General features: G+C 42.9%; 2 protein-coding genes and 1 long non-coding RNA gene across 7 annotated transcripts; 1 reads left to right on the top strand and 2 right to left on the bottom strand.

Moving 5' to 3' along the window:
- The first annotated feature begins 16,147 nt into the window (after positions 1-16,147).
- Positions 16,148-86,516, top strand: COQ8A (coenzyme Q8A). Of its 3 annotated transcripts, none has more exons than XM_045010043.1 (15): positions 16,148-16,281; positions 33,844-34,039; positions 37,029-37,439; positions 38,719-38,785; positions 48,416-48,490; positions 64,236-64,358; positions 70,340-70,425; positions 71,793-71,933; positions 75,317-75,398; positions 77,337-77,430; positions 78,735-78,876; positions 81,534-81,641; positions 82,989-83,054; positions 84,270-84,356; positions 85,090-86,516. In XM_045010043.1, exons 2-15 carry the CDS (start codon positions 33,863-33,865, stop codon positions 85,381-85,383), a joined length of 1,953 nt encoding a protein of 650 aa, XP_044865978.1. In that variant the 5' UTR covers positions 16,148-16,281; positions 33,844-33,862; the 3' UTR covers positions 85,384-86,516. The 3 variants fall into 3 exon arrangements, with proteins under 3 accessions (XP_044865978.1, XP_044865979.1, XP_044865977.1); XM_045010044.1 differs by lacking the exon at positions 16,148-16,281 and adding an exon at positions 16,797-16,819; XM_045010042.1 differs by lacking the exon at positions 16,148-16,281 and adding an exon at positions 16,808-16,839.
- Positions 86,517-94,018: 7,502 nt separating this feature from the next.
- On the bottom strand, positions 94,019-446,928 carry CDC42BPA (CDC42 binding protein kinase alpha). 3 transcript variants are annotated; one of them, XM_045009047.1, is made up of 39 exons: positions 446,477-446,928; positions 345,342-345,433; positions 332,332-332,415; positions 320,412-320,507; positions 307,864-308,012; positions 234,275-234,368; positions 233,176-233,376; positions 232,329-232,577; positions 223,496-223,575; positions 220,920-221,086; positions 216,752-216,874; positions 206,886-207,019; positions 202,849-203,091; positions 202,456-202,566; positions 197,936-198,183; positions 181,152-181,257; positions 178,670-178,794; positions 166,695-166,800; positions 165,889-166,037; positions 163,702-163,793; positions 159,261-159,337; positions 152,442-152,480; positions 145,770-145,889; positions 144,942-145,022; positions 142,399-142,504; positions 139,846-139,982; positions 138,980-139,119; positions 138,169-138,250; positions 133,560-133,776; positions 124,805-124,867; positions 123,278-123,871; positions 121,081-121,178; positions 119,638-119,722; positions 114,225-114,348; positions 112,692-112,809; positions 104,232-104,414; positions 97,972-98,089; positions 97,150-97,307; positions 94,019-95,711 (listed from the first exon to the last, which is right to left on the bottom strand). In XM_045009047.1, the coding sequence occupies exons 1-39, from the start codon at positions 446,652-446,654 to the stop codon at positions 95,580-95,582; spliced, it is 5,499 nt and encodes a 1,832-aa protein (XP_044864982.1). In that variant the 5' UTR covers positions 446,655-446,928; the 3' UTR covers positions 94,019-95,579. The 3 variants fall into 3 exon arrangements, with proteins under 3 accessions (XP_044864982.1, XP_044864980.1, XP_044864981.1); XM_045009045.1 differs by lacking the exon at positions 104,232-104,414 and having other exon boundaries at positions 446,477-446,926; XM_045009046.1 differs by lacking the exons at positions 104,232-104,414; positions 152,442-152,480 and having other exon boundaries at positions 446,477-446,926.
- Positions 446,929-467,553: 20,625 nt separating this feature from the next.
- Positions 467,554-468,794, bottom strand: LOC123367628. Its single transcript, XR_006578569.1, has 3 exons — positions 468,672-468,794; positions 468,049-468,101; positions 467,554-467,851 (listed from the first exon to the last, which is right to left on the bottom strand). It is a non-coding gene; the product is annotated as an uncharacterized LOC123367628 (long non-coding RNA).
- Positions 468,795-486,764: the final 17,970 nt, after the last annotated feature.

The raw sequence follows: 486,764 nt of genomic DNA, 5'->3' as shown, positions 1-486,764 counted from the left end.
GCCGGCCAGAGGATTCAGGGGGCCTGGGGCAAAGCAATTTCGGGGGCCCCTTCCTTTTTAAAAAAAAGTTACAATACTATATTTTTTTACATTTCCAAATACATGATACTAACCAGTGAAATACATTCAAAAATTAATTTTTAATTTGAAAATACACAATACATTATTTAAAAACATTAAATGCTTGAATGGCATGTATACATTTGCAGTTACATAACGGGCTGTCGCTGGGTGATGGTTGGTGCCAATGGGCTGTCGCTGCCTGGGGGTGGCACTGCTGTTGCCCAAGGCTGGGCAGGGAGCTGGGGGGTGTCCGGCCCAGAGGGGCTGGGCTCAGAGCTGGGGGGTCAGGGCTGTGTCAGGGGGGGTCAGGGTGGGGTCTGGCTCAGAGGAGCTGGGCTCGGAGCGGTGGGGGAGGGGGAGGGGGTCCGGATCAGAGGTGCTTGCCATGCTGCTTACTCTCCCCTCTCCCGGATCCTCAGCGTGCTGCATCCAGAAGTGGCCTGGGACAGAGCTAAAGCGGTGTGGTTCCACGGAACTTGAGCTCCTGCCACTTGGCTGCAGCTCGCAGCCCCGCCCCCTTACCACATGGCTCCAAGTGGGAGGAGCTCAGGCCCCAGCGGAGCCATGCCGCTTTAGTCCTGTCCAGGGCCGCTCCTGGACATGGCGCGCTGAGGTGCCGGGGGATGGGGGAAGGCAGAGGCAGGGGGAGCCTCTGACGTTCTCGTGGGGGCCTGGGGCAAATTGCCCCACTTGCCACCCCCCTGGGTGGCCCTGGTTATATCAGCTGAGGAGCTAGCCTTGAATGAGCACCTCTGCATAAAATGTAATGTAATTAAAAGGCAACTTTTAACCAACCTTTTAGTTGCGCTGACAATATTATCCTCGAGGGGTGGTGGTGGAGTATATTGTGTGTCTACCCTAGAGTGGGTTTAACTGCGCAAAAGTTTATATATAAACTTACTATAAACATGTGTACAACTTTTAAAATGACCTTGAGTGATTCTTACATAGTATGAAGTTCTCTGATGTACACATGTGTTGCACAAAAGTGAAACTTTGCTCATGATATTAGTGTGGTGCAGAAAACATGAAAAGGGAAAGGAGAATGGCTAACCTGAGCTTTTTCTAAAGACTCGAAGGAGAATTTGTAAGCTGCAGCACAGTGCCCAGTGTGTGAAACCTTTTACCTATGCACTTGACAGGTAAATCAGTCCTGTGACCCAAAACTTAATATTTTTAGGTAAGTGGTGTGGTTTTTTGTGTGTTGATTCAGTAAAGCACATGCTTATGTGCTTTAACACCCAACAAAATCAGTGGGACTTCAGCATATGTTTAAGTGCTTTGCTGAATTGGGATTTTAGTGACCTTGCTAGTCAAGACATGGACTGTCTCCTACTCTGTGTACAGCGCATGTCACACTGGAGCCCTGCTCTGAGTAGGTCTCTGGCTGCTGCTGTGCTATAAATAACTAATATCAGTAGGAGGGAAAGGGACTCTACCAGGCACGGCACAGAGACCAAGATTCTGTATCTTAACTGTGATAACATTCTTAAAGACCAACTTTTTAAAACGAAGCCAAATGTGGGTGTATGTGGCATAACTGAACAGGGTTTGGCCCATTCTCTGCTGAACAAGTTAATCATCCACCCCCTCCCAAAAAAGCAGCCAATTCTGTTTCTTAGAAATATCTGCAGATGATTTAATGTGGTGCTGTCTTACAGTCCTACGTACAGTCCCTGGATGATGATGATGATGATAAAACCAGTCACATTTTCAGTTGCAGTTTCCTCCTCTTTCACCTCAGTTTGAGAATTTTCAGGAGGCACTTGCTGTTTAAACTTGACATTACTACTCTTTCACCATAATTGTACCTGGGACTATATGTATCTATAGATGGCCAGATCTATGCTGCAAGGAGCTTACAAGCTTAAGGTCCTGATCCTGCAAGCTGCTATGTAACTGGTTCTCTCAGTTTGTGTTGAGCCTTCAGGGAATGCCTTGCAGGGTCTGAGCCTTCATTAGATTTACTTCAGGGGAGCCATGCCACTTATATTAGCTGAGGATAATGGTATCTAAGAGGAAAGACTGTTACCTTTCAGACAGATGCTGTATGCCTGGAAGAGACCAAGGAAACACTAAAGCAAGTGTAGATACTGGATAATTGTACATTGGAGGCAGAATGAAAGTGAAGGATGTGGTGTGTGTATCTCATGTAGTGAGAGTAGCAGAAAGTGGGTTTTGGGTAAGGGAAAGGGATGGGAAAGGAGCATGGGAGGAGACTGGTCTAGCTAGTCTATTAGGACTTTAAGCACTCAGTTACCTAGGGCCTGGCTTTCAGAGGTGCCCAGCACCAACAGCTGCAGTAAATGGGGAGCTGCAGGTGTTCTGCCCTTTGCCTCCTTGCTAGTTAGTATGAGGTGCTGTAATGCTGGCTGTAGGCTGAGTAGAGAGGAAAGACTATGACAAATGTAGTGACTGGTACTGACTAGTCCTGTATGTTCCCATGGATGTGATGAGGAATCCTCAGCACTAATTGATCCCATTGCATGAGATGCCTTAAAAGGGATCACTGGTTGTATTTTCAAGCTATGAGGCAGAGGGGAGCGACACCTGTTTTGAACGTGCCATATCTCAGCTATTCCTATGGAAGATTCCTGTTTCCTGACCTCCAGAAGGGAGTGGGGTAGGGTTGGGGGAGGGTGGGCATCTCTTTCTATTCTGCCTCCATTGTGGATCGGGGCATTCTGGTCACCTCTGCTTCCTTCCCCACCTAGCAGAGACTGGAGGGTCTGTCAAGGGGAAAACTGCTGGTGAAAGTGGTTGTTGAGACTCCAGCAGCTTCACTGGCGGATGTTGACGGGTCTTCTGCTTGTTACTTGGAGCATTTCCGCATCATTCAAAAGAGGGCTGGAGGTCTGAGTCTATAGACCTGTCACCTTTTACCACTTCCTGCTGTTGGCCTCAGGGCCAATGTTGCACTAAAATCAGGTTTGTGATGCTGTGTGTCCATGTATAATATACCGTAAGTAGCAGCAAAGCCATAAATGAAGCTGGCATTAAAGGATGTGTACGGTGCTGCTGTGCCACCTCTTAGCTAAGTCTCTGCAGGTGCTTTATGACCATGCATTAATTTAAGCCCCTGACAACACATACGAGCTCAATGCTGTTAGCCCCATTTTCAGATGCGGAAACTGGGGCACAAAGGGTGTAAGATATTTGCTCATTGTTGCAGTGTGTCACTGGCAAGGCCAGAGAGAGAAGCCAGCAGGCTTGACTCCCACTCCCCTGCTTGAACCACTAGTCATCCAGTCTCCCTTCACCACCTTCTTCTCCGTCTTTGTCTTCGTCTTCTTTACTACTACAGGTTAATTTGACCATATAATCCCTTAACTACTCGTTCACTAAAGTAAAAAGTCTATAGCTCAAAACAAAGCTCCCAGTTAGTTCTGTCTTACAGGTCATGGGGTTGAGAAGAGTAAGTTAAAGGCACAGACTATTCTTAATGTTCTTTTTGCTTCTAATTTCATCTACATTTTAAATTAAATTTGGGTGAATTTTCTTGATTTCCTGTTTTCTTCACTTTCTGGACTTAAACAGCTATTGGAGTTGGAGATACCCCATGACCACCACCAGAGGGCAGCGTGTCTATAGCAAATAGTACCAACCATTTTGCAAGATCATTTGTAGGGCCCTACCAAATTCAGTCCATTTTGATCAATTTCAAGGTCATAGGATTTTTAAATTATAAATTTCACCTTTTCAGCTATTTAAATATGAAATTTCTGTGTTGTAACTATAGGGGTCCTCACCTAAAAGGAAAGTGGTGGTTTGTGTGTGTGCCAGGTTATTGTAGGGGGATCTGGGTATTGCTCCCCTTACTTCTGTGCTGCTGCTGGTGGCAGCACTGCCTTCAGAGCTGGACAGCTAGAGAGCGGTGGCTGTTGGTTGCAAGCCCAGCTCTGAATACCAGCACAGCAGGATGGCATGGTATGATATTGTTACCCTTACTTCTATGCTGTTGCCTTCAGAGCTGGGCCCTCGGCCAGCAGCTGCCATACTCCGGCCACCCTGCTCTGAAGGCAGCACAGAAGTATGGATGGCAATACCATGATCTCATCCCCGCTCCTCCTCCCCCCCCCCACAATAACTTTGTGACCCCTCTTTTGGGTCTGGACCCCCAGTTTGAGAAACGCTGGTCTCCCACATGAAATCTGTTTACTGTAAGGTAAAAGCACACAAAAGACCAGATTTCAGGGGCCGGAGGGAGACCAAATTCACGGTCCAGGACATGTTTTTCACAGCTGTGAATTTGGTAGGGCCCTAATCATTTGGCTCTCTCTTCGTACAACCCTTTTTTCCCCTCCTGCTGAAGCTAAAGCCTTTTTAACCTACCCTGTTGCAACAAGATTGCAGGCAAACTTTGGTTTCCAAACATCGCCCGAGTTTTGGCACAGCTGGGGACAGATTTCAAGCTGATTCTGGTGGAAGCTGATTCTGGTGAGCTGATTCTGGTGGAAGCTGTTTAAAACATGCAGCCAGCCACAAGTCTGGCTGCGTGTGCTGGGGTATTACACAGATGTAATTTTTGATTTGTGGGTGTGGTTTGCTTTTCTTCTTAAGCAAAACAAAGCTTGAAAGCCCTATTCTAGGGCTTTGCATGGCCCTGCCAACTCCCACTGTAAGTTAAAGCAGCCTCAAGTTTTCTAATGTGCATTCTGCTTTCCAGGGGACCGTAGGTTTGGGGAAGCAAAACAGTAGCCCCAGTGCTTTGTGCTCTGTTCACACCCTCTGCCTGTCCCCTCTTCCTTTCCCCAATATGCCCCAGAGGCAGGTGTTGGGGACAGCCCTTATACCAGCTGTAGATGGGCCACGAGCCCCCCTGTGCTTTTGTGGCTCCTTTATGGAGTGGTGAAAGGGGCCTTTTGTAACTGCGCCGAGGCCCAGTGTGTGTCAATGAGGAAGAGAGGGTATTTCAGTGTAATAGAGAATTTTTTTACATGTATTAGATGTAGGAGGTTTTGTGTCCTTATCAAAATTTTCACCCAAATAACTCCCATTACTGTAGTACCAAAACACCTCACAATCCTTTAATGTCGGTATCCTCCCCCGAAACCTGTGAGATAGGATAAGAGTATTGCCCTCATTCTTCAGAGACTTCCTAAGTAACTTGCCCAAGGTCATGCCGGAAATCCATGTCAGAGCAGGGACTAGAACCGATGTCTCAGGCCAAGGCCTTGAAGGCTAGGTTATACTTCCTCTCAGGCCTCATCCTTTACTATGGCCTTACTGGCATGCATCTCATACTGTGCCCTAAGTCAAGCTGCTGTGCATGCTCTGGGTACTCAAGGAGTTAACCAACTCTAAGCAGGGGGTTGTTTAACTGTTTTGGCTGGTGCAAGTAAGGGCACAGTTTGTCTGCATGGTTGAAGATGTTGATGCTCAGCACTATTTATGGTATATTTTAAAAAAGATATAAATAAACAGAGGCTTTGAAATGGTGGCAGCTGGAGTCCTTTATAGCTGAGGTAGGTACAGGGCCAAGCAGCTGCCATGGAAGCTTCCCAAAATGGGGAGATGCATGTGTCAACTGCAGCCTGGACTAAGTGGCAGCTCCCAAGGCCATCTCAGGGTTAGACTAGTACAGAAATAGTGTAACGTGCATGATCCCAGTCTTCCAGGGATGAGCAAAATGAGTGAGCCACAGCTCAGAAGGAGGCACAGCAGGAATAGCCTCTGCCTAGTTGCTATCAGATAAAACAGATCCCTATGCTCAGGACCGGATTCTTGACTCACATCAGTGTAAATAAGGAGTAACTCCACGGTTGTTCCTAATTTAAATAGAGTAAAACCATTGGCATTGGAACAATTTGTATAGTGGGGGTGCTGAAAGCCATTGAACAAAGCTGTAAATCCTGTTTATGATGGAAACCACTTCAAGCCTGGGGGTGCTGCAGCACCAGAATCACCTCTAGTTCCAGCACCCCTGAGTAAAACCACTGCATGTGAGAGAGGAATCAGGTCATGTCCTTTAACCTATCCCACATCATCCTCAACTCTTCCAAGGCTAAACTCAAACCTGCTGCAGCTCCCATTGAAGTGAAGGGGACTTGCATCTCTTTACAGAAGGGTCTAATTTTATTACCCACAAAATATCAAATTGGTGTAAATAACACACAGGGGCACCAGATAATTGTGAGTTAACAAGATTTTTGCCACTTATCCCTCCCCATAGTTCATGCCAGTATTTGTCTGTGGATCAGGAAAGTACCATACGGCCTTTTCGTACTGAATTTATTTTATTCACATTTAAATAATAAAAATCTTTCCAAGGCTCAAGGTGCCCTGAGATCAAATTAGCAGCACAATGAAATCACAGCAGCATTCATATAATTTCAAACAGGAACTCAGCCAGCTACTCATAGAGAGTCACTTCCAGCCTTTCATCATGCTGGAAAGCATGCCCCAGCTCTCTCCAAAAACCCTATCAAACATGGCTTTTGCAGTGTGCCTGGAAGATTGACAAATTTGGGCTACTTTGAACTCAAAATAATTAGTAACCAAGAATTATGGATTGTGTGATTTTTTTTTTTATTTAAAAAAAAAAAAGCCCCATGATTTGTCATGGTGTGATTCTGGGGGGTGGGTATGTGAATGAGATGGCAAACACACCAAACAGTTTCAGAGAACGTTTAGTGCTGCCAAGTCAAACTCTGGGTCATACAGAAAACGAAGGAGAGCAGAAGTGCTCAGCAGCCATGCTCTGGCCACACAAAGCCACAGAGCAGTGGACTCCCAGTGAGATCTTCATTTCCCTGACTGGAAAGAATTCAAGGCTTTAAGAGGGAAAAGGAAAAAAAAACCCCTAAAGGCCTATAAAGGTCAGTTCTGAAGTGACAGCTTCTTTATCCAGATCTGCTCACTGTTTATGATGGAAACCACAGTTCAGTATCAGAGGGGTAGCCGTGTTAGTCTGGTTCTGTAGAAGCAGCAAAGAATCCTGTGGCACCTTATAGACTAACAGATGTTTTTGCAGCATGAGCTTTGCATCCGAAGAAGTGGGTATTCACCCACGAAAGCTCATGCTGCAAAAACATCTGTTAGTCTATAAGGTGCCACAGGATTCTTTGCTGCATTCACAGTTCAATGAACTTAGAGAAGGTTGGGGAAATAAAGGTTATTTAGGGCATGAAACAATGCCAAGACACTTGACTTTTTAAACTGTTTCCAGGAGTTTTGCCATTTCCTGCATGACCATCCTGTGATTTCTCTAAAAGCAATGCCATGATGAGTGAGTCTCCTTCCTGGGAGGCTTACGCTGCCCAGGGTTTGAGAGCAGATTTGACCTTTTTATATAGATTAATCTTGAGCAGCCCTATGTGTGGGTTTGTAGTGTGGACAGTGCAGAAATGAATTAGCCTGCAATGTGTAGCCATGGGCTGTCTTTTGAGAGAAGTGAGTGCAAGGTAGCACCTTGAGCCATTGGAGGCTTGACACCCAAGATGATCTTTCAAGGTCCCTTCCAGTCCCACAATTATATGATTCTATGGAATAGTCTGGGATCCATAAGGAGGGTGAAATCTACACCATTTACAGGTAGTTCCTCATACATTGGACCTGGAGGGCAGAGTCTTTTCCAGAAAAGCAACTAGGGAGAGTTTTACAGTTATACTAATAACTTACACTTCCCTACTGCCTTTCATCCGAGGCTCTCAAAGCACATTATGCACTTTAAAGGATCAAGCCTCATTAACAGCAGAGTGAGGCAGAGGATCTGATAAGTTAAATGGTTTGCTCAAGGTCTCAGGGTGAGTCTGTGGCAGAACCCAGATATGCTGACTCTCGTGCTTGTATCTTAACCTCAGGACCAGTCATTCTTTTGCAGGGTCCTTAGTTTACTGTTGAACTCTTTTTTGTCTGACCGATGTGTGTCTGAGCTCAGCCAGAGAGGGCTAGTTGTGCCACTAATTGGTTTTATCTGCACAAATACAAACATGGAGGTAGAGCCCAATAGCTGAATTAAACAGCCTTCCCTGACTGACCATCCACTTCCAAACAGCAGTAAAAGGGCCTTGTATAGCTCAAATGTGCAGATATTTCCCATCCCCAAAGGACTGGCTACTGGTAATGGGCCAATCACTGGCACTGAGTTGAATTCTCCCCAAACTGCAAACTCCCCCCCCCCCAAAAAAAAACAACTAGTGACTTGCACCTAGAACACATCCATTTGAATTTAAACAATCCAGCACTTCAGTCTGTTAGAGGGACAGAAGCTCATTTCCAACCCCCTCAGTTGCTTCTGCTGCTAGTATCATGAGAGAATCACAGACGTTCACTATCAGGGCAGCCTGCTTACAAAGAGCAACCTTCAGCAATGTGGAAGAAAACATATTCTCTTGTGAGTAATACTTTCAGACGGGAGTAATGCATCCCCAGTGCCTCTCACCCTCCAGCAGGACTAAGTTAGACTGAATCTCTGGGATTGGTAGTAAACTACTGAGAGCCAGTGCAGCTGGGATCTAACCAGCCCCTGATTTCTAAGAAGCTGGATCCAGTAGGACTCTCCCGCTTTTTCTTGTTATTGATAACTGTGATCTTCCCTCTCAACAAGCCTGACACAGAGTCAGAATGTAAGACCTCCCCTTGCTTGTATGTAACTTGGCACAATGGGTCTTCTTCAGAATGCATCAATGTGGATGCCACTGTTAATGTGCGTGCATCTCATGCACAAGGCCAGAGGAGTTTTTTTGCCGAGCAGTGTCTGTTGGGACCATGCAAGCTCCCTGTGCTTCCTTGTGTTCTCATATGGGGGTATAAAGGACAGGGCAGACATCACCTTCCCTCTGACCTCCCACGGAGCCACTTAAATTAGCCAGTGGGAGACACTGACACCAGCGGTGTGTGCTGTGCTAAGCCCCACCCCCTCTCGGAGATAGGTACCTAAATCCAGGCTGAAGCCTGCCTCTGCTTAGCACTCCATGAGTAGGAACCAGCTGCCTGAGACATTTCTTGTGGGAATGAGTTAGGTGCTGTAGGATAAGTATAAAATTAAAGAGTTAAAGTTAAAGTTTAGTTAAGGAAATATATATGTGTTGTAAAGAAAGATCCCGACTAGCAAGTAGAAGGAAGGCCTTGAAAATAATGAGTTATAAGGCCAGAAGATATAAAGGAGGGAGGATATCTGGTTCAAAATATAACTAATTGGATAAGGGGAAGTTTCTAAAAAGAAGGCGTCTGACCAATAGGGGTGATGGTTTTAAATCAAACAGTGAATCTGTCTTAAAATGAGCTGACACAGCCCTTCCAACCCACACACCACTGGCAAAGCTTGTGTGAACCCAGGTGCAATGGGAAACGGTTGCACAGCTAAAAGGAGGGGAGTAAAGGCCTTGGGAAGAAGGGAGATTGTAAACCTTGTCTGGATTAAGACTGGAAATAAGGGTGAATTGTCTCATTGATTGCTGAAGTCAGTAATTGGCAATGGCATCACTTGTTAGTTAAAAGGTATAAAAAATAAACTCTTAAAGGGCTCACTGCTAATATCTGTCTGACCACTTTGGAGCAGACCAATATGGCTCTGAGCATCCCTGGGTTTTGCCCATTTGTAAATATCTTGATTAAAATGATTATAAATGTTTTGTTACTTTTTGGATGTAGTGAGTTGCTTATTAGTTAGACTTTTTAAGGCATGTTTAGAGTAACTGCATAAAGAAGTACCATTTGGCTTTGGATTTAATAAATGAATTTATAATTTCCCATAATTTCAAATATTAATAATTCCAACTAGCACCTGCCTTGATCCCATACAAAACAGCCAGGGGGTAGGGAGCCTGAGGAGGTAGCAGGGGTCAGGGATGCCAAAATACAAGTTTGACCAGGATGCCATTTTCCCTAAGGCCACTGAGCAATGGGATATTCTGATGTATTCTCCCACAGTCGCTCCTGTTGAAACTGTTCCACTGTGGATAAATAATGAAAGAGTGATTGGAGCAGGGGGACAGGATGCAGGATCTCCCACCGCCCATCCTAATTCCTGGACTACAGAGTCCTTTTCTTACACACACACACACTCTCCCTCTGGCTCCATGATTGTTTTACTCCTGGAGGAATTCTGTGCCACTGTGCATGTGCGGAATTCATGTTTCCCTGCAGAATTTTGTTTTTCTCTGCAGAAAATACATTCTGCAGTTACGCCTTTCACCCACCAGGGACTGCTGTGGCTCCAGAACAGAAGGCAGCTGCTCCCAGGTGGGAACAGTTAACTGTGGATAGGGAAGAGAAAAGGCTGCATTCCTCACAGCACCCTGACTGCAGAGCTAGGTGAAGAGGTATGGGATATGGGGGGGGGAGACAGATTGGGGCACATGGGGCTGCTGGGGGGTCACAAACTGGGGTTTGGAAGGGCTAGTGTGGGGGACAGACTGAGGCAGGGGCTGAATGGGAATGTGGGTGCAGGGCCACATGGGGATGGGGAAAGGGGTGACTGAGTGGGAGTGCAGGCCAGAAGGAGGGGTGGCTGAATGAGGGTGCAGGGAAACATGCAGATGGGGGAGAGAAGTGAATGAGGGGGGTGCAGGGACACGTGGGGACAGGGGCCGATGTTTCTGACTGAATGACAGGCTAAGGGTCTGCATGGGGGAGGCTTCCCAACTGCCTAACAGTCCCTCAGTGCCCCCCGCCCCTGAGTGGTGCAAGTAGAAATCATTTCTTGCCAGTACTGCACTCATGGGGGGGCACATGACCCTTCATGTGACTCCTCCCCCACCCTAGCCCAGAGCCCCCATACTCTCCCTATCCCCTCCAACAACCCCCCTTACCTGTCTAAAATTTTACAACTGCATCTGTTGAACAGATGCAGTTGTAAAATGATGCCTTGGGCCCCTGGTGCCACCTGTATTTCCAGGTGTCATTGAGGATCCAGCAGCACGCCACATTGAAAACTTCTTAAATGAAAGAAGGATAGGAAGGACAATCACCCCACTTTCTCTTAACACACAGTCAGCGCTTTCCTTATGTCCAAACTAAGCTTCTGCCAGCTTACCTTTTATCTAAGTATTGCTCTCCGCCAGGAAAAGCAAAGCAAAGATGGAAAGGCAAAGCAAAGATGTTGCGCCATCTGGCTTTGATGGAAAAGAGACATAGAACTGTGTGTGTCATGTACATCTTGATAGAACTACAGCCCAAATTGTTTTATTATTTTCCTCAATCATGACATACAGGAAGGGCAATCAAAATCAGCCAGGCAGAAAGTGCATGAGAACTGCCTCTGGACAGATAAGCAATTGATCAATATCACATTCTCTGATCTCTTGGGGCCAAATCCTATCCCCATTGAGATCAAAAGGAGATTTGCTATTGAGTTCAATAGGAATAGGCTTTGACATTTGGAGATGAAAGAACAAAACCATTCAAGCAAGGACTATGTTGCTTATACCACAATTATCAAAGCCTGATGACTCATTTGAGAAATTCAGCAGGCATCTGATCTTTGCTGATTTCTCCCTTGCAATGGACAATCAATGAAGCTAGAGCAGTCTCTGTACCATAGCCAACTCATAAATCCATCTGCAAAGGATCAAGGAAATATGAAGGCTCCAGATTACCTTAAAGTCTGCAGTCCCTTGGTTAGAATGCTCTCATTAGTATATGTTCATAGTCCAGAAGCTGGATCAGGAAAGAGGCAAAATGGAGATGTTTCCAGGCCAGGGCCTTTTCACTTCTGCCAAGTGCCAAGTAGAGGGAAATCTGTTCTCACTGTGAAAGATGGTGTTTGGAGTCACATGGGCAAGTTATATGTCCATCACCCCCAACCATATTGTAGTTAGAACATCTGCAAAAAGTCCATTAGGTGTAGACAGGTGTCTTCCAGGGTCCATTGTGAGCTAAGTTTTCCTGAGTGGGCCATTCAATTTGACTTTCCCCTTCATGTGCTGGCTAAATACCTTGTGGGTGTTACCACAGGAGCAAACATATAGTAACATAGCTAATATTCATAACTTCAGATACCAAGATGAATACACATGCATAAAAATAGTATAATCATAAGTACCAGCTATTTCATGTACATGACTATTCCCAAAAGAAATTCTAAAAAATCACACACCACATACCTGAGACCCTATGTGCCAGCACAACTGGAGTTTTGTTATCTGTTATGTAACCACAGAGATGAAGCCAGTGACATGACTCTGTTTAGCCTAAAAGGGCAAGATTAACTTTTAGCTGTTCAGGTGTGACTGCACCTTTAGTCAGTGAGGGCACACTGGCTGGCACACATTCAGGTTAAAGGACTTCAATGTGGACTTTTTAATGTTCATAAACCTGGCATGTGCTGAGCTTTTTAGGTTCACAAATCTGTGAACCTCTGCCACTTTGAGATTTTTTTTATTATTATTAATTTATTTTTGCTGGTCAGAATATGGGAGGGTATCCTCTCTGCCCTCTGCTCATGAGATTATGTATGTGTCTTGTAGCACTCTTCTGAAAACCAGTTGGAAGGATTTTTTTTTTCCAGTAAGAGTGGACTGATTCTTTTCTCTTAAAAGGCATGTACTTTTTTCAGGCATACACTGATTAACACAGAAAACAATTGGGGCTGTTAAACTTTCTTCAAATTCCATAGAAAATTAAGTTCAGCTATGTTTTCCAATACAGTGATGAAATGGGTATTTGTATATACAAATATCACCATGCTTAACTACTCACTTTCCCCCCAAATATATAGTATTTCAGTCTGTTTATCTGGAATATGGGAGTTGGGTGAGGAGCCATTTCAGCATATGTATAACTTATTAAAAGATAAATTTTAAGTAGAACTGTATCCTAAACTGCATTATGGTATTGTACCCAAACATTGCATTTCAATGGGAGATTCGACTTCCTTTAGAGGAACAGAACAGACACATAAGAATGGCCGTACTGGGTCATTTCTGGGAAGGAGCCTGGGAGTGAACCTGAAGGGTTGTTAGGTGTAGGTGGGAAAAGTATGGAACAGTGGGTTTTTTATTTGTCAAAACCACACAATCTAATAACACTATTTTCAATTATGTTGGTAAATACCTGTCAGCAAGTAGGTCTGTAACAATACAGACAACCAAAAAGATTCAAATGGTTTTTTAACAAATGGATTCTTTACTAGGCATATTAATACAGAACGTTGAGTCATAATTCATTTTTTAATTACAATACAGAAATTTATTTCCTACACCCCTCAGAAGCAGTGCAAAGGCTTGGGCAAGGAATCTTGGGTAATACAAGAGCTGAGGGAGAGGGAAATACATTGACAAAAAAAATCTGTACAACACCTAATACAAAGGGGATCCAATGTTGAATGGATTGAACATTCATCTGATTGAAAATGTCATGTTTGCCTACTCCGTTTTAGAGCCACAACTATTTAGATATAGTCCATACATAGCGTAGTATAAAAAGTCAAGAGGGAGTCTTCCTCACTGGATCGTCTCACCTCTATGGTGGTAGTTCAAATCCAGCCCCTCCTGGTACTGACTGAAACTTGTTATTCCATGCACATGATGTGTTAAATGTTTTATAGGTCTCCGTTCAGTTCCTAGTGGACAAAGCACACCAATATAACTGGCAGTCTGAGCATGTATTAACTGGATATGTAAACTGATTTATTCTTAATAAACTCAGAGACAATATGCAACCCTTATAAAATGCTTTACATGTTCTAAAGATTATCCAGTTAATCCTCACACCACCACCACTACCAAGTAGATTTATAAATATAATCCCTAGTTTAAAGATGGGGAGACTGAGGCAAAGAGGCCAAGAGTCTCAAAGCTATTTAGGCACTCAACTCCCATTGAAATCAATGGGAGCAAGTCTCCAAAATACCTTTGAAGAGCTGGGCTAGAGAAACTAATGCCAACATTTTCTAATATAAATGCCTACATTTAAATAGATGCCTACATGTGGATGAAGGTAATTTACAGAGATGCTGAGCACCTCATCTCCCACTGATTTAAATTCAGGTATTAATATGTAGATTGAGGGGCTTATCTTTAAGATTGCTGACAAATGGTGGATAAAAATCAATTACACTTCTATCCCAATATAATGCTGTCCTCGGGACCAAAAAATCTTACTGTGTTATAGGTGAAACTGCGTTATATTGAACTTGGTTTGATCCAGCAGAGTGCGCAGCCCCCCCCCCCGGAATGCTGCTTTACCGTGTTATATCCGAATTCATGTTATATCGGGGCAGAGGTGTATTTTTAAATTTTTAAATATTTAAAATTATTTTTTAATTTAAATCTCTTTTTTAAAATAAACCCATTGAAAGTGATTTAAATTAAAAATACTAAGCAATTTTTGCTGCCAGAGCATGAAGAATGTATTTATTTATTTTTGTTGTTAACTCTCCTCAGCAACTTTGAAACACCAGTTACTGGAGCCAGCGCTTTGGAAATATAGTGTGTGGGGGTTCTATTTGCAACATATATATACACACACACCTTGACATTGTTAATTATGTTATATTTTAAACATTAACTTTTTAAAAATTGCTATTTACAGTAATGCAGTCAATAGCAACCTTCTTGGTACAGATGGCACCACAAAATTATAGTGCTCCTATAGCTTAGTGTTTGCTTGGACAATGGTTGGTACATAGCTCCTTCTGCAGCTTCTCCATTGAAATTCAGTCTGTTAGTTGGCATGTGTCATGTGTGCCTGTTTGTTTAATAAATTGTTAGCCTCCAGGCCCATGTAATGTGTATAGCCAAAATGTTGCAATTCCATGCCCTTCCCTTCCTTTCTGACAGTTTTGCCAAAATAATTACCTTATTCTGTCCTAGATTATTAACAAAGTAACACTCTCAAAACAAGTATCAAAGGTAGCCCTGTTAGTCTGTATCCACAAAAACAAGGAGTCTGGTGGTACCTTAAAGACTAACAGATTTATTTGGGCATAAGCTTTCGTGGGTAAAAAACCTCACTTTTTCAGATGCTCTCAAAACAAGACAGGCAGAGCAATTAAATAACATCCATGTCTCCCTTGGCCGACAGTTACACTCCCCATCCAGAGTATGTGGACAGCCCCACTTTTATGCCCGCTGTAGTGACATCCCTAACATTGCCATTTCTTCTCCATTCCCAGTTACTCCTTGGTACATCATGCCTCAATTCCCAATGTCATCCACATGCAATGACATCTCCCTATCACTTCTATTCTTCTAGCACTGCTTTTTACCCCCTCTCCCCTATTCACTCCTCAGCCTTTTTTCCCTCTCCCAAGAGTGGACCAATTGTACGTGCAAATCTCAGCTGTTTGTACTTGATATTACCACAGGCACTATATGAAGGTGTAAGATGAACACATGTATAAGCTAGGCGTGGTCTACACTAGAAAAAGATAAGCATTGTTCAGCACCTAGCTCCACTCCTGCTTCCAGAAGTGACACTGCTGTCTCACTCTCGCTGCACTGATCTACAATAACAGAATCTCCCCCATTTAAATCCACCCACAGGCTCTAGCTACATTTCAGCATGTTCCAGGGACCGGCTGACCAGCGCCCTGTCCTCTCGACCTGCTCGGGGGGGTAAAAACACCAGCAGCCGGGCTACACGAGAGCGCTTGCTCCCAGCGGGGGGATGAGGGGGGGAGCTCCCGTGCGTTACTGCTGGCGGTGGGAGATCGGCTCCCCAGCTCGCCTACACACGTAGCCGGAAATGCAGAGCCCGGGGGGCGGAGCGGGAGCAGCACCGTCTGGCAGCAGCCCCCGGCTCCCCCTGTCCGGCCCCACGCCTGTGGCACGGGCAGGCCGTGGTGAGAGCGGGAGCCCCGCGCACACGGCAGCAGCTCGCGGCTGTGCAGAGGGGTTGAGGAACTGGGGGGGGGTGGGGGAGGGCTGCGGGCGCCACACGCGGCAAGTTCCTCAGGCGGCAGCTCTGCAGCCTCCTGCCCACTGCCCGAGAGGCCCGCAGCAGGGCGGGGGTTCAGCCAGCACTGCCTCCCCATTGGCTGGGGCTGCCCCCGTCCCTTCCTCCCATTGGAGGAAACGCGGAGCGCACGGGCCCAGCACGCTCCGCTCGCCATGGCCGCGGCCGCCTCGCGCTCCGCCCCAGGCCGATGCGCCAGGGGCGGAGGAGGCGGCCGCAGCGCGGCCAATGGGCGCGAGGGATGGGGGCGGGGCCCAGGGGGGGGCTGAGCCCGGCCAGGAGCCGCCAAGTTGGTAAACAAGGCCCGCGCCTCGTGGTGCGGCTGGGCGGGCGGGCGCGCGCGCGGCGGAGTCGGACGTGGCGTTGTGCGGGGGGCAAGTAAGCGAACGTCGCCCCTTCCCTCCGGGGCGGCCCGCGGGCGGTGGGGGGGGAGGAGTTGTGCCCCACCCCGGTCAGCTCGGCGGGGGGTTTCCGCGGGGGGCTGGGGGGCGGGCTGCGTAGGCCCGTCCCTGTGGGGGCGCCCGGGCCGTGCCCGCTCAGCGCGGGGCTGCTCCCCCCTTCCTCCTCCGGGCGGCCCGCCGGCTGCTGCAGCCGCAGGGGCGCCCTTCACGCCGCTCTCCCCGCCCTCCCGCCGCGGGCCGCCGCCGCCGCCTCCCATCGGCTCTGTCCCTTCGTGCTGCGGCTTCGCAGCGTCCTGGGCCCGCGGCGGCGGGTACGTGGCTGCGGGGCGGCTCGTTCTGTCGGTCTCTGTGCCAGGTGCACCCCCGGCAGGCGGGAGCCTCTGCGGGGAAATCCGGCGTGCGGAGCCGTGGCCGGGAGGGTAAAAGCAGCAAAGCGCCGTCAAGACCGAAACGGTGGCACCATCGCGAGGCTGCAAACAGCAGACACCAGAAAAGGGGGGAGGGACCCACAGCCGGTAATGTACATCCCTAGTCCGTGAGTCTTAACATTGTGCCGAATGTAAGTGGGAACATGGCCTAGCTCCGCAAACAGTCACGGTGGGAAACCGTGAATTCCTCCAGTTTCACAGAATATCCTCCTGCAGACATGAGAGATTCCCCCCCCCCTTCGCTTTGCAGTGGGTCTGCGCCCTTTCCAGTCCTCACTTCCCTGTGCCCCCTGTACAATTCAGTGTGTGGTGTGTGTGTGGGGGGGCCTTTGAATGTCCTGGGGGTCTGATCCTACAGGTCTCTGACCTCTGTTCCCGATGCTGAGCACCCTCAAATCCCATTGACTTCAGTGCTTTTTGAGGACACACAAGGTCTTGTTCTTAGACTAGATGGTTGTATTGACTGTGTTTTAGTGTAGAAAGAAACTTTGCCTTACTGGGGCCCTAATAAAGTACGACTAGTGCCATGAATGGTGTTTTGAAGCCTTTGTGTGGTAGCTACTTGGCCAATTTTGACTTGCTTTTGGGGTTATCCAACGTGGTACCAGTGGCCCTGGGGCTGGTAGTCTGCAGTGGTGTTATGTCAGTTACAGATTCCTAATGGAAATAGGAGATCTAAGGGTTAAACTTTTTTTTCTTTTGGGTATGGATCCAAGTAGAAGCAAACAGATTCTGATATTGCCTTATGGAAACACTTGGAAAAATAAAACAAACACCAATCAATGATAGTTCAGAGCTCTTCATTTTAGAAGGGCGATGATTAAAGAACTGGGTTAATGTGCTGCATTAGCAATATATATATCACTTTCCTCTTTATTAGGTAGAGGCTGAGAATTATAACCATAAACAGTGTTTAAAGCTATCATTTTTGACTGATTGCTAGTGGTAAAAAGGGGCACACTTGGATATTGAACCTTAATGCATGATGTTGCTTAACAGGTAATGTTTGCAATTCAAAATTTGCTCAATATTTGGCTTTTTGTATGATACATTCTTTATTTACACACACACACAAACACACGCTTTATATTTTTATTTATATATATATATATATATATACACACACACATTTTTTATTTATATGTATACACACACACACCATCAAATTGTATTAATAACTAGTTTATAAGGTTAATCTTTGTGTTTTGGGCCCTATCTGTGAGGTGCTGACTTCAGTTGCATGTGTTCAGCAGGGTTGGGTGATTATCTTATTGTAAAGATCCCAGTGAAAAATGGCTTTTTTTTCCTATGGGAGTTGGGAATGGTTGCCCAATTAAAAGAAGCTTAGATATTCAGCCTGAATTCCTAACATCTTGTTTATGGGGAAAGAGGAGAATCTGCTATCACTTCACATAGTATATGTTCTGGCACATTACCTTTGTCACCACTATAGAAACTTGAACTTCCATCTCCTGCTGCATAAGTGTAGCAGGGAGCCTTAGAAACCAGCCTATTTGAGGGTCCTGATAACTTGATGGAGGAACTTATCCCTTCTCTGAATGATTCAGTGTAAGAAGTTGCAAAGAGATGTAAAAAATTAATTACTTTGTACTGATGTCTGTTAGTTGATTTAATGTGACTTGAGACCAAAATGTGAATGAAAACTTAGGCCATTCAGTATCTATAAAACTTTCAAGAAAAATAAACTTATATTTCATATAGGGATCTGTTCGCTTGTGTTACAAAAATAGGCAGGAACTAGACCTACACTGATTTTCTTCTGATAACCTTTTGAAAAGTGTTTTGGATATAGACTGTTTGCACTGTTTTTTGTATCCATGTTAGTCCAGAATATTAGAGAGACAGGATGGTTGAGGTAATATCTTTTATTGGACCAACTTCTGTTGGTGAAAGAGAGAAGCATTTGAGCTTACCCACAGGGGTGGTGGTCAGGGCAGAAATTTGGATGTAGACTGATTTTGTTTGCTCAGTGTTTAGTTGAACTATAAACATTCTGATAAATGGATTGAAGTGCTGGCTATATTCACAATAGTTATTGACAGTCTATTCCAGGGGTTGGCAACCTTTCAGAAGTGGTGTGCCGAGTCTTCATTTATTCACCCTAATTTAAAGTTTTGCGTGCCAGTAATACATTTTAACGTTTTGAGGTCTCTTTTTATGATATATAACTAAACTGTTGTATGTAAAGTAAATAAGGTTTTTAAAATGTTTAAGAAGCTTCATTTAAAATTAAATTAAAATGCAGAGCCCCCCGTACCAGTGGCCAGGACCTGGGCAGTGAGAGTGCCACTGAAAATCAGCTCACGTGCCGCCTTTGGCGCGCATGCCATAGGTTGCCTACCCCTGGTCTATTCTAAACTGCTGAAATCTATGCTGCTGAGGCTGTGTATACACTTAAAATGCTATGGTGACAGCTGCTGTTGCGTTTCAGTGTAGATACTCACTACAGTGGTGGGAGGGGTTCTCCTATCACTATTGTTAATCCACTTCCCTTAGCTGCTGTGGCTAGCACTGCCTACACCAGCGTTTAGTTGTCTTAACTATGCCATTCTCAGAGGTGAGGCTTTTTCACATCCTTGAGTGACATAGCTGGATCGACTTAACCTTTCGGTGTAGACTAGCCTGTAGTAACAAGTATATTTCTTTTGGTATCTCAACATGATATTAATATACATCCTGTTTCAATCAAGTACAGCAAGGGGATGGTAGAGGAACTATTCTCTCAACATTCAGGGACCTGTGTTGAACCAGAAAGTGAAAGTAGCTATAAACTAGGAGAAACTGACTAGTAAAGGGTCCAAGCTGAGAGAAATGTGGAAAGATTCTAAATATTCTTTTGTTTTAATAATTAAAACTGTTAATAGTCAAATAAGAACTTGAAGTTTTTAGTGATTTTTTACTTGATAGTCTGAGGGTCCTTAAGTCTGCTGCCTTTCAATAGCAGCCTTTTGGAAAGTGTTTTGTACTCTTAGGTTCTGTTAACTTTGCTGGAATGCAGTTCTTGTTCAGTATTTTACAGTGCCCAGCAACGAGCATTGGATTAGGTTTTAAGTATTGAATCCGAGAACTCAAAATTATTACTTTGGCATAGCATGGTGCTTGAGTACCATTGACTTCAGGGTGAAAGAATTGTCAGGTAGACTAGAAATATCCTGAGATGGAAAAGTTGATGACAAAGTGGTGTTTGTCTCAGTATAAACAAAATATGGTGGTGTTTCCTGAGTTTCTTTGATACAGCAGGTTCTTTGTCTGCTGCTGTTTCTGAGAAGATTGATGGAAGGAACAGTTTAACTGAAAGTGATGTGGTTACCATTGTGTGATTTGAATTACTATCAGAGCAGACAACTCAAATTTCTTTTAATATGTCACAGATGCTGTGTTTTTCTTTTACACTGCGTGTTTACCAGCAGTGACTTTTGTAACCTTGAAAGCTCAGATAAAACCTGATTGTAGTAATTCATAGTACATTGTCCTCAGATATGCAGGAGAAAAATGGCTGACCTTCAAGGGGCAAGTGGCAAGCAGTTTCTGCTTTGTTAAAATAGTGTGATAAGGACAAGAAAAGGTCAAAAGAAAAGGAGAGTTCCTTTTATGTTTACCCTTTGACCACTTTGTTTTGTTACTTTGTATTATGAGTCTGAGAGCTTGCAAAATATGTACACTATTCTGGTATTAATACATAGCACTGAAGCTCTCTGTCTCTCTGTTTTGTTACTGCCAAGAAGAACTGTATGTATGTACAATCAGCACAGAGAAGCTGGAAGTCTATGCAATGCAGTAGTGAGTGTTTCATTTGCAGTATTTAAAAGCAGACTAAAAATAGCTGAGTTTGAATGTGTGCAATGTGAGGAGAATTTTTTTAGGCTTGCAGTCCTCCAAAATAACCCTCCTAAAGGCAGGTGGCAGTCTGTTTTTTCTTATCTTTTATTGGACCAATTTCTGTTGGTGAGAGAGACAAGCTTTTGAGCTTTCTTTCACCAACAGAAATTGGTCCAGTAAAAGATATTACAGTACCTCAGCAGCAGTTTCACAAGGTAGGTATCTGGATCTCCTCAGATGTGTTGTCTTCTCCCATCCCTTACCTGGATCTCCTACCTGTGGCTCTCGCATGCTCTAATGAGGCCTGATCCAGTATTCCTAACTTTCATACAGCTTTCTATTGTCTTCAGTGTGGCAGATCCCAGCACACTGTGACAGAGTACCTGTACACATAATGATCAGGGCTGTGAGAAGGTTAGAAGAAAAAAATTGCAGTAAGAAAGAGAGCTTAGAGCAAAATGAGAATTTCTTTATATCTTTTGTTTTTAAGGAACTCTCTGGAAATAAAGACTTTCCACAAGAGACAATCATCTGAATTAATCATATGTTTTATGCATACGGGCAAAGCTTATGTTGATTGTGGGTGCATAGAAGGGAGCAGGCACAATTACAAACTCAAACTTTTTGAATATTTTAGAATTCCAAGACAGGAGTTTTTCAGTCTCGGCAAATGAGCAGTGATATTCTGTGCTGTGTTTCTTGGAGGCGCAGTATACAACTTGTGGCTCAGGGAAAGAGGCATTGGAACACAAAGGTAGCTTTGTGCCATTTTGGCAACCTCTGTATTCTGGGCTGCTCCTGGGGCCAAAATAGTTCCTGGTGTAATGTAAACAGCCCTGGGTTATTCTAAATTAAAGCAGTCCATCCTAGGCTACCTACGGACAGTGACACTGACCAGAAGTCCTGTAGCCCTATCTGCTGTAGACCTAACTGTTGCACTGGAGCTTGTGAAGGGGCCTTCATACTTGATGCCTGCCCTGGGGGAGTTCTCCCCCGGCCACTACAGTGGTTTTACAGCATACTTGGGCTATAGCAGAGGGGAGGTTCCCTCACAAGATCTTTAATGCTCAGGGAATGTGGGTTACATATGTGCAGTTGAAGACTGGAGACTTGTTTCCAAGTGACTAAGTGAAGAAAAAGGATGGTTGTGAAGATTCTCTTGGAATCGGATGGTAGTATCTACATTGGTTGAGCATGGAATACTTTGCTCTGTTGTGCGCATGTTTGCGGTGAGGGAAGATAGGTTTAAGCATGTATGCTTAGCATCAGATTACAGTTCCTTGTGGAGGAAAGAGACCCTCCAGTCCTAATGAGGCAGGAATTATAATCCATATCTTGATGGCTTTTTGAAGTGCTTTGGAGGGGGAGGTGATAGTAGGGAACAGTTAAAAACAACCCAGGGCAACTAGACTATTAAATACACCTCTACCCCGATATAACGTGACCTAATATAACACGAATTCAGATATAATGCGGTAAAGAAGTGCTCGGGGGTGGGGGAGGCTGCGCACTCCAGCAGATCAAAGCAAGTTCGATATAATGTGGTTTCACCTATAATGCGGTAAGATTTTTTTTGGGTCCTGAGGACAGCGTTATATCGGGGTAGAGGTGTATATAGCTATAGGAGATAGCTATGGAGACCCAGAGATACTAGTAAATACTCTGTCAGAAGAGACTGGTTTAATTCTTTCTATCTCCAGCAGTCTTGCCCATGCTGTGCTTTCAGTGCAACTTGTGCTCCTAAATCACTTAGATTCTCTTGAAAATCCAGCTGTAAAAGTGCGTCCCCCTCAGTTCCCCCATAATTTACTATGCTGTATACAGCCATGGATCTTGTGGTTTGGGGGATGGAGTTAGTTATTGTATTATGAGTCTGAGAGCTTACGAAATATGTAAACTATTCTGGCATTAATACATAACACTGAAGCTCTCTGTCTTTTTTGGCTAGCAAATTGACCTGTTCTGTGGTTCATTTTTTGCTCTATGGGTGGGTTATTACTGTACGTTCAGAGGCATATTATCATTAATCACATCACAGAGGAAAAGCTCCTATTTTTCTCAGCAATCTATTGATTGTCTCATGTTACAGGGTATTTATTTCTTGGGTCTGAAGGACTCTAGGCTTGCTTCTGAAGTGTGTGTATAACTTATTAGTTTATAATCCCCATCCAGTACTCTGTGTGCTTTCACAACGTTAAAACTCCCCCAAAAGAGAGCTGATTATAGAATAATACACTGCCTCCAAAAGTCAATTACCAGCTAATTAAGGAAAAATCCCTTTGTTACAGGCTGTATCCCACAACTTGGAGTTTGAATGGCCCTTCTGAGCTCTTTGCTGCATGTTTGGAATTTAGTGCTCTGTAGATATGCAATTTTCTGTGTTTGCTGAAGATAGGGAACTGAACTTTGATAGACCCTAAGTAGAACAGTAGTTGGTAAAGAGATTTTTGTGGCAGGATGGAACTAATTTGCAAGGGATTGTTAAGCAATTTTTATGAGAGAGGTTTGTGCTCTTAGTTTTATTTGAAACGGAGCTCCTGGGCTCAGTAAACAGATCTTTCTCTTGAAACTGTCTTTCATTTGGAATTGTTCCATTTTTGTTTCAATCAGCAGTGGTTTATAAAAGGGATATGTTATTTTGGGCTGTAAATTGCAAGAGCTTACCGGACGCCGCCGGAACCGTGACGTTTTCCAAGGCTCGGGCCTCTCTCTCAGGGCACCCTATTGTTCTCTTAAATTCTAGGATGCATAACTGACTAATGTAGAATAAAATCTTCATTTTTGTATAACTTTGCCTTAAATGTTACTGAAGGGACATAACTTGAAATCTGGTCAGTGTCAGAAAATGGGATAAATAGTTTCAGGTGCTACTCCTGGGTCCCCCTTCAAATCTACATGGTTTTGCAGTGATACTCTCCAATTTTTTGAATGTATTCTCTTCCTTGTTGCTGCATGAAAGAGCCAAAAAAACAAGGGGAACTGATGAAACACACATGTTTGCAAGACCGAGTGTACCTTTAATCATGTTAACTTTAATCATGTGAGTAGTCCCACTGAACTCATTCAGTAAAGTTAGACGTATATGTTTACAGAATTGGAGCTTTAGCTTCCTTTACAGCAGCAAGTGTGAAAGACTATATATTTCAGCGAGTGCTAAGTTCACAAACTGAAGAAATAGGAAAAAATGTTGGGTTTTTTCCTAATCTTTGGTGCTCCCTACAACAGTAGTAGGTGCCTAGGTACTACAGTGACAGGATGGGGCCATATAACTACCTAGATAGAAAGACTTTTAGACCAGAGTGTTTGTTTTTTTTAAATTGGCAGTGCCTGTTTAAAATGATAAACCACTTCAATGTGCTAGAAATTATAGTTACTGGGTAGGGAACTAGACAGTTGATACACAATAATCCTTTCTAAGACTTATAGGGATAGACTAATTGCTTGAGAAATTAAATTATTGGCCTCGCTATGCAATAGCACAACAGAGCCTGTGGCATGTTCTCAGCAGAATTGCTATTTCATGATTGTGTTAAGGACTGCTTTCTTGGTGGTGGTGGTGGTTCATTTTCTAGATAAACAAAGTTTTGGGGTGGGGGGGGGAAGGAGGCAGCATGACTTCCTCAAATGTGTGGTTAAGTTCTGGCTGTTGAAATAGGAAACAGTAGAAATGGTCTTGTTGATAAACATACAATTACAGTACAATAACTCCTCGCTTAACGTTGTAGTTATGTTCCTGAAAAATGTGACTTTAAGCGAAATGATGTTAAGTGAATCCAGTTTCCCCCCCTAAGAATTAATGTAAATGGAAGGGGTTACGTTCCAGGGAAATTTTTTTTCACCAGACAAAAAACTATATATTATATAGATATACACACAGTATATGTTTTAAACAAACAATTTTAATACTGTTCACAGCTATGATCATTGTGAAGCTTTGTTGAGGTGGTGAAGTTAGAGGGTGGAAGAGGGAGGGATATATTCCAGGGAATGCTTTACTGCTAAACAATGAACTAGCACTTGGCTGAGCCCTTAAGGGTTAACATGTTGTTAATGTAGCCTCTCTCACAAGGCAGCACGAACATGAGGGAGGGGAAACAGCATAGCAGACAAACAGACACACACTGCCCCATTAAGTAAGCTGACCCACTCTTAAGTGCATTGTCTTCTTAAGTGGATCAGGAAGTTGAGACAGCAGCTGCTGCCCCAAGCTCTCTCTGTCTCTCTCCATCCGTCCCCCCTCCTTGCTCTGTATGGAGCAAGGGGGAGGGAGACACCCTAACATTAGCCCACCCTCACGCTGGGAGCAGCTCCAAGGCAGAGGGCAGGAGCAGCACATGGCAGTGGGGGGAGGGACAGCTGAACTGCTGATGGATAGCCTGGAACTTAGGGGAGCAGGGAGATGATGGGGGGGCTGCCGGTCCACCCTGGTTCCAAGCCCCCACCAGCTAGCTGCAACGGGCTGCTCTTCCTGCAAGCAGTGGGCAAAGCAAGTGGCTGCCAAACAACGTTAGAAGGGAGCATTGCACAACTTTAAATGAGCATGTTCCCTAATTGATCAGCAACGTAACAACGTTAACCAGGATGACTTTGAGGAGTTACTGTATATGAGGCCAGTTGGAAGGTGAGGTCAGTCCTCCTTAATGGAAGGAATCAACGCTTGAGGCATGACTGGTCCAGATTTCAGGTGCTGGGGTCCTGCTACTGCAGGGCCCAACTGATGTGTGAGCTTCGTGCAACTTGTTTTATGGATTCCTAGAGAAACTGAGAATAGCATCAAATTTTATCTTTGCAAAATAGTCTATTTTAAAATCTTGACTAGAATGATAGAAGCACAGAACTGTTCATGTGTCTTCCCAGTGCGAAACTTTGAACTCGGGAGACAAATGTTTGTGATGCATGGGCCAAATTCTGTGTTGATTTACACACCTGCTGTCCCACCAAAATCAAATAAATTACACCAGTGGAACTGAGAGTAGAATTTGGGCTGTAGAAGTTGCATTAGCAGGGTACCTGCAGTGTTTCAGGATGTACTGAGTGCAGCAAGTGGCCTATAATGCAGTCTCACATTAGTATCTTAATTGATGCAAGTGAATTATTTCTAGATCCCTGACCGGGGTAGAAAGAGGTTTAATCAATTCCAGGCACGTGGACCATGACTAAGGTTTTGCATTTCTCCAGACAATGTCTGACCTAATCAGAATGAAGTAAATAAAACCATCAGTCTAGAACATTCATTTTGCACTGATGTATCTGTGCCTAAAATAAGGTAGACAGCACACCCGCTCAGATTGTCCAAAGCCAGCATCAGACTTTTTTTTAAACACTTATATTGTATTTCAAACCATGTATGGGGAAAACTGCTTGTGCAGGCTTCCTAATCAGCCAGTACTAGTCAAAATGAGCACTAATCTTGAAAATTTTGGGAAGAAGATTGAGTGCTGGCTGTATTTGATGTTGCTTCAGTTTTAAATGTCACTGGTAAATTTGTGCAAGGATGTTTACAAAAATGTTCTCTGAGACTCTACAGGTTAATTAAATTGTATGTCAGGGCCACCCTGCAAATATACCATGACTCCTAAAATAGAATTGACTTGTTGGCTATACAACCAGTCAGTTCTTTAAACAAACCTTGTTGTTGGGGGTTTTAGTCTATTATGTAAAATCCTGCTCTTTTATTGACTGATTTGATTCCTTTCTTGAAGAGGAAATGGCCACTCCCCCTTAAATGTTACTGTTTGTTGTGCTCCCTGCTCAGCTGAGATTTGGGTGAGTCTGGACACAAGAAAGCCTGTTAATGAGAACACACTTCTAATGAGGGCCTGGTGTTCTGCTGTGGGGGCATGGGAAGGGAGTAGGGGGGCAAAACTTGAAGAGGCTGTAAATGAAACTGCTACTAGTGTAGTATGTAAGCGTGGACATGGGATCAAATGTACAAGGGGAAGTAGAAATAATCTTGATGAAAAGCGCTCTATAAGAGCTTGGTATTCTTCATTTCCAGACTGTAGCCCGCTGCACTTACTTCATGGTCACACACGGAGTTTATTGATAAAACTACTGCCTGTGCATTGTCTCTGTTAGCACTTTTCTCTAAAATACCTACTGCTGCCACCACTAGTGGAGTTCCAAAGCTGGTTGCCATTGGGGAGACTATCATAGATTAGCTTCCAGCATCCCTAGTCTCTTCTTGTTTGGATTAGATAACAGTGGCTGCAATGATGGTAAGTTTGGAAAAAAACTGTAATATAGACCCAGGTCTGGTCTACATTTAAAAAATTATGGTGACATAGCTACTGTGCTCAGGGGTGTGAAAAATTGACACCCCTGAGCTCCAGAGCAGTGCTGCCCTAATCCCCTGTGTAGATGGAGCTAGGTTGACAGAATGCTACTGTCACTTGTGGAGGTGGAGTTTCTACAGTGACAGAAAAATCTCTTCTGTTGCTGTAGTGCTATCTCTACACTACAGGGCTGCAGTGGCATAGCTACATGGCCATAGTTATGCTGCTTTAGTGCCTGTAATGTGGACGTGGTCCCAGTCTGTCAAGTCTTTCACAAGCATTGACTATCGGTATCTAGTAGAAGAACCACATAGGGGTCAGAAGTTGACCAGTTGATTCATTCTTTTTTTATTTAATTGTGGAGCGGCTGGTATAAATGCAAGAATCTAAATTGTATCTGATAATGGCTCTTGTCCAGTGGTTATACAGCTGGACTTTGATCCTATGCCTCACCATACACTCTGAGGGAGTGCCTTGTTATAACTGCACACTTCTTGTGTGGTACTTGCCTTAAATCTTCATTAAAATGTTGCAACAACTCCTCCGAAGAAACAGTTAAAATATATTTTGGCTCCCTGCATGTTCCTAATAGCATGCCGTGTTCTGCTATATTCCTTGATTTAGCTTGCAAAGTTTCAGCTGGGTTTGAAATTCTGTGCAGTAGCAGGAGAGCAGATTACTCACTGGTGTGCTATGTAGCTTAAAAACAAAAAAACCCTACCATGTTCACCTTGTTTATATACCCTAGAGTGACTTGATTCCAGCCTCATCAACAGCATTCTGCCTTCCCCGATATTAAGAGCTGTGGGACTCTTTCCAGAGATACATTAAGCTGTAAAAGGTTAACTAACTCAAACACTGTTGCCCTGTCTATACTAGGAAAATAACCCATGGTTGATGTCTGTCAGCCAGCCACAGATCCTATTCTAGCCAGGCTCATAAACCTGCTACCATAAAAACAGGCCCAGTTTGTCAATACTTTAGATGCAAAGTGTAGTAGTGTCTGCCTGCCTGTCCTGACAATGGCATAGGCAGGGTACAATGTGGTTTTAAATGGCTTCTGAAAAGCTGAGGCTGAAGCCACTCCTTAAGAAAGTTTTACATTGAGCATTTGCTAGCACAGTCTTTTTAGTAGTGTAGGTGGAGTCCTAGTGGAACAGAGTCCTTGTAGAACAAAACCTGCTTGCTGCAGTGGGTGTTCACAAAAGTTTGGTCCCTCTACTCAGTAACAGCCAAACCCTCTTCAACCCAGTGTGGCAACTATGATGTGCTTCCCCCCCCCCCCTTTTCAGTTTAACAACTTCTGTCTGTTCTCTTCCTGGGTCCCTCACTTGCTCTTATTAAAATAAATAATCTTTGTTTCTTTTCTTCCTGATTACCTGTTGTTCCTTTTTTATTGTTGTTCTCATCCATGCTTTCCTCTACTTGCCCTGATAGCCTCATTGACTTCTGCTTTCCACATCCCTTCCAGAATAAGAGTTTTATGTGCTCTCCTGAGCACTGAGCTTGTTTGAGACTCACTTCTGTCAGCCTTCACTCGTTGGTGGCCTTCTTAGCACTGATGTTCTTCCCTCTTCATGCACCTCAGTTGTGACCGGATTTTGATCAAGTTAGAATGTAAGCTCTCCAGGGCATTATTATGGGTCTTAGTCTTTCCCTCCCCCCCCAACCAAAAAAAAAAAAAAGCATACCAGGAATACTCTGTATTCCCTGTGTACAGTTAAGCAAGCAAACTTATTTCCAATTTAGCCATGTGTGGATAAGCCCTTTTCCTTCATATGATCTACTTTTTGATGTTTGTAATGGGATTTAGTCTAGTAGGAGATTTGGAGCCCTCTTTCAAATCTTGCTTCATAGTGGACTCTGGAGCTATTTAGTGTGGTGGCTTCTGATTAGATACCCTACAAATATTGTACAGGAAAGTGTAACACTGATTATTTTAAACACTTTTGTCACATTCCTCCCCACCTCTTTGTAAAAGTGATCTCACCATGTCTCTTTAGCTGAATGAAGGAGTACCTGATTGTATTCCTTGCTTCCAGTAAATTGCCCTTCTGCAGCTCAGGACAAGGGTACATCACTGAGGCCTTTGAATTTTCAAATGGCAGACAGTGCACTTAGGGGTGGTAGGGTTAAATTTCTTGCAGGCACAAGTGGATGTAATCCCATAGAAATCAGTGGTGGTTTGTCAGCAGCAAATTTGGCCCACTATCTCTTTTCCAGCTAAAACTAACAAAGGGGAACTGGTCATATTTACTCATTGATATATTTAGCTGTGGAGGATGAGGGCACATTGAGCAATATATGATTTCCATTTGTAACTTTAACTTCTCTGTTAATTTCAAAATTAATAAGTCTTCCAAAATAAGTTGTCTTATCACCCACATTGTTTTATGGTATGGTAACAGAACCATTTCATGAACTCCTCTTCCTCTCACCCAGATAGTTTTCTTTAAACTTGTATTAGAAGGACACCATGTTAAAAATCAATCTCTTATTTTCCCTGACTCCATTGGTTTTGCTCTGGTAGCTGTAACTGCACCATCTCTTTCATTGCTCCAAGTGTGTAAAAATATGAAGTGTGTGTGTTCAACAGTGATCTTTGCCTGCATTACTGCAAACATGAGATTAAACCCTAACTACTTCATTATGGTGAATTTGTATACTTAGCATTATTGTCTAAGTTGAAATACTATACTGCCTACTTTTTTCCCCTCAGTCTGATTTGCAGGGATAATGCTGCAGATACTTCTTTAAGTTAAGACCTAGCAAAAACTTCCGGTGTTTAAGGGTGAAAAAACCCTTCCGTTGATAGATGTAGTAAACCTCTTTCCTTAGCTTACAAGTTAGTTTTTAAGTTTAAAAATACAGAAAGCAACTTTGCATTAATAATAAGAGGCTTTAAACTCTTCAAAGCAGTGAAATTCAGAAATCAAAGTTTTATTTGGTCTCTTTTTTGCTATTCTGAAGCCTATAGATACATCATACAAAGTGACCCCTGCAAAAAAGTGGCATGTGGAGCCTTAATTCTAATTCTCCTATATTGGTTTCATTGTGCCACAAGTACACTGTCAGCACCAATGTTTCTGGCTGTGTGATTTATGCTGTAGTTAGAGCATGGCCCACATAATTATATTTCTTTGTTACTTTGAACTAGAGATAGCTACCCTTAGTCCTAGGCATTGATTATTCTGCTATGTTAAACAAATACTCCTGTAACTTGAGTTACAGAAACAGTTAGGTTTCCCTGGAATTCAGCTATCTTAGTGCAAGGAAACACATGCCACTTCTATGTGATTGATAAATGGAGCTGGCTTATAAGAAGGGTCTTTGCATTTGCTCAGAAAATAACTGGATTCAGTCATTAATGGCTTGTAGTAGGGCATAATACCATACGTGCTGTTGTCTGAGTTTATAGCACTTGAATGTACTAACCGTTTATAATCATTGTGCATATATATATATATATATATATACACGTGTTGACAGAACACACTCTAAAAATGAAAACGTGCCTTTGCAGTTACCCAGGAAACAGTTTAAATACACGGTAACTCTGGCAGTGCCCAATGAAGGCTTCAGCCAGAAGTGTTAAGGACGTTATCTGGAGGCCAGTATAGGGAATTCTCCTCCAACTGGGGATCAAGCCTTAGAAGGCATCCTGTGCCCAAGTGTCTGCCTCTATGTTCTCTATCAGAGTGGGTGGGTGAGCCAGGACTGTATAGGAGACATTTCAGAGTCCTGAAAACTGTTGTGGAGGACCATTTGTACAGTGAAGTAGCTGGAGACGAAAGTGAAATAAACTGAAAACACTGTTTTGCCTGTAACTGCAAACCTGCTTGGCACAACACACAGAGAGTAGTGAGTGTCCTGTTTATGTTGCACTCATGGCTCTTCCAATATGAGGAACAATTATGCTCAGAAGAAAGCACTTTTGGCTTATTTATTTGTATTACTGTAGCGCAGAGGTGGGCAAACTATGGGGGGTTGGATAGGGAGTGGGGTCCTGGGGGGCAGTTAGGGGACAGGGAGCAGAGGGTGGTTGGATGGGGCGGAGGTTCTGGATGGTGAGTGGGTCAGGGGACAGGGAAGGGCGGGGTTAGATAGGGGGTGGAGTCCCAGGGGGGGCGGTTAGGAGTGTGGATAGGGGTTGGGGTAGTCAGGGGACAGGGAACAGGAGAGGGTCGGATAGAGAGTGGGATCCCGAGGTGCAGTTAGGGATGCAGGTGTGGATAGGGGTTGGGGCAGTCAGGGGACAGGGAGCGGGAGGGGGGTTGGAGTGGGGCCGGGGTCCCCCTACACTTTGTTTCCTATCATTTAATCAATTACCGATCCATGAGAGGGCCTTCCCTTTTATCCCATGACAGTTTTTTGCTTAAGAGCCTTTGGTGAGGGACTTGTTAAAGGCTTTCTGAAAATCTTAAGTACACTATATCCACTGGATCCCCCTTGTCAACATGCTTGTTGACCCCCTCAAAGAATTCTAGTAGATTGGTGAGGCATGATTTCCCTTTACAAAAACTATGTTGACTCTTCCCCAACAAATTGTGTTCGTTTACGTGTCTGACATTTTGTTCTTTACTATAGTTTCAACCAGATTTTCTGGTAATGAAGTCAGGCTTACCGACCTGTAATTGCCGGGATCACCTCTGGAGCCCTTTTTAAAAATAGGTGTCACATTAGCTATTCTCCAGTCATTTGGTACAGAAGCTGATTTAAATGATAGGTTACAAATTACAGTTAGTAGTTCTAAAATTTCACATTTGAGTTCCTTCAGAACTCTTGGGTGAATACCATCTGGTCCTGGTGACGTATTACTGTTTATCATTTTGTTCCAAAACCTCCTCTAATGACACCTCAATCTGGGAGAGTTCCTCAGATTTGTCACCTAAAAAGAAGTGAGTGGAAACTTTGTCCATGAGCATGGTTGCGGAGCCTGCTGGCCCCTACTTAGGAATGGGGAGGAAAACAGCAGAATGGTTAAGTGCACTAGTATTTTTCAGGAGGGGGGGAAAGAGAGGCAGGAATGCTGCTCTTCGTATGGGTGGGAAGAGAAGGGAAACAGAGCAGTGCAACCATACCTCTCATTTAAGAAAAGGGAGCAGCAGAGTGACCCACAAGGAAAGTTGGAGCTGGGAGGCTTGGGTACCTCTTTCATGGCCAGGAGGTGGTGCAGCAACAAAACTCTGAAAGGAGGAAGGGACTCCTAGAACTCACTTGTTGTGGATGGTTGGAGGAGGACAGCTGAGAACAAGTCTAACTTTGTGTGTATGTGAGAGCCGAGAATTGACCCAGTGGGGTGCATGTGGTGCAACAGGGGCTAGCAATACTATTTTTGGCGGGACAGAATTAACTAACTAGAGTGCAGTGTCAGGGTTTACTTACTGGTTGGGGAGTGAAGATGTGTCCATGTACGTTAATTGGGCATGGGTGTGGTGGGTATGCAAATGAGAGAGCATGGCAGTTACAGGTACTCTTCACTCAGACTAGCAGCAGGTAGATATTAAGGAAATCTTTCAAACCTTGATAATCAGATGTCAAACACATACACTGATGCTTTTGTGCATAGAGTAGGAAGGGAAGTGGGACCATATGCCTAAGTTTGTTGGCTTTACCTAACTCTGCCTTCTCTAGAACAGTTCTGTATTGAGCTGAAGGTATGCAAGTCCTGAAATAGTGTCCTTTGTGCACATTTGTAGGAACGGGGCTTCTTTTTGGCTGGCATTCAGATTGGCTATTGGATCTCTAAGTGGAGATTCCTAAAATAAGCCCTCCAAAGGGGATGGAGGGCAATTTATTCCTGAGGGAATTATGCACCAAAATATTAAAAATTATGTACCAAAAATAATGCACACAATATTTTAAAATTCTGCAAAATTCTACAAATTTTGTGTGTCAGTAAATAAATGTGGCTCCAGCATGGCAGTGGGGAGCACAGGCCGCTGACTGCGTTGAGGTGGGAGATCACCCTGAAGCCCCCACCACTCCCAGTACAGCGACTTGGCAGTGAGACTGCACCTGACCCTCACACAGTGCAAGGGCTGGGCCTGCCCCTCTATGCCAGGTGCACCAGGTGTGGCGGGCAGGCTCAGCCCAGCATGATCCAAGTATGGAGGGCTCAGTGTGGGGGGGATCCATGTGTGGGATGAGAGGTGTCTGGGTGGCTCAGTAAGAGATCTGGATGCACAGGAGCTCATTGGGGGTTCTGGGTGCAAGTGCAGTGGGTCTCTGCAGGGGATCCAGGTGAAGGTGGTTGTGGCTCAGCAGAGGAGGTCTGGGTGCTGGGGGAATGGGCCTTCGAGTGGGGGTTTGGGTGTGGGGGGCTCATCAGAGGGGCCCAGGTGTAGGGAGATGGGGCTTGTCAGGATGAGGGTTTGATGGGCCTGCTTAACAGGGGAGCCCCAGCTGCTGCTGAGAGGATGCCGCATACCGGGATCCTGCTTTCTCTCCCCCCCCCCCATGATTTCCCCTATCTCCTTTTCTTAAGCATCCCATTCCCCTCACTTCCACATTCCCCTCCCCCTGCCTTATTCTACCCTCTTCCTTTCCTACTGCCTTTTCCCCCACCCCCTCACCCCTCCTTCCCTCATTTCCCCCTCCCCCACCCAGCCCCACCACGGGCACTCACTGTTGCACGGAAAGGCACAGAGAAGGGGAGCACAACTGGCATTGGGATCTAGGAGGTGGCATCCAGCTGCAGATTCAGCAGAGCCCAGAGGCAGCCTCCTTCAGCTGGGCAGTCTGTGCTTGCAGAAATGGGGGGTGTGTGTGTGGCACGTAACCCCATGCGCCCCCCATGCCTTGCCTGTGTTTTTTTGGGGGCAATTCCTCCTCAACACTGTGCCCATAGTCACTTCCCCTCCCCCACACGGCTTCCCTTTGCTTCCCTGACATTTTCTGCAGGGAAGCACAGGACTCTCATGAGAAGTTTGATAAGAGAGAGTCTTCAGCTGCTTACTGTTGCTGTATTCCATGATTCTCTATTGTGTTTTTCAGCGCTGAAAGGGGGTCAGTCATGGCAGGTGATGCCATCATGCTGATCAGAGGCTTGGCTAAGCTCAGTAAGGCCATCATAGAGACCCAAGTAGGACAGCTGCGGCAAGGAGTTGTTGGTGGCGATGCAGCTATCATTGCAAGGACCTTTCAGACCACTGTTGAAGAGCAATTCAGTGCTGCCGTGGGAAAGATGCAGGTAAGGAAGACTTTGTATGCGTTTGCCATTTCCCAGGGCTAAGGCTTCTCTCTCTCATAGGTTGTAGATTACTCGTCTGTGAAAGGGGTTGTCTGTCTAAGAGGTAATGGGTGGGTCTCTGAACATAGTACTCCTGAGAGCATTCTGTGCCAAAAATATTAAAACTTCTGCACACAGTATTTTAAAATTCTGCAAATTTTATTTGTCAAATAAATGTAGAGGCTCCAACATGACATTGGGTAGCACAGGCCACTGGCTGCACAGAGGTGGGAGATCACTGTGTGGTGGGTTTGACTTGGCCCTGGATGCTGTGCAGGCGATGAGGAAGTCCCATCCTCTCCAGCCCTGACTAGCAGCTGAGCCTGGCACAGGGTAGGAGCCACCAGCTGGGTCTTCCCTAGTCCTGACTCCTGCTCCACAGTGATTTACTTTTCTGCTGGCTGCCCTGGGCACCCAAAACATACTGCTGTGGAGGGTTGCATGACCACTCTTGTGGCTTCCCTTTGCTTCCCCATCAAAATCATTTTTCTGCTGGGGAGGAAAGAAAGGGGACATAAATTCTGCACAGAATTCCCCTAGGAGTTACATAGGGTCCTTCCAGCTACTGCAGGATGCTGAGACCATAGACAAGGTCTGCTGGTTTTATAAGGCATGGATTGTTAATGCTGAACCATGGAAAATTCAGGTAATAGCTCCTAGAATATTGAAGAAAATTATCTTATCATTGTCAAAATAGTGGGTGGGGGATCTATTTTTTTTAACCTCATTCTTCAGTATTCTTGAAATACAGCAGCTTTGAGTGACTCGCGCACAACCAAACCAGAGTTCTTGGGTACCTGTCTTTCATTGGGTAAATGGAATGGGCACACATCTTCCTGTTTCTGTGCACAGGTGAAGGGATTGGCATATGGATGAGTCATGCACTCTGAAGTGCTTTGAGAGCAATGCTCTCGTGAGCAGGCAAGCTGCTGAAATGCAAGCACAAAAGGACAGCATGGTGTGTTCCAAGTGCAATGACATACCTGGGAGGCCTACTGTTCATGGCTGCTTTTTTGTTTTCCCCAGGAGAGAGTCATGAAATGGGGCTGAGGATTTAAGGTTTAGAGGACTCTTTGTGTTTTCATACCACAGTCTCAGGAAAATGAATGGGAGATCTTGTTCTCCAGTAGGATAAATATCCTACTGGAGTTTTTTGTCCCTTCAGATAACTTATTTATATTGTGGTAATGTCTGGGAATCCCAGTTATGGACCAAAAGCTTTCTTGTCAAAAGTTAAGGTCTGACTAAGATTGAAAAGGGAAGGTCAGCAGCTTAGATATCTATAAACTTTGGTTGCTAGTGATTACCTCTCTCATTTGGCTGTGAGAATGGACTTGTATAAGGTGAATTTTTTCTACCTTTTCACTTAGCCGGTTCTTGTTTCCTCTGTGGAATTCTGCTGCTTTGCAACTCTTCTGCCATACCCATTGGCGCAGGTAGTATTTTCTGAAGAACTCAGGGCCAGATTTTCAAGTGTTCAGTGCCCACAATTGGGCTGGAATTTCAAAGGATTCATTTTCCCATATAGGAACCTAAATAAAGGCCAGATTTTCAAAAGTGCTCAGGAGTTCCTATTGTGATTCTTATGGCCAGACTTACAAAAGTGCTCCACGCCCAGGGTGTTGAAGTCTCTTGAAAGTCTGACGCTTAGTGCCCTGGGAGGACATGAGTCTTTAAATCAAAACTTTCATGTCTTTCTAAAAGAGATGCTATAGCTGAAACACAAGTAATGGGTTTGATGCTGTAATTACTGGATGAGATTCTATGGCCTGCATTATATAGGACACCTGGCTACATGATCATTCATAATAATGGAAAAAAGAACCTTCTGCAGTAAATGAAACTGTCTCCATCCCTTGCATTCCTTGCCGAATATTAAGAATTATCTTAAATCTTAAATGGTCAAGTATGACAAGAAGAAATTTGCCCACTTCATACCCTGGTGGGAGGTGGCTGCTTCTGCCGCACTGATTAAAGATTTTTTCCTCCCTCAGTAATGTTGGTGCTGGGAATTACACGAGACCTGCCTGCATAACAGGAAGGGCTGTGTCCTGCATTTCTTCCTCAAATAGGGGAAAAATAATTAGTATTTGGGAAAGAGCCTAGGATGCTGCTGTCTGCCTGACTGTATAAGAATTAAAACTTGAATTTGGTTACAGTTCTCAGCAACAGGGTCAATTTATGGCTGAGGCAGGTAACTGTAGTCCCAGGGGCACTAGATAGTTCATTGAGTTAATGCGCTGTTTCTTGCTTTGATGCTGTCAATCACTTTGCGACATTCACAGATATCTGGAATAGCAAGGCAGGTATCACAAGTCAAGACCCAAGTGTGTTGGCAGATCTAGGTTGGAAAAGTTTGCCCGGCAACACCTCACATTGAGCTTAGCTGTGAGGTCACACCCTTGCTTTAAGGACAAAATAATCATGCTCACAGTGAAATGTACAAATACTACAATAAATTGCTGGCTGGTTAAAGAAATACTATTTTCTGTTATTCATGGGATCAGCCATGTGGGGCTGAGCTAAATTGCTCTACAATTAGACATTCAATTAGCACTTCTGAAAGAGTTTAAGGTGTAAAAATACCTAAACCATGAATAATGGGGAAGAGTGCAAGAAGTATGAAAACTGAAGTCTTGAGTGATGGAAGGATGTGTGAGGGGATACCGGGGGCGGGCAGGTGGGAAATAGATCATTTCTGTCATCAGATCTGTTGCACCCATTGCTGTAGTAGCTAAGTACTGTGTTCCATATAAATGGTCTCCAGAATTCTTGTACCTTCCTGTGTACCCAGACTGTGTGTGTGATGTGGGATTGACTGGATATACCTCGGAGTACCTCCCCTTAAAATCAGTACGACCTAGTTACACACACATTTGAGAGGATCTTTGAGTGTCCTGTGGGGTTTTTTAAATTTCTGGTTTCCGACCCATTCCAATGTTACTTGCAGGATCTGGGTAAACAGCAAGAAAACTTAACTGATCTCAGTGAGGATTTTGGGAGCGATTACAATTTCTCGGGGCCAGAGTCATCAAATGCTACAAAGGACTACTCATCTCCAGGCCAGCCTAACAAAGGTAACGGTACAGAGGGTCCAGCTTACACCTACGCCACAAACGGACCTTTTAGAAATGTCAGCGAGATTGGAGATGCAAGCCCAGGGCAGATTCCCTTCTCTGCCAAAGTGAATGCAAAGCTATTTGGAGGCTTTAGGGACCCTGGAAATCCTTTTGCTGCTGCTTTTGGGCAAAACAGGGCTTTTCATCAGGACCATTCCTCTGTCAGTGGGCTAACAGCTGAAGATATTGATAAAGCCAGGCAGGCCAAAACCGATCCGGAACACAAACCTCACAAACAAATGGTATGTATTTATTAATTTCCTGTCCTCTGCTTTAGCCACACAATCACCCTTCCTCACCCTCTCCTCCTGCTTCTCCTCCTCCAAATTTGGCTTATTGCTACGTGGGTGGTATGGGGACGGTGTCTTTTTTTTAAATTTTAGTCTATGCAATGTTGTTCTGTCACACCCTGCGTGTCCCCCCCACCCCCGTCCCCAATTCATCTTCTGTGAGAGGATGGTTAAAATGTGTACATGAAATTATAATTGTTCTCTATTAACAGGTGCTCACCTGTCACTCCCCATGCTGGGCCCTCGTGTGCCACTGCATGCTTAGGATAATTAAGGGTCTATATTTACTCTTGGCTTGCAGACTGAGACATGGAGCAGGTGCAGACAGCTGTAGGCTTTGGCAGTGCAAGGAATGTCCTCTGAAATAATCCATTCTGGTCTGGAGGGGACTGCGCTAGCTTGACGGCAATCTCAGTAGGGGTGTGAAAGATTGAGTGGGCAGTGTATGCTGAATTCCTCTGAACTGAGAGAGTGATCCGTCCAGGTCAGGGTGGCCCCCACTATTAGGATAGCATATGGGAAGCTTGAACTTCCACCCCAGAGTATAAGCATACCTAAGAGTGGCATAATCTTGCAAATGCTGACTGGGTTACCATGCCCTCATGTGAAAGAGGGAGGAGAGACTATAGTGGAATGACAGAGTGCACAGTGAAAAGATCTGTCATCATTGGTCTGTGTCTCTCCTTCTCCAAACCCCACTCCAGATGTTACCAGGGTTCACAGTTCATTTAACCCACTGGGCTGCTTCTAGTAAACCCACTTGTGCTTGTACTGCACCTGTAACTGGAGGGGTAGTCTGTAGTGCTATGAATCTGGTAACTTTCAAGAGCATTAATTTCACTAATGCAAGGTGTGTGTCCCGTAGATCAAAGGGCTGCCAAGTTAGCTATAGACATGGGCTACTTAGACGTAAACACAAACCTTTTTATCCCTCTTGCTTCCTCTCCATGGCTCCCCTGGTATTTGCCACTGGAGATGTTTAATGTTTGCTTTGGTTTACAGTTTGCATGGTATGCTGTGTTCACTTGGAAAAACATGAGCTTCTAGAGGCTACAGGGATCGGTGCCCTAGAAATACCTAGGGTGGGATTTGTGGGATGCTGATTTCTAGCATGATGTAGGTCTTCAAGCATCAAATAGGTTTATGTTCTTATTTTCTTTGGTAGCATCAACCTCTCCTAGCTGAGTTTCACTGTGGATTTTTTCTTTTTTTGTTTCTTCCAATCATACAGCTAAGTGAACGGGCCCGAGAGCGGAAGGTGCCAGTCACACGACTTGGGAGACTCGCTAACTTTGGAGGTGAGGTGAGGGGTGTGAGGGAGGGAGCTGGCACTTGTGCATGTATTTGTATTAGTCAATGGCCATGATAATACTCTGTTCCTTCACCTTTGTTTTTTGTTCAGTTACCTGTTATCCAATAAAAATGCCTCTGCTCCTGCAGACTTGCATCCTATTTTTTGAGGGAATTCTTCCTCTGGTTACTTCAACAGCATGAAGTACTACAGTAGCTTGCTTTAGTTTGAACTGATCCATACTGTTCACTTGAGTAGTGGTCAGATGTTATGAAATGTATGATTCTGGTGAAGGGTGGGGAGCTTACCTGCAGAACAGACATGGATGATGGATTTAACTCATTAATAAACCATGTTCTAATTGGAAGATATGTAGGGCCTGATCCTACAAGCTTTCCTTGTGAAGAGTTCTCACTTAAATCAGTGGGATTTCTGATTATGAATGGCTTGCAGGATTGGGCTCATATTGAAAGAGTAGGTGCTTTTTAAGATAAACATCTTTATAGCAGTAATAATAGCTGGCACTTGCATAATACGTTGCATCTGGAGATTTCAAAGGGCATAACAAATGTTAATGAAACTGCACAGTATCCTCCCTGTGAGATAAGGGAAGTATTATACCCAGATTACAAATGGGAAAATGCTCATGGAAGTGCATGACTCTCAGTCCCCTATCATTAACTTGCAGCCTAGTTTTTTTATTTTGTATAGATGTGATCATATTGTTTATAGGTAAATGCAGCATAATTACATTGTGAATTTTCTCTCAAGTAGTGTTTTTAGAACCTCTCACACCTATTAGGACTTCACAAAATCGGCTTGAAACACACACACAATCTAGACATCCCCAAATCATTAATACCATGTTCAGACCTGCCGGTGCACAGGAGTAGTCCCTTGGCTTACTTGTATTGGACGTGTGTGTGTGTGTATTATGCATGCTGGAAAAAGCTGGAAAGGAACAGTTCCTTGCAGTGTAGCTTTGCTTAGGATAAGCAACACTTAAATTACAGGATGCGGGGAGAAGACTCCTAACACCTGCAGGGAATCTGAACTCTGCATTTCAGTGCAGGGTTCCTTACCCACCTCATTCTGCTCTGCTGCATAAAGAAGACAATGCATCATGATCCACTGCTTGGAGTAACAACAGCATCTCTTTTAAAACAATTTTTTTTGAAGCTCTGAGAGCTTACAGGCCTCAGACCTGAAGCACTGACATTAGTGCTTCCTGCACCCTAACCCATGTTTTGAAGAAAGCATGTTGCATTACTGCTGGCTGTTCATATTTTCCATGTAACCAGATTTATCCTGGCTTCCTGCTGACAGCTGCTTGATGTGAAATGGCAACTGTCCATGCTGTTTGTCTCTGGACTTTCAGTACTGTGGGTATACAGCTCCAGGTCTCTGCATTCAAGACTGTGGCATGAGGAATGGCTGACTCATGCTTCAGGCTGGAAAGTTACCCTTAGTGGGTGGGGAGGAGAGAAGTGAAACTTCTTTAATATTATTTAAAAAAAAAAAAAATGGGGCAGGGAATACATTGTTTACAATCAGGGTCACTTGGAAAACATACCACTCCTCCATACATCACTCTCCTTTCTGAGGTGCTAGAAATTGAGGTCAAGAACAGCTGGGCTGTTGCTTTCAGCCTGTTCTTCTTGGTTCCTGGTTTGCTTTTTTGGGTCTTGGTGAAGGAACAGAGAGGGTTTTGTTCAGTTTCACCACCACCATGGGTTCTTCCTTGATAGTGTCAGGAACTGATAAGCCTTTTCTGCAACAATAAGAAGTATGATCTGTGATCTTGTTAGCTTCTAAGAGGTGGGTTAATTCTTGTTAGCTTCTAAGCAGCAGGTGGGTTGATTCAATAGGCAAAGTCTCGCCTTTGGTGGCTGGGTTGGCTAATGTTTGAAGGAGTCTTTCTCCTCTGAAGGAAGGAGGAGGTAACACAGAATCAGGGGAATGATGGATCATCTGGAGTAAGAGGGAAAGCTCTTTAATTAAGAGACCTGGGTCTTGGCTGGCTTGAGAGAGAGAACTAACTTAGGAATACTTTAAGCAAGTGTGGGGTCTGTATGTGTGGAGATTTGGCTCCATTTACAGTTAAAGGCAGCTTCTGTACATTATTTACTCTAAGTTTAGAACTGTTTTTGGCCTGCACGTGTACTTAATAATAAAAACAGTATACTGCAAATCCATACCTGGTAACTCCAGACAGTGGTTTTACTTCACTTGTTTTAATCTGAGGTGAATGCCTTCTTCTTAAATCTTTACAATACATTTTAAAACTCAGGTGCTGTGTATACTGCCTGTGGGAGATTCCTTGAGCTGCTCTGCAACAGTAATCACAGTAACTTCAAAGCTCAGGGCCTGGTTATTGGAGGTGCTGAATGCTTGCCGTTTCCATTGAAACTGTGGTGAGCTGAAGAATGGTTCTGAATGGCTATTACTCTCCTTTGAGGAGAGGGCAGAAAAAGTCTTACATGGCCTTCATCACTAGTACTGGATACCCCACAAGTCGTGTGGATGTCATTTCCTGCCTCACAGGAGACGTATTACTCCCGTTTTTATATGCAAGGAGCTAAGGCACAGGGCACATTAAGTGACTTGTGCAAAGTTGCAGAGGAAGTCTGTGACTGAGATAGAAATTGAACTCTGCTCTGAGTCCTAGACCTGTCCATTAGACTAGCTTTTCTCTCAAAGAAGGCAGAGTAAGCATGAAGCAAAGCAGATGGCCCACTTCAGAGCTCAGACTAGTAGATCTGCTGAAGAGTTCCTGTAGCTACATAGTGTTCTCCCCTCACATTTCCTTTCAGCTTGCACTCTCAATACAAGATGTGCTGGAGACAAGAAGACTGCACCTAGGATAATCTAAAAAAGAGGTACCAGTTACACTGCCAGTGGTTGGGAAATGGCTGTAGAAAGGAGTCTAAGGGCTTGGCTACACTGGCGCTTTACAGCGCTGCAACTTTTTTTTGCTCAGGGGTGTGAAAAAACACCCCCCCGAGCGCAGCAAGTTATAGCGCTGCAAAGCGCCAGTGTAAACGCTGCTCCAGCGCTGGGAGCGCGGCTCCCAGTGCTGTAAGCTAATCCCCATGGGGAGGTGGAGTATGTGCAGCCCTGGGAGAGCTCTCCCAGCGCTGGCGCTGCAACCACACTCACACTTCAAAGCGCTGCCGTGGGAGCGCTCTCACGGCAGTGCTATGCAGCTCTAAGTGTAGCCATACCCTGAGATATGCTACAGAACAGAGGCAGGGCAAGAGAGACAAAATGTTGAACAGTGAAGGGGAACCCCTAGGGTGACCATACCTCACAGGTTAATGGGAATTAACAGCACATCCTCTTCCAGCTGCCTTATTGGCGCCCTCATGCTGAAACGGGAATGCTTGAGGTTTCAGTAACGGAGGGTGTTAAGTATGTGGTCTGTTGCTGGGAACTTGCCTGGAATCACAGTCTTCCTGGAAGCAGAGGTGTAGACTGCCTTGAAGCTTGAGGAATCTTTCCTGCAGTGTGTGCATAGAACACTATGAACTAATTGGAATTTAATGCTGACTAGAAGTAAATTCCTTCCCTGAACTTCGGTCTCTCCTTGCATGTATTATACATGCTTGGTTCTGCTGAGCTTAGTGTTTTATTGAGGCTATTAAATGCTAGAAACTGCCAGTGGAGTCATTCTAGCTGTAATTGGTTTTTGAGCAACTCACCACAAAGTACAGGTGCTGTTCTTTTATCGTATTAAAATATTTTCAGGACTGTTGGTTACTTTGTTTACATTTTTGGGGGGCGAGTTTAGTGCTCAGGAAACTATGGAATCGATGCCAATGGCTAGATTTGTGTTGTGCAAAGCTGTCGCACGCAGATGGTCAATCTGTCCTGCACTTCAGCACACTGTATAATGCTTGCCGTGTCCAACATGACCATACCCAGAGCACATGCTGCTAGAGGGGAAAATACCTTTTACCTTCAGAGCTTGGCAAGCTGTGCAGAGCGGTAGCAAACTGTTCCGCATCCATCAGCTTTGTTATGTCAGTTGCTCAGTGAGCGCATTCCTTTTGAACGGACCTGCTTTCAGGGTGGCTCATGTTTTCATTTCAGTTTGTAGCATAATGGGAACTAGCAGGCACCTGGCAAATGTCTAAAACAATACACTGGTGGAAAAGAAAGCTGTAGGCTGTAGCCTTGAAATTACTCATATGCCTGGGTAAAACATAGTTGACAGTTACACTTTATATTTTGACACCAGCAGACTTCCCCTGCCCCCTCCAGGGGTGCTGAGCAGCTTCATCTCCTGTTGACTTCTCTGGGAGCTCTGGATGCTCAGCACCTCTGAAAATCAGCCTGGAAGCGTATGGATTTTGTTATAGAAGGCTCCCAACTATTCAGAGGTAAACAGGTAGTGTAGGCCTAAAACCACAGCCTTTGGGATGGGTGGGTATGTAGAAGAAGTTTGGAAAAACAAATATTAATGGATTTTCTTGAAATTCGTGTCTTGTTGGGTCTAATCAATCCTTTGCAGTATTTGTAGGCTTGGCAGGATTCAATTTTTATTTAAGTTTTTTTTATTTTTTAATATTTACAGTTGCTGGAAATTAAGTGGGGTGTGCACCTGGAGCTCCCTGCATGGTCAAGGGGCCCAAGACACCTGGGGTGCAAGATGCAGGTCTGGGCATGGCAAAGCAGAGACCCCCAGCCAGGGATGCAAGGAGGAGCATGAGAGCCATGCCTGGGTGCTGCTGAACAGTTCCTGCTAAGGGATGGCTCCCACGCTCCTGGCTGCTGAGTGAGTGAGCAGGGACTTCATGGTAGAGCTGCAGAGGGCTCTCTGTATTTGGCTGGTGACATCAGATCCCTGCAGGCACAAGGGATAGGCAAAGGGGGGAAGGGCAGCCTACGCTCTTGACATGGCAGAGCAGAATCCTAGGGCCATGAGGAGGAGGACATAGCCATTCAGCACCGAGGTGGCCTCCCCTGCGGCGGGTGCTTTGTCCTCACTGTCCTGGCTGGGGGGGTCTCTGCTCTGCTGGGCCAGGACCATAGCCGTGCACCTGCAGGGATCCAGTGTCACTGGCCTTGCAGAAGCTCACAGAGCCCATTGCTGTCCAGCTGTCACAGGAATGAGGGAGTGTGCCATGACAGCAAGGCCAGTGACACCTGATCCCTTCAGGAGCAAGGAGGGGAGGCTGCACTCCCACCAACTGTTACTGATTAATATCTTTTTGTCGATTTCCGTCTTGTCAGCTGAGCTAGATGTTAACCCCACATCTATCTATTTAGATCAAATCCTGCCAAGCCTAAATATTTGCAATATTTGCTTGGTCACCTTCCCCTTAACCCTTCTTGTGAACTATCTTTTTATTGTGTGAGCTGAGAAATACCCTAAAGAGCCCATAAACAATGAATGCTAAATGAGTTTAGTGGAAAAGGAAATGTAGTGTTTTTAAAATAAAGTTCAAACTAGTCCCTAGTATAATTCTGTTGCAGTCAATCGAGTTACACACCAGCGATGAATTAGGCCTATGCTCTTAATTTTTTAATTTTGCAACTTTACAGTAAATAACACAGGAAGGGGAATAGAGAGAGACCTGAAACTGTGAAAACTCAAAGATGAAAAAAAAAGTGCTCTGTGTAAGCCCTAAGGACCAGTGAAATGCACCAATTCTTGAGGAGGGGACTGCCTGATGTGTTCTTCTTGGGAATAAAAGCCTTTAAGTTATTTAAAATATTTTTACTAGCTTGTTGTCTGGCTTGTTTGCTTTTTCTTGATGAATGGAGTGGGTTTGCAGTACAGTCAGTTACTGTCTTTGCAGTCTTTGTTGCTGTATAGCAACAATCAAAGCAGCGGGATCCCACCCACCCCAAGGGCACTTTCTTCCCTCCCCCGCTGTGTTTAGACCAGTTTTGTATATTGTCTTATTCCTTGTTACAGTTCCAAATAGTTCATTTTATCAGCAGACCTGCTGTGGGGTTGTTGCACTGAATTTCAGTATAATGCTCACAGGACAAGAACTCAGATTCAGACCACCACAGTGATGCTGATAGCCTTTAAGTCTTTAGGGGCTGGAGTATAAAAACAGCCAAGGCTTAAGCTTGCCTAAGCCTAGTGTTGTTTTTTTCCTTTTTTCTTCTCCTGTTTCGAGCAGTTGTTGGCTGACACTTGTTACTCGTTTTCTGCTAGAAAATCCCACAGAATTTTCCAATTTAAGAAGTGCTACTTTTAACAAACTCCTTTTTAATTCCTTGCTCTATACAGTGTAAATCCTTGCAGCCTCTTCACAGGGTGAATTGTTGCGTTGTAGTTTTAAAATTTGGATTAGAAACTCTTTTTAGGCTGAGGGCTGAAGAGCACTAGGCCAGATTCTGATCTCAGTTGTAATATTGTAAAGCAAAAATTCTTCTGTGTGTGCTAGAATTGCTCCTGATTAACACTGGTAACTGAGATAGAATCTGGTCCCTAGTCTTTCATTTGACTGGGGCACTGTAGAGACCGATTAGACTAGAGCCAAACTAGTTCAGAATTGCAGTAACAATAAAACAGAGCTCTGAACGGGAGTGTTACCAACAGATCTGGTGCTGAATGAGCTATATATTGGAGCTTGATATCAGCACTCATTCACAACCTAGAAAATTGCCTTTCGGTGAGGAGACTCTGCTCTCTTTAAATGTTCCTGTCTGATTCTTTTTGCTTGCTACTGTTAGTTCTGTAATATAGTGCTTGCTATTGTATGTGCGTCACCTAGAGATGGAGAAATTTTTCTAGGAAGGGTTTTATAATCAGAAAATGCTGATTCATCAAGAAAGTTTTTCAGGTCCACATTGGGAAGGAGGCCATAGCCAATAGCTCCTTCCTGTCTTGGACCTCAGAAACCTTCCCAATGAATAGGCATTTTCTGATTTAAAAAAAAACCTTTCCTAGAAAAATTCTTCCATTTGTAGCTGGGAGACCCAGGTTTGAGTGTATGCTCTGTCTGATTCAGAGGTGTCTTTTGTTTGTAGTTTCTCTTGTGGAAAAACTTTGAAAGGTCTCCCATCTTGTTCCAGTATGGAATGAAAACAAATTCTGAAACCACCATTTTTCATGAAATAGAATTCTTGTTTTCTGCCCATCACTAGCGCCTGCACTCTACTGGATGGAGTCTGACATGTTTGAGTGTCTTCGTGTCCTTCAGTGGCTCTAACCCAGTGTTCCCTCTAATTTTTCCCATACATGTGCGGAATTAATTTTATGTGCACCAGTATGGAGGTAATGTGTGAAACATCACCTCCATATTGGTGCACATAATAAAATTCCTGTGGCGGGGGTGGGTCTAAGGGGTTTGGAGTGTGGGAGGGGGCTCAGGGCTCCAGGCTGGGGGTGCTCTTGGGTGGGGCCAGCGATGAGGAGTTTGGGGTTCAGGAGGGTGCTCCGGGGCTACAGCTGGGGGAGAGGACTCCCACCAGCTCTCCCTGGAGCAGCACCTGGGCTGAGGGGGAGAGGTGCCGTTCTGAGGCTGGGGCCCGCCTCTTCCCTGGCTGTGGCAGGTCTGGCCCGGGGCTGGGTTGCGGGCGAGGGAGTGGAAGGCGTGCCCCTCCCCCAGCTGTGGCAGGTCCCAGCCAGGCGGGTTCCCTGAGCACCTGCGCGGCCACACAGCTTACAGGGAACTTAGGCTCTAACCTTTATTGTCAGGTTGTACCCGGTAAGGTATAGGTTTGGTTGTGGGAGCAAAACAGCCTTGGTTATTCCCTGCTATCAACTGCTGAGGCTATATAGCTACACAATTATTCAGCATGAGCAAGGTTATTGGTCCTGTAACTAATTATCTGAGAGGTTTATTACTATTGATAGCTTCAAAATCCTTACCTTTTAAAAAACATGTTGAGGTCCTCTAAAAGATGCTATTAAGTAAAGAGTTTTATTATTTAACTTGTATGTTTCATATATTGTCAAATCTCAATACAAGAGGTTGAAAGTTCAGTTTGAAAGTGAACTGCCTTATCAGAATAAAATATGTAAACAGAAATGAAATCAGTCAAAGAAAAATAGTCACTGCTGGTTAATGTTTAATAATAAGCCACTGTAACATCACTGGAGCTGCTTGTGGCAATGCCTAACCTTGCACTGGGTATTTAGGTTGTGGAGAAATTAATGTCTGAGATAAAAGTGGAGCTATGTTCGGAGTGGAGAGTACATATGCTATCAGTTAAAATCTTACGGGGAGTTAGAATTAATTGGGAGGAAGGAGAGAGACCCATTATGCCAAGAGTGTCAGTTGGTTTGGGCCACGCTTGTTAAACTGGCACCACAGAACTCTTCTTGTTTTTGATACACAAATACCTCCCATCTCCAAGCACAACCATATTAGTTGTCTTTGTGTGTCTGTATATATGTTGCCAGGCTGTTCTGTATCAGTGCATTATGGGATGCTATCCCAGGGTGCTCAGCAGGGGCTACAGTCCTTGGAGGACATGCATATGGAACATATGCTAGCAGTATGTGGGGCAGTGCATTCTGGGATATCCTGATTTGCAGAGCTGAGATGTAGGGATGGCTGGCTTGGTTACTTTAATACCACTGGGGTCCTGACTTAACCAGGAAATTAAATATTACAGCCTGAAAGAATGAAGGAAGGAAGCCAGCCTATACCCCTAGCAAAGGTAGTGTGTGGTTATCATCGTAGCTCTTTTATTCCCACTTAGCTTTTATGGGGGGAGCACTGATTTAAGTGCTGCACAAGCTGAGGAGACAGTTACATTGCAGGTGGCATTCATCGACTCCAAGGCCCAGAAGGGACTGCTCTAATCATCTCAGCCTGACTTCCTACATCAGTGGTTTTCAAACTTTTTCTGGTGACCCAGATGAAGAAAATTGTTGATGTCTGTGGTGGTTTGACCCAGAGCCTTACATTCATTTCATGACCCAGTACTGGGTTGCAACCTGCAGTTTGAAAATCACTGTCCTATATAACATAGGCCAGACCTTGTTGTTAAACCACGTTGATGGCTTGGGCACAATTGGCATTTAGACCCAACAGTGTTGCTAGCTGCTTATGAGTGTGATTAGTGGTTTTATTGTGTAGATTTGGCTTAAGCCTCTGCCTCTACTATTGAAACTTCTCTAGCAACCTCTGCATCTGAACATGTTTGCAATTTCCTTGACAAGTGTGAACGGGAGGATTTTTCTTTCCTGAGAACGGTGCTATCAAAAGCAGTATTGTAACCTACCTTCCCAAATAGACTTCTTCCAGGGTGACTTTTTAAAGCTTTGCTACAACTGGAGTGTGGAACCCTACTGCTTCACTCTTTTGCAGCATGCTTGTGAGCTGAGTATTTTAGAACTTTTTCGTCAATAATAATATAGCCTTGACATGCCAGAGTGAATTAAGAGATCTAGGAGAAGGGTGGGTTAGTGTTGAATTGTTAGCTTATACTATCATAAAAGCCAGACTCTTCTAATCAAGTTACTTTGTACATTTATAAATGCTAAAATCTTGTCTCCCCTATTTGTAGGAAAAGCTGATATTTCTGCAGTCCATGCAGTCAGGGCTGATTTCAAAAGAGCTACCTCTCAGTATCCTCTGAATGTATCAAATGGCTTAAGCATACACAGATGGCATGTTTGTGCTCATTCAACACTGACTTGTTTGTTTTTCCTCTTGTTTTAAAGGACTAGCTGTTGGTCTTGGCATTGGGGCCTTGGCAGAAGTTGCAAAGAAGAGCCTTAGACATGAAGAACGCAATGGTGAGCTCTCTGGTGTGCTTGTTTTGAACAGAAAACCTAATTGCTTTCTCTTTTAGGCATTCTCTATTGTGTAGAAGAATAAAATCCTGTGAGGTCTCCAAAGGTTGTGATTGTGATGCAGTATGTTAGGAGTGGAGTGGTTTTTTCACCCAGTTTCTTTTGGTTGAGTTAATTTCTTTTTAACCTCATAAGGCTCGTCTAAATACAGTTGTACTGCTTTACCAACTTACCTTGTATGGACACAGCTCTATGGGTGTAAAGGCGCTTCAACTGATATAGCTCATTCCATAAGGAAAGGGGAGTAAGCTCTACTGGTCTAACTATTCAGGTCTAAAAAAACCAAAAACAAACCCCACACTCCTGACTGAAATACTTATACCAGTACAAAAACTGAGAGTAGATCAGGCCTTAATATCTGAAACCTTGTGGTGTTAGTGGTTGAAGTAATAAAGACTTGCTTGACCTTCAGCAATATTCTACCTATTTGATACTCAGGTGATGACTGCTATGAAAAACCCATGGGGAAAATAATTTATTCAGACACTAAATTGGCATTTCACTTCTTTCAGTATCTTTCTCTTGACTATTCTGTAGACATGCACAAAGAAAAGGCTATGTGCCATACATGCAGGTTTATACCAGACTTTGCATTTGTCTTCCTTGTCTCATCCCCCAATTTAAGAAAAGGGATGCTGTCTGGGTATGTCTCCTTTGCCCACTGGCGTTGGTCTGAATTAACATGTTTACTGCTTTTCTGCACCTATATTCTAGTTGGGAGAGTTCCAACCCCACATAATGATAGGGAGCAGCTAGTGCAATCATTTGTACTGAGGCGTGGAAGATAGATATGAACACGATCTTTTTTCCTACTCTGGAAAAAAGCAGCTTACTCGGGGTTTGTGCCTGGGTAGATGTTCTTGTTCTGATTCCTATCCACAAAAGCTTGGATCAGATGCAGGATCACTTTCCATGAAGTTTCTGCCTGCCACCCAATATCCCTGCTGTTATATTTGACTTGACACAACAGGGGTCTTGGTACCATGCAGGTTAACAGAGAGTTGATGGTGTAGCCAGTGTTGGAGCTGAGCATCTTTCTGACTCTTGCCCTTTGGTTCTGACCACCATCCTTGAAATCCTGGCTTTTGTAAACGGAGGCTCAGTATTCCTAAAAGGAAATGGGAGTCTGCTTAGATATAGAATGCTGACGAAGTTGTGGCGGGCACTTCTGTCTCTGGGCCGCCCCCCACCCCCCACAGATCTCTGTGTTCATCAGGACCTCCTGCGTAGGGTAGCATGCAACATGAACCTGCAGGCCAAGGAGATGGTGGAATCAGAGGACCTGGTGGTGGACGTTTTGGCCCCAGAAGATCCGTCGAGGGTGGCCCTGCCCCTCATCAAGACCATCCAGACCAATGCCAAAACCATCTGGCAGACCCCGGCCTCCATTCCCCCTATGGCTGAGGGGTTCGAACATAAATACTTTGTCCCCTCACAGGGGTACGACTATTTGTTCATGCACCTGCAGCCATACTCGCTGGTGGTTGCGGCTGTGAATGAGAAAGAGAGGCACGGGCAGCTGGCCCAAGTGCCCAAGTCGAAGGATGCCAAGCAGCTGGACTTGTTTGCCCGCAAGGTGCATTTCATGGGTGGACTCCAGCTCCGGATTTCCAATCAGCAGGCACTCCTGAGCCACTACAACTTTAACTCCTGGAACTCCATGCTGAAGTTCAAGGAGCTTGTGCCTCCTGAGTCAAGGGAGGAGTTTGGGGCCTTTGTTGACGAGGGCAAGATGGTGGCACGGACCTCTTTACAGGCCTCACTGGATGCTGCAGACTCAACTGCGTGTACCTTGTTCTCGGGGATTGCCTCTGGCCTGCACCTGGAGGTTCAGCAGATGCTGCAGGACCTGCCCTTTGACGGGGAGGGCCTGTTCGTGGAGCAGACTGACTCTAGGCTGTATTGCCTTAAGGACTCGAGGGCAACCATGAAGTCCCTGGGTATGCACACCCCAGTGGAAGCACTTCAAGCCCCAATAGCCGCAGCAGCACTCCTACCCTCCTTGGCTGCAGCAGGACTTTTACAGGTGGCAGAGGCGGAATGGCAGGAGGAAGCCCTCCAGCCCCCCCATCTGGACAAGGCCAGGGCCCGACCAAGCCATAGTCGGGATCCAAACAGGCCTTTTGAAGGAACGCCTGAGGACAGCGTACCAGACTTATCCTTCCCCGCCCTTTTTGAATAGTTTATCCCACTTTCACCATGCATGGCCCCAAAATAACTTCGGACTGCTGGGTCCTTCGCATGGTAGAAGTGAGATACTCCCTCCAATTCATTGCTTCCCACCCCCCTTCCCATCCCTCTTCAGGGACCCTTCTCACGTGCAATTCAGGAGGTTCAGGTGCTCCACACCCTGGGGGTGGTAGAGGAGGTCCCATTGGAACTAAGGGGCAAGGGCTTTTACTCCCGATATTTCCTAAGGCCAAAGGGGTCCTCTTGCCCATTCTGGATCTGCGCGGGCTCAACAAGTTCATGGTAAAGTTCTGTGTGGTCTCCCTGGGCACCCTTATACCTTCCCTGAATCCTGGAGACGGTATGCCGCCCTCGACATAGAATCATAAAATATCAGGGTCGGAAGGGACCTCAGGAGGTCATCTAGTCCAACCCCTTGCTCAAAGCAGGACCAGTTCCCAACTAAATCATGCCATGAAGGACGTGTACTTCCACATAGTGATTCGTCTGGTGCACAGGTGCTTCCTGCACTTTGTGGTCAACCGTCAACATTACCAGTTTACAGCCCTTCCATTCAGCCTTTCCAGCCCCTCGAGTGTTCACCAAGTGTATGTCGGTCGTGGCTGCCTTCCTCCATCGACGGCGGGTGCAGGTGTATCCCTACTTCGACTGGTTGCTTCAGGGCCGCACCAGAGAGCAGGTGCAATTCCATCTCTGCCTGGTCAGATATACGTTCCAACGGCTGGGTCTCCTCCTCAATCTTGCGAAGTTGACCCTGGAACCAACCCAGAGGATAGAGTTCATCAGGGCGGACCTGGACTCAGTTCAGGCGCGGGCCCTCCTACCAAACTCCCATTTCCAACCTATCGGGAGCATCATTAGAGGCCTTCAGCGATTCCCAACCTCAACAGCAAGGGGATGCTTGAGTCTCCTTGTCCACTTGACTTTGTGTACGTACATGACCTGGCACACCAGGCTCCGGCTCCAGCCACTACAAGCATGGCACACCTTGGTCTACCGCTTGGGGTGCGACAGTCTAAATTTGGTGGTCACTGTCCTGGAGCAGGTCCTCACCTCCCTCCGCTGGTGGCTTAACCCCTGAGTGGTGTGCGAGGGAGTCCCCTTCCACAGCCCCCAGCCTTCCTTGTCCCTGGTCATGGATGCGTCAGCTATGGGGTGGGGCGCACATCTGGGGAACCTTCAGACTCAGGGCATGTGGTCTCAGTCCGAGCTATCCCTCCATATCAATGTCAGGGAGCTGATGGTGGTGTGCCTTGCTTGTCAGGCCTTCCAGGTGCAACTGCGCAGTCGTTGTGTGGCGGTTCTCATGGACAACACCACAGCCATGTTCTACATCAGTAAGCAAGGGGGAGCCCGTTCCTTCCCTCTCTGCCAGGAAGCCATTCAGATGTGGGAATTCTGCATATCCCACTCCATTCATCTGGTTGCATCCTTTCTTTCTGGGCTCCAGAACGCACTGGCGGACCACCTCAGCAGGTACTTCCACTCGCACTCGCACAAGTGGTCTCTCTGACTGGATGCCATCCACCCCATCTTCCAAAGGTGGGGGTTTCCCCAGGTCAACCTGTTTGCCACCTGCAGCAACAGGAAGTGCCCAGTGTTCTGCTTCTTCCAGGGTCACAGTCCGGGCTTCCTGCTTCCCTGGACGGGTCGCTTGCTCTACGCCTTTCCTCCATTCCCTCATGTGCACAAAGTCCTGCTCAAGATCCTCAGGGACGGGGTGAGGGTCATTCTGGTAGCTCCAGCGTGGCCTCGCCAGCATTGGTAAACCACGCTGTTAGAGCTGTCGGTGGACATTTCAGTCACATTGCCTCTCCTTCCTGACTTGATCACTCGGCACCATGGCTGCCTCTGTCATCCCGACCTGTGGTCCCTCCACCTCATGGCTTGGAAGCTGCATGGTTGAACCCCGTCTGTGTTCAGACCCAGTCAGGCAGGTCCTGCTGGACAGCAGGAAGCCCTCTACCAGAGCCACGTATCTGGTGAAGTAGAAACAGTTTTCGTGTTGGTGTGACCATTGTTGCGCATGCCCCCTCCAGGCGCTGGTACCCCTCATTTTGGAGTACCTCTTGCATCTGAAACAGCAAGGCCTGGCGGTGTCCTCCGTGTGGGTTCACCTCGCTGCCATCTCGGCCTTCCACCCGGGCGCGTCTGGCCGCTCTGTCTTCGCTAACCCTATGGTTGATCACTTTCTCAAAGACGTGGACCGTCTCTATCCTCAGGTCCGGCAGCCTATCCCTACATGGGACCTTAACCTGGTCCTTTCGAGGTTTATGGGGGCCACCATTCGAACTGCTGGCCACATGCTCCCTCCTGTATCTTTCCTGGAAGACAGCTTTCCTGGTTGCCATTACATTGGTGAGATGCATCTCTGAGCTGAAGGCCCTCACCTCGGAGCCGCCCTATACGGCCTTCCACAAAGATAAGGTACAACTCAGGCCGGGTGCGGCCTTTCTCCCCAAGGTGGTTTCGGCTTTTCACACTGGCCAGGACATTTTCCTGCCTGTCTTTTACCCAAAACCTCATGCTGGTCCCCGGGAACAGCGACTGCATTCCCTCGATGTCTGTAGAGCCCTAACTTTCTACATCGAGCGCACTAAGACGTTCAGGAAATCAACCCAGCTCTTCATTGCGGTGGTGGACTGGATGAAGGGCCTCCCAGTCTCCTCTCAAAGAATTGCTTCCTGAATCACGTCCTGCATCCGCACTTGCTATGAGCTGGCAGGAGTGCCAACCCCAGTTCTTACCGCACAGTCCACTAGGGCCCAGGCCTCGTCAGCGGCGTTACTGGCCCAGGTACCGATCCAAGAGATCTGCAGGGTAGCGACTTGGTCTTTGGTGCATACCTTCGCTGCGCCACTCCAGGGGGCTCCACAGCCGACTCAACGGATGCTGCTAGGGGAAATCTTTCTGATGGCCATGCACGTGGTGTGCATACACCTAATTGGAATGGATATAAGCAACACATCTCAAAGAACAACAGTTACAAAGGTGAGTAACTGTTTTTTAAGAGTTTACAATCTGGAAGACAAGATGCAACAAGTGGGGCGCAATGAGTGGAAGAAACAGGGGAGAGGTTGAGGATTACAGTGATAGGAAATCATAGTTATGTAGCTTTGCACTGTAGCTAGTCCTATATGGATTCAGTTCAGTTAAATATTGGATATCCCTATTGATCAGGTGGTAGCTTTTGGTGGGCATTGTGGCAATGGTGGATCTTGAGGGATTTGGAGGACAGGATAGTGGCATTATGGATTAGTTTGGGGAGGATGCATTCTGTGCACCAAGGCACTTGTAGGAAGTGGAGGGGTGGTAGATGGAGGCTGCTATTGCTAGCAGATAATTTGATCTGGGGAGGGGACAGGAAGAGTGATGCAATAAGAAACTGAGAGCAAATGAGTAGATGGGGATTAAGCTGTAAAGGTTCTTGAAGATGGCAAACAAGAAGCTTATATTTGTGTGGTGCAGAGGGAGCCAGGGCAGAGATTGAAAGAAGCAATAACCTGGTCAGAACAGGCCAGGATGAGGTTAGCAGTAATATTTTTTGAACTGAGTGGGGCAAAGTGAGTGTGAGTAAGTCAGAGATAAGGTTTCAGTAAAAATTGGAAACGAGGACCAGGGTCCATGCTAGTGTTATGGGCAGTGAAGAGGCCAGATATTTAAAGGTGTACCAGAGGAAGATCATGAGATTTAGAAATGGCCTCGGTGTGCACATCTGGAGAGAGGATGGTATCAAAGATTATTAGATCAGAACTCAGTGCCTCCCCACAGCCCTTCTGAAGGCTTGTTTATATGGATCCTCCATATGTTCTAAATGAGCATCCTGTAGTATGATACTGTCTCAGGGAGTTGAATCTCTTCATCCCCAACCTCAGCACTGTCTGTCTCTTAAAGTGGTAGAATTGGAAACTAAACATCTGATCACATGGGGCAGGGAGGTGAGGGGAAGGCTTCCACAACCAGGTTTGATTTGTTTGTTCCTGTGCGGCACTGGCAGTTTCAATAAGGTAGACTTCTTATCAAGGGCAGTTGGCTGCAGGCTGTCACATGGAAACCACCCACATCCTAGCTGGATTCTGCATGGCTCTAGAAGGAATTATTTTGTACAGGGATCTACAAACTAATGCAGCAGCCTGATGGCCTCTAAGCAGTTAAACAAATTCATATTCCTTATCTGATTTTGTGGCATGTTTAAGGAGTTTAAAGAAGGTCAGAGATCCATGGTAACAAAACTCCTTGGACTTCTCTCCCAGTTCTTCCATTTTAATATTAAAAATATAAGAGAAATGTCATGTTCTTGTTTTGCCATAAATAGCTCTTCTGTTTGCCTTACCTTGGTGTCTGGCTAACCATCTATCATTGAGGTGAAGGTTACAGAGTAAGTTAGATAAGGAAAATGCTTCTAACCATTGCAGGCTTTGTGCAGTGGGTCACCCCTGGGGTCATATCGTAAGCTAACTCCCACAATATCTGATCCTTACCTGACCCAAAGGTGGATCGGATGCAGAGACTGTCAGAAAGGAGAGGTGGTGGGGGGAGATGAGGACAGGGTTTCCAGGCCGTTTTATTCTGGGTCCATTGTTTAAGTTCCCTTGCTCAGTCTAATTGAGATGCTTTGAAACTCCCCATGAGCATGGCCAGGATTGTCACTGTGTGAGGATAGATACCAATTCTACCATGTGCCTTGTTAGGAGACCACTGATATTCTTCTATTGTAGTCTCTCCCTTTCTAAGCTTAATGAGACAACATGGAACTCCACTCTATTGCCTCCAAAGTTTTCGTAACCTCCCTCTCAAGCAGCCCATGAAGTTAGTCACAAGTAGAGTCCAGGTTCAGATGATTGACTCCCTTGTCATTGTATTTTACTCTCATGTTGGAGGGGGGAGGGCAAAAAAAGTCATTTTATTTGTTAGGCTGCTGCTTCTGCTTTTCCTTCCAGAGCCTGGCTGTTACTCAGGTTGAGAGGCAGTTTGCTTTCTCTGTGCAGTGAGGGGTTGTGAAATTGATAACATGCAGGTGCAGCGTGAGAGACTTCTGATTGCAGTGCACACAGAGCAATAGCAATTACTTGCATCTTGCACAACTGCAGCCATGATAAACATGGGATCATTTCAGACCCTGAATCTTTTCCAGCTAGTGCCTGATTCCAGTGTTATTGATGATCATATGCTACATGGATACCTTTTTTTGAAGTGTTCAGATAACCACAGTGATGGGGGGTGAGAGGGCTTGTAAGCACAGACATAAGGAGTTTCTGCAGTAACATTTCCCCAGAACCACATCTAAGAAACCAAGACCAAATAGTTGCCCATGGAGCTGTGGCCATTTCTTGTGATGCATTCAGTTGTCTCTACTTTGGCTTTTAAACAGACTTGATCACTTCTTAAATCTCTTTCAGATATTGCCATTACTGGTTAGGAAGGGGAGGGTTTTTTTGCAAACCACACCCTCCTGAACCAAAGGGAGGAAACTGTAAACAGGTGGAATCCATCCTCAGGATGTGCAGTGTTTGTGCTAGCACCTGGAGGAATTCCACTGAAGCCAGGGCATGGCTAACTGCAGCTTAGTCTCCACAGAGACATCACTGATGTAAATTGCCTAGGAGCTGCACGTTAATCAGCACGCACCCTAGCCATATCCCCTGGCTGGCAAGTGCCGCTGATCTTTGGCTCCGTTATCGGGCCGCAAGCCATGAGGTAGAGCAGGTGTCATGAACTACTTTGTCTTTTGGCCTTGTACCAGCACATCACAGGGTGAATCAAGTACAAAGTGTACTAAATGCTTCACATAGCCTAGATGCTGGGGCATTCAGCACCTAATGGTCTGGTTTGGGGGTGGGTGGGAAGGATGGGGGTGGAGCAGTGACTTTCATCACCGTTTCAGGTGGCTCAGTCTAGGCTTTGTCCATCATGACAAGATTCTCTTGTATCTGAGACTCTTGGCAACTCCTTCTTTCTGGAAAACCTGCACAAGCTTTTGAAGCTTGTATGAATTGGTGTGGAGGGAAATGTATCTCTTATAGCAGGAGAGGCTGCATATAGACACATCAATATGGCACACCATGCTGTGCTGTTACAAAGGCCTGGATTTCTCCTCCACTCCAGTACTGCTATGCTATCAGTGTGTTGGGTACAGTGGACAACCTCTCACTACTATATTGTTCTTACTGTGATTGACTGTAGTGACATCAGTATGATGCTGTAAATGCTTCTTTCCCAGTGTAAATCCCTTTCTGTCCTGCTAGGAGGCACTTACTGCTCTGCCTGGCATACACAATATGTTCTGACCTCCTACTTAACCCACTCTCTGCTGGTTTCCTCTTAAGCATCTTAACTGGTAGAATAAGCACAGGAGATGAAGCCACAGTGCTCCTACTTCAGAGGCTTTTATTTGAAGTGCATATTTAAATCTGTGAGGGCTGTTTTTTTCTTTTTTTTTATTTTAATATCCCTCAATATTGCTATGCTGGTTGGACCTACGAGGATGTTGAGTGTTGAGATTGAATCCCTGTCTAGTCAGCTGATGCTACAGTGTGATGATGGGCCAGTCTCTTGGAGACAGAGTGGACAGGCTATAGCAAATTTCCTGATAGTATGGTGTTCACTTTCCATCTGTGGTCATCTGTAAATCTCTCATTGCATCCTCTCCTGCTTTCCTTTCTATATAAAGTTTTTTTAAAAAGCAAACAAAAAACACGACAAATCAAAAACCAAAGCCTCATGCAAAGTCCTGAGAGTCCATGCTCTGTGGAAGCAACATCTGTCTTCCAAGGGTTAATTTTTGGTTGTTCTGACCTACATTGCACACCAGCACTATCTGGAATATATGTGAACAAACTTGGCTTGGCTTGCAGAATCCTTGAAGGCTTTTGCTTGCAGCACTCAACACCTTATCTGTCAAGTTGCTCTTATCTGCTGTGAGATGGAGACTATCTCCAGCTTTAACTGAGGAGGGATTGCACTGCTGTTTGTTTATATTTTTCTCCTTGCCAGGTACCTGCTAGCTGGGCACTTGCCAAAGTGAAAACATAAACACTGCAGAATTATGAAACTTGCTGGAGATAATGAGCTTTGAACCTGTTCCTTAAAATGAGAAGGGGAAGGGATTTTTTTTTAAGAGAAATTGATACATTTCTGCAGCATGAAGAAACTGCCCTTGAGATTTTTTTTTACAAAACTCTGCTTGGATTACTTGTAAATTCTAAATGGACTGTCCATAGCCTGCTCTGTAGTTCGAGCCAAGTACTGATAGTTGTGAGGGTGTCTTAAGCAGGCCTTAATGGAAAATGCAGTGATAGAATAAGGTGGCGATACTTAGTGATTAGGGCATTTGGACCAGGCATCCGAAGATCTGGGTTTTACTCTTGGCTCTTCCATAGATCTGCTGTGTGACTTTCAGGAAGTCCTTTCACCTTTCACAGTGCGCAGTGAAATGGGACCTCAATCCTGGTTGTGACTCTAGGCACAACTATATAATATAAATGATCAGAAAAGTGACTCTAAAATGTCTCCATACCTGTTTTCTTGGATTCCAGGTCAGAGGCCAGTACTGCTTGGGCTAAAGATCTTGCCACCCGCCAGTCTGTTTCCTTTTTTTATGTTCATATCTGGCTATGTTCCCACCACTAGTAACCCTGTTCATTTACTCCATGTGTTTGGGTCACACATGATCTCTGCCCCCATTCTGATAGGTTGAGAACCACTGTACTAAATCAATTTGCCATTGTGGGCCTCATCCAGTACTACTTGTATCGCCCAGAGGATATCCCATAGGCTGCAACTCTGTGCTGATTGGGACGCAAGTGGCCTGCAGTCCGCAAGTTGAGAATATGGATTTAGGAGCTGTGCTAACCTCTTTAGCTGAGCTGTACTCTATATTTTTTCACACCCTTCTCTGTTCTTGGTTTCTTAGCCCTTCTTCCCTGTTCCATCTCTCACATATTCCTCAATCCCTTTCTTTCTGTGTGTGTGTGTGTGTGTGTTGTAGGTTAGGATGTGTAGGGCCTGGGGACTCAGCAAAGGAGTCACTTTTCCCCTCAAACTGTGAACGTGCGCTGACAAAGGCACTATCTGCCTCCTGATGCCCATACTGATGCTCTCCACTGCTGAAACGCTAGTTATAGCAGTAGACAGTGAGGGACTCCAGGCTTTAATGCTGCAATCCTTTTAACTTTAAGGGGACCACTTTATAAATAAAATCTTGGCTCTTCTAAAAATGGAATAACGTTATTTCCAGTATGGAGCATGGATGAGTTTCACTGTCTTTGTCAAGATAGCAAATTAAAAATAGCCCCTTGGGTCACCACTGACCTTCGCAGCAGTCTCACTATCGCTGCACAGTGTGTGTATTATTTAGAATGTGTATTTAAAGCACAAGGCTGACATAGGTGTTGGAACAAAGTTTTCAGGAATAAAAAAAAATGAAACCCCACCTCCAGACAAATACCCTCTATTGCTGGCAAAGGAGACCTTATCTTCAAGGTCAATTTTAACTTTATTAATGGCTTAATATTACAATGGTGCCTTCATTGTACTAGGTGTTGGGCAAACAAAGAGCCTGTTGTGGCTCTCTGCCTAAAAGGCTAGCAATCAGTTTTTCTCAGGTAGAGTCAGTGGTGAGCTGAATTTTGTCTCTAGAAATGCCGCCCTCCTTAAAATGGAGGGAATGATAGCATAGCTAAGTTCTAGGCTGTGTCCCCATGTCCCAAAGCTGATGCAAAGCAGACAGTCCTCAAAAACAACAACCCCAAAACATTCTGTGCAGTGACTTGCTCTGGGGGAACAGTCTGATTTTAAAACTGGATAACAATTTAATTATAAGGAAAAAATCAGCAGAGATTGTTTGGGGTGCGTCAAGACTGAGAGCAGTTATGCAGCTGAGACCAACTTAAATTTGGAGGAGGCTGGGCCAATTCTGGTGTTGGAATGGTGGTTTTAGAATTCTTGAACATGCTCTCATGGCTTGCATAGAGAAGCTTAGCAGTCAACTTCTGGAGGAGTTGTGTGGTCTAGTGGTTGGAGTACAAGGCTGGGAGTGTGGACCTCGGACTCCATGTTGTCTTCCTGTCTCTGCCCCAGAGTTTCCTCTGCATTTTCCCATCTATGAAACAAGGGTGAAGATGCTCACAATCTTTGACATGCTTTGAGATCTAGAGATGAAAAGCTGTGTATAAGAGTAAAGGATTATTTCTGTCATTGAGAAGAGCTAACTACCTCTACCATTTTGCTTATGTATGAACTGAACTGGCTTGAGGGGTGTATTCCATGAAATTTATTCAGTCATCCCTTTAAGTCTATTTTTTTTCCTTTTATTGTGTCAATGATTCCCTTTCACCTACTGTTCACATAAACTATCTCCCTTTTTCAAGTCACCTTCTGGGCTGTGTCCTTTTTTAGCACAGTGCATAAACAGGCAACACTTCATTGCTAATGACAAGGCTGACTTGTGTTCAGGTTAGTGTTTGTGTGGTTTTTTTTTGTTGGGGAAAAACATGCCAGGAGGAAATGATGGAGTGTTATTGTTGGGGATTTTTCTTTCCCTGATAAGGTTGTTTTTAAGCTACTAGGGTTTATTAGCTTCTTGGAACCACCTTAATCATTAACTGTTTTCTTAGCTTGCTGTATGCAGAAGGGGTGTGTGTGTATGTATGATAGGAAACGGTGAGATTCAAACAGACACAAGGATGATTCAGTTTTCATGGCTCAATTGTATTTTGAGCCATTTGTGTGCTGGATTATTTACCTTCCTACCCTCATGGCTGATGATTTAGAAGAGCTTTCTGGCAGGGACAGTCAAAAGCCAGTGATCTTTGGGAGGTGAAGGGAAGGGGGAGATATTTCAAATTTGTTTGAAAGCAGATTTTAAAAAACTTGAAAACTAATCTAAATCCTATTGGATTGGGCAGGTCCAGAAGACCCTGCTGTCTTTCAGAAGAGACTCCTTGAAACCAGGATCCCGAGCAATGTTCGCTTCTAACTCTTCCTGTGCATGCGACAAATGACTGCATGAGCCCCAATTTAAACCTGAGCCTGGTTTCTGCCCCTCCCCCACTCTATTCTCTTTCCTGTTCAATCTGCTTCTCTAGTCGCTCCTCTTTCATTCCATGTCCTCCACACATGTACCCTCCCACACTCTTACTCTGTCGGGGCAGGGGGCTGAAGAAGTCCTCGCCTCCTTAGGTGGCAACACCAGAAACAGCCAATGGAAGTGGGGGCTGCAGAGTCCAGAAGAGGGCAGTGTGCCAGGCACCTTCAATGAGCATGTTGCCTGCCAACATTATGCATGGCGTAAGGGGAATTCTGATCCTGACCACTTGTACCTTTTGTCTTCAGAAGCCACTCTTTGTGGGCCTTAGGCATGTTGACCAGGGCTATGTGAAGGAAAGTAGCTGACTCTGATTGTGCAAGTGCCTGTGCATTTGGATAGCAGGTGCAGGTTTGTGACCCAGTTCTAGCTTCTTCTAAACTGGACACTCCAGTGAAAAAGTTCATACCAAACCACGTTAACTCAGTAGAGTTCATTATGGAACAGCCAAACGTGTATGGATCTCACCTCTCCTCCAGCCAGCCTAGGTTCCCTCCTCCATCTAGTTACCTTTGCTCAGCACTGGGGGAGAAGCCTCTCACCTGCTCTCATTACATAGTACCCTGAGTACATTGTACTCCATTTTGGCTTCAGCAGCTGGTAAGTCTGTTTTCTCCCTCTTCTCTCCCACCAGTGTTCTCATGTAATCCCTTCCTGTCCAAAATTGGTGTGGTGGTGTGTTCACATTCCATGTGCAGTCAGTGTTATCTAAACAAACAACTCATCCCCAGGGAGAAGAGGCAGTGATATGCACAGAGCTTTTTAGCTCTGTGCACAGCCCTACGTTACAAACTTGACCTGCAGTACTTCACTATAACATACCTGCCTGTGGCTTGGTTGTAGGAGATTTGAGTGGTAGGTTACCCTTTGATCCTTGTTGGCACAGTCCATCACACTGATAGGTGGCAGTGCTCTCAGGGAAGTAGACAAGTTTGGCTGGCTGGAGCCATTGCTGACCCTGTGTTCCCAGTCTTGATGTCTTAGACAGAGCTGCTCCTTCTTAGCATCTTTTGGCCTCTGGAAGGAAACTTGGGGATTGTGACTTGAGCCTTTAAGCCACTATCTCCCCCTCCTCCTCCTCCCCCACCCTTTAAAGGAGGCGTGTTCTTATGGTTTGTAGCAACTAGTTGTAACGAACTGAAGGCTTGTCACAGGTGCCTGTAGGAACCAGCAGTTGAGCCTGTCCAGTAGCAGGTTTTGCCTGCACTGTGGGGGAAGTGAATCATGTTGACATTGGGCCTAATCCCACATGCTTTAATACTGGTGTAATTGTGAGAGTAAGACCAGCAGTATTTGGCTTATCTGTTGAGGAATGGGTCTTAAATTCAGACAGAACAGTGAGGTCTTAACCAGCTTGAGCTGTTGCACTGTTTAAAAAGCACAGTAGAAGTGACAGAAATTAAAACTTGAGTCCCCAGTTAGGAGATGGCTAAGCTGGCCCCCACAAGTAAATGGGTAAAGGAACTGGCACCATAGTGGCCGGAAGACATTCCTCTTCCTACATCATTCTGTTGTCCAGCAGCCCAAGAATGGAGGAATACATCTCCAGTAGAATTAAAATGCATGTTGTAGAGTGAATCAAATGAATTCAAGAATTTTGGAGTCTTAAAATAAAAAGCAGCTTGGGTTGAAAAGTAGGTGGAACTGAAACATCCTGCATAGTCACAAATACCTGGAATGATAGCAGGCAGCTGACTAAGGAATCCTTTGCAGTGAACATCACTGAGTGAGTGACCACAATAACAGCATCTTAACCAAACCCCACAGAGATGCAGTTTTTCTTAGCTGAAAAGAAGTTAAAGCTGCAAGCATGTACATATTGTCATCCCTTGCAAATTACTTGGTCTGTCCCCACCCTATATGATCTTGTTCTACTGTTGTATCTGATGCATAATTGGATCAGTTTGCACAGGCATTTTGTTCTAACCTGGTCTAAATCCTAAATGAAGAGAAAAGGTTGACAGTCTCTGCTGTTCACTAGTCCTAGTGGATGCCAGCTGTGTCTCTGCTCTGTTACAGGATGGCAATATCAGGGGGAGGTGTGCTGGTGAGGGTGCAGGTGAATTGGCACAGTTTTGTGGTGTGGCCTTTGCCTGTCTCATAAAGCACCACTGGACTTTTAACAAGGCCCATATTTGCCTTTGCGCACTTGTACCCTGTGATGTTTTGGGATCACCCAGACCAGTAAGGGGTTCTGTCATTGCCTGCCTTGTAACTTTGGGTGCCTTAATGCTGTGCTGCTGTGGCTCAGCCCTGACTCCAGTAGCCACCCTACAAGTACAAGGTCTCACCCTGGCTTCCGCCAGCTCAGTTACTCCTTGCAGGCTGCCCCCAATAGTCCTTTCAGTCCCAAGTCTCCACAAATCCATCTACCCCAAGCTCTTAACTACCAGACACTTGGACTTTTCCCCTCTGGTTTGTCACCCCTGAAGGTGTGAAAACAACTTTTGGTGGTTGTTTCATTTTGCCATGCACACTCCATGCAGTTTGCACACTGGAGACCTGCTGGGGGTAAAAATAAAGTTTTATTTAAAAGAAAAATCACAGGTTCAAAGATTAAATAATGAGGGAGAGCATATGCAAGTTACACAGAAAAGAAACATAAAGATGCAACCTCAGGCTTTACACTTTCATATTAAACAAATTCTCTTTTTGAATATAAATTACCTATTGGCATGCAGGGAAACTGTTCAAAGACCTTTGTAGAGGGAATCGGGAACAGTTCTCTGCTTAGAAGCTGCTCCTCAGTTTCTGGATACAAAATCTCACAAGCCTGTTCTTTTAAAATAATTTTTTTGTCTTGGCATGGTGACTCCTGGTTATTCAGAGGGGAATTCCATTTTGTCTTTTTCTTTCCATCAACACTAGTGGTTAACCATTATCTTTTTCTGGGCTGGACGATGGAGGAGTACTTGAAGTTGGTTTCATGTAAACAACTGGCTGGGGCTTAGGTTACACTTCCCTGCCTGATTCCTTCACCACCTTGTTGTGAGATAGTTGCACCACAGTTAGTTACAGTTTCCTTTATATATTTACATGCATACATTCATAACCATAACTGTATAACCTCATAATGACCAGCAAGCTCAAAGCATTACAGGCTTTCATAAAAGACTGTACTTGACATATTTTGTTACACAATACAACCAGTTGATACAATTGCTTACTTTTGGGGGTTCAGACCCCCTGTTCTCCCCTCGGGGTGTCTGGACCCTGACTGTCACACATGCCTCAAAGCTGCCTCTCTGAGGAGTTCTGGGAATGGCCTTATGCTGAGGATAAATGGGTATGTTGATTTCTTGAGAGAAGGGGGTGTAGGGTAAAATAGGATGATGTGGTGGGGTGAGGTCATTGTTGGCACAGTCCATCTCACTGGGATCCATAAAGCATTTTAATCTCTCTTCCCGTCCTCAGGAAATAAAGCAGTTATGGATTCCAGCCCCTTCCTGTCAGAGGCCAATGCAGAAAGAATTGTGAGAACTCTGTGCAAAGTGCGGGGAGCTGCACTGAAGCTAGGACAGATGTTGAGCATTCAAGGTAAGTAACAGGTCTCTGGTGTTTCTCAGCTTTTATTTAGTGAACTCACCTGGGGCAATCCACTTACTGTAGTGAGGGCAGAAAGGATGTGAAGTCATTGCTAATAAGAGAGACTGGACATCGAGATCGATTAACGAGCCAGCAGCACAGCAAACTGTCCTCAGTCAGTCAAATGGCTTCCTGTGAATGGTGACAGGTTAACGGAGCGGTTTCCTCGTAGGGGAATGAAGATTACAAAATTGCACAATTGACTCTGATTAGTTCAGTTCCCTGTGGTTTCCTGAAGTGGCAGGGAATGTGGGTGTTGGACCCTTCTCTGTACACACATCCATCCTCCTCCTACAATGTTTATATTGTAAACGTGCATTGAGTCCCATATAGGCTGCCAAACTCCAGTAACTACCTGAAGCCTAGTTAGACCTTCTGCAATTGGCCTGAAATAAGATGGCCCTATACCATGAGGCTGAGTGAAGGCAAAAATCAAATCCTGAAACTTAACACAAGTGTTACAGACTGAGTTTGGTCAAATTGAACAAGTAAAACCTACTCGCCAGACGGAGAAGATAGGTGAGACCACAGTCCTGCAATCAACACAAGCCTTTAAAGTCTGCCTCTAAACCCTTGTTCTGTGCAAATGTACAGATTGTGCTATCAGTGCAGTGATGGTTTGTGTAGTTCTGCCTGGCTTGTTCACATGATTCACTGGCCTGTGAACTCTCCTGGTGGTGAGAGACTGTGCCGATGGTGACCCCAAACCTAGTTGGGTGTAGTAGGGAAATCTGAATTCCCATCTTGGCAAGAGTGATTGAAAAGTGAACGTTCCTCCACCTGGCTAATGTGGTGTCTGGGAAACGGACTTCATTTTGCTGCAGGGGTGAGTGAGACCTCATTTAACTTCTCTTCATGTACCAAATGCCTGGTGCCCTCCTCCAAACCCTTTATTTTGCTCTGTATCTTCCTGCATATTCACATGTACATCTGCTATATTGAAGCTGGGTAGTTCTGGGTGACTGGATTGGTAATGAAGCCACAGAGATTTTCACCATGAGATCAGTTTCTTGGAACATATTCTGTTCAAAATCTGTCTCAGAGCAGTGCTGACAAGCCAAAGGGGGTAAGAGTCTTTTGATTGTTTCTAGAAGAACAGTATCCATAGGGTTAAAATGTGGAAAAGTGGGAACTGGATTGGTGGGACAATAGAACCTTTCATTTTCTGTTTACCAGTCAGTTTAGATTGTAGACTGTGCTCAGATCACCTCTGAGGGATCTACTTGGGGAGAAGATTTGATAGCAGTGGGTTCTTCATTTTTTGGGCAGACAAAGGCATAATTACATCTGTGGCTGGAGGTTAAAGGTAGACAAATTCAAACTACCAATAAGCTCTACATTTTAAGTGCAGGTAATTAAACATTGGAAGAGTTTTTCCTAGGGAATCAGACAGTTCTGTCACTTGATGTCTTATTTGGACAGATCCACAGTTGTAGCAGCTTTGGTTTAAATTGACAGCAGTCCCTAAAATGCTTATCTTGCTATCTTAATATCAGTTTTAAAAATATCAGTAGTAATGTTCCTTTTAAATGTATTTTAACTGGTATTTACTCCCTCTATGCTGTAAAGACAGTGCCAGAAGCTGAATGAGTGGTGCCTGTATGTCAGTTCTCAGTAGTGACAAAACAAAGCTCAGAAAAAATTAAACAGATGATTCAATTTAAACCTCTAGAATCTTCCCCAAGGGGAAAGGCTTTGAGTTAACTGAAATGAATCAGTTAAAATCAGCTGGAAACAAAATTCAGGATGTCCTTTTGATTGAATAAACTGGAGAGATACTGATTGCTCCTAATATGGAGCCACTCGGCTGGTCAGTTTTATGCTGCAGCTTGAACTTTGCCGATGTTGACTTGCAAGGTTAGTATATGGAGATATACCTATCTCATAGAACTGGAAGGGACCCTGAAAGGTCATCGAGTCCAGCCCTCTGCCTTCGCTAGCAGGACCAAGTACTGATTTTTGCCCCAGATCCCTAAGTGGCCCCCTCAAGGATTGAATTCACAACCAGTGCTCAAACCACGGAGCTATCCCTCCCCAAAAGAGAGCTAGATACTTTGCATAACTAGTAATATAGCAAGACCAAGGTCACTTCCCCAAAGAGCTCCCAATCTATAGAGCCAAAACAACAAAAAGATGATGGGCAATTCCAGAGTGCTGAATTACATGTTGTGTTTGTATTAAATAGCTGACTTGCTTGAGAAAGAATTAGTGTTAGGAGAGATTTGAACAGAAAGGGTAATGGCTTGGGGAAGGTTCTGGGGAACAAGGCTTCCTGCAGTCAGAGAAGGGAGCCCTGTGCTGCAGTGTCCTTGCATCTTTCAGGCAGTGGCCTGAAGAGGAGCTCTGTGTAGCTCAAAAGCTTGTCTCTCACCAACAGAAGTTGGTCCAATAAAAGCTATGATCTCACCTACCTTGTCTCTCTACAGGTTCCTTCTCAGTTGGGCTTTTCTAGTACATGAATGAGCCATAAGCTTGTACAAAACCGCTGGAGGCTTTTTGAAAAACAAACAAAAGGTTGAAGACATTGCTAACAAAGCCAGCTGAGAGGTGGCGGTTCCTCCTGGGCTTTTCCTTTGCCTGACCTTTACCTTCCAGAAATGCCAGGGGAGATTTTAAAGGGCCTCTGAACAGTGCACAGGCTGACAGGGGAGAGAAGTGGTGCTAAACAGAATCTATTTTTATAGAGTGGCTCATTCTGAGCTCTTATCTGCAGCAGTTGATTGTTTTTTGCAGGCTGCTATCTGTTTTCAGTTGCCTCACCCTCAGGAAACCCACTACCTTGCTTCTGTGGTTTGTTGCCCAACAAAGCCAGATGTGTGGAGAGGTGCCAGGATGGAAGTGGAGTAAGGAATGGTATCTTCCTCCTCAATCTCTGCTCTAGTGCATTTTTCAGGAAGAACTCTTTAGCCCTTCACCTTGTGCAGCCCGTGATCCAAATGTCCAGAGTTGAGTGAGCCTTGATTCAGTGCATAGTCCTGAAGCCAGATTACTTGCTGGAGGGGATACGCTTAAAATACTTTGTATGTTAGAATGAGTTGCAATGGTCAAATGCTTAGTCGTTGGTCTGTGTACGCTCTGAAATCATGGGGACAAGAGAGAACAGGTGCTGACTTCCAGATCTGAGGAGCAGAAGCATTTTGGATTTTCTTTCTCTTTCCTGCCTTCTAATATAAGAGTTAAACATTTACTAGTTGACTTAATTATTATCTTTAATACTTGTAGGCAGTGTAGTTGTAGCCATATCTGTTGCAGCTTGTCTCACCAACAGAAGCTGGTCCAATAAAAGACTACCTTGTCGTCTTTCTAATATTTATAGACCTTCAGGTATTTTAATGGTAGGTTTTCAACCCCTCACTTCTTGTATGGAGTGGTTGCTATATTGTTACTCTGGGGGAAGATAGAGTTACAGCTGACAGTGGTAGCAAAATGTAGGTGCCACCATCCTGTGATGGATTTGATTCTTGGGTTGGCTGCTGAGCCATCAGAACTAGTGCAATTCCTGCCACCTTGTGGTCTGGCAAGGTCACAGGTATGGGCTACTCTGCCTTTTTTCCTTGTCTCCCCCCCACCCCCCAAGGAAAGCATTGGGTATCCCCAGGAGAATAGCTTGCATTTGGTGTGTCTTGGTATACAGTTGTTTAAATCTCCTGGCCCTGGTTTTAGAAGTTGGCTGAGTTAGCAGGAGCTGTTAGATTGGGGTGCGTGTGCACATGTATTAATGAGCACCTTGGGACCATATTAATCACAAGCACAAGTGCATGCATTGAAGTCAGTGAGATTGGAGCTGCTTCTGCCAAGGGTGACTTTGTCTTCCAGCCTGTATTGCTGGACTTTACAATTGTGTTGTTTAGCTTCTGGACAATCTCATCAGTTCACCACTTAGCGGCTTAGCCTTTTTCAGCAGCACATTTGTTGACATTGTAACATGTTTTTTTCCCTGCAGTATTGCTGACTTCACTGCTGGCACTGTGGAGGGCAACAAAATGATTAGGGGGCTGGAGCACATGACCTATGAGGAGAGGCTGAGGGAACTGGGATTGTTTAGTCTGCAGAAGAGAAGAATGAGGGGGGATTTGATAGCTGCTTTCAACTACCTGAAAGGGGGTTCCAAAGAGGATGGATCTAGACTGTTCTCAGTGGTAGCAGATGACAGAACAAGGAGTAATGGTCTCAAGTTGCAGTGGGGGAGGTTTAGGTTGGATATTAGGAAAAACTTTTTCCTTAGGAGGGTGGTGAAGCACTGGAATGGGTTACTTAGGGAGGTAGTGGAATCTCCTTCCTTAGAGGTTTTTAAGCTCAGGCTTGACATAGCCCTGGCTGGGATGATTTAGTTGGGAATTGGTCCTGCTTTGAGCAGGGGGTTGGACTAGATGACCTCCTGAGGTCCCTTCCAACCCTGATAGTCTGTGATTCTATTCTATGATTGCTCTGCAGCCATATCTGAGCTGGCATCTTCGTTGGCTGGTTCAGATAGCACCATGCTGCTACCACAAGACAGTGGCTGTCAAGCAACCTCAACTAGAACATATTTATTGACAAATGTACAAATTTTTTTGCATTTCTTGGGCATAAGTAATGATTATAAAACTAATGAACTAGAAGTACCTGTTGCATGTCCAGCTCGCTCCAGTCATACAGCTGCTGGGAACAGTGTCAGTTGTATGATGAACCACTGTCCTCTTACTGCACAGACATCTCAGGAGATGCAGGGATTATTTGGTACAGCATCTGATAGAGAAAGTGTGCTAGTGTCTTATCTCTGAAGTACCTCTCTTTCCCCAAGAGAGTGCACGCTAAGTGACAGAGATAGAATCTCATTTTCTCAGCCAAAATTTGGTGCTTGGGGTGTGACTGGGTATTAATCTTTAGTATCACACAATCCTGTAGAGAAGTCCCAATCAGCCAGAATTAAGATTGTACACATTGTGGTATAGTGACTGTATCTGTATACAAATGTTGTGCTAATTTTGGACATGTGGGGGACAGACCTGTGCAGTACATTGTGTGTTTTATGTTAAATGCCATTTCATTGTTTTGGATTTATCCCTATCACAATTCTTAGTGAGGTGCAGCACCACAAATAATTCCTCCCTGCATTCTTGTAGCAGCAGGATTGCCATAGAACATGCTGATGTTCCATCAGAATCTTGGTGAACAAAGCAGACTAACATTGGAAAACGAATAGTAGAATATAGTGTGTGCCAAGAGATTTTATTCTTACAAGTGTTTATGCTTTAGTTTGTGACTGTGATGGGGGAGGGTGTGTGGAAAAATACAGTACTGATCAGTTTCTTTGTTGCAGCCATGTTCATAGAATCATAGAATATCAGGGGGTTGGAAAGGACCTCAGGAGGTCATCTAGTCCAACCCCCTCCTCAAAGCAGGACCAATCCCCAGACAGATTTTTGCCCCAGATCCCTAAATGGCCCCCTCAAGGATTGAACTCACAACCCGGGTTTAGCAGGCCAATGCTCAGACCACTGAGCTATCCCTCTCCAACGTTGCAGCACAGTCATGGTCACTCTGTTCTGGTCTGGAGTGATGGGGACAAAATGCATGCTGTGTTGTCACAGCTCTTCTGTCCCCAACCATCCTTTGCTCCTGCCACTTCTCTTGCCCCTGGATTTGTGCAGGTGTCTTTTCTACTGGTTACCCAACTTCCCAAATGTAATGCTCCATGTGGGGGAGTCTAGAATGGTAATTTTTTCAGCGTTGGGAAGAATTTTGAATCATAATGCTGACAATATAATCTTGGACTTGGCTTCTATACCTAGCAGTACACCTGAAGAGTTGTAATTGACAAGAGAGGGCTTTGGGGTACAGAGACCTAGTGGGTCCATATGCATATTAGTCATTAGAAGCATGTTTATAAGTGAGAGTTTCTGAGAGTGTAGTTTGCTCTTTCTAACCAGCTTGTACTTTTCTCCTGGCAGATAACGCCTTCATCAACCCTCATCTCCAGAAGATTTTTGAGCGTGTACGTCAGAGTGCAGACTTCATGCCAATAAAGCAAATGATGGTGAGGAATATTCTGTCCTACTTAACGGGGAGAGGGTGTAGGAGTATGAATAAACACACCCTGTGACTTGCCCCAGGTGAAGGCAAGGGTTGGTATTTTTAGAGTACTCTTTCAGTAAATATTTTGACTTTTATAAGACATGGGTGCAGCTAGTGGAGCTGAAAGGTTTTACAAAACTTGATTAAGCGAGCCTTTATTTTCCAGTAACTTAAACCCATCCACGGGACATTCAATACTGTGCTGAGTATTCTCTGTATTAGTGTGGGGATGCCCCCCCCCCCCCCGCCAAGCTAGGGTGGCGTAACGGGGGCTGTTTATGTACATTACATTTTCCATTTGTTATGCTTTTTTTTCTTTGCTTCTTTTTCCAGCCTCTCCTAAGCAGGAGTGGGTTAAATTGCCAAAAGCATCTAAGTCCCATTTTCAAAAGTGACTCAGACACTTAGCAGGTTTCAGAGTAGCAGCCGTGTTAAAATAAATTTGTTAGTCTTTAAGGTGCCACAAGTACTCCTGTTCTTTTTTCAGACACTTAAGTGTCTCAGCCCCATGGAAAGTCAGTGGTTGAAAGTTGAGAATGTCAATATGGCAAACTGAAGATTTTAGCTTATAACTTTTCAAGGTGAAGTTTCACCCACTTTCAAGCAGGGTTAAAATGAAGTAAATGAGTTTTTTGCCATCCTTTTTTTTTTTTTTTAAACTATAAAGAACAGTAAAGGGGATTGAGGCAGATTAACCCATGAGAATAGTTTCTTCCCCATAAGATTCTGACCCAAGTAAGATTCCACACGTGTTTGGAGTGGAAAGTGAAATAACAGGTTGACAGTGTATCAGAATGCTGTTAAGAGCAGATTACAAGTACTTTTCTATATCCTGCACCTCCCTAGAGCAATTTTCTGCCATGTGCCTGCGTTGCTTTTGTTCAGACTGGCAGCATGGTAGAAAAGATGGATGATGATGATGAAGAGGGAATATCCCCTTGCCCTCTTCTCCGCCTCCCCCCTCTTTTTCTGGAAGATGGTGAAAAACAAGAAGATAAAAGGCCTTGATACCCTGATAACCAACTCCTTCTGTAGCTGTGTGTTTTGTTTTAAGATCTTGGCCCTCTACTGCATTGCATGTCTCTGTAGATTGAGCAAGACTGTGCCTCTTTGGTTTGAGCCAGAATTTTACTGAATTTATTTGGGGATAGGCTGTGTCATGTCTCTGGCTAGATTTGCAGTGGCTACAGAGGAAAGATGATCTAGAAAGCACAGGGGCTTTCAGACTCTGAGGCTCTCTGGATCTTGCCAGGCATCTCAGAGGAACCAGGTGGTTTCCATCGGCTCAGATCCTAGCTTTCCTTTATCCTGATTTTTTTGTGTCACTAGAAAACTTTGAACGACGACCTCGGTCCCAACTGGAGGGATAAACTGGAGTTCTTTGAAGAGCGTCCCTTTGCTGCGGCTTCCATTGGCCAGGTTCACCTGGCACGCTTGAAGAATGGTAAAGAAGTTGCTATGAAGATCCAGGTGGGTTTGCAGTTTCTCTTGGCTCTAAGATGGGCACCATGAACTCCTGTTTAGGCCCTAAATCCCCTCCAGCTCCATTTCCCTCTACAGACATATCATATTTACTATAGAAAGAGGGGTTTGAAGTGTTATATGAATAACATACATGCCCAGGGTTGTGCTAATTAGGTGCAAGCACTTTTGTGTCACTGTGTGAGTGCAGGATTTATGTTGTCCACATATTTCTTTGCTTCCCCACAGAAAAAATGACTTCTGAGGGGAGGCAAAGGGAAGCCGCAAGAGCGGTCGCTTTCTCCTCCCCGGCAGCACAAAGCAGCCAGCGGAGATGTAAATCAGTGTGCTGGGTGGGTGTGCAAGTGACTGAATATGAGAGACTGTCCCTCTGGCTTGCTATTGCAGTGCACCTGGTGTGGAGGGACTCTGTCCCCTCAGGCAGAGCATAATGTAGTAGCCTGCCTGCTTAGTTGTTCCCATTGGGAACATTTCACTAACAACATTCTTAGTGAATTCCTGCAGGAGCATAAAACAGGTGTAAAAGTTTTAAGGCTCCTTTACATTGCCAGAGTGGTATAAAGGAGCCTTATTGTAAATGACAGTATGGCCATATAAATGCTTATGGTGCTTTAGTGATTAGAACTGGTCTAAATTTTTGGACTGAAAATTTTTCCTATCAAAATGTGGTTCCGTAGCTGTTTACTATTGACCTTCCTGAAGATGGTCAGTAGCCAATATAAATTGAGTTTGATTCCCCAGCCGTCAGTTGCCTCTAATATAATACTGAGCATATGGCTGTGTATATTTGTTGACTAATAACTAGAAATAAAGGGTCAATACTAGCTACATTACTATTAGACAAAGAGGGGTTGGGGATTTCCTCAAATGCTCCCCACTCCCATTCTCCATCCATTGTATTGTAGTTTAAATAAATTACCAAAATAATTGAAACTGGCATGATTGTTTTGGTGTTTTGACTAATAAAATATGCAGAATTTTGCAGAATTTAAATTTTTTGGTGCAGAATTCCCCCCGGAGTAAAGCACAGAGTATTGGAAGGACAGGTTCCAGGGTTTAAACCAGTCTCTAGCTATTAGGGATTAGGATGAGATCTTCATAAGGGACAGACTAGCTCACTTCAGTCTGTTGTGGGGTGTTTTTGCACCTTCCTCTGAGGAATGTGGTTCTGGCTGTTGTCAGACAGAATACTGGATTAGTGGACCGTGGGTCTGATCTGGAATGATGGTTCGTATATTCCTAATAGTATATAGGACAGTTGAAGAATAGATCAGAATTCACCTTTAGGTGACATTCCCCATGAAAAGAGTCCTCCCGACTAGTGCCCAGTGGCTGTTTTAAAAATCTTTGGCTTGTTGTGGCAGCCTGGTTGTGAGTCAGGTTTGAAATGGCAGGCCCTCAGCCACGTCGCAGATCTCATGCATTTGAACAGTGTCTGTCAGAACAATACATGACATTGTTTACCTATGCACAATAAAACGGTCAGTAATTAAAACAGTCAACGGGCAACACAAACTGTGTACGTTCAAACTAGTTTCAACTTTAACACAGATTTGGTGCTTCTAATATAAACGAAGTCTGTCGTTGGAAGTGCTGCCTTTCAGTGTCGTACATTTGTAATCTAGATCAGTGGTTTTCAAACTTTGGGTTGCAACCCAGTACTGGGTTGCGGAATGCAAGGCACTGGGTTGCACCCAGAGACCCTGGTGGTTGGCCAGTAAAAAGTAGTAGTTCCTACCTATTTTGACACCGTGCTGTGCCCCGGAAGGGGCCAGCAGCAGGTCCAGCTCCTAAGCATGGGGGCCATGGGGCTCCGCATGCTCCCCCGAGCACTGGCTCCGCACTCCTGTTGGCCAGTTCCCAGCCCATGGGAGCTGGGGGGTGTGGTGCCTGCAGGCGAGAGCCATGTGGAACTGCTTTGGCACCTCCGCCTAGGAGCCGGACCTGCCTTGGGCACAGCACCAGGACAGGCATGAAACCTGCCTCTGCACCCCAGCTGTGCCACTGACGGCCGGAGGTAAGCCTACGCCCCAATCCCCTGCCACAGCCCTGAGCCCCTACAAACCCAGAGTCCCCTCCTGCACCACAAACCCCTCATCCCTGACCCCACCCCAGAGCCTGCACCCCCAGCCCAGAGCCGTGACTCCTCCCACACCCCAACCCCTTGCCCCAGCCCAGAGCCCCCTCCCACACCCCAACCGGCCCCACCCCTGCACCACTTATTCCCGGCCCCACCCTTGCACCACTGCCTGAGGCTACCTCTTACACGCCAAACCCCTCATCCCCAGCCAGAACCCTCATCCCCCCCACACCCTCTGCCCTAGCCTCTCCCACACCCCGCAGCCAGAGCCCTCAACCCCCTGCCCAGCCTTGAGCCCCCCCCACCCCAAACCCCTCATCCCCAGCTCTGTTGGGTCATAGGCATCAATAATTTTCTTCAACTGGGTCGCCAGAAAAAAAGTTTGAAAACCACTGATCTAGATGAGCTAAATGTCCTGTTGATACAGATCTTAAGCCATGTGTGCAGGTCTTGATGCTTCCCTCTGATCTATGTCTTCACCTGGGTTGGTCGTTTGTGGGCTCCTTTTGTAAGCAGGAGATATTTTGTGGATACTGGCTGGCTTAGACGATTGGTGATCTGACCTAGAGCCTTTCATTTCTAGGGCATCTGTTTGAATTCAGGCCAAGTTAATAGTGATGGAAGGTTACCATCATGGTGTCATTTCAACTCTCAGTTGACAGGTGTTCAAATCACAAAAACAGTGTAGAATTGGCTCCCTTCTTGACAGTCCTGTGTAGAGAAGTGAAATATTGAACAGGTGAGGAAACTGATCCAATCTCTTGCCAGTTCAGGGTTGGAGCACGTCGGCACGCAGGGCAGGTTATGTTACCCTGCTGCTCTCCATGCAGTTCTGTTCTGTGGATAAACAACGGGCTTCAGTCTCCAGGGCAGTCAATCTGCTGTGTCTCAGCAGTGATAGTGAAGTGAGAGTCTGGTATCTCATGGGCATTTATTTCTCTTGGGATCCCTATGTTAGAAAGTCATAATCGGTCATTTTACTTGTAGGGAGATTAGGGTAGAATCTAACATCTCTCTGAGGTTTGTTCTGTTGCCCATCGTCATATATCTGAGCACCTTCCAGGTAATAGATATACATAACGAGGTCCATAGTGGACAACTTAATCACTGAGTCTTCTCTCTTCTGGTGTTTATAGGAAGCTCTGCTTGGGTATATTTTTGAGGTGGGAGGTATTGGTGGCTATTGTAAGTGATATTCTGGTTATGGTAGAGAATCCTGCAGTAGCTTAAAGGTGCCCTAATCCTGGAATGGTCTGTTTTCACTGATGTCCTTGCCCTTCTTCCCCTGCAGTACCCTGGTGTAGCCCAGAGCATCAATAGCGATGTTAGCAATCTGATGACTGTCCTGAGCATGAGCAACGTTCTCCCGGAAGGTAAAGTAACCGGCGTGCTGGCTGAAGCCTTCCAGGGTAGAAACATCCTGCAGGGTCCCGTGAGGCAAGGTTGGGAGGAGGAGGGATGGTTCAGGCACCTACTAGTACCTCTCCTTGGTTACGTAGCCACCTCCTTAACAATCAGCGTCGCCTCTCCCCACCACCTGTTCAGTGCTGCACCATCATAAACATAATGGATCGTGGGCCTCTCCAGACCCATGTCTCCTCGTTGTGGTTGGCACAGCTAAGATCTTAGTCATGCAGGCCTACGGTTTAGAGCCCTGCAATCTGACCCAAACTCAGTGGGACCCAACTACAAATGCCCGGTCTGGGTCAGGTGGGAAAAGAACCAGGAGTTTTTGGGCTTGGGTTGGCTCTTCTCCTCCTGTTCGTGGGGAGGTGTCGTAGTGCGAATGCAGTGCAGCAGAAGGCGGTGGGTATCAGGAGCAGAGCATGCATCTGCTGTTGCTCTGACCTCACAAACTGGAGGTAGTGGCAGTGACTCAGATTCACAAGGGAAGGGTTGAGTTGGATTGAAAAACGACTCAATCTGATTGAGTCCGTGGCGTGGCTAAAAACTAGGTCTGAGCAGACCTCTAGGATAGTAACCCAAAAAAAGACTCAGCTGACCTTCATGTCACTTTCTTCCAGCATCTTAAACGGATTGTGAGTGGGAACAAACTCTTCATTTAAGGGGGTGACCTTCCTAGGTCCCTTATGCCAAAAACAGGCCCTGTGGAGCCCTTCGGAAACCTAGTGCTCCCACAATCAGAGCCTTAGCCACAGAGGCAGATCATGTAAAAGAGAACATTCCATCAAGCGCTTTCTGGGTGGGGTATGGCATGTGGTACTCTTAGTCTCTGGATGCAGATTTTTCATTCTCCAGAGAAACTGCTGATCTAGACTAGGCAGCAGCAGCAGCACCTGGGAGGAGGACTCCATGTGGAAATGCTGCATGCTCCAGAAGAGAGCGCCGCACGCCCATGTGCAACAAGCATGAGTCATTTCACTAGCATAAGCACAGGGAACTCTCCCTCTGCCCAGCTTTCCTGGTGTGGAATCTCTGCCTGATGGGTCTGTTTTGCCATTAATGCTTCAATAATCATATCTATTTGGCTGGGGAGCCCCATGTAGAAACCGTCCCGTGTGTGGGTCAGGGGTGGGATGTGTGATCAATAGGGAGTGTACAAGGCCACCCCTTTCTCTGCCTGTTTGTGCAGAGGGGACCTGCTGGGACTCTTGCCTGAGAGAACTTGCTTCTGGTGACTTCCTGTGCCGGTGTGTGCACAGCGTGGACATTGGCTTATGGAGTGTCTCTTTAATGCCTATTATTTGCCATCACAAATCCCAGTGTTCAGCAAAATCCATTCTCTTCTTCGTGTCCTGCAACTGTACTCATTCCCTGCTCTCTCCAGCTATGGAGGTGAAGATGGCAGGGAAGAAAACAACCATGGTCAGACCCTTCCCCTGACCTGAAATACAAATGTGTAATCCCCGACAAGGGCATATGTATTTCTCCTCCCCCCCCCCCCACCATTGCAGTAGTTGGAGACCTGGGTGGGATTCTGTACATGCTGCTACTAAGTGTATAGGAAAGGGTTGCTGCTGAGTGAGAGGAATTATCCCATTGAGCACCTGGGGAATGGGATCCTGCATATGTGGCCCCCAGTACAATCCCAGCCCTCGCTGGCCTGGTGAACACAAGTTGCTTTTTCTGATCAGAGACTGAGGAATGAGAGTGAACCAAACTTGGTCACTGTGATTAAGCATGGAATCAGAAATGTGAGCCACCTGGGGAGGCTGCGTTGCCTTGGCTCCAAGCTGTTTGCCTTGCAAGTTCTCTTCTCCGCCAGTGGCTTGCTCCTTGTTGAACCACTAAGCATTTCCTACGCCTGATACTGCCTAAAGATCTTCTTCCTTCTGCAATTCTGTTTCTAGGTCTGTTTCATGAGCACATGATTGAAGTTTTGAGCAGAGAATTGGCCATGGAGTGTGATTACAAGAGAGAAGCTGCCTGTGCTAAGAAATTCAAGTGCGTTCACAGTGGTGCCCTCTGACGCTTCTCCCCTGGGTGCATGATATTGGGAGGAGGGACCCCATTATTTAACTCTGGTGCTAGGGCTTCTGCAGTGACCTTGACTCCCAGAAGTTCTTGGGTGTGCATGCCACGGGGGCAGGCGATGTGTGGGCATGGGGCGGGGGAAGGGTAGTTCTTTAGAACTGCAGGAGTGTAATATGCTCCCAGTCATGCCCAGTGGAGCTCCTTGCTTCTGGAGCTGGTTTTGTTGGTTGGACACCCAGTGGTGCCCAGCTAGGAGCAAGGCAGCAGCTGCTGCTCTCTCTCATCCAGGGCACAATTGATGAAACTGCCTGTTTGGCCACCTGGGGAGGGGTCCTGCCAGCTGTTGAGGCAGGACTGAATTGCTCTTTTGCCTGCTGGGCACTCTTGGCCTGGTGGTAGGAGTGCGCGCGTATTCTTTGGTGGCACTGTAAATGCCTCCCTTCAGACTTCTCAGCCCATTCAGGTGATTGATGCTCAGAGCACAGCTCTGCTTCCCTTGTCTCCACCTGCCCCGCTGTGGAGTGCACTCACTGTGAGCGCAGCCTGGCTGTTTTATGTGGGGGAAAGATGGGAGACAAGCTCCTCTTCCCCTTGGTCCCCTGCTGCTGGCTGGCTCTGCCATGTACGCTGCACTTGCCAAGGGGGCCGTCTGGGCTCCTTGGGGCAGAGGTAACTAAGGTTAGAAAGCTTGTGCCCTCATGACAATGTCATCTGGTTCTTTCTAAAAATTGCCCCTGCATTCCCTGCTCTCTTTAGTCCCTGTGCCTAGTTGGTGCCCCTGCAGGGGGGCACCATCTCCAGGCACCCTGCGGCGCTACACATGTGCTCTCCTGTTGGGGGGAAGTTCCTAGTAGCAAGATGCTTCCATCCCCAGTGGCAGCAGGTGTCACCCTTACTGCCTTCACTGCCAGCCTTGATTCTGCATGCAGTCTGAACTCTGTCAGGCAGAGGAAAGGGAACTTGGTGTGTCCCCCATTTCCAGGGAGCTCCGAGCATTTCTAGTAACCACAGTCCTGGCTGGGATTAGATGGAGTCTCCCTTCAGAGCCATCAGTGGCTTGAACCAGCTGGAGTAGTTTCTGCTGCTGAATGTGAGGGATTCCTCTCTCCCTATCTCACATTGCAGGAGCTGGGGACCCCAGGCGGTGCCAGTGCAGGGCATTTGTGTGACCTGTAGGCAGCTGGTCTCTGCTTGTAAGGAGACTTTGTATTTGTGACAGTGGAGAAGTGACTGCCTCCTTTGGAATCTCCTAACCCTTTCCTTGCTGTCCCCAGGGAGCTGTTGAAGGATCACCCTTTCTTTTACGTGCCTGATGTAGTGGATGAGTTGTGCAGCCAGCATGTCCTGACCACGGATCTGGTGTCTGGGTTCCCGCTGGACCAAGCAGAAGGATTGAGCCAGGAAATCCGGAATGAGGTATTACCCCTCACTGCTGTGGCTGGGTGTGCAATGAGGGAGCCGTGTTTGCTTGGTCACTGTCTTGGAGCCTTTGTTTGTGACAGTGACTTGATCACTACAAATTGCAAGGTGGAGGGAGAGCTGCTAGGGCAGGGGAACACTGATGACTCTTTCTGTGGTCTCTTGAGAGAGGCAACTCTGGATTATAATTGTTGGGCTTTTATGGATTGTAACAGTGGTTCTGGCAAGTTCTGTGATTGAGTTTAGACCTTGTAAGCATGCATTATTACCAAGAATGGTCATTCTCTCTGGGCTGGGGAGAGTAAATGGCAGTGGAGCTTTGATTGTCCAAGGAGATATCTGTGAGCATGTCCTGGACCCCCAGCTCTTTTAGACTTTCTGTTGTGCTGTGTATCACTATACAGTTGAAGCAGCATGCTGTATTGCTACCCTAATAAGAGGCAGCCCCTCGTCTCTACCTCTCAAGGGGCAGAGCTGACCTTGGGAGAGGTTCCCATCTTGTTGAGAGGGGCTCTTTGCTTTCAGTTGCTCTCTTGAAACAAGAGCACAGAAATGTGTGTCTTCCCATTGCATTAGCAGTCAAATATAACTTCCCCTGCTGGATTGGCTTGTGTAGCACAAGGGTATTGCAAAAGTACCTCTCAGTAAACAAGCAGAAGGGAGGGGAAGTGAGGGATGTGAAGGCATCAGTGCTGAATATAGCAAGGGATAGAGAGTTACAGCAGGGCAGGCAGCTCTGGCTGCTGCTCAGTTAGCAGAAATAACTGCCCTGGTATTTGGATTGAGTTGTTTATGGGCTGGTGTGAGCTATCAGCTGTTGGCAGGTCACTGAGGAAGTGCACAGAGTATGTTCCCATAGATAAACAGATCCCAGCAACACACTGTACTTGGAGCTGTGCCAGATCCAGTTGCCTATGACCTCTGGGCTGTTTGGTCGTTCTTGAACTTGTCATTCGTGATAATGTGGCTGCTTGTGTGTTTGGTGATGGTTTTTTAATAGCCCACCTGACAACAAAGCATTTCCCACTTACAAAGGGAGATGATGTGGGGTCTGTCCCTTACTCTGCACAGTGTCTAAGTGGCTGACTTTTAGTGACTCTATCCCATGTCCTCCTGGCCCAAATGTGACTGACTTGCACCAGTTTTGGCTCGTGTTCAGTGTTGCAGTGTTACCCTTGGATGGGGTGTTTAAAACCAGTTGCCTTCTATCCAACACTGGACAATTGCTGGGTGGAAGCTAAAGATTTTCAGAATGAGCAGGTGATGACCCAGCCATTGGGACTAGAGGCAGTTCTCTGTTAAACAGGCTCTGACACAACTGCCTCTTTATTAAAAACAAAACAAAACAAAAAAAAACAAACTGTAGCATTTGAGAGCAAGACCCCTTCTATAGGTTTTTTTGAGCAATCGTATAGGAAACTTTATATTGCAGCATTCTACGTAAGGTTCATAACGCTGATCGATAGTCTTGTTCTCTATTACTTCCTTAGGTTTTTAAGGATAACTTCTCTAGAGTCCTGTTACATTTCTCTAGAACTTTGTTGATTTCATCCTGACTAAGCTCTACAGGATTCTTTCACAAGGGTGAATTATAATTGCTGCTTCACTGGCCTCCCCAGTCTCTGCACTGTTGGAGCTCCTTGCATTGTGAAGAGCTCCCCTTGCTGACACCAGGGAGAGACTTACTGTGAGAGACCATAAATCCTGTAAAAGCTGGGCAGGCCAGCAGAACTGAAAGGGACTGTGTATTCAAGTACCTGCAGTGATGCGCTCCTGCTCTCTCTCTCTGGCGCCCCCCTTCCATTTGATGCCCCCTGGAGGCTGCAACTGCAGTCTGCAACTACCACTTAGCAAACTTCCTTCTAATAAGCAAGGAAAGCATGTATAGATATTGTGTGTGCTGCGTCTTGAGCAAGAGGAGTGTATCTCACCACATGGGGACTGGCACGGGGCTGATGCTAACCTCCAGATCGCCAGCAAATCCATGTCTTACAGTTGGCACTAGTGTAGAATTTGCATCGAGGTTCTCTGATTCCAGCAGTTAGCAAGGGATCACCACACCTGTGGAAGACGAGGCCTTCCTTTCATTGTCTCCTATGGAGCTGTTGTGACTGGGAGCAACTAGGTGGGGGATAAATGCTCATGCTGAATTTTCCATAACTTTATTAAAACCTTCACTTTCTAGGAAAAAACAGGGGCCTAAGTAGACAACAGGGGCCTAGTCATGTGTTGGGCATGTATGTGTGCACATGCCACCTTTGGCTCTGAAAGCACAGTCATCAGCATTTGAGGGAGATGAGAAATTGCCATGAGGAGTGAGTGGTAATGGGGCCTCTATTGTCTTGTCAGCTGTCCAGCTGCTAGTGTTAAATGAGACGTGTAGCATGTGGTTCTGCAGCAGCTTCCTGCACAGAACTCCCACTGGTGGCTTTGAGGTCAGTGGGTGTTCTGTGCCGGGGGAGAATAGGTCAGATGTATCTCAGCACCAGTAGAGGCAGTGGTACCACACTGTTACTCCCTCAGCACCTGGCCAGCATGTTGATGTAGTTCCTGTGTGCTTAAATCTGGGGCGGGTGGTGTGTCTAACACTTTGATAGCTGTGACTTGCTGCTTTCCTCACCCATTTTCTCTCTTCCCTCATTGTGCTTCCAAAGATCTGCTCCAACATCCTGATTCTGTGCCTGCGGGAGCTGTTTGAGTTCAGGTTCATGCAGACTGATCCAAACTGGTCTAACTTCTTCTATGACCCACAGCTGCACAAGGTAAGCCCAGCAACCAGCTGGTCCTATAATAGGCAGGATTTTTTGTTTGACACTCTCCCAAAGCTAAATAGTCTTTTATTGCGCCTCTTTTATAGAACCTTCTATTTCAGACCCAAGGTAGGCAGGGGCTGTGGTGCCATAGTGGGTTATCTATCAAAGAGGGGTGTGAGGTCTTCACAACACTGCAGTCTGTTGGGAGAACAAGTAGGCTTATTTCAGTGACCTCTAGAGAGCAGAGACCCTGGCCTTTGGGTATATTGTGTGAAGCAATGTTGTACCATGCTCCTCAGTAGCATTATGCTTATGCTGGAGTCTAAGGCTTTCTAGTGGGAAGAGGGAGTAAGATCTTAGGTACCCCAGTTCCATTGACCACTGTCTCCTGAAAGTGAAACTTCCAGTCACTGTAGGCAGAGGTGCCAGTAGAACCAACTGTCTTGCCAGCACCCTCAGAAGACCTTTGCATGGGCAGGGCACCAGCTTGTACATGTCCTCCAGCTTCATTACAAACAAGGAAGCATAATGGGAAATATCAAATGATGTCTCATTTTGCTTCCTCAAAGGGCTGAGAATGAACATTGGTGCTGTCCAGCCATGCTGATTGAATCGGCCTCTTTCTTTATTCCTCATCAACTGATAGTGGGGGGAGAATGGGTCCCTTTTACCCTGGCTGCCCATCTGCTCTGCCCTGTATCCAAGACCAGTCTAAGACTCTGGGTCTGTTCTGACTTTATTGAAATCTGTCCTTGAAAAATCTCAACCATGCGTATTCTCTACCATAAGAACAGTTAAGATATTATTGAGTAAGGGACACCTCAGTCAAATGCTTGCCATTTGTACTATGCTAAACATATTGATGTCTAGTGAGGTGATCCTGTATGGTCAGAATTTCTTTCCTCGCGCTCCAGGGGACTGGCTGCTGCATATATTTGTGCCGTTGTCAGGTAGGTTTGGAAATGGCATTGGTCCTAGGGGATGTCTAGGAAATCTTGGGCTTGAAGCAAGGTTCTTTGCTGATGTGCTCCAGAGCAGAACCCATTGGTGTGGGAGCTACAAACCCATCAGATATCATAGATAGTGCCTCCTCTGCTGTCTGAGCATATGTATGTGCCTAGGAATGACTCTCTAATGTGTCATATACTATGAAGTATGTTAATGGGTTTAATGTTGCCAGTCCTAACCAGTAAGGAGGGAGTTAAGTGGAAATTCAGATGCTTTGGAAGGACCTCCAGCCCCAGGTGACTTGTGACAATTGAGCTAAATGAAACCACTGCTGTAGGCTTCCCACGCCTGGCTGCGCTCTTTTGCAGTGGTTTCTACTGTAATGCAGAAGGGTTTATCCATATCCAGGTGGCCCTGCTGGACTTCGGTGCAAGTCGTGGGTTTGGCGAGGACTTCACTGACCTCTACATTGAGGTGAGGACTCCTGCTGCACATGCTGCCTTGCTACGCTAGGGAGAACCGTGCCACTTGCACAGCCCTGCTTAACTCGGGTCTCAAGATCTTGCATGTTTGAAGCGCACTTCTGTTTGCAGCTGAATCTACTCCTGGGAGGAAAACCGGCCTGGGGCGTGTTGAAGGAGATCATGCCACAGCTTTGCCCCCTTCTCCTAGATTCACTTGTATCCCTCACAAACCTGCTCCCAGGGTATCCCAGTTACCCTGTTGTAAGTTTACATCACAGACAAGGAGACCTGAGGCTGCCGCTCTATAAAGATCCGACTCCTGCCCTGGGTTTCCCCTGTAACGCCACTCTACTGGGGTGTCCTTGAGAGTGGAATTTGGCCCCACATGTCTCAGTGAGGAAATAACACCTCCCCCATCCCTATTACTTTGTGCTCCCTCCACTCTTAGAGTCTCGTCTCGCCCCAATGAAGCACGGGGAACCTACAATTGACTACTGCAGACTAGTGTGGCTGCAGTTAAGCTGCTGTCCTGCTATGTAATAGTTATGTGATAAGGACTTGGCTGCCACAGTGACTTCTCTCCTGAAGTTCCAGTCTCTTTCATTGACTCAACATGTATAAACCCTACTGCAGCGAATTGAAATATTGCTCTCTGAGCAGTGGTGCTTATCTTAACAGCCGTGGTACCTTTCTGCCTGCTGGGAATTCAGCGATATGGTTGAAATGCATGGATGTGGAGCATTTCATACTCTGCTCATTTCCTGTAATTTCAGCCTGCTTATAAATTGGGTGATAAAGCCAATTAATATCACTAAGCCACTTTAATTACATGTCCATTCCTTTATCAGAGTACTGAATTCTGTACTTCATAAAATAAGTCCAAATACCTGGGGCTTGCCATCTCTCCAAAAACTGCTGGTGCCCCAAGCAAATTTGGTTCTTGAGTTCCACAGGAAGCAGGGCCACTTGTTTTGTGGGCCACTGAGCCCAGTCCTGCTAGGAAAGGCTTTTTTGCAGCAGATGCATTTATGCAACTAATTCTGAAACTGGTCATTTTCCAGATTGGTGCCATGCAATCCGCAAAGCTGTTGGGGGAGGGGCAAGGAAGAGCGTGAACCTAATCAGGCTGCTTGATAGCAAATGCTGCTGCAATTGCTTAGTAGCATAAAGGCGTGTTGGATGCAAGACTCCTATCTCCTTGTTTGATGGTGTTCTTCCTATTCAGGTAATAAAGTCGGCTGCAGATCAGGACAGAGAGACAGTTTTGAGGAAGTCGATAGAAATGAAATTCCTTACTGGTTATGAAGTCAAGGTATGGAATGGAATCCTCCCTGTTTATTGCTGGCTGGCTGCAGAGCTCTTTAAGTGCCTTGGGTCTGATGTTCTGTGGATCCTGTAATAGGGAGAAGCTAGTGACAATCCGTGAAAGCTGCACTGTTGGGGTTGGCAGCGGGAAGGAAAGGATACAGGATTTCTGTGACACAGCTAAGTCAGCCTCTCTTCAAATCGAGCTAGAAATTAGAAAAACCACAGCACTGGCTGTAGCCAGGATGTATTTTATCCAAGCTTCTCCCTTCACTTTCTTTGCTGCAGCAAAGTCACCTTCGTGTTTTATATCTATGCAGCACGGGCTTTGATGAGAGCCCTACACACATGCCCAAAGCAGAGTAAGAATCTGTATCCCTTTCCCCAGGGCATGAATGCCCCTGTAAATATTGTCCTTAGTGCACAACTCTCATTCCTCCTGGTGACTCCCTCCCATTATCCCAGCTGAATCCTCTGTGTTGCATAGTCTCTTGAATTCTCGTAACTCAATGGCCAAAAGTCTCCTGTGAGACCCTAATACAGCTGTAAGTGAGCCACTGTTGAGTTTCTCTGGGTCTCTGGGCTGGAGACTGGACTTTACCTCGGGCAGGGCACCACCTTTCACTTGCCTATGGCTGAGCGCTAGCCCCCTGGTCTTTTCTCTTTTCCTCCATGTGTTAAAAGCAGCTGGTACTGGAGTCATCCTTGTGTGTTATTGACTCCTCTTTGTTTTTGGGCAGGAGATGGAAAATGCCCACTTAGAAGCTGTTCTCATCCTGGGAGAGGCTTTTGCGTCTGAGGAGCCATTTGACTTCGGCACCCAGAGCACCACAGAAAAGATCCATGGTTTGATCCCGGTCATGCTGAAGCATCGACTTGTCCCTCCGCCAGAGGAGACCTACTCGCTCCACCGGAAGATGGGGGGCTCTTTCCTCATATGCTCCAAACTGAAGGCCAAAATCGCCTGCAAAAACATGTTCCAGGAGGCCTATAGCAAATACTGGAGCAAGAGGGCCAAGGAGCAGGAGCAGTAGTGAAGATGAACTAATAAGTGTCTCATTCTTAAGGCCCAATCCTACTGTATCTAGCAAAGAGCAATGTTGTCTGTCTCACATTCTCATCTCGAGATGTAGCAGCCTGTGTGCTGGAAGTTCAATGTTTGTTTCACAAGGACAAAGTCTTTCTTTAACACAGCGTCTGTCCTAGACTCTGCCATTAGACTCCCATGGCTTACAGGAATTGTCTTCCTGAGGTGGTGGGGCTTAGTCCGCTGTGTTCTTCCACACTGTTCAAAGCACCAACCAGCTATCTCTAGTGCATTTTTAACATTGATGGTGACTGCATACTGTGGCTGGGTTTTTATCATGTGTTGGGCAGGGTTGAGAGGAGAGTTAGAGAGAACAAAACCAGGACTAGTTTATATTGAAACCTGATTATAATTCTTTGTTTAAAATCATTAAAAAAAAAAAAAGACTCCCCTTCACCCCTTTCTTTTTGCTAAGGTGGAATTTGAATGGTTTTCATACTGTGAATTGTAGAATAACATACCTGGTAACCTAGAACAGACCTCTGTCTTGTAAGATGAATGGTGGCCATCAGAGAAGCCTGGATTTTTACTGACAGGGATATCATGTAAGATGTGTACACATAGGATGAAATTTTATGCCTTCTGCCTCCCTTTTTGTCTTCTGCTTGCAGGCTAAAGCTATCTGATGCAGGGGGTGCCAAAATTTATATTTAAACATATCCACAGAGAACTCCTGCTCAGAAAGTCAGTTGTTTTTTAATTTTGAGTTGAATGTATAAACAAAGGAGCTGTGCATAAGCACAAATAGTGGGAATCTTCCCTTAGCTGGTATGTATCAGCTCCCCTGATGGCCAAAGCCCTGACACTTCTTGGCTTGTTAGAGTCCCAGCAAAGAAACTAGTCTCTTTGCCTTCCTGTGCCCTCCAATGCAGAGTTTGAGGGAAGGGGGAAACATTCTCTGGGATTCTCTTATCCTCTTATGGGCATTTCAAGCTTTTGCTGAAATGTGTATTACATGTTTATAGCCAAACGCACAGTTTTAAAGAATTGGAGTCAGACTAGCAAACTTAACTTGTTAGGGTTTTGTACAATTCTTGTATCTGTATGACTTAATGATTTCAATAAAAAAGTGCTTGTGCAGAGGGCTTCTGCCTGCAGTTACTCCATCTCCTCTGCTTCCCATGACCAGGGATAGCAAGAGGTAACATGCAGTCAGATAGAGACTCTTTTGCAGTATGAATAGAAGAAATGGGGCCTGAAGGAGAAGGGTCAGAGAACCTCTTCCAGTATTTCTTTCATTCTTTCCTGGAAGGCAAATGTCACTTTTTGCAAAAGAATCACTTCTATCAGTGCCTATTTCAGTTTCCATGGCCTGGGAATAGATTTGAATGTCACTTCATTATGAGCCTCTTGGAGTGGACACATTCCATCCTTCCTCCCCAAACACATGGAGGAAAAACTTCCCCTTGCATTAATGCTTTAACTAAAGTCAGTGATGCAGTTCTACTGTGTCTGGATGGTACTGGGGGCTGAAAGGGAATTACTTCCCAGCAGGATCAAATGGAGTAGGCTCAACAGCTGTCAGGATGGGAAAAGGCAGTGGGTGAATGTGTATTTTAGACTTTTAATACACTCAGCTGACTGTTAAGCAGAATTTAGCATGGCTGCTAGTACTTTACAGGCACTAAGCAAAGAATTCGTAAACATGAAGATGGAATATGCCGAGTCCCTCAGTTTTGCACTTATCCAGCCTTCTGTAATCCTGGTAAGTGTACAAAGTTGACCTCTCCTGCAGACTATAAAAAAAAAAAATAGTGTGTAGGAATTAAACTCCTATTTGTGTCTATTTTAACCTTTTTTTCCAAGCTCATGGACAAAACATGGAACTTGCTTCACAAGACAGTTATAGCCTGCTTGATTTTAAAAAGTGATAAACCAGCAAGTTTAGAGGACATGCTAGAAAAGTGTAAATCTTACTGATTCTATTGTCTACTGGCCAGTGCAATAATCTTCCTGTACACAGACCAATAGTGATTAGCCCCTGCACACTGATATAAACAAGACAGGCTTTTACTCTAGTTCTGTAGCATGCAGTACTTTTTCTTTCGTCACTGATGGCAGCAGCCCTATGTACAGAACAGATGTTCCTACCACAGTCTTCTGTACCCCTCATCTCCAAAACTCTCTTCTTGACTATCTGAATTTACTGTGTTGCTATGCTTCTGGTTTGCTGAAGTGTCAGTTGTAGGTGGTAATGTGTGGAGAGGGGGAGAATTTTTAATTACTGAAGGCTTTAAAGCTCATGGAAGTCGAGACCTGGCTCTTCTAATATCAGTGGAAGTGGAAGTGAAATATTTAGATGTTGAAGGCTTATGTTAGCATTAAAAAGTGGACAAGGAACTAGGCCCAGGTGACCTTGTAGAGGAGACTGTTTACAGCAACATGCAAGCAATACAGCGAGAGCTAATGCATTCAGATTATGTGGTGAATTGGCTCAAAAGTCATAACCTGGTTATAGGGGTTTTTAACATATTGGTAGGTAGCATTCAGAATGGAGAGTTTGATCAGATTCTTGTACTTGTGACTGTAACTAGGGACCTATTGTCTATTACTACATGTAATGCTGGAGGTGCTCACATCTAGCTTAGAGCAAAGACAATGTCTCCTGTGGGATACCTGGGCTAGGATAAGGCCAGTGGGTTTGTTAGAAGAGAATGCAGGATTCACCTTAAGGATAAATTCCAGTAGAAGTGAAGCATGGCTTTGTGGGAGCACTGATGATCAGAGCTCAGGCTCTAGCCCTCCTGACCTCATATATAGGCTCAAAGCAAGGCTTTGTAACTACTCAAGTCCCACAGTGCCATCCTGGGATTATATATCTTGAGGCTATTGTAGCACAAAGCACTGGAAAACCCTCTTGACATAAGGGTGACCTAGTGTTCATGCCTCAATATCACATAGTACCCTGTCTTCAAGCCCTGGCCAGAAGAAAGTATTTTATACTGACGTGGAATTTGTATTGGTGCCTCTCACTGTAGTTTAGCTAGCAAAGGTGCTCAAAATATGGGAATTGGGTCAAGGATGTGAAAGCGTCTGCTCTTGAGCAGACAGTTTGCAACCTCTGAGAACTTCTTCTCCAGGAAACAGCACCTCTGTTTCTTGGCTATAAACTTGAGACGGTTGAGATTTGCTCTCCCTTTAAAGACAGCTTTCAGGGAGACGAGTGGAGGCCAAACCAGCAAGGTCAGGCCTTGCCTGTGGCGCCTGTGGCACCTGAAGTCCAGCCTGTCTGTTCAGATGCCACCATCAGCTCAAGCCAGGACATGGGTGTTTAGTAGCAGGGGTTCCCCAGTGCTGAAGAGCCAAGCAGCTAGCATGAAGTCAAAGCACATTGCTCCTGCTCTTTTTGCTTTTCCATTGCCCAGTTCCCTTAAATCTGTATAGCCCTTCACCCTACTGTAGGACACCCACAGCTGTGGGGGAAGGGGGAACTATAGTTTGTGCCAGGATATTGGGGAAAAAGAGACTCTTTCAGACAGAGGACCATTAGCCAAGAGTGAAGACTAGACAGGGAATACATGAAGCTAAGCCTACAGGATCAAACCCACACAGGTTATGGAATGGCCCACTGGCCACAACTTGTTCTGATTAGGGTAGAACTTGACCAAGGAAGGCTGTGGGTGGCAGAGCTCTGAAATGAAATTCAATAAAGACAAATACAAAGTACTACACTTAGGAAGGAAAAATTAAATGCATCACTACAGAATGGGGACTAGCTGACTAGCTGGTGGTACTGCTGAAAGGATTGGGGATTATTAAAGTGGATAACAAATTGCACAGGAGTCAATGTGATGTGCAAAAGGCAAATATTCTAGAGTGTAGTTTTAGGAATGTTGTATGTAAGATATGGGAGATAATTGTCCCACCTACGTGGCACTGATGAGGCCTCAGCTGAAGGACTACATCCAGTTCCAGGTGCCATTCTTTAGGAAAGATGTGGACAAATTGGAGCAAGGTTAGAAGGGAACAACAAAAATGATAAAGGGTTTAGAAAGCCTGACCTATGAGGAAAAGTTAAAAAACTTGGGTATGTTTAGTCTTGAGAAAAGAGTGAGGAGGTAAGACATCAACTATAAAGAGGACAGTGATCAATTGTTCCCCATGTCTGCTGAAAATAGGACAGGAAGTAATGGGCTTAATTTTCAGCAAGGGAGACTTAGCTATTATGAAAAATGTTCTCATTACACAGGTAGTTAAGGTTGGGAATGGGGATGCCACAACCATCTTTGGAAGCCTATAATTGGAGGCTAAGAACAGGTTGAAGAAACACCTGTCAGGGATGGTCTAGGTTTATGTGGTCATGCCTCAGAACAGTGTCATGGACTTGATGAATTCCTGAGGTCCCTTTGTGCCCTACAGAGGCTTTAGCCACCTCACTAATGAACTGTGTGCAGGTGATGTCATTTCTGGGAGACACCCAGTAGGTGCAGGTTTACTTAATCCATCCCAGGACTTCGCTGGGGGCATAGATCAGCGTGTCAGTACCTGCCCTAGGCCAGGGAAGCTAATGATCCAACAAGTGGACCAAATTCAATGATGAATCCTGGTCATGTGCCACCTGAGGTACCATTGTGTATATGGACAAGGACTGGACTCTGAGGCTACTGGCAAGATAGGAATATAAGTGTTTAGTCACCAACCTCCACTAGGAACAGATTAGAGCCAACAGGCTCTCGGTGAAGATGCTGGACTCTGAGGATTGGCCCAAGGGCATAATGCCAACTTAGTTGCATAGGGATATGGAGTTCAGCATCCTTGAGGAAAAAGGACAGACCTGGTGGGCTGCATGCCAAATTTGCAGCTTTGTTTGAGATGAAGCTCGAGAAGAGGCAAATGCCCCATAGTACATGCAGCTCAGAAAAATACAACCCCCTCTCCCTGTTTCCAGGAGCCTGCCAGTTGCCCCACTGTGACTGTCCCGGACATCTCACTGAAAAGCAAGGAAGTTGGTGACTGATTACTGATGAAAAGAGGTTTAATTGCAGTGGAATATACTGAACTAATCAAAAAGCTCAGGGGAGCTGTAGCTGATGCCATTCAATATACTGAAGTGCAAGGTGGCCAAAGTTCAACAGAACTGAACTCTAGCAGTGAGTGTGAATGTCTTAAGGAGGCTGGTGGCAGCTGTAAAAGGATCTTCATCTGTGTATGTCAATATCACTTAAAGGGCAGGTTTACCTGATGATTATACTCATCAGGAATACAAGATTCCTCCCCTTTTCATTCCCTCTTCCAAAAGATGGGGGAAAAAACCACAAAATATCAGTATTTCTAACAGTTCCCTGTTTTTATTGCAGTACATCAAAGTAGGTTAATATTAAGTGTTACCAACATAAAATATTGGTGTCAAGTCATTTATTACATTGTTGACTGTTCCACCTTAAATATTTCTGTGCAAAAGAATCTACATCATTCTGTAGCAGAGAATCTCTTACAATGTCCCCTACCACAGTGAGGGCATAAAACAAAATAAAATAGTGAGAAGAGGCAAAAAGCAATATCTTTTCCCCACACACACACTTGTCAGCTCTTATACTCTAAAACAAAAAGTGATTACATCTATGCCATGCAAAACTGTACAATAATATTACAATGAAAAACCTAAAAAATATTTTTTTTAAAAATAAATGATATGAAACTGTCATACATTTAAAAAAAGCAGGTATAATTGCTCTGAAATATCAAGAGTGGTTTTATTTGTGGATTTCTTCATGAATGAAGTTGGTCTTTTTGTTTTAAACTGTGGCTGGAAAGAAAGAAGAAACAAGTTGTGGAATTGCCTCACTGCACAACAAGGTGTTGGAGATCTACAGCAGATTGGCTCTTTGGGAGCTTTTTTTCTCAGATGGGATTTGAGTACACAAGTCCATTTAATCTTCTAGAGCTATACTCGTGCCTACAGCTGTGGGGTGAGATTCATGTCAGCACAGATCATCTGTACCAGGCTCCTGTGTAGCAGGCCTGCACAAAGTCTACATACCACTGAAGCCTTATCCTTAGAACTTGTGTAGCGGGCTTATGTACCACTTAAGGGTGAATATCAGCCTAGTGAACAACTTAAAAATTTTCAAATTTTATGAACATGGTTGAAAGAAAAAAAGCTTCCAACACCCTAGAAATATCTGGAATTTTAGGAACCTCTTATCTACCATTCAGTGGCTAGGCCTGCTCTCTTTTTAGTCTAACCCATCCAAGCTTCTTGATGTACAAAATGTATATTATCAGGGTGCACCCATTTGTCAAAAATTCTTCTGACTGCAGTGTATCATTCTGGAAGTCTGACACTGTTCTAGGAAGAATGTTTTGGTTAAGCCCAAGGTTGTAGTTGTAATTAACTACATCCACCAAGTACATTATCTGTGCTTTTGGTTTGTCTGTAGAGAACACTGCATCCCTCTGCTCTGTTGTTTCATAAACCATATATCTGAGTGCAACATATGTTTGTAATTTTATCAAAATCAAGATTATTGCTCTTAACAGCACAAGTCAGAACTGCAAAACTGTTGAATAATAAAAATCCACATTTATAACAAACAAGCCAGCCAGTAAGAGACTGAAATGGAGAGAAAAGCTGCCTCAGTGATAGAACTATATTTTAAAACTAGCAAATGCAATGGGTTTAGACTTGGTATGTGAAACAAAGTGCTAAAGCTTGGTTTGGGAATTATGAAATGTGGGACGTGTGATATTTTTTGGGAGCTTAAATTGATTTCCCGCATCTTTTTTCATTCTGGAGGCTATGGTCCTCAGGGATATGCTTAAATCTATTTAGAGTCTTTCAGTGACTGAAGCAAAGGTATTTGCTTAAGCAGAGTATGTCCTGATAAATGAAGAATGGTTTCAGTCTTAGCAAAAAAAAATATATATATATAGTGTACACAGAACATATGCTAATATATTAGTCAAAATTCAATGGGAGAGTATACATTGCCTGGATAAATGCAACCATATATAACTGGAAACTTTAAACAATGCCTAGTAGCAAACACCAAACCTTACAAGCCAACTGCCTCTGAGATATCAGACAAGAGTCTTACAGTTAAAATGACCAAGTTATTTTTCTTATCCCAGTGAGAATCTAAAAAGCACACCTGCAACAGCCATGTTTTGTAATGTGTTCACAACAAAAATTTCAAGTGGCCTACACTTATATGGACCCATCAGAACCGATTCCTTATATAACTATAATTCCTAAAATGCTTTTTACTTTCAAATAATGTATGTGGACATTTGGTTTTCAACTGAGAAAACAATTGCTATTTCTCCCTCTTTTTAAAAGGCCTGATTTGTGTAAAATGTACAATACCAGACAAAATATAGTCATCTTGAAAAGGACACTGCCAAGGGCTAGAGGCCAACATAAGTACTGTATTTAACAGGCTAGGCCGCACAGGATGGGTCTCACCTTCTGGAATTCAGCTCTGTAAAGTGACAAATCTATGCTCCATCTGAAAATGTACATTTACACAGGTTCATATTCACCATAAGAGGAGAATAAGCAAATGTACTGGTTTGTTTAGGGTTAGTTTAAAAGTAAGCTGGATCTTGGTTCTTTGGTTCCATTTTCAAATGGAGCAGAGATGAAGCAAAAGGAAAACACAGTTTGATTCCAGCTAAACTGACCCTCCCATGTGAGATTATCTCACAGGTTTTTGCTAGCAGCCTCAAATCCTCCCTTTAACAGGTTAACATCAAAATATGATTAACATTTAAATACAACATACAGTAAATACAAAACTAGTCTGCAACACTTTGAGGCCATGGTGGGCTACACCAGGAGGAGGAGAAGGATGCAATTGTAGGAAGAGAAGCCTTTGGTGCACATGGAACAATATACAACCTTTAAGGAAAAGGTGACTATGGCCTTTAAATAATGCCAGTCCCTCTGACATGTCTATGTGTGTCTCCTGCAAAGACATGAAACGCTACTATGCTGGGAAGGGTCTCAGTGTTTGCCTGTTTGGTACAGATTTTACTATTCAATGCCAAGTTTATTTGTGACAACGAAACTCATGGCACCAACATGATACCAAACAGGACAGGCAGGATTTTGACATGATACTTTATAGAAATGTTTGTATTCCCCCTCCTCCCTGTCCCAAAAAACCAACCAAGCAACCAACCTTTGAATGACGGGTTTGTGTGTGGACAATCCACTCCATGCAGAATAAAACAGAACTAGCACCTAGGAGACCCTGCATGGTTACACAGTAAAGGCAATGATCTGTGTCTCATCACTGTGTTTTGGTTGTGCCTGTAAATTAACCTAATTTGTCTAAACCCTACTTCAACTTACCCATAAGTTCCTTCAGTGAAGGGAACCTGGAAAATTCCCACTCATTTCAGCATCTACTAATGTGAATGGAACATGTTACATTGCTGACTGTAAGCACTTGGAATGATTTGATAGGAGCCATAAAAAAATGCCAAATCATAGGAAAACCAGCTTTCTAAATACAAAAAGCCCTTTATATGCTTGAGCGGGGTCGTGGCATAAAGCTAGCAATGATCCCACTGGAAAAGGAATGGACGATCTTCCTGCTTGACATCGGTTTGCTTTTTAATCTTGCCTCCTCTTTATTCCCTTGATTTAAATGTCAGGCTCTTTGCTGAAAGAGAGGCCTGCATCTTCTGCTGATCCTGTCCTCTGGTGGTGTGATTTCTGCCTGCAACTTGCATCGCTGTTGGAATCAAACAGCAGGGTATTGTATAGAAAAAAATTGAAACCACAGTCCAAAATGGCGGGGGAGGGAAATCATTAACCTCATCAGCGTGGCAGCTCTGAGCTACCAGGTGTCTTAAACTGCCACAGCATGAACAGTATTAGGTCAGCGTCTTCAAGGTTCTTCGCTATGCTACAGCAACAACATATTCCACAGAGGCTCTTTTTGGGCTAACAGGACTCACATTTGATTGATGTAGATTGTATGCTAACATTTGATAATCAACGTAACAGCTTTCTGGTTAACATATGGCCGAGGAGGCTCGGAAGGCCATTTCCTTCATCATTAAACCAGGTCAGTCACTGACCTTTAGAAATGGTATCACCTATGATTTCTTCCGCACTGTCCCATTATTGTCGTAGGGTGTATAATGTACCCGCAGAGATCCATGAGTGCCAAAGGTGTCAAGCTGCACGAGTGCCCACCCCACTGGAAACCATGACAACAACATGGTTGAATGTTGCTCTTTGTTGTAGATGAGAGAGTGGTTCACTTTCAAATCAATGTTATTCTTGCAGATGACAGGCAGGGGCATCTTCAAAATGAGGCTTACAGCTTTAGTTCTGCTACTGACAAGAGGAATAAAGGTCACTGAACACACTGGGGGGGATTTCTCCTAAAACAGTGAAGTGCCACCCAAAGGTAACATTCCTGCTCCTGGATATTATATATATATATATATATGCCAGGCCTCCAATGTGTGTGTTACTTAGCATGAAAACGGGAACACCACAAATCTTTTTAAATTAAAGGTTCTCTTAAATAGGCATCCATCTTCTTCTGCATACACGATGCTTTTTCTCCTTGAATATATACATACGTATTTAATTCTTAAATTTGTGTATTTATTTAAACTCTCTACTGTAGTAAAATATGCATCGTTTTAATAAGGATTTGCTGGCGACAATCAGATTGACATTCAAACATGGTGGCTAGCTGAAAGCTTTCATGTGCCTCTGATGGACTGATTGCTCCCCACCAGGAGTGGGGTCTCTGTGCTACTCTTGTACAAGATAATTAGCTCTTGTATGGAAACAATCCACCTGATTTATTCTTTTAATTGATATTGTTCTGGTCTATTTAAGCTACTTTTTTTTTCCAAGTTGGTGGGGTAAATTTATCTGTAATAATGGAAGCAGCTGTAGCCACATGAAATGAAACCAGTACTAATACAAATCTATGGCATCTGTTGTTTACCAACACCCTAGGTTTGCTTGTTTGCCGCTGCTAAATCTGGGGAGGCCGAGGCAGCACTGAACAGCGCTAGAGAAGGCAAACCTTTTATCTTCTTCCCTCCCTTCCCCTCAGACCATTTTCAGAGGGAGTGGTAAGGGCGATGAGAGTGAGAACTGGGTTGAGTGAAGGGGGAGCCATGGGGAGAATAAGCCGCAGTGATGTTGGATCTGAATGCTGAAGCAGTTCATGAGTCCCAACTCACGTGGTCAGAGCTCTCCAGGGAGAGACTCTTGGTCTTGTGAGGAGAAACTGGGCTGGGAGGACTACTTAGGTTGGAACTGTTAGAAGCTGTAGAATGCCTTGGAGAATCAGAATCCTGCAGCCCAAAAAATGCAGAAGAACATCAATAAGCAATAACACAACAGGAGTAAATCAGTCAGATCAAAGGGGACATACATTTGACCAGGAGTGGGCAGAGCTAAAGGTCTGCATACATTTCCCCCTAAGTTTTCTATCCAATAACACTCTTTGCTCAATATTTGCTTTTCTGTGCATTTGAGCGAGTGCACACAAGGCATAAGTAATGATGGTACACAGAAGACGCATCTGCCCTTATTACAGACAAATGATGGGTCTATTGCCTCACTGAAGTTTGCAACACTGGGTTGCTTCTGGACCCCCAGCTGCTCTTGGACTCCCATATATTAGTGGTGGCTGGAGACACTTTGTTTCACTCCTGGGTTTGGTTAAGAAGTCTCCTTTCTGATGTGGGCCTGGTCACAGTTATCTGCCCCTCTGTAACCTTCAAAGTGAATGCTGACGCAAAGCACTCTACATGGACTACCCTTGAGATCATGTCGAAGCTTCAGTTAGTGTAGAATGCACCTGCCCACTCTGTAGTCTGAGCTAGCACTTAGTTCGCTTTCATCTACAACTGAAAGCGTTGATTTTGATCTCTCAAAGCCCCCATCTCTCCCTACATAATGCAGAGAGTGAGATTGGCTGAGGCATTTTTGCAGCCATCTTCAGTTTGAACCAGCAGGAGCATGTTGTTCCTTGTGAAGGGCTCCTGACACTGGAATTTTCTCTCTCTGTTAGTCTGACCTTTACGCTCATCTATTTACTCAGGATTCTGCCTGAGGAGCATGAAGGGGGGATGCAGTGAGGTGGTAGCTCAGAGGGGTATTATTTGTATATGCTTCTAGAGACGTAGTGAACGGCGTGTTTTATAAATGGTGTAACGGATGAAACAATAATTAATTTCTCATCTCCCTTTCAATATTTTGGTGGAATGCAGATAAAACTTGTCTGAAGAGAGAGGATTATTTTTTGAATTTTTATATATTAACTGGTTAATTCTAGGCATTCAATGAACACAAAACCAATGCGTCTTTTTTATGACTTATCTGCTTATGGCCTAAAGCTTTCTTGCTGCCAAAAGACAAAAGGAGTACTGTTCCTTTTAGCTACAAAAGGTCAGTATCAAGTCTGTGCAGTTACTTTATCACGCTACTACATTCATGAGCCTTATTGATTCCAGGGTACTGAGTATACCGCCTCAATGCATTTTCTGCACATCTGCCCAGATGTTTAAAGTTGACTAAAATTCTGATTAAAATCTTGTCAACAAGTCTCAAAAGACAAACAATAGAACATTTTATTTTGAACAATGATTTCTAAGCTTCCTAGGGCCAAATCCTGCTCTGTTGCACCAGTGTTATTCCAGATTTACCCCAGCAAAACTGAGACTAGAATTTGGGCCCTATTCAGTAGCCCCAGTTTGCAGTTTTCTTCCCTTCGCTCTTGTTACTCACCTCTCGTTCGTAGTCCCTTGTCGGCACGTCGCTGCCTTGGTCTAAACCACCAGAGGACAGTGAACCATCTGATGGCGATGCCATGGGCTGACGCTTGGCTCCATAGCTCCCTCCTGAGAATTCCCGCCGCAAAGCACTGCCGTTCTGTGCCGATGATCCTAAAAGGTGTGTGTGAATAAAACTGTATCATGGATGTGTGTGCAAGACACTAAGAAGTTGGCTAGCTGTTACTTTGTTTAGTTTTGCTTTCCTACAGAACCTCCTTCTACATAATCTTACTTCCCTGTTTTCCATGTACTCTGGATTACATGGTGGATGTGCTCATGCACTGGAACCCTGCAATATCTAGGCAGGATGGTGGGAGTAAAATTTAACCCTTCCATTTCAGCAGCCAAATTTCCAGTGCTGTTACATGCACAGAAGGCTCCAATTAATTAACTCTAACAACAAAGTTAAAAAAAACCCAAACATTGGGGTGAATGGACAATTTGCCATTGACTTCAATGGCAGCAGGATGAAGCCTTTAAGTAGCAGTCAAGAAATCACAGTATTGAGGAATACAGTACTAATTCTGAGATCATTCTAATACCATCAAGATATACATGTTTTAAGAAACAGCAAATACCATGTGGGATTTTCAGACGTTCTCAGCATTAGTTTAATTGATAAAACATTCCCATTGGCTTCAGTGGGAACAGAGCTGGGCCACTGCTGAGCAACTCTGAAAATCCTGCTCAACAAGCACAGCTGTAATGTTCCTGTATGGGGCAGCGTTAGGTTATAACGTTTCTGCACAGGGCTTGTGGCAAGACAGACACTCACTTGCTGCTAACCCGCTACTGGCGCTCATCGATCGCCCTGGTTCTGTGCGGGATTTTGTGATCGATGGGATACTGACAGAGCCACTGAACATGGTCCGACTTTCCTGAGGCCGAAGATTCTGCAGTGCAGGGGGATACAAAGAGAGAAATGTTTGTGTTCATTAGTTCATTTACTACTGAGTCAGCAGTGGATGCTATAGGGCGGAGATACCAAGTTAAACAAACAAAAAAACCCAACCCTAAATTCTCTCACCTTCCCTAATTTTCTGGGTGATAGGTCAGCAAATTTGCAGGATACTATTTTGCAACTAAGTGCAGAGACTGGAAGAACACACAGCATGAAAGTGAAGTTTTGAATTACATGGACATATGCAGACAACTGAAAGAACATTCTAATACAGGGGTTAGCAACCTTTCAGAAGTGGTGTGCCGAGTCTTCATTTATTCACTCTAATATAAGGTTTCACATGCCAGTAATACATTTTAACGTTTTCAGAAGGTCTTTCTATAAGTCTATAATATATAACTAAACTATTGTTGTATGTAAAGTAAATAAGGGTTTTAAAATGTTTAAGAAGCTTCATTTAAAGTTAAATTAAAATGCAGAGCCCCCGGACCGGTGGCCAGGACCCAGGCAGTGTGAGTGCCACTGAAAATCAGCTCACATGCCGCCTTTGGCATGCGTGCCATAGATTGCCTACCCCTGTTCTAATAGAATCAAAATTTTCTTGCTGATGTTGACAAGGAGCCTGACAACTGGTACCAATTTAGATAATATAGTCATTTAAAAAAAGATGCATAATATAATGCATTGTTTCTAGCTATATCTTTCCAAGTAGTATTTTATTGAAATGTATCTCTTTGATGCCATAATTGTGGCTTGTATATATTTTGTATGACACTATTATCTAATCAGCCCCTGATGCCACAGTGTATTTCTTGCAGTTATACAGACATATTAGGCCAAACCGTGCTTTCAATTATGCTCAAGTAACTCTGCCAGTTTCAGTGGAGTTACTCCAGGACTTCATGGGAATAGTTAAGAGCAAACTTTGGCTTTCTGTTTTCAGATTATATTGCACAGACAAAAATATTTTAGTCTGAATTCTAATCAGATGCTTTTGGTTTTCTGTAAGTATTTTCATTTATTGTCATCCCAAATTAGGGCTCATTCTACTGTTTCCAATGTGATTGCCTGTCTCTGGAGCTTTAGCTAAACATAAGCATGTACTTATCTTGCTCCTCAGGTGGTTTGTATATAGAACTCATTGGCATTAATGGGAATTAGGTACATCAAACCTCTTCACACAGAGGTGGAAAAACAGCCCCCTTGTAAAAAAAAAACCAAAAAAAACCCAAAAAAACCAACCGACCCCAGACCCAAACAATTTATAGCACTGAGCAGTTCATAGCACTCATTCCATTTTGTCCTTAAAATCCACCCTCTTCTTATATTTCTTTTTTTAAAATCACTAATACCCATGAAATCTTCATTATACTAAGATAATGCAGTTAAGTATGAAAGAAAATTCACAACTGCAGCTGCCTTCTGAAGCAAGATTATTACTGAAACTTAAAAATGCAATAAAAAGTTTGAAATTGGCTCTGCCCAACCCTCCTATGGGGATTTTCTCAAAGAGACTCAGACATGTAGCAATTTGTTAGTGAAATATCCTGCACCACAAAAAATAAGCAGCTCAGCCAGATCCACACCATGTTTATGGCAAGGAAAAGCCCTAACCCAGACGCTCCATTGCTGTCATGCCATTTCCATTTTTTTTTTATAAACAGTTTGCAGACTCCGTAACCCTTCCCCTCGTGCACAAAATCATGTTCCCAATACGTAACTTGTAACGCTTTGATTATTAGATTTTAAAACCAATTCTCTCACCTATACTATATTCATTTCTACCATTACTACATAAGAGATACCTTAGCTGCAAGGTATCTCAAATCTACCTATAGGAAGAAAACATGAGGAAGAAGTCAGCATTCCATTGCCACTTTCAACCCCCATAGCGAGAGATGTTAAAAAGATCTGAACACACATCTAGTACCAGACCATTTTATTAAACAATACTTTTTCCTTTTATAGAAGAATCATATTAAATTACGGTTTCTTATTGTCTAATAGCATGTCAGTAATAATACAGGCATATCAAATCAGTATTTAAATTCAGTGTACAGGGGAAAATGTGAGCTTGACCTATTTCATACAGTCTGCATCACATCACTCTTTGTAGCTCTTATCAGTTGATAAACAGGCGTATAAAACACATCTCCATATCTGTACACTTATGTCTCCTCCAATAGATGGTAAGAATATGTACAATAATTTAAAGTATCCATTTCTCTAGGTAGGTTACAGCTAAAAAGAAGGTTTCTAGATAATGAATGGATTAAAGTTAGCAATGCAGTTAGAACATGTAAAGTGCTAAGAATTATTGTTTGTTACTTTCCTTTTGTTACTGCCATTGTTTTTAATGCTGCACTTACAATCAATCCTTCTGAGTTAATAAGAGATGCCCCCTCTTCATTCTCACATGTGGAGAGAACAATTCATTTTTAATTTGCAATAAGCAAACAAGAATTGTGAATTTCTTTCCAAGATCTCTCTCAGCTACCAACATAAGAGAACCTGAGATGCTAGGGATGGAAAAGTCCTATAGATTATCCAGTCTGTCTCCCTGCCAATGTTGGATTGTTCCCAACAGTACTTTAGCAAATACCTGCAGGTTTTAAAAAGTGCCTTTCAAATAATTCCCAAGAATATATTGTCCTGCATTGTTTGTATGCTCTTTTTTCAGAAAGCAGTGAACAAATGAAATATATTTGACAACAACCGTATCTCACTCTCAGAACATGAAATGGGATATCTAGTGCTTGTTCCTGTGCCGTCTGGACGCACATGGTAGGCAATTTTGATATAGTTTACAACAACATGAGCATATGGATAGTACAGCAACAGTAAAGACTGCACAGAATGGTAAGGGATTAAGTACTCAAGGGTGTTCGGCTCTTGAGGTATTCTGAGATACACTAGGGAAGGCCAAACACAGCATCTTGAGTTGTTATATGTTGAGATTAATACATTGGAAATGCAAAAAGGGGCTTTTATGCTTGTCAGATGAGAAACATGTGGTTCTTCAAAGAGAATTGGTACGTTTAATGATAAGGTGGCTAACCTCCTTAACAGAAACTAAGCAACCGCAATCAACGAAGCGGGTGGGGTTGGGAACAAAATGTTGTTACTTGGAAAGAACACATTCAACCATTAAAGATGGCAGGCACAAAACGTGAGCACCATTGTTTTCCCTTATATCTGTTTGGAAAGTCCGTGTAATCCTTATATACGTGTATCCCTTCAGAGCAAATGTTTCACCGTTCTTCTAAAAAAAAAATATCAATGCCAGTAAAGAACAGAAACACCAGTAACAAAACAGCATGCACACAACACAGACAAAGAATCCACATAAGAGAACAAACAGCATTTAAAAGCAGTGGTTATAAAATAGCAAAGAGCAGCAAGTCATTAAGAAAAAATAACCCTGAGACAGCCATTTAAACACACACACACAGATCAAACAATTCAAATCCCAGCATATAAAATCCATCACCAGCACTGAACCAAGCAAAAATAAAGAGTGAATAGAAGATATGCCTTTGAAGAGGAAATAATTGCAGAGACCTGGTTGCGGAGCAGTCTGAGTTCATTGTAGTGATGGAGGGTGAAAGTCCCTTAGTTCAGTGCATCAGAATGCAGATCATGATCTCAGTCAGAGAATGAAACAGACGTGAGGAGGGTTGCTACTCTGCACAGATACAATGGTTGGTAGATCTGCATAATGGTGGATCTACGGGCTTTGCTCCTGCTCCTCTACCATGTTGCCACCAATCTACCCCTACCTGCATGTGGCCTTCCTTAATTCACCTCTTTACACAATGAAACTACACCAGTTCTGCTGCACATGGGCCTTCCAGAGCCATGGGTGATTGGGTGAAATTTGTCTCTATAAGCGATTTCCATTGTATTTTCTAAGCAGCCTCCTACTGGGATTTATATTTATTTATCACTAAACAAACCTTGTCTTACTATTTCCCACTGTATGGGGTTATTTTGGTCATATGAAATCACAAAGCAATATATGAGAGCCCATGTGTGCTACAAACCCATTTTTTAATTCAGATTGTTGAGTCCATCCTGTTCTGGTTCTTATAGTGCGCCCATTGCTTTGTACTAGTAATAGTGTCCTTAGGCTAAGTGGAACCCCCCCCCCAAACATCTGTCCTCCAGCCACGGCAAAGCAGAGAAGATGCATTCCTTCATACAAGCCAAGCATCTTCTGCTCTAAGGAGCTTGAGCTGAGCCTCACACAGACGGCTCCTGAGTCACTGATGTCACTCCAGTTTTATACTAGTGTAACATCACTGATTTCAATCTAACTGCAATGTTAGTACTGTGGGTGCTCTATTTTTACCAGGATTTTACAAAGCAAGGGCCCAATCAAGCAGCCCTCAGTGATTTCAGTGCGGTCACTCACAAGAGTAAGGAAGGGATGTAGGATTGGGTCCTGAAATACACCTGCATGTTTTAAGTACAGAAAATAACGTGTGCACCAAGGGGGATAGTCATTGATGCAAAGTGGGACTTCAGTGGGGCATAAGCCTTGCGTTGGCCTTTGCACAAAACATGAATTTTAACCCTACTTAATAAGGATGACGTTGTTTTGTTGTTATTTTTGCAATAAGTTGGGTATTCTTCTCACATACTCCACACAATTCGCCACAAGTTTAAACAGATTGAACAAACCAGAGGCAGACAACCACATATAGACCATCTTCTCCAAAATGCTGTTGCTTCATTTTTGTTTATTTTGTGGTTGTGAGGGTCAGGACTTTTCTGACAGTGACAACTGACCATGTATTCAGTCCACGGGATTTAATTGTGCATGGCTGCCCTCTTATGATTCCCCAGAACTTTCCTGATGACAACCTGGACTCCGTATTGCAGTTTCCTCCCCTTTTATGTGAAACGAGTAACTTTCCCTCAGGGGTCCAAATTCTTGTGAGTATTGTACATAGGCACAGACCTGAAAACCCTATCCAGCAACAGGAGCCTGTTACCCAAACCTGCAGAAACACTGCTTTATAAGCCCTCTGCAAAAGAAGCAGTGAAAGGGCATTCCAAGCAGTCTAGCAGTCAAGGTTTTGCATATAGGTGCATAAAGGGCCTGAATCCAGAGCCCACTGCAGTCAACAAGAGTCTTTTCTTGGAGTTCAGTGAGCTTGAATCAGACCCATACAACCCTCATCAAGCAATGGCAGCTATGTACAATCTCCCTTGCAGATTATTCCTGGTCCTACTGGAGATAATCTGGCAGGGCAGTTATGACAGAACTGTAGGCCAGAACACGGTGCACAGTAACAATATGTTTTGCAATGTATGTTTGTGAGCATTTTAATATTATTCATTGTTTGTATTACTATAGAGCCCTGGATTCCCAGTGATGGACCATGGACCTCTCAGTGCTCGGCACTATGCAAACACAGTACAAAGTGGCTGTTGCTACCCTAAAGATTTTACCATCCAAGTCAAAGTGTCTATTCATGGCCTCTTGTCCTTCCTCAGTCTCTGCTTAAATATAGTTATAGGATTTGCTTTCTCCATAATGAAGCTCACACTATTTTTGTTTTTTTCCTTAGTCACTCCCTTTGTCTATTATCTTGTTGTAGGTTTGTCTAATTTAGACTGTAAACTCTTCAGGGCACAAAATGAGTCTCTCTTTTAACTCTTGTAAAGGACCATACAAAGTTCTTGCACTACAGAAAAGTTTATTTTTAATAAACAGCTCAAAAGTTTGGCTCAACATAGGTATATCTGAGCCCTTTTCCAGCCCAAACCTATCAAGAATACAGAATATCTTTCCATTGCTGACTGCTAGAGTATGAAGACTGTGGAATATAAAGCTCCATAATTTAATCTTCCACACCCTTTTTAGTAATTTAAAAAAGAACATTATTTTCATAGGAAAAAGGTCCAATAATTTTGCTCTGTAATTTTTTAAGCTATGAAAAATTGTTTCTTCATATGTCACCAACACTCGAAAACATCAGGATGGAATGAAAATACAAAACAGCTGGGGGAGAGTTAAGAGGTGAAAGAAACCATTCACAAAGTTTTGTTTCTCCCATGTTATTAGCTAGGCAAAAGGAAAACCACACAGTGTTAGTACAGCGAACACCCAACTCAGCCGTTCATACCCTCAGAGTCACAAAGGCTGGTGTACCAGCGACAGAACGCAGAGATGGGGAGTATGCAGGGTTTATGGAATCATAAAAGAGGAATTTTTCAGCTGAATTAACAGTCATGTGATAGATGTGCTCGAAGTTGCTCGGAGAGGAGATCAGACTGAAGTGATGAGGGGATGGATATGGAAAACACGGCTATCAAAGACAACAGAGAGAAAAAGATAATGAGGGATGGTTTCACTGGTTATACAGGAGGCAAAATTACTGACAAACACCATCTGCAGGGATCAGCATAATTTGAAAGACCGGATCAAATTCACTGTAGGTATCCTGCTTGCAAGAAAATAGGCAGATCCTTAGATTACCCTCCCCACCCCCCCTTATCATTTTCTTTACATTGTATCCCATGTCCCTGTGACCCTTGCTACAGCCATAAACTTTAAACAAATCAAACTTGTAACTCATTGGGAATGGATTCTAATATTTATTATTATTTAATACTTCAAACAGCACCATAGATGTGCCTGGTGCTTTACAGACAAAGGAAAAGCATCAGATCCCTGCCTTGAGGAGCTTACAATCTAAGTCAGACATAACACAAACAAGGGAAGGTGAACAAAGATGAGATGGTAAGGGAGGGAAGATTTGGGGGTATGACAGTGAAAAAGCTTAAGACCTACTTCTTGTTATGTAGACATTTTGAGGATTTCATTTAAAACAACAGTCAACATAGGGATATATTATATTTATAGTTTCAGGAACAAAGTGTGTCAACAGGGCAGGAATGGAGGTGAGCATGGGAAGGGGAACTGGTTAGTTTCGGGCTAGTGGGGTGAAATTTACCTGGTGTAGAAGGACAGGGCATGGCCTATGCCTCAATAAAGACCCAAATAAGACCTATTGGATTTTAGGTCCTGTACTGTCTCTCTCTGCAGCAGAGAATTACACTGTCAGTGCATGAGGCAGAAAGATACTCAGAAATGCAAGTATTTTTATAGGTCAACTCAGCATTGTTGGGTGCTTTGCTCCCAAATTGTAAAATATAGACAAAGGAAAAAAGTGAATTAAATCTGCAAATGCGACAAAACCAATTTCTATGTAGTCTCCAAAGAATGTGCTGACACAGGTGCTTTTGTGATTCGAAGACATCTATATCTAGGAGATATATTTGAATATTTTTAACTTTCATTTTCCCTCCATCTACAGAATCATTCCATATGTACATATTCAGCCGGTCATTCTGCTTTGGGCTGGAATGGCCAATGGCCACTGGAAAACCAGATCAGTTTTTCCTAATCTTCAGCCCTTTCTGTTTCCCTTGTCGAACCAATCTCACCAACTTTTGAAAAAAAGAACCTGAGCAATGTTAGGATTTAAAAAATAAAATGCGATGCAAGATACCTGCAAATCAATCAGGTGACTTGTCTGCTAAACCTAAGGCACTACATTTTACCCAAGGAATTTATGGAAGTTTAGGAAAACATTAAGTGATAGCCCAATATATATTATCTCCAGTATCAAACAATAGTTATTATTGTTGTCTACTGTTCCCTTAATCTGAGCTGGTAAAATCCCAACAATTTACTTTTTAGCATTTTTGTGTTGTGAAGCATTGCACATCAATAAAGCATCAATTACTGATTTACAGCATTTGGTGTATAACGTATACTAATTGCTATTAATACGGTTAGCAGAATCTAGGATATTAGTACTATCATCAGTGTAAGGGAAGCCACTTTTCTGATAATGGTCCCAAGTGGAAAGCAGAGATTGCTGAGCCATCTGCACAAAATAGTGTACTTGCTGCAGAATGAAGGTATGTTTTAAATAGCCAATAAGGAAGGGAAGCTTGGAAGCAGACAACAGGCCCACAGCAGACCATAAAAATGTTTAGCCAGCATGCATTAATGTGGAAATGCCAGGATACAGCAGCACTTTTGAAAACCAATCCTTCCTCCAAGGATCATAGTATGTCTTCAAATGCAGGGTTCCCACTGGCTTTACGTAATACTAAAAGTACATAATAATAATTCTTCCGAATGCCTCTGCATGTAAAATTCTACATGTTTCAGTAAATCTGGTTGGTTACTGAAATATAATGAATTATGCATCATGAAGTCAGATTTAAGTATAATGAATACAAGTTCAAATATAATGGCTGTCAAGAATAGTCCTGTAAGGAAAATATCAGGCATGCAGAGTATGAATGTAAGATCAGTCCTGCATATGCGATGGACACAGGTAGTTGGTATGTGCTGCAGTAAATGTAATTCCAGAATTCGGATCTTCACTACAAGGGAGCATCCATGATAAAGTGGCTTCAAGAGTCAAGAGGGCAGAAGGGAGGCCAGAAAATGTACTGAATTGCCAGGACAAAAGTTCACGTGTTTTTAATTGGTGACAGGCTGCTAGGGGAAAAAAGTGTAAATACGTAAGTCTGGGGATACTAATAGGAATGATTCTAAATTACACAAATCAAGACAGTGATCCTGAACTAAGTACATATAACATATATAATTACAGCGCTATTAGTGGCAGATAAGAACTTTTGTTCTTTTAAGAAAGTGAACCCGCTTACCACAAAGAGACTCAAACTAATCATTCAAATATAATGGAAGTATAGTTGTTAAAAACTTTACAGTTTTATTGCCTTTTGTATTTTCACCATCACGGCCCCAATCCTACACCAAGCTCTGTGCAGACAGAGCCTGTCTGGGTATGTCTACACTGCAGCTGGCAGTGAGCCTTCCAGCTTGGGCAGACAGACTCACACTAAAATTGGGAGTGTGGATGTTCTGGCTTAGGCTGGAGCTCAGGCTCTGAAGCCTAGAGGACTGGGTGGGCTAGAGAGCCTAAATTTCTGCTCAAGCCGGAATGTCCACACTGCTAATTTTAACATGCTAGTGCAAGCCCTGTAGTGCGAGTCTGTTGACCCAGGCCAGAGACTCGCTCCCAGCTACAGCGTAGACATACCCATTGAGATCAATGGGGCTACGTGCAGATGCCTGGGTAAATCCACAGCGAGTACAGTGTAGCATTGTGTTAAAAGGCAGCAATTTACTCCAATCACATCCAACAGTTCGATTTACTCCTTAAACAGTCAACTTTTCAAAAACAGATGCCTGAACTGTGCTCACGAAGAGCATATAAGCACCCACAAACCTGGAAACTGTACACACAAAGCAAGGACATCTTTATGAACATATTGTTACAGGCAAATTCAAAAATATATGCTGTGCAGCTGTATGTCCATGTGCTGGAATCTATTTTGAAGAATGTGTCCCACAGTTTGGAACAACTAAAAACTCTCAATTTACTAATTATTATTTTATAACTTTGAAGGTTTTGAAATTAAAATCTTAAAATTGTAATTCAATTTTAAATTAGTGCTGTACAAGACATATTTACAGACAGTCCCTGCTCAGAGAAGTTTGTACGCCAAAAGGAACACACAGATAAGACACAGAAGAGGGATTAGTGTACAAAATTAAGCCTGTTTTCTCTTTTTCCTCCCTGCTCCTCAATTTTTTAAAAGGGCATTTTATTGCTCATGAAAAAATGGGTACAGCTTGGGCATAGACAGTACAGGATTTCCTCACACACTGCCCTGCCAATGTGCCTCAGCCTGGATCTGGAGGATCAACTTTAGGAGTTTAAGCTCTATAGTTCATCCAGTCTTTGGCCTTGCCCCTGAGAATTTCAGTTAGTGCCAACTGTGATAGTGGATGTGTTTGTTGTAGGGACAGTTCTCCACTAGAAACTCAACCCGTTTGACAATGGTCACCAAGGAGATGTTAGACAATAGTTATTTTACATTACTACCATCTTGAGCTAGATCTAAACTGTAGACCCAGAGATAAAAGTCTCCATATCTCATAGTCAAACCCCTCCCATCATTCCTATGATTAAATATCTATTCTGCATCAGGATCTACTGGCAAGAACCCTTCTGTTTGTGCAGCATCCCATTGACTTAAATGAAATCTCATACTGGGTGTATGGGTCCATGCTAGCAGCTCCTCATGTAGGACTGGGGTAGCTAAGGATTCACTCACATGAATAAGGGTGGAAAATTGAGCCCTTTTTTTCTTTGTATTTTCAACCTTTGTTTTTTTTAACATTTTTGCATTATAACATTTAAAGGACGCATTGTTTACTTTAAATATAAAACTGTACAAATGCAATTCTTTGACTTTTCTCAAATAAAAAGAAAAGAAAAGAGCTGGTAAAAATAGTCTGACAAATGTATTTTAGCTGTGACATGATTAACCTGCACAGTTTGCACCCCCGGGTGGTAGAAACCTAGAAATGTAAAAAGTATTGAGCGTGTCCTTGTCTAGTTCTGCTTTAAAAAGGAGTTCAAAAAATAAAATGTGCCAATCTTTTCCATATTTCTTGGAAATAATTTTCATGAACACTTTATTTTCTAAGGCAGAAAATGCAATCTGAGCACCATGAATAAAAAAATCACAAATCAGAATTATTACCCACTCAGGTATACACTGCTATTTAAATTTTCATAACAAGCCACGAGCTTGTGAAATAATTTAAAGGCATTTATTTCCTTTCCTTCAAAGAGGAACTGTCATACAGGAAAAGCACAGAGATGTATCAGACTAACACTCTAAGTCGCTTCACCTTTCTCTTTATTTTTGTACCTCGTGTTCTAGTCCTTAAAAGTATTCTGTGTTTAGATAATGGCTTGCCCACTCCCAGCCCATCTTCTATTCCCAACTGATCCTTGAGTGAAGTCATCATAAATTACATTTGATTTGTAACATCACATTCAGTTGTATGGTAACAGAGTGTAATGCCAGAAACATGGTATTTGGACTTCAGTGTAGCAAGGGAAACAGCTGCCTGGAGAAAAATCCTTATCCAGGTACAAATTCTGAAAGTACGCAAAGGGAGTGCAGAGAATTACTGTCTAGGTTTACAGTGCTCTTACTACAGATGTCTCCTTTTCCTTTTTGCTTCAGTGTGAACAAAACAGACTAATAAAGGTCTGTCTGGTCCAGTCCCGTGTCCCTCTCAAGAGGAAGCTGTAGAAGAACCCCATGTAGCATTTCTTAGGGGAAATTTTCTTCCTGACCCCAGGGGATTAACACGGTGATTGACATAACTCGTCATTTTTATCCTAAGTCGTGTAGCACTGCAGGCACAACTGTAATAACGGATGTCAAATCCAATTTAACCTCAGTAATATATCCTAACATTGAGGTCCATATGTTAACCTCTAGCAGTGAGTTCTTAAGGCTAACTTCAGTACTAAACTGCAGTAGTGAAGAAGTCCTACACTGTATCTAAATTTAATGTCCTTTAATCCACTCTAAGTACAAAGTGGAAATCACACATTTTCTCCAAAATTTCATATTCCCAGGTGAGAATTAGAAAACGAATCCTACCTCTAAATAGGAGACCATTTAATTAAAATAACGCCTGTTTAATCAGAACGAGTTTAGAGCTAAATGTCTTTTAGAACTGGGGACACTGAGGAAAAACAATGGTGCTCCCAAAATGTTAACACTGGATTAATGTATTTTTATAAACTAGCTCAGAAAGGGACACTTCACACTTCCACTCAGTTCAGTTTTGCTCCTAGGAGTGGGGCTAGGTCCACAGTCTTTGCACCTATTGGCTCCCATACTCACCCTCAGTGGAAGGGAGCATAACAGTATTGCTTTTTGACCCACCTCCAGGAGAAGCAGATACTCCGTCCTCTAGGAAAGTCATCCTTTTTTAAACGTTCCAGCTGAAAGTGGAGAAGTCAAAAGAAACGTTCTCCCGTGTATAGCTTTAACGCTAAACCCTTCACCTCCAAAAATTATTACCTTCTTTTAAAGTAACTGAAGTTGGGATCCAAAACCAGCCCTTTTCCAGCAGTTCTTTATTAGTGAGATAAACGCTGGCTGTTTGCCAAGTTCCCATACATCTGCCTCAGGCACTTCACTATCTGTCTTGTTCTTATTTGACTAATAATTACCTTTTTGTTGTTTATTGCCTATTCTCACTACACATGCTGTCAATACCATGATTCTCAGAGTGCTCCATTACTGGTTAGAGAGTGTTCATTCTCTGCACATATACTTTCCTCAGGTGATGACTGCCAAAGTAGGTAATGTTCAATAGGCAGGGCTTTATGATAATGTGCAATGTCAAAGTACCATCAGCTGCAAAACTGAGGTAAAACAAACATTCTGAAGTCAGAAATTATGCCCCAAACCCTAAGTAGTGCAATACCATTGCACACATCCTTTTTTTGCCTTACCATTATCCTCTCCACTTTTTCTCAAGGACCATTAATGGCTGCAAACATTTTCTACTGCCTTCTGCCCATAAACTTTAGTTAGAAGTGATGATCATGCCCATTGTATTTTTGATAAATGCCTACAAGTTACATGAACAAATCCTTATTCAGGCCAAAGCCCTTCAAAACTCATTCACTTCAGTGGGTGTTTAATTATTTAAAAAAAAATGGTAGTTTTCACACAAGAGGCTCTGTTTCAGTGATGCGAGTAGACACAGCAGCCTGGCTGGAGACAGTGGAAAATGGGAACTTCAGCATGGATAAAACCTGGGCCCAAAACACAGTAAAACTGATATGGTTCCACTATACACGGGGAGCAGGCTGCAGGAGAGACCAAGCAGGGGGCTCTACATATGGCAATGAAACACTGGAGTTAGAAGAATGGCCATTCCATGCGTGAGTCAGAACCAGGCACCACAGATACTACTGCTATTCTGAGTGTCAAAGCTGCTGCGTGGCCTTTGGCGGGGGAACCCATCTCTCCTTATTTCCACAGAGAACCCAAGTCCAAACCCTATTAATTTGGACTGTGAGCAGGGGTTGTTGTTTTCCCTCATAATGTGTGCTATATGAACAGCTCATTTGAGTGACTGCGCATACATTAATGGTGGCTCATGCCTTTCTTGACAGGTGAGGCACAAATGACAAAATCGTTATTTCCACCTGTAGCGACACGACGACTCACCGGTGGCACCTCCTGCTGCTTATCCTGGGAATTAGCGCTCTTTCCAGCTCCAGAGCGCCCTCTGCAGGCTGGTGTCTCGCCTTTCGCTGGGCCCGAGTCCCTCCTGGACCTTGGTGCCCCTTTCAGGCCAGGGTGCTGCCCCCTGGCAGTACCTCCACAAAACTGGGTCTCCCTTCCCCAGGGAACCCCCACCCTCTATCACCACCTCGCTTCAGTCTATGGCCACTGCCAGTCCTCAACTAGCCCCCGTTCCCTGGGGCAGACTGCAGTGTACGTGTCACTCATCACCTGCTGCCTCTGCCTGCCCTCTGCAACCCCAATACCTTCTTTGGCTTTTAACAAGGCCTGCAGCCTGGGGGGTTTCTAGGCTGGAGCTCCCCAGCTTCTTGGGCCTTCCCCCCAGCCCTGCTCAGCTCCCAGCAGCCAGGCCCATCCCTCTCAACAGCTAGAGAGAGAGACTGTCTCTGGCTTCTGGCCCTAGCCCTCTTATAAGGGCCAACTGGGTCCTCATTAAACCAGTGTCAGCCTGATTGGGGCATGGCCCCCAGCTAAGACTGCTTTCCCCAATCAGCCCCGCTTTTCCTTCCCTGCCACAGCCCTCTCCCTGGGCTGTTTTAAGCCTTTTAAGGCAGGAGCGGGTGACCACCCCGCTACACCACCTCTGCCCAATGTTTAATGTAATAGCTATTGAAAACTTACCTTATTTATAGTGAAGAAACAGCAGGTGGACCCAGGGGCTGGAGCAGGGGTGGAGCATGAAGCAGGCCTGGGGCACAGCATTGGATACATGCATGAGCCCCACCAAAAGGGGGAGAGAGCTGGGGAGGTGCAGGGCACAGGCCCCATCCCTACCTACTCCCTACAAACCCTCAGCAGCCCAGCCTTAACTGCATCACCTCACCAAGCTGTGGGTACCACAGCAATGCCTTCAGAAAGTGACTCCTGGGCATGGTAAGTTGCTACGATAACAAGGCAGCTTCTTGAGGCACAATTAGCTAGTCCAAGCCTTGAGCCTCATGCAGCACTTTCTTCAAACTTTCTGGTGTTGCATTTCACTACTGGAGAGAGTGAGTCGTGACATTTAAATCAAATCACAATTTGTTCTTAAAACTGCATATGTTGATCAAATTACATAAAAAAGAATATGGAAAACGTATTTTGTAGCTTTTGGGAATTCTTGTTTAGGCTGAGCATCACATGTCTGGGCTGACGAGCTGGCCCTGGTATAAACTCGGGAGCCACCCATGAGCTGCCTCTCCAGTGTGTAATTGCACACATTCATCCTTAAGCTCCCATCTGTGAATGTCATTTTAAATTCCACCTTGGACAGTACAGACTCTTTATATCCATTTTCACTAGTTATGTTGCTGCTTGTATGAAAGATGGTAACATTTTAAATATATATTTAACACTAACCAAACTTAATATCTCTTTTATATGCAATCGCAAATATATTCATATATTCTCTCCCACTTGCTTACCATAGGCAGGTCTTTGAGGATCTGTATTCCATCTCCTGGACCCATGTGTGCTATGTGGTTAAAATTAGTTGGATTAGAAATTAATTTATTTCTCATTTCTGGATCTCGTAGCATCTCCCTGTAAGAGAAAATACTTAGTTTAGATATTTTATACATGACAAAGATGGACATTAAAACGATCAAATAAATATAGTTTCATTATTTGTTACTTTAAAATAGAAATTGCTAAATTAAATATTTGGCCAGGTTAAACAGAAGGATAACCCTTGCTGATCTATCCCAGCCCCAGGCCTGGGGAATGGGGAGACGGAGCAGGAAGAAAGGAATGTTGTATTGCAGGCTAACAGCCCACACCCATGAGAATCAAAATAGTTACTGAGATTCAGAGACTGCACTACCAGTGTGAGCTGAGACAGTACTCAAGAAAAGATGCAGAAGCGGGCTCATTGGTGACTTGGTGCTGCAAAGATGGAGGCAGAGATGAAGGACAGAAGATAAAAGAAGAATTAGAAGAATACTGCACTACCTTTCACATTCTGTGGTCAGAATTACTTTAAGAGCTCTCCAAAAAAGGCACAGATGCATTCACTTCAGAATTCAAAATAATTTTTTTAATAAAAGATAGAACCCCAAGCAACTTGGAAAAGATAAAGACAAGAACTATGTATTTTAGCACCACCGCACAACTGTTGTTCCTTTTCTTAGAGCTGAACAGGAAGCAAAGTGGAAAGTCAACCATGTTTTCCAATGGAAAAGTTGGTAGCGAACAAAAACATTTATTTCTTCAGATATGTTTTAACACAGTTGCTGGCAATCTTTTGTGGGCAAAAGGAACTCAGGTTGCTGAAGTGGTCAGTTACATGAACGTTAGGTTTGATGTGAACTCTAAAGATACTTCTGGAGTATTTTGATTGACAGTCCTTTAAAGACATATATATTTCATATACATGTCTTGAAGCACCACCCTCCAGGTGACTGCTCAGTGATTTAGAGAATGCTTATGACAGTTCCATAAGACTCATTATGGACTAAGTAATACATTCTAAGTAATACAGACTAAGTAATACATTCTAAAAGACAGATGCCTTGGAATACTGTTGAGGATAAGATGGTATTGCCCTAAACAATAAAAAGCAGAACCAGAGTCTGAAAGTAATTAATACATATGCATAGTTAGCAATGTAATCTCCTTTTGTAAAATGTTTATTATAGATCTTTATATATACAGTATATGCACACACACACACATATATATGTATATACAGTATGTGGGGGCATGCATTCCAAATTACAGTAACTGTTTCACACAAATATTTTATTAAAAAAGGAATCAAAGTACTGAAATATTCAGTGCATATTCATATCCAGACTAGTATTAATACAAATTATACATCAAGGATAAACACAATGGTGAAAAGACAAATGTCTGAAAACAACTCACTCTAACAAATGAAATACTACACTGACGTCAGACAGACATTCCTTCAGGGCCTACAGGCATGTACAGAAGACAAGTACAGGTTGAATACCGACCTCCTCTGCTGCATTCTCTCCTCCTCTGGTACTCTGAATGAATAACGACGCTTATTGTTGATGTTTCGAACCATTTGCTTCCGGCTGTTATCTGATGTCTCAGGAACTACCAGTTCATCTCCCTCTAGAATCAACATAAAAAATATCCAAGAGATTGCTTACTTGGTAATTTAATAAACCATTTAGAACAAATAATTGTATTTAGTTTTTGTACCTAAATCACCTGACAGCTGCCCCGTAAGAGAGCATAAAAAGCTGGTGGGTGTTCAGAAGCCCAAATAGGAAAACAGGAAGGTCATGAATAAATTAAAAAATCCTCAATGGTGGATCAAAACATATTGGCTCTCTGGACACTCGGTCAACTCTAGTGTCACACTGGAGGATTCACCCCAGAAGTCACATCCTCTCAGGAAAAAACAGAATGCAAGTTATGCCTGAGCAACCAGAAATACTATGAACAGAACAACAAAGCTTTTGGAAATTTAGTTTAATTAGTAATGGCCTGATTCTGCAACATTACAACTGAACAGTCCCACTGCAGTCTTAGTGCTAAATATAACTTCATTTTCCCCCCACAAACAGAATACACAGCATGTTTAACCCATGCATATATATGCACGCTGAATATTTTCTAATACTGATGAGGTTGCAATTAAATGTGTGCATTCTAGTGCGAGGGAGATCAATGTGCCATGAGTAGTGTGTTTCCTTAACAGTTGGAGGCAGAAGGAAGGTCCTTGTGAAAATATGGAGTCTGTCACTGTCAGTAGAAATGTGCTGTGTGCACAACAGGGTACAGTACGGAAAGGAGTGTCCCAAGGCTTCATATTTCCTTGCTTTAAGAGTTTGGGGGCAATACAAACTGAAATCCTTTAAAAAGTAGTTTCTGTTTATGGAATAACACTAAACAAGTCAGTTTCACATCACCTTGTCCTTCCTTCAGGTTCCCCATTTCTTGGTTGTTTCATGTACTGGTCTTTCCTCATATGCTAATTTTTAAGGTCTTTAGGACAGGAATTGCCTTTATTACACATGTACCCTATCTAGCACAGTGAGCCTTGATCAGGGCTTCTAGGAGCTACAGCAATGCAAATATTGATCAATAATTAAAATAACAACTGGGTAGAAATACAAAGAAATTGCTTATTACCATAATCACTGGGGAAAAGTCTCCTATTCAGACTACCCAAAACATTTCTTTGTTTCAAACCCTCTTATACTGAATCCCCTAAATGCATGGAGAAAATCTATTGTGTTACTCAATTTCAATGCCTTTCTCACCTCATTTCCTGGCAAGTTCAGATAACCCCCATTTCCTACCAAGGATAAATAAAACTTCTTTGGATTTATGGGGTATGTCATATGATAACAAGCTTGTCTCAATTTCACAGTAGAGCTGCAAATACGCTCCATTCTCAAAATACCTTTCTATCAATTCTTTCAACTAATGCACTGTATAATGACAAAAGAAAGTCAATGCCCTTGAAAATCTACAAAATACAGAATTTATTTTCTCCACGCCAACAAAATCCACAAGGTTTCATCATACAACTTTATAGCAAAGAAGGCTAGAACAGCTCAAAAACATTCAGAAGGTCAGAGAAAGGATCTCAGGCCTCACACACTAACTTTCTTTAGCAGACCTTGCTTAAAATCGCTAGAACATCATATTTCTGCCAAACATCTGGAAACTCAATGCAAGCTGCTTCTTCATTCATATCTTACTCCAAAGAGACTATTTCTTATGAAACACTCCAATTCTGATATCTTTTGCCACAACTGTGGGAAAGGGGGAGATCCCCCCACCCCATGTACTGGTCATGCCTAGTCATGTTCAAGTAGATTCATAGGTTCATAGATTTTCAGGTCAGAAGGGACCATCATGATTATCTAGTCTGACCTCCTGTGCATTGCAGGCCACAGAACCTTGCCAACCCACTCCTGTAATAGACACAACCTGTGGCTGAGTTACTGAAGTCCTCAAAGCATGATGTAAAGACTTCAAGTTACAGAGAATCCATCATTTACACTAGTTTAAACTGGCAAGTGACCCGTGGACCCATGCTGCAGAGGAAGACAAAAACCTCCCAGGGTCTCTGCCAATCTGACCTGGAAGAAAATTCCTTCCCGACCCAAAATATGGTGATCAGGTGGACCATGAGCATGTGGGTAAGACCCACCAGCCAGACACCTGGGAAAGAATTCTCAGTAGTAACTCAGAACCCTACCCATCAAGTGTCCCATCACTGGCCATTAGAGATATTTGTTGCTAACAGTGGCAGATTGGCTACATGCCATTGTAGGAAGTCCCATCACACCATCCCCTCCATAAACTTCTCAAGCTCAGCCTTGAAGCCAGTTAGGTTTTTTTCCCCCATTGCTCCCCTTGGAAGGCTGTCCCAGAACTTCTCTGATTGTGGAAACCTTCATCTAATATCGAGCCCAAACTTGTTGATGGCCAGTCTATACCATTTGTTCTTGTGTCCACACTGCCGCTTACCTTAAATAACCCCTCTCCCTCCCTGGTATTTCTCTCTCTGATGTATTTATACAGAACAATTATATCTGTGCTCAGCCTTCTTTTTGTTAGGCTAAACAAGCCAAGTTCTTTAAGCCTCCTCTCATAAGGCAGGTTTTCCATTCCTTGGATGATCTTAGTAGCCCTTCTCTGCACCTGACCAGTTTGAATTCATCTTTCTTAAGCATGGGAGACCAGAATTGCCCACAGTATTCCAGATGAGGTTCACCAGTGCCTTGTATAATGGTACTAACACTTCCCTGTCTCTACTGGAAACACTTTGCCTGATGCATCCTCAGTCTGCATTAGCCTTTTTCACAGCCGCATCACATTGGTGGCTCATAATCATCCTGTGATGAACCAATACACCCAGGTCTTTCTCCTCCTCTGTCACTTTCTTCTGATAATTACTAGCTTATAGTAAAAAAATTTCTTGTTAGTCCCTCAGTTAGTCCCCTTACACTATTAATTTCATCCCATTTTTATTACTCCAGTGTTCAAAGTCATCCAGATCTTCTTGTACAATATTCTGGTCCTCCTCAGCTTTCAAACAAAGCTAAAACAGCTTTTTTGGTTTTGAACATATGGAGCCTACAGACACGTACTATGCATGAATTCATCCAATACCAACTGCGCACTGCCATACTAGGTTTTGCATGTAACTTTGCATATAACTCCTTCTTCCTTAAGATTAATGGCTGGTTTTATAAAGCATGGTCTATACTAGTAATGAAAAAAAATTACAAATCTTAAAGGAGATAAACTTGCAGAATACATGCTGCTTGGCAGCCTTTTTTAGAATATGCTGAGATGTATAGAGGAGCAAAAAACCTCTTTCGCTCACTTCTCTACGGGGTTGTTTAGCTCCTGATCTAACTCCCAACCCTCATTTAGATCTGCAAATTCTCTGTACATACTCTCACGTATTGTTCCTCTCTACCACTTCTATCCCACTTAAAGTAATTTGCTAGCCAATAACTGGATCTCAATAGATACTTAACTCTCTCTCTCTAGAAAATTATATTACTGTTAGTTTAACTTTTAGAGGCCACTGGTGGCTTTTTGGGTGTACAGTTATAAACTTACATACCACTGCAATCATTCTGTTTATTCCGCCTCTTGTGCATTTATATTTTTATACTAACAACAGTAAAATTATTTACTTAAACTAGTTACTCTCTTTTCTCTCTATGGATCCATTTTATATATGAAAAGAGACTTGAGGAGCTCGGTTTGTTTTCCTTAACCAAAAGAAGGTTGAGAGGAGATATGATTGCTCTCTTTAAATATATCAGAGGGATAAATACCAGGGACGGAGAGGAATTATTTCAGCTCAGTACTAATGTGGACACGAGAACAAATGGATATAAATTGGCAGTCGGGAAGTTTAGGCTTGAAATTAGACGAAGGTTTCTAACCATCAGGGGAGTGAAATTCTGGAACAGCCTACCGAGGGAAACAGTGGGGGCGAAGGACCTCTCTGGCTTTAAGTTTAAGCTTGATAAGTTTATGGAGGGAATGGTTTGATAGGATAACACTATTTAGTCAATAGGTCAATAACGTGCCGCCACTGGTAATTAGTACCGAGGGTCAATGTTGGGATATTGAAAGTCTTTTTCCCGAGTGTCTGGCTGGAGAGTCTTTCCCGCATGCTCAGGGTTCAGCTGATCGCCATATTTGGGGTCAGGAAGGAATTTTCCTCCAGGGTAGATTGGCAGTGGCCCTGGAGGTTTTTCGCCTTCCTCCGCAGCATGGGGCAGGGGTCGCTTGCTGGACGATTACCTGCTACTTGAAGTCTTTAAACCAGGATTTGGGGACTGCAACAGCTGAGTCAAGGGAGAGAATTATTTCAAGAGTGGGTGGGTCAGCTTTTGTGGCCTGCATTTTGCGGGAGGTCAGACTAGATGATCATAATGGTCCCTTCTGATCTTAAGTTCTATGATTTTATGATTCTATGATATATTTAACTGTAAAATCTGATTATGATACTATTGTAACAATTGTTACTATTAATGTAGCATTTGTCACATTCTATTAATTTTCCAATAAAAAGAAAATTAGAAACAATCCTCACACACCAACAGTAAAAATAACAAAAAAAATGTGTCTGAATCTTATATTTACTGAAGAAAGAAACACAAAAAGATGTCATAGCAACGTGCTATAAAGAAGCATAAGAAATTGTCAATATTTCAAAGCCAACTCTTTGGCACACAAATGCAGATGGCCTTTGTGAGTATGTTATGAGGAATGGTACTGCACAGCTTTCTGACACTAATAGGTTCTGAGTCGCAGGGTACTGTTTTTGGGGTGGAAGGGGAGGGGGTTTGGATATGTGTAAAAATTATTTTAAGCCAGAATTAGAGAGAACCTCGTGGAAGCCTAAATTTTCCCTATTGTATTTTTAGAAATCATTTTTTGGAGGGAATGGATTCTGGATTTTAACAGTTTTTTAGTTGCTCTAATCCTCTACTTTATCACCAATAAATTAAAGACCATAACTAGGGTCGTGGCATTGTCATCTGAACACACCAATATACAAGAACCAAATTTTGATGTAAAATATAATCATGGATTTTCCAAATATTTAAGGTGATGAACCTGGTCTGTTGGTGGGCTCTGACCTCTATTTTCTAATCTCTTTAAAGTTAAGTTTAAAAAAATCATACTCTTCATTGCAAGTTTGAAAAGAGAAAAAGGTCCAACCTAACTAAAGTCGGCTTTTATACCTCTCCAAATCATTGTGGTATCTCAGTGCCTGGTTTACTTCCAAGTTAATAAATACAGATGGGTTTGAAATATAATAATCCACAACTCAAATATCCAGGTCACACTGGCAAGGTGCTATTTCAAAAGAAGCAATAGCAGTAGTAAAATCTGCTCTCTCTTACTTACCTGCCATCTTATTTTTGAAATATATTAATCTAATTGTCTCCAGTCCTAAAAGGTTTAATGATCCTTCGGTATTCAATGGTCGTACCTGAAACAATTGAAAACAAATATCTGAATAATAAATCATATTTATATAGTGCCTCTCATCTTGAAAGATCCCCAAAAGCATTACAAATGGTATCAAACAAGCATTACTGAGATACAGCCATCTCAGAGGTGGACTGGGGGGAGCCGACTGGTGCAGAGTATACAGCACAACAGTAGCATCAAAGAAATTTTGGCCAATGGTGCATGGGAAATCTCTGCTCTCGTGAGGAATGACAATGCATCTTTGATCACTCAATATAGAAACAATCCTGGTTTTTAAGGCTTTATCTAAGTAACTTGCCCACAGTAAATTGCATAAAACAATTTATTTAACCAAATGGAGGGCTAAAGTCCCAGGATTCAAACATATTGTTCTGCAATGAGTTTAGTTTTTTTCAGACCTTAAGCATAGAGAGCACCAGGGTATTAGCATTATGTCTTGATGATGCTTTTGCAACTTGTTGATATTGTGTGGCAGTGTCATGATACAGATTTTTGCAGTTTCACATTTCAAAAGATGAAAACTATTTCTCACTATATTTAGACTGTATATTCTATTAAAAAATAAAATCTATCAAATCACCATCTTTGAGTCTCCTACAAGCAGCAGCTCCCATCTTGCTGAAAAGTGGCTTCATTTGTTACAATAGCATTCTGTGTTTACCAGTAATCAAAGATTATAAATTTCACCTTGATAAGCAGGAATGAAATGTTTTGGCTGCTTAAAACTGGAGTAACACACTGGTCACTCAAGTGCAGTGTGTGACAAACAGTTTTCAACTCTTGAACATTTGAATGCAGAAAAATATAGTATTTAGTAATGAAGTGACAGTTTTCTCCCAGCAAAAATATTTTCTTTGCTGTGTTATGTTGTATTTTTGCAACGAAAATATTTCCTCCTTATCACTGATGTAGGACCGGTGCTCCAAAAAGCATTTTAACTCTAGTAGTATTTGTGCTGGTCCCATCAAAGTGTTTCCAACCATAGCTGATTATAACATCCTGAAATTCCAAGCGGGGCAAGACTTGTTCAGATCTTTTCGATCTGTAACATCTATTAGGTTATGTCAATAACACAGAAATAATCGGTTTCTATGACATTAATATTTATAATAAAACCAATAAATGCAAAAGACTTTCCTGGGTATTGATTCACCACTCATTTATCTGCCATGATGAAATTGTTGCCAAAACAGACAGCGGGTGAAGGTGCACATTAATCTTTCTATTAGCAGCTCCTTTCAGTTCAAGTATATTCGTTAATGATGTCCCATATCCCAGCTGCTATCAACTTTTTAGACACATTTGTTAGGAGTATCATAGCCTGGCCAAACTGCTTTGCTGCCCAAGGCTAGTTACCTTCTTGAGTGGAATAGTCTGAATCCATTCCATGGAGTTCACATCAAAGATATCGACCGCATTTTCACTGTATACTGAGAGGTATGGTGCATTGTAACCTGAGAGGGAAGGATTAAATACACTGTCATATGCATTTAGCCAACACAGGATTCATAGCATAGACTTTCTTAAGGATAGTTTAACTGCATTCAATGAAATATACTCCAAGTATTACTGATACTTCTGAGAACACTGGGCTAGCTTCCAATTCTGGAGAAGCAGAAGCCTTCTCTATTGTTAAGGATGCAACTGACTTTCATCACAAAACTGTATTTTGACAGCCCTATGTGCTTAGAAAGTCTGATTGACCTCAAAACTGCCGTAAGATTTACTTTGAAGGCAAAGGAGAATGATTAATTTTCTTAAGGCTCTGCAGAAACAAACTATTTTGAGCTATAAATCATTAAATATTATTCTGATTTGAAAAATTAATTTTTGTTTCTCTCTATCTTTTTATGGAACTCTTAATTATTCATTTCCTTGCTTTTAAGAGCGTAGGTTTTGTAAATGAAATGATGTGGCAGACAAGTACACAGTGACCTTTACCGGATTTTGAAACCAAGCTGTTCATTTCTGGAACTCTATACTGAACAGCAATTGGAACCAGGAACTGAGAAGACAGTCCTCACATTTCCCCTGGTTTTGATTTTCATTTCCTATTTTCTAGATTTTAATGATTTCTAGAATTTACTGCTGGTGAAATGTGCAAGATTGACAGCTCTAGAGAGTTACGTCCTCCATTCATCCACAGATCAGATACAGCATAGAAGAAATAGTGCACTGCCTCTCTAATGTGCCTCAACTTAGTTCTGCTGGGACTAAATCTAACGGTGATCCGTATCAACAAGATTTGGCCTTTCTGCTGAATTTACTATTGAAGGTTTCAATTTGTGATGATTGTGATAGTGGTTTCTGAGACTGGATGTTGGAATTAGAACACCAACTTGCTTCACATAGGCAACCAAAAAGTCTTAAAAATGGTAATGACCAAGTTGGGTAGTCTTTGAACTGGTGGCCTATTAGTGAAAATCTCAGTCCTTTGCATAGGCAGTGCACATTTCTCCTTGCTTTGACACATTCATTTTTAAGGCCCTAAAATAGCAGTCTCCATCCTTTTGAATGCTGACAGGTTTCCCTTTGGATCCTATCAATGCTTCTCCTTCAACAGCCAAAAAGGGCTACACTCACGCAACGTGAAACCCTCCTTCTTTCCCAGAGGCTGAGTATGCTGCTTTCACAGCAAAGAAAGAATTTCAATTTGATTAAAAAAACAAAAAAACAACAAAATCCAATTGGAAATATAATACCAGGTTTATTAACTGGAAAATTTTAGGACTTCTGTATATTTTAAACTAATTTTAAAATGAATTCAGACAGTCTTTTAAAGGCATAAGAAAAATATGATAGGGTTTTATTTTGGTTTTTTACTTTTGTAGACTGAAAGTCATGTCCTTGAAAAATGTGCAATAAATATTTAAGAGAGAACTTCTTGGAATAAGAAATCTTGGCATGTTTTGATAAGGAAGATGATTTTTTCTTAAACTCATTGCATGTATGGGTCAATACCACCTGTTTGCCAGAATTCTTTTCTTTTTTTTTTTTTTTGGAGAAGGGGAAGAGAAGAAGAGTTGGGTGGGGAGAAAGAGGAGAAAATGGAGACGATGGAGGAAAGGAGTGAAAAGCAACAACAATATTACAGACAGGTATAAACCAAACAACCAGAACTGAATGCCCCTGACAGTTCCAGATGTTGACCAAAATGCTCACTTTTGGAGGCCTAAATTCAGGATCCTAAATAAAAGTGACATTTTTTAAAAGTGTTGAATGCATGAAAATCCCATGAACCCCATGAACTGCAGACAGGTCTCCAACACTCTGAATATTAGGCTACTTATTTAGATGATTTTAGGTATTCAAGTTTGAAAATCCTGAGTCTCTACTGTTCTCTCATTAACAGCAGCATAAGTCAGTTACACAGGTGTAAAACTAGGCCCTCTGAAGAGATTTTGAGACTCAGGCACAATTTTAGGTAATAGATTCATAAAGTGCCCCCCTGCGAGTGCACCTGGGACACTGCACATGCAGTTCAGATACAAATGGTAGTAACTGATAATTATATACACACACAAACATGATATTAATACACAGAGACACTTACAGCAAGAGGATGGTGTTGCAGGCCACATCAATTCCTGTTGTCTAGATCTTCGGCCCTGACAGTCAACATAAACCCCAACGCTGCTAAAACACAGCAGATATTCTTTATTTGAGATTTCAACTGCGCAGATGGCATCAGTTGGCTGCTGTGCAATAAATGATAGGGTGTGGTCATCTGGGTGGAGCAAACTGTATGGGTTCCCTTCTCCATGCAAGGGATATTTTAGGAATCCTGACTGGTAACCCACACAGAGCCGCTCACTGAAGACCGACATCCACTGGACATTTCCCAGGACTTGGATCTCCTTCATCTTTTTGTGACGTGTCTTGCTCTGATTCAGTTCATAACACAGGACCTGTCTTTTCATAGCCACACATAGGCAAGTCAGGGCTCCATGGCGTACCTGTCCAGAAACTATGGTCTGGCAGCCTTTTGTCTCTGCCAGCTTATAAAACTCAGTCTCTCTTCCATCCAGGGCTGCCATAGGGAAAAGCCGTACATGACGGTTTCGTCCCGAGATCACTGCAATGAGCTGTACATTAGGGATGAGCTCAATCTGATGAACTTTCTTATTGTCACCAACACGAATAATCTCTACAAAACAAAAATCTGAAGTAAACCTATCTTAAAATGCATTCTGGTTAAAAAAATTAGTTCAAAAATGGTTAATTTAAAGGGTAATAGCAAAGAAAACCCTTTACTGCTTTCTTAGGACATATAAACACTGTCTCAAAATTACAACACAAATAAGACCATTTTTCCACTTCTTTTTATATTAGAAATACTAGGTCCTGATTTTCCCCTTCCTCTGCTTGAGGACCTGAGTAGTGACCTCAGTCAAATACACCTTTACCTCGATATAACGCTGTCCTTGGGAGCCAAAAAATCTTACCGCGTTATAGGTGAAACCACGTTATATTGAACTTGCTTTGATCCACCAGAGTGCAGCCCCGCCTCCCTGGAGCACTGCTTCACCGCGTTATATTGGGTTGCATTATATTGGGGTAGAGGTGTATGCTGCTCTTCCTCTCAACAGCTATGTGAGGGAGGAGAAGTGGATTTTTCTTGCAAATCAATGAAAGCAAATTCCATGTGAAAACCGTTAATTTAAAAAGTGCCTATAGTCAGAAAAGTGACTACATAAAAATATTTACTCAACAAGTAAATCTGCACCATTGTGGTGGGTTTACTTACTTTACAGAATTTACAAATTTTTATTTCTGTTACATCTGCAGCGACCATGCTGCTTAATGCAACAAAATCTTGCAACTATAGCAAAAAAGCTACATTTCAATCGCAGAATCTTTATTACCGGCAATGATGCCAGAGGCAGAAACAACACAGAACAGCTTGGTTATCAGCTCCCATGTGGAAGCTACACAGCTGGCAGTTATTAAAATCATCTTTGGAACCGCAAACTTAGAAAACTGAATCTAGAAGATACTGAAAGAGAACAAAGTTTAGAGTCATTTTTCTGACTACTCAAACTGAACAAGAGTATAATTAGTACAATTCATTATATCTTACCATCTTTGGTGACATGCACAACAAACAACCCTTCTTCATTGCCCAGAGCTATTCTTTCATGATCTATGATAGAAAATAAATAAATAAAACAAAAACAAAAAAAGGTGAGGCATTTCTCTTTGATCACTTATAGAAAATCATAAAATTCTAGGACTAGAAGGGACCCCAAGAGATCATCTAGTCCAGTCTCCGGCACTGGGGCAGAACTAAGTATTATCTAGTATTACCCAACAGATGTTTGTCTAACCTGTTTTTAAAAACCTCCAGTGTTGGAGATTCCACAACCTGCCTAGGTAATTTGTTCTAGTGCTTAACCACTCTTATAGTTAGAAAGTTTTTCCTGATATCTAACTTAAATCTCCCTTGCTGCAATTTAAGCACATTGCTTCTTGTCCTATCCTCAGTGGATAAGGAAAACACCCCCCTCTTTATAACAACCTTTTACGTATTTGAAGACTGTGATCATGTCCCCCCTCAATCTGCTTTTTTCCAGACTAAGCAAATTATTTTTTCAACTTTTCCTTGTAGGTCATGTTTTCTAGGCCTTTGATAATTTTTGTTGTTCTTCTCTAGACTTTCTCTAATTTGTCCACATCTTTCCCAAAGCGTGGTGTCCAGAATTGGACACAGTACTCCAGTTGAGGCCTTATCAATGCTGAGTAGAGTGGAAGAATTACTTGTGTCTTGCTAACACCACTCCTGCTATTACAGCCTTTTAATACTTTTTTTGCAACAGTTTTACATTGTTACATTGTTGACTCATATTTAATTTGCAGTTCTCCTTCCTAGGCAGTCATTTCCCATTTTGTATTTGTGCAACTGATTATTCTTTTTTATAATAATAAAAGAAATAATTGGAGATATACCTATCTCCTAGAACTGGAAGGGACCTTGAAAGGTCATTGAGTTCAGCCCCCTGCCTTCACTAGCAGGACCAAGTACTGATTTTTGCCCCAGATCCCTAAGTGGCCCCCTTGAGGACTGAACTCACAACCCTGGGTTTAGCAGGCCAATGCTCAAACCACTGAGCTATCCCTCCCCCACAAGGTGTAGTACTTTGCATTTGGCCTTATTGAATTGCATCCTATTTATTTCATACCACATCTCTAGTTTGTCAAGATAATTTTGAATTCTAATCTTGTCTTCCAAAACCAAAAAAATTATATGAAGACAAAATGCATTGGTAGCCTCCCTTTTTATTTCTTTCATAGTAAAGCTGAAAGAAATATGACAGCTTTTTCTATTTCTCATGCTAGTAGATATCACTATGTAACATTATACATAAAAGACGGTTACTCACCGTTGTAACTGTTGTTCTTCGAGATGTGTTGCTCCTATCCATTCCATGTAGGTGTGCACGCCGCGCGTGCACGGCTCTTCGGAACATTTTTAGCCTAGCAACACCGGCGGGCCGGCTGGGCGCCCCCTGGAGTGGCGCCGCTATAGCGCTAGTTATATACCCCAGCCGGCCCGTCCGCTCCTCAGTTCCTTCTTGCCGGCTACTCCGACAGTGGGGAAGGAGGGCGGGTCTGGAATGGATAGGAGCAACACATCTCGAAGAACAACAGTTACAACGGTGAGTAACCGTCTTTTCTTCTTCGAGTGATTGCTCCTATGCATTCCATGTAGGTGACTCCCAAGCCTTACCTAGGCGGTGGGCTCGGAGTGAGACGTGGCAGAGTGCAAGACTGCGGAGCCAAAGGCTGCATCGTCTCTGGATTGCTGCACCAACGCGTAGTGGGAAGCAAAGGTGTGGACAGAAGACCAGGTGGCCGCTCTACAGATGTCCTGAATGGGGACATGGGCCAGGAAGGCGGCAGACGAGGCGTGCGCTCTCGTAGAGTGAGCGGTAAGACGGTTAGCTGGCACACCAGCCAGCTTGTAGCAAGTTCTGATGCATGCAGTGACCCATGAGGAAATCCTCTGAGAGGAGACCGGCTTGCCTTTCATACGCTCTGCAACTGCTATGAACAGTTGTGGCGAATGCCGGAAGGATTTTGTTCGATGTATGTAGAACGCAAGGGCCCTGCGGACATCCAGGGTGTGCAGCTGTTGATCCCGACTCGAGGCATGAGGCTTCGGGAAAAAAACGGGAAGGAAAATGTCCTGATTTACATGGAAGGCTGACACCACCTTAGGGAGGAAGGCCGGGTGAGGCCGAAGCTGGACCTTGTCCGCATGAAAGATGGTGTACGGAGGACCGTCCGTCAGGGCCTGGAGCTCGGAAACTCGCCTCGCTGAGGTTATGGCGACGAGAAAAGCTGTTTTCCACGACAGGTGGAGCAGCGAACACGTAGCCAAGGGCTCAAAGGGGGTTCTCATGAGCCTGCTCAAGACCAGATTCAGGTCCCAGGGCGTAGTCGGAGGCCGCACTGGTGGGAACAAACGCTCTAGACCCTTGAGGAAGCGGGAAACCGTAGGATCAGAGAAGATGGAACGGTGACCGACGGGCAGCCTGAAGGCAGATATCGCCGCCAGGTGCACCTTTAACGATGAGACCACAAGACCCTGCTCTTTAAGTGACCAGAGGTAGTCCAGGATCGTTGGGATAGGTACGACGAATGGATTCATGTCTCTCTGGTCGCACCATATGGCGAATCGCTTCCATTTAGAGAGGTAGGTCGAGCGAGTGGAGGGCTTTCTGCTCTCCAGCAGGACCCGCTGGACCGCCGCCGAACAGGCCCGCTCAGCGTGGGTCAACCACTCAGGTACCAGGCTGTCAGATGGAGGGACTGCAGGTCCGGGTGGCGGAGCCTGCCGAAGTCCTGCGTTATCAGGTCCGGCCATAAGGGTAGAGGGATGGGATCTCGTACCGATAGCTCGAGCAGCAGAGTGTACCAGTGCTGTCTCGGCCAGGCGGAGCGACGAGTATGAGGCGGGCTCTGTCCCTCCGAAGCTTGAGAAGCACCCGATGTATGAGCGGGAACGGAGGGAAGGCATACAGTAGGTGACCCGTCCAGGGGTAGAGTAATGCGTCCGACAGGGAGCCCGGGGCGCGACCCTGGTACGAGCAGAACTGGTGGCACTTCCTGTTCTCTCTGGAGGTGAACAGGTCTATCCGGGGAAACCCCCACCTCCGGAAAATCGTGTGAACCACATCTGGGCGGAGGGACCACTCGTGGGACAGGAACGACCTGCTGAGATGGTCGGCCAGCGTGTTCTGCACCCCTGGAAGATAGGACGCCACCAGGTGAATGGAGTGGGCTATGCAGAAGTCCCACAGTAGCATCGCCTCCGTGCACAGCGGGGAAGATCGGGCTCCACCCTGCTTGTTGACATAAAACATCGCCGTTGTGTTGTCCGTCAACACCGCGACACAACGCCCTTGGAGACTGGGGCAAAAGGCTTGACAGGCGAGGCGAATCGCCTGGAGTTCTCTGACATTGATATGGAGGGAGAGCTCTCAGGGCGACCAAAGGTCTTGGGTGTGCAGGTCGGCTAGGTGTGCCCCCCACCCCAGCTCTGACGCATCCGTGGTCAGAGTGGCGGATGGTTGAGGAGGGCGGAAAGAGACTCCAGCACACACGACTGCTGGGTCCAGCCACCAGGTGAGCGAAGCGAGGGCCGGCTTCGTGGGCGTGACTACCATATCGATGGAGTCGCGGTGGGGCCGGTACACTGACGCAAGCCAAATTTGAAACGGGCGAAGGTGCAACCTCGCGTACCGAGTGACGAACGTACACGAAGCCATGTGGCCCAGAAGGCGGAGGCAGGAACGCACCGTTGTCCGTGGGAAAGCTTGTAGGTCTCGAACTAGAGAGACCAGAGACTGATGCCGAGGTTGGGGCAGGCAGGCCCTGGCCACATTGGAATCCAGGACCGCACCGATGAACTCCACTCTTTGCGAAGGGGTCAACATCGACTTCTTGGCATTTATCATAAGCCCTAGACGCTGAAACAGGGCTAGGATCGTGGCCATGTGGGACGCCACCAGTTGGCAGGATGGTCCTCGGACTAGCCAGTCGTCGAGATAGGGGTAGACATGTATCCGACGACGGCGGATGGCCGCGGCCACCACTGCCATGCACTTGGTGAATACCCTCGGCGCTGTAGAGAGGCCGAAGGGCAGCACTGTGAACTGGTAGTGCGTATTGTTGACAATGAAATGCAGGTAGCGCCGATGAGGAGGGTAAATGGCGACATGAAAATACGCGTCCTTCATGTCGAGGGCGGCAAACCAGTCTCCCGGATCCAGGGAGGGAATGATAGTCCCCAGGGTCACCATGTGAAACTTGAGCTTGACAAGGTATTTGTTGAGCTCTCGGAGGTCGAGTATGGGTCGTAGGCCTCCCTTCGCCTTGGGGATTAAGAAATATCGGGAATAAAATCCCCTGCCTCGCAGATCGCTCGGCACCTCCTCTATAGCACCCAAGCTCAGCAGAGACTCGACCTCTTGTAGGAGGACTTGCTCGTGAGAGGGGTCCCTGAAGAGGGACGGGGTGGGTGGGTGGGAGGGTGGGGGCGAAACAAACTGAAGATGGTAACCAGATTCTACCGTGCGTAGCATCCAGTTGTCCGATGTAATCTGGGACCACGCCGGGAGGAAGTGGGAAAGACGATTGAAAAATAACGGGGAAGGATCCAGAGGAGAGACTGATGGGCCGCCCTTGGGCGTCCCATCAAAACGCCTGCTTCGGCCCTTGGGGGGCCTTGGAAGGCGCCTGGGACTGGGTCCGCCGATTGCCCGATGGTCTACGGCGGTTCAGTCTGCCCCTGCGTGTATTATCAGGCCGTGACCTGGACTGATTGAACGGGCGAAAGGGCTGCTGCCTGAATGGTCTCCGCTGTGTCGCAGGCGTGTGCATGCCCAGTGTACGGATGGCAATGCGCCCATCCTTAAGGGTCTGGATTCTGGAGTCCGTTTTCTCCGAGAATAGGCCCTTGGTATCGAAGGGCAAGTCCTGCAATGTATATTGAACCTCTGGTGGCAAGGTGGACGATTGCAGCCAGGAGATCCTTCTCATTGTTACTCCCGATGCCAAGGTCCTGGCTCCGGAGTCTGCAGAGTCCAGTGAGCCCTGAATAGAGGACCTGGTAGCTTTCTTGCCCTCTTCTAGCAAGGCTGAGAACTCCTGCCTGGAGGATGTTGGAACCAACTCTGTAAACTTAGAGAGGGCCACGAAATTATCGTAGGCATAGCGGGCCAGGAGAACCAACTGATTGGCTATGCGTAATTGGAGGCCGCCAGCCGAATATACCTTTCGGCCCAACAGGTCCATCCTGCGCGCGTCCTTGGACTTAGGTGCAGGCGCAGGTTGCCCATTTCTTTCCCGGTCATTCACCAACTGTACCACTAGGGAGTCCGGGGCCAGGTGGGTGTACAGGTACTCGTACCCAGTCGGGGGTACCGAGTACTTCCGCTCCACTCCGCGGGCAGTGGGAGGGATGGACGCAGGGGACTGCCAGAGTGTGGTGGCATTTCTCTGGATAGTCCGAACAAAAGGCAGGGCCACTCGCATGGGGGCCTCCGTTCCGACCACATTAGTGATCGGGTCCTCGTCCTCGATGACCTCTGGTACCGGGAGGTTAACAGCTTGTGCCACCCGACGAAGGAGGTCCTGATGGGCACGTAAGTCAATCGGTGGGGGATTGGATGACGAGGATCCCGCCACCGCCTCGTCGGGCGAGGAAGACGAGGACTGGGCCTGACCAATAGGAAGTGGCTGAGGCTCGTCCATGGGGTGCGAGGCCGCCGCCTCCACGGGATGTTCCGTCTGCACCGGCGGCGGTGGAACCTCAACCGGAGGCGATGGAGGGGGCCTGCTGACGGTGGCTTCCGGCACCCTATGGTCGGAAGGCCCCTGTCGCGGGAGGAAGGGGGCGCCCTGAGCCTCGTGACCAGCCCAGGGGGTCCAGAAACCCCATTGCTGAGGACCCAGGTCTTGTCCTTGTGGGTCCGCGTGGTAATCTGCACCGCTGCTGTCGTGCGAAGCGACTGATGGTTGGCGGGAAGGCCATGGGGGGGCAGAGGCGCTCAGGGACTGCGCCGTCGATGCCACCAGTCTGTCCGTGGACGGCGCCGGGTACCGGTGCCGATCGTCTTGGTGCCGGGAGCGCGAGCGGGACCTTCGACCGCGAGAATACCGGGAGGTCGACCGCGATCTCGACCGTCGTCGACGGGAGCAGCTTCGAGAACGGCGTCGGGAGCGGTGCCGGGATCCGGACCTTCCTCGGTGCCGACGGTCCGGAGAGCGGGACCGGGACCTGGAATGCCTCCGGGAGTACGACCGGTACCGCGATGAGGAGCGGTACCGGGACTGCGACCGGCGCCGGGAAGGAGAGCGGTACCGGGATGGAGACCGGTGCTGTGACCTTGAACGGCGGGAAGGTGACCGTCTCCGGGATCGGGACTGGGAGCGGGACCTGGATCGCCTTCTATCCCGTTTGTCAGGGGTGGCAGGTCGTACCATGGCCGGTTTGCCCACTGACAGCACAGCCCGCACCGGCGGTGCCGGGGGCCGGAGGCTCGGTGCCTCTGATAGCTCTATGAGCTCCCTCGCCTTCGAGAACGTCTCGGGCGTGGACGGGAGAGGCAGCTCGACCACGGTTTGCACCGGGGAGCGCGGGGGTACCGGAGTCGACGGCCCAGCCGGTGCCGGAGTCGACGGTACCGCGCACGGGCCGTGCGCTGTCGAGGTCGGCGCCGAAGGCGCCGCTACTGGCTGCTGGACCAGTGGTCTCGACGTAGCAGTCTCTACAGTTTTGGACTTCGGCTTCCGTTTCCCAGATGGTGAATGGGAGCGGTGCCGGGGCTTCGGTGCCGGCTGCTTTTTAACAGTCTCGGTACCGAACCGGCCGGGGACCGCTGGAGCGCTCCCCGCACCGAGGACGACGGCGGAGCTGAAGGAGTCGGCACCGCAGGGGTAAGCGCCGATTCCATGAGGAGCTGCCATAATCTAATGTCCCGCTCCTTTTTCAAGCTCGTTCGCGGCTTGAACGACCTGCAAATGAGGCACTTATCTGGTCGATGGCCCTCGCCGAGACAACGAAGACAGGAGTCGTGAGGGTCCCCAACTGGCATGTGCCGCTGGCAAGCCGCACAGGGCTTGAATCCCGGTGTCTTGGGCATACGCCCGCACCGGACGGGAAAAGAGGGGCTAAGCCCCCCTACTTCCCCCTAATCTATCTAATGTCTACTCAACTAACTAATTTTAACAACTAACTATATACATTAAAGACACAAGTAGAACCAAGGTGAGCTAGGTAAGTGGAGGACGACAAGCACTCCACAGTTCCAACTGGCCGTCACGGGCGGGAAGAAGGAACTGAGGAGCGGACGGGCCGGCTGGGGTATATAACTAGCGCTATAGCGGCGCCACTCCAGGGGGCGCCCAGCCGGCCCGCCGGCGTTGCTAGGCTAAAAATGTTCCGAAGAGCCGTGCACGCGCGGCGCGCACACCTACATGGAATGCATAGGAGCAATCACTCGAAGAAGAACAACTGTTCAGGGCACATAAGCACAGTACTGACTTTGTAGTAAACAAATAAAACATCAAATTTACATAATCAAACTACAGCTGCTGTGCATTAGCATGTAATAGATCCAGACTGCGTCTCTGTCTTAGGTTCTTACTTATAGAGGACAGGAGTACTAATGGAAGCTGTATCTTCAGTCCTGAGATGATAAAGTGGTGAAGGAAGTTCTGTATTATTCACTCTGTAGTGCTACTTTTGGATAGTTAAGGAGCTGTGTTCACAGAATACAATGTAAATCATGCCCACTCCTTAGCCACAAGGATGTTAGTTATGAAATAGGGTAGGGGGAATGCTCTTAAGGAAATTCTCAGAAACACTGAACATCCTACCACACTTCCCCATAGCACCATCCATATGGCATAAAATGCTCAACAAATGTTATTCAGTAGCCAATAGAGAGGGTAATTTAACTCATTGTTTGGGTAATTCTTCTATCCAAACTCTATTTCACGCTGATGTTTAACCCAAGATTACTTTTGTGCTGAATTGCATACATTAGGGTCCAGAGTCTGAGCAGGCCTCCTGAAGGGCCAATCCTAACGTTCTAACCCACTTTTCCTTAGTCCACTTTACTCTGGAAAATTCCCATTTGTTTAATAGATTTTGCTGGAAAGTTGCCTGAGTAAAAACTGAGTAAGGGAGTCTCAGGATTTAGCTTCAATTGCACGAATGGGATTTACAAGCACCACTATTTTGAATGGGTAAATCCATTATTTGCACACGTGGCTTTTGCTCATGCAAATACTTATTTTGCATGTGCAAAACCAAGTTAATGAATGTTGAGGGGCACAATTAATAATAAACACAATAAATGGGAATTAATTATTTGGATCTAGAATCTAAAATTTTATTGACATTTCTGTTTAAGTAAAGTGTATGAACATCTATCTTGGAATAGCAGAAGTTATATACAGAAGCTTTACTTTTCTTAAATTTTCAGAGGGTGGGAGAAAACAAAGGCACTGAATTTATCTATCTTTTGCTTACAGTGAGCCAATCTCTCTCTCTATAGATTGTCATAGGTAGGATCTGAACTCAGCCCTCCATGGTAGAATGCACTTACACAGCACTTTAAACCCTTTGGCTCCCCTAATTTACAAATGAGCTTGCTCTACATTTTAAGAAAAGATCTAGATGCAAATGTATGGCTCATCATAATTTCCTGGGAAAGGGCTTTGTTGCACTGCCTAGGAAGAAGGGAGAGTACAGAAAGTGTTAATATTGTAACTGTGTCCAGTAACACCCAAGAAGTGTTTATGCCAGATTATCAACTTCATACCTATGATTGTGGCTGACTGGGTTGTTTTGATGAGAGGGAGGGTGCTGTCATAAGCCTCTTTGGGAACATAGACTGATCGGTCTTTGAGCTTATTCTTCTTCAAAATCCTATGCAATTCATTCAGCACTCCTACCCACTTGCTCTTTTCATTCTCACTGTCTGCTAGAATCAGGATCGAACACTTATTACTGGATGCGGAGAGCTGGGAAGCTGTAACCTGAAAAAGTTTTAAATGGATATGTTTAAGAAACAAAGGAAAAGAGGCTTCAACATTAGTTATTGAAACAAGTCCCTGGTTATCAATATCCTCTTCATTAGTTGCTGACTTGAGCTGTATTGAATCAACTGAAGAACTGGGTTTCTGCATCAGAAATCCATGCAAAAATAATCTAGTGAAGGTGATTGAACCAAGAAAACTTCATTTTAAGTGGATTTGTTGTTAGTGATATAATTCAGAGATTTCCACTTTAAATTATTTAGGGTATGTATGTCTTAAGGCAGTTTTATAAATGAAAAACATGCTTACCAAGTATTTCTGAAAGACTATTCTGTACTTGGTACACACCTACAATTCTTGTTAACATTAATGTAATGGGAACTATGCATGAGCAACCCAGACCTGTGAAACTTTTCAAATACCTGGACCACTTGATTACATGTAAAAGTGAAAAACCATCTCTGACTTGAAACTGCACTCAGTATCAAACTCAACCTTTTAAGGAATTTAACTTCTTTAATGCCAGTGGCTGTTAATCCAGCAGTCTAATTCTAAATTATATTCAAATATTCACTATTATTTGAGGGTTTTTTTCCATGCTTTGACATGCTTTCTATAACTGTTTCCCTTTAGAACAAATCCTAGTGTCACTCACTAGACTGAATGAGCGAAAGTTCTGGAAGATCTTTTCTAAAAAGTATTTTATGATTCACTCTACCTAAATTACTAAAAAGTCAAGCCTGAGAATATCACTGACCTCATAGAAGTATGGAGTTGCTAGTTTATTGCAAGAGACTATAACTTGAAGAGACATTGGGGAAGACAAAAGTGTGAGAGGAGAGATCTCAGATAAGCAAAGTATATTGTATTTCTTTTTTATTTATTTCTGTCTGGGGTAGGGTCAGCTGAAGACTTGCATTTGACATGCTCAGTTTTAATTGGGCTGTTTGTAATGGATTTAGAGTAGCAGTTGTTGATGTTACTTTGTGAACTGCTGGAGAATAAAGTAGGAAAAGCCCTAAGGAAAAGTCTCCACAGAGAAGCACACTTTTGTTTGGAGTTTTTCTCCCCCCAAGGAAGTGGGTTTGTTCAGGAGACAATGCCTGTGTGTAGTCTACTGTGATTCCTTGTGAATAACTGAATCTAACTGGGCTACAGTTGACTTTTTTACCCTAATCTAGCTCATTTCATTTATTTTTTCTTCTATTTTCTGGTAACACTTTCTTTTTTGTATTGAATAAGAGCACAAATAAGAGTATTGAATAAAAGAATCTGAACAGCCTCAAAGAGAAATATACTTATTTCATTCCTCTAAATTCCTAGTAACTGCAAAGTTTAATCCAAATGATACTCACGTAGTTATGAGAGTGTGAATGGCAAATGTGAGAAGGACCCTGTAACTTGTAATCTATCTTTACTGTGTTTTTCATGTTCTTTTTCAGTTGCTATGTACATGCTTTCTAAGAAGGACTCTCTGAAATTAGGCCAGGAACCATGACATAACAAGGGGGATACTGAACACGTGGTATTGAAAACTGAACAATAAAAAGGAACTATTTTACTACTAGGAAGCAAGAAAAAAAAAAGGAAGGAGAGGAAAAATGCAATGCTTCTGTTAAATATATTCTCAAGTGAGGGAAAAATTGGATTTTGACAAAGTCAGCCCCATGACAAAGGGTAAGGAAGTAAAGCCTTACGGCACCATGGAGTACAGCACAAACCACAACGAAGGACAGAGAATGGGGCACAGAGAAAGGGCAGACAGTAATGCTGGGTTTCAGTACTTAGAAACGGAGACTGTACAGTGTTCAGACATGACCCTGAATCTTGCAAGGTTTGTTGCCTTCTGCATCCCACTGTAGGTGACATCACATCCCAGGTGGACCAGCTGCTGGTAGAAATTGAAGCTAGTAGTCTTGGTCCATGTTGGAACCAATGACACAGGTGGAAGCAGATTGTATCTCCTGATGTTCAGGTTTGAGGATTTAAGTAATAGGATGAAGTAACAGAATGTAAGAGAAATATTCTCTGAAATACTGCCAGTGGCATGATCAAGGCCAAGTCATTCAGTGGCAGATTAGGAATCTAAGCATCTTGCTGACACTTTAGCTCTGTGAGACACTGGGGATTTTAAAATAATCAATAGAACTATACAATGGAATGGGCTACACTGGACAAAATACTGGTTGGTCCAATAAAAGATCTTACCTCACCCACTGAATCTCTTTAATATCCAGGGACTAAAACAGCTACAACACTGCAAACAACATACTGGTTGATAGGGATGTGAGTTTGGGTGAGAGTTTTAATTTGTAAAGAGATGGCCAGAGACAGAGACCAGCACGAAAAGAGGAAGCAATTTAAATAAAACAGAAAAGATTATTAGGTAATGACAAATATTAAAGTGAAGAAGAAGTGGGCTAAATATCCAGTCAGTCTGACGATGGCCACACTAGCAAAGGGTCAAGTTCTGCAGTCTTTTACTAACCAAAATTCTCATTAAAGTCAACAGGAGTTTTGCTCAGTGAAGGAATGCAGAATTTGGCTCAAAGTTTTAACTGCCTGTAATATACAATACAAATTAAAACATTATATAAAATAGAAAGAGTAAAGGAATATGCACATAGATGAGAATTCAGGACCAGGACCATGATTAAAATGGACTGAATATCAGGAGAGACTAAATACAGAATCATAGATAGAGGACCAACCCCCACTCAGATCATTGACCCATTTAGTCTAATCCCATGCATTTTACAGGACCACTCACTACAGTATTTCCACTAGCACTAAGGAATCTAAACTGTTTAGAATTCAGAGACTGAGTAGAAAACAGCTGGAGAGGAGTAAGGCACTCATCCAATCCTGAAGTGATCTCTGCATAGATGCAGACTTCAACAGGACTCCATATGGGTGTGGGGGTCTTACCACTGGGAGGTCACTGCAGGCTCCGGATCTAAAAAGGAAGATTATAAAGGAAAAAGGGGGCACAATCATTATGCCCTGAAATTAAAGACAAGAAAGGGAGCACACTTTTTAATATATGAATCAGACTTGAATTGCTTGATTAGAAGGAGCCACGAAGCTGAGGAGGTAGATGGATTCTAACAAGTTTGGGAAAAGGCATAACTAGCAGTAATGGGAGATTGCAGCTCCTGGTCGTGGAGTGAAAAGTATACATCTAGCAAAATGTCTCTTGCCATGGCATGGGACTGCTTCCTTCCATACTATGCAAAAGGGGAAATCAGAAAGGAAGAAATTCATTATTTGGTTTTGAATTACAGAAAAGACTTAATTCAGTATACGTACAGTAAATGGGACAGAATGTGAGCATGTCATCTGTTAGCACTTGGAGGACGCAAAAGAAATGGAAGGGTAGATGCTGAGTTTCAGCAAGAGATGTACTTTTACATCCGAATCTGGGATGAAATCCTGGGACCACTGAAGTCAATGGGAATTTTGCCATTGACTTCAATGGGCCCAGGATTTCACTCCTGATCTTCCCTATAGTTCTGGATCCAGTGTTGTGGTTCGGGCTTCTCTTTTGTTCCAGCACAATGAACAAAAGAAGAAGAGAAAAAGCATGGAATAAAATGGAATGGGATAACAGAGCAACAATTAGGAAGTTAATAAGAGGGGAATCAGACAGGCATCAAGGATAAAACAATGCATTGTCGAAGTTTGTGGGAACCATCTAGTAAAAAAAGGGTAAGAATATAAGAAAAAAAGTGAATGAAGGTAAAATCCTACTTTCAGATCTACAATCCATATATTTTGTGTGTATTTTGCACTCCATTCCTATCCATTGACATGAATGGGAGTTTGTAGGGATCAAGCCCATATATTCAACAGAGAAATGCACATATACAATAAATGTATGCATTACGGTTCAAGGAATAATATGAAATACAGATGTGGGGGAAGATTAAGGTCAGAAAATTTAACTGTAGAAGATCATTGCAGAACTAAAGAATAACAAAAAGAAAAGAGACTTCAAGAGGATTAACAAAAATAAGAGATCAGTGAAGGGGAGACCATAGATCCTCTAAAAGGTACCAAAAGTAGTTTTACCATGAGAATGCAGTGCAAGTATATTCTTGAAATGTTACTTAGATTGTAAATCTCTTTGGGGCAGGGACCATCTTCTTCTTTTCTTTTATAGTGCCTAGCACTCTCGGGTCCTGGTCTATGTATGGCTCAGGTTCCCAGGCACTACGGCAATACAAATAATGAATAATAATTCTATGCACCACTGCTACCGTGGTGGAGCTAGATCAGTGTTAGCAATGGAGAGAAATGTTCAAAAATGAAGGGCAGTGTGTGGCTCAATCCCATTGCACCATGCTAACAAAGCTGCGCCTAGACCAATCGGGTTTAAACACACATACTTACTCTAAAGATACAGGGGATATCTTTTCGATTTGCATGGATGACATCAGAGGCCAAGACAGAACTCACTGAGAATTCTTCATCCCTTAGAGAGACAACAAATATCATTTAGAAGGGAGTAAGAGTCTGACGTTTCACTTGTGCTTGCACAGTAAACGTAGAGCTATTATCTTAAACACACAATAATGTAGCACCCAGATCTAATTTTTGAAATAGTTTGATTTTCCATCCTCCAGTCAGTATCAGCAGAAATAACTTACAAGTGTGTTGTAACCAATTTTTGACTATACAAATGTTCACAGAGATAAATCTACTCAGCTGTTCTGCATTAGGTTTCTACTTAGGTTAAAAAAAGCCAACAAAAAAACAAATTTCTCCCCTTCCCGTAACCCTGGACTCTTGGTGTCAGAACAAACTCTTGGGTATAGAGATATAAGAACACACTGGGTATTTGTACAGCAATGCATACACTGGGTATTTGTACAGCAAAAGAGACAAAACTTCAGCTACAGCCAGGAATCACTATCAGTTGTTATAACCACATTTGGTTAATAAGAACAACAACAAAAGGTTTATTTAGCTCCCTGGCTGAGACCTTGTGTGGTAAGTTTTATACTAGAACAAATTTTTATGATGTCTCAACTAGAAGTTTTCAATAGCAATGAAGTTTACTGGAAAACAAGCTTCAGTTTAAAATATTGCTCAGGGATACCGAACCTTCCTGGAGGTAACCTTCATTCCAAGGAACTCAAAGTGAAGAATTTGCTGTCTATGGTTTTCCACAGAAAACCCCACTCAGCACTAAACAGCTTACCTCATGTCAATAACCTGACTCACTACCACGCTGGGCTGGGATGCTTTTCCTTCTGCTATATCATACAGGAAGAGTTTGAAATCACAGACCACAGCGAGCGCTCTCTGCCAACCTTTCTTTACTCCAGCTGGTTTAGGAACCTATAGTCAAATAAATAGCACTGATCAGCTTTTCATTAATTTGTGTTTTCAAAAGAGCATAATGTAAGTATTGGGTCTGTCAGTGACAATGAAGAGTAGCATCAGTAATAGAAGAAGCGTACAGTGAAAGAAATGAGAGCCAGCTCAGCATCCTGTCCAAGTGTCAGATGTGAACGCTATACTATATTACAGAAAACCTGTAATGCCATGGTTCTGGCCCTATCTCACCCTTCTACACCCATAAACTCAGAACAAAGGAACAGAGGGATTGATACAAGAAGAAACAGAATCTTGTACCTCTCTAGTTCACCTGCTGGAATCCAGCCCGATAGATAGTGAGGTAACATTTGACAGCTGTTGGGTGATCTCAGTACAATGCCCACGCACCTTAGAAGAAACCACCACCACAGCTGGCACTAGTCGCAATAGAAGGGCCCAAAGATTGACTGGACTTGTAGACTGAACTAGCCTCTTACTCTATAAGCAGTCCCTCCAAGACAGGTTCAAAATACATTGGCACAGCAGAATGAGAGGAGCTTGGTTGCCACTACCAATGCTATAACTGTGCTGTGAATAATTACCAGAGGTCTGCAGTCTCCAAGGCTGTAACTTTAAAACAGAACAATGTACAATAAAACAATTCAGAGCTAGACTTTAATTTCCTGACAGATCGTGACAACAGCAAAGTTAACACCAAGCTACCCATTCCAGTTTCCTGATACTTACTCGGACATGACCTTCATATGCAGTTCCTATGCCTTTCTGTGGATCTATCCCCAGAGGGCCTTTGGTCTGTTCAGGAGGGATTGGGCACACTGCTGGGGCCTTGTCTGCACAGGTCACATGGCATGAGAATCCACATACTTATCAGGGGAGAAAAAAGGTGGTTAATGTTTCATATAAAAATCTCCTTTCTTTTGTAATGTGAAAGCTGTGGTAATAATACATGGAAAGCAGATTCTCCTGCTATTGAAGTGTACTCCATTGCCAATAACTAAATTATTTCAATAAAATTTGGTATACTGAAAGAGGGGAAAGTAAAGTTACTCATAGGAGCAGTAAATATATGGCCTTGAAAAGCCAGATTCTGATATGAATTCAAACTTCTTCAAAGTTCAGAGTGCCCGGTTCCAACACTCAGGTTTGGGATATAAGGGGGAAAGAGGTGTCAGTTGCGAAGTTAGGACTGAGGCACTTGCAGACTTCAGATCTATTATTTTGGTGTAAAATTGAGGTTGAGTGTCAGCTTGCTTCTCATTTTCCCCAACATCAGGCTGTTGTCAGCACATCTGACTACCACCGTGTTTCCTTGCTGCCATTTTAAATCTAGAATAAATTACTAAACTGTCTTCAACTATCAACCATAATATTCTAAATATTTCACACCATGCCATTTCCCCAGTTACACAGTTTACTGTAGAATCCTCTGTGTGAGATGCCCAGGATGCTTAGCCCACACTGTTACAGGTTGCAAGATGAAGAACACAACACATGAGTTAAACATTATGTCTTCCATAATGTTAGCAGGATTTGGGTCCAGTTTCTTACTGTAACTTCTGTGATATTGTTATAAATATACATCACATATTACATTTAAATAAAAGTCACTATAACCAAATTATCCTCCTTAATATATCTTTCCCATCTCATAGTAAACTGGATTGGCTTCATTCTTTTATTCTGCCATCTTATATCTCCTCTGGCAATTCTACCTTAATGTGTTTTAGAAATGACTAGCTGTTATTTTTCCAATCTATCCTGCAGACAGAAAACTATATAGGGCTGCAGGGCCAGTCTAAGATTTTATTGCCATGTTAATAGTTTAAAAAACATGGCTAGGCTTTTTGCAAAATAGCTGTGCTCTTTTTATCTTCCTATTTGCTTTGTTACTTTGGTAGTTCAGACACTTGCACAAGTGTTTATACATTTTGCAGTAACTGTTATTCCTGCAAACAATACATTTTTATGGCTCTCGGTGTCTTTGATGCTAGTATATGATATAGTCCCAAAAGAAATAAGAATATACTCCTGACCAAACTACAACTGTTATTTCCCGTATATGTTCACCCTCCCTAGGGTTTGCACTAGAAGTCATATTCTTTGATCTTTGCATGGGGCTAAGGTTCAATCAGAATGTCCTCATTGCTTTCACAGAGACTGAAGGAACACAAGGAAAACTGGGTTAAAAGATTTCTACGGCCTGACATTACTTCACCACTGCAGTGAAGGTTATAGTATTTAATAAGGGCACGATCTTTCAGGGTATTTAGTTCATGGTCCTGTTTGACCATTGAAAAGACAACTATCTCATGCATTACCTAGAAGTCTCGAATTAGTCAATGTCACTGTTCTTTTGGACGAGGAGGAATATTAATAAGCCGCTTTTTCCTGCTATTTCAAATGTCTGAAGAGAATTAGCATTTGGGCTTAACTGTATCTAGCTTGTTCACAGCCCAAAGAGTAACTTTTTTGAAAGTGTGGTACAAATTCTATTTAATCATTCTGAAGGCATTTTTCAGATGCACACATACCAAGCAGAGTCATACAAAGATATTTCTAGAACCCAAATCAAATATTATTTAAAAAACATTTAAAACTGAAATTCTTATAAAGAAAAAAATGGAAGCAACAAAGGATAAACCTGAACTGATCCACAAGTCAAAATGCACATTAGTATAAGATGTTTACAGAATCTAGGTAGCCATTATTATTATTATTAATGTACTAATTCTGTGCTTGGTGCTATACAGACAAAGAAAGAATCAACGTCCCTTCTTCTGACGACTTTGCAATCTTTATACTACCATTCTACTAAATCACCTCTGAACTGGCTTGTTGGAATAAACCTTTTTCTGGGAAAAGGAATGCTTTTATTATCTCATCTGTCCATAGAAACTAATAATCAATCATATATTATACTGTGTACAAGTTTTATGCCTCAGTTTTCATGATATTCAGAGTATTTTCAGTGGTTTTCAAACTTTTTGTATTGGTGACCTGTTTCACACAGCAAGCCTCTGAGTGAGACCTCTTTATAAATTAAAAACAGGGGAGGGGGGATAATTTAATGGGGGCTCAAGACTGTCAGCCCAATGGAGCTGACAGCTCGCGACTCCCATGTAACCATCTTGCAACCCACTGAGGGGTCACGATACCCAGTTTGAGAACCCCAATTTAACTGGAGCCCAGTCAGCATTATTTCAACATAACAACACTGCTTGTGTAGTTTGCATAAAGACTCTAGGCACTTCAGTTCCCATTTACTCTTGTCATACTCACCTTCACAAGTGCAGCCCTGTCTTATTAAACCAACCATCAGAGATGTGCACTGATTGCATTTTGTAGGGGTATTAAAAGATTTCACTACAAACTGGTGGGCCTTAGGCTGTGAAACAAATGGATACAGATGTTAATTTCTGGTAACATTTTTCACAAAGAACAATTATTTTTTCACAGACATACCATAGATAAAAGAGCATACATGTGGTCTCAAAAGCTCAGCTTGTGTTTATTAAAAACAAGAGCTGTGTACATGACTCCTGGGCTGAAAATTTACCTTGCAGCCCTTATCGGGTCTTAAAACAGCTCAATTTTTATGGATTGCTGCTATCACCCTCTGTAAACTAACTACTGAAACTTGGACCATGTCCCAGCATGTGAGTTTGCAGCCACTGTTGAAAGGATGGCTGTCAAGGTCAGTAGTCTATAAATTGTCCCCTGTTGCAATAGTATCCTGCAGAAGTTGCAGGCAAACATTTTTTTTTTTAAATGCTGGTCATAGACGCTTTATGTTAAGGGTAGTGGGCCTGAGCTGGAAGAGGAAAGTTATATGTGGGTGGGTCACTATAGTTTCAAATTCTGACTTAAATACTTGAATGGGTGATATAGTTCAGTTTTACAGTGCTAGGCCTGGGTGGTTTCATAACATCAATGGTAAAATATTTAAGGTAGGAGACAACATAAGGCTGATTTTGAAGGGAGTTCCCTTCTCCGGGACTCCTGAGAACATGCACTGTCTGAACCAATGTATATACTCCTTTCCTCCTCAGGGTGAACATGCTGCCACAAAGATAGCAGAGACAAATGACTGTGTCTGTGTGATGAGTCTGTTTTGATTCATAAAAAGGTTCTCCATGATGCCCAGGAAGCTGCCTCACATATTTCCTGTAGATAGATTATTCCCACTCTGCCCAGGAAGAGAGTCTCCTCTAGAGGAGTAGATTGTGGTGGGAAAGGGAACGGAACGTTTTCCTACTGTACATTTCCCAAATGCAAAATATCACCACCCATCTGTGTAATGTCTAGGATTTGAGAGAGAGGGACCTTTGTTGAATATTTTTTGATGGCTAGGAATATTATAGTTTAGCTAGCTGTTTAAGATATTTACCAATTAAAGACTCTGACTGCATCCATCTTTATGACACAGCCTGTTTGGTTCATATGCGGAGAGTTTTCTGACTACAGACTGAAACTGATGAGAAAATAAGAAAGCTTGTGGATGAGTCTAATGTAAGATGACCCTTTAGGCAGCTCCAAGGACAGAAGACCTCTTATTATTTAGTGCAATGATGAACTGCGCACAAAAACAGGCTAATTTTCCAGTAAAAAAAGCTTGTTTCACAAGATTTCATAGGTTCAAAAAGTTTTTGTTAAGAAACTTAAAACTGGCACTTGAATACAGGAATGAAGTAACAGTCTCCTAGCAGGAGCTTTGGTAAATCTTGTTGCTATATTGTGGTTACCTCTGTTTCCCATCTGTGTATAAAACGCTGACATAGCCACTGGACGAAACATGCATTTCTTTTCTCTAATATTTCCATATGGGTAAACTTCCATCAACCATTCAGAAATACAACTAACAGAGATAGGGTAACATTTTCAAATGGGACTTAGGACCCTAAGTCATTCAGCCACTTTTGAAAATTTTACTCTGTGAGTCTTTTGTTTCAAAATTGTCCACAGAAACTCTTCTATCCTTGCTTGAATACATGAAACTATTCAGCTAAGGGTGAAATTAATTCCACTGGCTGGCATAAAGTCCAAATATAGAGTCTCTGTGCAAGTGGAGTGCAGGAAAGTTGGAGAACTGGAATTCATCAGAGTCAGAGTGGGGACTGACTGTGCCACCGTGTGCTGGTCACAAAAGATACTGAGATTCCTGGATCTGCATAGTCAAATCCGTATCTCCTCCGCTCTCAGCTTGCTCAAATAAGGAGGTTCTATGTTGGGCCTACATTGGTCAGTGAAGTCAGTTTCGTAGCATGCAGGGGGTATCTAAGCACCCCAGCACAGCTATTCAGTCAACAACCCCTCAGCACAGTCCCTATGCAGTGGTTAAGTGGTAGGGAGCTTCTTGCACTATCATTCCTTACCAGTAGTTAATTTTATCCCCAAATCTTCATCTTTCAGTCACTTCCAGCAGAAGCTGAAAGCTTCTCATGCTGAGTGTCAAAGACACAGCAAGGGAGAATCTTCCCCTCAATTCTCTCTGGCATTTATTTTCCTCCATTATCTTCTAGCTCCATAATCTCCCTCTGTTCTTTTTAAATGGCCCAAGTTGGCACTTTTGCTGTGACCAGATATGCAGAGCAAACGATCAACTCCATGTACTCTTGCATTAGGCAATCAACTCCAATCTTTTGCATCTTGTTGTCCAGGGACTGGGGCCTTGAGTCTCCCAAACAGCAAGGAGTTTAATTTAACACAAACCACCTAGACAACTCTGATAAAAAAATTCTGATAAACAAGTTTCCTGAAGCCACTGTTTAGGAATGAAATGTTTCCCCCTTCTGTACAGAATTTTTGAAGGTGTGACTGAGTACCTTTGGTGCAGAGAGTCCTGATCCAATATATGCTGTCCTCATGGCTGGTGTATGAACCGAGCGTGGAGGATGATCTGTAACCTGAACACAACAACCCCACAAAAAGTAGTGAGAGGCATCAAAGGCACATTATCAAAAGATGCTTGACTAAAACAGAAAGGCCAAAAAAACCAACAGAAAAGCAACCAAAATGGGGGACACGGACTAATATAGGAAAAAAATCAGCAAAAATAAAATCTTAAGACTCACAGCAGAAAATGTCAAGAAAATGGTCTGCTACGTTAATAAAGAAAAGACTTATTCATTTAGTGTGGTTTAAAACTGCCTGGTCTGTACTGAAAGAATCAGTCCTAATTTCCAACTTTAAATTTCCCCTCTTCAAAAATCTACATTCTAACAAGATACAGGCCACATTATTATAGTTATTTAATACTTTGCCCTAATATGGTTGTGAAAGTGATTCAGAATGAGTTATTAAACAAGACTACAGTATAATGTAATTTTTAGCACAGACTTTTTAAATATATACCATGACTAAAGAGGAGTTATTAGAAGAGACAGTGTGCACTTAACAATTCATTCCCTGCGTACTCCCCAATCAGATGTATTCCGGGTGAAATTTAACTTGCTCTAAAGTGGAAATTCCCTGCGGTGCAGAGAACTCATGTTTAAAAGCTTAAAATGGTGCATAGTCCTTGCCTGGGGCCTCTGCATGTGACTGAATTTCAGCCTAAACAGAAGGACAAACTCTGTTTGCAGCAGTCATTTCTGTACAGAACAAATTCTTAGTTCGTAAGTAAAACGTCAAAGCATCAGCACTGAGATTACCTCAATTGGTTCAATGTCACTAGCTGTGGAAGGAGATCTAGATCTTGAATGGAGGTGAGACTTGATATCTTCATCCCGTGAAGGAGTATTAGACAATGTAAAGTTCTCAACTGAATCAATCTATGGAAACATGACAGGGAAAAACAATTTAAAAAATCACTTTTAATAATTCACTGTTCTTCTCAAACTAAGATATGGAAACAGCAGAGTTCCTATGAGAGAACAACACAATTACAATGTTAAACATTTTTGTAAGGGATATACAACTAAAAGAATTAAATGTCCTTGTATGTGAGTATTTGCAGACTTCAGCTGCACTATTCACATACTTAAAGATAAGCATGTTCCTAAGCATTTGCAAGTTCAGGACCTTAATGAGTTCTTGACGAGGCTGACTATGCAGCCCTTTCAAAGGCCAAATTAGGATATTTTCAAACACTACTCTTTTTGGTCCTACTCCTATAATGGGATTTGCTTGTGTGGGCTCTATACATTTGAAATCCCATTAACAGCAGTGGGATGCTGCAAAGATACAGGGAATCTGAGTGCAGGACAGGGGCTCTAAATGGAAAGAAGAGCTGAATGTTTAAAAATGGAAAATCAGCTGAAAAGGAAAATGCAACTTTTCTAAAGAAACATGTTTTAGACAAAGATGGATGAAAAGTTTGCAATAAAGTACATACTAGAATATTTCCCTTTTGATGATTCTTCAGGTTCTCATTATTCACAGTATTTTGAAAAACAATACAACAATTTTATCTGTTACTGCAAACACTTCTAAATTATATGAAAAAAATCCTTTGCCAAGTAAATTTAGCAACTTACTACAAAATTGCTAAATACTATGTTTAACAACCAGAGGAAAAAGATAGAGCAAACTACAAATTTCCTTTGCTAAGGAAATCACTGTTTATACAGAAATGGCTGTTATTTGAGGACGTAGGTGTATATCATTTGAACTGAAGGAAAGTGAAGCCATCCTGAGTATAGATGCAGCTAGTGCAGGAGGGCTTTTTTATCCTTAATATTGTATGAGCTACCGACACTCAATCCTAACTGAGCTACCTAGGTTTTCTAAGGAGATGATTCTACTGCCACAGGGCACAGAGGCAAGACTATATCCCTCTATTGTGTAGTATTGGACCTTAGTCAATTTACCTGAAAATCCTGGACAGAAGCAAGTCCTCACTGAAAAACAAAGGTTACTGAGCTGTACCCAGAGTTAGTTGAGATGGCGCTGCATATTCACACTTACGGGTACTGCACCACCTTGAGGTCCTTGCAGTAGAACCGTCTTCTAGCAGTGTCAGCTAGAGCGCTCTTGTGCCACCAAGGGTCAGGGGTTGAGTGCCCTCCCCACCTCAGTTTCTTCCACTGCAAAGCCAGAGACCCGGAAAACAAGGACTCTGACAAAGAGGGGAAGGCAGGTAGCAAGTGTGAATATGCAGAGCCATTTCAAAGAACTCTGATTACTGGTAAGTAACCTTCATTTCTTCTTCAAGTGGCTCTGCATATTCTCACTTATGAGACAGACTAATAAGCAGTGCTGAAACAAACCTGCAGGCAGGAACAGAGGCCTACTTGAATAGAGACTGAAGCACCGTCTTGCCGAATCCTACGTCGGTCCTAGAAACCAAGTCCAAAGCATTGTGCTTGGTGAAAGTATGCACCAAAATCCCAGGTTGCAGATTTTAACAACTGGCCCCTGCCTAAGACAGGTGAAGGACGTAGCCACAGCTCTAGTGGAATGTACCTGAATTGCAGCAGGTACAGGGACTTTTGTTTTTGTATAGCATTCAGCGATGTATTGTTTAATCCACCAAGAAATAGTCTGGGAAGAAACCATATGTCTCATGTGGCTTTTGGCATAAGGCACAAACAATCTGAAAGATTTATGAAAACTTTTAGTCCTCTCCAGGTAATAGGTGAGGACCTTTCTGGCATCCAAAGCATGTATGACAGATTCTCCTTTATTAGTGTGCGGCGTAGGGGAAAAAACTGGCATTGTCTGACTGATATGAAAATCAGACACCACCGTATGTAAATGTTGTGACAAATACACAAATTTCACAGACTTATCTTTGAACACAGAAAATAAGAATGAGCACCTGCTGGCTTGTTGATGTAATTCACTGCTGATGTATTGCCTCTAACCACTTACACAACCCTCTTCTGCAGGTGATGGAGGCATGATTTGAGAGCCAGAGGAACAGCTCTTAATTCCAATACATTGATGTGCAGAGTTTTCTCCTGATCAGATCAGTGCCCTCGACTGTCAGATGTTAGAGACAACTATCTCTCGGTCTCTCTTCTGGAACAAGGGCAGTGGTACCTAACCATATGGTCCTTGGTTTGGCCCTGTGCAGCCTCAGGAATTGGATCTGATCCCAGTCAGGGGTGCGACTTCTTGGAACACTTCAGTTCTTTGCTGGTGGGAGCTACAGGGGCTAAGACTGGCCTTTTTAACTCTGGACCGGAGGGTTACTTGGAACTACAGGGTCTGGCCTTAAGGGCTTCCTCCAGGAGAAGGAGCTGCAGGTGAGTCTCCCTATCCTGTTGGGCTCTGAGGGAAGAGGCCTTCAGATCGAACAATCAGAAGGTGAATATCCTTGTCCCAGGCACCTGAAGCACAAAGCATGGTCATCGGGTGCTCGGAAGACAGCTGAACAGGAAAGCCACCTTTTAAACCTGCCTTTTTCTGCTTCTTCAGTTCTGCCATAAAAGAGAACTGAAAAAGAATCACTAACGGACTAAACTAATAGATAACACTGTCTATCTAAGAAGAAAGACGCTCTGGCTCTGAAGAAACCAGAGCAGGTCACATCTGTTTGTGGCATGCAGTTGGAAGGAACTGAGGTGACGAGGGTGGCCCACCCCCTATACAGCCTTGCCCTCAATGGGCATGATGCTGAGGGGAGGGGAGGTGCGAGAGCTTGCTGGCTGACACTATTAGAAAATGGTTCTACCTCAAGGCACCACAAGGTTGTGCAGTACCCTTAAGTGGGAATATGCAGAGCCACTCAAAGAACAAGATGTGTCCACTGAGTTGAACTTTTCTGTATAAATATATTTTTAAAAAGTAGACTGACTAAGTAGCTGCTTTTCTCTCTGTTAGCAACTAAACTACTATAAATAATGAGACCAAGGATGTTTGCAATAGGCTAGATTGTTGATGACTGTCTTTTCTACAGAAATGTTATCAAACATCACAATTTTCCCATCTTTCCACCAAATAATGTCTTGCTAGGTCAGTTGGGAATGGCCACCCTGGTAATCAAAAAAAATAACTGCCCAGCAACAATATGGAAACTATAAACACCCCAGTGATGGCTTTTCTCCATTGTTATTGATAGAGTACCACAAACTATATAACCCTTCAGGAAACATGTTACATTTCCAAGCTGCCCTTCTTGAACATGCATAAATGGTCCTTTCCATCTAAAAATATATTCACAGTAGTGAACAGGTGTAATCGTAGAATTTTTTAAAAACTAGTATGAGGAACTGCTCTAGTTTGTAATTTTTACAAATGCTTCAAACTGTTTTAGAGAACTATTGGTGGAGAATGTTCTTCATCTTAAAAAAAAGTCAAGATGGATAAAGATTTCTACCAGTTATGATGCATGCATTCTCTTTCCATACTGAAAAGTAAAAATGCCTACTTACCAATATACCTGTTCGCTACATGTAGAAAATATGTTTCAAGCATTATGGCAATAATTAGCAGTAAGCAAACTTTTTTGTGCTCAGATTTACCAGGTGCAAATTTTAACTCCAAATCTTCACTAATGTCAGAAACTAATGATGCCTTTAAGTAATAATATCCCCAACCATATGACAATGGTGCTATAGGCATTTTAAATTATTTTGCAAAATCCAAATATGAAATTGCTTGGGTCTCACTCAAAATCCCTGCCACTGACGTTTAAGAACAAAACAAACAAACAAAAAAACCCAACCCCAACAATAAATTGTAGGAGAAACTTCTATAGCAAGAGACAGAAATACCATCCTTCTTGTAGTTAAATTTGGAGATCTAATCTGGAATTTCATAAATATTTCAAAATATTCAGAAAAAAAGGAATATCTGCTGGAGAGATACGGTTACCTTGCAACCTAATATGTGCATACAGAAGAACATCTTCATGGTACATCCTTAAAAGATAAACCATTTGCCACCAATGTAGTAGAAATTATGACACTTTTCTGGAAAGATCTACATAATTTTGCATTTAGGAAGTTATCTACTGTGTTAAAAGAAATGTTTATTACTGCACTTATTAAACTGAAAAATTAACTTAGGGCCTGATCCAGCACTATGGAAAGTCACTTTAATAGTGTAGACGCAGGGCCTTAGTTTGTTGGATGCTGCAATATTTCCAACGTTTAGTTCCAAACAATGTGGATTTAGGGCTTGTCTATCTGATGCGGCAACGCGCACAGCAGGAGGGTATAGTCTAAAGCACAACAAAGTATTGTGCACTACCTGGCTTGCATAGAACCTGCGGGTACAAACTAAAGTTTCCCGCCTGTGCTGAAATAGTACAAAGTTAAAATACACTAGGGAACTTTTAGTGCATACCAGAAGGGTCCACATGGGCCAGTTACTGCAATATAAAATTCACACCCTCATAGTGTATATTGCCACATTGTGTAGACAAGCTCTTAGTAATGTTTAGGCCCTAAACTGGCCACATAAAAATTCTTCAAATTAGCCCTTAAGCACTATTAACTATTAGATTATCTAAAGCATGTGTTGTATCACCCAACTGCACAGCCCTTAACCACGCAAGCAGTCTTGATGACTTCCACAGGATTACACACGTTTAAGGGTTGCAGGACTGAGCCCACAGGCCCCAATTCTGCAAAGTATTTAAGTATGTATTTAAATCCATCCATATCCAACAAAGCACTTAAGTACATGCTGAACTGAGATGGACTTCTGAATCAGAGCCATAGTGCTTAAATAGTAGATATTGTACACTGTAAATGGTATTGTACACTGTAAAATACAATAATCTGTGTTTTTAACTGCAGCTAACATATTATTAATTAATAAATTTATTATTATTAAAGAGATAAAAATCATTAGCCTAATCATTGAATATTAATATAGGTGGTTTTTCCAATACTCTATGTCATATATAATCACAAAGTGGTGACAGCTCAGGACAGACATATCCCTCTTTGTAAGGTAATGCACCTATCCCAAACACATTCTGACAATACTTTGATATGATACAATCTTGTGTGTTATATAAATGTTCAGAAATTTTTATAAATCCACCAAAGGCTTTAGATCAGGGGCGGGCAAACTTTTTGGCCTGAGGGCTGCATCAGGTTTCCAAAATTGTATGGCGGGCCGGTTAGCAGAAGCTGTGCCTCCCCAAACAGCCAGCTGTGGCCCGGCCCCACCCCCTATCCCACCCCTCCTACTTCTTGCCCCCTGACAGCCCCACCGGGACTCCTGCCCCATCCACTCCCGAAACCCCTGTCCCCTGCCACCCCATCCAACCCCTCCTCTCATTCCTGATTGCTCCCCCCGCCCCCCCTGCCCCATCCAGCCACCCCTTCTCCCTGACCGCCCCTGGAACCCCTGCCCCTGATTGCCCCCTGCCACCCCATCCAACCCCTTCTCTCATTCCTGACTGCTCCCTGGGGACCTGTGCCCCATTCAACCCCCCGTTCCCCGCCCTCTGATTGCCCCGACCCCTAGCCACATCCCCGCACCCGTGACCACCACCCCAAACTCCCCTGCCCTCTATCCAACCCGGTGGCTGGCAGCACTATAGCCACGCCGCCCAGAGCACCAGGACAGGCAGCTGCGCCGCCTGGCTGGAGCCAGCTACGCCACCGTGCAGCACAGAGCACCGGGTCAGGCCCCGGCTCTGCAGCAGCACTGCCCCAAGAGCTCGCAGTCCCGCCGCCCAGAGCATTGCGCTGGCGGCGGAGCGAGCTGAGGCTGCGGGGGAGGGGAACAGCAGGGGAGGGGCCGGGGGCTAACCTCCTGGGGTAGGAGCTCAGGGGCCGGGCAGGAGGGTCCCGCAGGCCATAGTTTGCCCACCTCTGCTTTAGATGCACCTCCGAGGTTGAAGATATTTAGGATCATATATTATCATGGATATGAGTTTCTGCTTCTACTAGTTACTACAATTTACTTAAATTACCTGCTTAGAATTCTATTTATTTTTTTTAAGGAAACATCTCTGGGCCATGATAGTTCCAAAATATGCCCCCGACTGCCAAACTTCTACTTTCTATGAGAAATTCCTGTAAAATACCTCCCAAGCTCTTTCAAAATGCAATGGAAGGAAAGAGGCTCTCATCTGAATCCTGCTCATCCACCTGTGTTGCTATCTGATCAGTTTTCACGATGAGCTTTAGTGACTTTCCCTTTTGTATCAAAAAAGAATAAAACCCAAAGCACCATCTTCAGTTACTGTGGTATTCTGGTCACAGAAATATTACCAAACAAAACATTCCTAAAGCTTTGAACTCATAGCTTTAAAACAACAAATAGCACAGCAGCAGCAGCGGTAACAGCAGCACAAGACATGCAGTAAGATAAATACACAAGCCATAAATAGTCAACATAGGACAGTCTACATTAAACAAAGGCATGTACACCACAGGCAAAAATAAAGGGCCACATAGAGTAAGACAGCATCTTACACGTCTGCCTTTGTTAGCTGGAATACAGGAAGGAGAGCGCTTCAACAAAGAAAGGAGGAAAATGCGTTACAAAACTTAGAACAAGGGCACACACACTAGCTCAGAACTTGTAACTACGGTATGTTAATAGACAAACTGTAGACATGTACAAATATATTTTAAAAATAAATATTTCTAAGACAAATATTTTGTACATATTTTGGGGATGTTATTCATAAGGGGGAACAACACGAGGAAAAAACATAGGAAAGAAAGTTATTTCAAATCCTGTAACTTTACAGCAGACAATAATGCTCTACAGGGTACACTACATTAGACCAAATATTCATGACTTCCACAATAAATACCTTTATGATCAGTACAAGATGGATAGTTTCTTCTCTTGAAAGCCCAATGTGTTCAGTTTAAAATACCATTAAGAACCATAATTCTTCAAAACCTAAGGAATTATCAATGTGTGGGTGCAGCCAGGGTTCTCACTACAGAATGCGGCAAAGAGCTATTAAGTAATTAACTATGAAAGTTGTGGATCCAGTTCATATAGTGGAGGCTTATGAGGGCCAGATTCAATGTTCCATGTGTGGTAGTCCAACTGAAGCCAAAGGGTATTTTAAGCAAGGATTGATAGGATAGGACCTGAAACACCAGCTTCAGTCACTCAGGAGACAGACACGTTTCATTTACAATTATTTTTTAAGAACGAAAAAAATATCTGTTCCAATAAGTAGGGCAAATGCTTGCTAAGGCCACAGTAGGTTCCACTTAATATGAAATATAAAAATGATCACAATCATTACCCTTAAAATATAACCCAAGTTGCTATTTGATATGGGGACGGGCATAGTGAATCATCAGCACAGTGAGATGTTTCTCTTCCTTCTGAAGCATCTGCAGGCTCCAGTCATAGGCAGCTGGAGCGCAGACATCTATTTTTATTTTTCTCCAACAGAACTAGGGAAATTATAGTCTTCCCAGTTGATACAATTAGAATAAACTACAATCATTCATAGTTTGCTATAAACAGTTCAATTATTTGGATGGCAGAGATTCAAGCAGAGCTCTGCCCTTGTATGTAAATAGATAATTTTAAAGCATATATTTAGTGAGTCAAATTCTGAAGTGATTTACACCCATGAAATTACATGGTCTTCAGTGGGCTTGCAAAGGGTGTAAAATGGGGGTAAAATTTAACTCAGTATCTTGGTCTCTAAACTATTACCAGCATTTTAGGGGGAGCATGGGGTTACTGCATGTATAGGGAGATGATGATACAGGCCATTAGCAATATCCACTGCTGGTCCTACTCAAGAGAACACTTCATGCGATACTGCAGCAACTGCAATCTCCTCAGGAACTCTAGCTAGCAGCCTTGATTGGGTAGGGGGTGGTGGCAGGTGAAAGGTCTTTGGTTTTGGAACTCACACTCCTTCTTGGTTTGACAGGGTCTAAATTTGATTCCCTTCAAGTCATGCTACAAAATCCTGCCATTGTTCTTCCAGGCTATTATTGTCAATCAGGGAGACTGAATGGGGGATGGAGGCCATGTCTAGGCTGATAGTGGTATTTTTTAAGACTCCTATTTTACTTTTTAAAGTTCTGATTGATATACTGAGATAAAACTTGTTTAATAGGCCTAGAGCATGGAACCGAGCTACCTATGAATAATATATAGATACTTTTATATTTTCTGTTTAATCTTTGTAATTCAGAGATAATGTCTTAAGGGTGTTACTTGATAAATTAGATCATGATCAATTAAATGAAAAATAGCATATTTACCTTGTGCAAATTCAAATGTCCCCCTCCAAATATATATTAACAACATCAAAACAGTTATTTAATGTATGACCCTTTTGTTGTTGGTCCTTTCCCACAGCAACCTCTATGCTATCCTCATTCATTATTCACTCACTGTAGGCAGTGGAATATGAAGAGGTACCTGCTACATTCAACAGCACAATAGGTTGGTTCTATCTGGGCATAACTGGAATGTTCAACTTCAGCAGCATAGTAGTAGTTAATCATATGCATTAAAAATTAACTAGAGGGGCTAATAAAAGAGATGGTTGGAAAATGTTATATTCATTCTATGGTGAAATCTGTTTCCATTCCAAATTAGAATGAAAAAACACAATTTCCTGCAGAACAAAAATTCTGAAATTTTTTGATTCAGAATCATCAAGATGTTTAGTTACAATATTGAAATATTAAATATAAATATAACAGTCAATATTTTAATATAAAAGTTGAAATGATAAAGTTAAAATGAAAAATTGCAACATTATCAAAATGAAACAAGAAAGTCAAAAAAAATGTGAACTTTTTCCCCACTAAAAATGTCAAAATCTGCATGTTCCTGCAAAACATTTAAATTCTGACAAAACTGCATTTTTTGATGGAAAACTGTTCCCCCACATTTTTTTTTGACCAGCTCTAGCTAATAACTAGTTGGGATACAGGATAATAGCAGGTGAAATTCAGTAAATATATCTCACTTGTCGGCGATGGCTTCTATCCTCACTTGGAAAGATGGTGACTTCTTTATGCGTCTTTGCAGAGTGAGAAAGTACTCTACCTCTACGTTACTTATGTTATCCTCTGTCCCGCCTAACCACTGTTCCAAACTGTACTCTTGTCTGCTGTAGATTGAGATGAGAGAACCTCCCACTGAACTCAGCCTGAAGACCCAATGATGAATGTCTCATGTTTTGTATGTTAAGCATTAAAATGTTAACCCCTTTCAACTTTAACAATATACACAGTGATATCTAGAGTCCTGCCAAGAACTGCAAGATCAGCATTAGGAGAAGGTTAAATCTTGGTGGACCAATCAAGAAGACCATCTTCTAAGGCAGTGGTCACCAACCGGTAGATTGTGATCAACTGGTCTATCCTGGAGCCTCTGCCAGTTGATCGTGATCTCCAGCCACTAAAAGTCTGGCGGCACAGTGGGGCTAAGGCACAGTCCCTGCCTGCCCAGGCCACACACCGCTCCTGGAAGCGTCTGGCATGTCTCTGCAGCCCCTGGGAGTGTGTGTCGGGGTCAGGCAGCTCCACGTGCTGCTGCTGCTCCTGCCCCCCCCCAGCACCCCCCCAGCTCCCGTTGGCCACAGTTCCTGGCCAATGGGAGCTGCGGAGTCAGCACTGGGGGGGCAGGGGCAGCAGCAGTGTGTGGAGCCACCTGCCCCCGCCCTCCCGGGGCTGCAGAGTCATGCCAGCTGTTTCCGGGAGCAGCATGGGGCCAGGGCAGGCAGGAAGCCTGCCTTAGGCCCGCTGCGCCACCGACCGGGAGCCGCCTGTGGTAAGCGCCTCCTGGATAGAACCTGAACCTTGCACCTTCTCCTGCACCCCACCTCCTGTCCCAGCCCAGAGCCTCCTGCTTCACCCAAACTCCCTCCCAGAACCCACACCCCTCCACTCCTCCCACACTCCAATCCCTTGACCCAGCTCAGCACCCACACTCCCTCCCATGGCCCACACCCCTCATCCCCTCCTGCACCCCAACACTCTGCCCCAGGTTCAGCCCAGTGCCCCTTCCCACACTCCGAACCCCTCACCCCCAGCCCAGATCCTGCACCGACTCCCTCACCATAGCCCCCTGCCCCAGGCCAGTGAAAATGAGCAAGGGTGGGGCAGAATGAGCGACGGAGGGAGGGGGAAATGGAGTGAGCAGGGTGGGGCCTCGGGGAAGGAGCGGGATAGATCCTGGGTTGATCTTAAAGTCAAATAGTGATCTTGTGAGTAAAAAGGTTGGAGACCACTGTTCTAAGGCAAGTTAGCCAACAGTGGAACACATACAAACTGTACTCATTTGACAGCTGACCCTGCATATGCCACAAGATCAACAGCTTGGCATTATACAGAGTTGTTATAATGTTACAGCTGTGATGTGAACCAATGGATAACACACCCAAGACTTTGCTGGAATTATGCTGGAACTATTGTAAATTATTATTTTTTCTGAAAGATGCATAACATGCCTTTTCACCAGCATAAGGGGAAATAATATATTTGATTTGGTTGCAGTATTTATGAAAAATATGCAGTCTCTGCTTTAACAGATATTTTTTATTTATTGATGCTTTTCAGAGCTAAGTTTACAAGCCCAGCAGCAGATCTTCGTTCTCCCATCTCCTTCCTAAATTGGTCTAGGTCCCCTCTACAAAGGTAGGCCATACTAACTGCTCTCCCAAACATTTATTTTATTACTCTTCTAAAATGTTTTGAAGAGGGAGTGGTGTGTGTTTTAAAAGATGATGTTTCTCAGTCTATATTAAAGAGCAGGTTGAGCTGGGCAACCTTTTCATAATGCTCTCCCACCAAGCAGAATGCTTCTTTAACCCAAATATAGAAACATAAACAGTCAGGATAAAAGTTATCATGACAAAGATTGCTTTGGTGTCTCTAGGCATAAGGATATTTATAAAATGTCAGAAAAGCAATCTTTCTGGTTTGTATAATGATAATACAGACTATGGTCTAATACTTCTAATGTGGTACCACAAACATACACTCACACAGTATGTGCTCCAACCATAGGAATAAACCACATACACGAGAAGAAATATTTCTAAGAATTTCTGTTGTGAAAAGGATATTATCAGGATAGGATTATACACTACATCCTCTTTCTTTCAACATTCTTGATGGACTCCCATTTTCAATTTTATAATGGTGTTTTTACAACACAATTAATTATAAGGCATTTTAATACAGCTGAGACCATAACCTTATATCAAACAGTGTTATAATTTAGAGTTCTATAAAGAGGACAAAAGGTGCCTATTTTGACACAACACTGCTAAGTATTTAAATCTACTAGCCTACTACTTGGGTCTGGAAAACAAATAATGCAGTCAATTTACAACTTTTAAAATGATTCGCTAGCTAAGTCTGCCATCAACTAGTGCATATATTTCAATGTTTTCCTACATTAAAAACAAATTCCAAATGACAATAAAACCAAATTGCTATACTCGTTCTGGTTATGGTGAAATTTGACACAATTACCTACCCAACCAGTTTTAATAGAAAGACCATTCACTAAAAATGCAAAATCTATTATTTATCTGAGAAAACTAAAATAAGAAACTTCAGAAGTCATCCGGACGAGAAAAAAATCTTCAGCAAAGTGACTAAAAACTGCTAGAAAACAGTTAGTGAAAATGGGTATAATATGCAACAACATAATGAAATGAATTATATAACACCACAGATGATTTCAGAACTGTTGTCAGAGGACTGAGAGTAGGTGACAATTTAGTAGATTACCTCTGACAAATTGACAAAAAACTCACAGCACCTTTCCATAATACAAAAGCATTTTGCAAAGCATAATGCAATACTTGCATTAAAGAAGAAATATATTTCTTCAAACTGTGTCTCTATATAGTATCTATGTATCTATTCAAAGATGTAGATATATTAGTGCAGGAGAATTCTGTGCTCTCAGATGCACTTGAAATCATACAATTCTTAAATTGACTGCATTATGTTTGAATTTGCCAGATCAATCAACCAATTTCTTTTATTGAGGGATTTACTGGTTTGAAGGTCAAAGACTTACATCATCCATAAAATCAATCAATGAGGATGAAGAAGAAGAAGAAAAGGAATCCTATTTAACGAACACAGCAGTAAAGAAACAGAAAAAAAATGGATGAAGAGAACTATTCTGTAAAAATAAATAATGATAGTGTTGCAAAAACAATTAAAGAAAAATGATAAATGACTTTAATGCCAAGTAACAATTACATCAGTTAAAGTTGTGGAGTCTTTGTTAATTGCCTTTTGGTTTCTTAGACAGTTAATCCATAACCCATCCATAAAAAAAAGCAGCTTAATGCTTTTTCTATCCTTCACTCAATAAAAACATTTCCAAATTCTGACAGAATTTTTGTATTAAAACCAACATCTGATAAATCATTAAAAGCAAATTAAATATGAACATCAGATGTGGAGAATTCATCAGAATGCAATGACTTTAGAAAATAGTGAATATGTATTAAATAGGAGAGTAAATTTTCAAACCTGTAACAATAATTATTTTCTTCCTTAAATTGTAGGGGTCAAATTCTGCTGTACTAAAGATAATCATGGGCATCTTCTGTTGACATCTGTGGGAGCCATGAACAAATTCTAGAATAGGATTTGACCTTAAGGGTAGCATCCTGGCCTAACTGAAGTCAGTGGGAATTTGGTCATTGACTTAAATAGAGCCAGGATTTAAGCCCTAATATTTTATAGAAATTTTACATTGTTTACTTCAGATAAATAAGAGAAGGTGTGAAATATATTTTTCCATTTTACGTTTTCTCCTCCAGTTTTTCTGTTTACCAGGACTTTGATCTAAAAATTGCAAAGGAATTAAACAGTTTTACTTTAGTTTTACTCTGAATTTCTTGGACACATGCATGGTACCACTGATCTCAATGGTAGTGAGTATATCCAAAGGCAGAATTTAGCCCTTGGTTTACAAATTCCTATAAAAATGAATGGAGGATATGTAATCTGTGTTAGCTAAGTATTTTTTTTACAATGAAAGGCCATTTTAACTTCATCTTTCTTTTGGACTCTCACATTTCACCTTTAAAGAGAATGGACCATGATTACAACTATTCAAGAACAGGAAGAAGGCATAGTAAATCAAACAATTATCATAAATTGTTATTGTAACCTAAAATGATGTTCAAAATGCAGAAGGACAATGGCATTGAAAGACAGTATTAACTCCTAAGCAAGTATTCACACAACCTGTATGACAGCAAGAATAAAACATTTCCATGATTGCCAAAGACATTCAAATGGCTGCACACTTACTTCAAATTGATCCAGAGTAGAGGTAGGAGCATTCAAAAATGCCAAGAAAGAATTCTGTGAGTCTTGGTGCTTTACACCTAGAAAACAGCAGCAAGTTTTTTAAGCTACAGAAAAATGACTGTTTCATGGAGGCCCTTTGTCTTGCTGAATCTGGTTATAGGTGAATCATCTAAAATTTATTATGGACTGTCACATCTAGTCTGCTACTCAGTACAAAAGAAGGTACCTTTTTAACACACATGCAGAGAGTATACAGCATATGGTTAAATGTTCATTTCCCCAGATGTGTGTATTGCCAAGTTGATACATTAGATATACTGCACATATGTGTATAGGCTGTGTAATGCACAGATATCTAATGTGTATGTGTCTCTTTACAATGTGTTAATACTGATTCACATACATGCATGTAACGTGGCTCATTTCACACCTTGTGTCAGTAGGATTTCTATATCCCAGGAGAGGTGCACCCCTGTGGGGTGCAGGTGGCCTTTGTGCTGCTGCCCTTCTCTAGAAATTCTGTCGGGAAAAGGCAGCTTAAACTTGTGGGTGAGGTGCCTATTGGGAACCAGCCTAAGGGGAGGATCCACAAGGCCTGGAAATCAAATAATTCCAGGGGACAACTAATGAGATAACAGGGACGGGAGTGAGGTCAAAGGGTCAAACAAAGGGAATCCAATGAGGACACCAAACAGAGAACCCCAGACAGCGCCCACTGCTCCTCGAAGGTGTCAAGGGAGCCAGTGGACGCCTTCCAGAGGAACTCTGCCCGGATGCGTGAGCGGATGATCAGAAATAGGCCCCACAGTCACAGGAGATCCCATCAGCCAACCTTCTCTCCCTGGTTTTATAGATGGCCGTTTTAGCCAGGGCCAGGAGGTTGACCAGGAGGTCTTGTGGCTTTGTGGGGCCACGGATGGGGAATGCATAGATAGCTTGTGGGTGAGGTTCCAAGGAGATATGCCAGTGTTGACGGCTAAGGAAATATGCTGAATCAGCACTTAATCTGGGTTCCTCGATGGTAACCTACGCCCAGACAGCACCACCCACTTTTAAGTATTTGAGGACAGTTGAGCACCTAGTGTAGGTGTTGCAGATGCTTTATAAATGCAGTTCTACTCCTGGCGGTCTTTTCACCAGGAGGAGTCTACACCCTATGAAGATACAGGGACTGGCACAACCTAGAGGTGAATCAAGCCCAGTATGTCTGATGTTTCTTGACATTGTTCAGGTCCTCGTAATAAGCTCTAACAGAAATAAGATGACCAAAGAGTATGCCTGAATTGCTGTTTCCCCAAAAGATTTGTCATTACATCTGAGCTTCTCTTCTAAAATGCTGGGTGTGTGTGTGTGTGTGTGTGTGTGTGTGTGTGTGTGTGTGTGTGTGTGTGTGTGTGTGTGTGTGTGTGTGTGTGAGAGAGAGAGAGAGAGAGAGAGAGAGAGATCTGTTACATTACAGTTTCTTCTCTAACTAGATCTTTTACTGGTGACCCCTTTCAAATAGCAAGCCTCTGAGTGTGATCCCCCCTTATAAATTAAAAACACTTTCATATATTTAACATCATTATAAATGCTGGATGCAAAGCAGGGCTTGGGGTAGAGGCTGACAGCTCGTGACCCTCCATGTAATAACCTCACGACCCCCAGTCTGAGAACCCCTGAACTAGGATATCTTCCTGTCCACTTCATATCTATCTCACAATTAAAAATTAAATGTTGTAAGGAGGACTTTTCCTTCTAAAATATCAAATATACATTATTTCTCTATCAAAACTCCATAACCCAGACTGAATGTATTTCTCAAAGGAGTTGTCATTGTATAGAATCAGTTTTTCCCTGTGTTATTTTCTCACCCTCCCAGGTTTCAGAATATACCTATCAAGTGCACAGGATGAATCTGCTAATCTAAATTAGTCCTTCTTGGAAAACAATACTCAGGCACAGTGAGTTAATCTGCCACTATCACATAAAATGAATGCACTTGAATCCTCTGCAATGTTTATCTTTTAGTTATCAACATACTTCTACTTACAAGAGACAAATTAAAATATAATAAACAACATGGATTAAGGAGTGTTTCTCAGTAGTTAAATATTTAAACAGTCCACATACAATGTTATGAATTTGCTTCTGGCAAAAGGATTCTAATTACTTCTGACATTTTTTTTTAATCCAGGAAGTCTTCAAAGTAAGTTTTACAATTTTTCCAGAAATAGAATTAAACTCTATCTCTATTAACACAAAAATGTAACACTGGAAAACACCAGATTTGGTAAACTATTAATTATAAATTCTTGTTTATGACTAATTACTGCAAGGCAGACTTGTTCAGCAGATTGATAATTAGTTTTTTGGGAGCATAGTACTTGTGTACTGTTCATGAAGCTATAAATGGAAGGATAAACATATGGAAAAAGAAGCATCAACAAGGACAAGTTTTCAAAAGCAATAAGCTAGCCCCAAATTCCCATTTTGCATCTCCATAAATATCAAGATTATATTTATTCTGAATATCAGTGTGAAGCATCAAGATGAGCAAGTATCAGTACTATAAATAATTTCCTCTTACCAGCTAATCAGCACCAGTCATTTCTGAATATTGTGAAGCAGTCTTGGGCTGTCATAACTGTCACGCTGCACTCAGAGGCCTATCTACACTAGGTGAAAATGAGTTGCAGACGACAACTGTTTGGAATGCCTGGAGATTGCAAACCCTATAAAATGCCTGAATCTAAGCATAACAAATTTTTGAGTTTTGAGAAAGTTTTGCGTTCTAACAACTAGTTGCTGCACCTAAGAAAGTGACATAACATCTTTAATTCATGTTTGCCTGAAACAGTGCAATCTGCAATTGTTTCTTTCAGCCTGGATGGTAAGACATAAATTTTACAGCTACACCAGGTAGCTGATTCTCCTAACTCCATCTCTCAATAACTCCTGGGGTAATTCTGTGCTACTGCGTGTGCACATATTTAAAAAGCCCCGCAGATTTCAAATTTTTCACGCAGAAAAAAGGTTCTGCCAAAATGTTGCTGCAGTTCTGCCTTTTGCCCACCAGAGGGTGCTAAGGCAAAGTTGCAACTCCCTGGAAGGAGGGAAGAGAGAGCTGCCTTCCCAGCGCTTGTCAGGCCCGGTCAGGAGACAGGGGCTCATAAGAGCTAGTGGGGGAGGACAGACTGGGGCAGGGGCTGAATGGGAGGTGAAGAGACACAGGGGGAAGGGAGGTGAAGAGACACAGGGGGAAGGGAGACAGAGCTAGATAGGGACAGGGGAGTGGCTGGGTGAGGGCACAGACACACATGGGGACAGGGGCAGATGTGCCTGATTGAGTGGGAGAGGCTAGGGGCCAGCCAGAATCTGCATGGGGGAAGCTCCCTAAAAATCCTTTCTTGTCCCCTCCCCCACGCCAAACCTGTTCCTTACTTTCCCCACCCACACCCAACAACCCGGCTCCTTCCCAGCAATTTTCTTCCCTCTTCCTCAGCTCCTCCGTTACCCGACTCCCCCCAGGCCTTTGCTCTGCTTCTGAGGGGCATGGGAAATACGGTTCTGTATTGTAGTTTAAATGAATTATTACTCAGAGTTCTGTATTAATATGTCTAGTAAGGAATCTGTCAAAAAAGATTTCCTGAATCTTTTTTGTCGTCTGTATTGTTACAGACATACCTGCTGACAGGTATTTTGAAATAAATGACTAAAAATAATTGAAACTGGTGTGATTATATTGTGTTATTTTGACAAATAAAATATGCAGAATTTTAAAATATTGTGTGCAGAATGTTTAATTTTTTGTTGCAGAATGTTTAATTTTTGGCACAGAATTCCACCAGGAGTAGAGTCTCAATGCTCCGGTTTGTATTTGGAAATTACCCAAAAGAGTCTGCTCCCAGCAACACTGGTTCAATCACAGTAAGGCAAAAACTAGTAAATCGATTCTGTCCATGGCAGCATTGCTATGTGTAAGCAGTAATCTGCTGCAGGAAAAACCACCATTAAATGTTATCAATGCCCCTGCTATTGTTTCCTCTCTTAGTGTAGATGTAGCCAGATAATTCAGAAATGGAGAGTACCGACTGACTATACTGAAGTGTAAAAACCCTTAGCTACCAAAGAAAAAATGTGTATTGAATATTCTGTACTACTAAGGGTTATATGGTGGTCAATTCTATATACAAGTAGAAATAAAAATAATTTAGCTCAAATCAAAATGACTCTCATGCTTCAAGTGCACCAAGAAAATTTCAGAATATTATATAACAGATTCGCACATAATTGCTGCAGGTACATTTTACCATGCAATACATGTATTAACATTTTAGATGTCAGAATCTCTCGGCATCATGGTTCTTGCATTTACACCGCAAGATGACACTCTTAACTGATAAGATGTACCCACTACTGTGCAGTATGTTCTCATTTATTTTGACACCAGTTGCCATACCCTTTTCTGATCTAAGGTCTTCTGTCTCCTTTTTCAGTTTTTCAATTTCTGACAACAGTTCCAAGTTCTTCTTCTCTGACTCTTGAAGTTTACTTTAAAAAACAAAGAAACAAAAAATACAATTATTGAGAGCCAGCACTGCAAATTCTCCCTTTTTTGGTCCATCTTTGGATGTTATTTGGACTACTGTTTAGTTAAAATCAATGCTAGCCAAGTTGTGTTGTCAAACAAAGCATGATGTCATCAAATGAAAGGCTGAGTTCAGAATTCTGTTATGACTTGTTTAGTATGGGACCTTGGAAAAAGGAGTGAATAATTGGCTTTGTTTACCCTTTAGGTTGACCCATGCCTCTAATTTATGAACAACTGTGTGAACCCATGCCCTGGGAATGAGAAGAAAAGACCACATTTAAAAATAAACATAAAACAGATCATTTCATTTGCTAATTCATTAAGTTGGTGCTGCTCAGAAACTGTACATTGGAAGTTTTTTCTGCTCAGTTATTCACAAAGGAGACCATAAAAACATTTTGGTAATATAATGCTCAGCTTAGTTTTCTCCTTATAAATTTTCTGATTCACAATCAGATAAATATTATTACTATACAATTCTACAGCACTTTTCATCCAATGAGCTCTAAAGCACTTTTCAAATGCTAGTTATTTCTCTATCTTAAGGGTTTCATACTGCTGCTTTTTAAGATAGGTAAACTGAGGCTCAGAAAAATTGATTAATCCCAAATCACACAAGTCAGTGGTAGAGTCAAGCATGGAACTCCGAAGCTCTGCTCCCCAATTCTAGTCACTCGATTGCACTGCCTAAACATTCAAGGACTTTTTTCTTCTATGAACAGGTTGATCGAAAACATGAAGAGGTCCAATTTCAGCTTGATGTACACGTTTTTACTCCTTAACTATCATTAGTGTTAATGGGAACTGAGTGGCTAAACGCCTTGTACAGTGAGTTGAAGTATACACTCATACCCATCACACACACTAAAAATAAATTTTGCCACAAATCACATGACTTCTCATCTCCAACCTCCCTATAGATCCAGTTAGGAGAGAAAATCATCACTTCTCTCTCATTTTGTGATTCACATATCAGATCTTTATTCCATTCACCACTATTGGTCCTTTCCATGTCTTATGTCTACTGTTTAGGTGCCTAGATACTGTACTACAGATATACATGCTTTATAAAGAGACTTGTTTAGAGAAAAGGAATTCAAAGGCTTCTAAAAGTTACCAGTATGATACCTTTAAAACACACCATAGGGCATTTTTTCCAGCAGGACAGCCCAGGAAACTGAAGTCCGCCACTTTCCAACAGAATAGGGGCAGCATGGATAGTGGCAGTGCACATTTCTCTTACAATGAGCTCAGTCCTGAGTTGGAGGGATCACTTTTAGGGATAAAAAAAGCTGTTCAGCCCTCATGCTTGCTCTGTCTTTAACCTCTCTGCTCAGGCTACCAACAAAGGAAATAATCAGTACCAATTTCAGTAGTGGATGTTGTGATGTGAGTGTTTGAACTGGACTCATGCCACCAAATTTATTTTCACAGGCTGCCAAGAAACCTTCTATGGTACCAGCATTTGGTAACTTCTAACCTTGGCTGGATTGCAACTGATGACCTACAAGTGAAATGCCCCATTATTCCCAATTACTAATCCTCTGCTTTGGCCAGTCTCCCTAATCAAATGAATTTTGAAATTGAAGTAAAGTAGGGATCAGTGAAGCAGGGAAGAAAAGAATTCTTAAATCTCGATAGGCAGGCTTTATTCCTGTACAAATCAACATGCAAGAATTGATTTTGTCCATTCAATCCAATAAACCTGTCAATGGAGTAGAAAGGAATATATGTTTTGAGATAGACAAACAACAATTGCCTGTTACTCAGCCCCAAAGTTGTAAAATGTTTGTGGGAGAAATTATTTGATGTATGAAAAAGTGCCAGCTGCAAGTCTAGAGAGAGCGCTCCAGTTTTTCATAGTACCTTTTCAGTTACTCATGGAATACAAAAGAATATGGTCTTGTTTTTAGGTACAGCTATAAGAAACGAACATACCATTCATTATCAGATTTTGACAGACAAGATATTTAACACTTATAACTAAATGTTCTCTCCCCAACAGTCTTTGGCAAGCTACCATAGTGAAGTTCCATCAGAACCATTCAGTCTCACCATTCTGTAGAGATGCTGGAAGCTTTAACTTTATTTAACTCATCTTGAATGGCCTGTTTGGCTCGGATTTCTGCATCAAGGGCTGACTGCAGTTCCAGCCTTGCTGACATATCCAATTTAGCAAAGCGGCGCATCTTCCAGGGCATGTCCTATTAAAAACAAAACAAACAACCCAGAGAGAATGCAATTAATTTCAATATTATTACTTATTACTTATTAATTATTAGTAGTAGTAGTAGTCGCCGTCCTCAGCCTATTATGTTCTTGATGTGAGACCTCATCAGCCCAAAAAAAATTTTGGAAAGTCCCCGAATACATGATCTCTTTCTTCTCCTTAAGTTCTAAAAGAGGAAGATGACTGCCCCATGCTTTCATACTCCCACAACTTTGTGAACCATAGTCATTTACATGCATGGATTTGAACTGCAACTATGTTAAGACTCACAGAAGGAAATGGCTCCTTCAAAGAGAATACTTTCCATGATGTGACAGTGCGGATCTTTTTCACCTCTGCAGTTTTATGCAAACATCTTTTCAATATATTAATACAAGATTGTCTGTAACCATCTAAAAAAATTACACATAAATCCCGTTATAGAAGAGGTGCCATTCTATTAATTGACAACAATTAAATTGTGGTGGTCTCTTAATAGGAAAGAAAAATCCCTAAACTTGCAAGATCTCATCAAACAGCCTCTTTAGATACATTAATATTGAATGCAAAACTGACAAGTACTGACACAAAGTCATAATTATTTTTATTTTTTTTACAAAATGTTTTTTGGTACGTTAAGTGTGATCCTTACGGTTGCTCTTGCACCCAAACTGGAGTTCCGCAGAGCCTCTAGTTCTTCTGTCATTTTAGAGGCCAAGGCTTGTAGATACCCTCTAGCATCCTTTTCATCACTCACCCTAAGCGCAAAAAAACAAAAAATGAAGGAACTATTAATTTAAAATAAACAAGGCAACCTCACTAATTGTAAAGGCTAAACCTTTTGCGACTTTGCACAGTTAAATTATACAGTATATGCTACAAAAACAAAATGAAGATAAAGAAACCAAATATCAAAGCTTAAGAAAGCAAATAATAAATATCTGTCATGACCAGCATCATCTGACCAAAATATAGATTGTAACAATGAAATGTAGCAGTTTATTCTTAGACAGCAAGTTAAAAATTAAATATGCTACCACAAATTAACAGTTAGAGCATCCAAGCAACATCAGGCTTAAGAGTTGTCTTTCTAATTCTTCTAAGATGTTATCATATCTGACTGCATTAGTGACATCAGACTCTTCCCCCAGTTCCTATTTAATAGCTGTTTCTTACAGTAGTTTATTAAACAGCCTCAGTGAGATGAGGGCATCTTATTCCCTGAATTTGCCTTCCATAAAGACATGCCTTCTGGTTCTGATCATGTCAACAAGCGTCTCCAAATTTCCTGCTCTTTGAAGATAAGAGCCTCACTGCATCTTCCAAAAGACAAGGTTGTATTTCAGATTCCACTCGCCATAGCCAGGTGAACCAAATTCTGTATCATCAAAGCCTACCCATGTTGTAGATAAGCAGGTCCCAGAAGGGATCAGAGCTAGTTTGGCACACCCCAACTGCTAACCCGGATGGAAAGGGCCACTGACTTTGAACATACAAATATATTTTGTCAGGAACATCCCCCAAGCAGTGGTCCCTAAACTCTGTAATGACAATAACTTTTAGGGAAGGAGGAAATCTTGTTCCTCTATCCTACTTCTCTCTGTTCTGCCTCATATTACTGTTTATTACATCCCAAGTATTTTGGACCTGGAGAGAGACCGTGATCTAGAATGGTAGATCTGTTACCTGGCAATTTCATTTCTGTGAAATCTCTCTCAGCCATCCCATCGAAGATAAGTCCTTTGGGTACCCACACAGTGGCTTCTTCAGGGTTCATGTACATAGTTAATATGGTTGAATAAAGCATTATTGCTAAGAAGTTTAGGTTTATTCTACTAATAAGAATTTAGTGTTTCAATACAGCTTTGGAAGTATGTGTTAGGAGTGAGGAGACAGAAGGGACAAGTACCAGAGTGCCATGGATAAGTCTGAGCTCCCTCCAGTATTTGCAGGAATAGAGGTGCAATTCAAAAGTTTTGGCCTGAGAAAGAGGTCATGATCCACGACCTAAATAAAAAAACCCATGTGTTTTCCCCCCAGGTTATTTGGGGCATGCCGTACCCAAGGTGGCCTGTCCAACTCTGTTTGCTGTGTCCAGTGAACACCATCATGAATTAAAGTGAGACAGTAATCATTATGAGATTTTCACAGGTGGCCTTGGAGTCCCATCGGGCTTGATATCAGCAGGGTTTCCAGCACCCTTCCCTCTGCTGGCAAAGTTGTTACTGACATCTGTGGAGTATAGCAAAGCTGTCCGACTAAACAGTCTAGCAGCTCGTTCTTGCCTGTACTCCAACATCCTGAGATATGATAAGACTTGACTGATGGGGAAACCATTTGGTTCCCATCATTTTTTTTAATTTCCTTGGCAGAATGATAGTATCTGACTTCCTCTGCTGCTGCATCTGGGAAGACTTTTTCTTTGTATTCAAAACAAACTGTGATATTGACCATCAGGGCTGTCCCATCTTTGGTATATACAAGGTCTGGTTTTCTTAGTTTGCCTTCAGCAGTGTGCAGTTTTGGTTTCTGATATACAACCGACTCAAGCTTTCACATTTCTTTTACCAAAATCTCACACAGTTTATTATGCCTTTTTATGTGGACATCGTCCCAAAGAATGAGATAGAGATTCATATTTAGCAGAACAGTGTCTGCATTTCATGATTGAATTGTTTTTTCCACGCCCTGGGTATTCCCAGGTGGGATATATGTTTGCATTCAGTTTCAAAGCCATTAGGAATTGGCATTCCGTGAAACCCTGATGATAGCTCATCTAGTCATCACTGATCAGATCACTGCAGAAATGTTCGATTCCACTACCTTGGCATGGTGGTTCCTTCCACCGGGAGAATTCTGCATCTCTTCAGTTACAGGGATTGGGTACTTGACCCTGGGACCTGGCCTCTCCCACTCATTTAGTGTTTCATGGATGCTCTGTAGCATTCTGTTATTGTCAAAGAACAGAACCGGGTCTGTTATTGCAAGTACCATTTCTACCGTCCCACCTGCTGCCAGGCACAGTTTGCTGAACTCATCCTCAATACCAGTAGTCAATGCAATGCTCCGAATTGTCTCATCTGTGGAGTGTGCAATTCTATGTAACTATCTTGCCTGAACAGATGGTATGAGGCTAGCAAGTCTCATCACTCCCAGTCTCCCATTTCTGGATTTGGCATAAATGAATCTACTGCAGGTAGACGAAGCCACCAAATGATGGCCCTCCTAATGCTGTCACTGAGGGAAGAGCATAGGGTTCTCTTACAATTGGTGTGGTCTGCCAGATAGATAATTTGTGTTACGGTGAAGATTTTCAGTATGTCCAATTTTTGCGAAGGCCTGAGAAGTGCCCTATCAATCCTCTTGAGCCAGGTGTCAAGTTTATCGGATAATGCTGGTTTGGAGAATCCAATCCACAGATCAACCTTTACCCCCAAGGTATTTCTCAGACTTGCCTGGTCTTATGTTCAGCCCATCCGTGTCACTCTTCCATGCATGGGTGGGGGGTGAACCCCCGCTTTGGGGAGGCTAGCCCACCAGCCCACCCCTTCCACCCAAGGCCCTTTCCCCCACACACCGGAACCCCAAAACCCCATCCCCCTAAGAGAAGCCCTGAGGGTGCCCCCCGTGACTGGAGGAGCCCTGGTCCACCCCTTCACTCCAGCTACAGCGGGCCGAGCCGCTGGCCTCCCTGACCCACTGCCCCTCATCCCCGGAGCGCCCGGCTGAGTTGCCAGCCCCCTCGAATGCCAGGCCAGCCTCAGCACCAGGCTGAGTCACCATTCCCCCTGCCCCTGATGACCCCCCCAGCCGAGTCGCCAGCGCCGGGCCGAGCCACTGGCCCCAGCGCCAGGCCAAGCTGCCAATCCCTCGAGTGCCAGGCTAAGCCACGGACGACCCCCCCCCGACATCCCCTCCAGCTGAGCCGCTGCCCCCTCCTTCCCCTGCCAGCCCTAATATCCGGCCAAGCCACCGGCCCTCCCCACCTGATGACCCCTCCAGCCGTGTGGCCGTCCCCCCCTCCGAGCTCTGGGCCCCCCTCCTTACCCACTACCCCCTGCCAGAACCAGGCCAGCCCCAGCGTCAGGACAAGCTGCCCTCACAACCTCTGGCAGCCTGCCCAGCTGAGCCATCGGCCCCCCCGAGCGTCAGGCCCGCCCCAGTGCCAGGCCGAACCGCCAGCCCCGCAACCCCTGAAGGCACTCCCCAGCCAAGCTGCTGGCCCCCACCAACAGCATTAGGACAAGCTGCCAGCCCTCCGAGCGCCAGACCCCCTCGCCCCGAAGGCCCCCACCTGGCTGAGCTACCGGACCCAGCACCTAGCTGAGCCTCCTCACTTCCCAGCTCGCCGCTGGCTCTCCACTGGCTTTCTGCATCCCTCCTCACTCCCCTGTCACCAAGGAGGAGGGACGCGCCAAGTGTCATTTGTTTGAATGACTTAAGGATTTTGTTCTATGGTATGTGGAAGAACACCGCTGACGCAGATTGAAAGCGATACGTGAGATTAAAAATACAGATTGTTAATAATCACATTTTCTTATTTTTGTTACTAATTTAAAACAAAGAATTTAAAGACCCAGTTTGCTTGTCACCGTTTATGAAGTCTGTTTACCCTATGCATTTCCCTCAGCTCAGACAGTAAAAACAATTTCAGTCATTTGTTTTATGTTGTCTGTACTTTCTGGTTCTTAGCGTTGCAAAGTTGGGACTGCAAAAATGGCAGGAGAATGTTTAAGAGAAAGTAAAAGCAGCAAAGAATCCTGTGGCACCTTATAGACTAACAGACGTTTTGTAGCATGAGCTTTCGTGGGTGAATACCCACTTCTTCGGATGCAAGTAGTGGAAATTTCCAGGGGCAGGTATATATAAGCAAGCAAGAAGCAAGCTAGAGATAACGAGGTTAGATCAATCAGGGAGGATGAGGCCCTGTTCTAGCAGTTGAGGTGTGAAAACCAAGGGAGGAGAAACTGGTTCTATAATTGGCAAGCCATTCACAGTCTTTGTTTAGTCCTGAGCTGATGGTGTCAAATTTGCAGATGAACTGGAGCTCAGCAGTTTCTCTTTGAAGTCTGGTTCTAAAGTTTTTTTGCTGCGGGATGGCCACCTTAAGATCTGCTATTGTGTGGCCAGGGAGGTGGAAGTGTTCTCCTACAGGTTTTTGTATACTGCCATTCCTAATGTCTGATTTGTGTCCATTTATCCTTTTCCTTAGAGACTGTCCAGTTTGGCCGATGTACATAGCAATTACAGAACCAGTTTCTCCTCCCTTGGTTTTCACATCTCAACTGCTAGAACAGGGCCTCATCCTCCCTGATTGATCTAACCTCGTTATCTCTAGCTTGCTTCTTGCTTGCTTATATATACCTGCCCCTGGAAATTTCCACTACTTGCATCCGAAGAAGTGGGTATTCACCCACGAAAGCTCATGCTACAAAACGTCTGTTAGACTATAAGGTGCCACAGGATTCTTTGCTGCTTTTACAGAACCAGACTAACACAGCTACCCCTCTGATAAGAGAAAGTGTTTCAGTTGAAGCTTAATTGTTTTAAAAATTTTGTTTTTAGAAAAATCTATATTTAAGGCCAAGGTTTGAGTGGATAGCATCCCTTGGATCAGAAAATAGTTAAAGTTAAAGTGGAAGATAAATATGAAATATTTACTCCAATTTAGTGCCCTGCTATCCCTCTGATGACCAGTAGGTGGCAAACGGCTCACAATGATTCAACCATCTTCAAACTAGTGTTGTGTGACCTCAGAAGCTCTTGAACTTATTTTAGGCCTAATAGAGACCTGTCAAAGTCTTAATCTCCCCGGTCTCCCATTTCTTCCCGCAGTCCCTTAACAAATGTAGATTCTCTTGGATCTACTGAATGCACCTTCTTTCTCTTTTACTAAACAATTCGATTATCAATCTTTTTTCATATATAACAATGTCCCTTTTACACTGCTTGGACCGGCAAGTCTTTTTTTTTTATCATTTCATTTCATTTTCTTAAAAGTAAAAAAGAACAAGGGTTTGATTTATACCTATCAATCCAAGAGAATTTGGGAAAATGGGGAGAATAAAAACTTTTGTGAGGTAAAGTTTCACTTCTTACCTCAAAAATAATACATCTGAGAAAAAAATTTTCGATATTGATATTTTAAAATTCTATTACTCTTACACTTTAAATCAATTAGCAAAACTTCTGCTGAGATTCAACTTCCATTCAGACTCCTAAAGCCTGTTCCATAACGCATGCACGCTTTCTACTGAGAACAAAGGGATTTGAGATTCAAGTAGTTGTTTGGGACTTTTTTCCCTTTTATTTTTAACAAAATCTTTATAAGTCCTGAAAACACTTATTAGGACTCAGTGTTTGGTTTCTAACTAATAACATCCAGACTGCACCACAAATATCAGGTAAATCTTCTAGTTATTATTTGTATTACAGTAGTATCTACACACCCCAACTGAGACCCCATTGTGCTAGATGTTGTACAAAGATTAGGAGACATTACCTACCTCAAGTAGCTTACAGTACAGACAGACAAGATATACCAAAGGTGAGACAAGTATTGTTCCCATTTTACAGATAGAGAACTGAAGCACCAAGAGATTAAGTGACTTGTCCAAAGTTACAAAAAATAAATAAACCTGCAGTTGAGCCAGGAACTGAACCCAGATTTTCTAAAGTTCACTCCACCTGTTTTCTCTTTGATTGAATGTGTTTTAATGAGAAATCAAAGAAGTCCTGAGCTGGGTGAACTAAACATTTTAAATACAAGCCTTACCCTTCTTCCCAGAGCATAACTTGAGTTTCAATGGGAGAAAATGAATGAAAGATTTGGCATTCTAAAGTCTCTGGTCTCCTTCAAATACCATTTTACGAGTCCATACATACCTTTCAAATGAGGTAACCTGTCCCTATACTGAAAGTAAGAGGCTTAAGACAAAAGGCTTTCATTTTAATTTCAGAAGTAGAGAAAAGGCCACTTCTGATACCCTAAAGAACAGATTTACAGCAGAGAAAGTTTGCTATGTAATATTATGTGGAAGTTGAGATCTAGCTTTTGTAAAAATCTTTGCACCATACCTACGTTTTTCTGAAGTACTGCATATTTTCCAGTCCTTCACCAAGTACAGTGGAACCTCGATTATCCAATCTAATTGGGATCAGAGCAAGATCGGATAACCAAAAAACTGGATAAACTGGAGAATGGGTGGCAGGGCTTGAGCTGACATCAGGAGCCCCAGCTGCTCGGGGCTGACAGCTTGAGCTCCGCCACTGGTGGTTCGGTTAATATGGAGAGCTGGATAATGGAGGCTCAGATAAACAGGGTTCTACTGTATTATTACTGATAATGAATACTAATATAATCAGTCATGCTATACTGTATAGCACCTTTTAACCAAAAGGCTCAAAGCACATTAAAAACTTCACATTAGAGAATTACGCTTCTCACACCTGTGAGGTAGATATGATACTCATGTTACAGGTGGGCTCACTAAGGCACAGACATGTTAAGTGCCTTGCAAAGTCACTCAGTGAATCAACAGCACAGATTGCTGTTCATCTCCTTTCTGCAACAGGCCTGAAGTATAGCATCCCTGGCTATTTAAAAGTGTGGTGTTTAAAAGTGACTGCATTAGCATTAGATGTAATGAGTCCTTTTCCTGGTACCTAAGGAGAGAATTTATAGTTGACTATATAAGTCTCATGTTTTCTTATTCTTGTCAAGGATTGGAGTGGTTTGAATAATATTGGCTTGTCAATCTAAGAACTCCATTAAGGGGCTGGATGGTCTGTGAAGGTCTGCCGCCAGCATGTTAGAGTAAACAGGGTCGAGGGCAAGTGACAAGTACTTGCATGCTATAACTACTGAGAGAGGGAAGAACACATTAGGATGGTTCAAGGAGGTATTAACTGTGAGTAAAGGGGTGAAATTAACAGAATAAATTGTGAGTTCAATACCAGAGCAGACTTCTTGACAGCGATCTTTATTAAATTGTGGCAAAGTGTCTCAAGGGAAGTGATGGAAATCCAACTGCTTGTGCTATTTAAAACTGGGCTGGAAATAATCCTGTAAATATTGTAGGGAGCAACAATGTATTGGCTGTGGAGATGGTCCAGGTGACCATATAGGTGTTTCCCGTCTCTAATTTCTATGACTCTGTCATAACTTTAGCACTGAAGAAAGCTGCTGGTTTACACCTTTTATTGAGGGGTGGGGAGTATGCATGTAATTTAGATAGAAAACTATCAACTTTTTGGAGGCAGCTTACCACCCCACCTTCACTTCTGTCAGCTATGAGCTACTGTGGGTGCCAGAATAAGAAACATGGAGACATGGATTGAAACTGCAACTGCCTGAGAAAAAAATTAAGAACTTGCAGATAGCCAAACTAGATCTGCTCTTTTGAATATGAGGTGATATTTTCCTCTCAAAACACATACAACTCCCACTGATGTTCAAGAGGACTCCAGGTATGTATTCAGAGGGATATATCTCCAACAGAGCATCTCATTTTAGTATGCAGCACAGAACTCTAAGGAGAAGAGAAGGATGCTACAAGATTATTTAAGTAACAAATGGAAGAGGAAAGATACAAACAGCACAAATTGAGTAAAGACATGGCGGCTGAGCACTGCTGAATGAATGTTGTTGGGTGTCCTCAGGATGGAAAAAAGAAAAAAATCCAAAGTTGTATAGGCATTAAGAATATGAATGTAGACAGGCTACCTGTGCCTCCTTACTGTTCATAGAAATGTGGAGCTGGAAGGGACCTAAAGAAGTCAAGTCCAGCCCCCTGTGCTCTGGCAGGACCAAATAAGCCTGGACCATCACTTACAAGTATATGTCCAACCTGTTTTTAAAAAACTCCACGATGGGATTCCACAATCTCTCTTGGAAGTCTATTCCGTCTTAACTACCGTTATAGTCAGAATTTTTTCCCTAATAACTAACCTAAATCTACTTTGCTGTACATTAACCCATTACTTCTCCAGTGAACATGGAGAACAACTGAGCACAGTTCTTTTTATAACATCCCTTAACATATTTGAAGACAGTTATCATGTTCCCCCTCAGTCTTCTTTTCTCAAGACTAAACATGCCTAGTATTTTTTTTTCATTTCATTATGCTCTATGTTCCTATGTAACACCTTTTGTATTTTTTGAAAGGTTATCATAGCTTTGTATAGTTTAGCAAATAGGATGTCTAACTTTGGTTCTAAACGTTTTATAGTTTAAATACCATTGATGTTTTGTTTTCCTTAAAAAAAAAACCCACACACACTTTCAGACTACACAGTTTTCTTTGGGTCTGACCTGATTATTTGCATTCATGCCACTATCATAGGTCTCAAAAACAAGAGTGGTGATTCTTCAAAAACATTAACATAGTAAACAAAGCCAACAGAGAAGGACAGGAGGGAGGAGAGGAGAAATAATGGCTTGCTTGATAATTATATGCAAAAGTTTTATCCATCTAAAAGGTCAAGTAAAACAATACACAACTTCACAGCTCTCAAGTGTTGGTTTACGAAGGCTTTGGATAACATGCTAATCCTATTGGGTTTGGTTACTCTGATCATTTAACTAGATCACCATACCTTTTGTTTAAAAAAAAACAAAAACCCAAAAAACTGATATTTTACTTATAATGACCGAGCTTTTTCTTCTTCTGTTTTGATTTTAACTGTACAAATAGTTCTGATCAATTCTAAAACAACAGACTTCATCTGAATGGTTTTATTGCATTTCTGATTTCTGTAATTCTGGCATAGAGTCTACTACACTCACATTTCTATGAGAGATTTGGAAATGTGACAAAGTGTTTGAAAACAACATCCACAGATTAGGCTGATTTGATTTTTTTAATCTCTACCTCTGTGAAAACGATGCCTTCAGAGAATATGGACCTGACTACATGGGGCCGAATTATGTACATTCATGAAGCAAACTACATTGCCTGGAAAATGTCCAGAGTTCCAGGGCTCGACTTTTTTTTGATAGGCATTGAGTGGCCATATTCAAAAACCAAAGCTTTGTCCAAATAAGGACAATAAATTACACTGATGTCAAAACATTGTCAACCTAACCAGGTTTCCTTAAAAAGACAATGTTGACCCATTTTTGCTTTGACGCGCGCGCAAAAAAAAAGTCAGATTACTCAGCTGCTACAAGATGAGCCAAAATGGGGGGAAAACAGTTTAAGAAATAACAACAAAAAATTAGTGTAAGATACTGAAATCCCCTCAAAGTGACTGATATGTAGAAATGTTTGGATACAAATTGCTTTCACATAAGTTAAACATCACAATGGGCCAAAAAAGAAAAAATATTTTAAAATAAGTAATACCCAGCAAAATTTCTTTCCATTAACAGTTTAAACTCGGACTTGTATTTTCCCCTCAGTGTTCTAGAAAGAGATAGGAACCATTATAAATACAACATGACAGTTTGATGACAGCATTATTGGGGGGTTCACTTCAATGAAACTTCTTACTTGTTAACCCTAAGGGCTTGAGCTTTAGGAATTGTTGCTCCCTTGTAAAATTGCATATGAATTGCACTGAGTCTGTTTTACTCTGCTACACATAAACTAGCCCACAGGAGTCAGTATTGAAGGAAAAATTATACAACTCCTCCCAGCCTCCTTAGCCCCTTTTTGGAAGAGTGAGCTAATCAAATGATTCCTTTCAACATTCTCCCAAAGCCACAAGTCACACCCAATGGCTATGATTCTTTGGTGCTTAAACAGTTGCAGTTGTAAGGACAACTTTTGCTCTTAAGGAGGAACAAGGTTTTCTAAACCCTGAACATAAGGAAACAGCCAGGAAATAACCTAGCTCAAACCTAGACAGTTGTGAGATTGCACCAAAAGAGTCTGGGGCCTGGTCTACACTAGGACTTTAATTCGAATTTAGCAGCGTTAATTCGAATTAACCGTGCACCCGTCCACATCAGGAAGCCATTTAATTCGACATAGAGGGCTCTTTAGTTCGAATTCTGTACTCCTCCCCGACGAGGGGAGTAGCGCTAAATTCGACATGGCTATGTCGAATTAGGCTAGGTGTGGATGCAAATCGAACTTAGTAGCTCCGGGAGCTATCCCACAGTGCACCACTCTGTTGACGCTCTGGACAGCAGTCCGAGCTTGGATGTTCTGACCAGCCACACAGGAAAAGCCCTAGGAAAATTTGAATTCTTTTTCCTATCTGGACAGTTTGAATCTCATTTCGTGGTTGGACATCGGGGCGAGCTCAGCAGTACCGGCAACAATGCAGAGCTCTCCAGCAGAGGAGTTCATGTAATCTCTGAATAGAAAGAGGGACCCAGCATAGGCTGACCAGGAAGTCTTGGATCTGATCGGTGTGTGGGGCGAGGAGTCTGTGCTTTCGGAGCTGCGCTCCAAAAAACGGACACAAAGTCCCAAAAAGGAGGGATGGCAGGCTCCGTTGAAACAACCAGTCCAGCACTGCAGACCGCTCTGGGAGCAGGAGCCTGTCATTCCTCGAGTTTAGAGGCGGTCTTTACATCACCGCACACCCTACCCAGCACAGACTGCGTCCCAGTTTCAACCCTTTAACGCAAAGTCATCAATAAAGAAACCTTTGTAAAGTTACAGTGGAACATGTATTTTATTTTTAAATGTGTGTTGGAAGTGGGGGAAGCGGGGTGGACGGGGTATGTAACTGCAGATGCTAGTCAACAGTAACTTGGTAAAGAAACAGGGGCAGGTTCAGCTTCTCTGTAAAGAAACTGAACAGTCACAGGTCACACTGTTCGCTGCTCGCTGGTACTTGAAGAGTTCCTTGTCGCTGTGCAAGGCGCCTGCTTAGGGCTTCACGAGCCAGGGCATTAGCGGGTAGGCTGGGTCCCTGAGGATCACTATAGCATCTGCACATCCCCAAGAGTTATTTTGTGGTCCGGGAAGAAACTACCTTCCTGCAGGCGTCTAAACAGACCAGAGTTCCTGAAAACACGCGCGTCATGAACTTTGCCTGGCCACCCGACGTTGATGTTGGTAAAACGTCCCCCATGGTCCACCAATGCTCGCAGCACCATTGAAAAGTAGCCCTATTTCTCAGCAGCTGACTGTGGAAGAGGTGGACGATAAGGTGCGAGGAGTTGACAATGGCCATAAGTGCAGCGGGCTCCGTGCTCGCAGTGCTGTGGCGCCCGCGCTGTCACTGAGCAGAAAAGTGCACGAACAGATTGCCTGCAGGCGCTTTCAGGGAGGGAGGGAGGGCGTGATTGACGGTTCAATGATGACAGTTACCCAAAACCACCCTCGACACATTTTTCCCCCAGCATGCATTGGGGGGAAATCCCAGAATTCCAATGGGCAGCGGGGAGTGCGGGAACTGTGGGATAGCTTCCCACAGTGCACCACTTCCAAATTCGACGCTGGCCCCGTTACTGTGGACTCACACAGTCGAATTGGTGTATTTAGTGTGGATACACAAATTCGACTTCATAAGGTCGATTCCACAAATTCGACTTAAGTTGATTCTAAATAGTCTTGTAGTGTAGACATACCCTGGGTTTCCTGACGCAACACGCTAATGAAAATGCATTAGCAGCCCTGCCCCACAACTGCCTTGTGTCAAGGAGCTCTGCCGTGACTGGGTACTCACCACTGGATGATCTCAGTAATTTGGGCCTCCCAGTGTGCCACAGATTCCTTTTTATCTGCCAGGTCTCTCATTTCTTCTTCTAGCTGTCGGTTGTTCATACTTAGCCTCTCAAACATGGTGGTGAGCTGAAAGAGGATTTAAAAAAACACATTTAATCTATAAAGAGCTGTAACTTAACCCTCTTGCTCACCTACCCGATCAAGGAGTTTTGCCTCCCTGTGCCACACCCCTGGGTGCCCGCTTTAAAAATCAGTATCACCTATCAGAATAAACTGTACGTGACAACAAAGGCTGAAACATTTTCTTCTCATGTCCAAAGTTAGACTGATTTTGAGAATTACAATCTTGTGACATTTCTGACATATCTTAGAGTTTGATCTTGCACAGTATAGGTGTGTAGTGTTGCGTGTAGAAGCACAACATTAAAAGTGTTGAGCAAGACAGGGAGTGCAAGAGAGTCCGATCCTGTCTTACAGCTCTGCTATACAGCCACCAAGTTATTCCTGCTTAGCAGCAGGAGCGAGGCCTATGAGGGGGATGTACCACTGTCTCTCCTCAGACACTCCCAGTCTCTGCTCACCCCAATCCCTTTTTTACCTTGCACATTTATAGAGTGGGATTCATCTTGCAATTTACTACAATTCTCCAAGAGCTTTTCTACACAGAGCCGTTGCCAGTACAGCTGTGCTGGCATAGCTATGCCAACAGAGCCTCCTAAAGTAGCATAAACCAGCAAGAGTTCTTCTGCCAACATAGCTACATACCACCTTTCTGAATGGCATTAGCTATGCTAATCCAAGCAGTCATCTGTTATCATAGTTGTGTCTACATTGGGGATTTTGCCAGCATAGCTAATGCAGCTCAGGTGTATAATTTTTTCACACTCCGAGCTGACAGCTATGCTGGCAAAATTTTGTGGTATAGACCAAGCCTAAATCGAGGAATATACCCAGTGGTTAACCTTCCTTTCCACCATACAGGTTCTATTCACATATGCACACCCTGCAAGATCAAGGCCATAATTGGTTTGTGTTAAAATCGGGGATCAAGGACAAATTAGACTACATAACTATTCGTATAGGTCAAATTTGGACCAGAGACTATGCAGGCTTGAATCTACCATAGAGTACCTGTATTTCTTTAAATACTGAATTATAACAGCAAATTGGAATGATGCAAAATTTAATCTATTTTGCTCTTTTTTCCCCAACATGATTATTAAATTGTATATTTATCAGTAAAACGTGTCTCCTCTATGGCCAACATTTGTAATTATATTTAAATAGGAGTCCCCTGAGCACTTTTTACAGGTCCTAATGATTTGTGATTATGAATGTTAATAGGTCTATCTAAAAAATTCACATATGTCATTTTTCAAGACATAATGAAAATCTTTAACAGAATAAAGCAAAGTACAAAAACATCAAGGCCTCTAATCTTATAGTACTTAAAGCTACATCTATATAAAGGTCTACATTGTATGGAAATATTCTTACAGTATGGTAATTTAAAAATGTCTTCCATTATTTTTTAAAATATACATAAAAGCAACTAAAAAAATCAAGTGAGCTTCTTGCTGTAGGTAACCTTTGCCAACCAGCAATGAACTGGAACAACCCAGTGAAAAATGAACATTAAAGAGAGAGCCTAGCTTAATTATTTGTTGCACAATTTTTCTTTTCCACTCATCACATGGTAATGCTAACACAGCTGCCTTGTAATTTGTAGCTTTTTAAGATCTCAAAGTAACACTTCATCTTCCAAGGTAGAAATGACCAAGTCATTGCATAGTAATCCAAATACAAGTACATGTAAAGTAATTGCATTATTGGTCAATTACATAGTTATTTGGGTTATGCAAGCAAATCATTATTGTTTTAATTTGGCTTAAGGAATTGTCAAGAGTTTCTGTGAAAAAGCCATAAAATCAACATAATTTAGTTCTTTTTAAAAATACATTTTAAAGATCAGATAAGACTCGATTCCCCTCTCAAACCAAATGGGAGACACTCTTCTGTGCAGGATCAGTTGAACTTCTGATATATCCTATATTAGAGATTACATGTTAGGCTACGTCTATACTACCCGCCCGGGTCGGCGGGTAGCATTCGACTTCTCGGAGTTCGATATATCACGTCTCATCTAGACGCGATATATCGAACTCCGAATGCGCTCCCGTCGACTCTGGAACTCCACCACCGCGAACTGCGGGGGCGGAGTCGACGGGGGAGCCGCGGACTTCGATCCCGTGGCGTCTGGACGGGTGAGTAGTTCGAACTAAGGTAGTTCGAGTTCAGCTACGCTATTCGTGTAGCTGAACTTGCGTACCTTAGTTCAACCCCCCACCCTAGTGTAGACCAGGCCCTAGATTCAGTTACCTAAAATGGGTCTTATCCATCTCTACTATGATCCTGTATTGTTGTCTTCATACAAGGTACTTGATGCTTGTAAAACTCTCTAGCTTCAGTCAAGCAACACTCACCTTATCAAGCTCATTTGAGAGCTTTTTGTTTTCCTCTGTTAGCAGAGTCTTCTCCCGTTCATACTTCTGTTTGAACTCTGTTTCAAACTCCTCTCTTTCACTTTGGCTAAGGTATAATATAAAATATAATAAAAAGTTTCATATACTGCAAACAATCCACTATATTGTTTGACTAAATGAATACTATAATGTGTGAGTATGTAAGGCTCTAAAAATTAATACATATAGCAGCTGAAAGTAAAAATATTAAACATATTACTAAAAATATTAACCCCCCTAAAATGTGAACAATATGATTATCTTCTTAGTATTAGGACAGCAAGTCAGTGTGCTTAGTGTTATCGTTAGACAAAATTAACCCTCCTTCACTGCAGGACTGTAGAGCCTCAGGAAACTAACATTTCTCAGTCTACTTATAAGTACTTTATTCTTTGGGTAGATCTTCCAAATGCTCAGCAATTATAATTTTGCAGAATAAAAGATAGGAAAGGCATCACCACAAATTCAGACATTCACAGTTAAAGGTAAAACCTTCATATATCCTAATTTGTTAAAATGGCATTTTAATTTCCATATATCTCTGCACTTCCTGATCCCAGGCAGGATTAAAGGCAGAACTGCCAGAGATGAGACCTCGACCTAATAGCATGCGATGTGTGGAACAGTCATTGGACTGGCAGGATTAAACCAGTGATGAGAAAAGCTTCTGCTTACAATATTGCCAGGCTAATTTAGCAGACCTAAAAGGTCACTCATTGACGATTCACCCATCAGTATCAGTAAGAAGAAGATGGATCAATTGACCAACAGGGACACAATCATGACTGAACTGGAGACATCAATATCAGCAGATTCGCAAGCCTGTTCAGATGCTCATTCTGTGAAAAGCTTCAGGCTAGCTCCTGCTCCCTGCTTGCCTACTCAGGTGGGTTTTGTTCACCAGAGAGGCAACACATGTAATATAATGCTGAATTAATCAACATTATCCTAACTGAAGGAATCCCTGTGGATTTGCAGGTGAATGATGATGCTGTGGCTTTCTCTCCCTGCTAAATGGAGCACAATTCTCTCAGTCCGTGGGATCAGAAGAAGGGTAATATGATGTAGCAAAGCTACTCTCCTCCCGCTCCCCCCTCCACATGCTACCACCACCACCTCAAATCCACCCTTTTTGGATCACCTACACTTGCAGAATTTCAGGAAGACCACTTTATAGCATTTTACTTTCACTAATGGTAGGTAACAAGGATGGAATTTACCAGTGGGCTAATCAGGCTGTGTCATACATAAGTTCAATAAATATTCAATAAATATCTTTTCATCTATTCAAATACTTAGTAGGTACTCACTAAAAAGCCAGATGAAATGATCATCAAAAACTCTGTCCTGAAGTGTGTGAAATTAACTGCAAACAGGTCAGTGTTTCAGATTATGTGATGGGGAAATTATATCCTGGTTTTACTCTGTCTTTGAGAAAGAATTTGGCAAAGAGTTATAACAGTTCTGCAAGAACATCCTTAAAAGCTGAGAGGCCGATGGTAGTTATGCTGAGCCCATTTAAGAGTATTCCTGGTTTGAATTTCCTGCTCCTAATTTGAAATTCATTTAATGTTTCAACCAGGCTTTGAAATATAGTACACCATATTAGGCTAATCTCTGAAACTGTTTGTTGTTAGGCATCCTTTGAAACAAAACACTCCATTTTACCAATGTACCATATTAATTATTACTGTTTAAACTCCAATTCTGAAATCTACCACCAATCCTTTCCCAGACTAAGAGATTCCATGCATATGATGAGTAGACTGGGCAATAGCCAGAAACAGATTAAAGCATTAGGGGAATGGATAATGAGTCTCACTGCCATGTATGAGGAGCAGAATCAAGCCTAACTTCTCAAACAGTAGATTAAGCCTTTAAAAAAAAAAGTTTGGCTAACTCTTTTTGTTTAGTTTTGTGTGTTTATTGTTATGATTTGTTTTGGTTCCTATGAATTTTGTCTAGTATTTGCTCTGTAAAGCCTTGATCATCACAGCCACTGTGTTGATGGGTTTTTAGGATTTCTGCCAACTCCTGTTTCTGGGGAGGGGAGAAAAGGGACAGGATACATAACTGACTTGTTTTTAGTATTTGTAACTGAAGTTCTTAACTGCAATGGTGATAGTTAAGACTGCGAGTTTGTCATGGAAGTCACAGATTCCGTGATTTTTCCAGGATCTCCATGACTTTTGCAGCGGCCAGTGCAGCTGGTCTGGGGACTACCTGAGCAGCTCAGGCAGCCCCTGGGCCAGCCATACCGGCTGCGGCAGTCTCGGGCCACTGCCACCCCCCCCATCCCCCCGCAACAGCAGCAGGAGTTTGGGTGCGTGTGGGAGGGGGCTCAGAGCTGGGGATTCGGCGTGAGAGGGGGTCAGGGCTCTGGGTGGCACTTACCTTGGGGGGCTCCCCTGGAAGAGGTGACATGTCCCTCCCTCAGTTCCTAGCTCCATGCGCTGCCTCTGCCCGCAGGCACCACCCCCACAAGCTCCCATTGGCCGCGCTTGGGGCGGGGGCAGCATGTGGAGCTAGGAGCTGAAGGAGGGACATGTCGTCTCTTCCATGTAGTCGCGAGGAGCCGGGTGAGGAGCCGCGAGGAGCTGGATAGGGAGCCTGCCAGCCCAGCCAACACCCCCCACCCGCATCAGCGGGGTCCCAGGCCACTCTCCCCCCCAAGCACCCGTGGCACCCCTGGGCTGCCCCCCAAGCACTCATGGCACCCACCGGCCACCCCCCATAAGCACCTGTGGCACCCCCCCATCCAAGATTTAGTCAGGGATATATAGTACAAGTTATGGACAGGTCATGGGCCGTGATTTTTTGTTTACTGCCCACGACCTATCCATTACTTTTACTAAAAATAACTGTGACTAAAATGTAGCCTTAGTGATAAGTCCCTATACCAGTAAATCAGGCTGATCAGGGATGAGGCAAGGGAAGCAAAGGGAGGAGATAAGAAATGTAATGGGGGACAATGCAGCCTCAGAAATAAGAGGTAAATGGAAAGCTCCACCTACTGCCCTCAAGTATCTCCTTGACAAGCCTCGAATCCCTGTCTCAGAAAAGTGATGAATCCACTGGCATACACCTTGGGCAGGGAAGAAGATCAAAATCTCTCTCTCCCATCAACCTTTTATTCTTCTCTAAACCATAGCTGTCTATCTGCTCACAAGTGATAGAAAGTATACACATACACTAGATTGTCTTTTCTTCTCAAAATAACTGTGAATGAGCCACAATAAACCAGATGATCTTCTCAGACATCGTGTAACCCTTAACCTCATAACTGTGACTGTGAGGGAGGGCACAAATTATTTTATCTTGCTATTTTGAAACAAAAAGGGGCCCTGAAGTCAAACTCAAACCTCCAATATTTGACAGACCTGTGTCACACCCTATACAAAACTGACTTATAAACTTCTATGCTCTGTAAACCATCCATTAATTCACAGGTTCAGAAGAAACTTCTCCTAAGGACAGTCTATTCCATATTGTCCAATGAAGGTTTCTTGTTGTTTCCTCTAAAATATTTGGTACGGATAACTGTCAGACACAGAATATTGGACTAGATGGATTACGGGTCTGATCTTGTATTCCTGTGTTCCAATGGTATAAGGCATTTGTTTCATGCCCTGGTAAATCACAAGTTATCACACCTTAGCATATTGTCATCAGTAAAAAGTAGCATTTTCCTCTCCCTCTGAGACCTACGCACTTGGACTACTGGTACTAAGAAAACCTTATCTTTAGCAGTGGAGGGATCTGAAAAATAGTACCAATAATTGTTTTTAAAAAACTATGACTTTACAAAAGCAGTTTTTTGAAAACACTTAACATATTCAGAATACTATGGTATAAAGCTCTTACTAGCGCCTGTGTGGAACAAACTATATAACTTGCTATTTTCTTTGCCACTCATAAGTAATGCAGATGATAAAATCTTTCAGACACATCTCAGCTTTTTGTTGTTGTTTTTTTAAACACACAGGATCACATATAAATACTGACAGTTTTTCATTTTTTTGCAAGACCTGTTTTTTAATTTCCATTTTGGTATATGCTATGTTTTTAGAAATGTCTTTATTTCAATAATCGAGATAGGTTCAGTATAAAACTTCCCAGGTGTTTCCTCATCCTTTGCAATACTGCTACCTAATGCCCCTTTACTATTGGCAGAGAGTCAGAAAACTTTTTATGTCTGGTTATGAAAACAAAAAACATTGCAGGTAAAGCGAAAAATGCAATAAAGTTTTATAAACTAAAACAATGTGCTCTAAAGAAGACCACCAAATACTTAAAGTGGAGCAACAGCTTTAATTCGTCACTCATAAATCAGTGAGCTACTTCAGATCCAAGTCAGGTAAACTTTTTTCACTTACTAAGGCCCAGTCATGCATTAGTATCTGCTAGGGTAGATTTGTATCTCTTTGTATCTCTGTGGAGTCCCAATGACTGCAATGGGACTCTATACGTGCCTGTTCTAGAACAGCCTGGTGCAAGGTCAAGCCCTTATAAAGAATGTTTTATATTCTTGAGGGCTGATCCTGTAAGATGCTGAGCCCTTCCTGTGCTGTGGGTCTTTGACTCCCACTGAAGGGTCAAAGCCCTTAATTTTGGATACTTGATACATTTTTGTTCATGATTTTCACAGTCTTTCCTATATTACAAACATTATACACACACCACACACACAGTACCATTATATATATTGTACATACTGTCCCATTCACGCTAGACTCCATTCACGTTCACTTTTTCTTTACAGAGATCTAAAAGCTCCTGTTGGAACTAGATTTATAAACAGCAAACATGAAACAGCTGAAACTGTTCAGCTAATATATTAAAATTGGAAATTTGATTACCTTTTGACTTTTGCAGCTGCACAATTTTAGGGTGTAACCCGATAACTTCTCATAAACCATGCAGAGTCAGGGCTGGTCAATATTTGGATGAGAAAGCTCCAAGAAAAACTTGGACAGGTTGTGGTGTTGGCGATTCATTATATGACGCTCCCCACTGAGTCCATACTGAACTAACATGCCAACATGGTGTTAAAGGGTCACTACAGTATTCAGGTGACAGCCGTAACTCCATTTCAGATCACTAAAGATGTGGTAGCCTTTTTTGCATTTGTAGAGTTTCTGACCCCAGTATTTTGTCAAAACTTTAACTGTGATAGTGATAACACACTACTTAAACTACCCCTACTGTCTCAACTGGATGTTATTCTTCACTTCCTGTCCTAAAACAAAGGTATAATGTACCGACACACAATGGGCTGCTGCACATCTGGCCCAAAGATGGCTGTATTCCAGTAGTAGTTGAAGTGATTCCTTTGCACATTTCTCTCTTGTATAAAACAATGCATTAGGGAAGAATTACCCCCCCAAATGTGCCCCCCACCCATTTACAAGGTTTTTTTAAAAGCCATTTTTCATTTCATCCCACCTTCTACTATCAGCAGCAGATCAATAAAGGTAGGTGAAATATCCAGTTTTTATTAGAACTGGAGGATATCCATAGGGACAACAGAGATATTTCCTGTGGATCCCAGCTGCCTATACTTTTCTGAAATATAGCAGTCATCTCTGCTATCCTAAAAATCATTTGACCCCCTCCCACATACCCCATCTATTTAGACATCACAATGTGTTGAAGCTGAAAACAAGAGCTATCACTGCTCAGGACAACAGGAATCTGAAATGTAGTCTGTTCTTTAACTTTGCTGTGAGAGGGGAAAAGGAAGGTTACTTAACTTATAGTAACAAGTTCTCTGAGATGTGTGGTCCTATGGGTATTCACTGTGGGTGTGCAAACATATGCTCTATTCACCTGAGACTGGAAAGTTCTTCGCTAGCAGTGTCTGTTGGTCCACACTTGTGCCCTGCACCTCCTTGTGCTCCAAACCCAGGGCATAAGGGGTGGCGCTGACTGACAACCTCTCCAGTTGCTATTCTACCACAAATGAACTAGGAAGGATCAAAAGGGGAAGGAGGGCAGGTAGTTCAATACACATTGGGACCACACATCTCAAAGAACTTCAGTTGCTATAAGGTAAATAATCATCCTTTCTTCTTAGAGCACTGGTCCCTATGTGTATTTCACGGTGGATGGCTCACAAACAGTACTCCCTGAGGAGGAGGGTGCGAGGAACCATGCTGCATCACAGATTGCAGGACTGCTGTGTCTAAGGACGTATCTGCTGAAGAAGCTTGGACCAGTGTGTAATATCTGGTAAAGGTATGCAGTGAGCTCCATGTCACTGCTCTACAGATTTCTCTGAGAGGTATTCACTGGAGAGAAACTATGAAAGTAGTATGTGCTCTAGCTGAATGGGTGCTCATACCCTGAGAAGGAGAGGTTTCCATTTGTTCCTAGAACAGCAGAATGCAGCCCGAAATCCACTTCCAGAGTCTTTAATCTACTCAGCAATAAAGATGAATATTCTCAGAGATTTTTAAAGGGTTTCATCCTTTACAGATAGAAAGCCAGGGCTCTATGTACACCCAGAGAATGGAGTTTCCTGTCCTCCTTGGTGACATGAGGTTATGGGTAGAATACTGGTAGATGTATGTTGGAATTCAGAGGGAACCTTTGAGATGATCTTAGGGTGCAACTTCGGGGACTTTATCCTTATGAAACACCACAAAGGGAGAAAGTCTGCCAAAAGCGATGCAAGCTCACCTACTTTCCTGGTGGAGATGATTGCTATCGGGAAGACCACTTTCTCGAGTAGATGGAGAAGGGAGCAAGAGACCAAAGGCTCGAAAGGTGGATTCATAAGAGCTGACAACACTTGGTTAAGGTCCCAATTAGGAGTTGGTGCTGATACTGGAGGAAAAGTTCTGAGAAGACCTCTCAGAAAAACTGGTTATAGCATAGGTGATTACCAAGAAGATGTCTATCAGAGGACAGAATGTGTTAATCACTGCCACATGTACACAAAATAAACTAGTGGATGGGCTACTGGATAAACTTGATTACTTCAGTGAGGGGAGATATGCCAAGATGGCAGTGATTGCAAAGTACAGCAAAAGTACATGGCAATTTTGGCACCAGATGGAGAACCTCTTCCATTTGGCAGTATATCATTTTTTTGTAGAAGCCTTTCTGGTGTTAGTGAGAATGGATTGTATTTCTGAGCATAAGCTCTCTAAGCTCACTGCCCATCCAAATACCAGGCTTTGAGGTGGAAAGATGTTGGGTTGGGATGGCTGGTTTTACCTTTGTCTTGAGTCAGCCATGGTTGTAAGCTGATACATGGGTGTGTGTACATCTGGAAGTTGCTAGTGAACCAAAACTGTCTCAGCCACCAAGTTGCCACTAGAATCATTGTTGATTTGTCCTGTTTGATCTTATTAAGGACCCAAGGTAAGATGGGAATAGTTGGGAAAGCATACATCAGTGGTTTTGACCCTTGTACCAGGAATGTATCCCCTCTAGTATTGTGCACTTGAGCAGTACAGGAGCAGTAGGTTGGACACTCCTTGTTTACCTGTGATGCAAAGAGGTCCCATGACAGGGACCCCTACTGCTGGAAGAAGTTCTGTACCATCAAGCTGTGAAGCTCCCACTCATGGTCCCTGTAGAAGTGTCTGCTGAGGCTGTCAGCTAAGGTGTTCATTACTCCAGGAAGTTGCACCTCTGACAGGTTAATCTGGGGTTGGATGCACCAACTCCATAGTTTGACTACCTCTGCACAAAGAGGATTGGACCTCGCTACCCTCTGCTTATTTATGTAGAACCCTGTGGTCATGTTATACAACATGACCAGAACATTTTGGGAATGTGCTAAAAACAGAAACCTTCTGCAAGCCTCATACCTTCCTTGAAGTTTGAGTAGATTGATGTGTAGCTGGGATTCTTTTTGGGTCCAAAAACTTGGTGCCACTTGGTTGCTCTGTGATGATTGAGACTGGTTTGTCTTAGGCAGTGGTCCCCAACCTTTTCGTCTGTCGGGCGCCAGACGAAGGACCACTGCGTCGGTGGAGCACCCGCCGAAATGCCGCCGAAATTTGGGAGCGATGCCTCTCGATGACGTCACTTGTCGACGGCAAGCGGCGCCATCGAGAGGTGTCCCCGCCGAAATTCGGGAGCGACGCCTCTCGATGACGTCACTTGTCAATGGCAAGTGGCGTCATCGAGAGGCATCCCTGCCGAAATTCGGGGGCGACGCCTCTCAATGACATCACTCATTGGCAACAAGCGTTGTCATCGAGAGGCGTCCCTGCTGAAATGCCACTGAAATTCGGTGGCATTTCAGCGGGTGCTCTCCCGGGGTCCAGGACATGGGTGCATTAAGATGCCCTCGTGGGCGCCATGGCACCCGCGGGCACCGCATTGGGGACCACTGGTCTAAGGTATCTATTTTCAGAGCATAAATCATGCATAAACACACCTGAAGGTAATGAAAATGGAGCCTTATGTAGGATGTTACGTATAGAAGGTGGCTATGTGACCTAAAAGGATCCAATAGGAACAAGCTGTCAGTTGGAGTTGTGCAATGAGGTTCCTCATTGCGAGGAACCTGTCCTGAGTTAAATAGCCTTTGGCTGAAGTTGAGTCCAAAGTCACTGCAATAAATTCTGCATGGGTTTCCATTTGCTCTTCTTTTTGGGAAAAAGGAAGTATCTCGAATAGAAACCTTTCTCCTTGTGTTGAGGGGACATGGGCTCTATGGCTCCTAGCTGAAGAAGGTAATCTATCTCCTATCTGACAATCCTCTCATGAGAGAGGTCCCTGAAGAGGGATGGGGAGAGGGGTTTCATGTAGGGATGGAAAGGAATTCTATTGTGTAGCTGATAGAGATGATCTCTGGGACCCATTTGGTGTAAGATGTTGCTACATTGGAAAGAAGCAGAAGAGACAGCAACCAAAGAAAATGTGGGTAATCTGGCGGTGTGGAGACTGGCTGGAGCTCTTGAAATGACTTCTTGACAGGGAGTTGCGGATGGAAAATTGTGAGTATGCTGTCTGCTGCAGAGTATCTTCTGGTATTTCCTGGTGGTTTGTAAGTCTGTTGATTGACAAGGAGCTGGGGGCGGGGTGATGACTGAAAGGAGATAGTTTAGAGTACTTCCTCCAATGTGCTGGGATACTTCCACAGGGAAAGGAGGGTCATCTGGGAACCTTTGAGAGAGTGTAATGACACATCCATTTTTTGCTGAGCAGAATGTTACTCTCAAAGGGGAGGTTATCCACCATAGCTTGGACTTTCTTAGAAAGCCCTGAGGAGTGAAGCCAAAAGCCCACCTCCCGATGACTACTGAAGTCACCATGGTACAGTGTCAGACACATTGAGGAACACTTGCAGGAACAACTGCAATGATCTCAGCTTATTATAATTAATAAAGTCATTTTTCAAAATAAGGGCCTGGTAATTTACTATCTGCAACTGTAGGCTTGCAAAAGATACTCTTTTTCTCCTAAGGAGGGCCAGTTTTTTAGTGTCTTTGTCAAAAGGGGTAGACCGAGGCTGGTGCAATCTGTTGTGCTCAGTGACAGCCTGAATTACTAGAGAATTTGGGATGGAGTGAGAAAAAAACATTCCTTCCCATTAGCTGGAACAAAGTATCTTTTCTCCATCCCTTTCGGAGTTGGGGTGCAAGTGGCTTGAGTATGTCAAACCACCTTAGAATCATAGAATCATAGAATATCAGGGTTGGAAGGGACCTCAGGAGGTCATCTAGTCCAACCTCCTGCTCAGAGCAGGACCAATTCCCAACTAAATCATCCCAGCCAGGGCTTTGTCAAGCCTGACCTTAAAAACCTCTAAGGAAGGATATTTCACCACCTTCCTAGATAATCCATTCCAGTGCTTCACCACCCTCCTAGTGAAAAAGTTTTTCCTCATATCCAACCTAAACCTCCCCCACTGCAACTTGAGACCATTACTCCTTGTTCTGTCATCTGGAACCTTGGTTGGTTCCAAAGTGGCATGATTGATGGGAAGCACCACCTTGCTAGGGCCTATGGTCTGGAGGATATCCAGAAGCTTGTAAGCAGGGTCTTGAATTTCCTCCAGATAAATCTGCAGAGCCTCTCTGATTCTTTTCAGGCAGTCCAGAAACTGTTTGTAATGATCAGGTTGTGAAGGTGAGTGCAGTGTCACTACCTCGTCAGGACATGAGGAAGCGAGAACTGCAAGTGGATCAAGTGGCTCCGGTTGATCAGCTGTTCCTTCTCCTCACAGCACTCCTGAGGGGGCTGAGGCTCTTCCTATGAGGTGCTCTCTGTCTGTATTCCAGCTCTGATCTCCTGGAGTCAGGAGGTCTAAAGTAAGGATCGGGAGCCTCAATAGGGTGAGAATGTAGGCTTGTATGGATACAGAGGTGGTGCCCATGGGGGACAGTGCCACTGGTCCTGGGATCAATAGACTGTCTTGCAGGAGAGATCAGGCACCCATGAGGCTCTGGAATTCCTGTAGGGGCTAAAGTCAAGTCAATGAATCAGCCTCAATCTTTCCGGAGGAATACAAGTTCTCGGAATCTATGTGCAGATCCATTAGTATAAGCAGCTGAAACCACAGCTGGTGGAAGGGACTAGCAAATAATGTACTGATGGCATAAGTACCACTGTGGAAATTACTGGATCTGAGAGTAGTGACAATTCCAGGTCTGTATTAACTGCTAGGTCCTCAAGGATGATATAGCCAGGTGTAGTGGGAATGTCTGTAATTGGAGCTGACAGTGCAGACTTGAGTCTGATGTTAAGTCTTGGCATCTTTTCTTGCGGTGTAGAGGGAAATCACTCTATCCCCTCCATCACTAATAATGGAGCCGGACTCACCCCTTGCATAGGTGGCAGTGTTTGAGTGTTCTCGGCTCTCAGTACTGATGGTACTGGCCCATGCTCCCTGGCAATTCACACTAAGGTGCAGAGTCTCACTTGGCTTAGAAGCTGTAGGGGAGGCATTCCTCTTCTCAGAGGGCTTAGGTGGGGATTTCTCCCACTTCTTATTAGCATGTTTTTTCTTACCCTCTTCTTGTCTGTGTCTGCTAGAGCCTTTAAGTCTGGACTTGGACGATATGGGACTAAGGTAAACCTGGTCCAGATAGGCAGTAATAGGTGGATCCTGCTGATGCTTAGCAGGGTCAGAAGACCCAGAGTTGTGTTTTGGCCTCATGGAGAGCTCCATCAGATGCATCCTAAATCAGAATTTGCAAGAACATCATGTATGAGGTGGAAATGAACAATAAATCTTGCACTTGAATGGAATGTGAGCCTCTCCGATGCAGTACAAGCAAGAGGCATAGGGATTACCAACTGGGAAGACCCTGGGGCAGGCCATGCAGGATTTAGGGCATAATAGGTTATCTGAATTGTGGGGATAACGGGGGCAGAACTCCTAATCCCAAAACACTATCTATATAGCTATCTATCTGCACAAAGATAAAAACCATTTACAAGAAAACCTGAGTAGAAGGCAGGAATGCTAGCAAAGCTGTGTATACTGTTGGAGTTACGTCTTGGACCACGAGCAGTAGCTAGGACCTGGAGAGATGGCTGGTTTGTGCCACCCTTATACCCTTGGTTTGGAGCCTGAGGAGATGCAGGCATGGACCAAGGGCATTGCTAGTGAAGAATCTTCCAGTCTCATGAGCATGGAGTGCATGCACACCCACAGCAAATACCTATAGGGACTTGAAGAAGAACACAGCATTAAAGTTGCTGTTCCCTGCCTCTTGCCTTATCTTTCACTCTTCTGCTCAGCTCCCACACTGTGGCCATGGAAGTGCAAGATCCCATACACCTGCCTTTCCTTTTTGCATGAACTACACCTTTGAGGTCCTTCTATCTTGCTTCCTGCTGTGAGAAAGATTAAGGAAACTGATGGGCCACTGCCTGTAAAGCACTTTGAAATCTTCATCAATGATGGTGCTACACTCAAGCTATTATTACTATTGCTACATTATCCAGTTAGATGAACTTGCCTTTACTGACAAATACCATTCAGTGAACCAGGTCTGGCCTTAGTGAAAATGGTGCCCTGGGCGAACTTGTATTTTGGCACCCTCCCTCCCCCTCCCACCATAACCCCTGGCTCCTACAGGCTCCCTGGGCTCCTCCTCCCTCCCCACTCATCGCTGCTGGGCCATTACCTATACTTCACATGCAATGTCCACAGGAAAGTCCATTCAATGTAGATGGGTGTCTCCCATGGTCCACTGTGAGTTAAGAATCCCTTGATGAGCCACTTACTTTGACTAGTCCTTTCAAGATGTGCTGGTGTTACCCCAGGAACAAACATTTGAAATACAGGTATAGCGCCAATATTCATAACTTCAAATACAAAAATGATACATGCATACAAATAGCATAAACATTCAGCAAATCATAACCTTTTCATAGACATCTTACATGCCACATTTTGTACAAGATTAGTTGAATATATAATAGTGGTTGCAACAATGATCTACATGGTCATATTTTAATCAGATAACATCACAATGAGTAACTGCTACAACTAGCAAATTCCTAGGCCACTGTCAGCAGAAGCACAGATGTAAAAGTGGCATGGTATATGGTGTATTGCCACACTTCTGTGCTGCTGCAGTGGCTTGTGGTGCCTGGCGCTTGGCCTGTGGCTCAAGGCAGGCTTTGCGCTGTTACACGGAGGCTGCATCTTGCCAGAGCCCATGGCCCCCCTGCAGACCCTACCCACTCTTGGCTCACCTTGAGCATTTTGACAGGAAGTACCAAGCAGTAATAACAACAACAATAATAATAATAATACAAGAGTGTGTGTGTGTGTGCGTGTGTGAGAGAGCGAGAGAGCGCGCACCTCTGTGTGTGGTGTGTGTGAGAGAGAAAGAGAGAAAAAGACTGTGTGTTAGGGGATTGTGTGAGAGATAGAGTGTGTGTTGGGGAGTGTGAGACTGTGTGTGAGACAATCTGTGTTGGGGGACTGTGAGAGACAGTGTATGTGGGTGTGAGAGCCTCTGTGTGTGTGTGTGTGTGTGTGTGTGTGTGTGTGTGTGTGTGTGTGTGTGTGTGAGGGAAGTTTGAGAGACAGTGAGTGCACTGTCACTTTAAGTCCTCCTTCCCTCTCCCCTCCCCCCTGGCTCAGCCCGCCCCACTCACGACTCACGTAGAAGTTTTGCTCCTCCTGGCCCTGGCCTGACCGGCCCCCATTGGAGACCGAGCGGCACGGGGCTGCAGGCAGGGAGGGACTTGGCTCCACTCTGGGCAGTGAGCAGTGGCTGCGCCACCAGTTACCGCCCCGGCTGTGCCGCTCTGGACTCCCCAGGGCCGGAGCAGAGCCGGAGCCCTCAGCCGGCTGGCTGAGGCACGAGTGAGGGAGGGGCCAGGGCAGCGGGATCAAGGAGAAGCCCAGAGTGGGGGAGGGGCTGGAGAAGAGAGCAATCCGGCTACAGCCAGCCAGGGGAAGCCCCAGTCCCTTGTGGCGCCCCCTGGCTACAGCGCCCTGGGCGTGGGCCTCGTTTGTCTGGCCCTAAGGCTGGCCCTGCAGTGAACATTCAAGGCAAATTGTAAGCTCCCCCACATGACAATAAAAGTAGGTCTGACAAATCACCCTTTCAGTACCCATGAAGAGACTTGTGTATTCAGTGGCATGGTGACAGACGTTAGCACTGAATAAAACCAGTGCAGATCAGCGTCTGCCCACCTTAAACCATTGTTCCCGGGCCAGCAGAAAGTGTAAGCACTAGCAGATCTCTAGCATTTTATTTGTCCAATGAAAAGATGAAAACATCAAACAGAGAAAAATGCTAAAAATTATTTAACCTACAATGGGGCAAATTCTTCCCTGATTTACAACCCTGCAACTCCAGTTACTTTAATGGGGTTGGTAAGAATTTGACACAAGGAAGAGTAACTGTTCCACCTCCTCACATATATTTTTGAAGATGGCTAGTATAGGGTGTGACACCCTGTCACCCCTTTATTCACCATTGTCATATAATTAGGATATGTTTTGCAGAAAGTATGCCTTGGGAGGTATCATTCTAGATACTTCATTCTAGAAGTCTTGATCTGCAAGACATTAATATCTCATTGGATTGTATGTGCTATCAGGTATGTGAAGTTATGCAGTTTGGCTATGTATGTGTTACTGAAACATGCTGTGAGGTTGAAAACACCACAAGCAGCCTTTCAGGGACAATAGTAAAAAGGCCAAACAATGTTAATGGCTTCTTGTGGAAATGCACACAAACATAAGGATTACCCCAGGAACTGTATACAATAGAAACCTCTCAGAGTTAGCACTAGACAATGGGAACTGTTTGACCCAGGTCACAGCAAAAGAGCTTTCCAGCAAGTGGAAAGATGATTTAAAAGGGGGAAATGACATCATGACAGTACCTCCCTACAACAACACACCTGGAAATACCTGAGGAATAAAGACTGAACTGGGGGAAATGATGGCCCCAGGCTAAAGGGATTTCTAGCCTATGTATGAAAAACTGGGAAACCCAAGCTGCAAAGCAAAGGCAGCCTGTTTATCACTCAGGGTGAGAATTTGCTAATTCATCAAGTATGTTAAGTCCAGTTTGTGTTTTTGTTTATTTACTAGGTAATCTGCTTTGATCGGTTTTCTATCACTTATAATCACTTAAAATTAGGGCTGTCAATTAATCACAGTTAACTCACGCGATTAACTCAAAAAAATTAATCGCGATTAATCGAACTTGTAACAATAGAATACCAATTGAAATTTATTAAATATTTTTTGATGTTTTTCTACATTTTCAATATTGATTTCAATTACAACACAGAATACAAAGTGCACAGTGCTCACTTTATATTATTATTTTTTATTACAAATATATGCACTGTGAAAATGATAAAAGAAATAGTATTTTTCAATTCATCTCATACAAGTACTGAAGTGCAATCTCTTTTATCATGAAAGTGTAACTTACAAATGCAGATTTTTTTTAGTTACATAGCTGCACTCAAAAACAAAACAGTGTAAAACTTTACAGCCTACAAGGCTACTCAGTCCTACTTCTTATTCAGCCAATCAGTAAGACAAACAAGTTTGTTTACATTGATGGGAGATACTGCTGCCTGCTTACTTACAGTGTCACCTGAAAGTGAGAACAGGTGTTCACATGACACTTTTGTAGCTGGCGTTGCAAGGTATTTACATGCCAAATATGCTAAACATTCATATGCCCCTTCATGCTTTGGCCACCATTCCAGAGGACATATTTCCAGGCTGATGATGCTCATTAAAAAAAAATGCGTCAATTAAATTTGTGACTGTACTCCTTGTGGGGGAAATTGTATGTCTCCTGCTCTGTTTTACCCATATTCTGCATATATTTCATGTTATAGCAGTCTCAGACGATGACCCAGAACGTTGTTCGTTTTAAGAACACTTTCACTGCAGATTTGAGAAAATGCAAAGAAAGTACCAATGTGAGATTTCTAAAGATAGCTACAGCACTTGACCCAAGTTTTAAATATCTGAAGTGCCTTCCAAATCTGAAAGGGACGAGGTGTGGAGTATGCTTTTAGAAGTCTTAAAAGAGCAACACTGATGCGAAAACCAGAACCCAAACCACCAAAAAAGAAAATTAACCTTGTGCTGGTGGCATCTGACTCAGCTGATGAAAATGAACATGCGTCAGTCCGCACTGCTTTGGTTCATTAAGCATCAATCAGAACCCATCATCAGCATGGAAGCATGTCGTCTGGAATGGTGATTGAAGCATGAAGAGACATATGAATCTTTAGCACATCTGGCACGTAAATATCTTGCAATGCCAGCTACAACAGTGCCATGCGAACGCCTGTTCTCACTTTTAGGTGACATTGTAAACAAGAAGCAGGCAGCATTGTCTTCTGCAAATTGTAACCAACCTTGTTTGTCTGAGTGATTGGCTGACCAAGAAGTAGAATTGAGTGTACTTGTAGGCTCTAAAGTTTTACGTTGTTTTATTATTGAATGTAGGTTTTTTTGTACGTAATTCTACATTTGTAAATTCAACTTTCATGATAAAGAGATTGCACTACAGTACTTGTATGAGGTGAACTGAATTTTTTTTATTTTGTACAGTGCAAATATTTGTAATAAAAAATAAATATAAAGTGAGCACTCTACATTTTATATTCTGTGTTGTAAGTGAAATTAATATATTTGAAAATGTAGTAAACATCCAAAATATTTAAAATAAATGGTATTCTATTTTTTTTAATCGCTTGACAGCCCTACTTAAAATCTATCTTTTATAGTTAATAAACTTATTTTATGTTTTAATCCAAACTAGTGTGCATTTGACTAAAGTGTCTGGGGATAATCTCAGTTTGGTTACCCCAAGTGTGCATGGTCCTCTTTGCATTGAGAGAGAGGCTGACTGGGTTAAACCCATATACTGGCCAGATTTGACCGAGTAGGATGGTACTGCTCTGGGGTCCTAGGCTGGGAGGCTGGTGGTTAGAGAGCCTGCATGTAACTGCAGCTGGATGTGTCCCTACTGGTGTGAATGCTGGTGAAAGTGCAAGCTTGGAGGGCTTTGCAGCTTGTCACAGCAGCACAGTGTGAGAGGGAGCCCAGGCTCATGGGTCAGAGGGCTCGGTGGTACCCCAGATCCAGGTGGCACGCTGGAGGAACCCGTCACATAGGGATTTCAAGTTTATTTATTTTCATCTATGACACTAGATATACCAATATGTCTCTGATTGCAGCCAGAACCCTGGGGTGATGGTGTGGTCTGTAAATGCATTTGAAGATATTAAGGTGTCTAGAATTCACTGGTGAGCTGCAGGGATACACTTACCTCTCTCTCCTGGTCTTTTCTAACTTGTCTTTCAAGATCATGATCTCTTTCTTGAGGGCGAGCTGTTGGCTCTCTGCATCCCGCAGTTCTTTCTTCAGGGATTTGATTTCATTAGCATGTATTATTTCTCGTTTGGATAGTTCCTCTTCATAGAAAACACTCTTCTTTTCCAACTCAGCCTTTAATTTGGTGATCTCTTGCTGATGTTCTGTGCTGCTCACCCCTGGTGAGCGACCAACTTGCTTTTGCTATAAAAGGAACATCCCAAAATTAGTTTTCTTGCACTGCAGATCACCGCAAACATATGCTTAATAATAATTTAATCTTGATACACACAAGCTGATGTTTATAGAAGGCATGCTGTGAGGGTATAATTTATACAATAGACTACAGTTAAATACATACATTTATCTCAACTGCGTAAAAGTCAGTGTGAAAGTAGAGTTGGGACTGATACTCCTCTCTTTACCAGTGAGCTAGTCACTTAAATATAGCATAATTTTCAGGTCTTTGTACAATGTGGTTATACCGTCATTTTAAATGTAACAGGCCACCTTCTGGCATTCATATACATATGCAGTCAGAAAAAGATCACAGGGTTCAATTCTTGTATATCCCAGTCCTGGTTCCCCCTAAATCTTTTGAGTTCACATATCTGGAAGGCTTACAGCATCAAGTTCAGTGACATTATGGAGTAGGATGGTTAGGATCCTGGGTCCAAAGTCCACATATTTTAGCACGTCCTCCTCTGAATCCCTACACACAAGTCCCCTTGTTTGAATTCCTAGAATGAGCAATTTGTGGTGGCAGTGCAGAAACTCCAATGCTGGTCAGAGTGCCGGTGCCAAGAACCATTTTGATTGCATCATTTTGTACCCTTAAGTCAGGAATAGCAAAAAGCCCCAGAACATGGCCCATCATATTTAATTTATCTTTTCTATCACAGCATAAAAGCTAAACAGCTAGTACTACTTCATTCTATGTCAGTTAGGGTGCTGGAGAGCTGTTTGGCAAGCTATTTTGCTACTTGAATGCTTCCTAGATATTGCTTAACTTAGTTTTGAATGAAAGAGGTTAATCCTGCACCCATTGAAGTCAATGGAAGTTTTGTCATTGATTAGTGCGGCAGCAAGATCAGGCTCAAAATCAGGTGTGGCCTAGTGATTGGCACCATTAATAATCTTATGTTATTTTACATTAAAACTCAACACTCATTTTTAGCACAAGAGTACTTTTTAAAATAAAAACGTACTAATTCTCTTTTAAAACCCCCTGAAAACTGTTTTTCTTATTTTTAAATATATAAAATAAAAAATATTTAATAAAGAAAAACTGTGCTTCAGGAAGTGCAATTATAGTGGAGACCTGGTATTTAGGGTGATTGAAACTGGCCTTGCGCCTTTTAGTGCATATGAGGTGTTGGGTACCTGGTTATAACCACACTTTGATTCTGACTGAGAATATTCTAATAGTGCATGATACAATCAGCTTTACTTTTGTACCTTTACCTCTGCTGATGCTTAAACAGAACTTGCTAGCTGCATGCTGTGCAAGAAAGTCCAGATGATTTGAATACTAGGACTGCTGGAGACCTCCTCAAGAAAAAATTAGCTTTGCAACTAGTGTCAGCATGGGAATGCAAAATCCATGAGCTGTGCAGTTCCAGTTTATAGCATCACAAGATTTTATCTAACTCAGCCACAGAAAAACAAAAATGATTTATTTTGATGTTCTAGCTACATGGGGACACACAGAAGATTTTCTGCTTGGCTTCGGAGAGATTAACCTTTAGTGACACTGCTATAGTTTGCTTAGTTTGTTTCAGGACATGTATCTCCCTTTGTAGATGAATCATCATCATCATCTGCGGTGAGAAAAAAATCAAGGATCTTACCAGACTTAGCTATATCAAGAATCCAAACTTGTGATACAAAGGGTTTTTAACAAGTGATTTAAAGGTTTTGTGGTTATAAAAGGTTGGCTGATACAATTTGATAGGGAAGATGAAATATATACATTTATATTGAATAGGTATACGGTACATATTGGCTATACAATTTTTGTTTATATTATTATTTTTCTTAATTTAATAATTTGTTGTTACTCAGGTAGGCAACAAAAGCAAAAGGGGTGTGGGGCTGGGAATTTCAGTATAAATGCAGTCTAAATATTTAACATGCCTAATTTGTTTATTTTAAATTTGTTTACAATGTTGCTATCCAAAAGCTCTGGGAATATGCACAAAATATTAATAAAAAATTCATGCAACAAGCAAATGGGACTGAGGTTCAAAAACCTCAGTCTCTCAACTCAGACTCACACCACACCCTCCTGTTCACTTAACCCTTCCCTTCTCAGAAAAATAGCTTGGGATAATAGAGAAAGTTTGAAATTCTGCTGACCTAACTTTAGCATACAAAAAACATTAAAATTATTCAGCAATATAATAAATGTGGTTTTTAATTTTTGTTGGAAGAAACAGCACTAGATATTTACATTTAAGTGTACTGCAATAAACAGGACATGGAAGACCATATAACATCTACAGAAAAACACTATTAATAATAGTAGCAATACAATTAAATAATTTGGAAATCGAAAAATGCTTCTTGAATATTATTTAGAGAAAATTACATTTGCCCTTTGATAGGAATACAGTCCTTGTCTTATTTTGTTACTTATATCTCTACTATTTTCAACAATAAATTTTTGTTATGATTACAAAAGGAAATACAAATGGTAACCTATTTCTGCATGTATCTTCTCCCTTCATCCAAGTCATTATCTGCTCAGTTTACTAACACAAACGACTTTTCATTACTGTCAACACTACAGAACCCATAGAGGTCTTAGAGAGTAAACTATGGCTTATACGGCCTCATGCACCATACACAATTGCCATCTAAATTCTGATGCCAGACTCTTTATTGCTGATGAAGATATATGAAGCAAAAGGAACACAGCTTCATTTCCAGCTGGTAGGCTGGATTTGCAGCACTAGCAGCTTTATGAATCCTGTGTTTGGGACAAACGGATTCTTTTAAGGCCCAAGTTCTGTATTCTGCTTAGGAAAGGAAGGCAAAATGAATACAATAGAACCTCAGAGTTACGAACAGCTCAGGAACGGAGGTTGTTCGTAACTCTGGTTATTCTTTCAAAAGTTTACAACTGAACATTAACTTAATACAGCTTTGAAACTTTACTATGAGGAAGAAAAATGCTGCTTTCCCTCTATTTTTTTAGTAGTTTACATTTAACACAGTACTGTACTGTATTTGCTTTTTTGGTCTCTGCTGCTGCTTGATTGCATACTTCCGGTTCCATATGAGGTCTGAGGTTGACTGGTCAATTCATAACTCTGAGGTTCTACTGTAAATATGCGCAAAAGGGTTTATGAACAGTGACTTGTGAATGGTAAGGGTCCCGCAGAGAAAAATGGCAAAACTATTATTTCATAGATTTTAAGGCCAAAAAGGACCTTTATGATCATCTAGTCTGATCTGCCTAACACAGGCCATAGAATTTCACGCAGCAATTCCTGTATCAAGCACATAACTTCACAGGGAACTACTGCATATGTTTTGGGAAGATGTGCTATCTTGATTTGAAGAGTTAAAGTGATGAAGACTCCACCACATCCTTGACAAAATGTTCCAGTGGTTAATTACCTTACTGACTTAGATAAGAACATGTTTTTTCCCTAAATGCACAGTCACCTTCATATGGAAACCAAAATACCAAATTGTTCCTAATCATCAACTCTGAGGCACATATCTTCAGAAAGTGGAACATCTACAGAGCACACCACACAACACCAAACCACAAGATAACATTTGCGCTTTGAATAAAGTCCCTGATCCTGGAAATACTAACACATGTGAGTAATCCCACTGAAATCAGTGGGACTATTTAAATGCATAAAGTTACTCTCACACTTCAGTATTTGCAGAATTGGGACCCATCCCCATGCTTGGCTGAGCTATGTAACAATACATTCAGAAATTTTCCTTTACATGGACATCAGTTAGCATCAGTTATTAGACATTTGGTTCTATTTAGACTTAAATATAATTGAAATATGCAATCATAAAGTAATGTTTAATACATCTCCAAAGAGATCTGAATGTGCTGATTAAGTGTTATATGCAACTACTCACTCACGCTGAAATATCAAACATTACAAAACACTTCTTTTGACTTGTAAAGTGAGCAAATAGTTATGAAAGTCATTGACCAGGAATAAACACAGAAAACCCAGGTGTCACTATGATAGAGATGCTCCTCTAAACAGAGCTAACATTTAGCGTCAAAAGAACGTACTGGTTAATAATTTACAATTGTGGGAAGTTTTTGTTTTTCACATAGCCTTTCGTAAAGACAATTTTATACAAATTTGCCTTTAAGGTCAACACAGAGTGAGGTCACAAATTCACAATACCCTCTTGGTACTGAAAGCTATTTTACAGCTCAACTCCAAGCTGGCTATTAACTTTAAAGGCGTTGAACCAAAAAAGACTAACCTTTAGTCCTTCCAGTTCACTCTCCAGCTGTTTAGAGTACTGCTCGCTTCGCTCACGCAACTTCCTGTCCTTGGATGCCTCAGCAGCTGCAGCTTCAGCATGGACTTCCAGCTACAAAAAAGGGTAACAAATTCTTATTTTTCAAAACAAAAGTTACATTTTTTGGTGTAAGAGTTGAATTGTAAAGACTAGAGTGGAAAATTCAAATCTCTAAAGAGAAATTAGATTTTGTATATGAAGTAACAATCAAATGAATGAAGAGTTAAAGATGTACAGACTATGACTTGAATATATTTTTAAAAGGCAGTGAAGTAAGCATGAATTATCTGTACGAAAATCCTCCACATATAATTACCACCTTAAGGACTCTACAGACTCCTTTTCACTACTTACTTCTTTTTTGAGTCTTTCTGTTCTCCGTAACTCTTGCCTTAAGATTTCCACCTTTTGCATCACCACGTCCATCTCTTCCTCGTTATCTCGGACCTGGCGGGTAAGTTTCTGTTTTTGAGAGTGCAAGTCTGTCAGCCGCTCATTCATCTCTGAGAACTCCTGCATGGCCAGTTTCCGCTGGCTGTGTGCATCTTTTAGCTCTTTGGTTTGGGATTTTAATCTCTCACTAGACTCCATCAGTTCCTACAGTTTTTTTAAAAAAAAAGTTATAAACCTATAAAGCATTAGGGCCAAATTCTGCCTTTGGATGTATGCATGAGGGTTTCACTGAAGTGAATGGGAGCCACATATATGCAACCAAAGATAGAAAACTATATATGACACAAACCAGGTGCTTGCAGTGAGAATGCTTTGTAAAGGTAGAGGGACAGATTATAATCAGCTGAAGTCAGTGGAATTGCTTCAATCTATACTCTAAATTTGGCCATTATGTAGATCTAAAGCAAAGGCTTTCAATACTTTTACGCTCTAACCAAATACATGATCTTTTCCTTAGGTTTCCAGTACCACTTAACCGAAATAGAAAAAGAGTTGCATCATTAATTTATTTTAGCTGTCAAATAAAAAATGCAGTGTTAAGTGAATGAAAACAAACTCTTTGGAAGTCAACCTCCTCCACACAGTCATTATAACTCCCATAAACTTAGGGTTGCAAGGATTCAATTATCATCACTACACATCAATAAATGATGATTTCACTGTACACACACAAACCTACAAAATATTTCCATTTATAATAATCGAAGTGTATAGATAGACCAAGTAAGAAAAATGCTGCTTGAGAACTTATTAGAGTTTGATTTAAGAATAATTACTTTGTATAGTTTGACATGTGATGCTGCAAGTTGTGTTTTAATGGATACAAAGCTTTAACTTTTTTGAATCTCACCAGCTACTGTTGTTAAATAATTATTGCGTGACTGCCCTCCTCGCATATATGTGAAAATTTAAATCTATAAAAATCTAAAAAATATGCTTAAAATAAACATTGATATTATTGGTTGAAATTATAAAATAATAAAAATCAAATGCTGCCAAGTCTACATACACCACACCACAGTATCGAATGCTGCAGCAAGTAGCACCAACACAAGAGAATTATCCCTTTAAAGGAACATGGGCATATTGATACCAGTCAGCTCTGTGTTCTTGGGGAACCAGGGTGCAGTATCCAGCCTGACTCATGAAAGACACCCCCGCCCCCAGCCTCTGCTTAAACCAAAATCCATCAGAGGAAAAAACTTGCAGGGAGCAGTGAAGGGCGTTGGAAGACACACCTAGACCCCTCCTGACAAGGGTGACAAGATTGATATCTCCATTCTTCATACAGAATGAAGAACAGAGACAACTCCCCTAGCCTCATCTGCATGAAAGATGGGACAGGGAGACATCTCAATTTGCATACAGAATGGAGAACAGAGAACCGTACTGAACTCTGGGACCAGAAAAAGCAGGGAAGCACTGCATCATGGGAATCTCTGCTCCAGATGCTAATGAACCTATGCCTGCACATACCCAGCTCAGCAGTTATCAGACCAATTCTAGTAACGAATCCTTGATTGATATCCAAAATACTGAAGCAGCCTAGTTGCATTGTGAGCTCCCTGGAAGAAAACACTACCCATAGCCAAGAGTGATCAGCTCCTATTGTCCAGCCTAAAGAAAACTCTTGAGTCATCAGTTTACCCATAAACAAAATCTAGTGTTCTCCCTTGAACCATTGTATTTTCGCTACAAAAATCCCTATTCACCCTCCAGTCAGTGTTCTGATGCTTAGATCCAAACTATGCATCAGTTACACTGGGACTCCATCTTCTCCAGACTGATCATGCTGGGGGCTCTGCCTGTCTCCAGCACTCAGGACCCTGAGCTACCACCATCACCTTGGAACCATGACCAGTTCAAGCCTCATGGAGTGGGTGAGATCCCCCCTCTTTCTCTCTCTCTGTTGTCTTTTCTACCTTAGGTATTAACCTTTAATAATGTATGTTATGTTGGTTTAGCCCTCCTTGTGTAGTTATCACTATTATTCAATAAATAACTTTTATGGTTAAGTTGGTTGCTTCTCTCTCTCTTGCTGAACTTTACTCTTTTGTGTTTTTAGCTTCCCCCATTCACTCTACAGCAACGCTTCTTTTACCTAAGCTAAAGATCCCTGCAGTGCCCAAAATATTGTGGGGTTTGCTTATCAAGTAGGTTACTGCCAGTACAATTGTGATGCGAGAGTGGGGATAGGGACGTGCTGAATCTGGGATGCATAATGGTAACAGCTTGAAAGTGCTGCTTGACCCAGTCCATGGAGCCCAGGGGCAAATAAGGAGAGGCAGCTTGAAAGTGCTGCTTCATCCAGCCCATTGAGTCCAGAGACATATAAGAGTTCAACTTGACAGTGCTGATTGAGCCGGTACACTCAGACTTGCTCTGTTAGTGTGTGTGTGTGTGTGTGTGTGTGTGTGTGTGTGTGTGTGTGTGTGTGTGTGTGTGTGTGTGTTCATCTGGTTCTGGGGCTGGAGAAACCCAGCCCTAGGGAACCTAGGTCCTGCAGGATAGCTCAATTGGGAGGGGACTTGCAGAAGGGAGAAGTAGAGCTCCATATGAAAACACGTGACACAAGCAGTACATTGATAGAATTACAGAATCCCCTCCCCCAGAAGAGTAACTTGAATAAATGAGCATACCCCAAAGTAATGGGCAAATCTGGTAACAATATAGGGAAGTCTATCTTCTGTGGATAACTCTCCAGGATAACAACTCAGCTTGACAGAGTTTAGAGTAAACTCTAAGGATAATATTCCCCAGCTACTGTGGTAAGACATGCATCCGACGAAGTGGGTATTCACCCACGAAAGCTCATGCTCCAAAACGTCTGTTAGTCTATAAGGTGCCACAGGACTCTTTGCTGCTTTTGTGGTAAGATTGAGTCTCCACAACAGTTTGGCTAGATGTCATGAAACAATCAAAGTGAACCAGTGGAGAAGGAGTGAGGAAAAGAGAGCCTGAGTATACATGCAACAGGGACTAGAGGAAAAAATAAATGTGCAACTTTGCTGGCTACATAAAGTCAAGAGCATTTTCCAAATTTACTAGCATGTTAAAGGAACCTTAATGCCCAGTATTGTCATGAGGAGAGAGATGGTCTCTCTGGAAGATATGAAGACACACTGAGGACTTTGTAGGTTAAAACCAACATCTTTAACTTCACTTGGTAAATTAGCACCCAAAGCAGAATCCAGGGCACTAATTTCATGTTTTCATGGTGAGGGACCCTGTTTAACAAGCATGTTTGCATATTCTGCATGACATCCTGTTTCCAAGTTGATTTTAAAGTATAGCCCCATGTAGAGTTCATTGTGAAAAGCATGTATTTATGGTAGCAAGTTCTGCATACAAGAGAGAGGATTGCAACTGCCCGAGCAAATATAGAAAAATAAGGGAACGAGGAGAAGAAATGACAATGGTGAAAAATATTGATTTTTTTCCTCCCAAATTATTTCTTAAATCCTCAGATGTGCAGATCTTCCTTCTCTCTCCTCTGGAAGTGTCCAGATACCACAAAGCCAACGTTTCTTGAATAGCTGGAGCAACATTTCCCACTATGCTTATCAGACTCCAGATTAAATCCTTACTCTGTAGTCATTCATCTATGCTTTGCCTACTAGCCGTTATAATTATCCCCTTAATCTGAGGCCAAGAAAGGCTTTCTGTGCAGCCAACATAGAGATCACTTCATGGATCTGTTTAAGGTCTGGAATCAATCTGTTAGGACTACCCATATGACAGTATACATAATGCTTTAAGTAATCTCTTTGTGTCAAAAAAAGAAGTCAATGCAGAAGATGAGTGATACATTTGTATCACCTTCCAATTAATTTTACTCTGCAAATGAGATGTTAAGACAACTCTCATTTTAAGAGAAATATAATAAAAGTAAAACTGGCTTTATTTTCTAGAAAGGTATCTGACAAAGCACTTTGTACCTTATTAAGATCCTCTCTTTCTTGCTTCAGCGCTCTAATTTGTTTCTCAAAAGCCTTGATTTGTCTAGAAGCATCATCTAATTCTCGTCGTGCAGAACTGGCCTCCTCCAGTTGCTGTTCCAGCTGACCGGAATCTAAAAAGAAAAGGTAATGCTAAATATGTTAAGAGGAAATCATGCTTACTATCCATTAGCATAGAGTTTGGATGACCTAAACTGTTTTCATTTGCCTTCCCTTATGCAGGTAGGATGACAAATATAATCTCAAACTAGGGCTGGTGTTTTGGGGTCTTTTTAAAAATCTATGTTTTTTGATTGCCATGTTTATTTTTAATGTGATGGAACAGACACAGTTACAACATGTTATAGTGTGGCATGCCAAATGACATACATTGTCATTTCATTATGTGATATAATATGGCAAATAATACCTCATTTCATAATTTAATACAGTATGACATGTGTCTTTAGCTATTGTACACTGGGATGCAGCATATTACCTGACACATTTCAAATGACACTGTATCCTAATATGTTTTTTTCTTCCCCCCTCAAGCAAAAAGCAGAAGCAAAAAAATGCTGGGTTACTCAAGAGCTGGCAAGCCGCCTTCTGTTGATGATATTCAAATTATTTTCGGATGGTTTTATTTCTAGAGTTAACAGCATTTGTGTTTATGTGACCTGCTTTGTTTATTATTACTGTAACTACAGGAAGGCACATATTTCTGAAGATGGTTTATTATAAACTGTTACGCACTTAGAAAACAAAAGTAATTTTCAAAGCATATCCAAATTATGTCAAATATAAGTATACCCAAAAGATACAACTTCAAAAGCAGAATTGCAGAAAGTATAGTAGACCACTGAGAAGTTTGTGAGGGAAAGGAAAATGCATCATGAATTAATTCCTGTTCTTTGCTACCTCTTTTCTTAAAAATGTGTATTTGGATATATACACAACTGTTGGTTAAATCCTGGCTCTATGAAATCAATGTGAGTTTTGCCATTGACATCAATGGGGCCGGGATATCACCCCATATGCCTGTATTTACATAGTACAAACAGAAACACATACACACTTTTAATAAAAACCTGAAGACCTTACTTTTATTACATTTTCAGAAATGCGACCGTAACAGCCTGGCTCTTAGAGCAACCAAATACAAATACACATACATGCACACAATTTTTAAAAGCTGCAAGTTTTGGAGCACAAGGATTTTATAGGCAGATGAATAACTATTAAATTTTACCCCTATAAACACTCTATACTGTTTTAATTTGTTGACTCTTATTTTAAAACTTTAAAAGAATGTGCTTAAACTACAGATAGAGCTCAATGCCAGAAATTATTAACTGCCTGTCTCATGTATTCTACTCTGAAGTCACCAGCAGAAGAAAGTTTATCTGCAGCTATACTGAGCCAAGATAAATTTCTCTTTTATGCGTGAACTACTTTGTTCCATAGCTCTATTTTCTTTCTTCTGTTGCTATCCTTTATATATTTGGCAATATGAAGGATTCCTCAAAGTTTTCTTCTCTGTGACTTAGAGAACAAAAAAAAAAACAAAAAAAACTCAAACAACTTTAACCTCAAAAATTGAAAGCATATGTTTGGTTGTCATTTCCTGGAAGACTGAATAGACAAAAATGTCATGATTTACAAAGGTCTCATTGGGGAGAGCCCTGAATCTGATACATTTCTAAATTAATTTTTACTATTAGACTAGTCAAGAAAGCAGGTAAAAGACTTGAACCAAGAACTGGTAGCTACATTTTAATGATAAACAACTCTTCATCTGGATGCAGATATCTGTGGATATAAAGCAGATATCTGCAGATATGCAGGGCTCTAATTATAGGCTTAATTCATTAGTCATAGGGATGGGCTAAAACTGCAAAGTGTGAATCTGAACTTTCTTAAAATTCAGAGGACCTAGGGCTTGTGTTTAGAGATAAGGGCCAACCAGAATGTTGGTTCTAGCTTCTGGTCTGAACTACCCCAAAGTTTGGAAGTGTTCAGATACGAGTATTTAGTTTGGGCCCATTTCTTCTCAATAGCCAAGTTTTATAATCTCTGCTGTAAAAAGCATATGAAAACACCTACAGTGCAACATTCCTGTCCCATCACAAACTTTTATTGGATAGGATCAGATTAGTCAGAACATAAGGAGCAGCCCAGATCGTTCTGTACTTCAATAGTTGGACCAGACAAGGCATTCAAGTATACATTGTGGGAAAAAAACACGCCTTGGCGGGGAACAGATTAGGTAACTGTATAGCTCTTTTTTCTCTCTTATTTCTGTAATCATACTCTACTCACAATAAGTTAGACCAGCAGTTCTTAACCAGCAACTGGGGCACCCTGGGGGGCTGAAAACAGGTTTCAGGGGTCCACCGAAATAAACCAGAGACCAGGGTTGGTGTTAGACTCGCTGGGGGCCAGGGCAGAAAGCTGAATCCCAAGCCCCACCACCGAGTGCTGAAGTTGAAGCCCAAGCAACTTAGCTTTGCAACTGCCCTGCTTGCTACCCCCTAATGCCAGCCCTGACTTCTAATCTACTGGATATGCAGAAAAACAGTTGTTGTGGCACAGGTGGGTCGTGGAATTTTTATAGCATGGAGGGGGGGTGGAGAGAGAGAAAGGATCAGAAAGAAAAAGATTGAGAACCCCCTAAGTTAGACAGCTATTTTGCCTCTCTTTTTGTTAATACCTTTAAGTTTTTGCGTGAGCAGTTTAAAAATGATCAGTTCCAACCAGAGAGAGGAGCACATAATGAATGTATAAGTAAATACACATGGTTACTTAAGTGATGTGCATAATGAAACTGAAAACTATTAATGGATAAGTAGAGTACTGAAAGAAAAATCTCCACATAGTTAACTGCCAATTCCCTCCATTTAAACCTGCCCAGTGAGATTAACCGTGCTGACTGAACGACAGTGGAGGATCACCTTACACTGGGGTGAGCCTCCCTGGGCCAGTTGAGCCACCTTCAGGTACAAATAATGCCCATGGTGTAGTGCATCACACCTGAAAATCTGCCCAAATGCTATACAACTGTATGTCTAAAGTACTGGTTTATTTGAATTTATAAGCTATTCATACTATAGCAGACTGTGGGTTATAGATAAGGCTGCGAGTCTTTCACAGAGGTCACGGAAGTCATAGATTCCATGACTTTCCAGGACCTCCATGATTTCTGCAGCTGCCAGTACAGCTGACCCCAGTGACTTTTTGTTTATTGCCCGTGACCTGTCCATGACTTTTACTAAAAATGCCCATGACTAAATCGTAGCCTTGGTTATAGAGAACATGGCCCCTCCTCAGGTTCTGGTGGCAAAGTCCAAACAAGCAAACCGACACACATACACACAGACAGACAGGAAATAAAGCTCAACCAACATGTCTCTTCCAGGCATTCCTACTGGGGTTTCAGATTTTTCCTGGAGAGCTGACAGTTTCAGTCAAACTAATGAAGTCCAATGCAGTGTTCAAATGAAAAGAAAAACAGCTTCTCCCCAGATTTTTTTCCTCTGAGACACCATGGGCTTCTGACTCTCCTCAGAGAAGTATGTGTGCTAAAGTCAAACTAACAGTCTCCTTTTCCTAGGATACATTCTGGTAGGTTGAGAGAAAGAGGAGCCTTGCCCCACACACTTTCTATGGCTAAAGTCTCCAGGCAAAACAGAGTTAGCACTATGAGTGCAGAAATTCCCCCCAAGTTAATTCAAAGCATTGATTATCTAAATACTAGAAAGTGGATTCATGTAACAAAAATCCATGTCTCACTAATTTTGGGAATTTCAATCTTGAGTTGAAGAAGTTTCCAATAATGCCTTTGCAACTTAAAATACAGAGATACTTGGTATTTTCGTATTTTATTAAGTTTTCACAAATCTTTGAGAACTCACAGGTCCAAGATTCTGTTTATTATCTCTAAAAATTTAGATTGATGAATAAGGTTAATGTTGCAATTAGGGCTGTCACAGGATTAAAAAAATGAACCGTGATTAATCACGCTGTTAAAAATAAAATACCATTTATTTAAACAGTTTTGGATGTTTTCTACATTTTCAAATATATTGATTTCAATTACAACACAGAATACAAAGTGTATACTGCTCACTTCATATTTATTGTTATTACAAATATTTGCACTGTAAAAAATGAAAGTAGTAGTATTTTTCAATTCACCTTATATAAAAGTACTGTAGTGCAATCTCTATCATGAGAGTTGAACTTACAAATGTAGGATTATGTATAAAAAATAACTGCATTCAAAAATATAACAATGTAAAACTTTAGAGCCTACAAGTCCACTCAGTTCTACTTCTTGTTCAGCCAAACTCTCAGACAAACAAGTTTATTTACATTTGCAGGAGATAATGCTGCCCACTTCTTGTTTACAATGTCACCTAAAAGTGAGAACAGGCACTGTTATAACTGGTGTAACAAGATATTTACATGCCTGATGTGCTAAAGATTTATATGTTCCTTCATGCTTCAACCACCATTCCATGCTGATGATGGATTCTACTCAATAACAATCCAAAGTAGTGTGGACCGATGCATGTTCATTTTCATTATCTGAATCAGATGCCATCAACAGAAGGTTTATTTTCTCTTTTGGTAGTTCCGGTTCCATAGTTTCCAAACAGAAGCATAGCTCTTTTATGATTTGTGAAAGCATTCTCCACACCTTGTCCCTTTCAGATTTTGGAAGGCACTTCAGGTATTTAAAACTTCGGTGGAGTGCTGTAGCTATCTTTAGAAAGCTCATATTGGTGCCTTCTTTGTGTTTTGTCAAATCTGCAGTGAAAGTGTTCTTAAAACGAACAACATGTGCTGGGTCATCATCCGAGACTGCTACAACATGAAATATATGGCAGAATGTGGGTAAAACAGAGCAGGAGACATACAATTTTCCCCCAAGGAGTTCAGTCACAAATTTAATTAACACATTACTTTTTTAATGAGCGTCATCAGCATGGAAGTATGTCCTCTGGAATGGTAGCATTATGTCCCATAAACGTAAACAAACCTGTTTATCTGAGTGATTCACTGAATAAGAAATAGGACTGAGTGGACTTGTAGGCTCTACAGTTTTACCTCATTTTGTTTTTGAGTGCAGTTATGTAACAATAAAAATCTATATTTATAAGTTTCATTTTCATGATAAAGATATTGCACTATGGTACTTGTATGAGGTGTATTGAAAAATACTATTTCTTTTATCACTTTTACAGTGCAGATATTTGTAATCACAAATAATAATATAAAGTGAGCAGTGTACACTTTGTATTATAATATAATTGAAATCAATATATTTGAAAATGTAGAAAAATATCCAAAAATATTTAATATATTTAAATTGGTATTCTATTGTTTAACAGTGTGATTTAAAACTGCGATTAATTGTGATTTTTTTTAAATAGTGATTAATTTTTTTGCGTTAATTGCGTGAGTTAACTACAATTAACAGATAGCTCTAGTTGCAATTCTGCTTTTTACCAGGCGGCAGAAAAACTGACAATATTAAAAGAACAGGAGTACTTGTGGCACCTTAAAGACTAACAAATTTATTTTAGCATGAGCTTTCGTGAGCTGCAGCTCACTTCTTCGGATGCATAGAATGGAACACACAGACAGGAGATATTTATACATACAGAGAACATGAAAAGGTGGAAAGGTGCCACAAGTACTCCTGTTCTTTTTGCAGATACAGACTAACACGGCTGCTACTCTGAAACCTGACAATATTAAAATTCCAGCAGCTGCTTTGCTGCTACCACTCTGCAGCTGCAACTAATGCACCCACTCAATACTTGTATGCAGTGTAGTTGTAGCCATGTCAGTCCCAGGATATTAGAGAGACAAGGCGGGTAAGGTAGTATCTTTTATTGGAGCTCTGTGTAGCTCAAATGCTTATTTCTCTCAGTCTCAGAAGTCATTACAATAAAAGACAGTATCTGCCCACTTTGCGACCCATTGCTTCATGTATATCTTTATGATAGGTTTTAGCTTTGTTAGATAGGAAGTATTCTGAGGTGATGGTAGCTAAGTAACTTAATTTCACAGACCAATAGAGGAGTGGATTTCACATTTAAATCTATTAAATCAATGATTCAATTTATGCTACAGATCTGGTAAATTAAAAGGATGCCATCATCTAGTTTTTATACTAACTGTGTTGCCAATGAATTATTTATATCCCTGACTAAGAAGCATGCCAAAGAAATATATTACCCTACTGATTTAGAGCCATAACATTCACTCTTGTGGAAAAACCCATAGACGAGCTAGTTACTTGGAAAATTCAGCAATAATGTGAGGGTTTAGTGTCATAGATGTGGAGAACCAGGGACTGTCCTCTGCAGGCTACTAAAGGAGCAGAGTTCTGCCAGGAACACTCCAGAGGCCTAAAAACTCTCATATCTGAGGAGGGTAGTGATGGTAAGGGGAGCACAGAACGAATGCCAGTGGACCACCTCAGACTAGTCAACAGTTCACAGTCTCTCCTGTCCCTTATATAAATATTCACTGGAGTAGGGAAGGGTCTCTCCCCTCCCAGGTAAATGCCCTCAGCACCAGGTTAATCCCAGAATAGCCTAGAGCCTCTCTCAATCTCTCCTGTTGAAGTTGTTCTACGTTGTATAACTATATAATTATTCACTGGGCCAATGGGCGAGAGTATAAGAATGACTCTACAGCTTGGTGATTAGGACACTCACCTGGGAGGCAGAAGATGTGGAATCAAATCTCTCCTCTTAATCTGGCAGCTACACCTCCTGCCTTCCAAGTGAGTGCCTTAGGGTATGTCTACATTGCAAAAAATCCCCACAGCATAGAGTCTCAGAGCTAGGCTCATAATACAGGGCTAAAAATGGCGGTGTAGACATTCCTGTCCAGGCTGGAGCTGCGCTTTAAAACCTAGTGAGGGTGGTGGGTTTCAGCACCCAGCCTTCAGCCCGAGCAGGAATGTCTACATTTTTAGCCCTGTGGCACAAACCCCATGAGCCTGAGTCAATTGACCCAGGCTCTGAGACTCGCTGCCACGGCTTTTTTTGTTGTTGTTGAGTTTACACGTACCCTTGATCACAGGCTAAAGTGTCGTTCTTACTCCCTTTGGCCCAATGAATATTTATGTACTGTATTTATATAAAGTGGAACAGCTTCAACAGGAGAGATTGAGCGAGGCTAATCTCAGAACATTTTATATTGTGGTAATTAGGATACACGTTGGGGGTGGGGTGGAGGGAGATGGAGAGCTGAGTTTAAGTTCCTGTTCCTATGCGGGTTCAAAACTGAGTCTCTCACATTCCCGGCAAGTGCCCCAACCACTGGGCTAAAGGTTATAAGCAGAAACACTCACTCACTCACCCGCCCACCCAAAATCTGACGAGACTTTTTCAGTTCACTTCCAAAAATGTTCAGAATTTTTCAGCAAACTTCTTATTTGTTCTGATTTTTCGGTTTGCTGGATGAACTCAAAAAAAATCAATGATTCACCCCCTGCTCTAGTCAACATTAATGTATGCATTAAAATATAATGTTACCCCACTACAATGTCAAGAAGAATTCTTTCCTGACCATGATCTCCAAAACTTGCATGTCCCGAACTATACAAAGTTCTCACACAAAGGAGTCTGTAGAGGAAGGGGAGATGACGACACTGAGGAGCTGAGGGATGCAATGTCCAGCTCTGACAAGCTGCTGTGCTAAAAATAGAGCATAGCCATGGTAGCACAAGTGGCAGGAGGGCCTAGCTGGCCCGTGCATGTACCTAGTCTCTCTGACTTGGAGAGGCTAGCCCCTTTTGCCACTTACGCTGCCACACCTACACTCTATCCTTAGTGCACCAGCTCGATGAGAGCTAGTGTGGGTATGTCTCCTTGAGCTGGGAATCACACCCCCAGCTTGAAGTCTAGACACTCACAGGTACAACCCTCCTCCATCCAGCAGCTTTTGGGACATTTGAGAGATATTCTGCTCATTCCACTCTCTCAACAGCTAGTTTTACGAGTGGCTGTTTGGCCCATAATTCTTGTGCATATGGTACATTAGCAGTTGTTTTTACCTGCATTTCTAATAAAGCCAAAACCAACATAGTTCCTTTTTCTTTGCACACCAGCCTCACAGGTGTCAGCAACAATGCACAGAACTGTGTGTTTCTTAACTTACTTTTTTAAAGTCAAATGAAGCTAAAAAGAATTAGATGATGATATAGCTTAGTGACTTTCTGATGGAGCTGCAGATGTGATAGAAAAATTAGGATCCAGTGGATAATCCCTACATACTATCCAATTTAACAGATTAGACAAAATTTCAGCCAAACAACTTGACATCATGTCTCAAACTAGGAAATTTCAGAATGTAGAAACTTTATTCAAAGCCATCTCCTTACCACCAAGACAGAGGAGGATGCTCAGAGACATGTAGTGAGGAATAAAGTTGTCTAGATCTCTATTGCCTGTTTCAAAGCAATCATCTTTCATGTGCAAATTTTTTTATGCTTTGCATATCAGACACAGACAGATCATTAGAATGTCTCATTGTCACTGCCAATGACTCACTAAGTGCAATGGTAAGTGATTCCATTTATCAGACACATGATCTCAATCTCAAAACCCTGTATTTACAGATGGATCTGAATACTAGAGTTCAGCTCAGGCGCATTTCTTGGAACAAGGAGTGTTTTCCATACAACAGAGCACTATTCATAAATTTATTCTTAATCCCTAAAACCTGCATATGTGTTTTACACAAGTATTATGAAATTTTAACCTCCCCCTCCCCCACAACAAGGTTCAGTTGTCATAGTTACTTGATTCATTCATCTCCACTTGTTTTGGCCAGAAAAAGCTAAACTCGCAGAAAAAAATATCTACACATTAGGATATTTCAGATAAAACAAAAATCTTATCTTTTAATTTCATTCCACTACTGCAGCCAAACTGCTGGATGCACTTAAAAATGGTAAAGAAAATTATAAGACTGCATACTGGCTGACACACTGTTGATTTTAAACATATTTTAAAGCAAGTAGGATTATAATCAGAATTATGATGACAGCCCATTATGCTTGAAATATCAGGTGCCAAATTTAACTCACTCAAGAATTTACCACACACTCCAATGGCACCAGATTACTCTGTGAGAAGGATGAAGTGATATAAATAATGCTTACTTCCAGTTTTTAAAATCTGCTAAGGCTGGCAGGCCACAATGTATTCACACTTCTTGGGTTTACAAACATAAGCAAGAACATGAAAGTAATATTGACCAGTTTCACTTTATTGCTTGAATACAGTAATGCAGCAAGGGATGGGACAGCAAGAAGTGCTATTGTGTGTACACATATGCCTTTGACTTTGCAGAAAAACCTGAGCGCTAAATTGCTGCTGTACGTTCACAACAATTAAGGAAACTGAAAGACTCAATCTGTTCCTGAGAATACTGTTAGAAAAAATTATAGCAATGCAAATTGAGGTTTCACGGCTACTGTTTTAGGGCCTGATTCATAATTGTGTAAATTAGGAATAACTCAATTTAAGTCAGAGGAGTTTCAGTGGGCATAATAAGTAAAGGAGAATCAGGTCCTCAATGATAAATGTGTACACAATGGCAGACATATAAATGTAATAGAATGAGAAGAAAAACATTTTTCTCAGTAGTTACTGCTGAATGGTAAATTTAAGATGGGATATCAAAAAGTAGATGCTGTCAAGCTCTCTCATGAAATCAGCATTACTCTGAAAAGGAGTGTTTTTCTCAATAACAAAGTCATTTTTTTCCTTAATCATGATAACTTTGTAAGTGCATCTTTTCCATTGAAAGATTGTATGTAAATACTTGAGACTTACCGGTTACCTGTTTTCTTAACTTTTCAATTTCTTCTTTTAAGCTTTTAATTTCTAGATCTTTGCTTGCTGTTACTGGACCATCCACAGTTGAATACTGTAAAGCCTGGACTGTCTGGGTGGATTCTAAAAACAAAGAAGAGTACCATGAGATAAGCCTTACACACTCCCCCAATATACTCTTTAAGATGTCAGAAGAAAGTGACAGTATTGATAAGTGGAGAAGTGCACAAAATTGTCTCTATACCAATGGTAGGAGACTGGAAAAAAACAGGAGGAATTGAAAATTCATACTGACGTTAAGAAATTTGATATACTTGGCCTTACTGATTCCAGCTGCTTTATTTAGAATGTTAAAAGCATTGATTATAACCTGTTCAGGAAAGATAGCACAGGTGGAGGAGTGACACTGTACACTAAGGGCACAATTACAAGTAATTGGTAACTCAGAAGCACATGGTCTTTAATGCATATGGATCAAGGTGTTAACCAGCAGACCATCAAATCAAACTAGAGATCAGGATGAGTTACTCCGCAAACACCTGTCTGTAATGTGTGTGTGGGGGGAAACTGTGTTGTTACAAGGCACTTCAATTTGGTAAATGCATGCTGGAGATCTAATGCTTCCAGTAGTAAAACATCATTAGAGTGTCTAAAAATTATAGATATACACTTGGTGCTTCAAAAGGGGTATTTCCCCAAAGCTCAAGAAAATTATGAGTGAAACTGATTGAGAGGAAAAGTTTAGACAAAAAATGCGAATGAAAATTGGGAGATTTTTTAAGCAGAGTTTATTAGATGGCTAAAAAGCCATGATCCCACAATCAAACATCTTCAACTAAAAGCCCATCCTGGTTGGGGGGTGAGGGAAAACAGAAATTATAAATAAAAAAAAAGTATCTACTAAATTGAAAAAGGGGAAATAGATAACAATTGATATAAATTAGAAGTTATGATGTTCAGAAAATTGACAAGGAAAGCTAACAACAAAAGAGATGGTAAAATGTTAATCATGAAGAAAAGGCAGAAGGGTTCAATTAATATTTTTGTTCGGTATTGGAAAGAAACAGGATGGTGTGGTTGTATCACATGGGGATGATGAAGTACTATCCAGTCCATTAGTAACGGAAGTTACACAATATCTAATAGGGTGTAACAGAGTGAACTGTCACATGGGGGAGGGAAGGAAAACAAAACCAAAATACCCAAGCAGCTGACTCCAATTAGTAGTCCTCTCAAAGACTGCTGGGAGTGGAAGGGTGTGGGCCTATATAAGTTAGAACCAGCTCATTCTAAGGAGGAGAGAGAAGGATGAGGCAGTGCTCTGGAAGACTGGAGTTGTATCTAGGAGTGGCTAAGGAAAAGAATCAGGGGCAGAAGATGGAACAAACACCTGCTGAGCAAAAGCTACCGGGTTTGGGGAGAGTTGGGCAAAGGCTGGGGCCTGCCTCCACAGAAAACTATGGACATACCATGCAGATAAAAAAACTGTGGAGAAATGGAACGAAGTATTTTGGGTGCTGGTAATGATGATGATAATTTGTATCTATCACTGCATACTATCTAGCTCTTTTTTGGGGGTGAGGAACATCCTGTGTTTTGTGGTGGTCAGGTCATCCTGGCTCAGAAAACCTGGATAAAATTGCATTCAAGAATCCTAAAAGAGTTGTCTGAGGAGATCTCTGGCCCTCTGATGTTAATTATGAATAACGCTTAGACTATCATGAAAATTCCAGAAGACTAGAAGAGTGCTAATGTTGTGTCATTATTCAAAAAGGGTGAGCGGGATGACTTGGGAAACTAGAGGCCCATTAACCTGACAAATCTGGGCCAAAAAAATGGAAAAGCTGATTTGGAAATCAATTGATAAAGAATTAAAGGGTAGGAATATAATGAATGCCAGTCAAAATGGTTTTATGGAAAATAGGTCTTGTCAAACAAACCTGATTACATTATTTGATGACATTACAAGTTTGGCTTATAAAGGCAACTGTATAGGTGTAATATATTAAGACTTCGGTAAGGCATTTGACTTAACATCACACAACATTCTGATTAACAAATTAGTGCTATACAATATCAATAAAGCACACTCAATGAATTAAGAACTGGCTAGCTAACAGATCTCAAAAAGCAGTTAATGGGGAAATCACTGAATGGTGTTGTTTCTAATGGGACTTCACAGGGATTAGTACTAAGCTTGCTACTATTCACATTTTTCATTACTGATCTGGAAGTAACTATAAAATCATTGCTGATAAAACTTGACAAACCTGGATGAGTTTGGGCCCATTCAAGCAAAATGTGTTTTAATACAGTCAAATGCAATAGGAATAAAGAATGCGGATCATATCTAGGAAACTATATCCTGGAAAGCAGTGATGCCAAAAAGGATTTAAAAGTCATAGTGGACAAGCAACTGAACTTGAACTCTCAGGGTGATGGTGTGGCAAAAGGGGCTAATCAAGTGATTTGATGTATAAAAAGGTTATTTTATCTCTGTGTATGGCGCTGGTGAGATCAATATTGGTGTTCAAATTTAAAAAAAGATATTGAAAAAACTGGAGAGGGTGCAGAAAAGAGCCACAAAAATTAGGGCTGGAGAAAATGCCTTACAGCAGGGGTTTTCAAACTGTGGGTCGGGACCCCATTTTAATGGGTCGCCACGGCTGGTGTTAGACTTTCTGGTGCCCAAGGCCAAAGCCCAAGCCCCACTTCCTGGGGCTAAAGCTGAAGCCCCAGTCCCACCACCCAGGGCTAAGGTTACATGCCCCTCTTCCCCGCACCCAGGGCAGAGCCCTTGGGCTTCAGTTTTGGGCCCCCCACTCCCCACCCAGGGCAGCAGAGCTCAGGCACGGGGCTTGGGAAGGCTCGGTCTTTGGTCCCCACTCCTGGGGTCGTGTAGTAATTTTTGTTGTCAGAAGGGGGTCGCGGTGCAATGAAGTTTGGAGAACTGCTGCTTTACAGTGAAAGACTTAAAAAGATCAATCATTTTAGTTTATCAAAAGGAGATTAAGAGGTGACTTGAGTACAGTATATAAATATATTCATGGGGAGAAAATACAAGGTACTAAAGGGCTTGTTAATATAGCAAAGAAAGGCATCACAAGAACCAATGGCTGGAAACTGAAGTCAGACAAATTCAAATGAGAAATTAAGCACAAATTTCAACAGAGAGTGTGATTAACCACTGGAACAAACTACTCAGGGAAGTGGTAGATTCTCCATCTCTTGATGTCTTCAAATCAAGATTGGATGCCTTTCTGGAAAATATGCGTTAGCCAAACATAAGTTATGCTTTAGTCAAAGACAAGTTATTAGATTCAATAAAGGGGTAACTGGATGAAAATCAATGGCCTGTCAGACTAGATGATCTAATGGTCCCTTCTGGCTATGAACTCTATGGATCTATGAAAAGAGTATCTGCTGAGGTATATTAAACAAACACATTGGTTAAACTTTCAAACACTGGTGCCTAAATTGTGGTTACAATAATGTGTGGGTGCTCACAAAAGCAGGAAAAGAGAACAAAATAAAGAAACAAGGGATGCGTCAGAAAATCCAAACAATCCATACATTTGCATCCCTCTAAAGAAGAAAGAACAACATACTGTACCTTACACTTAAAGATGAGCCTTGTTTTGTGGGGTTGTACACTAATTTTTGTATTATAGCTTTCCTCGCCTCTCTGTAAACAGACTATGGCTCAACGCTGTAAAGACTACACGTGTGAATATCCCCACTGGCATCAATGGAATTACTTGCATACATAAAGTTAAGAACATGCAAATGTTTTTGTAGGATGGGAACTTTAAGTCATACAATTTCTACTTGCAAAGTGCCAACACATCGTCAGTAGGTGCCAAATACACAAATCTAGATTCTTCCCCCACCCCAGATAATAAGTATGTAGTGTTCACAGCTGGAGTAATAACCAACCCATGGCTTCAGTGAATTCAACAGATTGAAAGTGGCATATATGGGATGCTTTAGGACTTTAAAAAAAACCTAAGTCTAATTTGTCAATAGAAGTAATGAAGCGGATTAATTTCCAAAGGGAAGCATTCCTGGAAACACATTTTAATTTTTTTCCATAATATTGAAAGCACTTCACAAAAACTACAGCCTAATCCAACTGAAAGTGACAAAACGGTCTTTCTAATTGCTTTACCTTGCAGTTTTCTACTGAGTTCAAGTTTTTCCTGCTCCAGGCGCCTTATTCTCCTCTCATAAGCTTCTGTTGCTAAGCTATCCTCCAAAGTCCTTTGAACACTGGCATCAAGGTCCATAGCGGGTGGTCCAGCTGTAACTCTTAGACAACTGCGGTCTGAAAGCACACTGACAACAACAACAACAACAAAAAAAGGATTTTAAATGTTAGGTAATTTTAGAAAAAAAAATAAAATTCAAGCAATTGACCAGACCAGTAAATGATTGTTTTAAATTTTTCCATCACAGTAAAAAAATAAAACTTTTTAATGACTGTAGCAACTTAATTAGGGAAACCAACATTAGTTATCTTGTGAATGCATTTTTTACTGCCACAAGTAAAAAAAATTCTGATTAATGATAAGCAAAAAGGATAGTCTGGAATCAGCCAATTAACAAAAAGTCACCTTCTGAATGGTCAACAAGATCAAGATCTAAAATTATATTAACATATCAGCTCATATTAATTACTAATTTGTTTGCCAAGTACTTTGAAGATCCACAATATCAATTTTAAGTATTATTATTAGATGGAAATTAGTGTAATTTGGTTGTCTCCTCTGTAATTAATTTCTCCCAGATTTCTAACTTAATTTCCCCCTTTGTAATGTTTGTTTTTGAAAAAATGACACAAGAAATTTCACAATTTAAAATTGAGACATATCCAGATCCTTCTCATAAAGACGTGTATGTAACTATATAATGAAAGCGCTAGGAACCTGATTTTGCAAGCACTTATGCACATGCTTAATTTTATTTAGGTGAGTAGTTTATCTGAAGTCAATGGAACGTCTCATGTGAGTAACATTAAGCACATGTTTGCCAGAATCAGGGCCTTGGCTTTTTGGTACATTAGTATTTATTGTACCTCTAGGTAAATACTGACCAAAGTTAAACTTAAAACTTGCATCAGTTGTCACATTCATCTCAACAGTAGCTAATGTTCATTCCCTTTTCACTGATACTGTCTAAGACCCTACTCTCTTCTTGTTCAATTTCCTCCAAAAGGCTCACTTCTTCTAGGAAAACTATAAACTCTAGCCAACATAGTTAAACAACTTCTCAATTCCATTAATATTTAAGGGCCATGAAAGGACAGGAAAGAAAATAATTTAAAAAACAGTTAAAGCTGATACCTTCTCTGAGTCTCCCAGTGCATCTTATCTTACCTCTGTCTCTCTTTTAGGGTGAAATTCACATGTTGGCCAGAAGCTAGAATAAGATCTTAAAATAGGCCTTATGCTGGCTCTCTGCACAGGAGTAAATTGCACCCATAAGGTCTGGTCTACGCTGCATGCTTCTTTCAGCAGCATGTAGAATACATACGTACTCAGCCCTCCTAGCACAGCTATAAACAGCAGTGTAGCCAGTGAGGCATAGCTTGGGAAGCAGAGTAAAGACATGTCTGAAGGGTGTGAGTATGTATGCAAGTACATACCCTATGCCAGTGCTTAATTTGTAATAAAAGAGGTGCTGGGGCTCAAGCACTATTTTTACTTTTGATAACTGATGGACCAAGCCCAGAGGTGCCAGGGCTGTGAACCGCCAAGCTTAGAGGTGCCAGGGGTCAGCCCTGACAAGCCCTGGCACAAATCAAGCATTGCCCTATGTGCTCTATATTCACACAAGCTGTCTCCCCCTGTCTACACTGCTATTTTTAACAATGTAGCATTCTGCTATCTCCCCGCTGCTAGAGTCTTCCCCCACCACAGGAAGACTCCTCCCAGCAGAGAAAGGCTCTGGGCAGCTCTATACTGAAGAGCCTCTTCCTGCTGCAGGGAAAGGCTCTGCCAGCTCCCTGCTGCTGGAGCTCATCCTTAATGCAGGGAAAGACTCTGGAAATGGGGAAAAGCTGAGCCTTTCCCTGTGCGTCCCCCCTGCCAGAGTCTTTCCTTGCCACAGTGAAAGGCTCCAGCAGCAGTGAGCCGTTGAAGCCTTTCCCCAGCACTTCCCCTCTGCCAGAGCCTTTCACTGTCTGCATAGCTACACACTGCAGTGTCGACACAGCCTGCTTTTCACTACAGCATGTAGCTACTGGTACACTACATGTCACCACCACCTGAGGCTATGTCTGCACTACAGTGGCCTTGCTGCAGTTCACTGCTTGTAGTGTAGACGTTTGCTACAGTGACGGAAGAGGTATTTACATTGCTGCTCCTAAATCCACCTCCTCGAGAGGTGGTAGCTAGAGCAACAGAAGAATTCTCCCATTGACCTAGAAATATCTATACAGGGGCACAGGTGGCTTAACTACATCTTAGGACATGGATATTTCATAACTCTGAGCAATATAGCTAATTCAAGCTAAGTTTCAGGTGTAGACCAGACCGTAAGAGAATTGGCTCCTTGGGACAGGGTCTGATTTTAGATGTGTCCTATACAACTACTGAGCATATAATAATCTGCTTAATAAAAGCAGTTTCCTCAACAGCCAAGTGCAGTTGTTTCTTCACTCTATTTTATAGGTTTATATAAACTTGTGGCACACAACAGATCAGAAGTTTAGCACATTCATGTATCCACCATACTTTGACTTACCAGCTACTTGTATATGTAAAACCCACAAATGGCAGATGATGACCAGAAAATGCAGTGTGTGTTGGTGGAGGCATTGTCTCCTAGGAGATAAAAGAACATCTGGGTAAGCTGAATTCTACCAATTTTGAAAAACATTACTGCATGGTAATGAATCATCAAATGTTAGTGCTGCTGTTTCACTAACCAGATCCACAATGATCTTTATCTGAAGATTAAATATGAAACAACAAAATCTAAATCTGGCTTTGAATTAAAAAAAGATACAAATAGTTCACAGGAAGAGGACTTTTTATTCAAATGTGGTATCATTAAAGGTTATTATGGAAATTAAAAGCTGGTTCATTATTTTCTTTCTCCCTAAGGATTCTTGAAGATGCTGTCAGAGCACAGAACAGCATCTTGTATTCTTCCCTTTACTTTCCCTACCTCTTGAGTCAACTTGTTCTCCCTCTCTGTAGTCTGTCAATCCAACTCCTGAGGTAGCCTAGTGATTCCCCTAGAGGGAATGTCAATCAGAGTGGTTGCTGGAAAGAATGACATGATAGGATGCTCAAAACTCTATCAATGGACTGAGCATGCTTCCTTCACAGCGCTTCTTGCTCCTGCCAGCCCAGACACAACACACCAAGCTCAAGCCTTGAACTCTGATCCTCCGTTTGCTAACACTAAGGGTTAGTCTACGCTAGACTGTACAGATGTAGCTGAGCTGCTGTAATGCTGCTTTGCAAACACTCTATGCTGACAGGAGAAAGCTCTCCCATCAGCATAATTACTCCACCTCACTGAGAGGCAGTAGCTATGTTGGCAGGAGAGTACTTCCCGCCAACATAGCGCTGTCCACATCAGTGCTTAGGTTGGTGTAAGTTATGTTGCTCAGGTGGGTGGCTTTTCCACACCCCTAAGCGACTTAAGTTATACTGAAGTAAGCACTAGTGTGTACAAACCCTAAGATATCACTAGGCCACACAGTTGCAATCACTATGGACGTGGAGAGGGGTATGTACTCCAAATGCTTTAATATCCTCTTCAATAAGGGTGCAAGATTCATGCCTTTATACTCCTGTTTATCTCCCAGCTTTTCTTATGTAGTTGCATCCTATTACATCACCTTAATCACCAGAAAAAACTAATTTTGAAGACGACTATCACCTTGAAAGCTCTAAAAGGGTCTGTCATTTTAAGAAAGGGTTACATTTTAGGAAAAGATGAACAAATGTAAAGGTGGAAAGCAACTCTCTACTTGTGTTTTTTATAGTTTTGCATGTTAAATCAAGCAGGAAAAGACTGAGAATAACATGTCATTCAGAAGAACCAAAGCCATGTTTTAATGACAGTTTTAGATAGCATTCCAGAAGAATCTTAACCTCTTGACACTCGGAGTCAAGAATTACTAGCCTAAGTACTGTAAGAATTTTTAAGAGATACAGCTTAGTACGCCACAGTCCACAGCCTTTTAGTGATTATGGATGAGTCCTCATGGTCACTGATCACCAGAAATAAATTGTATTAAAATTAAAATGTGCGAAAAATGAATGTCAAAATCTATATAGTACTTCCTTAATTAGCACAATGGGCATTGTAAAATCTAAAGGATGGCTGGATAGAAACAGATAGTGAGAAAAAATTCCTTGATTTCTGCATTCTTTTCTATCCTCATATTTAGAAGATTTAAGTTTGGAAAGCTCTTTATCTAAATAAAAATTTAGAAAAACAACTAATCCATATTTTTGGGGAGTCAAATAACCTCTGATTACATCCCATGTTAATTTCAAATTCTAGTACCTGACATCTAATTAGAACATTCATTGATGTGTACGAGAATTTCCATGACTATACATGCATGCTTGCTTTACAATCACTATTGCAGATAGTCTTCATATGCTCTCAGTCCCCTTCTGGGGTTCACAGATTGTACTTGTGGTGGAAGAATCCCCTTCCAAAACTTCATATCAGTTGAAGTAACAGTGAATAAATCATTCCCACTGATATAATATGAAAATTCACCAATCAGGGAGTAGTAGGAGTTAGAACTAAAGAAAGCAAGTTCAAAATTTCCTATAGAAGTGAAACACTTTTTTGGTCATGGGCAGAAATTTAACGATGGAAAACACACTTCAACATGCAAAAATCAAATGGTCGAAGACATTGCCCATAATTTTCAGATCCCAACTCCCTGCAATCCCAGCCCATTTCTCCTTACTCTCACTTGGAAATCTTTATACTCAGATAACAGAAATAGTGAAAATAACATTAGATCATTCTAGAAAACACTCTTCCAAATTAAACTGGGAATCAAAATTTGGAGAAGCAATATTTAAACAGAAGACAAATCTTTTACTATACAAGCAAAGACAGATTTGGTAAATAGCTCAGGGAGCATATCAGAAGTTTGTAAAATTGGAATTCAGATTCATAATATCAAAATTTGAATTACTCCATTTACCTGCACATAACCCCTCATAATAATGACTATACCTACTGAGTGTGATATTTTATTTTTTTACTCTGAAGCGACGTATTTTACAAAAAACAGCATCAAAACACCTCTTGAATGGAATATAAACTTAGTATAAACAAGCGTCAAACATTCTGGTTTGCAAAGTACCAACATAATGCACACTAGAATTTAAAGGAACATGTAAGTAGTTTAGGAGTGAAATTAAGTTTTTGCCTTAAAAATAAAAGGTGGTTACAAAAGCAGACATTCATAAATTTGTTAAGAAATTATTTTATTTTAATTCAGCAAATACAGTTTTAGGCCTGATCCTGCAAACACTTATGCACATGCTTAAATTTTAAGCATATGAATAGTTCACTTGATTTCAACGGGACTAATCAAACATGCATAGTCTACTGAGGACTACAGTGACCATGGCTGATGGCGTCACAACAGGCATCATGTAGTGAAGTTCCCAGATCTGGCTCAAGCCTTTAAATCCATGATTATCTGGGATTGCCCTGCAGGCAGTGCCTTGCAGGGTCAGAGCAAGCACCCCTTTGTGTATTGATGGAGAGTTTCAGAGCACAGTGTGGATTTTTTATGCATCCTGATGATACAGCCAAAGAGCAGGTAACACAACTTTCAAATGTAATGAATGACTGAAGAAAGGCCAAATCTTTACAAGACTGACATTTTACACAAAGTCAAACCACGTTATGCTGAGGATTTGGCTCCTGACAGCGCATATGGAATGTCTCTAGACACTCAAAGTCTGCCTGGAAGAGGGTCCAGGTTTCTGACCAATACAGAAGTACAGGTAGTATATCGGTTCGACAGATCCTAAACTTTGTCTAAGCACAAAGACGTTTGTGTCTGTAAGCAAGACAAGGACTTCATGCAGGAGGAGGCAAGACTTATTCATTGAAGAACGTCCAATTTGCTACAACCATTTGAACTCTACTTGCAGCCTAGGTAGATGAACTAGTCAATGCTCTTCATAGTCCTTGATCCCACTTTACCAGAGATTCTTGTGGCCCAGCTCTGAGGTTCTGTACCCTGGTCTTCTGCCATGAGATGTTCAACTCTATCACACAAGTGGCATCTTGGAGACCTTGGAGGGTGACTTCTCCACAAGCAGGAAAGCATTGTCGACATAGTCTTGATTGGTGAATACTTCTTGACCAACCTTGATTCAGATGTGCGGCTCAGCACATCCTAATAGCCAGGCAATAGCTCGACAGAATAGCACCGGGACAAGAATGCATCTCTGCCACACACCAGTGGTTGCTTAAAAGTGCCTCGGAACCAGTGGACATTGGTCTGCATCAACTGTTCTTAAGTGTGGGCATCAGGCAAAATACCAGCAGAATGGAAAGATGGCATCATAGCGTCCTTGTACAAGGACAAAGGATCTCACACTGAGTGTGGCAACTACAGGCTGACATCATTATCGACAGTCCCTGAAAAGGTCTTTGCTCACATTTTGCTTGGTAGGATGCAGCCTCTCCTCAAGAGACATTGTCATCCTCAGCAACCAGGTTTCCCTGTTAGGCAGTTGACAATAGATGCTGTCCTTAACCTTCTGGCTGAAGTACACCTAGAATTTAACTGCCTGCTTCGCGTGGTCCGTATCATCATCAAAGTGGCTTTACATTTGGTCCACAGGTCAGCGCTTTGGCTCACATTGAACGGAATGGAGTTCCAGATGTTCTGATGAATGTGGTGCACAATCTTCACTCTGGTATTGGTGCAAGAGAGCATGTTGGGTCACAGCTTTTGCCAAGTTTTTACCCCGTGAGAATACCAACATACTGAAAGTTAAGCACATTTGCAGAACCAGGGCCATAAAGTTTTGGAGGCTTTTTTGGTGGGGGTGGGAGGAAAAAGACGGAGGTGAGAGATGGACTTTGGAAGGAAGATATATTTGAAGTTCTCAAGTGATTCGGGGAACCCAAATACACTATAAATGTACGACTGCACAGTATCTGAAAAGGTAACTGATTGGTCTTATCTCACTGTATACAATTGCTGCAAAATAGCTAAAAATACATTGGATTTTAAAAAAATCTTTCAGATCTAGTAATTTAAGGTTGTATTATTAACAATGTCTTCATTAAAAATTGTGCATATTATTGCGGCAAACTTGAAAGGGTCCCTTTTAAAAATAATGTCAATGTAGTATAAAAGTAGAATTGAGTGGAAAATGTTAAGCTTTGACCCCAGGTTCTACAATGGGATACACTAGCACAGACCCCTGCAATGTCCCACTGAGGTCATTGGGACTCCACAGGAGTGCAAGGATCCATACTACTAGACCACACTGCAGGACTGGGGCCTTTGTTTCTACCTTCATAATAAAACAAAGTAAATTTCAAAGCAGAAATGGGTGGTGGAAGGATTAAAAGAAGTGATCACAAACAATCTAATGAAAAGATGACATAAAGGAGATAGGATCGTTATCTTCAGTTATGTAGCTGCAACGTGATAGATGCAGTTTTAAACCCCTGTAGGGTTTCTGAAGGAGTACACTGATGTTTTGTGGATTGCTGCAAAAGGATCAAGATATACATTTTCTGCAATTTGTGAGTTCAACACACTTATGCTGACAGTACCATAAATGTAATCTAAACGTATCACAGTACATACAAAACAACTATATTAAACAAATGTTGTATGAAGGTTGTAAAGTCAAGCACTCAAAAGCTAGAAAATGCCAGAATTAAGGTAGCCGTGCAACCTTAACTTTGCTTCCTTGTGCATATGCATGAGTATACAGTCTCTGATTACATCATCATATATTACTTTTCCATAGGATCCCTGCTTCATTCAAATTTACAAGATGGACAGTTATCAGTAAATATGGCAGCTAGTCAATATTTCCTTTTATCCCCAGGATTGAATGTGTGGCCCCTTACTTCATTTACTGCACAACATCCAAACCCTGCACCATATAAAAAAATATTAATGTCCTCATAGACTTTACTATGGCATGACCATAGTATCTAAGTAACTTACAAGCATTAATGAACTTTTCTGAGAACACCTCTATGAGACAGGGAGGTATTATCATTCCCATTTTGCAGATAGGGATTGAGGCAAAGAAATATTAAGGCCAAAATTTGCAATAATTTTTTTTTTCAAATGTCCATTAATTTTGCGTTAGATTTTTCAGAGGTTCTGAGAATCCACAGATCCACTTCAAAAGGAGCTGGAGGGCGCAGCACTTCTGAAAAGCAGACCTAGGTGTTTCGTATTAGGCACCCAGAAAACGAAGTCTAAACAATTAGTGTCCATCTGTGACAATTTAAGTGACTGGCCCAGTATCATATCAGATGTCTCTGGCAGAGGCAGGGATAGATTCTAGTTATATTCACAGTTAGAGTCAAATGACAATCAGAGGACCTCTATTCCTTTCCTCCAGAGATCCTGTGGAAAAAATTGTATGTGATCAGGTACATGATGGCAGTATAACATATCTCCATACAGGTAACCTTAATTCTGGCACTTCTACTTTTGAGTGCTTGACTTTGCAACCTTCATGTTCTTTCAACATATATCTTTGTATGTAAGGTTAAAAAACTTAAGAAAAGAAAAATGAAAAAAACAAACAAAAAAACCCACTATCGTGTAAAACTGTAGACATTCCCTGCACGACCTAAGCTAAGACCTTCAGCTATCTATTATAGCACAGATCTCTACCACTTGAGCTGCAGTAGTAAGGGCCTTTCCACATTCCATTATGACAAAAGGTATTTTGATGGGGGAAAACAGCAGGAGCAGGGATTAATTTTGTCTATGTCCTACCTGGAGGTTCATGTCTGTTTGGCTGCATCAGAACAATATAGAACACTCAATGGAGCCTGGGCGCATATACAGTGCAGCTGTCATGTCCAGAAAATTCAGAAGCAAATGCTGAACAAGCATTACTGCACGTGTGCAAACAGCAGACTTTTGTGGCTTATAATAAATCTGTACTTAGATTTCCAGAAAGCCTTTGACAAGGTCCCTCACCAAAGGCTCTTACATAAATTAAAGCTGTCATGGGATAAAAGGGAAGGTCCTTTCATGGACTGAGAACTGGTTAAAAGACAGGGAACAAAGGGTAGGAATTAATGGTAAATTCTCAGAATGGAGAGGGGTAACTAGTGGTGTTCCCCAAGGGTCAGGCCTCAGACCAATCCTATTCAACTTATTCATAAATGATCTGGAGAAAGGGGTAAACAGTGAGGTGGCAAAGTTTGCAGATGATACTAAACTGCTCAAGATAGTTAAGACCAAAGCAGACTGTGAAGAACTTCAAAAAGATCTCACAAAAGTAAGTGATTGGGCAACAAAATGGCAAATGAAATTTAATGTGGATAAATGTAAAGTAATGCACATTGGAAAAAATAACCCCAACTATACATACAATATGATGGGGGCTAATTTAGCTACAATGAGTCAGGAAAAAAATCTTGGAGTCATCGTGTATAGTTCTCTGAAGATGTTCACGCAGAGTGCAGAGGCGGTTAAAAAAGCAAACAAGATGTTAGGAATCATTAAAAAGGGGATAGAGAATAAGACAGAGAACATATTATTGCCCTTATATAAATCAATGATACGCCCACATCTCGAATACTGTGTACAGATGTGGTCTCCTCATCTCAAAAAAGATATACTGGCACTAGAAAAGGTTCAGAAAAGGGCAACTAAAATGATTAGGGGTTTGGAGAGGGTCCCATATGAGGAAAGATTAAAGAGGCTAGGACTCTTCAGCTTGGAAAAGAGGAGACTAAGGGGGGATATGATAGAGGTATATAAAATCATGAGTGATTTGGAGAAAGTGGATAAGGAAAAGTTATTTACTTATTCCCATAATACAAGAACTAGGGGTCACCAAATGAAATTAATAGGCAGCAGGTTTAAAACAAATAAAAGGAAGTTCTTCTTCACGCAGCGCACAGTCAACTTGTGGAACTCCTTGCCTGAGGAGGTTGTGAAGGTTAGTACTATAACAGCATTTAAAAGAGAACTGGATACATTCATGGTGGTTAAGTCCATAAATGGCTATTAGCCAGGATGGGTAAGGAATGGTGTCCCTAGCCTCTGTTTGTCAGAGGATGGAGATGGATGGCAGGAGAGAGATCACTTGATCATTGCCTGTTAGGTTCACTACCTCTGGGGCACCTGGCATTGGCCACTGTCGGTAGACAGGATACTGGGCTAGATGGACCTTTGGCCTGACCTGGTACGGCCGTTCTTATGTATGTTCTTATGGGTGTACTTTCACAGGGACAGCAAGAAGCATCTCTCTGATGGTAGGACTGTCCCCCTACCAAATTTCAAAGTTCCTGTTCAAAACCATTTTCACTCAAACATTCAAAAAATTCAACCTGAGGCAGAGATCAGGCATGGAAAATTTCATTTACAATGATTAAAAACTGGCACAGTTGTGAGCGATTTTGAGCAGATGGTTATAATCCACAGTTATAGAATAATAAAGTTACTTGAACATTATTATTATTATGGACTAGGGGTATGTCTACACTGCAATTAACCACCAGCAGCTAGCCCATGTCAATGACTTGGGCTCACAGGGCTAAGGCTATGGGGCTGTAAAACTGTAGTTCTCAAACTAGGGCCCCCACTTGTTCAGGGAAAGCCCCTGGCGGGCCGGGCTGTTTTGTTTACCTGCTGCGTCCGCAGGTTCGGCCAATCGCGGCTCCCACTGGCCATGGTTCACTGCTCCAGGCCAATGGGGGCTGCAGGAAGCGGCACGGGCCGAGGGACGTACTGGCCCCCTTCCTGCAGCTTCCATTGGCCTGGAGCGGTGAACCACAGCCAGTGGGAGCCGCGATCGGCTGGACCTGCGGACACGACAGGTAAACAAACTGGCCCGGCCCACCAGTGGCTTTCCCTAAACAAGCAGCAGCCCTAGTTTGAGAACCACTGCTGTAGACGTTCAGGCTCAGGCTAGAGCCAAAGCTCTGAGACCCCCATGGGGCCCGGGCTCTAGCCTGAGCCTGACCATCTACACTGCAACCTCACAGCCCTGCAGCCAAGCCCAGCAAGCCCAAGTCAGCTGACATGGGCCAATCACAGGTGTTTAATTGCATTATAAACATACTCTAAGTGTCTCATCCTGTAAACATATAAGTATATGTGTAACTTTCTTCAAGTGACTACCCACACTGACTTCTACACAACTTGAGTACATTTATTCATCTTCTTAAGTGTTTGCAGGATCAAGCCTCATTCCTTGGATGAGCATTTGTATCTGCCTAGTACACAGCATTGGTGGGTATCATACAGCACCAAAGCATTCTGAGATTTCAGCGCAAAATTTTGGAAACCTCTGTAATAACAAGAAATGAAGAAAATCAGGATTTGGAAAAATGTCCATCTTAGACTTACAGAGTTTTTTAAACAATCATCATCCACATCAAAGTTTGATGTATCAGTTGGACTGCTGACTTCAGGGATGTAAGGTGCTTCACAGTTCCGAATGTTATCCCATTCAATCCCAACAAAAAATGGGTGGTTCTTAAAGTCTTCTATCCCATTTTGCCCAAGTCGATGCTCCCTGCTGCAAATGAGCCTTCGAATGAGGTCCTTGGCATTTTCAGACACATCTGTCACTTGTGCAGGAAACTGAAACCTCTCCTTAAAGAATAAAACAGGAGGAAATAGTTTATTACCAAGAAAATGTCACAAAAGTCAGGTTCCTTCGTGGTTGTTTCTGTACAGAAAAATAGGGCTTTGCAAATACTCAGACTCTCACTGTTAAATGAATGCAATAAGTTTCTAGGAAAAAATCTTCCCCAGATGATAAAAAGTATTGAAAGTGCAATAACTGTCTCCTACTTTTTTATTTATTCAAATGTCTCATGTACATTTTTGGAATCTATCTTTGCCTCCAGGTGGAAGAATGTTTAAGGATCTCTTTCCTAAGCCAACAAATGGATCCACCAGCAAAAAATAGAACAAGAAGAGTGATGTAGCATAGCCAAGACTTACTCCTTGGAGTGAACTAATAGCCGCCATTGTATATCCAGGTTTTTAGTTTTGGACTATCTTATTCAAAAGCAAAGCCAGTTGCAATTCATAACCACAAAATGTACTGTATGGAAACCAAATTTATATTTAAGATTTATGAACATGAATATGATCATTACATAAGAACTTTCTTTCTAAATAGACCTTTAAGCTAACCCCTTTTAATCACTAAAATTAGTTTACAAAAGATAGAAAAAACACTAACTTTGTGGTTCATTATTTTCCCGTAGGTCTCCACCAAGGACTCTGCATAAAAGGGCGTTTCTCCATAAAGCATTTCATACATGCAAACACCTAGGGACCACCAGTCACACTCAGGTCCATACTTCCCTTTTCCATCTTCCATGGCCTGCAGGATTTCTGGAGAGATGTAGTCTGGAGTTCCAACTGCCACCGAAGACTGGACCTGCGGTGTTAGCATTTCCATGAGTAAAAATGACATACACGGTTACAGACAGTAGTGCCAGTGGGTGTGGGGGATTGAAAGAGGTTGAGGGGTATCATGTGCATATGTAAGTTTGTAATTCAAATTATAAACAGTGAACTCTAGTACAAAAATGAGGTTTCTAAATAACAACTGATGAGAAAAAAAATGTTCTCATGTGTCTGAGCCACTTCAGTGTTTCAAACCTGAAGTTCTGAAAAAAATTATTGGGTATTCTAATAATTTACTTTTGCTGTGAACTGTGATGAATGCCAAAAAGAAAGCAGTTTCTGAGTTTGCAGTTATAAATTAATTATTATCTCCCTGATAATCACACACATTATTAATTCAGATGCTCCAGGGTATGATTATCACACTGGAACTACATTCTTGTCACATACACCACACATTGTATAAGTTTAAACACAGCACTGCAATAGGATGAAGTGAAATCAATGGTACCTGATTCTGCTTCTGCCAAAGCCCTGATCTGAGTGAAATCAATCAGTGCTTTGCCTGAATAATGATTATGGCATGAGGCTCAAAACTGGGTGTCTTACACCATTCCTATGGATATGTATTAATTTTGATTATATGCACTCCCTTTATTAACTTTTATTAATGAAATGAAATAAAAATGCATTTAACAAAGACAGAATTCAAATAGAATGCAGATATACTTTGAACTGAAACCAAATACAACCATATTATAAAACTGTACAAACGCTATCACTGTCATTACTAAAAATGTTCACTTAAAAATGACATTTCCTTCACAAACAGGACTTCTTTGTGAGCAGAAATGTCACTGGCAAGTAGAGAACGGAAAGGAAAGCAGGTTGGGGGGGATATCATAGCTGTATCATTCTTTCTAATTTACCGTTCCATCTTCCATCAGTTTCAGACAAGAACCAAAATCTGCTAACCGAATATGTCCATTCATATCCATCAAGATGTTGTCTGGTTTAATGTCCCTGAAAATGAAATGTATTCAATAATTAGCATGAAGAAAAAACATAATGCATCCTCCTGAGCAATAACTTTGAAACTCGTTTTTTCATTCACTGGCAGTGCAAGATCATTAACTGAGTGGCTCACTACATGACTTTATTCATAAAACACTTGCCATCCAGTCGGTACATACAGTAGACAATTTACACCTGTATACACATAAGGAAAACAGTGGAAGAGTGTCTGCATAGTCCTATGCATTCTTTAGACTGTGCTATTATCCAAGACTTCACTAAAATAACAGAGACGTCTAAATCATTTCAAGATGTCTAGAGGAGTATTCTTAAGTGACATACTGGCACTAGGCTAAGAAAACATCTCCCATATGTAACTGTAGAACAAAGTTACAACAAATAATTTATGCAGTATTAAGATTTAGCATCTTTCATCTATACATTTCTGTATTTCTATTATGTGTTCTCATGCCCAACACAAACACATTATTTTATTCTAGTTCACATTGTCCTCTCATAAGGCTAGGTGGACATTCAATCTGGAATTAGTGACAATGCCATTTCATAGACCTGCTGATAGGTCTCTGAGGAGAATCCTGCACTAGCTTACAGCCTGCCCATGAAATTGTTGGTGATACCCTTGTGAGTAGTCAACTTGTGTTGGTTTGAGAACCCACTTTTATTTTCTGAGTCACACACATTTAAAAAAAAAACTATTCAAACAAACCATGAGCACACAGAGCTACAGCTCTCCTGTAAGAAAGCAATGGTTTTATAAACCCCACATGAACTCTGAGAATTGTCATTCAACATTTCTTAAGCATAAACAATTAATTCAAGAAATCTGATGATCTGCCAGCCTAGGGGTGGGACTCCTGTATTATTTTCTGTAAGCAACAGGATTGTAGGAACAGATGTCTTGTCTAACCTGACAGCCAGAACTTGGAGGCCATAAATAAATAGGGCCATGTTCACCATTGGCAGCTCCATGGAGCTGAACCCACATACGTCAGTTGTCTTTGATTCTGTGTGTGCTGCTTCTGTGACACCATCGGCCACAATAATTTCATAGGAGTCAATTTAAGTCAGTGGCGATTTGGGCTCTCTGGACCTGAAGTGTAAATCCATTGCCTGAAGTGGCATTATGACAGATTTACCCCAGCGTAATTAGGGACAGATTTTGGACCTTCACTTTCAAAGGTCCTAGTTATAAAAGTACTCCCATGAAATACCTTTAAGAGAGAAGAGTGGAGAAAGTGAGGGCCATAAAAGAATATGTAACTTAAGGAATTTACAACATAAACTCTGTTAAAGTACTGATTTTATCTCAAATCTATAAAAGCCATGGGATTTAGAATTATGATTGACATCTAATAGATTTCAGGAGTCATTCCTTACAATTTAGTGGGTTTTTTTGTGGGGGGATTTGTTTTAGATTTTGGGGGGAAAGAAGGAGGAGGTGGAGGAGGAAGAGTTGTAGGTTTTTTTTTTAAATGTTAAATTTTAAAAAATCTTTGATGAAAGCAAGTTCAAAATATTTTTAAAATATGTATTAAGTACAAAGTGAGCTGTAAAATTAAGATAATTTTTTCAGAGTAATGACAACTGTAATTAGCTGTTTGTGAATTTTTATTTCACCAAATTAGGTCTTGATTCCGCAAAGGGATCTGCACAGGTAGAGCCCTGCGCATGGATATAAAATTTGGGTCTGCATCCATCCGCGATCCACAAACATGGTTCACGGATATCTGCATCTGCAGATATCCATGGATATAAAGCTGATAGCCACAGATTTGCAGGGCTCTATGCATAGGCATGAGGTCCATCCTTGCACATACCTTTATAGGACTGCGCTCTTCCTGTGTAAATCTGACAGTTTTTTATCTGAGGCTTTCATGTCTCCCAGGTAACTGAGTACACAGGGAATCTGAAATTCATAGATTAACTGGACCCAAATTCTGCAGCTGACTGTGTGAGCGCACACCCACATGGAGACAAGGGCAGAACTAAGACCTTGGTGGTTAGGCATCTGAATGAGGTCCAAATGCAATATATATTTTAATTATACAAATAGTACAATACAAATAAATAATAATTAAAACACAATTATAGCATTTGCCCATTAAACTGCATTTCTCAAAAATATGGCAAAGGTATTAAATTCTCATCCTACCCTGACCCAAAATATTCAAAAGGAAGATCATGAATTGACTGCCACAACAATGTTAGCTTTCAAAGATCTGAGCTATTTATGAGGCATAAGAACAAAACAGGAAAAATTAGCAATTGAAAATACTAACTTTATTTCATTCTTATAATAACCTATAAATGACTAACATATAAATTAGAAACAAGGTGGCTGAGGTAATTCAGTATCTTTTATTGGACCAACTTCTGTTGGTGAGAGAGAGATGAATTTTCAAGCTCACACAGAGCTCTTAGACGTCTTAGCTCTGCTTAGTTTAAGAAGAGCTTTGCGTGAGCTCAAACGTTCATCTCTCTCTCACCAACAGAAGTTGGTCCAATAAAAGATACCACCACGCCTAACTTGTCTCTCTCAAATCCTAGGACCAATATGGTTACAACAACACTGCATACAACCTATAAATGACTAATCAACTTTTTTTTCCAAATGTTGGCAAACAGTAAACTGAATTATTCACAGGCTGAGACCTTAGTGGGCTTTGCTATACCTCAGAGAAAAATTGTTAAGACTGATTTATAAACCTTTGTAATTAAAGGTTTATAATGGGAAAGATGATAGACTCTATAGCAGGGGTCCCCAACCCCCGGTCCGCGGCCCGGTACCGGGCCGCGGCCTCTTAGAAACTGGGCCGCGAACCGACCCAGTGGACCTCCCGCAGGCGTGCCTGCGGGAGGTCTACCCGAGCCGCGGGACGAGCGCTCCCTCCGCAGTCATGCCTGCGGGAGGTCCGCTGCTCCCGGGGCTCCGGTGGACCTCCCGCAGGCATGACTGCAGACGGTTCGCTGGTCGCGCGGCTCAGCTGGACCGCCCGCAGGCACGCATGCGGGAGGTCCACCGGCTCCGGTTGAGCTGCCGCAGGCGTGCCTGCGGGCGGTCCAGCTGAGCCGCGCGACCAGCGAACCGTCCGCAGTCATGCCTGCGGCAGCTCAACCGGAGCCGGTGGACCTCCCGCAGGCACGCCTGCGGGCGGTCCAGCTGAGCCGCGGGACGAGCGCTCCCGACCGGTCCCTGGTCCTGAAAAGGTTGGGGACCCCTGCTCTATAGCACTAGGGGTAAAATGTCAAGCTTTACACACTTTTTATTCTTTGTATTAACTTGTTATAGTTTGTAACAATAAAAATAGGGTTAATTTAGTGTTTTGAGGGGAATTTATTTTGTCAAAAACTGGTTGCGCTTTAGGTTCTGATACTGCACCACTAAAGTCAATGGGAGCTTTTACCACTTCAACAAGTGTAGTATCAAGCAGAAAAGAAATTAATGAAGATTTATACAGATGCTAACATTTATTTGTTATGGTTGAAATTGACAAAAGTACATGTTTTGAGTTTTCTGTCTACTTTCACAGATCGAAGCTCCTGACTCAATCATGATGCATATTAACAGAAACACTTCTGTAAAAAGCAGAACTGTCCCTACAGCTAATTCCTCCTGTCTGTCCCTTTCAAGGCAGTCTTTTGATTTTCACAAAGTTCTCAGATAAAATTATTACTGGACATTGGTCCACTTAATCCCCTACTTCACAAAAGTACTTGGAAGGGAACTCTTACTACTGAAGCTGTGAAGTTTCCTCATTGTTTATGCCTACACCCTTCCTAGTCATGGAGATTGCTCCATTCTTTGCAGTTACACCAAAAAGCATGCAAAAAGACAAGAAGAAGGTGGACATTCAAGAGAATCCCAGATCTCAGACAGCTATGCAAACCTGCATCTCCCTTGGCCACTGACCTTCAAGCTTAACTTTGACTCAGAAAAAGGATACCACCGAGTACAGGGTGGAGGGTTAATGTTACCTTAAATATACTCAGTCCAGTATACTGCAAGTATAAGTTAATACTGCATTATCATGGGTACTGCTGCCAGTTAGTGTGGGTAGCTAACTTTTTAAAGATGATCAGAATAATTGGTAAAGCTATGAAATAGGCACTTCTGACTCAAATCAAATTTAAAACCAAACAGTCTTAGATCAATAGTATTTAGATCTTACTGTGTTTGGTATTCATATGCAGAAAAACACTGACTTGGAAGTAAAATACACAAAGAAAAAGGCTCTATTTTCACAACATTTAGAAACAGCCACTGGTTTGGAGTGACTCACTCTAACAAAGCTTGGCTACACTTACAAATTTGCAGCGCTGCAGCAGGGTGTGAAAACACACCCTCTCCAGCGCTGCAAATTGCGGCGCTGCAAAGCGCCAGTGTGGTCAAAGCCCCAGCGCTGGGAGCCGCGCTCCCAGCGCTGTCCGTTATTCCCCACAGGGAGGTGGAGTACGGACAGCGCTGGGAGAGCTCTCTCCCAGCGCTGGTGCTTTGACTACACTTAGCGCTTCAAAGCGCTGCCGCGGCAGCGCTACCGCGGCAGCGCTTTGAAGTGCTAAGTGTAGCCACAGCCAAAGAGCTCCTGCCACTCTAGAAACACAGCAAATGCATTTATCAAGGGCTTGGCTACACTTGAAAGTTGCAGCGCTGGGAGTTACAGCGCTGGTCGTGCAGCTGTGCAGGGCCAGCGCTGGTGTGTGGCCACACTCACAGCTACCAGCGCTGGTGTGTGGCCACATTTGCAGCATTTACAGCGCTGTTGGGAGTGCTGCATTATGGGCAGCTGTCCCAGCATTCAAGTGGCAACAACGTGCTTTTCAAAAGAGGGGGGTGGAGGGTGGTGTACTGTGACAGGGAGCGGGGAAGATAGAGAGAGTGGATTTTTGGAGCCAACACTGTGTGTTTGCTTCCTGGATTTAAAAATCACAAAATGTTTGCGAGCCCTTAGTCTTAACTCTTAATTGCAAACAGCCTGCCTCCAACACGGACTCCCCGCTGTTTCACTCACTCCCTGTGGTGTACTGTGACAGGGAGCGGGGAAGATAGAGAGAGTGGATTTTTGGAGCCAACACTGTGTGTTAGCTTCCCTGGATTGAAAAATCACAAAATGTTCGCGAACCCTTAGTCTTAATTGCAAACAGCCTGCATCCAACGCTGTTTCTCTGTCAAGCAAACTGCTTGCCTCTCATTTGATCTTTCACAGCCAGGTACAGATAGCTCCTGTTTGCTGTGATCAGTGTTTGTTTTTTAGATAAGCAGTTCAACGGAGCTCCGATCGGAGTTCACAACAAAACAAAGAGAGGCTGCATAAGAAAACAAAGAGAGTAATTTAGTTAAAAGCATTCTGGGATATCTCCTTATTCCCTGGAGGCCAATAAAAGCGCTGGTGTGTGTCCACACTTGATGAGCAGCGCTGGATCACCAGCGCTGCAATCGCTACACCCCAACCTAGCCAGGTGTACAGCCAGTGCTGCAGCCAGGGAGTTGCAGCGCTGGATGTGCCTTGCAGGTGTGGACGGTTACTAATTGCCTCTGGAAAAGCCTCTACCAGCGCTGCAACTTGCAAGTGTAGCCAAGCCCCAAGAGGCAAGCAAATATTATTAGAGGAATTACATTTTTCAAATCTCAGAAGAGGGCCCAACAAATAATGGCTAATTCTTAAAATGTAAACTGAAATAAGCATTTGAGCATCTACTAAGCAACATTCTTCAGTCCCAGTTTTGCTGACACTACATGTCAAAGAATTACTATTGTCAGTTTGAGATTTTTTTAAAATTAATTTTACATTATCCCATCAAAGTACATTTCAGATTAAAAAACAGAAACACACTACCAATGCCTTGGGAAACATAACTCTGGTGTGAAACGATCTGCAAAAAGTAAATCTAAAATCAAATTGCATTTCAAAATCTGGACCAAGAACAAGATAAACAAAAACCAGGAATTACCTTTGAGGCACCGTTTACCCAAGTCATCTGTCTTTCAAGATATACCCAAGAGTATTTAGAAAAATATAGACAGTGAGTTCACAGATTCCACAAAACAGAACCAAGACAAATCTTGCTGTGATCGTCAGTATTACACACGCACTCACACACAAATTACACAAGGCACTGGAAATACTGTAGCTAAATACTTCTTTTTAAGAGCCATTTTTGACACCAGGCCAGGTGTTCATGTGCCATAGGAAGGTGAGGAAAAACACAATATACTTCAAGCTTTTTCTTGTCACATCTCTGCTTTATCATCCACACTGATGTAGAGATGGCAGCCTTGTAGAAAAAGCAGGAGTCTATACAAACCAGAGGCCAAGAACTGTGGATGAAACCTTGGGGGAATCCCAATCAGATACATGGAATGGTTGTCCCTTCATGAGCTGCTCAGCTTCCTCTTCCCTTGCAGCAGGGCCAACCATTGTGCTGTGCTACCATTACCTACTCCACCACAGAGATTCCTACATAATCCATGGGAATCTAATGCTGTGAAAGAGGAATTAAAACTGGAGTGACCAGATGAATACAACTTTTTAAATTCTTTCAATTTCCTATTAGTCACATGGGTAAGAGTGATTATTTTTCATAAATATAGGTACCCAGATCCACAACTTCAGTAAATCGGTGTAGCTCCATTGACTTCAATGGACCTAGGCCAGCTGAGAATCTGCTGGGTGTTTGACTTTGCAACCTTAATAATGTTCTTTTAATGCTAATTTTTTGAGTAATTTCCTAGGCTTTTAAAAAAAATCAAACCTAAAAGAAATTCCATCAGGTTAAATCATATTGACAACCATATATGTTAACAGCAGCGTTGGAACCTTTAAATCCACCACACAGATCTCTGCCACCTGAACTAATGGACTAAGTGATAGCAGTAGTAGGTTGTCATCCGCTATGTGGACTAGTATAAGAGGAGGAAGATACATACGCTTTGCCAACAGGTTTCAGAGATATTTGCTAACAGCAGAAGAGTGTTGAGACTCAGGATTTTGAGTTCCATTCTTGTTTATGAAGGGAGTGTGCTCCAGCTATTACAGATCTTTCTGCTCTTGTTTCCCAGACACTTCTGACCCAAAGCTCTCTCTTCCTCTCTACCACACCCTCCCTGACTCCTCATCCCAGTCGCATCACCTAGACACTCCTATTCTCCAGTCTCCATCCTGGTCCCTGTCTCCCATTCCAGGCTTCCCAGCTCAGTCCCAATCTTCCCTCCACTCAGCATCCCTTTCAAGGCTCCTTCTTCCAATCTCCTTACTCACTCAGCCCCAGTCCCTCTGCCCCTCCCTCAACCAATCTCAATCTCTCCCGCATCTCCCTCTGGCTCCTAGTCCTCTGACCCCTGTTCCATATGCACAACTGGCTTCCGGTCTCCTTGCCTGGCCAGTCCCAGCCTCCCCTTGCACCAGCTATTCATCCAATCTCAGTCTTCTCCTCTCCAGTCCCCACCTACTCCCGTTTCCTTATCCCCCATTCCCAGTCCAACTCTTCTCACTCAGGCAATCCCAGTGTCTCTCTCAATCTTCTGCCAGCTCCCAGCCTCTACTCCTGACCCAGGTTTCTTGTCCCCAATTATTCCCTCCACACCACTCATTGCCGGTCAGGCTCTTGTACTCTCTGCATTTGAGATAAATGGCTTCCTCCTCCATGTGACCTGGGGACTAGAAGGGGGAACATTCAGCACAGAAGAGACCATCTCCCTGCTCTCTATTCTGCTGCCCTGCACTACTGCTGACTACAGCAACCAGGAGCAGCAATTACAATGAAAGCCCTTCTCAGTCCCTGCAGCTCAGGGATGGAGCCTATCCAGTACAGAAGGAATCTTTGGAGAATGTAGCAGTCAAGTTCTAAAAAACAAGTGCAAACTGAGATATTCCGAAGGCTTAAAACTTGGCCAAATGTGGATGTTTTTTCATGAGAACAGCAAATGGCATAGCCATGACACCATGATGGCCTTCCGATGAAATATCAAGCCCTTGCTCCAAAACATGGCGGCACTAGAGCTTCTCCATGAAATGTTGTAATACTTTTTTTTTTAATCATAAGCAAAGAATGTAATTTTTTCTAATCACTTCCTTGAAAATGGCTGAACCATTTTTACTTTAGGAAAACACCTGGGATGGAAAACTTCAGTCCAAATGGTGAACATTTGGCAACGATATAAGCAACTGAAACAAGGTCTTACAGCAGGGAGTGTTCAGCACTAACAGCTCCCCCTATATTATCACTTGTGGGTGCTCCCAGGACCTCTCTAAAACTAAATGATTCTTCACAACAGATATAGAAAGTTTAAAGAGAGAGGTTTCATTTGTTAATATTTATAAAACATTTTGAGATCCTGTGACCAAAGGTGTTAAAGAAGTGCAAAGTGGCAATATTACCTGGGTAACAGGCTACGTATGGAGCACTTGTTCTTTACTAACCTTTCAATCCTGTGAGGGAGCTTCAAAAGAGATATTTCATGCTAATCTTAAACAGAAAAAAAACCCATTTCAAAATAGGATTTATTTGCAAACCCATTCTGTAAATCACATTTATAGTGGGAAGAGATGCTGAATTCAAGAAGTTTGATAGCATGGTGCTCTATGGAATCCGTAACCGACTCTTGACAAAACCACACCCTGTTCAAGAGCAGAGCAGCCCTTTTCCACCCAGTTGCATGACACACTGTGCATACAGGCTCCAGGAGTTATCTTGTTATCCTGAGTTGCTACAAATACTTCAAACTGACAGCAAAATAAAAAAACGGTTACTCACCTTTTTGTAACTGTTGTTCTTCGAGATATGTTGTTCATGTACATTCCAAGCAGGTGTGTGCGTGCCGGGTGCAGGAGATTTTCCCCTAGAAGTGCTGTAGGGTCGGCCTGTGCGCCCCCTGGAGTGGCACTTCCATGGAGCCTTATATAGGGATCCGCCGACCCTCCAAGAAGAGTTCCTTCTTGCCGGCACTCTGACAGAAGGGCAGGAGGGTGGGTATTGGAATGGACATGAATAACACATCTCGAAGAACAACAGTTACAAAAAGGTGAGTAACCATTTTTTCTTCAAGTGATTGTTCATGTCCATTTCAAAACAGGTGACTCACAAGCCTGAGTTTAGGTGGTGGGGTTGGAGTTCACTGTGGATTGGAGCACTGCACGGCCGAAGGCTGCATCATCTCTGGCCTGGTGCGTGATGGCATAGTGCAACGTGAATGTATGGATTGAAGACCACGTAGCAGCTCTGCATATTTCCTGTGTTGGGACCTGAGCCAGAACGCCGTGGAGGAGGCCTGTGCCCTTGTGGCATGGGCTGTGACCGGTGGGCCAGGCACCTTAGCCTGATCGTAGCATTCACGGATGCAGGCCGTGATCCATGAGGAGATATGCTGTGATGAGACGAGGAGCCCCTTCATCCTGTTGGCCACAGCAACGAAGAGTTGGATTGATTTCCTGAACAGTTTGGTTCTTTCAATATAGAATGCCAGGGCCCTGCGAACGTCTAGAAAATGCAACCTATGCCCTGTGCTGGCGGAGCGTGGCTTAGGATAGAACACAGGGAGAAAAATGTCCTGACCCATGTGGAATTGGGAGACCACCTTAGTAAGGAACGCCAGGTGTGGCCTGACTTGGACTTTGTCTTTGTGAAAAACACTGTATGGAGGCTCGGACATCAGGGCTTTGAGCTCCGATACCCTCCTAGCCGAGGTGATAGCCACGAGGAATGCGACCTCATAGGAGAGATACAGTAATAAGCACGTAGCCAGGGGCTCGAAGTGGGGCCCCGTGAGGGCAGAAAGGTCCAAATTAAGGTTGTCAAGTATGCGGGAAAAGCCTATCCAGGCCCTTGAGGAAGCGACCAAGCAGTGGGTTTGCAAAGACTGAACCACCGTCAGCTCCTGGGTGGAACACGGAGATGGCCGCCAAGTGGACCCGAACCGAAGAGAGGGAAAGACCCTGCTGTTTCAGATGAAGTAGGTAGTCAAGGATGAGTGGGATCAGGGTGAGCAATGGGGCCTGTCCCTGCTGTTCTGCCCAGATGGAAAACTGTTTCCACTTGGCCATGTATGTGGCCCTGGTGGAGGTTTTTCTGCTACCAAGGAGGACTTGTCTAGCCTGCTGCGAGCATTGCATTTCTACCAGGTTTAGCCATGGAGCATCCAGGCTGTGAGGTGGAGCAACTCCAGGTTCGGGTGCCGGAGGTGGCCTTGATCCAATGTGATCAAGTCCGAGAGCAGGGGCAATGTGAGGGGTGCCTGTACGGACATCTGCAGTAGCAACATGAACCAATGCTGGCACGGCCACGCCGGCGTTATCAGTATGACTCAAGCGTGATCCCTGCAAATCTTGAGGAGTACCCTGTGGACCATCAGAATCAGAGGGAATGCGTAAAGCAGGCCACCTTCCCACGAGAGGAGAAAGGCATCAGTGAGAGACACTGGACTGCGCCCCATGAGGCAGCAGAACCGTTGACACTTCCTGTTGTCCCGCGAGACAAACAGGTCTATCTGCGGATAGCCTCAGAGGCAGAAGATAGAACGTGCCACGTCCCAGCGAAGGGACCACTCGTGACCATGTGACCAGCAGTTGAGAGCATCCGCTAGGCCGTTCTGCATCCCCAGGAGGTAGGATGCCATTAGGTGAATTGCGTTTTGTACGCAAAAGTCCCATAATGTGAGGGCTTCCCGGCACAGGGGGGAGGAGCGTGCACCCTTCCTCCCCATTTGTTGATATAGAACATTGCCGAGGTATTGTCCGTGAGGACTGCAACACACCTGCCCGCCAAGTGAGATCTGAAGGTCAGGCAGGCAAGACGCACCACCTGTAGCTCCCTGACATTGATGTGCCAGGAGAGGTCCTCTGGGGACCGAAGGCCTTGGGTCCTGAGATTCCCCAAATGGGCCCCCACCCGAGATCCGACGTGTCTGTTACCAAGGATAGGGCTGGCTGGGGGCTGGCGAAGGATACTCCTGTGCAGACCTCCCGTGGGTCAAGCCACCACTGGAGGAAATCTAGCACTGTTAGGGGAAGCGTCATCACAGAGTCCAGCGCATTCCTGGCTGGTCAGTACACAGTCGCTAACCAGGACTAAAGAGGGCGCAGCCTGAGGCTGGCGTGGCTCACCACATAGGTGCATGCAGCCATATGCCCCAACAACTTGAGGCAGTTCCTTGCTGTGGTAATCGGGAAACGCCAGAGACTGAGAATGATGTTGGACATGGACCGAAACCTGGACTCCGGTAGGTACGCTCTGGCTTGTGTCGAGTCCAGAACTGCCCCATAAACTCTATCCGCTGGACGGGAGACAGAGTAGACTTGGCCTCGTTCAGCAGGAGGCCGAGCTCGAGGTAGCATCTGTGTTGATGGATTATCGCAATATGGAAATATGCATCCTTCAATTCGAGAGAGGCATACCAGTCTCCTGGATCCATGGAGGGAATGGTGGAGGACAGGGAGACCATACGGGACTTGAGCTTCTTCACAAACTTGTTCAGACGCCGCAAGTCCAGAATAGGTCTGAGACCCCCTTTCGCCTTTGGTATTAGGAAATACCAGGAGTAGAACCCCCTGCCCCTGAGTTCCTGAGGAACTTCCTCCACTGCCCCTACAACAAGGAGGGACTGCACTTCCGGAATTAGAAGTTGCTCATGAGAGGGGTCCCTGAAGAGGGATGGGGAGGGGAGCTGGTGGGGCAGGAGAATTGGATAGAATATCCCCTCTCTACCGTGCGGAGCACCCAACTGTCCGATGTGATTTGGGACCAGGCACGATAGAAGGGGGACAGACGTGACAAAAAGGCAAGATTGGTAGGATCCAAAATCCTGACTGGTAGGTCGTCCTCGACCACACCATCAAATTTGGGATCTAGGCCCCGATGGAGGCCGCGGCAGGCCAGACGAATGTCCGGAGGACTGTTGTTGCCTCCTCCTGCCACTTCTGCTCTGCCTATGCGAGGGCTCCAGGCGGTTCTGGGGCTGGTACAGCTGCGGGGCCGGCTGGTACAGCTGCGGGGCCGGCTGGTACAGCTGCGGGGCCGGCTGCGGCCTGAATTGCCTGCACTGGGTGGCTGGAGTGTGCAGGCCCAGCGAGCGTAAGGCAGCCCTTGAGTCCTTTAGGCTATGGAGCCTCTTGTCCGTTTTCTCGGAAAATGGAGTGGGCCCCTCAAAGGGGAGATCCTGGATGGTCTGCTGGATCTCATGTGGAAGGCCCGAGACCTGAAGCCAGGACCCCCGCCGCATTACCAGCCCAGTGGCTAGTGTATGGGAGGCTGCATTCGCCGCATCCAGGGCTGCTTGGAGGGATACACGCAAAATCAGCTCCCCCTTCTCCACCAGAGCAGAGAATTCCATTCGCAATTCCTGGGGAAGGAGTTCAGCAAACTTGGACAAGGCCGAGCACATGTTATGGCCATACTGGCTCACTATAGCCTGTTGGTTGGCTATGCATAGTTGCAGACCTCCTGTTGAGTACACCTTTCTACCAAAGAGGTCCAACTTCTTGGCTTCCCTGTTCTTTGGTGTAGACCCTTGAAACCTCTGACGCTCCCTTTGGTTGGCCACATCCACAACCAGAGAGTCCGGGGGGGGGGGGGGTGAGCGTATAGGTGCTCAGGGCCCTTGGAGGGTACAAAGTAGCAAGCATCTCTCTGTCCTTTTGGCCGTAGGGGCCAAAGAAGCTGGTGTCTGCCAAAGGGTGCGGGAAGTGTCAGCTACTGTTTTGATCAACGACAGGGCGACCCTAGATAGGCCCGAGGGAGCAAGGATGTCCACTATCAGATCTACATCCACCTTGACCTCCTCCGCCTGGATCGCAAGGCTCCGTGCGGCACGTTTGAGTAGCTGCTGAAGCACCCGGTTGTCCTGTAGAGCCGGTGTCGCCAACGTTCCCGCGACTGCCTCATCCAGCAAGAAAGAGGAGGAGATCACTTGCAGGGGACCTTCCTCACTACCCTCAGCCTCTGCAGGGTCCTGCGGCACACGGTACTCTGGTTGCGTGGCCAGTGTGGATGTAGGATGTGGCACCGCGACCGGTACCAGGGTCGATGCCGAACGACGAGGCATGCTGGGCGGTGCCTGTGGCGTCGAAAACTTGGCCCCCATCGCTGCCGGTGTCTGACTAGGCGGTGCTGGATTCTGTTGTGGCACACTCCTGTCGGACAACGGTGCTGCTGATGGAGGCATTTGCGCTGGAGACACCAAAGTCGAGGAGACCGATGCAGACCTGGAGCGCAGACCGTGCACCTGTCCCAGGGTCTGATGGTAAGCCCAGGGAGTCTAGAATGGCCACTGGGAGGGTGGTTGCCACTGCTGCTGCCACGGTGCCGGGCAAGGTCATTGGTTGCCTGTGAAGCCGATCTCCTTCTCCTTGATCTACTGGAGTGCAGGCTGTCCCTGGCGGCTCTTCCCTCCGGCGCGGGGAGGCCAGCACCAGGAGGCTTAATAAGTCTGAGGCCGCCTCGAATGCCTCCGGCGTTGATGGAAGGTGCACATCCTCACTGAGGTCCGGGGACCTAGACCATTCTGGACTCGATTGCACCCCCACGGGAGCAGGAGTCAACGGGAGGATGTGGCTTGTCCCACCACACTTGTGGACGCCGCTGGCCTTTTAAGGTCCTGGTGGGGTGATTGGCCCCTCACTGGCCTCTTTTTTTTTGCGGGCACCGGTGATGCTGATCGGTGCCGCATGGAGGCTGATTTTCTATGTCCTGATTCTCTCCAGTACCGGGACTTAGAGTTCTTAGACCGGGCCTCCTCTCTTGCTAATGGTGCCGGAGCGCTGCACACAGAGGATGAGGTGCTAGGCGCCGGGTCGGCATCCGAGTGTGGCCGTAAGGCTGCCTCCATCAGGAGCACTCTAAGTCTCAGCTCTCTGTCCTTAAGAGTCCTGGGACGAAACCCCTTGCAGATACTGCACTGGTCTCTTTGGTGGCTCTCCCCGAGGCACCTCAAGCAGGAAGAGTGTGGGTCACTCTTCGGCATAAACTTCCTGCAGTCCATGCAGAGTTTAAACCCTGGGGACCCGGGCATGCCCCAGGACGGGGCAACGATTAAGTGGGGGGGAAGCCCCCCCAACAGCTATTAACTATCTTACAACTAACACTAACTCTAAACAATGAGAAAAAACAAACTATATACACTTAATAGAGACACTGCTAGGCTTGCTGCAAGAGTGAGCAAAGTTCCAGCTAGCCGTCACCGGCAGTAAGAAGGAACTGAGGGGGTGGACGGTTGGCGGGCCCCTATATAAGGTGCCATGGAGGCGTCACTCTAGGGGGCGCACAGGCCGACCCTACGGCGCTGCTAGGGGAAAATCTTCCAGCGTGCACACACCTGTTGAAATGGACATGAACAATCACTCGAAGAAGAATTAAAGGGCATGGATGCTCAAACGATCAAAGGAAACAGTACAACTTTGTGCCCTGACTTCCGCTTCACAGCAATGTCATCTTCGGGTGAGATCTCAGAGTAAAGTCTATATTTCGATTTGGAATGAGTGACATGAAACTCAAAAGACCTAGAAGTTTGGAGCACGAGACCACCCTTAACTACAGATGCTTATGTAAAGTGTTTGAGTCTGCAACATGGGAAAAAGACGGTTACTCACCGTAGTAACTGTTGTTCTTCGAGATGTGTTGCTCCTATCCATTCCAGTCAGGTGTGCGCGCCGCGCGTGCACGGCATCTCGGAACTTTTTTACCCTAGCAACTCTGGCGGGCCGGCTGGGCGCCCCCTGGAGTGGCGCCGCTATGGCGCTGAATATATACCCCAGCCGGCCCGTCCGCTCCTCAGTTCCTTCTTGCCGGCTACTCCGACAGTGGGGAAGGAGGACGGGTCTGGAATGGATAGGAGCAACACATCTCGAAGAACAACAGTTACTACGGTGAGTAACCGTCTTTTCTTCTTCGAGTGATTGCTCCTATGCATTCCAGTCAGGTGATTCCCAAGCCTTACCTAGGCGGTGGGGTCAGAGTGAGACGTGGCGGAGTGTAATACCGCGGAGCCGAAGGCTGCGTCGTCTCGAGACTGTTGCACCAACGCGTAGTGGGAGGCGAAGGTGTGGACCGAAGACCAGGTGGCCGCTCGACAGATGTCCTGGATCGGAACGTGGGCCAGGAAGGCAGCCGACGAGGCATGCGCCCTCGTCGAGTGGGCGGTGAGTCGGCACGGGGGGACGCGAGCAAGCTCGTAGCAGGTCCGAATGCATGCTGTAACCCATGAGGAAATCCGCTGGGAGGATATCGGCTCGCCTTTCATGCGGTCAGCAACCGCTACAAACAGCTGGGGCGAACGCCGGAAGGGCTTAGTCCGCTCGATGTAGAAAGCGAGCGCCCTGCGGACGTCGAGGGTATGCAGCTGTTGCTCCCGAGGCGAGGTATGCGGCTTCGGGAAGAACACCGGGAGGAAGATCTCCTGGTTGAGATGGAAAGCTGACACTACCTTCGGGAGGAAGGCCGGATGAGGGCGAAGCTGCACCTTGTCCCCATGGAAGACGGTGTATGGCGGGCTAACCGTCAGAGCGCGGAGCTCAGAAACTCGTCTCGCTGATGTAATGGCGACAAGAAAGGCCGTCTTCCAGGAGAGGTAGAGCAAGGAGCACGTGGCCAAGGGCTCGAAGGGGGGACCCATCAGCTTGGCCAGCACGAGGTTCAAATCCCATGTCGGGGTAGGACGCCGCACCGGCGGGTACAAGCGGTCCAGGCCTTTGAGGAAGCGGGAAACCATCTGGTTCGAGAAGATGGACCGACCTTCCACGGATGGACGAAAGGCGGACACTGCTGCCAGGTGTACCCTCAGGGAGGAGACCGCAAGACCTTGCTCCTTAAGGTACCAGAGGTAGTCCAGGATGGTAGGGACCGGGACTACAAACGGATTGAGACCTCGTTGATCACACCAGAGTGCGAATCTCTTCCATTTCGCTAGGTAAGTGGAGCGAGTGGAAGGCTTCCTGCTCTCAAGTAGGACCTGCTGAACTGCTGCAGAACAGCCCCTCTCCGCGTGGGTCAACCACTCAGGTACCAAGCTGTGAGATGGAGGGACTGTAGGTTCGGATGGCGGAGTCTGCCGAAGTCCTGGGTGATGAGGTCCGGCCACAACGGAAGGGGGATGGGTTCCCGAACGGAGAGCTCGAGCAGCAGGGTGTACCAGTGCTGCCTCGGCCAGGCCGGCACTACGAGTATGACAGTGGCTCTGTCCCTCCGAAGCTTCAGGAGCACTCGGTGCACGAGCGGGAACGGAGGGAAGGCGTAGAGGAGGCGATCCATCCAGGGGTAAAGGAAGGCATCCGACAGGGAGCCTGGCGAGCGACCCTGGTATGAGCAAAACAGGTGGCACTTCCTGTTCTCCCTGGAGGCGAATAGGTCTACTTGGGGAAATCCCCACCTCCGGAAGATTGTGTGGACGACATCTGGACGGAGGGACCACTCGTGGGAGAGGAACGACCTGCTGAGATGGTCGGCCAGCGTGTTCTGCACTCCCGGAAGAAAGGACGCTTCCAGGTGAATGGAGTGGGTCACGCAGAAGTCCCACAGGAGCATCGCCTCCTTGCAGAGGAGGGAGGATCGGGCTCCGCCCTGCTTGTTCACGTAGAACATTGCTGTTGTATTGTCCGTGAACACTGTTACACAGCGGCCTTGCAGGCGGGTGCAGAAGGTGCGACAGGCCAGACGGATCGCTCGCAGCTCGCGGACATTGATGTGCAGGGCGAGCTCCTGGGGCGACCACAGACCCTGGATATGAAGATCGGCCAGGTGAGCTCCCCAACCAAGCGCTGAGGCATCCGTGGTCAGAGTGGCGGATGGGCGAGGAGGATGGAACGGGACTCCCGCACACACGACCTCCGGGTCGAACCACCAGCGGAGGGACTCGAGGGTCGTCCCGGTGACCGTGACCACCATGTCGATGGGGTCTCGATGAAGCCGGTACACCAACGCGAGCCAAGACTGGAACGGGCGGAGGTGGAGCCGCGCGTACGCGGTGACATACGTGCACGAAGCCATGTGGCCCAGGAGGCGGAGGCACGAGCGCACCGTCGTGGTCGGGAAGGTGATGAGGTCCCGGATGATGGAGACTATCGTCTGATGTCGAGCGCGAGGGAGACAGGCCCTGGCCACCGTGGAGTCGAGGACCGCTCCGATGAACTCCACTCGCTGTGCCGGAATCAACGTGGACTTCTCGGCGTTGATGAGAAGACCGAGACGCTGAAAGAGAGACAGGATTTCTGTCATCTGGTCCATCACGAGTTGTCGGGACTGACCTCGAACCAACCAGTCGTCGAGATACGGGTAGACGTGTATCCGACGACGTCGGAGGGCTGCGGCCACTACCGCCATGCATTTGGTAAATACCCTCGGGGCGGTGGAGAGTCCGAACGGCAATACAGCGAACTGGTAGTGGGTGTTGTTGACCACAAACCGGAGGTAACGACGATGGGGAGGATAGATTGCGACATGGAAGTAGGCGTCCTTCATGTCGAGGGCGGCAAACCAATCTCCCAGATCCAGAGAGGGAATGATGGTCCCCAAGGTGACCATGCGAAACTTGGGCTTGAGCAGGTACTTGTTCAGCTCGCGAAGGTCCAGGATAGGACGTAGCCCCCCTTTCGCTTTGGGGATGAGAAAATAACGGGAATAGAATCCCCTGCCCCGCCTGTCTTGAGGCACTGCTTCTATGGCACCCACGCTCAACAGAGTCTGAACCTCTTGTAAGAGGACTTGCTCGTGAGAGGGGTCCCTGAAGAGGGACAGGGAGGGTGGGTGGGAAGGTGGGGGCGAAACAAATTGCAGGCGGTATCCCGACTGGACCGTTTGGAGCATCCAGTTGTCTGATGTTAATTGGGACCACGCCGAAAGGAAATGGGAAAGGCGGTTGTAAAATAACGGGGAAGGATCCGGTAGGGAGAGTGATGGGCCGTCCTCGAGGGTCCCATCAAAAGGCCTGCTTGGCCCCCTGAGGGGCCTTGGACGAGGCCTGGCCCTGGTTACGGCGGTTGCCTGAAGGACGACGGCGATTTTGGGCCGGTCGCCGGCTATTGTATGGCCGATATCGCTGCTGATAGAAGGGTCGGGAGGGCTGCTGCCTGAATGACTTGCGATGCGTCGCCGGCGTGTGCATCCCGAGAGTGCGGATTGCAATACGGCCGTCCTTCAGGGTCTGGATCCGAGAATCCGTCTTCTCTGAAAAAAGACCCAGTGTGTCAAAAGGCAGGTCCTGCAGTGTGTATTGGACCTCCGGCGGCAGGGTGGAGGACTGCAGCCAGGCGATGCGCCGCATCGTCACGCCGGAGGCCAAGGTCCGAGCTCCGGAGTCCGCAGCGTCGAGGGCGGCCGTGATGGAGGACCTAGATGACCTCCTTCCCTCGTCCAACATCGCCGCGAACTCTTGTCGGGAGGCTGTTGGCAGGAGCTCCGTAAATTTCGCCAGGGACGCCATAATGTCGAAGACGTACCTGGCAAGGAGGACCATCTGATTGGCGATCCGCATCTGCAGACCGCCAGCGGAATAGACCTTACGGCCTAGTAGGTCCATACGCCACACGTCCTTCGATTTGGGCGCAGGGGCAGGCTGGCCGTGTCTCTCCCTATCATTGACCGATTGGACGACCAACGAGTCCGGGGTCGGGTGAGTATATAGATACTCATAGCTCGTGGGAGGGACAGAGTATTTGCGTTCAACCCCACGGGCCGTAGGAGGGACGGACGCAGGCGTCTGCCATAGTATGGTGGCATTTTTTTGAATTGTCCGCACGAATGGCAGTGCGACGCGCACTGGAACCTCTGCTCCCATGACATTCGTGATGGGGTCCTCGTCCTCCTGGACCTCCGCTATCGGTAGAGCCATAGACGCCGCCACGCGGCGAAGTAGGTCCTGGTGCGCCTTCAAGTCTATGGGCGGAGGCTCCTTGGACGACGCTCCGGCCACCGCCTCGTCAGGTGAGGACGAGGAGGATAAGCCCTGGATGACCGGCTCCGAAGATGGATCCGCTGCCTGCTCGTCAGGAGGGTCGAGCTGTGCGTGCCCCTGGGGTTCAGGTGGTATGGAACCCCCGCCTGGTGGCGAAGGGGCCGGTCGGCTGAGTGTCGCCTCCGGTACCCTGCGTTCGGACGCGAGGGCTCTCGGGGGGAAGGGCACCCCCTGAGCCTCATACTGGGCCCAGGGAACCCAGAAGCCCCACGGCTGTGCCCCTTGAGGATGGCCCTGTGGGGTGGGCGGCAGGTGTCCGTAGCCCTCCGTCCCGGAAGCGACCGACGCGGGGCGGGATGGCCATGGAGGTGCCGAGGCGCTGGCGGAGTGCGCCGCCGAATAAGGCAGACCGTGCCCGGATGTCAGCGAAGAGCGATGCTGTTCCGCTCGGTACCGGGATGGCGACCGGGAGCGACATCCGTCACGGTGCCGGGAGCTCGACCGGTGCCGGGAGCTCGACCGGCGTCGGGAGCTCGACCTGGACTGAGACCTGCGGTGCCGGGACTGAGACCTCTGCCGGTGCCGACGTGATGGCGACCTGGACCTCGTGCGACGCCGGGAGTACGACCGGTACTGCGATGACGAGCGGTACCGGGACTGCGACCGACGTTTCGACGGCGATCGGCACCGCGATGGCGAGCGGCGTCGAGATCGCGAGCGACGGGACGGAGATCTGCCATGGGACCGGGAACGTGACCGGGACCGGGTGTGCCGTCCATGTTACCTGTCCAGAGAGGGCGGCCGGGTCATTCTGGCCGGCTTTCCCGCCGACACGACAGCCCGCACCGGCAGTGCCGGGGGCCAGAGGCTCAGTGCCTCTATGAGCTGAATCAGCTCACGCGCCTCAGAGAATGTCTCCGGCGTCGAAGGCAGCCGGGGCTCAACCACGATCGATACCGGGGAGCGTGGCGGCGCCGGACTCAACGGGCCTTGCGGCGCCGGAGTCAAAAGCCCGGTGCACGACTTGCGCACGGTCACCGCTGGGGCCGCAGGTGGCGCAATCGTTTTCGCCGAGTCCTCAGCACGGGCCTGGGCAAGCGCCTTCGCCAGCTTATGTCTCTTTGAAGCCGAAAGCGAGCGGTGCCGGGACTTCGTAGCCGCTTTCTGAGGCTGTGGAGCCGCGGAGCCTGAGCGGCTCGGCGCCGCCGGTGCGCTCTGCACCGAGGAAGCTCGCGGTGCCGGCGCGGACGGTGCCGGGGGCTGGAGCGACGCTTCCATCAGTAGCTGCTTTAAGCGGATATCCCACTCTTTTCGAGTTCGCGGTTTGAAGGTGGAACAGAGCGAACACTTATCTGTTCTATGTCCTTCGCCCAGGCAACGGAGACAGGCGTCGTGTGGGTCTCCGACAGGCATAGGCCTCTGGCACGCTGCGCAGGGCTTAAAGCCCGGTGCCTTGGGCATGAGCCCGCACCGGGGTAGGCAAAGGGGGAAACCCCCCCCTTTTACCTTATCTAACACTAACTATCTAACTAACAAACTGTAAAAACTAATCACTAAACTAACTATATACAAACAAGAAGCGAGAGCTAGGGTTGTGGAGGACAGAGAGCACTCCACAGTTCCAACTGTCCGTCACAGGCGGTAAGAAGGAACTGAGGAGCGGACGGGCCGGCTGGGGTATATATTCAGCGCCATAGCGGCGCCACTCCAGGGGGCGCCCAGCCGGCCCGCCGGAGTTGCTAGGGTAAAAAAGTTCCGAGATGCCGTGCACGCGCGGCGCGCACACCTGACTGGAATGCATAGGAGCAATCACTCGAAGAACAACAATCACATGACCTACCAAATGCCTTCAGCTCCTGTGAATTGCAATGGGAGTTGTAGGCACTTAGCCCTTTGTAGTAGATGCTTGGCATTGCACTAGGGTGACCAGATGTCCCAGTTTTATAGGGACAGTCCCGATTTTGGAGTCTTTTTCTTATATAGGCTCCTATTACCCCCTATCCCCTGCCCCGATTTTTCACATTTGCTGTCTGGTCATCCTACATTTCACAGGATCAGGGTCACAGCTGGAAACTTTGTCAGAAGTGATTGTCCATGCGATTTTAGGTACTTCCTGTTTCTGATCAGCCTGGAAATACTGGGGGAACACCTGCTTTCATGAGTATTTTGTAAATTTGCTTCCAGAATGAAAATAAAAAGCACTAAGGCTTGTGAAAAAAATATTTAAAATATTAACAGAACATTTTTCAAACCTCATAATAGAATCTGGTTTAATTTGTGATCTGGTCAAAGCTTCAGATTAAGGTTTGTTTCTCCGAATGGGTTCACCCAGCTCTCTTTAAAATGAGTTTTTCCTCTAACCACAAATAAAAGATTAGTCATTTTGAATGCTGAGTTACTCTAACAGTGTTCTGATACAGGATTATAGTAGGTGTTAGAGAAATCAAAATGAATGGCAATAATCCTACTAATGAACCAGACAGAAATTCTGTTTGTTTACTAAGGCTCAAGGATAAACTGTTCACTATGAAATTTAATAAATCTGTAGCAGTGTTTTATATCAGTTATTAAAAAAAGACTCTTTGACTAGGTTCATTTCTGAGACACAAAATTACTATAGAAACATTAAGACCTTTGCAAATTGGAAATATGTATTATAATTGAATTTTAAGTAAAGTTAAAATTTGTACCATACTTCATTGCAAATGCTGGCATGTAAGATCCAAGGGAAACCATATCTGTCAAGAAGACCACAGCAATTATGTAATGATTGTTTTTCAAGTATAGCTTCATTATAGGCCTGGGACTATTATTTCCAAAGGCAAACAGCACAGCAGGTAGTTTTTTATTTTTCTGTGAAGCAATAATGAATATTGAGAAATAAAATACATTTCTTACAGCTCACACCTTTGTTTTCTGGGTTTTCTAGAAAACCAGAAATCATGCAGGTAGCAATTTACTACTGCTACTGTTTTGTTTACTGGACTCTTAAATCACAGAAGTTAAGTTTATTGCACAATTATCTTGGTGGTATCGAAGTCTGCTCAGGTGCTGAGGTTCACCTGCACCACTCTACAAGTAATTGGATAACAGAATCCACCTGGAGAACTGCAATAGGAAAACAAAGATTAAACTTAAGATTCTTGCTGTTTTAATCTCTCGCTTTCTCTCTCTCCTGGAACAAGTATCCCAGAATGGCTATGAAGAAGTGTCAGAGAGCACTATTACAAATGATTATGCCATTGGGCCAGCTTGCAGACATGCATATTAAATTCACATGCTAAAAATTATGATGAAATTAGAAAACCTGAAAATATCAGGAAACTATACAAAGAAAATGCTTTGCATAGTTTGATGAGCTTACAGCAAGAACTCTCAGGATGTGTGTTTGTCACACTTTATTTTGTTTGTACTTTTGAATGTTCTTCTCTTAGAAAAAGGACTATCAGACAGAAACGGAACAACCACAAGTCCTCCTGTGCAACTTTTATATGCGTCACAGGGGCTATATGCCCGTGCAGCAGAGTCAGATGGGGCAAGAGAGCCCGAGTCTAGCCTCATGGGTTGTCACTTCCAGATTCTAACTGCTCACCTTCCGGGATCAACAATGGCTCATGCCCCACCTTTTGAAAGGGAAGAAACGTTGGAGTAGCAGTGGTCAGACCACAGATCTGTCCTTCATTTCTGTGTCTTTTAGCACTAGGAGAGGCTCTAGGTTTAAACTCAGTGACTTTAGTGGGAGTCCTATATGAAGAATGATTGCAAGAAAAGTCCCTTTTACAGTATTACTCTATATTTAGAAATATAGACAAAGCTACCAGTTTATTTTAGTCTACTGGTTAAACACATAGAGTGATTTCATGCATAAGCATTACTTCATCTTCATGTTACAAAAATATATACATATAATGCAAATGAAATCGTATTTGATTTTGTAATTATCTCTCTCCCACATAATCAGTAAGAGTATGTCAACACTGCTATTAAACACCTGTGGCTGGCCTATGTCAGCAGACTCAGGCTCGCGGGTCTCGGGCTACAGGGCTGTTTAATTGTGGTGCAGACATTCAAGCTCAGGCTGGGGCCTGGGTTCTGAGACCCCGCAATGGGGGAGGGTCACACCCTAAGCGCAGGCCTACTCCTAAAATGCTGCAGCGGCGCAACTACACAGATGCTGCTGTGACAGTGTAGCGCTTTAGTGAAGACACTACTACGCTGATGGGATAGCCTCTCCCATTCGTGTAGTTAATCCACCTCCATGAGAGGCAGTAGCTAGGTTGAAGACGTCCACCCACCGACATAGTGCGGTGTACACTGGGGGTTAGGTTGGTATAACTGCATCGCTCAGAAATATGGTTATACTGATGTAAGTTTATAGACCTGGCCTAAGGCTCAAGATGTACTATTGTTGCTAACCATAAAGTAAAAAGCATGAATTGTATCAGGTATTACAGTTTTTCTGTGAATTCTCCAAATTCTCAGTATTTTTCTCTATGTCCCTCCTATCTGGGTTATAAAGTTAAAACCAAACTACTAATTTGTGAAAAAATAGTGATTTCAGGTATAGTTGCTAGACATTAGCACAGGGAAGCTGATATTGATGGCTTACTGCTAACTGAAGGTCCTACAGAACATGGGCGAGGGATAGCTCAGTGGTTTGAGCATTGGCCTGCTAAACCTAGGGTTGTGAGCTCAATCCGTGAGGGAGCCATTCAGGGAACTGGGGTAAAAATCTCTCTGGGGATTGGTCCTGCTGTGAGCAGTGGGCTGGACTCCCTTCCAACCCTGATAGTCTATGATCATTTAATCATTATACATGTATTGAATTCCCTACAATTACAAACCACATGTCAGAAGCAGACATTTATTGGTTATAATTATTCACGCTTTACAATAGGCAGCAATTCTTTTTGCCAAGCTACCTGCCCTAGGACAAAATGCTAGCACAGACCTGCCTACCATAATGGCTGGACCTTCACTCCAGAGTTCCTTCCATACCAAAGATTTTCCCCTACTAGGACAGAAGGTTGGCAAACTATGCTTCTCCCTTCTGCTGTTTCAGAAATACTGTTCTTCCCCCGCTGCCCTTTGTTTGGTGAAATAAAACTACGCTCACACCAAAAATAAATACATAAATAAAAATGAAGACACATTTATGTTTGGCTACTTTTCAACTAAAGAAGACAGTTTGTTGCTTACAAAGGTTTTATTGATATATTCAGCAATGCAGAGCTGTGAGCCCTAAGAGACACAAAGCACTACATTTGGTGATCTTCCAACAAGTCTGGGAGTCACTTGATTTGGCTTGGTCACAGTTAAACATACAGCAATTCAAGTGAGAGAATCTACTGCTATTTTCCATTACATTGTGCTGGGTTATATCAAATGCTGGAGTTGCCATATTCTGCCAGTTTAAGCTTATCTCAACTCCAGCAAGCAAAGCTAGAAATAAGCTCCACCTGGCAAAAACAGCAGCATGCACTGCAGTCAGATTAGGTTTGGGTAATCGGCAGCTATTCTTCAGTAATCCCAGTAAAAGAGACCGCTCACGATAGCAGCACAAGAAAAATGGACTTTGTTACAGTCCTATGACCAAGCCTCTTATCAAGGCTCCACTGTATCTCTATCTAAACAGACATGCCCTTCTCCCATGCGTGGGATGCATAAAAACTTATTTCACTTAAACTCAGAATCATCTTTTGATCAAAATATATTTACCTGTATTAATATTATTAACACAGAGCCCAAACAACACCATATATGTTTACATATAAATCAGACTCTGCCCTATGAAGCTGACAACGTAAGGGTTTGAACCTGCAAAAATGTAAGCATGTGAATAGTTTTGAAGTCAATAAGACATGCCTAAAGTTCGCAGGATTGAGCCCTTCATAAGCAAAATACAATCAACAGGGGATAAATGGAACAGATTCTACACATTGTATTTTTGTAGGGTAGATTTATAATTTTCATTTTTTAGAAAAACCTTATCCTATGTTTGTAAACTCTACTCTATTTTCTTATTAGCTGTTACCTAATATAGCCTTTACCACTCAGTTGCTCTCAGTATTACTCTAAAAATTCACCTCTAGTTTAGAAGAATCCCAATACTTTAAGAGCCCAAACTAAAAACTCTCATTAAAGTTAATGGACAGACTCCTATTGAGTACAACGATAGCTGGATCAGGCCTCAAGGGAACAGCTCCCAATCCCTTGGAGACTGGAATATTTATTGAAAATGGGTATATGATTTCACAATGTATATAGTTTTATACACACAAATTAAGTTTATTATTGGTAGTAGTATTACAATGGTGCATACAGGCTCCAACAGAAATCAGGACTCCAACGTACTAGGCACTACATACACATACTAAGAAAGAGACCATGAAGAGCCAACAAGTTAAACAGACTAAAAAGACAAAGGGTGGGAGAAAAGCAGTATTATTTTCCACATTTACCTCATTCAAGATTGCAGAGTCAGGAGCTGAACCCAGATCTCCTGAGTCTCAAGATGTATATAATCTAGACCAGGGGTTCTCAAACTTCATTGCACCACAACCCACTTCTGGCAACAAAAATTACTACAAAATGCCAGGGTGGGGGGCAGAAGCCTTAGCCCCGCCACCTTGGGGGGGGGGGGGGAGGGCAAAGTCAATCCCGAGCCCCATCAGCCCTTGTGCGGGGGCCAAAGCCGAAGCCCAAGAGCTTCTTCAGCCCCAGGAAGGTGGCCTGTAACCTTAGCCATGCTGCTCAGGGCCTAGCCTCAGGCTTTGGCTTTGGCCTCAGGCAGTGTAGGGCTCGGGCTTTGGCCTTGGGTCCCAGCAAGTCCAAGCCAGCCTTGGCGACCCCATTAAAATAGGGTTGCGACCCACTTTGGGGTCCCGATCCACAGTATGAGAACCCCTGATCTAAATTTAAGGAGAGGCTGGTATTTTAGGGGGGGGGGTGTAGTCAATGATGTATTTTATTTTTCATTATTAAAAAAAATCCTACTCCGGAGAATTACACTGTTCTTTAAACTAATTTCTGCTGTTCAGACAGCTATTTGGGAAAGGCCAAACTTTTTACCTCCTGGTATCTGGTTTTCTTTATGAATTTCAAATGTTAATAAAGTAAGCAACAACACACAAGAGGGTGTGTGTTTGCCAGCCAACATATACACACTTTGGGTGTGCTCAGAAATGGAGGTTCATTCCTGAACACACATACTGTGTGCACATACTGGCTGATGAATATATCCTGGCATTTTTAAATAACTTATAAACTGGTCTTCTAAAAAAGCAAAACATTTAAAAATGTTTTACTGTAGCATCTTAAAAACTAATCTGCCAAAGAAAATTGTTGCATTGTATATTTATTTGCTGTAAAATACTGGATGTCTCCAAAATGTTGTAGTCCTACAATTAGGGTTAATTAAAAAACAAAAAACAAAAAAAACCCTGCTTTTGTCTGAGGGTGTGTTGAAAACTCTCAATCTTTTTCTTTTCTTTTCCTTCTTACTTAAAAAAATAAAAATAAAAAATAAGTTCCCTGCACCATTCAGCTGGAGAGTGATCATGGCTTCAAAGTAGTTATAGTTCAGGTTGTTACTGTTTCTCCTCCAAAATCCCAATCAGCTGATAGAAGAGTTTGTGAGGGTGGGTTGGCTTTTATTTGCAGAACATGCCCCCTTCACCTATCACTGTGAAGAAAGAGCAGTTCAGAACCTTTATGTTGTTGTTTAAGAAGCACCTCTATCCTTCTGCCAGCCTCACAGAACAGCAACAGGATGGCTTTTTGGTTTGGTTTGTAAAGAAACATGGTTTTAAATCGAAGGCATTTACAGTATATAAAAGGTAAAATTTAGATTCAAAAAGTTCCAAATGAAAAAAAAATCAATTTGGACAAGATTGAAGCACACAAAATTTGCTCACTTAATGCACACACACAAAGATAACTAGTGAGTCTGATGTCACCTACATTAACATGATGGGCTCTCAAGCACTAGGCATCAATACAGACAGTTCAATGAAGATGTCTGATCACTTAACTAGTAGTTATAAAAAGCAAACAGGATCCTAAACTATTATAAGGGGATAGAGACAGAGGGCTTGTCTAGATGGTGTGTTAGGCTACACTAGAGGGGTATAAATTCTAGGACACACTAGAATTTACACCCCTCTAGTTCAGACTAATGCACCATCGAGACAATCCCTAATAGCTCAGAAAAAAGCTATAAAACAATGCTTTATCTTCAACCACATTCAGTTTCCATTGCATCACCTCAAATCAGATTAACTGAAATGGAAATGATTAGGGGAGTGGCTCCCATATATCACCTTAAAAATTGTTGTGACGTGACTGTGTGGAACATTAAACTAATGAACCAACAGTAATACATGTGCTGGAGTTTAGGAAACCCTGGATTGGAGTCTGATCCAAAGCCCACTGAAGTCAAAGGATGAGGCAGTGGAGCTCAGATGTCCTTGCTGTTCCTGAATGTTATGTACAGAGCAAGGTACTTTCAGAACCAGTTTTCCCCACAAACACCGCTTACAATAACTAGATCAGAGGGATTTTGTGTGAATACTATCTATACAACACGAAACAAACTATTGGCATTATTATGCCTGCTTTAATACAGAATGGCCAATAATATTTAATTCAAACAAAAATTGTAGCTGTTTTACCAGATTCAAATTATTTTTGAGATAAATATGGATGTACTTTAGAAAACAAACAATCAATTAAACTGCTTGTCCAGGGTGTTTAAATTCATACTGGAATCCCACTGACAGTTCAGACTGTATACTAGTTTTTCTGTCTATTTCATTATATCATATGCTTTATTTTAAAAAGCAACAACCTGTGGGAAACCGAACACACTTCAAATATTTGGGGACAAAATCTCTCTTTGGATATGCACATGGGGATTTTGTGGACCTCAATTGTGTAAAGTGCACAGGAGTAAGTTTTTGATAGTGTACTAATGCAGATATTAAAATAATGGTGGAAGGAATATCGTGTGTTATATAATTATTTATGCTATGTCCACTCAGCTCTGTGCACCATTTGGCATATATTAATTTCTATAGTTTAAAATAGCTGGGCTTTTAAAATTTAATTTAGCTTTTTATTGGCATGTTTTTACCAGGCAAGAAGCCCTATGGCAAAATAAAATACCGTAATTAAAATCAATAAAAAGAAGAAAAATTATGGTGAGTGATTTATGAAGGTTAATAGAATACAAAACTGACGACAGCAAAATTTTGGTTACCTTGAAGGTTTAGCAAAAAAGGGAGGTAATAAGAAAATTATCCATTTTATTACAAATAAAAGCCATTTTAAGACCACTGTTTTGGTCTGAACACTCCAACCATTATCAGGGGAAATTAGTAAAAATTGCTGCTAGCTGGATTCAATTTGTAAAGCTCAAGGAGGAGACAATCATGAGGAAATGAGATAAATAATCTTCAGCTGGAACAAGATAAATTGTGACATAATTACAGAATAGTATTCCAAGGCTCTAGAGGTACCATGCCATTCATTAATCAAAGCTAATCCAGAATTACAATGTTTAATTATTTGCAAAACTTCTTTTTCAATTTTCTGTCTCCACAAGAGGATATATAACGCAAACTCTCAACCTTCAATTCTCAATTGTATTTAGGACAGATTTTATATATATAGTTGCAATAGTATTTATAGTTTTGTGTTTTTTTGGACAGTGATAGAATGTGCATTTAATTTAATCAATGTAAGCCAAGCCATAGTGACTGGTGGCCTTAAAGGGTATGTCTACACTGCAATAAAAGACCCACGGCACCAAGTCTCAGAGCCTAGGTCAACAGTCTTAGGCTCATAGGATTCAGACTGTGGGGCTAAAAATTGCAGTGTAGACATTCGGGCAACCAGAGCCTGAGCTCAGACTTTTTCCCCTCACAGGATCTCAGAGCCCAGGCTCCAGTCCAAGCCCAAATGCCTAAACTGCAATTTTTTAGCCCCATAGCCCAAGCCCTGCTAGTCTGAGTGAGCTGACCCAGGCCAGCCATGGCCATGCACGGGTCATTTATTGCAGAGTAGACATACCCATAGATAACATTTCCACTCTTATTGGAAGTTACAGTTGGCATGGTTTCAATCATAGAGTATACAGGGTCTTTACCTAAATTCACAGGAATGTGATTTTTAGACAGTCAGCAGTGTTCACTAACAGTATCCCACATTTAAGTAAAGACCATTTTTAACTACTGGCAGAAGGTCCCTGACTGACAGCCCTGCAGACTGATGGCCTTTATATTCCCACATTACCCAACCCAATGCACCTGAACCTTAACACACTTGGATCACTTCTAAGGGTGAGAGGATAGTTCTGGAATAATAACTTCCTGTCCCCAAACTGATGATCAGTTCAACCTTGTGCATGTAAGCAAGAATTACCATGCCTAACTGCCACTTTTGGTGCCTACATCCCAGAATCAGGCCCCACTGGGATTCACAAAACCCATGCTAAGCTGCTGCTGAACCCTGTAGGTATCTAAACTCACTTGGTGCCAAGTTTCTACCTCTGCACATGCGCACCGCAGCCTCATGCTAGGCACTTGGACATCTCAGCCCCAGTGTGACACATGAACAGGGGGAAGGCAGGTGTTCTGCTGCGTAACTCGCCTGCAGGGCCCAATCCAGTAGGTGAGATCCAAGCATGTTTACTGGATCGGGGCCCCACAGGCAAGTTCACACAATGTGAGTGAATGTCTGTGTGTTGGAGGAAGAGAACGTCCTTCATAACTTTTAGCCCAATTGTCCCAACCTGGGATGTAGGAGACCCCCACAGTTCAAGTCCCCTGTCTGCCTGAGAGGGAGAAGGGATCTGAACAGAGAGCTGCCATCTCTCAGATAAGTGCTCTAACTACTGGGCCATAGGCTATTCTGATGTGGAACTCCCCCGTTTTTTTTTGTTGAAACTGTTCCACTGGGGATAAATAACTAAAAAGTTATAGGAGCAGGGGGAGTGGATTCTTCACATCCTGGGTGAGTACCCTAACCAGCGGGCTAAACGTTATCAGGGAGGTGGTCCCCCCTCCCACCAGCCCCTTGCTAAAACAGCAGCAAGGGAGGGTGTGCAGCTGAGAATCACAAGCACAGAGAGGTGTCTCCCTCCAGCGGAAGCGTAGGGCCAACTTCTGTGAGGGGGTGGGGCTTGGACATACACCTCACTTTGGCATCTCCCACTGGCTAGCTTTGCCAAGCGCATTGACTTTTGTGAATCCCATTCTTAGGGCTTATCTCCCTCCACTCATTGCTTAGGGAAGCCCAAGTACCTTGCTCAGGCTTCATAAATACCAGTGATTTTTTTTTTAGGTGCCTAAAAGTTAGGTGTGGCAAATATGAGCATTGCCATGCTTAAGATCCTTTGTGAATCTAGCCCTTAGGGTCTTCTAATGTTATTAGGATTTCTGCCATTAGAGCTCTATAGCAAAAGCTGTCTTACTCATATCACTCCCAACAATAATGTCTAAAGCAGAGAACTGAAAGAGACTGAGAGTCACTCTGCATGCCTTTTTGATACAGTTTCCCCGCCACAAAAAAAAAAAGGAAGTTTATATATACATGTTATTTTTATACATCTACCAGAAGAGCTGCTGAGAAACTGTGAAAGAACAGAAAACTCCATAGACTTCACTATGCAGATTTAATTTCCCAGTGCACCACTGAGATACTATGGCGATGGGTAAGGAGGATGATCTAGTCAGGTGCTGTAGGGGAAACACAGGAGTCCTGATTCAGTTCCTTCCTCAGCCACAGATTTCCTGTGACACCTTGTGAAATTCACTTGATTTATCATGTATCTCATTTCCCCATCTGTAAAATGAAGATAACACTTCCCTACCTCACAGGGTGTTGTAAGGTTAAAATCCATTAATGATTGCCATGGCTGGGTGCCTCACAATGAGAAGGACCACACAAACACCCATCTAAATGGATAGGTGAATGATACTGAAAATCTAAGACACAGGAGATCTGTGTTTCAATTCCTGATGCTGCCATAGACTGTGTGCATGAACTTGAGCAACTTATTAAATGCTCTGTGCCTCAGTTTCCCTATCTGTAAAATGAGAATAATACATATTTCACAGGGGAGTTATGAGATTTACTCCATTAATGTTTGTGAACTGCTTTGAGATCCACAGATGGAAGGTTCTATAGAAATGCAAATTTTTATTATAACACTCTAACGTAAACTGCAACATTACTCAGCTTTACACACTGCCTCTTAACTGTTTCCTTTAGATCCTTATACATTGAATCAAGTTATTACTAACTTTTGGCCTAATCCTGCTTCCATTTAAGTCAGTGGAAAAAATCCCATAACAGGCCCCTTATTTACTAATTTTCCTTAAAGATGGTCCAAGCCTGCAGACTAAAATGTTAGGCTTAGAATAGCTTTTGGTTTTGTTTTTAATAAAAAAAAGTATGTAGTTCTGGATCACTTTCCTCTAACATCCTTTTGGCAAAACCTCAGAGGTAACCTAATTATTTTTAAAAGAAGTATCCTCGTTTTATATACAGAGAAGACACTGTACAACAGATAAGTATCTTAGACAAGCAAACAATGTGGAGCACCATGTCAAAACTGAGCAAAAGAATGTGTATGCAACTAAGCCATTATAAATGAAACGGAGTTTCAAAGCCACTGAGGAGTGTCAAACCAGCTCAAATATTCTTTCCTTTCTTGTCGCCACTCTAGTATTGGGGAAGTCTAGGACACAGACTCAACCAACCACCTTTTTGCCTCTTTCAACTCCCTTCTTAAACCATTTCCCCCCGTCCCTGTCTGCTTAGGACCTTGCTGACTTTTTCAATTAAAAAGTTGTAAGATCTGATAGGAACTCCCTTCACCTTCCCCTATTTTCCTTCTCCCTATTCCCCTTCACTGAAATTACAGATTCTCCTCTGCTCTCCTTCTCTAATCCTTCCACCTGTCAGCAACCTCTCCCATCCTACTTTCTGATTTCCCCTACTCATGTCTTCCCCACTTTCTCTTCAACCTATGGGCTTTTATTTATGGGGTGTTTTTTTTCAACAAATAATGTAACATTCTTAAAACACAACCGCCAGGCTCACTGACCGGGGGGGGCGGGGGGAGAACGCAAAGAGGGAAATTGCCCAGGTGCCTGGGGACTTAAAAAGGCACGGGGGCACTGGCTGCCGTCACTGCTGCAGTATCAGTGGCAGCAGCCAGGAGCCCCAGGTCCTTTTAAATCATACGGGTGGGCCACAGGGCTCCTAGGCATAGATGCTGAGTGAGTGCTGAGAACCCACCAGCGGGCTCCTCCTCCCCACCAGCTCCTCCTGCCAGCAGCAGGCCCCGCTGATCAGCTTGTCCCCCACCGCTGTCAGCTGTTTGGCAGCATGCTGGAGGCACTGGTGGGAGGGTGAGCAGCGGGGGTGGGAAGAGGTGGGGTGGGAGCAGGCCTGGGCGACACATGGCCCAGATGCCGTGAGTGGAATGGGGGGGGGGGGGACCAGCCCCTTCTAGCTGCTGAGATGCTGCTCTGCAGCCCTGCGTGGTGGCTGCCTGAGAGAGCCTGGCTGGGGAGGTGATTTCCTCTTCCTGTCCGGGCTTGGGTGCCGGGGACCACGGCAGCCAAGCCCAGAGGGGAGCAGAAGTCACCTCCCCAGCCAGGCTCTCTCAAGCAGCTCCCAGGCAGGAACGACCGAGAGGGGCCAGCATTATAAGCGGCTCCCTCCTGCTCCCTGCCTAGGCTCCTGGCGGCCAGGGAGAGCGGCAGAAGCAGTGGGAGGACAAAGTGCCTTCCCGCAGGTAACACAATGCAGGGAGAGCGCGGTTGCCCTGTGCTGGGCGGGGGGATGGGATACATGTGACCTGCCTTTTAGATCGTGCCCCCCCACACTATGGGGAGGCACCAGTTGTATATCGGGTCCCATCGGGGGAGGAGGTGGAACAGGGGTGGGAAGAGGTGGGTGGGGGTGGGGCATTGAGGGGAAGGGGCTTAGGACAGAGTGGGGGGGTCAATCACCCCCGGGAAATCTGGAAGTCAGCGCCTATGCTCCTAGGTGTGTGTGGGGTAGTACCATCAGCGGCGAAGGCAGCCAGGCGGGCATGTGGAAGCCCTGGCCGAGCTGGAAGAGGTGCCCAGCAGCGCAGCCAGCAGCTCACTGGGCTCCAGCAGGGGCCCATTGAGCGTTCTGCCCTGGGGCCCGGAATTGCTATCAGCAGGCCTGACAACAGTAATAACCTGAAACAGGGAGACTGACGCTAATTAAGCAAAGCAATTTTTATTCCAAGATGAAAACAGTATCTGTATCCTTACTCCCCGGTCTGTTCTTCCCATTCCCACATACTTCTAAATCACTAGAGTACAGGACTCATCAGAAAGCAGAGGATATTCTTGCATCTATACCTTGCCAGACTGCCCAATGCTTGTGTTTTTGAGTCAACCATTCTGCTTGCTGCAATTCAGGCCAACCTTCACATTCCTCAAAAGAAACTTAACACCAGTAACATGCTATACAGAACTCGCCCATTTGCTTCAACACTTCGGAGAATTATGGCTTTCAGGTTACAGTCCCATGCTGCAGTGTGGATTCCAAAACACTAGTATTAATAAGCTGAGCTTCTGTATTAGCTCAGCTCTCAAGAACTTAAAGAGAGTCACGTGATTGCCATACAATGGAATTTGTACATGATTCTTTAACATTGACACTGCAAGTAGCTGACTGCTCTTGCAGTGGGAACCCAGTATAGAGGACTGGGGGAAAAAGAAAAAATGAATTAATTTACGTTAATGAGTAATGATGAATTTAGCTAACAGCCAAAATATATTGTGGGTATGTCCATGATAGAACATTATCGTGTTTCAAGGTTTTATATAATTAGAAAATAAAAAAGCATGTTGCTTGAAGTGTGTGAGCTGTAGCTGACAGTTATTTATAGGTTGCTGAAATGTGTTCTCTCCGTTTGTTTGCAGTTTTACCTACAAAATGACTAAAAACCATTACCCAAACTGGCCTGACAGTGACCAAAAATGAATATATACGATGTTGTTGTGTTGGAATGTTAACTATTGTTCTGATTCCATTCTGGTTACTGAGACCTTAATTAGACAATTTAACAACTCACAACCAATCCCCAGCAGCATATTCTAAAGATTAAAAAATTAAAGTCCGCTAAGTAAGTCTAATTCATGTCAAAGCGTTTAGATTTCTATGGTGCTATGAGTTACTGGCCGGTAAAGGCATAGAGGGAGTAAGCTTCTTAAGAATGTCATGTCCATCTGGGGGTACCATCTGTCAAAGAAATCCTGAAAAAGAGGCTAAAGAGGAATCCAGAATATGCTCAGCTGTTATAACATAAATTGTTCCCTGATGCTACAACCTCAGTATATACTCTTAGGTAGACAAATGCTTTCTTCCATTTCAATGTTCATTTAATATAGGTTGTGGAAACTTTTGTTCTCTGCATTTCAGGACCACCTTACAGGTCCTCTCTTAGACATCTCAATTTATTGAACAATTTGGAGGGTACATTAGACAACAAACAGGGGACGTTGATTCTGTTTGATAATGACAGCCAAAATTGTTATCCACTTGCCAAAAAGGAATGGACTGATGGCAAAACAAAGCATTGCATGGGAGAATACTGACATGCAATGGAATGGACAAGAGGACCAAACAGTTTTTTGTCATCTGAAATGTTTGTTAATCTCCTTAGCTGAAGCACAACTTTGTTAGTTGAGGACAAGTAGGTTTTCTGGGACTGGGCAATAAACAAATTGTTCCGCTGGTTCCATGCTTCATCTCGTAGTCCATCCTGCCCTCCTCCTCCTAAGAATCAGTACATGAGTGTTGCATACATCGAGAGGTATGGGAGACAAGAGAAAAAAAGGTGTGTATATACTTAAAAAGAGGAACAGGACCACTGTATGTGTTGTATGGATTTTAACAAAGGAGGGGAATAGATTCTTAATATAAGTAACTTGATCTAACTCCTCTTCCTTTCATTTAGTCCATCAGCAATACACATCACAAGTACCAAAGCCATAAAAATATACTAAAAAATCCAAAGAGCAGAAGAACGCACTTTCAAAACATGTCAAACATCGGAGAAGACAGAGCAAATGACAAAGACAGAGCCAGGGGTTTGTTGTCATTCTTGAGCTGTTTACGTGGGGAATGGAATGAAAGTAGGATGGCTTCAAAATAAACCCTAAAGGTTTAAATGACTGAACTGTGACATGAAAACTAGTGTCAGCTCAAAAGGACAAAAATATGCTTGGAGTATTTGCTCCCATATCTTGTAACATAGCTAGAGCAGCCATTGCATTCAGTACACTTTACCTCTGTTTCAGGTCAGTACCTCTTTGGGTTGCATGACATTTTGGAGAGGCTGATTAGAAAGGGGAAGAATATTTCTAAAAATAAAATTATCCAGCCATATTAATATGATATGGGGTGTGTGTCTTTTTTGTCCCTTCATATACTGAAGACTTACTCAGTAGTTAAATTACAGAACTTTACGGTTCCTGTCCTTTTAATAGAGTCAAGGTCATTAAAGCTATCAAGTGACAAATATACATAGAAGGCAGAAAGGACTACTGATATATAATATAGGACATGAAGGCGTGGTTCTTTGCAAACATGTCTTCTAAATAAGTATGCTCCAATTTACAGTATATAGGTTAAATGCTTACTAGGGAGAAAGAATAACCCACAGTAAGCAGATAAAAAGTAGAACACTGTAGCGCAAAGAAGCCATGTATCTATGGTGATCAAACTAAATTTATGATAGCCTTCTTTTCTTACTGAAACTTTATCACTTTCTTTACTGTGCTGCAAATATGACATTACATTTATTATTGTAATTTTCCAGCTATTAGGTTTGTTTTTTTGGGTTTTTTTTTGGTGGTGAATAACTATGTCGTGGGGTTTTGTTTTTCTTGTTACTTTTCGCCTAAAAGCAATAAAAGAAACAGAAGCTTATTGACAAACTAGGCAGGTAAAGAAAAGTAAAGCTACTAAATTAAAAAAATATAAATATATAGAGTATACTGAACATAAATTATTTCACATTCAAAACAAACAAGTTTATCTTTTTTATGGATTTCACGTGAAACATACGAATTATTAAGACAGCCTAGTGCCTAAAAGTAAAATTCTCCATTGTCAACCCGGAGTTATTCCAGGCCTCTTGCTTCCCAAGGCAGAGGAGAAAGACTGTGCCTTTCATTGCTCAATGCCGTTGGGTCCCTCTGAAGCGTTCCACCCAATAGAAAGCAACATGGCTATGACATAAGAACCCACGAGTGAGAGGGTAAAATAAAAAGAAATGAAGAGGGATTCATAACTCCATGAGGAGTATAGACTCTTCCCTAGGAAATATTAGATTTTCAAATGAACCAAGTAAATTACATATCTCCATTACTGTATGTCACTTCACAATTGCAAACAATGTCCTAAATTAATATATTCACCACTGTTTCTCTACATTTCACAAACTACCAAGTTAAAATATATTCCAAGCTTCTAAATCTCCTGTATGGGATTTTCATTTATTTCCCCGTCACCCTTCTGAAAGCTTTTCATACTAGAATTTATAAGTCCATTCCCAACTCTGAGCCCCAGGCTATCCAAATCACTGCCTGACAGATGTTGAAAGGTTCATCCAAAGTGTATTTTAAATGTACTAATTAAATAGTCTCTAAGGCAGTCAATATTCACTGAGAATTTGTCAAGATGTCATATCTCTAGGTAAAAGAAAGTGAGATAAGGTATACAAGAAAGTGGAGAAAAATAATCCATTACTTTGTTGCCATGATTACTTTTTAATCATGTAGGTCACAAATCTATGCTTCTTGGAATGTAATACCTATAATCTCTTGCAGGTTCTATAATACTTACCTATTTTTAAAATCACTTGTACAATGATCTTTGCTAAGAAAACCAAAAAAGTAGTTTAAAAAAAATCACTCAGCTCAGGTATGTTAAGTCACTAGACACAAACACATTGCCTTTCAAATTATTTGAAACAATGTTACCTAATCTGTGTATTTGTTAAAGGGGAACCCCTGGAAGCTATGAAGGCACACTTATCATTAGCAATTTGACCTCTGGAAGTATCTGAACAGCCAAGGAAGAAAGTCACTCAGAAGCAGTGATGCAATTTTCCAAAGTCAAGGAGCAAAGAAAGATATAGGAAATATATTCTTCATGGGGACCACTCTTTCCCCGTCTCTTGATTGCTCTGGATAGTTTATCGCAGCCAAAAAGCAAAATGGGTGCATTTTTTAAATTAATTTGTTTAAGGTGATTGTAAAGCTTAGGCCAGCTAAAAAGATTGAGCTAACTCAGTTGAGCTAACACAACTGAAAAGCACACCCTTTTTGCCAATCCAGACAGACCTGTCAGCATGAGTCAGCAGAAATAACAGAAAGTAATGCCATTGTTTACAGTTTTAACACTAGATGTTAGGGTGTTTCAGCAGAGAAGCCTAGTGCAGGGTCCTAGAACTTGCTGCCCTGTTACAAAACCCTACTCTTACAAGAAGAGCTTTGAAATACAAAGTGGCCATAAGGCATTAGGAATTTGATTTCATCTTTCATCAATTACAATAAAAACATGAACAACAAGGTGAAGTTAAAAAAATTTAAAAAGCACGTCCTATACTTTATCCTTACAGGTCAGCTCCATACTCCAGTAGTGTTTTCTCCAATACACACATGGTCACTAACTGTCCCTGGAGCAGCAGCATTAAAAACAGGAGCCAAAGAACTTAGACTACTGGGAACATATGCAAAGAAAGGGTAAACGTTTCAAATTCCTCATGTTCTGAATGTCATTTACTACTGTGATTACTGAGGACATGACTTCACCCAAGTTTCAGCCACAGTCCAATTTTACCAATCCATGTTTGATTTTTGTGCTTTACATTCACAGTTCATGTTTAAGCAGTCTTTCCAAGTCATCATGAATATTTACAAGTATAAGCACAAAATCTACTTGCTCATCTTTTACTATAATGATGATTATCAGGGGAAAATATACCGATTAAAAACAGCTTCTTACCCTGGACAAGTAGAATTGTGCAAGGCTGTCCTTATGTAACAGGATATAAGGAGATATTGTAAAAGGAGGAACAAATAGTTTAAGAACCAATGACCTGAAGTTAAAAGCAAACAAACAAACAAATAAAACAAACAACACAAGGATGATATTTTGAGTCTTTAAAATTCTGAAAAAAACCAATCATGATGATTGCCTAGTGGAAAAGGACTAATTAAGTACAGGAGGCATTTTGGGTAGAATTTTCAAAAGCACCTAAGTGACTGAAGAGCATAAATCCCATTGACTCAAGTCACTAAGGTACTTTTTTAAGACCCTGTGACAGAATAAATATTGGGAAGTTAAAAAAAAAAATCTGAGAAAATGTAGTAGGTGACCATGATATTAAATTACTAGCATTACTAAATGTTTTGTAGAGGATTAATACGTAGTAGATTTGAAAAGTTTTAGTCAGATACCAGTGTGATGAATGTGGTATAAAAAGGGAGAGAGAAAATGTGTGAGTTTGCTTAAAGAGACCCACACTACTGCTCAGTACTACTGAACAGAGGCCGTATTGAATGAGTACTCACTAATAACGTAAAAGCAATTTATGAATATTAAGAACAAAATAATTAAATATTCAAAAAGACACCAATGTCTTTTTTTTCCCTATTCAAGTAATAGGCCACTCTTAGGGTGAAGATGCTATTTTCAGAATCACTTAGCCTACTGTTAATCTAATTGTCGTCGTCATGATTAAGTAGAATTACTTGTCTACTACACTTCATGACCGAGACACACAGAAAGTGTCCTCAGTGACAGCCGTACGTAATTCTGAAGTAGGTGTGTTTCTGAACTATTTTAATAACCATAATTTTAGCCAATTGCTTTTATAGGGTTGAGTGATTTTTTGATCAATCACCACCTGATGGATTACTGGATTTGCCATTATTCACTGGCTGAGATTTGAGCATTGCTCTGCCCTCCTCTCTAGAAATTAAACTGAGAACTATCATCTGCAGGACAGGGAAGAGCCATTTTCAAGCCTCAACCTTATAATAAGCACAGAGACAAGAAAAGCCAATTAAAATCAAAGCCCACCCCCAGGCCACATGTGTTGTATTAGCAGAGCTCTAGATAATGTTTAACTCTTAGAATTTCAATAATTAGGAACTTCACTCCTGTTTTTAAGGTGTCGAGACAAAAATCATACTCAGTGCCTCCGACTCAGCCCGAGTTGTGATACACGCTGTTTCCACCTTTCAGAATTCACTATCAGCCAAATGGCTGCTAGCAGATTATTGCTTGTTAAAAATAAAAATGTTTCTTACAATTCTTGTTGTTATCAATCCAACGATCAGAGTATTTGGTGAAGACAAAGAATATTTCTGCATAAGTGAGAAAACAGTTCCTTTAGGCCAGGTAATATACTTATTTTTACAGGTGTAAAGAAAAACACACATTTTCCTATTAAACACTGTCAAGTTCATCTGAAATTATTATTTCCTCTTTCAATGTGGAATAGCTGAATGTTTAGAAAATAAATGATGGTTGTTATCAATATGTCACAGGCATAGGTAAAATTAGATATCTGCTTTCATTAAACAAAACCACACAGATTAGTTAATCTAAAATGCCAGTATGGATTATCTCCCTTCGTCTAAGGCAATGGTTCTCAGGGACTTTTGTACTGGTGACCCCTTTCACACAGCAAGCCTCTGAATGCAACCCTCCCCTTCATACCTTAAAAACACTTTTAAATATATTTAACACCATTATAAATGCTGGAGGCAACGCTGGGTTTGGGGTGGAGACTCACAGCTCGCGACCCCCTGAGGGGTCCTGACCCCCAGTTTGAGAACCTCTGTTCTAAGGTATCAATGGATCTGAAGCTAAAGAGACTACAGCAGGGTAGTAGTGGGACAGTGCAGTCTGGCATTTGGGGGAAGAACTCTTTTACAATTATTTGTTTTTTAAAAAATAATTAAAACAGAAATGCCCACATTCTGGTCTGAATTACACACCTTGCTACTGTAGACAATGGGTTTACATGGTACGTAAAATCATGTCTCGATCAAATTCAGCTAAGGCATTAAGATTCACCACTAATGGGAGACGCATCTGCTTACACCAGTGCTGAATTTGACCTGAACACTGCAAAAATATACTGACTTAACATTAACATGAAACCCTCCTTTGGCACTATTTCAGTTAGCTATCCTGCACAAGGTTTGCCTTTGCAAGGCATATAAAAAGGGACTTTGTCTTTCCTTTTGTAAAATGGAATGGAAATGTTTAAAAATACTAAAAGCAGAAATTTAGAGGAGAAAAAAAAATTCTCAATTAGATTAATTTTGTTAAAGATTTTATTTTGAGAGCCAGAAAAATTATATTGCTAAATGGCAACTGCTATCTATTTTCTGCATTCTTGTGATAAACACTGCATGGGGGAAAGGAACAGCTTTCAACAAAACAAGCAATAAATAAGTATTTGCCAGTTGTTGAATTCTGTTTGAGCTAATCATGTTTCTTCCCTAAGCTGCACTCTGTTCTCTATCTGCCTGTTGTCTGTCTACTGTCAGCTTTCAAGCCTCCTCATAAAGCTAATCTAAGTGACTGGCTCTGACCTTCTGTGAAGTAGCACATGGCAGCTGATATACCCAGAGCTCTTATATTTAATCTATTATGCAAATGTAATTACAAACCCTGATAAGATGAAGTATTACTGATGAAATCTGAATACCACACAAAACAAAGGTCACACAGTCAGAGACATTTAACCTAAGAATTCCCATTATGGTAAAACACAAACACAGTAGAAACCTTTAATACACATAAGCCTGCAGCATAAACAATATATTTATAACATGTTATTTCAGAATAGGTCTTTTACCTCTTTCATTTTTACTCTAAATGCACACACTTGGTCCTCACTAACTGCAATGCTTTAAAAATTCTGTACCATTTTCTCTAGAAACACATATGGTGTTTATTTTCTGCTCAGAAGATCAGAAAATGTTTATTAATTATTCTTATTATTCATAAGATTCCAAAAAGATGCTGTATCAAGTGGTTGCTATGGACATCCAGCTAAACCAAACCTGGATATATCAGTAATATTAAGATATATTACACACATGGCAAACAACTGAAAAGTAAAATAGAAGGTTTGAAGTTTGGTGAGACTGTGAAGGAAAGCAGCTTGGTTTGAGTAGGGTTCCATTGGTAACAAAATCATAGAATTAAACCAGGATTAGCCCAAATTTTCCAATTTGATCCCAGAATCATCTTTATTCGGGCTCTTGGTCCTTTTGGTTTTCTATGGTAATAAACACTGCTTCTGCGCCTTTTGACAATTACAGTATTATTTTATCATCACTCCGATGCTCAGCCGATTTGGGGAGTCCTGAGCGCTAAGGCACTGTTGGTACTCTTAACATAAGAGTTATGTAAGTTACATTATAGAAATCAACCAGAACAACATTAGGGAGTAACATATTCACAAGTTGTGCAGGGAATTCCTATTGATTTGAATGGCAGATATGTGGTCAAAACCTTACACATTGTTTTTTAACAGACAGGGGCTTAGTATTGGTAGCCAATAAAAAGGAAGAAAATTCCGAGTTAAGGCTGGAACTCCAGACTTTTACAGCAGGCTCTTTGCAATACACATCTAGACACTGCAATGATGGTGATCTTACATTAATTTTACCACAATAACACCACAAAAACAAACAAGCAAACAAAGGAGTGCTAGGTTCATGCTGACTGGAAGGAAGAGAGAAATAAACATATCTGTGTGTACACTTCATAATTATGGGAGGTACTAAGATACAAAGGTGATGGCATAAGAAGGATAGGCAGGCAGACAAAGAGAGATACTACTTTTCATACACCTGGATCCCATGTTCTACTATCCAATTTACAACCTATGGGGGAAATTCTGGCAGACGATATGCACACAGAAAAATGACAGAAGAGTAGGACAAAATTAGATATATTGATTCTGCCTCTCAGGAAAATTGCAAAGAGATTGCTCTGCAAGTGCTCCATGTCTGACATAATGGAAGGGACACAGCTATCAGTAGAGTAGGTATGGTTTTTATGTACCGTATTTTTGTGTTTACGCATTATGGTTGCCCAAACTAAACAGCATACTGTATGCAAAGCTCCTCCCCCTCCTTCCAATCCCATGCAAATTATTCTTCCTTGGAGGAATTAAGCATGTGAAGGGGTTGTGCACAAAGCTTATCATAGGCCAGATATAGGGGCACATTAATGCTATTTTTGCAGCTTCTATAAATGCCTAGGATCTGAGAGATTTTTAGTAGTGAGGAAGAAGTATATGCCACTTGTACTTGTTCTATATGGTGCCCAAATAGAAATCAGGCCAGGATGTTCATTGCTATGAGACTTGATTTTCACAAGTGGTTAGGAAATCAGTACTGCAGGGGGTCTCAGAACATTGCTATGTATATACTACAGTTGAGGGACACAATAGGACGAGCGAAAGGTTAAACGTCAGCCTGGAGTTTCAACCTTACCTCCAAGTTTTCTTGTTTGTGCATGTGATGTTCTCTGTTACTGTGAAACAGGTTTTTGTGGTTTAATTTCCTATCTTTTTATTTATGATAGCAATAGAAAAGAAAAACAAATGGCTCCTGTAAGCGAGCTGATATAATGGCTTATTCAGACCTATTACGTTCATTAAAGTTCTGAATCATTTACTCCATAGAATATAATGGACTCTTTGGAACCATTACAGCATATATCATGTCAGTATGGATACACGTGAACAGAATTTTACAAACTTTTCTATAAGATTTTGGTCCAGGTCTGCAGCTGGTATAAATCAGAAAAACAGTGTTAATTTACACCAGCTGATGATCTGGTCTCTTGTTTAGAACCCTGGCAAGCAGTTGACAGTAATTATTATTACTGTATTTTTATCTACATTAAAAAACAACCTAAATAGCTAAGAACTGGAAGACTTAGGGAATAGTGGAACAGAGGCTAGAGGTTCTGATTCTCATTTATACCAAAACCTATTTACACCAATCTAGCAGTCTAAAAGGGCCTTATAGTGGGTGTTGACATTCTTTAGGGTTTCATCCCTAGAAGCAGTCCCTACACCATAGGCCTGAAGAACACTGGCAAAAAGTTTATGCTGTTTATGTTGTATCTGATCTATAGGGAAACAGAAAGATCTTCATTGTCAGACACCTTTAAAGAGCACTAAATTCACTCAAAATAAAAAAATAATAAGGGTCAATCAGCCAGTTCATTAAACATGTAGAGTTCTGTTTTAAATTGTAGAAAATGTTAGTGCTTCAGGTTAATCCAACATGAGAGATTTTATCAAAGCAATTTGCTCTTTGCATAGCAAAAAGACACTATAATTTGTATATTTATTTTACATACAATTACACAAACATAAAAATATACTATACACACACACACAAAAACCATTCCACTTTTTGTAAATAATTAAGTATTCATTGAAGCAGGTACTTGAACCAGAGTCACTCACCTCCCACGTAAGTACCCCAACCAATTGGCTCTAGAGTCAATGTCTCTCTCTTGTTCTCTCTCTCACCCAATTAATATTTAATTATATATAAAAAGTTAGACTGATACACCTTACCCTAATTTGAACCCGGAGTAAGCCACTTCACTTGTGTGTGTCAGCAGCAGGGGTTTGCACAAAGTGCAGCTATTCAGTGAACAAACAAAAAATCTCTCAGTGTAGACAAGCCCTGAGTCAGAGGACTGATTGTTTTGCTAGCCATAATCCATTTTTTATGAAAAAAAATTCTTAATGGAAGTGCTGGTTCTTAGAAAGATTATTTGATATTGAATGATCCATAAAGATGGGAGTAAACAGGCCAAAACAAATGACATCTATGATGTATGTACACAGTCTGAGTGGGTTCTGGAAGATGGGGAGCATAACCAGACTTTGAAAAACTCCCTGGAACTCTCCTGCTAGATTTTGCTTAATAAGAGGTTAACTTTAAAGGTGCCTCCCAGTATACACCCATTTCAATGGTCAACCCCAAAACGCACTGTGTAGGTGTTGAAACCCCCACTCTCTACCATTACATATGTCCGTGGAAACAACCTTCTTCAGTGCATAGCCTGATTTAGAGCAACTTCTAAGAGTCTGTATTTATCACTCAAACATCAAATACAGTGCCCTAACCGCTGGTGTAATTCCAGCTATACCAGCGTACCATTCCACGGTATCAGTGTTGTGTGTCACACAAGCAAAGGGCCTTTTTTATCATAAAGCCTGCACCATAATGTTCTGCTAATACATAAAACAAGTTGAGATTCACAGATGTTTTACAGAAAAAAATGCTGATTTTTATTAAACTTATATGGAAATCAGAAGTGTATTGAAAAGTCTGTTTAAGGCCTGATCTTTCAGTCCTTACTTAGGCAAAACTCCCAGTAATGTTAACTACAATTTTACATGAGTAAAGAACCGCAAGACTGTGCCCTAAGAGGCAGTATGTCTTCTGTATAAAAGCCATTAGTACACATTCAATCTCCAAGGGGGAACAACTTTGCTGACCTCACTGGAATTACACCAATTTTTAATTTCGTACATAACATAGTTCTTCTTCTAGCTGGATTCTTCTCCTTTGTTGTTGTTGTTTTTCCCCAGCACCAAGTTATAGTGGCAATAAGATCACAGGGTCCTGCTGGTCAAGGAAATACTAAAACAGGGGTAGGCAACCTATGGCACGCATGCCAAAGGCAGCATGTGAGCTGATTTTCAGTGGCACTCTCACTGCCCAGGTCCTGGCCACCGGTCCGGGGGGCTCTGCATTTTAATTTAATTTTAAATGAAGCTTCTAAACATTTTGAAACCTTATTTATTTTACATACAACAATAGTTTAGTTATATATTATAGACTTCTAGAAAGAGACCTTCTAAAAAGTTTAAAATGTATTACTGGCACACAAAACCTTAAATTAGAGAGAATAAATGAAGTCTCGACACACCGCTTCTAAAAGGTTGCCGACCCCTGTACTAAAAGTTCCCCCCAAATTTTCTTTATTAACATCTGAACAGCATAAACATTGCTGCACTTCAGTCAAAAGCCTTTGATATAACTTTTGGGATAAAGCTGCATAAAACCTAGCTTCACTGAACCCAACCACAAAGCCTCACTTCATCAGACCAAGTGTGACCTTATACAAAGATTTCTCTTCATGTGCAATATCCTAATTTACATCATTTCAAATCATCTGTTTTTCTAGTCTAGCAAATTAAAAGGTATTAACATTCTGTCATTAGAGAAAAATGACATTATACAGGATCTTTTGAGGATGTAATGCCAGGGAAATGCTTACTACTATTTGGATTTCTCCAATACACTTCTGACCATTTGGACTGACAGCTCCCTGTCTTCACTTTTAGCAATCAGATTCTTTTGCTTCAGAGTCTCCATATGAAAATTCTCTAGGCTACAAGGAGGAAATATTTCAACTAACTTAACCTACTGCAGAGAAAAGGAAGCAGGAGGATTTCCTATTAAAGGATTTGAGTAACAGCAATCCAAAACACAGTTAAACAAAATTTCTGCTCACTATATCTGCCAATCTGGGTTGGTTGACTCTAGATCAGGGGTCTCAAACTCAAATGACCCCGAGGGCCGCATGAGGACTAGTGCATTGGCCCGAGGGCCGCATCACTGACACGCCCCCTTGCTGCCCCTCGCCCCACCCCCAATCCACCCCTTCCATGAGGCCCCGCCCCTGCCCTGTCTCTTCTCCACCTCCTCCCCTAAGCGCGCGGCTCCCCGCTCCTCCCCCCTCCCTCCTGGAAAGTGCTAAGCGCCACCAACAGCTGTTTGGTGGCTTGGCGGCGGGAAGCGCCTGGAGGTAGGCAGAAAAAAAAATGAAGAGTAATATAGTAGTATAGTATTAAAATATAGTATGCTATTAAAAGTCAATTTATTAACTTTTTTATTAACTTCTTTAACTGTAATGTGAAACATCAGTGCTAATTTTGACAGTCATTTCATTTTTGGCCACTTAGCTGGCAGCGTTTTGCATCAACCAGAGCATCAATATTAGGTTTGATATCCTGAGACGAAACCAATCTCAGTGTTGCTTGCAAATGTTCATCAGTGAGCCTTGACCTTAACACAGATTTGTTAATCTTCATGGAAGAGAAAAACTGTTCACATATATATGTACTTCCAAACATTGCCATTATCCTTGCAGAAGCAGAGAATAACATGGGAAATCTTTCTTGTGAAAGAAACCTGTAGAATTCTGGAATTCCAACATCTGTATACTTCTGCTTCAAAATCGTGTCACACTGAAGCTCCACTAACTCCATCTGCATTTCCTCTGCAACATTGTCAATTTCAACAGCAAATGGTGTGGAAAAAAGTTGAAAATGTGGTTCAAGTGCCTTGAAATCTTTAAACCGCACATCAAACTGTTGGTGTAAGTTAGAAATGATCTCTGCATATTCTTTCAAGGATTTGGGTTCAACTTTTCCTAAGGAATTCAGAGTTGAGAAATGGACCAAATTGCCAGCAGTCAGCTGTTTCCCCCATAAAGTAAGCTTGACTTTGAATGACTTAATACTGTCATACATCTGTGTTATCACCTGTTTTCTACCCTGAAGTTTCAAGTTCAGTGCATTCAGGTGATCAGTTACATCTGTTAGAAAAGCAAGGTTGCAGATAAAAGTGGAATCAGCAAGCTGTGGAACCTCCTTGTTTTTCATTTTCATGAAGGAATCAATCTCCTCTTTAAGTGCAAAAAAACGCTTCAAAACATTTCCACGACTCAGCCATCTAACTTGAGTGTGATACAGAAGTTCCCCATATTCACTGTCCATACTTGCTAGAAAAGAAGTGAACTGTCTGTGATTCAGCCCTCGTGCACGTATAAAATTAACAGTTTTAACAACTACATCCATAACTTCTTTCATTTGTAGACTTTTACTACACAGGGCTTCTTGGTGCAAAATACAATGTATACTGGTGAAGCTAATTCCTGGTATATTGAGGCTGTTCAGTTTGGTCTTCAATAATCCAACCACACCAATGTTTTCAGAGCACATTGATGGCGCACCGTCCGTAGCCAAAGATACGAGTTTGTTCCATGGCAGCGCAGCTTTTTCAATGCACTCTTCCAATCCTTGAAATATGTCACGTCCCGTTGTGGTACCCTTCAGTGGCATTAAGTCTAGCAATTCTTCAGTTATATTCAAATTGCAGTCCACACCTCTAATGAACACTGCACACTGTGCGGTATCTGATACATCTGTACTCTCATCAAGAGCAATTGAAAATGCTTCAAAGTCTTTTGCCATTTGAATCAATTGTTTTTGCACATTATCAGCTAAATCCGTTATCCTGCAGGCAACTGTATTTGCAGACAAGCTTATGCCTTCAAAAACTTTCTTCCTATCAGGACATAAAATTTCACTGGCCTTCATAAGACATTCTTTTATGAATAAGCCTTCTGTAAAAGGTCGCGATGATTTAGCTATCATTTCGCTTATCACAAAACTTGCTCTTACTGAATCTTCGCTAGACTTGTTAATCCCTGAAAATAAATTTCTTTGCTTGGCAAATGCTGCTTTAAGTTGCTGAACTTTTTCCTCTCGGATTTTTCCGGTGAATGCATCATATTTTTCACGGTGCATCGTGTCATAGTGCCGACGCACGTTATACTCCTTGGGAACAGCAATCGTTTGCTGACAAATAAGGCATTGAATTTTATCTTTTACCTCTGTGAAAAAATATAAATTCTCCCATTTGTCTTGGAAAACTCTCTTTTCTTCCATGAGTGTTCTTTTTTTTGACGAAGTCATTTCCAAGCTGTTTTAATAAATATATACACTCAGTAATGCACCTCACTCAAAGGACAAAACACGCACTTAGATTTACTGCCTAAGGCTCTGGGAGGGAGTTTGGGTGGGGGAGGGGGTTTGGAGTACAGGCCCTGGGCTGGAGTTTGGGTGGGGGAGGGGGTCTGGAGTGCAGGCTCTGTGCTCGGTGCAGGCTCCAGGCTGCGGCAGGGGATGGGGATGCAGGCTTTGGGACGGAGTTTGGGGATAGGAGGGGGTGCAGGGGTGAGGGCTGTGGGGCTGAGGGTGAGGGGTTTGAGGCATTGGAGAGGCTCGGGGCATTGGAGAGTCTCAGGACTAGGGCAGAAGGGCAGGGGAAGGGCAGCCTGCCCTGGCCCTAGTGAAGGGGGGCTCTAGGACCCTGCGGCAGCAGGTGATGCCGGAACCTGGCATAGCAGAGGAGTGGAGTCAGCGTGAGCTCCCGGGCAGGCTCCCGGGCGGTGAGGGGGCAGCAAGTGGGGGCCGGGAGACACTGGGGGGAGGTGCGTGGGGGTGGCAGGTGGGGCCAGGGGAGAGACCCGGCCCCAAACATTGGGGAGCAGCGCGCGGGGAGCTTAGGCACAGAAAATAACTCGGGGAGGGGGGCGGGGGTGAGGGGAGTTTGGCGGTGACAGGAAGTAACTGGGGGAGCTCCAGGGCCGCCCAGAGGATTCCGGGGGCCCGGGGTCTTCGGCGGCGGGGGGCCCTTCCGTTCCGGGACCCGCCGCCAAAGTGCCCCGAAGACCTGCGGCGGGGGGGGTCCCCGCCGCGGGTCTTTGGGGCACTTAGGCGGCGGGTCCCGGAACGGAAGGGGCCCCCCGCCGCCGAAGACCGGGCTGCGCTTCGGCGGCGGGTCCCTCTTTTCCCCACCCCGGCCGGTCCCGCTTCCCACCCCGGCCCCGGCCGGTCTCGCTTCCCTTCCCCACCCCCCGGCCCGGCCCAGCGGGTCTCGCTTCCCTTCCCCACCCCCCGGCCCGGCCCCGGCGGGTCCCGCTTCCCTTCCCCCGGCCCGGCCCCGGCGGGTCCCGCTTCCCTCCCCCACCCCCCGGCCCGGCCCGGCCCCGGCGGGTCTCGCTTCCCTTCCCCCCCCCCCACGGCCCGGCCCCGGCGGCTCCCGCTTCCCACCCAGGCCCCGGCCCGGCCCCGGCGGCTCCCGCTTTCTCCCCCTCCCTTACCCGAGCGCGTCTCCGTCCGAGCGCCTGAGCTTCGTCCCGCTCAGAGCCGCGTGGTGATGGGGCGGGGCTGTGAGCTCCACGCCGAGCGCAGCGCTCAGCCCAGAGCTCCCAGCCCCGCCCCCTCCCCACGCGGCTCGGATTGGGGCGGGGCTCAGGCGCTCGGACGGAGACGCGCTCGGGTAAGGGGGGGGGGAGAAGCGGGAGCCGCCGGGGCCGGCTCAGGCGCTCGGACGGAGCTTCAGGAGAGGGGCGGAGGCGGGAGCCTCCGCTTTTCTCTTGGGGGCCCGGGGCAAATTGCCCCCTTTGCCCCCCCCCTGGGCGGCCCTGGGGAGCTCCGCAGGCCGCAGGGAAGAGCTCCCCGGGCCGCATGTTTGAGACCCCTGCTCTAGATCAAAATGTCCTCACAAACCCTGGTTGGGAGGGATGCCACCAATAGCAAGGAACTAGGTTCAATAACAGTTGATTATATGACATTGTGAAGACCTGAGTTTGAGTGTCCTGGTAATTTAAGAATCCTCACACCAGAGTTGGAATATTTCAAATGAGGATGGCTTAGCTTGCTAAGGGTTTTCTTCTTCGGATTATAACCACCCAGCCCAAGGGGTTGGTAAGTTTATGAGCGAAAGACTCATCAGAACAGATAAAGTAGGAGAGATCTTGCCTTGCCAGCCTCCCACACCTTGGCCACATTGTAATAAATGATTTTCTCCTCTAAAGCTGGGTGTCAGAAGATGAAGGAAGAGGATTTTAATATTTAAGCACACCTTGAGGGTTCTGTGGACAACAGGACTGCTTTTTCTTTTTCTTCCAGATGTACCAGTTCAGGGCAATTCCTGTGACTTGCAAAAGGCCTTGTTTAATAAAAACCAGATCTTAAATACCACATATCAGCGTGGAATAAGCAATACAATGGTTCTGTGACTAGGGCCTCCAATTCTGAGTTTCTTCTGACCAAGGTTACAGCCACTAGAAATGCAACCCTGAGTAACACAGAGTGTAATAGTTTAAATGGGTATTTAATAAGAATATTAAACTAGGTGAAAGCCCCATAACGGAATGCTGAACTAGTAGAGACAATGCTCTAAGAAATCTTTCGATGTCTGGATGAGACTAGATCTGCTCTAGCACAATCAGTATCCGGAGTCTGGTAGTTTCAGAATATTTCCATCCCATTCCAAACTCCTGAGGAAAACCTGGCAGCAACAGCCATTGGTGCCAGAAAATCTATGTCAAGGCAGCATTAGCTTGCACACACTGGAAACCTCCCTGAAGGGAGACTCTGGGAGAAGATACCGACATCTGTAGCCAAGGGGCCTGGAGGAAATATGGAAACCCAGAGACTGTGGAAATGTCCTTGATTTCCTGCTCTATTCAACGGAAGAATGGGGAGGAAACTCAAGAGCTCAGAATCATAGTGTTTCTTTACCTTTACAAAGGAATAACTTATATAGGGGAGCATTAGCTTTATGAATGATCACTAAAATGAATACCAGTCCTATACTTGGTAATGTAAAATTAAATCTTACAACAATTCAAAGCAATACAGTTTCACTAGACTACTAAAATAATCTATGTTATTTTTTCCTTTCCAGCTCTGCCTGTTTCCTTCACTCTCAGCAGTCTTGGTAAGTACATCTTCTTATGTGTTTTGGACATTATGTCTGTTGCAGAGTCTGGTAAACATGCTTAAAATATGCAGTTGTGATCTTTTAAAGCCACAATTATGGTTCACTTTACCAAAACCCAGCACATTTGGCTCACTCTTGTGTCGACTTGAGTCACACACACCACTCAATTCTGCTAACTTTTTAGATGTGCCCTCCACTACAAAATTTTCCACTTAAGCAAATTAATGATCAAGAAATACAGGACACACCCAGAAGACAACAAACTCCCGACTCAGCACATCAAAAATGGACATACTGGCAACAAAGTTTATAGTTGAAAAATGAAGGGCATCTTGTGAATGATCTTAACTCCTAAACTCTCTGCTAGCTGAAAGGAAATATTTCAGGGATGTTCACAGGAGGATTTTTACTGAGGACAAAATGGTATTTCCTACTAAAAGCAAGGCAGAGGCAATCATGACTGGAGAGGAGAGAGTGCTTTCATTTTTTTAACAGATTTATTCTTACATTAGGTCTCTTTCAGAAAGGATGTCAGCTCTGCAGAGAATTCAATTGCTCCATTTTAAGAGCTCTTTAATACAGTCCAGCTAAAAATTAAATTTCAGAACAGAAGCTGAAGTTAAAAAAAAGTAGAAGATCTGGTATATTTCTGGTTTTAAAATGTCAAAATACATTCCATTCCAGACAAAATATAGGAACAACTTTTAGGAGTCCAGAAATAAAATAAGATTGAGCAGGGTTGTGGGCCATGTGTACTTGTTCAAAGCATTCAGGAATTACATGTGTTTATCATTTGCATATTTAATCTTTTCAGCTGTAAGAATTGGAAAAAATTTATGAATAGCTAGAACTTGACAGCTCACATCCCATACTTAGCTGCACTTCTGTAGCACTGACCAAAAAGGACACAGATGTTTAATCTTTCAAAAATATTTTCTCGATACGGATGTAAGTGAGGATTTGTCATTCATCACTAAGAAAAATGTCCAATATATGTGGGCACATGCCAGTACGTGGATATTCTTATGTTTATAATTGCTTTGTGACAATCTGGAGTATCATGAGATTGGGAGTTGAATATTCCCAAATTCTAATATTGGCTCTAACATTCAGATTCATGCATTCCAAGGCCAGAAAGGACCACTGCAATCATCTAGCCTGACCTCCTGTTTAACACAGGTCAGAGAACTTCCCCAAAATAATTCCTAGAGAAGAGCTTTTATAAAACATCCAATTATGATTTAAAAATTGTCAATGATGGAGAATCCACCATGACCCTGGGTAAATTGTTCCAATAGTTGATTACCCTCAGTGTCAAAAATGTACGCCTTATTCCTAGTCTAAATGTGTCTAGCTCCAGCTTCCAGCCACTGAATCCTGTTATACCTTTCTCTTGATTGACTGAAAAACTGATTGTCAAGTATTTGTTCCCCAGGCAGGTACCCAAATTGTGGTCCCCAAATTGTGAGGCACGCCCCCCCCCCAGGAGGGCATAGAGAAAATGTTCAGGGGGGGCAGGGAGGGAGCACCACCCAGCCCAGCTCTGCCCCCAGCCAGAGTTCCAATCTGTTCCCTGCTCTGTCCCCAGCCCAGCTCAGGCCCAGCCGGCAGCCTCAGCCCAGCCCAGCTCCCTACTCTGCTCTCATTCCCTCTCCACCCCCAGGCCAGCTCCGCCTCTAGCCTCAGCTCCTCCCATCCCCAATACTGCCCCTAGCTCTCCCGTCAGTGCAAGCTCCTCTGCTGAGCCAACTGTGCAGTAATGGAGAGGGGCATGGACAGATTCCATTACTGGTAAGGTGGGGAGTGACAGGAAAATTTGGGCACCACTGCTATCAAGTCACCACTTTATCTTCTCTTTGTTAAGATAAGTAGATTGAGCTCCTTCAATCTGTCACTGTAAGGCATGTTTTCTAATCCTTTAATCTCTCTCATGTCTTTTCTCTGAACCCTTTCCAATTTATCAACATCCTTCTTGAACTGGGGATACCAGAACTGGACACACTATTCTAGCAGCAGTCTCACCAATGCCAAATACAGAGATAAAAAAACTCCTCTACTCCTACTTCAGATTCTCCTGTTTATGCATCCAAGCATCCCATTAGCCCTTTGGCAACAGCATCACACTGGAAGCTCATGTTCAGCTGACTGTCCAGCACAACTGCCAAAAAATTTTCAGAGTACTGCTTCCCAGGATAGAGTTGCCCATTCTAGAAGTCTGGTCTACATTCTTTGTTCCTAGATATATACATTTACATTTAGCTGCAAATTAAAACACATATTGTTTGCTTGCGCCCAGCTTACCAAGAGACCCAGTTTGCTTTGTATCAGTGGCCTGTCCTCTTCATTATTGATCACCCCCCCCCCAATTTTTATGTCATCTGCGAACATTATCAGTAATGATTTTATGTTTTCTCCCAGGTTAATGATAAAAATGTTAGCTAGCATAGGGCCAAGAACCACTTCCAATCAGTTAGCCAGCTTTTAATCCATATAATGTGTGCCATGAGTCATTGTGTGGCCTTGAACCTCTAAGCCACATGCGGCTCTTCAGAAGTTAATATGCAGCTTCTTGTACAGGCACCAACTCCAGGGCTGGAGCTACAGGCACCAACTTTCCAATGTGCCGGGGGGTGCTCACTGCTCAACCCCTGGCTCTGCCACAGGCCCTGCCCCCACTGCACCCCTTCCCACCCCCTGTCCTGAGCCTGCCATGTCCTCGCTCCTGCCCCATAGAGCCTCCTGCACACCACGAAACAACTCATTGGGAGGTGTGGGGAGGGAGGGGAAGGCGCTGATCGGCGGGGCTGCCGGTGGTTGGGAGGCGCTGGGAGTGGAGGTTGCGGGGAGCTGCTGATATATTACTGTGGCTCTTTGGCAATGTACATTGGTAAATTCTGGCTCCTTCTCAGGCTCAGGTGGCCAACCCCGCTCTAAGAGGCACAGAAGTTGCAGCCCAGCAAGAGGTGAGAGCTAAGGTGGATTTAAGCCACCTTTGTACCCTTCTGATGCTGGGCTGCTCTGGGAGCTGAAGACACTTCTGGTGTAATTTAGACAGCCTTAGAGGCCTAAATTAATGGCAGCCTCTTAGCCTACTCCATGGACCACACAGTGCTGCCTGAAATCTTCACAATGGTGCAGCCCAACCTCAACCCGCCCCTACCATGCCCAACCCCACCCTGGTATGTCCTTGTGGTGGGGCGGCTGCCCCACCCCTATGAGAGACTGGGCTAAGGCAGGCCAGAGCGGCTGCGCCGAGAGGCAGTCAATCAAGGAAGGCCTGTGGGAGAGCCAATAAGGACAGAGCAAGTGGTGGCCAATCAGGGCCAGGCTCAGCGCTATATAAAGGCTGCCTAGGAGAGGAGCAGGCAGTCTTTCCCAGACCTCCAACAGGGAAGGTCTGTCCTCCTGAGCTAGGAGACCAGCACCGGGGATAGCGCAGTACTGGGCAGGCTCGGGGGAGCCGAAGGGAACTCCAGCCCACTACCTGCCAGGCTGCAGGCCCTGAGGGAAGGGCCTAAAGGATGCAAAGGATTAGAGAGGAAGTGACCCAGGGAGAGCGGACAGCAAGTGAGGGGAAAGAAGAAGGGCAGGGAGGCTGCCGCTAGAGGGTCCCTGGGTCGGGACCCAGAGTAGCGGGTGGGCCTGGGTCCCCCCTTCCCTCTTATATTGCACCTGGCTGTGGGAAATGGCTATATTGGACTACACTATACCCCTGACAGAAGGGGTTAGACTTTGGGGTGTGGATGGCCATTGCAGCAGGTGGAAGACTGCTGTTAAGCGCCCGCTCCCCCCAGCCTCCCGGAAGGGGGTGAGAACGGACTAGGGGGCACTGCCAGAGAGCAGTGGCCTGAAGGGGACGCCGCGAGCAGAAGGGAACAACGCGGGTCCAGGCGCCAACGGAGGGCGAGAGATGGACGGGACACCACCAGGAGATGGTGCTCCCTATGGACTGAGCTAATTCCCGGAGCGACCAGAGGGAGGCGCTGCAGGGGAGAATCCCAACCCCATCACTGTCCCCTATGCTAGAGCTCAAGAGGGATCCTCACGCTATCTTCTGCAGTGCCTGGGAGAACTGTTCTTCAGGGGAGCCAGGGCGTTTAGGGCCATTTTGCCTAACATAAAGGGGCTGAAGGGGGGTGGGGTGAGAATTTCTGCCTCTATTTCCCTTATGTATAAAATGGGGAGACTACTTATCCACTTACGCCATAAGGATGTAGTGAGGATTAATTCATGATTATAACATGCTTTGAACGTGTAAAGCAGTGTTTCCCAAACTTTTTTGGTCACAGAACACTTTTTAGCCTATTACAGAACACTTATAATATTATTTTGTAGTCTTTTTTGGATTTCAAATAAAAAATTGCACTATTTATGCTCACAAATATTTTATTTTATAAAACAAAGCAAAAATACAAATTTAAAATAACTTGAACTAACAATTTCTAACTGGAATGCGTGTATTAAGTAGTACAAAAATCAAGTGCAAGAATCAAAATTAAAAACAAACAGTGTTCTACTTAAAAAACCTGGTTTTATATATACACACAAACACCAAACACATTAGATTTTTACTAGGAAAATCTATTTTTATAAACAGAAATACAAATTTGGATTTAATGGGATTGGTGTTTCTGCATTTTTCTATTACAAATTCGCTTAATATTAGGAATAATGCTGGTAAGTTGAATCCTCATGTCAGGCACAGCATCAAGTCTATTCCTATATTTGGTTTGTGTTGCAGTATAATATGAAAATCACGTCTCACTCAAATAAGTTGTAGCAAAAGGAAGGAGCACTCGAACTGCACGTTTAGCCACATTAGGGTACTCTTCTATTAGGCTGCTCCAAAAATTATTCAGCAGAAGATCCTTAAACTTTTGTTTCAAATCAGAGTCAGAAATTAAGTCAATTGGGCTTTCATAATCATGCGCAGTAAAGCCGACTGGTTTGGCTGTAATTACAAACGGATTTTGAACCCAAGTATTATCATCAGTAGTTGTAGGAAAATATTCTAATAAAGAGGCCTGCAAGTCACGTAAGTGCTGTAAAATGGTGCTGGAAACTTCATGGACTGTAGAATTTATTTCAGTCAGAAATTAATGTACTGTAGGGAAGCAGCCGAAGTTACTCTGTTTTACAGAAGATACCCAGAATTCCAGTTAGTTTGTTTTTTAACGACGAAATTTTCTCCATTGTAGTAGAAATGGTCACATTCTTTCCTTGCAGCGTCAGATTAAATTTCGTTTAATTTTGCAAAAATATCTGCAAGATACGCAAGTCTCATTAGCTATGAGGAATTTGTCAGACAGTCATTACATTTTCGTCCTGAATTATCTGAAGTGAAGAATACCAGTAGTTCACTACGAAGCTCAAAAAGCCTCACAAGCACTTTTCCTCTGGATAGCCACCACACCTCCGTATGTAAAAGAAGCGTTTGGTGCTGACTACCCATTTCCTCGCACAAAATTTTAAATAACCTGGATTGAAGGGGTTGAGATTTGACAAAATTGGTAATTTGTACTGCTTCATCGAGCACGATTTTCAGATATGCTGTTTTTTTTTTTTAAACTGCAAGTGCTTGTCTGTGTAGAACACAATGGCTCTTAGTGCTTTCTGGTGCCACACTTATGATTTGCATTACAGCTCCCTTCATCTTCCCGATCACTGCCCGAGCACCGTCAGTATATACATCAATACAATTTCCCCAACTAATTGCATAATTTCTGTTAAAATTGTTGATGCCGTTGAATATTTCTTCTTCAGTCATGTTTCTTTGCAGAGATTCACATAAGAGCAGGTCCTCTTCAATAATATTATTAAATCTATATTGGACAAATACTAATAGCACAGCAAGTCCTGAAACATCAGTGGACTCATCTAGCTGCAATGAATACTCATGGCAAATTTTCAGTCGGCAAACTAGCTCTTTTTCTATGTCATTGGCAAGATCTTTAATATGGCGTGCAACAGTATTATTTGACAAATGTACAGCATCAAATTTTTTTTTTAACCAGACTGCTCGCTCAACATGCACGTTACAATATCTTTCGCGCAAGGATTGATAAGTTTTTCCCCAATAGTGTGAGCTTCTCTGGCAAGCGCTATACGGTAACTTACTCGATAAGATGCCTCTGTTGCACTTTTGCTGTCTGTTTTAGCAATTTTAATCATCAAAAGTTTACAATTTCCAAGTGAGTCATGCTGCCTCTTGAAAAAAGTTATATCTTTGTCTTTGTATTCAGCATGCTTGGTTTCCAAATGCCTACAAAGTTTAGCAGGAGCCAATGAACTGTTTGCTGGTATCTTGTTGCACATGACGCACTGCACATCAGGAACATCTTTATTTCCAACACACGTAAAACCGAAAGACAAATTACGTTCATCATTTCATTCGGTCTTTTAACAACTGCTTCTTCTTGTTTTTTGATATACTTCGGTGGAAATTCCTTCACCTTGCATAACTCACTAGTACTAACAGATTTTTCGGCAACAAAAGACTGATGGTTCATCCTCACTTTGAAGTGTCACAATATTTTGCTCGTTTATTTTGGCCACAATTGGAGAACCAGAAGAACTTGCTTTTTGTTTCAAAGTTCCTTCTTTTAGCCACAAATCCATGGTGATTAGGTTTAGTAATAATATTTAGAAACACTGATTTTTGTCAAATTTTGTTTGTCACAAATATTTATATTGTTTCGAGCAAAGCTAGTTTAGTTGTGCTTATCGCACACACTATAAAGACCCACAGGTTTGAATATGTTGAGCAAATATGTTATATTCACCATGGCATAAAGAGAATGGTGTGTGCATACCGCTGCAGTTCGCGCAGCCTCAAGCCGAAGGGGTATAACGTCACTAACTGAAACATGCCCGAAAGGGGTAGATGTCAACATGCTTGCGTGCCACGTTCTCTTTACGCCATGATATTCAATACGAGATCTATCAATAACCGGAAAGAGAGTTTTATGTTAATTATAGTCATTCAAAAAGAGTTGTAAACTATGCTTCAATATACCAAATTTAAAATTTTAAAAAATTAAGACTTTTTTTTTTTTAAATTACGATTCTTTCATGGAACATCTATTCACATCGTGTGGAACACCAGTGTTCCGCGGAACACAGTTTGGGAAACACTGGTGTAAAGCAATATATAAATGTTAAGTATTATTAAGAGAATAGCACAGAATTTAGCTTGTATAGAGCACCATTGACTTCACTGTATCCATGAGCAGTCATTTGCTGGATCAGGTTCTAGCTTAGTAAGTGGTACATGGGTCTCAAAAACATTGCAGTACATATTCTTAGGCAAAAATAAATAAATATTTGTTAAGAACGTGAAAAACTAAGTCTGAAGAGAAAGTTAGACCTGAACTTTTAATTTATTCTTTGTGAATGTATTCAGTCTTTTCTCTATGTAGCCTTTTCTGTGGTCAGACCAGGCTAAACAAGGTCCAGGTGTACATGTATCTGGTATAATCCCCCAAACAGAATTGCTTTCAGCTTTCCTCCCACAGACTTTTCTTCCCATCCTAGCCCCTTTGTCTTCCCCAGATATATTCTCACATTTTCAGACAGTCCTTCCTAATCCAATGTCCCTTACACCTACTTCCTCCTAGTTCCAAGGCTGAACCCATCTTCCTCCTACTCCTGCATCCTCGATCTTTATGCCAAGGGAGATAGCCCAATACAATCCAATAGGCAACTTAACTGTGCACCAAATTGTCTACTCTGATTCTTCCTCACTGCCATGTATGGAATCCCTATGATCATGAGACTGATATCCCTCAAACCTGTCACAATTTATTCCAGAACCTTGTTTTTTAAATATTATTAAAATCAACTACAAGAACAAAAATGGAAACTCTTTTCCAACAGTTGTCAAAACACATCACTGCAGTCACCTATCTGCCACACATGGATGTGTATCGTGACAAGGACATCATGACATTTGTGACAATGCTAAATGTGAAAGAAACAGGAAAAGACTGGCTACTGACCTTGTACAGTATCTGGAGTGTGTGGTCCTTTGGTGTATTCCACTCAAGGTGCTCATGTGCTCCACGCAGTTCAGACCAGAAGATGTTTCATTAGCAGTGTCCATTGGTCCATGCATGTGCCTTCTCTTCCTCATGCTCTGAACAAAGAGTATAAGGGGCAGTGCAGACTAACCACCTCTTCAGTTCCTTCTCTGCCATGAATAACCTTAGGACAGGGGTAGGAAAACTTTTTGGTCTGAGGGCCACATTGGGGTATGGAAATTGTGGGGGTAGGGGTGCGGGAGGGGGTGAGGGTTCCGGCTGGGGTGCAGTGTGTGTGTGTGAGGGCTGTGGGGTGGGGCTGGGGATGCGGGGTTTGGGATGCAGGATGGGAATCCTGGCTGGGACCAATGGGTTCAGAGGACAGGAGGGGGAATCAGGGATGGGGCAGGCTTTTGGAGCATGGGGGGGTGAGGGGTCTGGCTGTGGGTGTGGGCTCTGGGGTGAGGCTGGGAATGAGAGGCTTGGGGTACAAGAGGGGGCTCTGGGCTGGGATTGAGGGGTTTGGAGGGGGATCAGGACTGTGACAGGGGGTTGGGGCACGGGGGGGGCGCAGCTCAGGGGTGCAGGCTTCAGGCGGCGCTTACCACAAGCAGCTCCCATAAGCATGTCCCCCCTCTGGCTCCAAGGCATGGCCAGGCGGCTCTACGCGCTGCCCTGTCTGCAGGCGCCACCCCTGCAGCTCCCATTGGCCAGGAACCATGGCCAATGGGAGCTGTGGATGGGGTAGTGTGCACAGCCACCTGGCCATGCCTCTGTGTACTAAACAGGAGCCAGAGAGGGGTCATGCCAGCTGCCTCCTGGGAGCCACGTGGAGTGGGGGTAAGCCCCTGACCCCGCTCCCCGGCTGGAGCGCCGGAGTGGGGAAAACTCCCAACCCTGCTCCCTGGCAGGAGCTGAGGACCAGAATAAATGGTCTGATGGGCCAAATGTGGCCCGCAGGCCATACTTTGCCCACCCCTGCCCTAGGATAAGGATCCAAAGCAGAAGAGAAGGAGGGCAGGTGGTGGAATACACATAGGAACCACACAGCTCGAAGAACTCCAGGTAAGTAACCAATCTTTCTTCTTTGAGTGATGGTCCTTATGTGTACTCCACTGTAGGTGAGTCAGAAGCACTATTCATTGAGGAAAAAGGTGCAAGGGACCCTGCTGTACCACTGACAGAAGGACCACTCTGCCAAAGGAGGATCTGCTGTAGAAGCCTGTGCCAGGGTGTAATGTCTACTAAAGTTATGGACACAGGCCCCTGTTGCTATGCCACAGATCTCCAGAAGATGTAGCTTGGACTATCAAAGTAGCTTGGACTCTAGTCAATTGGGCTCTTGCACATTCTAGGGTTGGGGTCACGGTCAATTCATAGCAAAGCAGAATATAGCTGAAAATACACTTAGAAAGTCTTTGTGTTCGCAAAGGAGAAAAATAGGGGATTTTCTGTAGGGTGTTGTCTTCTGTATGTAGAAGGCCAAGGCTCATTGGACTTCCAGAGAGACAAAACTTCCTGACCTCTCTGGTGGCATGAGGTTTTGGGTAGAAGACAAGAAAGTGGATGACTTGGTTCAGATGGAATTCCAAGATCACCTTCCAAATGAACTTAGGATGTAACCTTAAGGAAACTTTATCTCTATGCAGGACTGCATTTGGAGGGTCTGCCATATGGGCCCTCAGCTCTCCTATGCTTCTGGCTGAGGTGACTGAAACCAAAAAGGCAAATTCATAGATAGATGAACAAAGGAACATGAGACAAAACGCTCAAATGGGGAATTTGTTAATACAGATAGGATTAGATTGAGGTCCCATACACCAGAGGAAAGTTTCTGACTAGGCCCTTCAGAAACTTTAATCAGGTGAGCAAAGATTGTATAGTCATCCACTGGGAGAGTGAAACAGCTGCCAAGTACATTCATAAGGAGCTGAGGGACAACCCTGACATTTTCAGAGAGAGGAAGTAAACCAGTATAGTTGGAATCTCTGAATCCTCCGAGGGCAGCTGCTGATGCTGACACCATACAGAAAATCTTTCACTTTATTATATAGTATTTCCTTATTGTGTCTTTTCTGCTGTTGCTAAGGATGGGCTGTACAGAAACCAAGCAGGATTTTTTTAAGTTCATTGTCCAAATACCAAACTGTCAGATGGACTGATGCTGGGTTGGGCTGAAGGACCTTACTTCTGTCCTGGGCTAAAAGGTCTGGCAAGAGCTGAATGTGGATGCATGGGCGCATGGCCATCTGAAGGATGCGTTGCTTTGTCTTCTCTGATGTTCCTCAGAACTCATGTTAAGACGGGTAGACAGAAACACATAAATTACTGGTTCCAACCACCAGACTAGAAATTTATCCCCTCTGCAGTTGCAGCCCAGGACCACTTAGGAACAGTTGGCTGAGCATTTCCTGTTCTCAGGAGATGCAAAGAGATCCCTCACCAGGAATCCTCTTGTTGAAAGATGCTGCGCACTTCCAAGTGGTGTAGTTCCCACTTGTGGTCTCTGGAGAAATGTCTGCTGAGGCTGTCAGTCAGAACATTCTACACTTCTGGTAGGTGCACCACCAAGACGGTGATAAGGTGGAGGAGGCATCAATTCCTAGCATTGACAACCTCCGTGCACAGAAGGATGGATTATGCTCCTCCCTGCTTGTTGATGTAATAGACTGTTTTCATGGTGTCTGACATGACTTGAATGTGAAGGTTACAGGTAAACAACAGGAACCATTTGCAAGCCTTTGTCAATATTCTGTGCAGGAGCACGATCAATTTGTCCAGACAGTGCTTGCTTGGTGCACAGAATATTCACAACCATGCATGTAGACTAGAGCCCTGCATGGGATTATTCTTTAATCCCGCTGCTACCACTATTATGACAGCCGGTCCTGCAGGACCCCCATCCCGCGCAGGGCTCTACTGTAGATATCATAGATGGAGCCTCACAAAGGACATCATATATGTACCTGAGACAATGTGGCCTAGGAGGATGAGAGGGGGCTCACTCTGGGTAGAGTGATGAAGTCCGCCATAGTCTGCAATCAGTCTTGAGGTAGGTATGGTTAGGCTGTGTCAGACTTCAGAGTGGCCCCAATAAAGTCTATAGTCTTTGTAGGAACTAAAAAGTGGACTTTTCTGCTTTTACCTCTAGACCAGGGGTAGACAACCTGCGGCATGCGAGCTGATTTTCAGTGGCACTCACACTGCTTGGGTCCTGGCCACCGGCCTGGGGGGCTCTGCATTTTAATTTAATTTTAAATGAAGCTTCTGTTGAGATGAGTTCCTGTCTGCATCCTATAGAACTTGCCCATACCGGTATTGCCCTGGCCTCTTCTTTTGTCATTCAGTGTTGAACGCATTCTAAGACAATATGCATTTCCTCACCTTTTGGGGGCGAAGCCAGACTTTAAGGCACCTGCTCCCCTACATGGTGTAAACTTTGCTTGTGCCAATCAGAAACGAACACAAACAGGTTTTGGGCCCCGTCCCCTATGACACTTCTATGATGTCATTGTGGGTACTTTATGGCCTGCCTGCCATGGCAGGCAGGGAGAGGAGAAAGAAAAATGAATCCTGTGTATACCCGTGTATCCTGTGTATACCTGTAACCGAGCTTGATCACCTCGAAGCCTCTCTCTCAGCTCACGTGTTTCAAACAGAGCTTCTACGTTTGCCGGTCGTTATGCGTTGGTTTGTATTTGTAAGTATCAGTTATTACTAAATGCTGCATCTTTGTTTATAAATATTGTTAATAGATATTTTAGTCATTGTGTGTTTTAAGTTTCATTAACTCTATTAGCTAATCATACGCTGCTCCCTTACCCCTTGAAATTATCCCCAATAAAACTTTTAAATTGATTAAGTTTAGTGTGTGTGTGTGTGTGTGTCTGCAGTTTGCATCGTGACCCACACTCTCCTTGCATCCCTTACCAATATAGTCTGTTGCCACGTGCAGCCTGGTAAATAACAGGCCTGCATTTTCTTTCGCCCCTGCGAGCCCGTGGCAATCCACATGCTTCTTAAATATTTTAAAAACTTTATTTACTTTACATACAACAATATTTTAGTTATATATTATAGACTTATAGAAAGAGACCTTCTAAAAACGTTAAAATGTATTACTGGCACGCGAAACCTTAAATTAGAGTGAATAAATGAAGACTCGGCACACCACTTCTGAAAGGTTGCCAACCTCTACTCTAGACCTAATGATTGTAAGAGTCAGAGCAGCAATAAAGTTGTCACCTGAACTTCTTGGTATGATTTTCCTGCAAGCAGCCAGTCTTCCAGGTAGGGAATACTGAAGTGCCCTGATGATGCAGACATGCTGCCACTACTACCAATATTAGCTTTGTGAACACTCTGTATTGGTAATGGTCTCGGTCAATGGTAAAATGCAGGGACCTCCTGTGTGCAGGGCAGATATCTACATGGAAATAAGCATCTTTCAAATCATTGTCACTGAACAGGTTATTTCCCTTGAAGGGCAGATTCTCCATAGGTGATTGGAATTGACATGCAAGTCAGCATACACTCACTCCTTTGCTTTGCCAGTATGGAGGATAGTCTTGCCACTTCTGTGGATGACAATCCTGAGGCACTTTTGGATCCTAGTTCGGAGGAACCAGTAACATGTTCCTTTCGAGCTCCTGACACAACCCATACCATGGCGCAGAGTCTCACCAACTTAAAATGGGTCAGGGAAGAAGTTATCTTCTTAGATGAGGGTTTCTCATGTCTGTCCTTGTGAGAACGCTTACTTTTAATCCTCCTCCGGTCTGCCTTGTTTACTGCTAGAGTCCTTAAACTCTGCTCTCTGAGGGTACGTCTACACTACGGGACTATTCCGAATTTGCATAAACCGGTTTTGTAAAACAGATTTTATAAAATCGAGTGCGCGCGGCCACACTAAACACATTAAATCGGTGGTGTGCGTCCATGGTCCGAGGCTAGCGTCGATTTCTGGAGCGTTGCACTGTGGGTAGCTATTCCCTAGCTATCCCATAGTTCCCGCAGCCTCCCCCGCCCCTTGGAACTTCCGGGTTGAGATCCCAGTGCCTGATGGGGCAAAAATCATTGTCGCGGGTGGTTCTGGGTAAATGTCGTCAGTCACTCCTTCGTCTGGGAAAGCAACGGCAGACAAGCATTTTGCGCCTTTTTCCCCTGGATTGCCCTGGCAGATGCCATAGCATGGCAATCATGGAGCTTTTTTTGCCGTTTGTGACTCTCACCGTATGTGTACTAGATGCCGCTCACACAGGCGATTCAGCAGCGCTACACAGAAGCATGCTTTTGCTTTTGCATGACAGCAGAGATGGTTACTAGCCATATTGCACCATCCAAATCCTTCCATAAATTGGAACTGAGGATGATCATGGCTACCAGTCCTTTTGTACCATTTGCTGCTAGTGCCCCTGGTCAATCAGCCAGGGGCGCAAAAGCCAAGAGTGGTTACTAGCCATATTGTACCTTCCATCGTTTTGTACCATTGGCTGCTGTCATAAGTGCCCCTGGCCGATCAGCCAGGGGCGCAAAAGCAAAAATTGGGAATGACTCCCTGAGTCAATCCCTCCTTTTTGGTATCTAAAAATAGAATCAGTGCTGCCTAATATAGGCAAGTGTGCTAGAGAACCACCTGCTCTGTGTCAGAGCCCGCAGAAATTATTATCTGTATGCTATTCACAGGGGGTGCTCCTGTAACAACCCCACCTGTTGATTCCGTTCTTCCCCCAGCCTTTCTTGGCTACCGTAGCATTGTCCCCCCACTTGTGTGATGAATTAATAAAGAATGCAGGAATAAGACACACTGACTTGTTAGTGAGAAATGAGTGGAAGGCAGCCTCCAGCTGCTATGATAGTCCAGACAGGACATTAAGCAGTGTGTAGGAGAGAAGCCCAGCATCCCACTGCTAGTCCAGGGGCAACTGAATCTTTTCTTTACACATGAAGGGTGGGGGCTGATGGAGCTCAGCCCCCTGTTGCTATGATGAGGATGGTTACCAGCCATATTGCACCATCCATCCACCAGAAAAAATTAGGGCCAATAGGCTGATGACGAGGACGGTTACCAGTCCTTTTGTACCATCAGCTGAGGCTGATGATGAGGATGGATTTCCATCTTTTTGCACAATCAGCTTATGCTGATGATGAGGATGGATTTCCATCCTTTTGTACCATCAGCCGCCCATGACGGGGGGGGGAGCAAGGATGTTGGTGTTGAGTGCTGCACTATCGCGTCTATCTGCAGCATTCAGTAAAGATAGGGTGACATGTAAAAGAGTCAGAGGATTGTTTTACCTTTCGCTTCTGGGGGTGGGTGGGGGGTGGGTGAGTAGATTGCCAAGCTATGCCCTGACCCGCGGGCACTGTGTTTGACCCTAGAAGCATTTGGAGCTCAGCCAAGAATGCAAATAATTTTAGGAGGCTGCAGGAACTGTGGGATAGCTTCAGTCCTCCAGTCCATGCGCATCCATTTGATTCTTTGGCTTTCCGTTACGCTTGTCACGCTGCAGTGCGCTGAGTCCCTGCTATGGCGTCTGTCTGGAGATTTTTAAAAAAGGATTCTGAATTTCATCTTCTGTAACGGAGCGCTGATAGAACGGATAGAACGGATTTGCCTGCCCTTACAGCGATCACATCCGCATGGTCCATGCGGGAGCTCTTTTTTTTATTTTGATTTCGGACTGCATCGCCACCCGTGCTGATCGGAGCTCCACGCTGGGCAAACAGGAAATATTCAAAAGTTCGCGGGGCTTTTCCTGTTTACCTGACCACTGCATCCGAGTTCAGATTGCGGTCCAGAGCGGTCACTGGTGCACTGTGGGATAGCTCCCGGAGGCCAATACCGTCGATCAGCGTCCACACTAACCCTAATCCGATATGTTAATACCGATACTAGCGTTACTCCTCTCGTTAGGGAGGAGTACAGAAACCGGTTTAAAGAGCCATTAAAATCGATATAAGGTGCCTCCTAGTGTGGACGGTTTTGGCGTTAAATCGGTTTTACGCTCCTAAAACCGATTTAAACGCCTAGTGTAGACCAGGCCTGAGGTCTAGTGGCCAGAGCCACCGTGCTTGAAGGGGCACTTCTCAGTGCCTCTGCCTGATGTACATGGATTCTGATGGGCCAGGGTCCAACTATGGCCTCATTGAGTGATGCATCAAGAATGTTTGAAGTCTGAGCTCACAGGACTGATTCATTCAGTGAGGGAAGAGCCATTAGATATTACACTTGGAGGGGACATGAGCTTCCTTGAGGCAACACAGACAAGTGGCCATCACCAACTGGGAAGGCCCACAGGCAGACTACACAGGTCTTGAATCCTGGTGTCCTGGACATTCTAGATACCTATGCAGGGAGATTGGGGGGGGCGGTACCCCAGCCTCTAAAAAATTCACTAAAAAGAACCCTAACTCTAAAATCAGAATTTTATCAGGCTAACAGCATTTACAAGTACACCGCTACCTCGATATAACGCCACCCAATATAACATGAATTTGGATATAACGCGGTAAAACAGTGCTCCGGGGCGGAGGGGGGCGTGCGTGAGGCTGCGCACTCCGGTGGATCAAAGCAAGTTCAATATAACACGGTTTCACCTATAACACGGCCCCCAAGGACAGCGTTATATCGAGGTGTATTTACACTAATTAAAAAAAGGATGCTAGCTAAAGCTGTGGACGCTAGCGAAGTTCCGTCTTCGACCTCTGGCGGCAGAAAGGAACTAGAGAGATGCATCTTGTATCCTTGCTTTAGAGCCCAAGGAGGAGAAGGGAGTAGGTGCAGATCAATGGACCCTGCTAATGAAACATCTTCCAATCTCAGGTGCATGGAGTGCATCTGTACCTCTAGTGGAATACACACAGGGACCATCACTCAAACAAGAAAGTGGTATTGCTGAAGTGTATGCACAGTGTATCTGTACACAAGCCTCTTCTTTTTAAATGTCAGAAGAATTTCTCCTATGAACATGGCCCTTGTTCTCTAAAACTCAAAATTAACTGGAATAACATTAACTGGTATCAGAAGTTTCATAAACGTACAAAGCCTCTACCAGTAAGTCTACGTCACAAAGGAAAACAGTATCACACGGATTTCATAGCTAAAAAAGGAAGGTTCTTAGATGTATAAAAAAGGCATATTCTGCTTGAACTTTTAAGGTTATAATAAAATCTGTTTTATTTCCTTTTGGGACATCTGCCTTTTAAAAAGTCCATCAGTGTCTCATATGAACTAACTGACTATAGCACTATACACCATGAAGTACAGCACAGTTCAAGAGCTGAAGTGTTAAAATAAGATTGAAAAAAAGGACATAAAATCTTTTGATGTTGCTTTAAAAAAAAAGTTACAAAAGTTAAGAATTGCCAAATGGAAGTAAAAATTTGAGCCCAAGCCTGCAAATAAGCTTGTGACTGCTATGAGCTCTCTTTGAATTCAAGGAGAGGTGAAGAACTCACCTTGCAGAACCAGACACCCTGTTTAATATTAAATACTCCAGATTTTTGCATGAAGTAGCTAGCTAGAGAACTCTGCTCTAAAATATTTTTAAATATAAAAGAAGAGGACTGAACAAAGCTTTGATTTCAATATGTCTAACTTGCTGAGAATCCTCAATTATCTTCAGAGTCATTGAGAGTTGATGACCCTCAGCACCTCTCAGAAGTTGATCAGCACCTCACAGTATCAGCCCTGATGTGGCCAGTGAAATGAAATATAAGAGCTAAGTACTCAGGCTCTGATTCAGAAAAGCACCCCTATTCAGGAAGGATGCTTAACTGAACACTTAAAATTAAGCAAGTTGCAACGTTTCCCTATAGCAGATCCTCAGGAAGGAAATCACCTTTGTAAGACAGAGACCTTATCAGACATTGTTTTGAAAAAGCACAAAACAAACTCCAGGTAGGTGTCATACAGATTACATTTAGAAGTATCAACTGGAAGTTAATGGATGTCAGTGACAACTTCATAATTGAATGAACTTTAATTGAGTCTTTAGGATTCCGTTGAGCTAAAAAACTGCAAAAGGAAATTCAAAGAGACAGCCATTGGGCCATGTTTTAGAAAAAACAATGTTGACTTAATATGTCAGGAGCATACAAAACAGAGCAGACCTTTCTCTCCCCCCTCCCCAAGATGTGCTTGCTGCAAATATTTTTTGTAGCCTGTCTAGCCTAAATCTCACAGAGTTAAAGGCTATATACAAGCTGGTTGGTGACACAGAAAACAGAAATCCTATGTAACAAGATTTAGCTTTAATTACTTTTGAATTTGTGCTCAGAGAAGAGGGACCAAACAACGCAAAAATGTCTAGTCGTGGGCCCAAATTTTGGGTTTGCATGCATAAACAATTCCTAATGATCTTCATCATGGTAATGCAGAGGCATCTGATGACAATTTGGCCCCTAGAGAAGTAACAAACAATGCTGAATTTCAGTTCAACAAACTTAAGTGATGGAAGTACAGACATTCTAAAAATCTATAAGCTATTGTTCTCTCTAAAGAATGGCTTAGTTGTCAGTCATGTTTACATAGTGTAGCCCTTTGAAGATTTAAAGTATTTCATAAATATTAACTAATTCATGAGCAGCACCCCTTTATAGTATTTTTCAGTGTTATCTTTACTTTTCAGAAAAATAAGCTTATTGATAGTAGTTTAAGTTACTCACTCATGGTCAAACTGCAAGTCATTAGAAGAGCTGAAAACAGAACCCAAAAACTAGTCCACTTCTCTCATCACTAAGCAACACAGTTGCTTCAGAATTATCTTGTTTTGCTATTTGACAAATATCAACTTAAAAGGCTTTTCATATTTATCTTTGGAACCAGAACTGTGGTTTTACAATTAAATGAAAGGTTTTATTGTTCAAAAATTCCAATTTAAGATGTCAAACTCTTCAATGGAAGTCCTATTGGGTACATTCAGAAAGCCCTCACTGCAGTCAATGGAATATACATGCATAATTCAAGTGCTGAATTGGGACCTAGGGATAATGGCTATTCTTCAAGGGGAGCTTTAACCACCTACAGTGAAGAACATTTTTCTTAAAAAGAAACTTTCACTTCTTGGCAAGTTAGTATAGAAAAAGTTTGAACACATTTCTCCATACTGTATTGTTCTAATATGAATTGTTGCAAAACAGCTTGAGTGCAGAGGGAAGAAAAGCTCTAGAAATAAAATTAATTGTTACTGCTATTATGGAAGTGTCCATTAACTTTATGAATCTGTTTTAGCATCTGCTAAACTGGCTTCTGAGCTTCTATCTACATACAGTAAAAGGCTTCTGCAGGCCACCCAATAAGCATCCATAAATTAGCACAAACTAAGGAGGATATACTTGAATTATGGTTTTAACCTTTGCCATTGCTTGGATTAGAATAGGACCCTTTCCATCTTGTAGTGGAGTCTCAGATTATGTGAATATAATAATTTATCAAAAAATATAAACTAGCAGAAGGGAAATGCAGAGTGAAATGAAAACAAAATATTAACATATGAATATTATCATGCAATATTAATGGACAAATATTTTTGTTTTGTTTTTATACCAGTATCAAGTGAGTGGATTTTTAAAAAAATGCAAAACACGATCACTCACAAATTCCTGAATGTTATTCAGTGTAAAACGGCTGCTGACATGTGTCAAACACAAGAGAAGGCAGAGATTTATGTCCTTTTGACTCAGGATGATCACCTATATCACCATTCTCCAGGAGGATCAGAACATGGTTCATGGAATATATAAAAGGTTGGATTACAGCACAGCCCTGTCTCTAACTGTACATAGCAGTCTTTCAACCCAGGTAAAGAGCATTATGAAAAGTTACATCTATCCTCAAGTGAAATCTTTGATCTATATTACTGTAGTGTGTTAATTTAAATAACTCAAGTCAACCCATAGTCAATGGCTCGGCATTAATTTAAGCAAAAGGCTAGTCTAAAATCTCACAGGAAAGAGACACTAATTCCATGTGTTTATGACATAATGCCAGCCATATTGCTGTACATGCGGTAATGAAGACTAACTACCTAATTCAAGACAAAGATGTTTGACCCTCACCTCCATCAAAACACTCAATGATGCATGGAAGCAGAGCCTGGCAATGCATATGAAAGGGAATGATTTACTCCTAATCACAGTGGAAACAGAAAAACTTTTTAAAACCAAACTAGCATTAATACAAGTTGAGAGATTTCATCAGAAACATAATGAAAATGCTATGATCCTTTTCATTTTCCTCTTGCTTAATGGTGTTTCTGTTGCCTACATGTAAAACCATATACTGTACAGAAAAGTACAGCTTACACACAAATGGCACTAGGCAATATTCAACCTTGGCCTACTACCAAAAGAACCCAATTTAATATTTTATTATTAGTAGGTACCACTGGTAAACACAGTTCTTACATGAGCTCCCACGGAAGTTTTATTTGAGTAAGAGCTGCACAATCAGGCAGGAAGTATATATGCAGCCATGTTCAATTAATGGTAATTCATGTAAAGTAATCTTTCCAGAGTCAGTCATGGAGCTCTCAATGCCATTGGTTAATGCAAAACGCATTAGTGACTTGCACCAAGAATAAAGTAGTTAACCTACGTATTACTAGAAAATGCAGCTAAATGATTAGAATTTATGAGTTTGATAAAACAAAGGGTTAACACACTGCACAATTTGTTCCCTGAAATTCATGAGCACAAGTGAAATATCGTCATGTAAGTTTGAACGCAGCTCCTTTCAGATGTTTAGAGAGAGAGAGAGAGCGAGAGAGCGTGCTAGCATATATACACATATGTGTGTGTCTATCTGCACCCATATATGCATATATAGTGGTGATACACACACACACACACACGCTACATATTAGTTAACACCTACCATTCTCTAGACTTTACAGACTTCCAAATAAGGGTTCTGCAATCCAGCAATGCTAGCTCAGAAATTGCCTAAGGACTTGCAACACAGCAACACAAAGCAGAGGAGCTCTGCAATAGTTTATAGTTTCAGAGGCGTATAGTGCTAAGGTTACTTGTGTTTCATGTCCATAAGCTCTCCTGATAGTCCATTTTGGAAGGAAAACAATGGCTTGGGTGTAACTCTTGGGTAGTTATCTTGCAGGATAACTATCATGGTGATCAACACCATTGTCCAGAAAAACGACACTCTTTTACAGCTAGAATACAAAAGCAATTATTGAACAGTAGAAAAGACTGGAAGGGATGAAGGATAAAGATAAAAGGGATGAGGAATAAAGGATAAAAAAGTATATAAGAAATATAGGCTGGAGCGGGAAGTGCTCTCATCACAGACTATGAGACTGGTTGTGGTCAATGTGAAAATCTGTCCTGAAAGAACTGGGACACCAAAAAAGCAAGAATAAATAATAACACCCTGTAGAGTTCTGAATCTTCATAGCAAAATAACCTTGAAAGAAAGATGTATGGAATATGATGTTTCTAATTCACCAGCTACTTACACAGTTCAAATCCCTATGCGTACTGCTTATCTATCAGAAGTACTGCCACAACAGATATTACATTATCACTTTCTATTAATATTTGTTCTCTTTTGCCTTTCCCCTGCCCTCCACCTCCCACAACATGCCCTCCTCCGCCCCTCCAAAGGAGGCAGCCACCAGGGTTATTCTTTCAGGAAAGAGCGCTGCTGGCACTTACAAATGTTTTCCTTTCTTCTGCTGTAACAGCTGCAAACATCTCAATAAAGTAACAGGGAAATGGGTCACATTTCAAAGGCTGATCAGTTAACACTTACTTAAGGCCCTTTTGAATTTTTCATCTTTGCAAAAAGCTTTTTTCCTTATAAACACACTTTGTGTTACTTCTATTTGAATTATAAAAAATGTTGTTTTTGGACTGACCTTAAAGAGAAGATTTATGAATATGCTACATGCAGCTCACTGGCAAAGCTGCGAATAATAATACAAAAGGACTGTCTATTTTGTAATAAGTATGGGTAAGTTAATATGTCCATACACTAATTCCTACAAGCATCTATCTTACAGCAACAGAATTGTTAGATTTGAAAACTCCAATAGGATGCCATTTAATTGTGTATCACAAGTTCACATGCAAATCCATTTAACATTAGGGTCATACATAATTTGAAGACGGAAATGTCACCTATGTTGTACATTATGTACTACCAGTACAGGAATTACAAGATGGTCTTCTGAAACAAAAGTCTTAAATTATTTTTCTGAGAACTGCAGCTACTCTACAGGCTGACTTATGAGAAAAAGTTTAGCAGCCTAGCTAACATCTGAAATGCTCTTTTACTGCCATCAAAAATAGTCAGCAGGCTCAACAATTCACATACACATTACTTTTTAAAAGCCTGATCCAAAGCCCATTGAAGTCAATGGCAGTCTTTCAATGAGCTTTGGATCAGGTGCAAAATGATTTAAGAACACATACCTTCTCAAAGACACACACTTGAAATTATTTGAATTCACAAAGATCATAAATAAGATACTTTTAATGGGTCTTTTCCATTAGGAAGTTTCACAAAGAGCTCCTTTCCACATAAATTCAGTCCCTTGACAGAACAACCAGCTCTTTTCTCCTCTGCAAATGGTGAGTCACAAGACTTCAAACACATTTCACATGAAAAATGAAAAATGAAGAACCTGAAAAAACCCAATTCCAAGGATGCCTAATTCAATGCTTAAGCAAGACAAATCAGAGCTTACCAACATAAAATCACAAGGTGCTCCTAAGCTAGAACACTTTCATGAAGAGCAACCTCAAATCAAAATAAAATCAATCATTAGGACATTTCTTCATACCAAACTCATGCTAAACTGAAATGGATCCCAAGGGCAATCTTGTGATCATTTCTTGGAGAGGAGATCAGGCCAATATGAATGGTCAAACAATCACTAGTGTTGCTTGTGCTCAAAAGGAGTCTTGGGTGGAATTTTCAAAAGGGCTTATATGTAGTTAACTTAACTCTGCTCCAACTGAAGCTAATGGGAGTTTTATTATGAACTTCAATGGGAGCAAAGTTAGCTCAATGTTGAATAATTTTGGACATCCCACTCTCTCTCTTTAGGCAGTATCCTACTATCATTCTGGAACTGCCACTGCCATCATTATGAAGCTGTTACTGAAGTCAGCAAGAACACTGTTAAAAGCAATGGCAGGAATGAGCCATTTTTATACATCAAACTAATGCACTACATTTGACATTACATTTAAATTAAGTTCAAATGCTTTCAATTATTTGCACAAATGACTTAATCACTACCACGGAGCCACCAGCAGTAGATTGCTAGAAATTATGTTACCAAATCCAAAACAAAACTAAAACTAAAAAAATAAAAATCCAAATAAATAAATAAAATAATAAAAATAAAAATTTTGTGCTTTGAATTATTTATGCACAGAAGAAACTAAACAAGAGACACATTCCAAGCATAAGACCTGATCGTGCAATGAGACCCACCCTCCAGGATTCTGCACAGATGTCTGGTATCCAAGTTAGCAAATCACACTGCAGGATCGGAGCCATATTTTGTGAAACACATAATTTAATAAATAAAAACATGCACACTGATTTAGAATATGCCAATGACCACACTTGCACATATTCTTGAGTTTTCAAGAAATATCTTTAAGCATGTCGAACAAGCCTGGCAACAGTTTTGAATTTCCAAAAGATGAAGCCGCATATACAGTGGTCACCATTTCAGTCAACATTTGCCAGTTGTTCCCACTCTAATTGACCACTAAAGCAAAATCGTGCCCTCAGGTAAAACTCCCCTTAACTTTAACAGGAGTTTGGTTAAGTTAGAACTGCAGAAAGTGGTCCATAATGCACAGTGTTAAAGTCATCTCTGTATTTCTGAGCTGGATTTCCTTACCTGTGGACGTAGTGTAACTGATGTACAGAATCAATCGCTATCACCATTTCAGCCAAATAAAAACGAGCCATATCTTCAGGTAACCTGTCCTCAAACTTGCTAAGCAGGGTGAGCAGATCTCCTCCAACGTAGTAATCCATAACCAGGTACTGTAAGTAAGGGGGAGGGGTGGGATACACAAAGAAAAAAAAATGTTTACACAATGACTCAAAGACCAATATAATCCAAGTATAGCTAATGGACTGCAGACAATTCTTAATACTTTAGACACCACTGAAGTGCTCATCATGACATTTTCTTAAAATGGAGACAAAACATTAAAAGAAGCATTTTAAAAAAAAATAGCCTTCATAAATGTAACTTTTCAAATAACCTTTGACATTCCTTGTTATCCTGCAAACTATGAACTTGTTCTTAGCAAATCTTTTTTTGGTAAAGATTTCATATTTACTTATGTCTAAATAAATTAAACAACAAGACAGGGAAAGTGTCTGTCTGGTTCATCATTCCAGAATCAAACAGACAAGATCATGAAGTTAAGATGAGAAGGTTACTCACCTTGCAGTAACTGAGGTTCTTTGAGATGTGTACCCCTGTGGGTGCTCAACTCCATGTGACGGTGCGTCCTGGCGCTGTTGATTGGAGATCTTCAACAGCAGTGCCTGGTCGGAACACACATGCTCAGCTGCTGTCTCGCGGTCTTGTTAGAGTCTGCCTGAGCATGCGCGTCCCGCATCCCCCCTCAGTTCCTTCTCTACCGTGAAGTCAGAATAGTACTCCAAAGTAGAGGGGAGGAAGGTGGGGAATGGAGCACCCACAGGGACACACATCTCGAAGAACCTTAGTTACTGCAAGGTGAGTAACCTTTTCTTCTTCGAGTGCTGTCCCTGTGGGTGCTCCACTCCAGGTGAATGTGAAGCAGTACTCACTATGGCTGGTGGGACTTTGGAGTTGCAGCAGTGACGACTGTAGACAATACTGTGTGGACTACTATGATGTCTGCCGTGGTATCCTGCGTGATAGCATAATGTTTGGTAAATGTATGTTCAGATGTCAATGTGGCCGCCTTACAGATATCAGGAATAGGTACATTATGGAGGAAGGCAACTGATGTTGACATATCTTGATAGAATGAGTTCTGATGCCTTTGGGTGGTCGGGCATTCTGAATGCAGTAACAGGAGCAGATGCAGTCAGAGATCCACCTGGAAAGGTGTTGCTTAAAGATAGCTGCACCCTTCAGTCCCTAGGTAGTGGAGACAAATAGCCGCGGGGATTTACAAAATGGTTTAGTCCTGTCTAGATAAAAGGCAATTGCTCATCTGACATCAAGGGTATGTAGAGCTGCTTTGTGCGGAGTCTCTTGAGGTTTGGGATAGAATGCAGGTAAGTATATTGGTTGGTTAAGATGGAAGGTGTACACCACCTTAGGGAGAAATTTAGGGTGGGGTCTCAGGGTAACTTTATCTTTAGAGAAGGTTGTGTAAGGAGGGTAGGCCATCAGAGCGCTTATTTCCGCTACTTTCCTTGCTGATGTTATAGCAACCAAAAAACCTACCTTCATAGATATGTGGAGAAGAGATGAGGTAGCTAAGGGCTCAAAGGGAGGCTTCATAAGATCGCGAAGAACTAGGTTGAGATTCCAGGCAGCTGCCAATGGATAATTCTCAGGGTAGAGATTTTTCAGGCCCGTGGGAAAGAGTTTCTGGTGGGGTGGGCAAAGAGTGAATATCCGTCCAGCAAATTATGGAAGGTAGTGAGGGCCACAAGGTGTACTCTGATGGAGCTGAGTGAGAGCCCATCCTGTTTTAGTTTTAAAAGGTAGTCTAGGATGTTAGGGAAGGTCACGGTATGGGGTGTCAAGTGTTTATGGGAGCACCACATGGAGAAGCGTTTCCACTTCTGCAGATAAGTCTTACAAGTGGAGTCTTTTCTACTATGCAGGAGGACATACTGCACTTGCTCAGAACAGGCTAGTTCATGGGTCTGGAACTATGAAGGAGCCACACCGTGAGGTGAAGAAGCCAGCCATTGTACTGAGAAAGCAGATCTGGGTCTGTTGGGGAGAGTCCACAGAGCACAGATGGACATGCGGAGCAGGTAAGAATACCATGTCTGTCTTGGCCAAGCTAGGGCAATAAGTATGACCTGGGCCTTATTGTCTCTGATCTTGCGTAGAATCCTGTGTATCAGAGGGATCGGTGGAAAGGCATACATGAGAAAGTTGTTCCACGGGATGAGGAATGCGTCTCCTAGGGATGCAGTCCCAAATTCCGCTCTGGAGCAAAATAGGTGGCATTTGCGATTCCGGGTTGTGGCAAAGAGGTCTATTGATGGGGTGCCCCAGTGGGAGAAGAGCTGTTGTAGTATTGTGGGATGTAATTCCCATTTGTGTTCTTTGGAGAAGTGTCTTCTGAGTGCGTCGGCAGTAGTGTTGCGACATCCGGGTAGGTATGAAGCGGCAATTTCTATGTGGTATTGTATGCACCAATTCCACAATCGGATGGCCTCCATACATAGGGAGTGCAATCATGCTCCCCCGTCTGTCGATGTAAAACATACATGCTATTTTGTTTGTTAAGACCCGGATAGATTTGTTCTAGGGGTGGGTTCAGGCACTCTAGAAGTAGATGGAGCTGGAGATAAGAGGTGCAGAAGAAGCTTGTGGTCTGGTGGAAGAAGCATGAGGATGAGTGGCAGCAGGAGATGGCCAAGGGTACCACTGAGGACAAAGCATGGGATAAGATAAGTTAGGTGCTGCCCACGAGGGGGCGAAGTAGGAAAACTGAGGCTGGTGGTTGTGAGCCATGACCTGAGGAGCAAAAGGTTCCAGTGGAGGAGGAAAGGCAGGTGGGGAGAACTCCGCCTGCTGTTGCATATCAGGCTCGCTGTTAGTGAAGGTAGCCAGGTCAGGTGGGAAAAGCAGCCGGTCAAAGTGTGAGCACTGTGTGTCAAGGAGCGGAGAGTCAGGCTGAGTGGCCACTGAGATGTCGTCCTGACTTAAGAATTGCTGCTGCTGCTCCCTGGGCTGTGATCCTACTGAGCGTGATCTGTGCTCAGAAGAGTGCACTGACTTCTGTTTGCTTTCCCCAGTGCCACGGGTTGTTTGTAGGCGCCCTGAGGGAGGTCCGCTGCTGCTGCTGGAGTGGCAGGTGGGCTCGGTGCCAATGTTCTTGTCAGCACCAGGGCAGAACGCGCTGTTGGCACCGGGTCTATTTTCGGTGCCAAGGGGACTGGTGCTGAGGAGAACTTTCTGGTACGGGAAATCAGGTCCCTGCCTCTGTGCAAGCCATGGCTGAGGTGCTGGGACGGTCAGAGGCACCTGCCTTCAGCACTATCAGCACTGAGAGTAAGGATCTCGCAGGAGACCCTTTACCCTTTTGAAAGTTTCTGGACGAAGACAGTTGGGCTTCCTGCCTCTTCACATGAGAGAGTGAAGCCGCGCTCCTGATTGGTTCAGACCTGGCTGGGGAGCATGAGAGAAAGAGAGAGAGTTTGCTATTGCCCGTCTCCACAGGTGGCTGTAGGGATTTCTCCATCAGGAGCATTTTCATCCACAAGTCCCTGTCACAATGAGCCCTGGTTTTGATGCTGGTACAATGAACACACTTGGCAGGGACATGTGTCTCGCCAAGGCGCTTCACACAGTCTTGACAGAAAGCACATTTCTTAAATCCTGAAGACCCTGGCATTCCTGCACTAGGAATGCCAGGGAAGAGTGTCTCAATGGGAGACAAACTTGAGGAAAAAGAAGGTTTTTTGTTGTTGTTTTTTTAAAACTAGGTAACAATTCTAAAGGAAGGGAAATAACTGGAATGTTATTAACTATTTCTAGGTCTTTGTACTTGTTTCCTTCAGAGACCAGAGAAGAGGATCAGCACTGCCCTGAGTCCTGTCTTCATCTGGGGAAGGTTGAGAAGAAACTGAGGGGGGTGTGAGATGTGTGTGCTCAGGCAGACACTAACGAGACTGCGAGACAGCAGCTGAGTGCATGCGTCCTGACCGGGCACTGCTACCGAAGATCTCCGATCAACAGCGCCAGGATGCACCATCACCTGGAGTGCAGCACCCACAAGGACAGCACTCGAAGAAGAACTCCCAGTTTCTCTTATAAAAACCTCCTTAAGTGGAATGCAAAAGTCTTAAAAGTATTAACGGGAAAAAAATGGGTTAGCATGGGATCTTATTTAGGGGCCACACAGTTCCCAAAACAGTTTCTCTAGTTTGACGCAATTTCTTCTTCCCCAGCTCCTTTAAATGATTGCATTCAGAAAATAAATGCTTTACCTTAAACCAGTCTTGGGATAGGGAAGGACCAACAGATTCCCTGTTCATAGTACTGGCTCCTTGTAGACGCATAGTGCTGGTTCAGAGTACATTATAATTCCATATGCTGTTGACATCGTGTACAGTATAGGACATATCCACACACAGTGAAAGGGATTACCATTTTGTAATTTCAATCACAGAGAAAAGCAATTTTTGAGTTTACTGATTTAAAGTTAAGTAAATGTGTTTCCCAATGAAACATAAAATATGATTGCAACTGGACGGGATGATCATAGATTTTGAAGAGACCATAACCTCACTCCATTTTCCTACATTATGCAAACTAAACTCTGAAAATGCATTTAAATTTATGGTCAAGATGACCTGAAACAGATCAAATAAGCTAAAAACTTTTGAGACTGATGAGTACCTCATTTTTCCGTAACTGAAAAAGTCCTCCAAGGGCTTGTCTACATAGCAACACAGTGAGGACTACTGGGGTGTGAACTGTGGAGAGCTCTAACATGTTGCATCCTAACTGCTCCTTGCAGACTCCGCTGGTGAGAACAAAAAGACGCCTAATTCGTGTTGATGGTAGCATCAAAACAAACTAGGTGCCTTGTAGTTTACGCCAGCAGGTTTTACACAGGGCAGCTAGAGTGCAACACATTAGTGCACTCTACAATTCATATCACCGTAGTCTATACTGCTTCCATGTAGACGTGCTCCGAGACTCTGGAATCAGGGATAGCAACTGAAAAGGCAAAGTGGGAAAAGAAAAAAAAAAGCTTAATTTTCTGGAATTTCATCAGCAGCTGAATAAACAAAACGGGCACCGTATCATCGCCAAAGTGTTTCCATCACTGTTGCTGAAAAACCCTTACAATATCTGTGATGCTGGCAGACCCCCGTGCCAACTCTTGCCAGGGCCCCATGCCTCACTGAACACTTACAAATGCACAGCTGGAAACCAGACTGGCTTACCTGTGTGCTAGTATACTTAAAATATATATTAGAATTATAAGAATGGTTTTGTGTTTAGACTTTACGGAGTGCTTGTGGGATGCTGCATGTGTTAATACTACTTATAGGATTGCTCTGTAACTATAAAAATGTTTGCTAAGACTGTCAATCCCCCACAATGAAGAGAGAAGCATTGCCAAGTGTGAAATGCTAGTTTACCACAAGAAGTGTTATCTCCTCCCCAACAAAAGAAGGTCTATAGACATCAGACAAGCCACTACGGACAAAAAACTTTGTCGATTGCTTCCCCCACACCCTTGAAGAAGGTATGTGCACAAGCCCTCATCCCATCACAGCATGAACCCTGGGGGAAGGCAATAAAAGTGCCTGTTAAGGAGAAATTGTTATCCCTATACTGCTTGATCTCTGAGGGGCAAAGATTTCTAGGCATAAGCAAGAGATCTCCAACTGTGTTCAGTTTGGGTTAGCTATAAAGGACATAGAAACTTCTATAATAAGTAAACGCTATATTATCTTTTCAAATCTAAGACTAACTCATTTGTGTACATTTATTGGCTTTAACCTTGTAAACATTTCTTTTTCCTAGTTAATAAATCTTTTGATAATTTATTATAGTATACGCTAAAAGCATTTTCTTTGATTTAAGAGCTGAAATACAGTTGACTTGGAGACTGGTCCTTTTGGGACTGGGAGTGACCTGAATATTATTGTGATTTTTGGTGTAAGGGATCATCTATCACAGAGACAAACTTGCCTATGTGGCAAGATAGACAAGAGTGCCTAAGAGTAGTGTATGTGACTCCATGTTAAGGCTATTATAGTACTTTAGGTATTCACACTTCGTACTTATTTGGTGAAATCTAATTATAGAACATACAGTCAGTTTGGGGTTTGTGCCCTGATCCTGGACAGTCAGCCCTGAGTTTGGAACTCACACTCATGAGCCACTCCAGATGGCATGACGATACCTTTTCTGTGAAACTCGGAGGCAAATTTGGATTGTTCCACATATAGTGTGTAATTAGACTATCTGGCCCTGTTGAGGCTAGGAAAACTATTTATGGTTGACAAAGATTGCTAACAGTATGGGTCCCCCTGGAAAAACATCCAGCTGGGTTTGAAAATTGTCTGGATAATCTGCATAGGACCAAACTTTTGAACACCTATTACAGAAAGCAAGGATAATATAACCTTGATCATCATGATGAAAGACTAATTAATTGATCAAATTTTCCACCAAAATTCACAGTAATACTTGACGGTCTCTTTCTCAAGTTCATTCCTTTATTTACTATTTCTCTATTTTCAAGGAAAATAGTGTATATCCATGTTTCCAATAATCTCTCTTTACAGTAGGATACAGTGATCTAGGAGTAATATATCACAAGCGTATGGTGCTGTATATTTTCAATCTGCCTATTTCTAACTTCAGTGCCAACATGTTGTGGATAGTCAATTTCATGAATGTTCCTTCATAGTCAGTCAGTCAATTTTCCTTCGTATGTCTGTGTGTGTGTCTTTTGAACAGCAACAGAGGAATGAAAAACATTTTAAAATAGGACAAAATGATTGGCAAAACCAGAATAATTTCACAGGGGAACTCAGGACAGGTAGGGAATCTTGTGCCTTGCCCGCCTAAGAGGTAAGCAAGGCAATGGGAAAGGGGGATCTCCCCAACATTAGAGTCTACATCTGTGAGGAATAATGTTTACCCCTCCATATTTGGTCATCCTTAAGGTTTTTTGCTGAAAGATTTTAGACGCTGTTTGAAGAGGAAACAGATTCTGTTGAAAAGAAAAGTAGTTTTGGATCCTGTGTTTTAGAACTCCACTGACTGTAACAACTTGAAACATACTGTGACATCCTCCTGGGAACCATTCTTTAATTTACCAATTGTTGTGGAGAAATAAATAAAGTCTTTCCACAAAGTCTTCAAAATATCGATAATCAAAATGTTACTGTGTTGCTGTCTGCCATTGAGTTGCAAACCTGCTATGCTGCAAGATGTCTTGCCAGCATGCCTTACACAAGGCAAATAAGCTATAGTCACCACTGCTCTGAAAAATCAATGAAATGAGATCTGCAATATCAGATAGCCTCCCAGGTAATACTTTTTAAAAGCTGCAGTGGTTGTATACAGAATGTGATGGTTATTAACTGATTTGATGTGTAGTGGTTTTGCTCTCACCCATCCATGCTTTAGTTATTGCTAGGATTAGATTTTTATTGGTAAATGTCGGTAAACATCAATTTTGCTGTACACACACAAACCGACAAAAAATATTTTCACCTTAATAACAGAAATTTACAGACAGGGAAAGAAAGAAAAATGCTGCTTGAGAACGCAGTTCGTATATTTTGACGTGATCATGACAATATGTGTTTTAACTGTTATAAAGCTTTAACTTTTTTAATCTAAACATCTACTATCATTAAATTATTTTCTGATCCTCCTCCATAATTTCTGTGAAAATTTACATCAATCAAAACAGAAAAAAATGCTTAAAAATAAACATCGATATTGGCCATCAAAATTGTAAGCAAAAATGGAATTCTGCCAAGCCTACTTATTGCTGAGAAAGAATGTTGGAAAAAACTGCAATAGCATTCCTTTTTCTTCACTGAAACAGGATCTTGTGTATTTGTCTACAGCGATCATTCACCCTTTTTAAACACAATATATTTGGAAGCCATTCAAAAAAAATTTAGTTGATGAAATCATAATACAAAGGGATTTTTTTGTTTGCTTGTTATACAGCACTTTTATACCTTCATTCCATTATAAAAGAATTTTTTCCAGGCATAACAAAAGCAATAAAGTGGTAACAAAATATCATCTAACGCCCAGGCCTGTAAGTAGTCACATTGAAGTCATTGGGGCTAATCATGTGCTTGAAGTTAAGGGTGTGCATGAATATTTTCAGGATCAAAGTTAAATTTGTAAGGTGAATTTTTAATGCAACAATGGAGTGACTTCTTCGGACAATATACAAACCACTGCCTCAAGTGGTATCATTCATTCACATAAATGCATTTTTTTTCTTCTAAAACCAAGATTGTTAAGAAAATCAAAGAAAGAATATTACGAAGAGGAGATTTCTATTTTTAAACTGTTCTTTATCTATACAGTAGTAAGGTGCAGTTCAATGGATTTCACAAGTTGGTTGGCTGGTCAGTTCTCATGTTGTCAGCTGAATAATGTCACCAAATGTCTTATGTGCCTACATCATGTTCCATCCTGAGCGAAGCAGAAGAACTAAAAGCTGACCATATAAATTCTTTATATAGCAAGTATATACACCTTTCTACCCAATATAACTCTGAGGAATTCTCAGCTATGCACATAAATTCCTTGGTTCTTGTTTGGCAGACCAAACAAGAGTTAGCCAAGGAATCCTTCAACCAAAGATGACGATATTCTCTCATTTCAAGTCAGTTCTCTAAGATCTAATTCTCATGTGTGAATACTCTTATATACAGAGATTAGATGAAAAAGGAAGCATACTCCTAAAGGGACTTAAAAATACTCTAACGTCCAAATTATGACTTTTTTCAAGCACTAAAAGACTATCCTTTAAGTGACAACTGAATCAAATCAGCAAGTGTGCACATTTATACCACACTCATAAAAGAGTCACAAGTCAAAGAACGTGAAATAGGAAACAGAGCAGGTCCAAATATTAATTTATTCTGCAACTCCAGCAAGGCCATTGTATATACTTGACAATTTTTTTAAACTGTCTATTAATGGTGAATAGACAAAATAATACAAATACCATGATGAAAAAGAATTCACTCCACAGAAGTTGTTGAATGAATGTTGGACCAAAATATGAATTTATCTACACTCTAACATAGAACAGTAAATAAAACTAAAATTTAAAATTTACATTTTTATTAGTTTACGATATTCGTCCTTCAAAATATTCTCCAGTTTCTGAGTAACTTTATAGCAAATAATCTGAAAAATATTGTAACCTGATAACAAGCAGCTAAAACACCCTCAATTTTTATGATAGCAGTAAACCTGTACATGAGAAATTTAGAAGAGACTATAATATGCTGAAAAGGAAACTTAGATATCATCTGTACAAATAAATTAAGATGCCACTAGGACACAGTAACCCCAACTCAGTTGTGCATATTTATAGTAGGTCAAAGTCTTCTTCACAAAAATGTTCCTTACATTTTTTTACACTTGTGCTTTCACAGTTGTGACAATAAAAAATAAAGATTTAAGGAAAAACTGAGCTGATTAAGCAGCAGATTGAAGTTTTCCATTATAATAAAAACTGCATTACCAATAAAATGGGCAATATATCCCTTTATAAAGTGTGCAGACCCATCATATCTAGTAATTATTTTTATGTACTGCACAAGTAACTACTGCACAGCATCACAATGCTTCCACAATTAAAAACCAAACTAATCAATTTTTTAAAAACCTGTTTAAAACAGGGCCACCCAGAGGATTCAGGGCCCCCCCCCCCGCCACCGAATTGCTGCCGAAAACCCAGCACTTCGGCGGTGGGTCCCGGAGTGGAAGGACCCCCCGCCGCGGGTCTTCGAGACACTTTGGCGGCAGGTCCCGGAGCGGAAGGACCCCCCGCCGCCGAAGACCCAGAGCGGAAGAAGCTCCGGGGGCCCGGGCCCCGTGAGAGTTTTCCAGGGCCCCCGGAGCAAGTGAAGGACCCGCTCCAGGGGCCCCAAAAAACTCTTGTGGGGGCCCCTGCGGAGTCTGGGGCAAATTGCCCCACTTGCCCCCCCGCCCCCCGGGATGGCCCTGGTTTAAAAGGGTAAAAGTGCAAATTAAGGCTGTTCAACAGGTATTTATTGCTGGAGTTTAAAACAAAGGCATTCAATTCAGGTCATAGATCTGCCTAAATTCTGTATCACGGGTACTTTTCACATGTATATAATATGTATTTAATATGATCAAAGCACGTATTAAAATACTGAGAACTGTTTGAAATGGACCACCCTCATTACCACTACAAAAGTGATATTTCCTCCCTGGTATTCTACTGTTAATTGAATTGTCCCGTTAGACTGACCCCCTTACTTGGTAAGGCAACTCTCATCTTTTCATGTGCTATGTATATATACCTGCTACTGTATTTTCCACTCCATGCATTTGATGAAGTGGGTTCTAGCCCAGAAAAGCTTATGGCCAAATACATTTGTTAGTCTCTAAGGTGCCAGAAGGACTCCTCATTGTTTTCGAGAATCAGACAGTTTTCCTGCCTTTTTCTCCCGAATGAAACTCTATTTGCAAAACTAGCACATGTTAACAGACCACCAATGATAAAGAATGGAAGCGGCTCTGCTCAACGAGTATATTAAGGAAAGAGACTAGATTAAAATTAGTTCTGGCAGGCTGCAACTGAACATATAATATTTTCTTAGTAATACTGCTAGCAGTCAAAACACAGTTATAGTTTTTACAGGTCCATATTACTCAATCAGGAAATGGAAAACCTGGGCCCTGATCCTGCTATCAGATAGACACAAGCAAAGCCCTGAACCTGTGCAAAGACCAACTGCAAGATTGCAAGAGCCTGTGCTAGTGCATCCAATTGCAGGATCATGACCACAAGTCCCAGTTCTACAAGTCCTACATTCATGAATTTCCTTTACCTTAAGGACCAAATCATACACGCTTTACTACAGTAATCTTACTGAAGTTAATGTGACTTCATCTATGAAATGACCAGGAAGTAGCCCTTAGCTGCAAACTGGGGATTTTAAAAAATATATATATAACACCTACTAATGACAATGCTAAACAGAAGTAAAGGGGTAGTAAGACTTCAAAACTACCAAATTGTATGTATCAAGTGTACTTTACAAGACAGGAAAGTAAATACGATAAGCTTAGCAACACAATTCAAGTGTGCTACATTTATTTTTAAAATGACAAAGATTTAGTAAAAATTGATTATCCTTTATAAATTAATTTTCCTTCTTGAATCCTATATATTACCTAACAGTTAAATGTAATGTGAAAGATTAGATTATTTCAGTAAAATTTATGATGGAAATACATTTTAGAAATGTACATCAAGTTTCAGCATCAGCATGCAATAATTCAGTTTACTAAGTTTACTATGAAGAGTACCAAGCCGCTATCTTTTTAAACAGCTAAGTAACATAACAACCACCCAAACTTTTCAGAATAAAACCCAAAGGCATTCCAATTACATTTCAGACATACTTCTTAACAAAAACATATTTAGATACTTTCATCTGCAATTCTACGCAAATTGATTTTTTTTTAAAGTTGCTTTTTTAAGGTATACCGTGGCTTTCTTTACCCTTTTGGGACTTTTGTGGTTAAGCCCCCCAGCCAGCAGGAGGAGACAGTTCAGAATTGAAATTATGCCTCTCTGCTCACTGCCAGAGCCCAGTTGGGTGAATTTCAAATCAACAGGACCGTTTCAGTTCCAAAATTGAACAACAATAATCAAGGAGATTAAACAAACTTTTATATCTAACTCTCATTTAATAGCAGGAAAAAAAATTAACTGCTACTTCATTCTGTGAATCAGACCAGGATTATTGGGACAAAGTAAATGACAAGATTATAGAAAAGGTACAGTAATATAATTGCAAAAGCACTCCCAAAAGGCGAATAGTCAGATTACCTGATACCTACTGGTTACAGAAGTCTGCCCAATAATTGCAGACTTGTACAGAGAGCAAAGCAAACTAGCATCCTGAGATATTCATGGCCAAATTCACTAAACCCCCTGACTAAATTCCATACTTGGGGGGAGGGATAGCTCAGTGGTTTGAGCATTAACCTGCTAAATCCAGGGTTATGAGTTCAACCCTTGAGGGAGCCATTTAGGGATCGGCAGCAAAAATCGGTCTGGGGATTGGTCCTACTTTGAGCAGCAGGTTGGACTAGATTACCTCCTGAGGTCCCTTCCAATCCTGATATTCTATTATATTGGGGTAAGGAATGGTGTCCCTAGAAACTGTTTGTCAGAGGGTGGAGATGGATGGCAGGAGAGAGATCACTTGATCATTACCTGTTAGGTTCACTCCCTCTGGGGCACCTGGCATTGGCCACTGTTGGTAGACAGGATACTGGGCTAGATGGACTCTTGGTCTGACCCAGTATGGCCGTTCTTATGTTCTTATGTACTAATAATGCATTTGACAAGATTTTATGCATATGGAGATTCAATTTCAAACATAGGGCTAACCGTTGCACACACACTATATCTGTATCTCAATATCACAGACTAAAAGCCTAAAATCACTTTAATAGATATATAAAGGAACACTCACTAAATAGTTGTCATCCTGGAAGGCATAGTGCAATGTTGTGATCCACTGGTTATCTCCATTCACTAGTACATCCCTCTCTTCTCGAAAACAGGCTGTCTGAAGGGGAGAAAAGAATATTTTAATTACAATAGATATTAGTATCAAACAATAAATGTATGTAATGAAATGGCAATCAAATACATAGGATGACATTACAAGATACATTTATCTTGTAAAAGTCATTTAATCCACACTCCTGACATGTTGAGAACATGGGACCAGCAGTGTATCAACACTTTACATCTACTTGGAGTACAATTGTACTTCCCAGTTATTGTTCTTGGGATGAAGACAGAAAAAACAGACTCTTCTGCTCACTATCTCCAGATCACAGGTCAAAATCTGCTCACAGACCTGTTCACAGGGAAGTCAATGAGATTATATTATGGTATCTGAGGGCAGAACTAGCCCTACATGTGCGCAATTTCTTCTGTGAGCTATATATGTTTCTATTATAAACACTCATTTTCAGGATTTATAACTTGTCCAAAAAATTACTGCCATACAATTGTACTGCAAGATTGTTTGATTCAGTACAAAACAGTGCTGTCTTATCTACAGCAACAAGACAATGTTTGATTCTCACCCCGACCTATGTATTTGCTGCATTGAAAAAATACAGCAAGACTCTTTATGTTAATCAGAGCTGCTTCTCTGTGAGACTATTTGCATTATATAATTTATAAGCACAAATATGTTTATATAAGTACACAAACACAATGACCCCTACAGTAATGCAATTGAAGTCCACAGGAGTAGTATCTGGCTCTATATATTATGGGCTTATTTCACAGCATTGTCACTCTCGATTTACATTGGTAGTCATATTTTATATATGCAATATTTTTCTAATGATTATAAATAAAATAACCTCCAGCTACTTCCATCTTGCCCTCAATCTATTAGTCAAGCTAACCGATTTCTTTTTGGCATCATATCTGAGGGTTTGGCTACATTAGAATTAAGTTGATGGTGAGACATTCAGGAGGACATGTTAGAGACAGGTTGAGATGCAAGATGGGACTGAAAGAAGCAGATTTGCGAGTCATTGGTCTAAAAATGGTAGTTGAAATCATGTCAGCAAATGAGATCACCCAGTGAAAAGGTATAAAGCAAGAAGAGGAGCAAGCCAAAGATGGAGTCCTCTGAGATCCCACACAGGGTAGGAAAGGAGAAGAGGAGAAACCACCAAGAGATGCTCAGGAATTACTGGAGAGGTAGGAGAACCACAGAGTTGTGAAAGCCAGGGGAGGATAAAATGCTGAGAAGGAGAACAAACGGTGTCAAACATAGGAGACAGATCAAAGTGATTAGAGTCCCTGAGACTTGGTGAGGAAAATGTAAGTAGCAATCTTGGGAGAGAGCAGATTTGGTAAACTAAAAAGGAAGGATGTCAAACTAAAGAGGATCTAAGATGGAACTGCAGGACTGGAATTCCAGGCCATGGTTGTAAATGATCTTCAATGAATTCAGAGTGAAAGGCAGAAGAGGCACAGGGTGATAGTTGAAGGGGCAGATGGACTTTTTTAGTTTTTGAAGATGCAGAGACCTCGACATTCTTGGATTTTGAGGGGGAGCTGGCTAGAAAAGGATGAAAGAGAGGAGATTAGTGGATAGATGGAGATTTGAACGTAAAGTGAAGATGAGAAACTCTGCCAAGATATACTGTAAATATTCTGCTACTCCAGATACATATTTAATCAGCTTAGGCCAATTTCATCAGCTTAAACCATATCCTGTGTCTTCATATTTAAGCAATAGCTTAAAGAAAAATCAAAGTTTTTCTTCCTTATTATTTTTTCCACTTCATTTCCAAAAACAGCCAAATACCAGAATGAGTATGGTTATTGTTGGCAGTGAACTTTGGAGAGGGACAAACGAAGAGTGCAGCTTAATGATTTTTGCGCAGAGCTGAAGCTAAACTTATAAGAGCAACCAAAAAATACCAAACCTTGTTTTGACCAGTAAAATGAGCAAATGTGATACAGAGGTCAGAAAGAAGAAACACTTGCTCACTTTTTACACCTGAATAGTAACACTATGCAAGAGAGAATAGGAATACCTGATGCAAGATTCAATAATAAAATACACCACACGATAAACAAAAGATCTTTATTGGGAGTCAAATGAGATATAGCATGAGGACAAAAAAAGAATTTGGGAGAAGAGTGGTTGGGGTTGTTTTTTGTTTTGTTTAAGTCTTTGCCAGAAATAGAGAACAATGAGAAACTATAAACTCTTTGTTATTCCCACAAACATAATGACAAGTAAACAAACTGCATGTTATTACACGGAGGCATGGAGCTAGTTTCTACAGTGAGTCTATCTAATATTTATTGTGCCATCATATCTGACACAAATTCACAAAAGATCTTGCATTCCTTGAGCACCCAAAACACCCACTCCTCGGCAGAATGCCTGTAGCTGGCAGCAAAAGCTTTTACCACAGTAGATTACATTTGAAATTTTAATAGCCTGGAGGAGAAAGCTGGAGCAGCTCTCTCACCAGTCTTGGGCTCCTGCTCTTCTCATATGACAACCTCTCCCTGGATCCTCAGCCCCACTTCACTGGGCTCCTTCTGGATGAAACTTTTCCAAGTACACAAATCCTGAGGCTTACCATGTGGATTCGCTTTTAGGGAAGATGTGTATCTAAGTCTCTTAGATGGCTTTGACAATCTCAACCTACACACATCAAAAGTAAATGTTTAAAACGTATGTGTATAAAAATAAACATTTATTTTAGATGTATGAAATCTGCTTTAACTTAATATCCCTTAGGTTCCCTCTAGTCTGGACAAAGTAAACAATACTACTGGGTGCCTCTCCCCAGCCTGTCTGGCCAAATTTTCTTGTACTTCACTTTTTCCTTGACTTGTCTGGCCTCCACTCTGTGGACAGCTTCTCTTGGACTGCCAATCCTTCTCTTCCCCACTTCAGACATTCCCAATGCTTTCTGTGGGTCTACTACTGCATTATGTAGGGCCATCAACATATAATAATAATGGGGCTCATTATATGGTAAATTATGCAAACTGCATAAATAACAGGGCCTTGAGGATGGTTATCTACAGGACAAGTCATGCAGTGCTCCTACTCTCCCAGCTAAGGAGAAGGCCAACAGGACTGATTAATTTTTCCCCTTAAAGGATAAAATGAAGGAGCAGTAAGCAAATTTAGTACTAGATGTAAGGCCCAAGGAAATATGACAAATATGACTAATCGCTTCAGTGTATGTTACCAAACTCTTGATAATGTATGTAAAGTGCAAAATTATATTACCTTAATCTTAATCAATAGATCTTTTGCTGATCTATTGATCAGAACTATTTTATGAAGTGTTAGATCTTTAGCACTCAACGCTCTACAACACTTAGTCTCCTCATATTAGACAACACCAAAAGCTTGTTTTAGTTAAAGTCCTAGAATGAAGTGTAGTATAAATAACTCTCACACGATGGAATTCAATTGCATTTTTTGCATTCCAATTTATTTCCATCTTGGTGTTTATATTCTGATGATCTCCAACATGCTCAGCCAACTGTTTAATAAGCAAGATTGATGGGAAATCCATTGTGGTTCTAGAGAGCATTTCCAAAGAAAAATTAAGACCAAGTGTTGATTTATATGGCTCCTGCATGTTTTATGAAAATTATATCACATTAAACAAATTAATTGACAGAATCATAGAAATGTAGAACTTGAAGGGATATAGAGAAGTAATCAAGTCCAGTTGCTTGTGCTGTGGCAGGACCATGTAATCCTAGACCAGGGGTCGGCAAACTTCGGCATGTGGCCCATCAGGGTAATCCACTGGCGGGCCGCTAGACATTTTGTTTACGTTGACCGCCCACAACCACGGCCCCCTGAAGCTCCCAGTGTCTGTGGTTCACTGTTCCCAGTCAATGGGAGCTGCAGGAAGTGGCGGCCAGAACATCCCGCAGCGCCCATTGACCGGGAACTCGTTTCCACTCTAGAGGTGTCTCTCTCCTCCCCTCCCCCCACCCCAAATTAGACGAAATTACAGTATGTGGTATGTTTCATTATTTCAGCATGAAAGCAAGAACATAAGGATGGCAATACTGGATCAGACCAAAGGTCCATCTAGCCCAGTATCCTGTCTACCGACAGTGGCCAATGCCAAGTGCCCCAGAGGGAGTGAACCTAACAGGTAATGATCAAGTGATCTCTCTCCTGCTGTCCATCACCACCCTCTGACAAACAGAGGCTAGGGACTCCATTCCTTACCCAGCCTAATAGCCATTAATGGACTTGACTTCCATGAATTTAACCAGTTGTCTTTTAAACCCTGTTATAGTCCTAGCCTTCACAACCTCCTCAGGCAAGGAGTTCCACAAGTTGACTGTGCACTGTGTGAAGAACAACTTCCTTTTATTCGTTTTAAACCTGCTGCCCATTAATTTCATTTGGTGGCCCATTGTTCTTATATTATGGGAACAAGTAAATAACTTTTCCTTATTCACTTTCTCCACATCACTCATGATTTTATATAACTCTATCATATCCCCCCTTGGTCTCCTCTTTTCCAAGCTGAAAAGTCCTAGCCTCTTTAATCTCTCCTCATATGGGAACCATTCCAAACCCCTAATAATTTTAGTTGCCCTTCTCTGAACCTTTTCTAATGCCAGTATATTTTTTTTGAGATGAGGAGACCACATCTGCATGGAGTATTCAAGATGTGGATGTACAATGGATTTATAGAAGGGTAATAAGATATTCTCCGTCTTATTCTCTATCCCTTTTTTAATGATTCCCAACATCCTGTTTGCTTTTTTGACTGCTGCTGTATACTGCGTGGACATCTCCAGAGAACTATCCACGATGACTCCAAGATCTCTTTCCTGACTCGTTGTAGCTAAAATAGCCCCCATCATATTGTATGTATAGTTGGGGTTATTTTTCCCAATGTGCATTACTTTACATATTAAATTTCATTTGCCATTTTGTTGCCCAATCACTTAGTTTTGTGAGATCTTTCTGAAGTTCTTCACAGTCTGCTTTGGTCTTAACTATCTTGAGCAGTTTAGTATCATCTGCAAACTTTGCCACCTCAGATAAGTCAAAACTAGCAATATAACTCCATTCTATTTTTAAATGTACCCTCTCAAAGCCCGTTTAAAAACTGTATTTCTTTCCATTAAAAAGAGGTTATAAATAGTTTTGAAATATCTTCTCTATGCAAGGTATTTAAAATACCCTTCCCACAGGTCCCAGTGGGTTTCTTGAAGTCTGCACAGCCAGTCTAAAAAGAACTACAACTTTATTTTTCCATTGGTTTGGTGACCAGATGACAAAAAGTGGAAACAGAACCTTCTGGAATTAAATTGCATTACACAGTGACCTTCAATGCCCCACATATCTGCAAATTGTTATTCTTTTCAATTTTTGCAGTGTATGCCTGCCCTGTTATTATAACAACAACAACAACAAGATTTAGTAGTCTATACAATATATTGCACAAATACCAAAGTACACGTAAAAAGCTTATACTATAAAAATACAAAACAGAGATGGAAGATAGGGGAAAGGAGCACAACAGAGAAAGAAAGCGATCAAGGGGTAACTACCATGTTTTGATAGTACAATTTTATTGATTTTTTTTTCGTTAGATAGACTATCTCCCAAGTACACCACAATCTAGGCAAGGGGTCGGCAACCTCTGGCACGTGGCTCGCCAGGGTAAGCACCCTGGTAGGCCAGGCCAGTTTGTTTACCTGCCGCGTCGTCAGGTTCAGCCGATTGTGGCTCCCACTGGCCGCAGTTCATCATCCCAGGCCAATGGGGGCTGCAGGAAGCGGCGCGGGCCAAGGGATGTGCTGGCCGTGGCTTCCCGCCACTCCCATTGGCCTGGGATGGCGCACTGCAGACAGTGGGAGCCATGATCGGCCGAACCCTCAGGACGCGGCAGGTTAACAAACTGGCCCGGCCCGCCAGGGTGCTTACCCTGGCGAGCCGCGTGCCATCGGTTGCTGACCCCTGATCAAGGCACAGTCAGTCAATTGATTTCTTGTATGGATCAGTAAACCAACATAAGGCATGTGTCAAACTAAATAACATTACATACAAAAAGTGTTAGAAGTATTTAGGTTGCAAAGGCAAGCATGCAAGTTAGAAAATGATAGATTTATGATTGCTCTTGCAACCTTAGTTCAGCATCCTGATGTGTCCAACCTGTTCACCGAATTAGGCAGGGGCCATGTGGATAAAATTGTATGGGGTCATGTAATTAATAGTCATAACCATAACCAAGAGGCCAAATTAAGGTTGCATGGACTACTGTAAATCTGACATTTTCCTTACTTTTCAGTGCTTGACTTTGCTAACTACATAATATCTTTTTAATTTAGTTTTTTTGTAAGTAATGTCCTAGGATGTTTTAAAGAACAAAAGAAAAAAAAACAAATTCTGTTACATAGAACTGCAGTAACCTCTTCAAGGTTTGAATCCTGAGTCTTCTGGGCTGTAGCACAGACTTCTACCATTTGACATACAGGACTACATTAGCTGGAAGATGTTATACCAGACTTGGGGGGAATTGCTGGCATCATGTACACAAAGGTTAACTTTTACTCTATGCAATTTAAATGTTACACAAGCACACATATTTATAAAACATACTATGTTAAAATAATTTAAGCCCCTAAAATAAATTATTTACAACAAGGATGGTTTTACTACAATTTATCCTTTCCTACTTTTCAATAAACTGATGATATCTGTGGGCTGGTCTACACTGAAAATTTACATCAGCATAGCTATGAAAAATCCACACCCTTGAGAGACATAGCTGTTGACCTAATCCCCAGTGAAGACTGTGTTAGGACAACGGCAGAATTCTTCTGTCAACCTAGATACCGCCTCTCGTGGAGGTGGATTAACTACAGCGATGAAAGACCCCAACTGTCACTGTAGCAAGTGTCTACAGAAGTGTAGCACTGCAGCTGTGCTGCTGTAACGTTTTAAGTATACATATTCCCTAAATCAATTGTATTTGTTTCAGTATTGGGGGGGGAGGGGGAGATTTCCCATAATAAGGGCTGCATTCCAAACAGGAAGAAAGCACCTGAAGGATAACAGGGTTATAAGGAATTGCCAGCATGAGTTTGTCAACAACAAATCATGCCAAATCAACCTGATCTTCTTTGACAATGTTACCGGCCTAGTGTATAGGGGAGAACCAGTATATGTGATGTATCTTGGTTTCAGTAAGGCTTTTAACACAGTCTCACATGACATTCTCATAAATAAACTAGGGAAATGTTGTCTAAATGAAATTACTATAAGGTGGATTCAAAAGTACAACTGGTACAAATACTGTACTCAAACCCAATAAGGTTCACTTTCCTTTTGTTTAAAGAGGAGAGTAGCTATACAAACTCATCCAGATACCTAGGGCATGCAGCTTGGGTCCGTGGAGTACAGACTGATGTTATATGCAGACAACGTCCTTTTGTATATAGCCAAACTAGAAATCACTATTCTAACCCTCCTATCACCAATTCAAAAATTTGGAGCAATAGCTAGTTAAAAAATAAATCGGGAAAAATCAAAAATATTGCAAGTCTCCTGGTTGTCATGTCATGTGGCTTTTTCTTAATAGAATTTCCATAGGCAACCTGATGTAATTAAGTACACAAGTATAAGTACCAAGAAACTTTAACAAACTAGTGAAGATAACTTTAGATCCTGTACTCTTTCAAATAAGTAATGATACAAATAAGTGGCATCTTCTCTCCCTGAGCCTATCGAGAAGGTCAATACAGTAAAAATGAATATTCTGTTTAGGCTCCTCTATATTCTAAATGGCCCACCTCTATATACCCCCTCTGTTTCATTTTTTAAAATTTACTAACATTATTAGAGCATTTCTGCGGGGCCCTGGTCAACACACATGACTATCATTTGAAAACCTCCAGCTCCCTAATGTCCAAGAGTGGTTTATGCTCCCAGATCTACAAAATTACTATTATCCTTTCATCATGTCACAGATGTCAAATTGGTTCCAGCATGCTAACACCCTTATACTTACCTGGGTGGAAACTGAACAGGTATTAATGCATCTGCCTCCTCTGCGGTTCTGCTGAGTTTTTCTTTTTGTCTGATAGAGAAAAATACGATGCCTGCAGCAGTGGCTGCACAAAGGGTCTGGGCTGTCCTAGTTAAGAGGTACTCATTTAATCCTTGCTGTGCTCCAAAAGCACCTATCTAGGGTAACCCAGATTTGAAGACTGGGAAAAAACTTGGAGAAACTGGCTGAACAGGGGTATGATATAGATTTCTAACATTCAAGAAACAATATGACCTGACACCTTTAGTTGAGTGACTGTACTAACAACTAAAAGACTTGCCAACTTATCAGTTTGGTCTGGATGCCCTAGGACTGCCACAGGCCCCAGAGTTACTAAGAACTACTGGAATGTTTCATACATTCCCCAGGCCCATGTCCACTACGTATGCTTTATTAATGAAGAGGAACTCCAGCAGTCTGGAGGTATGTCTACATTACGGGATTATTCCGATTTTACAGAAACCAGTTTTTTAAAACAGATTGTATAAAGTCGAGTGCACGCGGCCACACTAAGCACATTAATTCGGCGGTGTGCGTCCATGTACCGAGGCTAGCGCCGATTTCCAGAGCGTTGCACTGTGGGTAGCTATTCCATAGTTCCCGCAGTCTCCCCCATCCATTGGAATTCTGGGTTGAGATCACAATGCATGACGGAGCAAAAACAGTGTCGCGGGTGATTCTGGGTAAATGTCGTCACTCAATCCTTCCTCCGTGAAAGCAACAGCAGACAATCATTTTGTGCCCCTTTTCTCTGGATTGCCCTGGCAGATGCCATAGCATGGTAACCATGGAGCCCGTTTAGCCTTTTTTCACTGTCACCGTATGTGTACTGGATGCTGCTAACAGACGCGGTACTGCAGTGCTACACAGCAGCATTCATTTGCCTTTGCAAGGTAGCAGAGACGGTTACCAGCCCTATTGCACCGTCTGCTGCTTTGGAAATTGGCGATGACGGTTACCAGTCATATTGTACCATCTGCTGCTGTCATGGGTGCTCCTGGCTGGCCTCGCTGAGGTCGGCCAGGGGCGCATGGACAAAAATGGGAATGACTTCCCAGGTCATTCCCTTCTTTATGTTTTGTCTAAAATAGAGTCAGTCCTGCCTAGAATATGGGGCAAGTCTACTAGAGAACCAGAGAGCACAGCTGCTCCGGGTCAGAGCCCCCGAGATCCCGCAGAAATGATGAGCTGCATGCCATTCTAGGGGGTGCCCCTGCAACAACCCCACCCGTTGCTTCCCTCCTCCCACACCCCTCCAATCCCCCCATTTGTGTGATGAAGTAATAAAGAATGCAGGAATAAGAAACACTGACTTTTTAGTGAGATAAAATGAGGGGGAGGCAGCCTCCAGCTGCTATAATATTCCAGGCAGGACATCTCCATTACTCATTAAAGGGGGGTGGGGAGAGGAGCACAGCCTCCCGCTGCTATGATAGTCCAGAATCTCCATTAGACATGAAAGGGGGGGGGGGAGAGGAGCTCAGCCTCCAGCTGCTATGATGAGGACGGTTACCAGCCCTATTGCACGATCTTCCAGGACTGAATCTCCAGGACACAAAACTTAAAGAAGGGAATGACCGGGAGTCATTCCCATTTTTGCCCAGGTGCCCCCGGCTGACCTCACCGAGGCCAGCCAGGAGCACTCACAGGATGATGACGAGGATGGCTATCAGTCATATTCTACCGTACTGTCTGCCGCCGGGGAGGGGAGGGGAGAGGATGCTGCTGTTTAGCGCTGCAGCACCCCATCTACCAGCAGCATCCAGTAGACATACGGTGACATTGAAAAGAGGCAAGAAACGATTTTTTCCCCCTTTTCTTTGAGGGAGCAGGGGGTGTAAATTGACAACATATTCCCTGAACCACTGGCGACAATGTTTTTGACCCTTCAGGCATTGGGAGCTCAGCCAAGAATGCAAATGCTTTTTGGAGACTGCAGGAACTGTGGGATAGCTCGAGTCCTCAGTCCCCCCTCCCTCCCTCCATGAGCGTCCATTTGAGTCTTTGGCTTTCCATTACGCTTGTCACACAGCATTGTGTTGAGTCCCTGCTGTGGCCTCTGTTTATCATAGCCTGGAGATTTTTTCAAATGCTTTGGCATTTCGTCTTCTGGAACGGAGCTCTGATAGAACAGATTTCCCCATACAGCGATCAGATCCAGTATCTCCCGTACGGTCCATGCTGGAGCTCTTTTTGGATTTGGGACTGCATGGCCACCCGTGCTGATCAGAGCTCCACGCTGGGTAAACAGGAAATGAAATTCAAAAGTTCGCGGGGCTTTTCCTGTCTACCTGGCCAGTGCATCCGAGTTCAGATTGCTTTCCAGAGCGGTCACAATGGTGCACTGTGGGATACTGCCCGGAGGCCAATACTGTCATATTGCGGCCACACTAACTCTAATCCGATATGGCAATACCGATTTCAGCGCTACTCCCCTCGTCGGGGAGGAGTACAGAAATCGTTTTTAAGAGCCCTTTATATCGATATAAAGGGCTTCGTTGTGTGGACGGGTGCAGGGTTAAATCGGTTTAACGCTGCTAAATTCGGTATAAACGCGTAGCGTAGACCAGGCCTGGAGTTCTTTGTGAAACCGTGGGAAGGGGAATTATCACAGCCCTTAAAAGTACCCCAACGGCAGAGCACATTATAGAACGTTAAAAATGCTTGTGTGGATCTCAGGCTATGTCTGATAGAGCAAAAGATTTTATTCAAAATGTATTGGACTCAGAGGTTGCACGATCAAGGAGCCTTGTCCTCTGATGTTTGTTGATGCTGTAGTAAAAAAAAATTAAAAAATGAACCCTGATATATATATATGCTAGGAACTGTCCAATAGCTAGGCAGCTGTGGAAACAGGTAGACTCAAGAGTGAAATTAGTTGTTGACTTCTGCAACCAAAACTCAGTTGAAAATTATAGTCCCAGGTTACGTACCTACATGCTGGTTTTATCTCCACCACTAAGGACTTGTCTACATTGGCAATTTACAACACTGCAACTTTCTCACTCAGGGATGTGAAAAAACACCCCACTGAGCGCAGCAAGTTTAGTGCTGTAATGCACCAGTGTAAACAGTGCCCCAGCGCTGGGAGCCGGGCTCCCAGAGCTGGGAGCTACGCCCCTCACTGAAGTGGTTTTTTTAGAGTGCTGGGAGAACGACCACACAAGGCACATTCAAGCATGCAGCAGCAGCGCTTTAGCGTTGCCAGTGTAGACGAGCCCTAATTAAGATTTTGGTTCAGAAATTTAACAAAAGTGGAGGAGTAGGCTTATAACCAGAATAGAGGAGTGGTATTCAGACCTTCTGCATTAGCATCTAAAGAAAGAATAGCTCATTGAGACCGAGAGTAATTATATGATTTAGAAGAAATTTTGAACCTGATTCTTTATACATTTGGATAAAGAATGCTGAGATAGCTCAAATAATGCCAGGGTTCCATTGCACCTACCCTTTCTGCCTTTTCCTGTATTCTCCCCCTTTTATTTATTTATTTGTGTCTTTTTTTGGTTACCTCCAACCCTAACATGTTACGCCTGTGTAATACAGTCTGATTTTGTGTTGTATGGTCTTTCGGCTTAGACCAGTTGTGAAGCCGTGTAATGCATACATTTATTGGATATCCTTCTAAAATGCGGTTTTGGGTAACATATACAAGTTGTAAATCAACTACCTTTTTGTATTGTTTTTTGTTTCTTTATGAAAATTCATCACAACTTTTTTAAAAAGAAGAGTAACTGAGTAAAGTCCTCACAAGCAAGTATATGAACACTAAAAACATTTCTGTAGTCTTACCTCAGCTCTCTTCAGCATCTCCCATTTATTCAGTATTTTCATGGCAAATACCTTATCTGCATTTTTCAGTTTTACTACTGCAACCTGGAAAACAGAAATTGCAGATGAATAACCTAAAATAGGAAAATAAGTGGTTGCCAGAATAATCCTTTTTTGGAAATATGTAGACGGCTGAGTTGCTTTAATTTATTTTTGTTGTGATAGGATTTTGGACTCTTTGATTTATAACTTCACTCTCCGTACATGATGCTGTACCAAGCATTCATCATCACAAACCATGAAGAGTAATTTCACAGCTGTCCAGGGTATTTGTTCTGTAAAAGTTCTTAACTTCCCTTTAAGCCTCCACTACATAAAAAAAAAAGTATATCCTCCTACATTACAATAGCTGAACACAGCTGAAAGATGGCACTTCTATCAGTACCATACTTCCTTCCCCCTCTATCATATTACTGCCATATCATCACTGGATATGTTCCCAGAAGTTGGAATAGTTATTGAACCCACTCTCTTCTATCACTGAACTAAATGGCTGCAGTGGCAAACAAGAAAGAGCTCCTGGTAATGTAGTAGTCAGGTCCCAAAACCAAGGAATATTAGAATGTCAGCGGGTACAACAAATTATTTACTGGAGATTTGCTATAGGATAAATCTTCTAGATCCATTTCAATGAACAGGGGAAGCTATAATAAATAAAAATAATTAAGCATAATACTCTGCACTCCTATACCATTTTCCATATGACGCTCTCACTGAGGTCTCTTTACACCCCCATGAACTAAGGGAGTATTATCATCCCCATTTTCTGGATGGGAAAACTTAAAAACAAAGAGGTTCTGATTCTTACTTAACATTTACATTAGGAGTCACAGGTAAATTTGGCACTCTACCAAGAGAATAAACCCAAACTCCTTGTCTTGAGGATTTTACAATCTAGATTAGATACAATATGACAAAAGCCAGGATGGGATCATGTCAAGAAAGAGGCAGGGCAAGTGGGAGGTGGGGAAGTTTATACAAAACAAATGTATCATTCTTCTTGTTTTCACAATGTAGGCATCATAGGTACAGTCCTGAGTTCCCTAGTTCAGATAAGACACAAAAACAAAGGAAGTCTGAAGCAAAGCTAACAACAGAACCCAGGACTCCTAACCTCTTGAGCCACAAAATTAACCTTCAAATATGAAAAGCTCAGTGCTTCATAAATTTTAAAATCCATACATCAATCTACACCAATTCCCATTCCCTTGCAAAGAATGGCATACTCCCAGGGCCTAAGGAGAGAAAAGATTGTTTTTGTTTTGGTTGCAGACCAGGATGTTGTCACACAGATTAGCATCATCTTTACCCTGCAGGCTAGTGACAACACACACACACACACACACATACACACGGGTTGAACGCTACACTTTCTCCATCTCTTTCGTATTCAGCAACCTGGCTACATGCCAGAGAAGTAATAACAGGAAAGAAAATGCAACAGATGCTGACAGCTTGATGAAGGAAATGTCACGCAAGGCTCTTTTCAACCCTTCTTCAAAGATGGCACCAGCTGAAATAGCTTCAAGCTAGTATAGGTGCATGTTGAACTCCATTTACAGTTCTTATTGATGTCTAAAGCAGAAACATACTCTCTCTCGCTAAACTATAAATTGGGTGGAACAACTATTAATTCCCACAGGTGCTGTGGTACATTAATCAGTCTTGCCCTCCATCACATCCCACTCCCTTGTGAAAATAAAATGCAATTCAAGAAGAAATGAAAAGAGGAGAAAATACAAAGATCTCAGACCCCGCTATTAAAACTAGTTTCCAAACTACATTTTTTAAAGGCTACCCCCAATAAAGGTCAGGCATATGAACCTAGTTTCCTATACAAAGATTCATTCCAAAAATATTGATTCCAAGGCTAGAAAGTACCATTGTGAACACCTTCTCTGACACACTGCAAAACCAGGCATAGAACTTCCCCCAAAATAATTCCTGTTTGAACCACAGCAGTTCTTTTTAGAAAAACTTCCAGTCTTGAGTTAAAAATGGCCAATGATTGAAAATCCACCACAGCCTTCAGTTTAGATGCATATTCATAAAAGACTTTCAGGTTCAGACGTAGGGTTTCGCAAGACTTGCTCAAATTTGGTACTGAAAAAAATTTAGATTCCTTGTCAGTTTCATAACTGTACCAGGGTTCTAAATAGCAGTATTGAAACTTACTAGTTTCAGTTTCACTCTTTGCTTCTTGAGAAATCTATGAGCAGTACAAAAGGCAGTGGAGCTGGATGTCTCACTCAAGAAGACAACACTGCATCAGTTTATATTTTTTTCATATTTGGAAGGTGACCTTTACAACCATAATGGCTAGGAAGTTTCTCTTTTGTTTTAAGAAGAGGTTAAATTTTGCAGAAATTAATGAGTTAAACCCCTTCATTTACCAGGGAACCCTTCTGCTTGGCACTAGTAAAAAAGTAAGTGGACTTTTAAAACTCTGTCAAGGAGTTAGGTGCTTCCAAATTGGCCCATAATGGTGGCTGTTAATGATCCAAGGCCTAAGCAGGTCTGCTACAATTTTCAAGGAGGGCTAAAGGAGTTAGATCTCCAAGTCCCATTGACTTTCAATGGAACTTAGGCCCCTAACTCCCTTTGAAACTCCCAACCATTGCATGTAGAGTGACCCCTACCCCAGCTAACCTGGGAAACAAGCGGGCATTTATTGTCAGTTTTGGTTTTTTGGTAGCTTGTTAGAAAAATACTTGAAGAAGCAAAAAGAAACATGCCTACATACAGTGTAGAGATGAGAAGCATAGCTAATGGGGGGCAGAAGCAGTTTGACAGCATGCCAGGGAGCACTGCTGTTTGTGGGAAATATGTAAAACTGTTGGAAGAATGAAAGAGAAAATAAAATCCAACTAAAACCAAAATGTTTACATCAGCACATACCAAACATTTTTCAGTGGCCTGCTCACAGGAAAAAAATAAATTTAAAAAAAGTTTAAATGTCCAGTTTTAATAAGTTCCAGGAACCAGACATTTTATGATGAAAAGAGGGGAGTTCTCTCTTTCTTTGACAGTTAAAAACATTTTTTGAGGATAGCAGAGCACCAAAAAGGCCCATTGTGTATGTGTTTGTGTGAATATATGTATTACATACACTATCGACACACACACACACACACTAGTGTCTATATAATGTTTCAGAATTTTATTTTAATTTTGATTAGAAACAATAGCAGCCTTGTTGATTACTATTTAAGTAGCACTACTGTGTTTCATGTTGCACAATGCATAGTAAAAGCAAACTCTTTAGACCAAAAAGCTTACCATGTAACTTGATAGACAACACAAAATACAGTACATCCAAAGGAAGTTACTCTCCATAGCCAACACGGTTTTAAACATGACTTTGTACATGATGTAGACAGAATAAGTTTTATCTAGAGACATGGTAGAAGATTTACATAAAATAAAGGTTATACGGTTGCTTGGTACAGGATTGACCATGTCTAGTAGAAAAATACGTTGTGTTTTTAAAAACATGTTAGCTATCCATGTTTTAACTAACAATTTTAGACAGGGCAATTTATGTTTAAGAACCCTACGAGTTGATCACAACCTGTTAACACATTTTTAAAGATGACTTCATAGCTTTTAAAGCCAGAAGGGACCATTATGGTCATCTAGACTGACCTGCTTCATAACACAGGCCTGACACACTCTGTGCCCCCAAAAGACACACTGCATCCCATATTCACCATTGGTGATATAATTATATGTTTTGTACAAAGTATGCCTTGTGAGGTATCATTTTAAAAGTCTTAATCTGTTGAACATTAATATCCTGTTAAGTGGTATGTGCTACCATTGTATATGAAATGATGAAGTTTTGCTATGTATGTGCCACTGAAACATGTTCTGAGGTTGGGAAGACCCAACAATCAGCCTTTCAGGTACAGTAACTCCTCACTTATCCTGGTTAACGTTGTTATGTCGCTGATCTATTAGAGAACATACACATTTGAAGTTGTGCAATATTTGCTTATAATGTTGTTTGGCTGCTGATTGCTAGTGGGTGAGGGCTTGGAACCACAGTGGGCTGGCAGCCCCATCAGCTCCCCTCTAGCTCCTCCCACCCAACGGTGAGCCCCGCGGATTAGCAACTCCCCCCTCTCTTCCCGTACCTCCTGCCCACAGCAATCAGCTGTTTCGTGGCATTCAGGAGGCTTGGGGGCGGGGGGGAAAGGAGGGAAGAACGAGGATGTGGTGCACAGGCTCTCCCTCCCTCCCCGCGCCTCCCGCCCGCAGCAATCAACTGTTTTGCAGCATTCAGGAGGCTGGGTGGGAGGGGAGGAGCAAGGGATGCAGCACGCTTGAGGGGAGGGAGTGGAATTAGGGCGGGCCTGGGGCAGAGCCGGGGATTGAGCACCCCCTGGCATTTTGGAAAGTTGGCACCTGTGCAGCCGTGCATGTGCCGTATGGAGGAGGAAGTGGTGCACTCCAGCGGGATAGTATGGGTTCATCATCATGTTCAGTTTCTGATGGGAAAAGTTTGCAGCCGCTGCCATGCGTCTATTGTCTCCTCTCCCTCCTGCCTCCCTCGGTGCTACCTTGTAGAGTGTGAGGCTACATTAACAACAACGTGTTAACTCTTGAGGGCTCAGCCGTGTGCTGGTTCATCATTTAGCAGCAAGGCATTCCCTGGGAAATATCTCACCTGATATCAACACGGTTGCTTTAGGAGAAACTCAGGAAGCTCATGAGCAGGTTCCCAGACAATCCTTTGATTAGAACTTGTTTAAAACATACTGTATATAATGTCTTTTGTCTCGCAAAAAAGTTTTCCCTGGAACCTAACCTCCGCACCTCACTGACATTAATTCTTATGGGGAAATTGGATTCACTTAACATCGTTTCGCTTAAAGTTGCATTTTTCAAGAACATAACTACAACGTTAAATGAGGAGTTACTGTACAACAATAAAAAGGCCAAATGGCCCACTGAGAAGAATACAAATGCTCACAAGGATTACACCAGGAAGTGTGAACAATGGAAACCTCTCAGAGATAGCACTCCACAATGGGAACTGTTTGACTCAGGTCAAAGCAAAAGATCTTTTCAGCAAGATGGAAGAAGCTATAAAAGGGGGAAGTGACATCACCACTGGGCCTCACTCCTCACACAAGGGAACACCTGCAAACACATGAGGGACAAAAACTGAACTGAGGGACGTGCTGGTCCCAGGCAGGAAGGACGGAAGCCTGCCTGTGTATGGAAGTCTGGTGGACTGTTTGTACTATTTAACAGGGTGAAACACTACTTGAGTCAAATCCAATCCATAATCTAGTTTGACCTGTTTGCTATTATTTATAATCACTTAAAATCTATCTTATATTTTACCTAGAAACAATGTGGTTTGAGTGAAGTGCTTGGGGAAAAATCTCAGCTCAGTTATCAAAGGCTTGTGTATTGTCCTCTCCACTTTGAGGGAGGGTCGGACTGGGTAATAACTCATATACTGGTCAGGCTTTTGACCAGGGCAAGACGCTACGGCTCTGGGGTCCTAGGCTGTGGAGCTGGAGGGTGAGATGGCTGGAATTGCTCTATTGTTAGTTCATGAGTGGTGGAGGAGGAGAAGTTGTCATGTAACTGCAGCTGGGTGTGTCCCTGCCTATGTAAAGGTTTGTGCGAATGCAGGACCAGGAGCGGTCTGCAGCTTGTCACAGCAGCACAGTGTGAGAGGGAGCCCAAGCTGGTGAGACAGGGTTCAGCAGTACCCAAGTTCAGTGATGAGCTGCCAAAATCTTAACAACGGGTTCCCTATAAAAAGTTCTGATTTAACAACGGGTTCCCTATAAACAGTTCTGATTTAAGGGATGTGCGACAGCATGTATTTTTTGTACCAACAGGGTTACCATATGTCCATATTTTCCCAGGAGGTGACTAAGAACCGAAAAGCCTGACATGTCCAGGAAAATACAGATGTATTTTAACCCTACCTAAAGTTCTTTTTTAAAAAGATGGGGCTGAACTAGAAATGAGCTCCGTTTCACATGTGTGGGTGGTGATCAGGGACAGTCTCAATTTTGGGGTCTTTTTCTTATATAGGCTCCTATTATCCCTCACCCCCGTCCCGATTTTTCACACTTGCTGTCTGGTCACTCTAGGGTGTGCACATGTGTGGGTCCCAGCTGCTCCCTGCCCCCCCCCCCTCATTAAAGCAGGTGTGCAGGGTTACTGCCCTGGGAACTGCAGGGCACCAGTGGATGTGGGGCTGGCTGCAGATAGGGGCGTGGGGCAGGGCTAGCTGGAGGCAGGGAGTGACACGGGCTGGCTGTGGGCAGGTGATGCAGACGGGCGGGCTGCGGGTGGCTGTGGGCAGAGGGTGGCTGCGGGCGGCTGTGGGCAGAGGCTGGCTGCAGGCAGGGGGTGGCTGTGGCAGGGGCTGCAGGCAGAGGCTGGCTGCGGCAGGGGCTGCAGGCAGAGGCTGGCTGCGGCAGGGGCTGCAGGCAGAGGCTGGCTGCGGGCAGAGGGTGGCTGTGGCAAGGGCTGGCTGCGGGCAGAGGGCGGCTGTGGGCAGGGGCTGGCTGCGGGTGGCTGTGGGCAGGGGGTGAGGCAGAGGGCGTCTGTGGGCAGGGGCTGGCTGCAGGCAGGGGGGTGGCTGTGGGCAGGGGCTGGCTGTGGGTGGCTGGGAGCAGGGGCTGGCTGCGGGCAGAGGCTGGCTGCGGGCAGAGGCTGGCTGCGGGTGGCTGTGGGCAGGGCAGGGGCTGGCTGCGGGCAGGGGGTGCCTGGGGGCAGAGGGCGGCTGGGGGCAGGGGCTGGCTGCGGGTAAGGGGTGGGGCAGGAGGCGGCTGTGGGCAGGGGGGTGGCTGGGGGCAGAGGGGTGGCTGGGGGCAGGGGGGTGGCTGGGGCTGGTTGTGGGCAGGGGCTGGCTGGGGGCAGGGGGTGGCTGGGGCTGGCTGCGGGCAGGGGCTGGCTGTGGGTGGGCAGGGGCTGGCTGGGGGCAGAGGGCAGCTGTGGGCAGGGGCTGGCTGCGGGTGGCTGTGGGCAGGGGCTGGCTGGGGGCAGGGGGGTGGCTGTGGGTGGCTGCGGGCAGGGGCTGGCTGTGGGTGGGCAGGGGCTGGCTGCGGGCAGAGGGCGGCTGTGGGCAGGGGCTGGCTGCGGGTGGCTGGGGGCAGGGGGGTGGCTGGGGGCGGCTGGGGGCAGGGGGGTGGCAGGGGCTGGCTGGGGGCAGGGGGTGGCTGTGGGTGGCTGGGGGCAGGGGCTGGCTGCGGGCAGGGGCTGGCTGTGGGTGGGCAGGGGGTGGCTGGGGGCAGAGGGCGGCTGTGGGCAGGGGCTGGCTGGGGGCAGGGGGGCGGCTGTGGGCAGGGGCTGGGGGCGGCTGGGGGCAGGGGGGCGGCTGGGGCTGGCTGGGGGCAGGGGCTGGCTGCGGGGGGCAGGGGGTGGCTGGGGGTGGCTGTGGCAGGGGGTGGCTGCGGGCAGGCAAGGCGGGGGAGGGGCGCAGATACTCACACGGGGGGGGGGCTGGGAGCAGCAGGACGCAGCCGGGGACTCACCAGGCAGCAGCAGGAGCCCCAGGGCCAGAGGTCCAAAGAGCAGGAGCAGCAACAGGGCCAGGAGGCAGCTCACATGGCTCTCGCAGTACAGCGCAGCGCCCCCCGGCGGCCGGGAGGAGGAATTACAGGCTTCCCAGGCAGAGCCCATCAAAGCTTCCCTCGCAGGGAAGCTAGTTAACAAGCGGTTCTAAAACCGCTTCTAAATTTAACAACGGGTTCGTGCGAACCGGCTCCAGCTCACCCCTGCCCAAGTTCCAGGTTGCACCCTGGGGGGGGGGGGGGGAGAGGAGAGGACCCATCATAAGGCCACAGAAACTTACCCTGTGTTTTCTGCATCAAACTCATCACCTCTTTTTGTGCTATAGCACAGAGGTTCTCAACCTTGTTCTTTCTGAGGCCCCTCCAATGTGCTATAAAAACTCCATAGCCCACCTGTGCCGCAATAACTGGTTTTCTGCATATAAAAGCCAAGGTTGGCGTTAGCAGGTAGCAAGCAGGGCAATTGCCTGGGGCTCCATGCCACAGTGACCTCACGAAGCTACATTGCTCAGACTTCAGCTTCAGCCCCGAGTGGCGGGGCTCTGGGACCTGAGCTTCAGCCATATGCGATGGGGATTCGGCTTTCTGCCCAGGGCCCCAGCGAGTCTAATGCAGGCCCTGCTTGGAAGCCCCCCTGAAACCTTCTCTAGGCCACCTAGAGGGCCCCAGATCCCTGGCTGAGAACCACTGCTATAGCATCTCTTTTAGAAAGACGCCCAATCTTGACTTAAACTGCAAGTGATGGAGAATTCCTCTTGTATGATGCCCTATTCCTCTTCAAGTCACGTCAATAACCTAGATTACAAATTCCTCAATGCAGGGATTGTGTCTTTACAGAAAAAATAATGTGGTATTTATGCCTAAAGTGCTATGTAAAAGTGTTAAATAATAATAGTTAATAGGCAGTTGTGGAACTGCCTATAGACGTGTGCAAGGAAAGCTTAGCATAAATTTCTTCCTGCTTCATGCAAAAGACAGGCAAATGAGTGCCTGTCATTTATGATAAGATTCAATTGGAATGCTGAAGGTTGGTTGCAGTATTAGGGCCCTGTTCTGCTGCCATTCCACAACTAGAATTGCTACAGAGATGGCTCATCACAGAGTTTCTAGGTTTATTATTCCAGTCTGCAATGAAGGAGGCGGCCCACATTTCAAATTTACACTGTGGATTATATTTTACCATGGGGACTGAGCCCTTCCATTCCATTAATATTACTGGGAGTTGTGTCTGAATCTTAGTGCACCATACTAAAAATGTACCCTATGGTGCAGAAATATTTTTTTCTTATAGATTAAGAGCGGATTATAGTCGGATGTAAAACAACATGTCAGTTACACTCTCAAACTGCCTGGGAGAGTTAGAAGAAAGATCCTAAACAACAAAGCTGTTGCCCAGTTTCAGCATAGCTTGTTAACATTTCTTTTTACTGAAAGCCAAAATGTTAAAAAAAAAAAAAGATAAATTCCAGAGTCTTAAAAAGACACTTATGCATTGCTCTCCAGGAACATTGCATGGAGTTACCTGGTTACTGTCCTTTATGGAAGACAGGTGTCAGGAACTAAATAGGTTGATGGTATCCCTTTAAGGAAGATTTTTAAAAAAAAAATACTAAAGAAAGTCTAGAGCAGGGGTCGGCAACCTTCAGCATGCGGCCCATCAGGGTAATCTGTTGGCGGGCCGCGGGACATTTTGTTTATGTTGATCGTCCACAGGCACAGCCCCCCGCAGCTCCCAGTGGCCACGGTTCGCCGTGCTGGCCACTGCTTCCTGCAGCTCCCATTGGCTAGGAATGAAAAACCGCAGCCACTGAGAGCTGCAGGGGGCCATGCCTGCGGATGATCAACGTAAACAAAATGTCTCGCGGCCCATCAGCAAATTACCCTGATGGGCCGCATGCCAAAGGTTGCCGACCCCTGGTCTAGAGCCACCCTATGTGCAGAATCTCCATATTAGTGTCTAAAGCTGACAGTAGATGAGGTGGGGAAAATTATGCTTTAGTTATGAGCTAGAGAGCGTAGTCAACTGAAGCAGGAGCAAAAGGGAGTAGAGTTGGGCATCTGCCAATATGGGCTCCCTTTGATAATATCTTACAGAAGAAAAATTACTTTCTGTGCATCAAGCTGAAAGGTGCCTGCAAAGAGAAACTGAATACAGCTCCCTAGATCTCCTTGGATGCAAGGGCTTATAGGCCTGAAACACCTTCCAGTTCTTCGGAGGTAGAGAGGAATACACCACCCACTCAGAGAGAACTCTGACTCCAAATGCAAAATTTCCTGATCTCCACAAAGATAGCCCGTGTAGGAGATGATTTAGGATTCAATACATATGGTCCCGAGAATAGACTGCAGAGAATAAAAATCCCAGTTCCTTTAACATATCCCAGTGGAACAACAGTTTAAATAAATGCAATGTACTTGCTCCTGGTAGCATTGCAATGTGTATCTGCTGTGTGATGGTTCTCACCAGGGCCAGTGCAAAGATATTTTGTGCCCTAGGCGAAACTTCCACCTTGCACCTCCCCTCCCCTCGGAGCATCGCTTATTATAAACTTTCAAAAATGAATACTGTATAATGTGGCATTGTTTATTAGAATTAATACATGTTCGGCTTGAAAATTTATTAATTTCATTATTTAGTCTACATATTTAATGAAAATAAACGGCCTTGGGTCTCCTGCACGTGGCTAGAATCCCTCCTGCCCCCTTTTCTCCCCTCCTCCAGCATGGATCTGGAAAGGGATGTTTTGGGGATCAGAGAACAGAGCTGGGAGTCAGGATCTGGCTTCTATTCTCCACCCTGGCACCAACTCACTGGATGACTTCAGGCAAGTTACTTCCCCATTCTGGGTTACACTTTTGCAGCTCTTTAGCCCTGTATCCTCTGGCAGGGCCATGATCCACCCCCGCAGGTGGACCAGTGGCCACGGTCTCCTCTTCCTTTCCCCCACCCTGCCCCCCTCCCGCTGCTGCATTGCTGTCAATAGGGCCAGCTGCAGGTGGGGCTGATGTCACCCGCTCTGGTCTGCAGGTGGCAGCCCTTGGGCAGCAGCCGCTGCTGCGGCAGGGGGTCTGGAACTGCCAGAGCTGGAGGGAGCAGGCTAGGGAGTGATACAGCAGCCCAGGGGCTCGGGGAGGAGGCGGCTGAGGGCTTGCATGGGGGGCGCAGGTGGGCAGTGATGTGGGGCGTGGCGGAGGGAGGCAGCGGGGCCCGCAGCTGCAGAGGATGCTTGCAGAGGTAGGTTCTAACGCGCCTGCGAGCGGCTCATCCCCCTGCCGGGAGCAATAGTGTAAAAAAATTTGGGGGGCACTGCTTTTTGGCACCCCCAAATCTTGGCGCCCTAGGCGGCCACCTAGTTCGTCTAGTGGTTACACCGGCCCTGGTTCTCACATTTTATACATGTATATATGGTGGTGGTAGCAGTAGCAGGGACCTACATTAAAGTAAAAATTACAGTTCCTTTAGTAGCAGCTACAGAAGCTAAGCCTTCCATGACTCTAAGCAAGCACAGCCTAATTCTTACTCATGAAAAAAAATAAATGTCCTCGTAGCCCCCTCTTCCCTGCCACCCAAATACGGTATATGCCCTCCAGAGGAGCCATCATACAGACCCCAAGTCACATAATATTCTGAAAGTCCTTAAATTCCATTGGCAACAGGAATATTCCTCAGACCCTGCCTCAAAAAAAAACAAAACAAACATTGGCTTTCTGTTGCCTACAATTTTTTTTCAAGGCAATAAGGAACGTTTTCTGCTGATGTCAAAATAGTCAAGGCCCTGTTTGCTCACAAAACTACCCATTCTGCATGTGCACTGCTTGTTGGTATGTGGAAATCATGAGACATGTTCACTTAGTGGATCTTAAGAAATAGGGGCTGAAAGCTAAGGTTTCTTCAACCTGCAAACTTCAGTCTCTGCTATATCCACAGGCTGTTCAGTTCCTTGGAAGCCAGTGACTTGTCACCCTGTCTGGCAAGTTCAAACTGAAGAGGGAAACTCTTTGATCTAGGCTGTTAAATGAGCAGGAGCAGAAAATTAAAGCTTTACAACTCCACTGTACGTGCTACCAAATGAGTCATGACAAAGGTCTGGTTTAGTTTTAGAACAAAAATAATGCAAATATAATCAAATAACCATTCAAAAGTGGAAGCAAATTGGGAGGAATAGAAAGGGAATCGTTCATGTTTCTAAAATGCTTGGATTAAAACATATACTGTAACAATTAAAAGTCACAGATTATATCTATTCTGAAAAAGAGATAATGTGAGCCACAAATATTTCCATCTTTCACAATACATTTCCAAGACCATCCTGAAGGGCAACATGATTGACCTTATCTAGCATTAAATACTAAAGATTTGGGGGGGAGGGGGCCCTTCTAAACAAAACATGATTAAGTGTTTAGTAAAGTGCTCATTTGACAGTCCCAGTTCAACAGTACAGCTTCAGACCAAAGGACCCTCAGGCTGGGTGGAAAACCAAAGAAATCTATAACAATTTCAGTAGAATCCATCCATCATTGTCAATGTTTTCTACGCACAAAAGAAAATTGGGAAAACCCTTTTTCCTGACAAAACTATGATTTAAAAAAAAAAAATCCTACGCAGATAGATGATATTCAGTTTCTCATTGGTCTCCTGAACAAGGACTGGGCTCTGCAGGCACAAAAACCATGGTGCTTCCACAGCTATCCACCATGGAAAGCCTATTTGAGTGTGGGCAGAGATCTTTTTGGTGGGAAAAAAGTAATAGTGAAATTATGATTTATCCACATCTATCCCCATTTGCTCATCAAAATAAGAAATGTAAATTAAAGACAGACAGAAGACCAATAACTTGCTGTGTAACTTTTTCAAATCACTTAATCATTCTGTGCTTAGTTTTCCCATATGCAGAATGGGAGTAACACTTACTCAACTTTGTAAATCACTTTCAAATCTTCAGATAAAAAGTACAAAAAGACAAATATTCCCTACCCTGTAAATTTTGTTTTTGAAATCTTCTGTACCAGACCAAATGCTTGGATTAGTGGCCTTAATACAGATTTTTAAGGTCATCTTCTGGACATCAGCCTGCATCTTTGCCAAACATTCTGAAATAGATGTGCATGCTTTCACAGATATGGACTTTGGCAAACAGTTGCTGAAGGCAGGCACTAATACCTCCTGTACCCAAATATATGAACTGCCTTGGTAGGTCACAAGTGGAGCTGATCAGTAATTTTTTTTAACAAATGTGGAATTATAGAACTTGAAATGTTTTGTGAAAATACTTCAAGTTCAATTAATTTTTGTCCCTGCCTGCATCCCTACCAACTCACTTAGTAGTATTTCTAGATTACCTATATTTCAATATCTTGGTACCAATAAACTTTCTGACTGCAGAAGATTTTCTGTAGTACATTCAACGTTCCAAAAAACCTTACCTCCCCAAAGGCTCCTCGACCAATCACCTTCAAGATTTCAAAATCTTCTTTATGTAGTCGCATCTGTTTCACCTTATATGTAAAAGGTTTGGCTGAAACAAAGGAAAATATCAATCATTAAAAAAATAGGTAACAGTAATAATATAAAATATTAAGTTATAAGAGCCCTGAAAATAACAGAACATTTTGCTTATATACATCTATTCCCTAAAGTAATATTACAAACTTTAAAGCTGAAACTAATGACCAACAAGAGCTAAGCCAAACTTTCTGTCTGCTCTGAAAGGAAATTTATGGAGTACATATTTTTTACAAAAAGAATCAAGCTGCCTATATCCTTCTATATTTCTTATAAATCCACACAGTGATTTTCAATATAGTAGGTGTCCAAGTGTTATAGACTGGTATGTCTGGTTGTGAAAGTATACTATGGTAAAATTATTACTTCACTCTGGACAGAAATACGCTAACTTCTACACTAGCTCAATATTAATGATCAATATTTTACTGTAAGAAAAATTAAAGTGCTGATGAAAAGGTGCTAGATTGCTAGCACTGTCCCATGAAGGTATATCAATACGTACTTGCTGAGAGATCACTACTTTATGTGCAAGGGTTAATAAATTAACCTTTAACTCTTGGTTCAGTAGGTTTGCTTGGGGTTTTTTGCTTTGACCTCCATTTCCATCCAAATTCTTTTTCTAAGCCATATATTTTCACTGTATTATATTTTATTTTAATTTGGTGACCAAACTTGAACAAAACATTTCACACACAGGTAATTCTAGTGTTATATATATATAAAATATTTTTTGTATTTTTTCCAGAGTCAAGTTTATAAACATCAGAGACTTTTTCCAAAAGAAAATTTGAAACCAGGCTGATAATACGTACACTAAGTTTGAGGCAGATACAAATTAGGTGAACTGAAATGTTTAGAAATAAATATTTTAAAACCTCTTAGATCCCAAATGATTAAGAGCATATGTGCAGACATAAACATTACAAATATATTTAAAAAACATTATCTAGTATGTCTCAAGCATTATGTAGATTTCATTTATAATTTTGCAAGTTTTAATTATGTAACAGCACCTACAGCTATGGAAAGGCAGGGTAAACATGGCCATGAGAATTAATTAAGTAAAAATGACTATTTTAAATCAAGTCTACCTTAAGTTATGTGCCAAGACTCATGTTTAGAATTCTGCATTGCCCCTCTTAAGTTGAACTCAGCATTAACACAAAGAGAATGCCGGGAAACATTTTGGTCTGCATTCTTGTTTGGAATTAACTCTTCCAAGAGAAGCACAGAAGTCTAGCTTCACGTCTCGACAAGTAATAACAGACTGTTTATCCCCTACATCAGAGGTTCTCAAACTGGGGGTCAGGAACACTCAGGGGGTTACGAGGTTATTACTTGGGGGTGCGAGCAGTCAACCTCCACCCCAATTCCCGCTTTGCCCCCAGCATTTATAATGATGTTAAATATATAAAAAAAGTATTTTTAATTTATAAGGGGGGGGTCGCATTCAGAGGCTTGCTATGTGAAAGGGGTCACCAATAAAAAAGTTTGAGAGCCACTGCTCTACATCCATGTGCAATGGGGATCCTCTGCATGTGGAACACCTTCTTTCTAACTTAGTGTGCTAACCTCTCTCCCCAAAATCCCATAGGCAATAAAATAAAAAGGTAAATTTTCAAGATGCATTGCTTAGAGCCATGGAACCCTCCCACTGAAGGGCAATGCCCTACCAAATAAAAGTTCTGGAGAAAATTCCCTGGAGGGGAACTTCATTGACCCACCGACATTTAAACACTCAGGATCTTCAAAGGACCTTTACAAATACTGGTGCTGTGATTCCTCCAGTCTTTAAAAACTGAACTCCAATCCAGGGTTATGAAATCAGAAGAATTTTAGGAAAACTGATACTGTCTCTCTTTGACAACACATGGTGTGGGACTGAATGGCCTACCCATCTAATTTTTACATCTTCTGCACCCCATCCTGGCTAGCCATCTGCATGTCCTCCGGGAGACATGAGCCATGTCTCTTTGAGAAACATTATGTAAATGAATAGACGTATTAAGGTAAAAAAAAACACTTGTTTTGAAATATTTTGTTTTATAAAGCAATTATTTGAATTCTTATCAATTCATACAATGTAAATTACATTACTAATGCAGGATCTATTATTTAAGAGGAAGGGTGATCTAGAATATAGGGAACTGGAATGGGATTTAGGAGAAGTAGGTTCAATTCCCAGCTCCACCACAGACTTCTTCTGTGCTCTTGGATTAGACACTTAAGATACTTTGATCTAGATTCACAAAAAGACTTAGACACTGGGTCCCACTATGATTCACAAATCCCACACCCCCACCACCACTGCCCCAAGCTGCCACCAAACCCTGTAGGGAACTAAACTCACTCAACTCAGAACTCACCTACCAGACTGGACACCATATACAAACTCGCACAAATCTGCCAGAGGACCTTCCTCATAACTTGGGATCTGGGAGATCCTTGGTGCAAGTCCCCACTCTGCCTGATGGAAAGAAGGTGTCTGAACAGGGATCTGCCACCTCTCAGGAGAGTGCTCTAACCACTGGGCTGCAGGATATTCTGATGTGGGAGCTTCCTCAATCTGTCCTATTTAGGCTATTCCACTGTGGATAAATAACGAAAGAGTCACTTGGCTAGAGAGAGACTGAGTAAGCACGAGAACGACTCTGTAGCTTGATGATTAAAGCGGTCTCCTGGGAAGTGAGATACCCAGAATTCAGTTCCCCTGCTCCAATGACTATTTGAATTATTCATCCATAGTGGAACTGTTTCAACAGGAGAGACTAGTGGACCCCCCACATCAGAATATCCCATAGCTCAGTGATTAGAGACTCAGCTGAGAAGTGGCAGATCACTGTTCAAATCCTGCTCAGGTGGAAGGAGACTTTAACTGAGGGTCTCCCTAACCAGTAAGCCAGGTTTTTGTGAATCCCATTCTTAGGCACCTATTTCTCCCTCATTCAATGTATAAGGAGCTTAGGCACCTAACTCAGGCTTCATGAATCACAGTGATTTTCTAGGTGCCTAAATGTCAGGCATGGTGACACTCACCATCACCACCAAAGTAGTCCCCTACCTTACGAGTGTGTTAAGAGGATAATGAGATGCCTACATACTAAAGTGATGAGGACCACACAAGTACTTGGACAGATAGAGGGGAAAATGGCACGTTCCTCTAAATCAGATAAGCTATCTTAGCTGTACGCATATAGCATTTGAAGATGCAGATAGGTGGGCATGTCAAAATGATGGTTAAGATTTAAAAGGGACATTTGAAAATATGGCTATAAAAATCTTTTCAGATTGATTTAATGGAATACTGTATGCATTAAAGGGTGTGTGTGGGCAGATTCATTTGCAGGATCAGGGACTAGAACTGTGAAAGGAGTTTCTAAGTGGAAACAGTAATTGCTTCTTCCGTACAAGAGCAACAACAAGGTGCCATTGCACAGCTGTCATAAGCTGGCCACACAAATGCGAAATAAAATAAAATCCAATTTGGATTCTCCTAGCATTAAAAGTTATGGCTTTCTGAAAGAGATTTTTTTAATAAAACACTAATATGAATCAATCTAGATGGAAAACAAATATTTAAGTGTCCGGCTAATCATTTCATTTTATTTAAAATTAAGACAGAGATTATACAGATATAAAAACTTGCTCCAGGGCTTTACAAAATCCCTCTCCAAAAATGAAGTAGCACAAAATGATAAGTTAAGAAATTCGGTTTTAGATACTTTCCCTTCTTGAGAAAAACAGACACAAACTTCAACAAAATGAAAAGTCACAATTCTGAGATTTGATAAATAAGTAAGACAATCAAATTCATAAGTGCTCCAAATGTCATCTGATAAACAAGACAGACTTGTTAATAAAATTAGCTTGTTCAAAGAAGAGAGGCACCCACTGTATTCATCAATTAAACTGATGTCCATGCATAATATCAGTGAAAGCAGACTGCAATGAGTGTCTTGTTACAGAACATAATAGATATTATAGGGATCCATGAACCCATAGCAGAACAGACTTTAAAATGTGACTCTACTCTATTACAATGACAACATCAGCAACTTCTAACTAAAATTCAAACCAGTCCACTTCAAATGCAGTTTTAAAGTTTCAATCCGAGAAAGAGTTCGCCACAAAGCTCTTAGTTAGGCTCTGATATTAAGGGTTTGGCATTAGATATCAGTAATTTCATAGCCTCATCAAATTTATTCTCAAACTGTAGCGATTTTCACAATTAAAAAACGCACCCAGTGAAGACAGCACAAAAAGTTATGGTTAATTATATTTTACCCTGTGAATGCCATTCCTTTTCGAGGCAAAATTACTTTGCTCATTAAAGTTAGTTGCTTTTTTTATTCCAGAAGGATATCAACTGGATATCAGAATTCCGTTTCTCGTATACTTCAGTCCTACTGAAGTAAAGAAGAATATTTTAAGACAATGGGATTTGGTCCTACAGCAGCAGTCCCCAAACTTTTCAGGGTTGTGCCCTCCCTTACCCCTGTGCCCCACCAAAATTTCTTATATATATACGTACACACACACACACACACACACACACACACTCTCTCTCTCTCTCTCTAGGACTAGTAGTAAGTTCTAAAGCCCCAAACTTGCAAAGACTTACACATGGGATTAATTTTAATGATGTGATTAGTCCCCCTGAGTTCAGCATGTACTTGCCTTTGCAGGTTCAGAGCCTAAAAGGGAAATTTAAAGCTAAGTATTACACTGAAACTCATATTTCCTCAGACATGGCCACTTTCTGACCGTAATCGCCCTTCATTCTGCATTCTTGCAAGTGCACAGGGGGCTTGTGACTAACTACCACATAGCACAACAACTTCTAAATGCTTAATATTACTTGCATCCATGTAAGACTTCCAGTTACATGAACTGCAGAGCAACAACTCTGCACACTTTGCTGTATGCTGCACAACTAAGTCCTCAAACAAAAAAAATGACTGAATTTTCTGTTTGAAGACAGAAAAAAAAAATGCAACAGTTGTATGTTGGACTACCAAGACAACAACCTCCACGGTTAGCTAGGTAAATACTGACAGTGCATGACTTTTTTATTATGAAACAATTTTACCTCAAGAGGGTTATAATACCTTCCCCTATTACAAAACATTACATTAAGGAATCATAATAAATATTATTTTTAAAATGTTGTCACATCAACTTTACTTTCTCTTTCTGTTGAGCTCATTGCATGACATATGCAGGGTCAGGCCTCTGGGAGCCTTCCCTGTTTCCGGGTTGCAGAGTCTGAACTTGTTGCCAGGTTTTCTAAAGCCAAGGGTTCCATAGACAATATACGTCTTCCACCCACTCTGTTTTTAAACCTTTTTATATTTTAAACCATTTTTTGAATAGTTGAGCTGAAACCAAAACATGATTTCTTATTGGCCAAGCATAAATTGTATTATACTATGTCATTTGAAATATTTTAACCAATGTAAAGATGTCAATATCATTGTTCAAATATTTTTCAATAAATAAAAAGCACCCCATTAAAAGGTTGGTAAAAGAACGAAGGAGCAATTTGTGATATCAGTGGTTTTTGACCATTACAGGCCTGGCTGGAGTACAAGGTAAAATATCTTGTTAACGAGATCCAACATAGCTGTTTAAACCACCAAACAATTGTTCACTTTTCACCGTAAGGAAAGGCCTGTCATTCTTTAATTATTATATTTTGGAATTTTCCATGGTTCCCATAGGGACACTGGAAAAATAAACATCACTAAGTCTACTCATGTAAAAACACAACAGACAAAAATAGGTTTAGGCTGTGTATAGTGATTCGTGGTGTCATGTTAGTGGAAGGTTTGTAAACATTTTTGGTTATTTTATTATCTCAAGAACAGATACGGTAATGTATGGCCCAAGGGCTCCATAAAGAAAGATACTTACTAGTCCAAGAAAAATCAATTCCCTAGGCAATTTATTTTAGGATGGTTTGTACCATAGAAAGGTCAATTTGCTTTGTCATCAAAATTGTTTGTTATGCATACATCTGCAGTTCTTGTGGCAACATAATAATTTAAAGTACAGAAAATGGGTCCTGGTCAAATGTATTGGAAGGTATATCTTCTGACAGCAGTCTTACACACATTGCTCTCCTGGCTATGAAGTTGGGGGTAGATTTGATGCCACTTGTTTGACAAGGTCATATGAGTTATTACAAAAGGAAGCAAACTGCAAGGTCAAGGGAAGGGTTTAAGAAAATCTCTCTAACTGCATCCCTTGAGGGGCTGTCTATGCTAAATAGATTGGTAATAAGATAGGTTTAGTGGTAATAAATCATGCACCCCTCCTCAGAGCTGAAAGGTCTGGAATACGTTTTCCTTGACAAGTAATACTTTGGGTGATACATTGTCATTCAGCAAGATGAAAGATTTGTGGGAGCAGAGGATTGTGCATGTGACTTTCCTTCAGTACCTCAACTCGGTGATAGCAATAGCTAAGGTAGTAGATTTTTCCACTTCCCCTTTTTTAAAGAGCATCTTTTTTTTTGCCCTTAGTGCTGTGAACCAAATGTGATATAGGTAGGCTGTATAATTCGATTTTTGATTTTTGTTTATAATTTCGATGGAGAATATCAGTTTTTATTTGTAAGCTTTCCCCTCCCCCCAATTTGTATAAATTTAAATGTTCACAGTTGTGCAAAATTATGGTTTTTAAGCAATTTTTTTCAAACTTTATTAATTTTCAAGGTTGTGGCAAATTATGGATGGGTTAGACAATAATTGTTTAAATAGAGTAGACACCGATTCAAAAAGTTAATGCTTTATAGCCAACACAAACTGTCAAGATCACACATCAAAATATACAAATGTAAATATACAAAAATATATATCGTTAAATCAAACTCTAATAAGCTCTCAAGAAGATTTTTCTTACTTTGCTTCTCGGTAAATATCTATTGTCATCAATGAAAATATTTTTTCATCAGTTTGTACAATGAAATCAACGTTTACGGACACGGACCAATAAAAATCTAATCCTTCCAAGCCTAGATGTTGAGTATTTAGAGTAAGTTCTTTTGGGAAAATGTTCCATTCTGCTCTACCTACCATTCTGGCTGAGACAGATTAGTTAGGCCTTCATCTGCAGCAATGAATTGTGAAACCAGCTTCTTTCAAAACAAAAACACAAACAAACCCAGCTACAAGTATGTGATACTCAGAACCCAACCAGAGCAATTCTTTTCAGACTTGCCCCTACCTAGACCAGTCGATCACAAATAACAAGGAAAACCAATCTAACAGTTCATCCTTAGGAGAAGAAACCTATCTATTAACTGCTTAAAATACCTTAAATTGCTGAACAATGTATCCTAGCAAATCTGTTTCTTCTAGACATCCTCTAATTAAATGCTTCTTTTCCTGCCTTTTATTTTCTATCATTTCAGTTATGCCTCTAATGGATCAGAGTGATCAAATAAGTAAAAAGGGGGAGCAATACAAATCTGTATGAAATGTCTACTTAAAGCACTGGAACTGAAGCTCCAGCTGCAGCAACTATATGCTTAGTAGCATGGATGCAAAGAGAAATCAAAGTAGTAGTAATCAAATCGTCATCTGCCAAGCCTGCCTGACCGCCATGCAGGATGATGACAGTCTCCACCCCAAATAGAGAGAGAACTATAAAAACTTTCCAGAAGAAGAAAGGCAAAACAGGAGACACTGAAATATTACATTAGATTGCAAGATTCCACTACTCTGCCTGATGCATTCACAGAGAAGTGCATTAGCTTATTACTATTATTTATAGTTTATTTAGCACCAGAGAAGTGCAGGGTGCTTTTCAAACAGATTGAGATTCTGTCTTGTCTTGAGGGACCCTAGGGAGAAAGCCCTGCCTTGGAGGGAGATGGGGGGTTGAGTTAGGAAATATAGAAACTATACCCTGATCAGGAGCACATAGAAGTTCACATTCTCCTTTCTCCTCTATGCATTCCATCTTTTCTGGTGGGCACACAGAGTTAGACTCTAGAACGACTATGGAGGCAATAAAGACCTTGTTGATCCAAGAGACTGCTTTGAAGTACAGAAGTTCTGACCTAATTGGCCTTGAAAAACGGGTGATGCATTTCCTGGTTTCCTTTTGACTCTAGTGCTAAGGAAGGAGTGATGAATACTTATTAAGGGCACTGACGGAGCTCAGAACCCCACAGGATTACTTCCTAAAAACACGAAGAGCCTGGTACAGGCAGAGCAGCCCATATACAGTACAGGTGGTATAGCATCAGCTTGATGTGGAGGTCTGCAAAGTGCTGCTACTGTGTACTTTCGGTGGTTTTTTGTTTTTCTTGCCTTCCATAATTCTTTCTTCTTGATCTGATGATGTGCAGATGAAAAGAAAACAAAACCATTGTAAAAAAATAAACATCTCCAGTAAGCACCACTTCAAAAAACAAAAAGGGGAGGGGGAGTGACTGAGCAAGAGGGAGCTGTCTAAAACATGACCAATTTACTTGAAACAAGAAAACAAGTGGGGGAAAATAAAGGAAGCCCTGCCCCCAGGATAGCCCAAAGGCACAAAAAAAGCTTTGTTGGAACTGGCTGCCAACTCTCTGTTTAGCACATGAGATGCAAAACCCTGCAGTCAGCAGAGATAGAAGCTGGATTATAGAATGTTATTTAGAACAAGGTAAAATATAAGCCACAAAATTCTTCTCAGTTTTAACAGCTAAGACTCTGTTTTCACTCTTTTGGAATTCTTCTTAAAATATTTTTCCTGATGAATAGTAAGTGCCAACATCCGTAGCGCAGTTTAAGAGAAGCTGGCAGTTCCTGCGAATATGAAATACACCCGCAAGTTCCTGTACTGTAATGGTATAGTTAGACACACAATATCCTGGCTCCTATTCACATTGAAAAAAAGTAATGTGTTCCCAGCTAGGTCAATTGGAGATCATCCAGCCATCTTTGGCTACAACTTATCCCCAAAAATTCTTAACCAGGGAATTTCAGATCAGGGTAAGAAATGAGATTTCACTTTCATATAAAAACAATCACATGCAAAACAACTCCAATGTTAACAAAATATCCACTGCAAAGACGGATAAATGCATCTCCGTCCCACAAAAATAAACCATATTAAAAGAACATTATTAAGTATGCAAAGTCAAGCCCTCAAGCTTTTGGGTTTGTATTATGATACAGTCTTTAATCACATAATCATGTGCCATTTTTTCCACAGGACCCCTGCCTCATTCAGTGTATAGGATGGACCTGCTCTGGGGATGAATCATGGTTGCATAGTAAAAGAGGCTGTTGTCTGTAGGATCCCTGCCTTATTTTTGCAGGAGAAGGTAGTGCATAGTGAGCAAGGCAGTAGACTGCAGGAAGAGAAAGGATGGCAGAATGTTAAGGCAGTTGAATATTGACTTAGAAAACTGGATTATATCTGCCACAAAGTTCTTGTGTGATTCTGGACAAGTCACTTTTCACAGATGATAACTAACTGTGTGTTCTTCATTTTTTGGATGCCTGACATGAGACCCTGGGGTCAGATTTACAGAAATGCTCAGCACTCACAGCTCCAACTGAAGTCAACAGTAACTGTGCTTTGAAAATACAAACTGCTATTTAAGGCTAGTTGCTCTGAAAAATCAGGTCCTAGGTGTCTCACATTTGGCACCCAGAATTAGTGGATACTTTTAACCTTAATCTCTCTCTCTGCCTCAGTTCCCCATCTGTAAAATGAGGATAATACTACTGCCTCACCTTACCTGCATATTGTGAAATACATCCATTAATGTTTGTGAAACATTATAATCATGAGCCCCATAGATAAACCCATGAGGAAATTCATAATTCTGTCTTCAGAGCAGAGTTTGAATAGTGGGCAGTAAATAAAGCACAGGGTCAGTCCCTGGACAATAAGGGAAAAAACAAAATATTGAAGAGATGCTTATTAAGTGAGCACAATCCAGTCTGTGCACTGACTGAGGCAGGAGTCCTGTGGAAAAATAGCATGTGGTCATGTAATTAAAGACTATAGACCGTATCATAATGCATACACAAAAAGGGGCAAAGGTTTCCTTGTTTGATTGCTTCACTTTGCAAATGTAATCATGTTCCTTTAACACAGTGTTTTGTGTATAACTTAAAAAGAAAACTGAAAAACAGAAATTCCATCATGTGGTGTCATATTGACACACACATAGTTCATCAACAAGGCTGCAACCTTTAGACCCACACCACAGCCCTCTGATGCTTGAGTTAATGGAGTAACAGATAGCAACAGTCAATTGTCATCCCCTATATGGACCAGCAATAGTGGGGGATAAAATACACAGTTTATTAGTAGGTTTTCACAGTTATTTGCTCTCAGTAGAGAAATGTTGAGACTTGGGGATCTTGGGCTCCATTTCAGGCTCTAGAGGGAAGTGGGCTCTAGTGGTCACAGATTTTCCTGCCCATTCCATCCCCCCTCAAGTTTAACTCCTTCTGCCTATCTCCTCCAACCTGTCCCAGTCCTGTTTCTTGGCCCTCACCCATGCCAGCTACTCATCCCAGCCCATTCCCCTCACCTAGTCAACTATAGTCTCTCCCTCCAAACTCTCCATCCGAGTTTCCTTACCCAGCCAGTCCTAGCTGTCCCCACTATACCTTGTCTCTCCTCCTAATAGCTTCCACCTCTGCTCCCTATCTTCTTCAATCTGCTCTGCTGATTTCTAGTTCCAGTCCCTTGCCCAGCAAGTTCCAGCTGCCCTGATCAGCTTCTCATCCAATCTGTCTCCCCCTACCCCTCTCTAGCCCATAGGCTCCCAGTCCTCCCCATTTCCCTCTCTAGCTCCCAGTCTCCTTGCCCAACCAGTTTCAGTCTCCTTGCCCAACCAGTTCCAGTCTCCCCTCACATTGATTCCAGTCTTCTTGTCCAACAGTCCCCGCTTTCTCTGCTCCACTGGCTTCCAGTCTCATTGGCCAGCCAACCTCAGTTTCCCTCTCCCTCACTGCCAGCCTCCAGTCTCAGTCTCCCCAGCCCCCTCTTGTCTCAATCTACTCCTCCCATTCCCACCTCTGGGTCCCACTCCTCTCCCCTTCAGCATTTGAATTAAGCAGCTCCCTCCTTTTCACAGCCTGGGCCTAATGTGAGGAAGGGCATTGAAAGCACAGGAGAGAGAGAGGCTTTCTGTTCCTAGTTCTGGCACCTGGACCAGGCACAGCTCACAACAGCTGGGAGCAGCAATTGCATGGAAAGCCTTGGGCAGGAGCATGCTTAATGTAGACAGAATCTTCTCAGAGTTTAGCTGCAAAGCTCCAGCAATTCTCTCCTAAATGTATGCAAACTGCAGTTTCTCAAAGGTTTATAACTTGGCTAGATTTAGGCAGGTTTTCAAGGGGATGGCAAAAGGCACATCCTTGACACAAAACTCCATCCTCCCTTTGCCAAATTTCACACACCTGCTCCAAACATGGGGATCTTAGGGTTTCTCAATAAAAGGTCTCCAGAATTATTTTTAAATGGGCAAAACAATGTATTTTGAACCAGCCTCATTCTCAGAAATGGCTGAATCATTTTGGATGACATTTCCCAAAAGTATGCAGCCTAAGGCAGAAACCCAGCCTGGAAAATTTCCGAACTGTTAAAATATTGTGGTTTGATTCGTTGCAAGAACAATCTAAAATATCAAATAAAGCAAAGAGAGGGCTTTGAACAATATTAAACTGCATAGCTCCTTACATTGCATTGACAGAAAACCTAAAACTAAACAAAAGTATGTACATTTAAAAGAGAAAAAAAAATCAACTACACAACCTTGGTCAGGTCTCCTTTTACTTGCATCATTTTTAGAGAAGTAGTAGTTACATATCTTCAAGCAATAGCTTATAGTAAATGTATTAAGTTTGACAGTTTGATTCTTACATCAGGTGTTGGGAATTTCACTGTATCTTATGGGACATAAGGAAAACAGTCAGCATCATTCATTTTTACACAAGACATATTTCCTGTAAATAAATAAATAAATAAAAAACTATGGAAAGCTGCATAAGCCTTTTGCCCTCCAGTCTTACAACTAGCTACAGAAAATGATCTAAGACCAGGGGAAAAAAATCATACATCATTTTTCTTCGGATTATTTTGGATGGGTAGCTATAAACTTATTTATATTGCAGCACAGAACTTGTCTAAATGTTTTGCTTCACTTCTGAGCTCCATGTTACTTCATTAATTATTATTATTTAAAAATTTTCTCTGGTAACACCTAAATAAAAATATAAAATAAAGGTATGGCCCTTGTCCAAATGAGCTTCAATATACAGTTTCTTTCATTGTTATTTGTCTTTCATGTGTCCTAGCAATATTGCTCACGCAGCCATTATAGGTGCTCAGCCTACAAAGGGATCTGTGCAGGCAGATCCTTATGCCCATGCATACTTAATGGAAATCCATATGGTCACAAAGGCTTGAACAGGCACTTCTGTTTGTATGATTGGGACCTCAGGTTGTAACAGATATAAAACTTTTCTTGGAATTTTAAAAATGCTTAAATTTGTATGTCTAATAAAATAATCTTTAGCATCACCTTTCTAGAGTCCAGAACCACACTAAAAGTCAAAATCTCCATTTTATTATACAAAATGTAAACTCCATAAAATGCACCACTCAGTGTGACAAAATGAAACTTTCTATAAACATTTGTTTTATTTGGTATAAGTAGAGAGCACATTTTAAAAAACAGTTATCTCTTACACTAAATTAAGAGATTTCTCATTACTACAGGATCAAAAAGCCATTATATCTTAATTTATAAACAACTATTTTTGATCAACGTAGAGAATGAATGCAGTTTACAGTTCTTTACAATTTTTCAAACACCTTCTGAAAAATGGAGGTGATTGATGTAACATATTTCAGTAGCTATACTGGATTTTGCCATAGCAGGGAGAGGAAATAGGGCTGCCAGATGTCCAGTTTTCAACTGTACTACCCAGTTGAAAAGGGACCTCTGGCGGACGGTGCTGACCAGGCCATAAAAAGTCCAGTCGGTGGTGCAGTGGGGCAGGCAGGTTCCCTACCTGGCTCCGCGCGGCTCCCAGAAGCGGCAAAATGTCCCTCCAGCTTCTAGGCATAGGGGCAGCCACAGGGACTCCGCACGCTGCCCCGAGCGCTGGCTCTGCAGCTCCCATTGGCCGTGGGACCTGCGGACGGGGGCAGTGCATAGTGCCGCCTGGCCAGGCCTCCACCTAGGAGCCATACATGCCAGTCACTTCCTGGGAACCAGCCACTTGAGGTAAATGCTGCCTGTCCGGAACCCACACCCCGAACCTCCTCCTGTATCCCAATCCCTGCCCCAACCCAGAGTCCCATCCCATAACCTGAACCCCTCATTTCTGGCCCCAGCCCAGAGCCCGTACCCTCTCCCACACCCCAACACCTTGCTTCAGCTCAAAGCCCCTCCTGCACCCAAACCCCCTCATTGGCCCACACCCCCAGCCAGAGCACTCACCCCCTCCTGCACCCCAACCCCTTGCCCCAGGTTGGTGAAAATGAGCTAGTGAGCGAGGGTGCCAAGAGCAAGTGCGGGGGAGGATGGAGTGAGCATGGGGCGGGGCTTAAGAGAAGGGGTAGGGCAAGGCGAGACCTTTGGGAAGGGGCGGGACAAGGGTGTTCAGTTTTCTACTATTAGAAAGTTGGCAACCCTAATAGGAAAATTAATGCTGTAAGAAGGGCTCCAGAAGTGATCCTGGCAATTACAGGCCAGTAAGCCTGACTTCAGTACCGAGCAAATTGGTTGAAACAATAGTAAAGAACAAAATTGTCAGACACATACATGAACATAATTTGTTGGGGAAGAGTCAAAATGGTTTTTGTCACGGAAAATTATGCCTCACCAATCTACTAGAATTCTTTGAGGGGGTCACCAAGCATGTGGACAAGGAGGATCCAGTATATATAGGCCATGGCTACACTTGCAAATTTGCAGCGCTGCAGCAGGGTGTGAAAAACACACCCTCTCCAGCGCTGCAAATTGCGGCGCTGCAAAGCGCCAGTGTGGTCAAAACCCCAGCGCTGGGACCGCGGCTCCCAGCGCTGTACGTTATTCCCCACAGGGAGGTGGAGTACGGACAACGCTGGGAGAGCTCTCTCCCAGCGCTGACGCTTTGACTACACTTAGCACTTCAAAGCACTGCCACGGCAGCGCTTTGAAGTGCAAGTGTAGCCATAGCCTTAGTGTACTTAGTTTTTCAGAAAGCTTTTGACAAGGTCCCTCTGTGATGGTACTTCCTATAAGGCTTTATGGAAATATGCTTAGAATGTGTTTTAGCTACATATTCCATGTAACATATCTCCGTAAAGGTTATGATCTACTGAATGCATTAATCCTATTTGCATGCATGTATCATTTTTGTATTTGACGTTATGAATATTATGAATGTTGGCTATGTACTGGCTTGATTTCTAAATAACTTTAGTAGAGCATTTGGTCAGTTCCTGGAGAAAGGAATGTTGAAATTAAGTACCTAATCAAGAAACATTTAAAGGACAATGGATCTTGGAATGCTCTAATCCACATAAGAAGTCTACTTGAGGACATTCAAGGTAGCATGTAAACAATGGATGCTACCTGTAAAAACTGTGATTCATGCATGGACATGTGACTTGCACAGGTGACTCCTAAACTCCATCTTGGAGCTGGACTTTGCATAAAAGAGTGAGGAGGGGGTCTCCACCCACAAGAGAAAGTCTATTTAAATGCCTGGGAGACTCCTCCATTTTGTCTTCAGCTGGCTAAAGAGGGAGCCTCTCCACCCCCCAGGATACTTGAAAGAAACTGGAACAAAGGACAGTAACTACAGGGGACCCAGGCTAAAAGGAGATTAGTCTGTAAAAGGGAGCATTCTGGAACTGGTGAGGATCTTATCTCTATTCAGTTTGATTAGACATAGATTTGCGCATTTAATTTTATTTTGCTTGGTGACTTACTTTGTTCTGTCTGTTACTGCTTGGAACCACTTAAATCCTACTTTCTATATTTAATAAAATAACTTTTTACTTATTAATTAACTCAGAGTATGTATTAATACCTGGGGCAGCAAACAACTGGGCATCTCTCTCTATCAGTGTTATAGAGGGTGAATAATTTATGAGTTTACCCTGTATAATCTTTATACAGGGTAAAACGGATTTATTTGGGTTTAGACCCCATTGGGTGTTGGGCATCTGAGTGTTAAAGACAGGAACACTTCTGTTAGGTAAACCTGCAGCTTTGTGGCAAGTAATTCAGACCCTGAGTCTGTGTTGGAGCAGACGGGAATATCTGGCTCAGCAAGACAAGGTGCTGGAGTCCTGAGCTGGCAGGGAAAGCAGGGGTAGAAGCAGTCTTGGCACATCAGGTGGCAGCTCCCAAGAGGGTTTCTGTGATCCAACCTATCACAGTGGCGTAGTCGAGCCGGATCTGTGCACAGCTGATTGCTTTGAGGTACTGGTAGTGATTTTACGTGAGTTTTAAGCGTGGTGGCTGGAGAACAGACAAAGTGGTTACTGGTTTGTTATTTTCTGTTTGCTTATTTTGGGTGAGGGAAGTAGGGACAGAAAAGGAAGCAAAATAAACGTCTGAACACTGAGCTGAATGCATCCCAGTTTCAGTGAACTGCAGAGGGGGTGTGGCCCAGCAGAAGATATTAGGAAAATGACTACCAGTGAAGCAGCTAACAAACTGGAGCTGGCTAGACTGGAAGCAAAAGAGAAAGAAAATTAACATAAAAGACTGATGGAGAAGGAGGAGGCTGCCCACAAGACAGCTATGGAGGCAGAGACAGCAAGGGTGGAGGCAGAGGCAGCTGCCCACAAGAGAGCTGGGGAGGCCCAGAAGCATGAACTGGCTGTAATGGAGTGAAAGAGACAAAACCCTCCACCTGCTGGCTCCACTTTCCCAAAAATCCATAAATGGGAGCGACTGTGTCCACAGTATGAGGAATCCAGCGATATCGCCGAATATTTCATCACCTTCAAGAGACTGGGCACCCTCCATGCCATCCCTGAAGATCAAAAGATGACCACACTGATAGCAAAATTGACTGGCAGAGCTCTGGACATATTCAATAAGATGCCTATTGATGATGCTTCAAACTATGGTAAATTTAAGGATCTGGTTTTGAAATAGTTTCAGGTTACACCTGAAACCTACTGGATTAAATTCAGGAGTCTTTAGAGGGGATCTGGACTGAGTAATATGGCTTATGCCAATGAAATGAGAGATTTGGTAGATAAGTGGGTGCAGGGGAAAGGCATTACAAGCTTTGAAGGGATGTGTGATCTGGTTACTCAGGAACACTTCCTGAATATGTGCAGTGATGATGTAAAACAGTATTTGTGGGACAAAAAGATAAGTCCAGTGGGTGAGTTAGCTGGGTATGCAGACTCTTATGAGCAAGCACAAGCTGCAATCAAACATAAAACCACTGGCAGAGGGGTACAGGGTTGGGGGAAAGCAGAATCACAGTTTTACCCCTGGGAAAAAGGAGGCTGGGCGGTCACCTCCCCCATTCCCCTGGTACTCATCCCAAATTTCCTGTGCAAGCAGAGGAGCCCAAGAGGTGTGATCATTGTAAGTCCACTGAGCACCTGAGGAATAAGTGTCCCTTGCTGAGTGGAAACAGGCAACAGGTAACACATGAAGCTGCGGCTTCTCAGAGCCAGGCTGTGGCCTCTTTCCACACAGGATTTGTAAAGCTTGCTTCCACACAACCAAGCAAGGAGCATATGCATGCTGTTAAAATTAATGGTGAAGTGCTTCTTGGATTGAGGGACACGGATGCTGAGATTTCTGTGGGCAGGAGGTACCTGATCCAGGAGAAGGATTTGCTGCCAGGTAAAATGGCAGAATTAGAGCTGGTCGGGGGTTACAAAGTCCTTGCATCTTTAGCTAAAGTACACATGCAAACTCGGGATTTTCAGGCTGAACTGACTGCTGCAACGGTGGCACACAATTTTGCACCATTTCTACTGGGAAATTATTTCTTTAATGTGGCAGAATCTGTCCCAGGGTTGGTTAGCAGTGAGAAGGAATCTTGAGCTAAAAGCTTCAGGGGGTGGGGAGTGGTTACATGGACTGCTGGGGGGATATGAAGGTGTCTCTTAGATTCCTCTGCTGCAGTAAAGAATGCAGCTTTATGGGGCAGGGATGGTTGTGGCCAGTTCCTGTAGCCCTGGGGCTAAGGAAAGTTCCAGAGGGAGGGGCTGGACCTTGTAACAGGGGGGCCACTCTTTGGTGAAGCAGACCCAACCTAAGTGAAAAGGGGGGGATTTTGCTGGCCAGTGAAGAGTCTGCCATAGCTGGTAGCTGTGAGCTCCTAGCTGGACCAGGGTCACCTTCCCTTTCGGGGGACACAGGAGTGTCTGACCCAGAGTGGAGCCCAGAGAGGGAAGCCCAGATGGAAGGGGGAGCAGAGAGTCTGCCCACCTTTTGTAGGAAGCAGGGGCGGCTCTAGGTATTTTGCTGCCTCAAGCACAGCAAGCAGGCTGCCTTCGGCGGCTTGCCTACAGGAGGTCCCCGGTCCCACGGATTCGGCGGCACGCCTGCGAGAGCAGACCAGCGGATCCTCCGCAGGCATGCCGCCGAAGGCAACCTGCCTGCCGCCCTCACGGCAACCAGCAGAGCGCCCCCCGTGGCTTGCTGCCCCAGGCACGCGCTTGGCGTGCTGGTGCCTGGAGCCGCCCCTGGTAGGAAAGGACTTTCCCAGGAGGAGTGTGAAAAGTATGCATTTAAAATGCCAGCCCCCTCTCCTGTGGATCAGGTTTTAAGGGAAACCTGGGGGTCAGGTCTCCTGGGGGCGGGGGGGTGTCCATCCAGCTGACCTGTTGGGAACAGAAAGAGGGGTGCCCAAAGGGGTCCAAAGCACCCCATTGAAAGATGTTGTCCTTGCTACACTTGTAAGAGATAAAACTCTCTCTCCAAGGGGGAAGGGGGGAAAATCTCTGCATGCGTGGAACTTCACAAGGGAGTGGGGTCCAGCCCAGAGAAATTCCAGAGGGAGGGGCCGAGGGCAGGCATGGTTGCAGTACACCCTCTCCTTGCCAAAGCCTCAAACACATGCCTGAATTAGAAGCCTTCCCCAAAGAGGCAGAAGAATCTGCATCAGAGTGTCTACCAGAAGGCACAGAGAACTGGGAAAATACAATAGACGCTAAACAAGTCAAATTGAGTGAACAAAGCCTGTCCACCGTAGATTTGCTGTTAACCTTGTGTCTTTTGCTAATTCACCTATGGGATAAAACAAAAGAATTCATACTATTGGTAAATGCTTTAAAGATGTGGGACATACCTGATTTGTGAAAAAAACTGTTGTACATGCTAGGGATGGTGACAAGACAGCTCCACAAGCATGTTACTTTTCAGCCTATACCTGTAAACAGACTGGAAGCTTGGCACAGCAGCAAAAGCATAACAGGCCCATGCTGCTGTGTAGAAGGGATATCTGAGGCACACTGCCTCATGGCATTGGTGGCTAAATGTCAAGACACCTCCACTTTAACAGATATTGCTGTCTGCATTCTGTTAGCAATACTATACCCCAACCTGTGGACTATTTCCATAGCAACATGTTCCATTGCCTACAGTTTTCCTTAATACTTGGGGATACAATTTCCCCACAGTACTTTAAACATATTTCTTGTTCCCTTCTCAAATCACTATTTGATTCCAGTATTAAAACATAATTCTACATACTTGTAGACTGTTATTCTGTATTCCCTCTGGGTCCTTGCATCTAAACCGAACATTCCCACTGCTTTAAATTTTGCCTCTTCAGTTTTACTTTCCTAGGACTCAGGTCAGGCTCCAGACACCAGCGCAGCAAGCGGGTGCTTGAGGCAGCCAATGGAAAGGGGCGGCACGTCCGGCTCTTCAGCGGCGGGTCCCTCAGTGCCTCTCTGAGCGAAGTACCTGCCGCCGAAGAATGAAGCTGCCGATTGCGGCTTTTTTTTTCCTTTTCCCCCCGCCGCTTGGGGTGGCAAAAACACTGGAGCCGGCCCTGCTAGGACTTTATTATTTTGCTGTTGTTCTTTGTCTATATCTTATTTTATAGAATGTGATTATTAAAACTAAATACTGTACTTTGGAGTGTTTAGCCCTTAGTTAAATACAAGAGAATAATCACCTCCCTTATTTACATGCAATATTCAGATTTATGAAACACAAAATACCATTTATTGTTCCCCCCAACAGTTTAACACTGTTGACTCATTAAATTTATTATCCAATACAACTCACAAATCACCAGTTTTCCTTGCTATCTATATTTGATTAGTCCTTTCTACACTTATTTTCCACTTTGTCATAAAAAAAGTGCTCAACTGTTCATCTAAATTCAATTAATCTATCTTCAAGTGCAGTCCAAAAACATCTATACAATGAGAAACACCCAAATGAGAATACAGAAGTAATTCAATTCAAATACAGTACCTAGTGTAAACAATTTCAGTAGTATTAGTTCACAGGAAATGGGCTGCTTATCTAATGGTTTTAATTAACGGGGCTATTTTATACAATCTGGTCTCCTGGGATTACTTTGTTGTTGTTATGTTTTCAAAATGATCATGGAAAAAATAAAGTTATTACATTCACAAAACTGAAAAAAATACAGAAGCAAAAAGAAATTTATATTTAGGATAGCCATTGTGTACATTTTCCCCCAGATAGCCCATGTAAAACAAAAAAGGAAGCATAGAATTGGATTGCTTAAAAAGGAATTGAATTGGATTGGTGTTCAGGCATCTGTTGTTTTTTTAATCCTGCAAAATTACAATTGACTTCAGAGAGCAATTTTTTAAAATGTTTTTGAATAAGCAACTCAAACAACAACAAAAGTTTAAGATGCTACACAGGAAAGAGACGAAGAGGAGGATTCTATTATAGATAGAGAAAAGGTAAAATGTATTTACCTACCTGTAAAAGTGCTTTCTTTGACGTGATCACCTGCTATTTTGTTATCCATTACAAGCGGGTTCTTCTCCTTCATCCTCCACACATGGATGGTCATTTTCCTAAACTTCTCACTCTCTACCTTTCCAAAGTACTGCCATTGGGAAGAGTTGTTCAGAGAACTAATTACCACCCTAAATCCCTCAGCCAATTGCCATAGCCAAGAAGAGACTAAACATTGTGTAAGATAAACCATCTCCAGATATGACCCCTTAACTTTTATCTCCTTCAACAGCTCCCAAACTTTATTTCTTCATGTACCACCTTCTTAAAAAATTGTTGTGAAGTAAATGGATTGAATATCAAGCTCACGTACCACAGTTTGGGAACCCCTGACGTACTTCTTCATTTATAATACAAAAAATAGCAAAGACATCTTAAAGCAAGATCCTAAGAAGAGGAAATCTAAACATTTCTCCATCTCTCTCCAGGAACATGTCATTAGGGAAAATGGGAAGACGGATATTTCCTTTCCAACAGGAATTAATGCAAATTAACCAAATTAGGCAACCTCATAGGTGGGGTTTCACAAAGCACCAGTTGCCCACTTAGAGAAAGCAAAATTATGCGTAAGTAAGTAAATTTTACCATTCTTTCCCAAAGACAGCTGGGACTCCATTACAAATGGGAAATAACCAGCAGTAAAACAAATCTCCACAAATGGAAGAGAAACTTAAAAACATCATAAAAACTGAGCCAAGAAGCAAAACAGGTCTTATTTTAACCCTTCTCATGCCATCATAAGGGTTTTAATGGAAGAAAACCAAGGGAAAGACTGAAAAAACATTTGTCACAAGACATACACTAGAAATAAGCATCTGCCTGGAGAAAGGCAGAGGAAAGACCTAAAGAAACCTTCTCTTTCTCCAAGTAGAGGTGAGACTCTCAGGAATTAGTGAGCCAATCAGTTCTCTGAACAGCTCTGCCTGTTGTCAGTACGCTATGAAGCTAGAGAGGAGAGTGGCTGGAAGTTGAGGGGGAAGAACCCACTTGTAATGAATCATGGAGCACTAGATCTCACAAGGAAGAAACTAATATTTAGCAAAATTTGAATAATTTTTCCTTTTCCCCCATCTTGTTTCCATTTCTTTGTATTTGTTGCTTTTTTACCTAGATGATAAATTAATCTCCTTTCCTAATTATCAACTACTACCGGAAAAACTTTCTACAGCTTTATCAGGCTTGAGAAAACTTATTCTTTCTTGTAATTAACTGTGGGTTGTTTCTTCATGTTTTGAGACATTAGATATATGGAATAAAAATACTGTGATATAAAATATAATGACCAGACATCATAATGTATAATGCATTTAAAATATATCAATAAAATCAAATGTTTATTTTAATGACAGCTATGTGATATATGAACCTGTGTTATGGAATTACTTCATCATCTCCCTCATATACAATTACTTTAAGGCAGGGGTCTCAAACTCAGTTTACCTGAGGGCCAGTGCCAGTCCTCATATCCTCCCAGCAGGCCAATAATGTCACTGAAGATGGTGTTCAGAAAAGAAAACGTTTATATTGTATTTTTTATTTCAAATTTCTTAGAAATAATAAAACGGTCATACTTTAGACAAGTCTTTGCTTGCCAGAGAGTTTTTAGTGTTTGCCAGACACCTGACAACGCTTCAGTTCTGTCAGTTTGTTGATGTTTGTCCTCAGTGATTGAGCAGTTGAAACCTTCAGGATTGCAGCAAGGTGTGCATCAGATAGTTGTGTTTGGGATTTGACTTGTTTATATTCATTGTGGAAAAAAGTGACACTGCCTCCATGGCCGACTCTGTGATGGTATCTCTGTCCCTCTCTCCCAGCCAACTGGAGCTGTGGGGTGCAGTGCCTACAGCAGACAGAGCCAGCAGCCTGGCTGCATGCGTCTCTCCTCCACGGGCCACAGCGGGGAGGTTCTCGGGCCCCAGATGGCCCGCGGGCTGGGACTTTGAGACTCCCGCTTTAAGGGGAAGGTTAGTTTTAGGTTTTCTGAATATTTCTAAATACATCCCACATAAAACCTTTATCATTCAAAACATCATCCACTTATGCATCCATCCCTAAATTATATCAAAGTTGGTTGAGAAACAGTCCAGGCCTAGATTTCGAATGCCAAGTTTCAGCCAAGATGGAACTTTTTCAGACAGGTTATAAAACACCCGCATAAAAGGTGTTTATATTGGAATCAGCTACTGTATGTTCTCTTAACAACTACAGTATTAGAAAGTTCATCTGAAATAAATTTACATTTTGAGGAAAGAATTTTCTCTTACTAGAATTCTTCAATATTTCTATGCACAAGAAAACTGCAGTGATTCTAATTCACTGTATCAACCTACAAAGGATCAACAGCCATTGAACAGATGGAATCTCGTTGGTAGTAAGTTCCAAACACAGAATGAGCTATTCTGTACTGTTTCAAATGCTAACAGGATCTCCAGTGTAACACAGCCTTTTAAGTCAGAAAAGTGCAAAGCTATTTGATTTAAAACTACTGAGAAACAATATACACACACATTAGCAGATCTGTTCTAACCCACAATTAATATTTTATTTACTTTCATTCACACACAACTCTGTTAATACTGTTAATCACAGTAAAAATGCTGTCAGCATAAATAAACTTTTCATCAACATTCTGTTAAAGTTGAAGTATTTCCTTGCAAACCTAGAGGAACTGTATATGTGAATATAAAATTCCTTTTGAATATTTTAAACATGAACCTGACATGAAACTCAAGGGACAGGGCTTGCTCTCTGTAATGCTTATTTAATTGAATTAATACCCATGAAAATAGACAGTGTCTGTATGGGTTTAATTTACTCAGTGTTTCTTGTTCATAGCAAACTTTATCTCAACTCTAGCTGTGAAACAAAGAGGAATCAGACTAGAAAGTCTGTATACCTAAATGCACAGCCATTAGCTTGAGCACTGACCAAGAGCCAAATCTTGTTCACCTAGTACCACTGATGGCAAAGGGATTACAGTATTCATGTGAGTAAGGCAAGAAAAGTTTGGCCTTTAATCTATATAACTGACAATTAGAGGTGATTCAAACATAGCACTTGGATTTAATTTGAACCATGGAACTACGACTATTGCTCCCTAATTAAAAGGTCAATGTTAAGAAACAGATCCTTAGAATTAATCAAGCTTTTGCGTTTCCACCTTACCTCTGCACAGTAATTTTTTTTAAAAGGTATTTTTGTACGCAAGTGAATTTAGTGCTTGTGAAAAGCAGTGGACTGAGTCTTGGAAGCAGGTTGGATCCTAGTGTATAGCAGCAGGTCAAGTTTCCCTACGCTGTCCTCATGAATATATTCTGATCACAGTTTCAAATGGAGTGTCTCCTCTAAAACTGATGGGATTTCTGTCTCCATGACGCTCTTGGTCTCTGCTGAAACTAGCAAAAATGCTAACAATACTTTTATTACTGATTCTGCTCTCCCCATCCAAGGCACCACAGAACTATCCAAAACAGTGAGTTAAAATTACACCAAATAATTAAATAGTTGGTATTAAAAGCTCACTCATTAAAATTGACAATTAAAACTAATTTGACAGGTTCAGATTAAGAAAATGGGGAGGAAATAAGTGGGAGGGAAAGGTAGTATACAGGCAGCCAACACTGGGTCATTCTAGAAACCTCTTTGAGAAAAGTGCTTTTAGATGCTTTCTAAAAGGAAAACAGAGTTGAACCAAGATGTTTTTCAGAAGTAAGCAAGTTACACACCTATCCACAATATCAAAGATACAACAATTTGTGGACATAAACACAATGGCGGAATTCTTAAAAGTTTACTTATAAATACCAGTCAGGATGAAGCTTAAGGAGATGTTCTTGAACATAGCAGGGTCTGCTACTTAAGGGCTTTAAAAGTAAATACTGCCAGTCAAAAGTCAATCCACCAATTTCTAGTCAGGCAATGTAAACACTACCGAGTGGACATAATGTGCTCACAATTGGCTCAGTCCCAATGAGCAAACAAACTGCTTCACTCTGAATGAACCAGAAGTGATGGAGAAACCATGTCGTAAATCCTACAAAGACAGAGTTACAATAATCAAGCCTCCTGATCATGTGTATATGTGTTGCTTTCGCAAGGTTGTCATGGGATAAACAGAGGTGTAGCCTGTGTAAACTCAGCTATTAAGACAAACACTTTTATATCACATCCAATACATGGAGCTTTTGTGGGAAGGGCTTGCCTGAAGTTAATGCCAGAGTTTCTCAACCAAATTCACTACGTCCAAGTAAACCACCTCAACAAATGGAGGCACAAAAGACAAGGAACTTGCTCTTATGACTTTTGTCAGTAGTACCACTTGTTTTCCAAGGGAGGAGGACAAAGTAGTTTAGAAATACCCAAATGGAAATAGCATTCAAACATTCCTCCAGATTAGAGACAGAATTGGCAGAGTCCTAGGGGCAACTGACATACCGCTGTATAAAGTTTCAAATCTTTCAGTGCTGACCACACAATTGCCCCAGCACCACCGACTCTTGTAGGTATGACTGGAATCGCTACAACACACCTAGTCATTGAAGTCATTCACATGAATGAGATCCAGCATGACCCACCTGCCAGCTGACACTGATATAAAGCTAGCTGAAGATCATTCACGACCCTGAATAGTGCCAACCACATGTAGAAGGCGAGGGCATGCCTAACATCCAATGAGTGAAAACGTCGCTTTGAGTTCTTGTGAGGCTCTGTGAAGAAGACTGTCAGAAAAATGGCCTGGTTGCTATGGAACTGCGAAACCACCTTTGGCAGGAAGGTTGGGTTGGGGGGCAGCTGGAACTTTTCATTGAACAACATGTACGGAGGCTCTGACGCAAGAGCCTTGATTTCAAAGACCCTTCTGGCTGAGGTGATCGCTACCATGAAGGCGACCTTCAAAGAGAAAAGCAACAGAGGGCACTCAAAGGGAGTACCTGTGAGCCTCAACACAATCAGGTTTATGCCCATGGGGAGATCGGTTCGCGGACCTGAGGATACAGTCTCTCCAACCCTTTAAGAAAGCGGATTGTCATCTTGTGAGAAAACAGTGACCTGCCATTCACTGGTGGGTGGAAGGCCAAAATTGCTGCTAAATTGATAGATGTGAGGGCCAGCCCTTGTTATTTTAGATGGAGCATGTAGACCAGGATAGACTGAAAGGAAGAGAATCAGAGAGAAGTCTCGCTGGGATGACCATGTTGAGAAACGCTTCCATTTAGCGAGAGAGGTAGCCCTAGTGAACAACTTCCTACTATCCTGTCAAAGATATGACTATCCTGTCAAATTTGTTCCGAACAGTCCTGATCCCCCGGATTCAGCCATATAACATCCATGCAATTAGGTGAAGGGAGTCAAGATCTGGGTGGAGTAACCGACCAGCAAAGTCAGAGCGGTAGCAGGGTTGCTACCGATAGATCAAGTAGCATGCCAAGCCAGTGTTAGTGTGGCTACACTGGGGCTATAAGAATAACTCTCTCCTTGTCCCGCTTGATTTTCAGGAAGACCTTGTGAACCCGAGGAACTGGAGTGAATGTGTAGAATAAGGGCTCTGTCCATAGAAGAAGGAAGGCATCAGAGAGGGACTGCCCACATAGCAAGCAAAACTGAGGCATTTCCTGTTATTCTGGGTTGTAACAGGTCTACCTGAAGAGACCCACCACCTTTGGAAAATGAACCTGGTGACCTCTGGGGGAACAGAATACTTGTGGTGAGAGAAGGATCTGTTGAGCTGATCAGCCAGTGCGTTCCGGGCTCCCGGAATATGTGAAGCCTTAAGGTGGATGGAGTGCTTCACACAGAAGTTCCATAGACGGATGGCCTCCTGATACAGAGCAGAGGATAGAGCTTCTCACGGCTTGCTAATGTAGAACATGGCTGCGGTGTTGTCTGTCAGTACTTGCAGTATCTTGCCTGAGATCTGGGGAAGGAACACTTGGCAAGTGCTAAGCAGACCACCCTGATGTCCCTGACGTTTATGTGCAGGAAGACTTCTTCCCATGACTACAGGCCCTGAGTCCTGAGACTGTCGTGGTGGGCTCCCTAACCTAGGTCTGATGCATCTGAGACTAGGGACACTGATGGCTAGGGAGCAACAAAGAGGACATGTGTCATTACTGAACGTGGGTCCTTCCACCAGTCGAGGGAGTCAAGGACTTGGACTGGAACAGTAAGCACTGAGTCCAAGTGATGTCTGTTCGGAGAGTAAACTGAAGCTAACCATGTCTGCAGGGGCCTAAGGCATAGCCTTGCATGCCAGACCACGTAAGTGCATGCAGCCATGTGTCCCAGGAGCTTGAGACAAACCTGGGCTGTCATGATTGTATGGACCATGACCTTGGATATCAGGTCTGACATATTCTGGAACCAGGCCTCCAGAAGGGAAGGCTCTGTCTTGGGTCGAGTCAAACCCTGTCCCGAGAAACTCTATTCTCTGAACTGGAAACAGGGTCAACTTTTGCTCATTTATCCACAAGCCCAGGGCTCGGAAGGTGGCTTGGACCATGCTGATGCTGTTCTTTACGTGAGCCTCTGAACGACCCTTGATCAGCCAGTCATCGAGGTATGGGTAGACTTGAACACAATCTGAAGAAGGCGTCTACCAGCACCATGCACTTTGTGAAAACGTGGGGGGCTGCGAACAGGCCAAAAGGAAGAATGGCAAATTGGTAATGAGTCTGGTTTACAATAAAACTGAGGAATCTTTTGTGACCATGGAAGATGCAAGTGTGAAAGTAAGCATTCTTCAAGTCAGGGGCGGTATACCAGTCCCCTGAACCGAGGGAGGGAATGATGGAGACCTGAGAGACCATGCGGAACCTCAGTTTCTTGAGATAATTGTTGAGGCAAGGCAGGTCCAGGATGGGCCAAAGGCCCCCTTGGCCTCTGGGATTAGGAAATATCAGAAGTAAAACCCCTTCCTTCTCAAGTTTTGAGGTACCTCCTCCATGGCCCCCATCTGTAGGAGGGTCTGCACCTCTTGGGCTAGGAGTTACTCATGAGAAGAATCACTGAAAAGGGACAGGGATGGGGGTGGGAGGGAGGAAGGGAGGGATGACAATTGAAGGATATGATTGCCCACCACTTATTTAGCACCCAGTGGTCCGATGTGATGAGGGACCATCCTAAGCTGAAGTGAGACAGTCGGTCCAAAAATAAAGGGGAGGCAAGATCCAAAGTAGGAACTGATATAGCACCCTTGGGCAAACCTTCAAAAGGCCTGCTTGGTCCCACTAGAGGATGTATGTGACGCCAGCTGAGATGATTACATGGGTGGAAGCAGTTGACGGCGCTTGTAACCTCTACCCTTTCTCTTGTAGGGATCCTGTCTCAGAGGCGGAATTGAGACCCTCTAACTTTTTACCTCCATGTGCAGAATTAATTTTGTTATGTGCACCAATATGGAGGTGATGTAGCCCCATGTGGGTTGCACTCCACTACCTTCCCCCTTCTTGCCTTTCTTCGTTACCAGCAACTGCCCTCTGTTGGTGTGCTGCTTTTTATGCTTCTTCCTCAGCACTGGAGATGGAGAGCAGTGCCAGGAGGCGTGCAGTGCCAGAGGAGCACGTCGCACCCAAGCCGAAGTGCTCGATGCCGAATCTGCGCGGCTTGGTTCCAAAACCAGTCTAAAGAGTGGCTTCCATTAGGCGTTTGGGAGCATGAGCTTTCGTGGGTGAATTCGTTGCATCCAACGAAGTGGGTATTCACCCACGAAAGCTCATGCTCCCAAACGTCTGTTAGTCTATAAAGTGCCACAAGACTCTTTGCTGCTTTTACAGATCCAAACTAACACGGCTACCCCTCTGATACTTGCTTCCATTAGGATAGCCTTTAGTCTGATCACTGTGTCTTTCTTTGTGTAAGGCTTACAGTACTGACAAATATGACAGCAGTCTTTCACATGAGATTCTCCTAGACACTTCACACAACTGGAGTGCAGGTCCAGGCATAGGCTTGCCACAGGAGGTACAAGCTTTGAAGCCCAGAGACCAGGGCATGCTTGGGCCCAGAGGTGAAGGGAGCCCCTGAATGATAAGGGGTGGGGGTACTAACTATCTACACTCATTTAGAATATATACACTATAACTGAAATATAGACTAAAATTACGATACAAAGAATAAAACCTCTGGGAAGAATGTTTTGCCAAAGAAAGAGGAACTGTTCCAGCAACCATGACAGGCGGTAAGAAGGAACTGAAAGGGTGCGGGGCTGGCAGCACCCCTTATACCAGCGGATAAGCATACGGCACCAGAAGGTGCTAGAGCCAGCCCAATGGATACCACAGAGGGAAAAATTTCCAGCAATATGCACATGAAATGGACATGAGCAAGCATTCGAAAAAGAACTATAAGCATAAGATGATGTACGCTAAAATTGGGCTTCTTCATTCTGACTTTAATGAACAAGATGCAACTTTAAGTCTGAGCACTTATGGTGAACTCTGTCTTATTAAATCTAAAGCTGGCTGTTTTGGTAGCTCTTGTATTCTGTGTTATCACCTTTTTTAAAGGCACAAAGCAAGAATAGAACCCATAATAGGTATCTTCATGTGAATCTATAATGGGCATTTTCCTGGAAAATTTGGAACCCTGCTTGACAACACAGCAATTGTTTTTAAATCTTCTAAAGTTCAATGGCTGCATTAAGATGCTAAAACAATAACTGAAGTAAAGTAACATTTTGTTGCTCAACAACAATGAACAACAATAGCAAATTATATACTATCAAGAAAATGACTGAAAAATCTAAGGAAACTGGAAGCAAAATCCTAACATGTAAGCCAACCTACTCTACACAAGGCAAGTCTACACTACAGTGCTACATCGGCACAACTGCATCGATATAATTTGTCTGATGAAGATGCACTATGCCGACGGAAGAGCACTTTCCCATTGGCATAACTACTCCACCTTAGTGACAAACATGACAAGACTGGTATGGAGATTTTGAGAATAACTTGGAAAAACTCCATCAGGTCTCCTGACAGAAAACTGTTCATAACTTTTCATATGAATAAGGACCAAACTGTTCCCTCCTCTTCTCTGGAACTCTGCAGTGATGTGGGGCAATAGCAGCAGTGTGGAACTGAGGTGCTCTGAGACACTCTGCTTATTCAGGATTAATGGCATCAGCAAACCTCAGAGAATTGAAGGGAGCACAATATGTAATGCTATTTAGATCTTTATGCGTCTGTCCTCTCCCCAGCACTCAAAGCCAAGTGTAAGGATGGAAAGCTGGCCTTGGTCTGTTGGGACTATGAGGTTTTATTGGATGAACTATCTAGACTCTTCTCTCTTCTTTCCCCACGAAAGCACCTTCGGGGCATTAATTATGGCACACTTCTAAACATTGCATGTGAGCACTCATGGATGATGATGGTGCTGGAGAAATGGAAAGGTTCCCTTGTGCATCTATTCTCCAGTCCTCTCCCACACATCTAGGTAGAACAAGCAAAAGTTAGGCCTGGTCTACACTACAGGGTTAGGTTAAGGTAAGCTGCCTTGCATCAACCTAACTGTGGAAGTATCATCACTTAAATTTGGCTCCCACTGACATAAGTGTCTCTCTATGCTGATTTAGTAACACCACCCCCCCGAGCAGCGTAGAGTCATGGTCAACATAATTAGGTTGACACTGCATCAGTGTAGACAGTGCATTGCTTACATTGACTGCTACTGGCTTTCAGGAGCCATCCCACAACGTCCCATACTAACAATGCAATTGATACAAGTGCTCCTAGTGGGGACGCACACTGCCAACACAAGGAGCCAAGCATGCACACACACAAGCAATTTAATAACTGCGGTGGCTGTGTGCAGACATAAGTTAGGTAGGGTAGATATGTCCTTAGTCCTACATGTACTAACTACTTCCGCAAAAAGTAAAACTAAAACATTTTTGACTTGTTCAGAATTCCTTGACAGAATTATTGACATCGGCAACATGAGTCTTTTACTTTGTTTACTTAACACCAAGGAGGCAGTTACTATTTATTTTAATCTAGCTGTCAAGTGGATATTTTGTTGCAGTAACACCTCAGTTCTACAGATACTAAGCAAACAGATCCAATTGTACAGGCATTTGAATTTTTAGAAAAAGTGACTTTTTGACTAAATGGAAATTTTCACAGAAAATGTCTCCTTTTCTCATTCTACAGGGGTTTTGTCAAAAAAAGGAAAACAAATTTTTTTTGGTTTTCAGAATTTTCAATTCCCCCCCCCCCATTTCCCCAAAATAGTTAAAAACAAAATAATTTGGTTTTGTACATTTTTTTTGAGGAGGGAAAAAATCATTTCCTCATCAGCTCATTAAAAAATACCTGAAACATCCCTCTCACCTATCTAAGCAGCAAATATTCCTGACATTTGTGGGAGGAACTGATTGTTATCTCTTCAGATATTAACACTACTTATACACTAAAATAGGCAGAACACGTTATTACTAATTTGTTCCCAGGTTACTTGAGCAATAAACTGATTTTCTCAGTTCTATGCAAATCTCAACTCTAACATGCTCATGAGAGCTCTGTGCATAGGAGTAGAGATGGGTAATGAAACTGATCCACCATTCACATCTCAGAGGAGCATTCTGACTTCAGAAGATAGCATATTTGAATATAGAAATGGAATAAAGAAAGAATTCCTATCCCATCAAATAAATCTAAATGTCTTACATAACTACAATGGAACAATTCTAACAATAAATCCTAGAAGTATAATACAAAAAATACCCAAACAGTTGTCTAAAAATCAATCATATTCAATATCAAACCTCATATATTATAAAAGATATCCTCTATTTTTGTCCTGCTGGAGGAAAGATTTTTTTTTAAAAAATACACTATCTTAAGACATTAGAAAGTCCTATGTCTTCCAAAGACAAAAAAATAGGTTACTTATCCAACTAAACTTTGTTCACTAACTGTATGAGTTCCACAGAGCCACATGGCAGTGTGAATGGCCAGCAGCCAATGCAAAGGCTACATCATGAAGAAGAAAAAGTACCCTGCCCATCTCTAGTAAATAGCATCAAATAGGAAGGTTTCAGGGCTAGCTAGGTTATATAAAAAGGAAGATTTCTTCCCAAAAATCTTTTGACCACAATAACTGTTCCAGTAAACAATTTCCTCTCTTCCATGTTGTTTGGCTAAATTGTAAATACTCTTCTTGATTTGTGAAACATTACATAGTTTAAAATACAGAAAAACTGACTTCTCTTCAACAGCAATTGAGGATATTTACTGACAGTGCAGATATTACATATTCTTAGAAGAAATACAAAAACTGCCTAAAAGATCTAGTTTCTTCATACCCTTCCTTCATTCCTTTCCCCAATCAAGAGGCTCTTACCACTCATTTCCATCCCACCTTCAATGCTCCTGGCTACCTCACCGTTTCCTACTTTAAAAAGAAAATGCACCTGATCTCCACTATTTCCAACCCTGTTGTGTTAGCTATCAAGATGGTAATACAAGTGAATGCTCTGTTCACAGCCCTTTCTGTATGATGACCTCTATACATACACAGGACTGCTGTTGCATCACTGATATCATATGTGTGAAGACCAAGGACAATATATGGTTCATTTTCATTACATAAAATGTAACAGTAGTTTTCCTTCCTTGCTTTAGTTTGACTTTTTAAAAGGTCACCGATATCTTCTCTCTCTACAAAGAATATTTAATTAAAACAAAACACACTGCCTCTATGTTTGTATGACCCACTGAGATAATGTATTAAAATGTGAGTTTAAATTAATATTGTCTCTGATGAAGCATACACTAATAAGAATCACAGATATTTTAACAGCTAATTTAAATTGAATTATCAAATATACAGGACAGAATTAATCCATCAGATTAAAATTCCAGTTACTTAATTGGTTTTCCTGATTTTATCTGCTTTTTCATGATCGGTGTTTTTATCCATAATTTTTAATCAGGGACAGTACAAGGCAAATGTGACAAAAGCATTAGGTATATGAATTTAAGATCCAAATCTGTACTAACAGGACAATTCTTTACTTTATCTCATCTTGTAAATACCATATTTTATGAATATTCATATTCCTGAATATTTTAATCATGTAGAAAATGTAAAACTACAGTCTGTTCTTTCAAACAAGATATGAGGTATATGAGGATAACAAGTAATCCTGTTAATAAATACAAAGAAACACACATACTAATGCTTTTTATGAGGCTGTGAACAAAAATGACAAAAGCAAAGGTGAAATATTCTCGGAGTCTAATTCTCCTCTATAATACTGATTTTACATTAACGTAACTCCAAAGACCTCAAAGGAAATTATTCTGATTTACCCAAAATTAAGGCCTATATGTCCTCTAATTTAGACACAATAAAACACAAATACACTTGGGAGCAGAATCTGGTATTTTGTCAAAATAATTTACAGTTCCTAGCAGTTATTAGCAAATGCATTTTATATGCTGAATAGCAGCACCGTCATGTTACAGAACACTTGGAAAGACATCAAGCATAATAATGTTTGTTTAATCTGTTTTGAGAACGATTCTGCCTTCTGACAGGTAAGCACAACTCCCATTGACTTCCATTTGCTGTAGTATGGCCAAGTTTGTCTGTGTTTACCTGAAAATTTCCTTTCTCCAAGTTTACAGAATTTACAGATCAGGATCAGCCTATCTGCAGCTCTGGGGGAAGAACCAGCCTCAATATCACTGGCAGGAAGTATGATAATCCAGCCTCTGAAGACACAGCCAATTTGAAATGATTTCCACAATAGACTGAAATAAGAGCTATTCAGACATTTTCTTCAGAGGGCTCAAGTGGGTGTTTTGTGAGAATGTTAAGAATCAGATTCAGGCCCCTCTGAATCTAAACTTGCCGGGGAGGGGACAGGGGAGCTGAGAATGTGTTTGATGACTAGGAGAGATGAGGGCCTCTTTTTGCTCAATGTTCTATGTACTAAGACTTAGGCTTTGGCTACACTTGCATTTCAAAGCGCTGCCGCGGCAGCAGTACCGCGGCAGCGCTTTGAAGCGCTAAGTGTAATCAAAGCGCCAGCGCTGGGAGAAAACTCTCCCAGCGCTGTCCGTACTCCACTTCCCTGTGGGGAATAACGGACAGCGCTGGGAGCGCGGCTCCCAGCGCTGGGGCTTTGACTACACTGGCGCTTTGTAGCGCCGCAATTTGCAGCGCTGCAGAGGGTGTGTTTTCACACCCTGCTGCAGTGCTGCAAATTTGTAAGTGTAGCCAAGCCCCAAGTGACAACTTGTCCTTCAGTGGAAACACTGATGCCCCAATAAGGCCCTTCTGCAGGAATTCCAAAACATGGCTGATGCCAGAGAATTGTTGTGGTCTATATGTCATTAGCTCTGAATGTCAGCCATGTTTGCATATACTTAGTGTAGGAAGATTCTTTCTTTAAATCTAGCAGGGTGATGATGACCTTTCCAGACCATCCTCTTTCTCAGATGGCACACCACTTCGGCAAAATTTAGTCAGTCTGGTTTGGGCCTTGAAACTAAAAGGTCTCCCTTAATTCAGCCATGCAGGAGAGAGGTAACACCAAAAAGATGAGTACGTTTAGAAAACACTGACTCCAGTGTAGTGCTCTCCCCACCGTCACTCACTCATTTTCACCAAGCTGGTGCAGGGGGTTGGGGTGCAGGAGGGGGTGAGGGCTCCGGGGTGAAGCCAGAAATGAGGGTTTCAGGGTGCGGGAAGAGGCTCTAGGTTGGGGCAGGGGAGTGGGAGGAGGGTGCGTGCCCTGGGGTGGGGCCAGGGATGAGAGATTTGGGGTGCAGGAGGCTGGGGGGTGGGGCCAAGGGGTTCAGAGTGTGGGGGGACTCCAGGCTAGGGCAGGGGGTTGGGCTCTGAGAGGGGGTGTGGGATCTGGGAGGGGGTCTGGGTGTAGGAGGGGAGTTGGGGCTGGGGCAGAGGATTGGGGTGTGGGAGGGGGTGAGGAGTGTGGGCTATGGGTTGCGCTTACCTCAGGTGGTGCCCAGGAAGCAGCTGGCATGTCTCTCTAGCTCCTAGGCATGGGGTGGCCACAGGGGCTCCGCACACTGGCCGCACCCACAGGTGCCGCCCCCGCAGCTCCCACTGGCCACGGTTCCTGGCCAATGAGAGCTGCAGAGCCAGCACTTGGGGCGGGGCCAGTACACAGAGCCCCCGTGGCCACCTCATGCCTCGGAGCAGGAGAGACATATCGGTCACTTTCAGGAGCTGCGCAGAGCTGGGTAGGGAGCCTGCCAGCCCCACGCCAACTGGACTTTTAAACAGCCCAGTCAGTGATGCTGACCGGAGACACTGGGTTCCTTTTCGACCAGGTGTTCTGGTTGAAAACTGTATTTTTTCTGCATCATTACACCTGGCAACCCTAACTCAGTTACCTGTGACTTTTAATTTTACTTAATACTGCATGGCATTTTGGTTTAAAAATTGGCACTATAGGATATCGATATAGCGCTCATTAAATTAATTAAAAACTGGCTAACTGAGAGAACTGAAAAAGTAGTTGTCAGTGGGAAAAAAATCACTGAATGGGAGTGTCTCTAGTGGACTTCCACAGGGACTGGTACTAGGCCCCATGCTATTCAACATTTGCAGCAATCAACTGGAAGCAAATATAAAATTACTGCTGATTAAATTTGCAGATGACACAAAGATTGGTAGAGTAAATAACGAGTACAGGGTAGTCATACAAAGCCATCTGGATTACTTGGTGTAAACCGGGACCATTCAAACAAACAAAATGTGTTTTGATACACAGCCAAATGCAAAAACTATACATCCAGGAACAAGGAATGCAGGCCATACCTACAGACTGAAAGGTTGTAACCTGGGCAGCAACGACTCCGGAGACAAATTAAGGTTCATATTGGACAAGAAACTGAAATGAGCTTCCAGTGCAGTGCTGTGGCAAAAAGAGCTATTGCGATCCTTTAATGTATAAACGGGGAGTAGTGAGCAGGTGTAGGGAGATGAATTTCCTCTATGTAAACAGAATTGGTGACACCGATAGTAGAATACTGCATCCAGTTCTGGTACCAACATTGTAAAAAATTGAAATGATGCAGAAAAAATCCACAAAAATTATTCAAGGGCCAGAGAAAAAATGTCTTACAGTGAAAGACTTAAAGAGTTCAATCTGTTTAGCTTCTCAAAAAGAAAACTAAGAGGTGGCTTGATTACAGCGCCTAAGTATAAACACAGTATGCTAAAGGGCTCTTTAATCTAGCAAACAAAGGCTGAAAGCTGAAGCCTGACAATTTCAAACTGCAAATTAAACACAAATTTTTAACAGTGAGGATGATCAGGGCCAGCTTCAATTTTTTTGCCGCCCCAAGCAAAAAAATATTCCCGCGCCCCACCGGCTCCGCCCCAACTCCGCCCCTTCCCCACCCCATTCCAACCCCTTCCCCAAATCCCCAGCCCCACCTCCTCCCCCGGGCACACTGCATTTCCCCATCCTACCCTTCCTGGGAGGGAGAGGGGAGAAGCGGAGCGGCGGCGCTCTTGGGAGAGAAGCTGGAGATGAGCTGGGTCAGGGAGTAGTCCCTCTGCCCCCGCCAGGGTTACTTCCTGCGGCCCTCCCTGCGCCTCCCACCGCCACAGCTCACCTCTGCTCCACCTGCTCCCCTGAGCGCACCGCCGCCACTCCGCTTCTCCCCCTTCCCTCCCAGGCTTGCCGCAAAACAGCTGATTCGCGCAGCAAGCCTGGGAGGGAGGGGGCAGAAGCAGAGCGGCAGTGCGTTCAGGGGAGCAGGCAGCAGTGGAGCGGAGGTGAGCTGGGGGGGAGCTGTTCCTCTGCCCCCCTCCCCCCCCCCGGGTTACTTCCTGCGGCCCTCCCCGCACCCCACACAGCCACAGCTCACCTCCGCTCAGGGCCGGCTCCCAGCTTTTTTTTTTTTTTTTGCTTGGGGCGCAAAAAAGGATCCGGAATGCCGCCCCTTGGAAAGTGCCGACCCAAGCACATGCTTGGAGCGCTGGTGCCTAGAGCCAGCCCTGAGGGCGATTAACCTCTGGAACAAAATACAAAGGGAAGTGACAGATTCTCCATTTCTTGATGTCTTCAAATCAAGATTGGCTGTCTTTCTGACAACATGCTTCAGGTCAAACAAGTTACTTGGCTGAATATAAGGTAATTTGGTGAAACTTAATTAATGGCTTGTGATATACAGGAAATCAGAGTAGGTGATCTAATGGTCCCTTCTGAATCTATGAACAATCTATGGGGGAAAAGAAATAAGTCAACTTAGATTCAGAATCTCACAGGGAGGGAAGGCGAACTCTTGTGCCCATCTCCTCTCTCCCTTTTGAGGACTGAGATTGTCCCAATCCCTTTGCTCTGTAACAGAGAAGAATGGGAAGGGACTATGAAAAGGAAGTTAATGGGATGCTCACCCTTTTTTGGGTGCCATCTCTGGCAGCATCTCTTTTTGTAACCCATTTTATTTTATTTCACAGCATCACTTGACTACAAGGGGAAGAAGAAGAAGAAGAAGAACTCTCTTGAACTCCTTGAAAGAAGCAGCAGATGGAGGAGTGAGAGCAACGTTTGCTCCTCATACAGTTTTATCCAGCTGTCTTCCAGAGTCAGCCCCCTCTTCTCCTGTAGCCATCCCCACATCTGAGGCTCCTTTTGGGGGATGTGGGAAAGGTACCTGAAGTCCATGCTTCTCAGGGGGATGACACTGAGTCTCAAAGGAAGGGTCCAATCTTCCACCTTCCTGGAGAAGACAGTCTAGTTTTTGCTACCAAAGCAAAGAATATCCCCACTGATGGAAATCCAGATTCCAACCCAGAATATACAATGGATAGCATGAAGCACACTACTGCAGGATGAATCCCATTTGGGCTCAGTTTACTGAAAATGAAGACTGGGAGGGGCACTGCTACAAAAGCAGGAAGGGAACAAAGAAGCTGGAGGAGAGCATCCAGGTCACTGTTCACATTCTCCCCATTCCTCAGCATCTGAACTGCAATCACCACCCTCCCTTTGTATTGTCATCGCTGCACCGTAATCAGTGACTGAGACTGGCATTTGGGCACAGCCTATCCATGTCCTGTGAAGGACTCCTAACAGTGCTCCCCGCAGAGAGAGGAGTAGGGAAATGTCATAGGCTGTCAGTTACTCCTTCTACTTCCCTTGTAGTTTTTGATGGTGGAGCTGGCTCCTTATTATATTAATGAGAAAAGACCCACTGGAGAGTAAACCCACTACTATCCCATCCTTCTGCAGGAGCAGCGATCAAAGAGCAGTGATCCAAGAGAAAAAAAAGGTCCAAACTTCACAGGGGAATCAGCTTCCAGCCCAGTAAAATCTAATGGGTACCCTAGGGCACTCTAAAACTTAAGACCTGAGAAGCCTAAAAGCTGAAGAAGACTCTGGAGGAGGACAAAGTAAGCTGGAAACACTGTCTTGACTGAGATCTAGGAGGTTATCTGGTCTGGCCCCCTACTGCACAGTCCTAGCTTTCTGTCTGGTTGTTCAGAACTATCCTCCTTCCACAGTCACTTGTGAGAATGCAAGAAATCTACTCAGTGGTCAATTTACTTCTATCACTAAAATGAAGTTTTCACTATGTACCAAAGCATTTAGAATTAAGACTATATTGTTTAAGGCAACAGTTACGGAGTATCAGAAAAAGTCATTTTCCTGCTAAGGGCATATTTCCTGCCAACATTCAGAATCAACTTCCAACTGGGGAGAAAGGTGACGTGATCAAGCACAGTACATTCAACAAATTAAAAATACGACTAATCAACCAATGTAGGAAGTAATAAACATGGAACTTTACTACAGGTTTAGAAGTACACATGTTTAAGGAAACTACAAACACACACTTATTTCAGTGAATTGCTTAGCACAAGAGCCTGCTTCTGTTAATGTCTTTTTGGTACTACAAATCACCCACTCATAATATTCTGAAAATCAGAAGGATGCCTTAGGAAACTATGTAGAAAGAGAAAGAAATGCAGGAGCTGTCATGATGCTAGATTGGGGAGCTGAAACTTAAAGAAAGCAAAAATACTCCCTCTTTCCCATTCATCACTTATCTAGGGGCTAATCAATAATGCATCACACAAGAAAGGAGAAATTAAAACAAAAAGGCGCAAAACCTAATAAAAGGAAAGATTTACAGAGGGTCAGCAGCAGCCCACAGAATTCTTCTCTAGAGAGAAGAGCCAATTATTCAACTTTCACTTCTAATATTGACAAAAGGCATGAGAGTGGCTGCCAGATAAGCCCTACTCAAGGAGATGGCAGAATTCCTGGTATCCCGCTAGCTGTTACGCTGCACGGCCAAAGCCATCATGAAAATGCCTAGAAGGTTTCTTTCCCACTAAGGATCGTCTGAAAATTAACACATTCATATGCACTTAATATTATAGCTACAAGCTGCTAAGATGCAAGAAGTGCATTTTATGTCCTTTATTTTTAATCTGCTGGCACAAACTAAGGAATTTATGAGAAAGGACATTGACATTAGTACATGCTCTGTGCAGTTCTCTAGAATGATCTCTCTTGTTACACACACAAAAAAAAAAACACTGATGAGGCACAAACAAAAAGTCTACCCTTTATAACAGTTGTAATAGTGATGCAGAATAATCATTTGAAAAGGCATGCAACACCACATCACAAATTCCAAAGATTAAAAAATGCTCTTTCACCCACAAGTTTTTAGTCGTCTAAACATAAGTTCCAATTCATGCCTGAAAGAATATTACTACTTCTGGGGCAAATTATAATACTTAGTACACTGGACCCTCTCTAGAAAGCACATCTATATAGCGCAAATTTGCTTATAACGCGGTTATGGCCATGGATCCCAAATTTAATTACTTTAATTGGAATTCATGTTAACATGGTCCCCACGTTAACACGGTGCTGCACATGGATCCCAAATCCCACGTTCTAGCGAGGGTCCACTGTACTTGTATAGAGCTTTTCATGTTCAAACAGCTATACTAAAACTGACTGCTCCCCATAAAACCCGTGGGGAGGGGAGAAGAGTGGAGGGGGGGTAGTACTACCTTCATTTAATAAAGAGGATAAAGATCAGCTGGATAAAACTGAACCTAGACCTGACGGAGATTATGCTTGTGGAAAGAGCACTTGAAGTGCTTCCCTCCTGTGTAAAATCTGAGGACATCTGCCTCATGATTGTCAAATCAGTCCACAGCCCTGGAATACTTTGGGTTCAGTGCTATAGGATGCTCAAATAGTTACGATAGCAAATATACCTGCTAATTTGTGACTGGCCAGAAGATTGAATCACAGACTTTAGACACAAATCTAGCCACAGTTATCCACACATTCATATCTAGAAATTATGACCTTAACACAGCTCCAATTAGTACAAAATGTAGAAGCCCCTCTGCCTACAAACACAGGTGACTGAACATATCACCCTAGTGCCTCGCTCACAGACACAGCAATGGAAGAGGCATGATAATAATGCAAGAGATCCTGGCTCCCCTTCTCCATGCTCATGTCTCTAGTCTAGACTATGTTGTATCATAGGATCTTGTCCATCTGTCTGGCTTACTTTTCCTTTTCTGACTGCAATTTCATGATGTGACTTTATTAACTTTAATGCTCATACTCATGACAAATTATTGGGTCACTGGAATGACGACACTGCAGATAGCTCCTGCCCTGTTATTTCTCTTCTTCCCTGCCCTCTCCTTACTTCTCACTCTGCTGCTCCTTTATGAGCAATTGATTGCCAAGTGACATTCCAAATATAAATCTCCTCTCCTCTTCACCCCTGTCCTGAATTGATTTATATTTGCTTTGGCAATCCTGTTAGTTGAGTTCAGATAGCAAATAAGCCAAAAATATAAAGGGGTATACAGAGAGGAAAATCTCTGGTTACTCATACATGTTACATTATTACAAAAATTACATTAAAGAAGCATTAACGTTAAAATGACAGCTGGTCAAAACATGGAACTTTTGTTTTGCGGGAAATTTTCAAATGTATTTTAATTCTGCATTGGATTAAAAACAAATGTCAAAGACTTCCCATGAAATGGAATATCTGAAAAAAATTCATTTTAGAAAATTTGTTTCAGAATTTTAAAATTTAATTTCATATTTGATATTTTATTTTATGGGTTTTTCATTTTTTTTAACATTACTTCATGATACCAGTGCACTACTACTACTACTATATGCATGGTATAACATAATACGACACCATAGTTGAAATATTCTATCACTTTTATTTTATTTCATTTAGGACAACCTTTACTTAGTACTGATTGAAATATCTTATCTTCTAGATCAAAGGGTCTCCTGTTTGTGTAGTAATGAAACAATTTAACAACAGCCAATACCCTAGGGAGGCAGAAGACCCAATACTCACCTGGGAGGCAGAAGACCCAAGTTCATGAATCAGGCAGAGCAGGGCCTTGACTTGGGTCTCCCACAATCCAGCACCCTGGTCACCCCTGGGGATAGTTGGTCTCTCTCTCTCTCTCTCTCTCTCTCTTCGCAAAAAAACTTTGAAAGGGCTTAGCTTCACCTCAATGTGGAGTGGGACATTTTTTTGAAATCTCAAAACATTTCATTGGACAGGAAAATGGTTTCCTTCCCAGCTCTACTCCTCACCCTCTGCATACCACCCGAGCTGTTTCATTCTTCCCCAAACTGCCTAGGTACAGGCAGAGGGAGCACCGTGAGCACCTGCTCTCAATTCTAGCGCCTGTGCCAAAGTGCCTTCAGCAGCAGTGAGGAGCAATAGCAGCAAAAATCCTGCTCATCTCTGGTCTGGAACCTGCTCAGTGAGCTCTGTGGGGGTAAAGCATATTAATTGGAGATGGAATGTTCACAGAATTTTGCTGCCAGCTGCTCACAAGCCTTTTCTGAGTGATTTTCAGAAGCATATTATTAGGCCAAATGTGAATAGATTATCACAGGGACAGCAAAATGCATCATATAAGATCCAAAGATTAAAAAATGCTCTTTCACCAACAAGTTTTTAGTAATCTACACATAACTTCTAATTCAGGCCTGGGTCTTTATCTTGCCAAATTTCAAGTCCCTGTCTCCCTGCTTTGGACTATTAGCTCTTCCCACTGAAACAATTTAAGAATTTTTTTAACATAGGTAAAACAAAAGTATTCCCCCCTACTCTTCTCCAACCTCATGCAGCCACAGGAAACAGTAAGAGCTGTTTTAGCTGAAGTTTCAAAAATGAAATTAAAAAAATTAGTGAGAAGCAGACACCGAGATGCCCAATTTTAGCCATGTGGGATGAAGTTTTTCAAAATGTTAAGCAAGTTAAAACAGGCTCTTATAATGGAAAGCATTAGGCAACCTTTACTATAGATGTCACTGACAGCTCTTCCTATAATAGATGTCAGACCAACACCGCTTTGAACAAATTCATAGGGGTATCCTTTTCAATATAATAATTTCACCTACCTCTGATGATCTCAAGTATACTGTCATAATTGAACAATCTTTTTCATTTGCAGCCCTTAAAAAGTTTCTAATGGAGGGGCGGACCCCTTTTGAAATCTTAGACATAGTCTGCAGACCCCCAATGGTCTGCAGATCACAGGTTGAAAACCACCAATACAAAGGATAAAGAAAAGGCTCCTATTTTGCCAGAAGAAGAAAGACAATATTTTAATTACAACTGTGGGAGTCAAATAGTTAAATTGCTCCTTGAAAGATTGCTGTGGGTTAAAGAGTGCAAAGGATTCTATTCCCATTTCCTTCTTGGGCCCCTTTCTCATGCTGTGAAGTGACCCCCAGGAAGGAGCTTCTCCACTAGGATGTTATTCCTTGTGAGAACTTCTTAGCTTGCTTCCTGCACCCCAGGAGATCTCAGGACTAAACTGGGTGTCTGACCTGGAAAATTCTGCATCATCTGATAAGTCAGAGTTCTCTTCAGATACAATGGCCATACACACTAAAACTGAAAAAAAAAACAAAAAAAAAACCCCAGCTCTCTGAATAGGCTTTACTATTTCTATTAATAGTTGAAATTCAGAGAAAGATGGGGACAGTTTGCTTCCTCCCGTCCCCGCATTTGAATTCACTGAGCTGGTACTGGCTTCCTCTTCCCTACTTTCCCAATCCCTTGGGTCCTCACAAATCAAAACCAAAACAGGATCCAGCTGCCCCAGTTTGTTGTTGTAACCCATTCACTACCACTAGAAAGTGGAATGTATTCTGGCATCAGTTTCCTATGGGACACTTATTTAAATGAATGAAACGTAAGGGCCAACTGGGTATATTCAGCCACAATAAACAAATACGAGACATACTGGCAATATAACCATGAAAACATTTAAGTGATTATAAACCAGAAAGAAGAATATAGAATACTAAATGTATTCAACAGCAGCAAATTAATTAATTTAGTGAGTGTTAACAGCAAAGCCATTCAATATTGCCACAAGGACAGTGCCATATTGTCCAGCAATTTAGAGTTAAAGTATCACTGTCAGGTGTTTAAGTCCAAATTTTAGGTTCTGTAAAACAGGATTCCACATTTTGTCATTCCAGTTTGATATACTGAAGTTGATTGTCTCCGTGTGCAGGATAAATAGTTATTAGAAAATGTATCTACTAAAATCCCTAAATTTGTGACAATCACTCTGAATATTAGGGATTCACAGAACTTACTAATTTTTTGTTTGCTAACCCTTTGCCAGAGGGAAAAGGAATATCCACAAAGACCCAAAAGTATGACAGTTACAGAGCAAAGAGGACTAGGTCATCACTGTTTGTCTCCGAAGAGGTTATACTCCCATCCACAAACTAAGCCACATTTGAAGAAACATTTATCGCCTATAGATGAAGTCTAGTTATGTGAGTCTAGACCTGTGGGAGTTTGAATCCAACTCTGACCACTTTACTAATATCTGTAGTCTATTCTGTGTGACCCTGACATACCCTACAGCTTAAAGTAGTCAACAATTGTCTCAGATTTAATTTGAAGTTAGCCATCCACAAGACTGTTTTATGAAAAGAGGAGTCAGATATGCTGAGAGATCGCTCCTTCCCCACACTCACATACACACAACAGCAGCACACTGATAAGCCCAATCATTTTGGATTCTTCTAACTAACATTCTGCAGATTTTTATTGGTTACCAATAACAATTTGTCAAATAAGCTAATTAGATTGCTAAGAGTTACTGGTGCTACTTTTGACATCCAAACTACTATAATAACTGGATTTTTTTTAGGGTTTATCTTCATAAAATATTGCCACTCTCCTTTCCCCTACACACATGCCTAATCCTCCACTGGCTCATGTCTACGATATTTATGGCATAGTACAAAGTAATAACACTGGAGTTAAGGTACTAAATAGTAATTGTGAAGAAATTACTATACTAACAACGTCCTAAGGGTCACAATTGATTTTCCTATGGAGGTGGTTAAAGCTAATCCACCAACAACTATTATCCTTGTGAACTGTTAAGAATTAAAAGGGGAAAGAAAGCTTGGGATGCCAGTTAAATAAGAGTACGTAGTAAACTGCTTCCTAGAACAATTTACTTTGTCTCAGATAATAAATTACTACAATAGGTTTAAATTTACTGAAAGGAGCCTGTTCACTGTGACTTGGACAAATTCAACAATTATGCCTTTAAAAAATACACTTAGTGAAGACTTTCTAGGAAGAAATGTATTAAAAAAAACAACACAAAGTTGAAAGAGTCCTTTTTGGAGTTATGTTAATTCCAGGTTGGACCAAAATACGGTTCAATGAGAGCTTTACAAAAATATTAATGGTAGAAAGGGTTCCATTCTTTCTCCATGAATGTTATCAGTTTCCTATGTTTGTAGTATCCTCTTTGAAATTGATTTTTGTCCTCTGCATAGCCAACAGTAGTCCTCTTCCATTTGGCTGACAATGAAGAATTGAATTCACTGAGCTGGTACTGGCTTGATAACAAGTCAAGAATTGATAACAAGTCAAGCTCTCTGATGGGATGTTTACCCCACACTTACCCACAAAGGGTTTATGAAGACTAAGACGGAGACTATTTAAACCAAAAAGTCAGAGCTGAGGAGAATCAGACGGCTAAGCAATCCCCTGACTGAGGGAGGGAGCCCAGGTGGGGAGGAAGGAAAGACAGGAAATTGGCAGCTGAGGGGGCTGCTGGGAAAGTCTGCAGTCACTCCCTGGGAGAAGGGAGGAGAGTTTGGAGGCTACAGGAACAGGTAGCCCACAGTTACTCAGAGGAGGCTGGCAAACCCCAGAGAGAAATGCCAGATGGTAGGAGAGCACTCAGGGAAAGGCTGTACGGTCTAAAGAGCATCAGCCCTTGACTGCTGGCTAGAGGGTCCCTGAGCAGGAACCTGGAGTAGAAGGTGGACCTGGGTTCCCCTGGCAGCCACTGAGGCAGTGGCACTACGAGGCAGTGAACAGGAAGACTGCCCAGGATTGTTGAAAGAGACTTTGGTACCCTGGAAGAGGAAAACTTCCAATTATCTGGCCTGAGGGCCAAGTCACGAAGAGGCAGCAGCAGCTTGTGGAGCAGGAGAGGGGCTGCAGACCCAGAGAGATGGTGTGCAACCGCAGGCAGTGGTGACAACCTTGTGAGCTATTCCCTATAACAACCAGGAGAAGGTGCCATTCTAACAGTGACTGAAGCACTGCATCACAGGCTCCACCACGTAGCAGGGCAGCTCAGTGATGCCACCATTAAGTAGATCTGCCAGCACTGCTTAACACAGAGCTTGGAAAGACTGGCTGCTGTCACAGCAACATCTGCTGCAAGCTGCCCCATAGCCTGGACAATCACGAACGCACAGTCCATTGCTCAGGATGTGCACTGATTCCCAGGATTTGGGCCTTTTTATGGTTCTCCAAGGCGTTATATGGTATCTAAGTAATGTTCCACTCTATATGAGTTGCACATAACCATCAGTACACTTTTGATTACTGTTTTTCATTACAACTTATATTGTAATTAAAAAACAAAATAAAAATGCAGAATGGCTGAAATAGGATACATTAGTACCAGAGAAACATATTCCCCCAAAGACACAGAGCAATGTAATGTTTGTACAACATTATGTACATGTATGGTGTTCAATAATGAATAATAAGGATTCATTAGTTCCAGAGCAGCCAGAATGAAATTAGTTACACTGCACTAGGTAAATAACAGCTGCAGAATCCTTTAAGAGAAGGTCAGATGGTGCCAAAATTGGAAACAAACTGCTTCTCCTGAAGACCACATTAGGCATTACCCTGCAATAGCTCTCAAATACAATCAATTTTTAGTAAAATTTAGAGCTAAAGATATCAAAGATCAAAGCAAGACTTCCCACAGAAATCAAAGCTGCCATGCTGAACAGTTAATATAGTTCAATAGTAAATGTATCTGTTTGTCGCTAATTGCAACCCTGACTTCACAATGATTAATTATATATTTTAAGTTTGAGAAAAACACTATGGTGACAACTAATTTATTATAATATCAGATGTCACAACACAGCTGAAAATTTTCTAACAATATAACTGCCTCTTAAAATATATTAAATACCCCCAAACCCTGTAATGTTAAAAATGCTGTGACAAATAAAAAAAATACATTCTAAATCAGAATTCTCATCTTAGATCCTGAAATTACGTTTTTGTACATTTTTGCAACAAAATATTTTCCACTGTGTGTTTCTATTTATGATCCTTCTACTATCATCTCCTAGCAAGCCTTTAGCAAATATTTCTTTTGATGGAGTGACTTTCTTCTCATATCAAGGAGGATTCTAATCTGTAAATTAATTCTGCCTCAGAGTATGAGAGTTTATGATAATGTTCTGAAAGAAGTCCCAGGCCTCATCATCACTCTTATCGCAATAATACCACAAACTAAAACACACAATTGAAAAGCAAATAGCCCATGACAGATCTGCAACCAACATCACCTTCCAACATGTTGAAATTCCAAAAATCAAGATAGCTGAAATTTTTTAACCAGGCTAAACTCCTCCATCAGGGTTCCCATTTTGAACTCAGTGAGACCTGTGGTCCCATGTCACATAGGTGTTTTGGAAATCCCACTCTTAGTTGACTAAATATGGGCTTAGGAGCCCATTTAGAATTTGGCCCTCAATGTTTTATAGTTATACTAATAATCTTGGTATTTTATTTGTTTTAAAATAGCTATAGAAATCTTATATCATAAAAGGCCTCACAGCTGTAGAGAAATCTTGGATGGCACCCAAAAAACAGTTTTTATGAGGACTAGTTTGTCCTTGAGTTACTATCCTTCACATGAACAAGCTGCTTCAATAACTCCCACACCTCTCTCTACAACCTCTAGAGAGACAGACACTCACACAAGTAAGTCCCAGAGAATATGCAGAATATGCAATTCTGGGATTAAAGCAAAAGCAAAGAGTGACTTGGTGGCAAATGATGGGGCAAAAGTCAAGAATTGATGGGGTGAGGAACTAGGAGTTCAAGCCCTCATCTCCTAAAAACTTTCAGCTTACCTCTGTACCTCTGTACCCACAAAGAAAAAGATATAATCCACACATCTCCTCCCAAAAGCCATCATTCTCAATAATGCCATAGGAGCCAAACTCTAACTGCCTCCCATTCTCCCAGTGCCAGTACTATGTTATACAAGATATGTTTATTTGCTTTCGTTGTGGCTATCAGACACGGGATTGTCATATTTTAATTTCATGTTAGAGTTTGAGAGGCTGCATACTGAGGTTTGAGGGGATTAAGATCAGCTATTATCAGATTCAGATACAACAATTAGCTAATGTTAATAGAGTTACGAACACGTCAGAAATGGAGGTTGTTCATAACTCTGAAATGTTTGTATCTCTGAACAAAATGTTATAATTGTTCTTCGAAAAGTTTACAACTGAATATTGACTTAATACAGCTTTTGAAACTTTACTATGCAGAAGAAAAATGCTGCTTTCCCTTTTTTTTAGTAGTTTACATTTAACAGTACTGTATTGTATTTGCTTTTTTTTTTTGTGTGGTCTTTTTCTCTTTTTTGATTCTGCTCCTGACTAATTGCATACTTCTGGTTCCAAATTAGGTGTGTGGTTGACTGGTCAGTTCATAACTCTGGTGTTCGTAACTCTGAGGTTCAGCTGTAAGACAAAACCGGAAAGCTCAGAAGATTCATAATAGAATACAGACCCTTTCAGTTCTACAGGTCAGTAGTTTGAATTTGGACCAAGTCGATATTGACTTATCTTCAACAATTGAAGGTTGTTCAATCATCTTTGTGAAGTGATTCTGTGGTGTCACCTAGTTTCGAGGGCACACATCATAGCTAGCATTAATTCACATCACTGCTGAGGGACCACAGGCTGAAAGGGCATGGATATTGAATTATTCACTCCCCCAGAGATGACCCCAAAAAGATATTTGGCACATTATTGGGACAGCCTGTACTGTATCTGTTCTGTAGATAAAGACAGGACTTCAGTATATGGAACTGTTGATCTTGCAACTTTCACCAGCACTAAATTCACATCAATATTTGTAAAGGAGTACTTACAACATAATCCCAATGTATTCAATTTACCATAGCTAAATATGACAACAAATAGCACACAAGTTTAAAAATGTACAAGCACAATTCGTGCACAATCTGTGTACAGTACGCCATAAGGAGAGACTTTTTTTTTTAATCACTTACAATGAAAGATCAAGTGTCAAGTCTGGGACTAAACAAACAAAAGATAGTTCCTGGAAGAAAAAGAAAAAAAGGCTTAAATTCCTTTGCTTACAAGGAGACTAAAATTGTTGCAAGAAACTGAACAGCAGAGGGAAGATGATTTGAATTTCTGGCTGGACAAAGATTTAGAAATAAGTTATTTATAGAATACAAATCTGTCAAACGTCAATGTGTTTATATTTAAACTCTGAAATACTGTACATGGTGCCTTGGATCGTAACAAAATTATCTCAAATAGATTCCAATGAATGAGATGCATGAATATTGATACATATGTGTATCTGTGACAAAATATGGACATTTTGATCCTTTGATATCAATAGCAGTTAAATTCTATTACAAGTTTGTACAGAAAGGTAATATACAGAATTAAGAAATTCTTCAAATGGCTAAAACCCTGGGATGTAGAGAGTCTGCTATGAAGGATTTAAGATATAAAACTTTTCTGTTGTGCTGTATAAATGATGTACTGATGCTATAGGCAGGGCTGGTAGTACCACCTATTATTAAGGTTGCCTAACACTTCCCAATACAAGATCCTGTTTTCAGTTGCTTAGAACTCTGCCAAATTTCAACTGTTTGGGCTGAAATTTTTCATGCTGAATGTCTGACTTGGGTGATTGGTTTGAAATTTTTCATCAAACAGTTCAGCCATTTCTGGGAAAAAAGTTTACGGAAACCCACATTTTTCATTGTTAAAATTCTGGTGGGTTTTGTTTTGTTTTTGTTTTTTTTAAACTGGTGCTCTGATGCTTTGGAGCAAGAAACTGAAATTTGGCAGAGGGTGGCCCGTATGTCAGGGATGTACCTTTTTCTGTTCCTGTGACAATTCCCCCAAGTTTGGCCAAGTAACAAGCCTTTGAAGAAATAAAATCACACATTGCATGTGCTTAGTAGAAAGACTTACTAGAATATAACAGCTACAACCTCCTCATATACCATCCTCACTGAGCATACTCAAATCTCACAGATCCCCGTACTAACCCGCTGCATGTGCACCATTCCCATAGAGTGAATGAGCATGGTCCCTCCTGCCTAGGGCTATAGGGGTGAATCTGGACTTTCCCTGTAAAGGCTGTGCTCCCAGATGCTGCAGGGTCATGGTAGGACTGGGCACAGGAACTGAGCCAGGGAGAGCCTGTCTCTTCTGTACTCTCAGTTCCACTTCTGCTAGCATGCAGGCAACACGGGGGAGGAATCTGTATGATTCAAATGTAGAGGGACAGAAGCCAGGTCTAGGGCATTGTAGGGGGGAAGAGGAGAAAAGGGATAGAGACTGGAACTGAACAGTGGCAGAGGGGCAGAGACTGGGATTAGCTGAGCAAAGAGACTTGGTCTGGCCACCAGTGGGGGAGAAACTGAGCTCATGTGAGGACTCTGAATCAGTCAGGTGGGGCAAAGGAGAGACATATGACAAGAAGAAGGCAGGGGAGAACTGGGACTGGTTGGGCAAAGGCACTGGAACAAGGAGCTGGACAAGGTGAAGACACTGACATTGGATAAGAAACCTGGGAACCAGTGTGGACGGGGAACATGGGCATTGGCGTGATGGGAGCAGGCGACTGGAGGCCAGAGGGGAGAGAGTGAGAAAGATTGAGGAGTGGGGGAGGGAACTGGCACTGACTGGAGAGACCAGAAGGGGTGAAACTAGGACTCACTGGGCAAGAAGACTAGGACTGGGATCAGAAGCCTTAGGAGACCAGAATTTACTGTGTGAGTTGACAATCTCAGTTCAGTAAAGGCCTGATCCAAAACTCATAAGGAAAGATGAGTCTTTCCATAGCCTTTACTGGGCTTTAGGTCAGGCCCTAAAAAAGTGCTCTCTCTGCTTAGTCTAATATTTAGTCATTTAATTAAGGGTCAACTTGTCAGGTGCTGTGTACCCTCCACTTGGAATGGAGCGCACTCAACATCTCCCTGAAGACCTTGTAGAATTGTGCCCTAAAATGTTCAATACAGGACTAAATGGTAAAAAAAAAAATACATCTAAACCGGGCAAATTCTGTTTATATAAAACTTTGCAATTATCACTTATCTATCCCTGATGAGTGGCTACTCATTTTTATATACTGACAGTCTTCATCAACACTGAAGTAAAATAATTTGTTAAAGCAGAAACATCTTCATATCCTGCAGTTAAATGGCGTTTCTTGAACACAGCTCACAAAGTTCCAGTTACTCAACTGGGGGAGGAGGGGCGGGAATTAGTCCATTTGAACCATATTCCCAATGCCATAAATGATTATATGATAATCTCTCTGTAGGAGACGTCTGCTATTCAATCTACTCATTAAAATGACACACACAGAAAACAATTTCCAGAAGAAAATATCTTGAAGACACAGCTGAGAGTAGCAAATTAGCTGAAGGTTAACCTTCAATTTAGCACGGTCCATTTCTCCCAAGGAAGTGAACAGCTTTCTTATTAAAGAAGTATGCCTATATTTCCAGTACCTGTGCTTGCTGCTTTTTACACTACTAACAGACTCGGTTGCACATCATACTACAAGGAAGATTGATTCTTAGGGTCAGTTTCTTCAAAAACCAAGAGCCCACATGTCCACATGTATAGCTTTAAAACAAACTAATTTCAAAAGACAAATTACTCATCATCATACTTGCACATCAGTTTTTTTAAAAACAAATAATTGGAGAAAAAAATAAATATTAAAGTCTTGGTCTAATCTCAGTTTTTGTACCAGTGTAGCTATTTCAGCTGGGGGGGAAAGGGGGAAGAGGGGTGATTTTTTTTTTTAAACCTAAATAGCTACATTGGTAGAACCCATAGCGTGGTACAAAAGTGCTTAGATTGAAGTAGCTTATTTCTCTTCCCATATAGGAATAAACTGTACCAGTATAAGCACTTTTATACCAGTATAACTGCATCCATACTAGTGGGTTTGTACTGCTTTAACTATACCTGAACAATTAAATCAGTACAACCTGTGTGTGTAGTCAAGGGCAAAGTCTCTTACACAAAGCTTATTACCAGAAAAGGATTTTCTCTCATCTTTCACTACACGTATATCATGTTACCTAATTGCAGGGTTGTCTTTCTTAACATAAAGGAGAACAGATTAAACATATGTCCTAAAGATTGAAGGTAGGAGCAGAGGGACTATAGGTCTTCTTAGGTCTCTGATAGAAGCTAAGACCACCATTAAAGGCCAAAAAAATTAAAATCAATGTATGTTTAACTGTTTTATTAACATGCAAGCAAAGTAAATATACAGCTGCAGCCTCCTAATTAAAAAGAGTAAATTATACTACATCCCAAGATCTGTTAATCCTAAAATGCAGCTCTGTATAAGATTTCTCTTTGTGCTTTCAGATATCACTTGTTTATGCTTTCTCCTCTCAATGCACTTATTCTAGTTGCATAGTAGGTGGGAGTAAAACATTTGTTTTCTGAATGTTTGGATATAATCTCCAAGACACTTACTAGCAAAATATATTGGCACTGGTTTGTAATTCTGTATTAGGAATACTTCTGAAAGTAGAACTGCATTCTCATCCCATGTATAGTCAAGAACTGTACTGCTCACTCTCCCTGCCCTCCAGCCATCTCTACCCTACAGTTTGTCAGACACATGGGAGGAGACAGATATCTTCCACATCAAAGCAGAACAATGCTACAAATAGGAATATAATCCTTCCAAACTAGGATTTCTTGTTTTGTCTGCTCGGGTTGTGCCCCATTTACTGACATTTGCTTGGCCTTATAACCACAATTATAGGCTGAGAGGTTTTTCTCTTTCTCTATGCACATTCTCAAATGTTTCAACAAAACTCAGCTCTGAGATTTTTTTTTTGTTGATGACAGAAATGGGGGAAGCAAATATGTCCTCCTACAATCTTAAAAATGGACAGTCACATAAGGCAAAACTGGAAAAGAAGAAAATATTTATGAACACAAGATGTGTTATTTATATTGCTGGTTGTTTTCCATATCTCCACTTCTTTACCCATACCATAAACCTCTTGGGCCTTAACAACTTCCCCCTAACCATCCAATGCTACAGTCTACTGTATCACACACTGATCTCATAATCCTTTGTTTAAGACAACCCAAAGCTGGACAAATGACAGTGATATCCAAAATTTCAACTTCCTAATAAGACTATGTAACTTATGCCGGCTTGGTGTGGCACTCTGTCCCCCCTCTGTATAAGAGGAGGACATGGGCAAAGAGAAAATTAATTTTAAAACAAAAAAGTAAGCACTTACTGTTTTTATAATTTTTTATACCTTTAAAGTGCCAAAAAATCGACACCATTTTTCTATCAACTGTAGCAAAAACAGGATTATTTGGGGGATTGTTTTTTTTTTAAATACTTTCAACTTTTGTACATCTGTAAATTCTTCTGAGCTTATTCTATGGAATAGAATATTACCATTATCAAATTATTTTTTAAAATCATTGGGGGAAAGCACTGAAAATAAGGTGATTTTAGATGGCTTAGTAAATTGAAATCTATTTCTCCCCCCCCCCCCCCCCCCAGCAATATAAACTGGCAGTTTCAGTTATTTCTGTAGAGTTATGCCAAAACCCACCCGCTGAGGATGTGGCTCATTTTTTTAAAATGTTGAAGTAAATGTACTTGTGCTTTAACTAACTTAGGTTTCTTTAGGCTGCAGTCATCCAAAAGTTTTGCTTAAATTAGAAAAATGTGGAATACTAACAGTTGTAGGGACAAAATTAGAAACGCCCAGGCACAAGACAAGACAAGATTAAACTAGCTAGGGACATAAAAGGTAACAAGAAAACATCTGACAAATACATTAGAAGCAAGAAAATGCCCATGGGCAGAGTAGGCCCATGATTCAATAAGGAGGGAAAGACAATAATAGAAAATGCAGCAACAGCCAAAGTGTGTAATGCCTTTTCTATTTCAGTTCTCACCAAAAAGATTTTTAGTGGTGATCGGATGATTAATATAGTGAACACCAGTGTAAATGGGGTAGGACCCTGAGGCTGATATAGGGAAAGAAAAAGAATTAGGCTCTTTACACTACAAAGTTACGTCGACGTACAGCCATCGCTGTAATTAAAACCACTATTGCATGTCCACACCATGATCCTCATGTCAGCAGAGCACATCCATAGTAGCAGCTCTTATGTTGACACAGAGCGGTGCACCATGGGTAGCTATCCTACTGGCTGGAGGATGTTTTGGGAAGGCTTTGCAATGCCTCATGGGGGCAGGTTCAGTGTCTCAGGATGCAGGTTTCTCAATCCAATCATTCCATGGGCATCCTACGAAGTTTCCAGCTGCTTTTCAACTGCCCTCGTAACCTGCTAGCCACCCATCTGTGTCAGAAAGCATGGATCCTGCACTGCTCTTCAGCACTGTGCTATGCATTTTGAACACAAGGCTATCGGCAGACCTCAAAGCGGGAGCTATTAACCATCACCCTGAGCCCAGCCACCTCATTGTAGAAGCAGCACGTCTGCAGTTCCGCACCAGAGGCAACTATTTGCCTCCCTTGCATTCTGCTATGCCTGCTGCAGCTTTAAATTTTACACAGCACTGCTGTGTGTCCCTATCATCAGGGCCGGCTCTAGGCACCAGCAAACCAAGTACGTGCTTGGGGCAGCACTATTTCAGGGGTGGCATTCCAGACACTTTGGCAGTACATTTGTGAAGTTTGTGAAGAATACAAAACAAAGAGGGATTGCATGCATTTTAGAGGATAGGATTAGAACTCAAAATGATCTTGAACTGGAGAAATGGTCTGAAATAAACAGGATGAAATTCAATAAGGACAAATTCAAAGACCTACACTTAGGAAGGAATAATCAATTGCACAAATATAAAGTAGGAAATGACTGCCTAGGAAGGAGTACTGCAGAAAAGGACCTGGGGGATTATAGTGGATCACAGAATAAATATGGGTTGACAATGTAAAACTGTTGCAAAAAAAAAAAAAAAGCGAACGGCATTCTGGGATGTATTAGCAAGAGTGCTGTAAGCACAACACGAGAAATAATTCTTCCACTCTACTCAGCAATGACAAGGGCTTGACTGGATTACTGCATCCAGTTCTGGGCATCACCCTGGAAAAGATGAGGACAAATTGTAGAAAGTCCAGAGGAGAGCAACAAAAATGATTAACGGTCTAGAAGACATAACCTGTGAGTAAATATTGAAAAAACTGGGTTTGTTTAAGTCTGGAGGAGAAGATTGAGCAGGGACATAACTGTCTTCAAGTATTTAAAAGGTTGTTATAAAGAGGAGGATGATACATTGTTTTCCTTATCCACTGGGAATAGGACAAGAAGTAATGGGCTTAAATTGCAGCACAATAGATTTAGGTTAGACGTTAACTACCCTTACAGTTAAGATGTTTTTCTTAAGTACTTGAACAAATTACCTAGGAAAGTTGTCAAATCTCCATCATTGGAGGTTTTTAAAAATAAGTTAGACCAACACCCATCAAATACTTAGTACTGCTTCAATGCAGGGAACTGGACTAGCTGATCTCTCAAGGCCACTTCCAGTCTGATATTTCTATGATTCTGTATGGTTCCATTAGCACCCCTGTAATATATGTTTGTTTTCTGCACCCACTGCCCCCATTTGGATCAGACATGCTTTGATCAAGGTTAACTACCTTGTAGTCCTACACTGTGCCAGTGTGGAGCAGGAGATGCAAGCAGAAAAGAAAAAAAAAGTCTCCCTTAGCTCCAGTGTCTATACTCTGTGTAGTTCTGACATTAAAGGAACCTCACCTGCTTCAAAGGAACTCAGGGAAGAATGAGCACAAAATAGTTCATGTCTCTGGGTGGGTTTCAATCCCTGAAGTGGGAGGCTGTGCTTGTTCTTAACATATGAAAGATGCACATACATTGTCAAAATCATCTCTTTCAGAAGTGCAGAAATTACAGAGGGCTAAGTAAGAGCACTGGGGAGATGGAGACAAGGAACATCAAGGGTGTCTGTTGATGGCTTCCATGTAGTGATCTTACAGACAAGATGCAGCCCTTCAGATGCATACCCGTGGAAAAAAACTGTACCTACCTTTCATAACTGTTGTTCTTCAAGATGTGTTGTTCGTGTCCATTACACATTAGGTGTGCACGTGCCACGTGCATGGACGTTGGAAACTTTTTCCCCTTAGCAGCTCCCATCGGGTCAGCAGGCGAGCCCCCTAGAGTGGCGCATCTATGCTGGTGCCTCTATACCCCTGCCGACCTGACCCCCCTTCAGTTCCTTCTTGCCGGAGACTCTGACAGAAAGGAAGGAGGGTGGGAAGTGTAATGGACGTGAACACCACATCTCGAAGAACAGATACGAAAAGCAGATAACCGTTTTTTCTTCTTCAAGTGCTTGTTCACATCCATTCCACATTAGGTGACTCACAAGCTTACCATAGGAGGAAGGTAGGAATCATGGAGCAATTGACTGAAGAACAGTCCTGCCAACCGCCACGTCATCTCTGGCCTGTTGGTTGACTGCATAGTGGGCTGTGAATGTGTGCACTGATGACCAGGTGGCTGCTTTACAGATCTCCTGGATCAGGACGTGCACCAGGAAAGCTGTTGAGGACGCTTGTGCCCTCGTCTAGTGAGCCATGATCGCCGGGGCTAGAACCTTGGCAAGCTCATAGCACGCGCAGATGCAGTCCGCAATCCACGATAATATACGTTGTGCTGAGATCAGAAGCCCTTTCATTCTATTGGCTATGGCGACAAACAACTGCGTTGACTTGTGGAAAGATTTAGTTCGCTCCAAATAGAACGCCAGGGCCCTTCCAACATCCAGAGTGTGCAGGGTTCGGTGACTTTGGCCCACGTGTGGTTTAGGAAAGAACCCTGGCAAACAAATGTCCTGTCCCACATGAAATTGTGAGACTACTTTAGGGAGGAATTTCAGGTGTGGCCTGAGTTGCACTTTGTCCTTATAAAAAAAAAAAAAAAAACTGTATAAGGAGGCTCCGAGGTTAGGGCCCTCAACTCGAACATCCTCCTCGACGATGTAATGGCCACCAGGAATGCCACCTTCCAGGAGAGGTGAAGGAGAGAGAGCAAGAGGCCAGGGGCTCAAACGGGTGCCCCATAAGCTTGGAAAGGACCAGTAAGGTTCCAGGAAGGGACTGGTAGGTGTGAGTAGGGGAACACTCTCTCTTGAGGAACCGCACCACCATGGAGTTAGAAAACACAGAGCATCTGGATTCCCCCAGGTGGAATGCTGAAATGGCAGCTAGATGAACTCTGATTGAGGAAGGAGCGAGACCCTGATGCTTGAGGTGCAGGAGATATTCTAGGATGACTGGAATAATGGCCTGGAGTGGCTGTATCTGCTTAGGCTCACACCAGCAGGAGAATCTTTTCCACTTAGCTAGGTAGACTGCCCTAGTGGAAGGTTTCCTACTGGCAAGGAGAATCTGCCGTACCAGAAGAGAGCACTGGCTCTCCGTAGCGTTTAGCCAGAGTGCTTCCACGCCATGAGATGCAGAGACTGCAGATCTGGGTGGAGCAGGCGCCCGCGGTCCTGCGTGATGAGATCCCGGTGCAGGGTCAGGGCAATCAGGGCAGCCATTGACAGTTCTAGCAGGGTTGTAAACCAGTGCTGACGAGGCCAAGCTGGGGCAATCAAAATTATCATTGCTTTGTCCCTGCGAACTTTGAGGAGGACTCTGTGGATGAGTAGGAGCAGAGGAAAAGCGTACTTCAGACTCCCGCTCCAAGGGATCATGAATGCATCTGCGACTGAGCCCAGACTGTGGTTCTGGAATGAGCAAAACTGCGGACATTGGCTGTTGTCCTTGGTGGCAGAAGTCCATTTGGGGAAACCCCCACTTTTGGTAGACTGATTGCAAGATGTCCAATCTCACTGGCCACTCGTGCATGCGATACGACCTGCTGAGGCTGTCTGCTAGCTTGTTTCGCTCTCCCGGGAGGTATGATGCTATGAGATGGATGGAGCGGACTATACAAAAATCCCACAGGAGAAGGGCCTCTCATCAGAGGGGAGAGGAGCGGGCTCCGCCCTGCTTGTTTATATAAAATATGGAGGTGGTGTTGTCTATCAGAGCTGTCAGTCTGTGACCTTCCAGAGTAGCATGAAAGGTTGGCAGGCTAGACGAACCGCCCTGAGCTCCTTCACATTGACGTGGAGCGACAGCTCGGCGTCCTTAGGTCCCCTAAGTGAGCTCCCCAGCCAAGGTCTGATGCGTCTGTCACCAGCATCACAGCAAGCTGCGGTGCGGCAAAGGGGATACCCTCACATACTACCGGCCAATTGAGCCACCAGCGCAGGGAGTCCAACACCTGGGCCAGAACTGTCACAACAAGGTCTAGGGGATCTCTGTCTGGGCAATACAACCGGACAAGACACGCTTGTAAAGTCCAGAGTCGTAGTTGCGCGTATTTGACTATGTGAGGGCATGCCTCCATGTGCCCTAGGAGCTGCAGGCAGCATCTGGCCATGGTAGTGGGGAATCTTAGCATCAAGTATATGACACACTGGATAGCCAGGAATCTATATTCTGGGAGGCTCGCTTGCACCTGCACTGAGTCCAGCACTGCCCCAATGAACTCCAGCCTTTGCACTGGTCTGAGGGAACACTTGGGCACGTTGACGAGAAGACCCGGCCTGCAGAATGCGTCCAAGGCCACCATGACATGGGAGCAGACCTCCTCTTCAGACTGACTCGCAAGGAGCCAATTGTTGAGATATGGGTATAACCATATTCTCCTCTTTCGCAGAAAGGCAGCCACTACTGACATGCATTTCATGAACATGTGGGGGGCTGCCGCCGGGCCGAACAGGAGGACCGTAAACTCGTAATGGTGCTGGTTTATGGCAAACTTTAGCAACCGCCAGTGAGCGGGATGAATAGCGATGTGAAAGTACGCATCGTTCATGTTGAGGGCAGTGTACGAATCCCCCAGATCCAGGGACAGGATAATAGTGCCTAGGGAGACCTTGACTAAGCGGAAGCGGACCTTGACTAAGAACTTGTTGAGCCCACGAAGGTCTAAAATGGGCTGAAGGCCCCCACTTTGCCTTTAGGATGAGAAAATAATGGGAGTAAAACCCCTTCACCCTTAGTTCCCAAGGGACTTCCTCCACCGTCCCTGCCTCTAGGAGCAACTGTACTGCCTGCATAAGGAGTTGCTCATGAGAAGGGTCCCTGAAGAGGAACGGAGAAGAGGAGTGGGTAGGAGGGAAGGAGGAGAACTGCAGCGTGTAACCCACTTGTACCATGCGTAAGACCCAACGGTCCAATGTTATAAGGGACCACGCCTGGTAGAAGTTGGACAAGCGGTCCAAGAAACATGGGGAAGGATCCCGGAGCTGGGTTGGTATGCTGTCCTCGAGCACACCTTCAAAACTCCTGCTTGTTGCCAGGCTGGGGCTTGCCCTGGCCCTGGCCTTGATTAATCCGCCTGCTTCTGTTGTCTCTGCCCATCCTGCAATACGGCTCCTGCCTAGGGCGAGGCTGGTACTGCCGTTGCCGCGACAGTTGGGGCTTGAATAGCTTCCTCTGAGTTGCTGGGGTGTGCATTCCTAACGACTTGAGGGTTGCCCGGGAGTCTTTAAAGCTATGCAGCCTTACATCCGTCCAGTCGGAAAAAAAGGCCAGACCCTTCGAAGGGGAGGTCCTGGATGGTATTCTGGATCTCAGGCGGAAGGCCTGAAGCCACGCCGAGCGCCTCATCACCACACCTGAGGCGACTGTTCTGGCTGCTGCGTCTGCCGAGTCCCGAGAGGCCTGTACAGAAGTCTTGGCAACTTTCTTTCCCTCTTCCACAAGGGCCGTGAACTCAGGTTGAGAGCCCTGGGGCAAGGAGTCTTTACATTTGGAAGCTGCTGCCCAGGAATTAAAATTGTGCCTTTTTAGGATCGCCTGCTGGTTTGCAATCCTTAATTGGAAGCCCCCAGAGGAGTAGACCTTCCTTCCGAAGAGGTCCAGACGTTTAGCCTCCTTGGCCTTGGGGACCAGGGCTTGCTGGCCATGACGCTCCCATTCATTCACAGCTGAGACAACCAGCGAACAGGGGGCCAGATGACAAAACAGGAAGTCGTATCCCTTGGAAGGGGCAAAGTACTTCCTCTCCACCCCCCTTGCCATTCGTGCGCTGGAGGCTGGGGTTTGCCAGACCATCTTGTAGTTAGACTGAATTGTCTTTATGAGCGGGAGCACAATTCTGGAGGGGCCTTCAGGGCTTAGGATGTCCACCATAGGATCCTCCTGCTCCACGGCCTCCTCCGCCTGTAGGCCCAAGTTGTGGGCGACCCTGCAGAGCAGCTCTTGATGTGCCCTGTGGTCAATCGAAGGCGGCCCCGACAGCGCCGTGCCCACCACAGCTTCATCTGGGAATGATAAGGAGGTGAGGGCCTGCTGTGCCTCCTCCACCTGCTCTTCTTGCCCCTCATCATAGGCCGGGGGCATGTCCGAGCCCTGCCTGGTTGGTTGTCCCCAGGAAAGCTGTGGGCTCGGTATCGCTTCTGCTCACCGGTGTTCCGGAGAAGCGTCTGGCGGCATGGATACCGTAGCCTCCTTGGCTGCGGAGGGGTGCCTGTGTGGGGACCGGGACCAATGCACCGAATAGCTGGACCTCAAAGCTCTGGAGGAGGTCCCTTGCTGCTGCTGATAGGCCCACAGTGTCCAAAAGGGCCACTGTCCTGGCGGGCCCCATTGGGGATGCCACGTGGTTTGGGGCTTCCTGATAGCCAGCGCTCTGCAAGCATAGCTGGAGTGGCCTGAGTCAACCTCAGATTCAGAGGACACCGACCTCGAAGGCCAAGGCGGTGCCATGGCACAGTGCTGTCAGGAGGCTGGACAGCAGTTCCTCACTGACTGGGACCAGGATCGATACCGATGCTCTCGGGACCAGGATCGCTGCCCTCTGCCTGGGACTGTGGCCTTCTGTCCCCTCGGTGCCAGCTTAGTGATGGTGCTGGGGAGCGGTGTGCCGGTGGAGCCGGTGCCATATGCTGGCTCAGTTCAGTTGCCATCGAGTCCCGATGAGTCAAAGGTAACTGGGAGTCCATGGAGGCTGAGCTCAACCGGGACCGGCGCCAGGAGCGGTGCTGGGGCACTGACCTCGAGCAGCACACCATTGCCGGCTTGCCTCTGGACGGCACCCTTGGTGATGGTGTCGGAGGCTTCTCCTTGCCAGGGAGGGGGCTTGCCGCCGACAGCTCTATGAGGTCTTTTGACACCTCAAAGGTGTCTGGCGTGGAGGGCTGTTCCTAGGATGTCCTCCAGCCCTTCTTCTGCACTCAACCCACTTGCCCAGGGCTCGACGGGCCCTGCGGCGCCGGAGCCACCAGTGCCAGTGTATGTTCTGGGGCCGCACTGCCCCTCTGAGTACTCGGTCCCTAGCAAGGCACTGCCTTGTGATGTGGAGAGAACCCTTTATCGCCTTTAGGCTGCCCCTTCAACCGTACTGGAGAGGTCAAGCAGTGCCGGGGCTTGTCCTGCTGCCTCGGTGCCGCATGCTTACAGTGCCCCGCTGGTGCCAGATCACAGACTGATGCTGGGGCACTTCGCACCGAGGATGCCAGCACCGAAGCCAAATGGTCCAAGGCCGCAGGTTGCAGTGCGGCCTCCGTGAGTAACTGCTTGACGCGGAAGTCTCTTTCTTTCTTGGTTCTTGGCTTAAAAGCCTTACAGATCTTGCAGCGCTCAATCTGGTGCAATTTCCACAAACAGCGGAGACACGAGTCATGGGGATCACTGATCGGCATAGGCTTGCGGCACAAGCCTTAAATCCTTGGGCCTGCAGCTTGCCCCGCAGCCCAGGGCTGGTGCTGGAAACAACTTCCAGACACCTAAAACAAAGGAAGCTTAACTATCTACTATTAAGAAGTGCTAACTACAGATAACTGCTATAACTGTGCTAAGGGATCACTCGCAAGCGAGAAAAAGAGTTCTTCCAACGCCAACACGGACAGTAAAAAGGAACTGAGGGGGGGTCGGGTCGGCAGGGGTATATATGCACCAGCATAGAAGCACCACTCTAGGGGGCTCCCCTGCCAACCAGATGGGAGCTGCTAAGTGCGCACACCTATGTGGAATGGATGTGAACAAGCACTAGAACTTGCAGTCGCAGAAGCTCCCTTTGTACCCTAGAAACTAGTAAGCCTGATCCTTCCCCTACAATAAATTCATGAGTGAGTTCTGATTGCCTTATAACTTGTCTAAAGTATTAACATGCAATGAGCCTTATTCCGTAAGGTCTTCAAAATAACACCTTGGTGGACAACAACTTTCAGGATAGGGCCTGTTATGGCTATCTTGTCCTGGAGATAATCATATGATCAAAATTGTTCATTTCGACACTTGTCCTTCCCCCCACTGTCATGAATTTTATAGCCAACATAGCATAAAAGAGATCAAATCAGATGTGACATTATGACAAACCTTCTGTCATGAAGCCAGACCAAGTCCAAAGGTTTCTCGGAGCCAAACAATCTGGCTTACCCAACAAGTTACAACACTAAGTTAGATAACTGCTAATCATGAACCTACTCTCAGCACTTATCAAATAGCACGCTCTTTTCCACAATTTACTAGTGACGACAGTAACAAACAATGGTAACTTTAGGGTCTGAAGTTTTTTTAATTCTTATTACTAAATTGATTAACAGTCTTCTGCAAAATCATATCTTAAACACAAGATTTTTTTTAAAGTGTTCATTCATTTTCTGGCAATCTGATTAAAAAAAAAAAAAAACAACCACACAGCCACACCATAAAACCCGTCATTTTTTTCTACTTGCAGCTATTTTGAAACACTGATAACACTTTCTTCAAGCCATCCCACAAAATGTTCAGATATTAGCAGCCTCTTGAATTAATCTACATTATTTTTAAGTTCATGAATTTCATTTTAAAATCTGCAGTGTCTGGGCATGAGAACATTAAAATATGAATTCTTACTTTAATGCAGATTGCAAGTACTGTTAGTATTACAATTAAAGGAATATTATTTTGTTTGTAATTTGGATAAATAAGTTATTCTGCTCTTACATATTGCTACAGCATTTTTTTCAGGCTGTGTGTACTTTACTCTAATGTATTTTGTACCATGGACTTTATTACTAGGAAAGAAGAATTTAAGATACCCCTCACCGTGTGTCAGTCTCCTTGGCTGCCCAAAAATTTTATTTTGAAGAGATTTAAATGGAGTAGAGAGAGTGAGAGAGAGAGAGACTTTATACTAAATGAAAGGTAAGACAGGTACAATAGTACCACTTGTTACTCTTTATTTTGACTGACACTTTTCCTGAACCAGCAGCATATTTTCTTTAGCCCATTTCCAATCATCACAATAATTTCCTTTAATAACAGCAATCAAGGAAGAGTAAAAAAAAATATGCACATTACAATGCTAGGAACAACATACTTAAAGCTATTTTATCCTTCATTAAAAAATTTGTCTTGTTTAAAAAAAACCGAACACCACATAATGCATGAGCACAGGCATGTGCAGGAAAGAAGGCAGATGCATTCTGTTTTAACTCTGCCAGTGTGTATCTATTCTTCGGTTTGTTCATCTTAGCAAAACGACTTTTCAATAGAACTTCCACTGAAGCAGCTGAAAGTATAAACAAACATACAAACAAAAACAAAAAAGGTCTTCAATTCCTATGGAAAATTTCTTTAGACAACAGGGATTGAAGCCCCAAAATGGTGGCATTGTCCACCAAAGCAGCAGGAAAGTGGACCCTGAGTGGGAAGCAGAATTGTGCTATCTGAAAACTACAAGCATCAGGAGTTTAACAAAATGCATAAAAATGATTGAATGGGAAATGGACTCTCTTAATACTGTTAAAGCAAAGTGGAAAATATTTAAATTACTAGAAATGGAAACTTCTGTAACATATCTTGAAAGTAAAGCTTCAGGGCAAGATGTAATCTTTACACGTTTCATGGCATAGAATAAGACTTTAAAAACAAGGACACTGAAGAGAATAAAATGAGAGCTATTAACTTTTGACTGGTCAGTGATCCTGGGAACACTGCAAATGTGTGTGTTGTAAAGTATGTAACATGGCTAAGTGATTTATTAGCCCATGTATTTTAGCAACAGTTAAACTAGTTGGAGTGTCTTTAAGGTAAAAGGTCTGCTTCCAATCGACTCTAGAACAATTCTAATTATGTGTGCACAAACAGTAGTCAAATTAATAAATGTTTAAGAGCAATCAGACTAACAAACTTGAATATGAAGGGCCCCATATTGGGATATATCCAGATTACTTTCTCTCACTGCTAAAATGAAGAAAGTTTTGCATAAATCAAGAAAGTTACCCATCTAATAGATGTCACTGTGGTAGTTCTGTATCTACCAAGACCACATTTGGATTCTGCAGATAATACTTATTTCTTTCAGTCACCTGAGGAAGCCAGGATTTTCCTTAAGGCTAAGCAAGAGAAACCATCCAGTCAAATTACAGAAGCTGAGGCAACCAATGGACTGAGTTTTGTCCATCTTGCAAGACTTAGTTCCATTTTATGTTTCCCAAGTATACTAGTTAACTTCTTCGACGTTATTTCAATGTGCAAAATATTTCATAACATTCAGACAATTTAGTGTGTGTTGTATTAAGTTTAAAGTATGATCCCAGTTTCCTACTTTGAGTCGAGGCCATAGACTCTGCCCCAACGCTGAGGGCCCAGGTCACTGCTGTACAAGTTCCCCATTCTGTAGGCATCACCTGCATTTCTTATTCCTGGAAGCAAAACTTTGCATTTGACTGTATTCAAATGCATTTTCTCTGAATGATCCCAGCAGACCAAGTGATCCAGATCACTTTGTATGACTGCTCTGTCCTTCTCATTAGTTACCACTCAGTCAATCTTTGAATTTATCAGTAGAGATTTTATATTTACTTCCAGATTAATGAAAATGTTGAACAGCATCAAGTCTAGTACCAATCTCAGAGAACCCCACTAGAAATACCCCATTCAATGAGGATTTCCCACTGGCAACCACTTTTTGAGATCAGTCAGACAGCTCTTAATCAATATGTGCTTTGTTGATATTATATAGTGCTTTTTTAATGTCCTTCAGTCTTAAATCAAATGCAATATTTTTCAATCACTATATTTTTATAATAAAAATAAAAAGGCACATATCCAGTCTTTTAGCCACAGGATTTCCTGAGGTTGTCTCACTTACCACACAGTCACATAATCAATTAAATGTGACTTCCTATGACAAACCAGGAGGAAACCAGAAGGAACTTACTCATTTGACAACAGGCATTGCCTGAAGAAAGATTATCTACCAATGACAGCATAGATTATAAATATTCTACAATTCAAAAGTATTGCTTTAAGAGATTCAGTTTTGTGGGTTCATCAAAATTCAATATACAACCAAGGAAACAACGGCTGCAAGTCAAACAATGCAAGAGTGTTGTGTAACAAACAATGCAAGTCATGAGATATCAAAACATTAAGAAATTTTGTTTATTCTAAATACAGTACTTACCTCATCTAATAGACTGAGGTATGACTGTTCTAATTATGTAATTTATAAAACATAAGGATGTCCTGTTGATTCATTCTATGCACTTAAAAAAAACAACAACAACAAAACAGTATTGCTCGTCAGTATTGACAGTAGATTCAGATTAGGAGTATGTATAAATTATGGCTTTGTGTATACTAGTATTTTTCTTAATACATCCCAAAATTGCACTGGCAGCAGTGCAGGTCCATCAGACATAGCAATGCCAGGAGTGCTGGTGTAGACTGAGTCACTAGCATTTTAATCACACCATCTAAACCGAGCTCCAACTGTTGCTACCACAAATGAAAATGCACCAATAATAGTACAACAATAAGAAATTTTAAGAAAAGATGCTTATGGAGACAAAGCCTATTTTTAAAAAGTAGATATACAGGGCAAAGTTCTCTCTGATCCACATAGTGGATCTCTAGTGCATATTTTGCACATTAAGAACTTCAACTAGCAATAGTGAAATTTTTAATTGAGGAATGTACCGTAGAAATCCACATTGTATCCATAGGAAATCAACAGAGTAGAATGGGAGGAAGAACTTTGTTTACAGCTGGGATGAAGTGAACAGCAGAGTATATCAGGACTGGCATTAGGACAGGTCTTATATAAGGCCTTGTCTACACAAACTGGGGTCTGAATCTACTCCCCACTAGCCTGCCACAGATCAATTATCTGTATGGACTATGACGCGCAAAAACAGCTCATTAATTCACTTCAATCTAGTTATGCAAAGAGGACTACATCAAAGCGCAATAACTAACTGTTAATTTACAGAGTTCACATGGACAACTAGTGCACGGCAAGCTAGTAAGGGGTAGATTCACTTGCCGGAGACTAAGTGTTTGTGTAGACAAGCCCTTACATCAACAGAAATGAAATTCACAAAGTATACTAAATTGGAAAGAATTTCAAACAGAGGACAGGGGAATAACAAATGGCAGAAAACAACAAAATGAGAATGACTCTGGAAAAATAAAAGGATAACAAATATGAGGTGAAAATATTCCTCAACTTATACTAAATGGGAGTGAGCAGTGAAGAAGCAACCCTGAAAGAGACTGAGGAGTGATGATGTCCCTGAAAAAATGACATTTCAAACCCAAAGTGGATGGGAAAAAATAGTCAGGGCAATTTTGGGCCTTGTCTTCAGTGGTTAAAAAAGGTGTGCTTTTATCATGGAGTAACTAACTAACACACACACACACACACACACACACACACACACGCTTTCTCAATGTAAAAGATACAGTGGAAACAAACCACTTTAATTTTACTGCGAGGTAAATTAGACAAGGTCAGCACTATAGTACTGCTAGACATGTGACATTAACAGTCTTCCAAAGAAGCACACACTATGAAATAAGTAGCAAACAAAGCCATAAAAATGTCAAGTCTATTTTTATCACCACAGATGAAGTTTTTAAAAAAATGGGAGGGGGCGAATAAGTGTCTATTAGCCACAAAGTATAATCCAATTTCACAGTTCATTACCTAGGATAGATGTCTGTATCATCTGGCTTCAACCCACACCAGATGCACTTTCTACAGGGCAATGCTGCATCAAAATTTAGTTAAAAAAATACAACTATTAAAATTGATTTAAAATTCACATAATTGGTGTACAGTCTTTTCAATGTGGAGAAGCCCTGTAATTCACTTAAATTCTACCATATTAATTGTTACATGAGAAAAAGCCATTAACAGGAGTCACATATGAATTTCCCAAATTACAATTATCCATATGAACTAGTGAAACTGATTAGCTAAGAGTACATAACAGGTTATCATTACCTCTAAGTAGACGTTTAGAGTAGATTGACACTATGTTAAATATGCAAGGGCAATACAAACAACAACATATCTGCCAAATGCTCCTTGTTAATCATTCTTTTTATGTACCATGATGCATTCAATACAAGGCCTCACATCAGAACTGAGACAAAGCTAGGCTGATCTAGTAGCCAAGTGACAGTGCTCTAGCCAAGTAAAGTGCATTAACAGACTCCAAAAGGAGTCCTCATCCAGTTTTCCTCTGACAAAAAGCTGATGATTACAATGAGTAACTTCAGGAAAACAAGGGTAGACAATCTGGTGAAAAATCTTTCATTGGCGGGGGGGGATGCACTAGATGACCTCAATCTAGGCCTTTTCCATTTTTAATTGTTATGGTTCTAGGAAAATGAAAGGGCTCTGTTAAGGATGAGTAAATCCTGCACAGTGATTGGGGAGGGGGAAGAATTAAACACAGACTAAATATTGCAGTGGATTTTTTTAAGCAATACTTGAAATATTTATTTTCACACTAATATAGACATAGAAAAATTACAGTTTGCACTTTTTGCCATCAGAATTTGAGTAGAGTTCCCATCCTGTCAAACTAGAATTCCTGGGAAGAAATTATAGGCTTTATCGCCCCTTTCAGGAATATTCCCCTGAAAGGAATATTGCCCCTTTCAGGATCTCTCCTAAATAGTTTCTTGTATCATGCTGAATTTATTTTTAGGCTTGGAAGGATCAGATTTTTATCAGTAAATGTCTATTTCACCATACACACACAAACCAACAAATATTTCCATCAGTGATAACAGAAATGTACAGATAGACAAAGTGAGAAAATGCTGCTTGAGAATTGATTAGTTTGATTTATTTTGACATGTGATGCTGACAATTTGTGTTTTAACAATTATAAAGTTTTCAATTATTGAATCTCAATGTCTTGTCATTAAATAAATTATTGTCTGACATTCCCAAATTTTCCAACAACTGTGAAAATTTTGATAATCTAAAAAGAAGTTTTTTTAAACTACTACTATCAGTCAAAATTATAAAAAAATAAAAATAAAATTCTGCAAAGCCCATTTATTTTATTTTAAAACTCATGTTTATATTTTGCCATGCGGGTCGACCATCTCTTTTTGCTGTTGACAATAAGAAAGTCTCTGAAAATAGCATAAGCTTTCTATATTGGTTTCTGGAAAAGATCTTATAGCATGGCTACAGCTAATATTGTGTTTGTTATCTTAACTGAGTGACAATCATAAATAGGATCTTCAACCTAGATTCAAGAAAGCACGTAAGTCAGTCCTTATTTAGGAAAGCACTTAAGCATGTACCTAACTTCATCCATATGCTTAGGTCTCATTGGCACTTATTTTGAAAGGAGTATCTTTGCATCTCAGTAACACAGGACCTCTTCCTGATATATCCTCTTCTGATTAGTTAGATAGTGACAAAAACTCACTCTTTTCCTGATTGATCACAATCTATACTGGTATCAGAGGGGTAGCCGTGTTAGTCTGGTTCTGTAGAAGCAGCAAAGAGTCCTGTGGCACCTTATAGACTAACAGACGTTTTGCAGCATGAGCTTTCGTGGGTGAATACCCACTTCTTCAGATGCAAGACTGAAAATCTATACTGGAAGCACTTCTGTGTTAGCTACAACAACGTTGGAAGGTGGCTGTCAGCCAGAGCCACATTTGACAGCTGTTTAAGAACATGGCAGTAGCGAACAGTTTCAATGCCTGTGTGGACGGGGATTACTAAAGACAACTGTGCTACAGAAACTGTGGTGTATTCTACTCAGCACAAATCTGTTAGTAACAAAGTCTACATGTTGAGTGTGGAGAGAACTGTTTAACTGTCGCAGTATATGAAATCTGTGTATGAAGTTATAAGCCCTCGTGCACAAAAAAATCAGTTCTCCTTCCCCCTTTTCCCCAGTTCCCGCTAAATTACATTCAGGATACTGTACTTTCCGCAAAACAGTCGATACCATCACAAAAGCTATTTAAAGGATGCAGGGTTTTTTTACATTATTTTAACTGTTACTGAGGCCATCAGCCATTCTGTGGGAGATAGAACCATGAAATTGGGTTTTGACAGGTACAGTGTCCTTCAATTCACATATAAAACTGATTTACCTGGAATGTTTAAGTCCATACATATATTCTGCTCATGATTTGGGATCTCAGATGGAAATAATTCTTTTGGACAGCAATTTCATTAACACTGCTGCCCAATCTTGTGAGAGCAAAAGTGGCAACCCAGTGATCTGGATCTGAAAGTGCAGGGAGGTGTCTAATGAAAAAAAAATGCCAGTGTAAATTGTAATTAAATTGTTGCCTCTCCTTTACAATTTCACATACTAGCTCTTTGTAGTTTTGTACTGTTCTTGATCTCCCATGCCTCCCACAGTTAGTTTATATCACCATCAATTTAACACCTTCAAGTGGTAGGAAATTAACAAGAGGCGCTGAGATCAGAAGCAGGGAATACAAACTGAAAAACACCTAGTAAACTTGATTTAATAGTACCAGTGCTATATTCTGAAAATTATAGACCAGGCTGTCTTAATTAATTATTAGTATTTATTAATGGAAAACTTGAAGCCTTATTTTTTTTCCAGTAAGGTTTCCAAACCTGTAATCAGCTGGTAGAAGAGTTTCATTTATTTTGCCTTTTCCTTTCTTTTCTTTTATTATATTATAGGTAATCTTTCCGCCACAGCCGGCACAAATTAAAACAATGGAGAAGTGGATTACAGTGGGTGGGAGAGGTAGTCACAGTGAGTACATAATTATATTTTAAAATAACAATGATTCTAGTCAATAATAAAGTTTTTAAAATTCACAGTGTTAAAATATCTTAATTGGCCCTATTCTACATTGCAATTGATGTAGACAATATATTGTAGTTTTCAAAGCATTTAAAATTTCAAATTCTTGCTTGAATAAAGTGTATTAATAAACTCTAATAATTTTAACTAATACACATGACTACAATCATGTCTAATTTAAGTGTTTCATTATTTAAACTAAATATTGGGGGGGCTCAGTATTTAACTAAGAGAACTGGACAGAAATATGCATTTAATATACTCGTTATTTTGTTCCCAATGTAGAAGGCTTGACTTCCACTAAGACTAATTTGAGCTCACAAATTCCTGACGACACATTTCAAATTCAAAGTAATGTTCTAAGGGATTTAAATTTTTTTTAAAATGCTATAAGTGCAGCAACTTTTAAATTAATCCTGTAAGCCTTTGCTGTAGGAGAAGATCTTTAATGCTTTTCAACTGGGCAACTGAAAAGTTTGTTGTCCCTTAAAAATTTCTAGATTAGATTGGTGGCTAATCTTCTTCCTCAAGAATCCACCCACATGCACTGTGCTGGAATTACGTAAGTAATCTGTGAACCAAAGGCTCCAGTAATTTCCAAATACAAAGACTCCTTCCTGTCCACTGATATAATGTAAAAGTCAGATAGACAGTATCTGAGAAAACAGAACATTTAGCCCTAAAATTAGGGTATTTACTTAATATTTCATCTGCTACACCCTGTTATTATCCAGCAAGACATGATGTAATGCTGTCATACATAAAGTGACATACAGGAGAATGAAAATGAATCAATGTATTTCAGTATTCTAAACAGACTCTCAGTAACCTTAACTAAGCTGTGAATATGGATTCTCTTTAAATTATTAGTTACACTCTTTGATGTAAAACCAATATATGATGTGCGAAACCTGCCCTAAGATAGTTGGAATTTGTGGGCCTGACTTCAATGGGAGTTGCACAGATGCATTTTAGGGCATAATTTGCACATATACGTGCAAGGTGTGGGTAAATTAACTTTACTACTACTACTATATAAGACACAGCTTCTGAACTAATTTCAGTAAATTTTTTGAGTTTTTAACCCATAATGTTCTACTTTTGTTATGATAACCCCACATATTGACCACTGGTTCAAAATCATAGAACTAAGACTAGGGGCTTGTCTACACTGCCCTGCAGTTTGGACAACAGGGGAGTGAACAGCAGTGTGCACCAAAATGCTGCGCTGTAACGTCCCCATGTGGGCGCTGAAGGCGCGAACTAAAAAGGTTCCTAGTTTGCATTAACATACTCAACTTTCAGTTTGCGCCTGCAGCATCCACACAGGGGAGTTACATCATAGCACTTTGGTGCACACTGCTATTCATACTCCCATAGTCCAAACCACACGGCAGTGTAGACTTAGCCTAAATTTAACTTTGCTTCTAGGCCACCTCATGCTATTTTTATCTACAAATGCAGAAAGCAGAGAGCAAATACAAATTAAATGAATTTGTGAAAAAAGAAAAAACAAAAGATACTAGAAAAATAAGTCCTGTTTTTAATCTATAGAATAGGTACAGGAGTCACAGTAAGGGATTCCCTAGACTGCAGTGTTAAATATGCCTCTACGATGACATGTAGGCACCATCTCTACGGAAGAGAGGAAAGGTCTAGCCACTATGACACATTCAAGCCTTGACTTAACAGCTGAGACAGCCATGAAAAGTGTCAGTGTCAACATTGATGTAGCAAATAATGTCACTGGGAAGTAAATTTACTTTCCATTACACTAGGTTCTTCAACTATAATGTCTACAGAAAAAAAATACTATAAATCTTTAGTAATATACTTGCCTGATATCAATCCATTGTCAACCTTCTACTTCCACAACCAAAACCAAAGGCAGCCATGAAAGTATTTATAATGAGTCCAAATAAATCAAATCTCAAGTGTTTAATTATTTAACCCCTTTCCCCTCTCCAAACATGCACTCAAAGTCAGCATAAACACAATTAAAATTAATCTACAGAGAGCTGTATCTATACTAGATCCATAACTGATGAGAGAACTAAACAGTCACCTTCTTACATATAAGTTACTCTATGCCTGTCCTGAAAAGGAAAAAATAAATACAGACAGAACATATGGCATGTACTGGATTATATTATATGGCTACATTATAGTTTTTGATTTAAAAAAAAAAATCAATATAATTTTCTAAAACAATCTCATACACCCTTAAGCCCCTTGTAGTAGATGAGTGAACTTTTTTTGACCCCTCTACAGCCACAAGAGACCAAAATACAACAGACCCACTATGATTCTGCTACCCAGCAGGGCAACGAAGTGGGGAAGGTCATACAATGGAATTCTGAAACTGATTTCTTTAGAGTGTAGAGGTGGTGATTGCTGGGCAAGCCTGGTATTGGGAAGGTTACAGCCCCTGGATTCTCACAGGTTACAGCTCCCGCAGTCAAACCCTGAATGATGGGGACATGCAGTGGGCCATAGACATTACTAAGTCTATGAATTCCAACCCCACTACTATTTGTATTGATCTCTTTCACAAATGTTGTTTACTCTGGCTCCACACGTTGACTATTAAGATAGTCTGGAAAATCTATACATCTAATTCCAGAAACAGTGATCTTTAAGATCTCAAAGTGCTCTGATATAAGGTTTCTTACAGTATGTGGCCAATAGGAATAAAGGTCCAAATTCATCACTAGCATTGCAGCAATAACTCCACTGAAGCCAACATAGTTGCACTTTCCACAAGGCTGAATTTGGATCATTTTTTAAAAAATGCTGTAAAGTTCTTAAATTTCCTTGTGCTAATTTTGGATGGCAGACTTCAGAAATACCAAAAAATGACTGTAAAAACCCACTCCAAAAATCACAAAGCCAAATAGCTGAAAGGTATATCTCCAGCTTACAATTTCAGACAAATTCCAAATCTCAGTAGCTTCAATGCACATGTATAGGTATCATCATTTTCCACTACGTTTGAATGGACAACAGGAATGTCACTCAGAAGTACTGTCATTAAATTAACAGATTTTTATTTTTAAGAAAGTGAAATATATTACAGAATGCTTGATTTCCCTCTCTTTTTCTGTATCCTGACCTTCTATGCTTCATTCTCTCACAAGAACCAGTCTATAGGACTCAGTTCTCCTCAATGTGGAACCAGGTAAATCCAACAATGGTTATCAAGTGAACTTGAACAATACTTCTCAATTCCATTTTTAGTACATGTGCAATTTCCATTCTGTTCCTTAGAATCATAGAATTTCCTTTTCTATGAATTTCCATAGAATCGTTCAATTTCCTTTCTGTTCCTTACTATCAATGAAATCAATTTTTGTGTGTCTTTCTGTCTTAGCAGCTATTAAATAGGAATTTATCTTAAAGACCACTAAACATGTATTAAAAACATGGCCATTATTTTATTTATAAGCTTTGTATTGTGCTCTCCAGAGTTATATCTGAGAACCTACAATGGTTCTAATTAAAAAAATAAAATAAAATCACAAGAGTCAGGCAATTCAAGACTAAGGGCAACAATCCACTTTTTATCAGGACTCAAAATATCGCCTTTATAGGCTGTCTTGTTAAGCTGCTTTCTGATGTGAACAGAAGAGATGGAGTGAGAAGCATAAAAAATGATGGCACTTCTCTATTACACTACAAGAAGCCTTATGTAAATTTGCATTACTTTATAATCTTGACTTCTTTAGGGCTGAACCCTAATCAATTGCATATTGGTTCACAGATGCTACAGAAAACAGACAGTCTCACTTACATATGATCAGCACCAACATGGTTACTATAAGATGACTTTTAAACTATAGTTATGGTTCATTAAGGTTGTACGAGATTTTCAACAAAAACTTGACATCTTGTGTACAGCAACACCCTTCCCCTTTCAGTGACTATTCATGGAGCAAACCAAAATGTAGTTGCTTAAGAGAGGTAGTCTCTCAATCAATGTGGAGCACAATAGTACTCTTCCTTTGAGGATACCTTGGGGAGATCTTTTAAGACAGAAGTTGCCTTATTAGGGTGATCTCTTGTACAGGTTTCACTGTTTTTATTTCCCCATGAGGAAACAAAGTGATAACTCACCATGTCAAAAGGAAAGTCATAAATTGTATCTATATTAATAAATCATGCAGAGCAGCTATGTCTGTGCATCTTTTAAAAGATAGTAATAATTAGGTTATAAGATAGAAAAGCCAGAGATTTCAGCAGCAGATGCATTTCAAGTTTCTGTTGGATCCTGGAACTGTGCCACTTCTCACATTTTTGCCTGAAACTGGCTCGTGGTGCTGGTGAAAGGAAACAATTTGACCTTTTTACTGAAAAAATCAGAGTGACTCTCAAGTGGATTTCAATGGATTTGCCTGGACAATTATTATTGCATAATTTACAGTCATGGGACTCTATGACCTATGGAGGTGAGGAAAGCAAATAAAATAGGTGGGGAAAAAAATACCCCAAAGCAGGAGAAAGGAGGGTAATGCAGTAAGTGTGTTATACTACATCCTTTCCTCTGCACCAGTGAAAGCCCAGCCTCTCCATCACCGTGCTGTTGGGAGTTCCAAAAAATTTGGAGAGGCACAGTGGTGGCAGGGAGGGTTGATGCTCCGCACAGCATGTTTCTCTCAGAACAAGGCAGACCGCAGCAGTACATCACACTCCATGCACAAACCTCTGAATGAAAAACCCAGATATTGTGCAGGCACAAACAGAGGAATTATGGCAGCATGGCTCAAAGAACCTGGACTGCAAGGGAGAGGGGAAGTTAGAGAGCACCTGAGAGCTCTGCAGAGGACCAGCTCCCTCTGTATGTCTGTAGCTTACTTCCCATGGGAAGATGGGATTCAAAGTCCTCCCCTCTGAGGAAACCATTCATTGGAAACGATGAGAACAACAACAATTTTCTTTGATCCTTCATTCTCCTCCTGAGGATTTTACCACAGAATGGCATGATTCAGATGAAAATTAAATTATTCAGTTATAGGTTTTTAATACTTAGCATTATATTTCACTTTACCTACCATTTTCAAAGCACACCACAAACATTAACTAATGAAGCCTCCCAAAACTGAGAGATGGATAACAAGTGTTGTCCACAATTTTTAGATCGAGAAACTTAGAAAAAGAAAAGAGATTTTCCCAAGGCCACCAAGAGAATTAATGGCAGAGTTAGAATTAGAAATAGAATCTGAGGACTGATCTGTTCCGGTCAGATTTCTTTGAGACCAGGAATGGAACAGAGTAATGGCACTGGCTATATCATTCCATTAGGCAGCAGATGACAGATTGCTTCAGGTTTGTTTCAGTTCTTTTCTGGATTGGGTGATCATGGAGACAGGATGAATCTGTGCCCGGGACTTGGCTAGATTTACAATATATCCCCTTTGAACCATCTCTAAAATCCATTTGCTTGATGTGGAGAACAATCCACAAACTGAAAAAGATTGCCACCTTCTCAGGGTTTCAGTCCAGACTAGGCTGCAAGAAACTTTATAGACTGGTTAAATGATCATGTGGATCTACCTGGAAAGTAGCCTTCATCTTCCACTGAAGAAGCTTCTCTTTCTGATCTTGAATTTTCCTGACAGGTTCTGCTAAAAAAACTGGTATTCTCTTCTATAGTGTCTAGCGAGGATCAGTAACTTCACAGCCTTAACTGGCAAGTCCACCACCACCCTGTTCTTCGGGTATCCCAATACTTTTCCACCTGAATTCACAGAGGCTGCAAGGAATAGTTTAGCCTGCACATCCAATTCCCAGTTGAACAAACACCTATGCCAGTGAGTCACAGTACTGAAGCCCATTATACTTCCTGAATTCTGAAATGCATTAAGGGCACTGCAGACAAAGACTGCAGCCAGAGAAATCTTCAGTTAGATGGAGTGGAGAAAGGCTTCCAAGCCTTAGGCCTATCTAAGCTTGAGGAAGATGTTTGCAAACGAAACACACAGGAAAAGGACTGCATTTCCTAGATTGAGATCTTCTTGGGCAAGAGAAGGGAAAACTGCTGAGTGTCTGACTTTCCCCTTTTGGGGACTAAGATATTCTCTGTATCAGCGGTTCTCAAACTACGAGGCAGGCCTCCTAAGGGAAGCACGGGAATGTGTCAAGGGAGGAGAGCGTGTGTGGGGGTTTTTGGGGGGTTTGTTTGTTTGTTTGTTTAAGAGCTCCGGCTGTCAGCCCCAGGCAGCTGGGGCTTGTGCAGAAGGGCCGTGCACACATGGGCAGAGGGAATAAAGAGGACAGCCAGAGCCTTGTCGCCCAGACTCACCCCCGCCCAATTCTCTCATCAGGAGGAAGCCCGAGTTCAGGCTCTCCTTCCCCCTGGCACCAATCCCTCACCTAGAGGTGGTGGGGCTCCAGCTGTCAGCCCCAAAGTGCCAGCAGCAGCACAAAAGTTAAGGGGGGCACTGGGGTGCTAAGTCTGCTGTGAAAAGTAACTGATGAATATCATTTTTCACACTGCCACCCTTACTTCAGTGCTGCTGCTGGCATGGTGCTGCCTTCGGAGCTGGGTGCCTGGCCAGCAGGCGCTGCTCTCTGCTCTCCCTTCAGAGCTGGGTGGTGGTATATCTACTTGTGGAGAGGGCAGGGGCCATAAGTGACTACAGACACAAATGGGGGCCCAATCAAGTAAGTTTGAGAACCACTACTCTATTTTGTTCCAACCTCCTTGCTCTGAATTAGAGATGGTTTGTCTTCCTTCACACAGCCGCTTCCAATAGGGGTATTGACTTTTCTCTTGGGGTGCCTGCAATGGGAGGACCTCTTTTTGTAGCCCCCTTTCCTTTCATTCCCTCTCCTTCCCATTCACTTCAGAGTGAAGGAACGCCTTGGAGAAATCTTCAGATTGGAGGGAGGAGAGGGGAGCACTGTTTGCTCTTCCCATAGCTGTGTATTGGTTTCTTCCAGAGACTGTCCTCTTTCCCTGCAGCTCACCAAGCAAGGTTCCTTTAGTAGGCCTGCAGGAAGAAGGCATGAGATTTCTCATGGGGGTTGGGGGCATTAATTGAGCCCCCTGAGGAAGATCCCATGGCTCCATTCTTTTAGAGTTGATAACCTACAACTAAAAGTTTTGTTACCTCTACCCAGTGGGAAACTGGTCTCCAACCCTACAAAGCTAGCATGTACCCTGAAGTAGACCACTACAGAGCGCAACCCATTTCGGCTGCACTATCTGAGAATATTGACTGGAAGACTCTGTTACAAGAGCAGAAAGGGTTGTAGGATAACAGGGAATGCTCCCTTTCTGTGTTCTCCCTGCTCCTTGGTATCTGAGCTGAGATAAATATCCTCCTCTGTTTTTTCTGAGGCAGTAAGGGAGGTGATGTGGTTGCACAGCAATCTATGGGTGGAGGCTGTGGGTGCAGGCTCCAGTGTTTGGGGCATAGATTTTCCCTTGGAAAGAGTCTGATGACTGTTCTTCCTTAAGAGTTTAGGGGAGTGGAGCACCACTGGATGCTAATTACGTTTACGTCCCTCCTTTACAATGTGCCCCTGATAGGGTTGACTAAAAATTGGAAACATCCTATATTTTTTTGTTACCTTGTTTCCCACAGAAGCCACCCTGCCTCTCTGATTTCTCTCATACTATGTCTTGTCTTTAAGACTGAAAGTTATTTGGGGCTAGGACTGGCACATATGCAGAACCGTAGCACGATAGGACCCTGATGTTGTTGGCCTCTAGGAGCTGGCTTCCTGACGATCACTATATTTGTGAAGACAGCCCTGAGGAGGACAGAGCCCAGGCAGTAGGATCACACTGTTCTACCCTTATGCAGAACCAAGATTCTGAGGAGAGTAAAGGAATCTGAACCTACCAGGAGACCAAGTTTCCACACTGTAAAACTAGAGAGCATTCTGCTAGAGAGAATAGGCTTAAGGGCTGATGCAGCTCTGAAAGAATGCAAAGTGTTCTGCCCCCTTACTGCACTGTTCTGGCTCACTGTCTGGCTCTTCAGGGTCGCCCAACTTTCACGGTCATCTTAATGAATCAAGAGAGACAGGAAATCTGCTCTGCACTCAGTAAGATTGGGATCATGAACATGGGCTCAAACATCCTAGAGTTGGACTTCTTCTGGCTCATCAGAAGGGAATTTAGGCACTCATCTCCCTGAAGGATGAGGGGAGTCTGCATCTCCTCACCAGAGTTTGTGCTAACAGGGAGAAGGATTGAGGCAGATCCTCCCACAATGGGATCCTAAATGAGGGACCCAGCTTCCAACTGCACAAGACACAACAATCTACACCCACATATTCTATGAGAGGGTGTCGCGGGGCGATGACTCACCGGTACAGCGCCTCCTGCTGGTCGTCCAGGGAATTAGCTCTTTCCAGCCCGGAGCGCCCTCTACAGGCCAGTGCCTCACCTGCTGCTGGCCCCGTGTCCTTCCCGATCCCTCTACCCAGGGATTCTGCCCCCTCATTCTGGGTCTCCCCTCCCAGGGGAACCCCCAACCCACTATCCCCACCTTGCCTCAGTGGCTATTGCCAGTCTCCATTTAGCCCCCACTCACTGGGGCAGACGGCAGTCTGTTAACCACTCATCGGCAAGGGGGGTTGGACCAGCTGCCTCTGCCTATTCCTGGGCCGCCCCTCTGCAGCCCTAGTACCCTTGTGGGCCCTTAACTCGGCCTGCAGCCTGGAGCTTTGCTAGGCTAGAGCTCCCCAGCTCCCTCTGCCCTTCACTGCTCCACCCTAGGTACCCTCCTCAGCTTCCCAGGCAGCCAGGTCCTTCTCTCTCTGGAAGCAAGAGAGAGACCAACTGACCGTCCTTCTGGTTCACTGCCCTCTTATAAGGGCCAGCTAGGCCCTGATTGCACTGGCTACTTTCCCAATCAGCCCAGCTTTTCCCCTGCCACAGCCCTCTCCCAGGGCTGTTTTAAGCCCTTCAGGGCAGGAGCGGGGTAACCACCCCTCTACAGAGGGGCAAGCTTGGTTTTCTTTCTAGGTTCATCTGCCATGCTGTACTCTGAAGACAGGCGGGAATATTAACAGGATTTGAGGTTTATCTTCCATGCTGAACTACATGAAGAACAGGAGCTCAAGCTACTGGAGTCTCAGTTGAATAGAAAGGAGGGCTCTCCCTTCTTGCAGCACAACTCCAAATATTCTGGGGCTGCATTTAGAAGAACCGCTTCTTTTGGTTTCAATTTCTATCCTAGAATAGTGAAATCTGGAACTGCCTCCCTGAAGTCCTGGAGGCAGAACTCAAAACTGATTGGTTCTTCAGGGGCTGGGCTGAACTCCTTCCTGCCAGTAAGTGACAGTTCTACTTCTGCCATCAAATATGCAAGAGGGCTAAGGAGCCACTGTTACAAATATGTGAGCCCTTACTATGATAGCCCTACTACAAATAAGCCCTAACTATGATAAAGAAATGCCTTGAACTTCGGCAACAAAGTAGATGTTGCTCCTCTTCTTAAGATCTGGAGAGAGAGGTTTATTTCCAATATATACAACCCTGCCACTTGCACAGGAACAACAACATAGTGCTCTGGCCCTGAAAATAGTTCAACAGAATACATATAGAACTTCCACTATCACTGGAGCTGAATATTATCTTTTGGCCACAACAACTGAAACAGTACAGTTCAGAGTAAGTGGTTGGAGCTGGAACTGAGATATGGCTGTTTTCCCTGTTGGCTCTGAAGCATGTTACTTTAAATGGTCAAACATCGTGCCTGCTGAAGCAATTGTGGTTTCCCCAGGCTCTCCCATCAAAAGTAACTTAAAAGTCAATGATTAAGGAAAACATTTTGGACGGCATCACTAGACCTGAATTATGATCTTACAAAAGGAAAGACAAAAGCTGTGAAGCGTCAAAGTAGATTGGCAGACGCCTTTCCCAGAAGTAGAGTATGTTCATCTATAGACTGTAACAAAGCTATGTCAGGAAGAAGTGCTCATGTGAAGAGTTCTAAGGGTTCACTGGTAAATGCTGACATCAAAGAGGAAGAAATAAAACCCAAAATCCCACTGTTTCATTCTATTTTTGGGGCGGACTCCAGGTGGTCAAATAGTTGGTTCCCCTCTATCCGCTCACTTGATTTTAGTGCCAAATGACTGCTTCTTTATCTCTAAGAAGGTGACTGGGTGATATTTAATCTCTTCCAAATAAAAAAACATTCTTCCCAAAGAAATATTCCGAGAAACTAGTTGTACAGATCTATTTTACATAAAAGAATGATGAATGGATTGTAACATGGCAACCATACATAAATAGTCTGCATGAATTTCATGCAGTGCACAGTTTATACAGATGATTTAGTTTGGGTACATAAACAAAGAATCATGTAACTTAGAACCAAATTTTAAAAAGGAACTTATGACAACAGTTAAAATGTTGTTCTAAAATCTATTACTAAATATAGACAAATTAATTGAAGATTGATAATTTCTCTTAGTATCAAACCTAATAACTTGAAAAATATTGTACACATCGTTTTATTATATGCAAGGCTGATAGCATTACTTATTATGAAGGTCGCCCAACACTTCCCATTATAAAACCCTGTTTTCACTTGCTTACAGCTTTATCAAACTTTAACTGTTCGGGCTGAAACCTTCCATGCTGGGTATCTACCTGAGGCTGACATTTCTTCTCTCTCCCGCCCACCAGCCAAAATGGTTCATCCACTTCTGATAATGAGGCTAAAGAAAGACATTTTGTTTTGCCCATGTTAAAAAATTCTGGCAACTTTTTCTTTAAGAAGCTTTAGTATCCCAATGCTTTGGAGCAGGGACTTGAAATGTGGCACGAAAGTGGCCTTTGTGATGGGAATTTTATTTATTTATTGCCATTCCTGTGAAAATCTGCCCAAATCTGGCCAAGTAATATACCTTTGAAGAATTTAAAAAAAAAAAAAAACAAAAAACAGTTCATGCATGCTCTATAGAGCCTTGCTAGAGATTGACAGCTAACCTCCTTGAAAACTCCATCCACATGAGGCCTGGGATTGAGCAGGACTTTCCCTGAAATTGCAGCTCTGGACTGCTGTGGGCCAGGGATGAAGAAGAGACAGGAATTGGACAGGGATAGCTGGAGGAAATGGGAAAAAAGGGTCAAGCATGGGGGTGGAGAGGTAACAGACAGAAGACTGTATCCACTGGAGCGAACTCCTCTCCAAAGCCTGGAACGGATCCCAAAATTCCTGAGACTCACCATTCCTCTGCTATCGGCAAATGTATGTGAAACCCACTAGCAAAGCAGGAGTCTGTCTTACAGACAACAGCCTCCTTCACTGCACAACCCTGTTCCACTCCAAGAACACGTTCATCTTTGTGTGGAAAAAACAGTATGTGATCATGTAATTAAAAGCTGTATTATAAAACATATGCACAATGGAGATGAATTAAGGTTACACAGACAACCTTAATTCTGTCATTTTCTAACTTTTCAGTGCTTGACTTTGCAACATGATATTTATATTACAAAACAATCCACATATTAAAAAATAAAATGTGTTCAGTATAAAAAGAAAATTACATCACAAAAAGGTGCCTTTTCAAAGCATCTAAGTGACTTAGGAGTACAAGACCCACTGAAAGTCACTCAGGGAACTTTAAAAATGCCATTCAAAATGCACATTTATTTAACATATGGATTTTAACTGGAAGGGTGGGGACGTTGCAAACAAGTCAAAGAGTCATGATCACCCTTCCTTTCTTTAGGGCTATATGGAATTCCCTGAAAGTTTTTTCTCTTGCAACATGGGGTCACAGTATCTATCTGTATCTATTTTTATAGTTCCTTTATGGAAAAATTTGATTTTTTTCAAGTTCTTACGTGGTCAGAAAATTTCTTAGCTGCAGCAACAGAAGCTGCATACAATATCTAGAGAGCAACATTCAAAGCACTGCCTTTTTTTCCACCTATGGAGAACTAGTACATTTTGTACCTACAAAATCTATTTCCCCCTCACCAGTAGCATGTGGAAGTAGTCACTGGAAATTCAGACACCTAATCATCATCAGTTTAAGATCTCTTTTTTAAAAGTTGCTAACCTTCATGACTAGGGCCCTACCAAATTCACGGTCCATTTTGGTCAATATCACAGTCATAGGATTTTTAAAAATTGTAAATTTCATGATTTCCGTTATTTAAATCTGAAATTTCACTGTGTTTGAATTGTAAGGGTCCTGACCCAAAAAGGATTTGCGGGGAGGGGTTGCAAGCTTACTGTAGGGGGGGTTGCAGTACTACTACCCTTATTTCTGTGCTGCTGCTGCTGGTGACAACTGCCTTCAGAGCTGGGCAGCTAGAGAACTGCAGCTGCTGGCCGGGAGCCCAGCTCTGAAGGCGGAGTCACTGCCAGCAGCAGCACAGAAGTAAGAATGGCTTGGTAGGGCCACTCTTACTTCCGCACTGCTGCCTGCAGAGCTGGGCCTCAATCAGCAGCCACCACTCTCCGGCCAACAGCCACTGCTCTCCAGCCACCCAGCTCTGAACACAGGGCAGAAGTAATGGTGGCAATACTGTGACCCCCCCTCCCCCAAAATAACCTTGCAACTCCCTTTTGAGTCAGGACCCCCAATTTGAGAAACGCTGGTCTCCCCTGTTAAATCTGTATACTATAGGATAAAAGCACACAAAGATTTCATGGGGGAGACCAGATTTCACAGTCTGTGATGCGTTTTTCACGGCCATGAACTTGGTAGGGCTCTATTCATGACTGCAAAAATAACCTACCACGTGAACTGATGTGCTACCACCAACTAGCTACAGGGACACTTAGTGGTGCTGGAACAATTTTTATAGTGAGGTTGCTGAAAGTGGAAACTATGTATTTGAATTGTTATTACTACTACTAAAGTCTATGGCATTTTTGAGGCATTGCAACATTCACTTTTCACATCAACCAGTAACAGGTGAACAAACCAGGTGGTGCAGGAAATGGATTTGAAGGACAAGACTATAAAGCTATTACTCTTCACTTAATCCAGAGCTGACCTACTGAAGAGCTGACCTCACAATTGGGGTGGGGAAAAAACATTATATCCAACACACGATATGAAAGGAAGCCTCTGCTGTTACTAGAAAAAGACAAGAATCATCAGGAAAATAACTTTTCAGCTAGTCTCGAAGTTTAGCTCAAGGGAATCACCAAAGGAGAGACTATGTATTAATTTAATACACACCTACGTGTGTGTGTGTGTGTGTGTGTGTGTGTGTGTGTGTAGAGAAAGAATGCACCAAAGAAATACATGATAGTGTTGTACAAAGCTTTCCTCAGCATAAGATGGGGATGACTGCTTTAATCATAACAGGCATTATCAAGGTAATCCAAAACAAATACCAACATAGAGTCCGATTCTCCACTTGCTTGCATCTTGTGCAGTCATTAACGTCTGTGCAATGTGAATATAAAATACTGTCATTCTGATCTGATATTTTACACAACGGTAAACAACTATAAAACGTTTAAGGTATTAAACAATCAGGCTGAAAATCTTTACACCACATCATGTATTTTGTTTACATCATACTGTAAAGAGAATTACCTTATAATTGTTTTAAGTAAGCGTTCATGTTTTTATTGTATCTATTTTCTGTATCCATCCACTTATAAAAGACAGGATGAATTAGTATCATGGGTTCAACTGTATAGGGAGGAGAGAAAAATAACTAATTTTAGTCAATCTCTCTCAAGATTTTCCACAGTTAGATACAAGTGCTGTATCCCACTGCAAATGGGGAAGGAGAGAAGATTCCCAGGTCCTATTCCCAGACACCAGGACCTTTAGGCACTACTGTAATACAAATAAATGAGGAAACAGTGGGGTCAGGGAATAGTCGCCTCCACAGCAGCATTCTCCATCACCCTAGAAGACTTTCTGCACAGTTCTGGAAAATATTCATGTAGGATTGGGGAACAGAACAGAGCAGATGTGAGTAACAGGCTGATAGCAAGATCAGGGAGGTAAATGTCAACCTCTCACTTCCCCCAGAAGAATTTGGTGAAATCCTCAAAGGAAACCTGCACACTAACTCAGATGCGTAAGTGTCAGAAATTTCCAAGCCATCACAGAGTATTTATTTATGAACACAGCTTTTGCAATTAGAACTAGGAAGACTGATCAGAAAGAAACTATAATAATTGTAGAGATACAAATTTACCATAAAACAAAAATCTGCAATGACTGCAAGTTTTCATAACAATAAAACCAAAATCTATTTTTTAAAAACTTAACTGAAAAATAAATCCATCTCCCTATTAAAGAGATCATTTTATTTTTCAGACAAAAAAAGTCACTGATGTTGTTAATGTACTACACAAGACATTTTGTATTATATTAATTATGAGGTGCCTGGAAATAAACTCCACTTGTGTTGGACAGTCTCATGAATAGTTCTCTTTTTTAAACAGGACTAGAAAGCAAAATTCAGTGTTCTATCCTGGGCACATTATGAGTGAGACACTATAAATATGGACAGACATACCTCAGGGCACCATATAAATGTATTTTAAAATCCTTAAACATGACATATTGTTACAAAATTAACTAAGGTCTAGTGTAACCACTCCCATGCGGAAGACCCCTGGGAAGAAGGCACAGAGGCCAGGAAACAACTTGGGTTCACCGTGTCGAGTTTCTGTAGAATAATTTCCTAAAAGGTGAGATATTTCAGAGGTGGTGGGAATGGGCAAGAAGCATAGACTCCTGGGGACAAGCAAGGAAAGCAACTTCCTAGTTAACAGTGGCAATTGCTCCTCTGTGCTGTCCTCCTGCCATCACTCGCCACTGGCAGCAAGACTCCTTGAGAAGCTGTGTTATCATCAAGTAATAACTCTTTCAGACAGTACTAACTCCCACAAGGATTTCCAAAGGGTAATTCACTGTGTTAGCTGAAAACTATACCAAGAAGAATTTCTATCTTACTCTTCCATCCTCAGAATTGCCTTCCTCAAACTCCCCCCTCTCCCCACAGCTTCAATGGAAGGGCTTCCAAGAAATCCCAAGGGGGATTGTATTATGGTGTAGAGCTACATCTTTCCCCTTTCCTTCCCTACAGCAGTTAGCTCCACAGCACAAAAATGGGTTATGTGATTTAGATTTCAGCTAGTTCAATGAACTGATTACCTGAATATCTCCAAGAGTCTGGTCCAAAACCCACTGAAGTCAACAGGTATCCTTCCATTGGACTTCAATAGGCTTCAGATCAGGCCTTAAGTGATTTTATAATTAGTGTTCAATATAGGGGAGGATAGCTCAGTGGTTTGAGCACTGGCCTGCTAAACCCGGGGTTGTGAGTTCTCAATCCTTGAGAGGGCCACTTAGGAATCTGGCGCAGAAATCAGTATTTGGTCCTGCTAGTGAAGGCACTCAATGACCTTTCGCGATCCCTTCCAGTTCTAGGAGATTGGTATATTTCCGATTATTATATTCTGAAATAACTTTTCTTGGTAATATCACTAGCATATTATTACCGGTAGCTCCTTGGGAGACTGGAAGAAATATTTTCAAAGGTAAAGATGAAACCATTGTAAAAGTTAAAGGAGGTCCAATTCAACCCACATGTACAGCTACCCTGAATACGATTGTTGCAAACATCCTCCTGACTTCTGAAAGATACTTTTTCAAAGTACCCCGCTGATTAAGAAAAACATAAGCACCACCGCTGCAAACTCTCCTATGCTGAAGCAGAGAGAGACATCACAGCAGCAAGGTCACAGAATGATGGCTCCAAATCTATGAGGCAGACTTCTCTAGTAAAGTTTATTACACTGAGAGGAGGAACACCATGTAGTTCCCAAATGGTAAATTGAAGGATTTAAAAAAAAAAAAAAAATATCACTAGTTTAAAAACACACACAAACTTTCAGGTAGTCCCATAATAAATAACCCTGTCCAAACCAGACATGCCAAACCCGCAAAAAAAACAAAAAAAACCCCAGAAATTAGGCTTGTTTTTGGCTTAACTGGCTTGAGTTGCTTGTTGGCTGGTTTTTGGCTTCAAACATGTTGGGCTTGTAGCTTGCTGTAGCTGGTTGCTTCTCCTTTTTTGATTGGCTCCCGGCAAGCAGGGGCGGGCGGGGGGAGAGTCCGGGGTGCACAGCGGGCCCACCACAGTTCCAGATTGCATGACAGGGGTGATCTAGTCAGACTGTTGGGGTTCTTAGGGATTCGCTTGTTTTGGCTTTGATTTTTGGCTTATTGTGAAAGTCAGGGTGCTTATTTACTGCATGAAAGCTGGCAACTGTGATCCAAACCTTAATGCATGTGAAGATGCATCAGATGAATGAACCTAATCCTATGCACTATTCTGCCACTGGATTGCTGTGTTTTAGCAAATCAGATAACCTCTGTGCCTCAGTTTCTCTACATATAAGATGGGCATGATAATACTTACCTTTAATAAGGCACTTTTTGATATTTAGACAAAAGGCACTATACTCAAGTGTAAAGCATTATCTGTCCACAACTTTCTCCCTGACAACTTCTCTAGATGCAGAGAGCTCAAGAATGTATACACAACTCACAAAAGGATGTCAATTAGTATAAAAATAGTGTGGTTCCTAAGTGACTCCTCTGTTTCTGTTTATTTGGTTTAACAGATTTGAAAGGACATGAGTAGGTGAAAATAGATTTAAAAAAACAAACTTCTTATGTGATACTAATACTACCTTAGATTTAAAATAAATTCTATTTTAACAATCTGATTTATTTTCTGTATTGTTTATAAAGTTTGTTCAGACCTTAGCACTTAACTCTGCTTGGAAACTTAAATTAGTCATTTTCACCTTCTATTTCCAATATTGCTGCTGTTTCAGTTCAGAACATTTACAAACGAATGTTTAAAACTCCCAAAAAATGACATTTCTATTCCTATTTGGTTTTGTAACCCCCACTTTATTCCCCTCTTTTTTATTTTAACAATCAAATTAAATGTAAGTTTTGCAACTACTTGATAATATCCCTTTCAAAAAAATTTGTCTCTGAAAAGATGCCAAAATGATGATGTACAAGAACTTCTGCGTTGGAATGCTACAGACCAAGGCCAAATTCTGCTTGCATTTACATCAGTTTAAATGCAAAGTAATTCCTGTGGAATCAATGACGTAACTCCACATTTACAGCTGTGTAATGAAAAGCAGAATTTGGCTCACAGATATTGCCTTCTTCTTACCAATATGAGTCACAATTTTGACCCCACAATGATAAGTCACCTCATGCTATTTAAACTATAAACATGAAAAAATTGTCCTAATTACTAGCATATATTTTCACACAGTCCATCTTTTCTATAAAGTAAAAAAACCTGGCCTCCAAGATCCACTAGCGAGCCTGGCTACACTATAGTACAGTACTTCAACACCTGTACTTCTGTTAGTTAGCTGTATTGATTTTTTTAAAATACTGATCAAAGGGGGTAGAGGACACAAGCAGGTTATTACTCAATGCAGAACATTTACACTGTACATTTTTAAATACCAAACATTTGCAATAATCAATGGGGAGTCTAACTTGTTTAATACTAAAGACATTACTGTAGGTTGGTGTGCCTGAATTGGCTCCCACTGAAGCCCATGGGAGTTCTGCCATAGACTTCAATGAGAGCAAAGACAGGCCCCCTAAAGGATTATCAAAAACAATGGTCAGCACACCATGAAGAAGAAATCCTTGTAGCTTTGCCAGAATTACTTCATTCACCATATTCTCCCTGGTGCTGTTTTCCTCCGCCCTGTCCCACAGGAAATGATTTTTGTACCCTTGACGCTATGATAGCACTACAGATTGACCTTCCCACCCTGCCACATCATTCTTTTCACAGCACTGATGTTCTTTGACACTGAGAGGGAGACAGAGAGAAAGAACTGGACAAGACAAGTTTAAGAGCACAAAACTGAAAAACTAAATTAAAACAAATACAGCTGGTAGTTTAACATTAGAAAACGGTCATGAAAATTTACCAGCTTAGAATACTCAGCTCTCTGTACTAGAATGGTTATAATGATGCAAAACTATTTTACTTTCTCATAAAAAAATTACTTGCCCCATCCAACTGACCAGTCTACCTTTGATAGGCACAAATGTTCTGTTACAAGAAATTATTCCTTAAACTTGGGGGTGGAGGAGAGAACCAAGAAGCTGTACCATACCTCACAAGTGAGCCAAGTTGTTAAAGACTTTAGCTGTGTTTTATCAACATTCTCATTTATTAAAAGAGACTAGCTCAAATAGCTCTTAGGTTGAGAACTAATATTTGATTTTGCTGCAGATAAGCATGTTAAAAGTGACAGTCTAAACATCTAACAATATTACTTCTTAAATAAGATATTCAAATAAGTTAGGCAAGTTAAACTGTAATGTGATTTTTGCGTATGTGATAAAGTTTTTATTGACAGTTCAGTACTGCAATACTCAAAAGTTCTTTGTGCTTTAGAATCTAACACATCCTTCTTGTGAGATTCTGGAACAATTTACTCCATAGTTTGCAGCTTATGCGGTAGTTGCAGAAACAGAGGCATTTGTGATTAATATCATGACCGTTAAATATCTTTTTTACACTCTTGACAAAATAGGCTAATTGGCCAGAACAAGGACATGTGATTTAAAACAATTTTGCATGATTGCTTCTCTCTCACCAATAGTTTTGGATTTAAACCAACTAGTCACTGACTCTGACAGGGTGACAACCATGTGATCAACAGTAGTCAAGTCTAAGGATAAGTGATTCTGCAGCACTAAGAGGGAAAAAGACCCTGGGGCTGTATCACTCTCTTTTATGGAAAACCTAATGGGGAGGTGAACATAAAGTTCAAAGGATTAATCTCAAGGTATTTCCTGGAAGATGTGTCCACTCAAGTGGGAATTTTAGGGAGCACAAAATAGATGGAAATATGGTCACCCAACTCTGTAGCTCTCCAGGCATCTCAGAAAGAGGAGACCCTGACATCCACGGGGGCAGGATGGGTCAACAGTTCAACACCTCCATGCCCTATTTGGTCCTTCCCTCTTTTCCCCAGACAACACAGCTCCAGCACAAAGATGCTGCTCTTGGCTAAATCAGTCAGATAGCTTTACAGTAGGAGTCATGGAAGCAGGGCTGGCGACATGGGTGACTGCCCAGGGTGCTGTGGTCAGGGGCATAGCAACGTGGTCAAGAGGCTGCAAAAGGCCTGTGCCCACCTGGGGGGCAGGAGGAGGGGATAAAGGGGCTGTGGGGCAGGAGCCAAGTAGCATGACACCTGCAACTCTGCCACCGCTCGACCTGCTGCCTCTCTCCCTGCTGAGTGGCCACCCTTTGCTGGGTGAGTAGTACATAAAAGGCACCAAAGAAAGTTCACCCAGGGCACCATTTTCCCTAAGGCTGGCCCTGAATGGAAGGGACTTTGCAGTGGTTATCCTATTGAGAATTAATTCTCCCAGCATATCTATGCAGATATTCATGGGGGAAGCAAGAGATGATGTTACAGAGAGCAGCTGGTCCCCAGCTTCCACTCCCAATCTAACCCATTACAAGCATACATAGCTAATGTGAACCAGCATCATTATTAATAACTCTTGACTGTAATTAGGTGTGTCAACACCAACAGGAAGCAGAATATTTCTTCATTGCCAGGTTACCAGAATTACTAATGGCCACCAACCAAAAGCCATATCTTTTCAGAAATTAAATGCTTTTTCCATTTTTTTCAGTAAAGTTTTATGCAGACAATGTTATTTCCCCCCCTACTTCCCTCGTCCCCCCCAAAAAACAAAGTATGTTTCAGAATTAATGCTCCCTATCCAAGTGTTTAAACAAGCATTTCAGCTAAACTCATAAAAGGGAGTTATTTTTTTAGTTATCTCCTCACTCACTTCACAAGAAAAGCTCTACAGCGATTGCCTAAGGCCATGCATGATCCATACACAAAACACAAAATCTATCTACTTATGTAGTTACATTATGCACATAAAATTATTGCTAGACAATGAAAAACAACACAAACAAAAAAAAGACAACTTCAAAACATAACATGTACCATGTAGCATGATTTCATATAGGGGATTGTTTGTTTTTTAATATACGAGTCTGCATTTTCATCCCTGACAAGATTTCCATCATTCCTCAGTTTTACAGACAGGTGTAATGCAAGAAAGCAGGTAAGGTACCAAACATTTTTTAAACCCCACTAGACAATTTTTAAAGATTGTTTGGCCAATTTTTTTCATAAAGAGTTAATAAATAACTGTGGCAGATGCCACTAAAGCTTAAAACAGACCTACTATTTCTCTAGCCAAAGGTGGTTTTCTAGGCATGGGGGAAAAAAACAAAAAAACAAATGCACAGTAAAAAAAAAAAAAAAAAATTGAAATATGATGCCTAAAATGACAATAAAAAAATGCAGCTCTCTCCATAAACTTCCCTCTATTTGTATAAGAAAGCTGCTTTCATAACTTGCCTCTAACAGATCAAATCATGACAAGAATAACAAAAAATATCTTTTGTGTCAGACACTGCTAAGATTATAAAAGACACTCTTTCAAATTAACCCAAGACAGAATGGCATAGTTCATCAAGTGCTTTTCATGGGCTGGGGGAAATAACACAGCTGCTCCAAGTCTGCTAAGACAAGAATCAATGTCTTTCAATTGAGCTATATCTAAGGCAAACAGGCTAAAAAAAATGTCTTATCTCTGCACAACTGCCTTGTGGCACTTTCCATCTGAAATGCTAAAACTCAGATTTTCTGGGTGTGTTCAAGAACTATTTTAGGTAACTGCCTTCGGGCTACAGAACACATGAATACACAGACAGTTATTTGCAAGAAATATATATTATTGACATGAAATAACCCTTCTTTGGAATTCTATCCATACTTACAAAGTATACCATTTATGGAACAGGGTGTCCAGCTATTGCCTTGGGAATCTGAAAACTCTATGAGTGTTATCTCAGTCAGTATAAGATGCACATGGCAAAAACTGTGACTCAAAAACCATATAAAAAAAAAGCATGATATAGTTCTCACAATGGCAGAAAAAGCAGCTAAACCAACACTGCACTAGCAAGCTAGAATAAGAATGCCAGTTTCTATTTGACCCACTTGTTGCCATGAATGTGACTTGGCACAATATTTAAACAGAGGATTTTAGTACAAAAGGGAGTGTGGTAAATGGGGAAAGAGGTATAATGAGGGAGAGATGCAAGTCCCGTGGGACAATGGTGTCCCAAAAGTACTAACATTATTATCTGTAACCATTGTGCAACCCAGATCACAAAAAAGTGTTCAGCCACCACCTTCCTCATTACAATGCTGATTTCTTTACCTAATAGGTTTTTTAATTACCATCTCTCTCTGGTCTCTAAAAACCTTAACATTTGGATAATGATGGCCACATCTACATACCCTGAAATCAGTTTTAATTTTAATAAGCTCTGAAGACATTTCAATCAGTTTTCAGTTCTTAAAACACCTGAATTCTGTAAGGAAATATAGAGATTATGCAGCAGCTATTTAGAGATGCTTCCTATCTAACACTAAGAGTTCTCCGAAAGTAAGTATGGGATTTTGAATCAGAGTTTTAAGCTCTAGTGTTGATAAGGAAGCTCAGCAGAAACATCTAGACCTGGCAAGAGCCAACCAAAGATTTCAGATTACGAGTTAACCAGCAGAAGTTACTTTTCAAATACCTCTGGAAACACTACAAAAATTAAAATGGCAAAACCTGAAGTCAAAATAGACAAATGATGGAGCAATATACACCTCTACCCCGATATAACACGACCTGATAGAACACAAATTCGGATATAACGCGGTAAAGCAGCGCTCTGGGGGGTTGGGGCTGTGCGCTTCGGTGGATCAAAGCAAGTTCGATATAACGCGGTTTCACCTATAATGTGGTAAGATTTTTTGTTTCCCGAGGACAGCGTTATATCGGGGTAGCAGTATAACAGCAAATTTATTGGCTATTAGCACAGAAGAAATGGAGGCTTGTTCAGTGAGTTATGGGACTCAAAACTGGAAATACCAAGGAGGTGTGCACAGGTCCATACCAAAACTGGTATTATTAGTAGCATATTTAGTGAAGTACCAGCTAAAAATAAAAACCTAATGGGAGAAGTATTCTCAGCCTAAGCAGACTGAAAAAGTCAATGTTTTGCCTGAACAAAGGACTACAAAAGACTGATCATGATGCTGAGGTCTCTACATGTTAGGAAACTAATTGTTCCTATCCACTACACACCAAGAGAGACCATTTTCTTAACTGTTACAAAAATGGAACAGATGTTCCCTGGCACATAAGTACATTCTGAAATTCTTATCTATCATTACATTAGTTATTTTTAAAGACCTTTATCACCAGGACATTGAAACAGTGACAATTTTATCACTTTCATGATATCTGCAATACTTATGTATTTGTATAAACATAAGGAGAGCTATGCACTGTAATTTAATTCAACAGTGAATACAGATGGTGTTTTGATGCATAAATGCCATTCAAAATCTCCTGCCACAATTGGCACATATTTCTCCTTACAATGGTCTTCACCGTGCAAGAAGTGGCAAGAAGATTTAGACATGGCCTGGTTGCATGGGTCTAGGGAAAGTGCCAAGTCAAAGGTGATGACCAGGTTACAAGTATGAGTGACAAGGAGGAAGGTACTGCAGTCCATGGTGACTGATAAAGTAGAGAAGGGTCGGGGAGGGGGAACGGGAAGATCAGCCATGATCAGTTTCAGCCATGTTGAGAAGGAGTTAATAGCTGGAAATTCATCAGAGATGAGGAGGACAGGCTGAGATCTTGGTTTGGATAGAAGAGTGGATAGGTATATCTGTGAGCTATCAGCCTACAGATGATAGCTTAAGCTATGTTTATGAATGAAATTACCTAGAGTGTGTGTAGAGGGCACTGAGAAGGGGAAAGGATCCAAGATGGAGCTGGAGGAAAGGAACTTGATATGGCAACTGCAGACAGCATGTTCAATGAGCCCAGAGATGAAGAAGGGGAGAGAATGGGGTAACAGCTGGAGAAGCAAGTGAGGTCAAAGGTGGTTTTTGTTTTCATAGAGACTAAAACATGCTTGTATTATCAAGAGAATGAACCAAAGAGGGACACATTATGGAGAGGTGAGGGATGAGGTAAGAGTGGGGCAAGCAAGATCAGATGATTGGATAGAGTTGCTGATACGTATGGGTTATAAGAAAGCTTAGCCTCAGTAACTGGGGAGAAGGAGGTGATGGTAGCAACGGTGGGGAGAGGCCGTTTCAATGGGGATTTTAACTTTATACGAGAAATATTAGAGAAACTGCCATTGACCAGGTCCAGTAATGAAAGTGTACATCTCAGATCCTGACCTAACAAAACACATACTAATCAAGGCCCCAAATTCCTTAGAATTTCACAGGAAAAAGAAAACAATAATTAGGAGCACTTTAAGCATAACCACTACTATAGACAAAATCTGAAATTCAAAAGAAGAAACAAAAATGGTTGCACAACATTTTTCAAACACTTATTTTTTCTTCAATAATTTAACTTGTCCTTCTCTCTCAACAACCAGTAATACATTATGGTTGCCATAAAATTCTAATAATAAAACTATGATCAAATTACAGCTGAAATGCAAAAATTACTATTTCATGTAAGATTTTAGTTTCCATGTGGCCTAAAAAATATAGTTTTCAATATAAGTAGGGCTGCAATTCAAAACCTTTTAAATAGATGCTAAGAGCTGTGCAGAACTGTGTACCTTCTACCTATCAAAAAGTTAATCCTCAAGAATAAAAGAGGTCTAACCAAGTTGTGTAACAAACTAACTTAAATGAAACGGCAAATCTGGATACGGATAAGGAAGATTTATGAAACAGAAAGTCTTAAGAGTGTGGGTGCAACTCATTTGGATTTTATCCATGGTAACTGCAAGTAAGCCTTATTAGACTATTACTAGGAATAAAGTAAACTGACCTGTCTGAACAGAGGTTTTTTGCACTTATTATTAAGCCTAATGTCATGTTTAAACTATTTGAAATAATAATCCTGCAGTTAGCAAAAGTTTGCACATGACTGACCTAAATCAGTTGCAGTTTTTAGAAGATTTTTGTCCACATCAGTAGCATTCCCAAGCTTGATTAGGATTTTAAAAAAACAAGTATGCGGAGGTAACTTGGACAAGAAAGGAACAAAATATTCCAAACGTTCAGCTAGAAAAGGTAAAACTGTTTAAACTAATGTAAATAATATACTTATGGAAGTTTTTCCCCCAAAAGACAAAACCAAGGCAGTGTTCTAATATTACAATCTTCAGAATACCACATAAGATTTCTAACCCACAGTCTCAAATATCTACTCTACCCAGCACTGAAATAGCCCATTCACTATCTACGTTTTGCTGCTTGGCAACGGCAACTAATTATTTCTGTATGTTTTCTATACAGATTGATCATAGTTATGGCAAAATAGATTACTGCTGTTTTTCAATATAATTCAGGATGTTAAAATATTGGCTAATACTATGAAAAGAACTAGCCTCATGGTAAACATTAATGTATAGATCATCCTCTAAAAAACAAGCATAGCCATACAGTAATTATAGCAGTAATAATAAAACAAAGGGATAAGAAATTGATAGCAGAACACAAGACACCTATAGGCCTAAACCAGGGGTCGGCAACCGGTGGTTCGCGGCTCGCCAGGGTAAGCACTCTGGCGGGCCGGCCTGGTTTGTTTATCTGCCGCGTCGGCAAGTTCGGCCGATCGCGGCTCCCACTGGCCGCGGTTCGCGGTCCCAGGCCAATGCGGGAGGCAGGAAGCCGCGGCCAGAACATTCCTCGGCTCGCGCCGCTTCCTGCCTCCCGCATTGGCCTGGGACCGCGAACCGCGGCCAGTGGGAGCCGCGATCGGCCGAACTTGCCGACGCGGCAGATAAACAAACCGGGCCGGCCCGCCAGGGTGCTTACCCTGGCGAGTCGCGAGCCACCGGTTGCTGACCCCTGGCCTAAACCTACAAGAATAGCTTAAGCAGTTAGCATAAGTATAAGGCCTTACAGCCTAAGTAACAGTAGTTGCTCAATACATTGGCATGAGTAAGCAAACTAACAGTGATCTTAAGTTACAAGATGGCATAAAACTTTATTGTTTTGTAACAGTCACAAGTGTTGCAAGAAGGCAACTTGTACCAGTTTTAGAGTATTTTTGGAGCGAACATAGCAAATGTTTAATTGCTGGTAACCACAGTAATACAACTGATATATATGTTCATGAGTTTATCTTCATTAACATACTAACCTACAGGATAATAGTATGTGAGTGAGGAAGTTAAAATATGGTAAAGGAGAGATGAGCTATGAATACATATGCCTGAACCATCAAGGTCTATAAAACACCCTGGTCTCAGGTATGGCCATTGGGAGTTCTTCATCGGCGTGCCCAAGTCAGACTATGATCAGTCTCAACTTCAAGAACTCTTCCCAAGGATACAGTGAGTACATACCTATAATGGTACTGCCTGTCTTAACAGCGTTGTATTACATCACTTTACTTGTCTGGATTGGTTTACTTATTGGACTAATCATTTTAATAATAAAAATTGTACAATTACAGAAGGTTTTCCCTGAGTTTGAGTGTTTTTGTCACTGCCATGCCCCCATGGGGTTCCCAAAGCAGTAATACTGAGCCTGATTTAGGTCAAGAACCTACTAAATTTCAGAGTGTTACTTGGGGATTCTAAATCAATAGATTAGGCAAGACAAGGGAGAGGGGTAATTTGCAGAAGGGTCTCCATCCATTTTGTGCTTGGAGTTTTGCACCTCCATCTGAATAGCAGTAGCAAATCTGAACAATTGCACCTATTCCTACCTATTATTACTCAACTGTGGGTGAAAATCAAATGGTTAGAAGTGAAGTTACTCATTTTTGCAGCTGCAGTTCATATTGCAGGGGCCAATACGTGAGTGCAAATTGTACCTGCAAACAGGAAAGAGGCAGGGCCTCTCAGTCTCCTGAAAAACAGAGCCCAAATTATTTAATATATTGAGCAAAATAAGCCCATTAACCTTCTAGCACTATATCTTTGTGAATTATTTATGTACCATAGGAGATAAAAGATGCAGTTTAGTATAATGTATTTTTTGGGTAGTGTGTGGCAGGAGGCGAAGGAAGAGTTTAATTTTGATACATATACTGCGTTGTAAATTAAACTGCACCTACCTCCCACAGAGGTTAAGGATTTGTACAGACATCTTTAAACAGTCTGAGCAGAATATTTAAAAATCAAATCACGATTTTATACCACAAATAAAATAAACGGATTAACACTTTAGCCTGAAAAATGTTTTATCCTGATTAGTTTATTAATCATGTCATGAGGATTATGACACAGTGAGCATAATATCTCAGATAATTATATTTCTCCTTTCATTTCTGTTAAGCCAAAGCATGCTAAGAATTTCCATATGGAATAAAATAATTCCTAATTCCTGAAGATGTGTTAAATGCTAATGTGCTGTTCTCATTCATCAAACAGAACTGTACTCCTTTCAAATAAAAAACAAACAATCAGCTCTTAAAATCTTTCAATCTACACTCCCCCACAACACAAAAGCTCCAAAAAGAGCCCACCATGCAGCCCATGAATAGCTGCAAATGCAGATGACCTGCTCATAAATTCTGAGGGATTTTTTAAACACATACGATAGTCTAGAAATTAAAGTCTTAGGATACCTTGAGCTTGCATATTTAAGAAATTCATTGACAGCTCAGTGGGTTAATACATTACTCTTTGGCAGATTGACTTAAAATCCTAAACTAAGATAAGTAAAATGAGTTTGGTAGTCTCATAGTTCATTTGACCACAGAGTAATTATTACCTTGTTTACCATAATTGGTAATCTATACTTAAGACAGAAAAAGGTGTGCTAGAAGCTTACATGGTTTATAATACAAAATGGCTCAAGCTGCTATTATTGTTCTCACTTTCACGTACACTAAATTCACTTATACTTTATAAAAAGTAATTTGGTATAGAAATTCACAAATTACTCTGATAAAAGATACAACTGCAAGACAGAAATCTTTATTTGGCAATACAAGAGACATTTTAAATTCCATATGTATAACAAATAAAACTGAACCTTGATAATTCATATAAATGACTGGTAATAATTGGAGATATACCAATCTCCTAGAACTGGAAGGGACCTCAAAGGGTCATCGAGTCCAGCCCCCTGCCTTCACTAGCAGGACCAATTTTTGCCCCAGATCCCTAAGTGGCCTCCTCAAGGATTAAACTCACAACCCTGGGTTTACCAGGCCAATGCTCAAATCACTGAGCTATCCCTCCCTATGCTGAGGGGACCCATTATGAATTATGCTCCAGAAATTTGTGAAATAGGCTCCTATCCTGCAAGGGCTCCACACAGATAGCCCCCATACTCAGCCCGTACCCCCCAGTCAACGTAACAACTCGTGACTAAATGTAGGCACCTCACCTGTCTGTCTATCTTGCTGAACTGAAGCCTTAGTTCTCCTTGGCTAATCCAGCTCTCACTGAAGCTAATAGCAACATTTTTATTAATTTCAATTAGACTAAAGACTGGGTCTTAAGTGAATAAACACACACACACACACACACAAGGACAATTCCTGAGAGAATGTAATTTATTTTAATAGTACAATTAATTTTTAATTATTTCTAATAGCTTATATACTACCAATTATATTGGAGAATATTTTATAAAAACAATGAACTCTTAGTAACAGAAGACCTAACTAAAACGGTCAACTAGTCTGTCTTTGCAGAGAAGTGAGGTCTGATTAAGGGTGTTTTGTTTTTGGGGGTTGATTTGTTGTGGTGGTGGTGGGATTTTTTGTTTGAATTATCAGGTTTGTGTTGTATGTACAAGCAAACATGAGCAAACTGTACCTGACAACTCCTATTATTTTTAAGTTTGGTTTTTTTGGTTTGTTTTTTTAAATTATCTAAAAAAACTAAAACAAAAAACAAACCATACATTCTCTTATATTTCTATGTCCATTTATCTTAAACAAACTGTTCAGAAGTTTAAACCTTTAAAATTGTCTTAGCAAAAATAATTTTAAAATTACAGAATTGTTATTTTTACAGGACTAAAAAAATAAAAAAAACGATACACATCCCTCTTCCAGTCTCAATGGGAACAGTTACATTCCAAAAACTGGGCTGCCATCATCAATGATGCCGATGCGCGCACACGCACAAAAAACCCATAATCATTTCATGCCATTAAAAATAAAGTGATGAAAGTAAACTTCACCTATCAGAAACGGAAAAAAAAATGGTACTGAAAGTCATTTTATATTTCTCATACAAATTAGAGATGAAAGAGTTTTACACCGTCATCTACTTCATTCCTCTGTCAGTGATTTTTCTCTCCTCCTGTATATTTTAGAAGGCTTTCTTTGATCTAGATTTAAAGTATCCCAAGCAATGTGACTCTCTTCACTTTTCTTAAGAGACTATTCCAAATCAATAACTATAAAGAAAGTTTTTAAGAAAGTATTTAAAAAATGAAGAGCAAACACATATTTATAAACCTGAATTTTTTTTTTAAATAAACACCTCCTCTTTACTACTATTTTTTTCCTCCTAATCCGCTGCATCCTGGCCTGCATTACCATCACCCCCCAGGCTTGTAAGCATCAATGACAACCAATGCTGTTGTAGAAAAGAAAAACAACATGCCTGGCATTCTCAGTCTCGCCTGCTAGCAGGCTCCAGTTGCTGCAACTAGAGAATCTCTCTAGTCTGAACCAGAAATACAATTGACCATCAAAACTAAAACCAGTTTGCACACACAGTACACAGAGTGGGACCAAGTCTGGCTATATCATTTATTTCCAAGATTCATGCTGATTAACTCTCAGAACTCATTCACACTGTTTCCATCAATGAGTTATGTAATGTCTTTATTACTCTACCGAAATAAATGATGAATATATAATCAAGCCATATTACATTGTATATCATATCACTGATAAAATATGAATACATGGGGAAAAGAAGTTTTATTTTAAATCTAACCTAGGATTTAAAACAAAAACAGATTCTTAAATCACAAAATAATTAGCCTGATAATTCAGGTTCTTCTAATGACTCACCATGATGAAAAAAAGATAGAAAGCTAAATAAAAATTAAAACACAGGCTAGTTATACTGAAATTAGCTTTCCCCCTCCCTCCCCCAGTTTAGCAAGTTAAATTCACCACAGCAATCCAAAATGAAAGCTGAAAAACCTGGTTAAGATGTTCATCATTGCTACATTGCTTCACTTTATAAGTAATCATAGTATTGAATAAGAACAGATAACATATTTCAAAGAACTGACCTAAAAGATCCAATGACTAGCTAAGTACAATAACGTCAACATTCTTAACTAAATATAGTTGTAGTAATACTGCCATTGCTACAATTATGTCAACTTTTCCATTCTAAACCTCCTCCTAACCCTTTTCCAAGAGTTTAGAACTCCACTATAAATATTCAACCCAGCATGAAATTTAACATACAAAGACTCATTCCAGAAGCAATTTTTTTAATCCAAAATCCCAACTCACCCTCTCCAAAAAACCAAAAAAATCTATTCACGTTTTTAACTTATAGGACTGCATAAAAACTGGAAGTTTACTGATTATTCCCCCCCCACACACACGCTGTAACTTAATATATTAAGATTTTTTTTAAATGAAATTTGAAAGACATTATTGAAACCTTCAAACATGATGGTACAACTTGGAAGAGGCTTTTTTTTTTTTAATGTTTATAGCTTGTGCTCAATAATAGGCTAAAAATATACAAAGCCTCAATTCTGCAATACACATGCACTTGACTTTATAATCATGAGTAGCCCCACTAATTTTGATGGGACGAGTCATAGGGCCTTAAGTCCCAATCTTGCAAAATGCTCTTTGCTAGTAGATTTCTGCATCCACACAGCAACTTGTGAACTTCCAGTGGAAGCAGGATCTGGCCCCTAATCAATTTTAGTCCACTGATGAAAAAACAGATTCAAATGCTTTGCATTTGTAAAGCACTTTTCATCTGAGGAGCTCTAAGTGATTTACAAACTGTAGCTCTCTCAACTCCCCAGGAGAAAAGTAGATATTATATTCCCCATCCACAAAATGAGGAGGCTGAAACAGAGATGTGAAATGACTTGCATGTGTCACTGACAGAGCCAGGAGAATGAGATTTCCTGGCTGCCATCCCCATGCTCAGACCACTATCCCAATGGTGCCTCTGACATTAAACACATGTGTAACTGCTCCCACCTCCACCCACTATCACTGTCCCATCTCTGAACTATTAAGTGTGTGAGTGTGACTACCTTATAAAAAAGAACCAGGTAACACTTTATTACACATTCTAATACCTAAATATAATGAGATCTCAATAACAACCCAACCCTGCAAACCCTTACTCATGTGAGTAGTTAGTGGGAATACTTACTTGAGAAAGGACTACCCACATGAGTATGGGTTTGCAGGGGAAAGGCCTCATTCTATAAGTCACCTCCCTTGCGCCTCAGTATCAGAGGACACTGCTGCAACTTTTCACTCTTAACCAATCCTTGACAAACCCATTTGAAATTTACAAGTTAAAAATCAGAATGGCAGTGCTATGGCAGACCCTTGTCTATAAACAATGTAGAAATTCAGCCTTAAGTGGAGAGTCTTTGGTGTGGAGCTCTTGCAAGAGGAGGAGGAGAAAAGGGTGGTGAAGCAGAAAATAGTTACAGAAACAGGTATACAAGAGTGTTTATTGCAGTCTTTCCAAAATAGCATTTGATTTGTGTTCGCACTATTACAAGTAATCTAGTAGATCCCTCACAAACTTAATGTAAAAATCTGCAATCATTGTCAGAATCTTAGGATGACAGAGTCAGCTGTCAACTGACTATCACTGCATGATGTAAGTACCAGCAATCAATGTGGAAAGTTCTAAAAACTCCATTATCCCGTTCCCATTGATATGTTTAATCTATTTACGAAGTATCAATTTGCTGAACCAATGAACCCTTGTTAGCGCAATAAATTCTCCAATGTAAGACTTCTTTGGAGCCACTAAATTTAAAAAAAAAAAACATTCCCTGTCAGAGAATATGGCAAACATCTGTCACAGTACTAATTTTAGAGTATGAATTCTTAAAGTATTAAAAAATTACCTTTTCAGCTTGTCAAAATGTGTTATAGTCTGCTATTCAGGTTAATAAATGCACAACACCAATATAATTATGAAGAGTTCAAGAATTTCAATTGTTGAGTCAGATATTCTTTATATGTCAGTATGAATATAGGAAAGAGCACACAAATAAAATTAGCAAACATACTAAGCAGTTCTGTACTTATAACTGACCCAACAATAATCTTCCTTCAGTGACTTCATTATGAAGACTCCAGCTAGTGTTTAACGTATACAATGCTAATTATGAAGATTGGAAAGGTGTTCTTAAATACAGCAGTCTGCTTATGTACATTTGTGAAATATAGATGATAAAAATTTTAAATTCAATTTAAAAGTACAACATGACTTTGAAGCTTGAAGGTCACATACAGTAAATGTCCTCATCAGGATTCTTATGTTGGACTGTATCTTCTGTGCTACATCTATATTTAGGTGAAGAAAAAACAGGACAACCTGCCCTATCGTGAATTCAGGAAAGTTCAGCCACTAATTATCATCATTAATCTATTTCATTAAAATTCTAAGCAGTCTATTATTGTTCAAAATCTCAAGATAGCAAGAAAAAAAAGAAGACAACTTGACTCTCCTTTCCAACTTTATTATCCCTACCAGAAACCAGGCATTATATTCAGATCAGCAATGACCTTAGGTAACAGATGATATATTTTCCTCTATTTTAACAGACATTTCAAATGCATATATCATTTAAGAAGGTTGGCTTTTCCCCCCTCTCTCCTATCAGTGCTTTTTACTTTAACAGACCATAAATTTGATTGCACAGAAAAGTTACAGAACTGTGCACTTGTCTTTTTTCCTAACAGGGGATCTACCCAGCATCATCCTAAAAAGCATCAAATGCAAAAAATTACGTTAGGCAGGCCTAAAAACAAACAAAACTCCACATGCCAGAATTTGGTGGCGTCAAAAGATGAATTGTCATCTTTAGTGAAACCTTCACCTGCGATAACTGATGTGAAATTATTGTAATAAATATGATTAAAATTGTAAAGTATAGATATTATAAGACTCTTGAATAAAACATGGGCTATGAACAGATCCCATCTATACATGTATATGATAATAACATACTACAAAGCACATGTGAACATGTAAGCATGCAAACAAAATAAATATGTTCTGACTTACCCCATTCTAGATACTCAAGAATATTCTTCTCTCTCCTCAGGGGGGAATTATTACATTCATCATAAAGGCAGATGAGTATATCCAGCAAGGTTTCCACACTGAAGCACTGCCCATTAGTCCGAGTTGGCCCATCCAAAATAAACTGTTCCAACTGCCTCAAACGCACCTCTCCAGACATGGTTGTTTCAGTTTGTATTGGGGTTTCTTTTTTAATTATTATTATTAATTTTTTTTAAAAACTAACTTTTAAATGGATTGTTAAAAAATAAAATCAACAACGTATGTTTTTAAACAAATGTCAATGTAGCAAAGGTGGTGCTGAATTTACAATCCACCTCAGTGTTCCTAGCCTGAAAACTGAATCTCGGTCAGTTTCACTCACATACACATATACAGTATATACACATTTGAAAGAAAAAGTTATCCTAAAAAAAATATTTTAATACTTTTAAAAAGAAAGAAAAATATATAGTTGCTCTTGACATTTAAATAATAATAATTAAAATGAAATTCAACCAAGACTGACACCAATTTATCATATATAGAGCAATAGATATTTTTATATATTTAAAAAGGTCTTCTCCTTCATTCAAAATTCAAATCATGCAACATAATCCTGAAAAGAATCCCACTGCATCATTAAAGTGTAAAAGCCCCATTCAGTTTGCATCAGCAATTCACTTCCCAGGAAGGAGCAGCAGAAGGAAAAATATATAAAAGGAAGAAGAAAATTAAATGCATAGAGGAGGGGAGGGAAAGGGCTGCAAAATACCCACCACCTCCACCTCCTCCAGCACCACTCGGTAAATGCATCAGTGGCAATTTCTTCAGAAAGGTGGGGGGAACAGGTCGCTGGAAGCGGCCCCTCCTCAGGGCTCAGCCAAGTCCTGTCTGAGGAAGGCTTTTCCTTTCTCCTCCTCCCCTCAACGAGTCTCCTTTTAAGGCTTTTCAGTGATCCCCCAAAATAAAAGGCTTCATCCCCCCCCACCTTCTTCTCTGCTGTGCGTGGAGTGGGGCGCTAACCGGCCCCCGAAAGACCAGCACCACCCAGGGAAGGTGGGGGGCAGGCTAATAACCCTGTCAAATCCTTCCCATGTCTGTGCGTGTCCTCCTGCCGGGTGTCGGCCCCGGGGAGCGGGGTGCCCCCCCTCCTGCTGGAGGAGATTAGACGATACTGGACATGTAAGGCCCCCAGGTGCTAGTAAGTGCTGGTGCTGCTGCTGTTTTCAATCCAGGGGATGAAGAGATGCTGCCCCGGCTTCGCCCCACCGGGCTAAGGGCATCTTCCTCCGGCGGCGGGCAGGGAGGGCTCACAGCCTGCGCCCCGCTTTCCGCCCCGCCGGCTCCTGCTCCTCCACACGCCCCCCCTTCGCCGGCCCGGCTCCCGGGTCTCCCCCTCACTCACTCACACCCACAGGCGGCGGCGGCGGCCGCTGCTGCTGGGCTCTCAGGATCCAACATGGCGGCCTCCCCAGCCCTAGCGGACGGAGCAGCCGCTGAGCACAGCTGCAGAGAGCGGCGCTGAGCCTGGGAGCTGCTGCTACTGATGGGATTCAGGGAGGGGGGCAGCGGGGGGAGCCGTTGCTGCAGCAGGGAATGCAGGGATACAGGCGGACTGAGGAGGAGGGGAGAGCAGGATGCAGCGGCCCGAGGGCTACTGCAGGAGCTGGGAGCTCCTAGTCTCTCCTTGATGGAGCTGGATGGCTTCCCTGGCTCACCCCCGCATCATGGAGCCCCCCACCCCACCCTTGCTGCCCATCCCCCCTCCTCTTAGTCCCCCCTCGCCACAAAAAAAAAAAAGCGGTGGGCGTGGGACCCACCACTTCTCTCTCCATGGTCCCTGCCCTTGGCTGCTACCTGGGCTCTTTCAATGTCCTCTTGGTGGCAGGGTTTTGGCATTTCTCTAATTACACCCTTCCTCAAAAAAAATATCCCCTATTTCACCTGAGGGACCAGAGGGCAGTGTGAGGCATGTTACTTGTCTTTAACTAGAAGCCGTGCCTCGTTATTAGAAACGCTTCAGGTGCTAATACTAACCCTGTTACATTCAAAAAACTTCAAATTTAGTCTCTTAAAATGTATCTGATCATATATGGTGAGAACATCTACACTTATACACAACACCTTCCATCCCAAAGGATCGCACAGTGCAATGCAAGCTAATACACACCAGGGATCACTTTCCTCAGCATTGAAATTCAGCCATCTCTGGGGTGGAAATGTTTAATAGCACATGGCAATGCCATTCAGTGTAAAGATGCCATGTGAAGAATGCAATATCTAACCTCCAGGGGGGATTTAAATAAACATCATCTCCAAGAAACATTTAAAGCTTAAACTAACCACCTTTCCATCAGAAGAGCAAGGAAAAGAAAACACTGTCGTGGTTTAGACCCATCCAGCAAAGGCTTAGTAGAAAAGGTGAACTTGTACTATTCTCTGAAGGCTAACTAAGTACATCTCTGCTGGAGTTCCAGAGAGAGCAAGTTCCACAGGTAGAGTCCCTCCAGTGACATTGTCCTTCCCCCTGTCCTTGGGAGTGCATGTCTGGAGTTGGACAGTCAGCAAAAGTGCTTCAGCTGGTCTTGGCCACAACTATGGTCAATACAATACTGGTATTTTCTACCTTAGCTTTCGTACTGGGTAACATAAAGCACTAAGAGTTTTATTTGTACCAGTATGTGCAAAAGAAAACACAGATAAAAATTAACCATTACACAATCAAGATTCAAAAGAGAAACTCCAAAGCATTTTCCTACACTTACAGAAAGATGATTCTTTTCAGTAGCCTAGAGTTACGCAAGGCAGCATCTTATCTGTAAACCCTGTGGCCTGAAGATATAGAGGGTAGGGATAGGAGTTCCCTAGTCCCTACTATCATTTGCTGGTGAACAGTAGAAAGAGCAGATGGAATAAACTCCATAGGAGAAGAAACTGTCTGCCACCATCTGTTGGTGAACAGAGCTGCTTTATAAGCTGTTTATCCAGAACTCCAGATAGTAGTTCTATAAGGAAGGAGCTCTCTACTCCCAACTATTGGTGAACATGGGAAAGTACAATTACAGAGAGAATTCATTTGCACGAGCTTCCTATCCAAAAATCCTCTTTGCAATTTGAGAACTCACCAAAACTGTACATGAATTCTGAATTTCTGGCATAATGGGACTGAGCTGAAAAAGAGAGAACAATGGGTTCCAACTTGTGGTAAGGAATGCATCCATCATGGCATGGACTCTGTTCAAGGGTCCTATAATGGAAGAGAGACCACAGAGGGGAGAGTGCTGAGGTCACTCTTTGTTGAAGCTGTAGAGGGGAGCAACGGTGCTGAGTGAACTCTGCTGAAAGGTCTCCTACCCACCACCACTAAAAGCTGTATTAAGTGATGGAGGCTCAGGTGTAAATCGGGCAAGTACTTCCCCTAGGGCCTGGAGATAGGTCTGCCTCACTGCACTAAGGCTCTGGGACTGCATGATCTACTGACACCAAACTGTGAGTAAGATGTAGCAGTCCAGGAAGGGGGGACAGTGACATATTTAAGAGATATTTGCATATGAGGTATTTATGCTGATGAGTGGAGAATGAATTTAAGGGAGTACTGCTAGGGTTACACTTATTATTCATTTATATATATTGTTGCTGTGTTTTGGTATGTTAATGCTATGTTCCCTTCTCCCCAATAAAATATTTCCAAATTTTATATTGAGTCTTGTGCTTGCAAGTGGGGAATTATTGCTTGTTAAGGGTGCCTAATGAAGGTATCTAGTTTTCCCCATGTTTCTGAGTGGGGACTTGAGCTGGTAGTGTTTGTTAATTTTAAGCAGACATGCATGACATTTGAACCCAGCCCTTGTTGCAGCTAACAGCACCTGGCAGAAGGTTGCACATCACACCAGGTCTTCTTGAAGTGCTTTCAGCCAAATTCTCCCTCTTTAGAGTTCATCTGAAGGCAAAATGTGTCTTTCTGTGGTTCACAAGTGGCTCTATTTCACCCTCAGCAATTATTTTCCTCTTTACAGTCAGTTGCCTATTCTAGAATGCCTACATGCAAAAGTATACAGGTGATTTCCATTGCAACCCATTACATCACCTGAAGAATATCTCTAGTCACCAGTTCTGTCACACAAACTATGAGGAATCTAATCCGCCTGTAACAAATGAATAAGGAGCAATACTTCGTATTATATAATGACATTTTTCAACTTCACAGCATTGTCCATATGCTAATTGTTTAATTCTCACAAAACCTCTATGAGATAAGAAGTATTAACATCCCCGTTTTGCAGGTGGGAAAACAAACAATCAGAGAAGTTTGGCAAAGGCCACACAACAAAACAGATAGACCATGGTGCCTCCCAATGAAATAAGACATACAAAAACAAATAATGCTGACATAGACTCATAGAACTGAAGGGTGGGAAGGGACCAGTCCTGGGCTGCAGTATTTCTAAAATAATCATAGTGTGTCAGGTTTTTTCCCCATCCTAATTTTTACTGGCACCAGAATAATATTTAGCGCTTATTATTTCATAGTGCCATAGGGGTATATGGTGCTTTATGAAACAACTGAAGAATAATGTATATATTGGGGCTGGTCAAAACATGGTTGTTGGGGTTTTTTTTCCAAGTATTTAGAATCATAGTGTTAGAAAGGACCACAAGGGTCATCTAATCTAACCCCCTGCCAAGGTGCAGGAAAAAAGTTATTTACAAAAAATCATCCTAATTTTTTATTAAAAATCAAAATTTGGAAAATGTTGATCAGTTTTAATATTTTTAAAACAAAGAATATTGGTTTTGGAATTTCCCAGGTTTTTTCTTTTTCCTTTCATGTAGTTAAACTGGGATCATTTTGTTAAATATATGGCATGGAGGGCATCATCAGAATATTGAAATTAAAGTAGGCAATGACGCTGACAAAGCTGATAATGACTAGAAACGAACCAATTTCCTAGTAATTTTAAAATTGTTCTGTGAAAAGAATTGACCCATCAAAGCATCCCAGAAGATTTGTAAAAGTCATGGAAAGCATTTGTTGAAAATACAGGCCTTTGCCACTCCAAGAAAATTTCTGTTACTTTTGTGGTATAGAAGGACACTTATGTTTTTTCTAAACTGAAACCAGCCCATAGAAGGCAAAATGTTACGCAGTTGCATGGTGCCCAATCCTGCTCCCATTGAAATCAATAGGATTTTTTTTTTGCCTTTGACGTCAGTGAAAGCAGAATTGGGCCTATAATTACCTCTGAAACTAATGGAATTGGTTTAGACCCAGAATTATCCACAGCAAAAACAGTTAATAACTTTGCACGATTCCAACCTGTTTTCTCCATATTATAGCAAGTGCATGCGTTTTTAAGGAAATGTAACTATATGGAAAGTTTGAAGGTGGAATATGAAGTCTTTCTGAGGAGGAGGAAGACAGGTCCTTGTTTACACCTACCTGGTGAGTTGCACTGGTTTAACTAAATCAGTTTAAGTAACGGCAATGACAAAGAAACATTAGTCAAAAGCAATGTTCCCTCTAACTTTTTACATCCATGTGCGGAATTAATTTTGTTATGTGCACCAATGTGGAGGTGATGTGTGGTGGGAGGGGGCAGAGGGTTGGGATGAGGGGGTGGGATGAGGGCTTTGGCTGGGGGTGTGGGCTCTGGGGTGAGGCCAGGGATGAGGGATTTGGGGTGCAGGAGGGGGCTCAATGCTAGGGCAGAGGGCTTGGGTACAGGGGCGGGTGAGGGCTCTGGCTGGGGATGCAGGCTCTGGGATGGGGCTGGGGATGAGGGATTTGGGTGCAGACTCCCCCCAGCCCTCTCTCACTGCAGCAGCTCAGGGAACACACCTCTCCCCATCGCAGCAACTCCAGCGGGGCTGGGGGAAAGGCACATCTCCCCGCTGTGCACCTGCATGGCCCTTAATAGCCTGGAGCTTAGAGGGAACTTAGGTCAAAAGAAAAATTTTCAAATCAGGGTGCATTTTAATAACCTATAACTCAAAAGTTGATTGGCTGATTTTCTTCAGTTTTTGCAGCTGCAGTCTCCTTTGTCTTTACATGTATGTGGCGATTTTCAGACTAAACCATTTTCCAAGTCAAGGTTATGAGGTGGGCAGGAGGAATACCATGTTATCATGGAAGCTGGTTTCAGTCTTAACTATGGATAAGCTACTGCCTCTCCATGACATCCTAACATCTTGCCAAAGTATACAAGAAATAAAATAAAATCACTGCCTATAATGGTATGCTTGTAAAACTTAGTATAATATTCTGTTTACTTGCCTCAGAAATATTAAACATAATAGATCTACATCTCAAACCATTTTCCCTGAAATACCAAGACAAAATCTGAACTTCACAGTGTGCCTGAAAGATTAACAAATGGAGGTTGTGATGCCTCAAGAGAGGAGTGAGTTCCAGTGCTAGCTGGAGGCCCAATGATCATTGTGAGTTCTTGATGGTCTTCTGAAGAAGAATCTTTCATTTCAAATGCTATAAAGACTGATTTTCTATTGAAGCAATAAAATGATCTTTAAAACCATATCCCAGAGGAAGGAAAATGGTTGTTTATAATATGAAATGGTAGTTAGCTAGTAGATATGCATTATCAAAAAAGACAATGATGGCTGTGAAGAATATTTGTTCAGCCTTTCCAGTAGCGTGAAGCTGTAAAATGTGACTGAATAATGAGGAAAATAGTTGATGATCTAAAATTAGCTACTGCATTATATTTTCATGAGACTCTCCTTCGCTCTATAGTATCAGAGGGGTAGCTGTGTTAGTCTGGATCTGTAAAAGCAGCAAAGAGTCCTGTGGCACCTTATAGACTAACAGACGGATTGGAGTATAACTATACTTCGCTGTATAGTTAAACTTGGGGCCAAATCTTATAGTCCTTAATCTCATTGTGGCAATGGGAGTTCTCCTGAATCAAGACTGAAGGATCTGGCCCATAGTTCTAGAACCTACTTTTCCCTTTGGTCAGGGTTTCTCTGACAGCCCTAAAAGACAATGACTCCCACTATGCTTTCATTTATTACTCCCATTCATTTCCTGCTCTGAAGGCATTTCCCCATATTAACCTTAACCTAAAGTAATAATAATAGTAGAGGGTTGCTGATTCAGAAAAGCACTTAAGCACATGCTTAAAGTTAAGAATGATTATCTAGTAGTTGGAACAGGGGACTGGGAGTCAGGGCATCATTTCCATCTCCTACCAGTTCAGTGGGTGACCTTGAGCAAAGCATTTAACCTTTCTGTGGCATCATTTTCCCATACGTAAACTGGGAAATGTTAAAAGGTTCACATTCTGTGGAAAGGAGACTGCAATAAAATAAAAATTAAGTTTGGAGAGGGCAGAGAGACAGGCACTTTGGTACACAATTTACATTAGATCTGAATTAAGTTTGTTTTTTCCTGAAAGCTGCAATATACAGGAAAAAACAAACTTAATTCAGATCTAATGTAAATTGTATTCTCATACTCTAAGTAATAGAATCATTGAATCGTAGGACTTGAAGGGACCTAGAGAGGTCATCTAGTCCAGTCCCCTGCACTCATGGCAGGACTAAGGTTTCCTAAACTTGGAACGCCGCTTGTGTAGGGAAAGCCCCCGGCAGGACGGGCCGATTTGTTTACCTGCTGTGTCTGCAGGTCCGGCCGATCACGGCTCCCACTGGCCGCGGTTCGCTGCTCCAGGCCAATGGGAGCTGCTGGAAGCAGCAGCCAGTACGTCCCTCAGCCAGTGCCGCTTCCTGCAGCTCCCATTGGCCTGGAGCAGTGAACCACAGCCAGTGGGAGCCGTGATCGGCCAGACCTGCGGACGCAGCAGGTAAACAAACCAGCCCGGCCTGCCGGGGGCTTTTCCTACACAAGCGGCATCCCATGTTTGGGAAACACTGATCTAGACCATCCCTGACAGGTGTTTGTCTAACCTGCTCTTAAAAATCTCCAGTGATGGAAATTCCACAACCTCCCTAGTCAATTTATTTCAGTGCTTAACTACCCTGATAGTTAGGAAGCTTTTCCCTAATGTCCAACCGTAACTGCCCTTGCTGCAATGTAAGCCCATTGCTTTAAGTCCTATCCTCAGAGGTTAATGAGAACAATCTACCACCCACCTCCTTGTAACAACCTTTTATGTACTTGAAAACTGTTATCATGTCCCCTCTCAGTGTTCTCTTTTCTAGACTAAACAAACCCATTTTTTTCCTATCTTCCCTCATAGGTCATGTTTTCTAGACCTTTAATCATTTTTGTTGCTCTTCTCTGGACTTTGTCCAATTTGTCCACATCTTTCCTGAAATGTGGCACTCAGAACTGGACAAAATAGTCCAGTTGAGGCCTAATCAGTGCCAAGTAGAGCAGAAGAATTACTTTTCGTGTCTTGCTTACAACACTCCTGCTAATATATCCCAGAATCATGTTTGCTTTTTTTTTTGCTATAGTGTTACACTGTTGACTTATATTTAGCTTGTGATCCACTATCACCCCCAGATTCCTTTCCGCAGTACTCCTTTCTAGGCAGTCATTTCCTATTTTGTATGTGTGCAACTGATTGTTCCTTTCTAAGTAGAGTACTTTGCATTTGTCCTTATTGAATTTTATCATATTTACTTCAGACCATTTCTCCAGTTTGTCCAGATCATTTTGAATTTTAATCCTATCCTCCAAAGCATTTGCAATCTCTCTGAGCTTGGTATCATCTGCAAACTTTATAAGTGTACTCTCTATGCCATTGTCTAAATCATTAATGATGATATTGAACAGAACCTCCAGACCCAGAACTGATCCCTGCAGGACCCCACTTGATATGCCCTTCCATCTTGACTGTGAACCACAGATTACTACTAGCTGGGAATGGTTTTCCAACCAGTTATCACCCACTTTATAGTAGCTCCATCTAGGTTATATTTCCCTAGTTTGTTTATGAGAAGGTCATGCGAGACAGTATCCAAAGTCTTAATAAATTCAAGATATATACCGTAACACCTACTGCTTCCCCCATATCCACAAGACCTGTTAGCCTCTCAAAGAAAGCTATTAGGTTGTTTTGACATGATTTGTTCTTGACAAATTCATGCTGACTGTTACTTACTATCTTCTAGGTATTTGCAAATTGATTGCTTAATTATTTGCTCCATTATTTTTCTGGATACTGAATTTAAGATGACTGGTCTGTAATTCCCCGGGTTGTCCTTATTTCCCTTTTTATAGATTGGCACTATATTTGCTCTTTTCCAGTCCTCTGGAATCTTTTCCGTCTTCCAATAGGCTTAAAGTTTGTCATACTTTCCTGCTTATATATGAAAAAAATCATCTTTCATTATCATGGACAATTATCAGATAACATGTTCAAATGACGGATATTTTTAAAAGTTAATTTGCGTTCTAGACAGTAAGGGTGCAGTCCTGACCCCACTGAAGCCAAGGGAAGTGATACTGTGCTACAGCACAGAGGAGTTGAAAGGGATGGGGAAAGCAGGGGGCTACCATGCTTTTGAACCATCTTTGTGTCCTCCCAATCCTGGGCTGTTCTGGGAGAGGCCACTGGCATATTTTAGAAAGTCCAGGGCTGTCCTGCATGTCGGAGCGCTGCCCAGAATCTCTGCAGTGCAGCCTTGATGCGACCCTCTCATGCCCAGCTCTGCCCCAACATGCCCCCATATCAGGGCTTGCAAGGTGTCCTCACAAGACAACCTTAACACTGTCTCTACAGTGTCTCTGCTGACCAGATATGGGGCTTTTAGGGCCCTTATACCAGACCTAAAAGGGCAAAAGCAGTTTGGAGGACCTCACTTTAGGAGTTTTGCCATTGACTTCAGTGGGACCTGGACTTCAACAAAGTGTTTGCAGGATCAGGCCCTAATTTCTTCCATTTTGATCTTTACACTGAATATTGCAAGGTTATAATTTACTGTGCTGTCTTGCAAGAATGCCGTCCTGAATACATATGCTTACTAATTTTTTCCAGGAAATTGAAAACACATTTATTATGCATATGGAAATTAGCATGACAACTATGTAGTAAGAATAGATTGTAACTGTAATTGGATATTAGTTTTGTGGCTTTAAAAAAAAGAAACTACAATTATAATCCATTCTATGCAAAATGAAATACAAAATCTGCTAATGTTTAGTTTACAGGTATGTTTGTGCCTTTAGAGTGATATTCTCTTCTGTTTGGTCTTGGTCTAATATATATCACATCAAAATTGTTAAAATTAGTATCCTGATTAACTGTTGCCTACTGACAGTCTTGTCTGATAAGCAAAATTGCTAGCAAGATCCAGATTTTTTTAATATTACAGTGTCAGCAATGAAACTAGAAAACAATATGGTGAACAATTTATATAAGTAATATATTCATTGGATTTTTATGGATTTTGCTTCACCTCTTCCTAGGAGGGGAGAGTACCCTATTCCTCTTATAGCAAATTAACATGTACTCGTATTCTGTCTGGCCACAGTTGAGCAAGGATTATGGCATGTTGTCCTTTGCTTTGACCCTACAAAAGCCCTTCTGCTCCCCAGGTCTTGGCCTCTAGATGGAAATGGATTTTGGGGGTGGCCAATATCTGAATTACTGCTCCTCTCCTTACTACATAATCCATGGGCCAATCTAGTATGAGTTAATGCAGACTGACCACAAAAACCTTGCTTGGTTTTCCCTTCTGTGGGTACAATACTGGGAGACAGGAACTCCTGAGTTCTAATGTCATCTCTGATACTACTGGTATCCTTTATGGCCTTGGGCAAGAGATAGCTAGAAGTAATCTGCAGGCAGTCTCTGAGTTTGCACTTGAGTGGCACTGGCTTCTATATCGCTGTCTTTTCTGAGGGGAGTGGAGGGGGAAAACCAAAATTCAGAGGGCCAAATTCTCTCCCTTATTCTGGTCTCTTTTCACTGCTCCTTCATGCAAATGGGTCAGAATTGAGCCTTATCTAGCCAGCTGAGAATTCTCCTGGTGTGCTTAGCCTCTTATTTCACTGCCTCTTACCAGTGTCTGGCGACATGCAGGGGATAGAAGGAGGCATGTCTGAAGGGTTATTGCAGTTTGGCTGTTCTCAACTGGTGGACAGACTTTGTTGGTCCTTTACTGGTTGGCATGAGTTACAGCAGCCTGGAGGCCATCCTAACTTGTGCCAGGGCTCGGGACAAGCCAGGCAGAGAATCAAGGAGCCCCCAATACCTTTGCTGCAATAGAGAATGGCTCAGTGAATCCGAACTCAGAGTTTCTCCAATCCATGGTTGGGAATTACCCACATGAGGGAGTACTTAGAGAGGGCTTACCAGGTAGGTAGATCTTGTTAGATAAGGAATAAAGTGCGGAGAGGTGAAAAGACTGATGTTTAAAGCAAAAATGATTGAGTAACATGTAGAGATTCAGTTGGAAAAAAATAAGGCTAAAAGGAGACAATAACCACATTATTCAAGCTGGGATGGGGATAGAGGTTGGATCCAGTGAAAAAAAGGTGTGATTCATTCCTCCTTGAAACAGTCCAAAGTTTCATGTAAAAAGATAAAAAACATCAAGACATGAATTACATCAGTGTAGTGTCCCTTGCTCAAGAACAGAGCTAGAGAAGAGTACATAGTGTGTAATTACAACACCAATTAAGAATACAGTATATGTATATAGATATTTCCCAGCTGTGCAGCTGTAGTTAAGTATCTGTCAACATACCCACTAATTTATATATGATATGTAAATTAATATGTCCTTATGTCATGCCTATTTCTGTATGCATAGACAAAGTGTGTATGCATATCTATGCACACATAGATAGGTATGATATAAGCACATGTTCATTCAGAGCATTTTAATATGGTAAAAATACTGTGCCAAAAATGTGCACCATCTGTTTTCAATCAAAATAGCCTATTATAGAGGAGGGGAGTGTTGTCTGATGATTAGAGCAGGGGATTAATCCAGGACTCCTGGATTCCACTCCTGACTCTTCCAGGACATGCTGTGTGGTTTAGGGCAAGCCACTCAATCTCTGTGCCTCAATTTCCCCATTCGTGAAATGGAGCTAATAGCATTTAGCGACTCCCAGGGATGTTATGAGGGAAGGCTTAGGTCATTTATGTTTGTTGAGATCCTTGTATCTCAAACAGGATAGAATTGAAAAGTGCTATTCACATCAGTAAATAAAATGAGATGAATATATATGCTAAGTCATATGGGGGACTAATTTTCACAGTGATTAATGCTACATCTCCCACTAAAGTAATGGGAAATCAGGGTGCTCAGCAAACTGAAAGTCTGGCCAATACAATGCAGCAAATTTCCTCAAGCTTTGGAGCCAGGCCCCAGTGGGGGACATGGGCACCATCTGAATGGAGCCTGAAATTCCAACCCCTGATTTGAAAAAGGAGAATGCAAATGGCTGCAGGGGATTTTCTTTCACATTCCCTTTGGTGAAATCCTGGGCCCCATCAAAGTAAATGGCAAAACTCCCATTGATGGCAGCAGGGCCATGATTACACCCCAGCTCGAGTCTCTCTCTCATGAAAGCAGCAAGGCTGCTGGGATTTGATCAGCATTTCCCTTGCAGTAACTACTCATAGAGCCCTGGGGCCAGGTGTAGCACCAGCACTGAGAGCAGGGAAAGTGTCTCTTCCTCTTTTCTCCATGCGCCTCTGCTGGTGCCCAGCCAGGATGGAACTTCTAAAGAGAAGAAAATGTGGAGAAGGATGAGGAGGCAGCAGCACCAGCAGGTAAGAGGGGCAGAACCAAGGGACGGGCAGAAGGGGAAGCAGCTGGAGAGTTTAGATGTGGAACAGAGAGCTCAGGACGGGGGTGTAATGCGAAGCAAGGACAGAATGGGAAGGGTTCTTCCAGCTCCCAGCCAAGCACCTCCCCAAAGCTCCAAAGTCCCTCTGTTCCTCAACAACCCTCCCAGGCTCTCTCTTCCCAATGCAGGTTGCCCATGACTCCCTCAGCCCCGCCCCCACCTCCATGTATCTGTGGAATGTGAGGGATAGCACCCACAGATCATACCCCTGCCCCACAGAGATAAATCAGATCAGAGGCTGTTTTCATGTGGTGAGAAATGTCTTGCATAGAATTGCACAAAACATGGCAGCTCTGGGGTTCAGTGGATGAGAGGGGAAGAAATACACTGTACTTCTGGCTTTCTCGGGCTGCACATAGAAATCATGCATGCTGACCAGTGTTGATATATTTTAGATACTTTAGTATTCTAGTGTTTCATTACTAGTTGATACATATATGAATATGTATGTAAATCTAACCCATTTTCTGTAGCACACCATCAGATACAGCCTGAGCTAATTTGTTTTGCTGGCAGTGGGTCATGATGATAAAATGTTTGATAGCCACTGCTCTTCAGAGGGTGTCTATGTATTTTTACTGTTTTATTATTTGTTTTAAGTGTGGCCCCAGCAGTATGCTAAGAATATAACTATGAGTACTTAGAGAGAGAGAGAGGCCTATTATTGTTTATCTTTGCGTGGATTGGTACAGTTTCATGAGTGTTTTAAACAAGGACAATCCATAGAAATATGGATCTGTTAGCTGTTGCATGTTTACAGTACATATAGTTTTGCCTTGGATAAAAGCATTTCTTGTAACATGGAGCATTGAGACTGTGTAACTGAAGGCTATGTTGGAGAGAAAGAATAATTGATTTGGACACAATTTGTGGGAATTGTACTCCCACTTCTGACAACATAAAAAACATTGACACCCTCTGGCTTTAGTGAAAATACCTGCTCTTTGGATCCCATCAATTTCAGAGGGAGAATGTTCTTAGCAACTATTCATGAGCAGCTAGAATGTGCTTTGCAAGCCTATAGTCTTTCTTAGAATTTGCTAGACTTTCCAATAATAGAAAAGCTCTATCATGTATACACATCACATTCACTTTCAAATGACCTGACTCAGAATGCTGAAGGTTACAGATTTGCTGGCCAGGGAAAGTCACTAATATGAAACATTTATTTTTCTTCAGTTCCAGGACCTTTGATGAGTTTAATTCTTTTAAAAAGAGATAAAATTACCTGCCAGAATGAGGCAATGTGTTGCTTTTAATTTCAGTGATGGCAAAGCAGGTCTTAAACAATTTTTTTAATGTAAACATTTATGTAATAATAATGAAAGGGGCCATATTAATAACATTGGAAATTGAACTCCTCTATCACCAAAGTAGGTATTATTGTAATATGCTGGATTTATGTGTGTGATTACATTGTCCTCTAGTGTCAAGTTCACAGAAAGGATAATGACCGTCTCCTAGTGACACATACACCAGATCTTCTTTAGGTCAGTTGAGGGAATCCTGTGTTTTGAAAACTAAGGGACCAGGGTTTTGGATCCAACTCTATGTGTGTACGAGAGAGAGGAGAGGGACACATAGGAATTGTATCAGTTCTCTGGACCATATAGATTCATTCCCTAGAACAACTTGGGAAGTAAATTTACACACACATCAACATGTCCTACTGCAGTGGTTCTCAACCGGGGTAGGCATACCCCTTGGGGTACGCAGAGGTCTTCCAGGGGGTTCATCAACTCATCTAACTATTTGCCTAGTTTTACAACAGACTACATAAAAAGAATTAGTGAAGTCAGTACAAACTAAAATTTCATACACACAATGACGTATTAATACTGTTGTATATACTATACACTGAAATTTAAGTACAGTATTTATATTCAGATTGATTTATAACTATATGGTAAAAGTGAGAAAGTAAGCAATTTTGCAGTAATAGTGTGCTGTGACACTTTTGTATTTTTATGACTGATTTTGTAAGCAAGTAGTTTTTAAGTGAGGTCAAACTTGGGGATACACAAGACAAATCAGACTCCTGAAAGGGGCACAGTAGTCTGGAAAGGTTGAGAGCCACTGTCCTATTGTATTTGGACCACCTCTAGTGGAGGGATGTGATTTCTATGGGCCATTCATTTCTTTATCTCTCTATTGAGACTCCCTTCAGAGATGCCAGAAAATGTCAGTTGTGTTGGTTTGGTTTTGTGGACATTTGTCCACTAGGAACAGGACTGAGATCACCAAACTCATTGGACATAGACCAGTAACAGTTTTCATCTACTATTGTTATTTGCTTACGACTGGGCTGCAGTTGAATTAGTGACCTGAAGATGAAAGGCTCTGCGTGTTCTTTTCCTTTAAAACCGAGGCTGATCTCCGTAATAATTCTCACACTATATGATTTTCTCCCTTGCCCCTCCCTTAAAAACCAAAATTGTTAAGCAGTTTGTTGAAATCGTAGTGATCTGAGGCAGTTATAATTAAAGGGATTTCTGTTTTGTAATATCTTTTCACTATGTGCAGAAATTACTCCTAGCAATGTCAAGAAAGACCAGACGACTTTGTCACATTCAAACAAACCATAGGAAGAAGAGGAAAAAATACAAGTTAGCGTATACAAGTTGTTTGTTCAAATTATTTGTGGGTGGGTGGGGGGGTATATATATTATATAAAATATTGTTGAATGTGTGTGTATACACACACACACACACACATACAACAATATTTTTTGTAAAGTAATGAAAACGTATGGACATTCCTAGTTTACAGTTTTAAGATATCATTACTGAGATATGTAATCTGTACTTACATAGTTATAGTAGATCTCAAAAGAAGGGCAGATGTTCAGCCTGGTGTTTTATACACATATATACTGCACTAGTTGTATTTGTTTACACTAAAGTGAACATTCACATGTGTGGGCTAAATGACACAATGACATGAACTACCTGACTAAATCTGAATGTCAAGATGTCCTTCGAACACAATGAATGATATGATTTGAACACAATTGTGATATGCCATAATATATTTTTATCAGGAATTGAATCGGACTAGTATATGTTGGCATGGCATATGGACTTTTTTATTCTAGACCCTCCTCCATTCCATATTTGAGCAGAGCAAGAAAGTGAATTGATAAGATCTGTGCAGCACATATCTCTTGCCAATGTTACTTTACTGTTTTTGTTCACACCTGGGGCAGAATAGCAGGCATAGAGGCAATGCTAAGGTCTGTGGGTATAGCAAAGGCAATAGCCTGAGACTGTTGGTGTCCCTTCAACCTCAAAGATAGTTAGCATCTGTGTGCCTTGTCTGATAGATTCTTACTTGTGGATAATTATCCACCTTCATCTTTCACTGTATATTAATTTCCTTAGCCTCTGGACTGTGACAAACAACCCAGGTAAGACTAGCAAAGACCTGCATATATATGTCAGATGCAAGAGGTTTGCTATTATTACAAAGACGATGGAACAATGTGTGATTAAATGTCTGAACATTCCAAACCACAGCCTTCCTAAATGTCTCATTCTTCCAAGTCTGATGGGGATCCAGATGCAAAGGAAATTTTCCAAAAAAAAAAAGCCTTGGCTGTTTAAAACTGCAGAGAATATAATACAGTTTCTGAATTTTTTCTCTGAGAATTTTTTTTTCCCGCCACTGTATTTCATGTATTCAATTTCCTTTTTCCATTTTGTTCACAGTTACCAGGATGTCTATTTTCATAGTCAGGCATTAGAAAACAGTTACTTTTTTCTCACTAATCCTTTAACCCTCACCCAAGCTGTGGGTGGAAGCCAAAGATTAACATGTAATTTTGGATAATTATTCCTTCCTGCCCTCTTCACCCCCCACCCCATACCCACACTCACTCACAGCCCACTGTTTTACTTGTGCCTTTATTAGATTAGCTATACAGAATGAAGTGCTGATGGCTGTTTTCGAACATCATAAAGACACATAGGAATGATTTAAGCCACGTGAGAAAACAGAATTTTGGCTCAGGTAATGGAACACAGAACCTTTTACCTCTATGCATCGGTTTGAATCTAGCCCAGCTCAGTAATAGCTGCAGTGGTTACCAACTGATGGCTGTTTGGTGGCCTACGTGGAAAAAAATGGTGTTCTTAGTCCAGTTTCCAGTGTCCACATCCCATAAACCACAAGACCAAATAACACTGCACCATCATGTGAGGTTCATTGTTGGCAGTCTTGATGCATAAGCCAAGGACTGAATTAGCGTGGTAAAAACCTACCCTTTCAGTGCACCATACCTGCATACCTGTGGTGAAGCAGAAGACATGGGAGAGTTGTAGGGGGCAGGGCCGGCTCCAGGCACCAGCTTATCAAGCAGGTGCTTGGGGTGGCAACTCTGGAGCTGGGCGGCACTTTCAGGTATTCGGCGGCAATTCGGCGGAGGGTCCCTCACTCCTGCTCAGAGCAAAGGACCTCCCGCTGAATTGCCGCAGATCGCGATCGCGGCTTTTGGGGGGCAGGGGGCTGGTTGGGGCGGCAAAATCCTTGGAGCCGGCCATGGTAGGGGGAGCCTAGAGCCAGTGCAGAGGTAAAGGGCCACTCTGTGCAAATGAACAATGCCTCCAGGAGATCCCACGATATCTGTGTATGAAGGGTTTTGGGGGGCTAATTGCCGGCTGGGAGATGTCTGAAAGGAGACTTCTATCTATGCCATTTTATGGTTGATGTTAATTTCCGCTTCAATAAAGTTTAATAATAACCCCTTCCCCCAACACCATGATGGAAGAATTTGGAAGAAACTCTCAGAATGTTCTTTCCTGACATTTCCTACATTTTTGCATGAAGGAGTGATTGGGTCCTGAGATATTACACTAGTCTAAGCCAAAAGATGGACATGAAATGATAAGCACGCACACATAAAGCAAGTACACTAGTGAAGTTAGTGCTCATGAAAGGTATTTGATTCACAGCATGACATGCTGATGTCTTCTGTGCACAGAGCTAGTACGGTAGAAATGTATGCTTCACTAGAATACTCTCCTATTGTGTTCAATCCCTGACTTGCAGATGTCTCCTGTACAGATGTATAGATGCATGAATGGACATACATATGGATGGATCATAGATCATGCTTACCAGGGACCCAATCCAGCATGGTGTGTCAGACCTGTTGCAGTATACTGGTACTCTCAATGCCAAATGATTCCGGAGTTGAGGATGCTCACCACCTTGCGGAAGTAGGCCCCAGAATAAAGCTATAGAATCCTTAGACCAGATCCTCCAGTGTGATGTGGCCACGTTGCATCACTCATCCAGTATAATCTGCCCGTAAATATGAGCTAAGCAGCATGGGGAGGAGTTACAATAGAGCTGACACCAGGTTTTCTTATGTCACATACTTATTTCCTCCTTGCCAGCATAGCAGGAAAAGTGGGTGTCACTGAGGAAAAGGGGCATGTCCTGCATTTTTGGTCCATTGTGGCTATTACATTGTGGCTATTGGTGTAAGGTCATACACAGAGAAACACCAGGATCAAGGGAGAGCTTTGTATCACCTTTGCACAGCATCTCAGCCCTGTGCTCTGTGCATGTTGGCTACACCTGAGGATGTGGCTTCTTGTATACCAGAGGCTCTATAAACACATCCCCCCCAAATCTATAATTGTTCTTTCTCTTTTTTCCCCCAAAAGGACGGAATTTCTTTCCACTTTTTTTGCAGCACTTAAATGTAAAATAAACTATTGATGTTTTTAAGAGTGGCATTCTGCTCCCCAAGGCCAGCTAAATTAAACATAATGTTTCCTCTACATAATGAAGCATCAGCAACAGTAATTTATCAGTATTAACATTGAGTTTATTTCCAGAACTGATATGATAAAATAAGATTAATTTTCAACAAGATTAATATAATTGCCTGTAACATTTTAGCAGATTTTTCCAGGTGATAACACATTTGTAATGTCAAATTATCAGCATAGTTTTAAAATACAGTCACATGATGTTTTCACAAGTACTGAACAACTGGAGATAAGAAATGTAAAATGTCAGTGTTAACATCCGCAGAACAAAGATTCTTTTAAAATGTCATTACACATTCTCTTAAACCAGTGGCTCTCAAACTTTTTTACTGGTGACCCCTTTCACATAGAAAGCCTCTGACTCAGGGCCTGTGCAACGACTAGGCAAACTAGGCGGCCGCCTAGGGCGCCAAGATTTGGGGGCGCCAAAAAGCAGTGCCCAAAATGTCTGGGATGCTCACCCGGCGCCGGCTAAACCTGTAACCCTCTTCCCGCTGCTGTGCGAGGGGGTGCTGCGGCTTTGATCAGCTCCGGCTGGTAAGTGTTGTCATTCCTTCTCCGGCCGCCAGGGGCGCTGCGCTGCTCCCTGCTGCTCTGGCTCTGCCCCAGGGCCCCCACCCCTGCTCAGCCCCACTCTGACCCCACTCCCCTGAGCTCTGCAGCAGGGCCGGGCCAGTACTCATTGGCGGGGGGAAGTGCAGAGACCTGGCCCCAGCTGCACCACTGGTGAGTGCTGGGGGGGGGCTGTTCCCCCCTGCCCTCCAAGCCAGCGCCACCCCCCCCGAGGAGGCCTGGGGTGCCCCTGCTCCCGCCCCCCCCACAGAGGCCTGGGCCACCCCCCCATGGGGGGGGCGCTGCATAGAGCCCCAGAATATCTAGGGACGGCCCTGGTACCCATCACCCTGCCTGCAGCCAGCCCCTGCTGCACCCCCTGTCCTCCCTGAAGCCAGCCCCATACCGCCTGCCCTGCCCGCAGCCAACCCCATGCCCTGCCCGCAGCCAGCCCCTGCTGCACCCCCTTAGCCAGGCCCACACTCCCTGCCCTGCCCGCAGCCAGCACCACACCCCGTCTCCAGCCAACCCCAGACCCCCTGCCCTGCCCGCAGCCAGCCCCACACCCCGTCTCCAGCCAGTCCCACACCCACTGCCCTGCCTCCAGCCAGCCCCACATCCCCTGTCTCCAGCCAGCCCCTGCCGCACCCCTGCCCTGCCCGCAGCCAGCCCCGCACCCCCTGTCTCCAGCCAACCCCGCACCTCATCTCCAACCAGCTCCACATCCCCTGCCCTGCCCGAAGCCAGCCAGCCCCACACCCCCATCTCCAGCCAACCCCTGCCGTACCCCCTAGCCTGAAGCCAGCCAGCCCCGCACTCTCATCTCCAGCCAGCCCCTGCTGCACCCCTGTGCCCAAAGCCAGCCAGCCCCACAGTCTGTCCGGTTATTAATTTATTTTCATTAAATATGTAGATCCCCAGTTTGAGAACCCCTGTCTTAAACTCTTCCAGTAGATCTGGCCACAGAGTCCTTAGTGATACACAGACCCTCAAATTTGTAGGTTTCAGAGTGGTAGCCGTGATAGTCTGTATCAGCAAAAACAACGAGGAATCCTTGTGGCACCTTAGAGACTAACAAATTTATTTGGGCATAAGCTTTCGTGGGCTAGAACTCACCAAGATGAGTTGCTGGCTTGTGTCTGTTACTGTGCACACCATGTTCCATCTACCATTTATTCTGCAAACTCTTTTATGACATTTTTACTACTTGGTAATCTAATCCTGATTTTATGAGTCCTTTTCTCTCTTGCCTTGTTATGGAATCATGCTCCTGCCGGTAATGTAGTTCTTACTCATTTCTCCCAAGAGATGATCACCATTTCAGCTGGATTTCTTACAGGAAGAATATACAAAAAAAAATTGAGATCCATAATAGCGGGTAGCCTTACATTTCATAGGCATTGCTTTCCTTAGGCCACTGTCCTTAGGCCACTGTCATTTACTGCGGGTTCCCAATGACCCATGAGGTTTTCTCCACATATGGTCTCCAGAAATAATCCTCCTACCAATCCCACATTACTGGCATCACAAAAAAGCGAAAAGAAGTTGAGGCATCTTTTTAAGGCACAAGTAATTAAGGGTGTGATCTTGCCAAGTCTAGAGCACCCTGAACTCTAGATGACTTCAGTGCAACTGCAACTCTCAATTCCCATTTTTGTCAATTGACTCTTACTTTCCTCTTACCATACTGATCTGTGTACTTGATAAAAGCCAAATCCTGTTTCTGTGTCAAGCCCATTAATTTGGCTTTGGGTGGATGGATTCTGTAGAGCTGTTGGGCACCTGGCCTGCAGGCGCTTCATGGTCACATACTGGCTTATCAGGGCTATGTTAACTTCAGTGGCTGCTGCACTGTCCTCTCCAGGCAGATCTTTGCTTATCAGATTTGCATAGAAATGGGCAAACCTCGTGGAGTCTGAGATTTTCCTCATCTCTTTTGGTGACCTTTTTCCTGACCTATTTTTGGGGTTTCTGAGTTCACAAACTATTTCCCCCTATAATGTCACCCCATGTGTTTTGTGAGCCATAAGGCAATCTTGTTATTTTTTAAGGGAGACACCCTCCTCACCCCATACCTCTGCCTCCAACAGAAAAAGCTAGGCTTGTACAAATGAGTGCCTTGAAATAGTATATGTACCATGTTCAGCTTTTCAGTAGGGTTTTTCATTCTTCTGCCATTTCAGACTCTATCTGTCACTCTGCCCAATCCCAGCTTTGGTTTTTAGATCCTGCTAAGCTCTTAGTAGAGATGGCTGGAAATAAAAGAAGAGACAGAGGAGCTCAGAAAAGAAGACCATCCAAAATGTAGGATGTAAACAATCGGACATTTATATGGAGAATGTTACCTCTACAGTTACATTAGAAAAGATAAAATATGATTGGAAGGGATATCTCATGCTTCAGAGTGTAAGTTAAGCCAACCTCTAATTGACAGGGCATTATTCCATACCTGTCCTCTTTAGGTTTTCTTGCTCCTTCCTTTGCTGTGGCTGGTACGGGCTACTGTTGAAGAAAGGATATTGGACTATAAGAACCAACCACCGGTCTCACCCAATATGGCAATTCTTATGTTCCTATGTATATAAGATCAGCAGCATTTCAGAGTGAGTTGCACTTTCAAATGCATGGCATTAGAATAGGGTTCAAAAATGAGATTGCTACTCCCTACTACAGAAATGCATTGACATTTGTTTGCCATAGAGAAATGGCTAGTGGCTTATACAATGTAGAAGGTCTCTGAGGTTTTATAGGTGCTGTACTGAACGCTGAATTCCATTATGAAACCTGGAGCAACCAGACTTTTCCACCTTTGTTTTCGTATGAGATTACATAAATAAAAAAGACTTTCTAGATCATCTAGATCATTTGGGTTTCCACAGAAAGAAAAATTAAATGTATAGCCCACAAAAAATACATTTTAAAAGTGTATTTACTTTTTTTAACTTAATGCCATACATGGATTCATTAGAATGTGCTTGCTTTGGAAAAAAAAAACCCAATGTCACTAGGCTGGGCATGCCAATATATTCTTAAAATAGGGAGTTGTTTCCGTAGGCACTTAGCTAGCTTAACTGGAACAATTGCTTCCTTTCTTCCTGTATTTCCGCAGGGCATTTTATAAGTCAGAGCCCTCGGGATTCTATTGACCAGAGCAGGAAACCAGAACGATGTCCATCCCACAAGCTGCAGCCAGATTCTAGGGACAAAGCTGATTAACTCTGGTGAAGCAGTAATGCAAATCCCCTCCCATTTAATTCCCCAGCCCCTCCTCCACATTTTATTATGCTCCCCTGCAGATACAGTCACATCTTACCAGGTCCCATAACACCAACAGCTTTACATTAAGCTTACAGAGCTCTAGGCTGCCAGATTCAGTTCACAGGCTTTTAGGGTGAAATTCCCCCTTGTGCATCGGGACAGCACAAGTCCTGTGCTTCACATAAGTCTATAGAATTTGTGCCAATTTTACCCGTGGCAATCTGCATGCTCGGTCTAAGTTTACTTTGTCATGCTATCTGCCAGATTAATAATATAAATATTTATCAGGTGTGCAGTACTGTGATATTGAACTCAATTTTACATAAAACAGAGCGATACCAAACAACATATTCTGAAAAAATAGGAGGCCTATATTTTGATACTGTCCAGAGGTGATAACCTATGGTAGGTTCCCTGAAGAGATCTGATGTAGTGGAGGGGGTGAGCAGCTAGTAGGCCAGGAGGGACACAGAGCAGCCCAAAGGCTCTGGTGGTGAGGAACCATGCTAAAAGGGCAGGATCTGGACTTCCAGGGGGAGAGCCTTGATGGGTGTTTAAATGAGGAACAAAGAGGGATGAAAGATCAAGCCTGAGGAGGGAAAAGTTGGTTTACATTTCTACTGTTAGTTTGGCATTTTGTTGGGGGATTCCAGGGTGAAAGCCTCATGAGTCCTGGCCCTGAGAGAAGGATGAACCTAGTGAAGCTGTGGGAGATGCCAGATGGCAGTCTATGGTCGAAAGAAGTCCAGGGGGGCAGCAGGAAGAAGTCTGACAGAGCAGACCTTGGCTGCTCATCCATAGATTGGAACCTAGTATAGAGAGTGAGCCTGGGATCCCCTAACAGCCACTGGGGAAGGTGGTGTGAGGCCCATAAGAAAGGCAAAAGGAAGACTGAGAGCCCTGAGAGAAGATCATGGGGACCACAGTGCCCAGCGTTGGGGCTGAAGACCATTTGTAAGGACACTGGACTGTTATTTATTGGGCTCTTGGTTACCCTGAAAGGGGTGGAACTTAAATATAACCTGTCCAGAGGCAGACCACTTTAAGACCAGAGGAGCTGTCGACAGAAGTGCTAGATGAGGAAAGAGCTGCTATGCCAAACCCAGGTGCGAGGGGTGAGCCCGTGGTGAGTCCATCCTGCTACACCCTGTCACAGAGAGTACTTGTCTATAAATAGGGCAGATACTTTGACCTCTTCCCATTTATACATAGGGTCTAAAGCTCTGGAGGTCGGCTACAAATAGAAGTCTGGATAGGAAGGTAGTCAATGCTTTTGGGCCACCAAACAACAAATGAAGATGCCCCTCTCCCCTCCTCTCTCTCGTTTTGCATCAGACTTTTATTCAAACTGCCCTGAAGTACAAACTTGTTTTTTTATCATAGGTTCCCCTCAGTGTAGGTATCTTGGTTTTCAGCAAGTCAACAAAGCTACTAAAGGTTTGTCAGTCATTCATGGATAACCAGATGCTGGAAAAAGGATTGTGTGTCATTTCCCTGAACAAACATTCAGCACATTTATGTGTTTCCTCCCAAGTCTGCTTTTTTTTTAAAGAGTAAATTTAGTACTGATGAAGGTGAGGGCCAGGGGGAAGTATATTTCTATGGGGCTGATAAGGGGCTGTAGAACTTTTCACCTCTGGTTTTCCAGTTCAAACCCAGCCCATGTCTAAGTAGTGAATAAATTGTAGCTACCTAATGGATATGTGGTAGCCTCAGTGAAATGAGTTTGGTGGTTTCATTCTTGTTCCCTATGAACAAGTGTCCCATCTCCCCAAAAGCACCACTAGAATTCACACCTAATTAATCTCTGCAGCGAGACCAAGCAATAAACCAACATGGACTCTGAACTTCCCACTGACAAAGCTTAGCAAAACACAAATTCATCTTCCTCATCCCATCTCTAGAAATATAACTGAGTTATTAAATACATTGTCTGTGACATTCAAAATGATTTCTGTGTAACATCTAGAATGCAAAATGATTCAATGTAATTATTCAGCTCAGAATCAAATGCACCATTTCCCTCCTTTAAAATGCCACTTGTTCTCTACAGATTATTAGCTGGGTTTTAAAATGTACGGTTTGCAAAATTAGGTATATTCTATGGACTGGCTAATGCAATAATGGAATCCTCTATTCTAATGAGAAATTTCTCATTCTCTGCTGGATCTTCAAGGCATGTGTCAGCCATAACACAGAGTCAAGGAGAAAGCAGAGCATAGTTTAAGTGATAGCAGTCTTTGTGAGTATTTCTCCAACACTATATTTTATATACTACAGTGCTTTAAAGTGTTCACATCACAGTGGTTCCAGCCCACGAAGCCTAGAACATCTCAGATGAATGAATCCATGACAGCCTCTAACAGCAAGTGGTGACATAGGAGGGAACTAAAAGTTAAATTCTCTCCTTGGTTACACTAAGTAACTAAGATTCCATCAGTGTAAGTAAGGCCATACTTTGGTTCTAAGGGTTTAAGATGCTTTTATGTATTTAAACAACTCATAATAGTCACTTGAAAGAATTCTACGTGGCAATCCATATTATGGACTTAGGTCTGCTCTTCTGATATGTAAAATAAATATTCTAAAAATTCCTAAACCATTAACATGGGCCACTGTGCATGTGCAGATTCTCTTCCTCTGGTCTAGTGATTAGTGTAGGAACTGGGAGCTGGGATTCCTTGGTTCTATTTCTGAATCTGCCATTGATTTACTGTGTGAAATAGGTTCTCCTACCTCACAAGAATGCAGTGATGTTTGAAGTCTTTGCATGAGGCATGCTATATAATTGAATAATTATATGCCATTGTGATTAGCTACCAGTAGGTCTACATACTGCTGTATTTTAGATTCTCACAGGGGGAAACCAGTAGCTGAAATACCTTATTACTGCCATTACCTGGCTCTGTTCACAGATTGTTTTTAAAAATCTGCTTGGTATTCCTTCTGAACAGGTAAATGTTAGCTAATTCCCATTATCAATGGACTCCAGGTTGACCTGGAGTCTGCTTGTATCGTTCCCAAGTCTCCATCTCATTATTAGATCTTCCTGTACATTTAGGGCTCCGCTGCCCTCTTCTGTTCACTCATGTGCCTTCTAAACACCTATATACCTCAATATTCAGGCCCCCATCCTTCCTATTGAAATCAATAGGACTACTCATCCAGTAAAGACTGCAGGATCAAGACATTAGTGTCCACAGATTTTTTTTTTCAGCCATGTTTCGTGAACCCGTGATGACTGAAGCTCCTCCATAGGCAGAAGTTTCTAGTTCTTGTATTTTTGTCAGACTTCTTGTATTTACACAGATACAACTTGGAAATGTCCACATGGCAGCCATTTTATTGCCTTCTGTTTTAATTCCACTACTGATTTTGTCTCTGTTAACATTCTTCCTTTTCCCTCGCTATGCCTTATGTCTCTTTTTTACAGTTTATTTTCCATCTGTTCACTCATTTGCTTGTTTTAGCAGCTTCTTCCTTCCTCTGGGAGCTTTCCACATATACTCACTCAATAGACAAGGCTAGGACAACTTGGGCACTACTGTGAAATAAACAGTTATTAATAACAATCACCGACAGTCACACAAACTCTACTTCAGTTATACTTGTACAACCCACTGATTCAGTCCCTGAGATTTACATTTGGCTCAGTAATTACAATATATCAGCCCCGATAGCTCCCTAAAAGATCCCCTCAGGATACGCACCATGCTTCTGGAGCAGGGGCAAATCTACACCTAAAATGACAGGATGGAAGTCTAGAGAAAACAAAATAACAGTACAGCAATTCAGCTTTAATACCAGTGGTGCGTAAACTTTTCCACTCATGGCCCCACCTTACTATTAATGGAATCTGTCCACAACCTCCTTCCATTACGGCATAGACAAGGGTCTCTCAGCAGCGGAGATGGGGTGGAACTAGGGATGGGGGAAGAGCTGGGGCTTGGGTGGAGCTGGTCTGGGGGCAGAGAGGGAACGAGGGCAGGGCTGGGGTTGGGGTGAAGCAGGCCTGGAGGCAGAGCTGGGTCTGAAAGTGGAGCTGGACTGGGGGCTGAACAGGGTTGGGGCAGAGCTGGTCTGGAGGCGGAGCAGGGCTGGAAGGCATGGTACTCCCTCCCTACCCCCAGTGGGGGCTGGCTCAGGCCTGAAGACAGAGCAGGACTGGAGGCTGAACAGAGCTGGAGGAAGAGTGAGGCTGGGGGTAGAGCTGGTCTTGGGGTGGAGCAGGGCTGGAAGTGTGGCTCTCCCTCCCTGCTCCCAATGGGGCTGGCCCAGGTCTGGAGACAGAGCAGGAATGGGGGCTGAATGGAGTTGGGGGAGGAGCGAGGCTGGGGGTGGAGCAGGGCTGGAAGTGTGGCACTCCCTCTTCTCCGCCTAGGGGTGCTGGTCTGGGCCCTGCCACCCCCGCCCCCGAATGTTCCTCTGCACCCCCTGAGGAGGGCACACCCCACAGTTTGGAGACCACTATCTTATACCGTTCTTGACACTATATTGCCCACTCCATAGTTCTGCACAACTGTGTTTGGGGACTATGTGTATCTATTGCATTTGTTCTAAAAGGTGCCTTAATGGTCCCACCATCCTAAACAACTCCTGTTTGTATCCACTTTTCAGCCTCACACTCAGGATCTCAGTTTGCTACCATCTCTTTGGCAATGAGCTATGCATTGCTAGCATTTCTAGGAACTAGTTCTTTAGTCAGTTGGTTTCCTAATATCCCCAAATCAGAGAGTGGATCCAGTGAGGTACTGAACATTTCTGGCAAAGGTACAGAGCACCCTCAACTCCCAGTAAAGATAACAAGGGTTATGGGGGAAGTGCAGACATTTTCCTAAATACTTTGCCTACGAACTCTTCATTAGCCTGGTCCTGCACTGCTCAGGAATCAAGGGACTTCTCTCACCAGAATCATTGTTCTTGAGACCCCAGATGCGAAGCTGCTGAGGAAGAAAGGACAATGAAGCATAATGTCTAGGCTGCTTGTCACTCAGTGAGTCATGGCCACCAAACAATTGGCAGGCACCAGCTGCAGCCCATGAATTTAACAATTCAAAGATGCTCCTGTGAGATGTCACACACAATTTAAGCAAACGATTCCACTTTTAACCTTGTGAGAAGCCTGGGTGTAGGCAGGCAATATTTCCCGAGGACAGTTTTCTTTTGTTCTCCTTCAACAAGCTTTTCCCTGATTCACTGGTGGAGATCTGTATTGATAACTGTTAGGATCTGATCCAAAACCCATTGAAGTCAATGGGTAGCTTTCTATTGACTTAAGTGGGATCAGGCCCTGAGTGCCTGGCCATATGTCCTTGTTGGGTCTGTATCATTTTGCAGAGCAGATACTAGAGCATGAAATGACAGAAGAGGATGGACAGGACAGAGAAGCTAACTACATAGTTTATTGCTGCCCAAGCGGAGAAAAATATGAAAAGCAAGCAAATAGCAGCTACGGTAAAAGTCAGATTAGGATTTTTATTTTAATAATCTAAGGTGCTAGTATAATATAAGTAAATAAATTTTGAGTTTTTTAAATATGATTTTTAACTCAATAGCATCACTTTAAACATTCCCCTTTGGTTTTGTCAATCCACACATAATAGCATCTTGATGTATATGAAGTATAGAAGTAAGGGTACATAGACATTTTCAAGTACATGACAGATGAGGCTCAAGCCACAAACAGTTTAGTCTAGCTCATGCAGTATAAACAATGTGGGTCACTATGTGGTGATGGACAAATCACGTATATAAAAGTTTTCATAGGTGGCCACTGTGAGTTCCTCATTTTCTGGCCACTCAGTCTGAGAAACTTGGGGTCTGATTTGCAGAAGTGCTGAGCACTCCCAGCTGCGATGGAGCTGTGGTCTGAGTGTATGAAGTGCTGTACAATACAAAGTATTCTGAAAAATCAGGCTCTCCACATCTCAGATTAGGCACCGAAAACTACTTGACATTTCTGACAATTCTGACTTTAATTTCTGTGCCTCAGTTCCCAATGTGTAAAAAGGGAGCAATAACACATCATCATCTTGCAGAGGTGTTATGGAATGAAATGTATTTGTAAAGAACTAAGAACGTTTGATGATTGGCTCATAGAAAAGCCCAGGAGGAAATTAATAATTCTGTATTCAGTGCAGGGTTTGGATGGCATGTAATAAATAACATAGGTCCATTCATTAAATGCTAAGGATAAAAAAGTATATACTGAATAACTACCCTTTTACTTAGTGAGGCAGTGGTCTTGTGGGAAAAAAATGTATCTGATTATGTAATTCAATTTTTTTGTCATGGATATTCACCAGGAAGCCAAATTAAGCTTGCCTGGGCAGCCTTAATTCTTGCATTTCCTAATTTTCGAGTGCTTGATTTTTCAACCTTGACATTCTTTTAATGTAATTTTTTGGATTTACTAGACAAATAAGATACACCAACTAGCAATTGGGAAAGAGCACACACCTAGTTAGTTGATGAGATCATTCTTTGCAAAATAGTGAAGTTTCACAGAACAAGCATGAAGGAAGAAAGAAATATCTGGATAGTTGAAAAGTGGGTAGGATGCTGTGTGAAAGATGTGGTGTGAAACCAAGTGTGAAAGGTGATGAAGGGAGTTGTGAGAGAAGCACAGGAAATGAGTTAGGGGAATAGGAGGAACTGGGGGTTCAGTTTCTGGTCCTACCATGTGCCTTTGGGCAAGTCACTCAATCTCAATAGGCATTTGCGCTGGCTTTCCCTTCTGTAAAATGGGAATGATATTGCTTTCTTTTAACATCTTTTTCTTTATATTGACTGTTTACTCTAACCTCTTACTGCATGTTACACTTTGCAGTGTTGGTCTCAGATTATTAGAGAGACAAGGTTCATGCGAAAGCTTGTCTCTTTCACTGACAAAGTTTGGTCCAAAGATATTGCCTTACCCACCTATGTGTTACAGTGTAATGCAATGGGGCTCTCATCTTGGTTCTGGCCTCTGGGGCCTTCTCTACTACAAAGTATAATAATAGCAATAATTGAAGTGGAGTAAGGCCTTCAAAGAAAGGATGAGGAACTTGAACTTCATGTGGCAAAAGAAAGGTAGCTAGCGACGGAATTCAAAAAACAGGGGACATGAAGTAGTTGGCATGAGAGTTTGGACAGAGGGGGAAGTAAGTAAGGATGCTAGGAGGCCACAATGGAGAAAGTTGATTAGAAACTGAAACTGATTTGTCCCCACTGTCCAAGAGGAGTAAAATGTAAAAAATAAACAGCATAAATGGTAAAAGGTAAATTGATTAAAAAAAATTCTTACAGTTGTAATAATATAAAGTGTTAGCAGTAACTCAAGTAGGGCAAAATACTTCTGTAAGCTCCAAATAACTCATTTAAGTGGGCACTGCTCGACTTATGCCAGCTGGGAATTTGATCCATGATTTTCAGTCTGACAGAATCCTTGGACGAGTTTAATTTTTAAAAAGAATTTCCTTGTTTTCCCCCTTTCATTAAATAAAACAGCATTATAAACCAATTAACTTTTGAAAACCAGACAGATAAAATTCCAACAAATTCAGATGCATTTACTATGTGCTTGAAAGCTTTTTACCTTAAATGTATTGGATGTTGGATAACAGGTTTTAAAAGCTTAAGCCCATTCCAAAAACACCATTCATGGTTTTCTGAGAAGGAAAGACTATATATTACATTTGGCTCCCTTCCAAGATTAGTATGTCTCACATGAATACTCCTCTGTCTCCTTCTGTGGTGACATTTCTGAGATCAATTATGCCAACAGTAAAGTCTGGAATTTTTATGGTCAAACACTTTACAAGAATTTTCATAGGAGAACTTTTGAAGTTTGAGGCATAAGAAAAGGCCAGACTGTGTCCAATAATCCTGGCCTGTTATCGTCATTATCTCCAGTTTTGTGTCTTTTCCTAATCAGACAAAATGATTCACTCTTGTACATACGCACACTCCATTGTGATGGGCTAAATTGTTATGTATATATTTGTGCTGAGAGTCCCATTGATTGGCATCTCACCAGTGCTTGTGTCATGGAACAATGGGCCAATATAAGTTCTGCCTATATTGGATGGAGTCCCTTTTCCCTTCTCTTTCTATTTTATCCTTTTTGTCCATTCCTCTCTCTCTCTGAATCTTCATTCTTTCTCTTTATAGGGTTATTCTTCCCAAAAGCTCTTCACACAATATTCCTTTGGCCAAATCCTTATCCTTAATTTGCTTTTATTCGGTCCTTTCTCAGGAAAAGTCCTATTGAAAATCAGTGAGCATTTAGCCTGAATATGGGCTCTGAGGCAGATTCTGATTGCCTTGGTCATGCTGAATAGCACCTGGTTCCCATAAGTGATGTTAATGAAATCATGGAGTAAGGTAGTACTCAGCAGGATCAGTCTCTAAGTAAAAATCTAAGGACTTCAAGATTTGCCTCAATGTTTATTTACTTTTTGCTGGGTTTTTTTTCAGGCCAGACAAGAATAGACTAATTGGTTTCATTTGGTTATAATCAATTTACCCTTTCATGCCCTAATTGAATGCTGCAGCATTTGGGTTGCAAACACTGCAGGGGAATGCTTACTGGTTAAAAACAAAAATGTTTCCACTGGATTCTTTTTTTTTTAAAGTAGTTCTCGGAAACCTTTCTGTTGGTCTTAGATTTTGATAAAACTTATTTACACACAAGATCCAAAGTTTCTCATGTTCACTCACATTGAATAGTCCAGAAATAGTCTTATTGGATATACATTAATCATAGAATCATAGAATATCAGGGTTGGAAGGGACCTCAGGAGGTCATCTAGTCCAACCCCCTGCTCAAAGCAGGACCAATTCCCAACTAAATCATCCCAGCCAGGGCTTTGTCAATCTTGACCTTAAAAACCTCTAAGGAAGGAGATTCCATCACCTTTTTAGGTAACCCATTCCAGTGCTTCGCCACCCTCTTAGTGAAATAGTGTTTCCTAATATCCAACCTAAACCGCCCCCACTGCAACTTGAGTCTGTAGCAGTGCATGGAATTCTTCCGTCCTCTGCACTTGTCCTTGTTGAACCTCATCAGATTTATTTTGGCCCAATCCTCTAATTTGTCTAGGTTCCCCTGTATCCTATCCCTACCCTCCAGGATATCTATCACTCCTCCCAGTTTAGTGTCATCTGCAAACTTGCAGAGGGTGCAGTCCACGCCACCCTCCAGATCATTAATAAAGATATTGAACAAAACTGGCCCCAGAACTGACCCTTGGGGCACTCCGCTTGATACTGGCTGCCAACTGGACATGGAGCCATTGATCACTATGCATTGAGCCCGATGATCTAGCCAACTTTCTATCCACCTTATAGTGCATTCATCCAGCCCATACTTCTTTAACTTGCATGATTTTTCCAGGGACTGAGGTGAAGCTGACTAGCCTATAGTTCCCCGGATCCTCCTTCTTCCCTTTTTAAAAAATGGGCACTACATTATCCCTTTTCCAGTCATCTGCGACTTCCCCCGATCGCCATGAGTTTTCAAAAATAATGGTCAATGGCTCTGCAGTCACATCGGTCAACTCCTTTAGCACCCTTGGATGCAGTGCATCCGGCCCCATGGACTTGTACTCGTCCAGCTTTTCTAAACAGTCCTGAACCACTTCTTTCTCCACAGAGGGCTGGTCACCTCCTCCCCTTACTGTGCTGCCCAGTGCAGTAGTCTGGGAGCTGACCTTGTTCGTGAAGACAGAGGCAAAAAAAGCATTGAATACATCAGCTTTTTCCACATCCTCTGTCACTAGGTTGCCTCCCCCATTCAATAAGGGGCCCACACTTTCCCTGACCTTCTTCTTGTTGCTAACATACTTGTAGAAACCCCTCTTGTTACTCTTAACATCCTTTGCTAGCTGCAACTCCAAGTGTGATTTGGCCTTCCTGATTTCACTCCTGCATGCCTGAGCAATATTTTGATACTCCTCCCTGGTCATTTGTCCAATCTTCTACTTCTTGTAAGCTTTTTTTTTTGTGTGTTTAAGATCAGCAAGGATTTCACTGTTAAGCCAAGCTGGTCGCCTGCCATATTTACTATTCTTTATACACATTGAGATGGTTTGTTCCTGCAACTTCAATAAGGATTCTTTAAAATACAGCCAGCTCTCCTGGACTCCTTTGCCCCTCATGTTATAATAAGTGTCAAAAGCCACAAGAAAGCAAACTCTGTGCTCTCCCAAGTGTGGGAACTACAATTTTGACAGGCTGTGACGGGGTGTCTACCCCTCCAGGTGGTGAAAGGGTTAATGTGTAAATTGGCCTCTTAGCCCACCCCTGGTCACACCTGGAGGGCAGGCCAGGTCTAGTTTAAGATGAAGCCCAACAAGGGAAGACTGGTGGTGCTATGAAGCCATGCAGTCTGGAGCAGAAAAGAGCTTCAAGGAGAGACTGAAGGACTATGCAGTTGCTCTCTGGGTACTAGAAAAATTGGTGGGGAACTGGAAGGCTCTTGCAGGGTGAAGAGGAAGCCTGCGGGGGTGGAGGAGAGGAGATACCTGGAATCCACAGGATTGGAGCAAGCACCTGTGGCTAGGGTTGCCAACCCTCTAGGAATTAAAGATTAATCTTTAATTAAAAATTATATCATGTGATGAAATCTCCAGGAATGCAACCAACTAAAATTGGCAACCCTACTTATGGCTGACCCTGGCACAAGGGTAGGAACTGGACCTCCTGGGAGAAGCCCGAGGAGGTGTTGCTCATTACAAATATGCCAGGAAGGAGATGGGGGAAAGGCCTGAAGAAAGGCTAATGGTAGGAAGAAGTCCATGGATGCAGTGGCAAAGTGTCTGACAGAGCAGACTCCAGGTGCTTGTCTTTGGGTCCCTGGACTTGAACCTAATCTTGAAGGTGGCCCTGGGTTCCTCTACCAGCCACTGGGAAGGTGACATGAAACCCCTGACATTAGGGGAGATGGATGATTAAAAATCCTGAGAGAAAGGTGGAAGGACCATGGGGCTGAGGACCAGATGCAGGGATATTAGGTTTCTGTTACCCTGGAAGGGATGAGACTAAAATGGGATCTGTCGGAAAGCCCCAGTTGAGAAAAGTAACCACCACAGGCAGGGGCGGCTCCAGGCCCCAGCACGTCAAGCGCGTGCTTGGGGCGGCATGCTGCAGGGGGCGCTCTGCATGCCGCTGGGGGGGCAGCAGGCAGGCTGCCTTTGGCGGCATGCCTGCGGAGGGTCCGTTGTTCCCGCGGCTCTGGTGGACCTCCCGCAGCCATGCCTGCGGAGGGTCTGCTGGTCCTGCAGCTCCACCGAAGCCGTGGGACCAGCGGACCCTCCACAGGCATGCCTGCGGGAGGTCCACCGGAGCCGCGGGACCAGAGGACCCTCCGCAGGCACGCCTGCGGGAGGTCCACCGGAGCCGCGGGACCAGAGGACCCTCTGCAGGCACGCCTGCAGAAGGTCCACCAGAGCCGCGGGACTGGCCACCGGCAGAGCACCCCCCGCGGCATGACGCCGTGCTTGGGGCGGGGAAATACCTAAAGCCGCCCCTGACCACAGGGCCGGAGCAGCTGTTGTCGTGGGCTGTAGAAAGGAAAGAGGTGTCATGCCACACCAGTGATGAGGGGATGCACCAGCAGTGAGTCCTTCCATGTGTTTGCTTTCCAAAGGGCAGGGAGGCTCTGTGGGCTAGATACACAATGATACTTAGGGGCCTGCCACTTTAGATGCTTAAGTCCCAGATTTAGGCACCACTGATATTCACAAAACCCCTACTTGGCTGCCAGCTAATCCCATAGGTGCCTAAACTCACTCAGGACTTCCATTTTTTCAGTAATGATTCCTTAGGTGCCTATGTTTCTGCCTGAGGGCACATGCGTTGCTGCCTTGCTCTAGGTATCCAGACACCAAATCTCCAGTGCCATTCACAAACCAGGGGAAAAGAGGTGATCCTCTGCCTAATTTGCCTGAGCATACCTAACTCCTCACAAAATGGACCAGGAGCTGTGTGATAACTTCTAGCCCAGTGGTGTTAAGGTACTCACCTGGGATGTGGGAGACCCCTGGTTCAACTCCTTCCTCTGTCTGATGAGAAGAGACTTGAACAGGGATCTGACACCTCTTTACTGAGGGGCCATAAACACTGGTATATCTATGGTGGGGTGAGGTTCCCTCAATCTCTCCTGTTTAAGCTATTCCACTTAGATAATCAAACAGTTATTGGAGTACGGGGACTGGATCCTAGGTCTGCCACATCCTGGCTGAGTGCTCAAACAAACAGGTTACAGAGTCGTTCTCATGCTTGCTGGCTATCCCTAGCTGGCCCAGTCACTCTACTTCCAAAGTGAATGGTTTCAACAGGAGAGATTGAGGGAGCTTCACATCAGAATATCCCATAGCTCAGCAGTCAGGGCACTCACCTGAAAAGTTTCAGATCCCTATTTAAACCTCTTCTAGTCATGGTAGGGAGGGTGTCTCTTGCATCCCAGGTGAATACCCGAACCATTGGGCTATATGTTTTCAGGGAGCTGTCTTTCCTACACCCTCCACTGGCTTCTTGCAAGAAAGACCTTCAGTGCCTGAGTCCAAGAGGGTTCACAGATGAAAATCCCAAGCAGAGAGAGACGCCAAACTCCCTGAGGGGCTTTACATGCATGCCTCTCCTTGGCATCTCCCATTGGCTAGCTTAGGCAGGGTGCTGCCTAGCTTGCTGGCTGTTGCGAATCCCATTCTTGGGCACCTATCTCCCTACACTCATTCTATAGGAAGCCTGAGTGCCTAGCTCAGGCTTTGTGAATCCCAATGAGTTTCTAGGTGCCTAACAGTTAAATGTTACAACGGTGAGCGTCACAATGTGTAAGTCCCTTTGTGAATCTGACCCCTTGCACACTCTTCCATTTATGGACCTTCATAGGTAGCTGTCAGTCTCCCTCTCGTGTATCCATACTTGCAGACAGATGAGAGTTTTGCTGGTATAAGGACAAAACTCATCAGATTCTGATAGTGGCTCTGTTCATGCTCCAAACTGCATTCTCAAAGAGTCACAGCGTAAGGTGAGGACTTTGCTCTGAAAAGTGATTTGTCAGAATGGTATCTTGGCATTCCTCATTGGTCTTGACATGATTTCCAGATCCAATCTGCTCAGTTTTAATGAACTATCTGTGCCGGGAGCTCTACCTGCAACCTTACAGTCAAGCTGGGTTTTTCTGGGTTGTGCATCATCAGCAATACAATCGGCAGCTGGAATTTAGGGTGGGATTTTAAAAAGTGCCTGATGGAGTTAACCACTCCATGTTCATTGCAAGTCAAGGGAAATTAGCTGCTCATCTCTGTTAAATCCTCTTGAAAATCCCAGCTTTAGTTGATAACTTTTTTGTCTGAGGCAGAACAGAAGCCAGCTCACTTCCCAGGGCCGGCTCTAGGTTTTTTGCTGCTCCCCCGTCCCAGCCCTGGGCTCCCCCCCACACCCTACCCTCCTGCTGCCTCAGCCCTGGGCTCTCCTCCCCACCCACACCCCCTGCCGCCCCAGCCCTGGGCTCCCCCCTCCCCCCCCACCAGTGCCCCCCCCACACCTCCTGCCACCCCAGCCCTGGGCTCTCCCCACCCCACCTGCGCCCTTCCGCCACAGCCCTGGGTCACTGGTAACTCATTCCGAGGGCGGGTCATTCAGCAGGAATTTTGGATTTGCACAAAACACAGACAGGATTGGTTCCCATATGGTTAAAGAGCTGCAGTAAAGTGGAACAATTTTCAGCTTGTGTGATTGGAGGATATCTGGATGCATATTATAAGACTGTCCTCCATAAATGAGGAAAAGTTGAGGTGCCTTTATTATTCTTTTGTTCCACTCTTTCTTTCTATGGGGAATTTGCCAGTGCAATATCACTGTCTTCCTTTTAATCAAACAAACAAACAAAAAAGGCAATGGCTGTTGAAAATAGCAATTCCAGTCCTAATAACCACTGGGAAGCATTTCTTGCTCAATTTTATCCTACTTTTTCTACAGCAAGTTACAGTGGATCAGTATATTTGATTTGGGAGAAATGAAGTAACAGCTGCCCAAACTGAGCTTGAGCACTCCTGAATTTTGAGGTGTTCAAATCTGGAAGGCAAGTGCTGGGGGGGCTGTGGCTCCACAGGGGAGCACGGCAACATGTATGAAGCAGCGTGTCTGGAGCTGCGCGGAGCCAGACACGCTGGTCTGAGTGGCACGGTAAGGGGGATGGGGGGTTGGAGAAGGGGTAGGGGGTTCCGGGGGGGCAGTCAAGGGACAGGGAGCGGGGGGGGTGGATGGGGCAGAGGTTCGGAGGGGCAGTCAGGGGATAGGCAGCGGTTGGATACGCATGGGAGTCCCAGGGGTTTGTCAGGGGACAGGTAGGGGTGGGGTCTTGGGGGGAAATTGGGGGGGTCTCAGGAGGGGGCAGTTGGGGACAAGGAGAAGGGAGGCTTAGCTAGGAGGTGGGGTCCCGGGGGGCAGTTAGGGGTAGGGGTCCCGGGAGGGGGCAATCAGGGGACAAGGACCAGCGGTGCTTAGATAGTGGGTGGGGTCCCAAGGGGCAGGGGTCCCGGGAGGGGGCAATCAGGGGACAAGGAGCAGCGGCGCTTAGATAGGGGGTGGGGTTCCGGGAGGGGGTGATCAGGGAGCGGGGGGGGGTTGGATGGGTTGGGGTTTCTGTGGGGGGCAGTCGGAGGGAGTGGATGGTGGCAGGGTGGAGCTACCCTCCCCCTGGAGTGTCCTGTTTTTTTAATGTTAAAATATGGTCTCCTTACCATTCACAGCACTCACAGCAGGCTGCCACATGAGGTCCCCCTCCTTCCTTTCCAGTTGGTAGTGGCCAAGGGAATGCTGGGAAATGTAGTTCTTTCCCTGCTCCAGGGCTGGCTCTATAGGTAGGGAGCTAACCAAGGAACTACAACTCCCAGAGCCCCCTGTTGGTTCTCAGCTCCCATGCTGCCCCTGCAAATGGGCTGCCCCAAGCAGGTGCTTGCTTTGCTGGTGCCTAGAGCCGCCCCTGTCACTTCCCTATAGCTGTGTTGGCTGTGCAGGGCTAACGGGAATAACAAAGAGTATAAAGTGATTTTTGTCTGTTAATAAGCAGACATAACTCTGAGTGTACACAGGCAGCAATTATGTGGGGGAAGAAGGTGTCAGTTTTACACCTAGAACTTTCGGCCTTCAGATAGTTCTGAGTTATCTGTGAGAAAATATAGACTTTCTTTCCTATTTTTAGGACTAAAGCTATGTTCCAGCCTCATGTAATTAAACATTGACTGAACACAACTGGCTGAAAGTGTCCAAAAGTTCACATTTGGACAAAGACCAAACATGGAAAATTTCAGCCCAAAAGAGAATGTTTTGGAAAGTTTTGAGGAAGTGAATAGAGGATATTAGCCAACTTTTTTGGCTTTGTTCTTAAAATCCTGCATTTTGGTATTAAACTAACTGACTATCACTTTAAATAAAGACTGCATTCCTGTCAGCTAGATAAAGCCCAAATATGGGACAGAGTCTTAGAGGAAAAAGTTGAATAGTGCCAAGAGGTTTAAATTAGTACGGGCTTCATTTCTGCAAAATAAACAACTTTACTATAATCTCTGTGTGCTAATCTAGCACCCCAATGTAAAGGATTAAAGGATTAAAGGAGAAGTAAACCTTGACTTGTGGAGTTGTAGTAAGGCAAATGTGACTCTAAAATGGAGTATGTGTGGATCAGCAGGGAGATATAAGGCAAAATGGTTTAATAGCCTGTTTGTGTTGATACACTGCCACCTTGTGCTGAGGTTGTTAAAGAAGACTTGTCCACAGACTTATAATTGTTGTAAATATTACATGGTGTAACTAAGGAGTTTAGGCTCAATCTGATCTACTTGGCTCAACACTGAAGAATAGAAATGTAAAAATGGCATTTTCCTACTCAACGCATCCGTTTCCTCCATGTGTCTTGAGAGTCATATCTGCTCAAACAATGGTTAAATGAAGATTTGCACTATGTTTTGCATCTGCGAGACCCAGAGAGCCAATATGCCTATAGGAAAGTGAGCTGGACTCTGTGAGTGTTATTTAAGAGCCAGTTTCTGCCCTCACTTCAGTACAAACCCAATGTGGACAATGGTCAATGGAACAATACTTGGGCCTGGACAAGCTGTGTTTAGTACAGGATCTGAAGGAAGGGGGAAAAGTGGCTCTAAGCCCAGGAGTGGTGCCAGGGTTTCTGGCGCCCTAGGCAGAATTCAGGGGGCGGCATTTTGTGCGCTTCCCACGGGTGCGCGGGAGCTTCCGGTTCCACTCCCGTTGCGCCGCCGAAGAAGGACCCGCCGCTGAAATGCCGCAGGCGACAGTGGCAGTCATTGTGCTGCTCAATTGCCTGCCGCTGTTTCCTGCGGCACATCAGCAGAAGGTCCTTCTTCGGCGGCGCGACGGGAGTGGAACCGGAAGCTCCCGTGCGCCCCGTGGGGAGCGCACAAAATGCTGCCCTCCGAATCCCGGTGCCCTAGGAGACCGCCTAAGGTCGCCTAATGGACGTGCCGGCCCTGTCTAAGCCATCTCTGTGCTTCCTCAATCCCTGGGGCTGCCCTGGGCTGCCTTGATCTCCAGGAGAAGTTAGAACAGTCCTTCTGATGCTCTAACTTCCATTACCTGATACTGTCCCCTAGGGGCCATTCTGTCAGCTGGGGACTGCTGGAGTGCAGTGTATTCTTGCCACCTCCCCAGCACACTTCTGACATGCCTCCTATGGGGGTATAGCTTGTGCCACACCAGCTCTACATCAGCCAGGAATTTCCGCCTCTGATGGTGGATTCCTCACCTGTCCACTGAAGGCAGCTTTATGGCCCTTTTTCACAGCTGGATCTTAAGATAACTACTTAAGTGGTCAAGAGGCCTGTACTGGCCCTCTACCCAGGGTGAATTCCACCTTATATTTAATAAATAATCCAAACTGGGCTCCCACCCTTGAAGTGCTGTGTGCATTCATTCCCCTGCCCCCATGCCCCTGTGGGTGTCTTTCTCACTCTCATGAGGGTTGTGACATTGCACTCCATATGTTTTATGGAAATATATGTATAAGTGTGAATGTGATGTAACTGGAATATGCTTCATGCAAAAGGTCTCTTGTAAGGTGTGTTCATCCTATCTGTTTGCATGTATTATTTCTATGTCGAGTTAGGAGAATAAGATATAAACATGTTAAGTCGAAGCCATTAAGCATGCTTCAGAATCAATGAACTGTAAATGGGTTTGTTTACCTGCAAGCCTTCCTATGTACTGTCTTCCAGCTACTAGGTAACGAAGAAGGAGGTCTTACAGTGACGTGTGATCATGTCACCTGAACTGCAATCCATCTTAAACCTGGTGCTTTTCCATTTAGAAGGATGGGTGGGGAACCAGAGAGACAAGATTCCTACCTTGTGCCAAAATTATAAAAGGGGGTGGGACAGAACAAAGGGGCTGCGAGTCATGATAAATCACTTAGTTACCACCTGAGCTGTAACTAACAAGAACTGTACTGGGGAAAGGATTGGGCCCAGACTAGGAAGGAGACTAGTCTGTGAAAGAAGCTTATTGGAACATCTCTTAGGTTGAGATTTACCTGTATTCAGTTTCTTGATGTATTAGGCTTAGACTTGCGTGTTTTGTTTTTTTGCTTGGTAATTTACTTTGTTCTGTCTGTTATCACTTGAAACCACTTAAATCCTACTTTTTATATTTAATAAATTCACTTTTGTTTATTAATGAACCCAGAGTAAGTGATTAATATCCGGGGGAGCAAACAGCTATGCATATCTCTATATCAGTGTTATAGAGGGTGGACAATTTTTGAGTTTACCCTGTATAAGCTTTATACAGAGTAAACGGATTTATTTGGGGTTTGGATCCCATTGGGAACTGGGTGTCTGGGTGCTGGTGGAGGAATACTTGGTGAGCTGTTTTCAGTTAAGTTTGCAG

The sequence above is a fragment of the Mauremys mutica genome, chromosome 3 (assembly GCF_020497125.1).
Source record: "Mauremys mutica isolate MM-2020 ecotype Southern chromosome 3, ASM2049712v1, whole genome shotgun sequence".
NCBI classification, from domain to species: domain Eukaryota; kingdom Metazoa; phylum Chordata; order Testudines; family Geoemydidae; genus Mauremys; species Mauremys mutica.
The sequence above is the reverse complement of the archived record's forward strand: the minus strand, read 5'-3'. Positions and strand labels throughout refer to the sequence as shown.

Coding starts and splice junctions, on each gene's coding strand:
- COQ8A (XM_045010042.1), top strand. Junction 37,440..38,718: donor ACAAACCTCACAAACAAATG/GTATGTATTTAT, acceptor CCAATCATACAG/CTAAGTGAACGGGCCCGAGA. Junction 48,491..64,235: donor TAGACATGAAGAACGCAATG/GTGAGCTCTCTG, acceptor TCCCGTCCTCAG/GAAATAAAGCAGTTATGGAT.
- CDC42BPA (XM_045009047.1), bottom strand. CDS start 446,654: ATGTCTGGAGAGGTGCGTTTGAGGCAGTTGGAACAGTTTATTTTGGAT. Junction 320,508..332,331: donor AGATGCTGAAGAGAGCTGAG/GTAAGACTACAG, acceptor TCTCCCCTTCAG/ACAGCCTGTTTTCGAGAAGA. Junction 207,020..216,751: donor GTTAAGAAAACAGGTAACCG/GTAAGTCTCAAG, acceptor TTTTCTTTTTAG/ATTCCGGTCAGCTGGAACAG.